The sequence below is a fragment of the Acanthopagrus latus genome, chromosome 6 (genome assembly GCF_904848185.1).
Source record: "Acanthopagrus latus isolate v.2019 chromosome 6, fAcaLat1.1, whole genome shotgun sequence".
Taxonomy (NCBI): Eukaryota; Metazoa; Chordata; class Actinopteri; order Spariformes; family Sparidae; genus Acanthopagrus; species Acanthopagrus latus.
The window spans coordinates 29,562,745-30,129,267 of record NC_051044.1 but is presented as its reverse complement, the minus strand read 5'-3'; the positions used below and the strand labels follow the sequence as shown (position 1 = coordinate 30,129,267).

At 41.3% G+C, this 566,523-nt stretch overlaps 14 protein-coding genes and 2 long non-coding RNA genes across 44 annotated transcripts in view; 9 read left to right on the top strand and 7 right to left on the bottom strand.

The window, feature by feature from the left end:
- Positions 1-34,018: 34,018 nt before the first annotated feature.
- Positions 34,019-64,639, bottom strand: hdac11 (histone deacetylase 11). Of its 3 annotated transcripts, XM_037101777.1 has the most exons (12): positions 64,311-64,637; positions 63,746-63,805; positions 63,486-63,637; positions 62,279-62,379; positions 61,282-61,398; positions 53,464-53,506; positions 49,363-49,439; positions 49,075-49,137; positions 40,539-40,635; positions 38,830-39,008; positions 37,165-37,320; positions 34,019-35,561 (listed from the first exon to the last, which is right to left on the bottom strand). In XM_037101777.1, exons 2-12 carry the CDS (start codon positions 63,778-63,780, stop codon positions 35,544-35,546), a joined length of 1,038 nt encoding a protein of 345 aa, XP_036957672.1. In that variant the 5' UTR covers positions 63,781-63,805; positions 64,311-64,637; the 3' UTR covers positions 34,019-35,543. The 3 variants fall into 3 exon arrangements, with proteins under 3 accessions (XP_036957672.1, XP_036957673.1, XP_036957671.1); XM_037101778.1 differs by having other exon boundaries at positions 34,019-37,320; positions 63,486-63,569; positions 64,311-64,639; XM_037101776.1 differs by having other exon boundaries at positions 34,019-37,320; positions 64,311-64,632.
- Positions 64,640-65,460: 821 nt separating this feature from the next.
- LOC119021527 lies at positions 65,461-74,280 on the top strand. The gene is made up of 3 exons (XR_005075629.1): positions 65,461-65,825; positions 73,334-73,392; positions 74,070-74,280. It is a non-coding gene; the product is annotated as an uncharacterized LOC119021527 (long non-coding RNA).
- Positions 74,281-111,261: 36,981 nt separating this feature from the next.
- iqsec1b (IQ motif and Sec7 domain ArfGEF 1b) lies at positions 111,262-320,590 on the top strand. 10 transcript variants are annotated; one of them, XM_037101004.1, is made up of 17 exons: positions 111,262-111,864; positions 164,346-164,375; positions 182,058-182,159; positions 220,307-220,360; positions 299,168-299,447; positions 302,340-303,601; positions 304,170-304,331; positions 306,447-306,569; positions 307,766-307,932; positions 308,447-308,586; positions 309,258-309,287; positions 309,479-309,604; positions 309,696-309,795; positions 310,233-310,394; positions 310,543-310,719; positions 312,459-312,508; positions 315,857-320,590. In XM_037101004.1, exons 1-17 carry the CDS (start codon positions 111,584-111,586, stop codon positions 316,388-316,390), a joined length of 3,780 nt encoding a protein of 1,259 aa, XP_036956899.1. In that variant the 5' UTR covers positions 111,262-111,583; the 3' UTR covers positions 316,391-320,590. The 10 variants fall into 10 exon arrangements, with proteins under 10 accessions (XP_036956899.1, XP_036956900.1, XP_036956901.1 ...); XM_037101005.1 differs by lacking the exon at positions 164,346-164,375; XM_037101006.1 differs by lacking the exon at positions 220,307-220,360.
- LOC119021061 lies at positions 282,491-288,278 on the bottom strand. Of its 5 annotated transcripts, XM_037101019.1 has the most exons (8): positions 288,079-288,278; positions 286,143-286,252; positions 285,477-285,513; positions 284,794-285,000; positions 283,829-284,570; positions 283,485-283,567; positions 283,053-283,221; positions 282,491-282,959 (listed from the first exon to the last, which is right to left on the bottom strand). In XM_037101019.1, the coding sequence occupies exons 4-8, from the start codon at positions 284,996-284,998 to the stop codon at positions 282,827-282,829; spliced, it is 1,332 nt and encodes a 443-aa protein (XP_036956914.1). In that variant the 5' UTR covers positions 284,999-285,000; positions 285,477-285,513; positions 286,143-286,252; positions 288,079-288,278; the 3' UTR covers positions 282,491-282,826. The 5 variants fall into 5 exon arrangements, with proteins under 5 accessions (XP_036956914.1, XP_036956912.1, XP_036956913.1 ...); XM_037101017.1 differs by having other exon boundaries at positions 283,485-284,570; positions 288,079-288,274; XM_037101018.1 differs by lacking the exon at positions 285,477-285,513 and having other exon boundaries at positions 283,485-284,570; positions 288,079-288,274.
- Positions 320,591-323,340: 2,750 nt separating the features above from the next.
- Positions 323,341-334,790, top strand: acad9 (acyl-CoA dehydrogenase family, member 9). The gene is made up of 18 exons (XM_037101412.1): positions 323,341-323,520; positions 324,242-324,335; positions 324,493-324,594; positions 325,972-326,078; positions 326,232-326,332; positions 326,628-326,706; positions 326,780-326,951; positions 327,028-327,101; positions 327,182-327,257; positions 327,380-327,450; positions 327,548-327,667; positions 327,758-327,886; positions 329,355-329,434; positions 330,590-330,716; positions 330,816-330,893; positions 332,385-332,513; positions 334,187-334,259; positions 334,541-334,790. Exons 1-18 carry the CDS (start codon positions 323,341-323,343, stop codon positions 334,639-334,641), a joined length of 1,893 nt encoding a protein of 630 aa, XP_036957307.1. The 3' UTR covers positions 334,642-334,790.
- On the bottom strand, positions 334,778-347,023 carry cfap92 (cilia and flagella associated protein 92 (putative)). Its single transcript, XM_037101408.1, has 16 exons — positions 346,751-347,023; positions 345,782-346,045; positions 345,414-345,610; positions 344,986-345,208; positions 344,767-344,883; positions 344,512-344,637; positions 342,781-342,965; positions 341,791-342,632; positions 341,467-341,661; positions 340,933-341,185; positions 340,692-340,856; positions 339,519-339,698; positions 339,121-339,271; positions 336,704-336,918; positions 335,198-335,352; positions 334,778-335,102 (listed from the first exon to the last, which is right to left on the bottom strand). Exons 2-16 carry the CDS (start codon positions 346,026-346,028, stop codon positions 334,916-334,918), a joined length of 3,438 nt encoding a protein of 1,145 aa, XP_036957303.1. The 5' UTR covers positions 346,029-346,045; positions 346,751-347,023; the 3' UTR covers positions 334,778-334,915.
- Positions 347,024-347,961: 938 nt separating this feature from the next.
- efcc1 (EF-hand and coiled-coil domain containing 1) lies at positions 347,962-364,902 on the top strand. 2 transcript variants are annotated; one of them, XM_037101411.1, is made up of 8 exons: positions 347,962-348,829; positions 349,874-350,313; positions 359,128-359,279; positions 359,604-359,739; positions 360,478-360,634; positions 361,870-361,959; positions 362,581-362,650; positions 362,804-364,902. In XM_037101411.1, exons 1-8 carry the CDS (start codon positions 348,152-348,154, stop codon positions 362,935-362,937), a joined length of 1,857 nt encoding a protein of 618 aa, XP_036957306.1. In that variant the 5' UTR covers positions 347,962-348,151; the 3' UTR covers positions 362,938-364,902. The 2 variants fall into 2 exon arrangements, with proteins under 2 accessions (XP_036957306.1, XP_036957304.1); XM_037101409.1 differs by having other exon boundaries at positions 347,964-348,829; positions 361,870-362,028.
- Positions 364,903-365,757: 855 nt separating this feature from the next.
- Positions 365,758-376,198, top strand: cfap57 (cilia and flagella associated protein 57). Of its 3 annotated transcripts, none has more exons than XM_037099682.1 (21): positions 365,758-366,003; positions 366,195-366,508; positions 366,606-366,865; positions 367,480-367,654; positions 367,740-367,892; positions 368,124-368,260; positions 368,586-368,751; positions 368,843-368,956; positions 369,089-369,301; positions 370,007-370,180; positions 370,297-370,458; positions 370,608-370,763; positions 371,670-371,763; positions 371,872-372,062; positions 372,153-372,326; positions 372,413-372,571; positions 373,382-373,525; positions 374,564-374,680; positions 375,168-375,302; positions 375,508-375,648; positions 375,785-376,198. In XM_037099682.1, exons 1-21 carry the CDS (start codon positions 365,847-365,849, stop codon positions 375,956-375,958), a joined length of 3,510 nt encoding a protein of 1,169 aa, XP_036955577.1. In that variant the 5' UTR covers positions 365,758-365,846; the 3' UTR covers positions 375,959-376,198. The 3 variants fall into 3 exon arrangements, with proteins under 3 accessions (XP_036955577.1, XP_036955576.1, XP_036955578.1); XM_037099681.1 differs by having other exon boundaries at positions 368,121-368,260; XM_037099683.1 differs by lacking the exons at positions 374,564-374,680; positions 375,168-375,302; positions 375,508-375,648; positions 375,785-376,198 and adding an exon at positions 374,167-374,266 and having other exon boundaries at positions 368,121-368,260.
- A 1,003-nt stretch (positions 376,199-377,201) lies between these two features.
- On the bottom strand, positions 377,202-382,498 carry nuf2 (UF2 component of NDC80 kinetochore complex). Its single transcript, XM_037100881.1, has 13 exons — positions 382,269-382,498; positions 381,590-381,664; positions 381,251-381,327; positions 381,075-381,136; positions 380,824-380,921; positions 380,533-380,606; positions 380,007-380,100; positions 379,861-379,923; positions 379,594-379,731; positions 379,361-379,501; positions 378,008-378,183; positions 377,718-377,853; positions 377,202-377,634 (listed from the first exon to the last, which is right to left on the bottom strand). The coding sequence occupies exons 1-13, from the start codon at positions 382,389-382,391 to the stop codon at positions 377,527-377,529; spliced, it is 1,365 nt and encodes a 454-aa protein (XP_036956776.1). The 5' UTR covers positions 382,392-382,498; the 3' UTR covers positions 377,202-377,526.
- Positions 382,499-383,535: 1,037 nt separating this feature from the next.
- ap5b1 (adaptor related protein complex 5 subunit beta 1) lies at positions 383,536-388,928 on the top strand. Its single transcript, XM_037100880.1, has 3 exons — positions 383,536-383,873; positions 384,317-385,111; positions 386,420-388,928. Exons 1-3 carry the CDS (start codon positions 383,736-383,738, stop codon positions 388,364-388,366), a joined length of 2,880 nt encoding a protein of 959 aa, XP_036956775.1. The 5' UTR covers positions 383,536-383,735; the 3' UTR covers positions 388,367-388,928.
- Positions 388,929-389,042: 114 nt separating this feature from the next.
- Positions 389,043-392,203, bottom strand: c6h1orf50 (chromosome 6 C1orf50 homolog). Its single transcript, XM_037100882.1, has 5 exons — positions 392,011-392,203; positions 391,377-391,492; positions 391,203-391,289; positions 390,832-390,963; positions 389,043-389,554 (listed from the first exon to the last, which is right to left on the bottom strand). The coding sequence occupies exons 1-5, from the start codon at positions 392,066-392,068 to the stop codon at positions 389,369-389,371; spliced, it is 579 nt and encodes a 192-aa protein (XP_036956777.1). The 5' UTR covers positions 392,069-392,203; the 3' UTR covers positions 389,043-389,368.
- A 678-nt stretch (positions 392,204-392,881) lies between these two features.
- On the top strand, positions 392,882-408,282 carry p3h1 (prolyl 3-hydroxylase 1). 2 transcript variants are annotated; one of them, XM_037102517.1, is made up of 15 exons: positions 392,882-395,033; positions 396,509-396,661; positions 398,636-398,825; positions 398,930-399,061; positions 400,567-400,706; positions 401,699-401,788; positions 401,888-401,940; positions 402,031-402,158; positions 402,323-402,450; positions 403,071-403,166; positions 403,368-403,518; positions 404,669-404,786; positions 404,887-404,962; positions 405,087-405,227; positions 407,290-408,282. In XM_037102517.1, the coding sequence occupies exons 1-15, from the start codon at positions 394,569-394,571 to the stop codon at positions 407,776-407,778; spliced, it is 2,550 nt and encodes an 849-aa protein (XP_036958412.1). In that variant the 5' UTR covers positions 392,882-394,568; the 3' UTR covers positions 407,779-408,282. The 2 variants fall into 2 exon arrangements, with proteins under 2 accessions (XP_036958412.1, XP_036958413.1); XM_037102518.1 differs by lacking the exon at positions 392,882-395,033 and adding an exon at positions 395,564-395,846.
- Positions 408,283-426,673: 18,391 nt separating this feature from the next.
- Positions 426,674-442,613, top strand: cldn19 (claudin 19). Of its 5 annotated transcripts, none has more exons than XM_037102462.1 (6): positions 426,674-426,884; positions 427,065-427,983; positions 434,613-434,777; positions 435,092-435,176; positions 436,342-436,488; positions 441,103-442,613. In XM_037102462.1, exons 2-6 carry the CDS (start codon positions 427,761-427,763, stop codon positions 441,137-441,139), a joined length of 657 nt encoding a protein of 218 aa, XP_036958357.1. In that variant the 5' UTR covers positions 426,674-426,884; positions 427,065-427,760; the 3' UTR covers positions 441,140-442,613. The 5 variants fall into 5 exon arrangements, with proteins under 5 accessions (XP_036958357.1, XP_036958356.1, XP_036958355.1 ...); XM_037102461.1 differs by having other exon boundaries at positions 426,680-426,884; positions 427,219-427,983; positions 441,634-442,613; XM_037102460.1 differs by having other exon boundaries at positions 426,680-426,884; positions 427,108-427,983; positions 441,634-442,613.
- A 2,730-nt stretch (positions 442,614-445,343) lies between these two features.
- Positions 445,344-452,947, bottom strand: LOC119020688 (claudin-16-like). Its single transcript, XM_037100186.1, has 6 exons — positions 452,842-452,947; positions 450,148-450,256; positions 449,680-449,815; positions 448,695-448,856; positions 448,391-448,455; positions 445,344-445,568 (listed from the first exon to the last, which is right to left on the bottom strand). Exons 2-6 carry the CDS (start codon positions 450,238-450,240, stop codon positions 445,344-445,346), a joined length of 681 nt encoding a protein of 226 aa, XP_036956081.1. The 5' UTR covers positions 450,241-450,256; positions 452,842-452,947.
- Positions 452,948-494,841: 41,894 nt separating this feature from the next.
- LOC119021316 lies at positions 494,842-495,809 on the top strand. Of its 2 annotated transcripts, XR_005075518.1 has the most exons (3): positions 494,842-494,981; positions 495,071-495,193; positions 495,650-495,809. It is a non-coding gene; the product is annotated as an uncharacterized LOC119021316 (long non-coding RNA). The 2 variants fall into 2 exon arrangements; XR_005075517.1 differs by lacking the exon at positions 494,842-494,981 and having other exon boundaries at positions 494,988-495,193.
- An 11,864-nt stretch (positions 495,810-507,673) lies between these two features.
- Positions 507,674-566,523, bottom strand: part of epha8 (eph receptor A8) — a 122,953-nt gene continuing 64,103 nt past the window's right edge. The window contains exons 7-20 of one of the 5 annotated variants that reach the window (XM_037102229.1): positions 538,958-539,113; positions 538,350-538,769; positions 530,993-531,117; positions 525,879-526,041; positions 523,566-523,698; positions 520,408-520,475; positions 519,972-520,097; positions 519,208-519,393; positions 517,903-517,964; positions 516,541-516,768; positions 513,312-513,461; positions 513,026-513,216; positions 512,007-512,165; positions 507,674-510,514 (exon numbers count right to left, since the gene is read on the bottom strand). In XM_037102229.1, coding sequence (XP_036958124.1) covers positions 510,400-510,514; positions 512,007-512,165; positions 513,026-513,216; positions 513,312-513,461; positions 516,541-516,768; positions 517,903-517,964; positions 519,208-519,393; positions 519,972-520,097; positions 520,408-520,475; positions 523,566-523,698; positions 525,879-526,041; positions 530,993-531,117; positions 538,350-538,769; positions 538,958-539,113 — 2,282 coding nt within the window. In that variant the 3' untranslated portion in view covers positions 507,674-510,399. The remainder of the gene's footprint in view (positions 510,515-512,006; positions 512,166-513,025; positions 513,217-513,311; positions 513,462-516,540; positions 516,769-517,902; positions 517,965-519,207; positions 519,394-519,971; positions 520,098-520,407; positions 520,476-523,565; positions 523,699-525,878; positions 526,042-530,992; positions 531,118-538,349; positions 538,770-538,957; positions 539,114-566,523) is intronic. The other 4 variants (XM_037102230.1, XM_037102231.1, XM_037102232.1 and 1 more) reach the window with 4 other exon arrangements.

Genomic DNA, 566,523 nt, shown 5'->3' with positions numbered 1-566,523 from the left:
TCTAGCAATTGACTGTGCAGAAAGTCGGCGACCTCTTTGCACTATGCGCTTCAGCATCCGCTGACCCCTCTCCGTCACTTTACGTGGCCTACCACTTCGTGGCTGAGTTGCTGTTGTTCCCAAACACTTCCATTTTGTTATAATAGAGCTGACAGTTGACTGTGGAATATTTAGGAGCGAGGAAATTTCACGACTGGATTTGTTGCACAAGTGGCATCCTATGACAGTTCCACGCTGGAATTCACTGAGCTCCTGAGAGCGGCCCATTCTTTCACAAATGTCTTGTTTCACAGTCTGCATGCCTGAGTGCTTGAATTTATACACCTGGGGCCAGGCCAAGTGATTAGAACACCTGATTCTGATCATTTGAATGGGTGAGCGAATACTTTTGGTAATATAGTGTACTTTGACCTTCTGGAGGAAGCATGACCCTGGAACAGCAAATGGCAGAAGACTAGATAACTTTATAACTTGAGACCAGTCTTCTTCCTCACCTCCACGACACCCCTTCCTTTATTTGAAGCAGCCCCTTGGGAGAGCATCGTAAATTTGGCCTCACAGCAGACGTCAGTGAGTTCAAAGAGCGTGGGGAGTGTGAGTTTTGTTAGGAATAAAATGTGATAGGCTTGGTGGTTGAATGGACTCACTTATCATGTTGGAGCATAATAAGGTCCCCCCCCATAATGAGGCCCTAATGAGGAGCTGTTGGTGCCTTGGATGGTCAGTGCTGTGATAAACCGATCAGCTCTGATCACAGATAAGACTACTGTCTACGGAGTGGGCTGGCTTTTTAGCTGTAAGTGAAAGATAAGGTACAACAATAGAGAGCACTCACAATCAGAGTGTTCAAGGCTGGGTCAGTGGAAGGACATGCCAAAACGTGCTTGTAAGCCAATGTGTTTTTATTTAATCTACTGTACTGCGGGCCAGCCGCCTTTTTTTTTCACATATAAAAATAGACTTGGCTTTGACAGCACGGCTCCCCGGAGTTGAATGCAGTTTTGTGTGCAGTCACACAGATGACACAGTGTAGGATAACAAGATCAGAGAGGGGTTACAGTGGTGTAGTGAACGAACTTCGATTTGGCATGCGAGTAACAGGATCAGGCTCAGCCCTGCTATAAAACTCTGAATGGGACTCAGCAACACATGGGTGAGATTTGTGAAATCCAAGTGTGATCTCTGAGGAAAGCCGTCAGATGCAGACAAGGCTTTGAAATAGCCGAGAAGGCCTCAGGGAGTCAAGGTTTCATGTATAGGGTCAGCGGGGAGCATGGGCCTTAACACTCTTTCTGGTATGGTTTATTGAAGATAGGCTGAGCAGGGGCCTTACAGATTGCTTTGACATCATGTCTGTGGCCCTTTTTGAGCACTATTTGGAATTTGGCTGCAAGTGAATTATCAATATTGTATACTGTGTAACAAATGAGCAACACATACTGCACCTATATAAAGATGGCTCAGATTGGGCCACTAGTACATAGGAAAATTGAAGTCTCCAGGATATGGAAAAGTCTTCAGGTAACTTCCATTGGCTTGAAATTTAGATCACTGTCTTCTCCTGGAACAGCTGGAGCAAGGAAAGTGAGATCATTTTACACATGTGTAAGTTTTACTCAACGATACATGCCAGAAAGAAGAATTTAAAAAATAAGGTCTACTAAAATTAGCAACAAAATGTGAAGAAGTAAAGTTTTGACATTATGATCAAACATCTACTGAAGTTATCTTTCTATGCAGCTAGCCTGGCCCATCCTGCTCCAAAGCTCCTGAGCTAGCAGTGTAAACCCCAACAGTTCCCCTGAGGTCCCAGTCTGTACCGCTAGCTGGCTAGATAACATTAATTACAGTTAGCAGTTACTCTAGTGATAGGATGCCCCTTATTTGTAGTAAGTACTAGACAGGAGGATGTTCTTACATATTGCACCTTAAAAGATTTGGTCCTCTGAGATGTTTAGATGAACTAAAGGCATCAGGACTCAACTCCTTCTCATCATAATGATTCTTAAAGGGTGACCTGTAACACTGCTGGACTCATTATGGACAGTTAAAAAACAAATTATTAAAACTGATAAAGAAGAACCAGAGATATCACTTTTTTCTCCCAAGCATTCTTCTTAACCACGGAGTGGCATCACTGGAGGCAATTTATCTGATTACATGCAGCTTCCTCTGAACCCACAAAATGTTTTATACAACTTTTTTTCACATATGCAGTAGTATTCCCCAAGACCTGTCAACATGCTTTAATGTTACCCTTTAAGGCATGGTCCTATACTGCATTCAGTCGTGTTAATATTTCTTGTTTATGTGGTTCTTTTTACGAAACTTAATTCTTTGATTTACGAAAGTTTACAGAAGTTACAAAAGTTCTGTACACAGGAAAAGGTGCAGGGCTACGGGATGTCACACAGCATCCAAGAAGCACTAAGTTTGAATCATACTGAAGCTATAATTGCAACACACAACATCTCTTTCCTATGTTGTCATGTATTTGTGTGTCGGCTATGATTGGGGCGTGAACTAGCTATTGTCTATTCATGATACGATATATCCTCGTTTTGTTTTTAGTTTTTTATAGTAAATGCAGAAGTTTTTTCCAGAACAACACACAATAGGCAGTATGTGGCACATTAGTCACCTAATGATGCAGGCGCCTCATTACACAGGGCAAGTCACATATAACATACCATCTCCATCTGCTGAGCAGTTCACACACAGGTCACTCTTATCCTGTCTGGCTGCAAGTGAAATGATCATCATGCAAATAATCTGCCAATCCTCTCTTTTACATATGTATGTACAACAACTGTGCTTTTTAAAAACAGGACACGTTCTATTGCAGTGCTCAGCTGATGTGTCACAATGCAAAGTGTAGCTCGGCTTATGAACTGTAGTTTGTCCTTGAATGGCACTATATAATTATGAGGGGAAATAAAATACACTGAAACACAATGGAAATACTTGATTTCTGGAATGTTTTTGATTCAGTCAGTGTGTTGCTGGCTGAAACGTTTTGGTGAATAAATGCATGAAATTACTTCCAGACTAACTATATTCAGACCATTGTGTGTGTTGAAAGTAGAAATAGAACATTAGGGGAACATTTCCCCATCACTGACTGACTTGGAGATGAAACGTTTTGGAAATATCTGCGTCCCTCTGAACAACTATGATATGTGCAGCATGTTTCAATTAACGTCTGGCAGCAGTTCAACTGCAAATTCTTATTTCCTCCATAACACAGTAAACTGTTTATCCACTGTAGTTTAAGATGTGCAGGAGATTACTATTACTGTTACTACACAGGTACTTTCCCTCCTTATCCATCACACAATTATTTACATTTCAAGAACATAAAGAAAGCTTAAACAACAGCAGCTATGGTTTTTAAAGGTGCTGTCGTGTTTCACAGAGGAGTTGTCACACAGTTGGGAAGAAACTCTAACCTGATCAGCTGTGTGTACATGGGGTGTTATAAAGTAAGACCCGAAACATCCCAGCATATTTGAGCATTGAGCATTAACCCTTAGTATGAGGAACTCACATGGACAGGATCACGTGTATAATGACTGAAAGGATAAATTCATGTTCTTCTGCAATGACGCTGTTGCACAGCAGTTGAATGCTCCCCCTGCTGGAGCACCCTGCTTACCACTACTGGTGCTGTTGTAATGGCATTTTGAACATAAAACATGAGAAAACACAAAAGAACTGCACTCTTAACTGCAGCAACTGAAAGTAACCATTATAAGCACAAACTATGATGAAAGGCTCATATACAGTAAAATGTATTCACCCCCATTAGTTGATTTCCTCTTTTATTGCTTTTAGCAGCAGCAGACCAGAGATGAGGTGGAAGAGTTCAATGTGTCTGAGCCCTCGTAACTCATCTCATAAAGAACAGAAGGAAAAAAAAGTATTGCAAGGAAATGCAAAAGTGGTGTGGGATACTCCCTGACTATAGAAGTAGTCCTAAGAAAAATTCCAATGAACTTAAAAAGATTATCCTTGTAAAAGCTGTTTTTCGACCAGTTCTGAAGTCATAAACACAGGAGAGTAAACAAGTTGGATCAGATATAGAAAGTGGATCACCAGAAAACACAAGTTTCTCACTTGACCCTTAAGGCATCCGTATATTACTGGTGTTAAGATGCAATTACTATCCCTAGATTGCACACAGCAATTTCTCAAGCAGCTGACATGTCTAAATGAATTTGATTTGTGGCTGTGGTATGTTATAAAACAAGGCTAAGGTGTCCTGTACGTCTGAAAAGGAGAGGTCATCGAGTGTGTGGCCATTTTCTTTCTAAAACTTTGTTCCACCCGGATTCATTATTATTATTTACTAAAAAAAAAAAAAAAAAAAAAAAAGGACGTTTCTTTATATAACTCATTGTTTTGTTGAATGCAACTGTTCGCACCCATTCAGTTAATCAGCTTCTGATTTCATGAAATATTCATGGGCTAACAGCAGGTGCTCGGCAGGGAGCTTTGGTTTCAAGGGGACGTTGGAGGCATCCAATTATGCATTGCTCCAAATTGGCTCCCTGTGTTCTCAGTGTTCTACAGTGCAGCAAAAACTGTAATGATCACAGCTCAAAAGTTTCAGACCGTGGAATCTAGAACTACACGTTTTGACAGGAAGATGCATTCCTGTCGGAAGCTGATGAATGGACTCTCAGGTAAGTGAATATCCACATCCTATGCCATCATCTCCCTTTGTGGTGATGGAAGCTAACTCTAAGCCAGAGGACAAAGTCAGCCAGACATGTACAAAACGGCCGGAGTCAGCTGTTCCTTCTTTCATCTCGGTTGCTGGCTGCAATAAAACAAATCCACAGTTAATTTCTTCATCATAGTCTGGACTTTACTATAGGAATTACAGTGAGAAACAACAAATATCCTCATAAAACTGCTGTTGTTCTCACTGAGAGCTGTGTTATTACACCAACATGTCATGACCATGTTGCCTCCCTTTTTTCACCCAAGTCCCCTAAAGCATTTCATCTGGTATTGTACATGTCCCTTTTGTCAAACTGTTTTGGGAATACACGGTGTAAAGTGTGGAGTCTTACAATGAAACCCAATAAGCTGGATCTGATCTCAGAGAATTCAAACCATCTTTATGTGATGTATTTCCTCTTGGACATCCAGTCATGATAAAAAAGGGGCTTTTACATGACACAATGCAACCTTGGGCAGCTAGATTGGAGGTCCTCAGCTGTGGGACACTCAAACACAGAGCATCTGCCTGTGTCTATAAATGGACATCTATGTTGTCTCAGCAGGATTACACAGATGTGAATTTTGTTCTGATGTTTGGTGGAAGCTCAGTGAAGCTGATGATACACACAAGGAGGAAAGCTTAATGATGTTCACATATTTAGCTGACCACCAGTATCACAATATTTCTGGGATAAGCAAATTGTTAATTACATTGTCAGTTCATCAAAATCACAAAAAAGGGGGAAAAGGTTATCTCCTTTAGTATCTCAGCAAATAATTTAAGTTTTATGTGTCCCAGTTTTAAGATGTGCGCCTCTGTGAACATAAGAAGGCACTGCAATACTTCAGAAATCTGTGCTACTCAAAGTGTTAAAGTCAAAGATGAAAAATTCCCTGACAGATGTAAAACAAAAGTCGGTTTGTGAGACAGTTTCACTTGCGGTTCCACATTTGGCATAATTTAAGTCAACTGTAACTCAACAAAGTATGTAACAGAGGCGTAGTTGTTTAATGTTTTGTGTAAGTTAAATGAGGAAGTTTAACATTGTATATTTTTAAATAAAATCCCCCCCCAAAAAAACCTAACCTTATCCCTAAGCCTAACTTCTAGTCAGTTTTGTTTGGGTGAGTTAAAATCATCCATATTCCATTTCACAAGTGGTGCACGTATACAGTTTTGTGTTTTTTTTTGGATACCCTTGTTAAAACACAAAGGTTGATTTCCTTTGCTGGACTGGCATACTGGGCATTCTCACATAGCACAGGCCCCTAACGAGCCTCCAAGAAGTGGTTGTGGTTGCGGGAGTGAGGGAATCACCTGCTGGCATGTTTTCAGGGTGCATCTTATGTGATCCAGAACCCCTCTGGGAGCTGCAGTCTGCAGGATTTAACTGAAAACGCAGCTCCATCTGTCTCAGCAGCCAATGAGTGCCCCACAACTTCCTGCATTCTCCGCAGAGTGCTTTCCTGTCTTTAGTTTGTAGTTGAAAGCAGAGACGTAAAGGAAGTCTGTAGAGCTATTACTACTCGTAAGGTGCTATTGTCCCTACAGAAATGCCTATTATCCAGATGACATATGCTTCGGTTTAACAATACACGGGCCATCTGCAGCTCTTTATTCAAAGCTCTTTCTCTGTTATAGACAAAGTTGAGATGCGTCAGGGAAGAAATGTGTCACAAAGAGAAGTTCAAACACCCAAGACCATATGCTACAGAATAAAAAAAAAAAATAAACGCTGCAAGCTTTAATTTTCAGAAAATTCCGATTTGATCTCTTCTTTAAAGGTATTCAGGCATCAGCACTGACTTTGATAACCCTTGTTGAAGTCCCTGACTGTCCCTCCTTTCCAGCTAATATAAGGGATTTTTCAAAGATGACAGGAACAGCAGGGGGCATCTGCAGCTTTTATGGTGCCACTCGAGGGACAATGTGGCAGCTGAGTCAGGTGCCAACCCAATCTGCAGACATTTTGAAAGTTTACAAATTCTTCGGGGTTCAAATTGTTGTCAGGGCCACAAAAATCTCTGTCAGTGTCACTAACACATTATCATTTCCCAACTGACTGTTCGGTTAATGTTGGGTGTTAATGGCATTGAGTTATACTAGCAGTTGCTTTATAAAAACAAACCGACAGCAGTAGAGCTGATGCAGCAGATTGTTAGCAGTAATTTGCTGCCGGTAAACACATCGCTGCAAGACTGGTAGCGATTGTTCAACGAGCCTGCTTGCTCCACCTAAAGAGCCAAGAGACATTCTTGATGTAAAAAGCGTCTCCAAGGAATCAGTGAAGAGATCGGAGTATTATTACAGGTCTAACACTGCCGAAAACAAACCACAGCGGCCAAGCATTGAGAATGAGACCAACAAAGCCATAAGAGGTGGAGTAGGGATGGGTACTTTAAGTCTGTCTTCTTGAGTAGTTTGACTGCGTCTCGTGCTTTTCAAACAGAACAATACAATGACAAGGGGACAAAGGATAATGCATTCATCATACTGATTTTCCTTGTTAGATCTATGAACTTTATGAGCAAATAACCATGTGGTAGGTTGTCAGATATCATCACACTCCAACGGTAGTGCAGTTTTTTTTTTTTATTGTAATGTTGCAAAATTCAGTGTATCATTACATCCCTAGTTGTGAACATTCCATTTTTAGGGGGTGCTGGGGCACAAAACCACTTGGCTTGGGTTTAGTCATGACCATGATGATGTTTTGGCTTCAAGTGCATGTGTTATATGGTGGCTAAGAAGCCTCCAACCAAATGCAAAAGCCAAGACAGGAATGCAAAATTTCTCACATAAATGCCTTTGTCACAACACAAACGCAAAAGCTGGTTGCATAGTAACAGAAGTGGGCTGTAGCAGCAGTGAGCAAGTGATGGTGGAGGTGAGCGATAGCAGATGTTGATGTCTCCAACAATACGCAATATCAATGTTACTGCATTGCAAGCATAATAGTATAATGGGTTACAGGTATCACATTAACAGGTAAACAGGAAGAGAGCCAGGAGCAGAGCTATGAGGCATACAGTGTTAGCAATGTCAGAATCAGTGTGAGTGACAAGTGAGTAACAAGACAATAGCTCATGTTGTGATTTAATCAGAATGTGCTATCTAATTAACTGTTTAAATAGGCACATCCCAATCTTAAAGTGTTTTGTTTTTTTCTTGTATGCCAGTATGTGAATCAATCACACTAAAGTACTGGAAGTATGTAGCAGATGCTCAGCTACAGTATGGATGCAGCCAAAGATGTAAGAGTGTCTTGTCCTCCAGGAGAGCCTTTGAGAACAGTCTGATTGAATTATCAAGTATTGCAGATTAAAAGAAAGGTGTCTCAGGTATGGTCATAAATCCCAATAAAACTCCACTCTTGACGATTACGTGTTTGAATATGAAATAAACTCCGCTTCCCTCCACACTATGAGGTGATCTTGATACAGATTTTGCTGTTTCATTGAGAAAGAGTGAGTGTGATCCTGTTTGGTTTAAGGACATTGTGACTTGTGACTCTACAGATTTATGTAGTTCAGTAGCAACAGCTGTGACGACCCTCTGCTTGCTGTCTATATTTTTATATTCATGTTAGTTTTGTTATTTAGCAGGTAACCTGCCTCCAGCCACCCAACGTCCTTTACTCATACTACACCTTACACTCATGCTCATACCATTTACCACTGACATTACGAATAAAACACACCTGAAATTATTCTCAGTTAGTTTTGTGTTGAAAATGATGCCTTTTTAAAAATAAGTCACTTATTATTTGGTTTCAGTCAGCATCTCCCTCATGGTAGTGACACAGCACACAGAAAAACAGACTTAATAACTCCTGTTATGAATGACCTATTTTCCCCAATTCTTTGCTCCTAATTGACCTTGGCAGCTTGGATGTGGACAGCACTTTCTCCAATTGCTCATTGTGATTTCAGAGACCTCAGTGACAGCTTTCCCTGAGGCGGATGAATGAAAATGCTCGGCTCTCATCTGAGGCCCACCAGCAGGCCGATCAAATGAGGGCTTGAACAAGACTTCTTTGCTGTTGACACAGCAAGAGCAGCCGGGCCCTCAGAGGGACACTTTTAATGGGTCAGGTATTCGACATCTGAATCTCCAAACACCTTACCCACTTGTTTCCTTTACATAACCAACAACAGTCTTGGCTACATCCTCTTTCTTTTTCACTTATTTGTAGAATAGAACAGAATAGAATAACTTCATTGTCAGTGTACAGGTATAAACTGTGAAATTCTGTTGCACTCCGTGAGTGTAACTCAAGTACAATGAAAAAGATACTTACATGCAGACACTCATACCCACAAGTACAAACATAAATACACAGTACCTACATAAATACAGAGAATGTGGACAAATGAGCACCTACATAAGGAGTTCTGAGTCACTGCATGTACAGTATGTGCGCCACCATCTTGCCCCTTGCGGCCCTTTTGTTGAAATTCTAGATATTCAGATATAACCCAGATAGCAAAATTGTATCAGACACCTTCATCCAGCCCATATACTGCATGGAATGATAGAACTTGGGTGCTGAACTAGAGTTCAACTCAACGGGAGGCAAACACCACCTGTGGAGCTGCGCTTGGTTCAGTTGGTTAGCACCAAATCACACTGGTTGACTCTTATACCAGAAAGGCAAAAAACGGAAACATACCCAACCGTAATACATACGTGACATTAATCACGAGTGAAATATCAATATCAGTCACCATTAAAGTTCACAGCAAAGGGAGCTTGAAGATGTGCGGCACACTTGAGATCCAGTTAGCCTAGCTCTTTGAAATCTTGGCTCTAAAATTCTCAGAGAGTTACTATTTGCAGTTGCATTGTGGTTTGAGGTGCTTTTGTCCTAACAGCTACTGGGCCAGCTTTCATAACCCAGCTGACTCTGTAACTACCTAGCTGATCCATAAGTAAAATGCTATAACTTTCTCACCCAAAATCCACATACGTAGAACTCCTCTTCTACTTCTCAGTATGATGGCAAGTCGATTGTTTTCAGGAAATGTTAGAGCAGAATTCCTAAGAGTAAAATATACAGTGTTTCCTGAACAGCAGTTAGTGCTCTTGCCAAAGAAAGCTCCACTCAGCGGTGTCTCGTGGCTTTTTAAGTTCTGGTACGAAATCATCACATGCATCCCTGTATGTGATTTCTATGACTGAAGGTCAGCTATTTCACAAATGCCCACTATTTCAAGACATTGTGACTCACCCTCAAACTACATTAGACTGTAAGATCTCTTCTTAAGTAACATCGCTGCCTACAATAAACGTGCCCATAAAGATGAATACAAATCTCTCAGACAAAGCAGATTCACAGATAACATTGTTACATCAAAGACATAAAATCATCACTTTCTTGAGACATTAAGAGACTGCAGTGTGTCTTGGCATGATAGTCAACATTTTGATTGATTATTGTTCGGTTTGTGTCCAGGCAGAGGGCCATGTCTCTGCGGCTGCTGCTGGATTGAAGGATGAAAGCTGAGTCTGGATCCAAATGCGGTCCTGCAGCTTCTGAGGCCTCCATGCTGGCAGCTTCTTCATACCTTCAATATACCTACATACACCGTCCTGAAATGTATCTTTTGAAAAACACCAGGGTGGGATTGCATAACTCCACCAACAGTACAACAGTAATAGTGTATAGGCTGGGTGTTAGACATTTGGGTTTAACTGCGAAAAGGAAAGCTATATTTTTGCTGTACTTTGTCTCACCTAAATTTATACTCTAAGAAAGCAGGCCAGTTACTGTTCACCAGCGCCAACAATCACAGTAAGGGATCAAGGAATGTCTGGATATAAATCCTGAGTCGTACAGAATGATCATCTGAGCCCCAAGGAAAACCCATTATTTCTTTAAATTATTTCATCCAGAGTCCAGTGGGAGATGAAATCCCTTGAGCAGATCCTTCTTCAACTCACTTTCAGTAGTTTTGCATCACACTATATGTTTGCTCTAATATGTGTATGGCAACTTAGAAAGACCAAAAAAAAGATTTTCTTCTCCAGAGCAAGCACTTGAAGAGTGTCAGTTGTACTGGCTGGAGACAGACTAGAGCCCAGGAGCTCGGCACAGAATTCAGGCTCCTTGAACCTCGCTTGAACCGGGAGTTGTTCCTGTCCGCCATCTTGCAGGCCTCCCAAAAGCTCCTATTTGTGCTCCAAGGAATGAGGACCAATCTCTGAGGGGCAATGACCAAGGTTACATCAGAGCACCCTTCCTGGAAGACAGTCAGCTGGCACATGAAGACGGATAATTACTCCTACATCCCCTACATCTAGCTCATTTGAAAGAGGTGGGCGGAGGAACAGTTACAAGTGTAAGTACCAGTTATGGTCCTTCTCGCAGTGAATAGCTGACTCTACGGAGAACTCCAAAGACTGATTACCTTCAATTAAATTGATGTTTAATCTGTGGTTACAGCCCATTGTGTCATGCCATACATCTCACTAACAGCACCCTCTCACAGTGTGTGTTGATCAGACATCATTTTGTAGAAACTGTCAACTGTTGTTGTGCATTTTATGTGAGTGAATGAATATGTTTGGTGGTCTGTAGGTTGCCCTTCACCGATATGTCTTCAGTCACACAACGGAGCCCTCTTCCACCATAGGAGTGAGGGCGACAGCTTCTTCAAAGGCAATATGCACCCAGCTAAGAAGGCCTGGGAAAGAGTACTGTGCTTCATCCGGACACATATTGCTATTTAGCTCACCAGCATAAGTCTGCCTGTGTAGTCAAACCTCTAAAGAAAAAATTATAAGATAAATGTTATAATTATGAGATAAGAAAAATTAACTTCTTTAATCACATTATTATTACTTTGAATCTCATTGACTTTTTAAAAGATCCGACTCTCAGGTGACTTCTATGTCATTTTAATTCATTTATTAAGACACATAAGACCATGAAACTTTTGATTTGTGATTTGACTGACTGATATGCTTTCTCCCGTGTCTATCTCATACCCTGTTTTCAGTCTGCACTTTGTAACATATCTGTATTTTCCTGATGAGAGTGGAGTCTGACTACACCACATGAAAGGACCGAAGCCAAATGTGATTTGTTCACATTACTAGCCCCAGTAAACAGACAAGACTCTGGTGACTTCTACATCACTTTTAATTAACATAGCATGATTGCCAAGTGAGATGATCAGTGCAGCATGGAAAGATGGCTTCACTCCTTCTCAAAAGAAGCAAAAACTCTTCTGTAATCAAGTGCCTCCACAGAAAACATTTCATAGTCACTCTGTAACTGGAAGGAGAAAATAAATGGTTCCCTCAGAAAATGTTCGTCTTTGTCATTCAAGTCATCAGACAACTGCAACTCTATAACTGTCCCATTTATTTTAGGGAAATCTGAGCCTTTGAACATTCAGTGTTTGCTCCACCTTGTTGCCTCTATGGCGTCCCATAGAAGAGCATCGGCTTCCTTGAGTAAAAAAGAAATAAAACAGTGATTAAGGAAACTAGTACATCTTTTGGTGATCAAGACAGAAACAATGTCCACTTTCACTAGACCAAAGGCATCCAAATAAGGGCCAGTTTTAGTAAAAGGGTTTTCAATGATGTCTTTAAGTACTGGCATCATTGCAACCATTATATATTGTTATGCATCAAACCTTCCACAATACACACAGTAGGATACAAACCCAGTGCACAGTTTCCAGTTTCATCGAGGAACAGACTGTGGTCAGTCAGATCAGTATTATTATAATGCAGAAGGTACAAAAATGGAGTAGGCTATAGACAGTATGTGGATTTAGTGTTAATGGAGAAATGGCAGCAAAACAGGATCAGTGAACTTCTCACTTCTAAAACCTTGAGGGATGTGTGTACAAGAATGAAGTCTGTACAGTACCTGATCCTGCACAGCTGGGTGCTAATGTAACATGCTGTGACTTTTCCAGGGGGACATCTTCCACATTTCAAAATATATGGAAGGGCAAGAATATAGTCTTCAAAAAAACAGTTTGACTATGTGACTGATCATCACATAACACCTTTTACCTGTAGCTCGGTTTGTTCCCAGTGCCTTTTTCGATCTCGCAGTCTGCCTTCCTCACACCTTAGTGGGTTAAGGACATACATTCAGTATGAAAACATTGATGTCACTCTGTCTACAGTGGAAAAGTGGGAGGTTAAGCAGCCTTTTCATGGATGGCCAAATGAGGTTGTGTTTGAAGGTGGGACATCAGGGCTATAATTGGCTGTTTTCGACTACTTTTGATTATACCATTATATTTCACCTTAAAAACTATTTACCTTGCCTTGTTTGATGTCATTATTTTCAGCACAACCTCACATGTGAGACTGTATTTTTTCATTTTGACATACTATATTAACACTATGGACCTAAAATCTCAAAATAACCAAGCAGGAAAAAGTTAGATTTATTCCTGTGAAAACCACAAATATGTTTAATGAACCAATTGCACTAGTTATGATGCAAATATAAATTGCTGTTTGCTAAATCGCGCATAAGTTTTTGAAATTTACAAAGTTATATGTAAGTATTTACATTTAAATGCAGGCAATGCCTCCGACTCCTGGCTCATCAGCTCATTCCTGCCTGTTCCACACCCAGCAGTCTCCTCCTTGTTTTGACTCACAACACAAAAAACGATTACACTACACACTACACTAAACACTATATAACATACTAACTATGCACTCCAAACAACTTCCCCTGTTCCTCAACAACCAAACTTGCTGCTTGTGGACACTTTCGTGACAAAAGCCTGTTTTTACCATTTCTTCCTGCACCAGACACAAAGCAAATGTGACGGCAATGTTCGCGAAAAAGCATGGCAGACATCATTTCCTCAGACCCAAACGGACTCGGTCTGGACTTTGCACAGAATTGGACTGAACCGCTGGCAAAATCCTGGTCCAGCTCGCACCGCTGCAGGTATAAATCTGCTTGTTTCTTAAGTTATGTCGTGGAAGTGAGCTCTGCAGTGATTGGCTCTGGTGCACACGTGACTATGTTAGCTATGGTTAACAATGCTAGCGGAATTGGTAAAGCATTTATGAAATAATTTATTAACGGTATCATTGTAGTCCAAACAAATGCGACGTTGCACACCTTTGAACCACGCAGCAGCCATGTTGAAACTCTTAAGATCAGTCTGATCCTGATCTGCAGAGATATTTGAGGCACACATACACAGACAGACACACACACACAGACACAGTCAGACAGAGATTCCTTGCTTTTATAGAGAGATGTCACTGAAAAATGCAATCATATTGACAGCACTTATTGCATGGGACATTTCTGCAAGGAGAAAAAGGATCTGACAGTTGTGTCACTCTAACAAATATCGTGGCACAATTAATCAGTAGAACTAAAAGCTGTAGTTACAAACTCTCCTAAGAAATGACTCAAGAGTTTTAACAATCAATTGAAATTTTCATTTGTTCCTTGTGCACAAATGCACACGTTAATGTAGAGATACACATAGGGTTTCTGCTGCTGGAAGGACGTACAATATGTCTCCCCTGTCACTCAACCATTAGTGATCAAGATGACACTTTTTATGACCCGTCCCGTCTGATCCACAGACTGAGAATCGCTCACACACAGAGGAAGGAAACAGCACCCCTCCTCCTCCTCCTGTTTAATTTCAATGGATTTTTTGTATGCAGTCAAACGGTTGTTGATGGGACAGATGATTGTTAAATGAGGGGGTCCAGCAGCTGAGGATCACAGCCATTTCCCTCAGTGAAGATGAGTGCTAATGTTTAATATGTGCCAGGCCATGGCACACCTGGGAAGGGGAGACGACACTTGGATTGCTTTGATTTATATTCTGCCCAAAACACACACGATTAACTCAGAGTCTAAATACCAACCTTTGTGTCATGTACTGCACTTTGCTCCCAGATTATCTGCCATTTAACTGGCAAAATGGACATGTCCTTAATTTGTAGGACTGAAGTGTCTTTCACCCAAACTGAAACACGACACTAGAACTAATCACTGTTAGGAACTATGAGCTACCCCATGACACGCTTTACTTCTGACATTCAAAGGCACTGGATTGAATCTGCTTATTCCAGGGATTAAGTAACTGAATAGCAAGGGAGGAATAGAGGCTGATCTTTCCTACATGAACAGGTAGCCCATCAGTGTGGCAAACTACAACAGTGCATCTGAACGGAGTTATAAGTCTGGGGGTGCTTCTGCTTGTATGTAATGGTAACATGCTGGCTGCTTCAGCAGATCCACCTCAGCCAGCACCATCAAAACCAGATGTTGCTTCACGTGACGCTTCAGAGGTCAGATTGTCTCATTCCCCTGAAAGCACATTTACTCACTTCCTCTCCCCTTCAACGGCTTCCTGGTGCCCCTCCATAAATCCTTGGTGGGAGGGACTTAGACACTAGGAGAAGACACAGGTGAGGAAAAGGTGAACGCAAATAATAGAAATGGGATGTGCCCATAGTCTACTGCTGACAGTGGCAGCTGCATGGAAAGTTGACGCTGTTAGTGGCTCCCAGATGGAAGTACCTTACATGGATGGTGATCTTAACGTTATTCAGATTTTACCTATTAGACGTTTGTTACAAAAATAGCCAGAATGGATCATGGAAAAATAGAAAAAGTTCAGCAACATTGGTATGACGTATTTTATGGCAGGTATTCAAGAATTAATATAGAAATCATCATTCTAATATTCTTGATCCACTTCTGGCAAACATCTTGGTTCTCTGCACACTCACTTAGTCTATGTAATGTGTAATAATACGACACATTACACAGACAGGGAAGTTCATGAAGTAAAGGCTTATAGTGCATCAAGTTTTTTCTAAAGTTAAAGACCATTAGAGCAGCTGAGAACTGCACTACCAGAGGGTGTGGAGTCATGCATAACAAATGGGATCGTAGACAAAATCTCTAGGTCATTTTTGGATGAAACCACTACTACACTTGGAACAATTTAAAACTGTTTGCACTCTAAAATGACCTATTCACAGCAAGCTAATGTGACTAAAATAAATAAAAGCAACCTAGCAGTAGTTTCCCTTAATTGGAGACTTGCAGGTGACTGAAATCCATATTTATAAAGAACTGTGTTTATATTGCATGAAAGCTTCAAAAAGGGTAATTAAAAGCATTTCCAATCTGCCTGAGCATACTTTAGCCTTTGGCTGACAGGCCTAAGTAATCTAACAAAACACAATCATTTAGCAACTAAAACACAGCTTTTCATGATTACAGCTCCACTATACACCAGTAGGTTCAGACACCTCCCTTTTCTAAGGGCGATTTCAATCCTCAGTGACCTTTATCGGTGAAAACACATCATTTTAAAGTGTATCGTAATATGCAGTGAAAACACTTGTGCTAATTAAAGATCCAGAATGATGTGTTTTAAAGTTTCTAAAGATTGCCCCCCCCCCTCCACACCATATGCCTCACAGTGGTTTGGTCCAGTGCCAATCAACCTGCAGCTCACACACCTGTCTGTGGAGTCTCACGCTATTCACTATTTTTTTCTTGTCACAAAATGTTTTAGCTCTGTGCACAGAAAACACCTGGTTTGGGTTAGGAAATCAATGCGTTGGCTCAAAATAGCTCCCCGCTTCAGTCGGCAAAAACACGCTGCAGATGTCCTGAGGTCTCTGTGAAAACTCTGGGATTTGTCGCCTCGAGCACGGCTAGAACGTTTCATGGGTTGTTTATTCAGGGGTCTCATGTCTACAAAACATTGAAACATCACAGTCCCTCTCAAAAAATGTTCAATTCCGAATTCAGTTAATGAACATGTATTGTGAATATGGTTTGACATTTTCTTTGGAAGTGTAAATACAATGAAGCCTATACTGATACAGGGACTATAATTGCACAAATGTTATTCTCGTAACAGTATGTTGTTCTGCCTCTTACCTCACAGTTGAGGCAAAAGACAAAATATTGGCACATGCTGGTACAACCCTGAAGCTATTTATCCCTCATTATCCAGAATAGTTTAATTGTAGGCTTAGTATTCAGTGATCCCCGTGATCACTTTTGCTGGCACCTTTGGTGTCTGCTCCAGGAATTACTCCTGAAAATGTTTTCTGTTTATTTTCACTGACTCATATGCGAGTGTCCTACTGTCTTTTTATGCACACCACTCTACAGAAATGTCTTCATGTCTGCTCTATTGGAAAACAGTTCCAGGTAAATGTCTTCTTCCCCAAAGCCCACCAACATTGCCAAGAACATTCTAAAACCATTTCTATCCATAAGACACATTCATCTACATGACAGTCTGATATCATCCAAATAGCCAAAGACAACAGTGTTTTCCCCCTGTGCTCATATAGAACTGCTGCTGCTCCACTTTTTCCATTCCTGTGCCTTTTTTTGTTGTTGTGACAGTTTAACTGCACACATAATGGTATCTTTTGTAGGATTTGTGTTGTGGGAATGTATTCTGTTATTGTTGCTTTCTGGAGGTCAAAAGTTCCAAAACATTTGACATATTGAGGTGAGACTGACAAGATTATCAACAGATCTATGAACTGTCGGATGTACTTTCCATAACCACTGACAGATCAGATAAGGGTGTGGTGGTTTCTGCAGATAACCATTGCAGTTGCCAGTGTCTCAAAGCTTGAGATTATAAGACCAAATTCACCAAACATAACCCCACACTCTAGAAAACTATGAAAAGGTAATATGTGAAATCTTCTGATTATTTTGACCCTGTCTGTCAAATGTTTTCCTCAACTTTAAAAGTCCAGTGTGTAGGATTCAGTGGCATATAGAGTTAAGTTTGAGGACTGCAACCAACAAAAAAGAACTCACCTCACTTTGTGGCTGCTAAGAAGGAGAAGAACACAAAAAGGCCCTGTCTAAAGCCAGTGTTTGGTTTGTCCATTCTGAGCTACTGTAGAAGATGGCTTCGCATTGCCAGACTCAGTGGAAGAGTGTCCCTGTAATTGTAAACTCAGAAGGCACCATGAGATTGGAGGAACAGTTTCTTTGTTGGTGCACAAGAAAACTATGTTTTTTTACACCACTGACAGATAGACTCCATGTGCTTTCATACAAAGAAATGATCCACCTGTCTTTGAAGGCCGATGCTAAAAACCTCTGATTATGTTCAAACCCACTGGTAGCAAAAACACAACACCAGCAGTGTGTAGATTCCCTGCAAATTGAATCTGACAAGGTGAGTGAAACAACTTACTGTTCCCTCGGCATTGCAGGGGGGATGTTGTATAATCTATCACACAATAATAGTCTGTAAACAAATTCCACGGTGAGGCATTCACTGAATTGGAGGATAGCAGTGAGAAAAAAAACGCTGCGTTTTTACAAAAACTTAAACTGATGTCAATGAGATTATATCACAAAATGTGGCACCTTAATCACATTTTGTAGCTAGAGGTTAGAGTCAGGGAGTTCTCCACTGCAGCCAAATGAGAAAATGTGACTTTTCATAATTTAGGAATTGCTTTTCAGGAACAGGAAAGGAATTTTGTTTGTTTTGGGATGGTTTGTTAAGTTTGCCCAATTATTAGTGTCACTGATTGATTGATGAGGAAAATTAACTATATCAAATGAATCAGTCTTGTATAAGAACCTCCATCTCTGCCATCAAGGAAAACAAAAATACAACAACTTAATTCAAGCTATTTATTAAACTACCAAAGGACATGGATGATGAATAAGGTGCACTAATCATACAAGCATATGTACATGTGCAACTACGTTGAATGAATGATAAGGTATGACTAAATGATTCAATTAGTCAAAAAAACCTGTTTCTGGCAGAATGAATAAATCAGCGTTATCAAAGACAATTTAGAACAACCTTCCATCTTAGAGGTAGCTCTGCATCAACTCTCAAACAGAATGCATGACAATACTCATTTCCTACTGTTCTGTGGTGAAGGATGAGGCAATCTTCCTGAAGAGTGAAAAACAAAACAAAAGCCAGCACGTGTAAATGCCTGTTGGCCGCATGGCCAAGTCTGAGGATCAGAATCAGAATCTGAATTCTTTTATTTGTCCTGCAAACGGGGACATTTCAGTAATAATACAACATACAATAATAATAGTAAAACAAATATATAATAACATGTTAAGAAATAGATATAGACTTGTATAACACATAATATTGTAAATTATGAACAGTGAAATGACAGTGTGGGCAGACAAAAATCTTGAGGGTGGAATTTCCATGCATATTTGATATACTGTACCTGAGAAAAGGGAACGAAAGAATTAAAAATTAAATCAAAATGAGAAAATTGAAATGAGAAGGGATGGCATGTGTTGCAAAGTTATAGTCTGTGGGCATGTTGTGGGAGAAAGAGGATCCCTGGTGCTCTATTTCTGATCACTAATTACTAATATGTGTGTGTTTGTGTAATGAGGGAGGGTGTGGCCTAAGGAGATAGACAACCTATATCACTGTTTGTATAATTATACCACAGCTTCTTTTCCTCAGGCAAAATGGGCCAAAAAAGAGATTTAACTGACTGCAAAGTCAAAAATTGTAAAAAGGGATGCAGTTTTATGACTGTTATTGAAAAGAACTTTAGCTATATTGGTCGCTTTCTTTTTTTTTTTTAATGTCAGAAATGTTTATTTGTACATTTTTATTTGTTTGTTTATTATTCACACTTTAACAGATGTTAATGAAAAAGTAAGATGGGAAACTTTTAATTTTTCATTCTGCACACTAATAGTTACCCAATAATTGTGTGCACACAGATATTCTGGGGAACCAGGGGCTGGAGACGGCAGTGCTGCTGAAAAGGAACCAAGTCTGATGTCAGCAGTGCCGCCAGAAAGGGGTCGACTGACACAGGAACTGGAGGGACAATGGCCATCCCAGGAAGAGGCTCAGGACCAGGAGGTGCATCGCCGACCCAGGAAAATATGAGATGAAAATACTGAATTTATATGTGGAATAGTGTCATCCTGTCTGTCCTACTGACTTTTTATCACATTTCTGTATGAAAAGCAGCGTCTGTCCCCAGCAGTTGAATGGCGGTGAATTTGTCTCTGGAAACTTGTATTGAATGAAATCGTTGCAACTGTTGCAACAGCCCTCCTGACCGAGTCTTCAGTGAACTTTCCCCCAGAAAACAGCCTCCATACCTCGAGAGAGAGACCGACAGCATCTGCTGCTTACTGATGGCAGTTACGTAATTATGTAATTTAGAATGAAAAACGTAACTTTGACACTTTCCAGGATGTTTGGTGGGTCAATCACAACACATTTGAACTGCATCCATATGATCATAAACAGTCGGCCGATACATGTTTCGACAGGTGGCAGAAACACACTGAAAAAACAAACAAACCAAACACTCAGATCTGAACATCATCATGTGTACAAAGCACTTATATGTTAGGGTTTAGCTTTATGGCTCTCAACTTTACTGTTTTAGTCTGTCTCACAACTCTCATTAACCTCACTTCCAAAAGCAGAGGGCAGCTGTCTCCATTGAAGAAGTTCTGATTAACTGGATGCTAGTCTGAAGTAACAGGTATAAGCCTTCAGAGGTGGAAAAAGTACTAAAATATTGTACTCAAGTAAAAGTACCAATACTTTGATGAAATGTTACTCAAGCACAAGTGAAATTACCTGTCTGAAAATCTATTCAACGAAAAGTAAAAAGCAGTTCATTTAAAATCTACTTTAAGTAAAAGTTACTAAGTTACATTTAAAAAACGATAAAACCAAGGCATGTTTTCAAAACAGAACAAAGGGTCATAAATCCAAAACTATTTTGTTTTTGATTAAAGAAAAATCAATACACATGTAAGAGCAATAACAACATAACACAGCGTCAACGTCAACACAGGACATTTAAGACCCTTGGAAAGGTATTATGTGCAACTTTTAGTTCAGACCATCCCATAAAACGTTTTCAAACAATACAACAATTGAAAGTGCCAAAATTGTTAGTTCTGAGTGCCATCCTTCTTTTCTTCAAACACAACATCATCATAAATGACCAAAAATTTAAATGTATTTGTCAGGGGCATATTCTGATGGCAGGCTGCATGCTTAATATCTAATGATAAAGAATAGAATAGAATAGAATAGAATAGAATAGAATAGAATAGAAACACTTTAATGATCCCAGACTGAGAAATTATGTTGTTATAGCAGTGGTGGTAAAACATGTTTAAATAAACTTCTAACTTGTTATGAACTCGTGAATTTGAGCTGAGAGACTTACAGTATAGGACTTTTAACATTGTATTGACTAAATAAGTAATTATATATGACAGTACAATATTATAAAATAATAAATAATGATATCACACTTGTTTCAACGAGATCAGGCCTCTGTGCCAGGTGGTTTTGAATTTCGCTAGAAGTATTGCCGCAGCGATCACTTCTGGGCCCTGCATCATCTCACCAAAACGCTTTTGGACTCCATCCTGAATAGCTCTGATGAGTGGCTGACACATCCTGGAGGATGTCTCCTGCCTTCTGAGTATCACTTGCAGTTGAACAATCACTGGAAGAAGCCACCCTAAGTGTGTGTTGTTCTCCAACTGAAGAATGTTCTAGGCCATTACCCCAGGTTTCATCACTGAGCACTACTCAGTCAGAGAATGACTCTGCTTGACTCAACCTGTATAACATAGACCAGATACATATAATTGTTAGCAAATCAAGCAGGAATAGTTTGAAATGTGTAGCCAAGTATGAAACTGTAATTAAGCAATTCCAGACAAGTATGGAAAATACAGAAACATACAAGGTAGCTTCATGCACTGTTATTCACTTGTGATTAATCTGTCATTTATTGATGAACATTCCATACTGTTAATATGCTAATTAAAACTCACATTTTCATGAATGTTGAATACCACCTCATTTGATTTGGCCACGTGAGCTGTAGCTGGCAATTATCTTCCACAGCTTCTGCTTCCATGTATGACCCGTCCTATTCCACATGGTTTTTTTTTTTTTGTTTGTTTGTTTTTCCTTCATGTATGCATCTGTTGTGGCAACTAAGTTTAACAAGTGGCATGCACCTTTGGTGTGTGGGAAGCTGGTACACCAAGCCATTACCTTTCTCCAGGATGCTGAAGGTGTCCAGGTAATGGGCATGAGCCTCCTCAGAAGACTCTTGGTCTGACTCTGACTCTGCATCTTCAGACTGGATCTGCTCAACAAACACACTGAATGCTTTAACAAAGTTCGAGCCACTATACATGGTGGTTCTTAACTCTTTCCTCCTTATTCTATATTGCAGCAACAACAAAGGTGTGAAACCCCTTTAGCATCTTGCATGCAAGTGCAGCGGCTCTCCCCTTTAAGGTTCCCTCATCTATCCAGCGAGCGGTCACCCTAATGAAACTTTGCTGGTGCGGGGTCCAACAATCTGTGGTGGTGTCATATAGCTGACTTTACTAAGTTGCAGTACAACATTATTCTTCAATTGATTAGCAGTTCCCTCTATTCTGCTCCGGACAGTGGCTTTAGAAATGACCCTGACTGACTGTCATGACTAGGCCTTTGAAAGCAGGTCGTTTGACAAAAGAAAATGGATGAAGACCCTCACAAATAAACCTGAGAGCAAGCTTGTCGATCTTTCCCTGTGAACCACGGCGGTTGCCTCCCACTGACATTGCATTTGTTATTTTTGCCTGCTTGCTTGGGTTTGGTGCTGGTGGATTTGAGGTCGGATGGACTCTTTGCTTGATTGAAAGCTGTCAGCTTAGATGGATGTTTCCTCTGAGAAGAAAGAAAAGGTTTTCAGAAAAGGTTTTTCTGCAGTCATAGTGACATCTGACAGTAGACACTTTCCTAAAGATGTCTCATTTGTTGCCCATTGTTGCTCCCATCCTCAACACAGTCAGATTCCTCTGTGTCTGTGTTCCTCTGCTCTTGGAAACTGGACAAGTGCCATAGAATGCTATCTGACAGTAATTACTGCCAGAGCAGTCAAAGAGCCTCACACTACAACCCTCTCCAATAATACTAAGCTCTTTACCATTCACACTGCTAATACATTTGATGCAACTGTAAATTCAGACACCAATTTCCATTCAAACCAGTGGCAATTTCAGTGGGGCATAGCCTATTTGTTCCACAGAGGCTAATGTTCACAGCCCAGATGGTCAGACTAGCAGCTAGTGAGCTTCTACACATCAGTGCCCTACAACCTACAGGTTGACAGTGCTAATCAAAATTACCAATGTCATGAATCAGGATTGCAAATTGACAATGTGTTGTTAGCCATTTAAAAAAAAAAAAAAAAAAAACTTTGTTTGAGCTAGCTACCAATGTAACATCTCAAGTACTTACCGAAACATGCCTCTGCAGATTTGCGTGATCTTCTTTTCTGTTAAGATTTTTTTTACTCGTACTTGTGCTTTTTAATGTAGCATTAATTTTCATTAACTTCCACCTCTGTAAGCCTGCCATTTTCTTCTGACGTCACACTCAGGGTGGATTTATGTTAAATACATGTGTCCAAGATGTCTGATCTTATGTGTGATATTTCAAAATGACATTTCTGTGTGTTCTGTTCTTGTGTGCAACAGATATATTGTTCCTAATTTGTACCACAAGGGGCACCGTTACTAAGTCAGGTTGTAGTTAACAGGCTGCAGGTAGAGTTCACAAGATGGCAGCTACTATGTACGATATGGTATGATACTGTGCAGCTACTGTGGAGCTACTGAGAAATATGTTAACTTAAGTAAGTCATTTAAGTAAACGCAGTTGTTCATGCTATCAGCATCTCATCATTGTTGAGTTAACACCACAATTATAGTTAAAGCTGTCAATATAACAGCAATACAACCTTCAATTAGATTCATTTAAAAAAAAGAAATCACTTTGAAAGAATAACGCAGATTAAAGGAGAACTTCGGTCGATTCAAACATGCAGCTTCATTGCTCAAGCTAGAACTAGTCAATCCGTCGAGCGTGTGCTCAACAGGCTTAACAGGCTATTGTAAGGCTCATGGCTCATGACAGGCTGCAACATGGACGAGTACGTTATGAACAGAAAAACGAAAATGCTGGAATACATTTCTGTCTCCGCCAATGAGGGCACGCACGCTAGATGAATTGACTAGTTTGGTCTAGCTACCGGAAGACATGGATGTGAACAAACTGGTATGTAGCTCCTTGCACAAACACACCGTTTTAACTACTTTTTTATTCATTTTGAGTCATACACGCTACAGTGCTGTGTTGTAAGGTATCTGCTGATGTTGCATAACTTTTGGGGTGAGATGTTGAGCATGTTAAGAAGCTTAAAACACAGTGTAAATTTCTGACCCTATGCTGTTAGCTGTCAATGCTAACTTTCCATTCACGGAGCCCTGTAATGGCTGGACCAAATGTGTTCACGTCTTCGGTACTGGCAAGTCAAGGGTAGCTTGAGCAATGAAGCTGCATGATTAAATCGACCAAAGTTCTCCTTTAATCACACTCTATTACCCCCTTGATCTCACATCACCTAACACATTCCCCTCACGTTCCACAGAAGCTTTGTAAACATGATGAAGGCAGATGACTAAACACTGCTGAGCATACTGAATGTAAAAGTCCCATTGCAGCCAGTGTTTCTTTCTGTCTTAACATCATTAACATGGATAGAAATAGCATGGATATTAGCATGAATACAGTGTTGGCTGCATTGCTATCGCAGGACCTGGAGGGACTAAGGCAAACCCAGGAAGACACTCAGGACCGGGAGGTGTATCGCTGACCCAGGGAAATACAAGATGCAGAGACTGGGACCCCAGATGCAGGTACAGTAGGAGTGTCAACTGGGACCCTATTGGCATCTGAACCTCTCCGGAGCCATGCTTCTGTTGGGAGGGTTTTTCTGAAGATGGCTCCCAGGCATATGGGCTGCATTGCTGCTGCATCACAACTCCTGCCTGCCCTGTTTACATGGAGTTTGCCTTTGATAATTATCAATATGATGGTGCGATTTTCATTTATCCCCTATGAATAAGTGAGAAAGCACAAGGGAGATAGATAGGAGTGAAAGAAAGCAACTGCCCCTCACCTGTTGTGTGTATTCTCTTCATGTCTCTGACATATTCTGCTCATACAGACATTAAACTAGAAAACACTGATATGATGCAGATATGACTGTGTACAGGTCTTATATCCAGTGAGTCCAGCCTGTTATAACACCAGAAGCCAATGGTGGATTATCAAAGTCCCAGATTCTAATGTAGAATCTACTGTAGCGACACTTTATCTTCATTTCTTCCTTTCTTTCTTCCTTTTTAAAAATGATAGAACCTTGTCAGGAAACACACTGGAATGGTGATTTCAAAAAACACATTAGAACTGTTGACAGAGCACCATTTTGTGCAATTTATGCAGCAAGGAATTTTCATTCCATGGAGTACTTAAAGCCTGACATATCACCTCCAGTTTAGAATGTCCATTTATTAAATTATTCACACGCCCACCAAAACCATTTGCATTGAACTATTTTGAAATGCTTTTAGTCAGTGTTGGCATGTGCAATTTATTTTGATTAACTAATCACAAAGCTTGTGATTAATTTGAATGATGGACTCGACGGCACTAATCATAAGTTACACCTTTCCAATTGTGTTATGATGGGAGTGGTTGAATGCTAACATCAGCTGTCAAAACAAAGGCTAACATTGCTTTCTGTCAACATTCATACAGCAACTTTTCTGTTCTAATTTTTCAGGATCTGACACAGTGGGCCCATATTGGCTTTCGTTGAGCTACAAATAGCCACACCATTAAGCTTTTTTCTCTGATAGTATAGATTACATACAAGTAAAAAGATTGTTGTGCATGTCTTCCTTCACCTTAAAATCAACATGATCTCCAAACCATTGGGTCAGGATGAATAGCTCACAGGTATTTATCCAAACAAGAAGCACAGACAAGGTGTTCTTGATTTCAGAAAAAAAATCAAGATTTGGCTAAAACTGTCAGGGCCATAAAACAAACAGCTTCACATGAGTTGTTCGTTTGGATGCTTGCTGTGGTCTTCTCCCACAAGAACACGGGTACCATCTGTCAAAATAATGTAAAAATGGTTCTACTCTCAGTTTAGTTGTTCACCACACTCGCCACTTATCAGAGGCAGGAGGGCCGTGTTGGGAGAGCTGTAGAGGCTGGGTTAATTCCTGCTGTAAGTGAGCAGGCCTGAATCTCTGCCAACATCACTGACACATTCAGCTCCAAAAAGCTCTATGGTCTACCAGTGTTTAATCAAAGTCTCGCCAATAACCCTGAAAAAGAGTCGCTTTCATGCAAAATTTGTTCTCAGTTATTTTTGTGGCCTTGCCAGCCAAGCCCTTTCATCTCCAGCTTTAACCAGTCATTAAAACTACTTAGTGAAATTATATTTGTGGAAGGACTTTGTTACATGTGGCCGGAGGCATAGCAAACACTTAACAAGTCAGGAGGTAATATCATCGGCTGAATGTTTTCATTAAAGTTCAGATTTCTATGTGACTGGCAAGGTCAGCACATGTGGATTGGAAAACAACGGTAAAGACTGACAGCAGTATCGTGACTTTCAAGATGATGGATAGACATAAACAACAGCTCTTTGAAACAGTTTGCCAGTGAACACATTTACCATACAGCCTTGGATCAGAAACAAATCCAGGCCTCACATTATGCTAAACATGCTTACCTAGTTTAAACACCCGAGTAAACTCTAATAAGCCTGTCCGATCACATTTCCACCTAGATTACATCACCTCCCTTGTTCGCCAGGTTTGGCCAATTTACTCTGACAGCGCAGCCAGGAGCCCACCGTGTCACACACTGCTCGGTAATGGTCTTAATGATGTTGCTAATTCTGTTTATTTGGAGAGGGATTCCTCAGATTGCACTGAGATTACAAGTAACCTGTGGGGATTAGTCTGGAGTTTAAATGACATGTATGAAAAAAAAACTGTTGTTGATAAGTTTTGCATTGCATGAAATGCACACACACACAAGCATTTTTGCACCCTGCCTAATCTTTAGAGGGCACTCAAGAAATTTGGTGTTTCACATTGTGAGAAATTACATAGTTTTCACATTCAGTATTAATGCTCTGTAAAGACCGTATCAGGATGTGAGAGGAGGAAAGGAGAATCCCCTTTTGGGGTGAGGGTGAGAAAGTCATATGTGGGGCAGTTCTCTCTGCCTGAGGTGTTACAGGAAGGTAATGTCCCAATAAAACATCAGGGGGGCACTGTCCTGGTAAAGGTATTATCAACCCAAACCTCCTCAGGGGGTCATTGTTTTGGGAGGGACTAATTATCAGCTGTTGTAAAAGTATATGACACCCACTCTTTATTTAAGTCAGTAACATTTGTAAGACTGCAGAGAGCACTCTGGATCTTGTCTCCGTGAAGCATGTATTGAAAAGAGATCTCAGTCATCACGCTGAGTCTAAAATTCTGAAAATTAGCAACTCGCTACCTGGCAAAGGAAATTTCTACCACAACATCCATGTTGGAGGACTCAAAAGAGGAAGACAGAGACCACATAAAGAGTCTACACGTGATCTGATATTGTCATGTTGGTGTTATTTTTGGAACATCATAATTAATGTTGCTCCACAAGGGAGGGATTGAAGAGGACAGGTGAGATAACGAGTGGCAAGCACAGAGGAGAAAGCATGGAGGAAACAATACTGACAGACAGGGGAGACAAACATGCAAGGAGGAAGGGGAGAAGACCGAGGAAAGATCATAGAGCAGACACTAGGACACAAGAGGGCATGGTAATCAAAACACCAGACACAACAAAACAACACAAGAAGACTATAATCCTGAATCATGACACTAAGATCATAAGAGGGTTTTATTTATTTTCCTGAACCTCACCATGTATTATTTTTTTTGGGTCCATAAACTTCTAACTTTTTCTTTCGCTCATCCTAATCATACAGCAACAGAAAACTGAAAAGACATATAAAATAATAGTGTAATACTTATAAATAAACAATATTATGAGATACATACATGAGATACAATTATCAACATCAGAAAAGGAAGCGTGGGGTTTTGAATAAGAGCAGCACACCATGAGATGTTTCCCACCAGTACCATCACCGGACCGATGCAATGCAATTGACACAGGAGGACAAGAAAGAGTCTTTACCTAAATTCCACCAGCATGTTCTGATGCCATCAACACTGCCATAGATCTTCCATTGGTATACAGTTCCTGTAGCTCACAGACTAACGTATCCTTTTCCTAATACATTTATAGGAGGTTGTTGTCCATACTGATAGACATGTCCTACCTGAAAGTATTATCAACCCTGTTCTGAACTACATTTACAGATATTATTAGTACATTGCTATGGATATTTAGTTTGAATCTATAGCCCAGACCCTGGCTCTGAATGACATCATCAGGGTTAATTTTTCTTTTGTAAGAACGACGTGGAAAGTTCTGTACACACAACCATTTTTACAGCCTTACTCCTTGTGACTCAAACTGAACTTACTGTGTAAAATGGGTAGAGTGCCCCTTTCAACCAGTCAAACGTCATAAAACTCTCATTATTGCAGTCTTCTGTGAAAGTAAAACCTATTGAGGAGCGCTGTCATTACCATGTGGTGTTGTTGTTTCCACACCTGCTTGAGTCGGGGCTGCTGATTGTGGACTGTTTACACCACACTTGCGTTGGTTCGTCTCGAGAGGTGAAAACATCCTAATCAAAGCAGTCAGACAGCGAGCGCTCAGCAGTCTCGGCCTCCATCTGGCTGAACCATGGAGCAGTTCAACTGAGGTAGATAGCTGACAGCATCCAGGAGCCAGGCAAACATCCCGGGAATCATGTTTAATGAAGCTTACTGCAAGGTCTCTTTGTCCCACCACCACAGTACATGGTCTGCATGAAATTAAGCTCTCATGATGTCTGTTAGTCTGCAGGTCAGTGGGTGGACACATTGCGGGAATGTCTAACTCAATAGCAATACAGGATTACAACTTCACACTGCTGCCACAGACGCACCCTGATCAAATTTTAGAGTTTCCACTTAATAACCTCTTGAGTTCATATTAATATCAGCCATGTTTTATATGAAGGCAAGTATAATGTTGCTTGATAGGCACTAATCATTACCGTGACTAGGGTAAATAATGAGTTCATAGTATAATTTGTTCCATGCCATATATCATGACTGTAAAATGACTCATATTTAATGCTTGCAACACGCCTCAGTACATGTTAAAGACCAGTCAGTTTTGTCTTCAATAATGTGAACATTAATTTTGTTGAACTGACACAAAAAGCAGAGCTATTTGTCACTGTGCAAGCAGAAATAAAATAACTTTTTTTGCAATCAAAAGCTGAACTGCTCTGTTTGCTGCACAACATACACATTCAGATAAGTAAAAGCCTTGACACTCACCCCTGCAGGTGTTTCCCATCAGCTTGATTATTGTGGACCTTTTCTCAGGATTGTGTGGGCTTGTACACACTGTGGTTAATTTAGGTCTCGCTGGCTCTGCTGTTAGATGTGTCCATAATTGTGCACTATTCAAAATGCCAAAGATGCAGAGCATTTTTTCTATGTTGTCTTGTTTAAAAGTCTAGTCAAAGTAATTACACATTATAGCAGACTTGAAGCAGTCCAAAACGGAACTTAAATGATAGTGTCTTATCAAAGGGCACAAAGATGTTACATCTTACACTCTGTTACATATAAAAGAATATTTTGAGAATCAGAATCAGAATAGCCTTTATTGTCATTGTACTGTGGAGGTACAATGAAATATAGGGTGCTGCCACAGAGCCACTGTGCACCACGAAAAGAAGACATACAGCCTATAACAAAGACAACAAAACAGACTAAACGAGTGGTGTTCTCTTAAAATAGAGACACAATGTGAGTTAAAATATATACAACAGAATGTAGAATATATAAATATATATATATGTGTGTGTGTGTGTGTGTGTGTGTGTGTGTGTGTGTGTACATAAATCTAGTTTAAAAAGTTAAAAGAGTGACTAGTTCTTGCAGGAGTGCAGACATGCTGAGAGGTAGGGGGAGGCAGGCTTTTTAAGGTCCATGGGTGTTGGCAGTCCAAATGGCCCAGGGGAAAATGCTCTTCATCAGCTTGCTGGTGTGGGATTTGGTCGACCTGTAGCGTCTCCCAGAGGGCAACAGATCAAACAGGGGGTAGGCAGGGTGTGAGGGGTCTCCTGTGATGGCCTTAGTTCTCCTGAGGCTGCAGGATGTGGAGATGTTTTCCAGGCTGGGCAGAGGGCAGCCAATGATCTTTTGGACAGTGCTAATGACCCTCTGCACCACCTTCCAGTCCTTAGCTGTGGAGCCTGCGTACCACACACTCAGGCAGTGCATTAGTACGCTCACCACAGAGGAGTGATAGAAGGCCAGCAGCAGTTTTGTGTCCAGATTGTTCTTCCTGAGGATATGTAGGAAGTATAGGCGCTGCTGAGCCTTCTGAACTAGGGCCCTGATGTTGACCTGCTCTCTATTTATAAGGAGGGGGGTGTAGTCCTGTCTGTGCTTCCTGAAGTCCATGATGAGTTTTTTTGTTTTATGGATATTCAGGGTCAAGTTGTTGTCTGAGCACCAGCGCGACAGTTCCTCCACCTTGGCCCTGTATACGCTGTCTCGTCCCCGTCACAGATGCATCCAACCACTGTGGTGTCGTCTGCATATTTTATAATGCGGTTGGTTGGGTGGGTTGGAGAGCAGTCGCAGGTGTACAGGGCATCCAGTAGAGGGCTCAGAATGCAGCCTTTAGGGGTACCAGTGCTGAGTGTGAGTGTGGAGGAGTGGTGGGGGCTGAGTCGGATTGTGGGCGGCTCGACAGAAAGTTTTTAATCCAGATGCAGGTGGGGAGGGGAATCTGTAGCTGTATCAGTTTGCAGAGAAGAATGTCCAGGATGACTGTATTGAACGCTAAGCTGTAGTCCAGGAATAGCACCCTCACAAAGCTCTTCTTGTTTTCCAGGTGGCTCAGAGCTGTGTGGAGTGTGAGGGTGATGGCATCCTCCGTGGACCGGTGTGCCCTGTCGGCAAATTGGTGGGGGTCGAAAGAGGGAGGGAGGCAGTCTCTGATGTGCTGGGAGACTGATGGCACCAAGCACTTTACGATTAGTTGGTTAGGGCCTGGATGCCCCTCCACATCTGTTGCGGATTGTTGTCTGTCAGGTGTCCTTGTACTTTCCTTTTGTAGGACTGCTTGGCCTGTCTGATGCCCCTCCTCAGGGCAGCTCTGTCCATGCTGTAGAGAGCTCTGTCTCCCGTCCTTCAGGCCAACTTGCAAGCTCTGATCAGGGTCTGGACTTCACTTGTCATCCAGGGCTTCCTATTTGGGAAGACCCGGATGCGTTTTTTCACTGTGATGTTTTCTATACAGCACTTGATGTAGAAGAGGACAAACTCGGTGTGTGTGTCCAGGTCCTGATCTTCAAAACTACTCCACTCTGTGCAGGTGAAGCAGTCCTGCAGCTTGGTGAGAGCCTTTCCAGGCCAGGCTGTCTCACACACCTACAACACATCTAATCAGCAGCTCCAGCTTGAATACCCTGGTCTGCTCTACTCTAGCTGCCAGATTGTTAACCTAACCGTGTTTCTCCTCAACCTCTCTGGTGTCGATTGCCTCTGAGCCTCATCCCCACAAACCACTCTGCTATTCAGCTTCCCACATCTCTGTCACCAACCTTAACAATGGCAACCGGATGCAAGAGGAGGCTGGCGTGAATATCGCCGCTTCTCCATCCATAACAAAACAATATTTTTCTGCTGAAATATGAAAGCCAAACTATCTTTACAAGGTCTAGAGCTGAGCTACAAACTTTGAAATCTGCACACCGGAACGTCTGGCTCCGGTGAACTCACCTTTCTCCGCCGATCAGCTGTTAGCCCCACTGGTCAGCTGTTAGCCCCGCTGTTAGCTAATTAACCTTTGGCAACGCTAACTTCCAAACCAGCGTTCTCTCTGGGCTACCCAGCATTACTCTGTTTTTTGTCAATTTATTGCTTTTCTTTGCCGTTATTACTCTCACTTATTGTCACCTTGAAGCATAAAGCGGTCTACAGGCAGAGGTTAACACAATGTTTTGGGGGGGGTTGAACATAATGTTTTCCTGTATGCGGATGACCCACTTTTTTATGTGTCAGACCCAGTGAAGTCGCTTCCACATATCTTAAAGACTCTAAACCTCTTTGGATCTTTCTCTGGTTATAAACTTAATATTGATAAAAGTGTGTATTTCCCTGTAAACCAGCTAGCAGATAACTTACTGTAGTCGTCCCCTGCAAGGTTTAAATATCTGAGGGTTAATACTGCTTGCACTATTAGCAAACTGCACGATAGTAACTGCACTGTATTGACAACAAAAGTAAAAGAAGACCTTCAGAGGTAAAACAGCTTACTTTAGCAGGAATGATACAATGCATCAAAATGAACATTGTCCTGAAGTACCTTTATTTGTTTCAGTGTCTATCCCTGTTCCTTTCTAAATCCTTCTTCCATAAGACTGACTCTGTGATTTCTGCTTTTCTATGGGAAGGTCAGCTTGAATCACATTTCACCCATTCCAACTCTTTCCAAGCTCTAGTGTGTCATGGCGGATTATCTAAACCAAACAAATATGGCTCAACTACAGCAAAAGTCCACACTAAAAATCTGGCAGCAAATTAAGAATCACTTGAACACACTCCCCCTGGCTACACCAATTTGTAATAATGACCTATGCAAACTGGTGACAATCGGCTCTAGATTTTCCCCCTTGAACAAACATGGCCTGTGCATGTTAGTGGACCTCTACCATGAAGGCATATTTGCCTGCTTTGCCCATCTGTGTTAAATCTCCAACAATCAGACCTATTCCAATACTTTCAAATCCGACACATTGCCCAATCTAATACACTGTCATTCCCAAATGCCCCAAGTCCCGTTGGAATTGGTCATCTTACGCCAGTGACAACAATGAACAGGCGTCATATGCCTTTCCCATACAACCTTTTAACCCCAGACACACCATCTATCCTCATTAAAACAAAGACTGAATGGGAGATAGAGCCACTCTTTCAGACTTGCTGTGGGAGCGTGACTAGCAGCAGTGACTAGCAAAGCTGCTTTCCATTTTTGGGTGTTTGTGTACGGTAATACTGCCCAACCAAATAGAGCTGGAGGGCAAACGTGCTTTTCTTCATAAAGAGTACAGACAGGAGAGGGGAACACGAGAGAGAAACAAAGATATTGATAGCTGTTGAATTCACAGAGTTTTCCTGAATCTAACAACATGGACATCTATGCCTTTATGCCTGTTACGGTGAGCTTAAAATTTAGGACCCAAATGCAGATCATACACAGGAGGCAGGATGGGGGATGCAAAAGGCAAGCTTCAATACTTCAAAAGCTGAACACGTACAAAAACAAAGGGAGCTAGGCACAAAAACTAGTCAAAAGGACAAAATGCAAAGCAGCAACAAAAGCAAAGTACAAAACAGAGGAAAAAAACAGAAGCCAAAATAACAAACCTACCACACCAGAAACACAAGGAGAAACTGGAAGGACACTAGAGTAGGACATGAGATCAACAGCGGCTGATGGATTAAAGAGGGCACAACATGGAGGACATAAAAAAAAACAAAAAACGTACTGACAAGGAGTGCAGGGAGAATAAAGACCTAATACACAGACACACTAACAAGGGGATCAGGAACAGATGAGGACAGTAAGGAGGGAAAACACAGAGGGGAAAACAGAGGAGACACTGAAAAGACAGAGGAGACACAAATTGGCCTGGAGTCAAAATAAAACAGAAAACATAACAAAAAGACACTGAGCCATAACAGTGCCTTTGATTATCAACATTAGCTTTACGGCTAGTGAACAGTACAGTAAACTGGCTGTTTGGGGCAATTAAACACTGTACTAGTAAACACTAATGCGTCTGCCATCAAATTCTCTCACTGTTGATGTATACATCATTAATAAACCACCACTGCTGATGAAAATCCTTGTGACTCAGGCACAAATGTTCACAGATGTGGTTTTAAAGTTGTATTCATTGTTCATGACTTGTCTCTCCTGGAAGTGTTGCAACCTAATAAAAAGCGTGATTTAATGTGTGGATTGATCATCTGACCACTTGTCTTTTCTCTCCTGTTGGACTTCTTTATATGGAACTGGAATCACCAACAGACTGTTTTCAGAAAAGCAGCAGCAGAAAATAAAACGCTTTGTGTTTAACATCTGTATTTTAACATTCTTGGAAACATTTGGGATAATGTGAATAAACACAACAACAAATTAAATCACAGAGTTCTACTAATTGTTAGAAATTTTAATGCAGAATTCTTACATATCACATTTTTAATATTTGGACCGATCCAATGTGCTACTGACAGACAAAGAAAATGAGCTGAAATCAACAACAGCAGGCATCAGGAAAAACTGAATGACATAAGGGGATTTATTTCGATGTTTTCTCACTGAGTCACCACCGTACAACTGTGGGATATTCATTATATCATGTGGGGCCCATATGGGACAAGCAATACTCAATGGGGAAACTCAGGGAAATGTTGAACTACAAGTGACAGCATTAGAATCTGTGTTTTCAAAGCTTACTATACTTTTATCATTAGCAGTAAAAGAAACTGAAACAAAAAAAGGAATGCAAAACAGAACTTTTGTTTTTGTTATCTACTTATTCATAATGAATGTATAGTACTAGTTTTCAATGTCAGCACAAACAACAAACACACCCAAAACCATACAGTACAGCTTTGAAATATTTTTGGCACACAACATTCAGTCAATTCGTACAGAAATACACTTCAGAAAGAAGCTGATGAGTTGGAATCTGTGAATGCATCTTGTATTAAGGACAGGCCTGTAAACAGTTAGTGTTGTATTCTGAGTCCTAATCAAAGTTAGACTGCATTAGCCTTTCACCACATCCAAAAGCAGCACACCAAATCAGAGGCTTTAGCTAATTAGCACTAACACCACTAATATAGTGCGCCTTTCCTGGAAAAGCACCCAAACACAGCTTTTCATGCTGTTCAAACAAAGGCCTTTTAATCTTTTAAATTATCATTAGTCTGTACTCCTGTCCTTACTTTTGCAATCAAGTTTTCTTAAACAGGATAGCAAGTCCAGAGCAGTGGAAGATAATGAATGAAAAAAACAAAACAAAACAAAACATTAGAAAACCATAACAGCAGCACCTGAGAGCCGTTACTTCAGGGCCATTCAACTGCAAAACCCATCTAATGCAGAGAAACTACCCTTTGTCCACATTTAGAGTAACATCAACATCTTTTCTTTTTTTTGGTCAGCAGCTTTGTCTTGTTTATTTTCCCTATGATTACTGTACATGTGTACAGTTAAGTATACAAACAGTAATGCAATGTATTTGGTGATACAACCTTAGTCACAGTTGGACTGCACACTTGGATGGATGCTTGCAATGCATACAGTGGGAAACCATTTGTTCTTGTTCACCCGGAAGTTTGGTTGACCTATTTTTTTAACATGATAATCAGTCTCAATTTGCTCTTTTTTAATTCAGCCAAACATGATGTTCTGCACTAACCAAGAGTGATGTTCCACAGATTTAACAGTTATTTCTTAGAGTTGACTTCACTCAGTACAGCGGTACCATCTCAGCTATGTTTGTTGCCATTGTCCTGACTCTTAAGCTTGAGTATGATGGTTAATGGTGGATACTGAATTGAATAATATAAAAATGTCACAATGTCATGACCACCCTGGCCAAAATGACTGCAGTTCATGATATTCTTCAGATCACTGTATTGTGATTTTTGCACACTCTCTAGTGCCTCGCCTCAGTGCCACTCTCTGCTCTGCAAACAAATAGAGACATGTTATTTAAGAAATGGACTCTGCTAACGGTAACTAACAACTGGCTTCAAACACAAAGACTTAAAAGACTGATCATCTGACCACTTGTCGTTTCTCTCCTTTTGGACTTCTTTAGTCATGTCACCTTGTTCCACGATCTCAACAAGTATACTATCATTATGAAACCAGACAAAATCTTTAATGGAAATTTTCAGACAGTAAATTTTTATTCTGATTTAAATCCACCGACATGGAATGTGACCTTTTAGCATGATGCAGCACTATGATTATTTCATGTATGAGTGAAGAAAGAAATCTTAAGTAAGTTGTGTTTTAGACTGCTTTTAGAAAAGCAGCAGCAGAAATGAAAACGCATAGTTAACGTTACACAAACACACACTCAGTATTCTGTGTTTGATGGAGAGTCTTTAGTGTATCTGTATATTTTAGTGTCTGTATATTCCTGCATTATTCATACTGATCCAATTTATTCAAATATTCATTCTGTCTCTTTTTACACAAATACTGCATGTGTAAACATCATTAGAGCAGTTTATCTGTCTGCAGGAAACCAATCAGAAGTAAAACCAAAGGCTCCACTGTACAGGCCTGCTCACTAATGACACTTTGCAGTTTTAGGACTTTGATCTGCAGACCACAGACACACACTGCAACTAGAACATCGACTTTCAGTAATATGGTAATGTTTCTGAACTGTCTTTCACCATATGTTGGTTACAGGGCTCACAGGCACATGTTTTAGTGTTTCAACTTTGTTAGAGACAAAACAATTTAGTATTCAAAATAAAAACATACTGGGCTCCCTGTAAACTTAAACTACACAGGTTGAGTTGTCAAAAGCATTAACACAAAAACATAATTAACTTGTTTATTATTGCAGTACTATCTAATAAAAAAACAGAAGACACTTAAGGTTAACCCTCAACATTTACATTTGTCATGTCTCACCTCCGTCACCCTGAACTCACATGGAGGACAATTAAAACACTTCCCAAGTATCTGTAAGAACATCACACCTCTTCATCATTTTTCATCATTAACTATTAATATATCATATCTTTTTACAAATGACATTATTACATTTCCTGAGATGGGACAATATGTTCTTCTGCCCGGGCATACATTACATTAAACCTAAAACCCATTATTCTCCAACTGATGAAAAATGAAACAACTCTTTTTGTGGCATATGAAAGCTTATGAAGTCAGCTGTAGTTAAGATAGCACTATTGTTTGAGTACCATTTTGCTCTCTGAGTAATTATTCCCTTTGGGTAACTGCCATCCTTAGCATACAAAAGGTAAACATGTTCCTAAGGTCCTTTTGTTGTCATATATGTGCAAATAAGCATTGGGCAACCTTCATAAGATTTCAATGAACACATTTTCCTTCTGACAGCAGAAACAATATCATCACTGCTGTCATATAATATAAAGTTACTTGAGTGCCTTTCAATATCACAGCTGTCTGAGACACACCTGTTAGGATAAATGTGTCTCAGACAGCAGTGAACTTTGATCCAACAGATCCAGGGCTGCACATCATGTTGGTCACCAGTGATGATGATCCCTCCCCTTCTAGTACCTCTGCTCCAATCAGACCCTGCTGGTGCAAATTGAGGATGGAGTCAGCAATGATGCGGGCCGTTTTCTTCTGGTATCCCCCGGATGTCACCATGAGTATGGGGATGCCCCGTCGGCGGGCAGCCCTGAACACAATCTCATCTCTTTTCACAATTCCCTGGAAGAAGAGAAAGATGAGCCAAAAGCTGGTCTGTCAGTCCACCCACAGCTGCAGATAGTATAAGTCATGACTCAAACTTTTGTCAGACTGCTGACATATAGCTCTATCTGTGCTTATTTCTTCCGCTGAGAAAAGTGGTGAGGCTGGAAGCGGTTTCCATATCTCACTTCGACACTGAGGAGCACCAAGCCTCTTGGGGTCACACAAACGGTAAGAAACACTTACCTCTGTTTGTCTATTGATTGAGTGTGGAAACAGCATGTTTGAAACATCTCTTGACTATGGAGCAATTTGCAGCACAAGAACGTATTTTAAACATTATTAGGCATGAAATAAACACATGATCAACCAGAACATCATTATTACTATTATTATTATCATTATTAAGTTGCACTTACCAAGAGTTTCTGTATGAAATGATTTGCTTTGCAACACACACCACTGTATCATCCCCATTAATACATTCAGCAGATTTACCTTACCTGCTCCAATTATTTTCTGGTGTTTGGAAAATCTCTGCACACAGAAAGCAATAAATCCACATTTGGCTCATGTGGATCAGCTCTGTTTACTTTCAAATTTCCTGACACATTAGAGGGGTGGCATGCTCACATGACCTGAGCCTGCCCCTTCACAACAGTTGTTACAGATTGGTGTCACTTCTGTTACTGTACCTACTGCCAAAATGCAAAATAAACAAATATCCAATGGCAATTTGCCATGTTGAACCTGAATCTCTGTACCTTGGCCCTCTGGTTTGTGTATTGTTCAAAACCTAATCATTTTCCCTTCTGGTCACATGCATTTGTCCTGAGGTCAGAGATTTATAACACTGTTAGGGGCAGATCCAGGCCGAGTTAGACTGTTGTTGTTTAACATGTTCTCCTTCTTACAATGTTGTTTTAATTTGTCTATATCAGTGTGAACAGACAGTAACAGCAATCACTCATTTTTTGAATTCATGAATTTTGCTGTAGGCCAGATGGGATACTTAAGTGGGCTGGATGTGGTCCATGAGCTGCCAGATAACTGCCATAGTTGGCACTGTTATAGCTGATAGTGGACATAGAAAAGATGCAAGGAGACTAAGAGAGGTCATCAAACAATAGTTGAAACTGTTAACTCAGGATGCTGAAAGATAAAATACCTGATTATGTTACCAAGTTGTGAAATATTCTTTCTTTCCATAGATAATGTTAGTTGTTGGTAAGTGAAGCACTATTTGAGAACATTTAAGACTTTGGTGGACATAAAGCTATACTTGTTGTCAGTACAAAAGATGACACACTGTGTTTGAAAAAAAAAAAAAGAAGCTGAAGATTATGTAACTTTGTAGAAACCAGATGAAATATAACTTGAGGATTCAGGGTGGAACACCTCATGTTTTATTTCCAATTGCAACACTGGTGATGTTGTCAGGACAGGTGTATTTGACAGTAACCATGTCACTACATGCTGATCATTAGTCACTTTTACAATGAGAGTGTGACCAAGCAGCTACAGCACCTGTGGTGATATGGAGAGTCCTCCCAGTGGGTCCCCGTCCAAGATGTCTGTCCCTGCATTGTAGACGATGATGTCAGGTCGGACCTCATTCAGAGCTCCTTCAGAGTGGAGCTCCACCTTCTGAAGGTACTCTGAGTCTTCAGTGCCCCAGTCCAGTTCCACCTTCCGCTTTATGGCTCCTTGCAGATACAGAGACGTAAAGACTGAAATGGTGCATTATGGATGACACACTGATCATCATCCCATAGCCACAGAACGTAGATGCCATCAACAAACTAACCAACCAGTATGAAATAATAGCAGATTTGGTGAGCTGAATCCATAGGGCTCATATATACAGTCATAAACTAATAATTGCTGCAGTATTTGACACAACAGAAAGTCCTGCAACAAAGGCTTACAAAATGACTTCCTGATAACTGGATTCAAATGGAATGTTCAGGTACAGTAGAAAATGGTGCTTCCCTATCTATATAATACCAAGATATGTAAATGTGCAGCGGCACCTTAATTAATTAGTATGTACATGTCCAAAAGCTAATACAAATGATGAAAAAGGTTAATTAGGAGACCTTTATGTTCAGAAATTCAAACAGAATTAAGCTGCAAAAGCAAGAATGAACAAGGCAGTAGCATGTAGAACAGGGTTCTTGGTGTTTTTCAAGTTTTTCCAGAACACTTGACAGAAAAAAAGTGTCCAAAAATTGTCAGCTTTGGTCTTTAAAGGCACAAGGAAATAAATGTGTCTTCGAGGGAAAATATGAAGCAGAAGGAGACTGTATGGTTTTTATCTTAAACGAGCCAGAATGTACTTTTACTTCACTTTCTTAAGGGGAGAGACGATTATAAAATGTCTTAAATTCAATTAATTGCAAAGTAGAAGGTAGCTGGAGGACAACCTCCAACTACATGTCAGGAGCAGTGTTGAGATGATTTTGTCACCAGAATGCTTCACATTTAAGTAAATGACAATAATAGAACAGCAAGAACAGGTCTATATATATTGAAATAACAACATATTTCAGAATTCAAAGATAAAAGAAAATCGGGCTTTCAAGCATTTAAAAACTTGTATCTACTTAATTACAAGCTTTGTGATTAATTAATCAAAATAAATTGCACATACCAATATTTGCTTCAAGCGTTCAAAAATCTTGGTGCAAAATGTATTTAATTTGATGGTATGAAAATGCCCTGTTACATAAATTGCACAAAATGGTGCTCCTGTCAACCCTTTTTTTTAAGCCCTGTTCCAGTGTCTTTTGGTATTTTTACAATTTTTGCCATATAACTTGGTCACATTACTAGTGGTGGTGAGCCTTTTTAGACTGCAATCAAATGTCGGAACTTCACTGCACTTTTCGGGCGCTTTCTAAAGGGTTTAGGGCTGTCAGATTTCACTGATTTAATTACCCCCGTATTACAAATACACAAAAATGTATTATGATGTTACTTGAATCCTGTAGGCATATTCAACCACATCATAATACAAACATTTTTTTAGAACTGTAGACCTCCAGTGTAGTTATTATTGTAGTTTTTAGGCTTGTCAGTGGCTTATTTGTCTTGCAGTCTCAAGCACTCACTGACCTTGATGTGATGACAGTGAACATGTCACAGTACGTATGATTGAGATGGGTTTTATACCCTTATATAGACAGCCCTACAATGAAACATTCAAGAAGAAAAGTGATGGTGCTTCCACTCACTTTTAGCATATCCGTCACCAGGATAGATGTAGCGATTATACATATCCATGATGAACACTCGCTTGTCATCCAAGAAGTCACGCTCATGTCCATTTCCCTGTAACAAAGTGGGTTTAGTCGAAAGAAATAACTGTATTTCCACATGTTGCAATAAATGGTTAAACATATGATGAAAGTGTTCCTGGCTGAGCTGAATGAAGTTGTTGTTTTCTCACCTTTGATGATGCCTCATGCATGAGTAATATGCATGTATATATGTGTAATACATAGAAGGCAATGACAGCATCACAGCATTATGACAGTCCACTACATCACTTGACTGTGCCAAGATCCACAAAGGCGTCACTCAGACCCATTCGTTTACCTGAGACACACTGCACTGACTGACAGCATAATATAAGGGGTAAATAGGCTTGTCATCTGTGGGTATTACATTTTAAAAATACCTAGAAAAAAAAGTCATGGCTACTCCATCGCTTGTCCTCCATTTGTCACCCTAAGTGTCTTGCTGCTGTCAAGAGGAGATTGGGCAGTGTGTCAAGTCTAGTATTACTGGAAGAAAAGGAGGATGTTTGGGACTGACACAACAGTTTAGTGTCAGCTGAACATCATGCACAACTGACTGTAAAATAAATCCCCACATTTGAAGTAAAGATCATGTAATATGATGCTAAGCTCAGATAGTAAGAATCATTCTACATTTCGAGAAATCCACTCATTTGGTTGTTGTTGTTTTTGGCTAAGAGGTAAATAAGAACATCTGTTCACTCTCATGTTTGCATGATTTTAATGTGTGCTGGCCTTAGCATGAAGACTAGAAGTAGGAGAAAATGTTAGCCTTCCCCTGTGTAATATTTAAAACTACACCTACCAACACCTCTGCAGCTCACTAATTAAAAAGCTGTATCTCAATTTGTTTGACCTGTACATAAACATACATTTAAAAGTGTTTTTTTTTACGGGAAGTAATGTTTTGTATCTATTTCTTGGGCAATGCCCAAAGTTACCCCATGTAACTCCCTCTAAACCCACAAATCATTGCTTTCACATTTTGGTTTATGTACATAAATGTACGTAAAACATTAAAGACGTGAAAGAGATAATGCGTACAATTTGAAGGCAAGGGGAACTGGTGACACATTGGTCAGGTGCTGAACAGAAGCAAGACTGTACAAAATAAATGTGAAAGGCATTATTCTACACATAGTGATGCAGCTCACAATTGATTTCACTTCATATCAAATGGTAATTGTGTATTCATATCATCACAAACATTTAGACCAGCAGTTGTTTCGACTTGTTGTGAAGGATTATTATTTCATTAAAACCTTTCAACATTAAAAGATAAAAGCCAACTCAAATCTTAAATCAATATTTGATCACCACTGTCTCACTATCACATTGACCACCTCTGGAGCACATAGTAGAAGAGTGAAGAATCAGATAGCATTAAAGAGTAAGATTTTAGTTTTGACATGGTTCTTGTATGTAACATTGCTGCAGCGAACACAACTGTGCTGTGGCAAAAAGCAAACTAATCAAAATGCAGGCCTGGTTCACTGTAACAAAAACTTTATACATAAATAGTATTCACTTATCAAAGTTCCATTTTCAACTGATATCTCAAGATGGGGGAGATCACTGATTGTCACAATTTTGTCAAGTGGAACAGTCAGTATGATTGCTGTAAACATTTAAATACTGTGGTGCCACTGGTGCATAATGCTGCATGATGGATGCAGTCTGCTGCTGTCCTCACACTGCTGGAGGACAACTTGAATGTAATAATGAATGACAAGTGTTTCATAATCTCCACCTCACCAATAAACACCCAGTTTTCTGTGTCAAAAAAACCCTAAACATCTTTGTCTTCCTCTCAGTTGTGACCATGATGTAATGTACTGATGAAGGGCACATCTTTAAGTTGATTTGTGTTTTATTAAAGGAATTTGCGCACTGTTAGGTGTACGTTAGGTTTTGTAAACCAGAATATTTGTTGCATACATGCCTTTCCTTGTTTGTACGTACACAAATAAGTTATACAAATGAGGCCCCAGAACCATCTACAAATACACTAAAAACACCATAACCAAAAGCAGTATGCTGGTGTATTGTTAGACAGTTAACTGCAGCTCAGTGTCTTTGCTCTTATATCCTATTCACCCATCATATTTTTGAGCATGTTCACATTAATTTTGCATTGGAAGAAATGTGGCGACACTTGATAGATTTAATTAATTATACACGTGTGGCCCATATTCTCACATCCTCAGTCATACACATGCCGATGTTAAACCCTTGCTATTAAAGGAAGCGTGCAGCGGAGCGCATCACGTTAGCTGCCTCAAGCAACAGGCAGCAAACAGGAAGCAGGTCGAATTTGTCTTCAAAATAAGAGCTTTACATTGCACTCCATTGGAGTTTAGAACTGGGTTCCTAGCGGGGGCTTTTAAATTGAAAGCAGCGACCGATAGTAGCTTGCCGCTACAACAACAAGCCGACTCCCGGATCTCAGCAGCTTTCCAGTTGCTCATCTTGACATCTGCCAATGAAGTCATTAACTGCACAGTCTATACTAGCCAACTTCACTGTAACGTAACACCAGAGAACTACTGTTTACCCTCACCACGCCTCGTAGTCGCACCATGCCTGTTTAGAAGTACAACACTGGGAAGGATCTGGTCTGAAACAGTGTCGCACGGCGCAGCATAGCGTTCTGAACGTGTAATCAAACACACCGGTATGGAGGTATATTATAAATTCATATCATAACAAAAATATACACCGGTATTCGGTGTGAACTGGTATACCGCACAGCACTAGTACAGGCATATCTGAAGTTTGCCAATGAACACCTGAATGATTCTGAGAATGATTGGGAGAAAGTGATGGGGTCAGATGAGACCAAAATCAAGCTCTTTGGTATCAATTCGATTCGCTGTGTTTGGAGGAGGAGGAATTCTGACCATGACCCCAAGAACGCCATCCCCACCGTCAAGCATGGAGGTGGAAGCATGATGCTTTGGGTGTGTTCCTCTGCTAAGGGGACAGGTCAACTTTACCGCATTGAGGGAAAGATGGATGGGGCCTTGTATCATGAAATCCTGGGTGACAACCCCCTGCACACAAAGGAGTGGCTCAAAAAGAAGCACATTAAGGTCATGGAATGGCCTAGCCAGTCACCAGACCTTAATCCGATCATGTTTATGTGAAAAACACCTTTGATTGAAAAAATCAAATTCAAAACAAAAAATCAAAAACATTTTCAAAATAAATATAAATGTAGGAAAATGTTAATATTATTTTAAATATAATTTGATTTGCTGCACAGTGGCCCAGTGGTTAGCACTGCCGCCTCACAGCTAGAAGATCCCCGGATCTTTCTGTGTGGAGTTTGTATGTTCTCCCTGTGCAGCGTGGGTTTTCACCGGGTACTCCGGCTTCCTCCCACAGTCCAAAAACATGCTGAGGTTAATTGATTATTCTAAATTGTCCGTAGGTGTGAATGAGAGTGTGCCTGGTTGTTTGTCTCTATGTGTAGCCCTGCGATAGACTGGCGACCTGTCCAGGGTGTCCCCTGCCTTCGCCCTAAGTCAGCTGGGATAGGCTCCAGCCCCCCCGGGACCACAGAGCCTCTGCACAGGGGCAGTCCACTCTACCCACTCTTTTTAATACATTTTATTTATATATAATTTTATACTTGAAGTTAACATTTTTTCAGTTGCAGATTTTATGTTTTTGGATTCAGGTCTTATTTTTTTGCATTCAAATGTCTTTTTTTGGTTTCAGATTATCTATGTTTTTTTCAGTTAAAACTTGAACTTTCAGTTCTTTTTTAAATCATATCAACAAACCTTTTGGCCTTGATCTGGCTCTATATATTTTGGGTGTGTCCAAATGCCTTTTACTAGTTAAACAGCAAATAACTGTGGCCCAAAATTAGGCACACAGCTCAAAGGGGTTGTCTTCACACATAAAACAAATTTAACATATCCAAGTGTCGCTTCCCATTCCCTCTAAGAACCAGGTACGGCAAGACCTGGAGCATATTAAACAGTGGCACTGGTCTTTGCTGATAGACAGGGAGGTGGTCCTCTGCTGCTGGGCCCTCTGGCCCACCACAATCATCTGCCCCATCAACAACTCTGTTTGACTTCGTATCAGCATACACTGATATTTAACTGAGAATGAGCAGGAGGATGATGAGAGCTGCTGCGCACCCGTCTGTGTGTAAAAGTGATGAGCAGATCAGGCAGGACAGGTCATACAAATTATCATTCGATTAATAGCTGAGGGGATGCAGGTGGGTAGAACACATCATTAATGAGGAAAACATTAATGACATTGCCTCCAGTCATCCCCCAGCAGCAGTGACGCTCTACGTTAAGAAAACCACTTGCGCAATTGCGCATTAGGAACGTAACCTATAACCCATAACCTTCACTGACTTTTCAAAAATACTGACTCACTGACAGGATCGGTTAGTATTTCATGTTAATTTAAATTACACATGCCTATACATCAGAAGTTCATACACACAGTTCAGTCTATGGCACATCAACTTTAAGAGAGCAGCCCTAAAAGTGATGTGTTTGTTTTCAGAATTGGGGTTTCATTAGGTTTTTTTATTTGCTTGAATATTATGCTATATTTCATTGTACATATAGCCATGATTATAAGCATTTAACATTAAAAACAATTCTAGTACATGTTTCAAATGTGTATATATAACACACTTTATTGGGCACTGACTGAATTTCAACATCATTGCCAGTACCTTTCAAGTCAATATAAAGTGTATAGATCACTGTTAGTTTTAGTATTAGTGTTTAACTGTACTCTATAGCTAAACCGAAAAACTCACATTGATCTCAGGGCTCATTCAGGCTTAGGTGAGACAATGACTAATTCAGCATGTTAGTGAATGCTCTGCCCTGCCTCTAGTAGACAGCCTGGGACGATAAATCAGCTCATATGCTGCTTGAGCTCCTGCTGCCTGGAGTCTTATTAGTCTTATCCTCTCCCCCGCACACTGTACAAGAAAATATTGCTGTTTCACTGCCATTTGTAAGTGTCAGCCAGAAGCCTTCACTGCTGGCTTCCTTCAGTTTTTAAAAAACAGACATCCACCCTTACCAAGTTCAAACATCTGTATTAAATATTAGAGCCATCTATCACTATTTAACAAAAAAAAAAATAAACAGACAGAATGATTCCAGCTTACAAAAACGAAGACTTTCTTTTTTTATATAAAAGGAATGTTGTTTGTCCACTGGTAAGAAGGAGGTGATCAACAAGGTCTCTTCAAAATGTTACAGATAGACATAATTTTGTTTATTATGTATTATTATCAATTTATTGACATGACTTATATATATAGAGAAATGGTATCTTAACTACCCCCCGAGGGACCAAAACGAGATGATTTACACAGAGACCGATGTAAGAAAATGTTTTAATTTCCGATATGTTCCTATTCATAAAAAGCTCCTTTAAAATCACTTTATTCAGGTTTTGCTCTGTTTCCACTTTCATTTTGTGTCCAACCGCCACCACCAACCTGACATGTGGTCAGACAATCAGAACAAAGATTTATAACAGTAAGCAACTCTACAGTCAATGGCAGTTGGTACTCTCTTTACAGCCACCTGAAGGAGACAGGTGTGTGTTCCTCTGTTTGGAGTGATGCCTGTCACTACCATTTCACATTATCACACAGCACATCTTCAGCTCTACATTTTTAATTGCAATATGAGCAGACATTTTGCTTTCATTAGCTACAGGTCCAGCCACAATATCTGAGTTATCGCTTGTGAAAAACCCTAGATTTTGAACACAAAACCCATAAAATATAAATTAGTGGTGTTTAAATTTTCTTTTCTCTGACATCGACTATGGGATAGTGCCCATTAAGCTGTTCATAATTGTGATTTAATGGACTCCATGTTATTTAATAATGGAAATCTCAGAGGACATCATCCCTTACATGTATAACAGTCAAATCTAATTGAACTATTTCGAAAATCATTACAGAAATAGATGAAAGTACAACAATCAAATCTTGGACGCATTCTCAGTTCTGCTTTTATCTTATTTTTTATCACCATGGTGGCATCAAACTGCAGATGGTTATTTTCGTGGATCATTGTGATATCAAATAATAATAATAATAATCATTCTTATGCACAGGTAACATGGTGACTATGGGATCTTTCACAAACAGCAGTACTCATCACAGTGTGTAAAAAGTCAGTGTCTCAGGGAGGTGGTTAGCCTCTAAAACAGCTTGAGTGCTCTTTGGCACAGACTGTTCATGTATTTAGACGTCTTATAAAAGATATTCCCTTGTTGTCCATTTTGATATTGGTGGTGAAGAGTGCTGTGTTCAGACAAAAGCTAGCTTAGCACTGCATGAAAAACAATCCTAATTTCTTTCCATGGGATCACATCGGGGGTTCCAACTCAGAAGTCTTCAACAAGAACAAAAAGGGGTAAAAGGTGGTAGACATCCTGGTAGATTAGTTTGTAGCATGAACAGGGAAACTGAGTTAGTTACCTGGCAACAACAGGGATAAAGGATCTCCGCTTGGCAGTGTTTTGGTGTCCTTCAAATGAGCCTTTAAAATATCAGTTACTCAACATTTTTTTTTAAATTTGTCATTCATCCATACTGTACTGTACTCAACTATCACTGTCTTCACCTTTTAAAGTGTTACTTTTGCTGATGGACGGCCTATAAATCTGTATTTGACTCATTGATACAATCATCCTCGGGGTGCCATATCACACACAAACACACACAGCTTGCACTGTCCACACAGCTCATAACAGACAGCTAGCATTATGCCTCCACAGCAGGGCTCTAGTAAAGCTTATTATAAAGTGAAGCTAAAATTGATCATTATTGTTTGCTGTTGATTTGGTGAATAAGCAACACAGCTGTCTATGCCATAATCTCTATTTATGTGAGGACAAGAGCCCTTTAAGTGTCATGTTCCAGGGCTGTAATTAGGATTTTACTGCCTATCCCCAATATTTCTCTCAGCCCAATTATCTGGTGAGAGGGGCACTTCATGCCTTCATGTAGATTTCCTCTTTTGTTCCTCTTCATGAATTATTTACTCAGTATCTGTATCGATCCCATGCTTGTGTCAGTGGGTAAGGGTGCATCATTGCCAATGAGCCATAGCTCAAAATGAATATTTTATATGCCTATTTTCTAAAATATAGCCTTGAACCTTGGGAACTTGAGAAATCATCAATGTTAACACAGTTTTCAGGGTTAATTGGTGGTGGATACAAGTCATTATGCTGAAAACACGAAGTAAGACCAAAATATGATAATCAGACTTCCAAAAATGTTGAGTCATGTTCTGTGGAGCTGGGGGGGATACAGTCCACTGACTGACTGGATAAAAAGTAGCAAAGAAGAAGTACAAAAAGTACCATATAAAATAGGGACACATCAATCAATCTGAGGAACTCTGCTAGTGGCCAATGCACCTTGTTGATTGCTATTGGTAAAATAAAAGGACATTTATCTGATGGTCACATCAACTTTGTGCTAGCACACTGATGAGCTACTGACTGATGACATCCCTGCAATCATATTTTTAGTACTACAAATGTTTCACTGAGTAGGTAGCTGTACATGAGGCATTTTCAAAATGATGTATCATCATGACAAAATGAGGTCCTGGAGACATATATTGTAGCAGTAACTACTACAGAAGCAATTTTGAATACTTTGTCAAGTGTCTATCTGCCTGTGGAAAGGTTTTGTCAGAGCAACAGTGTCATAAATGTACAAGATACAGTCAGAGATTAAAGATGAGAGTAGTCAGACCACCAATTACAGAGTACTTATGTAATAAGGTTGTATTGAAGAGATTGACAGGTGTTAGGACTGGTGTGACCCCGTTGTAAAATGGTCTCTAGTATTAAAGGTTGTTCCTTAAATCTGTATGATCAAATCTGTGCTATCTCAAAGGCAGTAGGTGTGTCACAATTTTATTTCTAAATCAAAAAATCATCTAAATTAAAATTCACAAATTTGATTATTTAAATCAAAAGCAGGATCAGAAATACTGCAGCATTTTTTTTCTCTCTCCAGCCTCGCTGTCTTGTTTGTGTCTGCTGTGTGTCTCTGTGTAACATGTGGCCAATCTTTTAAAAAAAAGAATCAATGAAAAAATAAAAAGACAGTTGTCAGGGCGTAAAACCAATGATCTGCTGATCTTTACAAGTGATGCTAGTGATAACGTATTCAAAGATATCTCAAACGCAGACACAGTGTCAACAAGCACACACACAAGCATCTGACATACAGAAGATAACCCAGTGATAGTCAATTATTATCCAGAGCTGGTATACACTTAGCTGTTAGCCAGTGGAGATGTTTGTAGATACATTCCACTAAATATGACAGCAGGGGTACTTCACTGATTAGAATGGTGGTGAAAAGGGGGGGTTGTCTTGTCATGAATGTCAGCTCCTGAGCAGTGATGCACATTGACATGTAATGGTACTGGCTCACCTGATGAGCATCCAGATCGATGATGGTGGCCCTGGAAATCCCTTCCACTCTTTCAAATAGAAACTGAGAGATGAATGGAGAAATATTAGCTTGTTATACTCACAGTTCAGATTGCACTCATAAACTGTGGGGGTTGCCAAATCCCACAAAATGCCAATTTCTACATCATGTTGCTTAAACATCACGTTAATCAAATATGAGCTCTGAGTAAATACAAAGAGGCTTCTCCCTACATTCGCCTACAGTCAGTGTTTGGATGTTTCCGAAGAGCTACGACATCAGTCTTACTTTGATGGCCAGAGTGATGTCGGCGTAGGCACAAAAGCCCCCGCCCCTGTCGCTGGAACAGTGGTGGAAGCCTCCTCCTGGGAAACAGAAAATCCACTGGCTCAGTGTCAGGGCCATCAGACAAATCCAGGAGGTCACTGCACATCTGAGAATTGTATTATTCTAAAGGAGCATAACTGACCACTTAAAATAGGCTGCTATTGACTTTATTGTGGCTTATAGAAATAGCTGCTGTTCCCCTGTGGTACAACAATAGGTGTACTGACACCAGAATGGGACTGTCCAATTTCTCTTTAAATGCCTGAAGAGCTGTGATGTGCAAGGATGGAGGGAACGACTGTGAGGAGAGCTTTATTTAAATTGAGATGATACCCACTCATTCAGGTTAAGAGATATAGTCCCCTCTGCCCCACTACGCTCATGTTCACTAAACTACAGTGTAGACCAGAATATTAATAAGGCCAGTAAGACGACAGGTTAAATATAATTATCATTTATTGCCTGGCTCCCAAAAACAGCCTTTTATAAAGCGCCTACGCCCGCATAGTGTCGAGATACACAATATGCAGATGTCAGGCCAATCTGAATAGCTTTTATATCTTTATTAAAATCCTGTTTATTGATGCAGAACAATCTTTCCCCCTGATTCATCGACAGGGTGTGTGAAGTAGCTTAGTAAGCAGTAGGTACAAAGTAAAACGTCTGATGCAGCTTTTTTGTTCCCTTCTTGGCATAAAGTGGGGGGGGTTGGAGCCTCAGACCTCCTACTCAAACAGTCCAGACGCTGACAGTAATGAGTCAGCAAAGAAATGCAAATGTTTGTGAGCAAAGACACCCAAGAAAAGATGGTATCACCATAAATATGAAGAACATTTTACTGTATTACTCAATAACAGTGTTGTCAATAATATCAAAATATCCATAAATATTGATACTGAATATTCAAAACTGTTTCAATATTCTTGTTCAAAAGTATAGATACTGACACCAGCTGTGCGTTCTTGCTCTTGTCTCTCTCTGACGGCAGGTTGATACACATACTGTGCCCATATTCTAACTTCCTCCCACTTTTATGACTAACTAATTAATGTTTCAGAATTACAGCCATAAATTAGAGCTGCAAGCAGCAATGAATGGGCTCGCGCAGTCATCGGGGCATGGTGCCGTTGGGGTGTGCTACGTAGATGTATTCAGGGCAAGACCCTCTACATGTTTGAACAATTTGGAGTTGATGGCAAAATGTATGTGGAAGTTATACTGAGTTGATGGTTTTATGGCGAAGCATCAAAATAGGCCGCGCCACCAGATGTGATGTAGGTGAAAGCTTTTGATAAGTCTAGTCCACAGTTGCTACTTGCAATGTCTGTTGTAAATCAAATGACCTAGGAGGAGCTCGAAAAAGTAAGTTTAAGATTTTAGTGGCTCATGGGGAAGCAGTCACCTGGGTTTCATGTCATTCAAACAGACCAATGTGGAGATATGCAACACTTCATGTTTTGAGCAAAATGTGCAGTAAGTTGTTCTTTATTGAACTTGAGTATTGTTTGGAATATCAAAATTGTTTTAACAACTTTATGTCAGGATGCTATGTGCAAAGTTTCGCAGGTGAAATCGCCTGGGAGGAGTTTCATGAATTTGCAGAAAAAACGGTAGGCGGAAATAAGCGTGGCCTACCTTTCTGAATGTGAGACAAAGTATATGTGAATTATAAGCCAAAATGCAATTTTCTTGATTGTAGCGCCACCTAGTGGTGGAAATTGAGGACGACAATAGATTATGACTTTTTTCAGCAGGTGTGATGTATATTCCAAATTTGGTGAATTTTGGGGTCGGTTCAGGCAGTGAAAAATGTGATCATTTGGGACGAAAAAGTTGTCATTCGAAAAACAATAGGGACTTCGCAGGTCGAGACTTGCTCTGGCTCTAAAAAACAAATACCAGACATATGTTTTTAATATCCATATAGTGGACATTTAAACAACATAAGCCTGATGATGGGCATGGTTTGCATGAGGTCAGTGCTATTCAGTGGGCATTTACTGACAGGTATAACGAGTCAGTCTAAGCACTGAGCCTGCCTCCCACCCAGCCTGACATGGCATTCCTGTGGCTGGCTCACAATCTGATCATTTCAGCATATTGTATAGTCTACCTTCTTCATCACGGACAAATCTGGCAAGAAAACAGACTGGCATCATATCAGAAATAGTGGCACTGCTTTTTGTATTTTTGTTTTTGCAGGCAGCAGAGAAGAAGGAGTAACATTGTGCTCATCCTGTCACGCATGAAGCTATAAGTTAAAAATTCAAGAGGTCAATTCAAACATCAGCATTTTGACTAATTAGAAAAGAGCAGAGGAGGAGCAAAATTGACAAGTTGCCATGGCAAATGCTGAGCAGTGCAGCTCCACAACTTGCGCTAAGGAGTTGAGAATATTTTAACTTCTATGCAGTCTGAATTAAATAACCTTAAATGCTGTTTTTCACTTAGAGTACACAAGCTTTGTTATATTTATCTTCTCATTAAAATCTCAAATTTTATGTCCTCGATGTTGTCAATTTTCAACTGTGGAATGAAACATGATTTCAAATCAAATACTGAAATTTTCCAAGGTTATATTGAAGTTAGAAATTCTAGCATCTTGACAACACTACATTCTAGGTACAGCACAAACTTCTATGTGCCCCTGTACAGTTGAGTATTAGGGAACACTGAAAGAGGATATGAACCTTAGTTTCCATTGTGAGGGAAAAAAAAAAAAGTAGTGACACATCTGTCCACATTCAGGTGTAATGTCCAGATTGTTCAGGTGTAAACTGAACTAGATAGCCATGATGAGCTCAACAGGAGCCCTGGAGGTTCAAATGTGATCCATGGACTGCTCACACTGAATGTGATTTAACCTGCATTCAAAATGAGTGGATGTCTGCCTTAAATTGATGAGACCACCAATGGACCCTGAGACACTTTCTGCAAAGCTGCATTCCTAATCATTCTGCTACTATTTCTTGTTTTATTTTACTTTAAAATCAGATAATGATAAGATAAATGGTTTTGGCTACACTAGACTGACTAACATGTTAAAATATTATCTAACTACAAAAGACTTCCTAACCCAAAAGCCAACAGGATTTAATCTATGACTGTGAAGAACTTTACTGCGACTGTGAATGGAGAATTACTGTGATATATATGAGGAGGACTACATGGAGATGAGCCAACAGAGTGCAGGACAACATCCACTTCCTGTGACACCCACCAGGTCATCCCTCTCCAAGACTGAGGGAGATATCTTGATTCATGCCTTTGTTTAGTCTAGACTGGATTACTGCAATGCCTTACTTTCAAGTCTGCCTCATGAGAGCACTAAAAGTCTTCAAATGGTTCAGAATGCTGCTGCTACAATCTTAACACATACAGACAGCCGCGGCAAGAACCTTCTCTCCCTGCGACGCCATAGTTAGCTGTACAGTAGCACAACGCAAGGGCAAAGCTCATGACTGTAGGTGGGGGTTGGAAGGTAGATGGACTGGTAAATCCAGAGCTTTGCCTACCAACTATCTGACTTTAATTAAACTAATCTAAGAGCAAAATGAAGACTGGCTCATGACTCCAGACAGGTCTTAAATATTCTTTTTCTCTGTGAATAAGCTTAAATGTAAGTCTCTTAAGTGTAAATGTGGACAGTAGGAATGCGCTGATCCTAATTCTTCAGTCTTGATACTGATACTCCATCAACAACTGAGCATCTGATTGAACAACTGATAATGCTTTATTTTACCTAAATTTACAACAGGTCAAAAACATACTACTTAATGTGAACTGGTCAGATCAGACAGATTCCTAATGTGAGCATCAGGGCTGTAACCAGTCCAATGGATATATCGGTTTATTGTTTGGACTTTTTTGTTGTCAGACAGGACAGAATGTTGGCACTCAATCCAGGCAGCAATTACATTTCCTTACACATAAATATGCAAAATATTGTTTTAAATAAAATGACTGAGAAGGAGACATTCTCACATATGGGAATTGCATGTTTACCAGCTGCAGAAGTGTTGGTTATCTGTTTATGGATATCTGTACAAGAAACTCTCTTACCGACATTTATAGCCCATCCTCGGTCAACAGCCAGTTTTCCTGCCTGTGGAAGACATAATAATCAGTCCAAAAATGTATGAATATGACCCATCCTGAGTAAAAGAAAATGTCAGAATATTTAGCATCAATCATCAAGTAGCTCACCATTAACTGATTCATGATTATTGAATAATGAAAAAAACAAAAAAGGAAAGTGAAACATATCTCACACACTGGGTAAAAAAACTTATAGTGCTTATCACATTTTTTGTTAGTTTCTCCCAATTAAAAAACCTAACCTCCAGTCAAGTGTGGCAGCCACACACATAGCCATTGCATTTACATATACAGACAACAGAAACATTCTACATTTCCTTCCGGGGTTTTTTTTCTGGGGGTGTTTCTGTTCAGCAGCTTTCAGTGAAAAAGGAAATGCAGTCATTTTTACTTTATATGTATTTATGTCCTTGTTGCCTCTTGGGGGTAACCTATTATTAGTCAATCCTGCTTACTGTAGGCTATGAAGACGAAGATGACTCACCCGCCGCTGCTCAACATTTATCAAAAGAGACTTGGAGGTGGAGCTTGCATTTTTATCACTAAGATATGCTTTGTTCAGTTAGAGTTGTTAATGAATTAACCATCTGATGAACAACAGGCTCAGAAGCTGTGTACTGTGAGTGAGGCACACCGTTATCATCACTATCCTTAACGCACTTCCTCATGTCTCAATGAAATGTATAAATCACCTAATGTCAACATAATCAATGTTAACAATGGACATGGCTAGTTTTATACTCAGCGCTCTAAAGCTAGTATGTTAGTATTGGTACATTTTTGCTGCATTTATTCTTCGATTCTTGCCCAACTGCTAAGCTAAAGCCCACTCATGCACAATAAGTGCATAAGCAGAGAGCATGCAGGTGCGTAAGTGGACAGCTAGGTTGCCTGTCCAATCATTATATAGAGGCTGAATGAGACAATTGAGTGGGCTTTCTGGATAGCTCAAACAGCCACAGTTGCAGGAATTTGTTCTGTCTGTTGTCAGAGCATTTGATTTTTTGATCGCTGTTGGGATATTTTTTACAACTATAACAAAAGCTTTTAGAATAACTTACCAAGCCTAGCTCTAAGCCACACTACAGTGTATTTCATAATTTTTATATATAATATTTTGAGCTTTTCAATCAATTATGTTTTGTATAGTCAGGTTTAAACTGAAAGAATGAGGCACTCTGACATTTGCTACATCATTGTGACAGTTTTAAGTTAAAAGTAGGTAGATTTTGGCACTGCAAGAGAGGTGATATTGCTAGTTCCAACATGCTTTTCATTTATTTGGCAAAGAAAGTTATCTTTAATGAATGCTAAGTACAAATAGTTATTCACTGTCACTAATGTAATGTAATGGGCAGTCACAGGCAGGAAACCTTCAGTAGCCCTGCAGTAGAGCTGGTAAATATGGTTCCTTTTAAGGATTCAAGTCATTATGAGTCACTCACTAAACTGAACCGGGTTGTGCAAGTAACTTGAGTCACTTGAGTCAGTATTGCCTAATCACCATGGAAACTCAGCCCTAGCCCATTGTCTCTTAACCACTAACGTAGTTAAAAACACAATGCAATAAACCATTATACACATGATTGGAAAAATAAAAGAGATACTAAAATAAAATAAAACAAAATACAACAAATAAATAATAGAGTACTGACGTAGGAATGGTGTAAATGGATAACGTTCCCAAATAGAGATAATAATAGCCTATTTACAATATACTACTTGATATTTATATATAACATTTACATATAAATTATTTAATTTTGCAAAAATCGATCAACCTAATTTCATTTTATTATGCTATCTATACACCAAACCTACAGTAGCCTCTGGCTACCTGCAGAACATTGTGTAACATTATGTTATTTCAGAAGTGGAAGAATGGCTTCCATTGTACACTGACAGCTATGTGCTTTTCACGCTGGCTGGAGGAAGTCTAACCCAGAGACTCCACTCGCTCGTCTGCCACTCATTCAGAACGTAGCCGGTTGGTTGTGCTCTCCTGCTCTGACTCGCGAGCTACAGTGCTATGACAAGTCAGCTGTGGCAAGTCCGGCATCGAAGCTCGAAAGCTAGCCTGCGAGCCGCGATGCCGGAAACACAGCCGACTCGTAGCTCGTCTTCTCGTTTACTGGAGGTTGACATCCAGCTCAGTACCACCACCTGCTGCTCTCGAGTGTACACACTTCGCCTCCTTAGTAAATGAGAAAAAGAAGTTGCGCGTGCCTATGAACCGAACGGTACACACGCGCCCCGAACCGTGACAACCGTACCGAACTGGACAGATTTTTTTTGATGAACCGTTCCACCCCTAATGTCAATATGGCTGCCATGAAAAGGGTCTATTGCTAAAATAAAAAACAATGATGTATGACTATAGTAGAATCCAGGAGTGATGTGTCATCTAGAGCTGCACAATATTTCGTTTGAGCATCATCGTGGCGATGTACATGTACGCAATAGTCACATCGCAGGGCCTGCGATGTAGGAGGCAAATGAACTCATCTAATTTATCTAGTGCACTGCCTATAGGGAGCATGTATTCCTATAGAAAAGTGGGAGGTTAAGTAGCTTTTTCATGGACGGCCAAATGAGGTTGCGTTTGAAGGTGTGACATCAGGGATCAGGGATGACTACTTTTACCATTATATTTCACCTTAAAAACTTTTTACCTTGCCTTGTTTGGTGTCATTCTTTTCAGCACAACCTCACATGTGTGACTGTACTTTTTTTTTTTCATTTTGACCTACCATAATAACACTATGGACTTAAAATCACAAAATAACATTAAAGTGGGAAAAAGGTGAAAAAAAGGTGAACCAACTGTATTAGTGATAATGCAAATATAAATTGTTGTTTGCATAAGTTTTTGAAATTTACAAAGTTATATGTAACTATTTACATTTAAATGCAAAATGCAGGCAATGCCTCAGGCTCAGGGCTCCTTAGCTCATTCCTGCTTGTTCCACATTTAGCAGTCCAAAAAACGACTCCACTACACACTAAACACACTACACTATATAACATACTAACTATAGACTCCAAACATGCTATATGTCACAAATCTCTCAACTCTCAAAACTCGCCATCTCTGTCGCTGTCCGTATCACTGCTGCCGTCCCTCACACAACTTCCCCTGTTCCTCAGCAACCAAACTTGCTGCTTGTGGACACTTTCGTGACAAAAGCCCGTTTTTACCATTTCTTCCTGCACCAGACACAAAGCAAATGTGACGGCAATGTTTGCAAAAAAGCATGGCGGACATTATTCACCTAAACCTAACCCTAAGTCCAGTTTTGGACGTGCCCGTGCAGTCGACTCGGGAGGTGGGCCTTGGGGGGGTGGGCCAGCAGCTAACTACACACGAACATCCACATATTCTGATTCCACTTTGTTGTCCGCGCGTATCCTGATCTCCTCAGACCGGAACAGACTCGGTCCAGGCTCGTTTAGTCTCAGTCATCCACAACAGTCAGTTTAGATGCACAGAACAGGACCGAACTGCCGGCAAAATCCCGGTCCAGCTCGCACCGCTGCAGGTTTAAATTCGCTTGTTTCTTAAGGTATGACGTGGGCTTGAGCTCTGCAGTGATTGGCTCTGGTGCGTAAGTGACTATGGTGAATTAATGATATCACTGTAGTCCAAACAAATGCGATGTTGCACACCCTTGAACCACGCAGCAGCCATGGTGAAAATCTCAGGTCAGTCTGATCCTGATCTACAGGGATATTTGAGGCACACATACACAGACAGACACACACACACACACACACACACACACACACACAGATTCCTTGCTTTTATAGAGAGATGCTCTTGTATTGGTCAAACAAACAGATCCATTATGTAAATTCAGTACAGCTTTAGAATCATGACATGCTTTACTTTTCATTAGAGAATTCTGTTACAGCCCCACTATCTCTTAAATCTACTCCCAAGAGCAAATTTCAAGAGAAAAGACAGACAGGCAGTGTTTAATGTTGATCAACCTAATCCTGATGTGCATGGCATCAGAAAGGGGTTACTAAAGGCTGGTCGCTACATTGGCTCTTCTTTTTAGGAAACCACTGGGGTCGTATCTAGTACTGTACACTTCACAAATAAAGGACATTCTTGGGAAATTTAGTTATAAAACCTACAACCCACTAGGTTTTTCTCAGGGATTGATGGCCACATAATCTGAGAAATCATCAATAGTTGAGACACCTGAGCTATATTCAAGGAAATTTGAAGGAGGATCCATACTGCATGCCTTTATTCCCAAAGTGGAATGCTGTTATATGCACAGAGGCATCAGGTCAAGATTCTTCTCCCTCAGATAATAAAAGAGGCATCTCTGCCACATATTCCTGGAGCTCAGCTCGTAGGACACCTGAGGGGAAGAGATATGAGCTGGGGAGATTGTGTGTAAATGGCAATATGGCTTTCTGATGGATGAGTAATAACAGAAATTAGCATGTGTGCACACACTCTGGCCATGGCTTTAACACTCCACTCTGTCCACAGAAAACAAGCCCAAGAATATCAGGCATATTTTGCCATAACCCACTAATTGCCACTGCACGACTTCCTCAAACATCACACCCGGAAAGCATCTCTTTGCATGCAATGTGCCTGATCAGTTTTCTGTATGTGCATTCAAATCTATAGCCATTTGCATCTAGTTATTTCTTATTCCTTATCACTCTTTTATGCACAACTGGACCTCCTAGTTTCTCCTCATGCGCCACTGAAAAAAGGTACTGTGAGCTGCATAGAGAAACAAGATCAATCAATGGTTTGAGTGGAAGGAATCTTGGAAACTACAGCTATTATGTTGTAAAAATTACATTTTTATTGCTAGAATTTAAAAGAGTTACATGGATAAAATCCACAGGAGCAACAATTTCACTTTACCCAAACAAAGATGTTTTAAAATCTGTGCCTCTCTGGGATAATCTGCAGTTTGTTATCTATCACAGAACAACTTGCTGGACCCTGAGGAGTCCCGTGTCAACCACGACTTCTGACTTAGCACAACAGACCTTTGCATCTCTGGTTACAAGCTTTCTTTCTATGAAGCTGACCACAACTGCTAGGTTACCAGTGTGGGCCTCTTTGTTACCTCTGCCAAAGAGGCTGATTGGTTGTTTGTTTACTGGTTGGCTCGTTGTTTGTTTACTGGTTGGTTGGTCTGCCAGCAGGATTACACAAAAACTACTGAGCACGGATATCCATGAAACTTAAATGCAGGATGGATTTCAGCACAGAACAGACTCCAGTTACTGTTGGTGTGGGTCTGATAAAGGGATGGATCTAGGAATGTTTTCTTACTGCCTTTACTTTCTTCCTCTCTTACTTTTCCTTTATTTCTCAGTGAATACTGCAGAATCACTTGTTGTGGCACATTGCATACTCATATGTGGTTGCCCACTTATTAAAATGTGTTATGTTTACTGACAACACCATTTTAATTTCTAAGCGTATCTGTTTCAGGTATTTAAAGTCCGCGTAAAGCAGAAATAAATTTGTGTTAGGAGTTTGTCACACCACAGAAATACGTGTCATTGACCACTGAGCCAAATTTGAAAGACTGAAAAAATCTATAAGTATATAAAATTAGGTCTCAAAATCATTGAAAAACAAGCACTTCTCTCTGCTGTGAAATGCTGGGGGCATGTAGGTTAGAGGTGCTAGAAACACGCCCATGTGCAGAAGGGGAGCCGTCTCCTTGTACTTTCCATACTTCTTTCATACAGTTACTTTTCTCATAGTTACTTTATTACCACAAGCTCCCCAATGACTCTGTCTCCCAATTTTTATCAGTCGTGAGGGATAATACCAGCTGTGGAGTAGCTTTAGTTATGAAATAACTGAATCATATATGCCGCATGTGCACAGAAAATAGTAAGTCACATATTGACTCCGTCTGAGCTAGTTGCTCCCGTCATTCTCCCAGTGGAGGGCACATAATCCTGGTGGCTGTGATGGTTGCACCCGCTGTCGGCGTGACGAAGAGGGCCAGTAGCAGGCACATATTGCCGGTGGCTGTGATGGAAGCACCTGCTGTCAGCGCGATGGAGAGGGCCGGTGGCGGGCACATATTGCCGGTGGCAGTGATGGAAGCACCCTCTGTTGGCGCGACGGAGAGGGTCGGTGGCGGGCACATAATGCCGGCTTTGGTGATAGTGGCACCCGCTGTCTGCGGGACGGGAGGATGCTAGAGGGCCGGTTCGGCCCCACTGACCAGCACCAATGGACTCTACGAAATCCAGACTTTACCAGGTGACAGTTGCTGTAACTATCGGGGGTCAAATGGACACTGCAGAGACAGGTGTTGGTGGTGATTTTGAACTCTCCACAGTAGCTCCTCTTGACAAAATTGATCCACCTTTTCCTTATGTTGTAGTCCGTACGAAACTTAAATAAGCTAAAGGCACCGTTACCTAGCACACGGTGGCATCCAGGAAAAATGCACGAGCAACGTGGAGGAGACATGACTGGTTAGCTGACTGGTTGACTGGTTAGCTAGATGCAAGCTAAGTAACGTTACGCCACCTCCTGAGCGAAAATTGCCGAAGGGGCAAACCACCCTGACGAGAGGCTTTGCATCTCCTCTCCCCCATAACAACGCAAGAGCGCAAGAAATTACCGTTGTTGAAAATGAGGGCTTTCGGCTGTTGATGAACACGCTGGAGCCAAGATAGAGCCATATATATATATATATATATATATATATATATAATATTATATTTAGAATGTTGACAATGTCTTACTTTATTTGAAGAAATGTTATGTTTTGATATTACTTTGATGTGGATTTGTTTTTAAAAATCCAGTTTTTCTTTGTTATTTAAGTTAATAACTACTTCAGTTGCACTTTTTTATAAGACAAAAATAGTGTGTAATAATTCTGTAAAGAAAGGACCTCTTTTTTTGGTCAAGATTTTATATTCTTTTGTTTTTGGAGGTACTGAATTACACCAGTTTACTTGTGAGATTGTTTACTTGTGAGAAGAAAGGATATATTTTTCAAATTTTGTTGTTTAAGGTGACCATTTAAGTTGCACTTTTTATAAGAGGACACAAACTGTTTTACAGAGTTCCTGTAAAGAAAGCACCTCTAAGATTTTTTTTCTCCTAAGAATAAAAGATCATTTTATTTGGTCATAATTTGTCTGTAGCTCATTTTGATTAAAAATAAAATAAAATCGTGAGAAAATCGTATTGTGAACAAAAAATCGTGAACCGTATCGAAACGTGAGTTGAGTATATCGTTACATCCCTATGCAGGACTGATGCAGATCTGCCCAGGACATTCACACCTAGCCAAGTCTGCACAGTAGAGATTCAGGGGGATGAAATTAGGCTATAACTGTGTTTTTCAATGCAACAGTAAGACACTAAAAACAATGTGTCGAGTATCTGATACTTCACTTCATCACATTTACAAAGTCATAATTAATACAATCCTTCACACCATGAATGTGACTTTTATAATTCTATACAAAAAAAGATATCTGTTACATTAAAAGTAAAGACATACATCATGAAATTTCAAAGCATAAGTTAAATAGTATGATGAGAAGAACAGTTATAGTTCTATAGTTATGTTACTATATCTAAGAAATATATATTTTTTAAATGCTTTCAAATTCTGTATTTGATCCTAAATTATAAATTGTTAATGCTGGCTGGGTGCTGAAGGTCTGACATGTGATGCTCCTGCAGAGTGGAATATAGCAATATCAGCTACAAACTTGAAGACAGATACAGAGGAAATGAGGCTCTTAAATACCTACCATTATTGTTCCTCCAGTCTGTGTCCGCAAAGGCCTCAACACCTTCCGCTGCACGAGGAAATTAGGCAAGAACATGAGAGGTGGGATTTCTGTGATCGTTGCCACCACCAGAGACCACTAAAGTGAAAAAAATACAATTAGACACAGTATCTCTTCACTGAAACCTTTTTTTCTGTGCTATGACTTTATCGCTAATGAAGCTGAAAAATCCACAGAGCCACCGCAATTGACTGACAATAAAGTTGAACAGGAAATAAAAAGTGCATTATGTTTTAATGTTTACCAACTGGGTCGTGGAAATAAAGGACAAGAAAAGCTGACCAGTGACATACACAATTCTCTGATGCTGCTAGTGGGTTAGGGTTTGAGTCTCGACTCTCACATGAAGACATGGCAGCACACAGTAATGCAACAGCAACATAATGATACAGAGCAGAGTGCTGCAGTACCTCTCTTGAGCCTCCAAGATTTAGCTCTGTATGCAGTAGAGTGGAGACAGAATAAATATACAGTCTTTGAACATGATAGAACTACTGTTGTCAGTTTAGTAAAACTGGTTCAGTAAAAGTGATAACACCTGTACCTGTTGCACAACCATACCCAGTATCTCCCACTGGCTGTGTGAAATGTCCACAAACAACTCAACTGTAGCTTCCCAACTCCACTCCAAGAAAGGATTTAATGTGGGAGCTGATCAACTTCTGGGGCCAAAAAATTAAAAGTGCAAAATCCTTCTGACTATCCTTGACATGACTGATTTGACTGAGGACCCTATGGGATAATTCACTGCATTTTGACAATAACAGAGAAAATCCCAGTTAACAAAAATTCTGGCTTGAATAAATCAGTTTACAACCTTGACTGATCCCTCAGCTCCTCAGTACGGCTGAACAACATATGCACAATACGGAGATGTAGGAATAAAACAACATGTGAAGAGCTGAAGAAATGTAGAAAACATGCCATGCTGTCATAGTGACAGTGAAAACAAAATTACCTTTAATCTGTTGAGGTAGCGTTTGGAGTGAACCACCAACAGATCCTCTTCGGTAGCTTCACAGGCTTCCACTATGTTCCCATCAGTGATGAATTGCTCCTCTGAGACAAACGCATTGTGTCATTAGTCATAATCAGTCAAATAGGCTTGGGACTGAAAATATAAATCACAAACACAAACACAAACACACACACATACACACACACACAAACATGTGTGATTAAAGTACTGAAAAAAGGCAATAGTATCAAATTCCAGGTACCGGTAATGGACCTGGTATCGGTTCAAATGTGAAAAGCTCCCAACCCTATTGTTTATAATCCAATTAGCACCTTAAGATGCCAGAGTGGAGCTGGAGTTGGGATATAATGCAAATCTCTATAAACAGATATGAATGTAAATAAAAATAATAAAAGCTAAATCACCATCAAACGATAGCTGATGATATCTGTTTGTAGAGACGAGTCGACCTGAGCACCTACCATAATTCACATGCAAGCACTGACCATACATCAAACCTGCAATCAGGGCAGCATGAGATAGATAGATAGCTAGATAGCTAGATAGATAGATAGATAGATAGATAGATAGATAGATAGATAGATAGATAACCTATATTCACATGTATGTGTGATGACAAAATGTTCTCATTTAAATATTATATCCATATGAATGATGACAAAAATGTAACTGTTAAAAAAATTGCCTCTGGTTTTGAATGTTGTATGCAGGGTTCATTCAAATCTATTAAACAAGTTCCTTTGAATAGCTTTTGTAAACACAGTGGTTAAATTTGCAATATCATCCACTTTTTAATCCAATTCCTGCAAGGATCCAGTTTTCCTCTGTCAGCAGAGGCTTGCCACTTTTTGGTGAATACATTAAGCTGTGTGCGGCACATTCTTCAGTGAAGACAACCAACAGTGCAACGTGACAACAACGTTGTGTGAAGTCAAGCCAGTTAGCTAGCGACTGTTTTTCCTTGGCCTCATCTACTCTACCTGTGCACAGTCCCACAGGGAGTTTTCTCTAATTACCTGTGCTCTTTTGCTCTGTCTTGTTGCGCTCCTGCGACTACACCTGACCTCTCCACTCATTCCTCTTTGTTCTCTACCTCTCTTCGCCTCCCTGAACAACAGCTGATTCCGTATACATCGGCTTGATGAGATGTCCTCCCTGTCTGCCACTCCATTTCTCAATCACTTACCTTTCAAAAAGTGAATGACTTTCCCCCACTTCCCTGCATCAAATGGATGGAGCTTTTCAAGGCCCATGAAGGTGATGTTGTAGTCTGGGTGATACACAATGGGCAAACATGTTCCAGGAATGCAGGATGCATACAATTCGGTGCGATGAGAGCTAAACAAAGTCAAAAAGTTTTTCAATGCAACACTGCTGCATTACATTTACATGAAGTGATTTCCCAAGTGGCCTAATAAGCACTGATGGGATGGTGGCGGCACTCACCTCTTTTTCCCTTCATTATCTCCTTTGTGAGACATGCTTTTCAGGCATTGCTTCTTTCATCTGACAAGAGTGAAGAGAACCAACAGACAATGATATTCATTCACTTGCAACTGAAATATTAAGTGAATCACAGAACATGAATAATTATGATAAAAGAATACGATTTCAAACGAATGCTTTAAATTAGCGACTTGATGTGTAAATAAATTGCATTTGAACCACATTAATATTGCACAAGCATGAATGGAGGATGGTTAACTGCAAGAATAAATAGTATTTGACTGAGACGTCAGAAAATAATTCCCCCGAACTCATTCTCAACACTACTGACTGAAATACATGGAGCAAGAGATTCGCGCATGCGCAGTGTTGAGTACATATTTTCCAAAGACGCAACGGCGTAGGGAAATGTGTCCGTCGACACACATTACCTCAAAATATTAATATGTGGGCTTTAAATGATTCCGCCCTGCTGGTTTTAGCGTGTATGACAAAAACGCCAGCACAGCTGCTGTACTGGAACTATTTTGGTGGACAGAAACTAGCGACAGCCGATGCGACTCACCTGCTACTGTATGTGTTAATGACGCTGGTCACAGAAAAGCTGCTGGAGACAGTCACTGACAGTTCGTGTCCGCCCTGACTGGAGCTACCTTGGGTTATTGATCAGTGCTAGCTAACAGAAGGAAAACGTATTGTCTTGACAGTTTCTTTGACAGTATACTTACTCCCCCTGCTCCACCTCTACGTAGAATACGCACTGTACGTACAATGTGCGCAAGCTCCGTACGTACTGCTACGCTCCTCTGCCCGTATCGACATTTAAAGTGAAAGAAACGTGCAGTATTTCCGCATGAAACGTAATGGAGTACAAGTATGTTACGTTTATTCATTCATCTTAACAGCAATAACACTGAGTTGAACCAAGAGATACGGTATTAGCGTCTTAACGAAAAGTAGTGCCACTTCTGTCTTTTCCAAATACGGGCATAATTTCAAATTATGAATTTAGCTTATTTGTTTTCCATATACATAACGAAGTACAAAGTAATACCTTGCTAAAATACTCAGATAAGGTGCAAATGCTTTAAAGTCGTACGACTGGTTAATAAAGTATGTCAGAAATGCATTACGTTTATTACCTAACCAGATACAGTACTGTGTAAAGTTTAATTTGATCGCCAGTATTCCATGAATGCCTTCTTAGATATTTCCATTTGTAGTACAATAAGTACAAATAGCTTGAGCTGCTAATTGTTACTAAATTTAGCAATTACAGAGCTAGTAATATATGTATATAATAATAATAATAACCCGATGAAGGACATAAACTACAAATATCAACAAAATGTCAAGAATAACACGATAAAGTATCAAACTTATTTCCATTGATGCTGTGAATTTGTGATTTCTTGTATGTGTAGTCTAAAGCTCACCGAATTGTTATTTTTCACTGGATTGAGTTGAAATTTGTCAAAAAGATGCATATCCAGGAGACCCATAGGAAACTTGGCAACATTCATTCATTTAGATAGTTGTTTCTGAATGTTTACAGTTTAGGAAGGATATATAGAGTGAATAGTATTGGTCTGAGCACAGAGCCTTTTGGAACTCCATAACTAACTTTGGTATGTAGGGAGGATTTATTGTTAAGTAGTACAAACTGAGATCTGTCTGATAAATAAGACTTGAACCAGCTCAATGCAGTTCCTTTTTATACCAATTAAATGTTCCAGTCTTTGTAGTAGGGTGTGATGGTCAGTGGTGTCAAACGCTGTGTGAAAAAACATCATAGTCATAATAATTATAATGCCAATATTATTTCAGTATAGAAATATTAGGCATGATTTAGGCATGTATATCACAAAACAGGCAGAACAAGAGATGTATTTAATTGCTCAGGGAAGCACAAACACACACAGCAACTTCCCCTATCTCAGTGGTATGTTGGATTGCACCTGACGAAGTTTGACAGCAGGCTGTCAACTTCTTTGGAAATGGCCTCGAAAAGACAGCAGGAGTCAGGAGCAGAGAAAAGAAAAGAAGAAGCTGCGAGATGATGCCCATGCAATACTTGCAGGTAAGTCCATGTTTAAACATTCTTAAATACGGAAAATGTGCTTCTAAGGTGATGGTTGGCTTATGCATACACCTCAAACTAGCTGATGTTATTGCTAATGTTATCAAACTCAAATATGTGGTAACATAGGTGCAAGCTAAATTGAGATCTTACTGTCAAACATTATCAATGCATTTTACAAGTAACTGACGGCAGCTAGCTGTTACTTCACTTCAGATGTTGAGTAGTAGTTTATGGTTTATTTTGACGTGACGGTGGTCAGTAGTTTCTCAGTAACAGTTAGCAGTCAGTGTACAAGGTAGGCTAACAATTCCTCTTGCTTCAGACCATTTATTACCATGTATCGTGCGATTAATAGTCTTTAGCCAGGCATTTAGTAAAGTTTACCTAGCATAGTTAACACATGACGTTTGCAATGCATAATAAGCCCACAACTATCTTTAGGATTGTCCTTCAGTGGTAGAATTCAGCAGAATGAAGGATACAGTCTCTCACACAAATTAGGTGAGGTGTCAGGTGTGCAGTGGGACAGAAAATAGCTCTTGATAATGTGAAGTCTGAAGAAGTCAGACTTTTAGTGTTACTGCTACAGCGAGCCTTGCTACATCTGAATGTGACAGTTGAGTTGTATTCAATTAAATGGTAAAATAATGTTTACGAAATAGACATGTACGGAAGCCCTAAACAGCCATGCATTCATATATTTTATTTCCTCCATTTTCCCTTGATAACGAGTTAATTTCATCTATTTTCACGAGATAACGGGATAATTTTCTCGAGATCTCAAGATGACAAAACTTTGTTTTCCAATGATAACGGGTTAATTTCATTTGTTTTCCCGAGATAACGGGATAATTTTTCTCAAGATCTCGAGATAACGAAACTTTGTTTTCCCATGATAATGAGTTAATTTCATTTGTTTTCCCAAGATAACAGGATAATTATCTTGAGAACTCAAGATAACGACACTTTGTTTTCCCATGATAACAAGTTAATTTCATTTGTTTTCCCAAGATAACAGGATAATTTTCTCGAGATCTCATGATAACGAAACTTTGTTTTCACGAGATAACAATATAATTAATTCGAAATCTTGAGAAAACAAAATGATATTATATCTATATATCTATACATATATTAAATCATTGCCGGAAATATCATACTGTAGCAATGTCAGAGGTGCAGGAGCATATCGATCACCATGTCACATATCTATTCTATCAAGGCCTGACACAGGCTGAAATAGCATTATGCCTTGCTATTAGGGATGGGTACCTTTCACATTTGAACCGATATGGTACCGATACTTGGTACCTACGAATCGGTACCGGTATATATCGGTACCTGTTTTCGGTACTTTTTTGGGTATATGGGTGGTAATTAAAGTTATTTTGTATATATAAAAAAAATGGTCAAAACTTTTGAATTTTGAATATTTTTAGAGAACTTGAGAAAAATGTGTGTGGGGGAAAGTAAATAACTTAGAAATAAATAGTGAAAATAAATTACTCTAGAACATTTTTCACATTAGAAACTAAAACAAACCACCCATTCAAGAACCATACCACAGATCTTTAACAGTTCTTTTTTAAGGAACACAAGCATATCTACTATATCTGGCAAGAGCCAAGCCCGTTGCATGCTGATTGTGTCCCCAGCTGTGGAGAATACCCTCTCAGACCGAGTGGAAGACGCTTGCACACAAAGATATTTTTTGGCCAAACTGGCCAGCATGGGGATTTGGTCACTCTTCTGCCACCACCACAGGAGGGGATCAACAGAGATGAGGATTGCTGGAAAGCTCCTGTAGGTCTGCAGCTCTTTCTTGGCCTTTTCAGTCAATGAGGGAGTACTGACATCTGCCTCCGGCTGCAGTAGCAGGGCCTGGTCTTCATCCTCAAAGAGCTGACCAAGTGCTGAAAGCTTTTTCTTTACTCTTGGTGGTGCTGCCTCTTCTCCTTCAGATGCATCATCTTTCTCCTGATGCACATTTCTTCCTCTCTCTTCCTCCTCCTGGGTCACAACTCCACGCTTTGAAATATAGAATACACAAGTAATTAGAACAATATGTTTGTATTAGAACAGAACACATAAGTCTACTTTATGACCCCAATGAACAAACCTTGTTCCCATTTAGTGCCACAGCTGCATTTTCTAGGCGGGTCCAAACAGCCTCATCATGAACCTTGACTAGGCTGTAGCCTTCCCAAGGAACCCTCGAAGCTCTTTATTTGCTTCGTCCTTTCAAGAACATAAAATGATATTGGTGATCTTCTATTTCATCCATTCCAACAATTGATGACAGCATTAAGTGAATGATTTACTAAATGAGCTGACTTGTAACCAGGGGCGCCGCCAGGGATTTTGGGCCCCATGAAAAGAAATCTAATTGGGACTTTGTATAAGATGGCAAAAAAAAATTGATGCCGTTTTATATAAAACTATGCAATTTAATGATGTTTTTGATCATTCCCATGTTTGTGAAAAGAACAACATGACAGTTACTTAGTTACTGCTCACTGTATCCCGTATAGTTCCGCATGCAGGTCTAATTTATCTCCACAACTGTAGACTCACAGGTGGTGGCTTTGGATTTGGGGTGTGAAAATTCATATGAGGCTATATGGTTGTTGCGATTTAATCCTCTGATTTCCAGAAAATATAAACATTTCTCTGATTGTCATGAGAGTTGTACAGTCTGCATGCACCAGAAATGTTCTCCTCTGTTCCTACTGCAAAGCAGGAAGGTGAGAGTCCCAAACTACTGACCAAACATTCTATTGTAGTGATAACTGAATTTGAACTATATTATATATACACATACATATTCTCTTTTTATTTCAGAACTGTTTTTAATACATGAAAAGTTGTACAGGTTTTGGGCTGCAATGTTCAGGGTGTGTGCAAAACACCCCATCTTCAAAACTTTCATTTTCTAGACGGCTACATCCATGTTGGCTGCGTTGTCAACAATAACAGCTACCACTTTGGACTTCACTTCCGCTACAGCAGGCCCTGTCTGGGAGACGAATACTGCTCATGTATGGAGTACTTTCTCCCTCAGCTCAGCCTCCACTACATAGTGAACAGTGACTGTGATGTAGTGGTCTTGAGCTACACTACTCCACAGGTCAGCAGTCACTGCAACATGGTCTACTGCTTTCAGCTCCTCCTTCACTTTACTTTTTTCAACACTGTACCAAGCTGGTATTAGTGTGTTGCGAAGTTCATTTCTGTTAGGGGGGTTGTATTTCGGATTGAGAGCCCTTGTCATCTCCCTGTTGTGAAAAAATAATAATAAAAGTAATGATGATGATAAAATATTAATAACTTAACAGCTTTGTCATTAACTAGCCCTATCCCACTGATATTTATTCTTGTTTTCTCTCTGGCTCATTCCAGTTCTTTGCTTTTACTCTGCTTTTCTTCATCTGTCTTCTTATTTCTTCTCTTGGATGTGGGCAATGCTGGGGTATTTTCAGGTCTGTTCTTAGCCATTGTTTACAGTTTGAGCTTGAACATATCTGACCAGGTAAGAGCAGACACCGCACCTGTGTGGGGGAGGGGCACTGCCCAGTAAGCACTTTGTTAGGTACCGGGCTGCCAACACTGCACATTGCTGCATGATCTTGAACTCGCCTAGTGTCTGAGAAAAGTCAACCACTCTCATGCATAAGCTGTTGGCTGCCTAAATCGTGATGGTTAAAATGTGTCCACGATGACCTGGATGGGAGTGGTTTCTGCTCCGCATCCGATGTCACATGACCTTAAGTTATCGCGGGAGCAAGGTGGCTGCAGAGCAGTCGTGCAGTTGCTCTCCAGGTACTGCGCGATCCTAGACCCACCCTCATGACGTCAGGACTTTGCCCTAATTGGCTCTCATCTACGCTGACGTATATGACATGTGTTTCGATGAAATGTAAGTCATGATAACATTTAAGCTATTGTTTGCTTTTGAGCTCATCCATTTGCATGGTATATCAAGAGTCAAAAGGTTGTCCTGATAAGCTAGAAAGTCTGAAAGGTGTAATTTGTAAGAAATGGCAAGAATTAAAAGGAAACTCCAAAACTATATGAGGTAGTATAACCCACACCCGCTCCTCACTGTATCTTTGCTGTAGCTATCTTTGGTTATATAACAACTGGCTTACATTAACTGTGTTAGCCATGGAGCTACGTGGTCCAGTTAGCTGATGGGAGTCTGAACACAGCGCAATCTCTGATGATGTGGGGAGCCACCAGGTGAAATGGGGCTGGCTTTAGCGGGTTCATGAACGCTACATGAAAACGAAATGAAGGAATGAAGGAACGAAGTGCATAGAAAAACACAGCACACACGGCGCTGATTTGCCAGCACACCGTCAATCAGAATGGTCACACAGCTAGCACACAACCAATCAGAGAATCCCATGACTCAGATGGCCGACAGCCAACCTCCTCAGACTTTGCATATTGAATCGGAGCGGACAGCATCCGTGCAGCTCCGAAAGTTTCCAATGCAGCTAAACACACCGAACATATTTGTTCCTGACCTTGTCCGAATCTTGCCAAACGCTTCAGACGTCCAACGGTTGGGCCAGTGTGTTCCTGCCTTAAGAGGGGCTCTCAGACTCAGTCACCTCTTTAGGGTATAAAGTGATATTAGGAGATAGGATGGGTGAGTTGCCAGTATTCCTACATGCCTAATTCAGTAGACATCTTTGTAACACAGTACACAGACATCTTTGATAACATTGTTTCTTCAAATTCTCTTGATAATATTAGATTTTTTTCAGAATGTCTCAAACTAAAATTCTGATCATACCTCACAAATTGCCACTTGATGATCCCCGTTTTTTTTTTTAACCAATGCTACCTTCAATGTCTTGTATTTGTTTTCTTATTCTGGCCTACAAATCCTTCAAATAGTTATATGTCAAATATTACGGGGTTGACTAAAGCAATGAGTCAGTTAAAAGTGTCAACTCAAATCTGAACCCTCAAGTCCAAGAAGACTTACTGTAACACAGTCACATCAACTTATTATTTAACGTATGGGAGTATGTACAGTATTAAACACGTCAGGAAAAGACACTGAAGGTTACTTAGTGTGTATTATAATTAGATCTATACTTCTTTTTAACATTTGGAACTGGATGCGATTATGGCTATTATACAGCAGATAAAAGTATAGCAGTGCTTGCATTGTTATGACTGGCGATGGAGCTGTAAGTCTGTGGGTGCTCCATTTCTTTGGACTGCTGGCTGGAGGACTCAGGAGAGACAGACAACAATTTATTTCCACTCACACAATGCCTCTCAGTTTTCCATCTGCTCAGCCTAATTTAAACATCATCTGATTCCATCAGCCAGGCAGTGATCTCATTAAAAGCTGCCTTGTGTTTGTTAGCATTACCATCCTGCCAGCCCTCTGTTGTAGTGCTTTTAGGTGCCAAACCCAACAACAGGCAGTATACAGATCATCAGTGGATCAGAGCCCCATTTAATAGTTTCCAATTTTCAGTCTGTAAATGGCAGGTGGGGTGTGAGGAAAAATTGTGTAAGGGTCCCGTCTGGTCCAGTTTCGACAAAGAATTTGAAATCATGTCCGGGTTCAGGTCAGGTTCATTCACTTAATCACAAACACTGTACCTGTCTATAATCAGAGTTAGCAGGCCATAACCATGGTAACAACTGCATGACCTTAAAACTTTTGATGTTGATGTGGACAGAGAATCACTATTAGGACCAGAATGCTAAGAGAATAACAACATAGCAGTTTTCCCTCTCGCCAAACCGATCAGCTGCGGTTTCCAACAGGTCACACACAACGACAATGGAGTGACACTCCCACGCCGTCGCACCATCCTGCGGCATTTCCCCACACCATCTGATTTGGTCTGAATGCAGCCCCAGACTTAAAAAAAGAAATGGAGTGCGGGTTCTGTTCAGTTTAGTTACTACTCTCTTAGACTAAGAAAATGACAGAAAAATGCGGACCAAGCCTTGTTCTCCTTCAGATCAAATCTAGTGTTTTCTTGGGCTTGGATTAAAATAATTGCACAGTTGCTTACTTGAAAACTAGAATGGCTGTGAAAGTATTTTTTCAGTTGGTTTATATTAAAACAGAACTAAAAGGAGAGTGGATATTGGACTTTAATTCTTCTAACATGACTCCTAATATGAATGCTATTTGATGCATGTCTGCTGGTCGTATAAACTGGCGATAATTTGGTAACAAGTTAGCAATATCACCAAATCAGCTAATCATATCAGGCCATAACGTCAAATGTGTGATTTAGGTTCTTGTTGAGGTCTGAACACAACTGCTGCAGCTGTAAAATGGTGTGTATATTTAGTATGATGGTAACATTTCAATACATGGTACACACATTCTTGGCTCATCAATGTGCTAATTGGCTACTGAGCCTTTGAGTTTTGGCTTAATTAAAAGAAAATGGCTTTCATAGACTCACAGAATGGCACATATTGTCAGAATCCAATGGTTTAAATTGTGTGTGCAACAAACTACCATGCCTCCTGTGGGAGCCTCAACCACTGCCACTTACATCACAATGGTCCTGACAGAGAATATTCTTTGGGGCCATTGCAGGGATTGGTAGGCCTACATTATGGATATCAATGGGTTGTCACAGCATGCACCCAACTCCTCTTATCCAGCCACACATCTGACAGCTGCTCCCATGTCACCATAACTGTCACACACTTGAGTGTATGAAAGTGGATTACAATTAAAAAAAAAAGGCACTACTTGCCTCTTATTTGAAGGGGAGGTTATGTTTAAGTGCTTAATGTATTAAGTTTGGTTTATGGTTGAATCAGTTATTTAGCATATTATTTACACTCACACATACATACACAATTAAAATTGACAGTGTACTGAATATAAGGACGGAGATCCTGGATGTCATGCTATGACGTGCTGCGTCATGTGTGTCATATGTTGCGTCATTTCCTGTTCCTGTCTCTGTGTTACTGGCTTGTAGCTTATACTACTGCCTCTGCTAATCCCTATGTTATTTCTTTGCTTTCTGCACCAGAGAGTAATTACCTGTCATACAGTCAAACAATTGTTTGATTCAAGAGACGTACAGACTCTGCATCTGCAGCAGGACATTTCAGACTGGTTAGTGTGTCTGAATATGTTACATAGTTTGTTCGTATGTGTTACAGTTACTTCCACGTACCTAACCCTAGCTCCTGCTAAAGGTAAAGGTAACTTAAAGTTCTTCGGCAACTGTAATGTAGCAGGATGGGGCTGCGGTATATTCTGCTCTAGTTTATGCAGTCCCGTATGTTGGCTCAGTGATTGACAGCCAATCATTATAGACAGGCAACCTATAAAGACAGGTAGGGGTCTTATGCTCTTCCCTCTCTGTCGCCAAAACCACACACCATTTCTGGTGCTCCGATGTCCGCTGCAGCAGGTATGGTAGCGGTGATTGTACAGGTTGTGCCTGCAGTAATCAGTGTTAGCATGTCTTAACCAGCCACATATGGTTTTCTAGATGCCTGTCTTGGACCCTCGTCTCCTCCTCAGACCTGCCTCTTGCCTCAGTCAATGCCGGTAGGTTGTTTTATGCCGTGCGCCACAGCCTTATGTGCGTTGTTTAAGCTAATTGGCTGTGTTTCATTTTAGGAATTGGCCCGTCTGACAGACTAAGCTTCCTAGACATTTGTTTGTTTCCCTCTCTTAGCTTGTAGGCATAACCAGATCGGGACCGCGTGTCAGTGTATCCGTGCCTTTAGCATTCGACAGCTAGCGACATAGCAGCTACATCTGTCTGGCCCATCGGTCCCTACACTGCTGCTTTGCCTGCCCTTGTTTCGCATATTGTTTTTGTTCATTGTGCCATTTATTTCAGTGTCTGCCATTTTAGTGCCATGTGCCATTAACTCTTTGTTCTTGATTGCTTAATTGACAGCTGGCTTGCTGCCACTAGAGTTGATTTTGTTTATTTCTTCATCCTAGTTTGTTTGTTTTTGTTAATTTCTTATTTGCTCCCACCGCTGTTATTGGAGTTGATTCTGCTTATTTTCTTTCTTCTATTTTGTTTTGTTGTTAATCTCTTATTTACTCCCACCTGGCTGCTTAATTCCAAGTGACATTCTGTTTTGTTTGTGTTGTCATATTGATTGTATTCTATTTTCTTGCAGCACTTTGGCTGGTGCGACCCAGTGTTTTGTTTTTATTGGTTCAAGCAATGTCCCACTAATTGTCGAGTTTATCCCCTCTCTGTGCAGAAGCTGAGAGCCTAAAGGTGGTTGGTGCCCATCGGTGGTGGTGTCCCCTTATTGTGTGCTGTGTGTCGACCCCCCGTGTAACCCTCCCCTTGTGTGTTTGTGTGGTGGTGTGTGCGTGGAGGTGTGTGCACGTGTGACTGAGGCGACTCTCCCTTGGATACCTCACTCCTGGTGACCCATCTTCCTGCTGGTAAGCCTTAGCTTCAGCCATTTCTCCCCCTTTTATAATTGCCTCTGTTGCGTTTTTGGCCTTTTATTGTGGTGTTTGTCTAAAATAAAAGAAGTGAATTATTGTGAAATGGAACCACATCTCTAGCCTCATGAATATCACAAACCTCCGTGTCTTTGAACGCCTGTTTCTTCTGAGGTGTATTATTCCTTGGTGACCTCCCAGGGTGGCGTTGTTGGCCCTTTAAATATACCAGTTCGCTGGTCAAACCTCCTAACTGCCCACCACAGTAAATATCATCAAAGCTTACCTGTGGCTCGGCTGCAGTTGCAGGGTCCGGTATGGTTGGGACTGATCCTTTTACGAGGGTCAGTGTCGAGGCAAAGCCAGCTTTATAATGACCCTTGTTACTGAAGCAGTCCGATGTGAAGTGGTTAGCACACACACACACAAACTTACACAAACCGCAGCCGGCACGTTGTCGTTAGAAATGAAACGCAACCACTGTCTCTTCTGTTCTTCTGTAGCTGGGACAGATTATAGGCACTTATGCTGATTTTTACAACCAACAATCGAGCAATTTGCGTGACTAACTCTGAGTGACGACATTGCGAAACACTGCCATCTTAACACTGAACACACCAAACTTCACCTCAGGGATGAAGGACCCCCTCTCAGATATCTCTGGGGAGAGGAGGGAGTGTTTTCGAGCAGAGGTGGCCGGCCTATGAAAATCTTAAAGATCAAATTTGTAAAGCTCTTATTACTCCTGTGGCTGCTGTGATCTGCCCCCTCCCTCACTGCTTCTCCTCTCTTTTTCTCCCTCTCTCTCTCTAAAAAATGTTTTTTTTTCTACCTTTTAACAAGCAGTGTGGTTTAGACCTGCTCAATTTGGAAAGAGGGGATGGGATGACCTTTGTTTTGAATTGTCACTATACAAATAAAGATTCATTGATTTAGCTATCTTGTCATCGATGATGTATATATTTCTAAGGTAGTAACTGATAATTCTTTATTAGTTGGACTTTGACGCGAAGCTTCATTTCACCATCAGCACTGAGTGCAACAGCAACGCAGAGTTTTGTTCAACCCAGAGTGCAGAGGCCGGAGGCAAAAGAACAGTTCAAAGGTATTCATTTACAACAACAAATGGGGACATAGAGAGAGACGAGAGCAGGTAGGCAGGTTTAGTGGTCTGGAAGCGATGAGGTGGAAATCACGGGTGATTAGGTGGAGCTGCCAGCTGAGTGGAGAGACAGTGAGGGTTCTGCGCATGAAGGAGGGAAAAAATGAGCATAAGGCAAAAACACTGGAGCAACAGCACATAAACGCATAGCAACTGAGAGCAAGAAAACTGAATAGCTGAGCACGGACATAGTCACCATACGGGGTGGAACAATCTGGCACTGGAGTAGTGAAGAGACTGGGCTGAGATGAGGACATGCAGATGTGTCTCTCGCTGCAGTAGTCACACCAACAGACACAGACACACGCTGGGAAGGAGTGGGTGAGAGAGAAAGGAGGGGGGGAAACAGACGGTAGAGGAGTGGGTCGAAGAAATCTAAATCCTTGGTGTGTGATGCAAAGGCACAGTTGACATTTTGTTTTCCCCATATGTCCCCTTTGAGAAAGCTGCAAAAGCATTATAACATTATGTACGAGCCCAGCATAGGACCTTTATGCCCTCGTGTCCACTTCAGACAACAAAAGAGATATTATCTCTCTATAAAAGCAAGGAATCTCTGTCTGTCTGTGTGTCTGTGTGTCTGTCTGTGTCTGTGTGCCTCAAATATCTCTGTAGATCAGGATCAGACTGATCTGAGATTTTCAACATGGCTGCTGCGTGGTTCAAGGGTGTGCAACGTCGCATTTGTTTGGTCTACAATGATACCGTTAATAAATTATTTCATAAATGCTTTACGAATTCCGCTAGCATTGTCAACCATAGCCACCATAGCCACGTACGCATCAGAGCCAATCACTGCAGATACGTGAAGACAACAAAGTGGAATTGGATGTTCGTGTGTAGCTAGCTGCTAGCCCACCCCCACATGGCCCACCTCCCAAGTCGACGGACTGGATGCACCGACAGGTCCAAAACCGGACTTAGGGTAAATAATGTCCACCACGCTTTTTCGCGAGCATTGTGGAAAAAGGTACCACACCAACCAATCACAAAATGATGGCAAACCATGTGATTAGGCAGCTGAGGAACAGGGGAAGCTGTGGGAGTGACGGGGCGGAAGAGTGGCAGCAGCAGTGATGGTAATAGAGACAGCGAGTTTTGAGAGTTGAGGGATTTGTGACATACAGCGTGTTTGGTGTGTATAGTTAGTGTGTTATGTAGTGTTGGGTTTAGTGTGTAGTGTAGTCATTTTTTTTGTGTGGTGAGTCAACACAAGGAGGAGACTGCTGAATGTGGAACAGGCAGGAATGAGCTTGGGAGCCCTGAGCCTGAGGTATTGCCTGCATTTAACTGTAAATAGTTACATATAACTTTGTTCAAAAACTTATGCACAAATTTAGCAAACAACAATTTATATTTTCATTATAACTAATGCAATCGGTTCATTAAGCATTTTTGTGGTTTTTACAGTAAAAAATCGTTTTCCTGCTCTGATTTTATGTTATTTTGTGATTTACTAATGTACAATCACAGTGGAAATTACATTACAAGACCTCATGGTCGATAGTATGTATATGCAAAACATTTTAATTATTTGCAACTCATTTTATTCTGCAGTTACAAATGAACATTTGTCATTTTGTTTCATGGTTTCAATTTGTAAATTCATGCAAATTAGTGACGTGGCATAAGGGATAGCTAACAAGTCATTAAGTTTAAATGTGTATTACTTTTGTGTAGTCAAGTTAGGTCAAAGTGGATTATTCAGATTAAATGTCAGAGAACTTTATTAATTCAACCAGCTGCAATTTGTTTGAACAGTTTGACCATGCAAGAAAAAACACACAGTGACATGTAGACACATTATCAATAAAATATGACAAGGAGATTCAGAGGAATATAGAAAAAGTCTAAATACAAAATGTCAAGAAACTGTTTCATCAATGAATAAAACAATAAAATAAGTCTACAGAGCACATAACGTAACATTTTGTAGAAATGTGTGTGTCATGCTATGATCCTACCCTCTCACGGAAAGTTCATAGTGCAGAAACAAGTGGCAGAGCATAGGAGTGGCTGTGACAGAGATACCATTCACCCTCTTACAGTGTATCAACAAATTGATTTTGAGGCTATTTTAAAGTAAAAAAAAAAAAAAGAAAGAAAGAAAAAGTAAAAAAGATAAATAAGAGAAACATAATGTTGCTTTTAAATGCTGTTGGTTCTACAGGCAGGTAAAAAGTAACAATGCCCTGATGGCAGCAGAAAAAAATTCATTTGCAAGAACAAGGGCATTAAATGGCTGTAAATATAATAATAACAGCAAAAAACACAAGAAACCTAATAAATAGCATTAAAAACAGAATATTTTTTTCTACAAGGTGTTCAAAAAACAAAATGTAGAGAAGTCTGACAGCACATATATGAGATCACAAATACTGTATGCAGAAAGAAAATATAGCATATATGTCATTTACATAACCATAACCCCACACTGACAGAATAAAAGTTGTTAGGCTAAGTTTGTAGAAGGCTGATGCAAAAAAACAACATGTGTTTTCAGCTAGATAAGAGAATACCGTACCTCCCACTGATATTTTTTTATTTTTAAGAATACTTATTTTTGGAGAATAGCACTGTGAGTGCAGAGTTCTAGCTGCTTTTGCATGCTTTTATCTGTCAAAAACTATATGAAAGCAAAACAACATTAAACTGCAGCAAAACTGAGTTTTCTTAGATCCTGAATTCTGACCTTTTGTTTGACACCAAAGCCAACAAGTGACTTGGAAGATGGTAGACCCACTTTATCTTTTTTCCTGTATCTCCTGAGCTACCTGTAGCTGTACCTTCATTAATATCAAGACCCATCACATTTGCATATATATATATATATATATATATATATATATATATATATATATATATATATATATATATATATATATATATATATATATATATATATATAAGGATTATATATATTTAAAAGGATTAATCATGAAGCCACTATCAAAAAATATGCAGTACAGATATAATAAAACTGAGTCCTTTCAAATCCCATTTGAGATGAAAACTGTTGATGCCAATTGGTCGACCTGACCTGTGAGTCATGCTGCTGGGCCTGATGTTAGCTCAGTGGGAAGCAGTAATGAAAAGGTATATTCTGTGTTTGATTTTGTGTGTAATCTGAGCAGGATCAAAGAGCATCTGTGTTGAGACCGACAGATTGAGAATTTACTGAGCCACAGAGCCTCAGCGTGACACACTGGAGGGATGTCTCACAATGAAAATTGATCACTCACTCAATAATCATGCAAGGTTAACATGGCTGAGGCTTTCATCCTCAACTAGGTGTTTGTGTTGTTCGAAATAATCCATAAAATGGCTTGGCTCCCTGCTAACAGCCTCCTCCTTCATTCATCACTCACTGACCATTTTGAGAGAGAGCGTGCCGTGATTGATAGTGTTTATGTTTTGAGCCTACTGTGTGATTGATGAAGTGAAATATGTGTGTACCATTCTGTGGACGAGTGTCATGTTCACTCTAAGCATGCTGTCATCCTTGGCTGCACACAGAATGAGCTGTGTAGGAGCTGCATTGAGCCAGATTTTCACACAACAGTCTGCCATTCAGCTAGATCACAAATAGAAGATCCAAGCACGCCTTCCCCTTTATGTAAAACACATTAGATCCAGTTGATTTACCAAGTTGATTATATAGTCAATGGTGATATCTCTACCTAAATGGAGTAACAGGTCGTAGTCCAATAACTCAAATGGGCTCAAGCCAAAGGAGTAGACCTTCCAACATTCCCAGTTTCCCATATTTTAAGGCTATCTCCCAGCCCACAGATGCTTTATGAATAACCTTTATTCATGAATCTGTACGTTTTGGATGTTTGTCTGATATCACTCAAGTTCTAAGATCATCTACAGTATATAATCTACAGTCTGCATGCAGGTCACATACAATTTCAACCCATCTGTCACTGTAACACACACACACACACACACACACACACACACACACGCAGGTACACACACACACACACACACACACACAAAGCTCAGCATAAGTCCAATCAGGAAGACTATCTTTTCACTCACTTTGACTTTCACTTCATGTACACCCTTTCAATTTAACCAGCCAGATTCTATACTTCTATGAAGTTGATGTCCAACTCTGATCATGGTCCTCTTCTGGAGTTCATCATGGTTCGTGCTAATCCTCCATTCAACAAGACCGACTTCCCTCTGTCTCAGTGCCAAGACCAAGGCAGGTCCGCAGCCCCAGGCCTCACTCTCGACCAGCTCTGTGAGTTGGCCAACCAAGCCGTATGCCGTAGTCCATCAAGGGACCTTCTCCCAGCCAGACTCAGGGCAGCCCTTGAGTGCGATAAAGCCATCACAGCAACTTTTAAGTCTGCAGATCCAAGGCTAAACAGAGACATATCTATTGGGCAGTTTCTTGTTGCTTTCGGCATTAAGCACCACACCATCTGCTCTATTTTCCCTGAAAGAAGGCAAGAACTAGATGTCTATTTGGCCCTCATCGGCAATCTTGACCTCAAAAACATGGGGGAACATGTTCTACCTGTACCATAAAGTTTTCTCCAGCAAATTGCTGCACTCCACATCGCCCAATCCAAGATCTGCCTAAACTGGTCCATACTTGACAGAGAAATGCTGATGATGATCACTGGAAGCAACCTTGTAATTTCTTCAACACCTGAAGAATCCATGCCACACCGCTTCCCTCTGCCCCAAAGTACTTTTCAAGCCTGCGATCACCAGGACTCTTTTCCTGTCCTGTCCTCAGCCTACCTTTGACAAGCAAGGCCACCGGGTGAATGTTTTCAACAATATGCCAATAATCAAAAATCACAATGAAAACATTTGCACCTGCCACAACTGCCATTTTCTCCACATCTGCAGCCACTGCAAAGATGCCCAACCCTGGCACACCATTCCAAGGAGGAACCCCCTCCAAGAGAGCGATCGTGGCCCAAAAACATTCTGAACTATCATCCCTCCAAACCAGTAAATGTTACTTGTCTAGCAGCAAGTGTCCTCTCACCCTGATTCAGAGTTCGTTGATCATCTCCTCATTGGCCTTTCTTCCTTTGGGGTCCTCTCTTCCCCAACAGTTACATACCTAGTAAAAAATCCACAGTCAGCATTGAAAGACCCAAATAAAGTTTTCCAGTTTTTAGAGAAAGCCCTCAACAAAGGGTCTGTTATGGTCCATTTCAGTCTTCTCCCTTCCTGGTATTTCCCACAAGCCCAATAGGTGCAGCCACATGGAAACACTCGGCAAAGAGAATATACTTCTTTTTTTTTTTTTTTTTTATCTGTCTGCCCCTAACTCCAGCGTTAAAAGCCTCAATCCACCTGAGCCCTTCTCTCTCCAATATGCCACCATCTATAATGCCATTAAATTCATGAAGTAAACAGGCCAGGGCTTGTGGCTTTTCAAAGCAGACATCACCAATACTTTTGTAAATTATGACATCCACACACCCCAGCGGAATGTCTTCAGCATTAAGTGGCAAAAATTTTTTTTTCTTTCCTCTCCCAGGTACTTTTCATACTGTGTTTGTTATTACTTAAATTACGATGCTTGAAGGTATATTCCTTTAGATCAGCGATTTTTCCCTTGCCTATCAGGCAGATAGGATTTCCACTGAACTCCATATTGTTAAGTTACGTTTTTTGCTCTAAATTGTATAATTACATAATTGCCATCAGTAAACAGGCCACTGACTCACTCTCTCACTCGCGGGGAGGGAAGTTGTTTTTGCAAAGTTCAATGAAGTTCCGGTGGGGAAGGCTGACTGTCGCATTGTTTTTTTCAAGACAGTAACTACAACAACACAATAGTGAAGGAGACAAACACTTGGTGAGTTCAAGTTTTTTTGCAGGGGACAGATGCTGTTATTCGGGCAGAAATGTGACCAAGAGTCAGTAGGACAGACAGGAGGACGCTTCTCCACGTAAAACTACAGTATTTTTTCCCTCATATATATATTGCCAAAGACAATACCAGTTACTAACTGTTGTAGAGTGGAGGATCTGTTTAGTTATCACATTGTGAACGCCATCGGATTGACACGCCCCTGCTTCGCACCGCCGTCTTGTCCATCTTATCCATCTTATCCACCCCTGATACTAACTTTGGAAGCACAGTGAAATTTCACCCCTTGCTGCAACTGATACTTTCACACAGAGAAGGATGCGAAGGATTGCCGCAAGCTCATCAAAGGTGCTACCCCCACATACCTGTGTCAACATCAGTGGTTTTGGCACATAGGGAAATCCAAACACTTTTCTCAGACCATCATGTGCTCCCTGTGCGCAGTGCTGGCCCTGACCAATTTGGTGCCCTAGGCAAGTTTTTAGCTGGAGCCCCCTTGCATAGCAGACAATTTCACAATTAATTGTCATACAGTAACACAGAAACTGCATGTATATATTCAAAATTGTGTTTATTTTAAGCCAAAATTATCACACCAAATAAAAACTGAATAAAGAAACAAGTGATGAATTAAATACACTATATAAATAAGGCATTGCACATATTAAAGAATATTCTGTTTGCATCCAAAATAAAACCCTGCTGGAGCACCCGATGCTGTGTCACTGGGGGTGGTGGTTAAATGTTTTAAAAATGCATCTGAAGCGAGAAGAGAAGTATATGTGACCAGTGGATGTTACATTTTAAAACTAGACAAGACTAATATAGACTAATAATGAAAATATGATGTGAATTAAATATTCATATATACATATATACACACACAGTAATACACTTTAACACTGATGTAAGCTTAACAAACATAAACTGTGCCACAATAAACCAAAGGCTTACAACTATCCTATTACTTATAAAGAGGATGGAAAACTAATAGCATTTCAACTGAGATACAAGCAGGAAAACATATCCAGCAGGTTAAAATAACATTAACTTTCCAAATGTCCCTGATGAATTTTACGTGGAGTAACGTTAACTTATGTCGACTCGAGCTATTTACTGATTATTAAGGAAACAAGTTAAGGAAACACTCTGCTCCAACAACGGTAATTATGATGCATTAAACTATTAATTTTATTCACTTCATCACATCGACGTTACTGTACCTCTCTTTTTTCATATTTTTCTTCCTCTTATTTCCTTCTTTTCCTTCCTGGGAGCCAGATGGTTTCAGTCTTCTGGACATTGTGATTCTGCTACAGTATCAATAAATCTCTCTCTTGGTCTTGGGGTCACAGTCCGGTCAGATTCAGGCAGCTCGCCTCTCAACCCTGCTCCCCTCACAGGGGACAGGTACAGTGCAACGAGCCAGCAACCCAGAGCCAGGAACCCAGAAAAAAAGGCTTCTCCATTATTTACTAGGATTTGGTATTAAGTTGTGTTGCTGTGTGCTTATATAATATTTCAAAATAGTATAATAGCACTGCTAAAAAATAGTAATTATTTTATCTTATTTTTTTTCCACCCCCCCGTTTGCGGCATCCCCTGTGGATGACGGCACACTTAGCATTCGCCTATATAACCTATGCCTAGGGCCAGCTCTGCCTGTGTATTCTGATAAGCAGGAGAAGGATGTCCACTGTGCTGTGTGAAATCAGTAGGTCAGAGAGTAAAATGGGAGCCTAAAACTAAAAACTGCACAGATTTGTTCTTTGGAGGTTACAAAACAACCCCTCCATAAACAAATTGCACAACACAGGAGGGCCAATTCCTTACATCTGAGTGTCCTTTAAGTACAACAATGTGAACATCTTGGCCAGAGAAAACAGATGGTTTGAAAGGGGAGTAAATAAATCCATCTATGTCAAAATGGAATGACCATCTTTGAACAGAGGAGGTGGCCTAAGACATTACTTATCACCCACCTACAATGCTGTACCGAGTTCTATCCCCAGACAGCTTTACAACCATTCACACCGGGGCTCACCTAGCCCTAGCATCCCACATAATAGCTGGCTGAAATTCAGAGCTCATTTCACTCCCCACACAGAGTTTAAAAGCCTGCAAACTCCCCTCCAGTTAGTTAGAATTGTAGAAGAGTTGAAACATCTTCAAAGAACTGAAACACGTCCAGTTGCCTATGATACAGCACTTAGACTTAACATGACCAGGATTACTGAGAACCTTATCAGAACTTGCTGTCAAGAGCAGCATTCACACTCTTAATTTATAGTATTGCTTTGTTTTGTGGTGGCTCACAGCTCGTCGAGGCCTAATGTGCTGCATGTATGAGTGCAGGGAGAGGCAGACGGCAGGAGGTCAAGAGCCTCTGCAGGTAAGCAGCAGGTCAGCAACAGTATAGTGGACCACAAGCTGAGAGATGACTGCATGTTCACACTGCACTGCAACTACTGTGACTGGAGGGGGTGTCTGTATGGAGCCAGATGAACTGCTTATCACAATTTATATACTACAACATGATTTTCTCTATGAATGACCATAGGAATATTGAATAACACCCTTTTGTTTGCCTCTGCTTGCAGCGTTAATCATATTACCGAAATGGGTGTGCCAGGAAATGAGCATCCTGCAGTCTGAATAAAACAGAGGTAGAAATTCAGTCTCTTATGTGATCAAACTTTAGACGACTACATGCTGCTTTAGCCATTAGCTGTTTGCACATTGTGCTATGGCTCAGTTCAACCCCATTAAACAACATCACACTATTTACAAATGCAGAGTGAGGCTGTTATATGTTGAGTCTCTGGTAATGAATTAAATGAGCCTGTGTGTGTGTGTGTGTGTGTGTGTGTGTGTGTGTGTGTGTGTGTGTGTGTGTGTGTGTGTGTGTGTGTTGCTATTAGCTGGGAACATGATCAGAACAACTCTAATTTCTGCTCTACCCTGGAAGCCCACTGTTGACTTGCGACGTTTATTAGATTACACCAACTCCAATAATGTCCAACTAATGTGTCTCTTAGAATACTAATAGCTCCTCACTAGCACCGAATATTTTAATTCTATGTGGACACCAAGAGAGTTGGATTGCAACCTGCATTTTACAGTTAAAGTACTCCAGAGTTGTATGGTGTACCAGTACAGTACATAACAAGATTCTGGGGAATAAGATGTGAAAATATACATGATGCCAAATGGACTGATGGTTAAAGCATTCGTTGGACAGTATTGTTGTTATGCTGCATCATCAGCACTACATGCTGTTGCAGGTCCAGTCCATAGACTGTTCACCTCACATCCCATAGGACTCAAAGGATTCGCTGGCAGTGCCCCAGTGCCAGACCAGAGCATGTGAGCAGAGTGTGAGGATTTTGGTTGGAGTTTTGTCAAAAAGCTGTACTGCGCCTCATCCCCTTCCTCCAATTCCACTCAGGTACTGCTCACACCATGAGTCCAAACCTCACACATTTTTCAGCATCCCAAGCGCTGCAGACGCTGAAAGGGCATTCTCAGCTGTCTGCCTGCTGTCAAGGCACCAGCGCTTGAGTCTGATGCCGTACGGATAACTTTTTGAAAGACCTCTTGGCATTGTGAGTGACAGGTTGTGTTTGGTCTGCAACAGCGTTGATCACAAATGTAGTCATTTGCGGAATTAATAAAGGAATTCTGATTTCTGATTCCAAAATCACTGTCCACAGCCTTATTCAACCGTCCAACCTGACCAGCAAACTGCCCAAGGGACAAAAGAGTTGCTATATGATCCATACTGATGCAGCTTGAATATAAAGCTGCTCCTGGCTAATGTCTGGTTGCAGGAAAATGACTCAGGTTTGCAATGGGAAACAGGACTCCGGTAGGACAAGAGGAGGAGTCTTTATGCTTATTCTGCACATATCCAGTCAAAATTGATGTCTAGCGTTTACCTGAAGATGCTGATCATGTTCTCATTACTGCTTTGTTGCTGCTGTTCACATTCTCCCAGAAGCAAATATGATAAAAATGCATGATAGAAGAGTGTAGCTGTGTTTATGTATATGGAGACAGACCTGAATAACTGTATGTGTGCTCTATGCATGATTCTAAGCATCACGGATCTATAAACTCTCCTTTTGCTCGATGGAGCCTGTTGCCATTCATGTCTGTTGTTGCTCTTGTCATTTCAGAGCTTAGCTAAGTTATAACAAAAGCTGTTAGGGAACGTACAGAGGGTGGAAACAAAGTGCAGGATGCAGATCTCAGAGAAGATGTTTAATCAAAAAGGATGGGTACACGGGTAGGCAGTCCAGACAGGCAAACAATTCCAAAAGGGGTCAGGCAGAGGCAGAGTCGGAGAACATGGGCAAAAGTCAGGAAACCAGAAAATACACAAGGAGCTCAAGGAAATAATCGCTGGAACGCCATACAATCTAAGACGAACTGGCACAGAAGGTGGGAGAGACAGAGTACCTAAGCACACAGGGAGGTGAGACAATGAGACACAGGTGAAACACATCAGGGTGGGGCAGGTAATCACACAGGAGGGAAGGACACAGGGACGGGAGGTGACGGACCTAGAACAGAGACAGCACGGTGAGTAACAAAATAAAATACAGGAAGCACAGAACAGAAACTGACAAAATAAGAGGGGAACACTTAGCTGGGGTGATGTGACAGAAGCTTTACAAGCATTATATACAAAACAGAAAAGTGATTTGGTCACAAAATGTATTCAACAAGCTGTTCCTGGTGGCTCCATATGGTGATGTTTCTCTTCTGTTTCTGCCCCGAGGGTGTAATTACAACATATTAGGGTAGTCTGTTATTTTCGATCTCAGATGAGGAGTCTTATTTTTTTATCACACAAAGCCTGGTAGAATCAGTTGACGTCGGGAAATGGAGCCTTTTAATGAACAAAACATTGAAGAAGATTATCATGCAGGGTGCCTCCAGTTAAGCAGTAATCTCGCACTTGATTGAGCTGACAGAAAAAAATTAGGCTGAATATAGAAAGCATACTCTATCCGCTTCCACCTGCTTCAACCTGCTTCAGCCTTATTCCTATCCGCTTTATCTCCTTCTTTGGCTGGCTGACTCAGTGTGTGAATGTGTCTGTCTCTGTGGAGTTCCACACAGTGTTGTGTGATTTCTTCTTATCGACTTCTTATCTAACCCTGTGCCCCTACAGTGTAGCCTGACAATGTGTTAAAGATTCTTGACAATGGGATTAATTAGCCATGATTCCAGCCTTAACTGCTTTCTCTGATGTCTTAAATAGCACTTTATGAGTCTACTCAACTCTTTGTTGTTGGTAACATCCATGCAAGTAAAAATAGATATTAGGAGCTGCATGCACGCTTCATGGGTCCCTGTAAGGAGTAAATACATGTGGCCTTGGTGTTAGAGTTAATCACTGAATCATTTTGTTGCTAAACCCCTTAGTTCAAACATAATTGTACAAATGTGTTGAGATGGTACATTTTGAAGTATATGATCAAATGTGAAATGGTCTGGCCAGCTCCCTTTACTCTGTAATTTTGTCACAGTCAACTAACCTTTGACTTGCACATGGAGTCAGCAGACAGCATAGACAGCCACTTGTTTCCTCTGATATACATGGAGTCAGTAAGGCCCTTCATCAGGAGGCTGTAACATATGCGGTGCTTCGAATCCTTCCCTTATTTTACAGCAGTTGCAAAGGTGCCTTATTCAGCCTGAGGGAATCGCAAAAAATATCCACACTGACTTCCCATCAACGCTGCCAGTTGTGTAAAATGGGGTGCTAAAGCCGAAAGCACTGCTGTTGAGAATTGATCAGGTCTGCTGTGCATAATCCCAAGTGTTTCTTACTCTTGAGACAGCTCTAGGTGCCACTGTGCAACACATGAATAACTAATGGGATGCAACCCATTTTTAGTCCTCTTTTATTCATAACAGAGCCCCCTAAATTTCAACAGTCAGTTCAGAAATGGAATAATGTTAAGCTGTTTAAAATCCCTTAGATAATATACCGCAGGCCTAAATTGTTTGTCCTTCGATTTCGTTTGGGAAAGGCTCCTGTTTGCAGTGTAATACCAGTCTCATCAGCTGTATATGGTCAGATTTTGGCCCATTAGATTACAATGTTATCAGCACTGTCAACAGTATAGGGGAAAATGAGAGTCTCTGAAGTGTGATCTTTCATTTTGTATAGGTATTTTGTCATCACAAGTCATAGGATGTAGATACAGTATGTTAGGGTTCAGTGGGTTTCTCCATGCTTCCCCCCCCCATTGATTTAATACAGTTGTCACCACAGTCTAGCACTGAAGCAGGATTTGTTGACCAAATGATGCATCCCTCTTTTTTAAGTTTCTTGGCTTTGGGCACAAAAAAATACAGTCTTATTATGCAAGTTACATAAGTCATGTAATGTTAGTGGCATGACACACGTCACTGACGTAATTCACTTCACTGACATAATGTAAATGACTTAAGTTATGGGGTAAATTATCGGCCTGGTGGTTGTCACAAATAGAATGCCACAAATAGCATGCCCCTCCCCAGCTGGCTACTACTTTCACCTAGCTGGACATTATGTGCACTAGTGGAAAACACTGCCTGCTACATCTTTTTCAGACAGTGGAGTCTTGGCTGGCAGGGATGTTATTTGATGTGCTGGAGAACCATTTTCTGAAGGCACTTTCAAAGCACATATTTCTCATAACTGAAGTTATTATCCTGAGTGCTTGATATGCTCAAAACAGTCCTGTGGGGCTGCTGTAGCTTCATTTGTCCACACTCTCAGACAGTTTTTACTGATGGTTTGACCCTTTTAATCAACTGTGAGTAAGTAGGCAGACGAAGCAGCAAAATATCATATGATAGTCCAAAGTGTGGATTCAGGAGGGTTTTGTAGCTGCCAGAAATATTTGTATACGCATGATCCAGGATACATCTTACCCTGGCAGGAATCTGACCACGCTAGGGGAAACCATTCTGAGCTTTGTTTGATTAAAATCACCAGCTACTATGAAAATTCCATCTGGTTGTTTGGTCATGTCATGTTGCTGCTGATGACACTTTACAATTCCTGCAGTGGATTTGAGTTTGCATCAGGGGGAATGAACACAGCAACAATAAAAAGCACTGGGGAATTCTCTGGGCAGATAATATGGATGATGTCTTAGCATCTTAAATTTGAGAACACAGGTTAACCATGAATCTGTGAAGATGTACACAAAGCAGTCTCTGATTTTCCCAGCCTCACACTAAGATTGCACTGGATGCGACAGCATGGCATTCCAACTCCAGTACGGTTTTGCTCTGTCATCCATCATCTGCGTTTTGCCAAACAGCTGGAGTTGCGAGACCAAGGAGTTCCCATGATAATTACGTAATCACACGCGATTAGCATAGGTATGTGTTATGAAGAGTGTTGCCACAGTTACCTTGAAAAAAGTCATCAGATTACTGATTACTCCTTTTAAAAGTAACTAAGTTAGACTACATCCTGTTCAGTAACGTGACATCATATAATAACACTATATATGCTTTGAAATTTCTGTATTGTTTTACATTTCCAGCACTCAAGCATATATGGAGGTGCAAGGGGAATATTCTGTGGGCCAAGGTAGGGCCTTATCTAATAATGTTGTTGATGATGATGACGATGACGATGATGATGATGATGATAATAATACATTTTATTTGCTGGCGCCTTTCAAGTTGCGCAAGGTCACCTTACATAAAATAAAAGCGTAAAATAACATAAAACATTATTAAAACCAAACATCAGAGCAGATTTTGTAAGCCTGGTACCAGGAAGGGAATTGGTGTGTGAGGTGTGCTGTTTCAGATTTTCCCTCCTTGATATGCAAGTTAATTATTGAAATACTATTAGTGCAGATAATTAATGGTTACCTGCAGCTGGTATCAAAGACATTTATCAAGGGGTGGAGTAGACTTGAGGTCGACCCAATTGCAAATTCATGAGAGGCAGGATAAGGAGGAACAAAAAATGAGCTTTAAGCACAAACATAGCTGAATGAGTAAAACAACGAAGCAAAACGAAACAAACAGAAAGAGTCCAAGGACCAAAAAACAAAGTAGCAACTAAAACAGCAAAACAAAGTGCAAACGAAGAAAGGCAAAGTTCAAATCAAACCTCGTAAAAAAAAAAAAAAACAGAAATCAAAATCCAAAATTGGAGACTGGAGACACAAGTGGAAACACAAAGAAATCAAGGGGGACAACACTCAAACACCAACAACGAACTGACAAATGCTGTGTCTCAATTCAGGGTCTGCATCCTTCACGGACCCAGCCTTCCTTCAGAGAGACCTGCAAGACCACGTTAACCGTTGTTAAATGGGACAGTCTAGCCTTCGGAGCAGTTCCCCCCACCCCCACCCATACATCACTACTTATGTAGCCCAGGTCCGCGAAAGTGACAAAAAGAGTAAAGTTTGACTGTCAAATATGTTTGAGCTACAGGAATTACTGATTTCCTTTTCAATCCTCCTCCTCGTGCAGGAAGAGGAGAAGCGGCTGCTTTATCTCCGGCTGAGAGGACAGTGAAGAGGTAAACCTGTTATTGAACCCGGTAATGTTATCATTATTATCATTATTAGCTAGCTAACAGTTTGGGGAAATTAACATACCCATACATTACGTTAAATGCTGACATATAAACTGTTGATCACGATGCGGTGGACAGAGGACACTGGACCCACAAACACCCTGAGTACCGGCCCAGATGATGTCCCACTGACACCAGGGTCTTTATTGTGGCATCCCATCCAACCCAGCAGCACTGCAGGGACTCCTGCTCAGCCTGTTAATGAACATCATTTGTAACTGTTTCAATATTGTTTTTAATAATAATTGTTTTTGTTAATAGTTAGTGTAAATTGTTTTTTATGCTGTAATTTTGTAAATAGCTGTAAAGGTGAAGACCTTAATAACAAAAGAAAACATTCAATCCCTTGTTGTCCCTGAAAAGTGCCACTTGATGCCGCTTGCTGTAATTGTACTGACCCTGTAAATACTAAATGGAATAGACAACGTGTGACAATAGAATAATATTTTATTCATGAATTAAATAAAATGAACACTCATGAACAAATAATTAAGAAAGAACTCGTAAAACAACTAAAAACAGAAATAATGTAAGGATTGTCCTCTGGAGCAGAGAAGAGCCTCTCCATCCATCCATTTCACAGCTGTTGCAAAATATATGCATTTTATTGTCACTTTAACTGGATATAAATAATGTCCACTTGGCCTTTTTAGCATTTTATCCCTCTTTTGGGAGGGAAGAAAGCACTTGAGGTGAGAATATTTCTTTTATGGGCATTTAAACTGGTCTTTAGCTTCCTCCTCGATTAAATGATTGGAGGTGCTATGGGACATGAAGAAAGAGAATCATCTGATGTTTGATCATTTGTCTTCATAAGTGACTTACCTAATGTAGTAAGAACTGCACTGCATTTCAAACATCATTCATCTTTTTCTCTGGACGATTAAGATCCAAATAGCTAACACCCAAAACATCAGGTACTAAGGAAAATAATGGCTTTTACCGTTGTTTTCCTCTATTGCTTGGTTGATTTTATTCATTAATGGTGAACATGTTTTTTTAGGCCATTATGATAATAGTAGCTGCTAATGTATCACCTCCCTTACCTTACTCTCAGATAAGTGGCTTCCATCACACTCACCTCTCTCATAATCAGCAGTGACCCGTCGGGCATTTCAGTTGGAGCTCTTCAGTGATGTTTGCTACTGTAACTGGAAATTATCACGTAATCTGTCTCTTGACCTCAGTGTGGGCTGAGTGTTGACAGATGCGGAGCTGACATTTTGACATCTCATTTTCTCTCTCTGTTAAAAATGTAATTTCTTAAAGAAATTAGTCTTCTTTGCACCAGCTGCAGGTGAAACGTTTGGCCAGTGATAGCACTAGATCTCTGCTCAAAAAAATATCCAGCTTTTAATAGAAAGTTGTCCTCCTCCTCCGTGATATTTGCTGTGTCTCAATTCAGGGTCTGCATCCTTCAGAGGAGCATTTGAAGGCCAATTACGTCCCAAGGCTGTCCCAATTCGAAGGCTCCTACAAATGCAGCTCGCAAATGCAGCCTTCTTTCACCTCTTTTTGGAGGATGCACAGCTACTGTCCTGTGCGGCCTCCCATATCCAAGGATTCTTTGTGCACCCGTAAAAGAAGAAAGCAAGAGAGAAAATGGTGACATCGCTTGGTGTAGATCGTCACTTTCGTGGGCCAGGTCGGCAGAAATCATGACGTAAGGGTAAAACATCTGGTGACGCACCTCAGAAATGCCCCAGTTGACATGGTTAACAAGGTTTCTCAGAAGGACTTGCATTTGAAGACCGCAAAGGCCGTGTCCTTCAAAGGATGCAGACCCTGAATTGAGACACATCAATTGTGTTTTTGTCCATATGCTATGTTATGGCTGGGGTTGGTAATATTGTATCCAATGTCGTATACCACTCCACAAAGGATGCAATATCCACCACTTCACACTCAGTCATCTCTCATCTGAACCAGAATTTGTCAGGACTCTTGTTTCTGTTTGTTCTTGTGTCTGGTTTTTGGTTTCTTGTTTATGATTTACTTCCTTGTATCATGTCTTGTGTTGTGTTTTTTCCATGTCTTGTGTGTCATGTGTTTGAATTTCCATGCCCTCATGTGTCCTTTAAGTTCTCCTGTGTTCTCCCCTCTGGCTCCCTCTGTCTGTTGTCTTGTTCTCTCCTGGTCTGTTCCTCTGTGCTCCTCCCCCTCGTTATCTCACCTGGTTTCCTTCCTCCTCTCTCCTCACCTGTGCCTCGTCATGTCATTAGTGTCTGTGTATTTAGTCTCTGTGTTTCCCCTCACTCTTTGTCCGGTCATTGTTTGCTGTTTTCTGTCTTTTGTCCACTCCTGTCCACGCTCCTGTCCATGCTCCTGACCCTGCTCCTGACCCTGCTCCTGACCCTGCTCCTGACCCTGCTCCATGTCCGTTTGGTATGTTTTGCTATATTAAAGCTCGCCTTTTGTTCTCCTTATCTTTGCCTCCCGTATTTACTGCGTTTGGGTCCACCCTCCCCTTTCCATAGTTTTCCCTTTTACCCCGACCTGACAGAATGACACCTACGCAAAAATCCTGTACATTGTTGTCAGCTCGGCATTTAAAGGGATAGTTCGTGTTTTTGAAGTGGGGTCATATAAAGTACGTATCTGTAGTCGTTTTGTTCCCTACCATAATCACCAATCAGCACAGCCTCATTTTGGAGACGTAGAGAGCCGCTCCAGCTCAGACACTCAGCTGTGTATCACTGCCAGACCGCCCTTTCTTTTGGCACTACATTTTCTCAACTGTAGAACTAGGGATGCGTAGGGATGCGTAGGGATACGGAGGTTCGACGGTCTGTGTCTGTGTCTAAAACTGTTAATTTTCATTTTTATCGAAAGTAAACCTCTTGTCCAGCAACTGGCCCTTGCACTGTATTCTGCCGCTCGCAAAAGCCCAGTTGTGCTAATGCGTAGGGATACGGAGGTTCTACGGTTGAGAAAATTTAGTGCCAAAAGACAGGGAAGTCTTTTCTCTATACAATGTACACTTGAACTGTTATTTTTTTAGTTGAGCCTTGTTTTAGGTGGTTAAATTTTGCTTCTTCTCTGTTCACTGCAGTACAAAGCTGAGCGTCTGGGCTGAGGCGGCTCTCTGCTTCTCCAAACTGAGGCTGCACTGATCGGTGATTACGGTAAGGAACAGATCGACTATAGATATGTACTTTATATGACCTCACTTCAAAAAACACAAACTACCCCTTCAATACCATCATCCCCCAGAGACTAATGGAGAAACTCCTCCTGCTCAGCCTGAACGCCGCCACAGGTCTCTGGATTTAGGACTTTCTGACAGAGAGACCTTAGTCTGTCCATGTCAGAAATAACACTTCCAACTCCATCACGCTGAGCACTGGATCTCTCAAGGGTGTACTCAGTCCATTGTTGTTTACACTGCCAACACACGACTGTGCATCCAGGCACGTGGCGAACCAGATCATCAAGTTCGTGGATGACACCACTGTGGTTGGACTCATTCATAGAAGTGAGGAATCAATGTACAGAGAAGAAGCTAAACACCCAGAGGGTTGGTGCAGAGAAAATAATCTGGTCTCAATGCAGACAAAACAAAGGAGATGATTGATTTCCGGAGGTCACAGCCCAAGCACGCTCCTCTCAGCATCAGTGGCCGTACAGTGGAGAGAGTGGAGAACATCAAGTTCCTCAGAGTGCAGATCTCGAAGGACCTAACCTGGAATAAGGACACCTCAGGGATCTTGAAACAGACCCAGCAGAGACTGTACTTCCTGAGGAAGCTGAAACAAGTCTCTCTCCCCATCAGCATCCTCAGGACTTTCTACAGTGATGTGGTGCAGAGCGTTCTGACGTATTGTATCTCTACATGGTACTCCAGCTGCTGTATGTCAGACAAAAATGCCCTGCAGAGAATAGTTGGAGGAGCTGAGAGGGTCATCAGAGTTTCCCTCCCCTCTGTCCAAGAGCTCTTCCTGCAGGAGCATGGTGCTGAACATCATCAGGTACATCTCCCACCCTCTCATCACATTCTGGATTCAGGAAAACAGTTCTGGAGTCAAAAAGGCCGAACTAACAGACGTATCAATAGCTTCCTTCCACAAACAAAATGACAATAAAGCATTGATTGATTGATTGTAGAAACCAGCAAAGACAAGCTAAATTCCAACTGAAAAAATAATCCCACCTCCTCTCTTCGGGCCTCCACAACAAGTGGATGTGAACTGTCTGACAACACTGACTGCTTGTTGCTAGCAGCTAGTTTGCTGCACTCAACAAGCTCTCTTTAACACAGTAACACAGTCGGTAACACAGTCAGGGCTGCTTAATCAGTTGATGGCAAGCTTTTTAGATAGAGCTAGTGATGCCACACTGCAAGTCTCACTAAATACATCCATCATGATGATCCATTCATCAAGATGTCCCAGAAAGGTGGTTCCCTGTGTGTTTCGTAAGGGCATGTGAAATGTTTTATGTGGCTGGAAGCTTTTACACATGATATGCCACATTTAGTTCAAGCAACCACTATAACACCAAACATGAGTGAACTTTTCTGTAACGTAGAGGTTACAGCTTACGGCCAAGCAATCAAAACCAGTAACTCTCAAACTTTTTTAGACCACAGCCATAAATGGTATTCATTTTGTCATGGCACCCTGAGTCAAACAATACACAATATTAAATGCATATATATGTACGCAGATACTTACCAGTTTTAGATTTAGTAGTATCTTATCATATTATATCGATATAAAGTTAATATATAATGTATGATTGGGATACCGTCGTGGGGCTGTGACAATATCAACAACCTATCATGTGGTTATTTTACTTTTTATTTTAAAGTTCATGGATCTAACAAGGGAAATCAGCATGAATGCATTTTATTTCATCTGCCCCTGTCATTGCATTGTTCTGTTGTAACAGCAGAGGGCATAATCATGCTGCTCATAAGACCCACCCTACTACACCTCTGAGAGACAGAAAGAGCTAGCAAAGTATCATTACTGCATTAGCAACAACTGTACCAGGAATGTAACTATCATAGGTGACAGTACGGATGGAGCGATAATATGCCATGTAAGGATGTCAGTAGCAAAAAATAAATAAATAAATATAAAAAAAATGGGAGTAACAGCTCTGGCAGTGTAACTTCTGGCTTGAAGGCTGGCAACATGACTAAAAAAACTGAGGTGGAAAACATGAGAAGGAAATGGAAAGTAATGATAACTTTAAAAAGAGAAGGGGGACATTTTCACCCACGGAAACCGAAGAAAGCAACTGGAAAAAGAAATGGAAGAGGAAGAAGATCAAGTTTGCTAAATACTTGAGTAACAGGAGGCTCTTGAGCTTTGCAAAAGATCGGCTGCAAAAGATAAACTCCTAAGAGCACATTCACTGAATGGATAAAAGATCAGCGCTCATATCCCAGGAAAAGTAGCAAAGCTTTGAGGTGTTGTTTGTGATGTACCTTTGGCAATGATGACAGATGAGATTGCTCATGAAGTAAAATGTGGAAAGATGGTGAAAGTTACAAGACTGCAAATGCTAAGAAAGGATTTGAAAACAGACAGCATGTCAGTCGCCCTTGAGTTATGTTGAAAATGTTATGCCCAAGAAAGTAAGAATGGGACATTTGAGTTTATCCCAGCACCACCATAATGTTTCAAGTGTCAGAGAATGGGACACACTGCAGGACAATATTATGGAAACTAAGTTGTGCAAGATGTGGAGGTGAACATGAATATGGAAAGTGTGGTCAAGATGCAAAAATCAGATGCTGCAACTGTAGTTGGGACCGTAGTGCTGCTTATGGAGGGTGCCCTGTTCAAAGACAAGCCAGAGGGGTGCAAAAAGATAAAGTAACAAACCAGGTGTCTTTTGCTGATGCAGTTAAAATAGTGAAGGAAAGTCAGATAGCCAGACCCAGTACTGTACATGTGATGAATACTGTAAGAGAGTCTGAGAACCAATGAAAAGAGCCTCTGTCTCTGTTATTTTCACGACTATTTACATTGTAGATTCTCACTGAAGGCATCAAAACTATGAGTGAACATGTGGAATTATGTAGTAAACAAAAAAGTGTGAAATAAGTCAAAACATGTTTTCTATTTCAGATTCTTCTAAATAGCCACCCTTTGCTTTGATTAGTTCTTTGCACACTCTTGGCATTCTCTCAAAGAGCTTCATGAGGTAGACACCTGAAATGGTTTTTCAACAGTCTTGAAGAAGTTCCCAGAGACGCTGAGCACTTGTTGGCCCTTTTGGCTTCACTCTGCGGTCCATCCCAAACCATCTTGATTGGGTTTAGGTGAGGTGACTGTTGAGGCCAGTCATCTGGTGCAGCACTCCATCACTCTCCTTCTTGGTCAAATAAATAAATAAATAAATAAAATATATATAATGGCTTCCCCTCTGAGTCTACACAAGTTGACTTTTCTTGTATTTCACTAAAGTCTTGCCTTCTAGTGCTTAGAGAACAGAAACACATTTGGCAACAACATGCAATCGTCACTGTTCATCTGTCTGTGCTCAACTGAAAAAAAAGTAGCAGGATAAGCTAGTGGAGGACACTGAGGACGAGAGAAGCAAGGAGTGGACACTGCGAGTGCTCACTCTGAAGCTGTTTTCAAGAACCAAGAACCAGAACTCACAGAGCAACTTATTCAACTGATAACTAATTTCACTTTACATGTAGTTATTTTACTTAATAGCTTCTACCGAACTGTCTGAGCTGTGTCTGCCTCATCTTCTATCATCAACATAGGGTTTATATGCATGCAGGCTCAATGAAGAGACATATTCATAACTGAATTGATAACATTTTGTTGTTATTGCCAATCATTCCAAACCTGACCTTGAATAAAAATCACATGCAGACCTTTAAGTAATAAGTTTGAGAACCTTGGTATAGAACACAAGAGAATATGCATTCCATAACATTAGTGTAGTTTATTACAAAGTGCTCATTTGTACAGCAGACTTAGTAACATTGAGAACATTTTATTACAAAAATGACCAGGTATTGCATTTCCACATTTGGAAGAGGCCAGAGGGTTAGTTTCCAATAAAATCATGGTATGGCATTACCTTATTTGGAAGAAACTGTCTCCAATACAATCATTAGTGACAGGCTTTACTGAACTCATGAGCATAACCTCATACACTGAATTAAAATAGCATCAAAAACCGAGTAACACTGATTTAAAATGCCATCTAGAACAGTGTAACAGTCTAGCTTGAAAACAAGTCTTTTGCATGTGAATAATAACAGTGGATGTGGAGAAAGAAAGCGACAGAACGGAGAGAGGGTGGCTAGTCATAGTTTAAGGAGGGTTACCTCAGGAAAACTACTCTGCAGTGAAATTAAATTAATAAATGATAAGATAATGACACATTTTACGATAAAAAAAAACCTTCTTGAATGTAAGCAACACCTATGGCTAACTGAGCTCAAGCTAGCTACAGAGCTTGCTTCACTTAGCCCCTATTAACAGACCTCATGAAACATCTGAAATGTCAACAGTTCAATAATCATGCAGCCAAACAACACTGGACACAATTTCGGGAGACCTGCTCTGTTGAACTCCACATGGACTTCTCTGGCTGGAATGATATGATGGAGCCGTAATTTACTGTAATTGTTAAAAAATTGATTTAACTGTTAATTTAAATATGAGGGATGAATATTTAACAGTATTTTACAATTATTGTAAAATACAGTAGGGTACTGTTGTACTACCACGGTAAATGTATAGCAATTCATTATAGTGCATATATGTCAAGTAAACGGGTAAGCCAAATCAGTCTATTAAGCCTGCCCCACTATGTTTTGACATCTGATGTAAATAATGTTGTGCAGCTGCAGCATTGATTGTCCAAAATATTTGCTTGGTATTGAAATCTCATTATTGGCTTCTCCGATTTCATAACTCTTTCCTTCCAGTGCTGCACTTGACTGGAAACCACATCAAAGAGTGTGTCTGATATTGCAGAAATGTCAGGAATTCAATAACCTTTGGCCAATATAACCACAGTAATAGGAGTAAATGTAATTTTCTGCTCCTAGTCTTGACAGTAACCTTTCCTTAACAGTAGAGAGTAGCCCAACACAAAGCCTGGAGTAAGCCTAAACCAGCTCACAAGGAAGAAAAATATGATTGAGAAAGATATTATCCCCTGGGGGAATCATAAATGGCCTGTTGTGTGATGTGGGGAGTAAATGTAAAAATGGACATGGAGTGTTCACCCAGGCTCTGTTATTGACTGCAGACTGGGCTCGCCCCTACCTGCACACACACTCTGAACCACCGCTGTTGGTCCGATCAGTCTTCTGCTGATTGTCAGCTCAGGGACAGAGCAGATTTATAGCACACATGAGCAATGTGCATGTTTCCTCTGCTGTGAGAGATAGCCAGCTAACTTCTACTGACAGAAAGGATGGAGAAAGGCAGCAGCAGTTTGAGGCTGACTGTGCTTTTTGAGCTTTTATACTCCTCCTAATAATGAGAATGCATGAGTACTGGATGAAAGGTGCTCAATCATTGTCATTGAGTCAGATAACTGAAGCTGGTGGCTCAGCATCACACGATGAATCCCCTCTGGGACTGAAACCATACCTAAATATTGATGATGAATCCACATGGAGCAGACAACCATTACCTTTTGCATTACAAGTGTTTGTCAGTATGCAATAAACATCTGACACCACCAATCACAACCTTCTATCAACAATTTCTGTGTGAGTTGATGAAAGAGCCATTTACTTTGATTCATTTTTAACATTCTGCCACAGAGAGATAATTTTATGTTGCAAAGTGCCATTTTTTAGGTCTGGTATGGTCTGGAAAGTTTGGTATTTAAAACTTATTACCTTATCTGTGAGCATTTGTGCCTGAGTGATGTCAGATGGATTTTCATCAGCAGTGGAGGTTGTTTAATGTTGTGTTCACCACTAGTGAAGCTTACTTTACTGTATATCAGTTTTAAACTAGAAAGCAATGGCATGCTCCAAGGTTGAGCTTGTTTTTGAGTTTGATTTAGAATCCTCAACTCTTTAACACTGCAAGGCCAACTCCAGTGTGTGGGCAAGCGATGGCCCATGCCATTTCTTCAGTCATTTTCTACACACATATTCTGATATATAGGTGCATCTCAAAAATTTTAATATAATGAAAATAAATAATTTTTACTACAATTTTATTAAATTTTTAAATTACATATTATATATTATTATTAAATTTCTTTTATTACATCTCATGAAAATCAAACACTGTATAGATGCAGATTTCCTTTTCAAGCAAGACTTGGCACCTGCCCACAGGGCCAAAACTAATAGTAACTGGTTTTCTGACCATGACATTACTTGTATGGCTAGCCAACTCACCTGACCTAAACCCCACAGAGACTCTATGGGGTATTTTCTAGAGAAAGATATGAGACACCAGACCCAACAATACAGATGAGCTGAATGCCACTATCAAAGTAAGCTGGGCTTCCATAACACCCCAGTAGTGCCACAGGCTGCATGCCTCCGTGCCTTGCTGCGCTGATGCAGTAATCCGAGCAAGAGGAGCCCTGACCAACTTTTGAGTGCATAAATTAACATACTTTTCGGAAGGTATATCGGTCCCGGAAGCAACCAGGAGGTCGGGACCCAGGGCAGAAGCCCCCTGGAGGCCAAGCAGGAGGCGAGCAGCAAAGGCAGCATTTTGCTTGAGGACATGCTGGAGCTTAAGTCAACACTGGAAACACTGAAGGATGGTGGATGGGTCCCTGACTGGGAACCACTGGCAGATGCCAACAGGGAACCAGAGTCTGTAGCATTGGTTGGGACCCTTGACTCTGAAACTGGAATGGTGTCAGCTTGGACCCCTGACACCATAGCTGGGAGGGCTTGGCTGAAGTGCTGAGGACAAGCAGCTGGGCAGCAGCAAAGAGGAGCAACTGGGCAAACAGACCCTGTAGCTGACGGTAGGCTAGCAGACAGTGGAGCTGACAGGTGGCTAGTGAACACTAGAAATGACACAGGCTTGCAAACTCCATGCTACGTCCTGTATCGCAGTCATTGGAATATAGTTTGTCCAACAGAGTCTTCTTATGTACCATTCTTATATTTTGATCATCAGAATTTAACAAAACAGGTTTGAAATGTTTTACTTTTTACTTATCTCTAATGAATACAGAATATATGAAAAATTCACTTTTGAAAGTGGTTGTCCATGTCAGCTCAAAAATCACAGTCTCTGGCTGTCTGTCTCAGACATATATGTATTGAGCACACCTACAGCTGCTTTATATTTTGTTGCTGTACCTGTGTCCAGCAGAGGTGAAAATGAATTGATGAAACTCTATCCTGTGAGACTGGTACAGCGAGATGTAAAAGCAGGGCTCATCTTTTCTGTTTTGCGATGTCTATTGCATCATTATTAGTCTTTTTTACCCACATTTAACTGGAATGGTGTGAGCAAATGCGCTCATCTTGCTCCAAGTGTAATTGGGTTTATATAAAATACATAAGGCTGAAGTTTTGACTTTTACATTCTAGCTGAACTTGGCTGCAATCGTATTTATCGTATCGATCTAAGTTTGTACAAAGTAACAATGCTTCTTTAATGGATACCAGAGTTAGGAGTTCCACAGGTTTTGTGCTCGGACCAATACTATTCACTTTATATGCTTCTTTTAGGGAATATCATTAGAAAACATTCACCAGTGTTTTTATTGTTACTGTGTACATTCCCGCGGATGCAAACTCAAAAAATGCATTGCAGAATTGTATGACGCCATCAGTAGCAACATGTCTTCTGCTATATATAATCTCAGTTGCTTAAAAAAGGGTCAAACCAACAGTTAAAACTGCCCTGGAGGACCAGCCAGGTCCTACCTCCTGCCCCTCTGAGTGTCTGTTTGTTCCTCAGGCCCTGAGATCCAACATCCTCCAGTAGACTCACAGCTCCAGGCTCACGTTCCACAATAATGTCCAGCATACCAGGGAGGCCCTGCTGTAGAAGTTCTGGTGGGCCACCCTGGAGGAAGATACCCAGGAGTTTATGTCAACAACTGTCCCATCTGCGACCAGCGTAGGCCATCCCATTACTTGCTTCCACTGGTCTCCTGCAATCCCTGCATATGCCCCATCATCTTTGGTCCCACATCTCTGTGGACCTTGTTACCGGTCTACTTACATCCAATGGACACACCACAATCTTGACAGAACCCTTTCCTGTTCCAGTTCACTTATTGGTTCCAGCCTCCACTATTCCCTGCACTGGAGAAGGAGGTTTCCTGCTCATCTGTCCAGCCTCAAAGGCTGCCAACCAAACCAAGTCTACCAAGTGGGCCGGAGGGTATGGTTGTCGACCCAGGACCTTGTAGGTACAGTCTAAGAAGTTGGCACTAAGGGCCAGAAGGTCATCAACCCTGCAGCGGTGAGGCTCATGTTGCCCCGGTCCCTGTGGATCCATCCAACATTCCACGTCTCCTAAGTGAAGCCAGTTAGAGTGAGTCCACTGGTTCCTGCTGCTCCATATCCACTGCCCTGCTTCATTCATGCTTCTGTGGCACAGGACTATAATACCTGGTCAGCTGGGTACAGTCCAGAAGAAAGATCCTGGATCCCAGCTCAACACATTCTGGATGCCCATTTTAACAGGGATTTCCACCATCCACAAAATTTCTGACCAGCCCTCCAAGACCTCCGTGCCCGCTGGGTATGCACTGCGAGGGACTCTGTGCCCTCCTTCATCTGGGGCTTCAGATTAGGAGGAGAATGAGCCCTCTTCTGGCAAGGACAACTCACCCCCTGATACTGCGGAAGAAGAGGCTGAGATGGATATTTCTGATGAGTATGTCCCCTACCTTGAGATGTTCCCCTTCATCCTTTGGCTCCTGTTTTGTGTGTGGCTGCTTATTGTAAAACTTTTCACCACAACATTGTTTCAGTCAGCTTACTTGTGTTTTCCTGTCGTTCAGAGACTCTCACTGCCATATATGCTACTGTGTGTGTGCCCTGTGAAAATCCACCTGCATGCAGCTGTTTATCTGAAATAGTTAAGTTTCGTTTTGATCGAAAGTAAGGAGAGTTCCGTGCATAAACCTCTCGTTTACAACTCACAACACAAGCACCACTTGCTTATTGCATCTTGTGCAGACACAGAATGTACACACTGCTGTGGAGTAGGCAGCACGTCGAAGCGGTGTGTTCAATGCAACTTTTCTGCCGAATGGGTCAGACAAGAGGCAACAGAGTGGCCAGAGAGTGGTCGGATAAGGCAGTTGGATGTCTGGGCGGTGTGTGGGCAGCTTTACAGGGGGACAGAGCTGGGATGCTGCTCAATCATTCACAATAGAAAATACAGTAGTGTTGGCCTCACTCAACCTTTAATCTATCAGAACTTTAACCTGAGATTTATTACAGAATAACACAGGAGGTAATGGGAGATGTGAGAGAGATGATGGACTGTACCAATGGACTGCATATTAACAACTGTCCATTATGTTTCTACTATATATGAACATTTGAACAACAGCAGCTGAGATACTGTTGTTGTGACTCTAGAGTCATGTCTTTGTTTTGTTCTGATTATGTATTTATGTCTTAGTATCATGTCTTGTGTCTTTGTTTTGATTTTCCATGACCCTCTGTGTCCCGTAAGTTTCTCCTATGTTCTCCTCTCTGGCTCTCTCTGTCTGTTGTATTGTTCCCTTCATGTTTTCTCATATGCTTCTCCCCTTCGTTATTACACCTGGCCTCCTCCCTCCTCTTTCCTCACCTGTTCCTTGTCTGTTCATCAGTGTCTGTGTATTTAGTCTGTATATTCCCTTCACTCCTTGTCCGGTCATTTTATTTGTCAGCCCGTCCGCTCCTGCTCATGTGCCTGCTCCTATCTCTGCTCCTGTCTCTGTTCCTGTCTGTTCCCAGTTCCCAGTTCCCTTTGGTATGTGTTTTTGGATTTTTGCATTTTGCATTTTGATTTGAACTTTGGCTTTGATTTGTGCTTTGCCTTTTTGGGTTGCACTTTGTCTTGCTGTTTTTTGTTGCTACTTTGCCTTTCGTCCCGTTTTGTCTGTTTTTGATTTTTTTGTATTCAGCTTTAATTTATTAAAGCTCACCTTTCGTTCCCCTTTATACTGCCTCTTGTCCTCTGATTATCTGCATTTGGGTCCACCTCCTTTCCATAGTCTTCCCCTTTAAACCCCAACCTGACAATTGTTGCTTTTGGCTGTAGGGAACATAAAGGATAAAAGTGGATATCTTTTTATGTCTTTTATTTTTAACAAATTGAAAAGTACAAATTAACATAAAATGTATCATACTTACAAGTACTTGTATGATACGTTTGCACTCCAGTAGACTTCACAGTAGACACTCCATTGTAATCCACAAACTATTAAAAACACATAATACACACAAGAGCCCAGCCTCAAGCTGTCATCAAAGAACTCAGTGCTGACAAAGGCTGACTGATCAAACACTTTACATCAGCTCACATCATTCTCTGTGAAAAGTTGCATGTAAATGCAGTTCAAAGAATACAGCCAACAGACATCTGACTACTGTCATGCAGATATGTTCAAGCCAGTTCATGAATTAACTGGTCCCTATAAACATTCTTAAGAACATCATAGAACTTCAAACCAAACAAACCATTTCACACCTTGTGGTCCTGTTCAAATAGTTGGATTGCAATGCAAACTAAGTATACAGTTGATCTGATTTATTTATCTATTTATTTTCTGAAAATAGCTCTGTTTTGGGCAGACAGAAGTGTTTCTGGACACTTTGATGCCCTAAACATTTCACTGTCCTTCAAGAGAGATTTGATCTTTTTATTATAACACAGTTATAATCTTAAAATATTTTATTTTATTGGTCCACAGTGTAGGATTCGTGGGGATTTAGGAAAGAAATTGAATGTAATATTCATAATGATGTTTTCATTAGTATGTGATCACCTGAAAGTATCAGTGTTGTTTGTGTTCGAGTGAGCCCCTTATAGCTACAGAGGGAACATGTCCTCTTGCCCAGAATGGATGAAACAGCACTGGGAGGGTCTTTTGCAATTTTCAGACTTGTTACAGTCAATGTGGGGGATTGTGAAATGAGGGTCTTTGAAAATTACTAAAAATTAATAGTGTGTCATGCCATCAAAATGATGTTGTCCATCAAATTCTGCTCTCCATCTCTTATGTCTTATCCGAATTTGCATCCTAATTTTATATATTATCATATATACATCATTCTGAGATTTGCTTCAAGAAGATCCACTGAATGAATAAAATAGATGGAGGAGATGATGGAGATGAAGTATAATGAAGCAGAGGGAACCTCAGGTAATTGGCCTGGGGGCAGAGCAGAGGTATGACAGGAGAACTCAGGTGGACAATCAAGAGGGCAAGACCAACGGCATAGAAGGGGACTTTATCAAAACCAAGAATGCAAAGAACAGACTTGAGAGGATGCGTTCTGACCAGTATTTCATAATATCACCACCAGTGGCAGCCAGCAGCACTCAAAATCTAGGTGAAATATTCATAAACAAACACAGTAAACACAAATAAGTAAGACTAATACGGATTGTATTTGATAATAGTAAACATAGTTGGAATGTAACTTAGCACATTACCTCTAGCACTGTATTTACTTAAACATTTAAGGTACTTAGGTACTAAGTATTTTAAATGACCATTACCATTTTATGCAACTAATGCTAAACACTCCACTAGATTTTTGAGGTAAATGGTCTACTTTTACAGCTTTAATTACTTGTAACTTTTATATTTTATTTAATATTTACACAGTTGATATCTAACAAAATAAATGAAATTTACATATGAAAACTGTTAAAAACATCTTGTTGTTGGCCTCATGCTCTGCAGCTTTCCACCTCTCGCTTAAATGCTGAAATTAATTCTGGGACATTTGCACTGTCAAGTTTATACAATTGATTTATATAGAAGAATTAGGTACCAGATGGGAAAATTGCTCATCTAGAGCATAAGCTAAAAAAGTTTTCTGGCTTCCGCTTTGCTTTCTGGTTACGTGGGTCATGAATATGCGCAGTAAAGATTCCCCCACTGGCCCGAACTGTGAGTTCCCGCCCCATAGACTTACATTGTGATTTTAAATCTCTTATACCAGCTTACTGAACATTTTACAAATATAAAACCTCCATGGCTAACAAATTAACAGTAGAAAGAGTTGATTGACCTTATTTGCAGTTCTTGGTGTCCTGTCTTTAGTTTTACAGAAGTCTCTTTTATAATAGCAGTCTATGGGGAAAACACCACAAGGGAATTTTTCACTGCAGTACAGCAAGTGCAACTTGTGGACTGGGACAGTCCTTGGGCCACAAAAGATGATGTTCCATGAGGACACAAGAACAGACAAGAATGTAAATTGAGAAAGGTCCAGTGACATCTGGTATCTAAGCTTATAAAGAAATTAAAAATCCCAAATGATGTGAAAAACAAGAGGAGCTTTACTTTTTGGTTTGTGCTCCACTGACTCCATGAGCTCTGGTGCACTGTGTCAGCTCCTTGGCAAGATTGTCAGACATGTCAGATGAAGGAGGTCTGACTGAAGAGCACATCTTGGGATTCTCGACACTTTGTTTTGTCATTGTGTCAGTGTTTGAGAAAAGAGCGTGGTGGACTGCATCCCCTAGTCAGCACATAACAGGTTGTAAAATTAGCTTTTTTTTGCGAGAGCTGACCAGCAGTTGATTGTCAGAGCTAATGTTGTAAATCGACTTCTCTTTTCTCAGTTGGTCCAAAAAAATGTTCAATATCAAAAAAGTCACCAGTAGTCTTCAAGGCTGAGTGCAGTACAACTTTACTTGCCAAAAAAAAGAGTGATATCAGACACAGACAAAATCCATGAAAAAAAAAAAAAACTGACCCAAGGTTTTAAAGCAACCTCTTTTAAACACAGAAAACTGGGAGTATCCATTCACACATCATGGCCTCAACCAGTCCCTATTCTTATTTATTTCTGCTGACGCTGCTATTTCTCTATGGAAAATCCCTGTATTTCTCTATGGAAAAATCCCTGTTCTACCTTCTGAACCTGCATGAAGATTGGCGTATGTGCAGAACTGCATGTGATGTGAAAAAAAAACAAAGCAAGGCGAAGAGCAGCCTTGCTTTGTTTTTTTTAAATGGGTACTTTCCCTCTGGCTCTTAGAAACTCTGGCCTTCAGGCCTTCAGTCTTCTTGATAACTCAGTCCCCTCCTTGATATATCCCATTATATCTGATCACTCTTGGCACTGCATTTTTAAACATGATGAAAGTGTTTGGTTATATGATTTAATTCTTAGATTTGTAGTTACATTTTCACACTTCACATCATCAGACTATATATAGCAGCTTTAATCAGCAGATGCACTTTTCAGTCAGCTGGTGCCCAGTAGTATGTTTCAGCAACTCTTTCACACTTTTTATCCTTAATTTCTTACTTTTAGCATTATAACAGTTATTATATCTACTAACTGTGATTGTTTTATACTGACCACTCTCTACTTACTATGGTTATTTTATACTACACTAACGTTTGCTTGAGAATTTCTTTTTTTGGTGATCATTGCTTCTCATGTGTGAAACCAAAAGTGAATGCTGATTTATTAATTTATACATTTCCAGACCATGATCACATACAAAACATGAGCATTTTTACTACCTACATCTAACCTAATAGTTTTATTGCCTCAACCAAACCAAAATGTGACTACTAAAGTGGAAATTTTCTTTTAATACCTGATATCAGTACCTTTGCAAAGTCCAATAGAAAAAAAACATAAAACATAACACTGGTCACCTGTACAAATCAGATATTCACTTACCAACCAGCCAGCTAAACATGCAAGTGTTAAGGTATCTGAGAAGTTTTTTACTACAGTATATCACCCGCAGACATACCTTTCAGAAAGCTTTTCCAGCAGAAAACATTCCTTTCCACCACCCAAATGGTCTTTCAAGGCATAATCACCTTCCATGCACATAGATGGGGTCAAATACAAATTACTGAAAAGCGATGTGCACTCAGACCGTGGGCTGAGACGGTTATGGAGCTTGATGAAGCATGTACTTCTGCATCCTGCAAAACCATGCCCATTTCTGTGAAATACTAAGATTCTGTTGGGTTCCTAGTAAAGACAGCGTTAGCCACATTGCTACTGCTAATTGTCAGAAGCAAAAAGCAACCATAAGAATCTGCATATATTCTGTTATATACGGATGGTGTCATTTTTCTACAGCCATTACACTGTGGAATCAGCATTTACTTCAGAATATGTTTAGTTATGATTTTGTCTTAAGTGTAGTTACAAGGTTATAGGACATCACAACAATATGAGGGGTCATTTACAATGATGGTCCTGTAACAACACTAACCATGGTACAGTACCATGTATACCATGATATTAGTATGCTGCCATCATGGTAGTGACTGAACTACCAAACTGGTTTATGCTATCATCGTGGTACATTTTTGTAAGGGTTTACAGTCACTGAAGACAGGCAAGTGGTGATAACGGTGATAATATAGGAAAATATTTTTATCCCCACATCTAAGACTCAACCCAAATGTGTCTGCAGCATCACTGACCGAAAAAATAAATAACCTCTAAAATTTCTATATCCCTCCAAACTTTCTTGAGGGGTTTCAGGTTCATAACACCATGTTGTTTTTTCAGACACCATAGATAAAACAACTGATGGGGTGGATATTAAATCCTTAATAGCCACTTTAAGTCAGAAACATTAATCTGAGGCCATCAAAAATTCTGAACGCAGTTATGATGGACATAAACCAGCCTCCTCTCTGGCAGCAACCTTTTTGTTATGGTGAGAGAAGGAAAAAGTCCACTGAGGTTTTAGTAGAAAGGCCACCATGAAGAAAGATAACATCTCACACTAGTCAAATTGAATCACAAGCTGTGAGCTTGCAGGAATAACAAACACTCCCATGCATGTTTTCCAATTCACTACTCAGAGCAGCTTTTTGCTTTATCGACGTCTGTGGAGTCTGAAAGCCTCAGCCTCAGCCTCTCCAGCCTGTCTTTCTTTCATTTCAGTGGACATATGGGATTTAGCATTACAGCTGCTGCTGTCACTGTTACTGTAGCTACGTTTGATACACTTCTGTGAGATGAAACTCCAATTCTCACATAAAGGAGAACAGCCAAGATCCAGAAAATACTCTCTGGGTCTCAAGACTTAATGTGTGTTGTGCTCTGACCACATCATCACTGCAAGATGGAGCTGTTGCATCAGAAGACAAAGAACGACCCTTTGTGTCTGAACATCATTTCTTAAAGGGTGGGGGGCACCCCTCTCTGAAATTTACTTCACCTCTGCTCTCTTCACTGTGCTAAAGAGTGTAGAATCTTTTCAGTGAATTATACACATTATCTCTACCCTTTCTCTCTTCGGAGATGTGGTGCAATGCAACCAAGTGGCTGGCAGGTGATGGCAATGAGGATTTATCCTGCTGTGTTGTGCCTGTCAGTGAGCAGTGTACATGAGCAAGCTTCCTCCTCCCTGAAGCTGTTAGTATTCTGAATTTACCAGATGGGACTTGATTAACTCTGTGTTTTCACATCGTATCGTCGCTTGAAACCCCTCTCAAGTCAGATAGTGAGCTAGAAAAAAAGATTCAAAGTTGTCAAACATCACCAGATCCATTACTGCAGACTGTATGTGCTCTGAACAAACCACTAGAGGGCAATCACTGTGTGAAAGAACCATGCAGCAGCTCCAGCATGTGATCAGGGGGATAATGACAGGCTTCATATGTGGTCTGCCTCTGCACTTGTTTATGTCACTATGTGAATGCATCCCAATCTCCAGAAAGGGAGCAAACAAACCTGCTTTGAGATTGAAAAGACACAGTTTCTCCCTCTGTCTCTGAATAAATATATATATATATTAAAAAAAAAACCTCAAGTGTCATCTCAATCATATGCAAGTTTCATTTTCACACAGTCAATCCAGGATGACCAACAAACCTATGTCTAAGCTTGGGTTGTTAAACAACTGCAACTGATAATGAAAATGTATCCACATGACTGTTAAAGTGTTTTTTTTATCACATTACTTTCACTCTCATTTGCCAACTTCCTCACTCTCTAACTCTCTCCCAAGAGTCATGGTGACAGGCGACCTGATGAGTAAACGTGGATTTTTCTGCCTTTGAACATTGTTGGAAACATTTGGGATAAAGTACACAACTCAACTCATAACAAATGTTAACCGACTTCAGCTGGTGGGCCCCACTTTAGGCAGCCCTTAATGCAGAAATTTTACATGTGTATTATAATATGAATTTGTTTAAGTGTAGCAGGTGAATTTTGTGTATTGTGTTAGTGGTTTGGAAATGTTACACTGAAATGAGCAAAATAACGAACAAATACGAACAAACAAACAAATATTGTCAAGGCACTGCTTCAGTCATTATATTTACAAATGGTGAGGACCTGTTTAAGTGAGCTGAAGTAGCTTTATGTGAAGCTTAGCACATTGATATGACTATACTGATGTGGAGAATGCAACAGCATCAAGCAGCATATCTAGCAATGTACCAACTAGAGGTCAGGTGTGAAGTGTATTAGCACAGAGGGTCCGTTTTTTAAAAAAAATTGCAAAGACTGCTGCTGCATATGCACACAGTCAATTGTAAGCTGAACCAGTGAGCCTTTTAGAGGAGACAAGGCTTCATACATAACAAAGGTTGTAGCGTTGTTTTCTGTGGCACAGCTGCTACAGCTTACTTTCCTCTCCCCAACACTTACCCTAAATGAATAGAAAAGGATGATAATGGGTCAGGCACTTGGAAACATCTAAATTTCATAAATTCCACTTTTTCTCCCAATCAGGTCTCTTGCTCTAATACCCAGGGTCTAAGTAGAAAAAGTAATATTCTAAATGTGCAGGTTGTAGCCTACCTCTAATAAAGGTCTAATGTGCCCAAGGTCCCCCAAATTCCCTGTTTTGCAATTGTTTGTGGTTATATTAACTGACTGTAATTTTATGTGGGAATATGGGTCTTACTGAAGAACAGTCTCAGCTGACATGATGAAGGCTGTACGGTGGACGTTCCCTCACTGGCTGACCTTGAGTATTTGTGTTGAAAAGAAGGTAAGTGTTCATTATATCAACTGCACTCATCAATATGTTTATAATAACGATGTGTCACATGACTATGCGTAAAGAGGATGGAGTCACTCATAGTGATGATCCCAGAGATAACTGTCACCACGGCAGCTCCACAGGGCTGAGGAGAACTCAGTTGAGCCCTGTCATGTGATTTTTTTAATGGGGAAGCAGATGTAAACAAAGTGGAGATGAGCATGGTGCAACAACTTGCTGTAGCAATGTGTCGCAGTGTGAACAAACAAAAGCAAGTCTGAACAAGTGGGTGGATAAAGTCAACATGGTTTTCTATTCTTTGAGAACTGGAGGTAAGATCTGAAGCGCCTGTCAACAGATGTATGCTAGTTAGCATTAGCCTCAAGGGATGCTTAATGTTGCTTGGCAACACCATCAGCTAATCCCCTATGTCTCTCTCATCTGTCTGTTGTGGTGCGGATCATAACATACCAATTTTTTTCATCCAAATCTTCTATTGTAGCAGCATTGAGGAGCATGAGTCTTAAAGGGATATTCCGGTGTAAATGTAATCCATGTTCTAACACACCTTGACACCGAGTATGACCCCCCCTCCAGAGATAAAGTTTGCGGACCGCTAGCTAATGTAGTTTTAGCATCCTCAGAAACAACCACACAACAACAATACACTGCAGTAAATGGTTCCAAGTATAAATCGCCATTAAAAAAAGCCACAAATAATGCTCAGAACAGCACCAAACCTCAGCAACATTTGAAACAGGGTCCCAGCACATATTTCTTTTTGTCTTTTTGTATTGCTTTGTCGGAAAAGATAAAGTGAACTGGGCCCATCTTGAGGGAGTTTAGTCCAGCCATGCCTGAAAGGCCCCTCAAAGCACCATCGCCAACAGAATCAGTTTAACATAAACAATGCTGATAAAATGATATTTAAAAAAAAAAAAAAGTTGTTGATGATTCTTACCTTTAGTAAGTTTCAAAAGCATATAACGTACAAGTATTGACACGACTAACATGGTCCACCCATCCTTAACATAACGGTGTTATGCTCCAGGTCAGATCGAGCAGCTGTTCTCATGCTGTGGAGGGAGGAAGTAGTTCTACCTCCTGCATGCACAAACACACCGCGGACACCGTGCGCGAAGGAACACCGGCGTCGAGGTGAGCGTGCGCGCGTGATTTGGCGCAAGAGAAACTGAACCTACCTGTTGAGTGGACGCGCATGCGTTGAACGAAGTCGGTGTTTGTTTTTGTTTTTTTTCTCGCTACACACAGTGAGAACCTTTGGAGAGAGGCGGGCGGAACATCGCGCAGCTCTCACTCTCCAGCCCCGAAAGAGTTAAACGCTTTTCCCATGAACGGAGCGGCTGGCTGGAGGTTAGTTCGGCTGTTGCGGTGCAGAGCCTGTGGACGCGTCGGCAGCGGACAGCAAAGCTCCAAACCCGGCCAACTTCGGAACCAAGCTGCCACTACTGCACGTCACAGCAGTCATGTCGGAGCGAAGGAAGGTCTCTGGGTTTGACATCGCTACTACTACTGAGCGTGTGCGTGCGTGAGAGGGAGAGGGCTGTTTTTTTTTCCCTGCTTGTGTGGATATCGCCTTCATGGACGGGCAACGGGGCTTTTACGAGATGGAGAACCCGACCGAGAACCCCAGCAAGGCTGCGGAGTATCTAAAGGAGCTGAATAAGATTATCGAAACCCAGCAGGGGCTGCTGGAGAAGCAGAGGGTCCGGATTGACGAGCTGGAGCTCCAGGTGACGGATCTTTGCAAGGAAAACGCCTGCCTGAAAGATCAGCACCAGCGTCACCTGGCCACCTGCAGACTCCAGCAGGGCAACCACTCCACCCTGGGAGCCATCAAGGAGAACGTCATGCAGGAAAAGTAAGTTGGCTGTTTATTTGTGCCACATGGTTTGGCGGAACAGCGCGCTGTCAAAGTTTATATTTCCCCTCTGTGTCACTGTTTGCTCCGCGGCCGCAGAGGTGTGGATGGCGGCGGGTGTTTGTGTTTGCCCGGCGGCTCAGGTGGAACCACACGGCCGAATCACGCGCACACTTCTCCGCCACTTTGACGCGGGGCAGGTTTTTAATGATGCTTGTCATTTCTCCACCGTCAGGGATTATTTCAGGCTCATACACAGGCTGCACACGCTTTACACGCGTATTGCGTAATATCGATCCCGTTAGGCGCATTCTGAGCGCAAGTGTGTTTAACACCATGAGTATCATAGTCTGGAGAGCAGATACTGTATCGTCGTGGTAAAAGTGCGGGACAGTGGGTGTGACTGGTTTTTGTTTTTTTTTTGGACAAGGGAGGAAATCAGTGTTGTGTGTGTGTGTGTGTTTGGTTCTGCTGGCTGGTTGAATCCCACCCTCAATATGATCAGTAATAATAATAATAATAATAATAATAATAATAATAATAATAATAGTACTTATTTTCCCCACGACCGTAGCAGGCTTTTAATTTGAAACGACGTCGTTGCTTTGGACAGCTGCCTTCTTGTGCTCTAAGAACTGAAAGAGAAATGTTCCATCAAGGCTGCCGAAACATTAAGTTTAATAAAAGGGTTAGGGTTCGCGTGCATGTAGGCCTTGTCATCTTCTCTTTTCACTGCATACTACTAACAGAACACTGAATCCGACTCCTCAGCCTGCTGTTGTGTAATGTTTTTATCCACAACAGGAGGCAGCCTGCTTAGTAGCAGCTTTAAGCATCCGCCACATGTCACTGTGCATGCAGTGCTTATTGATTTCTGATAAACACATTACCTGTTTTCAGCATTTGAAAGTGATGTGATTAGAATTTTTGCCCATACATGTCATGAGGAGCTGTGCAGTATATATGGATAAAATCAGTCTGTGTGTCAGTTTTGTATCACAGTTGATTGATAGAGGATCATATGTCATGTATTAAATATTCTCTGCTCCCTGAGACGATGAGCTGCTTTTCTTGGATTTATGTTGATGTCGATCAACTCTCCTCAGTTTAATGCACTTGGTCATGTCGTTAACAACTCAATGATGGTGAATTTTGGTAGGAATTTATTCAGTGTTTCCTGACATTTTATATACTGAACACACACAGCTCTAATTCCAATAAATACCAATATCTAGCCCCGACCCAGGACTGTTTACTGATTTTCTGGGTCCTGCATGATTTATGCCCAGAACTCAGACACATTCAGCCATGGATCTAAGTGTAAAAGTTGTTATTAGAAGACTTTTAGAAATACAAACCCGCTGAATGGTAGGGAAATCTGCAAGCTTTGAAAATGTCAGGTAAAATAACCATGATTTATTCTGACATTAAAGGGTCATTTTTCAAGTCATTTCCAAGTTGATACAAACAATAAAAAGTCAAAGATGACTGCCACCAGTGGCAGCCCTGAGCACTCTGCCGCTGAGCAGCATTCCAGTTGGTGAACAAGAAAGCGGTCCTGTGCCATCTATGATTTTGGTTTGTATTGTTCTTTTGTTTTTTGGGGGGAAAATACCTTTTTTATAACAATGAATCATTTTTTGTCGTTTTTCAGTCGCTCAATGTCGTTTTTTCCATAGTTTATAGCTCACTGAGAAGATTGGAATGAGTTATTTTCAGCCTTCTACCCATAACACAATGTGACCATTTTCACACTAACATGGAGTGGCCCTTCATCATATGGTGGCAGTTTGGTGAGGTTTAGGTGACAAAACTACTTGGTAAGGTTTTTAGGTTTAAAAGTCACCTCAAGTAAGTGACCTATGTAACTTAAGTTACATCACATACATAACTTAAATAACATTGTATGCTCCAAAACTACATTAGTATGGTAAAATAGCTCACCACTGACTTTTGTTTTCACGCCTGCCACAAACAGTGCTGTCCTTGGTGAAAGTCATGTTTGTTTTTACCCAAACATACACACCCACCACCTCCCTATGCTGATTTTTCAGCTCTATATACGATTTCACTTGACTTGGTAAGCACAGCAACAAGGTTGGATACCGGGCTGGGAGAGGGCATTTCTGTGCAGAGTCTGTGCATGTTCTCCCTGTGTCTGCGTGGGTTCTCTGACTTCCTCCCGCAGTCCAAAGACATGCTGGTTAAGTTAATCGGACAATCTACATATTTTTCTTAATCTTCTAATTAGAAATCATATGAAACTGTTTTTACAGGACAAGCTGACTTCAAATTGAATATTTTGTTCACAAAACATACAGAAAGATATTCATAATTCATAATATTTTATAAATAACTGTATTCACTAATCTCTTTTAGCACAACATTTGAGATGGTAGTTTTCTTGAAAAGTCAGTTGGGAAACTTACATAAATAAACTAGCTCATGCAGTGAATGAAACATGCTCTAGTGCTTCTTCACTGGTCCAGTATTGCACTGTCACATACTGAGCGATTTAAGAAAGAATTGTCAAAATGAAAGCAGCACGGCAGAGATATCATGATATCGCTTTAATCTCTCCTCTGAATTAGGGTTGCAACCATATGAGATTTTCACAATACAATTACCATTTCCAAAAATGAAATGGCATATGAAACCCTATGGATGAGGCTACATCTGTCATAAAACAACTGGGTATATCTTAATCAGACCCCCCCCTATCCTGGGGGGGGGGGCACTTCTTTCAAACCCCACACTTTGAGTTTGTAATACAGACTGTCTGTGGGGGAAAAAAAAGTCTCAAAAGCTGTAAATCCTGTAAAACCCTGTAAATCCACTGTTGCCATAAAACCATCGTGCTCATTGATTTGCAACATTGCCTGCAGTGGTCCGATATAACCAGAGATAGCAGAGGGGGGAAACGGTTTGTCAAGATCTCTGACGTTTGATACATTTCAAGAGTCTAACTGTGCATGAGTGGTGCTGATAGTTTCCGTCACTCCCTCCCTCCTCCTCCTGCCTCTGTGAGTATGAAGTTGCAGCATGTCCGGCGGTTAATGATTAACTCTACAGTTTAACAGATAGTTTGATGGCCCCGGCACAAGTTCAGACGGCAGCAGTTACGCTGCTCCTGCTGAAAATACTGCATGCTGCTCATAATATGCACAGCTGCATCTCCAGAAGTGACCCGGTTCTGTTGGTCGGTGCCGAGCGCAGTACTGTAAGGCCTTGTTAACCTATGACATCATTATTATATTTGCTCAGTCATCGTTTGTACATGGCTATAAATAGTAATCAGTGCAGAGCAGAGGATGGGAGGGCATCTCTGTATTTTCCGTCCTAACATGGCCTTTTAACACTTGAGTGGCAAAGTACACAGATCGGTGTTTGAATTCTGACATGGTCAATCCCTGAGGTTCAAAAATGGATCAAGTATTTCAAGTTAAAAGCACTTCCTCTGCACGTGCACGTACGCACGCACACACGCAGCTGAGAAGGAGTCCTGTCCCTTGTGCTCCGTCAACACTTGGGCCACGTCAGCTGTTCTTTTTGTGTTGACCGGGGTCAGCATACGGTCCTGGCCTTGGCTGGAGGGCCAGTGGGGGAGCTCTGTTCCTTTCAGGCCCTCTGACACACACACACACACACACACACACACACACACACACACACACACACTTACTTACACACAGTATAATGTTATTCTATCCCCACGCAGCAAGACAGGTCACTCTGTTACTCGAGTGAGTGAGGGCTGCTCGGAGACTCCTCTGTGGTAGGGCTGCTATTCTCTGGTTACTCTGTGCTTCATTTGGCCGCTAAAGTTCACAACACGGCTCTTATCAAGGTCGGACAGTAGCTATGTGTGTGTCGGTGGATATATGACCTGTAACAGTGGAGTATCAAGATTCCTTTGGGAGTTTGGTAAAAAAGAAAATTGCGTCATAAGTGTTCAGGATCAGTGAGTTGTATGCTTTAAAATGTAACAACCTAACTGCTTGAAGAAGACTCAGGTCAGTGAAATTGGAGTATCGCTCACCCTGCTTTGGCTGTCTATATTTTATCTTTAGTCTCTTATCTAAATCTTTTTGTATTTTAAGTCTTGTATTTATATTATGTCTGTATGTCTGTCTACCCGCTACTGTGACAAGTGAATTTCCCCGATGTGGGATGAATAAAAGTCTAAAGTCTAAATAAATTTCCTTACAACTCACATTTAATCAGATTCTCTAAAAACAGTGGTCGCACAGTAAACCTGAGGTTTTTGAGGCCTTTGTTTGTCTGGGTGATCCACCCTTGTATATAGGCAGCAGCCTTGTAGATAGTGAGGACAATTTAGTAGTTGGTTGACATCCCCTTACCCTAAATTTTGACAGGAGGGACTAAGATGAACAAGTCAGTCATTACCATCCAGATGCCAGCAAGCAAAGCACCTGATGTGATATCCTACACCTTTCTTATTGCACTATCTCAAATTGTTCTAAAAACTGTTTTAGTTAATCGAGCATAAACTGTTAGACTAATTATTTCAGCTCCAGTCCAGACAAAGCAGACCAGGGCTATCAGTCAATTAAAGGAAAAGTAGTGTACAAATGTTTTAATGTGCAAACAGACGACGTAGGCCCCGCAGAGATTTGAAGTGGTGTTAGTGTTGCGACGCTGTTGCAGAGACAACTGGGTCACTTGCTGTTATACTCAGAGAATCAGCTGCCAACAACACAGGACAAAACATGAGCTTATTCATTGATTTAGTTAATTAATTAATTTAGTCTGTAATGGAGACGTGAAGGCAGATAGAAATGTGGTAGGCTGCCGGTCGGACTCGATCACCAGTCAGCCTTCACTCTCACTTGTGCCTGGTGGCTGACAAAATAACACAGTGAAAGTGAGGTTTAAAGGCAACAACATCATGGCCATTATAACCGTTGCATTTTGCAATCAACATTTACTCCTTGGTACATTCAAGCTGGTCTACTGCCAGTTAATTAATGATAAAAACCCTGTTTCCAGCTTTTCAGATGTAAGGACTAGCTGCTTTTCTCTACAACACATCATTACGAGTGCTTCAAGTTTTTTGTTTTGAACTGTTGCTCTGACAAAGAAAATCGCTGGAAATGTTTCTATGATATTAGACAATTTTATTGGCCTATTGATTAATTGGAGAGAAAAAAAATCTGCGGTCTGCAGATAGCTATTCATTATTTACATTTCATTTTATCAACCTTTTATCTATCCACATGATAAAATGATCCATATTTCAGTACACAGATTTCTTGATACCATATGATATATAGAAAAGCACAGAGAGGCACTTTGGAGCATAAACAGCAGCTGTTGTGGAGCATTAGAGCCACAGTCAGCAGGAGAGACTCATCACATTGCATTAACATATAGACAGATAGGATGAACAAACCCTGCACTGATGTATATCGAGAGCTCTTCCTCTGAGAATTTCTTATTTTTTTCAGTGAGGACTTGTTGGTCAGCAGCTCACAGCGTGCAGCGAATCAGGAGTCAAAACAGTGAATTCTGCCAGAAGACATATGAGAATCTTTCTGGAATATACCAAAGTTTGACTCTATAAGCATATATGCCACAGCTGCTGAGGGCAAGCTGTGATCTATGTGCTGTTTGTGATGCATTTAAAGCCAAAGCAAAAATGCATTTCACACAAAGAACCCTGTAGATTCTAAAGCCAGGGGGGGTTCTTGACAGGCTGCCATTCCAATACAGAAGATGAGAAGAATAAATACATTTTCAAAAGGAGAATATGTTTTGGAGTCAGATTTTCATGGCGGGTGTTCAAGGTAAAAGCGATATGCTAGATTATATGATCTGTTATTTTTTTTATTCTTATTATGTAACACCCTGTATGCTGTATCATACAGGCTGGACAGGCTAATGCTAATAAGAGCTTGATGTATTGCCAAATGCTAAGTGAAGAAATAAATTCTTATGAGGTGAACACAATCAACAACACACACTGCATGACTGCATTTAATGAAAGCTGAATATAAAAGATCCTGTGCACGCAGCTCTGTTCGTTTTAGAAACATTTCCCCTTTTTATGATATTGCTTTTAATTTGCCCCCGGGTATGAAATCATGATATGAGATTGAAAAGTTAATTAATCCAAATTAACAGGAAAAGAGTTTGCCTCTCATAATGCCTTCACTGTTGGGTTTAATGTCAATCTGATATGATTTCCAATTAAAAATGTGTTTTCTTCTGTAGTGACAATCAGCACACTGTGTTGTGTTATGATTTCTGTGATAGTAAACGCTCCTGAGAAGGCACCAGCTTTACAGAAACCCTTTTGGTGGTAGCGGAAAAGTGATAGTTTGAATGGATTCATGTTTTGAGGAAGTAAGATATTTGTTACATTGGAAACATTGAGGTTATACTGCCACGGGCTTTCTGTGTCACACATCTTCCATAGAATAATCCATATTAATATTTAAAAAAGGTTTGACTTTTCCTTGAAATATTACCACATCAGATCCTTCTGAGAGTTGGTCACTGGCTCTGTGCTGAGTTGCGCTTATTGATAATCTTGTGGCAGTGCGAGCAAGGAATATTGTTTACTGGAGCAGAACAGTACAAATTAGATTTTTGTTTCTTGAACTCTTGCCAAGAAATCTTGATCTTGATCTATGAGGCAAGGCACCCTGAGTCTTCATCATGAACAGATCCAGTTTTATTTACAGTCATCATTTCACACCATACACATGGTGTGGATCTTTAAAGCCCAAGAAACATACTTAACTAAAGCTTGGGTTGGTATGTGTTTTGTTTTATTTGTAGAAAATTGCTTAATCAAGCAATCAGAAATCAATGAATCAAATGCCCTCACAATAAAAGAAAAAAAATCCAAAAGGCTATATGCGGCTATGGCAGGACTCTATTCAGCCCGTCAAATGGTCTCATTCAACCCATACAGAGATTGGACAGGCTATACCTGCTTGCATGCTGTCTGCCTTTACACTCTTGCAAGTCTTCCACAAGGCCAGGTGGATGTATCACTAAAGCTATTTGCGAGCTAAAGTCCAGCCAAATTTTGCAATACCAACATGCTAGCTTGACAGCAGTGAGCATTAACAATGGCTGTTTGTTGTTTACGGTCATTATGATTGTGCTGACACACACATCTCTCTGCTGGTCAGCGAGAGCTACGGAGCAGGCGGTGTTAGTACATGTTCATGTGTTTTGGACGATTGGCTCTGGTATGAGGCCCCAGCTTTAAGTCAAAAAAACAACATGTAAAGCTTTTAAAAGCAGTGTAGTTTGCTTTAGCATTGGCTGTTCTAGCTCATTCTAACACTGAGTAGTATCTTTAGATGATGTTGCTGACTGACAGCCTGCTGTGTTTCAAACACATCATACTGTCTACACCTTCTTAGCCATCTGCAGGTCCAGCTTCCTCTTGTTGTCAGTTTAAAGTAAATTTGCACAAAATAGGCTCCTGCAAACAAGTATTGTCATTAGCGATAATTCTATGAATTTGTGTTTCAACTAATTATTCACTAATATATCTGATTTGTTGATAACCCGTCAAAAAATTGTGAAAATTACCCATAATTCTCAACACCTTACGCAGTGTTGATCAGTGTACATCTGATACTGCATGATAGAAAAGATGCTGAAACCATAGAAATCTTGACATTTTCCGGTTTGAAAAATGAAACAGTTGTTGATTGTCATCATCATAAAAAATGGTGATTCCATTTCTGACTAACTAAATTCACACAGCGATTCAACCTCATCCTCATCTGCTTTTCTCTTTTTTGTCATCTTTTTTGTGCTCGTGGCATCCAGCTGTAGCACCTGTGTTGTGACCAGTCAGTGGAACTGAACAGTATGAACGCTGAGACTTGACAAGTAGAAGGGAGGATTAAAACATTCAATCTGAGGTGATGCAACCTACATGAATAACAATACACGGCTGTTGTCAGGTTAAAGTACTCTCTGCAGTCTGTGTCTGTACTGTATAGGTGGTCTGTATGGTAAAACAAGCATCACTCTGCTCCATCACTTTAAAACAACAGAATGAGACGTCTGCTTTCTGACTGTATCAAGTTAATTTCAGGAGACACGTTTTCTCATTAAACTTTCATTTATATCTTATCAATAATTAAATTTTATCAGCATAGTAGTTTTAAATCAGGAAGTGTTTATGAACCACTGTGTCCTGATTTCGCTATGACTGTTCTCTAACTGTCTCACCCAGCAACACCATCTCCCTGTCACCAACAAAAAACGTACCTATGTCAGGTCGATAAGTCTCTGTGTCTCAGCAACATGTTGACTGGATAGCTATATCAAGGATGCTATCTCAGAAATTGTGAATAACAATGGCGTGGTTGGAGAAACAGCAACAAAACAAACACTAACAGCAGCCTGCCACATATTTTGCAGAGTGTCTTGGGTCCTCCTAACTGAGCTGCTTCAAATAAGAAAATAATAAACGGGACATGAACACGCAACGTTAGTGCATTGAGCCGCAGCAAACGCTTTTTCTCTTACACAAGTCACAAACAGCAACAACAACTTCTTACTCATGGCAACTCTGAGGCCGCTCTCTACAGTATTGTGCTCTCCGGTGGGGTGCCTTCTGAGAAACGTTTAAGTTAAATGGTCAGGGTTTGGTAGTCTTCTGTAAGCCATTGGCAATGGATGATGTCATCAGTGATGGTTTTGTACAATGACTTTTACAGTGACATACGACATAAAGCTTCAGATAAAAATCAGAGAAGTCTTGCCTGCGGGAACTGGGATTTGGGTCAATTGGCAATTTTTAGCAGGTTGACACGCGCATAAAATACCTGCGTAGACCCTCTAATGTGGTGGAAGATCACATGATGATATATTGATCATGTACTAGCATGTTGCTTTTGAGTAATTTTAATGTCCAAGTTTTTTTTTTTGTTTGCACATGCAACTTATTAAACACCTCTGTCTACTATTTTATTGCTTGCTGAGTGCACTTTGTGTAAAATAGTACTCGTATTCACCTGGATGGATTACGACAATCTATGCTCCCCTTGGCTGTAGGATTTTATCAGGTGTGTAAATAGAGGCCATCTACCACTCAGCTGAAGCCATTTCTCTGCCAGCTGCAGGACCCTATCTTTGAGACTGCCGCTCACCTATGATGTCACAGAGGACCTAAAGGCTCATTGTGGAATGATCTGGAATTGCAGTTTCATCTAGCGCCTAAGGTTCACACTTATGCCAGTGGGAGCAAAGACTTGAATGTGTCGGTAGGGATTTACTTTCCTCGGGATGAACTGTTGTTGCTAACATAATAAGTGCTGCAGGGGACATTTTGTGGAGGACATGATTATTCACACGATAAACACAACAAATGTGTCTGTTGTGCAGGGTGATGGCTGCATGTTGAGTTTAACATACCAATTTTTCTTCCTGTCACTTCTCCTGTCAGAGAAACACGCTCTTTTGTTTTTCAGTGTTTTGATCTTTGGCTAAATGGAATCAGAGCAGCTGTGATGCATAGTAGCAACTTTTCTTATGAACAAGCTGTTTTGTAATCATCACTTATCTGTTGACTCGCTGTCTCGCAACACTGCCACAGCCTAGCTGTCACTCTGCCAGAGGCCTGCAGTGACTGTAGGGCTTCAAGATGAATCGCATTACACATTAATACAGTAATTCTCCCACTTTTGCACTTCTGCTGCAACAAATCAAGCACTTATAATTTTGCCCAAAGTTGCCTACATAAAGGATGAGCCTGCTTGGTTCATCTCTTTGTAGCTTCTGTCTGTGGCCTCATGCACATTACAGTAATTATCTCAGTAAGTAACTAAGTATCAGCATGCATCTTGAATGCCTTTATATAATGAATGTAAGTATTTGATCAGACTTGGTAGCAGAGATAGCAAAGATAGAAGGACAAAGATCAGAAACCTAAGATCTAGTATGCACAAACTAAAAACAAAAGTGTGGCTAGATTCAAGCATACTAGGACCATGATCTGTATTGTTAATGATAATGTGTGATTTTGCCCCATAATACAAACCGTGGAGTAATGGTGGAATAATCTAGTCTTCCTGTCCGACAAATGTGCATTTTAGAGATGGTGATCAGATGTATATTATGTGTCCCATAGCTCAGAATATCTAAAGGTCAGATGTGAGTGTGAATGAGCTCTGTGAAGACTGAAAAATACCTGCAGGCAAGTTTCTCTCTGGGATGTCATGAGGCTTTCATCTCAACATTTTCTATGTGTTTTTGAGGTTTGGTCTAATGGTGTTTTGATAATAAATGGTCTTGTCTTACTATATATTAAAGTCTTTGTGTCCTACCACATCTTTTATATGATAAAGCACCAGCTGTCCGTCACAGACATTTAAAATGGTTTTGGTGTGTTACTCAGTTTGTACAGATTATTAATAATTTGTATCTCAGTTGCACATAGACGAGAATTTTTTAGGTTTGTTGGCTCACTGTTATGATCAAGCATAACTTCAGTAATCCTCATGAAGCCCAACAACCCAGGGGAGCTGTTATCTTGTGAAGCCACATGGTGGGATTTGAAGGGAAATGAAAGAAACCTACAAATATGTTCATGCCTTTTTCTTTTCAAAGTGAAATGTTGACTCTGTGGCCTTGGCAGATGATGTGTAAGTAACCCATCAGCTGCTGAGGAAAAAAAAAAAACTAACTAAATGTTTTTCATAGCAGAAATGGTTTAAACATTTTTGACATCGACATAGTTTTTGTTACAGGCTAAAACCATCATGGAAGCCATGGAGCCGATATTGATGTATTGACAGCACAGAGGGATGTGTTCCATTTCATTTCACATCATCCAGTACACTGAAAACTAGTCCTGCTCTAGAGGCAAAGCTTTTCCATTGGGCTTATAGGGGGGTTTTCTCTGACATGACACCAGCTCCCTCATGTATCTTTGCATGAAAAATAAACGTTTGTAGATATAGGATTGATGGTCTATTTAAATTGTATTCAGATTTGTACAGCTGCTTCAGTGTTTCCCACAGAATCAGACTTTTATTGTGAATTTAGACTATAAAGAGCATTGACACTTGGTGTACATCCTCCCCACAAGGAAGGTCCGAGGTGAGCACAGCAGAGAGTGGGGGGTGACGGGACATACACTTGTATACTCCCTGATGCCGATTTTGGCATTTTTGGCAGTGCCTGAGGCATTTTTGTTACTGGTATCCGTGTCAGAACAACCCACCCGGTCATCCAGACGGAGACTGTCTACTCATCCTAACCTTATTTCCACTGCTGGCTTTCTGATTGTATTCAGCTCTCTTGATACCAGAAAATCCATAGGTGAGGGTTGGAGACGAGATTGACTGCTAAATCAAGAGCTGTGTCGGGTTGCTGAGACCTCTCTTCATAGCGACACTTCAATACTGCAGTCACATAATCGCATACCAGTGACCTTGGGTGCACTGTTGTTAAGACCTCCCCAATTTGTGTGTTTCTGCACCCAATTTTTTAAGTCCAGCCTGTGGAATACCAGACTGTAGTAACAAGGTGGTTTATAACCTCAAGTTCCATGAAACTGTTGGTGTTAGGGATATTCTGTGTGACATGTAGTCATGTCAGGTTTGTCTCGAGTTTTACAATGAGTTAAGAGCACTTTATGTGACATATACTGGACTTGCTGACTCTTCTGCTATTAATCACACCACTGTTATTTTACCTTGTAAGTTTGTCTTTAATTGCTATTGTAACTGTTCCTATTTTTACTTCTATTCCTATTCGAGTTATATTAAGGCCTACCTCTTATGTAATACTTATTTTCTCTCCTATCTGTTCTTATTTCTCTCCCTGTGCTGCGCTATCAGCCAAATTTCCCCTCTGGGAATCAATAAAGGCTTATCTTAAATGTCAGTTTTGAGTTTTGTGGCTTTGGACTTCTTTCTCATTTCTGACAGAACAGGCAACTCGCAAACACCCACTTGTCAGTGTTTTCTGACATTTTGAAGACTACATGATGAATCAAAAATAATCAACGGATTAATCTATAATAAAGATAATCCTGAGTTGCAGCCACAGACTATAAACAGCTATTGTATCTTTATCTTGGAAAGAAAAGTGGCCAATACACAATTCACAGCTGAATTACAGAGAACATTTAATAGCTTAACTATTTGAAATCTAGAACTGCTGAAGTGCCTTTGCTTAGTTGAACATTCTTCACAAACATTCTTTGTGATTATGCCGTTTATGTGTTTGTGAGACATCATGCCATTCAACTTGATTTCATCAGTAGAAAAAGATCAAAGTGGAGTATGGGACAATGCTGAAAATGTCACATTACATGTATGTGTTTTTAATTAGATTAGTACAATTGTAATAAACTGTAGGACAGGTGTTGATGTAGTTTATATTGCTCATATAAAAATTGCATCATGATTAAAGTGAATTTCCACCGCTAAATGTTTGGTACAAGAATGATAGAGGTTTTACACTTCTGCAAAGGCCTGAAGCACCACACTGTTAATATTATTGTAGAAATCCCCCATATAGAATAGAAACTGAGATACAAAATGGAAACTGTAGATTTTTGACACTAGTAAATCCACCTTGATGCAGCGTTTTACTACAGTAATGAGAAATATAATGCATAAAACCCCCTTCTAGTATATTTTGTCATTTTTTATGATAGTTCATATTTTTCTGAATCCTATCCTCACAATGCTGAACCACAGGTCTCTATACGGCACTCGGTGTAAAGTGTCACGGGTAGTTTCAGACTGACACAGTTATTTTCGCACTTTGCGTCCACGTCGTGTAAATAGCAAATTTACTTGTGCGCCCCGTGTTGGTCAGCGAGGTGTGGTCAGTCGCAATGATGGTGGATTGCTATCTTGAGCAGAAAGTGACAGCACCATAGACCAACACAAAGTTCGTATAAAGTCAGAGGTGCAGTCTGACACATTAGAACAGTACACATTAGATGCTCCTACATAGGTGGGTTTACACCATTCATACACACTATTATGATTTGAGAGGCAGCTTATAGTTTTATTATAAACATTTCCATGAGCGCAGTCATGTCACTGTAACACACATCTTTGGTACATTTATTCATCAAAATGTGGCGTTATAAATGCTCCAAAGGACACGGGTCAGGAGGTTTCATCAGGTTTCACATTTCATCCCGCCTGTTGTTGATCAGAATTATATTCTGTATAACCCGCCGCCCCTGACCCATAGACACAGTGGTATGCAGGAGTGCTCCTCCTCCTCCTTGTGTAGGCACACTGAACAGAGAGTTTGGGAAGCTGTAACTGGTAGTCTTCAAAAAAGAGACATGTATTTAGATGGACCCTAGTATCATGCTAATAATCAGAATAAATGCCAAATTAGGATAAAAATGCCTCATGTCAACACCATAGCAAAGCTGATGTGATCGACCTCATCTAAATGAATTTTCCATCAGATGGAGAGAGATGGTGTAAGCCATTGATATTCCGATCAATGGGAAAATATTAGACATGTAAACACTTACTCTGATCATTTCTTTCTGGTTGGTGTAAATATATTCTTTCTGCACATGCTTGCATCACATGGGGGGAACATCAGCGGTGACGCTGCAAAGGTCTGTATATGTGTGCGTAGTTGAGTGAGAAAGCGCAGGCATGGGCAGAAGGAAAGTTTAGCACTGAAGTTGTTCTATAACAGTGAATGTACAGTGCAAGTTATAGTCAGACAACAAATAACTCTGAAGCCCCTTAATACCCAAGAGGACCTTATGTTACAATGACGGCTATCAATTGCTAATCTCTATGCTATCACTAACCATGCTAATATCCATGCTATTGCTATCAATGCTAATGATGTTTATCAGTCTGGTTGCCGTGGTAATGGCTTTCATCCAGTTATTAACCATACTCCCATTCTCTATTTGAGTCGCACCGGCTGGAGTGGGGCATTAAATTGTGCTTGTTTCCAGTGCTGACAGGAACACTATCCAGTTCCTCACAAAGCTGTATTCTCACACTTCAGTCAGATTTATGGTAGGGCACTCGACACCGATGAGTGTTGCTTGACAGAAAATTAAAGAGCAGTATGACATTTTCAATTTATGCTTGGGCCAGAGGTTTAGTTGTCTCCATGGTAACCAGATGCCACCCTCTAGCCTGTTTGTTTAGTCACATCATCTGGATTGACACATATATCCCTCTGACATCTTGTTTGTTACCCAGTTGCATTGCACGATAGATTATGGCAACGTCCAAGACATAACAAATTTCTCCTGGTGTTCAACGCTTTTTCCGTTTAATTCCATTCATTTATGACACTCATCCAAAGTGTTGAGTGCCCTGCCATAAATAAGGCATTAATCTGCTTGCATTCACTCTGATCTGGCAAGAAATGGAACACTGAACTCTCGACTTCAGTGCATTATATTTTGAATCAGTTACTAATGATCTGTTTTTAAGATGGTTATTGCAATTACATTACAGGAAAGTTTAGGAATATATTCATCTCACTTTGCACTTACATACAGTTTACAAACGGATGCATTAGGGTGTGTGTGTGTGTGTGTGTGTGTGTGTGCGTGCGCGCGTACGTGTGTGTGGCTTGATACTATTTGTATCTTTGCCAGAAGGCAGTTTTGATTGTAACCTTGTTGCAAATGTGTTAGAGATGTCCTCGGGTGGAGTTGGTCTCGGCTCTGTGACGCTGCAGAATGGCCCTGCAAGCTGCCGACCTATGGGCCAGTAAACAAAACACAGACATATCTGCGGGGTGAGAAGGGCAGCGATTCCAACTCCACTCCCGTCCAGTCTGACAAGTCTCTCGGAGGGGTCTGAATGACCTGCTGCCTGCTAGTGTGCCCCATTTTTTGTTATAAGCACACTGTCTGATGTGGCTGACAGGGTTTGGTATATTTCAAAGGGTTTTAATGCGTACATGACCACTGTAACAGCAATAGAAATGTCAACAGCCTTTAAAGGAGTCAATTTTGAGTGTATCACTATCTAAAATACTTGTTTTTTAGCTTCTTAGCTTCTTTAGCTGAAATGTCTTGGAACCTTAGCAGCTCGACTATCATTAACAGAAACTGCAGAAATTGAGCTTCTTGGTTATGGGAAACAAATAAACTCCTTGAGCAGCTACCTCTGCAAAGGTAAGGAGCCCAAGCTTTAATCATTGTAGTCCTTCTAGACACACACACCCTCAGTACCTTTTTATAAGACTAAATTATTGAATCATTTTCCTTCTTCAAGGGTGGTGCTCTTAAGGTGATCTAATGTAAACTATATTTAATTATATGATATAATAATCATCTCAGATAATCATGAATTAAATTTGACAGCCAAATTTAACTGAAATCTCCAATAAATGTTGCAATATAGATTTCCTAAAACCTTAGTTTAAAAGGTAATTGAACAGTTACACTATCACCTTTGAAATAAATCAATAGTGACTGTTCAGGATGCCTCCCAGCTGTGTCCCTTTAGTGGTTTTCTGGGCACATCCAATTGGGAGGAGACCCTGGGGCAGACCCAGAACCAGTTGCAGAGATCATATATCTCATCTGGCTGGGGAATACCTCGGGATCCCCAGGAGGAGCTGGACAGCAATGCTGCAGGATGAGTGGACAATGATGGGATGGATGAACGTGCAGATCACCAAATAATGAGCACTACATCCAAATTGGCTGACTTCCTGTTGGGTTTTGTTCATGACCAGAGACTTTTTTGGAGTTCTAGGTGCAATAGACACTGAATTTCACAAGTGTAGATGAATGTAGTTCCAGGTCCCCACATTTTAGGGGGCCACGTCAAGTCCTTTGACCCATACTGGATTGCATGGTTTGCCACTTCTGCTATGTGTGAGCTTGATTTTTGTCATGCCTTTACAGGCCCACCATGCAATGTAGACAAAAAAAAAACAAAAAAAAAAATTTAATAACTTTTAAAGGTTCTTTTCTTACAAATGGCACCTTTTAAACATTAAGGCAGGGGTTTCAAACAACTCAATTTAGCTTGTATCAGGGCCGCTACAGTGTTCAAGTACTACAAGAAAGAACAATATTTCTCATTTTCTATTTACATTATTTACATGATAATACAAAAATGCAAACAGGAGTTTATACATTTTCACATAAGTTTTTAACAGTTAGTGCAGATCCTTTTCCCCTACTTTTAAATAACTTATTGAAGCCTTGCGCAACTCATTACTCTACATTACTTGCCAGACACCTGACAGCTCTTCTGCTCATATTTTCTTGATATTTAACAAAACATTTCAAACAGAAGTATACATCTGTATAAACATTAAGTTTTTAACAGTGAAAATATTTTTTTCCTCATAAATGACTTATTTAAACCTTGCACTAAGCTTGCTTTGTAGCTGCTGTTCCAGGTGTTATGCCAGTTACATTACTTGCCCACCGTCCCCACCATAACTTTACTTAAAAAAGAAAATCATTCGACCGATGACACATGCTGGGGCCAGTATGAAAGTTGCAACACAGAGTAACCGGTGTCACAGTGAACTTTTAGCATAGAGAGAGTTAGGAGAGCTGACTGACAAGGTGATGGCGGAGGATTTGGTGTCAAATCGAGAAGCCTATTTGGCAATATGTCGGATTTAAACTCCGTGATAACAGGTAACCCGATAACATCAACGTGGGGAAAAGGATTACCTGACTGCGATGTTGGAGGTGTTGCCTGCAGCTCTTGATCCAACAGCTTCTTCTTGGTTATTACTTCCACTGAATTTGTAAAACTACTCCCTGACATATCGGCTATCTACAAATGACTGCTGTTTTTATATAGATATGTTTCTAATTGCATATAGTGGTGTCATATAAATTGGTGTGAAACAGTTAAGAAATGCTAATTAAATAAAATAATTTTGCGTGCAGGATTACACTATGTTTTTGTGATCAGGTCATGGGCCATATGGGGGAGGGGGTTCCACGAGTGGCCCGGGACTGGCAGTCTGAAACCCCTGCGTTAGGGTATTTACACTGCTTGTGCCAAATGTGTAGTCGATGTGGCTGTACTATTTTGTAAGTGTTATGTTGTTTCCTGTTGAGTATAGGATATGGCATCAAGGGGCTTTTTTGTATATCTTGCTATGATAAACCTCCCTACATAATTCCCTACATGCAGGTGTAACAGTTTTCTACAGGGTGCTATGTAGCCATTTTTCACCACCCAGGCGCAAAACCCATAAGAAATCAACTTTTGCACCAATGTTGATACCTGTCGGTGCTCACACCCTATTTACATGGCATCACTTTGCTCTCAACACTTCTGCAACTAATGGTAAACTCCTTACAATTGGCAGTGATCCCAGCTGTAACTGTGAAGCAGCTTTAGGAAGACTGAGGTCAAAATAGATTAGTTAGGTTAGAAATGAGGTCCTGTGGTAGAAGTTGGTCTGAATCAATGCCTGGATGTTTTTTTTTTTTTCCTTTCCAATCAGCCAAATAGAGATATAAACTGGTTAGGCAACAATTTGCAGGTTCTTGAAATTATGACTCAAATTAAGGTGAAGTTCAAACCTCAAAACCACATAATAAATGTAACTGATGCATTCGTCTGTTCCATTACAGCCCTGTTATTGTCCAAACCCGATTAGTATGTCTTTGTGTGACCATGTCCTCAAAATGTGTGTGTATGCAGGGATTATATTAGTCTTCCTGGGTGTGTGGCCACATCCATTATGAGTCATTGGTAGGCCTCAAGATGCAGCATGTGCTAGTTGGGCTAATAGGAAAAGCTTCTCTGCAGACTAATTAGGTAGAAAACTGACCTCTTCTTGCCCCACATGAAGGTAATAACCATCCATAGCAGTGAAACATGCAGGCAGCCAGCCGACCATTTCAAACACACTCCCTGCAAGTCCAAGGACTCTCTTATTGATTAAAGATTCCTGGATTGTCTTTTTCTCTCTCAAGACTGTCCAAGCTGCCTCTTCACAACGAGTTTCACCTTAGAACTATCTGAAATAGATTAAGCAGTATCTATTTCTTTTTCACAAAGTCAAGCTTCATCAGGAGGCATTTATAGCTACCTACCAAAATTCTTCAGTCAGGCCCTAAATAGCAACTGTCTGTATAATACTTGTTTTCATCCTCTTAAGAGTTATAATTGGCTTCCTCTAAAGCAGTCAATGATGAAGACATTATTATAGGAAACATCTGCAGTTTGAACATCACCCATTTGTGTACTTCTACTGTCATGTCTTTGCCAGCTGCACCCTCTACCTCCCCGAGTATCAAGAGCCCATATTGCTATTCCACTTTCTTTGTAGGTGAAGAGTTCTTGGATGTGTTCTTAGGATAATGAATGCCATGTATTAAAGGAGCAAGCTCGCTCCTCTGAGTTTAATGTCACAGATGAACCCTATTGGTTTTTTCAGTGGATTCCAGATCACTGTGATTTATTTTGTCTTTGCTGTTAGGCCACCTCGCTCCTAGTTAAATCTCAGTGATATAAAACATTGGTTATTACCTAAACATATAATGGCAGCTCTTTGTTTCTAATGATCCAGACAGGCATGGATGCATTTCCCAAAGCGGGGCTTTGCATCCTTTCAGCAAGGATGTCAACAGCAGCCGACGGTTCTTTGTCCTGTAAGCGTAATTAATTAAGTGGTTGAAATATCCAAACACTCGTATAAAGTTCAATGATCCACTTACTCGTGTCTAGCTCAAGTATCATCATGTGACCTGGGCAGCCCATCTTCTTAAGAAAAACTGCCTCATAGGTTGTCTGTGAATGCTGTTTATTACGACCTGTACTGACATTTTTTTGTTAGGCAGCAACTCTCGTGGTTGTAATAAATACTATGGCAGCAAAGGAGGAAGTATATAGTACTTTGTAGAAACAATAATGTACTATATACAGTATATACAAAACCATGAAATACGATAAACAATAAACTGCTGAAGTAGTTATAAGATTAAATTGAAAAAATAATTAAAATAAAAATAAAATGCTTAAGTATTGAGAAGTAAAATGTATTAAAGATTATTTGTGTGTTGTGGAGTGAGTGTTATAAAGTCTAATGGCACCGGGCTGGAATGATTTCCTGTGCCGTGCCTTTTAGGCAGCAGGTTTGAATGAGTCTGTGGCTGAAGCTGCTCTTAAGCTTGTCTTCAGTTTTGTGGAGGGGGGATGAGAGGCATTGTCTAAGATTACCAGCAGGTTTGCCAGCATCCTGTCCTTCACCACCTCCTCCAGGGTGACAAGCTCAGACTCTGCCTTTTTTTGATGAGTTTATGAGATCACTCTTGTGCACGCTGTTTTGGAGGAAGCTGTTGAGAATGTTCCTGCGGAGCTCCATTGAGGCTGTATCTTGGTGCTCTAGTTGTGGGTTCCAGGTTCTGGTCGTGTATACGGGTGGGATACTGCAGCCCCTGTCAAGCCTACACGATTGTAACTGACATTGTATCAATATCCTCCTTGTTCTCTTTCTGCCTATCTGCAGACTCTTGGTGGTTGACCTTTAATCCCTTCCCAGTCGATGCTACGAGCCGTTTATGTTTAGATTTTTGTAGCTGAACAGCTTTTGAGCACACTGAGTACAAACGCTGTCTCTGCTCACTGATACTGTTCTGTGTGCGGGCATCAGATATATGTACCCAGTTTTTATGTGCGTGGATTTGAGACTTATCAGAGGAGCTCCATCTATTGCTCTTCATCGGTCTCATTCCTTTAAAAAAAAAACGAAGAAAAAAAAATCCCTGAAGCATTCAAACATGGATTCTGACGTGGCAACAGTAGCATCTGTAGAAGCTTCAAAGCATTCCTGGTCCGCCGTAACCAAGGCCTTACCCGAATATAAATCAGCCACAGAAAACTAAAGCGCAAAGGACAAAGAAAACTGAAAGACCCTGAAAACTCACCTCTGTCTGGAGTGCTGATGATATTTTTCGATTATTGTGTCTGTGTTTCCCCAGATATAGATACCAGTGCATATACAAAAGAGTGATACTCACCTACAGGTACAACAGTGAATTTCCTTGTCTCAGGTTCACACCGGGTTCTGTTTACATGGATGAGCTGCACTTGTGACAGCCTTTTTAAGCTAAAGGTCAAGAAGCCTTGAGATCACAGCTCGTCTCTGGAGGCCGTCCAGTGATGGGTCTGAGCCAGGACTCGTGGAAAATGGTTAAAAGCTGTCCTCTCGACATTCTGGTGATTCCCCATACTACTGCTGGTGTGCCATGGTGTAATTAGCCTCTGATTAATTAGTACAAGTTAGATATAACAGGTCTGATGTAGATCTCCTATGAGCTTTGCACACACCTACTGAAGGAGATGTGATTGTCAGCTATAGCAAGATTATTGATCCTATATTGCTTGTTTACAAATATTATAATATTTGCTTGTTGAAAAGAGAGACTAGATTGTGTTAGATCTTGTGGTAATGACATATTTATGTGTTTGATCAGTTATTGGAAGGCAAATCAGGTCAGTTGTCTGAACCAGTCAGCTGCCTTTATCTTCTCCATTGATAATACTGTGACCACATTACAATTATCCGCAGACGATAGAGCAGTTTGTTGTATAACCTGATGGTCATTTTGCTGATGCTACATTATACAAAAACATGGTGCTGTTGATGTTGTTCAGATAATATGACAGTAGTAAAAGCTCCTTGTCAGAAGGCTTGACTGGAAGGCAGTAATGTGTGGTGAGCTCACTGATCATGTGGTGTGTCTTTCACTTGACTCAGCGGCCCAAGTTCATCTCATGCATGGACAGACGGAATATAGTCTGCGTACTTTAGGATATAAATCAATCATAACATTAGCTGATGTTGGAACTTTTTCCAGCAGACAGACAGACCAGAATAAAGTGAGTTAAAAATAAACTTTAATCCAGCCTGGTTCTATGTGATAGAGCAACAGCAGAGAGAAACAAACTTAACATACCTGCTGTTTGGAAGTATATGTTGAACTTACGGGTGCTGTGTGCTCGGTGTGTGTGCTCATTTCAGTACTGTGTAGGGCTGGGTATAATTTCCAGTTCAAAAGAACACTTGCAAAAGAAGTGACAAGTCAGTATCTAATGCTCACTGCTGCATACTGAAGACCTTTTCACTTAGCAGTTTTTCTCCAGAAAAATCAACATGTCTGCTTTGTCAGGACACAGACAAGCCCACTCCTGGCTGATGGTGTCTACAGTGAGGAGAAGATAAACATAGCAGTGAACGTTAGCTGAGCTGTTTATCCTGCTGACCCAATTGATGAGCACCTCTTTACAAGCTAAGCTTTACCTGTTACTGTCGATCTCTAGTTAGCTTTTGATTTAGCTAGCTGCATAGCCATAAAATAAAGCTACACACTAATATCTTAAGTTAGCGTCACACACAGGAGTCCGGTGCTGGAGATTTTGAATCAGGCCGCTCAGGCTCTGTAACGTCCACAGACGGACTTAAATGCTGAGAGGAGGATGGCTGCGTTCTGCTCCTTCTGCAGTCAAACACGGAGCAACTTTCTGTTCTTAAATTGAGTCCGTGCATGGCAAGGTGCTTCATCAAATCAGTCATGTTGACGGCTTTAGCAACGATGACTTTTTTTGCATATATTGCATCGCGCATGATTGGCGTCAATCTTGCTAATATGGAGCCACACTTTTGACCTCGGTGGCTTTTCTTAACCGGTTCGATGACACACACACAACTACAGTTCACAACAGATACAGGTGAACCCCGTCTGTGGGCGGAACCACAAAATGTCTCTGGTAACCACGTATGTATTTTCCCTGCATGCCGCAGTCAAGTGTAACGTTACAGCCAATCACTGATAGCATTACCAGATCCTGACCACGTGATTAACCTCTCGGGACCGAAACTTGGCACCGAAAGATGAGGCATATTTTGAAACTTGGTACTACTGAAGTTCGGTACCCAGCCCTAGTACAGTGTAGGTTCCATAACTGAAAAACTCAGCGGGGACGGTTCCAACTCTCCTTGCCCCTTCAATTAGACCCCTCCTACACTAAAACAGTGACACTAGTAATCTTTCAAAAGCTTTTTTTTTTTGTTAACAAATTTTCTTTTCAATGCCATTGTTCACTGTCACTGTTCTAGCCACATACTGTAGGTCTTTGCCTTAATGTCGGTGGATGTCAGGGGCAAGCTGTGGCAAAAGACGGATACAATACTGACAACAACTATCCCCACTTGTTTTACTTGTAAATGTGTAATCCGTAGACAGATTATGGATAATGATAATACAGTGTGAACGTTAAGAATTTATTAAACATGCAACTATCATGTAATCCCAGATTTCCAGTGAGGCGCTGCCTCCCCTGAGTCTATAGTCCATATGAAACATGCAGATTTTTTACATGTGTGCTCTGTGTACATGTCACCCATCATTTAACTGTCATTACCTCTGTGATGCAGTCAAATCTTTAATCACAGCAGTGTTTGGAATGCAATAACCCTGTGGAGTTATGGGACTGAGGTTTGTGTTAAAAAATAAATCAAAGTGTAAAGGCATTAGTACTTTTTTTTAAATTATTATTTTGTATTCATGTTTTATAACTCTTCCAAAACACTGCTGATGTCCCTTTGCAGAGCCTGCATATCTTTCAGATTACAGCCAGACTGCGGAAGGATATCCATGTGCTCGACACTGCAGAGGAAATGAAAGAACACAAAGGCACTTCCTGTGATCTCTTGTCCTGTGCTGACGTAATGATAAAGAGGGGTATTATTCAATCCCGAGCCTTTTTAATGACCTTGGGTCACAGATGTGCAGCCCAGCCACTGTTGGTGGTGTGATCTGTGTGGGGTTTAATCCCACAGGTTCCCACGCCACACGACAGACGGGCTGCTTTGGCCATTCTGAACTGTGATGAACCTTTAATTCCAGGCCGCTGCTCTAGATTTAGGCACTTGCTGTCAGAGGGAAGGGATTATGGCAGCACCTACAGCTACAGTTACATAATACTGTATCATTGTTGTTATAGTGCCAACAACAGCTCAGGAATGACAGTTTTCTTTTTGTTACTCTTACATTTTGATACTTGCTTGCAGTATGCTTTCATTTTGAACTGAATGGACATTGTCAAATAGCACACCGGTATTTATTCACGTTCTTTTCAGTAATGACAAGGCTAGACAAAGATCTTCGTCAGCTGATGTAACTCAGTATGACAGGTTTCTTGCATCCTGGCTTTGACTGATGGGTATGTGGCAGGAAAATATAGATGGCTCTGGTAGAAGTAAATCTTCAGTCAACTTCAAATATTGAAACAATAAGGACCATCAGGCTGTCTTCTGTAGGCACAAAGATAACAGCAGGACCATGACTTCTGTCTTGAGACTGATTTGGACCTGTACACACTCTAGCAGCTGCTTGCTCCTATGTCTGCTTTACTCCCAGTAACCGGCTTTCAATCGCTGATGACTCAGGTTATGTGGTCCAGGGGTTTTTGTCACTGTTAACACTGAAAAAACAGAAAAATGCAAAGGTAATATAGACACATTTTGAAATATTATCTGGCTTGCTATCAGCATAGCTAGCAATACCCAGAAGCCATACTTGAGAAAGAGTAAAGACATGCTAAAACGTTACTTGAGTAAAAGTCTTCAAGTACCTGATATTGGATGTACTAAAAGGGAAATTCTGGTACTTTTAAAACCTGGTCTCTATATATAGATTTTTGGTGTAAACGATTCATATTGCCCCAAAATTTTAGAATCACTCTAGTGGATTGCCTCATCTGGCAGCCATGACATAGTAGCTGCAATGGCAGCAACATACTCTTTTGTGGTAACTGTCAAAGTTACATCCACTAAATGTGCCTGTTTGTGCCACTAACAGATTGAGGTTTTTATCTTAAGTTTTTGCCAAAAGTATGGAATTTATTCCTACAGGGAGAGTTTCTGATAAATAATCAGATCCTTTTTTTTGACTGAAATCTCACAAGGGGTGATTTGCTACAGCAAGACATAAGTGGAAAGAGTTGGAGAGAGAAATTTTAGAGTTTAGCATCAGACATCCCAGTCTTTCATCCCAGAACTGCCAAGCAAGGTTTTATCTCCGAAGACTATTCAATGTTGATAGTCTAGATGAAGCAACAACTGTAACAGCTCATCTTAGAGTAAGACTTCTCCTTGTGCAAGATTATTCTATAATGTTCTCAGACACTTAGAATAACAACCTGAGCCTGTTAGTGGCAAAAACAAGCATTTACATGGACATGAATTATATAGTCTGAGTATCCCCAGAGCATTAGGCATTGCAGTTGTCCCAGGTTTAAAAATGGCAGAATTTGATTATCAAATGTAAGTACAAGGAATAGTAAATGTTATAGAAGTTTTTATCAACCTCGTGACATTTTGACCCCCTTTTGTTTTTTAAATGTGATGGATGGACATCTGTATTTATTCCAGTGAAGTTGACCTTTTCCTACTTTTATGATATCCTCGTTGAGCACAGTACGGTTGCAATACTTCAAGCTGCCAGTTCAGCCATGAGCTGAATAAAAGTAATACTTGGTAATGATCTTTGGCCACAGCTCGAGGCTACTGTTCTTTCCCACAGGCTGTGTGTGTGTGTGTGTGTGTGTGTGTGTGTGTGTGTGTGTGTGTGTGTGTGTGTGTGTGTGTGTGCGTGTGTGTGCGTGTGTGTGTGTGTGTGTGCGTGCATGCATGTGTGTGTGTGTGTGTCTCAGTCACAGATATAAAGGCTGATAGTATGTGTATAGCACATATATACTTAACTAGCTGCCCCCTGCCTGTGATTGATAATGTGCCTCATTATTTGTGCCATTTCATCTGAGTCTTCGAAGGAAGGCTTCAAGCTGGGACTGTCTGCTCGGTATACCTGCTAATGACGGTGCACAGCCCCCCTCCCCTGTGGGTGGCCACACAGCTGTCAGAGAGCCAGTGAGCACAACCTTGGCACAAACAGGCATGTTCAAGTCAATCCCAACAGAAAGCAAGCACTGTGGTTTCTTCCTGGGCACTTCTATTTTCTCTGAATTATTCCAATCAGAGAGATGTAAGCATCAATCTCTCTGTTATGAGTTTTACTCCTGCTGCTACCCAGTAAGAATTCCAGGTGCTGCCAGTCAGTATGTTTTATATTAATAATTGCTCATTGTCTGAAATCACTCCCTATGTGCTACCTCGGGTCACCATTACTTTTTGCCAGTTTTTTTCTTTCTTCTCTTTTTGATGATTCCCATAACAGAACCATCCCACATTCAAGAGTGTAAATAGCTGAGACTGGAGGTCACCTCTGCAGATCACTGTTGCACAAGTGATGGTAAATATGCCTTTTAATTCCCAAACTTAAACGTAATCTCTGAGCTCTCCTCCTGTCGGTAAATGGCTCATCAGAGCAGAATCTGATGTGACTCCAGGTGTTAATTCCTCCAGGAGGTCTGGCTCTGCATGTGACTCTCTCCTCCAGAACTGTCCTGAGCAGCAGCTCTGCCACCCCATTCTTCCTAGCCAAGCACTCAGCACATATCTGTTTTGTTTTGAAAGAGACAAAACTAGCAGCAAAAATAACATACTGTGCGTTTAAGTGATGAAGGTTGACCAAACAATTGATTTTCTATCCACTCATTTAATTTTCCGGTTTTCTGTCTCACATACATCTGACAGAGAAGAATATCTTAAAGTGTCCACTCAACAAGTCTTCCATACTAAATGATAAATACATTGTTTGTAATACCCTCTAGATCAACACACAGTATTTGTCACAACACTGTTATGAGTCACTGCTGTCAAATAGCTATTTTGTGATGTGCATTTCTATAGTGAACGTTTGCTTAGGTTTATGCAGAAAAATGGCCTGATTAAGTCTGTCAAGCCACCTTCACTGACAGCAGGAAGTGAGAAAGCAGTATACCATGTCAAAGGCCCATGTTATAGTGTTGCGTTTCTCCTGCCTCTACATAGACGCTGTTGCTCCATGTTAGCATCAGAGCCCGACCAATTTATCGGCGGGACAGTATTATTGGCCGATATCAGGCATTTTCCAGACTATCGGTATCTGCATTTATCTGTTCATTCATCTGTAGCAAAACTGTTTTTTTTTCTGTTAAAAAAAAGGAAGCCAAGTTGTCCCTACAGGCTCTGGGGCTGTGCTACTAATAAGGCTGCACACCCGAACAACTGGCTCCGTGGACTCACCTTTCTCCTCTGATCAGCTGTTAGCCTCGTCAATCAGCTGTTAGCCTAGCAACGCTAACTTTCAAACCGACTTGCTCGGTGCTCTGTGGACTGTCCATCATTGCTCCGTTGGTCCTCCCTCCACCACAACCTCAGAGTTATTCACCGCCTGGCTCTCTCTGCTGCTGTGGATCTTTTCGTCTCCTGCATCACACCCGCTGTGTGCATGGAGCCTCCAGACGCAAGTTTGTGTATACGGTTGGTGCTGTTCCCTCCATACAGACTGACAGGCGCTCCATTTATTCTTTGTTTTGTTTGTTGCACTTTGTTAAGTGGTAAGATGATAAAAGAGGCCTTTGTTGAAGCAGCTGACTCCTTGTTTCAGGATTTTAGAAACAAACCAGTAATGTTATCATCAATCAAATTTCATCAGCTATCAAGAAGTACAGTTACACAGTGCTGTGAAGTAATGGCCAAGGATTTGACACAGCAGCTTCAGAGGAACATTGCAGAGTGCGAGCGTTTCTCACTGCAATTAGACGAGTCTACAGATGCCAGCGATACAGCCCAGATATGCATTTTTGTTTGGATGGTGTTTACAGATATGACTGCAAAAGAGGAGCTATTAACATTACTGCCCATGAAAGAACACACCGCAGTGAGAGGACATTTTTCAGGCATTCGAAAACTTCACTGAGAAAACCACCAGCTCCTAGTGTGTAAGTGTGTAAGAGTGCAGTATTGATGGCTGTTTATCATCTATGTGCATTACTGCTATCAATTTTTATGTGTGATACCAAGGGTTACATTACTCTCTCAATATCAGTTATGCATTAAATAAATAGATGTTTAGTATTTTTTATGTTGGTGGATCATTTTGACCTGGTCATTTTGAAAATGGCTCACAAGCTAAAAAAGTGTGTGCCCCCCTGCTCTACAACGTCCCTGTTGGCAACACTCATGTTTAGAACATCACAAACCCTGTAATATATTTTGATGTTCCTCTATATTATTTCAGTGAGGACTCATAACTAATGTTATGGAAATCTGTTTATGTTTTGTTATGTGTTACTGGATTTAAAAAAAAAAAAAAAAAATTATATCGGCCGATTTATGGGAATATCGGATTTTTAAATCACCAAATATTTGTTTCGGTATCGGCCTTAAAAATCCTATATCGGTCGGTCTCTAGTTAGCAACACACCTTTTTTCCTCTGTCCATGTCAAAATGACTTCCAACAACAAGGCAGGCCACTCTGCAGCAACCCAGTCGCAAGAATACATTTCAGCATTGTAGTTTTCTGCAAACCATGGATATGTAGGGACTTACCTTGATGTTTATTTATGTTCGGTTTAAAATGTTATGTTGTTACAGCACTGTGCTAATCTGTGTTTTGCTTCAAGCCTCAGCAAGACAGCTGTTTTCAGTGAGAAGGCTACTACCTGCTCAACACCAAACAGCAGATGGACACTGTTAGGAACTTGCTGGTGAACAAAGTGGAGCAGCTAAAGAAACAGATATTTATATATATCCAAATGGAGGCACTTTTTGCTCTGTGTCTTCTAGATGGAGATTGCTAATTGTTTAGCAATTTTGCAAGATAAAAATATGTCATCGGTGTGTTTTTCTTGAGTTTGCCTGTTTGCTGAGCCAAATGAATATAATTGTTTATGCTAATTTAGTAAAATTGATTGGATTGCAAACAATCTTGGAACAGATTAACTGAGTTTAGAAGCTTTTAACGTCACAAAAATAAGCACTTGCAGGCAGCAAATGGGTTCTTGTTTGTATTTGCACAGACTTTGAGACGTTGGTGCAGCCAGTCATCAGCATCTGTTCAGCATCACAATATTTGCTAGCTTACTCCTGCATAATAAAGTCTGTTGGAGGATGTCTGATGTTGAATTTCAATTGAAAACCACAACTTCACACATTAAGTCTAAATCCCATGGCTGTCACAAGAAAACCTTTGAGAGCTTCAGTATAACATCAGGCCATAAAATGGACACATGCCAGTGGACACATTTGCTTAAGACTTTCTTAGGCATTCTGGTCTTGCTGATATTTTAATGTCCTTATTTTTTTTTACACAATGGTGAAGTGTGTCACCTGAACCGGCAGAGAGTCAGCAGGGTTCAAGCAGAAGGCAGCAAATGGCTGAGGAAGTGCGGTCAGAGCTGCAACGTGACCATGGAAGGGGGTCTGAAAGACAGGAAGAGAGAGGATATGGAGATAAGGCAACAGGAAGAGACTGCTTTGAAAATCCTGCTTCAACTCTGACTTGTGTCTCCCACTCTGGGAGGCAGGAGAGAGAGGGTCTCTGAATGACATTCTCCAAAGGAATCATACCTTTCATACATTATTGAAGGGGCCTCTGGTTTCTAATAACAAGACTTTATTTACCTGTGGCCTCTCACAGCACCAGGCTGCAGGACACACCACCAAACACACTGACATGTAGCTGGGAAGCACAAATACGCTTTAGAAATGTTTTGGATTTTTGGAAATGGGCTTATATGTTATGCAACTTCTCAGTATTCAAAATGCCCTCATGTCCCATTTTTCTGCTTGACTTTTCTTACTCTTTGGAACTTACATTTTATTGGTTGTTGTAGCAGTGAGTGACAGTGAGATTATCTGAAATTCCCTCAGGTTAATTCTTCACATGAGCTGATCTAAACAGCATTGCTTTGGAAGTACATAAATACCAAAGTGTACTGAAACACGACTCTCTCGTTCATGTTATTACATTTCTTGCATCATAATCAGCACATTAATCCTGTGACATTGAACAACTACATTTTATTTTATTTTTATATCCTCATCCTGTTTGGATGAGCTTCGGTTTCACAGTCCCACTTTTCCTCATCTCTTGAGTCAATATTACATCCCTCTGAACGCCATTAAGCAGGACAAGGCTGATCATTTCTGTTTCATCCGTTGCCGTCGGATATCAAAGTTTCTGTGTTGATACATTATCTCCCAGATGTCCAAAGAAATGAGCTCAGAGCAGTTGGATCAGTTCAACATTGCTTTGGATGGGCGGTGGCAAAGGAAATGGAAGTGGGACCCCCATAATGGTGGTGACTGCCAAAACATCTCTCGAGAGCTTTCAGTGCTCTGCTAACCCAAGGTCTGTGGTTAACACAAGCTTAAAGATCCCAAATGCCAAATTGAGCAACACCAGTGGTCGCAGTTTAGCACCAGCATGTTAGATCAAAACAAACCAGCGTGTCGTCCACGCTTCACGCTCCGTTCGCCTCCCGCATGCCCCGCTCTCTTTACTGCTGCCATTCGCAGGAGCAGCAGCAGCAGCAGCAGCAGATTGCGGAGCAGATCCCCTCATCACACTAGATAACAGAATAAGGTTACCCTTTTGTGGACCATATCAAGTGAGGATGTAAGTACATCAGACAGTTGATAGGATGTACACCTCGGCTGTTTTGCTTCAGTTGGGAAGAGAAGTGGGCGCCGGCAGGTGGCGAGTAAAGGCACATTGTGTGTGTGTGTGTGTGTGTTTTGTTCTGACTTGTGCCACTTTTGGGGAAAAAACAAAGAGCCAAGACCGCATTTGCATGGCAAGTCAGAACACACACAACCCTGCCCCCTGTCTAAAAAGGGCGGTCCAACACTTCTGAGTGGAGAGGGGCTCACATGCACTAACATGCACACATGGCCAGACTGGCTGTCCAAAACACAAAACAAAGAAGCTTTATTACAGCACACACAAGAGAGGGAGTGTGACGTCACCCTCTGCACTGTTTGTCATTAAGCCACTGTATCTTTACACAGCAAATAGTTGTGTCCTGACATCTATTGAGGCTGAATGTTGTAGAATAGACCTTTAAGATATTTTAATATTTTGTTCCTAGACATTGAATACATCAGTAAATACCCCACTCATGGATTTAAAAGCTTTTAGATGTTTCCAACTTGAATGAACTTGAATGATCAATTCAGAGAAAGTTTGTTTGGTGTAGAATAACAACAAGCTTAGTGCTTGTGACGTTGAAGTCAAGTACCACAATGTAGTTCATGTAAAGCCTAAATGCTTTTCACGCATTTCTCACTTCCAAAATCACAGAAGTGGTGTTCATTTATGAAGATTATGTATTATGCAATTTTGTTTTTCCCAGTGCTTCTGCGGGTAATCAAAGTCCAATCCAAAAAGGGCTTTTTGTTGAGGGAAATGGGGCGATGCTAACTTTCAGGTTGGCCAAAACAGAAAAAAGAAACACATTATCCTAGCAGCAAGTTATAAATCGGGCAGCTGTTAAAAATCTGTAGAAACAAAACATGCTTCAAATTGGTGGCTGACCTGACCAACCAGTCCAAAGCGTCAGTATTTGATGAGTTGCGAATGACACTCGATAGTCAGCAGTCTTACCACTCGGACCTTTAAGTCGAGAATCGAGAATCAGTTTGCATTTGGAGTCGCTGATAGCTGAATCTTAATCAGACTGAGTCGTGAGGCCAGTGGATATACACGCCTCTTTGAAGTAGTGAGGACCACATGAGTGCAGGTGTTGTTCATGCGGTTTGCAAGCAATTGTCATTGGACTGAACAGGGGCCATCTTACAGGCTGGTATGTTGTATAATACATGTATGTGCCCGTTTTTATGCCTTATTCTGTGCAACCAAAATTAGCTTGTCATTCAAATAATTTTGACATTTTACAGTGACATCAGGGCCTTGAGTAATTGGTTCTGTGGCACATGCTTTTGAAATGGAAAAATGTATTCTGGTACACAGTCAGTTTAGAAAAAGGAGCCTTCATTAGCTACCACATGTAGCATATGAACATGACGTTAGCTTGTATCACCCTAGTGGCCTTGTTAGCGACAGCCTGTCTCTCAATAAACCCTGTCGCTCCCTATCGCACAGGGGATGTTACCTCTTAAGTCAAAGGTTTCTCCCTCTGGCTCTAGAAGAGGATAAACATGTTGGAAGTCATTCTCCATTTGCCTTTCACTCCTTCCACCATCTGCCACTGGCAGAATCTCTGACAGCTTTAGCTCCATCTGCACTGGCACCACCGCAGACCCTCATCCTGATTCTGTGCAGTCAAGCAATCCAACAGATTTCTAGCCAAGTTTGACGTGGTGGAGCATAAAAGTAAAATGCAGCGTACGGCCGAGTCTGCCAGGCCCTTTCTCTGTGGTGGTCTCATTTGTTCCTGCTAATCATACTAATGTCTTCAAATTATTTATTGATGTGAAACATGCTCCAGATAATCCCTGTTAAATAGTTCATCATAACTGTTGTTATTTTTGTTATTTTTTTTATTTTTTTAAGATTTGATTGATTACGTGCTGCCACTGAACATTTCACTGATGTATTGGATTTTTGTATGTGGCACAATCCTAGCAGTCGAGAGACCCAACATCCAGCTATTGGGTGGTCCAATTAGTTAATGGAATATTCCCAGATGTATGTGAATTGTGTATTTGTACTCTTCTATTTCTGTTGGACAGAATGCGGATCGCTCAAATATAAGCTTCTCATCTGATTTGACTGCGGTGATTTAGAGCATAGTCGTCAGTAAAGCGATCCAAGGAACGTCCTCTGCTGCGTGTAACAGCCATCAAATATTCGCTCAGATGCATATCCTCTCAGATGAACATTTCTGTTGTGCGTAACGGCTGCTGACACATGCAGTCGGAGAAAGGAAACATGCATCGTGACGCACGGTGAAAAAATGTCAACAACAGAATTCGGTAGCTGCAAACGTCGCTGCTCTCTGGCAACATCAGCGGCCCCTTTGTACAAATCGCCTTAAAATAGACCTAGAAGATAATTGATGTCTCGTGCACGTTCCTCTCTGTGAAGCTGCTGCCGTTCCACTGGCAGACTGATGTTGATATGTTTGATGCTGTCATCTGTGGGCTACAGCGATGATAGATTTAGATCAGCCATCCTCTTTTATAATCCATGTTCTTTAATGTTGCAGCCGTTAGCGGTGCACTTCTTTCCTTTTTTTTCATGTGGTTATGACTTCCCCATAGTCACAGATGTAATGAGGAATAATATCTGTGCAGTATGCTGGCACATATTAAATACTTCCCTAAGGGCTTGAAGGCATTAGTGTTCACACCTCAAATCATGCTCACAATATGCTGTAGAAATTCTGCCACTGGCTTTTATTATGACACAGGCACTTAAAATGCTGTAACCATTAATATCATGCTATTAAATGGCTTATCTCCTCTCAGTGTGCTCACAGTACAATGTTATAGCTTTTTTTTCTGAGTAATGTGATACAGAATACACAGTATACAGTATATTCAGTAAATACACTGCTCCCAAAACATTGGAGGAAACATTTTAATCAGATCTTGATGAACAAATGAATCAAGTTGAATGTCTTTGCTAATGTACATTGTATAATTTGTTGTGCACCAAATGTTGTAACTGCCCTGATTGAGGTGCTGGATTCAGAATCGCACCAAAAATCAAAGTAAAAAACTGAAATCACAGGCTGATCAAACTCATAATGTGGTTCAGTAGTGTGCATGGCCCCCTGTGTATGTACACACTCCCGGCAACGTATGGGCATGCTCCTGATGACCTGGGGCATGTCCTCCCACATCGGATCAGGGCATCAGTAAGCACCTGGGCAGTCTGTGGTGCTCCTAGGGAGCGTGGATGCACATTATGTCCCATAGGTGCTCATTTGGATTAGGGTCAGGAGAACGAGAGGGCCAGTCAGTGGCATCAATGCCTTTGTCATCCAGGAGCTGCCTACACACTCTGGCAATATGAGGCCGGGACTGTCCTGCACCAGGAGGAACCCAGGGCATTGTGATTGGCATTTCATCCTGGTACCTGACAGCTGTCAGGGTCACAGTTCCATTTTCCTTTAATTTTCTTTGAGCAGTGTAGAATCAGGTGCACCTGGACACTGACGAACGTTATTTTGGTCCATAAGAAAACTCATTGATGTCCACATACTGTATGTTTAGGATTATTGCATTTACTGTTGCACTGTCCTAAAATCAAGGGACATTATACAAAAAGGTCAACAAGTCCAGCCCAACAAGACAGTTTAGAGATTCAGGAAAACCCACAAACGCACAGAAAAAGCATCAGGCTTTGTAGCCAATTGGGCATAGTGTAATAATAATGCCTGGATGCAAAGAAGCATGTTAGTCAGGTATTTATGATGATGATTCTCTGAGAGTTCGACTACCAGTGACACAGTTTCCAGCATATGGTCAACTGACCTCAGACATGATCGCCATTTATTACCATTTACTATACAAAAAATACATCTGACATGAACAACAACCAAAAACAGAACGCCACTTGAAGCTGACAGTGTAAAATTTCAGTTTGCACAGAGGAATGTGTGGATCTTAAAGGTTGAAATCAGTGATTTCAACGGGCCGAGTATTCAGAGAGCAGCTCTGTCTTACATACTGCTTCAAATGCCTATTCACAGTCAACATGCTGATTTGGTTGAACAACTGCTGATAAGACTGTAAGCAAGCACAAGACTGCCAACAGCGTACCCCAGAAAAACTACAGACAATGGTCACAAATGCAAATGAAATGAATGAAAATGCAATGATCATGTAATTTATTGAAAAAAGCTGACAGACAGTCTGGGATGTTTTTCTCGTCTCAGTTATTAGGCGCTGCAGACATTTGTGACTACACGGTTCGCATTTCTTTCTTTTTCCATAACATAACATTTGTTTCTGAGCATTTTTTACAGCGTTAAGGCATAACCACACAAGAAACTGGATCACTGAACTCAATCATCTGTCTTTGCTTAGTGACTATATTTGCAGGCCTTTTTGGTCAACTGCTTTTGCTTTTACCTGCCAACTTGCTTGGAGGCTGGTTGTAACTTCTTAGTTACAACTGTTCTATTCGTCCCCACATTTTTGTATCCCCCCTGTCATTTTGTCCACAATTGTACACATTTTATAAAAACGTACTGAACAGCAATTCTATTGATCAATAATTTGTTAACTGCCAGAGAGAGTAGAGAGCATGTTGTGTGCTGTTATTGCTGAGTAAGTGCATGTTACATTGGAGAAATTATTAAAGATTAATAATTTAATTATCTCCACCACCCTGACAGCTTGTACTGAAAGTCATGTGACAAAAAGTTTTTACTGCACACTTCAAACAGTTTTTTTTGAATGTGCTGTGAAGTATATTTTCAATTTAAATGCCGCTTTTTTTGTATCTGTTTCCTCTCAGCGACAACCTTTTTTGACAGTCCATACTGGTTTTAACATCCTACAATGTTCAGTGCAAGATCCTGGACAAAATATAAGTATAAAAATGTAACTGGCTGTGTTACTGTATGGTTCTCTTTGTAGGCAGTGACATTCCAGGTCAATAACTGCCTGGTCACACACAAGCACATTCTTGTTATTTCATGACAACTGCTATCTGTTCAGTATTTCGCCGTTGGGTTGCAGGAGTATCTTAAGCACCAGGTCGGGCAGTCATCCTACCTGCACTCAGCCATGAAGAGGAATAACTGACGACAGTGGCTGTGCTGTTTTACCCCAATGAACTGATGTGTAGCTTTGGACTGCTAGTCCTGGTGTTCCCGATATATGTGACGATGATATGTTTTTCATTGGACTACAGGCTAAATAGGGCTCCTCACGCTCATTGAACAACATAACTCACTCTTGGTATACAATTAAAAGACAATAAAAGAATGCATTCGAAAAGTTTAAAAAGCTGCTTCTGGCAAAACTCTTTTCAGACAGGAATGTCCTTCCTGTCCTTCATTTTAAAAGATGGGCAACATATTGACTTATTGGATACAACTGTCACCTCATTGCAAGAAACCTTTCTGTGTGGACTAGACTGTTGCTCACTACAAGCAAGATCATGAGATGCAGTTGAAAGCTCCTCTTCTCACCATGGGTTGGATCTCCCTTGCGAGGCTGTGAGATGGTGAGGCTGTGACTGCAACGGTTTAGAGAAGGCTAGGATTTGAGCAAATGTTTTGGTCTGAGGTGCACAGATTTGTAATGATTTGCAGATATTTGGTTCCATTTGTCCAGGGTTTATGATATCCATCTCTGGAATTTCTGCTACCCCAGGGCTGTAGTTTAACAAAATGGTTCCTCTGCCATTTGTCAGAGGTTAAGATCACATTTATCATGAGATTTATCATAAGTCAGGGACACTTGTTTCTGTAAAAAAATCCGTTTTCTGTCATTTATCCGTGCTGTGAGTACCACAGAACAAGATCAAACTACCTCCACTGTGTTTGTTGGGTGACATAAATCTCACAGTTAAAAACAATATCTTAAACCTGAGCAAGTAAAACCAAAACCTCCTGCACTGCTTTATACTCGGGGATACCTGAAATGTTGCTGTGTCGGCTCCTAAATTATGGAATGATCTGCCTCTGCACGTTAAACAGGCCTCTTCTTTGTTGGTTTTTAAATCACTTCTTCAGACCCGCCTTTTCTCCGTGGCCTTTGACACCTAGCAAGAGGTCGACTTTATCTACTTGATTTTATGTCTTATTTTGATTGCTTTTATTGCATGGCTATCATTTTTACTCATGTTTTATGTCTTTTAATTTATTGTTGTATTTTATATGTAATTTTGCGCTTCGTGTGAGCTGTCATGTCTTTTATTTACGATGTTTTATTTATTCTTCTGTACAGCACTTTGGTCAACTTTGGTTATTTTAAAGTGCTTAAGAAATAGGTAGTAATAAATAAGTTGGATTGGACTGGAAATGGGTCTCATGGGCAAAAGCTGGGCCGACATAAGGCTTCATTTGTCCAGTTTCCATAACAACACAACGAGAGCAAAAAAGGAATTATGTCCTCTGAGACAGTAATTATAAAATGTATCATTTACTGAATAGAAAATGTTTGCTATAAAAGTAATGTTATGTATATAGGGTTGGGCATTGTCTGGTGAATTGGAACATTGTGATTGACAATGACAAAGTTGTTTATGTATTTGAGGCAGCATGCCTCCTCAGTGTTGTCGTAAGGCAGCAGTTGTGGACTAGCTCACCTGTGCCTGTGCCTCATCTCCACACCACTTGTCTGTAACTTAGCTTTATTCAGCCTCATATGCATAGAACAACATTGGCCGACTAGCCAAGCTACGAAAACTGTGTAAAAAAAAACCCAAAAAAAACCCCGGCATGATTAAGAGAAACAGCGGCCGAAACACTACTGCTACAAATTGTGGTGTCTTGGATTTGCCTAACTGAGCTGATTTAATAAGAAAATGATAAACATGACATGGGAGATGTAATGTCAGCAGCAACACACTCTGATCATTTCCCCTCCCCACATATCACAAACCACAACTACTGCCCTCCGACAACTCTGAGGGGACACGCCATTTAATTGTGCTCTCTGGTGGGGAGCCTTTTAAATCACAATGTTACGATGGTCAGGGGTTTGTAGTGCAAGGCTGGCGGCCATTGGCTCATCCTTAGTAAATACTTATTCATTGTCCAACATCAGGCCAGCTGACTGTCCAAACACTGCTGGATGATCGTGTCACTGTGATATTTTTTGGGACAGCTGCCGCAGACACCCAGTGTCACAGCAAATGGCTTTCATCAGTGGGCCATAGGCTCAATCATCCATTAAGTAACAGTTAACTAATGTGTCAGAGATCATTTCCCTTAGCTGCAACTAACCATTTAATGCTCCTTATAACCTTGTGAAGTTGAATCCATGTGTTCTCCAAGTAAGACATCAGAAATGCACAAGGATGTTAAATAAGCGTTACCTGGCCATAATTAACCATTTATTATTATCCTTTGTGAAAACATGTGCTTTACGTAATACTTTGATAAGTGCATTTATTTTTAACATGTAGCATGCGGTCTTCATCTTTTTGAATTTGGAACGAATCATGAAATTTTTAATAGAAGTGGGATTGCTTTCATAAATATTACTGTTAAATGGTTAATTTTGGTGGACGCTTTTTCTAGACTGACACGTTTTCAGATTCACGGTAACTGTCACATTCTGTTGCACATCTGGAAAGAAAAACAACATTACAAATATCGGCTGATAATGATCAATCTCCGGTCAATCGGAGCACCCTTATTATCAGCTCAAAGTCACTTAATCCTAATTGAAACAGCAGCCAAACATTTGGCGGAGGATTTTCACAGTTTTACACAGGACGCACGCAAGTGTACCATTTTACTTAATACACTAAAATAGGTCCACTATTAATTTTGGCCCTCCCAGGAAGAATGTTTTGGCACCCCTGTTCTAGAAGTAAGTGAGCTTTTTTTTTTTGTTAAAGACAAATGTAAAACCAAGTCAAATATAAATTGCAAACAGTAAATCAAAGTCAATTTAAAGCAAAATAGTTGAACATTTTCAAAAAATGTACCCTTTTGTGACTTTTACCGTGATGTCCTTGAATGCAGATCTGATTCTCTCCGCAGTTTGTCACATGCTGAGGTCATATGCCAGCAAATCAATAGAAATCCACTTGACATTAGAGGAGGCTGCTGCGCGCTGGTGTCTCCGTTTTGTGGCAGCTGCCTTCATATCAGGGAGACACTCTGGTTTATTGTTGTGTTGTCTCATTGGTTTTTAACCATGCCAGAAGGAAATAATGCTATTCTACCAATCTGATGCAAATATATCCTGATTTGTCTCAATTGCTAGACTGCCTTTCGCTTGCATCTCACTCAGCAATTTAGAAGTCAGAAGTATCTGAGCTCTGACTATACATACACAGAGAGCTGGTACTAATGGGGCCAATCAGGCTTGCAGGAGTGCACGTGAAGTGGTCTCTACTTGACACGGGAGAATCAGAGTGCATGAGTCATTCACTGTGTATACATATTTGTCTGGCCCAGACCCACAAAGTTCAGCTTGAGTACAGCCACTAAATGCAATTTTCTCTACAGCTCTGGTTTGCGCTCCCTCACCTCCTCTTAGGCCCACACATACACACACCTACACTACGTTCTGGCAGATTGCCTATATTGCTGTTTGGTTGTCTACTCACAGGAGAAATGATAGTATCTTCAAACAAGACTAAGAGCTCATTTATTCCATCATGCAGATAGCGCATTGAGGCCAGTGTGAGAATATTGTGCATAACCTGCCAACAAATATGCTATTTACTTCTGCTGTGCATCAGTCTTCCTCCCCCAGCATTCATTGTCTCTCACAAGTAATTTATTTTCAGTTAATTTCATGAGTCATTTTGGAAACGCACAAAAGAACTAATCATTTTTTATGGTCAAGAATCTGGCATGTCTCCTCACTTTAGAATAGATTTGTTGAATGTTGATGATTCCCAGTATTGTTTATAGAAAGCCTGTGGACTGTATTTATATCATCTGAAAGATAAGCACTGAAATTCAATTATGTTGTGTGTGTGTGTGTGTGTGTGTGTGTATCCAGGGTATGTGTCTGTTTGTGTATGCACAGTGCTGTATGTATAAGTGCCATCTCCTGTATTTTCTGAAGTGTCATACATAGACTATATGAGAAACGTAAATGCATTCTCTATAGAATATGAGCACAATACAGGGACTGATGGCACCACTGAAATCCTGTTTGCAGGCTCCTCCACCTCGAGAAAGTGCTCCATCCACAGCAATTAGCAGTTGTTTGTAAGTGGAAAACCAGTGAGGGAACATGTCCTTGTACCAACTAATGGTTGATCGGAGGGTTTTTATAGCAATCTACTTTCCCTGATAATGGCAGTTGAAAAGCTAGTGAAAATAGATGTATCAAAACAAGTCACAAGCAACTTTGTTTTTCAGGTTCATTAGTTAAAGGTGCAATATTAAGGGTGGGAATCACAGGGTACCTCACGATACGATACAGGATACATTGCTTACGATACTGATAATATCATGATGCAGTGATTTTGTGCAAATCAGTATATTGCAAGACAATCATATAACGATACATCATGATAACTGATCAGTACAAAATGCCCCTGAAAGCATAAAGTGCAGGATTTCTCCATTTATTCACTGCAATGTTGTGTCAGTCTCACAGAATTTGAAACAAACTGAGATGAAACATTGACCAAAAAGTGCATCAAGTCTTGGCATAGTGCGTCTTTTACAAACACACTGACTGTAACTTGTCATTATCCACATGTGCCATCACATAAACTGGCAAAAGTCTGGACTGTTAGAAAACAGCACAGTTTTGCGGTAGATCAAGTTTTTCAGTCTGTAAATTAAATTTACAGAATTATGAAAGAACCATGAAAACAAATAAGTGGAAGAATATACACATTTCTTTATAAAATGAAAAGATGTGCATGCAAACTTACACATTTTATGCTTGTACTTTATAGAAGCTAAACAAACTTGTCTTTATGTCAACCGTGGCATGTTCTAGTGCTAAAACCCTTTAAAGCATGACATGCTTGTTTTTGTGTCTATATCTGGACACATTCAACAGCTTATCAACTTTTTTTATATATAAACCTGAAACCTGGATTTCAGCTTGCTTTGCATGAACCTGAGAACATTGCAGTGCTTTGAAGTAACCTCTGTTATGTAAAACTATTTACAGCAGCTCATCAGCATGCTCAGAGGTGAGTGCATCTCTCTGAGTGGGGATTTGCACAAGTATTGGTCTTGTGCGTCCCCCTTTTTTGTAGCGCATAGGAGTGCATTTCCCACATGTTACAAAGAAAATGTGCAGCGATTGTCATGTAGCACTTTGTGGCCAGTGAAGTCCATCCATTGTAGGTGAGCAGAGTTCTTTCTAAATGGACGTTTGGCAGTGAAATTGGCCGGGAAATCTGTGAGAGTGCCTTATTTTCTATTAGGATATTGGTATCCTATTAAAAAAATGCCAGCTTATTGATGCTCGTATCGCATGAGGAAGGACAAAGAAATACTGCCGTATCTGTATTTTGTCCCACCCCTATGCAAAATGTCCACTTTTTTGTTTGAAACCTTCAATTTCAATTAAAATTACAAACAGAAAGTGAGGACACCACAATTTTGAGATTTTGTCTATGTATCTGTGTATTATGTTGCAGAGACATCTTCTGAGGTTAGCAAGCTAACCAGCTAGCCGTGCATCTGAAAACCAAGCTCCAGTGCTAGCGGTGTAAACACCAACATTTCTCTGTTGGTCCGTATGACTTACTGAGCTTACAAGTGAACAGTAACAGCAGTCATGGATGGATAATCAGCAGCAGTTAGCAGTTACTCTGATGATATGCTGACCCTATTTGTTTGGTATATGAATTCACCAGGTGTCAGTTCTTCCATATGGCACCTTCAAAATGCCAGATGAGTGCCTAAACTACTGTAGGCTAAATTTAAAAAAAAGATGTAGGGAATATCATTCATGTTTAATACTGTAAGTAATTTAGAACCACTAGTACTTAAGTATGTTATCATTACTAGTACAAAAGCAAATATAAGATGACTCTACAGTATGATGATATAATTACACTAATCACATTTGGCTGAGACGCTATTCATTCGTTTTGCCTTTTCTCTGGAAGAAGGGAACGGTTAGCCTAGCACCAGTGGCTGCATACAATGCTCTGGGGCCTTCATTTGTCAACAGTGTATACACACAGATGTGTGTCTAATGGGTTCACACCAGCATTCCCTCGCAAAGTGTGTATAGAATAGGTAACCTGCAAAAAGAAAGCATTGCAAGTGTCACGGCATGCTTTTAACACTCTCAACATGCACATATGTTCTGTATTTTCTTTGATTTCTAATTACTCAATGTGTAAATGTGTCTCATTATAAACAGATGAGCCTATTTGGTGTTGAAATCTATGTAAGATGTCTGTGCACGGTATTTGGAAAATGCAACAAACGTCAAAGTGCATTTATCTGTTTGGTTGAAGGCACATAGTGGCATTTTTAGACTTAAGACTTTTATTTATCCCACATCGGGGAAATTTACTTGTCACAATAGCAGGTAGACAGCCATACAATAAGTACAGGACTTAGAATACTAAAAATAAAAGAAAGAAAAAAAGATTTGAATAAGAGAGAAAAGATAAAATATAGATACATTATATGTACAGGAGGCAAGAATATGCATTATATACATTTAAATAAAGTGTCAGAGTATTGCCTTGTTAAGGTTGGATGCATAAATAAATAGTGTTTAAATACTAGTTTGAAAATAAACAGACTCAGTGTATGAGTAGTATCTGAGTAGGTATCCGTCCCAAAACATGTATTGACCAGAATATTGGACTTGGAAGAAACTAAAAGCCATTCCTGTGTACATACAGCTTCTGTCCACCCTGGGGTTTTTGGCCACCTGCTTGTTCCAGCATTGCAAATGCTAATGACCCAGAAGGTGCACAAGCTACACATGGTGGTGTAGCACATGTGGGATTTATCAACCATGAATTCATACCAGTATGTTTGATCAGTGTGTGCACATTTGATAAATACTTTTTTTGTACTGATGCACTTTCCATGTTGTATTTGTAAGACAGAATTTAGAATCTTTTCTGCACGTGTTGATAAATGAGGGCCCAGAAGACCACCTTGCAAGTATAGCCACAGGGTTGACACACCCTCCAGCTCTGAACAAAACCAGGTGTGTTCTGATTCTACTGTTGTCTGGCAAAAGGTAGAATGTATTATAGAATGAACACTGTATTGTCATTTTATGAAAAGAACACAAGGAAAGAACACCAGGAAACTGCAGCAATTCTAATGAACATACAAACTATATCCATAGAGAAATAGCTTCTCGCCAGTAGACAAACAAAATAATTTCCCAGTCTGCGATCAATAACGTAATTCTATTCTATTCTATTCCATTCAAAATGAACAGTTGTTTGGGAAGTGAATGGATAAATAAATAGATACATAATTGACCAAGCAAATAATAATAAATATCCAATAAACAGATTCCTAATAAACAGTTAGAGAGTGGTGAATGAATGAATGAAGTATACAGAAGTACCCACTGCTGTACCAACAGACATCAACACACCACCAGGAACTGTTACTTTTCTGACACTTCTGTATGGTAAGCCTATAGAATTCAACTGAAATTGTGTTATGCAATCTTGTACTGTATAATGACAACTGAATTATTCTTTAATCTTTAATCTCTAAGGTAGGCTTACCAGTTACTCACAGGAGAAAATAAATTCAGAAGATATTACATGCAGATATGACAACTTTGGAGTTAGTGAAAGGCCTACTCCTCCTGTTTGGTGGAAGCTAGCAGGACCAGTCTCTCCAGTGAGCACACAGAAATGGAATATATCAACCCTCGAGCCAAATCCTAGGACAGCAAACAAGCAGCCCTCCAAAATGTAAAATTAACAGAGCATTACTGGGATTAGGAGCAAAATGTAATTACTTAAATTCAAATTGTAATTATTCAATTACTGAATAAAGTAATCACATAACTGTAATACATTTCTAAGTGATGTGTTGCTGCCTGACACTTTCATTGACTCCTATTGCAGACCAGCAGGAATCACATCAGCACGAACCGGTCTGTTGGGTAGAGTCCAGGGCTGCTGCAGAAAGCTCACTCTCCCATCATGCTTTTCTCCCTTGGCTGTGATGCATTTCCTTGGAGATGAAAAGGTTAATTCCATTACCCTATTTGGTTAAACAACTGCAGCTATAATTGACACAAGAACAAGGAGGAGAATGAAAACTTGGCTCAAGACAACCTGCTATAAACTATACAGTGGCCAGTGGAAGCTTCATCTTTTCCACCCAGTGGGACTCGCACGGACAAGAGCAACAGCACTTTAACAGAAATTGAATATGAGAGAAATCACGTTCATTGGCTTTTCAGACTTTTTGAAGCTGAACTTCGTCCTCCAAGTCCCAGGTTTAAGCACACAAGAAACTGAGATGGCTATTGAAACTTAGAGAGGCACTTCATTGCTTATACCTTCGACCTTTTAAAAAGCTTTGAAATGGCAATTTGAAATTTGTAATGGGAATTGTAATCTGTTTTTAAAACGTGTCAAGGCATGAAGGTTTCCTATAACCTCTGTATTGTGATATGATTCAATTTGGTTGCAGTGGGTTTCTTGAGGTCATGTAATAAAATCCACTTATTGCCAAGCTCATATCATTTAATTGGTTTGGCTGCAGCCTCCTGCGGGTTACTGAAAGAATGCCTGGATTGCGTTTGGCCACACAGATTTCCAGGATTCCTGCCATTTTCTTTGCAGCTACTGGGAATTCTGCATATTTGCTCCAAGTTTGTGACACTGCCTGCTGGGCCCAGATCAAGTCAGGCAATACTGTATTTAGTTTTTTGGTTTGAGTTCTGGCTTATTGTACCCTGAAATCGACAGAAAATAGACCATAGGTAATTTTCACCCGTATGAAGTGCCTTTTCAGAAGGAAGGTTATGGTGCTGTGGAAACGTGCTTGTGTGATGCATAATTCCCTGCAGCCCCATTTATCTGTGATTATTAAAACTTTATACTTGATTGAAAAACTCTGTGGGTCTAGAAAATGTTAATTACACTAATCCTTGCTTTGATTGGACTGACAGCTGCTGGAACCCAGTTGATTGCCAGTGAGGCACATTTGCTGTAATATACTGGAACTGCAGCTTTTCTACAAGCAGACATTTTATTCCTCATAAGGTTTTTTTTTCTTTTGGTTCATTAGGACTGGATGTATTGATTTGTGAGTTGAAGTACAGGGCAGGGATTTTTTAAGTCATTGTGGAACAATCTCTTCAGTGATTTAGCCTTTATCTGCTCAGTATTTTTCATATGGAAGTGTAAGAAATATTTTCTTGTGATTAGTGTTCATTCAAGTTCCTAGTTTCCAGTCCTGGGTCAAGAAAAAAAAATATGAAAGCATCACAGGAGACAACTTCGAAGATCTGATGTGGATTTTAGTACAGCTTCAGTCTTATGTTGTGTGTTTGTTGTTTTGAATATCATTCTCAATGGTAATAAAGCTACGTTTTCTCACCAAGCTAATCACTAAGATCTAGCAATGAACTTACATTGTAACTAACAAGTAGTTAGACAGTTATTCTCATACACAAAAATATGATATGCTTGTGGACTTAAATTACTGTAGCAAATTAAGTTTAGAGATTTCTATCAGTGTAGTACCCAAGATTGGTTGTGATCTCAAGACTAGATTTTGAAGGTCTTGGTCTTGTCTCATTGAAACATTTTACTCAGTCTTGTTAGGAGGGTCACGGGTGTGGTGGAATCGAAGATGTTATACATGTGCTTTTATTTTGAAGGACATGTTTGAGACGGAAACAGGGAGTTGGGGAGGGGTTCCTTGTTGTGGTTCCTGCTGAATAAATAGAGGTAACCTGAAAGTCTCGTATGTTGGTATTATTATGGGAAAACGGGACAGAAGGCTCTGGAATTTATTTAGAGATCAGTCAAGAACACATCTTGAAGTGTATCAGAGTGGTTAATAAAGATGGATAAGTTAATATTTGCACTGTCAAGTTTGTCAGAATTAAAAAAAAAAGATAAAAAATACATCATCAACAGACGTTATGTCAAAGATGTCCATGCACTGTGTTGCAGAGATGTCTACTGAGGTTAACCTAGCCCCATCCTGTTCTGTATCATGAGATCACTTTGCACTGGGGTGAGGCGATTGTCTGATAGCCCCTGTAGTTTCAGCTGGGAGATACTATTTATGCCATCTTTAAGCTTAATAACTGACTAAAACCAACTCTTATTATTCATGAAATTCAATTCTCTGACTTATGGTTTTTACTTAATAAATAGAAATAAATACAGCCATTTCCCCTCTGAATTCAAGTTTCTCATACCAAAAATAAGACAATATTTCACACTACATTCGCACTCCACATTAATAAAACACACTACAGAGTAAGATGTAAAAGTATTCAAACTCTACATGTTTTCACTGTCTGCTGATGTCACTCTCTGTTGCCATCCCCATAGTCGTAGTCGTGATCAGAGCTGCTGTCTTCAAACTGACTTCTTTCGTTCTTGGGCTGTTTTCATGCCCAGTTCGGTATCCATTCGTGTTCACTCAGGCGAAAAAATCCAGTTGAGCTTTGCCCCGTTAAAGTGGTGACTCCCCCTGTGTTCCGAGGTGCCCTTTCAGGCAAACTCTAGGGCCAATGGCTCCATGGCAAACTGAGTCATGAGCTTACTAGCTAAAGGTAACCAGCCAAGGACAGCTAGCAAAGAGCGTTGAGAGTTGTCAGTTACTCCAATGATATGTTACTCACTATGTTTGAGGCACCTTTGAATTCTGGCCATATTTTACAATTTTCACCTTTAAAGCTGCGGTCTGCGATGTTGTTCAGAAACACATTTTGTTATACTGGGTGAAATGGCCCTGCTACCCTGAGAGTAGTCAATACATTATGTATTCAGAAAAAGGAATGAAAATAATCAGACCTCTGTGGCAGCTGCAGGACTGAGAAAAAGCTGACCAATCGATGCTTTTCGGTCCGAATAGCACGGATTGGTCAGATGCTCTGATTGGTCAGATGCCTTCTTGTCTCGTTCTGCCTGCGCCCCCCTCTGTCCCTCCCTCCTCCGCGCCTGCACGTTACGTTTCACTGATGCCGGAAATATTCAGCACACTCCTCTGCAGAAATATGGAGTTGCAGGAGAAGACGTTCATGTGGTTACAATGGCAGAGAAAATACAGCCAGTGTTACTTGTAACAGCTCAACCCGCTAAAAAGGCAAAGAAAAGAAAGCCTGAGGCAGAAACGGCTGCTACGAAAAAGGCTCTGGCTAAAGAAAGAAGTCAGACCCGAGTCAACATCGGTGCAGCGTTTTAGTGGTGGAGACAACTGGGGCATATGAAGGGCCTGAAAAGTGACGCAGAGGTCGCTCTCTTTCTGTTGGACAGGTAATTATTTGTTTTTTTTTTCGGGGGGATTTGTTATTTTCATGAAATGTGTAAGGTTTGCCAACTTTGCAACGTTTGTAGCTCGTATTAGCCCAATGCTAACGTTAGCATTGTTGTTTTTAGCCATGAGAATGGCTAATGAGTCGGCCCAGTTTCCACTGGATACGGGTCCGCTGCGTTGCGGCTCCGATCCAGTTTTGCTCCGCCTTCCGGCAGTCCCCACTGGTTGTGGTTTGAGTCCGCCACAGCGCAGTAAAGTAGACAGCTGGCCTCACGGCGTGTGCTGGTGTCAACACGGAGTGTCTTATTTTAAAAAGTAACCAGATGTTTTTTTGTTATTTCGCTTTAAGCTGGCTTTATACCTCCGGATCCGGACAAAATTCGTCTGTCAGTACCAAACGTTCTCTCTGATATTGGCCTACATACCTCCGTCCGGTTTCAGCGTTTTTATGGACGTAACGCAGCTTATCCTCTATAGGGCGGTGTCGTGTCATAAATGACAGAGCCGTTGACACGGTTGCTGTTTGTCACGATGACCCGGCACTGTGTAAAAATACCCTCTCACCAACTCACATTTCTTCTCCTCCAAATTTTGCTCGATTTTTTAATGTCCAGTGTTGTACTCTCGTCTTCTTCTTCTTTGAATTTCCGGCAACTACTCTCTTATTCATCGATTTTTGCAATGGAGTGACTTCTGACTCTATACTGCCGCCCCGATTTCCAGTGGTATTGCTCCATTTCGTCCGGAGCACTCCAGATCCGTATGCACAGAGGCAACGTATCCTCTGGTGGATGCAACGATCTCCGGATACTGATGAGAGGGTCCTTATACGTTTTTACTGTAGGATATAAATGGACCTTAACTTCCTGTCTGCTCCGTACTAAATTGCTTCGTGCTCCAGCATCTCCTTCTCCCGGCTGAGTCCCACTGTCAGATGCGTGTTCAAGTTTGTGGGCGCATGGCTTTGGACGGAGCACTGACGGGATGGGGAGGAGGGGGGTGGAACTAAGAGGAGGTGCCACTTTCAAATCTTGCTAGCTGGCTTGCTAGCTGTCCAGGATTGTATAGACCCTAGCTTTAAGAGTGTGTCCCCTCGGAGTTTGTGGTGACCAAACCAGAGCCAGTAGGTGGTTGATATACATGTAGGTGGTTGATATGCATTTGTCTGGTGACCAGAAAGTTAACTCACAATTCCGTTGTTCCATGCTTGCTGTTTCATATGTCAGCCTTGTGTTCATAGCTTCCCCCACAGCACCTGATCATATCGATACATCTAAAAAAAAACAAACACTCAACTAATGCAGCTTTAAGCCATGTCTGTATTTACATATACCTTGTGTGCTTGTCTTTAGCATTAGTATTCTGTTGCTGTTCAGCCCCTTTATACAGTTTAAAACACAGAGACTCAAGTTGACAGCTTATTTATTAACAGCTAACATATACTTACTGCATTACTATACCATATCAAACAACTCTAGAACTGTTTAATTAGCTCCCATTAAAAAACATCTGCTGGGGCAACATGGCTTGATCCCTCATTTTCCCTTCAGTTACTCAGGCGTTGTGGGCGTTGTCTGTCACATCCTGTGCTTTCATGCTCTCTCACAGTTGCCCTGTTTAATGCTCCCTCTCTCAGTTTGAACAAAAAGGGCCATACGATGAGGATCCATGCATTACGGAGGAGGATACTGCAGGAATGTTCCTGTTGACTACACTGGTGATTTGTGCTCAGGAGAAGTGGGCCCACTAAGTGTATTTCCTGTTTAGTCATGTAACCAGAAGGGCAGTTACAGGTACCCCAAAAGGGATTTAGTAAGAATTAGCTCATAAATAATACTCTTTGATGGTGGTGACCCTTGCACTTTGAAGGGTTGGCTCACCCGAATAACAAAAAAAACCAAAACAATATTCTCACTCAACTTTTGTAGTACAAGTACCGGTTTTTGGTTTTATTTTTCCTATATTTTGTCTGTAGATTTTGGCCTCCACCCTCTAACCGAGCCAATGAATACATGCCATTCCTGTGACTAAAACACTGAAAATGTACAAGAAAAAATGCAACAACCTCTGTTTTCGAAGGAGTTCTTGTTACTCTTCACTGAAGAAGAAATTGGATGAAAACTCTGACGTTCTTTAAATAGATACATTAAACAACATAAATGTCATTTTTCTATTATATTTTCCACATGGTCATCAATCATCAAGGGTTTGACTGGAGCTCTTTTAAATTCATCACCTTGTCATTGGATACATTTTCTTAGATGAGGTCAGTCTACACACATTTTTTGCATGGGTCAAGTCTTGTGAACTTTTTTTTTGACAAACTTGAGTGTTTCGCCAATGACTTTTGGGGGAACAGAGAACATGTAAAAATCGAGGAAAGATACCATATTTTCCCTGTTGTGTCCCGCATTTATACACACCAACCATCCTCTGCTAGAATATAAACTGCTTAACAAGAGACTTGACTCGGAGTCTCTTGTAGGCACAAATACAGCTTCTGAATGAATAGTGTTAACTTTTTGTCTGGTTAGCAACTGAGCTAGCTTGCTTACTTGGTGAACTATTGTGGCAGGGAAGTGCTAGCATGCTCTTGGTGTTTTGGCATGTTCCAGGCTAGCAAGCCAACTGTTGTATTAAGGGTTAGTTCACCAACTCCAATGTATGTCAGCAAGGCCTGGATGCAGACCCTGTGTCTTTAAGCTTACAGCAGAAAATCTTTTACAAGATTAATTTCCCTGTGCTACTTTCTGATCGGATCAAACACAGATGTACTGTTTCAGGAAAGATTTGTTGCTGTTTGAATTCTACTTTTTTCAGTGCTTTGAGGGGTTCATTTATAGTCAGTATGTTTGGATTGAGGAAAATTTCAAAAACTCTACAGACATCAAATCTGTGTGACTGTATCGCTGCAGGGGTAGGTGAAACAACTGGTGTTTTCAGCCTTAATAGATGTCAGGAAACTGTTAGTATGTAAAGATATGTAGGGGTGTATTGCTATTTGTTTAAGTACTTCAATTCAAGTGCCTGAATGGGAATATTTATTCCAAACTTGTCCTTTAAGGGGCAGTAATTGGCCTCCATATTTATCACCGTGAACCTCGTGCAAAGCCTGTCACGGGACGCGGTGGTAGGTGACAACAGAGAGCATGACTGCAGCAGGTAGGCTGATTGTTTATTCCAGCTGCTGCAGTACACTTTAACTTTTGTCCTGATTGTTCTGCTGTTAATGTTTTTACCACTGAAAATGTCAGGGCAGAAAGTCTGTAATTGACTCTGTGCGCAAAGCCTGGACGTGTCACGTTTTAAATGAGTAAGATAATAGTTTGTCTCAAGTCCTTGACGCAGGTGCTGGTGCTGTAACTCTTAGTTATTTGTTCTGAGTGTGTTGAGTGAAATGTGGCTGCTCGGCCATCGGACACAGAGTGAATGATGTGACATGATGATACTGTACTTGCCTATGAGTTACACAGATAGAGCTGTTTAGCTTTGCTGATGAAAAGATGCCAACTTTTATGCCATATAACTAAGTAGTTTCAGCAACTCATCACTTTAATATTTTCACATTAGGATTATGCAAACAGTGAACATTGTATTTCATCCCTTGGAGCAAGTAATGGACAAGGTGTACATCCACTCGTTGCCTAATGCATGTACATCAGGTGTTTGCTTTGGTCTAACATGCTGTTGCTGAAATGCGAGGGCTTAATTTGGCATTTGGGACCCTCAGAATAGCTAGCACTAGTGCAAGCATTGCTAAAAGTCCCCATATGAAGCCATACACTCAATTACATGTCAATGATGTTATCACACAGTCAATCTAAGTGGTTGGGTCGGCTGCAGTGAGGAATCACTGTAAGTTTTATAAAAGGTTCATGGAGAAACAGTCCACCTTCATCTTAAGGGACTCCATATATTTCAATTAAAAAAAAAAAAATCTACTTAGTAAAATGCAATCCAGTTATTATACGGATACATTCATAATCATACAGCAGTTCTCTCGAGACAACAGAATGTACAGTAACTAGGTTAAGCACTGTGGTCTTCACTCACTGATGGCCTAATGCATCTGGAGCTGCCGCCATCGCTGCCCAGCACTGATAACCCTGGCTCAGCATTTCAGTCTTAATGTGGCCGGTTACTGGATGCAATTTCTGGGGAAGGCTCAGCTATCTCACATATCTCACATCCTCGCATGATATCATCAACTGGGTTTTATCTGTGCAACAGGTCCTTGTTACTATTTCATCTTTGCCAGTTGTCAGTTAGTTTAAACGGGATAGTCATGTTCCTGTTGCCGCTGTTGCTGCCGATACAGTCCAACACTTCCAGTCAGAGCCCTTCCCTTGGCAGTCCTATTGATGCCATTGATTTTTTTTTGACAAAGGTCTCATACTGACAGCTTGTGATTTCCTGACAACGCCGTCTTGTTGTCAGTCAGTTCTTGGTTACCTTTCTGCTTCTGCCCCCCCTCCCTCAAAGCAGTTCCCTCACTGTGCTCGCTCTGTGTGTCACCCAAAAACATTAGCGAGTAGGTAGAACATTTGAAGTTAGCCGTGTCTCATCAAAGCAGCTTTGTACAGACGGGGTACCATAATGCCATTAGTAAAGGATTTGTTAGACTTGGGTAGCTTTGTCTGGAAAAACACAGCATGGATGAAGGTGTCAAAGCACTACCTCTGCAAGTCTTTTTCACCCACCTCTACGGACTGGAATCCAATACAGCTGATAGATCACGCTCATTTGTTGTGTATTGAGTACTGGGGGCCAAGAAGCTGACACTTTCCTGCTGAAGGGGAAGTGAGGAAAGACAAGAGCCCTGTTAGCTAGATGTGGTGGGTTATGAAAGACAATCTGGCTTTGATTGCCTTTGATTTTCTCAAATTAAATTGATGTAGGCCTGAGTGATATGGTTAAAAAAATGATATATACATGAATAAAAATAGTGTCATACTGAGAAGTTGTCCTGTCCTTTTTTATTCACAGTCCTCCCTGCCTGCAGTCATTTTCTCACGCTGGCGGTAATGACTCGTGCTTCTGTCTTTCTCGCAGTTGGTTTGTAAAACACTCAGCCAGCAATGGAGCTGGTGCAGTGGATTGAGAGCCATAGTTGCCCCGGTGGTCATGCTGACCACTTCGGCTGTCACACAGCTGCAGTTTCTCTGGGCTCATAGGCAGAGCAAATAGTCCGATTGCTCTACCGAATGAGCCCAGAGACACTCTTGCAGAAGAGGAGCTCCAAAGCGTGAGTGACACCAAGACAAGCAGCAGAAGACCGGGACAGAGGCCAAAGGGGTCATTGTGGGGGAGGGTTTGTAGGCCAATGCATCAGACCACAAGAAAAGCAGACAGTACCACAACCACTGTGTGACTTCACAGTTTTACAGACGGAGTAGAGCTGGTCTGCAGTGCAGTGGGATCCACGATAATGCCTCACTCCACACTCTTCTGTTGTTGTCAGTTACATGGCGGCAGCACACGTAGGATTTGTCTGTTAAATGATCGGCTGTTCATCTGTCACTCATAGCTCGCTCGGCTCGCTTTATGAGTGGGGACGTATTCTTATAGGCTTTCCATTAGTTTGCATGTAATGCACATTCTTGTAGCTATCGAACATTTTATCAAGCTTTTTTCTCTTTGGTATCGATGATGTGTCTCTTTCCCATACATATTGCTATCAATTTATCGACCAGGTGAAGTTGATGGACATCACAGACAGTTTGGCCGGGTTTCAGCTATACCCTTTCAAGAATGGAATTTTCCTTCATATTTCCTGTGGATGGAAAGGATCTGTTCCATTATGTGCTGTTTGCCTGTTACATGACATTCTTTAGAAACTGTGGTGACCCTCAGCCATGCGTGTGTCATTACAAACATGCCTGGCTACACATAAGCCCAAGGTTGAAGAACCAAATAGTTCATTTTGCTTCATTCAGTATTAAGTTGAGGCTTACATGCCAATTTCACATAGCACTTAGTGACAAAAATGCAGAAAAGGGCATCTGCCAACTTTTTAAACATTTTTGTATCAATCCTCTCAGATAGATTAGGATTAGAGGAAATAGTGCAGCTGAGGGAAACAGGTTTGGTTCTATATGGGTTAAAACAGCTGTGAGGTATCACAAGCATAATTTGACAGTGGCAAAGAACAGTTTAAAGTCAACCATAATTAAGGCTTGTTGTAAAGATGTGATTATAAAAGAAGTGTGTGTTGGAACTGGCGTGTTGAATTTCAGATGGCCTGCCTCTGATGGTCGGCTTTACTGTCTGTCGACCACTGGGATTTAACTGTCCTGGACCTGCTGATCTGGAAAAGCAAAGAAGGCAGGTTCAGTAGTTTAATCGGAAGCTTAGCTTTCGACTGAACTGCTGACAGTTATGTATCAGACAGTTATTTAGCCAAATGTAATTTTGTCCAGTTGATGTAGTTTCAAGTCTCATTTTGACCTGCTCAGAAGCCCAGCATGATTTTCACTTTGCCATGTCACTGGATTTAGGTTCCTACCATCCAGTTTTGGTTATCTACCCCTCCTGATTGATGTCTTTGTCATTTACAGATCTGAAAGTGAAAGTCCCAGAGGTGTCAGGTATGTGCTGCCCAAATTTCTGTATACGCGTCACCATTATTCCACCCATTGGCTTCTTTGAACCATCTGGACCTTTGCTGCATTGCATTCTTACCTGTCAGCTTCACCTTATACGCATAACAAAATTATTCGCCATCATGAGTTGCAAGATCGAACAGTGCTTCCTGCAGATGATACTCATCTTTGCTTGATAATTATTTTCTTCCAGGACTGTCAACCAGTCACAATATGCTGACTTTGAGCAGTCATGGATACATATCTCCTCTTCTTACCCCATATGCAACCCACAGGAGGAAGGGATAATTAGCCATTGCAGGAATGTATGAAGAGTTGTTAAATCCTAAAATTGGATCTTTTATACCATTAGCCGCCATTTCATTTTTGTAAGATCTTGTCTGTAAAGCAACATTATGTTATTATTCATACTTTTTTCTGAGAGCAACACAGCTCTCATAAATCCAAGTCACAGGTTTCTGTAAAATTATGTTATATAATTCAAATGTAGCGTGCTAACTACAAATAAAACTTGGCAAGCCATAATTCTATTGAAAATGTTTGACCAGGCATTGCATGCAACTCAAATCAACAAAGGTAACAAAAGTAAGAGCACGCCAAGCTAACATAACCTGAACCAGAGCTACAACATCTGGCTATAACATGCCAACTGCTAAACACCTGTAGAAATGGGCTAACTTGGCATACAATCAACAACTAGCAAGTGGACAGCTTTGCTAACACAGCCAAACATCAGCAACAAAAAGATGTAAAACAAGCCAGCTAATATTACTTACTATTCAACAGCAACAAGTCTACTGCAGGGGCAAAGTGGGAAAGACAGTGACACCATTTACCCAGTGACAAATCACTGTAACAGTATTATGATTTTAAGCTATTTTTATGAGGTAAAATAGTCACATAATATCAATTTAGATTAGTGTCATTAATAGATGTGCTGCACTGCTTATGGGTGAATAGACTGAAACACAGTATATCCAAAAGTATGCGCACACATCGACATGCCGACATCCATATGTGACATATGTGTATATACAGTATGTGATCATTTCAAGACCATGGGTAATAGCATGTTGGAATACGCAGGGAAGGCTAGAGGAACCTGCTCCTGTTTGTAGGCCCTTGGGTTTGGTCTGTAGCAAGTCATAGATTTATGTTTGTTGTGCTTTTATATCTAGATGAAAAATGTACTGCATTAATCATTGAGAATGTGGATAGCTGCATCTGTGACCATTTCCAGAGGAATTGTGTATAATGCATCTTGGGTAAATTTACACGTGGGTTTCATGTGTTTTTGTTTTGTGTAATTACAGTCCTATCATCCAGGTGTTAGTGCCAGGTGCAAAGGAAGTCTTTATAATGGATATGAATACTAAGATCAAAATCTCCAAAGCGACTTCAGTCTATCTTCATTTTCAGATATATACAGAAATCTGACAAAGCCTGAAATAGCTAACACAGTGGTATGGTGAGTGCTCCTGTCCACCTTGTGTAACAGGGGCACTGCACAGTGTCCTGAGACAAAGTGAGATGTCAGAGAAGAGATGAATTGAGGGCCATTCCTGGGACACACAGGATTTAGACACTGTGGACACCTTGTTCTTTAAAAGTCAATCACCAGGTTACACTACACGTTCATCACAGTGATAGATGCTTTAGTTGGACAGGGCTGTGGCTGTGTGCAGTTGCAGGTCAGACAGTACATAGAAATGGACTGACTGTGATAAAATAAAGGTGGAAAAACACCAGTTTGCCAACATACCAGCCAGATAGTACTATTAGGATACCTTTAATATGACCATTATTGAGTTTGATTGCATACCGTAGTATTGCTTTTGGATTTTCTTTTTATCCAGTTTATTATTTTTTGATTACTTTTCTAAAGGTTTTTATCCTGTACTTAGAGTAGGAGTTTCTTTATATTCCACTGTGTAATTATGTTATTATTTAAGGAACACTTCATGCAAAAAGGAAAATCATTATCATGAGTTATTATCTACTCACCCCCATGCCAAAATTCAGATTAAGTTTAGTTAGTCCACAAAACATTTCTCAAACTTCACAGCAACAGAGTAGTACAGAACAGGGTTGCAGAATTCTCCTAACAACTGAAGTAGATGGGGACTTTTTTTAAGTATAAAAAAAACTATCGAAAAAGAAAATTGCTCCATACATCTTATATAGCACATTGCAATCTCTCCGGAAGCCCCAAGAACCCAAATTGATTTAAGAAGATCTTATATACAATGTTTAAAAAGCAGAAATCTTCACTGCATTTGCTAAGCTCGATGTGATAGCACTCTTGAGTGGGTGCATGAGCTTGACCTCACGTTGAGGGTGCCGTGTTTCCCACAGAATCAGACTTTAATTGTGGTGGTGACTGTCCAGCTGGGGTGCCGTAGAGCATGTGCACTCAAGACTAACTTCCGGCTAACTTCCTGATTAGCGCCGAACTAACTTGGATAGTGATAAAATCTAATCGAGCGGCTCTTCTAGACTCTGCAAATTTTAATGGACAAATTATGACAGTAAAACAAGTCATTGTGCAGGGTTGTGAGGCTTTTATTAATGTTTTACAGACACGTCTTTCACAATGTTAGCTTTTGGGAAAAAGTCCCCAGTGCATCACATGATGATGTAATTACACAGTTTCGCCACGACTTTGTGGAGACTTGATCTTGACGATGAGGCCAGCCGTCTTCTTTGCAGAGGAAGTTATGGTCAAACCAACTGCAATAAATAGGCCTCCTCCTCTGTTTTCTGGGCGGACTACAAAACACACTGCCATCTACTGCATTGGAGCATATAACATCATAATATTCACTGACAGGTATGCTGTCTTGAGTGAGTGAGAATGGGATGCACAGCTCCAAAAATAGCAAATCAATATGTGGCTGCCAATGTTAATTTTGTAAGTTAATGTGTGGGAAACAGTGGGGTGTAAACCAAGCTCTAGACATGTTTTGTACACTCAGAAACTTCACCCGACTTTTCATCTATGTGGAGGTTAGCAGATCATGAATGAAATGTCATTTTGGGTGAACTGTTCCTTCATAATCTATCGATCATGGACACATTTGAAATGTGGGTAGGACAATCCTATGAGGGACTGGAGATTCGAGCATTAGTCATTAACTGGATTCTGCTTCCTTTTAATAATGTAGGTGGATTGACACTTATTTCTGGATAAACTAGCATGAGATAAATTATGTCTGAATTTGTAATTGAATCCAAATACAAATCACATATTTGAATGTCTAGAGTTATAGAGACTCATTTGATGACTCATTTAAAATAGTTTTGTGGCACCTGATATATACTGCCTTCTGGCTAAAATATATTTGCTAACATCTTAAATAGCAAAACACTTTAAATCAAGCTCATAAAACCAAAGAATTTAATGAAGCGTCTTAATACAAGTGGCAACCAATAATTTAGAAAAATTGCTGTGAAGCCTGTGCTATTAATTATGATCACCAAATTAGCCTTTAAGCAGGAAATAGTGAAAAATGTAGATCAACTTCTAAGAGCTGTTTTGAATTGACTTCTTTTGTCTGAACAAGAGTCCAAACCTAAAGATGTTATTTTTAAAGTGATATAAAACATCATAGAATATCAAATGCTAACACCATAGAATATGCAGCTCCATAAATAACTTGGAAGAATAACTGATTAGTTTAATTGTGTCACTGTATAAGTGATCAAAATGTTACATTCACCCAGCAGAGACTTGAGGCCTCGCGCATAAAGCATAATCCAGTGAAGATGCAGGCAGCATAAAACCACAGTGAAAGAAGATTTCATCTGCCTATGAAATGGGAAGGACTTATAGGATTGAATTGTTGACAGAATAAACTCTCTATTTTATCGGGTCAGGGATAAACTTCAAGGATATTGAAGCTGTGTTGCAGCCTTCAGTGCAATAACAGACAAAATTCAGACAAAACAGACAATTCACAGTGCACTCAGAAATGGAATTACATTAGCTCTTAACAGTAGCCCCACTTTGGCGCAGGACAGTAGTGTGTGGGATATTGAGGAGGGTGGGGGCACAGGGTGGGGTAGCTTATGGTAATCGCACCCAGCTCCAGGAAGATGACTGTTTGCTGCACTGTTCCACTTCATGTCTCCTCCGCTGACCCCTGTGTGAGACTGTGTCAGCAATGTCTTACTGAGAGCTCCTGGATGAGGCCATTTTTATTGTAGTGGTGTTTAGATTGAACTGTGGGACGGCATACTGATGACTCCAGCGTGGAAGTTGAAATTCTGTGTAAGTCACAAAAACACCTTCTGTCCACTGACTACAGACGTTAGCAAATTACAAAATTTACCAGACTGACACATTGGAGGCCCTGCAGGGTGCACCAATATACATATTGCATTCAAATATCGAGCAGCAGGTGGGTGGTGGTAATTTTCTTCCAGGTTTCTGGACTCTGCCAGCAAATTAGCAATAAACATAATCAGTCATTTTTTCCTGATCCAGCAGCAAGGGAGTGAGCTGACATTTTCAGTCAGAGCCATTTAAACCATTACAAGGAATGGACAATGTAAATCAAATACTTGTGCAAGAAAGGCTCTGCTCTTTTGTTGAGAATCTGAATAGCAACATGGATTCAATGAGTCCAGATCTATTTGAATGTATGAATAATATGGGAGGTGTGATGAGCCTTGAACCAGGCTAACTGATACCAATCAGGTAATGGAAGCGTGATATTTATAATTTAATGTAATTCATCATCATTTGTAGAGGGACTATGCAATATTAAACATAAATGCTGCCATTTGATGCATTGCACCAGAGTTAACTTAGAGCTAATTTACATCTGCAGTCCCTTGGCAGGTCATAATTAAAACGTCACATAGTTATAGAACATCACTGAAAGAAAAAAAAAAAAAAAAACTATGGCAAACATAGCGCAGTAACACTGATCAGTACACCGCAAGCATAAAATACACACACACACAAAATGTTATTCAAGTGAAACCCAGTGATCTGTGGTTACAGAACTGAGGGTCTTTCAGCAGATTTGTAAAGCTGCTGATTGAATTACAGTTCTTCATGTTGTCTGGCAGTGTTCCACTGAGTTGTGGCTTTCACAATAATAGCTGACTGCCCAAAATGACGGAATGGCACAGAACAATCTTTGTCGAAGATATTCTTGTGGACTCTGAGCGAATGCTAAAAAAAAAAGGACGCAACTGAGGTGGCCCCGAACCATAGAAAATTGTATACAATTTTGGAAATAGTTTAAACGATCATCACACAAGCGATCATCATGACATCCCAGTCCGCATTCAACTCACTACCACAGTCTGTGGCTGACCGTACAGATGGACTACCATTTTTTGTATTATTTATCTTTGTTCATTTGGAGCCAATGACATGGTTGGCTAGCTAGCCAGTCTTCTCGTTAAATATATTGTTGAATTATATTTGCTTTTTGTCAACCCTACATGATGCTATTGACTTTGAATTGTGCTAGCATATAATGTTGGCCTTCTGCCTGATAGCTGAGTGTTGCGAGCCGGCTCTAAAGCTGTGATAAAATGAGGGAGATGCAGCTGAAAGTGAACAAATGAACAATTTATGAATAAAATTACATCATTTTCAAGATGAAGGTGACAAAGGATAGAAAAGATAAACTGACATGTTTTATTAGTCAATTCAGTGATGTGAGCGCATGAGTGTGAAATTTAGTATGTGTGCGGAGGATGCTGGAAAACAAACATGCGCTGCTGGAGGAAGACGTGAATAGGAGAGCAGAGAGTGACACGGCCATGAGAGGTAGAGCTTTCATGGTGAGCCCACCAGGCGCAGGTGCTTCAACTATGGGTGGCTCTGCCTCCAAGACAGACTACCAGCTGCATGACAAAACAAATGGGGTGAATAACACGATGGTAAATAAGCAGGTGGAGGAGTCAAAGGATTCTATGAGCTGACTAGATTATGTCATGTTAAGTCTTTTCAAAAGTTCACCCCATTTTCTAGTAGTGAACATTTCTATTACGTATGAACCTTATAGGGTGGCAGTGTTTGCTTCAGCTCAGACCCTCAGGTGTTGCCAGGGAAACCATGTCTTTGTTTGTGGAAAAACTACATGCTGTGAATTAATGGTCTTTATTCCTTTGACAAGTGACCATGGTATAAGCAGGATTATGCCCTTTGAGGTGCCCACATTATCATAAATTAATGGACTGGATGAATGGATGAATTCCTGAAAATGGACACATCCTCAGGCATTATCCCTTACATATTTTATAGGGTGTCTTCTGGTAAGGTGCTGCTGATCAAATATATGCAAGCTTTTATACAAGGTAAATAGGATATTTGCCTTGCAATCGTCAATATATATGACTGAATGATTTTCCGTGGTTTGCATAGTATTATGAACCACTGTGCAGTGATTTTGTGTCTGTTAAGCCTCAAAACTATGCAACTTAAGACTTGTTGAAAACTAATGGATCATTTACTCAACTTAGATTCCTGGAAAATGGATTTTGGCACCTGTAGCATTATGATCCTTTCAATACTTCAACTGCGTTTAACCGAACCTCTCTCCAACACCTGTTTGTTGTAATTTCACTACACGGCGACAATTGTACCTTCCATCCATTTGCATACGTATGCCAAAACACATTCTGATTCATAAAACCTGGCTTACACCCAGCAATGCACAGTTTCCTTTTATGTATCCCAAATCAACTTGGAAATGTGTGCATATGGATCTGCCGCGTAGACTGCCATCTGCCAAGGAATCTGATGGTGAGACAGCTCTGAGGAAAAATGTATTTCAGGTTTGAGTTAGCTTACATTATTCACATTTTAAAAGGTGTTTATGTAACAGACGCAAGTACAACTGACGTTGTTGTTTTGAATGTTAATGCTTCCGTGAATCTGTGATTAATGTTTGATATGAAATGAAATACAGATGTATCATTATGCACAGCATAATGCCTCTCACATTTAATTTCTACAATATGCTTCAGTTTACCAGTCCAGTTTGTTTTTGTAGATCACAACTTTTGCGTGGGAAGTGGCGCAAGCCTCTTACAGGCTCCATTATGTGCATATGCAATGTTTATAAATGAGACCTTGGGTCTGTACAGCATGTTTTTTGTTGTGACATTCCTCAAAAAGACAAATAGCTGTACAACTTTTCTGTAATGCACTGTATTTAAAAGAGGCTCTTTATTCCTTCATTGTGCTGTTGACATTTTGCTGTTGCCCCCGTTCTTTCACATGAGGGTCTCCAAAACTCTGCTGCCTCTTCATGACATTTTAATGAGAGCCCCGAGACACAAACTCTAATTTTGTTTGTTGTCTTTGTTGGTAAGATAAAATGGCAACACTCCCTAATAATGCATGTGAATATGACCTGCAGTTAAATGGCATAGTATTCTAAAAACATCAACGTTTTTACATGCTCAGGTTTAGGAATGGCTTTATATTCAAAGTTGTCTTCAAGTTTTTCAGTGACTACAATTATGAATCATTCGTCTGCCTTTTAGTCTCAACTTGCTGCTCTTTAACTGCTTCACCACACTGTTGGAGAAGCATTTCCATCTTTTGTTAGCAGCAGACAGTAACATTCATCTTACCCAGTCAGCGTGATGGGGCTCATATCTTAGCTCTACAGAGCATTATAGCCTCTTTTAGCTCATTGTTTTGGAAACATGACTCTAGGTATATGTTGCTAATTGCTTTGTGTCAGCTTGATACATTGTGTCAGCTACATACAATGTGTCAGGTGATTTAAAGGAACAGTTCACCTGAAAATAAAAAAAAATAAAAATATGTCACCATGTACTCACCCTCATGCCAGTGGAATATATTGCAGTTGTATCCATAGAAGGTTCATCTTGTGAAGATGATCAAACCCCTACATAGAAACCCAGTATGATAAAATGTCAAACAACAAAGTGAATAAGTAGTATAGCTGTGCAAAGACAGTCAAGTTTTAAGAAATTATATATTTTAAACATTTACATTATGTATGCATTGGTTTAACCTTAGACAAGGGCACACATCCTGTGTGTATGTGTGTGTTTACTTGTGCAAATGTGTGCTTTTGCATATACAGTAGGCATGTTTAGAGGTTGTGTACACAAGGGCCTACAGAACATTCTCAGTCATTTATGTCAGATTTCTCCACCCCTGGCTCCACTGTTGAGCCCCTCAGGACCCTCTGTTGTTCCATGTGTGTCATTTAGCAGGAGAACAGGGCTGTCAGCAGGTTCACCCTTAACCCGTCCTTCTGCTGCTGGCCTCCTGCTGTCTCCTTATCCCATGGGTTAGATATGAACCAGGCTGATCATCCAATTTGAAACTGTTCCAGCTGTAATGTTTCAGCACTGGGAGAAGTGCAGTGTTTTGTATGCTGACATGGCATTCTAGGAGAGGGAGAATGCCAAGGTTAACTGGGCTGTGGTGGTGAGTGGCTGTGTGCCTTCACATGGTATGCACCAACACATCCAACTGAGAAAACGTCTCACGGCTAATGAAGAATAAAATGCCTTTAACTCTGCTCTGTTTCAGTGCAGTGTTAATCAGGGTGACAAAGTCAATACATAATTGAAACTTAAAGAGTCTCACTATAAAGACAAAGATCTTATTAGATTCCTGAGCTGCATACATTTGCATAGTAATAAGGAAACATTGATTTTTTTTTTGTGAAAGCTTTTAGATAGAGTTGATTTTAACATTCATGTGATGCATGAAACAAACACAGTATGTGAACTGTTTTTTAGTTCAGTAATTATTAACATTACTGTTAATTAACATTAACAAATAAAATTAACATAAGTAACAGGACAAGGAAACATTTATATTTAACATATCCGCAAACTGTTTACTGCTTATGCAGACTGTTCCAACTGCACAGACTGAAACATGTATAATATTCTGTAATATCCACTCCTATCCATTGAAAGTTAAGCATTTCTTTGCTCATGTTTATGATTATTAAAGCAACTGAAAGCTCATACTGTAGTTATGGTCAAGGAAATTATGTTTGGGGGATTGTTAAGCTTACTCTATCAGTTACGTTCACTAAGCCTAAAGGATGCCACACTTCCTAGGTTTAAAAAGAAAAAAAAAGATTATCGATTGCTGAATGTAATCAATACAATATTTATGCTTACTCCAGAAGCAAATTAGCAGTCAACAGACACATTTGGTGAGATAATGGCTTCACTTGGCATTTCACTTAAGCGAGACCTTGTGTAGTTCTTCGTTTGTTGCAAAAGTATTGCCCCGAGCTATTATGTACTTCAACCATCCATGAAACAAAAAAGGTGCAGCTCTGCAGACATGCTTGAAGAAAGAAAGTAGAATGAGCGTTTGAGGCTTTGCCACATACTGTTTTGTTCAGCATTCCCCTCCAGCATGTTAGCCTATCCTTCAGGAATTGTAGAGCCAGACAGGCCCACGTTCCTGATTATGCTTATGTGTTACAAGGCCTGTTTGTTTTTCTATTCCTTGATCTGTTCCTGGGGGATAAGGAGATATAGGGCATGAACGCACTCTGAAGCAGTTTGTTCAGCCTATCACCAGGCCTGCAGTGGTGATGGCGGCAGTGAACAGTGCAATGAAGTGGCCCAGTTGAACACAAAGCCCCCCCCGTAATACAGATCCCAGTCACTCTGCATTCAGAGGCATGATAAACTGTAATAATTAATCCTGAGGTAGCCTCCTGTTTTTAGACCTCATTACATGGAATGAGAGGGGCAGTGGGCTCCAGAGGCTTATCAGTATCTCTGTAGACTTTACTGATGTGATGCTGATGAGAGAAGTGAAAATGGAGGAATGATAGATGGAGGAGCACCATAGCAAAGCCGATTTCCAAAGGCTTCATACTGAAGCAGCAAAGGTTAATTGGATTCTGTCAACATAATATTGTCGGCCAATGTGTAATTCTCTCAGATCACCACTTGGAAAGCATTGTTAAATTTTTTTTCTTTGGAGAAAATAATTGTTTGATCTTGTCATATTCCATGTATGACAACTCTATGAACCTAGCAGCACTTGAAACTAGGGTTGTTACAAAACATTAGAAGCATTTTTTTGTCATATTGTTTGAAAATCTCTTAACATCTTGACAGCAGTTGATAAATGAAGTGCTCTGACAAATAAAAGAAAAACAAAACACAGTATCTGTATCTGTGACTGTGGTGGCCTCTACTAAGTCAGTCTATCTCTTCCATTTGGACTATGTGGAGTCTTCCACAAGGCTACAGATGTATTGCTATTGTATAAGCTATTGGTGAACTAGTGGCACGCCAGTGGTGGATAAGCTTGACATTGGTGAGTATTAACAATAACCATGTTCATGGTTTACGTCCATTATGACAACGTCATGTTTTCTTGCATGTAAGGGAGACATGGGGTTGTTGAATATAACTAACACACACAACATCCTATCCAAAGAACAGAGCTGCAACAGCAGCAACAGCCTCCTTCAGCAGCTGACGTTGGCACAAAGCACACAGCCCCTGAGCCAAGCGAACCCAGTCTGCACAAAGCACAAGCCCACAGCAGTAAGGATTAACTGTCGTGCTTGGGAGCCTTTTCAAACTGAAGTATGTTCAGGACAGCTTGTGTTGTATGATTGTGCTATTTTACAGAAATTCTTATTTATGATTTTCCTAGAATTAAAAGCTAAGAGAGTTTGTTGAACTTTGCAGACGAGCGGCTAACATGCCGAGCTGTCCAGCTAGAGCCACTGGTCTGTCAGTGTAGCCAGGCAGTGGGCGTTTATGTGTTTTGGAGGACTGGCTCTGGAAGGAGTCCTTAAGGGAGGTGGTGTTCAGATACTGCCTGCTGTTTTCTCCAATCTCACCAAAGCTAGTTCTAAAAGTTGCTTCAAAGACAGTTTGTTCAAGCGCGAGGACTGTTATTGCTCCTTGTTATTTCCTGCTATAGGAGAAACTAACAAATTCATAGACTTGTGGAAAAGGTTAGCTTAGGATTACCAACATTAGACAATTATGCACCTCGTTTTGTGGAATAATACCACAAGCAAGCGTGCTTATGGTCTCTGAGACACGATACAGCCTATCCAGCAAAAAAGGAAGATTTGGATTTCCACATTATATAAGGCAAAACCGCTTAAACCTGCTTTTTCAGAAGCACAGTACACAGCAGACTCTGTGTTACATAACTGGCGGAAGTACACACTACTCATTCATCAGGATGAAGTAAAGAGGTGGGGGTTTTTTGTCCCTGGGATTTGTGTCAACAGAAAAAAAAAAAACGTTTTCACACTCAGTAGCTTAGCGCTGTGTGTTGTAACGAGGCTCAGACACTCCCTGTGTTTGTGTTTATCTCTTCCTCGTCTGGAAGCTGCTTCTGGTTTGCATCGAGCCCTGATGGATGGTGCTGGACTGACTGCAATGCAGCAGCGCAGGACTGTGCTTCCAGATGAACTGACCATAATACACTATACTGATTAAGAGAGGGAGTGTACGGTATTGACTCCTCACCGACACTATCACCCGTGAAACCTGACCATGTACTGATACATGACAGGACAGTGTCAGACAGCACAGCTGTTTTTCCAAATGTTTCCAGTGTAGTTGTGATATATAAGGATATGTATACTACACTATTTGTATTTTCCAGGGTTATCACATTGTATAACAAAGCAAAGTATTGATCCAAGAACCAGGTGAAGTGATTAACATTGATCATCTTGTTCCAATGTAATGTTCTCCAGCGAAACCTTGGGTCCCCAGGGTCACACCACAACAGCTGCTCAGGAATGACCCAAGGAACATGTCAACGAGCCCAATTTGTTTATCCAGTTCCCAATTTCCCCAGATCCCATTCTGACTAACATCTGTGGGGACGTGCAAAACCCAGTCTGATTCATGGAGGCCCGACCCTCCAACCCACAAGATCCAGAGGATCTATTGTGGATGTCCTGGTGCCAAACACAACAAGACAACCCCAGGAGTCCTTTGACTCTGCCTCGATGTGTTAGAGCTGTTATAGTGACACAAGTGCACAATATAAAGCAGGTGGTTTGAATGTTGTGGCTGACAGGTGTATGTGCTATACCCTGTCTGTAACTGATGGGGGAAAACAAAAATTCACGGAAGCACGGAATGCCGTTTAATACTACAAGGATCCTGACAGGATTTTATCGAAGCCCAAAGTAAAATATTCAATATTTAAAAAAAAAAAAAAAAATAGAATATAGATGAACAAACAACTTGTTTATTAACAGCATAAACTTCGAGGTGAATACAAGACTACTTTATAGAGACAGTAGTTTTGCTTTACTAAAAATAGCTAAATATAGGTTCACTGTAACAGTGGGCATTCCCTAAAACCACGGCCGACATAGTGTGTCTGTGCTGACTATGACTCTGTACGTGTTTTCCAGCCAAAGCACCATTATTAAGCTCAATTAGTCCTTGAAACAAATTTGCCAGCCCTGGACGGTTTAAGTTTTGGGAGCCAGAGTGTTTAGAGACAGGAATTATGTAAGCAGAGAACCTGCACTCGAGTGATAACAGGAAGCTCATACGGCAGGCAGTGGGAAATCTCCATCCGGCACTTAACCTCCGTGGATGAGAGATTATTACTGGCTGCTCTGGGTCACTAAAAAGCACAACCCATTTGTCCTTGGGGCACGTTTATCCATATGGCTCGCTGCTGTTTGATTTACATTTCATGAGGGATCTTCTCACAAGCTGCATCACATTGCAATATGTTCAAGGGTTTACAATTTATGTTTTTTTGGGAGCAACTTGATTTGTTGTTAGATTTGTTTCATTTATAAGTTGAAATGACTCTTCCAATAAAGTATTATTCACTAGCAAACATTTTGATATGTAGATACTGTATGTAGCTGTATACTGACAAACTAAATTTGACATGAAGATATTAATGATCAAGATGGAATACTGCTTTCTGTATTCCTGAGTGTTATAAATGATCCTGCTAACTGCAAATTCAGTCTTCTTGCTGTTTGGATCTGTTCTGGCATTTTTCACTTGCTGTGTCTCTTGATGGTCTCTGATTACTGCAGTGATGTAAAAGTGGCTGTAATTTAAATGTGTTGCAATTAGGATGAGCAGTTAATTAAAGTGTAGCTGTTGTGGTAACGACACTGTGAGTTCATTTTAGGAGGTTCATGATGTTTCATTTTGTGCCACTCTAAAACAGCCTTAAAACTACTATAAAAACATGATTGTGAAAAATAATGTAGGTCAAATGTGCAAGTTATGATATTAATTCATTTTTACCTCTTTCTGATAATCAGTAATAAATCAGGGATACAGAAAGTAAATTGATTTTCGTGTTTTTGTTTGGTGGAAAACAGCTTTGCCCTTCTCTTCAACCCCCTGAGATTTAAGAAGGCTAAACACTTGTTTATTTTTCAACTATATTGTTCCTGGACACCCTGAAATGCACTTAGTATGATTTTTTATTATTATCCTTAACCCACTGCAGCCACAGCACTGTTCACTAGATACTTGTTTACTGTCTTTGTATGTATCCAAAGCCTAATACGTCATGTTCCTCTGTGCCATATATCTCCATTGTTGTGCCCAGTACCACAGTGCACTGCTGTCTTAGCAAATAACAGAGCCATTTATTAATGATTTAATATATATATATATATTTAGTGGGAACAAATGGGCTTCAGGACTGAAGACATGGCATGAAACTCAAAGTACTTAGAGACAGACACATTGTTATTTTTTTTTTTGTCGGTTGTGTTAGTGATGTGAATTAATGTACAAAATAGTGCCTGTTCATAACTTTACATAGAGAGCGAGAGAGCTGTGAATCCGAAATGAAATAAAATAGTTGTTTTGTCTCACAGTGTTTACATTCTAAAGCACAAGTAAAGATGACCACACCTCATTTACACTTACATTTACATTTAGGGCATTTAGGAGATGTTTTGTTTTGTTTTTTAAGGGGTTGGGGGTTGGGAGGTAGTCATGCTATGCGGGGTTGAGGTAAAGTCTGAACAGATGAGTCTTGAGTCTTTTTGCAGAAGATGGAGAGTGACTCTGCTCTCCTGACATTGGTCAGGAGCTCATTCCATTAATGAGGTGCAAAAACAGAGAAGAGTTCGCTGAGCAGGTTTTTTTTATCTCAGTGATGGCTGTACAATCCGGCCAGCTGATGTAGTGCAGCAAAGTGCTCGCGTTGGTGTGTGTGGTCTGACCAGTGTTTGGAGGTAGATGGGAGAATTTGGACAGTGACTGAGCAGTCATTTCCCCGGGATGAAGAGGAGTTCAGTTTTACTAAGGTTGAGTTTGAGGTGATGCGCAGCTGTCCAAGCAGAGATGTCTGCCAAACATTCCGAGATGCGCGTACCAGTGTGGGTGCTGGAGGAGGATTGGGGAAAAGAGAGGAACACTTGGGTGTCATCTGCATAACAATAGCAAGAGAATCTATGTGATGTGACTGCAGAGCCTAGTGATCGAGTGTATAGTGAAAACAGAAGCCGTCCTAATATTAATCCTTGAGGGACACCAGTTTCCAGAAAGCAGGGTTTGGGCAATGAGCCATTCCATATGACTGAAAGGTGCGATTTGTCAGGTATGATGTGAACCAGGTAAGAGCAGAGTCAGCAATGCCAAGTTAAGCCAGAGTGGCGAGGAGCATTTGGCGATCGTGCCAGTCAGGAGGAGAGGGGACAGAGAGCATCTAAAGGGGAGGAGAGAGAGGATAGCAGTGTGGAAGAGGCTTCCCCGGTAGATATTAGAAGTGCACACTTCCTCCTGTCTGCCATTTGCCTCCCTCCCTGCTGCGTGTGTGTAGCTCAACCCAGCCCTTGGTCAAAGAGACACATCGACCTGCAGCTCTTTATACATCCCTGACAGACCGAGCACAGAGATGGGAGACAGCCAAGGCAATGTAACCTGGTCACTTCAACCTCACTCCACACCATTGTTATAAACAGGCAGAGAGCATGGTCTTCGTAGTTACTGACAGTGTTACACGCGTGTAGTGGGTCACAAGTGATGATAACATGAGATAAGTTGTACAGTTAAAGCTGCAAGAGATTCTTTTAAGCTACTTCAGCTGCACTCATATTGCTGCACTCATGTTGCATATTGCAGTCTGGGTTGAACTTAAGAGGCAGCTGATCATGTCAACATAGTCAAGACAAAATACAATTCATTCATTCCTGAATAAATTGTAAACTGATATTTCAAAGTTCCATACAAATGGTAAACAGTCCAAACTGGGAAATCTTCCATCACAAATCTGTTTTTAAATCTAAAAAATATGGCATGGTAGTTCCCAAAATGTAATTCTGTTGTAGGTCTGTGCTATCCTCATAAAAACACAAAAAGTTAAAATAACTAGTGCCTTTTGGGCAGGGTATCTGTGCTTGTTGGCAAGACTGTGTGATCACACTAAACCCATGTTATTGCTCTCTAAAGTCATCATCCTTTCAAGCCTCAACCATTGCTGTTATTCCTCACATACAATCCTATCTTGCTCTATTCTCTGGCTGATCGCAGTGATCTCTTTAATGCTCATTTTTATATCACCTTTTACAAACCCACTCGAGGTTAATGTTCCCTCACCTGTCCACCTTGAAAGTTTATGAGCTCATCAAGGCCAACTTAAATGCTCCTTAATTCCCAGATGTCAAGCAGTAAAGCTCAGGATGGATATGAGTATCTGGATTTCAGCTCTGCAGAAGCACCGCTGCTTGGAGAATCTCTGATGGTAGCAGAAAATGTTCTGTTTCTCTGTGTGGTTGTTTTGATGTGTGTATGTCTATCACACACAGGCACTGTTGTTTTTCGCTATAAGAAAATAACACATTTTTTTAAAGAAAAAGAAGGGAAAAAAGAAGGGAAAAAGAACAATTTGAGGAGAATGACTTTGCAAGGACATATTTTTTCCTAGGAAAGAACACAGTGAAAAGAGAGAACTTGGTATAGTCTAAAACCTATGTCAGGTAACTCCCAGGCAGTGTATTTGCTGAAGGTTGTGATGTGTTGTGAGTGTGCAGTGGGACTGGCCTCAGCACTGTCAGCTGACTGTGCCAGTCAGCAGCAGACAACAGGCCAAAGTCATCAAGAGGCAGCACATTATCTAGTGTACCAGTCGCATTTCACTCCTCACCAGGGGATGCTTCAATGACAAGCGGCTGCTTCTTCCATTACTCACCCAGCAGCAGCATTAGGCACCATGAAGTGATGTATAGGTGGCTTATTTATACCCTGTTGCCCATGTCCTGCCCCTCCCTCCCTACCGCTCTTGGTGACTTGTGTTCTATTTGTCCAGATAAGGTTTGTCTGGACTGGATCACTGCTAATGGGATAGTTGAACTTGTCACAGCATCCATCCCAAATCACATTGACAATTATGTAATCACAAATTGTCAATTTTACACATTTATTTTTGCGTTGGACTTTAATAAACACATGAAGTGAGAGTTAACAACTTCGCATTTGAGGTGTAAAATTACCATAGGACACAGCAGCTGTTTCCCCCTGCTTCCACTGTGTATTCTAAGATAGCCTAAGCTCCTCTGAATTGCTAATTCCAGCTCTGTACTTTACATACTGACATGAGATTGATATCCATCTCTTCATCTGACTATTGGAAATAAGTATATACCCATCAGCCACAACATTAAAACCACCTGCTAACTATTGTGTTGGTTCCGCTTGAGCAACCAAAATAGCTCTGACCCATCAAGGCATGATCATAAGAACTCTGGGGGTGTCCTGTGGCAGTGGGACTTTTGATGTGGGTCCTTTAGGTCCTGTATGTTGGGGGGCGGGGGCCTCCATGGCAAGGACTTGGTCCGGCACGTACCACAGACGCTTGCTCTGGTGGGATCTGGGGAATTTTGGGCCAGGTCAACACCTTGAGCTCTTTGTCACGTCCCTCGGTAAGGGCTCAGTTAGGGATCTGTGTTTAGGTATGCACTGAATTGTGACACAGGATTTACAAAGAGCATATAGCAAAGTGTTAGAGATCATCACTCACAAACACATTGATCCAGGTGTGTTCTAAAATATATGCACTGTTTGTTTCTGTGTTGATGTGCAATACTTTAACTTATCTGTTAAAATATGACTACATGTATTGTTAGCAATTCCTGTAGTGGAACCGAAGAGATTTGAACCAGGAAGGTCATTATGCTAACACGTTAGATAACAGAAAGTAATTCTAATCTGCTTCCTCTTGTCTTGTGCTTCCTTCCTTCCTTCCTGTTCATATCTGTTCCTCACAGCCTTTGTTGTCATCTCACATTACACTCAGCCTGGCATATTCTGATCATGTCTAATCTCCAGCCCCCCTCCCTCCTCCTCCTCCTCCTCCTCCTCCTCCTCCTCCTCCTCCACCTTCTCTCTCTGCTACCTGGCAATGAATGTACTGTGTGCTGATTCAGCCCGTTGTGATAATGCATATATGAAAGTTCCTGGCCCTGATTTGAAGGCACTAAAATGCTGCGGGCGGTGGACAGAAGTAATCTCTCTTTCTGCCAAATACAACTTTCAGCTCAGTGGGTGTCAGACCCAGTACAGCACCATTCATGCTCCGAGAAACATGCCATGCGTTACCTGCTGTCTGATTCTGAATAAAAAATATACTGCTTCATCTTCTTGAACCTGTTGAAATGTGCATTATGAACTGCTTCAATGTGCCTCTCTCTTTTTATGTTGCAGGCGACACGCCTCATTGCCCGTCTCAGAGATTCCTCTAAACCTTATTGCCCCTCCGTGTAGAAGAGGTTACCCCTGTCGCAAATGGAAGTCTGCATCTTTTGGGTAAATCGAAGGGTTTTTAATGAAGTCACTGTTCTTCATCAGATCACAACTCTCTTAAGCCCATGTCCTGAAAGCCTGTCTCATTACCTCTCTGTCCTGGTGCTACTTTACAGATATATCACTCTGCTTGTCAGCCTGATACAACATCTAATTTCTGACCCTGCCATGTCTCATGCTGCTGTTAAGTGTTTCTGTGTTTGTCAGTCGTTTCCTTTTCCTCTCGAAGACTTCCACCACCTGCTGTGCACAAGCTGGTGGGTGGCCTCCTCAGTCTCCAAATCCACTCAGATAGAAAATGAACAACACCCATCTCAACCACAGACATGAAATAGAAGCGCAGTAGGGGAACGGACTACTTTATGAGGTAGAGCTGGCAGAACAGATCCCTGTGATGACACATCTCTACCTCCAGATTCCTTCTGTCTTTCTGAATGGTTCATGAGCGAAAAAGTTAACCGACATCCTCGAAACTGAGTGACAAGCCTCACCGCATTGCTGCAACTTTGTAGGTTACTGCGAGCGGCTTGTTTGCATAAGGCATCTTGCGGCTCACAATACAGTAATGCCCTGGCTGTCCATGCAGTCCTCTTCTCTGTGGATGCTTTTCCTTGGAGTTCATTACAGCTGCTCAGCGAGGCCCTGAGAGCTCCTCTGCAAATGAGGAGAGATGGGAGAGATGAAAACCCTGAGAGCGTCGAGCAGTGGGACATAGGCTTCAAAAGCTTCATGGCAATTTCAAAGGATTTTTATTCTTGATGCTGCGCTCACTATATCTGTCGAGTATCCAGCACAGAGCTTGAGTGCAATTCTAAAAGCAGGTTTGTCTCACACCCTATAGGCTTTTGCCCAGGGAGGAGGAAGTTAGTGAAAGCCCTAATGAGCCTTGTTTGTTCTCCATGTTTATTGATTGTAATTAGCTGTGGAGATGAAGAGAGTAGAAAGAATGAGTGCTAAACACTTGTGATTACAGTGAGGTCTTGAGCTGTCCCGCTCTATTAGGAAGTATTTGCTAAAGAACATGAAGAACAAGTGCACATCAATTACAATTGCCCAGAGAGTTGTGTTGAATGACGTTTGGGTCAAGCAGGAACTTACAATAGGAGGTGGGTATGTAGATTGGATAACAAATGCAATTATGTTAAACCCCTGAGAGGCATGGAGGAAGTGACACACTGCTGCAGGTAAAATCGCGCTGTGAAGCAATCTGCCGCTGCTCGCTGATGCAGCTTCAGAGACGGATCATCTGGCTCTTATATTTGTTTTAAATTAGATTAAAGGCGTCAGCAGCTAGAGAAGTTATAGAAGAACAGAATACTCCTTTCTTTAGGACTTTTATGCTCTTGAATATGTAGATTCATGCTGCTCCTGCTCTCCACTGAACATTATTGCATTGCTTAGCTCACTTAGTTATAAAATGTTGCAGTAGCATTGTGGGACTGTGGATTCTAAAATCTCTCCTAAACACCCATTTTTATGACTCCCACCTGGGTTCTTATAAGACCCACCCCAGTCTATGCCTTTGATTAGTTGGCTTCTCTGTTTGTGTTAAAGTTGACTTAAACTGTTAAGTCACACAGTATATTGTGTTATTCTGGTAATGTTATTCCGGCTAGCTGTCTGCATGACGGTGTGTGTTTAGTGGTGGGGAAAGTATAGCTTACAATCTGTTGTATGAGCTTGTTTTTATGAACCAACTGCTAGAAAAACACAGTGTTAACCCGTTATCACCGGGCAGCCACTGAAACTACAGATGGGAAATAAAAATGTGCCAGTTACACTGACAGAGATTTTCACAGGCCTGGTCATCTGCTGGACAACAAGAGGGAGGGAGTTTGGTGAACCTGGAAGTTAGCATTGCCCTGGCTCCCTCTGCAAAAAGCTGATAGCATTTTTGAAATTGGATTTATTTCATTATCACTGAAAATAAGCTCTCTAAGATAAATAAGTCTAAAATAAGTCGGCCAGTACAAACAGACTAGTTTCAAAAGTCAAAAAGAAAGTTTAAATCTTTGCCTTTAAGCCTACATGAAGAGGTCCAAAAATTGTAAGTATGATATACAATGTAGAGTAACGGCACACTAGTTCAACTATATTTTCCCAGAAGTGGCCAGGTACCCTAGATATTATCAAAATGTGATAATGTAGCTGCAGGCTGGTTTGCTGGTGGGCTTAACACGAGCCACCCTGTTTGAATGAGTCTTGTGCTTGTCCCCCTCATATTCTGCACTATTCCGTCTCCCCCTCACTGCACGATGGACCGCTAAAGAGCACTTTAACATTAGTGATATGGTCCCAATCTCCTGAACACCAATCTTGTGGTGAGACTGTTTTGTCAAGTGTTGCTTCCAAAGTAGTTTACAACAACTTTGTCAGAATGTCAGTCATTATTGGGAATAAGTTCGTTAACTGGGATATTTGAAGAAGTACATATTTGATGTTTTGTAAATGAATGTAACACATTAGAACAGTTGGCTCTGTTCTGTCTCCTGTGTTTGTGCATGTGATGTTTTGACTCATTAATGTACGGGTGTATTCCTCCTCAGTCATGTTTGCCAGCGTGATCCCTCAGATAAACTAGGCTCAGGCTCAACATATTGACAGCCTTGAAAAACACCTTCAGTTTGATTCGGGAAAAAGCCCTGAGTAACTGCAAAGGCACTCTAGCCTCGTATGGGAAGACAATATGATCGTTTTTCAGTGAGATCTGCTTTTCCTTTTGATCTGGTGTTTTGGCTGCTTTTGCTTTTTTAATGAAGGCTCAGTAAGGGTAACTGCAGGCTTTGAGAGCCTTCAAATGCCTGATGTATGTGTGTTTGTCTTTGTAGTTGTGCTCTCTATCCAGTGTTGTCCACATCACTTCCAATTTCGGCTACACTGGAAGTATTGGTGTGGATGTAGGGGTCGGAAAAAAATATCAATTCACATAAGAACTGCAATTTTTGTCTCCCAAAATTCTGAATCTATTATCGAATGTCAAAATCAATTTCTAAATGTTAATTGGTAGCGTGATGTTGAGAAGATGAAAAAGGCGTAACTAAACTGCTATGGTAGTGCAGCTCCTGCACGAGTTATTTTAAGTACATATTGCAAGCATTTCTTTTAAGTGCTGACTGGACGATCACCTTTGCAAGACGAACATTAAAGTTTAACTTGCGCCAAAATGCAACCTAGGTTTTTTTTTGTGAAAGTACCCGAGTCAGACCTTAGTGTAAAAGCATAATCATGATGAAAGAGGCTCTTTTAACATTTACCGTATTTTCGTTTTCCGGTCAAAATCATTTCCAATGGGAGTGCACGGGGCACTTTTACACTAGCATCAAATTCACTATTTTTAAAACACTAAGAAGACACAACATGAAACTTTGCTCGTAGTATCACCAGGGTCCCTACACATGAACATGAGCATTGAGAACATTGTTTGTGCACATGGAGTTTACCTAAAAGAATGTTTTTGAACAACTCACGTTAGCATTAGCTTGTTCTGCGTCCGAACGTGACGTAACCTGGAGGACAGTTAGGGTGGAATGCTACTGTCTTCTGGCAGCAACTATCAACGCGATATCTCACGTGACATTTCTGGTATTTGATTTTAGTATTGTTGTTTATGTGAGGCTCCTTTTTCAACTTCAAGGTCAAAATTGTTTTTGCAAATTGACAACTTTCATACACACTCACACACAGATGGTTATACCTTTGGGAGAAATTTGGGGTTCAGCATCTTGCCCACAGACACTTGGTCATGCAGTGGTCAGGGATGGGTATGGGGATTGTTAAGATTTTTAATGTCACTACTGGTCTTACTGATACTGCTTATTAATCTGGAACTTTAATGGTACTCTCATCACTTATTTTTGTTACCCTTTTAAGAGAACAAATTTTACAGTTTAAGAACTGAATGAACATTTGGGTCATTAAGGGCACCCAAGCCCATTCAGACTCAACCCAGATAGACATCAGGTTAGTAACTCTATCCAGCCCAACCCAATTCAGGTTCCCCGAATGCAGCCTAGTAAAATATTTCCTCAGAACAGATTAGAGCTGTGAAAACCTGTACTTTAATGCTTCTGTAAAATTAAGGCCCTGAGCTACATCTAGATCCCTCAGCTTGCAAAGCTCTTTGTTGGACTTGCTCTTCAGCCATGTGTTCTTGTTAACCTCATGTTTCTGACCGTGGCCCTCCCACCAACATCTGTGTCTCTGGGTCTCAGTAGTGTTGCTGGCTTGGGAGAGATAAGATGCTAATTTGTTCCTTTGTCTCTTTTTGCTAACTCGTGAAGTAAGCTCTGCATATTAATGAAGTTTGACCACCACTGTGGTGTTTCCCCAGGTGGTCAGATCACCAGCCTCTAATGCAGATGTCGGCCTTTTATAATTAGTACCACTGTGGTGAAATCTGTTCAGTCTGCTGTTGTTCTTCAGCTTGCTGCAAAAAGTGTCGAGAAGTGAAAGAGTGCTTATTTTTTCCAGTCTCCGTGGTCAGTGATACATTGCATTATCATTTTTAACCAGCTCCCATGTCTCAAACATGCACAATGTTGGACACAGTAACCTTGTGATTATTCTTCCTGAAATGTATTTTTATATGACTTTGTATCTGTTTCAGAATATGTCCCATGGGGAGTAAGTGATTTGAATTAAGCACAGGCTAAACCTTTGAAAAGACAAGGTGAAAAACAAAAAGAAGTGCCCTGTCAGTTTCTGGATAAACGATGAGATAATCAGCAGTTTTTCACCTTGCCTTTCAGGGCCTTTTCTACGTGTGTTTTCAAGACAAAAATCCGCCTGTCTGTCCAAAGTTGCTTTATTCAATCCACGGACTGCCTGATGCAACAAAATATTAGTTTGCCCCTGGCTCAAATTGGTATTATTTTGTGCTGAGATGCACAGTGAGTGGCTGGTTTACTCAACCCACAATACCCTTGACAAATGGCTGCGCTGTTTTTGTGTGTGCATTTGTGCATATGCAAGTGACATCAACATGCAGGCTGTGTAGGGGCAAAGTTAACCTCACGCCTCCCAGTTGACTGCCTGCATTTCATCTTGGCTCACTTTGATGCTAACTGGCTCACTGATGTATTCGGCCCCTCCCAAATCGTAGCCATACATCATTAAACTTGTCAGAGGCTTATGTGTCCATTCTGTACACTCTGTATCTCCATTGCACCAACAGTTGCATTTAAAAAAAAACAAAAAAACTTGTCATTACTGGCCTGCTCTGAGATGCTGTGACTTGGGATTTAGTTGTCTTCACACCCACAGCCATTGATTATCAAGCCACGGTCTCAACTCTGTCTTGGAGGCAGCTATTGTTTTGTTTTGTAATTAAAATCACGCTCAATTTTCTCCATGGTGCTGGAGCTGGGGAGAGGTTTTGGATCGTTCCTTGCATCTGTGAGATTGTTTGGGATTGTGACGCAGTATTCAGCTCATTCAGCAGGATGGGATTTATAGATAACCACAATGCCTGTCATTTGAGCTGGGGGAATATTTATAGATTTCTGTGAATACTCTGCCCCAGTTGCATTCATTTGAACACAAGCAGGCATAAGCAGAAATACATTTTCTTTCACCTGAATGGATGGCCTTTGTTGAACAAATCTTAAGCACTGTTAAATTGCATCACGTGCGCTTTGTTTCCCACCGTCATGTTTTCATTACTCCCTATTGTGTTTATGGGTTTCGAGTTAGAACACTCAATCTGAGCAATGTGACAATTACTAGCGAACAGCTCCATCGATGGTACATGTCAAAGTTTGTTCACTGGCCATGGAAAGATATTTTCTGCGGATCTGGAGTTACTTTCAAGAGATAAAATGACTCAGGTGATCTGAGATGTGGAGCGTGCAGGATGCAGCTATTTACTTTTTATTTTATAGTTTTTATTTTTGGTGTTTTTGTTGAGAATCTCTTTGCTAAGACATTAGGTAGTTGGATATGGTTATGGTTAGTGATGACCAGAGATGCTTAAAGTCCAAGTCAAGTCTCAGGTCCCTCATGCTTATTACATCAGGCAATTCAACATTTGGCAATTCTTTTGTTTGCACCTTGTGTGTAGTTCCTACTAGCAAAGCTTATGACAAGCGGGAGAGCAGTTGATGTTCTCCTTGACATAGTGTTTTAGTTGTTGTGGCTTTGTGCAGCGCACGGCGGATGCGTCACGTAACACATCAGTGACGTTCGTGTGTTGATGAAGCAAAACGTGAATCAAATCTTGAGTCCCGAGTTGAGTTTCAAGTCTTTTGGAGCGAGTCTCAACTCACTGAGGGAACGACTCAAGTGCGATTTTAATCCAAGTTGCAAACTTGAGTACCCATCTCTGGTGATGACAGCAATTCTCTGCGCTCACAGTACACAGCTGCTGAGCCACTGAGCCACTCAGCACCTAAGTACTAAGTACACAATCATAGCAGTGGACAGTAACTGTTGAGCCCAAACCTTTTTGGACTATGTACATTCACGAAGGCTGTTTGGCTCGTGTTAATATGGATATTGTGGAATTTAACAGAACTGTATATTTATGCATTTTTAGACTAAACAAGCTGAGAGAGTTTGTTGAACAGAGCAAACTAGCTGCAGCACATCTTCCAGCAGGCCAGTAAGAGCTATGGGGCAGTCTGTTGTTAAGCATGTAGTTATGTGTTTTTGAGGAGTAGCCCTGGAGGGGAGGTCTGAAAGGAGGGGATGGGATTTTTTTTCCAGTTGGATACTTCCAAAATTAATCTTGCTCTAGCTGTTTTGTTCAATGATTACATCTCTCAAGCAGCTTACCCGACACTTCTAACAAATGACACAATTGAGTTGGATTATTCGAATTTTAAGGACTAAAAGCCAGGATTTCACTCCAGTTCTGACCATTATTTTTAAATCTGTCTCTTGCAAGTCCCCCAACTTCACTGCAGTGCAAATTGTAAGAGTTTCCCTCAACGTTCAGTGTGTTGTTCGGTTATTGTGAATCACAGGGTCAGTCTCAAATATCGCAGTTTACTAAGACTCTAATAGTCCGGCGGCACAGCTTTGCCACCTACACCTCATCCTCTTATCCTGCTTCTTCCATAGGCATGAAAAGTTTCATGTTGTTCAATCAAAATAGTTTTTTTCCAGTAATGAAAGGGTTCTTCTCCCTCAGCCAAGGGAGATAATGAGTGTGTGATAGATCGTAGCATTCTGGTCTGTTCAGGCCAAAGACTTTGAGGTGACGGTAAGGCGAGCTAGCTGTCATGGCCTCGTTGCTTGCTTGGCTGAGTTCTGATTGAGAACGCCAACTGGACTGAAGTTGTGTCTTTACTGTAGGTTTCACCCGACACATATGGAGCGTTACTACACTGGCACAACAAGAGTTGTTTTTAAATTGCTAGAATTCTTGTTTCTTTTCTATTACAAGAAAGCATTAGCATGTAGTTGGATAATAAATAATTGCTCTGTTGCCTCCCCATAATAACCATATTCCATCATCCTCACTGGATTTTTTTTTAAAAGCTGTTTTGTTTGTGCTAATAAAGTAAGAGAAAGCAACAAGCATCCTTTCTTTTCACTAATGGGTTTGTTTGTATTATCTTAATTATTGGCACTTCACTTGATGTAATTTTCTCTCCATGTACTAAAACTGTGGTCTCCTGCCTGTATGATCAAGCTAGCTGATGTAGGACTTAGATGGATCAAGCAGACTGCAGCGCTCTGTCCCCTGGGCTAAGGCCGCCAATGATGGGAGGCAGGCAGCCGGGAATGAGCGCTAATTCATCACTGTTAAAGGCTGGGTAATAGGGCTGCGCCAGTGGCCAAGCTATCACAGGCCTGCTGCCTCCAAAAGGCAGTTAATTAACTTTCCATCGGCTGTGAGAGGACGCATGAGTATGTGTGAGCTCGGCCAACAGCCCCACGATGCAGCCTGCCGAGCCGGATATGTGAGGTCCAATTGTCAGGTCTGCTGGGAGGCTGAGCTCGCCGTCAGGTACCTCACTGGGAGTTTCTGGAGGAAATTTTTGCTGTGCTGTCGAGAACTGGATCCACACAGATAAATGCCCAGATTATTTACATAATAGCTCATCTAGCTTCCCTCTTGAAACTCTAAAGTAATTCATTTAGCAGAGAACAAAAGGGCTGCGTCCCCCTTTGTTTCACATCCAAACTCCACAGAACTGTACACTCAGTACCATCATGCATTCTGTTTTTTTTTTTCATTTTGATTCGTCTTCCGTGTGTTCAGCTGTGAACACAAAAAGACCGTCTCTGCAGTGTTTATGCTTGTATAGAAGAATGTGAGGCTTGAGGCCACGTGACTCCTGATTGTTCACAGTCGATTATTAGATTTTTCTGCCAAGACAATGTTCTAGTCAAGCCTTTTTTCCAAACATATTTTTGTCTTTTTTTGTTTTCTCAAGTTTATTTTGTAACATTGACAGGATATTCAAGCAGACTGACAGGCATAGAGCCTACTTCTCATCATATTTTTTTTTATTGTGACACATCTGCAGGCGATGTTGAGTTTAGGCTTCTTAACACTGTTGAAATTATTATTTTATTGAACTCAGAAGACTGCTGCAATTGATGATATCACTCTATTGTTGGACTGATGAAATGAAGACTGTGAAAGTGTTGATAAATTTACCATACAGTACAAATGTCAGCCATTTCCCATTTGTTCGTACAGGGCACCGTTGATTGCCATTACTTTAAATGGGGCTCTGTGAAACGTCTGTGTTGTGCTGAGAGTTAGATGTTAGTTTATGTTAGATGTTAAAGTTAGCCATTGGGGCTCTCTGTCAGCAAAGTGGTGAGAGGTCTTTTAATAAACAGCATACCCGTTAAATTCAAACACTTTATTTCTCTAGAGGTGATATGCTGTTCTTATTCAATCTGGCCAACAAGGCAGATATGAGGTCATTCATATTGTATTGCTGTGGTTGGGGGTCTTGCACCTTGCAACAACAGCATAGAGCCTCTATTTAACAAAGGAAGCATACAGAGATGTGAAGTCAGTCTTTTAAGGTGCAATATTTTGCAATATCAACATGTGACACTGTTTAATGAATGCCCATGAGATCAGGGTCTGGGTATAATTTGAAGTCCTGCTCATTTGTTTTTTTTTCAAGTCCAATTTCCTGCACAGTGTACTATCCCACATTTATTGATAACCAGCACTTTAACTTCAAAAGCTAATACAGAGGAGATGGAAGTGGGTTAGAGAGATTTGAGGTACAAGTGTGTTTTTATTTATTTATTTTTCCTGAAATGACCCTCCTGTCTGTACAGATATTACTGTATGAAATCAGACTTTTTCACTTCACAATTGTGATTATATTTTTTTTCAGTTAAGCCCACCAAGCAGCCCCTGAGTACTCTGTCCCCCCCCCCTCCCCTCTACATGATGTGCAGAAACCAATCGATTGTGCATTTGGCTCTGCTGGATAGTTTTTCTTCACTCCTTTTGGGAGTTCTCAGCGTTGAAATAGACTCTTTGGGTTTGGGCTTGGCACCACTGAGAAATGTGAGGGTGTCTGCAGAGCAAGCTGCACTGCTGGCCAACAGCAGCAGCAGCAGCAGCAGCAGCGACATTGATCCCCGTGCTTTCTCTTCATTAGCCCCAAACAGATGACATAGAAATGGCTCTACATCAAAAGAACGCTATGAAACCAAATGCCACAATTCGCTGCTTACTAGGCTTTTAACAAATACCCAGCTGGTGTGACTGGCTCAATATGTTCACCACCCACGCCGAATGAGTTGCTGCCCAGGAGTCACATCTGACAACATTAGAATGAGTGAACCACAAATGGTCAGTTTTATGAACCATGCATTAGGCAGTTGTAGATGAACTACACAGTATTTGTTTACCATTTACGAAATGTCATAAACAATAAGCAGTTGTTGTCCATAAGCGCTAGCTGTCAGTCATATAGATGCATATACATCCACCTGAGTACTATTTTAAAAAAATTCAATAAAGTGGAGAGGTTGTGACCTGCCGAGTACATAATAGTCCTTAAGAGTCCCCTTCAGTGTCTAACAGTGTTAGCGCTATAAGTGATGATAAAACGATGGCTGCAGTTTCCGTATATATGCCACAAACACAGTATCAGCCTACACTTAAACAGGCAATGTTGTCACAGTAATAGACCAGAGTCCTTGATAAAGAAAGTGTACACTATACCACAACCTCACACAGTAATGTTACAGTTGAAGTTCCCCTGTAGTCAAAAATGTACTTTTCTCTTCTTTCTTAACGTTGAGTGTTTGAACCTCACTGTGTAGTATGATGTATGCAGAGTTTGACGCTTTGCCGATTCATTGCTCAAAGTGAAAATGTTCTGTGTGCTCGGTGAATATCTGATTTTTTACGAGGGGGGCTACAGCTATATGTAGTTTGGAAACCATTTTGGGGCCAGAATTCAGCATTCAGAAGTGTGATATGGAACTCGAATGTTGCACTGCAGATACAATCAGTGTTGCCACAGTTACCTTGAAAAAGTAATCCGATCACTAATTACTCCTTTAAAAAGTACCTTAGTTACTTTACTGATTACTTGTTTTTAAAAGTAACTAAGTTAGAGTATAAGTTACTTTATTGGTTACATTCAGCAGGTGACTCGAGTGACAGCAGTGACTTGAGTAAGTAACTTTAATCTGATTACTGGTCTGAAAATATTAACGTGTTAGATTACTCTTCACTGAAAAAAGTGGTCAGATTAGAGTAACGCGTTACTGGCATCACTGGATACAATGGACTGGACACTGAAGTAGGACACATCTTGTGTCTAGCAGTTAAACTGTTAAATATTTGACTATTCGTATTTTCTGTCATTTTTAATGAGTGAGACAGAGTACGAGCTGTTCTGATGTCTTTGAACATTTTCTTATCTTATTTTATGTTTCAATTACTTTATTTTTTTTTTTTTTTGTGTGTGTATTTTCATTTTCTGAGGTAAGTTATGCTCACCACCTAAACTGGCTTGTGTGTACATTAATGAGTTTTTTCAGGTCACTGGTTACTCTTGGTGGTGTATATAGAGAACTACCCTCAGAATGACTCCAAAGCTGGGACTTTTCATTTCTCTGGCTGTCTGGAAGCAGTTTGTAATTTGAGATTAGGTGCCATCTGGGAGGGTAGGGGGTGAAATGTAATCCCAGTGTATTCACTTACTCAGTTTCAGCACAGCTTTTGGAACAGAACAACATATTGGATTTATCTGCAGGCATGGTGTGTTATTCTCTATGATGCTGGGAGACGGCCAGAGATTGCCAGAATGCATGGTGGAATTTGCTGATGTTGAATGGGGTTAGTATTAACAACACGGCCCCTGTCCTTCTCTAAACGTATAGTATGTATAATTTATAACGTCCAGCAGCACTCAATGAGCCGACGGTCAGCTCTTCTCTGGTGTCTCCGTTTTTCACTCTGTCTGATTAAACCTCCGAACAACATTGTTGCACTGATTAGAGGCTTTGTTTTCTTTTGTAGCGGCCATTAGCTACATCCCTGCCAGCTCCTCCCTTGAGAGCTGTTGGCTGGAGATTAAGTGATCCTAAACTCTGGGAATTTTTAGAATGAATGAATGTGATAAGTGTGTGTAATGCAGTCAGTGCATGTAATTGGAACAAACCATGTCATGCACAAAACTATACCTATTTTAAAAACACACACAACAAAGCAAGGAGTCATTAACTTGTTTCCACTGTGGCACATGCTTATCGCTCACAACATCAGCTGTGGTGGCTTCAATTTAAGACACTCATTAAGGTACGTCATGTCGCATTTGAGCATCAACAAATCATTACCATGTTAATTTGGACTCATTAGTTTAATTATTGTAAACAAACCAGACTATTGCTCACGAAAACAGCTTTGCCACTGAGGTACAGATCTATTTGTCTGAAGCCTTCTCACTTTGCAGGAAAACAACAACTTCTTGAAACAACTTTTTAACTGCTTCATTTCAGTCATTCATATTGATTGGATCAAATTAGATCATTATTTCAGCAGCCAGAAGGGAAATAAATTTGGTCGCGGTTACAAATGACAAAAGTGACTGATCAAAGCAGAGGACATATAAAACATACCCAGCCACAGTATTTCCAGCAATACAGACGTGAACACATCATCCCACAAGATTTCAGTGTAGCTCAGGTCCCACAGCATAATACATCATTAATAAATAAAAACAATTTCAATGAAAAAATGACAGGAGATAGCAGCTCTGTGAGGCTTTAGTTTGGTACAATGAGCTAAATGCTAACAGTAGCATGCTAACATACCACAGTCAAAATGCTAACATGCTAATTTTTTGTAGGTGAAATGTTCATCATAGTCAAAATTCATCACCAGAAAGGGGGGCTGTCATGTATTGAATGCACTTGATAAATAAGACCACAGCAGGTCGCCTGGTCATTCACTTTCCTCTGAGCATGATCAGGTAGCTCACTGTGGTCTTTTTCAAAATCGAAATGAGGGAAAAAAACATTTGCCGAACCTCTTTTTTTTTCTTCTTTTTTTTGTCACAGTAAACATCAGAGTCTATTGGATATCTGTTTTCAAAGTCACTTTGAAAATGCTTTTATGTAGTCAAATTAAAAAAAGGACGGAGCTTGTAAATATCTTCCGAGTAAAGGTCTCTTTCAACTGAAAACATTATTATGATTTTGGATGACTTATTTTCAAAATGTTTGTAGAGTCTGAAAGGATTTCTATTTGCATATATCAACTTCAGAAATTGTTATAAACGGCAAACACATACACCTCTGTCTGTGTGTGCATCTGGTTATGAATATATTTAGGACTTAAAGTTGTATAACTTATTGTCCGTGATGAATAAAGGAGGGGCTCTGATTTTTATCACCAGCTGAAAATTATTAAAGTGCTACTTGAAAAGTATACTCATCTACCTCGTTTCTGCAAGGCTTTGAAGACTGAACAGAAAAAAAGCCTAAAATGCATTGCAGCTACCTATTGATTGCTTTAATGCTGTTTTCAAGTGAGTTCTGTGTGTGTGTGTGTGTGTGTGTGTGTGTGTGTGTGTGTGTGTGTGTGTGTGTGTGTGTGGGGGGCACCAGACACGAGAATAATATTTGTTTCAAGATACCAAATCTGATCACAAAGTCCACAGAGTATTTGTACCAAACATACGCATTATTTGATTTCAGAAAGTTGCAGGGTGTTTGTCTTGTGTAGAATCATGGGCCCAGGCCTCATGACAGCACTGAGCTGTGAAGGAGCTACAGCTGGCCTTTACACCTCTCCATTTTCACCCATTGCTCACAGAAGAAAACACTTCTGATTTTATTTAGCCATATATATATTTTTTTATATTAAAATGGCCTTTACATTTATGCAATTATATATTACATATGACAGATTGGCCCTTATCAAGATATAAACCTGTAATAGAGGTGTGATAACTGATTGAATGTGAAAGTTTGTTATTGTCACAACAATTTGACAGCTGTCAACAATATACACAACACGTGTCAGACTGGAGTTGTAAGCCAACACACAACAATGTACCAACTGTACATCTGTTAGCTGTTAAGTAGTTGACTCAAACTGTTAACTCACAGAGTAGCAAGGACCACGAAATAGGTAAATCAGAAGGCAGTATTCTGTTATCCAAAATGTATTGGCTGATTGTGTTAGGACGTGTGACCCGTGACGAGACTTAAATCAAAATTTGGCACAGCTGACGTTGACATAAAGGGAACGATGGTGTGTGCCTGTCTGAAAAACTAAAACAGTTATTGTCACAACAGTTCCCTCAATCTCATGTTTTTTTTCTCTATATATTGCTATTTTTGTTTTTTCTAATACATTTTTAATGATTAGAAGGTACCAATACGCAGGACTTACAGTTACACAACAGATCCCAGATGTATAAGGTGAGGTTTCTTTTCGTTTGTGTTCAGCAGGCGTTAGTGTCAGTTACCGTTTAAGAGTCGGCCTGGTTGGCACAGCCCGAAGTTTATTAAGCAGTAAATCATGAACTTACACTCTCATGTAAGTAATTATTTTTATGCAGGGCTCATGGAAACATTTAGGACACGTTTCTGGACTCCATCTCGGTGATGTTGTCTAATATGTGTTATGCTGTGTTTGCTCTCCCAAACTTTCCCTCACAGCAGATTTGAAAGATGCAGGCGGGTCCTCTAGGTGCAGTGTTTGGCAGTGGAAAACTGTCTTTTAAAATATGCTCTCGCCATAGTGTAATGGTCAGACATCTTCCTGGTTTGATTTCACACACTGTGCCATGATGTCTGTACCATGGCGCTCAGGACAAAGAGTCTACATCTCCCCTTAGACCCACTGACTGGTCATGACTGGTCTGAAAAAAATCAGAATATCATACAAAAAATGCTCAGCATATTTTCCCAAACATAAGAAAATCTTCAAATGTCAAAACTGAAATCTGAATTATTTTTAAAAACACATAACAGTTCCTCCCTTGGTCTACTATTGAATTTGTCGGCAAGTGATTTGAATTATTTCTGCAGCAATCGTTTTATATAGTAACCCAAACTATTTGTATAGATATCACTGCTCTCTGAAAACTGGGTTGCGCCAACAATATAGTTGCCATGGTTACTTGATCAATCCAGTGGTGGATGGACTCAAATATTCAGTACATTCAGTATTGCCTAAGGAGAGGTTCATGTGAAAACTGGGTATGCAATCTTGTGTAACCTTTAGGTGTTAAAAGTTAAATATAATGTCTACTTCAATTGATTTTGATCCCTTAAATGTCAATGTAAATATAGATTTGATATTATATTGCCTGATAATGTAACTATGGATGGAGAGCGACATACTACTGGAAATCAGCTATGTAAATGTCAAGGCAAAAAAAAAAACCCTGCACATCCTGCTTCATTCTTACTGTTCAGACACAGCAGACTGTTTGCTCATCTAATAGCAGATGCCCGAGGCAGCAGCAGGTGTTGTTGAGGAGCGTATATGTGCAAATCAAAGCTTGATTGGTGCCCTCGGAGCAGCCAAAGGAAACAGCGGGCATGAAGGTAAATCAATGGTGATAAGTTCATCAGTTAATCCAGGGTTAATGGTATTACTGATGCTGCTCTGCTGTGTGGCCTTTGTGACAAAAGGTCAGCCTCCACCTATTAACACGCTTGCAGGTGGCAGGGAGCAGCAGTCTGCAGGCACTGTGCCGCAGCCATGAGCTGAATCCTCCCCCAGCCATTGCTGCATTTGAGCGTCGTAGAGCCTGATCACACCCATGTTGCTGCTATCGTCTGCTTTGTGTCAAAAGTAATTAGTGATGGATTGTTTATCAGAGGGAGAGAAGCATGCCATAGTTCCTAAAACAGCTTGACTTGCAACCCCGCCACCTCATACACACACACACACACACACACACACACACACACACACACACACACACACACACACACACACACACACACACACACACGTCCGTCCTGCTGATGGAAAGCGCCTGGGTTCAGTACGAGCCTCCCCTAATGACAAGGGCGTGTGTCGCAGTGTGAAGGGCTGTTTTTTCTTCTGACATCGGAGCAATTTAACACATCGCGGCACATCGTGAATTAAAGTAGAGCAACCAGTTCTTTTTCTACCTCCGAGAACAAGATTCTGAATATGAAATCTGACATTAGACCCAAACCGCTGCCGAAAGGACGTTTTCAACTAGGCAGTCCAACCTCATCCGCCTCTGACGTTGGACATCGTTTTTGTCTTCTGGGGCGAGAACAGTTCTAGTTTACAAAACTTTCTGTCCTTTCTTCCTGTCTGTTAGGCTGTCACTACTGTGAGGTTTCTGACATGTCAGCCAGCTGGATTCTACACAGTCTCGTATTTTGCACTGTGCATAAAGAAAACAGAATATTTGGAATTCGGTCAGCAGCTTTTATAACCATTTTGTGGCAACCTTTGTGGCTCTCTTGTATGAGGTACAACCTCACGCCACAAGATGAAAGAAGTCATTTTGTTGCAAATGTTGAGCCCAAGTCGTCTCTGCTTCATTAAAATGAAAGCGATTACCATGGGCAGGGATTTACCCCCATGTTGTACAATAGCAAATCTATTTCTCCGCATGTTACGTAACTTTCTGGACCTGGAAGAATGCCACTTGTCCTCTCTCTCTCTCTCTCTTGCTGACTCGCCGCGTGCGCGGGCAGCCACTCGACTCGATGGCTGGATATTACCCATGCTGCCTCACAAGGCGAACACTTTCACGCAGGACAGACCTCTGCCCCTTCACCCTCAGGAGAGCCACTGAGTGAGGGAACAGTGTGTCTTCTTTTCACCATGTGTGTTAGAGGATGATGGGGTATGACAGACAGCTGGCGAACGACTGGGAGGCAGCCAGCACATCCCTTAGTATCAGTCACATGAAGCCCCGTGCCTGTCTGGCCCTGAGGAGAGAGGACGCCACCGCCTGGCAGCCAGGAGAAATGTTCCTACAAACTGCAGAAACGTGAGGAAGCTTAGCTGACTGCACATTGTTTTGGTAAAAAAAAAAAAATGAAGTGAGATTTTATCTAATTTGCGAGATGCTTTATGGAGCCACTGAAGCCTCTATTTTATCAGTGTATTAAAACTCCAAATTGTTCTGCAACAAAAGACCTGCAGGTATTTCAGAGGGAGGAGAGAATGAACAAGTGTGCTTTACGTTTTTGCTACGGGGCTACTATTTTTGTAATTGGTGTTAAGCAAGCAGCTGCTTGGGCTTTACATATTGATGTGCCATAGCTGCAGCAGTAGGCACTCCATCCGCCTCTCATTCACAGGCTTTTTAAGGCAGCAGCCCTGCGTGGCGCCTCCACCTCAGATCTATGGGAGAGGGGTGTTGATCTCACTAAAGTGTGCCTCGCCATGCCCACGGGGAGGAGAGAAGGGGCTGCGCCAAGCTGTAATTGATAGATTGATGGTTCACCCCTCTTCTGCCTGAGGGAAAACAGCATACACCCCCTCCTGCGCACATAGTAAGCATACTGTACACCGCCATTCACACACACACACACACACACACACACACACACACACACACACACAGCAAGATGCTGAGATTGCTGGATCTGGATTATATCCAGTGATGGGTTAAAGCAGATTCATAGTGTTCGCATTCTGTTAAGCATTTTCTTGTAATCAGTGTGATTGTATATGCGAGAGCTAATTGATCTATGCCTGTGCCACCACTCTGGAGGTTAGTTCATGCCAAAGGGGGTAGTGGCCTAGCATGGCATCAGTCAGATTATCTGGTGCAGTTGTAATCAGTTAATCTCTCCACCATGCTGCATCACATGTTTGCTGCACTCAGTGTCACCAGGCCTCCACTAGTCATGCTTTAATTCCCTAAATGTACATGTCATTGTTCATACAGCAGAAATCTACAGTGAAAAACACATAACTGCATACCAGTTGCAATAATAACTGTAAAAGGCTGTGTTGAGTGTTGCTATTGTAACCATCTTGTGCCATGTTATATGTGTATGTTCACATTCATCACTTGTACTGCACCTAAAAAAAAGAATTACATTAAAAAAGGAGAAGAAGAAGACGAAGAGGAAGAGGTTTTTCAGAAAAAGTCCCCAGTGCATCAAATGACAATGTAATTACATGGCTCAGCCACGACAAGAACCTGCTTCTTTGCAGAGGACGTTATGGTCAAGCCAACTGCCTTGAGTAGTCCTCCTAAATCTGTCCTATTTGTGAAGCAATCTAGACTCCAGTAGAGGATGGTTAAAGCTGCTGTCTGTAACTATTTTTTTTTTCTTAAGTATTTGGCCTTTTGGCTTTATTGATAGGATAGCTGAAGACTTTTGACAGGAAACAGGATGAGAGGGGAGGAGTGACATGGAGCAAAGGGACCCAGGCCAGGAGTCGAACCCGGATCAACTGCAGTGAGGACAAAGCCTCTATACATGGGACGGCTGCTCTACCCACTGAGCTAAACAGCACCCCGTACCTATTTTTTTTTTGCGATTCTTGCTAAAATTGTCATTATGATCTGACAGTCGAATAAAATATGGGTAAGCTGTGTAAAACTCCATTAGCTGTGGCTCCACCCAGTGGCTGTAATTTGATTTGCAAGAATCCACCGCTCCCGTGTGAACACAACCAATCAGAGCCAAGGAGAGTGTCTGAGAAGTGTCAGTCACTCTCATACATATGCTGTTGACAGCTCTTACCGGGTCAGATACGTTCAAGCTCAAACTGTGAACAATGGCTGACAAGAGACAACAAAAACAGAGCCGAGAAATGGCCCAACATTTCCAACATCAAGGAGAAGAAATAAAAAGACTAACAAAGAAAAGCAGAGTATAAAGAAAGAATTGGACTGAGCCGGAGAGAAAACAAGGATAAACATTGGAGCGTCATTCAGAGGTGGAGGGAGCTGCAGGATTTGTAAGGACTCAAGAGCGACGCAGAGTTAGTGACTTTTCTGCTGGACAAGTGAGAACCCCTGCTTTATATATGTTTCATTCTATGTTTTAACCACGAGGCTATGGTGGCAGAGGTTACAGTAATACTCGCTGTAGCGCTGTGGCTGTATGATGTTGCAGTCGAGCTACGTAGCTTGTTGCAAAATCCAGCTTGTTAGCTTGTATGCTAATTCTGGAGGAATATTGTTTGTTACTCGGGATATTTACAGAGACTCGGCATTGTAATTTAGTTGTATTGATCAGAAATGGAAGAATCAGGGCTTATGTTGTTGTTATTTTGAATGTGCCGTCTTGGTTATCTGGCGTCCTCTGTTACCGTGGTTACAAGCCTGCCTGTGCACAGCAGGCTCCTCTGTGGGGAGGGGCTTTGAAGGCAGCACTGAAGCGCAGCTGTATCATTCAAATCTTCTGGTTAAGTCCACTTTTTTCTCAAAACCCCAGACTGCAGCTGAAAAAGAACAGATTGGTGCAACACTACTAATGAGCTACAACTGTATCCTCCACATCATTGTCAACGCAAATGGTAGCACTGTCAAGTGTGTTTGCTACCAGCGTTTACTACTGATTGCAGTATATTCACAGCAACATTTTCCTAATTTTACTTCTGGTCTGACGGGGCCTTTATTATATCACAACCTCCGTGCGTGTTTGCTGTGTTCCTTTCTCCTGGGGGGTAAGATGTCACAAAGAATGGCACTGAAATTAGTTACCGTTAGTTTTCGTTAGTTATCGAAACACAAGTACCAGCTGTGCTGTCTCACTCTCCTCTCTCTCCGATGGCAAGTTGGCACACACCTCTGTGGTGGACCCACCTCCTGTCACTCACTCACTCACTCAGTCACCTGATGCATCCCGACTTCACATCACTGAGCACAATCACTTTAGTTTTGTTTTGATGTTAGCTCAGTAAAGACGGCAAGTTCAGCGCCTCTGCGACTGGTTTTGGTTGAAAAACAAAACAGCGGGAGTGCTGTTTGGAAATACTTGAGGCAAACAGACTAGGGAGGGCAAGGATTCAAGCATGGACAATTGCAAGTGATGCTACAGACCAGTGCCAAAAAAAGGTGCTAACACAACAAGTTCAGTAAAGCACCTGAAGGATAAGACAGCCTGGAACACTGCCGTTGATAAGTGCACTGTTTCCCTGACCATTCAGTTTTGGGGGGGGGGGGCTGTTTTGTAACAAGAAGATTTGACTGGAGTAAACGCTGAGTGAAAGTTACCCTGTGTATAGTCCATAGCTATCATGACAGTGTGGCGTTCCTGTAATGACACTGTTCATGGGACTCTGAAGCAGGCTATACCAATTCTGTCTTTTCTGCATATTTCAAAATTTTAAAGAAAAGCCAATATTTCTACGTAGTGTGCTTTCTTCCTTTTGATATTTGTGAGTTTTCCTGATGTGTTTTTTCCATCAACACTGATGTATATGATTGTTTTACAAGGAGACAGAGACAGTGGCTGTTAGGGCAGAAATATGTTGCTGATTGAAACAAAGGAAAAAGTTAGCAGTGCAGTTGTTAGGTAGCAGTGCGTAGGTTATAGTTGAATCAAGAATGACAGCTGCAGCTCTTTGTCTTGTGTCCCAGATGTGGGGGAAAGGAAGAGTCTGAGGATGCAGAATGCATCTTGCATTTACCAAAAACTAGACTTGAAGCATAGTTAACCACCTATAGTCAAGCTTACGCTCCTGAGACACAGCTGAGATGTGAGCTTGCACAAAGCTGGTACAGTACAGACAGCTGCATAGGTTAAAATGAGAGCCTATATGTTGCGTGCGATGTGTGAAAAGCGTGTCTGACATGCATGTGGCCGTGACAAAGGGTTACTCTGAGTGAAGGTCTGTTTATTCTCGTTATTTATTAAAACTTGCCTTTAACTGTTCAAATCAAATAGTTCTTTATTTTCAAATGACCTTGGGTATTGTGAAAAGAAAAAGGTGAACTGGACTTTCTTTAGCCTTGTACCTGCATTTTATTCCAGCAATTTCTTTTGAAAATGCATGTGCGTCAGTGGGGAAATTTTTTTTTTGTGTTGGTGGGAAGCAGATAATTGGAAGATCCGGGGCTACTGCCAGATAGCCATAATACTCATCCATCCTGTGAACATGCTGCTAAACAGCCAGGTCCAGGGTCAAGGTAACGTATTCTTCTTAATCAAACTTTCTCTCTTTCTCTGGAAGTCTGACATTTTCTCTTTCCTCCCAGCCAGCAGCAGACTTCAGCAACTGTTTGGCTGGAGCAGAACAAATATAAATGCAGTACACAATATGCAATCAACAGCTTTTATTCTCCTGCTTCTCAATACAATGTTTTATTTGAGAAGGCCAGCATTATAATGAGGCCGCAGACAACAAAAAGGCTAGAGTGAGTATTGTGGGTAATGGATGTTTCTTTTGCTTTCTGGCCTTCAGTGGCTTCTGTTCTGTGTCTCAAACTTTCCCCCCTGTTTCCTCTGCCTTTCTAAACGTATTCGTTTATTACCAACTTCTATTTAACTGATATTCTTTCTGTTGGCTGATCCAGTAATCTTGTCGTTTTGATAAAAGAAAAATGGTGCCAATTCATATCTAACTGATGTGGCCCAGCAAAGCACATAACTAGATTTTAGTTCTAAAATTAATGTTTTAATTTGAGAATTACCTCCATTTTAAGGATGTCCCAAAAGTCAAGTTATGGCCCACAGGGTGGTGCAGGGTGTACTATTTTTTTCTGCTGTGAGCAAAATCCACAGAAGCCTGACCTCAATGTAGAAGCTCATCCTCCTCCTGCTCCTCTTTTCACTCTTCCTCAGCTGAGATGATACATGTTCTATGACAACTTGTAGAAAAATACGTTGTTCCTCACAAAGAGACCTAATATGTTCTCTCCTAGAAGTGATGAGGCTAAATTTAGAGAGCTGATTGTTAATTTGTGTCATATCTGAAAAAGATGGCTCTTGTTAATAGGCAACACATTCCCACTCCCAACTCATCAAATACTGCAGCTTGATCAGTGGCCTTAATCCTCAAACCATACTGCTATACCTACCTCTGTCATGCTAGTTTTACACATGAAGAGCTCTGTGGTCAAGTTAGCAATAATACAAACAGCATCCAGTAAGACTTTAATTAGAGCCTGCTGATATACAGTTGGCATAATAGGACATATTATGATTTTTGGATTATTACTTACCTTGTGAAAACTGTCCCAGCTTGGTTAGGATGAGGAATGTACTATTAAATCACCTAAAGTAAGTCAGGTAAGTGACTTAAGTCTGGCATGATACCTATGTGATGTAAGTATACCACTTAGGTCATTTAAGTTGTGTCATTTAAATATGTGAACTTATGTGTGTGTCATAACTTAAAAACAAATCAATCTTGGCTCTTGGTGTCACTCATATCGTGACGCCAATGTGTGTGACCCATCTAATCACCCCAACCACCCCATGACTTTGATTTTTCTTGCTCTTTATACTACTGCACTAGAGGGCCAATTCAATAAGTGATGCTAGAGGGGTGCTTACAGTGTCAAAGTTTGAAACCTAGGGCCACTGCCTTGGCTGCTGTATTTGAAGCACTGGGAGTTGGACGATCTACAGCGCTTGTTCTATAGCACGTGCTGCAAATCGATTGTGTCCCAGTCAATATTGCTAGATTAATAGCTGATAAATGTGGTGCTGAGTACTGCACATGGTGCAAATGGGTTGTATTTAGACTGTTCATCGGTCATGGGTGTGTTTTGTCCAGAACATAGTCTAAACCTCTAAAATCACATTGCCATCTCCAACTCCCCTTAAGAGCCAAGTGCACCAGGACCTGGAGCATTTACAAAGTGACACTCATCTTCACTGAGGGACAGGTACAGTATGTGGTCATCCGCTGCTTGACCCTCTGCCGTCCCACAATCATCAACAACTCCATTTGATTGCATACAAGAAAATACACTGATATTTAACTGAGGAGAAAGAGCGCTGTTTCACTTTTTCTATCCGGGTTGCTGGAGGTGGGTGAACTATGTCTTTATTGAGGAACATATAATGACATTGCCTGTGGAATTCCTCTAGCAGCAGAAGTAATATGTGTATCTCTACTGTGTGAGCAAATGCGTGCAAGGAATTGCTGATAAACTTCTTGATTGTTTAAAACTCCTGACTCACCGACAGGATAATTAGTCTTTCCTGTCAATTAATGTAGCTTTTACACAACAACATGTCACACATACAGATTCATACAAGAAAACAGTTTGGCACGAAGCAGCAGTCCACCTGATACATTCCCAGGTTCTGTCTAAAAATATTTATTTCAGAAGCTAAAAGTTTGATTCTGTTTTCTCTAGACAGTTGGTTGGGCATGAAAATGACAAACATGTCAGTCTCAAACTAGCGATGATATCTGTGCTGGGTTGTGCGCTGCTTCATGCCAGGCGTAAGATAGAGCCCCGGGTGTGAGAACAGGCTGTAATAAAATGGCAATGTTGTTTCCTCCACTGCCCCCAAGTGGCCAAAAATTCAATTAATGTTACCGTGAGCAGGACTCCACCAATTTTACACATCAAGCCTCTTTGTGTCTCCAGGTGGGGCTGCACAAACTTTGATAAATCGCCTCAAGTAATGGCATTGGAGTCAGTGTCAGTGGTGCTGAAGACAAATAAAAAGAAACCTGAAGGTGTGAGCTTATCAGTCTTCTGTAGCCCGCTGCTCATCTCTGCTTGAGGCTAGCACAAAGAGAATACATTAGCCACTACTAACAACACAACCCAAATTTCTAACTGAATTTTGGTGGTTAAGTTGCATTGAATAATGTAGGTATTAGGATTTGACAAGGGAGAAGAATACATGCAGAAATGACAATATCTCAGAATCTCTTGCATTGATTCTGATACTTTTGATACTTTCTTCAAGTGCAGAACTCAGAAAGCAGTGGTGTTATTTATAAAAATGTTCTTTTATTCCGACTTGAACTTAGTTTGACAATAATATGAGATGTTGTGCTCACATTAGATTCATAAAGGATTCTGAGCATTAAAAACATGAGTTAAAACTCATTGAGAGATGCATCATGCTACTGCTCTGGCTTGCTTTGGTTTACCAGAATACATCACATCTGTGTCTAAATCATTCATGGATCGACCCTGCGGACTCCATGGACTTAAGTACTGTATAGATGCAGTGAAGCCAAAAAAAGGAAATTCTCTTTTTCCCTCGTTAATATGTACTTTTTTTTTTTTTTTTTTTTAATGTCAGCATGTTTTTACTGGTGTGAAAATAAACCACATTCCAGTGTTTTGTGAATAGTTACCATATTCAAGCTGCACTTTTGAACACCAACACAATGTGATATGACTTTTACAGAACAATCTGTAAAAATAATTTTAATGTAAATGTGCCTGAGTTTGGGCTATAAGAGGAAATCGGAACAGCTTCTGTGCCTTCTTAATTCAAGCAAAGACTTTATGAATGCCTCGAGCGCTTGTGATTTGAAACCCCTATCACTGCCCTGTGGGATATTTGATCGGTTGTAGCCATGGTTACAGAAGAGAAGTGTTTAAGGCAGTTTGAGAGCTCAAGGATGAAGACTGAAAATAAAGTCAAGTATAAACAGTGAGATAATGATAAAAGTCCTTCAATAACACAGCAGAGAAATGAAAAGAAAAAAAAATATGGTTCAGTGAAAGTGAAAAGTACATGTGAGACTGTACTCTTCAAGTAAATGTGTTATTTATGAAGTTAAGAGTACAGTGCTGTGAATCGTCCTCGCATTCAGCCAGAGCCGGCAGGCTGGAAGAGGGGCTTCTGTTTCAGTTCTCTGTCTACCAACCACTCTGAAGAAAGGGCTTTCTCTAGTCCCAGATAATAGTCACATTAAGTCTTGTGTCATGCATGCAGCTGTAATTCTTTTAGGCTTGATTCCCATTCGTATATGCTTGTTTTACTTCTCTTTTGCTTTACCTCTGCTATCATCCAGAAAATGTATGTTCCCTCAACCATGAGCAAATGTAGGTGTGAATCTAAGGGACATGTGTTACTGAACTGTCCCTGCCAGTATTTTTTAACAGTCTACAATGATTCATTATTTGATAATTGTTATCCTGATTAGAGCCTGACAAATATAAATGGAAGGTTTTAAAGTTAATTTATATTTAGTTCATTCTTGAGTTGTTTTTTTTTTTTTTTTGTATCAGCGTTTACACAGGTAACTATTTATTTATGTATACAGTTATTATTAAACAAAAAGGCCAAAAAATATACTTGAAAAAAAGAAAACAGTTGCCCCAACTGCCAAAAGTGATATGATGGGGGGGGGGAGTTACTTTATGGTAAGCTGTAACTCACCAAAAAAGCATCCGAATAATTCCTGTCACTTCTTAATGCTGTCCTTTCAAAAAGGCCAAAAAATACATAAAATAAATTAAAACCAAACCCACTTGCTTGCATCCCGTCATGAATATATTTGACTTTTAACCATTTGACTGAATTGATCTGTCTGCTAAATTACATTTTACATCCTTGATTTGTAAGTGTGTGTGTGTGTGTGTGTGTGTGTGTGTGTGTGTGTGTGTGTGTGTGTGTGTGTGTGTGTGTGTATATATATATATATAATCTTAAACACATTAAGTCCCAAATTTTAACGAGACCTGGTGTATAAATTAGAGGTGTCTCTGCCTAGTGTTGAATTCAAACCAAAAAGTCTTGCTGGCAGTTTGACAGCTGTTTCCGTGTTCAGTGCAAATTAAAGCGGAGGAGGAAAACGATCAGTTCTGCTCTGCTGCTGTACTGCTGCTGCTGCAGCTGCCGAGAGTGCTGCATGCTCCCTTTATCTGCCGTCTTCTTTTCCCAACATAAGAGCTTTCATTTGCCCCACTTTTACATACTGAATACAGTGGATGTCGTGATATGTTTCCGTAGTGCAGTGAGTCATTTGCACAGCAACGGCGTAAAGCAGTTCCATTCATCGTGACGACCAAAAATTGGATTGCCATGTCACTATAATTCCATAAACGCATGTGTAATCCCGTCCTGGATTCTGAAATAAAAGGGAGAATATGTCAGCATTAAGAAGTTGGCAGGTACGGCGAGAGTAAAATGTAAGGCAGGCCTGAAACGCACCAGGCTTCGATCATCTTCCCAGAAAGAAAAATACACTTTAACCATCTCCTGACAGGATATGAGCTAGCACGCAGCACTTTATGTTCAGTGTTCAACCACATTAAGTGTGGACGGTTAGAAGACGCTCATACATCAAGAGGGATCTGGACAAACTGTGACATCAGACATTCAAGTGTGAGCATGTTCTAGTGCAAAAGTCAAATGGAAAGAAAAATAAGCGAAATCCACCCGTATTACTGAGGTCATTTCTTTGTCAGTGTTAAATAGCAGTGAATATGTAGCCTGGTTTCCAGACCTCTGAATCACTGAATACATCAGTGAGTTAGAGGAAAGAATCTGTGTTTTGGCTGGATAAAATTAGGAGGCCTGCTTTTCATACTGCTCCTAATACTGACCGACTCATTCTATTAGATTAAAGGAAGGGTGTGATGGAGTCTTTGGTGGTGGTCAAAGGCTTTGACCAATCACATTGATTGGAATGGGGTGCTGGCAGAAAAATAGTTAAATACATGCAAAAAGGCTGCCCAGACAACTGGCACACCACAAACACTTCATCCTACCAACACGTGTGTTTCTTTCAACTATGAACAGTCTTTTCCATAAGCTAAGCCACACCATGACACATATAGGTGGCTTTTTAGTATTGTTATTTATGTTTCTAAATTCTTTTAAACATTTGAATACTCTCTAATTTGTTTTTGTAGCTATCAACCACATTATTACAATATTGTCAGATGTGAATGTCTTAGGAATATCTTTTCTCCCCTCCGCCCATCTCTGACCTCAGGAGGTGGTGCTATGAGCAGTTCTGATGTGGTGTTCACGGACAGCTGATATGATATGAATAAATTGTCTATATGGGCAATGTTTTTTTTGTTTTTTTTTTCATACAAATAAATTGTTGTACCTTTCACTTTTTCATACTCTGGATAAGTATTGCATGAGATATTGGTTGTTAACTCGCGTGATAGGGATGTATTAACTGTTAATGGTTAGTCAGTCAAGAGGGGCAGTCTGGTTGTATTCCTCATCGTCTGTCCTGTGCATAAAAATAAAATCTTCTCAGTCAGTACTTATTGCATTATCTCTTGACCACGCATTAAACAGGAGCTACTTAGCATTATCACTTTAAGCTGCAGAGGTCTTTGGAAGAAGAATTAATTCATCCAAAGATGTGTAACATTGTGTATTGTCTTGTTTAGCAGTGTATCAAATTAATAATGAGTCTGAGCGGTGAGTCAATGGATGTGTTTCTTTTTGAACAGAGAGGTAGAAACCAAAACGATTTTGTGTTTGCTTCTCTCCGAGCACAGCTCTGACATCTGTAGTAATGCTCGGAGAGGAAACAGTTCCTAATGTTCTGCCTTCATTAGCCTACTTCGAAATCACTTGTTTTGATCTGGCAGCAGCTGAAATGTTATGCACACAGTATGACCTCTTTTTGTTTGAGTAAAAGCTCAGCCCACGTGGAAGGAAGCTCACGTTGTGTATAGTATCATTTGTTGGAGGACAGATGTACAGAAATATCTTCTATATACTTTCTTACTAAATTTATATCTTTATTAGGCCTGTAGGATTATTTGAAGGACACAGTAATGCAATGTGTACATGCATCTAGCTATCTGTGCATGACTCAGATAGTTGGAGCAGATTGCATATGACCCTTCACTCAGCCTGGCTCGCTTTCCTTTCAGTTGCCTACAAAGCTTTTTGTTTTAGAAAGGCACTGTGCGGGTCACAGTGATAACTGTTGCCAGAATAAGGCTAACACACTCTGTAGAAGACTGAGGTAATAAAAGAGCAACATTTTTCATGTATATTTGTGAGCCCTTCTATTTTAAAATGGTACAGTATTGAACACACAATTATAATTAAACAGTTTTTCACTTTTAACATGACCATGGTTGGTCTGAAAGCTTACCTCTAAAACAAAAACACGGTAGTTACACATAAGTCCAGTGCTGAAGTTGTCCACCTCTGCGCGTGATGGACGTTTGTGTAATTGCCTTATGGCTACTTGGATTAGGTTTATAGATACTCTGATGAATATTCTTTTGCCTAATTAAATCACAAAGGAAATGGCTTTTATTGGAAAAAAAATCATGAGACTAGTTTCTTAGCCCCCTGTTTTGGTCAAGCCCCACCTTAGCACCAACAGAGTAACAATCCCGGCACTGTACATGAACACGAGGCTTGCCATTGTGGACATTACCCCCTCCAATCTGAATGTCTGAAATTATTTATTTTTTTATTTTTTTTATTTTTTTATATATTCCAACCTCTTAAATAATCAAATCACATTGGGCCTGTCAGCACTTCAAAAAGGGACCCTGAGATGCTGATGTTGAGCCAGATCAGTGTATCACTATACACCCCCAGCTGTGACAATCAGAAGGAAATATTCAGATACACCTCCTGCAGCGTCATAGCCTCCATTCTTTTGACCGAGGTTATTGCTCCGCTCTTTGTTCGCTTGGCTACGACGGCTCGCTGTCACACTTTTGTGTGCCGTGGAATGAGAGATAATTAACTGTAATGATAATGGCCGCCATTTGGTATTTCGATTAGTATCATTTTAATCATCATTACATTGTTGTCTGGCTGTGACATGACAGTAATAGGACGTGGTGATAGTGTGTACATAGAGAGTGGCGACAGGCCAGAGAGGTGCAGCTTCCTACTCTGCCTGCTGGAGATGGGGAGAGGGGATGTTGTAGAACACCGGCAGAGCTGCTCCTTATTGCCGAAGAGCATTTCTTAACCAAATGTACAAGAGACCCTCAAATATTTTTGTCGTGCAGGAAGTTGAGAGCAAAATCATTCCATCAAAAGAGCACATGCCACGGAGTTGAGCTGACATATTCAGTGAATTAAAGAACCAATTTCCTCAAATAATCCTTGTTTTCATGTAATAAAGAACAGCAAGTGTATGTTCTGCCCCCCCCAGGGAGAACTGTTGGTGAGGCTAAGTGCATCTTCTCCGCAGGACCGTTTTGTATTTCCTCAAAACACCAAACCAGCCATGATTATCTCCAGTAATGTCACATTCATGTTGAAGTCTTGCATATATATTCTGCGCGCTCCTTCTTTACTTACATAGAATTGTATCCATACATTTAAACACACACTGCGTGTTGTTGTGTGAAATGGCTCATTTTGAAGCACTCGGTCCAGGACCCTCTGGACTCTCTAATAAGTAATAAGTAAAAGTTTTATGATAAAGTAATAAAACATCGAAAGTAAAATTCTCATCAGATGGGGGACGCGTGGACAGGATTTTATCAAATGGGGTCAAAGGTCATGTTGTGTCTGTTTTTATGGGTACATGACATTCGAGAGCAACTGAGTGAAGTGCTTGGAAGATTGGCCACTGGAGCACTGACGGACATAAGCACGTGTTATCGGTGTGGTGAATACAATGGAGAAACCAGAGCTAGAAGGGCCTCTATCCACTTTGTTTCGAAGTGTTTCAAGGTAATTTGCAGTAACACTGACTAAAGAGAAGTGCAACGGACAAATAGTGTGTGTGCTGACACTGGGAATCTCTCTGGAAACAATCCAACATGCTAAATCCTTTGTCACAGCATCACCCAAATGTGTGTATTACAGCCGGTTTATACCTCATGTTATTATGTTGAGCATAGCAGTGCATCAGCATGTCCTGCCTGCCCCTGAGAAATGCTCTGTGGCTGCATTTTTCCAGGAATTGTCCTTGTCCACCAATGGTCAGAAGTTTCAGGCTACAGAGCGCTACGTAATTGTATAAAAACAGGGAGTCTTCTCTGAGTATGCACATATATTTTTGAACTGAATGTGAAAAGCATGGTGTACTCATAAATGTGCTGCACCTGTCTCTGTGGATAATTGTATTCAGGTCATATCTAAGCATGTAAAGGTTAAAGTCTTTTGTAATAGGGAAAGTGTATTGCTGCCATGTAACAGTAAGAATAACGATCTAATCAATGACTGTCTCAGTGGCCCTGAAGTCACATTTCTTTTCACATTTATTCATGTAAATATTCAACTGAAATATAGCAATAATAATAATAATGATAATGATGATAATAATAATGATAATGATAATAATAATAATAATGAATGCCCTCGCCCTGAGACAAGGCTGGGATTGGCTCCAGCAGCAACACCCTGTGACCCCATGGAAAGGGATAAGCGGTTACTGACATGACATGACATGATAATAATAATAATAATAATAATGATAATAATAATAATAAGCTTTTGTCAGAGAACGAACCTCCAAAATCATCATGAATCCTCAGAATCACTTTAAAAGTTTGCCTACCTTGCTTGCCTTGCCTTTTGCTTTTTTGTTTCTCTCTCCCCCGCTATTTTTTTTACGTCACAAACATTGGAAGAGGCTTGGCAACGGTGAATCATTGTTAACGTTGTTAATCGCAACAAACATGGTATGACCTCACAACAACCAGGTGCACTCGCAAGCTTTCACAAAACCACAGCATAAGAAGGGCAAAATTAGATAACACAATCAGTGCTTTTACTGGAGGGATGTAATACCAGAGAACTGACTGTGTCTGTGTCTCTGCAGTGCATGTGTGGATGGTGTACGTAGATGGGAGGGGTGGAGTGATGACAGGTTGTCCACTCATCGAACAAGTGCAAAAAGCATCATTCTCTTGGTCAGTGGAAAAAAAAATAAAAGTGAAAAATACTAAAATGGGTCTGCAAATGTACTTGAGCAGCCAGTGATATTCCTGGGTGAGTGATAATAAGTGTACTTGCACATTTACTGTATTCTCATTGTCAAACGTGCATATGCTTATCTTATCTATCTTTCTTTGCTATACATGACTTGTATATTCGTGTAATAGTCTGATCCTGATGCCTCCACTCCAGTGGCTGCAGGCATTTTGTTTTCAGGTAGGGCAACTGTCCCATTATTGTGAACAGGATATCATACATTTCAGCCATAACTCAGGAAAAGAAGGGGAGATGGTTTGTTGAGATTATTTCATTATTATTTCATTGGTGACTGTTATTTTGGTGTCCAACTTGAAGCTCTCTCTCTCAGTCTTCTGTACTCCTCTGTAAAAATAGTCTCCAAGTGAAGACAGTATGTTACACTCAATTATTCTCCGTCAACATCAATGTCAATATAGTGATAACTTCTAGAAATATACGTAATACCTGTACTAAATCCCTTCAAAGTCTTCACTACACCTGTGAGTGTGGACACACATGTTTTGGCAACTTGACGCATTGGATGTGGCCTACAGCTTGAGGTGGTGATTCTAGTTATGTATATTCAATTCTAAACAATTCACTCATCTTGCATACTTTTAAGTCTGTAGTTGAAAATACCTGTTCATGAATGTCAAAACACCTTAACAGCTTGAAAGGACTGGAACAAATTTTAGCCTGGAAATATGGTTTGGCCTTTTTTGGCCAATGACATGTCATATTAGTCAGAATGTGTGAAATTATGTTAAACACAAGTACATTTTGCGGTTCTATGGACACAACAACAACACGTCCCTGTTCTTCTACTTTCACATATTATGCCGTCACATAAGTCCTTTAGGTTTTGTTTCCAGGTATCCTGGATGATTTCTTCATGTTATCATCTAGCGCATGCCTTGTGCTGTCTTACCCTGGAATACATTAGTGTCTTTCACGCTTCACTGAAAGTTTATGTCTTTACTGAAAGTGACAATTTAATAAACTGAGGCGTTTCTCAAGGTGCATCTGAAGCAGTGATTTACATGTGGTATGTAATAAGCAGCTTGGTAGTTAACAGCCAACAATTTCGACTTCCTCGACTTAATGTGACGAGGCAAACACAACGCCTTTTCAATTAGAGAACTCATTTCATGTGGAAACAAGCAACTTCCCTGCTGTTTTGTTCCTTAAATTGAACTGTTGCACCATTTTTCCAAGAATGGCTTATTGTCACTCAGATAGGATGTTATATGTCATACAATGTTATTGAACTATAGAATAGCATATATGCTGTCATTTGATGTGAACACCCTAATAAAACAAATTACATGAACATTTAACTGTGATTTCCACAAAAACACTTTTTTTCCCCGATATGTCAGAATTTCATGCATATTTAAAACGACATGACACAGATCAGTGGCCTATAATTTAAACTGCATGGTTAAATATCCAATTTATCCACCCAGTGTCACGGCCTGTCAGTCACTGGCCCTCTGAAGGGACAGATTAAATATGTTTGAGCTCTGGAATGGGTCTGCTGTTGACCAAAACCTCCAGTCCCATGCTCAGTCTCACACATCGCACATCACACAGTCAGTGGCTTCCAATCAAACAAGTGGCCTGTAGGTCAGGCAGTGGTGTGTGAGAACATAAGCTGGGGATGAAACACAGAAATTCAATAAAAAATCAACTGAGTTTTGGATCTTTAGGGTAAGATTGGTGGTGAGTCGAGCAGTTTTTGAAGCCGGGCTGTCTCCATGTGCAGAGATTGAAAATGCATTATTCAGGTGTGCCTTTGGCCTAATGTGAACCATGATGAAAGCAGATTTTAGATTAACAATGTGTCGACACTGTCTTTTTGCTCTGAACCACAAGTCCAGAGGGACATGAGGGACAAGCCTCAGTGGGTGAAAAAACACTGCCCTCTGTTGGTCCAGAAATATTCACTAGCCCCAGAATGTGACCACACTCGCCGAGACACACATCTCCCGAGCTTACAATCCAATCTCATTCATACCATTATTAAAATCATGTCGCCATTGACTCACATCATATTGGTGACAATGCGGGGTCACGCTGCTGAAATTAATCATCCTCAAACTCAAAGCAAGACAGTTGCTTTCCCTGTCACTTGATTTGTGGACAGCACGCACACACACACACACACACACACACACACACACACACACACACACACACACACACACACACACACACACACACACACTATGTCTGACTTGTTGAAATCTTGTTCTGTCTGTTGAAGTTAATAAAACATGTGCAGCTGGGTGATCTGGCACAACCCCAAATATCTGCAAGAGGAAGCACTAGCAAACTTTAATGGATTTTATGAGCCAGAAATCTTGCAGCCACAACTAAATGTCCATCAGATGGGCATGTTTGAGTGGAGGACTGTTGACAGATATGAAATTACTGCATTGATTGAACTGTCAAGTGAATACAGAAAAAATGAATCTACTTAATACCAAGTTTGTGCTTAATTAATCAAAATTGATTGCATTCACCAATATTTGCCATAAGCATTCAAAATATTTCAGTGGAAATGGATTTTGGTAGTTAAGTAAATCAGTGAATAAATGGATATTCTTTGCTTTCAGAGAGCTGGTGTTTCAAGCTTTACGTACTCTGATCATTTCTGCATGAATTGCAACCTACCAACAATTCCTGACATTTTTTTTAAAATTCTTGTCCTAAAATTCTTGTCCTAAATTCTAAATGCCCCGCTAGGTTCACTACCTTGCTGCTCGCTTTGTCTGTCTGATGTTTGGTCCTGGTGGAGTGACTTGGTGCTTGGTACGAACAGCTGCCTGCTGCTAGAGATTGATGAAAGTGGTGAGAGATAATCAAAGCAGCAACATAATAGGATCCTCAGCGTTGAGTTTTAGAGTTGGGAGATTCTCTGATGGTTTGTCATTACGACGGACCCTTTGATTGCCCTGGGCCCATTTCTGTAACCTTGCATGTGTTCTATCCTCCACACCACTTCTTATCCCACTGGAAGCGTTGCCTGCCTGATATTGTTGACTTGCAACTTGCGCTGATTATGTTTAGTTCATAATTTCTCCTTCTCTTTCTACTGTGGTTTGCTGTGGCCACGTAGTTAAATCGATTTGTTATTTGTGAATGCCTTTATTGTTAATATTTCAGACTATGTGGTGCTGCAGATCCTGATTCCACAAAAATAAATCTCAAATTGGTCCTCCTAAATCGTAAATATTGTCAGGATCCATTGGGTTTTTGGTGAGCTATGAGGTGGACCTCAAGCATCAAAACAAACTGAATGTGGAAAGAGGAGGGTTGCTGAGGTTCTGTTTCAGATGTGAGGCAGGACAGGCAGAGGAGGGAGACGGTGAGCAGAGAGATGGGAGTGGCTCTTCAATAACTTTCCTTCCAATCACTCACTTATACTCACTCATCCATGTCCTTACTGCTGCTGCTGCTGCTGCTGCATAGAAATGATTTCCAAACCAGTGAGACAATACAATATGTCTATTCCCACACTCGGTAAGCTGCCATATAATATACAGCAAAGGGCAATCCTGCGATGAATTGCCACTTCTGGCCTTTTTTCCAATCCTGCTTGTTGTGTTTTTTCCAATTTTTCCAGGCCCTAATGCTTGCCATTAAGTCGACACCACAGCACTATCAATCCACAGAACCTCCATCTACCTGCAAACCAATGCACCACCTCCAAACCCTACACCCTTCACCAACTTCCTCTCTGGCCGAGAAGATTGAAGACATGCCTTAATGTCCTGTAGCTCCAAAGCACCATGAGCTGTGAGGGAAGCGTGCTGATAGTTCCTCCTGCTAAGATGAGTGCAAGAAAATAAGTGATCGTACTCTTATTTCGATTGCTGTTTCACGCAATAGATGTATCCATTGTTTACTATGTGACCGGAAGCAGACGTGATTGACATTATTGACCCAGCAGACATGTCCAGCAGCACTCATCATAAATTCATCTCCTCCCTATAAGCCTGTTATGTAGTGGATCATTCATCTCTTTTGGCCCAAGGATTAGAGGCATGAGGAAATCACTAAGCAAGAGGCAGAGGGACAGTCATCCCTCAACTCCAAATGTGTGTTCTCTGGTGACGTTGTGAGTTCTGGGCATTTCATAGCCAAAATATGTGTCAATGGATCAAGCTTGTTTCCAACTTCACAGTGTTTCTCCCTATGCAGTCCTAGCAGTTGTTGCCGAGGCCTTGTGTCTACAATGACTGGCAGCTTCTCGTCAGACCTCCTCAGCACAGCACTCAGCACCCGAGGCTCATTTTTGATGTTGTCAGACAACCATTGGTGCTTAATGCAGACACCGGAACAAAGCATCTAAATCTAGTCCAATTCACCAGTGAGCATTTCTTAATGATGTGTCAGATGGTAGATGTGTGAGATCAGTGTCACTCCAGTCTCCAAAGATGCATGATGTTTGTCCTGTTGAAGCAAGAAAATGGCCCCCGAGGGTATTACTCACCCCCTGCTGTTGAGGGAGGGGTTTAGCAAATCCGATGTACGCCACACAGTGAGCACATGCAGCGACCGATCCAGCATTTTTCACCATACTGACAAGCTAACCCCCTGTATATTTTCTCCATGGCTGTGAGCCAACTGAAAATATCTCCCACCAGGATTGGTCACATTGTCTGAGACTAGACAGGGCACTGAGATAGAGGGACTTGTGGGCCTACAGCCATGGCGACGATCTCTCCAGTTTGTGTCTGAGCAGAATGGGATTAAATGTCAGTTAGTCTCTGGAGAGAGGAAGGAGAGGGTCTTTGATCCATTGTTATTGTCATGACAACTGCTGTAAACGCCTCGTCTGTGATTGATGTTTCAACGCTTCCATCCGCCTCATGTCTTGTCATCACAAACGGGTTCAGCCATTTTGGCACGTGCGCGCTCCTGTGAGAAATGTGCAGCCGACCATGATACATGCATGGCATGCACGGCAGTCATGTTAACTGCTGAGTGATGGTACAGCTTTTTATTTTGTTGGTAAGCGATTTGCCTTCCCCCTGCCTATTTTTCAGTCCCATTTTCTTTCACATAATAGCATGACTGGCTCCATCCTCCCTTCTCTCTCATTGAGTAGAGCATATATCTTCCAGCTATATAACTTTACTTTTGGGCAGTAAGGAGCTCCGGCTGAAATACTTGCTAAAACATCATTTGCTCATCTGCTGTCTTGACACGTTTTAACTTCGGAGAGAAAAGGTCAGCTCACTGCAAACTGAGAAAAGGCAAGGCCCTCTTTTCCTGGCATGTTGTGTGGTGCCATTCAGTTGAATTAGTTCTCCTTGATAGTCCTTACAGTGACAATGTGCCACCAGTTTCCTTCCCCTCAGACAGGTCCATTAACAGACGTGAGGCACATTCACTACTTAATATGGGGCTGTTGGCCTGTGTGTTGCATTTTAAGATGACCTCACAGCACTATGCAGGCAGTTGATGGATTTGGTACTTCCACAACTCTTAAATGTACAATTATCCGTCACTGTAAAGCTATGGAGCTGAATGTCAGCAGAAAATCTTCCATGTAATTCTTAATTTCATTCAGCATCTATTGTAGTGCCCCTGTGTGTAACGGGGCTGTTTGCTTCAGGAGAAATTAGTGATGAAATATACAGTTAGGGGTGTATGGATCACACAGAAGGTAGAAGTTGTCACCCAAACACTGCAGCCACGGTTGGGTAGTGAGACACTTGTTTGCATTTCCAACTGACTACTACTCCTTGGTGGGTCTCGGCTAGGGATCATACCCATGTCACTGCACTGGTGACAGTGATGGCTGGCTAGCATTAGAACTGATGAAATACAGTTGAAGCTGATAGGAAGTTTTACAGGTATTTGGACATAAACCAAAGCACTGGGCAACAAAGTGTGACCTGAAAAGTTAAAGAATCATCAAAGTTGTTGCAATTTCCTGAGGGGAACATGTCTATGAAACACATGGAAATCTATACAAATCTTGCAAAGACGTTTCACTACAAGCCACATAACGGCCAACTCTTTAGCTCATTTTTAACTGAATGGTCATCAGAATTCTTTTGACTTCATAACCACAACAATCACCAGTTTGGTTCCAGCCAGCAACAATTGTTGCATGTTATATCCATCTCTTGCCCCCATTTTCTGTCTGCCTTATCTCTGTCCAAAAGGCAAATATGCCCCCCAAATGATAACTAAAATAGAAACCTTGTAACGATTCTTATGGATCACTGAAGTCATCTGGATGTATTCTCAGAGAACCATGACTGCCTATACAAATATCATCGCTGTCCATCAAACAACACATCCTCATATGTCAATAACAGAGTAGTTTTTTTGGCAGTTTCCAAAAATACTACATTTGGACATTCTGTAAAACAAGACTGTTGGAGAGTAACAGTGGTAGGCGCTTCAGACAAATACATGGTTAACGCTGTGAAGCAGTCAGATTTTGGTTAGGTTTAAAAAATAAAACTTCTTAGGCTTAGGGGATGATCATGGTTTGCGTTAAATCATGTATGTTAGGATTGGGGCGAGGGGTTATGTATGTGAGTTAATGTATGCTATGTTTGTTATATATGTGACATACAGTAAATTGTGTGAGTTAACTTAAGTGCATGCATTAAAATAAGTACATTGACTTAACTTGTGTATGTGATATGTGACATGAACAGCGAACTCCTGGGTGAAAGTCCAGTGTTTGTCCCACCCGTCCACCCAACCTCCTCCAATACAGACGTTCTCACTCTTTATACTATGTCACCAGTCTTTGCTCCCATCATAATCACTACAGCCAATAGAGGTTGTTGCCTAACAAAAAAATGTTATATATGGATCCAAATAAATTGCATGCACAGATGACTTACACAAGTAAATAATGGTTGCAAACGGTTTGCATGTCCTACATGCAACGCCATTCTGGTGCAGCTTCTTCCTGGCTGGGAGGTTGCTCATGACTTACACCCTATCTAGCCCAACAGTATATTTGTAGACTTTACATAAGTTCCAGCTATTGCAGGATTTTTTTCATGTAGTTTCTGCTGACTGAAACTCTATTACTGTGTTTGCTGGAATAGCTCATTTGCAGCAGTATTAAATGTAATTAAAGCCTTTACCTGCCTAGTCATTTGCACAGTGGTCCATTAGAAGCAGAAGACTCATCAGCTCTGGATGAGAAGCGCAGAAAGGATTTGATTCCCTTATGAAGGCATCCCTCTGTGGACCTGTCCTCAACACAGCCAGTGGTTTCCATAGAGACCATCGGACCAATCCCCTCTCCCCTCTCCCCTCTCCCCTCTCCCCTCTCCCCTTCTCTGTACAGTGGTACAGAGCGCAGTTGCATAGTATGTTACGTGGGACCCTTACAGTGAGAAAATCAATGCTTGGTCAACACCCTCACTGTGCAAATATACACGCGTGTGAGAGACATGCAGTTAATGGTGCAGGCGTGACAGGTGTACATGAGATTCTTTTGAAATGCAATTTATATCTGTTTTAGGATTTCATTTGGTGAAAAAATGAATGCTGCATGCTGTTTTAAAAATGTTCAAATCTATATTCACATCACCTCATATCTTTCCATTCATTTACGTTGTGTTATACAGCCATGCCTCAGAACACTAACAGGTATTGACCGTATAGATAGGATTAAGTAGACTTAATGGATACACAGTGCAGCTCTGTGTACATGAATATAGATTAAGTAGGTTAAATGCAGCAGAGTATGTGCTTTGGCTGCTGCTAATGAGATGTGTGGCGACGGTTACATCATAAGACTACTGTACGTGAGCAATCATCCCCGCTGTGACCAAGCCTGAATGAGCAGCACGCCAAGTTAGGGTGTGTGTGTGTATATGTGAGTGTGAGTAGGTGGGTGACTGAGGAAGCTTTAGCTGCATGCAAGGCAGTGTGTGTCTCAGCTTTCTGCTCTCCTCCTCCCCCAGACCAGACACAGAAGTTCCCAGCTCAGCCATGACTCACAGATGCCACCATCATTTGTAAGTACTACTACTGTAAATGTTTTGAGTAAAGAGGTGCTAGTCTGGGAAATCTTGGTCATCACTATTTGCCAGCAAGGTACAGAACAGATAGGAGTGTTTTTCTTAAAATGAGGGAGTCAAATATTTGAATCATTTTCTTATTTCCTGATTATTTGTGGAGTAATTTTGAAATAGATATAATAGAAAAGGTATGTTTTTGTTGTTGTTGTCTTAAGTGTGTGCTGCTGTGTGCACATGCATGTATTCCAGTGTGTGTCCATGTTGTCGACTCAGGCAATCAGAGGAGCTGCCACAGACTTTTCTGCTGCACTGACAGAAGTAAAGGTGGACAGTATTTGCGTAGCACTGATGATGTCACGCCAGTGAAGCTATTTTTAGAAAGGGGTCTGAAGAAGGCAGGCTTTTTTTTTTCTCCCCTCCTAGAGTTATTATTATTCAGAGCCTTTCACCAGTGCGTCCTCTTTTCAGAGCCTGTTTAATCTTGCTGTTTTGGTCAATTTTAAGCCTCCAGTTGTAATCTCTCCTGGTCGGACTGCTAGTTGCATACAATATTGCCAGTGTCCGTCTTTTTGCACATAAACACAATTACATTTTACAGGATTTGGTGAGAAAGTAGTAAGAGATGATGAACTAAGCCAAATCTGTGCATTTATGGAGTGTTTTATTATCTGTTTTACAGAAAAGGCAGAATTTCCTGTACATTTTGCTACAAGAGAAATACGGGTTCACTACTTCTGCATCACAAGATATGCTAATATTTATGAAGGTGATCCATATTAATAAGGAATCTGCGAAAACACTGGAATTATTCATGCATACAGGGAATTTAGAATATAGTTTCATGTGTCAGGCTTATGTGATACAGTTTATTTTGCACACATTTTGAGCTGACTGTATCGTTAAAGGGTAACTTCACCAATTTTACATATTAAAGTGTGTTTACAGGTCTTGAGCAGTACTACTGCATATTTGTAAGTCAATAGTACAAAGTTTTTTTGTGGCTCCAGAGGAATCTCAGTGTAATCTGCTAAATTTCCTCCTGTGATGTCATTCAGTAGCTACGTTGCATTGTCGGTAATGTAGGCTCCAGGTTTTGAAAAGGAAGAAGAATTCTGGAGTAAAGAAGTGAAGTCTCAGGTCCTGCTGTTTCGATGTTAATCATTCGCTTTAAATGTCCACAATCAGTCCAACAATTAGTTAGAGCAGCACGCTAGGCCAGTGGACTGTTTTCAAAACCTGGCACCTATATCGCCCACAATGCAATTTAGCCACGGAGTGACATCAGTTGAGGCAATTAATCAGATTACACGCAGCATCCTCTGGAGCCACAAATTATTTTATACTACTTCTTCACGTATTCAGTAATACTATTCAAGACCTGTAAAAACACTTTTAATATGTAAAATTGGTGGAGTAAGCCTTTAAACTGACACTGTGCCACATCAGTCTCAGCTGTACCAGACAATAGGCCTTTTTTGGGTAGGGGGGCTACGTCAACCTCTTGTTAATCCCCCTGTCAGTCTATTAGTCCCAGGACATTCATTAGGATGTCATTTTAGCTGACATCCAGGGAATCACATAAAAGTCATATTATCTGCTTCAATAGCACTGGATTGCATAACAAAGAAGAAGCCTCCATCTGTTCTACCCAGGGCTCGCCTGCACTAGGCAGGGTTTTCATAATATTACCAAGCAGCCCCTCCCCTCCACACCCCTCCCCCGTTCAGGGCACAGCCATAAAGCCGAAGCATGTGCAGAGCCGGGGATCTACTGTGATGGCTGATCATGTGATCCACTCAAGGTCGCTGGTGGGTCTGTGCTCAGTTCCCTGAAGAGCCCTGAGCAATCACATGGGCAGCCGAGAAACGCTGTTGTACTGAGTGTTGGTTTTACGTATTCGTAGCATTTCCCTGTCTGGTTTGGAGCGGTCTTAGAGAACAGAGAGGGCTTCCATTCTTGACATTTCAATCACACAGCAGCTCCTCTTTTCTAACTGCTGGTGGGCAGGGTCAAGTGCATCTGTGCAATGCTAATGCTCCACATTAGCTTTTAGGTAGATCATTACCACTTTGTTGCTGTATCTCTCATGAAGGCACATGTACATGTTGTTCTAAAGAGCTAACATAAGTAGCTAATAACTGCTAATGCAATCCTCTTGACTGACTCCATAATTGTCCAAAGATGCCAGCAGAGGTTCCAGTCTTGTATTTCAGACATTTGTCTCCCCCCACCCCAGTCTTTCAAATAAAAGATTTGAGATCATTAGAGAAGCTTTGGAAAGCTGTAATCAGCTTCTCATCCATTTTGCACTTGCTGGGCAGAGCGATCTAGAACTAATCCAATCTGTAGTGACACAAGGAAGTGTGGAAATCAGATTGGGGGATTCCATTCTCTCCTGACAAGCATCCATACACTGACTGATTTTCTGTGGTCATCCGGCTCAGTACGAAATAGCTGGCTGTATTTAGATCCTTCACAACAGTGCCACTGCCACAGTGTGAGTGAAAATCCATTACAGGTGAAAGTCTTGTTGACTTTTTTTTTTTTCTCTTAAAGTCACATTGTGTTGAGTGGCCTATCACAGAAATAGCTATAGCTGCCAAAATTTGCACAATGTTTTGTTGAAAGGTTGGTCATGAGCCAAAGTACAGCTGACTAACTCAACTGAACTGACTGTTGCCCACGGCAAAAAGAGGATGTGGCATATAAAGGACAGTATTTCTCGACTGATTCACATAATAAGACCCAACTCTGTAGAGAGACACACAGATATAGACATACATACACACCATTTTGTATGGAGAGAGATATGTCTCAAAACTATTTATAAATGCATGAACCATGATCCATAAGCTTTAGAAATGAGTTCTGCTATCCATAAACACAAAATTGCTTGTGACTTGTAAGTTGCCATTGAAATAAATGTGCTATGATTTGTAAAACAATGTATTTTTGTAAATGTATCATATATCATATGTATTGTGCCTTTAAAGTGCTTAAATTAGGAAAAAAATACAGTTTACCTTGAGTTTCCCCTTTTTTCTTTTTACATCCATTTCACATTATAACATTCTCAACCGACTGTATGAAACATTCTCAACACCTCTTAACGGCTGAGCAGGCTTCCCCTCTTAGACCTCACTCCCGCACTTACTCTTGTTCAGTGGGGAATGTAATGTGTCAGGCCTGTCTTCATACACCTGTGTAGGTGCCCTTTGTGAGCCTGGAACCATATCTTGTTAAATAATGTTCACAGTGAAGAAAGCTGCCTTCATTTATGGTGCCTTTAATTCAGATTTGAGTGGTTATGTTTGCTTGAAAGACTTGTGCTTTGTCTCATGGTGACGCTTCATATTGCTGCTACAGTATCAGACAATATGAGACATTCTGGTTTTAAAGTGCCGGTGGGAAGAACCAACATGTTGGTGTCTGTTCTCGGTTAACAGCTCTGTTTTCGGCATCCGCTTTTCTGTTTTTAGAGCACAACATGTGAAATACCTCTTCTCTGACTCGCATTTCCTTCCTCACATGTCTGTGTGTATTTTTTAACTCACTTGAGTCACCACTCTTGTCTGAATGCGCCGATTTGATTGGCTATATTGCTTCACGTGGGATGATATACAGGCAGTCGGTCTGTGGGTTTCTGTGGGTCGCTAAACCAATACTGTAAAGGCTCAAAATGTATTTAAATGTAATAATTCTCAATAGTTTCTGGGTTATAGGTCTGGGTTCAGATAGAACAACGTCTTGGTCTGGACCCGGACCGCAACACAGAATTGCAAGTAGTTTTATATATTTATACAAAAAGTCATATTTTTTACCAATCAACACACATCTATTCAAATGCCACTTCATCATGAGCAAGGAATTTTTTTGTTTATAGTAAATAGTGGAGTATTTATGGATCATGGTTAGTGCAGTGGTTAGTTTTGAGACATGTGTCTCTCCATAATTTTGCCACGTCCCCTTTCACTGTTCATGAAGCAGTATCTTGTGCTGCTGGAACAACAGTTCAGTGGTCCGCAAAGATCTATCCATTCACTAGGGCTGTGTGATATATGTCCCCTGTTTACTTTAATGACAGCATGCACTTCTTTTCTCCTTATCTTTCTTCCTCTTCTTCTTCTTCTTCTTCTTCTTCTTCTTCTTCTAAGACTAAGACTTCTTAGTCTTATTCTCATTAGTCTTAGTCTTCGTCTTATTATTCAACAAGTTTGTGCAAAACCTGATGACTAATGCTATCTCAGTATGTTTTCGCAGTCACTGGCCAGCTTTGTGGAACGCTGTCAGATCATGCTGGGATGCTCAGATAATCAGGTTTAACACAAACTTGTGGGGTCCAGGAGGACAACAAAGATATTCTGAAAATCATTGTTCACATCATGGATTCAACTTTTTAACTCAAATTTCATTTGTAATGAAAAAATGGTTATGATATTCAAAACAAATGGAAGAAGTGTTTGACTAGTGATCTGAGAAGTTTGGATATATACTTATGATACCTTATCATATCACATGCATTCTATGTCTTCTCGTCCTCTATAGTATTGTAGATAGAATAGCCAGAAAGGCTGATGAGAGCAGAGTTTATCCACTGAAAAGTCAAAAGGGTGAGCTAAAGATATACAAAAAGACAAATAAGCTAAGATCTTATCTATTGGGCTGCTTGTAGCAGTGAGGTCATTGTCCGACAGCTTGTAACTATGAAACTCCTTTAAAATTACACACATTCATTCATCTATTGTTAATAGGCTTTTTTGAATCAATAGATTTCCTGATCTCGGTGGTGCAGGATATATTTGTGCACTCATGGTCTTGTATGATGTATTTCAGTTTGCATTTATCTTTGGACACCATCAGAGCTGGTGATAATATGGCAACTCATTTCCAAACAAAGTAATGAAATAATGAGTGTGTAAGGGCTCTTCTGAGAAGTGCTTAACAATTAAACTCAAATGGTTGTTAATTATTGAGAAACTATGCTGTCAGACAGTGAATGGTGGGGATGTGGTTGATATAGACCCTCTCATTCATCTTGCTGTCTGTCTCAACTGTGTGCGTATATACAGTAGCTTAATAAGACCACATATATCACTCTTCATGACAGCAATATCAAATAAAGCAGCAGGGGCTGCACACTGTGCTCCAGATTGATTGATAGGACTTTATTGGAAAATTCTTTGTCAGCATGTTTCCATAAAGGATATTACAGGACCTCTGGGCATCAACATTGTTCCCAATCTACTGTTATCACAAAGGTAAATCTATCCAGAGATGTCTGCTCACTTGTCTATAATTAATAGGCCACTGAAAAATTTAGGAGGCAGTCCTGGTTAATTTTTAATGCCTTACTCCCTTCGCACCTTTACATCTTGAAAGATGACTGTGGCAGTGTCAAACTGCCTTTGTGTTTTGCTTTAAACTGTGAAGATCAGTGTTAACGCCATACTAAATGCTGTTGTTCTGCATGCCCCATCTTTTCTAATGTTTTGATGTTACATAAACAAAGCCAAAGAGCCCTGGTTTAGCTTCAGTGTGTTGTGTATTTAGTATGCAGCAGTGTTGCTGCTGTTGTTGGTCACTGTGATATAAGAGCTCTACAGCACACAGGCCATGGTTGTTTTTAGTAGGCAGTAGTAATTACAGCTGGAAGTTGTTAGATGGTACATAAAAGTAGAGGCATTCCAGTTAATTAAGAGCCGTTGTCATCGAGCGTGAAGAAGCCATAAATAGATCAGGCTTTTTATTCGCTGTTCTGCCACCACTGTTTGTGTTGAATTGATCTAATTGTAAAGTCTCTTTCATGGCAGCTGCAGCTGAGAGTATCAGAGATCAAAGCGGCCTCGCTTTCCCATAAATCTGCATGGAAGCAGATTCAGGCAGTTGGCAGTGCTGAACTAAATACACTAGCTGTACCTGTACACAACACACATCTCATGATTAGAGCGATCCAGCCTCTGTTGGCTCTGCACTCAGGCTGGAGCTGTCAGTTATTGGCTGTACTTGCATGCAGGGGGTAATGTGATGGGCTTTGCTGTTTATCACAGTTCACTGCCACAGAGCAGGCTGTCTGCTGTAAAGGCAGTTAGCATCATTAAGTGTCATCACTCTGCCTTTTGGTAGAAAGACACTGAGCACTAATACTTGAGGCTTATTTAAAGTAGTCCTGGAACAAGAAGTTCACTAATCAACTAATCAATCACCTATAACTTTGTTAATCAATGAACATTGAGGTGATTAATATCCTTGTACCTAACTGTTCATACAGCTGCACAACAGTGAGCGCAGTTGGATACAATGCAGCCATGTATGGAAGGTACACCAGCACACCACAGGAAAAGACACTAAACAACTCATGGTCAAGGGACGTGGCCATTGAGACACAGTTCAAATTAATTATCTTTTGGACTGACCAAGTATTAGCATCCATTCACACCAATGGTTTTCCAATGGTTCTCAGCCTGGCTTGCGCTCCACTCATGCAAGGTGCATTGTGTTTAAAAGTGTTTGTCACTAATTAAATATCTATCCAGCTGAAGATGTAGAGTGGCAAGGTTTTTTTCTATTAATAACTTTGAACTCCCACTCGTGCACGCAGCCCCACTCCGCAGGTGCACCATGCTGTTTTGTTTGACAAGCGTTTCCAAGGCGTTTTACAAAATTACAAATGGCTCTTGGACCAACAGCCGGACAGAACATTTACCAACAAGGGTTTACTGGGTTATCTTATTTAATTCTCCCGTGATGTTGAAATGGGAGCTGTCAGTAAGCTATTGAAACTCTTTATAGAGGTCAACATGTTGCTCCTGCAGGTGCATTGCTAATTTTGTTGTTAGCACATTTCATAAGCACTACTCACTAGCATGGCTTGCACATGGGAATGTTTGTATTCTTTGCAATAACTTTTTTTTATTTGCCTCAAATGCAATGCATCTTTAATGAGCTATAACACCATAACAAAACAAACCACTCTCTGAGTGATTGATTAATCTGAGCTAATTGTGCGCTATCAGAGGTAAAGCGGGTGAGAAAGTACTGTTCTATTGATACTTCACTGTTCATTTGATTCTTTTGATCAGTATTTAATGATAAATCAATGTTTTTGGCATCCCTGGAGTGATCGGGACTTTATTAAGTTACTGATTCTGTCACAGTGTGAGTCTCCAGTATTCCAGTGTTCCACCTTGCACTGAGTTAACCTAGTTAACCCAGTCGCATGCTTTTTGGTGCATAGGTTGAGTTTAGCCCTTTCCAGATGGATTTTTCACTATTTTCAGACGTTTTACTTACTAAATCGATAATTGAGTTGGTTATGAAACTAATCCTTTGTGGCAAACATGAATAAAATGTCTGCTGTAGTTATTTGTAACAGCTCTCAGGGTGTCACTGGGTGTTCATCTTTTATCTCTAAAAGTTATAAACCAATTTAGGTGAAATTCTGGCAGATGGATAGACCTCTGCTTGAATAGATTTTGCAGCTGATCTGGATGCTGGTTTTCTGCTATCTGATGATTATCATCGGCTGTGATGCTGCTCTCAGGTGCTGGTGGGGAAAGCCTGACATTTGGGACTTCCAACTTGGTTGCTCATGGAGGCTTTGCAGGTATAGTCTCAGAAAAGCCAAATGATATATTCATGTTAAAAAGGTTGCTGTCCGTCAACATTGTTGTCTGATGCTAACCTCACATTTGGGGTAAATTAACTGATGTCAGCATGTTTCCTTAAAGGATATTAGGGATATTAACTGTGGATGTATACATTAACAATCCTGATTTCTAAACTAGAATGTCTATTGGAGAATGCAGAAACAACAAAAAAAAGACATGGTGTGAAGCCAGTTTTTACAGCACATGATTTATGGCTTGGCCCGCTGAGCAGTCAGGATTGTTCTAGGAGATTAAAACTGATTCAACTCCTTATCACACTCAAGAATCTTGCAGAAATAAATTGATTTTGTCAGCATGCAATCACATAGAAACACACTTGTGTACTCACATATTTTGGCACAAGAACTTTATTCCTATTAAATCCTCTCGTATGTGGAGGAATCTAGAAAAGTGCTGCGTAGTTGTAGGGCTGTTTTTTTCTGGGCCTCATCAAGAATCTTGCTCTGCATGCAAAACACTAAGAGAACCTACCAGAGTGTGTGAGAGTGAGACAGTTGACCTGTCCAGACTGATATCAACTGTATTATCTGTGGCTTTACACAGATATCTCTGAAAACAGACTGAATAACATTAGTGGTTAACATTAATGGTATTAATTGTATTAATTCAAATGCCCTGCGGGCGTTGTTCCTAGAATCAGTTTTCAGTTCCCAGTTCTGGGGTCATAGTCCAAAGTGCTCCTATCACTACGGGGTCCACTGTCGCATTCATTTTCCACATCTTCTCGAGGTCTTCTTTCAGCCCTTGGTATTTCTCAAGCTTCTTGTGATCCTTCTTCTGGATTTTATCGCTTGGGATTGCTAAATCTATCACCACTGCCTTCTGTTGATGTTTCGTCAGTCTGTATCTGGAAGTCCCACAGGATCTTGGCTTGGTCGTTCTCCACCACCTCTTGATTTAGCTGCTTCTAGCCCATACTTGGCACAAATCTTCCTGTACACTATGCCAGCCGCTTGGTTGTGGCGCTCCATGTACCTCTGCCTGCCTTCATATTACAGCCCACTGTTTTGTGCCGGATTGTCTCAGGGCGACCTTTGCTCAGCCAGCATCTTGAGTCTTCACTGGTGTGGTAGATTCCGACCTCAATAGATCTTATGCTGAGTGCCTGTTCCTGTGCTGCCATGATCAGTGCCTCTGTGCTGTCTCTCAGACCAGCTTTTCCCAGCCACTGGTAGGACTTCTCAACATCAGCTGCTCCTTCAATCTGTTGATGGTACATACTCTGCAGGTGTTTGTCCTTCCATGATGTTGCCTCCTGGTCATCCTTCTCCTCCTCACAGATTTTCTGATACCTGAGTTATTCACTTAGCAGTTCATCACTTGGAGCCATCTTACTCATGTACTCTTCTTCCTGGATAGTGGCTTTGACATGCACTAGACCTTGGCCTCCTTCTTTCTACTTAGTGTACAACCTCTGGACATTGAGTTCAACTCCACATGCATTGTGAGGAGCTTCTGTGTCTTGATAACAGCGGCCTCTATCTCTTCCTTTAGCCAGCCTGTCATGCCAGTGGGGCATCTGATGGCCAGTAGGTCATAGGTGTTGATGGCTCAGACTTTGTTATTACCATTCAGCTGACTTTTCAGGACGTGCCTTGCTCCCTTGAGGTACTTGTAGCTGTGTACATTCTGCTATGTTGCCTTCTGGTAGTTTAACCCAATTAGTTTGGTCGAATCAAGTTCCTATGTCGTTGCTGTAGATCCTGATGATGTGAATCAGTGAGTCGGTGTCTCTCTCACTCTTGCATTGACTTGATGAGGAGCTGATGACTGTGCCGCTCCTGAGCCACTCTTTGTGATGATCTGCCTCAGGCATATATACATCTGCATCACTGTCAGTGTTCGTATGAGATAAATCCATATGCACCAATAGGCATTTGTGATACCTCAGCCTGTGCAGATACACATGAGCCGGATTTGTCTGATTTTGGACTATATCTGTGCCTTAAGGAAACTAAAGGCAACCTAGATGAGCAGACAGACATTCTTATCAACTCAGAGCTCCACTTGTCAGTCAAACAGATAGATATGGAGTGAACATTGTTATTGTTAAAAATGTTATTTGTTTGTTTTTGTTAGAAATGCAGCTGCTGTGAATTGGCCTTCACTTTACTGACTGGCAACAGCGGGCATTGCTATCCATTTTATATAGAAATGTAATGACTGAACTGATTATTTTGGCCACTCGGGGACAGCTGAAGCACATTGTGAACAATAAAACACAGTATTGGCATATCATCACTTTTGTAGTTGATTTAATGAACTTATTAGCAAACAGCTATTTATTTACACATCCAGTTATTAAAGAGTGAAATGATTTTTGATTTGGAGTTGAGTTTCTGGCTATCTGATGGATGGATGTCCAGTATTCACTCTTTTAGCTCTGTTTTTGGTCAACTCCTTATGGAGGCATCAGGCTCTGCAGCTGCTAAACATTCCACTTGGTCACCAGCCAGTCTCTAACTGTGGCTGTCTGCTCTTGAAAGCTAAATAGGTGGTGCACTGTGTGTTTTTAGAGCATTTTCTCTTTTGTCTTTTTGTGGCCAAACATAACATTACATGTGCAGTGAGATTGAACTAAAACAGTAATATAAAACTGACAGCTAAACAATGAGCTGAAACTCACTATAAAGTTCCAAAAAGGCAAGCAGAGCTGCAGATTTAGGGGATCATTTTATGTAGGTTCATAACTCCAAGCAACGAGCAGCACATAAGCTTTGTTCATACTGTCTGCCCAGTCTATGTAGAATGTATCCTTTTTTTTTTCTTTTTTCTTTTTTTTTCAGAAAGTCAGGAGAGCAGAAAATCGCATTAAATGCAGTTTATGCAAATAGAGTCCAAGCCACATTTGGAGGTGGTTTTGAACGCATCCTAGTCAGATTTGTACACATGCGTCTCAGTCCAGATGCTCTGCCATCTCAAATTGAAGTCTTTTGCATCACTCAAAAATGTCTTTTGCATCATTCTCAATGCGACAACAGTCAACAACAACAATGCAATGACCCACAAATCTGATCTTATCACTTGCAAATATCAGTGTGGAGAGTGTCTAAATCATCTGACCGGAGAAACAAATCTGATTTTCCTGCAGTCTGAACAAAGTCATCCTGTCAAACTGTTTTTACATTTTCATTAAATACATATTGAATATCAATTTATAGCTGCGTTAAAAATGCTGAGGCAAAACCTTTGATAGTAGTAAAATGATCCCTGATACAGTTTGGATAATTAGAGTGTTTGGATCCTGCTGGGTACTGGCCGAAGAAATACTTCAAATATGTCATCATTACACTGTTTCTCATGGACTCACTTACTTTCACTACCTGTGGCCTGATACTTTAAGTTTTTATTTTTATTTTTTTGCATTTGTTTTGTTTGTGTGTGTGTGTGTGTGTGTGTGTGTGTGTGTGTGTGTGTGTGTGTGTGTGTGTGTGTGTGTGTGAGAGTGTGTGCGCGCATGCACGTGGATGTGTATGCGTGTATCCCAGAATGTGATCAGTGTGTAAAGTGAGATATATTAATCAGTCCTCTGTGTTTCCTCTGTGATTTAGTTTGTTCCGTATGGCCTGAATGAAACTTGACTGTTACAGAGCGTTGTGTGGCTGCAGGACATGGCTGGGCTGTGTCAGGGCATAATGAATACACTACTCAACCTCCCAGCTCTGCAGTTTTCTCTGGCCTCAATTGCACTCCGAGGCATGATTGATAAATCCGCAGTGTGATAAATTGCACCTTTGTTGCTTTGATTTACACCCTTTCAGAGGCAAAAATATGCCCCTTTTCAGCATTGGTCTAACTGCGATAAGTCAAGCCTATTTACTGTCCCGTTAACTGTGTTAATTTCTTCATCAGAAGCCACAACATGATATGCTATATCTGTTTCAAAGCGCACTCTTGATGCACAGTGAAAGGCAGTACTGGGTACAGTACAGCAGTGAGCAGATGAGAGGAACAGTGTGGCTCCACTGACATTTTGCGTCACCTTTCATCTTGTTTGTGGCGTCGCCTAACACACATGCCACTCAAAGTAGTTCAAAGACAGGATCAGACCAATGAAGCTTCTGCTGTACCTGCCCAAGGCAATGAAAACAGGGAAATATGCCAAAGCCTACTGTATCTCTGCTGAAGACGAACCTTTGGGCTTAGTTTTCAGCCACATGTTTTTTCTGAAAATGACACGCACAAATGTCAGGTGATTCAAATTTTGATTTAGCTTTAATCCTTTAGTCATAACTCGCCCAACCATTATGGCCTCAAATCACAATGTCCAATGTCATATACATTCATGATATTTTGAAATGTCTTGAAAGCACTTAATAAATGCTAGGACTTGAAAACAAAATCAAATATCACAATATTTTGACCTCAATATTTACGTTTCATATAGTAGGGATGACTACTGATACTGCACTGAACATTAACACAATGGGATTTTTGATAAACTGTAATTAATAATGTGGATATAAGGACTAACTAGGTAAAGGCAAGTATTAGAACAAGTACAAGAGTGTGGCAAGCTGAGAAAATCACAATCACACTTTTCTGTCATAAAGCCTTTAAAATCAGGAAAAAACTAAAGTAAAGGTAGAAAAGTAAAGGGTCTGAGTACTTCCTCACCACTGATATATGCTGATAATATGCCCCATATAACAACAGAGCCTGTCTATCACAACTTAATATGCGCTTATAGTACCGCCCTGCTGATGTATCAGTTGCACTAAATAACTGTATAAATTGCAAATAATACCACCATTAATCATTCTTAACACTGTCTTTGACTGATACTTAGCACCGACGTCTCAGAGAGGCTTCCATGAGGTGAAGCACACTGACAAATGTGACCGCACCTCTGCTGAAGTGTTTCCTCACTGGGGTAAATCTTGAGGGCAGGAGTCCACTAGAGGGAGCACAGCTGTAAGGCTTTACTAAAGTGCTCCTGAGAGCACAATCATCCTCAGTCCAGATGACTGCAGAGTTATTGTGGTCGATGGCGATAAGCAGCATATTGGAGAGAGCCGCTCACCCTCCCTAACACTGTCTGGCTCACTGAACACATTAACAGCGTTATCATGGGCCAAAAATAATGAATGGACTCTGGTCCAGTTGTCAATCAAAACTATTTCAGTAAATGATAAAATGTCTTTCCTTCATGAGAAATATGTTTATTTCTTGAAATCTGTCTTGCGTCATACCTACAGGCCATGGTGAAATCTGACACAAACACAAGTTTCAGTCAAAGAATACAATTATAAGGCTGATCAGTAAATTATTAGAACATAGAGACTTTCATAGATATTCTCTCTTACCACCTTCACAGAAAATCTTTTTCAGTTTTTTATTTTTATTTTTATTTTTTTAAAATTTTACTTCCTTCTCAGTCAATATGTTGACTTAATATACATCTAGAGAAAATCACATTGTTCATTAACTGACACATAATGTAGGTTTTGTGTTTTATGTGTGCCAAACTTTGTAGGTTCTAGTTCTTCAAATAAGAGGATTTGCTGCTTTACTCTGTTTTGGATCATTGTGAACTGAATAGTTTTGGGTTTGGACTGTTATTTTGATCAAACATGCCACTTATTTTTTTTACTCTGGGAAGTTGTGTTGAGCAGTTCACACTATTTCCTCACATTTGATTGACAAAAATGATTCATTGTTAGTATTGATAATGTCAAATATTGAAACAGCCCAAATCCTATGTAAATGCAGTGGTTTCAATTACAATTTTATTTTTGATTTTTAATTTTAATTAATTATTCAGTCCGATGCAAAGTCGGGCTATGTCTGCAAAACATTTCTGGATATAGCATTGCAGCATTCTTCCAAACAACTGAAAAACATTCTAAAACATTTAAAACCAACAGGGAAAAAAAAAAAAAAAAAGACATAAAATGACTCAATACAGCTCGTCCAGTGCAACCCAAGTCTCCAGAAGATTCCACATTCATTTGAAAAGACTATATTTACACCCTTTTTTAAGAACAAATCTTCAATGTACTGCTAAGCTGAACGGATTAGCGTGTGCCACATCTTAAATGGGTGCACAAGCTCAGCAATATATGAATATTAATTAAATTATGTCTTTTCAAATCAGTTCACAACCATCACCACCCTATTTCATTCATTTAGGAGCATGCTGTCACTCTGTTTTGCTGTGCACTGTAGCTCCAAATATTTTTTGTGAACTAGAAACCTTCCCCAGACTTTCTATCAGTATGGGGTGAGTAGAGAATGACTGTACTTTAATGTTTAAGTGAACTTAAGCATAAAACTCACTGGTTTAACTTTGGGAATTTGCATGTTCTCTGGTCTCCTATGACTCATTTTAGTTTTTTGGACTTTTTAAAAGAACAGATTTCAAACCATGCTATAAATGTGTGGATTAAGAATATAATTAGTGGATTAAACATTATTCAAAAAATAGTCATTGGTTGTATACCAAATTAAGATTTGGAAAAAAAAAAAAAAAAAAAAGAATAATGCAGAATTTTGTCCAGTGCACTTGATCAGCTGTATCATGGATGCTGCTTTGTGACAGTATTTTCATCTTCCAGCCTGTGACAGTTCCCGCTTGACTGAGCTACTGGGAGTATCACCCAAAGCTCTATAGTAAGCTTCAGTCTTCAGGAGAAGATCAGTCCTCTTGGCAGAGCTCGAGCCAAGGACAAAGCTCAGGAAAATAGCTATCAATCAATGTCTAATGTGAGCCGTATGAGGACAGACCTCAGCTGGCTTCTCATGGCCTCACAATAGCTCCAATTACGCAGGCTGCCATCCCCCCGGGTGGCAGCGGGCTCATGGGGGCTTTTAGGGCCGAGGAGGGACGCCGCAGGCCATCTTTATTGGTTTTCTGAGCTCCAAGTGTAGAGGTGACGATAAGACCAGCGCTGGCCGTTTATCACGGGCTGCCATCTCTGCGGGGAGAGGGCCTTATTCTTAGTGGGGAATTAATACAGCATCCAGGCACAGCAGGTGAAGAGGGAACACGCCCTCTGCCTGACAGGAAACACTATATGATACAGGAGAGCGAGGCCTTTAATGAACTCTGAGGAGAGCCGATCAGGGTGAGGTGCCGCCCTTACATAATCGCACCAGTGTATCTCCGCAGTCTCTCGGGCAAGTCCGTAAAGCGTTGCCTCGGATCCACAGGGAGCGAGTCACAAACTCAAATCTCGATCATATCATGCAAATTTCAGGCTTTCTCTCAACTCAGCGCCTGCCCGAGACCTGAATCTGTTGAGAAATGTAGGTCACATGGTAAACTGTTTAATTTCCATGAGGATAAACAAGATAATGGGATCTGTTCTGCCAACTGAATCAGCAGAACAGTGAGGCTGCTGGAGGAGGTTTGTTGCCTCAGCTGGTTTTCTCGAGGAAACACAAACCACTGTATTTTTCCAATAATCACTCCCTGCTGGAGTGGGAAGGAAACATGTTCTACAAACAGACCCAGCATGTAAGTAATGATGAATGGGAAGAATAACAAAACAGCTGCTACATTATTTTTTCTTCCCTGGCTGAGATTGGGAAATGTTAAAATTTAGAAATGTTTATGTAAAACTTTTGGACCTTGTCTTGAGCCCAACCCTCGCTCTGACACTGACATCTCTTCAAATGTGTTTACTGGAGGGAAATCACTCAAACTGCTTTGTCAGCGGCAACCAGCAGGAGTGTGACTAGTGTCAGACCGTTGTGTTCCGCTGCCAGTTTCAAACTACCGCTTGAACGTTGTCTTTCCAGTCTGCTCTGACTGCAAACACTTCAAATACAGGAGTTTGGTCAGTGGCCTAAATATGATGTTTTAGGTATTCCTCTGGCATCATTTCTGGAGGTGTCCCTTGATGTAAGTAGTATAAAGAGCAAAGAGGCAAGAGACTGTGAGGCCTGTGTAACCAGAGGTCAAAGTTCACTTGTTTTTAACTTGTGTTAAGTGAGTCTCGTAACTGAGCTTGCATACTTTAAACCCAAATAATGATTTTCTTTTACCTTAACCTAACCAACTACTTTCGATGCCTAAGCCTAACCAATTTGTGACCATTCAAAATGTTGACAATCTAAGGTCATAATACCTGAGGTGTTTGTCAGTAAGCTTTATTTTTTAAAGTCTAAACAGATGTTGCACATGTGTTATTGCTAACCTGACGCTAGAGGAGTACCTTCAGCATCATAGTTTGATTTAGGGCCACTTACCAAAGCAGCCATATTTGACGAGTTGGGAGCAAGAACACGAAGAGTACACCTACAACAGTGCCTGGTTCTTAAGTGTGCAACTTATATTAAAATTGAGCTGTTTGTTGTCTAGAGTCGACATGTATTTAGACATAAAATAGCTTCTAACACTGAATACGCTCACACGTGTGCAAATGGCAGCAGCAGGGTGAAGCTCCAGTCTGAGCAGTGTTGACATGTCAGTCAAACTAGGTCACTGTTATATTTCATTGTCCATCATGAGTATTGGATATTACATTTTACCCAGATACACAGGATACACAGACAAGACACAAATAAATCATTTAAAAAAAAACCCTGTGACACCCTGTATCCTTATACCCTCATTTCTGACAGAAAGCTCAACCACATAACCTGTTCTACTACAGGGCAAACAGACAGAGGCAAAGCTTATGAATCCTGCTAACTTTCCTGAACTTCTACAACATGGGATTTGAGTAAAATGTTAACATAAACCAGTGTTTTCAATCCTGGTCCTTAAGGCCCCCTGTGCTGCATGTCTGAGATATGCCCTGCCCTGGCACACCTCATTAAAATGAAGTGGTTGTAATCAGGCCTCAGCAGAGCTTTATGATGAGCCGATCATTTGAATCAGGTGTGTTGGGACAGGGAAACATCTAAGACATGCAGGGCAAGGGGCTCGACCCAGGAATGAAAAATCCTGACATAAGCAATAGTAATAGTGAACTAATTTTGAGAACAAGGCTCAACCTGACACATACCAGAATTTCCCTTTGACCGGACAGAGGTTTGACGGCCAGCATTACCCACTGAACTACACATTAACATGGTGTGATTATAGTGTATCTTGTGAGTCCGCATTACAAAATGAATAGTACAGTCACTGTGGTGGTTGTCAGTTTGTTGTTACTATTTCTACCACCGGGTGTGTTGATTCTCAGACCTCAGCTAGTTAAAGCTTGTGAATTAAAACACAGTTCAGCTGGAGTGAAGGGCTCAGCCCTCCCAGGTTCCAAATGGATGCTGCAGTTATTACCATAACATTTTCCTCCAGTTCATTTAGCTCCTGCCCACAGCTGGGTGCAGGAAGAGCTGCACCTGCTACAGCCAACAAAACAGCTCCTACTCTACATCTTTGACTACTGCAGCGTAATAGTTGTTAGAAGATGTGTGTCCTTAGTGTCTGTGTGACAGTTTTCAAGGCAGAATCTCATCATCTTCTCTGACTCTGACTGAATGCTTGATGAGAGTTCCTGTAATGAGGCTTTAACAACAGACATGAAGCAATAGTAATTAATGGTCATTTCTGGCATCAGATGTCTTTTGTCTCCATGGGGTGAAGAGGTGAACAGGCATGGACGACGTCGTGCTGTACCTGCATGTAGACTTTAGGCTCTACAGAACCACATGATAGATGGTCTACCATTAGGCTCCACTGTCTGATCAATAATTTGCTGCCACCCCCCGAGAGTGGGATCCCCCCCACCCCACCCCCGACTGTCACTGGGACAAAGGAAAGTGTTCGCACTGGTCCTTTATAAAGTGGAGAAAGATGTGTTGTCCAGTCCATAATAACCTTTCCTCTTGAGACACTAAATGAAGGAAATACAAAGGAAATAACTTTGACTGCACCATTCTTCGCTGTGGCATTAATTCAAAACAGATTTACATCATTACATTACAGCAATCTATGGTGTAGCTGGTAACAGCGCAGCCAAGAGATGATGTCAACCTGTCTAAACCAGCCTGAATATTGTTAAAAAGTTGAAGTTCTCTAGATAATGGTCTTGCACCTGCACATTTCTCCAGCACTGGAACAGTGTTGTGGAGATTTGAGGTCTGGATCATTCTGGTATGGGGGAAAACCCAATATGCAAGTGTGGTGCCCCACACAATAGCATTGGAGTGAACTAGTTCTGCACATAGGGAGGTTAACCCTGGAATTAATAGGATAAACCCCCACAAAAGCTAGTTTTTTTATGTTCATAACTTGACGACCAGGTTAGGGTACTTCTCCTTTTTTGGCATGCGGGTTGTTATATTACACTGTTATGTGCAGGTTTCCAATTGACTTGCCACTTCAGTAATTACAGCTTGTCTTCTGCCTTCTTTGATTTTATATTAGACTAAAAGTTAAGATATCTCTGCCTCTTCTGCTGTGATTTTGATCCTTCTTTTTAAACTTACTGGAATGCCTCTGTTACATTCCCATCGAACTATGCAGCCCATATTCATGCAGTTCCATTGATTTTAATTACTAGAGGGCTATATAGCTTTAGCATCATTAGTCTAAAACGTTAATCAGCGGCTCCAGACATGTAACACTAGATAAGATGATATTTTTGTGTGTTGGTGGGCAGCATCACTGTTCTATACTGTACACTTTCCTTTGCCGTTCTCATGACTCACAGCCTTTTACAAAATGCTGTCTGTTCTCACTTCAAAGTGGCATGCCAAGCTGAATAATTGCTGTATCGCTTCACGCAGCTCCCCCGACCGGCCCGCTCCGTGGCACGGTGAGCTGAAAGCTGGTATCTCATCCAGCCTGCGTTTCAACATCTCTGCCAGGATGTTACTGACAGGGCTGAGTCATTACGGTGGAGATTCATTCAGCAGTGATTCCTGCATCTAACAGGAGTGTGGCCGTGGCACGCTGTCGTCACGGGGCTTGTTTGGCACGTGAGCGTCAGTAAAGTTAAAATCAATCTAGAGTATTTCAGTTTTTTGTTGACTTTTTCTTTGATATCACACTCATTGCTGCAGCATTTCATCCCATTGCTGTACTGACAACTGTCTGGCCCTGAGGTATAGTTTATAGTTATTTTTTCATGTAAAATGTGTGTTGTGTGATTTTTCAATTTTTTTTTTGCACAGATTTGTACTTGGGGAACATATGCAGTCATAAACTATTGATGATCTGTGCTTCTATATTCATCATTAATTCATTCATGCATCTGTACTCATCTGTTCATCTTTCAAGCAGGATTATTTTTACAGGTTTCACAATGTGTTTCTACTGATGGAGCACAGTGTTTCTTTGAACAGAGGCACCTGATTCAAATGTGAGTGTATTAAGTGATGTAAATCTGAAGTGGACTTCTGAATAGAAATGTTTTGTAAGCGATAGAGCTGCACGAATATTCAGATCCCAGTTCTGGTTGATTGTCCTGACCCTGAGCTCCCTTGTTCAACCAATCAGCAAGAGTAACATCAAGGATCCATCAGTGTCTTTTATTGCTGTGTTTAAGGTTGTCCTGGCAACCAGCTTAGGCTTTACGTGCACACGTTTGTGTCTGTGTGTGTGTGTGTGTGTGTGTGTGTGTCGGACTGGCCCTCATGGGTGCTGGCTTCGCCCCTCTTTGCACCATGTGCTGCGGCTGATTAGCTCATCTGTTAGCAACCCGGACTGGCAGGGGCTGTGCAGCATCTGATAAAGCCTAATTGATACAGCCACCGAGGGAGGTCTTTGTGTGCTTTGTTGGCCCGGCGAGGCGCAGCAGAGTCAGACCTTGTCAGTGTGGCCGCTTACACAATAGGAGCAGCTGTAACTCAACTCTGAGGAGCAGCGACGATGGAGACAGGAACCTCCTCTGCTATTGACTGACTGGGAGCGTGGAGACAAGGAGTAGGACAAGGAGGAGGTTTTGCACAAAGGTTATGTTGGGACACATCTTTTGCCTAGCAGTGTCCAGTGGCTGACACCTCTAGAGACGAGACACCAGGAGCTTATGCCTGTACTTACAGGGAGGACAGAACAGGACAGGACTGCTCAGCATAAAACAACGGGAGCAGAGGGACGCAGGTTCAGCCCCCTTCCATGTGGCCCAGATACACACAGGCAGACAGATGCTTAGATGGGACAGCACCATGTGGGGTATCGGTGTTGTTTGCAGCACAGCCTAAACTGTGCAGGATTTGCTTTGTTCTTCTAAATGTAAGCCATTCTTTTTAAACAAGCTTTTTTTATTTTTAGGGACCCTGTGCACAATAACATTTTTGATCTGGGCCTTTGTACCCGGCTGACAAAATGTTGAAGTTCAAAGCTTTTTGTATGGATTACTGGCAGTTTCTCTGTCTCCAGCCACTGCATGGTTTCTATAAAAGGTAAGATGCTGTACAGATGCTGCATATTCAGTGTATGTTGATTCCAAAGCTTAAAATGTAATCTTTTCCGTGCTTTGAGGAAAGACACAAAGATGAGACCTTGTTTAATTTCGAACATCTCAACCTGTCACAGTCAGTGCTTTGTATTAACCACATAATCAGGCTTTTGGTCCTAAATGTGAACAGGCTTCTTCAGCTCTCTTGTGTCGTAAAGTGTCATGTTGGAATCAGTCATGAATGAACAGTCACCACGTTCCAGCCCCCGTGCTTGTTCTCCTCCTGTGTTGAGAGAGGCTGAAATGGGGCACAAGGCCCACGTGTCAGCCAGGTCAACTGGTCTGAATGGGAGCTCTATTGTTGTGGTTTGGCCCTGACGAGCTCCAGTGCAGCATTCAGTCTATTGTGTATGTGTGTGTGTGTGTGTGTGTGTGTGGTCCCACTCATAGTTATTGGCTTGACAGCATGAGGCGACACGTGCCCTGTAGTCCACTGTTGTTCCATCCAGCACTGAAGCGTCCACATATCTGATCATGTGACATGTATGTACTGTACATGTGTTATCAAATGTAAAAGTAGGATGTGGTTGTATCATTACAATAATAATTATCTGCAAGTTGAGGTTGCATGAATTGCATAGATTTCACATTTGTATATATATATATATATATATATATATATATTTTTTTTTTTTTTTTGTGTGTGTGTGTGTGTGTGTGTGTGTGTGTGTGTGTGTGTGACTGTGACTGTGGATGAGCTTTATCAAGACTGAATAAAGAACCATTACAATGTCATTAGGGTGATCTCAGTTTGGGTGGATGGAAGGATGCAAATTCTTAACAGAGAGTATTCTTAACAAGTAGGCGCGTCAATGATAAAAAAAAAATATATGGGCAGTTACCCAGCGGACATGGTTAAAAAAGATACTTTTGAGCTGCATTATTAGCACATTTTTTGGAGTTTGACCCCACTAGGTACCAAGAGTCAGGATATCTCTGGGTAATTGATCAAATTAATTATGATTACACAATTATGAGTACACAATGTGTAAAATGTCTGTATAATAGTAAAAGGTGACACAAAGTAACACCGATGAGCTGGCCATATGAGCTGTCTCAAAACACAACATTTTTTACACATGTTACAGTGTGACATACAGCCAGGCCTGGACTGTAACGGTGTGAACAGCAGTTACTGGTTCAAGATGGACAAACTGAAAAATATGTTTGAGCAATAATCTGTATCCTTTGGGGTATGTTTGTTTATGAGATGTTAAAGGGGCTCCGCAGAACTTCTGTGTTGTGCAGGAGGCTGGTCATTAGTTTACTTTGTCGACTACACCTCTTAAATAACGTTAGCCACTGTTGCTCTCTGTTAGCAGAGAGAGGCAGTGAGACACTCAAGAATCTTTGGGACTGTGGCAGGAAATCTGAGTCCTTCACAAAGAAATTTATCGTCCAGCAGCATTAATCGTCAGCAGGCTTATTTAGGCAACCGAGAGAGACGGGGAAGGGCTGGACTTTTCATATTACATTACAAACTGCTTACACATGGCCCATAAACAAATTACTGATACTTGATTGCTACGAATTGTTACATAGAGCACCTTTAATCCTGCTTACCATGGGAGTTGACTGAAGTGTATATGGAGTCTGTTCCTGCAATGTTACTGGGTAGTTTAATGCTAGGTCATCAGCTGTCTGAATGAGAGGCAAATTAATGAATCAGTGCACAAGCACACTCTATGGGAATGTCCATTTTTACCAACTGACAACCAAACACAGACCTCTTGCACATGATATTGCTCTGCATGTTTCTACGACCCACAAGCTAATAGTCAACTACGATATGTTACCATCCTATAATGAGTTTACAGGAAGTGAAAAGGGGGTTTAACAAATTGAAGATATTTTAACAACTTACACACAACCTTATTTTTATACATGGAAATTAGATTTGCTATTTCACTGCTATATTTAAGCAAACAGCATACAAAACTATGGATTGGGCTATCATCAGTGTCCTTTAACAATTAAAGCCTTCAGCTGAAGGCTGTTTAGTCAGTGGGCCTTCAACCATCTGTAAAATGGTCCATTACATCAACTTAAAGTAATTTATTACAAGAGCCTTCCATAAAAACATTTAAATGAGTTTTGCGGTGTAGGACCATACGGCCAAAAAAAGTGACACACTCAGCTTGATGGCTAATTTTAGCAAGTTTTCCTGGCCTCTGTTCCGTCTCATTTTCTCTGTGTAATGAGAAACACACCCTGTGGGGTCATTTGAAGTGAGCAAACTCTTGGTCTGGTTCAGAGAGTGGTAATCAAAAAGAGTGGCTGTGGAGAGGAGCATCTCTGAGTGTGAATTATCACACACCCCCAGGTCATATTTATTCATGAGTCCACCCATCCCCCCACCCTTTCATCCACACAGACGTGTCTCTCGGGGGGTGAAAACAAAAATATCCCCCCATGACACGGCTTAATGCTTGTGTGTTTCGCATTTAAATAGCAGTCAGTGATTGGATGGGTGATGGAGAGCTATTTCATCAAGCTTGAGGATGAGCCAAACCTTTGTGGTGCTTTGGACTGTGGTGGAACTGGAAAGTATACATATGCTGTGAGGGTTCAGAGTTGTTTAGGGAGTCTGACAGTGAACCGCTTCAGTTCTGCTCTTGGGTCAGTATTAGGTTGAAAACAGATGACAGACCTGCTCATTATAGTGTTTATGTGCAACATGCAGAGGTCTACAGATGGCAGTGTTCATCTGCTGATCAGTCCAACACTTCAGACTGAAATATCACAACAAATAAACGATGGGTGAATATAGTACATTCATGTTCCCCAGCAGATGAATCCAACTTACTTTGGTGATCCCCTGACTTTTTCTGTAGTGCCACCAGCTGTTTGATATCGACGGCTTTAACTGATATATTCAAACAAATATTGAGCCCAGGTGAGATATCCCACTGACTTTGATGATCCCGTGACTCCTCCCCTTAGGCTCAGCTGCGCCTTGTTTTTAGTGCCTTTTAACAAATGTTGGAATTAGATTAAACTTGTTATATCATGTGACAACTTTCAGAACTTGTGCTACAACATCTGTTCTAAGTCTAAATACTGATAGTTTTATGTGAAATTTTATGAAATCAGATCCAGATAGTAGCATTGCTTAACAGCCGTGGTATAGGACTTAATGGACAAAACAATTTACAGGGGAAAAAAAAAATTAAATTAAAAAATCTGTGCGTTATATTAAATATTTAAATTCTGACTTTCTATTTCTCCTCACCAAAACTGGGTAGTGCCCCTTCAAGAGACAATGTAAAATCTTTTTTTTTTTCTTTTATAGTAACATGTCTCCATTTTCCTCTTGACTCCAGTAGATCAATGACCCCATTGGTAATCTGTCAACCCCCACTGTTTGTCTGCTAATGGATTTACCAGTGTGATAATAGCTGGGGTTGGCAATAACGTCTATCGTGTTGACGAGGCGTGAGAAGAACCTGAGAGATTTCACAGCATCGAGCTCGAGTTAAGGCGGCAAGTTAACAACTCTTCGATAGAGCTCTTACCCTCTCTGCTGTTGTGGGTCACTGGCCCACATCAAACTGTCCAAACACGGTACTTCATCAGAGCTGAAGACATTCCCCCTCGCCGCCATCTCCCCACCCCTTCACCATTCACACCCACTGACTCCCTTCTGCCTCACATTTCCTTCTCATCCACTTTTCCCCAGGCAGACGTGACCTGAGCCCATCCATGTACCACCACCAACACTTGACAGAATAATTGCACATAAAAGTGGCCCCTTTATGCATTTCAATTCCATGCACAGATATCAGGGCTTTGCCCTTTTTCCTCAAGGATTCATCTTATTGCTGTGTTTTTATCTGAAGTTAACAGACAGAGCCGTGGCCTTTAATATTCCACACTCATTGTGGACTGAAGAGAGCACGCACCGCTGAGGACCGAATTCAGGACTTCAGAAGGCTTTCTAAAGGCATGAAGCAGGTCCCTGGTCATTCTTAAACTGATCCCAGTGGTCTTTGAATCCCTGATACATTTCCAGAGGCTTTTAGGATCCGGACCAGCTCAGCCATACAATTACAACCACCTTACTTTGTTTTTTTCTTTATTGTTTTTCTTGCTCAGAGACAGCCACTGTAAAACAAGTTAACAAGTTAACAAGTATTATAGTAGCTTGCCGATATAATCTCCAGAATGAATATTAGCAAAGTACGTTTCCCTCAAACCACTATGGTCCAAACTTCATGTTTCTATATGTTCCAACTTAACATTTCTCTAGGCTCAGTTTGATAAAAATTCTAAACACAAGGCTGTGCTTTGCAGTAGTTAGATTTAAGCACAGAGACCACTTGGCTAGGATTTGGAAAAGACTATGTTATGACTTACAATACCTGTTTTGGTCGGCTAACGGATATGACTGGAGATGTCCCAAGATCTCTTTAAAAACACTTGATTTTGTCGCCACAAACAGTTTCAGATGGCATGACTTCCTGTCAAAAACATAAATATTTTGTTCCCACAAACATGGCTGGAAATGCCAGCTCGAATTGCACCCACTGACTTGGCAGCCTTTTCACCTCTAACTCTGCCATCACCCCCTCCAATCCCCAACATGAAAGACAGTTAATAAACATGTAATGTGACCGTGATATGAGACATTTTGTAGACATGTCAATATTGTTCATAGCCTGTGAGACATACAATTTGAACATATTCGTCGTCTGGAGAAAAATTAACTGCTAACATTTTATCCTGAGGACTGGGCTGAGCGCGCTGTAATGAAATGGTTCATGTGAAATGCTGTGTTAAAAAGACTCTGGTGCCTTTAATGGAGTGCTAATTGCATTCATTTATGGGCCAAACCAAGCACAAGCCAGTAAAAGTGTTGGTCCTCAGAGCATGCACTGACACTGAGCGCTGTCACATTTTGCCAGCAGCCTGTTCACACCGAATGCTTTCGGGGTGCTCAGCCTGTCAGCTCATTCTCCACTACCCAGCAGCAGATATGCCTTGTAGGGTCAGTTTAGTATCAGCCACTCTCTCTGTGATTTTCTTCATGCCGTGAAATGGAAACATCAAAGTCCAAAACCCCTGTCAAATCAATCAGCTGTGTGAATGTGTACACCGCCACGGTGCGAGCTGCAGTCACTGTAAATCAGAGCATGTGTCAGCATGGGGTGATACCGATGCTCCCTTTGTTGATTAGTTCGTATTTAGCATTAATTATATCTGCCCTGTTCCATCTGCTTTTGATCTTGTTTCCTAACTGTATGTGGGATATTCAGAGATGGGGCTAACTTTAGGCAGCAGGGAATTCAGTTCTCTCATATTTAACCTCATTACTGTCTTCATCCTAATTGCTAGTAGTGGAGCCTGCCATGAGAGTGGGGGTCAACGAGAGACAGACCAGCAGAGAGAGAAATGTTCAGCAGCTGCCCACAGAAAGGCCACGGAGGCTGACAGGGAGTGAAAATACTTGACTATTCTTAAAGGACTAAAATAACAAAGGCAGGCTTCTCACGTGGTCACTGTTGGGATTTGAATTACCGCAGGTCAGCATATCCTTTACATGCAGCTAATGTTCGCTATGACCAACTATTACCAATGACTCAACTGAGGAAGCACAGTTTGTATGACTGGAGGAAACAACATATCACAAGGCCACAAAAAACCACAGATTTGCTGTGAATGTTACGCCCTTCACTAAACTCATTCACTGAACAATGAGAACCAAATCTCTGTTACCAACTAACAATACTTTGTTACCTTAGTTGGGCCAGTGGTGAAAGGTTTACTCAACTTCTATTCACATTTAATAGAAACATCATACTTTCCTCTACTATAGTTGTCTGACAACTTAAGTTGTTAGTAACCATGGAGATTCAGATTATGTAATGACATAAAAAGTAGTTCAGCCTCGCTTTGACACACTCAAATGTTCAAACCTTATATTAATGCACCCATAGTGATATTTCAACAATATGATACATATTTGATGTATCATATTTAATTTTTAGTAAAGAAGTTTATTTTGCTGCTGACATTTCTGTACTCCTGCCAGCCTCAGGAGGGTTTCTCTGTGTGGAGTTTGCATGTTCTCTTCATGCTTGCGTTGGTTTCCTCTGGGTGCTCCAGTTTCCACCACCATCGAAACGTGAGTACATTAGGACAGTTCTCTTGTCAGGACCCCTGCCCAAGGCCTTGGCATGGAGCTGCACTTTGTCCCTGGAGAAATGAAAACAAAGCCATTCTTATTCATAAAACAATAATTGTTATCTATTTCTTGGGCCAGGACATGAGTTTACCTACTATATCCACTGTTATAAATAGGGGTGGGTGACACTGACATTTGAACTTATACTGCTGCCTGGGATGGGATACCAGTGCCTAGTTGTACCGTTCAGGACATGACCCTCTCTGCAATCACAAAAAAAAAGTAATTTATTTTCTAACCAGTTAAATCCTTCACTTCTACAGACAATACATCATGAGGAATATTTCCAGTAACAATGCACAGTACAGGTCAGTCTTTCTGTTTTACTTTAGTTGCCAATACTGCATATAAATTTGTTTCTATTAAACCGCTAAATTTAGTTGTTCCTGCTGCATTAATGAAACAACAGCTGAAAAAAATAAGCTAAATTATGTTTATTTGATGATCCAGATGTTAGGCCTAAATGAATTCGATTCCCTGAAAACTGCAGGGGCTGTTCTGTTGCCACAAATGCATCTGGAGAAAGCCTGACCTCCCTTTGAATATACATATTTTTTAAATATATATATATATATATATATATATATATATATATATATATATATATATATATATATATATATATATAAAACCGGTCTCCTTGAAAATATCCAGGGTGTCGAGCTTCAAAATGCCACAACACAGACTGTGAACTGTGATACAAACATCAATATGATGCCATGCCACCTACAAACTTGGACAAAGCTGTGGTGTGCAGTGTTAACTTGCAGACATGATATCCTGCTGACTGGGCCGAAGTTTGGATGACGCGTAGCACTTGTCACTTCGGTAACACAGCTCACCTTAATACAGAGCTGTAGCTGTTCCTCAGTTACTTTACGTACGTGTACATGATGCCTATTGAGCTCCGTTTTGAGGCCGGTTGTGTGGTGTGTGCAGTGATGGTGAACCATGACAGGAATCTTGACTACTTCTGATCTGAATCCATCACACGGAGAACAGTGAGCTAAAGAAGACTAATCTACAAAGTCTCTCATGGACTGTCTGCCCCTCTCACTCTGCTTACAGAAGAGGATCTTCAGGCTGCACAGCTGCCCATATCCCACAGCCTGCTTCACTTGCTTTTCTTGTCCATACACATCACATATTTTTGTTGTTCCCCAGTTAACTGTACTTTTGTTTTACATTCCACCGCGCTGACTCACCAAAATGACTTTAATCCCCTGCCCATGATGTTTTATTCTCCTCCAGTCTGTTTTGAAATGGGTGGTAGGTGACACATCAAAGACAGTCTACCCCCCAGGTCAGAATATAATCTATCGAGAGTTTATGGGAAAAAAAAAAAAAAAAAGTGAGACCTGACACTACCGCTGTGGTACAATGAAACGAAACAAAAGTCAGCCTCCTATGCAGAGCTACAGAGATTATTTACGGGGGATTGCATGGCAGCAGTAAGTGATAGGCTGCTGAGGAAGGGGCAGCAACCGGCTGGTGGAATGTGAACATGCGCTAGTGTTACACACTGAGGCAAGGAGGGATTTTGCTCTCTGTCTGGTCCACTTAGCAGCTGGCCTTACTTGGTAATGCTGGATAAGTCTCTGTGCTACTCTCCTCAGACAAGTACAGATTGGTGTTTCTACTCGTACAAGGGCTGAGTAAGAGAGAGCAAAAGGGGAAGTGGAAAGGAGCACTGACAGAAGTAACCAAACCTCCAGAAGGGAGACTTAGTCATTTTTTCTGAGGAGTACGAAAGGACTAGTGGGCTTCATGTGTTGTGGTTGGTTAAAGAGAGAGGGAAGGAGTGGCATGAGTGGATGCTGGTAGGACTGCTGCTCTCCTCTCATGCAGACAGTTTTCAGCCCTGACTTGCCTCAAATGTTTTTTTTTTTTCCACCTCTCAGCCTTTCATCAGAGAACATAACCAATCCATATCTCAAGTTCCCAGCCTGACAATGTCAGGGGCATGTGGAGTGTAATGTGGAAGTACTGCATTTCAGTGCGGACGATAAGGTAGGGGGATCCTGTTACAGAGCTCCAAAGCATGTTGGAGCTCTGCTGGGGAAGCCATCAGGCTTGCGCTGGGGGGATACTCACTATTTTTTCTAATGTTGGACAAGAGGACTAGATCTGGAGCTGGAACATGAAATACTTGCAAAGACATTAGGTTTTTATGGTTTGCTGTAAGGGGTTTTATTTTTAGATGTTGAAAACTGTTCAGTTTTGACTTCATGAAAGCTGTGAAAAGTTTTTACTAATGTGTTTGACAGCTGTGAGATAGATAGCTGTGACATAGATTTTGATAGCTGTGATTTAAACATTTTTGGGTTCGATATCAAAACAGAACATTAGTTTTGACTAGTTTTGATTGAGACTGTCAGTTACTTTTCAACAATCACTTACTACCCAAGTTGATGTCTTCAGATTGTTGGTTTTTCCAATGAACAATCCCAGAACTTACTATACAGTAGTACAGTACAGTAAGAGATTAAAGTTTAATATCATATTTGGGAGGATCCAGCAAATGTTTGGCATCATTGCTTGATAACCAACCAGTTCTCAATCATTTTGGCTTGTGACGTAAGTTACGTCACTTTCAATACATGAGTATTGGAGGGAACGTAGTTATTTTAACCCAAAGCATAGTCCTTTCCTAGTTCTAACCATGTGGTTTTGGTGCCATAACGTATCCAAACTTCATATTCTGAAGTTTGGACATTAACAGTCCAAACCTTTAGAATATGTAAAGGGTTTTTCAGTAAACTTTATTTTGAAGGTCTAAGTGAATGTTTCATATTGTGTATTATGTATATATGTATGCTGAAATGACCACAGAGCCGTTCACATCCAAAACTGATGTTGGAGGGGTGGATAGGGTACCGTAGTTTAAATCTTGAGACCACTCCCAACTGGTATTTAAGGAGTGTTGGTCTGTGGCTGATTCAACTAAATATCTTTTTTTTTCCCTTGTTACATTTAAGTTAAGTCTCCAGACGAAGTTATTCAGTCTAAGTCTAAAATAAAATTCCTTTTTATGACTTAAACCATTAACTTGATTTTTTGTTCTAGTTAATTTCTTTAAAGAACTAGTTTAGATGCTAAGCGAATTCTTGTCCATGTAGTAAATTCACGCTGCAGTAAATGACAGGAAGATTTCTTGTACTTGTGCTCTTCTTATTTCTGTGTGGGGTTCAATATCAAACTGTTTTGTGTCACTGAAAACACAGTACACAGTACTATTCGAAACGGGCCATGAGAGATGCTGTAGGGAGGGTTAAAGCATTAATGGTTCCACAAAAGTAAAGCTGAAATTAGTGGCCATTGTGGCGAGAGCATCCTGAGTCAGCAGTAGCCAATCACCATTCATAAACTCCTATGGTCTCTAATTCCAGTCTCCGTGGGACGGCCAGCCACAGCTCGGAGTTCATGCTTTAATACAGAAATGTTCCCTCCTCTCAGTGAGTTCAGTCATTTCACCGAGTTACTGATCTCTGTCTTGGTTAAGCGCGCGCACATTCACTTGTGTAACTTGGCCATCAGACATTTTCCATCTCTGCCGATTTCTCATGAATCCCACAGTTACATGGTTTTTCCTCTTGGCTTGGAGTCCCTTCTGTCTGCTCTGCTAAAAATTACCACACAGTCACTCACACGTGTGCTCAGGATCTAGAGGCTGGAGTCAAATGTGTGGTATTTTTAAATAGCGAGCCGAAATTATCCTGATCTTAGTGTTGTTTTAATGTCACCATCCACACTTTTTGCCACTGCATGGTTACAATGATGGCAACAGAAGTAACAGCGAGATATTAGCAGCATATAGAGCTTCTTTGGTTAACATGTTAGCAAGAACAGCACCATTTTGTCCTGACAAATGTCAGTATTGACTCCTCTTTCAGTTGTGTTTTGGTCTACACCAAATCTGACTGTTTAGCTGTTAAATTCTCCACTGTGTTCATGAGCTAATCGGTAATTTGTCTGTGTTCCGTTTGGCGATGGGCTGAAAAACCACAACAGTGCGCTCAAAGTGGCTAAAACACGCTTGGCTGAACTGCAGATTCAGATACTTCTGTATTTGTTTGTCACTACAAGCAACAGCTTTCATATTTTATAGTCTTTCAATCCACCGAGTATTGCAGCTGTAAAATCTACTTCCTCATTTAAATCCCCCGAAAAACGGCTTCAATCACACGGAACTGGGAGTTATTTTGCTTTGATTTAGCCTGACAGTATGTTTCTGTGAGCTGATTTCCGTTTAGTATCAGGAATTACTTTTAGACTTCATCCATTCACGTATGTTGTCCAAACCAAACAATAGTTATTGATGCATCAGTCCCAATTGTGTGACGTTTAGTCGACGCAAAGTGGCCGTAGCTGGTAACTGTGAGGACCAATTAATGTTTTTCTCTGCAATTGATGAAAAAAGAAGAAAAAAGCAAGTGACTGCTTTTCATGGATCAACGTATACAGCTTGCTGGCTTTGTAGGAAGATGACAAGCCCATTCTTTTTTTTTCCCATGTACAAAGCTCAGCATGGTAAACGTTCTACAACAATGGGCATAATTCCAGACTCGTGTGAGCAGCTGAAGTAAGTGGCGGTGACGGCAGTGAATCAGAGGGTTGTGTTGGTATGGATTCATCAGATGTGACTGATAGTGATAACTGGCAACAACCCCACAACCTCTACTAGTTTCTGGTTCTTCAAACCAGACCAAGCACAGACCAAAACGCACATACAGAAAGATCTTGCATATTAATACAAATCGTACTTTTGGTAATGGTTAACTTTGGATGCAAATGTCTTGTTCTCGCTGAATTCCATCGCGCATAGGCAGCTCCGGGAAGCAGGGCTACCGTTCTCTGTCTGATTTACACACCTAAGGCCCTTCACAGTGTTATTGTTGAGACTGACAGATTGACCCCTTTGATAGAGTTCCACTGAGTGAGAGAAGACGGCGGTGTCGTCTGCCAGCACATTCCTGAAGACAGGAGTCATACCTCAATAACTCTACTTTTCTCACATGCCGGTCTAGCTCTCCTCTGACCCTGCTACTCTATTTTTTCTCCCAGCTAATGCTTGACAACATACCAACGCCATCTGTGTGTGTGTGTGAGCAGATTCTCCCTGCTTTTCACTATCTGTAGGGAATTTTTAACCTCATATAAATTCTCTTTTAAGAGCCTGGCGTTAGTGCAGAGGTTGCTCTGTTTGAACTGTTTGCAGACCATACTTTTTTCAAAGGCTCCGTGCATGCAGGCCCTTTTATAAAGGTTTTCCAGTGAAAGAGTAGAGGCCAGGAAACCTGATCTGGCTATTTCTGCTGCAAGCCAAAGGAGCACAAGGTATTATTTATTTAACTCAAGGACTCAGACTGGAGTGGGAGCCGCCAGTCTGAGGTGACCCAAGTGACTGTTTGCCTGCATCCTGTGCTCCCGGCCTCCCCACGGAGAGGAAGTGCAGTATCTCTGCTGAACTTGACGACAAACTGTCTGGTGTCTGGACAACAGTTTCAGGCTCATGGCAAGTGAGCAAATGCAGCAGATCAGAGCTGGTGGTTTGTCTACGAACAAGTAGAAGTAGGGCAGACCTGTTCCAAGGCCTTCCGACAGGACTACACTGTAAAGGTAAAGTCATTTCTGCTCAGCACTCCATCAGAAAGTGGAACCGGAGGGCTGTGTGCCTCGTGCAACAGAACAGAGTGGTCAGTCAGCTGTTGGCCAGCCGCTCTCTGACACCACCTCCTTCTGTACTGTAGCTGGTGAGGAGCCAGGCAGTAACTCAGGAGCTCCTCTGCTCTGCTGTTGCACAACTGAGGCACACAGACAGGAGGCGGGAGGGTTTGTTCAGCATGGAGGCAAACAGAATCGAGTCGAAGGCGTGCGGTGAGTCTGATTGACCGGTGGGCAGCTTGACAGGCGAGGAAAGACAGATATTAGACGTTAACCGGCTCATGCTCTAACATTACGCGACTGACTTTTTATACTAGCAGAGAAAACTGCATGCTGTGTTCTTTCATGCTTTATGTTGGGACATCTATCAGGGAGCCTGGCATCTGTGTTCAATCGATTACAGGGTCACTTTATTTCAGCGTGCCATTCCTCAGCAATTTCACCCTTGTGGTCTTAAGTATGTGAGAAATTCTTTTCATCCTGATCAGACTTGTCAAATCTGCTCTTCTTACAGAAAAGGTCATTTAACATGACTTTGTCTCACACAGCAGATCTGACAATAAGACAATACAAACCAGCTCTTCTCTCTGTCACCATCTCTTCCTGCTTGTAGGAATTTCTCTCACTTTTTGAGAATCTGAACACAAAGAGGCTAGCGTAGGCTCTGCAGATGGTAGTGCTTTCATGTTACTCGTTTGACTGGCTGCCAGTAATGTAATTAGCTGTTATAAATATTTCAGTGCTGCAGTGTCTTATTTCCACCTGTAATTTGATTTGTTTACTAGTTCCCGGGCTCCCAGTTCTTTGTAGTGTGTTTATTTGTGTTTAGTTTTCAGTAAATTGGGATAAATTGGAATCTCAGTCTCACATGCTGAAATTTCCCCTTTTTTTGTACACTTGTGCAACACATATCCCCAATATGGAATCTGGAGTCATCTTTTATTCTGGCAGTATGAGAAGCCTGAGCAATAATGTTTCAGTCAGACAGAAATATCGTCTCCAATTATTGCTCTCAATACATGCTTGGATGGAATTGTAATGGATTTGAATGGCCATAACGATGAATAAATGTCACCGTAATAACTTACATGACACTTTAGCTCAAGCGTCTCCTGCACTCTCAGTCCTTTATAATCACTGTCAGGTTCCATCATCGGCCCAGTCCGAGCATCAGTGGTGACCCGTGGCTGGTCAGTAATGACTAAACAGTAGCTGGGATAGTCAGGGACACGGCGGCCACCTGGGGTCCTCCGCCATCTTTTATGCATTTCAATGAGGCCGGGCTCATCAAACATTAATGGCCACAGCAGCCCTGAGCGCTGATCACTCCGTCTCATCCAGCTACGCTCTGACCCCAGGCTGTCAGTGGTCCAGGGGGTACCTCCAGCCGGGCCCTGGCTGCCGTGTGAGCCGCACTGAAGCCTGACAGATTAGAGACACAGCAGTGCTCACACAGGATCCTGCAACCACTTAAGCTATCTGCCATATTCACCACGACCTTTGTCTTCCGAAGTGCCTATTCCCAGTATGGCATCAGAAAGTCCATTGTTTTCTCCTCAGGAAGTGTTCGCCTCCACCTTTGTAAATTCAGTAAGGATTGCGAAGTTCCACCTTACAGCTGGAAGTAGCGTTTACCAGATTGTGGCTCTGTGCATTCGTAACTACCCCGGAACAAAACATGTGGGGATTCCCACGGAAACAGCTTTTGATGATTTGATCCAAAGTCAACACATAAAGGTTATTAGAAGTTTACTAAACATAACTGAATTAAATTCATTTATGGGAAATATTGTTTTTCATTGCTGTTCGTTACAAACATAAACCAGAAACACATACGAATGAGTAACATGAGGAAGGTTTGTCACCTACTTCAAGACCAGCTCAATGAATATCACAACAGTGTTGAGAGTGTGCAGCTCCACTGATTATTATGGGGGGGTAATGGTTTCTGGAACACCTCCTGCTACTTCCTTATACCCTTAGGCCAAGCATCCTGGGAAAATATCAGTTATTGGCCGTATTTACTCTGGCCTTGTGTTTTCACTGTTTAATTGTAGCAGCCTGGAGCCTCACTATACACATAAGCATTAATGGTCCTACCAGGGGATGAATGGCATGTTGTGGGTGGTGATGGTACATTGTCACACACATAGTGACAAGGAAGCTGGTGTACATTGAACATAGTGCAGGTTTGTGAAAAAGCACTCGAACAAGGTGTCAGCACAGTCATTATAGTTCTTTATTTTCCCACAAGTTATTACATCTTTGACCTCTTCTTTTCCACTCCTCCTCCTCCTACTGTCCCACCTTCCTCAGGTGGAGCAGTGTTTCACCCCTCTACCCAGCTTCAGTTCTCTTCCTCTATCCCTCGCCTCCTCCTCTTCTTCCTTTTTCATTATTCGCAGCTGAAGACTGCAATCAATTAGTAGGAGAGACGGCCCAATCAATTCTCGCTCATTTGCAATTCCTCCCCGTTAAACACTTTCCTTTATTACCAATGTCATAATTAATGCAGAGGAGATTGAGAACACGGGAGGAGGGAGGCGGAGGAATCAGAAAAGGGAGGCTGGAGATGGCAGGGGAGGCATTTCTGTGTGTGTAAGCGTGAGTGTGTTTCTGTGTCATTCGTGTATTTGCTCAGCAGACACAACACCACCACCAATCACATATTCAGTGCGCGATGCACATGTGCATTGTACATTAACCTCTACAGTGAAGGAATAACTGGTAATAGAGTCTTTGCAGCGACGTCAGATGTGGCTCACTCACTGTGAGTGTGAACCAGAAAAGTAAAGATGCTGGCAGTGAGACCAGAACAGTGAGCTAAAAGATGTTGTTGGAGCTGAGCAGAGCTCCACAGTCACCTTGTTTCCACATTGTTTAGTTTTGTGCACAGATGTACGCCCCTAGTGTTCAACACAAGGAAATGCATAGATGGATGGAAACATCATCACTAACAATGTGTAATCTTCTCTTTTGGTGGGCATACGGAACATGAGAGACAAAATCATGGTGCCATGGTGATCAATATGTGAGGAAGCTGGCCGGCCAGAGGTTTTGTGAAATATTTTTGTTATGCCATTCGTTCAGCAATTAGGCCACGGACATACGCCCAAACACCACCGCTAACGGTGTGGCGTCTGTTTATATGCATGGAGATGAAAACTGGGCCTATAATGCATGGTGACAAACGAATAAGGAGGGTGGCGAGCCAGATGTTTAGCCGGTTTTACGAAATATTTTGTTAAGAGATGCACAGTATAAACCTCTAATTCTGTGCATGCTCTCTATCCACCTTATCCATGATATCTTGCACAAATTATGGGCACAACTTCCGGCATGTCCTGTCACCTATATGGAACTGGCATTTTCTATGGTAACACGGTGACTTGCATACATTCAAAGATCTATGTGGAAAAGAGTAACTCCTTTCACTTGGTAAGCCAACTGTTACTTTGTATCCAACCTATTTTAAAACACAGGTAGCATCCACAATCTGTCTAAAAAAGAGGTAACTAACAATTACCCCAGTCCAAGTAACCTTCCCTCCTCTTGAGTGGATTCAAACAATGAGACAAAACAAGGGCTAAAGACGGCGAACTGACACAGTAGATGTGAGTACACAGCTGTGTGGAAGCATGTTTTATGAGCAGTAGGATGACATGGCAGTGTGATTGGGGGGCAGGTGGTAGGCCGCTGGTAATTACTGGGCAGAGCCGCTGCACAGTCAGTGGTCCCCACACACCAATCTGTCTTCCTCTGGCCCTAATGAAAAGCCTTTTTACTTCTGATTAGCTTTTAATGTCACTCTGTTGGCATGGGTGTGGTTTGGATATGGGAGACTAGAGAACAGGCCGGTATGCAGATATAGATTTGTTATTGATTGAACAGCGATGCGATCTACATAATTGAGCTTGAGGCCTGTAATGTTTTATAGGTGTGTATTTGCATGTTAATATAGGCCAGTTTATGGGCGGGTTTCACTCTCCATTTCACCCCACAGATGTGTCTGTTTGATGGATTGTGCAGATAAAGTATTTGATGACACAGGAAAGGCAAAGCCTATTAGAAATTCATAGCAGATTATCCACACAACTGAAAAGATAATGGACATCAGGAACATAATGCCTGTCGCTGGCATCCACCACCGGTTACTGTGATATCTTTCGCTTTATGTTAACAGGACTGTACCCGGCTCGTTCTTCCTATCTCTTCGGTCCTGAAAACAAAATTCCTCAAAGAGCCGTTAACAATCATATTGCCGGGTTTCTCCTTTATAACAGCAGCTTTCATCAAGTCACAGCGATAAGAGTTGCTTTGTAGAAATGAGCTCTCGTACTGTATCAATATGATTTTCTTTTACAGACAGACTTTCTCCATCAAAACAATTCTTTGCCTTTTTTCAGTGATTTATTTGCAGTTTCTCACAGTTTTACACTGTTTGACAAGAACGCTATTGTAAATGTCAGCGAGCCTTTCAGGGGAGATTTCACCCTCGACAACACATAGAAAAGATATTTCGCAACAACTAATGTTTTGAAGTATTCTTTTTGAAGCAGTCAAAAGCTTTTGCCAGTGTCCATAGGAAGCCATGTTGACTTAATTCTTCAGAGTATCTGTTAGTATGATTAGTGATGCTCAGCGTGATCAGTGCTTTCTGACATGTGCTGTGTGAAATGCGATGCACGTAAACACCAGCTTTCATTGTTGGTTACGTTTGGTTCTGCATGTTTGTCGAGCTGCAATGGCAGCATCTTCAGAGAGGGCAGGCAGGCTGAACAGAGACATGGCAGGTGGGTGCTGAAGCTAAAAGGAAATCAGTTTAGGTTTTATTTTTTGTAGTTAGGTTAAATGATAAGAAAAAGATAATTCCAAATGTTATTGTCCAAAGTTAGTTTTGTAATCCAAACACAGATGGTAGCTGAAAGTGAGAGTTGTCCTTCCTCAATTTGTTTTGACATGAACCAAAATTAAAATAGTCTATCATCAGGTTTTACTTTTTATTTTTTGATATATTTTCACACAACATAACCTCTTAATGTTTTACTTTTCTGTTGTACACCGTTAAAAGACTGAATAGGTTGGTTGCCACTGACTCCTAGTCCACCAGCATGCCATTAAACGGTCATCATCATGTGTCTTCATCATCATGCCATTAAACGGTTGCAGTTTGGTTAGGTTCGGGAGGCGATGCCATTTTCAGCTACCTGGATAGGAAATGGCCTCAAGTTGCAGGATTGAGATTGCTTTTTTTTCCCCAGCTTGCTCTCAGGAATTGGAGGACTTTGTAAATACCCGCAGATTTGCAGATTGATTTCCCAAATCACCAAGGTGACATATACAAATGACATGTTTTGTCTGACCAAACTCCAAATCTCAAAGACATTCAACTTACTGTCACAAGACAAAAATAACCAGCATTTAAAATGGTGCATCTCTGTCAATTTTCTATATCTTATCAATGCAGTTGATTGTTGGTTGCCTTATCAGTTAAACAAGTGATGTTTTAACTCTAGCATTAACGGCTGGGAAATAAAACTGATCTCTCAGAAAAAGAGATACTAGGCAAATGCAATGAACACAGTTGGCATAATCTGGTTGAAAATCACTTACATTTTAAATGCTTGACATTCCAGTCATTACTAGAGCGTTTGTCATGCACAAAGAGACACAATCAACAATCAAAAAATATACAACAGAAGAAACCGAGATGGAACGGAAAAAGGTGTCATTTTGACATTTAAGGTGTGCTGGTAAGAACTCCTAATTGTAAAAGAGAACTGTGAGGAGCACTTGGAGCAAGTGGATTTTTGACCCACTTGTCTGAAGCCAGTTTTCAATTTGCCTCTATACAAATTATTTGATTTATTAGCAGTTATCAAATAACATTGTTATTATTACTAACAGAAAAGAAGGCATACCTCTGCAACGAGACCTAGGTTGTAATAAACCAGATTAATCCTTCATGCCTGGCCCGCGAGGTGGCACACAGCAGCCTGACAGCAGGATGTGGCCAACATCAGTCTGCACAAGGCGGTAAACACTCATTAAATGCAGCTCTGCCTGTGCACACAAACATCTGCCGTCTGTTTCCACGGTGAGTCAGTGAGACCTGATCTAGCACCTACTGTAGTCATCCGCCACTGTCATTGCTCAGAGTAGGCCCCATGGCTTGCCAGCTCTATGTGCAGCACGCTTCACTGCCCCCCCATGCCAGCCATTCCTGGTGCGGCGGGTGCCAGGACTAGCGCACACCTCTTGTTGTAAAGTAAAAGAGGGCTGCCATGTGATAGGGGTTCTGAGCTCTGGATCCAGCACAGAGACTGCTGCTAGCACACATATGAGATAGCATATGCTTAAATGTTTTGACAAAAGCCCTGGCGTCTTCTGCCTACAGAGGCTGACATCACAGGCGTCAGGGAGGCAGGATTCATTGTGAGCAGCCCGCCTCAGATTCTGGCTGCACACAGCGGCTGCGTCAGTCTGAACAGGGCGTGCAGAGGTGTTCTTCTGAGGAAGCAGCATGTTTGTGACTGCACCAGCCTGCTTCGTGTGAATCTCTCCTGATGCCGAAACACACATCTTCTGAGATGTGGCCGGCCATTATTAGCCGGGGCCGCTTTATTGTTTGCGTGATGAACCTGGATTCAATTAGCGGATCCAGGAGGCCGCTCAAAGGAGGCGAGTTCATGAGAAGTTTTGCATGAGCGCCGTTTTATAGGACAGCGGTTCCACCTTACATCTGGACACCTTTGTGTTGTGACAGGCTGTCAGAAGATGCAGTTGAAAGCTGCTCTTGCTCTTTCTCTTAGTAGCATTGAAGGCGATGGTACTGACGTGGTGTCAGAAGTAGTGCCAACACAACACCAAGCCTCTGGGCTGCAGGCTGCTCTAATGAGCTCCCCTGAGTGGTTAGCGAGCTGATGGAAATGGCCCGTCCTCTCTCCTCCCCCTCGCTTCAGCGTGCGCAGCTCTAATTGGTGGGAGAAGAAAGAGAGACTTTAGAATTACAGGAGACAATGCTTTAGATAGAAAGGAAAAAAAAAAGTATCTGTTTCCACCTCATCTGGATGCAAGCCTCTTCACCCCAATTATAATTTCTAGCAAAGAGCTGAGGATTACATCAGCCAATATGTCCTGTGCCTGAGGAAGAGGACATACGTGGAGTGAGAGGTGTCAGGTGTTCTTTTTGGAGGATGTAAGTGTCAAATGTGCCAAATATCTGCCGGTGTTTCACCTAATTTTGATCACATTGTTGGCTCTGAACATCAGAGTGCTCCTCATGCTGCTCAGGGACACGGAGCCTGAAGACTGGAATAATGACCCCCTCTACTGGCCACATATCATCATAGCCAGAAAAAAAAAAAACACTAAAAAGTGAACAACCAGAGGCATGAAGTCATCAACCATCATGACTTTAGCAGCTTCTTTTTCCTAAACATTGTTGATCCTTTTTGTTACTTTCCATAGTTTCCCATTCTTTAAAAAAAAACATACATATATTATAGTCGTTTGGTTGTACCACTTTATTTTTAGTTTTTTTACATAAACATACCTATTTGCAAATATACAGATGTAAACATATACAGAAGTGTACACACACACGTAAACTGTTTTGCATTTGTGGTGATGTGATTAAACACAAATTAATTGAGGTATAAGTGCCAAGAAAGCTCTGCACTCTGAAATGAGACACAGACACAGGACCTCAACGTCAGGTGGGCACATAATCTACCTTAAGGACCTCATTACTTCAACCACTCGTCAGGGTTTGGCTTCAATTATGAAACTCTTACATCTGTCCAAGTCTAATTACAAGTCCTTATGTATGTAGTTGTGTTCCTCACATCCAAACCACTTATTACATCACCTCAAATTCATTATTTCTCTAAGTGTGTCATATTTCACTTTGTCTTTAACGCTGTTGCACACAATTTGAGCGTGTCAGTCTCGCAGTCAACGCAGTAGGTGTCTTTAAACAGCTAAAAAAAAAAATAATAATCTAAAACTATGTGAGTGCTATTTTATGTAGATACATTTAGCAAATAACATTGTAATGAGAAGGATTTTGTGCCCACACGTCTAACAAAAGCAGCAAATATACTTGTGATCCCCTAATCTCTGCATTATTAATCAGTAACCCTGAAAATCATTTTTAGATAAGAACCAAGAGATATCGCTGCATTTAAAGCTCTAACCACAAATCGGAAAATTAAAATCTAAATGAAGTAGAATCAAGATTGCAAGACTCACTACCTTTTGCCGCCTTTGCTTTGATTAGTGTTCAGTAGCATATTTGTACTTGAACACATGCAGATGAGAGTGAGTGGGTTTTGTAGCAGTGAGTAATGTTTGCAGGGCTTCCTCTGAGGCTGCAATACAGCACCAACAATCTCCACCAGGGCGGCCCTGTTTGTAACCTTCTTGTAGCCTGCGAGGCCTTACCCAGGGCAGAAAAGTCCCCAGATTAAACTGGAACTAGTTAGACAGGAGCAAATAACTTTGTCTTCCTCTCACTGTTTTCTCTTTCTAAAATAAGCTCCACGTCACTCATCGTTTGCCTGAGACCAACACCAATAATCTCTGTAAGCAAAGTCTTTCCACACGAGTGCACACAGCTCAAATCTCTTTCCCTCTAAAATCAAAGTTGCTTTCTACAACGCAAAAAAAACAGGCCACTGGGAGCTTCTTTTCCACACTGTTACTTAATAACCACAGTCTGATATATGGATTAGATGCTGTGGAATGTCATGTGAGTGTGTGCTTTATCTGAGGATGACATGAGGAAATTTTCAACTGCGGTGTTATTGATGGCTGTCAATGAGGAAAGCAGTCTCTCAATAAGTGAATGTCCTGTGATGAGGAAAGGTCAGTTTAACTGAAAAGTAGTCCTTTGTACAGGATCTTCATTAAAACGGACAAGTGCAAACCTTTTGGAAGTGACTCTGTGGTGTAAAGTGGTGACCATCAGCTCAAAACCAGAAGGAACATAATCGAATCATTTCATTCCTGCTTTTACTCCTGAACGCCCTTTCAAGGTTGTATTCCTTTTTATTCCACTCTCCCACTTTCTCTGGCACTTGACCCATGTATTGTTTGTGTCTGTCTGCATGGCATTAACACCTCACACACTGCTTCATGTGTGAAACAGTGCTGCTGATCCCTGCGATGTCATAAGCTGTCCTGCTTTCAGAGGCTTATGGAGAAAAGGTAGCAAGCTGCTTTATCCTCATTAGTATCATTACATTATGACGTGCCTCCACCTATTGTTGTCTTTCTCTGGCTCAGCCCTCCTCCCTCACTCGCCAAGTGGAAGCTTCCAGGGGAAGAAAAGCTGTTTTGTTAAATTTGCAAGAGGGGGATGCAGTTGAGGAGAGACAAGGTGATGCAGAAGTGGTCAAAAATACGGCAGAGCCATTCTTGAGGAGTTTTCCTCACTGTATAAAAGTCCAGCTGGAAGTGCTGCAAAACCACAATAAGCACAATTTGGATGCTCTTGAGCAAAGTAAACCTTGCTCAACCTGAAAACCTTCCCCAGATAGATACATGCTTAAAACAGATAAAACAGAGGTTATATATCAGTCGTTATATTAGTCACCACCAGCAGTGTGTCATTTTGCATCTGATTATTAGTCCCTCTTTAAATATAGACAGCTGTTGGAGATAGTAGATGAGTAGACTTTTTGGAAGGTTTAATCCACCATTTTTTTTTACCAGTAAAAGTCATATTAGTATTATAATACATAGTGTGACTAAGAAAGAGCTTTGTCAAGTTTAAGAAACATTGAAGTGACATTACTAAAGTCATTTAGGTTAAAGCCTTCAGAATAGAAAGTGTATGATGGTAAAACACTTATTCCAGTTGTTTTTCATAAATCTGTGTAATCTTGCCACTATTATCTCTCCCTCATCCTGGCTATACTGTTACCCAGCAGGAATATCTAAAAACATGCTATTGAATTGCCTTTTTGAAATTCAGAAACTTCTGCCTCTATAAATTTGGCTGTTCTTTAAACAAACTCTCCCTTGCAAGTGCCTGGAAAATGTTTGGAAGAGCAATATTAAATCAGTGCAATTACCTTTAGAATACAATATTGAAACCTGTCATCACTCTCAACTTGATTGACGGGTCTTTCAGAACAGCGACTGACACCAGACAACAATAAACTGAAGGTTTTTTATGTAAATGGTGTTAAAAATGTATTTGAGTTTGCTCAGAGCAAATGTCATCCACTGGTGACGTGCCATGACGAGCGAGCAAGAGAGAGAGAGGTTGCTGGTTCAAATCCTCTGGTCTGCATGTCAAAGTGTCCTTGGGCAAGATACTGAAACCCAAACTGCTCCTAATGTGCTGATTGACACTTTGCATGGCAGCCACCGCCATCAGTGTATGAATGTATGACTTACTCCAAGCACAGTAGTACAGTAGTATCACTTGTGTGCAGAGGGTAAAGTCACTTGAGCCAACTCAGAGTAGGTAGTTATTTTTGTTCTGTAGAGACAAAAAGACGTTCAACACTGATATAAACAGCTTCTTAAGATCATTTTCACAGAACAGGGAGCGGCAAGAAAAGCTTTAAACCTCAGTGAAGCTAAACTTGAGCTAAACGGGGACGCCACCTGTCAGAGGGAGCCATTAGTGGGAAATCCCATTACCAGTAATCCTATAGGCCCAGTGTTGAGAGCACAGCAACAGGTCTGCACTCTCTCCCGCCGTCTGTTTGTTCCTCCTGGCACCGCTGCCAGTCGTGCTACCACATCAGTCGCTGTGGCGACAGGCCCGTGAGTGCCAGGGTTAGAAAGGGGCACGACCCCTGGCAAACTTCCTCCCAGGTGGATAGAGAGGCTCGCTCAGGATATTAATGCCGCTCCATGCCAGATGCAGTTTACAGTCGGAACAGTAAGTCTTATCCTCTGAGGAACTTCACAGAGGAATGCTATTCTCTTCCCGCTGTGTTGGTTTCACTTCCCTGTATTGTCACATTCTGGAGTGTGTGGTTGATCGTCTGCTTGTTTTTCAGGCAGTTTTGACAGTTTCAACAATGTGTAAGATCACAACATGACCATTTTTAGCATGAAATGGAAGCTTAGATCTTCATATCAATGCTGTGCAGCTGTGTTGTTTTCATCGTGGGTCTCAAGCTGTCAAGTAGATCTACCAGAAGTTGCCAATGAGTAAGTGAATTATATTTTTGTTTGCTCATACCTTACAAGTTCTTGTTGGCCACTTGGGTTTACAACAACTTAATGTTTGCAAACTTGTAAGGTGTTGGAGTCTGCAGCCATGATTGGGGCTCTGTGAGGCATCTATTTAGCAAAGCTGTGATTTAAACTCAACATGAATCAGCATGGTAACATGTTTTCAGTGATGATGCTAATATGCTAATGTTTAACCAGTGCAGTTTAAGGCTCACTATCATCATTTACTGTGTTACACTTGGGGTTATTCCTATTATATGCTATCTAACACTTAAATGCTGTCGAGGCTGATGGGAATGCCATTTGTTGTTTTCAAGAATTTGGTCATTATATGAACACTTAGATATGATGATGGTGCTCCATGAAAGGCATTTAAGTTGTTTTAACTGATGGTAAAGTAAACATGAACACAGACTAGATGAAGGTTTGCATTTGGTAAACAGCTCAAATTTGAGTTTACTGGATTTGCCAGATGTAACCATGGAAAGGTGCCCCTGTTTGGAAAAGGGCAGGAACTTTCAACACACAGATGATTGAATGAACCATTATCTAGTAATGTGAGGGGTGCACAGATCCGTGGTTATACTTCCCAAACTACTCTAGACACATCGGGGTCACCATGATAAATATTTAACACGTTTGATATCTAAGATTTGAAATTTGGACCACTGCAATTATCATTACTTAGGTACTTGTGAGTAAGATATCAAGGAGCAGCTGATGGGTTTGCCAAGCAGTGGTAAACAACCCCAGCCCCTCAGGCTAACTTTAGCTAGCATACTACTGATGACTGATAATAAAACCAACAGTTCAAATCTCACCCTCTGTTCTCAGTTAAAAATAGACAGATTCTCATTACATGTGTGATTAAACCTGTTTTCACAGTTGGTCAGGAGTTTAAAAATTCTGTAATATGAAGCTCAACTTAACTTCAACCAATCAGATCAAACAGAAGGAGAAGAGCTCAAAGTTGTGCCATAGCCATTTGAAAGCGGGGTGAAACATTTTATCCATTAAGAAAGCCTTCAGTGCTGTTCTTAGCTCTTCTTTCAGTCATTTCTCTCGCTGGTCAACACACCCAAAAAAACTGGCTTCCAGTAGTTCCTTAAAGGACACTAACCCATTTCACAGAGAAGACCCTGCGTTATCGCTGCCAATTCTCCACATTTGTTTTTTTACATAGAACCAAGCAGCTCTGGTGTGTCAAGTCACATAGCACTCCAACGCTGCTGACCCAAAAGAGGCGTGACGGTACATGTCATGCTGATGACGTCTGTGTGGGGTTTTTTGTCCGACATGTTTCCCTGAAGTTGTGATTGGGATCCTACCCACCATGCATCCTGGAAACTGTCAAAGTTACGTTTTTCGCTCTAAATTATAAAATTACATGATCTCCATCAGTAAACAGGACGCTGTCTGACTCTGACAGTCGCGGGGAGGGAGACTGTTTTCAGTGGCGAAGTTCAATGAGAGTCTCGGTTGGGAGGGCTGACCGTGGCAGTGATTTTTTCAAGAGTGAAAGTCAGGAGGACAGACAGGATGACAGACACTTCTCCACGAACAACTGTGGTATTTTTTTCCTCATATAAGTTGTCAAAGACACTACCAGTTATCATGTTACTGTTGTTTGGTCATGTAACGTTATTTTGTGGGACATTTCTACTTATTTTGTTAAGTGAGGGATCTGTTTAGTTGTCAGACTGTAAACATGATCAGACATCATGATCCATTCACATAGGTGTTGGTTCTGCACTGCTGAGCCTCTGATACTAAGTCCAGAGGAGCATCAGAGCCACAGGGAAATTTCAGCCCTCGCCGCATCTGAAACTTTCACATGGAGGAGGATGTGGAGAATTGGCACAGGATCTTCACACTCAAAGGGCAGTGTGAATGGGGCTACTAATTGATCAAGCCACCGTGTGTATGGCTATAACTGCATAGCTTGAAGGCTGGCAAGATGGATTTGTGAGATCACACAAATACATGATCTTGTGAATTCAGCTACCTCACAATGTAACATTGAGAGATGTTAAGGAGTTAAGGAGAGAGACATCTGAGAGAAGTCCACTGATGAAAGCAACTAAAGAGATTTTGGTGCACAATGTGCTTGTGTGATTAAGCTCTTACTCTACCATAAAACATCTTATTGAGGCAGAGATTAGGGTGGATGGTTGTCCAGAGAATCTGACTTCAACATAGGAGACCAAAGTTCGTGTCCCTCTTAAGAGACAGCATTTCTGAAATGATGACCAAAGTTTGCCACCATAATCATACAGGGGTAGATATAAATATGGTTCATTTTGGACAAAAGCAACAGAAGATGTATTTTGTCATTATTGAAAGAAACTATAGGGTTGCCCAGGAGGAGACTCCTGAAATCAATCAGAGTATAATTTGATTTAGACAAAGTCAGACAGCCTAACTTGTATTAAGATGATTATATTTAGAAGACGTTCAAAGGAAAGGTTCACCCAAAAATGAAAATTCAGTCATCATCGACTCACCCTCATGTAGATGGAATTTTCGCAGTCCACAATACATTTCTGGAGCGTCACAGCAAAACAGCGTTGCAGCATTCTCCCCACAACTTAAGTTGGAGAATCCTAATGGATTTGAGAGGAATGGATTAACCCAGAAATGTGTTGAGGACTTCAAATCTTCAAACTCAGTTTTGGGTTAGAAGTTCTTTTACCTTGAAATATGTTGGGTTTTTATGTCATCTACTATTGCCAATCATATCAAAATAAATACTATCACCACTATTTGTGCCTGAACCTTCTGAAACTCAGTAGAGTCACACTTCTGTTATCTGATAAATTGGTCTTTTACGGGAGAAAATAGCAGACAGTAATCTTTTCTCAGAAGCCCGATTGATTTTTGTCTTCACCGCTGGTTGCTCGTCAGTCATAATTTACCCTCCTTTTTATTTTTCTGCTTTGTTGCCAAAGTCTGTGTATTTTCCCTGAAATCAAAATCAAAGCAGCTCATCTCATAATTAATTACCACACCTTCAGCCAGAGAGGAGACAGCCAGTCGTTGAAATGGGCGAATTAAAAACCCGCACACTCCTGGGTTTCAGTGACTGTGCTGTGCTGTGAAAGGACTCTTTAAAGCAGAAGCAGACCTTGACCTTGCAGCACTGGCAAGCAGAGGCAAGGACTCGCCGGGCTGCATCAGGCTGGACACTCAACTCCGCCGAGAGGGAGGGGAGGTAGAGAGAGAGAGAGAGAGAGAGATGGAGTGAAGAGGGGAGGGGCAGAGGGAGTTGTGTGGAGAGAGTGACAGAAGGGGGAAGAGAGGCACAGGAGGCAGATGGGAAGAGGGTGGAGAGGGCCCGAGTCGTCTCTCTCTGAAGCTGGAGGTGAATGCGTAAGGATGGTCCCTCGCTTTCATCCTGCCACTGTCGACTGTGTCCCGGGCTCTGCTGGTAGGGCTGCTGCTTCCACTTCTCATGTTTCTGAGCTTTTATTTTTTCATGTCATCTACCTACACATTCTGCTATTGACACTTGTCTGTGCGTGTGTGTGTACGAGCATGTCTGTGTGTGTGAGGTGAGAATAGTAGAGGAGAGTTGCTGCGGGCTGAACATGCTCTGTTTACACCCACCGCCCAGGCAGGTGTCTGGCAGAGATGACTGCAGCAGCTGCACTGGCATGTCATGTCCCGCCCCCCCCACCCCCCCCAGCCCTTCCATTCCCATCTCTCTCCTGTAGTCTGATGTCATGGCAGCTGATGTTTGTGCTCTGGAGGACACCCACAGCTCGTTGCAAACTAGGCTGGAAGGGACATTTCAACTTCTCAGACAGTGCCTGGACTGTTGTTATTGTCCTTTCTGCCCACCCCCGCCCTCCCTCTCCATCCCTCCCTCTCTCCCATTGTATCCTCCAAGCAGCTTTGCAGACTGTTGGGGGGGGGATTGATTATTGTTGTTTTTTGTGTCTTTTTTGCTGCATCCTTGCTCTTTTGCTGAGCGCAGGACGGCAGTGTGATGAATCCCTATTGATCCCTTAAACAGACCCAGGAATAGTTCATTACATCAGGCTCCTCTCTGCTGACCTGGACAACACTCCACTTACAAAGTGGATGGGCTCCCCTGCCATACTCCCCATTACTACAAATGAGATGGAGGGTCAGTAGCAGTCACTCCTCCGCCCTTCAACATTTCTCTTCATCATACATATCTTAATATAGTTTAATAGGTTTTAGCAAAGCATACATTGAGTCATCAATAATGGGTTTGGGGCTCCGGCCCACAGCGCAGGATTATGTGTTACTAGTGTGATCTTGGTGGATATAATTTCATCTCTGAGGCCAGATCTGTTTTTTCAGCTCTTGGTTTGAATCCTCAGGCGCAGGATTTCCAGGTTGGATAGATTATGCAGCATTAAGCTGCTTGGTATCAGATAATTCTACAATGATGAAATCCTCTGTGGTTACGAATTAAAAAGGGCTGAGTTCTGCTGTTGTTGTTTTACACTCCCAAAGATCCATGAATGGAGCTTTTTGACAATTTTAGATTATGGATGTCTTCACTGTCAGGAAAAAGGAATTTGTTTTCTTGCCCAACATTTACTGAATTATATCCTGCCAGCTTTGAAATCTACCATACGGTCGTCCTCAGCAAAACAGAACTGACGATGCAAAAAGTGTTCAGAGAGGATAACACATCCAAATCTCCGCTGGAGGAGCTTTTTTCCACCAGTGAAGTGCACTGAAGCATTTAGGCTGTTTTAATGCAAAATACATCAGCATGTGTTAAATAAATCATGGGCCCATCAGAGGACTTTTCAGGAGCAGCAATCGGAGCAGACGAGAGGGAGCCAGGAAGCTGTGACAAGCGTCTGATGAGTCATCTTGCGCTCCGTTTCAAAGGCAGCAGGTACCGCTCAGCTGGTCGGACAGAGGCTCGCTCTGCTGGCCTGTCATTCATTATCACACCAAGGAGACTCCGCTCCACAATCATCATTCTGATTGGAGTTTGCTGAGGTTGAACGCGATCCAAATCTAAGACACTGACTCATAGGTGCTGCGGCATGACTTTTGTTTTCGTCTTCAGATTTGATCATTGTTGTTGTGTCTGGAGAAGTGAAGTGAACAATCAGGCTGCTAGAATGATAACTTATTTCACATATGCTCAGCGTGGGTGGATAATCCAGCTCTGAGGTTCGTTTGAAAGAACTCACTGAGTGTGAGCATCGGCGCAGGCTTTATATTGTCATGATAAACTTTGTAAGCATGTGGGATGGCTGCTATATGGTGGGAACATCTACTGCTTTGTATTTGGTTTCTGTTCCTGGACTATTTACATTCTCATTATAAGCAACATCCTTTTTGCCATGGGAATAATGACTACCTACCTAGTCACACTACCTAAAGTTCCCATGAAACAGACATTGGAGTGTTATTTGCTTTGGCATAGGGACACGTTTCCTCTGAGAAAACACAGCAGGGAAGGGACATTGATTTGCTTTTACATTTGCAAATAGCACTGAATGTGCATAATACCCCCATCATCGCACCGGAGGCCTCCCAACTCCGGTGGGACTGAAAAACTACAAATGAACACGGTCGGACCAGGACCGAACAATAGAGCCTCTAAGAAGGAGGCTAAAGCTACCAGTATCTGTGCATCAGGACACTCCATAAATCACTTGGGTACGGTAACTTGCCTCTGTCGTTCTCAGACGGTGTTCATTGGGAGGCTGCTGTTTAGCCATAGTTAGCTTACCTTAGCAACAGCTAAAGCTATCTGCCGAGTTTTGAGGCAGAGCAGCCAAAGGACACCAGAAAATCCATAAAACACATCCTGTTTGAACCAAATCAGTGAAGTTTCGTAAAGTAATCCGTAAGGCCCAGCACACAGAAAAACTCTGCTGTGCCGGTGTCCTTTCATACATCCACAGCAGCCTCATGAATAGCGTTTAATGGACAAAAAATGTGCATACACCCCAGAGTGCAGGTTGAGTCATTTTCCAGGAAAGTGCAAACTCTGGAATATCATTAACATTACCCAAAACATGACATGTTTGCTATTGTTGGTCCTGATACTAATCAGTCAGATACAGAGCAAAGTGTGTATTAAAACATTAAAACATTGATTATGACTTTGTGGAAACTTAAGAGATATGAAGTTATTAGTGCCTAGTCAGATCAGACATTGGTATCCTGAAATGTATTCAGACATTGTCTGTACTGTAGCCTTTTCTTTTTCTTGTATTTGATCAAATAAAGTTCACTAAACAAAGCGGATGTGAACATGACTACTTAGCAAGTGTAGGACAGTCCAGTCCTCTACACACAGTCCTCCACCTCTCTCTGCCCAGTGATAGGATGCATTTTTCAGCCAGAGTGCGATGCGGATTACAGACTGTTTATGCATGCCCAGCATTGGCCCATTGGGTCTCTGGGATTGGTGTCAACAGGTTGCCATAAGGCCTGGTAACATGTGGCAGGGAAAAGCTGCAGGGGATTATTCTGCTGGTGCTCGCTCTGTCTCTTTCGATTATCAACACAATTACTGTCGGCAGACATAACAAGCATTCTGGAGATGCTGTACATTGTGAACGCTGGTGTGTCATATTGTTTTAGGTTCACTGTTACAACAAGGATTGCAGGACTAAAGGTCCTACAAGTCTGTCGGCAGCACTAGAATATTCCACATCTTTGCAAGCTTTGTACTAGTAGTTTCCTTTGTGATGAAATCAGTCTTTTTCTGTAATTATGAGGCAGTTAAGCCGAGAAATTACTTAAAACTCACCTAGCACACAACCGATTACATTATTACACATTTTAAATGTGATATTTGGGTCCTTATGAAAAGTTCCTGTGGGGAGGATTTTACTGAATGTAGGGGTACTGAACTGCAGTTACAAGATGGATTTCCATTTGAAGATGATACATGATATGATTGTAATCATAGACTTAAATGTAGACACTTAAGAACAATTTGCTGGATTGATGGCATATCACCACAGAAGTGCAAAATAAAGAGTGGACCAGAGGTTTTCAAGCTGCAAGCAGCGACTTCCCAGGAGGGGTTGGAAGCACAGGCGCAGTTTGCATAGGTTCAGGGGCCCACTAAACCCCCTAGTGCCTGTAGGGATTTAAATAGTATCTATGTTTCTTTATTATAACATAGAACTAATGACTTACTGGAATGCCTTGCTCATTAAAAATTCAGATTAAACTAATAATGTCTAAAAACAGAGGAAACTGTCCATAGGTAATACATTTTAACTTTTACCTTCTAAATTAGATGTTATTAGACATCTCTGATGAAGCTCAGTGTTTATCAGGAGGACGGCGGCTTTGCTCCAAACTATTCCAATGGATGAACCTGCTTGTGCGTGTGATCCTGACCAATCCTGTCAGCCAGCCGGGAGGTTTAGATAATCAATGAAATTAAACTGCGGTGCCTAAACATCTTTGTTAAACTTGTGGCATGGACTAAGTGTGTCCACACACAAACCAACATCCAAGGATTTCCCCAGGATGAACAGCGACATTGAATTCCACTTCAAATTATGCTACGATTTCAAGAAATACTTCTTTGAGTTCCACAGTTTTTTTTTTAATTCCATGAAAATAGGCATGGCAAATTTAAACACCCTCTGTCCAGAAACAGTTCATTCTGTAATCATCTCTTTCCATGGAAACAACGTGGTGTTATTAGGTGTTCAAGTAACCTCAGGGAAGGGAAGCGAGACACGGTAGGAAGGTGTGGTCCTACCTTCAGATTACATTTGTTTGGTTGGCAGGTATTCAGATGGCACATTCATCCCCTCAGGACACAGGAACTCCTATAACTATTCTGTGGAAAAAAACATTATTATCCTGGAAACATCCTGGCTGTTGGAGTCTGCCTCAGACGTTAACTGGAGTCTTAAAAAACAACCAGAGTTTCAGTAGTCACTATAGTGCTTTCCAGTCCGATCTTTCCACCTCCCACTGCTGACCTCAGGTTGTAGGGACATGTGGGCTTGTTTTTCTCAAACACGTTGATAAATGGTTTGAATGAAAGCCAGCAACTGTGGTTTCTGGGAAGTAATGCCTTGAATGGAGTACAGAAATCTTCCTTTCTGCTCTTTGATTTGTCAATTTGTTCTCTACCTTAAAAACAATTACCAATCTTTCCTCCTCACATTTTTTTTAGCCAGGGGAAATAACTTCTGCTGGGGGTCCAAATCATATTTCATTGGAATGGAAAGTTGCAGTGATTTTAGTGTTGTTCCTAGAAATAAATTAAGCTGATCCTTCCAACCATGCTTATTCTGTATATTAGAGGTCCCTCTGGGTTTTTTTTTACCACACTGATGAACAGGTGAATCAAGTTAACCCCTCTAAATTTAAAGATGAGGCACAAATTGTACATATATTTGTTTCATAATCATGGGAGTCATTGTCAGGCAACTGCGGCAGATGTATTTAGCTTCTATTTCTTGGAAAAGACACACCTTTCACACCCTGTTGTTTGTATCACGCCGACATGACTTGCATGTTTGAACACCGTCCTGCTTGTCTGCTCCGATTTGTCATGTTCTGGTGGTTTAACGGAGGGAGTTTTTTAGATGTTAGAACATCCTAGTAAGGAGTGCAACAAGCTTACACAAGTAGTCCACACTGGGCACTGTGGAGCAGTAGGGTCACTCTCTGGTGAAATGTAGAGGAGGTACTGGTTAAAAAGCTTAGAAGAGGACAAATCTGAAGTGGACGTTTTCAAGGGGAGGAAAATGGATCTCTGGGCTCAGGAAGAGTCAACCAGAGGCCTCTTCATCACAAGGTCTGAGTGCTAAGGATATATAAAGATACACAGTAGGTATTTTTTAGGGGCCCCTGCTTTGGCAATGTTTACAACAGATAAGACAGCGTACTCTTATATCTGCCTATTCAGCATGTGCTATCTTGAATGTCTTTTAAAAGAACAAACGTTGTGTCTTCATCTGTCAGTCTAGCAGGCAGCGTACATGTTGGTATGCATTAGTTAAACCTTGATCTGTTTGTGTTGCTCATAAAGGCAAATATTGACAGCTCAGCTTAGACAATAATTCTAATTACAAATGCTGCTTAGACCTACAGGACAGAATATACTTGACAACATGAACTACTGAAGTGCAGTGTTTACTGGCTCTGCAGTGGTTCAGTGTTGCCCAGCACAACTTAATGCAGCCTTTTCCAGGAGTGCATCTGCAAATTTATATGAAGTAAATTATGCAGATAAACTTTAACATATGGTGGAGTACTCTTATTGGAGCATTAGGGAGTATTGTCAATAGAGGCAGTGAATGGGAGTTGTATGATTGGGCTATAGCATTAGTTCTATTTATCTATAGATTTTGTAATGGTTTCTAAAGTGTTCGCTGATTATCCCTCAGGATGGAAGCTAGAGAGAGAATACTGTACGCTAAGAGTGAGAATTACTTCTGCACTAAAGTTAATCGTTGACCATTTTGAGCAGAATGAGCCGAAACCACACATTTGATATATCAATACCTTATAAGTGTGAACACGCCAAAGTGACTGATCTCCTCAGTGATACTGAGACGAGATCCTACCAGTAGCTACAAAAAGAAGGTTATAGAATATCTGAAAAAACTGGGACTGCCAACACACTCTGGCAACATGAGACCTGGTATTGTCCTGCATAGAGCAGACAAGCATAGACAATCACTCTGAGGATTCCATCCTGGTACCAGGAGAACAGCAGTCAGGGTACCGTTGGCTATGACATGGAGGTTTATGTGACCCTCCAGTGATATGCCTCCCCAGACCATCACTGACCCACAGCAAATCTTGTCATACTGGATTACAGGCAACATAACATTCACCACAGTGTCTCCAGACTATGGCTCTGTACAGGTGTTCTTGTGTAATGGCTGGTTTCCTCCATGCACTTCAGACTGTGCTGGGAGACACAGCACACCTTTTGCAGCCGCAGCTATGGATGTGCAGTCCTGGAAGACCTGGACTACCTGTGCAGCCTGATTGGGCTGCAGGTACCTCCTCATGCTACTAGTAGTGACAAGGATACTAGCAGAACACAAAACTAGAGAAGAATCAGCCAGGAAGGATCAGGAGAGAGCAGTGGACTGTGGCCACCACATGCAAATCCAGGGTGACTTGCGTGTCAGCGATGGGTTTTCCGAGCAAACCTGGAACCATCTGAACACCTGCCTCTTAACAAGATCCGCAGGAACGCCATGACTTGATGGGCATTCAAGATGGAGGAGCCGTGAAGTGCTTCTGTGGCTCGCTGTTGGTTATCGATGCTGTATTTAAGTATTCGTAATTAAATTTAAAAATGGAAAAGTCCATTCAGCCTCTGAGACAGTTCAACTCTCTCATTTGGCTATTGCTCATTGTCACATGAACTTGTATTTACTCCTTCACTGTCGCTCTCAATGGGAGTGTCTAACACTAAACTACTTCTCTATTTCTTGAAGCTCACCCAGGGTTTCAGTTGACAGGATGAGAGAGGGGCTCTGTGTGTTTTGTGCGGCACTTTTAGACTTGGCATGTGATATCATGTTTTGCAGAAAGTAAAATAGAGAGGTATCGGATGTCAGATGAATGATATGACGACTGTAAGATATAATTACAGGGGAGAAACACAGCATAGAATTTCACTTTTAGGAGGGTGCCACTGGAAGCCAAAAATAATCCCCAATCAGCCAGTGTAATCAAGTGTGTCACACCAGGCTGCCACTCCCTTCCCCCCTGACAGGCAGGCACACACAGCCGGCAAAACGCCGTCACACAACCTTTCTTCCATTTCAGCCTCACAGCTCTCCTTGGCAGAGGTGAAAACCACAGCAGGAGGGCAAGGGGACCTGCAGGAAAGAGAAAGGCAGCCTTTATTGCAGATGCCAACATCAACAGCGCCCAGACCCAGAGAGTAGACAGAGGTGCTGCCTGTCCTTCAATGGCCTCAGTGTGTGTTCGCCATCACAGAAAAAGGGACGGGTCAGGAGCTGGCAGAGGAGAGCCAGGAAGGCAGGGTGGTGCCTACCAGCCACACTAACAAGAACTAGATCCATGCTCCTCTGGAAACCTGTCAGAGTGAAAGAGAGGAGTGCTGCTGTTGCTGCCTGTTCAGACATCTTTGTGGAATCAAAACTTTACAGCTCCAACCACGTAATGCATGGTTCAGACAGGCCCAGAGTCAGCTTGAGCCTCTGTACACTGAAGGTATGTTCATGTCTCTCATCCTGACTAATCTTCCCGTTGGTTGATTTGTTTTTTCAACCTCCAGCTTTTCTGGAGTCCTTCATCTCAGTGCGTTATTCCAAGACTGTGCTCTACAGAGCAATTGTTTTCTTTGAGTTATAACACAGAATGACATTTAATTTTCTGTTTGCCTTATTTCCATTTTTCTTTTTTTCATAGTATTCTCTGACATTCTGGTGACTATCTTGTTAGGCCTCAACCAGATGGGTTCATCTCTTCCCCTCGTGGTAGATAATAGATGACCCCCTATTCGCGTTTCAGACCTGTGCCTCACAGCAGATGATGTACAGCTGCTCCTCCTGAGCTGCCCTGTCCTTTCCCTCGCTGGGAAAAAATGCCCTTGAAAGCAGCAGGGGTGTCAGACGGATCCATAGCCTGTCATGGCCGCTCAGCTAGGATCTCAGGCTGCATAATTTAGCCCTGATGGTCCTGCTCAGAGACAGGACAGTGGAGGGTACTGCCCATCAGTCACTTTGGCAGCAGCACTGCCCACTCGGTGCCAGTGATGAGAAATAGATAGCAGGGAAGCAACGTGAATGAGATGAGAAGGGGAGACAGAGGAGGTGGGGAGGACTTGTGGGGTTATGCAGCAAATTCAGCCTTTCTTCATTACTCCCTTCTCGCTCTGGTCAGTCCATCAGATTGGGCACATGCTGGTGGTGATGTCAGGGTTTTTGTCATCACAAAAAAGTGAAATTCAGCAACTACTTCAGTACCTGTGAAAAACATTGGATTCAGTTTTGGCTTGTTTCAACATGCTGTGGTTTCCCCCAAATTAGTTTTGCAAACAGAAATTAAATTTCCCCTCTAGAGGGTGTAAATGTACAGACAGTAACAGCTACAAGGAGGAGAAAAGGGTGGAACAGAGGAACACAGTTTCTACAGAACATTGTGGAATATTCAGGAAAAAGGAGAGTTGGCAGCTCAAAGATCCTCCATTCCACCTCGAATGAAATCCCATTTCATCCGAATAGTTTGACACACCCGGTGCCAGGAAAAAACTATTTAACATTTAGACCACAGACGGACACTCAACCCATGTATTGAGTCAGGTTAGGGGAATTTGTGTTGCTGTCAATTGCTGCTCCAGATGCCCCTATAAGAAACATTGGACCCTCACTGAAAAAATATCCCCTGAAAACCTAAATATAAAAAAAATGAAAAAGCGTTTTTTGAAAATGTGCACAGTTCTGTCCAAATAAATATCATTTCTGCAGGTAACCTCCATCTTAGCCTGTCAGTCACTACATTTTGTTGAAAGGGGGTAATCACACCAAGACTGCTTATGGCATCAAATCATTCACAAGTCCAACAATATCATGTAATTTACAAAATTGCTTCATTGTTCTTTGAGAACAAAATCTTTGCAACACTGAAAATGAACACAAAGGTCTCCAAGATTACATTAGTATACGGAGGCAGATGTTGAAAGTTGATATATAGCAGCCTCTTATGCCCAGAGAGTTCAGTGCAGTAAAAGGACAGGAAAAGATTAACAGTGTGGACTCTCACAGGCAGATATTTTAGCATTTAATGAAAGCTAGTTTTAACACACAGCACTGCATTTCAGAGTAAAAATACCAAACGAAACAGGAACAAAACTGGACTCAGTGGATTTTGCGCATTTGTTTTAGAATGAACAATGGACAAAATCTGTGGCCTGTTGGGCTGACAGTAGCCAAAACTCAGTCCACTGAATATGTCCACTTTGGTTTGATCAAATGGTAAATGATATGTGTGATTGCATAAAGCTGCTACAAGAAATGTTAATTTCCTGTTAATCCTGGTGCCCCATTGACAAAAGTGTAACAAAGAAAACTGTTTTGGGAACATCAGACTATAGAGCAGCGTCTTTCCTCAGGCAATGAGACTCCTCGGTTCATCCTTAGGATTCTGCCATTACGTTGCAATCTGACCCTGTGTCAGGCATTAAGAATAATTACGTTTCTGAGTATTCTATATAAACTATAAAGACATAGCAAATCTCCTTGAAGATGGTCTCATTTGTTTTTTTATCATCAATATTAAATTGAGTTCTATAACCAGTATAAAGTTCCATGTAGTATGTTCAATATTAGTATAATCATGAATTGCTCAAAAAGCTGGCGTCATGCAAAGAACCAGAGACAAACTCAACATTCTCTAACAACAGTGACAAAATGATATTTTTTAACTATGTGCTCCTCACCAGAGCAGTAACCTGTCCTCGCAGAGTTTCACCTGCCCCGTCTTTTCCACTCCCTTCTGTGTTTTGGTGCTTTGTCTTCCCCTCCATCACACATAGTCAGTGTCCAGCCAGACACAGTCTGAGCACGCTCAGCCGGGCTGCTCTTCCTGGAATAGCAAAATGTTTATGAATACTAATGAGGCAGCAGCTCGTCCACCGGCGCCTCAGGTCTACGTCACTGCGAGCCTCTCATCTGTTTTCAGTGCAAACTTAACATGTCAGGATCTGCTGTGCGTCTTGTGTGGAGCAAAGGCACGTCTCGACTGCACATGACATGGGTGATGAGTTGTTTGTGAGTGTAAGCCTCTACATTATTGAATGTTATCGTGTGTTACTTGGTAGGATAAAATCTGATTTTTTTAGGGAAGGTTTTATCAACAAATCTCTGTTAGTTGGACTTCTGAGCTGGCCAGTGATTCAGTTGCATGCTCTGTATCTTTGGAGGACATCTGAAAATCACTTCCTGTCTTGAATCATCAGATAGCATCAGGGTAGCTCAGATTGTGTGCACAGCGTTCAGCCCTAAAAAAAAAAATAACAAACACACTGACGATGGGAATTGATGATAAAAGCTCAGCCCTGAGCTGTGGCACAAATACAGAAAGTGAAACCATTCACCATTCAAGGATTTATGCCTGGGAATGACAGTGCTTGATTTTTGATTCTGAGGCAGAGCTATACCTTATTGTGTCTTGCTGAGATCAAATCTGACTGGATTACTTCAAGGATAAATCTGGTTTATTACAGCCATTTGTTGGCTATTTGGCAATCATTCCTATCAGTTTTCTAAAACATTACTGCAAATTGCTGAGCCCTGGGGATATGGCAGAATCACCAAAAAACAGTCAGATGGGTCGAGTGGGAAGAGTTTGCTAGTTTAACTATTAACAATACCAGTTAAGTGTTAATTTATCCATTGTTAACAGGATTTTAACAGCAGGGTTAAGACTGTGTGGTGACACTCCCCCAGACACAGTTGCAGGAGGCACCCTAGCAGGTACCCAGGTAGTGACCCACTCAAAGGGGCATAAACGTGCTTCTGGTCATGGTCGAGCTCCACCACACTCCCAGTCTTTCCAACAGAGACACAGAGTGTGAGAGTAACGTGCTCTCATGGTTGGGTAGCTCGGACTGCCGGGCCACAGCCATGTACGTTGCCATCCCTGCCGCACTGTTCAGTCATTTTCCCTCGTGTTCCCTCACTCCCTCCATCGCCACACACTCCGTAGATGTTCGCCCCACACTCTTCCATTCTCTGCGCCGAGAGGTTGACTTACTCGTGCTTACAGTACTCTTACCATGATTGCCCACTGCACATGGGCACAAATGTGGACATAAAATGCTTTTCAGAATGCTTTCCTTTATTAACAACCATCGCTGTGTACACCCTCACTTTCTGCTTGAACTCTGACCGACCCTACTTACCCTAGCTGTGGTAGGTTTCTTATCTAAAGCGGGATTATGACACTAAAGGTGTGTTCACTTTCACTTTTACCCCGTGGTTTAGAGTATTTGGCTAAGCTGTCGATTGGCTTACTGTCTGATTCTTAGGCTGCTCATGTTTTGTGCTTTGCACTACCTGATGGTATTGATGGACAAAACTATAAAGGAAAAAAAAACAAAGTCTGAAAATATTGATGGACAAAACTATAAAGAAGAAACAAAAGTCTGAAACTGTCATTTAAAACTTCCCCGGCGTCTATGTGAGCTTGCTCAGTGTTTAGGTCTAACTACAATGCTGTGGCTTAATGGTGTTGGTTTGGCACCGGGCAGATCAGGAACAGGATGGAGGAAGAGTTACAGCAGGAGGATTAACAGAGATAAGCTGAATAACTGCGCTCTGGTCCGAGGGGCTACCACAGCACAGCATAAACACTGAACAGATTCACTGCCATATGGTCATCAACATAACATCAACTGTGTTTTCAGCTGCCAGCTCCTGACTCTGCAGCTTGCTGGCTTTACAGTATAGTGCGTGTTTGCGTGTGATTGTGCTTAATGGGTGCACAAGTGTATAGATGCTTGCATGTGGTTGGTATTAAGTCTTTCAGTAAGCACTGTCTTCTTTGTCATATATGTATTCCTCACTTTCCAGGAGCAACATGCATGTGCATGATGGGAGCCAGTGGTTAGTTAAGTTAATCCTCCCTCTTCCTACTCTTTCTCTCTCTCTGGTGCAGAGGCTTGGGGCTGGGAGGGGCAGGGCCGCCACCACCCTCTGAAGGCCACACGTGGGTGGGTTCTGAGCTCAGGGATTACGGGGCTGAAGTGGAGCCAAACAGCTTTAGAGCGGACATCCAGAGACACAGTCAGCCTGCAGGGCCGGACTTGGGCCACGTTTAGTTTGGGGCGTGGGTCATGCAGCTAGAGGCGGGCCGGAGCAAGGGGGCAGTCGCCGCCTAGATCTTTGTTTTTGTGTCAAAATGAACATATTCCCCAGCGTCTGTAAACAGGACATGGTGCTTACACAGAAGATAATTATATATGTGCTGACATGTTGTTGGTGAAAACATGCTGCAGTCTTTGCTCCAAGTTGATGTAGGCAAACGGAAAACAGCATTTATGACTGCTGATGTTTTTTTTTAATAGCATGCCTGTTTATGTACATTTAGTTCTGGCTCATAATTAAGGTGAAGTGGATTGTAAAAAGAATCAGGTCAAATATAATCTCATTTTTCAGGCTACAACAAACACACTTTAAAACCAACCCTGAAAATGTAATTGCTGCCTGAATCCAGTTCAGCGGTGGTCCTACATCTCATGTATGGTTAAATGTAGGCTTCTAAAACACTGTTGTTAACATTAGTGAATGACTTAGATCTTGGTTACACAATAAAAAAGACACATGCTGTCTAGTGCAAATTAGATTTTTCAATATTCAACCACAACCACTGTCTTTACCTAACCTAAATGCAAACCTCTGAGCTATTTGTCATGCTTTGGTCACCACGAGAACATATGATGACTTTTCCTATAATGTGGAAGAGATTATATTATATATATCTGGGGTATATGATGTTTGGTGTCTAACCTCATCACGCCCCATCCCCCAACCAAGCACCAGGCTCAGCACAGCAGGGAATAGAGAGTGATGATGCTCACCCTCCTCCTGAGGGGACGTTGATTTTGGATGAAGGGCTTTTGAGAGCGGCGGCAGTCTTTGAATCACAGATGGTGATAAAATAATGAAAAGTACCGAAGGAATGAGTCCTAAAACCGAGAAAATGGTTAGCATTTTAGCGCTTCTGGTTCCCTTGTCTCGAGGTCTAGTAATGAGGTGTGCTTGACACAAGCTTAAGAGATTTTCATGTCTTGTTCTATGATATAAGATATATCAGTTAATACCCCTTGTTTGAATTATGAAGACTTGAGTCTTTAGGACTTTTTGTCTTAAAATAGGTGGTTGCTATCAAGTGGCTGAATGAGACTACAGAATTTGTCGGGGCATGAAATGAAATGATGATTATGCCAAACTCAGAGACTCGTCTACTCATTAGTCCACCTTTGTAGGTGGATTTTAGTTTCAAGTTATTCTAACCCTAACTTGACAACGTGTAGATCAATTTATAGTGAAGCACGTGTAGTATAGTGTAGTAAAGAGCTTAGAGATGGTGACACTGACCTCATTCAGCTGCCATGTAGTTTATATCTTAACATTAGCTTTATACTGCTAGCAGTTTGATTTATGTTTCAGAAATAGAACATTTCAAAATATTAACGTATCGCAAACCTCCCCAAAAAAACAGGCCTCCCCTAGGCTTTTTGTTAAGGAAGCCAGGGTAATTCGAACTTCTGTGTTAACCTGCAACAATATATTATCCATGCAGCACTCCAAACCACTCAGAAGTACACTGAGCCCCAGGTGACAGAACCAACAGTCTAAAACCCAGAGATACTTAATTTACAATTATATGAGACAGACACAAGCAGCATGTCCTTACTTTTGATAAGCTGAAGTAGTTTTGAGTGATGAATGATGTTTTAACGCTACGGCACAGGAAAAAAAAAAAAAAAAAAGATTGACTGCATCTCATCATGTCCCATCATCAGTGCAGATACAAGGTGTCATTTGTGCGATCTGGCGCATCATTCGTCAGGGCTCCCCTGTTGAAATTGTCTGTCCCCAATGCCTTTGTGTGCTGAATTTCAGATCCATCCGTTTCTAATCACCACTGCTGTTGTTTTCAGCCGCGGTGGTACCATCTGGGGAGGTGGACATGCAGACACATTTGTCTCCAGCTACCCCCCCCCCACACACACACACACACACACACACACACACACACTGACTGGTCAATTTACTTACCAAGCGGAGCAGAAAATGCAGTGTCTGTCAATGACTCTATTTTTGTCCCTGCTGGATGAGAACCAGCCTTGTGCAATATGTGAAATGTATCAGCGCTGTGGGAGTGGCATGTTGTCACCTCAAATGTAGAAGGAGGTGGAGAGATGTTGGACGCTGTAGATGAAGGTACAGGGCGGTGTAGGAGGAGAGGGGGATCGTATGGTTTGACCCGCGCTGTGACACTCTGCCAAGCCTCCTGAGGAGCTGCAACTGATGTAGGGATTAATACAAGGACGACAGTTCCTGCTGTTTCCACTTTGGAGTCTAGACGGAGCGTGACAGGTGTGTCTGTTACACAAGCCCTTAAAAGAGCCATCCGGTGTTGAGTTGTCTGTCTGCAAACTCAGTGTGAAAGCACTCGGTCAGAGTTATTCAGCTGTTCTAGAAGGACCAGCTGTTTTATGAATTCCTCAATGGCGTCTTAGGTGCGATAGATAGATATTAACACATGAGGAAATCGTGTGGGTGACATGGATACAAGTAGCGTGACTATATTGAAAGGAAGGCCATGCTCAACTAAAGCTGACATGTCAAGATCTTACCAATCTCACTTAAATTGAGGTCATATTGAGGGTGCAGTGTTTAGTTATTCTTGTCATGCACAGCCCAGTCTGCTTGCTTCAGTGTCATTCTGCACACGCACCTTAAAGGTCAGGAGGGAAACTGATGCAACCTGATAGTTAGCAGTGGTGGAATAATAAGATTTGTTTTTGTTTTTTTGTTTTTTTTTTTCCTAATGATTGTACACAGTTGTTACATATTACCTAGTAAGTAATTACACACTGTAACAAAAATTTTGTTGTTTTTACGGTACAGTACCGGCAGCAGCAGTTGCCAACACACTACCGTTAAAGTACGGTAAGATCGTTTCTTCATTTACGGGAAAAAAATGTATTGGTACTGTTGATTTTACAGTTAAAATATGTGCTTAATTCAATGTTATTCTGTAAAAAAAAAAGTTTTAAAGTTTTAAAAAAACATTGTTTACCTGAAAATTTAATGTAATGATACTGTTGTTCTTGCGGCTGAAAAATTTGCTTAATTTTATATTTTACCGTTAAAAAAAAAGTTTCAAAGTTTTAAAAAAAACACAACTACCTGAAAATTTTATGTTGATACTGTTGCTTTTGCAACTGAAAAATGTGCTTAATTTGGTATTTAAACGTAAAAACAAAAGTTTTGACATTGAAAAGAAAATTTGTTTTACCTGAAAATTTAAATAAACAATTGTTACCAGAACAATCTCAATAATATCAACCGTGAAATTTCAAATAAAGAAAGTCTTTATTTGGACAAATTAAACATTTTTGTACAAATCTATCAGTGTACACAGTGTTTCATTTTCACGTTCAAAATCATACCTGAAGGGTATGAAGGGTAAGCGAAAGTCTCAAAACTTGCATAATAAATCTTAATACTTCCTCTGTTACTGCATCCATATCTAGAACTAGCAAGTTTACTTCAACGTGTTTAAAGTACAAAAGTAGTGCAGTAAAGCTGAACATGAACAAACTTGTAAAACTTTCAGAATTTTACACAATACAATACAATATCTGCAGTGTATACATTCAGTGTACCTTTTATCACATCATCCCTCAACATCACTGGAAGGTCCACTCGTGGTCAGCGAGGTCTGAGATCAGAGTGAAGACTCTTGGATTGACTGAGAATACTTTTTTCTTCTTCTTCCACTCGACTTTGGTGCCTTTCTCAGGGTTGATTGAGAAGAAACACCTTTATGAGAAAGAGAGTAAGGGGGGGAATAACTTCAGGTGGGATATCAAATGCCTTTGATTTTCTATGATGACACAAAGTAAGACATTTTACCGTTGGAGGAACTCCAGTGTAGACCTTAGTTCCACTGGGTAGTGTATGTTGAAGCAATAGTAACTGCCAAACATCAGGCAGATGGCAGATGTGAAGGAAGTGATGCAGTCGTTGACAATCTCATTGTCGATGCTCAACATAAATGTCTCAGCGGCAAAGCAGGAAGACCCTAAGAATAAACAACATGAATAAAAAAAAGAACTTTAATGACAAAAGCTTCAATATCAACGATTAATAGACATTCAATGATGTTTTTTCAATATAGGATGAGAGTCATCCAATCTACTGTTGGCAGAACTTGTTATCAGTTAAAATATTTGTCACCATCTTAAAATAGGCTAAAAGCAAACGTGAATGTAAACACACCAAGAGTATAAGTGGGTGTTAGTATAGCAATATAGAAGGCTTGCAGGTTTGGTTCAATTTACTTACCGCAGACAATAAGGCACGGTGTTGGGGGAACCCCGTCCATCTGAACCTCTTCAGCAAGGCTCGTCTTCTCAACAAAATGGAACATGTGCTCCTCCTTCTCATCAAAATGAGCCAGTAAAAGAAGCACCATCTGTATGACTTCTCCTGAGCAACCAGTGGACTGACCTATTTCAGTTTGAACTTTGAGAAGAGCATCCAGGACTTGTTTGTGTTTATGTGCATCAACACATTTGAAGAAGTTTAAGAGACGTGCCCCCTTTTTCTCCACATTGGCAAGGAAGGACTCAATCAAACACACGCCAGTCAGTTCCTGGAAATGTGCTGCCATGCCGACTTCCTTGAACAAAAATGGCCATTCATGGCTTAAGTTCTTGATGCTTTCCCCATTATTGATATCTTTACGCTGTGTGAAATAGGTGGACTTGATTAATTCTTTCACTGCATCTGAATTGAAGTTAATCTCTTCAAATGTCTTCATTTTTTCTTTTTTTTCTGACTGACTCGTCACAGTCTCAGGGAGTGGCAGATGTTTCGGCATCCAGTTGACACAGCCATATGTGTCTTGAACATGTGCTCTTTGTTTGACAGAAATTTCATCGGTGTCATCATCTGAGGCTCTATTGCGTCTCTTTATCTTTGGTGTGTCAGGTCGTTTGACATTTTCCACTCTTGACTGGAGTTGCTTTGCCAGGGAATGATATCCAAGTCCAATAATATCACCATCAATCACATCTTGAAGAGATCTTGGATATCTGGCTACCATCCTTTTTGCTATCTCTGTGGTGTTCTGTTTGGTGGGATTCTTACAAATCTTCATCATTTCAGAGACCACAATCCTTATCATTTCTCTTCGTAGTCGCGGACTTGGCCTCTTCTGTCTTTCCAAATTCTGTACTAACTCTTCAGAGAGCTTCTGCCATGGTATCTGAAAAGTGTCTAACCAATTTGGTGCACGCGGAGAACAGCTTTCTGAGGATGATGTAGCTGTGGATGATGCTCGTGAGGGAGTGACCGGGGAACCAGAGGAAGACGAAAGGAGAGACCCTTGAGAGGAACATGCCGGGGCTGGAGTTGGAGTGGATGACTCTGTAAAAGTACCAAAAAGATTTGAACTCATAAACCTTAAACATTTTTCAACTCTGTAACACAATGTAGAACACTGATTAATTTTATTGGGCTGCAAAATATTTTCAAAAGTTGTTGCGTTTAATTTGACCGCTAACATTTAGAACTGTATTAAAAATTATATTACTTGTGCAACACTGTAAGAGAAGTGTGCTGTGGTGTGGTACCAATGTTTTACACTCACTGTTTTGGGCCCATGCAGCAACAAGTCTTCTGGCTTGTACGGGCTTCAACACTGGCAGTAAGTCTACCTCTGTAATGTACTGTAAATCATCTGCCGTCACTGCACCAAGTGCCTTTAAGGTATCTTCCACTGACTTGAGAACGTGGTCAGGAAGATCTGGCAGCACTGCTGCTATGGCATCGCTTACTGTCTGTGATTCAGCCATATCTGTTAAGACACATAAAAGAGATAGTTTAGCATCTGGTCAGCTGATTTAGTGTGACAAGAGACTGTGCTTCAATGGGACAATCTGGTATCCATTGTGTATGTAATATGATAGAGGCCACATGTCAATCAGTTCACTGACAACTCTGCATTCTAATCTTTCAGTTTCCTTTTTCACAGAGTACATGTGGTAGTGTGAAAGAAATTCCCCATCATACACTCTCATCAGAAAATGAAGTGCAAAATCATCTTTTACAAGAATGAGGATTATTTCCCCAAACTCCACTGAATCATCATGCTTGGTGACAACAATTTGGCCCTTCCTATAAATTATACCATTGTACTGCACATCAACAGGAATTTTTGTGTTTCTTTCAGTGAAGCCAAAATGTAGGATTGCTCCTTTAACTTGCTCACTGTAAAGCTCTGAGTAAAATGGTTGGCCATCTTTTATATGCAAGGGTGGAGGACTCACTGACCCAGCAGAGAGAAAGGCCTGGAACATCTGATGCCTCTCTGAAAGAGTGAAACACAGATTTTTGAAATTCTTAAGATGCCTTGTACACCTTTTGAAGTAACTGTGTTTACTCTCAAAACGCATAGTCCATAGTCTGATGAGTGGACCAAATTTCAGGATTAGTCCTGGATAATGCCGCAAAAAATGGTGTTTTGGTCTCAAGTTGATATCTGGAAAGAGTGCCTTCCTAGTTTCCAAATATTCTTGGATGAGAACATCCAGATAGGCGATCTGAGCCTTGGAAATTTGCTGAGCACAAATAAGGTCAACAATGTCCTTAAGCTGCAAAATTAATTGCCACACATTATCTTGGGGGTCCTGCACCTTGTCTCCAATTATCAGAGGCAACAATCTCAAGAAGTTCCAATTTTGGACAGCGTGTCCACTCAGTTTTGGTGTTTGAGGACTGACCTCACAAGGTTTGGAGCAAGCATCTGTTGCTTTGTATTTGAACTGCTTGATTCGCCTGTTCAAAATTGTGTATGTGAACCATTTATTTTTCTTGATTAGGTACTTCAGATAAAGAGCAACATCATATGAGAGGACACCCTCAAAGATGTCATGACCAAGACAGGGTGGCAAGCCAGGTGAACAAACATCAAAGTTTTGTAGTGTGTTAAATACTGACTTGAACTTCAACCCTTGTACTTGTGGAGCATCCTCTGTCTCCAGCTGTTCGATGGCAGATCTGTACGTTTCTGGAGTCCGCTCCAGTCCACAGATGTTAGGATCAGCGCCCTGAAATTCAGTTCGAGAAATCAGACAATATCTGCAGAAGTACTGAGATGAACTGAAATTTTCTGTGAAACCACCAATGGTGTGAGAGCCTAGGTTGTCCCCAGCAATACAGTAGAGAGCTCCTTTTACTACAACTTCATCTCCCATTGTTATCCCATTTTCCTCCAGTTCTTTCAGATCAGTAAGCAGTTCAGAAAAAACTTTGGCATGGCCAAAGTTCTTAAAATCATTCTCTGTGCACAATAAAACCAGCTGCATGTGGTCAGTATTTGATCGTACATGAGGGGGCACATTAAGTAGAGAGAAGTACACAGCCAAAACCTTGTGCTTCTTTTTTGCAGATCCCAAAGGGTTCACAACTTCGAAAGCATCCTGGTATAAAACCAGCTTGAGACAGCTTGGGTTTTCCTGAAAAAATGTGTTTGACATAAACACCTTACCATCACAACAGTCAGAGAGAACATTGGTTTTGGAAACATTATTAGGATCCACTGACATGAGCCCCTGCCAGAACCCGGACTCCAGCATTCCCTTCAACGTTTTAAGCACAGGAACATAATAGGTACACCTCTCTCTTCTGTTCTCATCTCTGCCCAGCATGATTTTTTTGGGCTCCACATATTTAAACATGTCTTTAAAGCACTGGGTTCTCGAGTACGCAGTTCTCATGGGTCCTGTGTGGCAAGCTGTAAACAGGTCAGATTGTTTAACAGTGTCACTGATTTTTACAATGTCTTCATCTGAAACTGACATATCTTTTAGAAGCAAGTTTAGTCGATTCAATGTATACATCTGTCCCAACTCGTGTATATTCTGCATTTCTTCAATAATAATTTGGATGGTAGACACTGGGAGAAGATGCTGTCCCTGTAGTTTCATGTAAAACATGCATATATTTCTCAAATACAGGTTGCTGAAATGTAGCCAATCACCTACAGTGTCCTCAGCATCTGACAGAGTGGCAGGCAAGGATTCCTCCTGTGTGCTGGTACTTGTAGTGGGACTCTCACAATGTGTATCTTGGATTGTTGCACCAATGACATTTTCTGACCAATGTCTGTGCTTTCTGGACATGTGAGAAGTAAAAGTAGTTTTTGCAGTAAACACACGTTTGCATCCTCTCACTGGGCAAGCCACATGGCGCCCTTCTGCAATGTGCTCCTTCAAGTGAGCAACCAGCAGTTTAGTTCCCTCACACTGGCGTTCACAAAGCGAGACGGTGCACTTTAGTGGCGTTAAGGTCACAGCCTGAGACACGTTAACGGTTGGCGTAACGTCACTGTTGTGGCGGCGATAGAAGTGCGACTTTAGAGCTGCATAACTTGAACAAACCTGATTACAACTTCTATCTACACATTTAAAAATACGTCGGGGTTCATTACGGTGCAGCTTGCAATGCAAAAAATACGCCTTCACAGACTGGACATTTTGTTCACATATATTACAAGAATACATTTTCAAATACACCGAGTTAACTCGCAATAAACGCGCGGCGCGGGTGGAGAGACTAGCTAGCTGCGGTTAGGGAACCAGGGATTTCGGCATATAGACTGGTGTTCTCCTGCCAGCGCATCTTTCCTATGGCAGTCAAATAATGAAACGACATTTTTATGTTAAAATACCCCCATCTCCTCCCTTTGCTTTAATTTATTCACAATAAAGATGAGCAGCGCGGTTGGAAAGACAGTCCTTGCTGCGCGGTTAGGCAAACAGGAGCTTCAGCACATAGACTGATCCCGCTTTAGCCCGCCAGCGCAGCAGTCAACTATTGAAACAATAACTTCACATTAACACTCTGTCTCCTCCTCATGATTTAATTTACTTACCAAGGTGGCGGCGAATGACAGCAGGGTAAAATCCTGGTGAAGAACGTGGACCTGAACGGTGTGAAGTCCGAATCCGAAATATCCACCGGGTCAGAGGACGGTGAAAGGCTGGTATCCGATACAATGCGCTGATTGGCCAATTTCAAATTTGGCGCATTAATGTCAACAAATGCACAATCCCGGAACTGTACGAGGCAAATACTTGCGTTTGGAGATGCTTCTTTTTTAATACTAATATTGATCTATCATACTAAGGTATGACTGCAGAATATAAAACTCAAAGTACAGCAGAATCATTAATTCAGACAGAATAATGCCTTTTATTTTAGGGTAATTACTGTTTTGTAGCTTTACAGTATTTTCTCATGAATTTGACCTTTTTTTTCATTCTTACAGAAAAATTCCATGTTTTCTACATATTTCAACCGTAACAATTAAAGTTATGCTCTTCTTCTCTTTTTACGGTAATTCAATATATTTACTGCGGTGATACACTATTTTATATCTTACGGCCCTTGACTGTTGGCATTTGACATTTTTTTACCGTAATTTCTACAAACTTTTCTTACAGTGCATGTATGTTACAGTCTGTATGTAAGACTTTTACCTTGAAAACTATAAATACCAGCAACGACCCACCATTGTTCATTTATAATTGATACAAGTGATTGCCAACCGGTACCCAGGGGGCACTTCTGCAGTTAACTGGGGGTCAAATTAATCAACAAATTAGAATTCTCACTACATGATTATCGTGGCCAAAAGAATTAATGCTATTGATCATCTTTTTACAGGTATGGGCAAAGTGTCTCACTCTCGTCTGTCGTCTCCCCTGACATGATTTTATTCAGCAGTTGAATCCACACACTGTTGGAGTAGCTAGCCTGCTAGCTGCCTGATCCTCTTCTTCTTCATTGTTTCTGTTTCATGGCTGGTGGCAACCAGTGTAAAGGTGCATTACACCCACATACACTGGCAAAGTGAAAAGCAAAAAGAAGCGGAAATTATTTAAGACGTGCAGGTTTATTTACATAATATTATGTGTATAATACATGATTTCAACATTTTCGTCCTTAAATATCACAGTTATCGACATTACCGATGTATCCTGACACCCATATACCCACATGGAGTCAGCTGTAAAACTTTAATACCACATATTAAAAGAGTGTGAGAACATCTTAGCAAGCAAGCAGAGAAGTGAAAACACTTAACTCAAAGGGATACATAAACAGTTGAAATAGGTAATGGGTAAAAGGTATATCTGACTAAAAGGCTGTAAACTGCTGCTCTATACTGTAGTTTGACATTTACCTCTCTTGGAGCAGCCAGGAACAGTGACTAAATAAAATCAGATCAAATAAAATGGTAGAACTTGCTTATTATTGAGCTTCAGGGGCATGTAGTTGTGTTTGTGTGTTGTTATTTGGGACACAACCAGTGAGCTATGTTTCCAGTCTTAATGCTATGCTACACTAATCTCCTCCAGGGTCCACCTACTTAATGCACAGACACAAGAGTGATTTCAATCTCATCATTTGACACTCTACAAGAAAGAAAACAAGCGCATTATATTGACCAAAATGTTGACCTAGTCCCTAAATATAAAGAGTGTCATACTCTTCCCAAGACATTACATGAGCTTACGCAAAAACCTCAGAAAAAGCTAGGGTTGTTGGATAAGATGTTTTTTTGAGTCATGTTGACGTGCGACTCGATTTGGCTCAACTGTAGCGTCTTCAGTGGTGGAATGCGATGACCAGCTCTCTCTTCTCAACATTTATGTACTTGGTGAGGTATGAGTAGACTGACACTGTATGTGTCAAGTGCCCAACCCGTTGGCAGTTGTGAAATTTAAGTGAGGTGGTACACCAAACATTTTCCCTTTTTTAGTATGAATGCTGCACATTGTTATCATCCTCTCACGAAATTTCAGTCATTGCAGTTCAAACAGCTTTCCTCTGGCTAACCTCCCCTTGCCCTTTTGAAGACACTAAAAGCTGCCCATATTAACTTTTAGTTGATCACTGTGAATGGACAGTCAAAGTTGAGTCCATGAATCATTTGAAATTTGTCCTGGTGCCAAGGTATGTTGACAGCATCCTCCCCCTTTATTATATGGTACAGATTCTGACTAGCCTGTGAGGTAAAAATACACCACTTCAGTCCTAACGACTTTACAGTCTCGCCCCTAACTGTCAAGATAGAGATGAGAGGGACAGAAATAACCCAAGGTCTGATCAAAGGCAGCTGTCTTAAAACTCCCAGTCTGCAATCAAACAGATGTAGGTGTGAACTGCTGCAGCTTTATCTTAAGCTTCATGGCTATGATTTATGCCAAAGGGAACCAACTGGATTATATAGCACAGGGCTGGGCTCGATGTTTAAATTAGCGTCTACTTGAACCTAAACTTGCATTGGACTGGGCCAGCTGCTTTTCCGTATTTGTCCTCTGGGAGATCATCTTAACTCTGTGTTATAATTAACTATAATGAACACGCAATTTGTGCCGTCTCCCTCTTCACTCTTAATTATTGTTATAGCGTGTAGGCTAATGGAGTCCTGTTGACTCAGAGGCAATAGAAAATGTGTTTGCAGTGATCAGATGATCTGCCCTTGGACACCTCCAGGATGACAGGAATCCCTCTCTCCACAGCGATGTGTCACAGCTTGTTACAATCACTGTCTTGCTGCTCAGCGTGACACCAAAGAAAAACATGATATGTTAATATCTGAAAGACACCTTGTACTTTTTTGCCTCCGTAATACTCCATTGTGAACAACAAATCCAAAGTCAGCAGGAGGAGCGCTAGTTAGACACAGCAGGTGAGCAGTAGAGTCCTGTAATGGAGCTAAACACACGGCGGAACCAGGCGTTTCTGTTCAGAGGAACACAACATGTTACGCAGTGAACCGCAGCCTAATGTGACAACACAACAATAGAGTGTCTGATTTAGTCAGTGGTATTTGTGAAGTGAGATGTCTGCACAGGGCCCAAAACGACAACACGTCAGAACCGCTTCTTTCCTCAGGCTGTGAGCCTCCTGAACTCATCCTCCTCACTCCACCATGAATAATTACCTCCGTCAAGAAGGTTATGTTTTCACCCTTGTCTGGATATTTGTTGGTTAGTTATTTAGTTGTTTGGATCGTCAGCACGATCACACAAAAGTATCTGAGTGTATTTCCATAAAAGTGAATGGAGGTTTGGTATCACAGCACAGAATGGACCCCATTTACAATTGGTGTGGATCCAGATAAAGGACTTAACATCTTGAGAAAAGGCGTTTTTTTGACAAATTTGTTAAACAACACTCAAATCTTGATCTTGAATCTTGTATCAGGTGAATTTCAGTGGGGAGTGTCTATGAATGATAACAATAGTCCACTGTTGGGCCACGGTGGTGGTATGCACTGTACTGATTGTCATTCTTGATTATTTTTGTGACTTGTTATTAATTATTTAGTCTGTAGTTTAGTCTGGGGGGGGGGGGGGACTTAAAAGAATTACTAAACAAATGTCATAAAATCTTATGTTATCTCAGTACTTTACACTGCATGGTGGCCTTGGTTCGATAACATCTTTGGTCCACTTGATACATGTCTGTTGTTTGGGTAATGATGTCATTATGCGGAAATGGATAGGCCCCTCACTGCTCACGTCTTGAGCCAAGGCGGGGGTATAGACTGAGGGAAATCACTCTAACCATCAGAGATGGGAGGGACTGTGAGTCAAACATTCCCTATTAACTTGTTTGTTTAAAGGATCGCTCGGTGAGGTTGCCTGGCCAGGCAGCTGCTGCTTGTTCTGCATTGTCTGTTAGATGGCTGTGGGAGTCATACAATCATTTTAAGCACCATGTTTAGGCCTCTGATCTGCAGCTGTAAAGCGGGGATTATCTAACACGGTATATGTCTTCCATAGGAGCTGGATGAAAAGCTCACATTACTACGGCCATACCTCCTCAGTGACACCAGCTAAAATGGGACAGTATATCCAGGGGTTTCCCCGCTCTTTGTCTTTCATCCAGGTTCTCTAGCTATTAATAAAGCCTGTCTGATGCTATCACCATCAGAGCTTGCCCAATCTCCCTTCCATTTTTACATTTTACTTGTTGCCCCTTCCTGTTTAAGACCCTCCTCATCTGTGGGGCACCAGTGCTCCCGCTGCCACACGACCCAGTTTCCTCTGGAGGAATTCCCTCCCTCTTCCTGCAAGCGCCCCTCCTCGTAAGGCTCTGGAGGAAGGCCAGAGTTAGAGAGGTGTCCGTGACTGAAGCTGTGCGGTTAGGGCTCAAAGCTACATTTAACCCAGAGATGGACTAATCGAGAGCAGGGTGGTTATGGGTCTGGTGTAGGGTCTCAGACTGCATAATGTGGTGTCTGCAGTGTGCCTCTGACAGGAGTCAGTCCTTACTGGAGCTGGAATCAGACAGCTGGTAAGCCTAACCTTGAGCATGCAGCGTGTAGAAGTCGATACTTTTAATAGTTGCTTGACATGTACTTACTCTCTGATTTGGCTCCAAATCTGTCTCGTGATGCAGGTTGTACATTTCACTAATGGCCGCTGCTTTATTCAGGGACTGCTGCCAGACTCCACTGAGATCAATTTAGAAAGCATTTATTAAAGTCTGACAAAATTGCTGTTACCCCTTGTTGGACGAATTGCCTTTAATGTAGTGGATTTTGTGCCAGACTAGAGCATCTGATGAAATTCACAAGGAACGCACTTTGTGCAACTAAGGTGCGCTTCGTTTGTGATGCAGCAAAAGGTCTCTGCTTCATTAATGAGCCAGTTGTCGATTTTCCTGCTGTGTGCCAGGCAAGTGAATGCAGCTGAGTCATATTTCACTGTTCTTCATCAAGTGTCCTCTAACTGATATTTAATCAACTTAAACTGATTGTAAGAGTTGCTAGCTTGCAGCGACGTCAGATGGGGCGGGTTGTGTGTGTGTGTGTGTGTGTGTGTGTGTGTGTGTGTGTGTGTGTGTGTGTGTGTGTGTGTGTGTGTGTGTGTGAGTGACAAGTCTGAGTAATTAATTCATCACCGTGGAGTGACACGGTGAGAAGAGGCTGCACTTGAAGAAGCCACTCAGCGGCACAATGAGGGCATCTCTAGGCGAGGTGTTCACACCAGAGCTGTCCTCACATCACCTGCCACCCTGCTGGATCCAGCCATCCATACTATACACACATCATTAAAATTCATCAGCTGGCAATGTAGTAACTGTCATGGGTTGCTGCTTTATTGTGAGGGGTTTCAAATGTATCACCTACCTGATTCAAGAGGGAAATTGTATGTGATATGTAAGTGTAATGCATATAAAAAAAAAAAAATAATGCTGACTTTTTAAAACCATATCTGGCATCTTTGTCTGATGATAACCTTAAAAATGGCAGACAGAGGTGACTGTTTGGAGGTTAATTATCCAGTCACATGGAATTCTCCACAGCTGGTGAACAGAGCCATATAATGTCCTCTGTGGCAAATGTGATGCCAGATCTTTTTATGCTAAATGTGTCCACCACAAATACCGACAGAGTAGGTTTCACTAATGTATTTTAAACATTGTTATCACTGCATCACCACATGAAAGCATCCAATGATTCTGTCCTACCATGTCCTACTTTAATTCTAATAGTATAATATATAATTTCCACTAGATGTCAGTTTGAGAGAGACGGCTATTATATCGGAACAACGGACAAACCTGCAATAAACAGCCAAAAAGTTTGTGTTTGAAGGAAGTTTATTCATAATCAGTTTATTCATAAGGCTATCACCCAAGAAAATAGCCTTTGAGTCGTGTGTGAGGTCAGTACTCAGTGATGGTTGTTTTCAGGAAGTCGTTATTTTAAGTGAAACCTTGATCTTTACCTTAACCTTACCAAGTAGCTTGTGTGCTTTTATTTTTGAAAGCATGAGCTGATGTTACATATGTTAATGCCAGCTTGACCACAGTATCATGTTGTTCTCATGGATGGGCAGGGCCAAATGTGACGGTGACACAGTGGACAGTCAGGTCAATTACAGGGTTTGGAGTGGGTTGAATTTTAGTAATTTAGGATTCATTTTAATGAGGATGGATACATGCCTGGCACAGACTGTACAAGTCTCTCAGTTTGTCAAGGGGTCTCACCATTCCTCTCCCCCTGTCTAAGGGAATTGGATCAGTAATGCTTTGACTGCTGGGGAGGCTGCCGATTGCTCCCGAGACAAGTAGCACCGATTGAAATTTTTTGTATATTTTGCGAGGAGTGGTTGTCCGCAACCAGCTGTCCTTGTTTTGGTGAAACTGATTGTCTCTGTTGTTGTTGTTTTTTTAAACACACTGCTTGGTTGTTCATTGTGTAACTAACAGAAGAACATCTTGCTTAGTTACTCTAATGCAACAAAACCAGCTAAGTGAGGACATAAAAGTGCTTTGGGTGCTGTGGTGCTTTCAGTCTACAGTAAGTTCCTACAGGCATCTGCCTACTCTTGCTTTGAGCTGAGTGCCGCATTTCAAGCATGCAAAGCCTCTCTTCCATCTAAACAAATGGATATTTCCAATTCGACATCCTCTGCTGGAGCAGACATATTACAGCCCACCCTTCAGTCTAATTAAAGGACTCTCTCTGTCTGATTAGATTTGTTCCTTTTAGAATTAAAAATGTGTTGAGGATGCATGGGGAGGAGAATGAAGATGCAGAGAGGGCGTTTATAATGAGCATGGAGTGTCCGGCTCCGAGGGAGAAAACATTTTTTCTAATGAGAGATCTTATCCCATGACTGAAGACCCTCAGCCTACCTCACTGTGATGTGGCTTAAAGTAACCGTTCACCCTAAAATGAAAATTCAGTCATCATCTTTTTTGTAGTCCACAAAACATTTTGGGGTTCTTCACAAGACAGCAGCATTGCAGCATTCTCCTAAACAGCTAAAGTTGTGTGTTTTGTATATAAATGTATGTATATGTTTGTATGTCTGTAGCTCCATGGCTGTGGTACTGGCGGGCACTAGAGTTATGCAGTTCCCCCTTAGGTGTCTAGTGATACCTAAAATACATCACTGGCAGTGCTGTACTGGATGTGTATAGCCTTAGTTATCACTTCAACCAGGTTTTCAGATTGTTTGCATTTGAATAACCTGAGGCCTGAGAAGGTAAAACAACCCAGTAATTCAGTCAAGTTGGTCTTATTTACATAGCCCAAAATAACATAACTGACTCAGAGAACTAATGTCTACAACATATCTACTGGCAGATAAGTCAGGAGAGAAGAATGTTAAATTGAAGAGCTGAAAAATATTTTTGGCGTTTTTATTTCCTATCCTCTTGACCCCCAGCACTGCACTGGTGTAGATTATGGTCCTTCCACGTTCACCCAAAGAAGTAAAATGACATGTGGCATCTGAATTTTCCATTGATCGCTGGAATCAACTGTGCATGAATGATAAAGATTGTATATGAGCGTGTTTAACCCTCGTCTTGTGTTAGCTTCCTGTTACCATCTCTTATCTTAATGGGTCGGTTTTGACCTGTGTATTAAATCAGCTATAAAATACACTAAAAACAATAAGATATCATCCAATTTTTTTCTCATCTCTTGTTTACCTTGTTAGGCTTCCTTATCCATGAAAATGTTGGTTTTAATACTTTTGGTGTGGGCCTCTGGGCCTTTTTTTTGTCAGTATACCCCTCGATTTTAATTAAAAAAAAAGGTAAAATAAACCTCAATAGAATCATATCAATAAATAAAAGATTGTTGTGTTACCTGACTATTACTGAGGGGTATAGAACACATCTCTTAAATGAATTTGTTTTATTTATTTTTTTATTTTAATATTAATAACAAAAGTAACATCTATGGTGTTAAGGGTCAATTTTGACCCATATATATTTACATCAAGAAAAGGCAAAAAAGTATTTTTTCCAGCAATAGAACGTTAGAAGTTAAGAATAGAAGTTCTTGTCCGAGGTTCTTGTCCGAGGTCATAGCTGGTGAAAAAATTGTAACAAGTGATATTGTGACCCTTCAGTCCAGTGGTCATATCGAGGACCACACGTTTTCCTTGGTTTTTCTCTGGGATGCCACTCGCAGCTTTGCCTGTGTAAATCTGTAGATTCCAGGCATAGCTGGTTTTTGCATCACAGGCTGCCCAGATTTTTATGCCGTATTTCCCTGGCTTACTCGGTATGTATTGCCGGAAGGGGCATTTTCCTCGGAAAGGGACAAGACGTTCATCCACTGTCACCTCTGGCCCTGGGTTGAACATCAGCGGAAGGAGCTGCACCCATCTCTCCCAGACATCCCTGATGGGAGCAAGCTTGTCAGATCTCACTCTGGTCTCTCTTTTGTCAAATCTGAGGACTCTCGATATCATTTGAAATGTCCGAAGTGACATTGTTGCCCGGAAAATTTTACTCCCTGTTGACGCGTCCCATAGACTGTCAGTTGCCTCATTGCAGGATCTGTACACTCCAGCAAGAAGAAGAACACCAATGAAAGCATCCAGGTATTCCTCATCGATATCTTTCCACATGTCGCCATGGACTTTCTTTCCTTCAAGGTTTGTCATAGTAATGATGATTCTTTTGATTGATGATGGCATAAATAACTCAAAACATGTCTTGATGTCACTGACCCTGGTCGCAGCAAACCTTGTGACTTCAGGGGTCATTTTGATCACATTTGCAGCAGCTGCCCTGCCATGTACATCATGAGGTACTGAGCTCCAAAAGATCTTACCATTTTTGGACTTCAATCTTTCAGCAGGAGCAGCTTCAGCACCAGCAACCTCCTCATCTGACTCATCAGATGTGTCTGTGTCTTCTGGGTGATACTCCACATTGTCTTCCTCCTCAGACACCTGCTCATCTGGATCACTGTGCTGTTCCGTGTCCTCTTCCTCATTTTCGGCAAAAATGTGATCCAACACTTGGCTCACTGAATATCTTCTCTTCATTTTTGCATGCTGCAAATTGTGCACTCTGCAAGTCAAAAGGCCACTCAAACAAGTGAATTCCCCTCACATGTCTGGACATGCCCTTCTTTGTTTGTTTTGTTGTTGTGCAGGTATACTGGGCAAAATCTGGAGTCCCATGATTAGCAGAGGAGCTGGCTGTCAGTCTGTCAGCTGACAGTGCACCTATGATTTCAGTTTTGGCTCTAATTATTGCTTTATAATAGTATTATTATAACCGGGTCAAAACTGACCCTAACACCACAAACGTTATAATTTTAACCAGAGTATTTTATAATTTAGTGAAAAGATTTTTTTTTTTTTTATTTGGTTGAAAAAGAGGTTCCTGACAAAGTCAAAAAGTCTTGATGAAATAAATAAAATTTATGTAATTCTTTTAGGCATTTAAAAATTAAAACGGGTCAGTTTTGACCCTAACACAAGACGAGGGTTAAATATTACCCTCAAGTGTTCTGTTTGCACAGGCTAATGAGAGACATGATTTTTCACTACTCATTTCACCTTGCATGTTCTACATCTTTGCTGCTCTGAGCCCCCTCCGGACATCAAATCTCTTTCCTGTTAAAGCTTTCATTCTAGCCTTTATTATCTAACCTTGACACATTCTCCCACCGAGAGCGAGGAATTTGACAAGGTTATGAAGTGATAGATGCCTCTAGATGGGCACCCTTGTTCTGAGCCTCTCCACCTCATCCATCAGCTTATGACAAACAGAATGAAACTATATTGATCGCCTTCTGAAAAAGGTTGCTTTAAGGTACAAAAAGCTCACATTTCCACCACAGATTGTAACTGGCAAGGTGAAGTTCGGGGAAATCAAGTGCCATTTTTTTCAAACTCTGGTCCAATAACTATATAATAGTGTCAGCTGGCTTTGGTTGATGAATTGGAGACATTTTTTTTCTCTCTCAAACTGCTCAGATGGTGCACATGCAGTAGGCCTATACCCCGTCACATGGATTTATTGTTTTCTGCTCTGTGATAGTGGAATTGTAAGATGATATTCTGTGCAAGTAATCAAAGACGGAAGTACATTATGTTTTATTCACACTCACCTTACAAGCCAACTGCCACTGAAACTTTGGTGTCCACCTCCGTAGCAAGATGTTGACTGAATACAAATCTATGGAGTTGCATGGTGAACACTCATTATCAGCTGTGAGTGTTTTTTGGTTGAAGTTACTTTATCAGTTTATTGTTATTAGTGTTCACAGCCATCACTAGGATCGCTTTTATTGTGTTCTCAAAATGTGTCTCTTTAGTGCACATGTATTCACTTAGGCCATATTCAGCTGCTCTTCCTAGTTCTCACATCAAAACCCCCATCTTGCTGAGCTGGTTTCTAATGCATTTAATTAAAATAGGTAACATTCTTTTTAGTCTTGTATTGGCATGAAGTTCTGTATGAGGAAAAAGGCAAAACTTCTCTGGAGTGGTGTGGCTTGTTGTTTCATTCAATCAAGAGGAATTCATGTAAGGTTACTGTTTTTTTTCTCCTGGCAAAACCAGCTTTGATTCCTCAAAGTAAGAGTTATTGAGCTGTGTTCATGCTTCAAAGCCCAGTGCATTTAGCCCTCTCAGGTAATCACAACAGTCTGAGAGGTGTGGAGGAAGTGAAAAGATATGTGGTTCACATTTAGCCGAAGCTTGGTTGAGGCACCGCCGGGGTTTATCCAATCTGCGCAGGCTGATGTCGGTGCTTATTGATCTTAATATTAAAGGCAGTGCTTCACATGCCTCTATCACTCTTAACACTGTGTTGCTTTGTTTCTAAGATTGAAAGATTAAGCTGCTGATAATGTCATATGGATTTTCAGTGATTGTTCTTTGGTATTCATGATTTATTCAAAGGCATTGAAGTTCTTCTCATCAAGATCCAGTGGATTAGACGTATAGCTTCTGAGAACGACTGAAGGTATTTTCTGCATTGTAAAGTGCAAAGAGAGAGGCAGCACTCAGACTGCGGCTATAAATTCTCTCACTCGTATTTGTACCCTGCCAGCAGTATCAAAGTTCACTTTTTCTATCTACCACGTGCCTCCAGCTGAAACACAAAGCAGTGCATGCCCTCATGAAAATGACTCAGCAAACCTAACCCAGCCTGCCCCGTGTGCTGTGTTGCAGTGTGGAAGGTGATGCTCCAGGCAGCGAGGTGGGCGCCTCTGTGGACCCCAGCAGCGGCTACAGTTGCATCCCAGTGACCCACAGCGGGGGGCTCGGCCCCGATCACCTGGACAGTCAGCTCTACGGACACATCTTCCTTCCCAGCCACTCGAGGCCCCGCCGGCCCAAGCTTCAGCATTCACAGTCTATCCTCCGCAAGCAGGCAGAGGAGGAGGCCATCAAGCGCTCCCGCTCTCTGTCTGAGAGCTATGAGCTCTCATCAGACCTACAGGACAAGCAGGTGAGGGTGGGAGGGCACACAAAGACATCAACAACTTTCATCTGGACACATCTAACACAGGGTTTGGCTATATTTTGGAACCAATATGACACTATTCATTGATTAAGAACAATAGATATTGTATTTTATCATGATATAGAAAATATATGAATAAATCACATGCAAGATAATACAAATGATCTTATGCATGATGTCAGACAGGAGCAAACGTAACATAATACCTTCAATTGCTGATATTTTTGGTTTGGAATTTATTTTTTATTTGCTCAAAAACATGTATGCTGCACTAATCAATATTTTATTATTAACAATGGGACAAAATATTGTTTTTTTTACGAGAAATGTATTGCCCTTGGGGACAAAGCCACCTAAGAATTATCACCCAAGATAATAGTGCTTTATCTTTGTTTAACTTGTTGCTTTGGGTTTTAAGCCCAAATTAACTGTTTTGTTTCATGGCCTCATGTCTGCTGAAAAGGATTATTGGACATTTTTCAGGTCACCTGAAAAAAACTTTCATTTACTTTCTCCCACTCACTTTGGTTTCATGCTTTATATGGTTTGGTAACTGGTTCTATCTTATGGCAAGGAGTCACATGTTCAGCACAGCAGACACTATCACACTGCAAACTTGAACTGCATTGACAAACCAACAGCGGTCTTAATAAAATCTAGTGATGTATAAATGCAAAGGAGCCACTTAAAACCAAGATATTAAATGAACTGTGCAGTAAATTTCAACAATATGTCACTGCTATTCCTGTAAATTCATTGAAGGGATTCAAACCAAGTTTCCGATTGTATAAAACTTACATACATGTGTTACAAAATACTTCATGAGTTGCAGCAGAAGGAGAGGAAGTAAGAGAAACCATATGTTGTCAAAGTTATATATTTGTTTCACATCAGTGCTGCAATGTTGGTCCCCAGTAGTTTGGACCAGGTCCAAAAAGGACCCATGGATATTTGGATATAATCCAAACATACCTGAGAGTAATTAAAGTCATTCCAATATGTGGTCAACCAGAACAGACTCAAAGTAGAGAGAGGCTAAACCTATCAATGAAAGCTGAAATCATTACACGCCAGTTAGAGCTAATAATGAGTCCTCTTTTGATTTATTCAGATATTACACATATTTAAACACAGACCTGAGGCAGCAATAAGAATTGGACCCTCTACAAACCAAGTGGATGCATGAAGACCTCTGCTGCAAGGTCACAACATAGTATTTGCTGGATAGGACAGAATGTAACAAATTACAAACCCCTTCAGAATTATTTATTAGAAACGTATGATGATGCGCCCCCAATGAACTAAATTTCAAGTAAAAACTTCTTAGATTATCTGAAGATTATTACATTAACTCTTACTATAAGCTGATATCTCTCTGAAGCTTCATATAGTGGTCAAATAAAAGTGATGTCATATTTGTGTGGTGAGACCTTGTGTCCAGGTGGGAAGGACACTGGTCCTCTTGTTAAACACTGTAGCCTGTTGGAGTTACACTCACTGTCATGGTCCTTGTTCCTTGTTGCAAGACCACTGGCCTCCTTTTCCCTCATATGACACGGGGACATATAATTAGTGTCAATCCACTTCCTCCATAAGAGGAAAACTGGTTCAATGCACAAAACATACGGGGTTGAGAGAGGGGGGTAAAACTAAAACTGCTCTGGACGCTGGCCTGGAGGTAAATGTCTTTAATGTAAAGATGTATTTCTCAGTCATTGACTATAAGAGTACATTATGTTATATACCTGACTGATTCCTTTCAAGCATAGTCATTTTCATCCCTCGTTTAATGAAAGAGATTTAAACACTGTTGAATCCACCAGTAATCAGTTACCGTTTTGGCACATCTTTTACTACATTTTAATTTGTGGTCTCTTTATGGTCATTTTTTATGTCTAACATCAATACAGTATAATCATGTTTCTCTAGCAAGTCTTGCTCGTGGAAGTTCCTCCAAGAGCAATTCCTCATTGTTATTTGGGCCATTACCAGTTTATCAGTCAAGCTGTGCTTCCATCATAATTCAACATTATCCATCTTCCCGGGGGTCTAGTGGAGTCTAATAAAGCCTGAATTCCAGCCATTTTTGAATACCACCGCCAGTCTTCTTCAGTTACTAAAGACATGACAAAAGTAGATAAGAAAGCAGCATCCTTATTAACAGTAGATTTTCAATTCTTTCAAGTGATCTTTCAAGTGTAAATCTGCTATGATTGCTTGGAATATAATGATAGTTGGTTGGAGTAGTTTAGTTTCATTTTGTGTTTTCTTCCATTATGTTGCTTTTCTCAGTAATTTGGAGCAAACTATAAACTTTTAAAAGACAGTTAAAAGTATAAAAATAATCTCAAATCAAGGTCCATTTACTCATTTTTTTTCTATTTGGCTCAGTCATTATCCATATGCAGGTTAAGTAACGCACTAACTGAACAATTTAGCAAGGAGTGGAAATCACAGGGTACCTCACGATATGATACAATTCACTATACATTGCCCATGATTATGATACTGCAGTATAACGTTACAGCGATTCAGTGGTGGCTACTGAAGGTGAGAAGCAAGCTTGTGGCTGGAGGGTTGCTGGTTCAAACCTCCAAAGCAGCAGAATAAATCTGGGTGGAAAAAGCTTGAAAATCAAGGACCTTACAATTATATTTTGTCAGACAGCCTTTTCCAGGGTCAGCAATGAAATTTCTCGCAGATTTGTTCTGATAAAATCCAAATACAGTCTCTTTCAGGGTACTGCATTCATTATACCTGTTCTCACTGTCACCGGTTTTCCCATCACGGAGAATATGTGCAAGGTTAGATTTGTTAAAAGACTGCAGCTAAGGAAAAGATGCATTTTTGACAGCAACGTTCCTTCTTTCCCTGCAGGTGGAGATGCTAGAGCGCAAATATGGTGGGCGTTTCATAACCCGGCATGCAGCCCGCACCATCCAGACAGCCTTCCGCCAGTACCAGATGAACAAGAACTTTGAGCGTCTTAGAAGTTCTATGTCTGAGAACCGTATGTCCAGACGGATCGTCCTATCCAATATGAGAATGCAGTTTTCCTTTGAAGGGCCTGAAAAAGTCCACAGCTCTTATTTTGAGGGAAAGCAGGTCTCGCTAACAGATGATGGCACCAAGATTGGCGCGCTGGTGCAGTCAGAGCATAGTGGGGAAATGGGCATGCAGGCCAAGACTCCAACAACACAGAGTGACTTCACAGACGCTATTACAGAACTTGAAGATGCCTTCTCTAGGCAGGTCAAATCTCTAGCTGAGTCCATTGATGATGCTCTAAACTGTCGCAGTCTACATGGTGACGACAACCAGTCGGAGCCAGGGAGAGGTCACCAGGATATGGACAGGGAGGTCAGCTGCCAGATTAAACCCTCCCACGGCGCTGCAGAACACCGCAAACTGGACGAGATGACGGCGTCTTACAGTGACGTCACCCTTTACATCGATGAAGAAGAACTGTCACCGCCACTGCCCCTGTCTCAATCTGTCGACCGGCCCTCCAGCACAGAATCAGATTTACGTCAGCGTTCCCTCAACTCTTCCCAGGACTACTGGTCACTGGCTCATAAGGATGAGAAAGGGGACACGGACACCAGTTGCCGCAGTACACCATCTCTGGAGTGCCAAGAGCAGCGCTTGCGGGTAGACCATCTACCCTTACTTACCATTGAGCCTCCAAGCGACAGCTCGGTGGAGTTGAGTGATCGTTCAGATCGCAGCTCGTTGAAGAGACAGAACGCCTATGATCGGAGCCTCGGCAACCAGCAGAGCAGCCCTAAACACATTGGCCACAGCCTTCCACCCCGGGGGCCTTCCAGAGAAGAAGATGCCACCCGCCATCGGCCAAGACAACTGGAGGCCCATCTGGCCATCAATGGCACCGCAAATCGACAGAGCAAGTCAGAGTCTGATTTCTCTGACGGTGACAATGACAGCATCAACAGCACATCCAACTCCAACGACACCATCAACTGTAGCTCGGAGTCCTCGTCCAGGGACAGCCTGAGGGAGCAGACGCTCAGCAAGCAGACGTACCACAAGGAGACGCGCAACAGCTGGGACTCACCTGCATTCAGCAATGACATCATCCGCAAGAGACACTACCGCATTGGCCTGAACCTCTTCAACAAGTATGTAAACAGTTCTACATGACATCCATTAACAAACTGCTCACACAGAGCTATACACAATCTGATAGACATTACACACCCAATGAGGGAGAGGTCATGTAAATTGGATCCAGACCATGACTTATTATTTAGAGAATATTTTTGACCCAATGTGAAACTGCAATAGATATGCAGGAATGTTGAATAAAACAAAACCACCGCCTGTTCACTTCAGGTGCGAACAAGTCTGGGAATCATCTTGCTGCACAGAGCGATTCATCTGACTCTGTGTGATTCCATTTAATCATAGTTGATTGTGGATTTGCTCTTTTTCAGGCCCGGCCATTAAGTTATTTTTAATCATTTGTGATTGGTACCACATAGAAACATAGCTCCCTCCTCCCGACTCTCGGCCCTCATCCCTTCCCACCTCCCTCTTTGCCTTTCTAAATCCTGTCCCTCAACTGACACACATTTGGCCAGGGACAGAAGTGCAGTGGGATAATCACAGATTTGGATTGTGTCCTCACCCCTTCCTTGTTTGTCTCTCTCTGTCTCACTCTCTCTCTACCTTCTACTGTATCTCCAGGAAACCAGAAAAAGGCATCCAGTATCTGATTGAGCGGAACTTTGTTCCAGACACTCCAGTGGGTGTGGCCCACTTCCTGCTGCAGAGGAAAGGCTTGAGTAGACAGATGATTGGCGAGTTCCTGGGTAACAGACAGAAGCAGTTCAACCGTGATGTTCTTGAGTGAGTTTGCAGCAAGTAATGTCTGCATAATCATTGCTTCATTATAATATGCAGATGGATCATTTTGTCTCCACCCTAAGATCATGCAGATTCTCCAAAACAGGCTTTTGATTTCACTTTCAAACTTGCCATTTTATTTTATCTTCCTTCCAGGAACATAAATCATCATTTAGTTGCCAATAGGGTTGCCAGTTTGCAATCTTCACTCATTCAGAGAGTCTTTGGAGTTTCTGAGTACCACATAATGACTCAAGTTACATCCAGGAAATAAACAGAAATAGAATCCACTCAGGAAATTGCTGTGATGCTCGGATAAACATACAGACCCCATTTATATTCCTTAGTCATTTTAATAAGGAAGAGAAGATTGTAAAGATCTAGTATTTCCCAGTAGTGATTCTTTGCATTATTCAAATAGTGCCTGTACTCTATACTTTAGACTGGATTGACATATCTGAAACTCACTTGAAGCACACCAGCTCTATCAGAGCTCATTGAGATCCCGAGGAGGATAAGGCTAGGAAAGGTCCGTCTGTGTCAGTTTGACAGGCCTATCTAAAGGGCTCAATGAGAAAACGTCTATAAATCTTGACATGCAAGGTATCAAGGCATCAGGGCTCCGGAGAGAGAAGTCACAGTCCTCACTTCAGCTGAGAAAAAAAGTTCTCCCTTTATTTAAGCCAGCGGTAGCGGTGGTCAAGGGTGACCACCATGATATGCATTTATCATATTTCCCCATTGGTTGCCACCCAAAGATTTTCAGTTGTCCCAGCTGGCCACCCCTATAAAAAAATGGGGGGGGGGGGGGCACCACTGGTCTGTGTTTCTTAAACAATATGGTGGATCAGTATCACAGTCCTCCATTATACACAAAAGTGCTGCATTAGACTTGCTTTAATTGATATTTCTCAGCAGGCAAATGACAGTGTGTTATTTAAAGAGATCACTTACAGTGATGAAACCATAAAGTCTATCACCCTCCCCTGGAACTACTCTTGGCTCTACTGACCTTTCTGGCAACTTCTAGATGATTGTTTCTGGTTTTAAAGCCTCAAGATTACTGTTGTTTTTTTGGTTCAGTCTCAGTGCTCTCATGAACCAGAAGCAAACCCACACTACATTATCTTTTTTAAAACATCAAACTACAAACAGACAACAGTTGCCTAACTTATTAGCCATAACAAGGTGACAGAAGAATAAAGAGAGGCACTAGTATGCTTTCAGAACCAACAGCTCTACAGAGGATGCCATATCCACTGCTCTTCACTCAGTCTTCACATACGATAATCACTACATCACAATGCTGTTTGTTGCCTTAAGCAAACTTCTGCTCAGTGACAGTAAATCGAAGGAGTCGATTGTTGATTCTAGAAAAAAGGGAGCAAAGACACACACAACTGCTTACATCAGTGGAGCTGAGGCGAAAAAGATGAAGATGGTTTTAGGTCATTTTAGGAGCAATAGAAAGCATCCTGACTGGAAACATCACAAACTGGTTCATGATTCATCATGGCTCAAGACAGGAGGGCTCTACAGTGGGTGATTAAAACCACCCATGACATACATGATACCATCTACAGAGCATCAGTGACAGCACTGCAGTGAGATGTCTGCACAGAGCCCACAGACTCAAACATAGTTTCGTTTTTTAAAACCTGTGTGTTTTAGAAAACGACAATAAATGTACCTTGTACGTTGTATAATGTGAGTGTGATGTGGAGTTCTTCCATTAGTGTTGAGAATATGGTAAGTGCTACTTTAAGTAAATGTGATAGCAGGAAATGTACTATGTATCAAAAGTGATAAAAGGGATGAATATCTTTCATTTCCACCTCTCCAATTTTTTTTATTACAGACTGAGAACTTTTTTTTAACAATTTAGATACTTTCTACAAAGAATTGTGTCATTGAGCTATTTCTGGTAGCCGTTTCTCTCTTATACTGAATGTGAAAATCAACACTTAAACTGTAGCTGTCTGTAACAGCAGCTATTGCTGATTAAAGTAGTGCATGAATCTCATGCAGCTTCCTTAGACAATCAAGTCATTCCATATTGTTTAGTATTTTATTGTAGTGCATGTCCAAACTAACCACTGTTAACTGTGTGTTCACCAGCTGTGTGGTGGATGAAATGGACTTCTCAGCGATGGAGCTGGATGAAGCGCTCAGGAAATTTCAGGCCCACATCAGAGTGCAGGGAGAAGCTCAGAAGGTGGAGCGGCTGATAGAGGCCTACAGGTGAGACGGTCCTGACAGAGAGACATGACAGGGTTTCATCTGGATCATTAGGTCTGGATCAAGTCATGTGTTTTTTCTCACAGCAAGTAGGAATTAACTGATGTTTTTGATAGTAGGGTCTTAAATCAGCTCAGACCTACTAAGGATTATGTGACGAGATGATCATTATCAGGTTCAATTCGTTGCCTTGTATTTACCACCAGCACAGCATGTATGAATAATGGATAGCACAAGCTAACTTTGTACCATTTCAAAAGCACCATCACCCTCTGAAACAGACCCAAAAAGACCCTCTCTGCCTTTTACACTCGCCGGCATGAGAGCATCAGTGCAGCAGTATAAAGCCATTTTAAATCTAGACGTTGTTCGACCAGGTCATTGTAGAAAATAATTTTGAGCAAATTGGTTCAAAAAGTTGAAGAAAACCTCCCTCAGGGCTGCTGATGGATGTTATTTGTCCCCCAATTGTTTACTCCAAACCTCTGGAAGAAAGGTGCTCCCGCACTCACGCGGAATTAGCTTCGGTCAGCACTTAGCAAGGACATTTCAGCCTCAGTGAGCACCAGTGCCAGTGTTACATTTGGGAGATGATGATAACTAATCATCTGGCAATTGTCTGGAGCCCAGTCCAGATCGGCCCAGAGTGAAGAAGTACTTCACACATCTGTGTCGTGTACCAGGTGCATGGGAGAGGGACAAATAGACCAAAAGTTGCAAGCAGCGTACCGCACACTGCCTCACTTGCAATCATGCATTTGTTTGCACTGTTTTGGTGAGTGAAACGTCGTGAATCATTCATCAAAACATTGTCTGCACCTGTAAAAATTAAAGACAGCCAACGCTAGCAAGAACCCGTCTTTTCCGCACGTGGGACGTACACATCAAGTAACATTAACAAGAAGAAGCCTCACAGAAGCCAGTGCTAATGTTATCTAGCCAGGCTGAGGAGATTAATTGAAAACAAACATTGATTTGTCTTCATGAATGTTATAAAGGCTTCAGTTGCTAATGGCTAATAAATAGCACTATGTAGCTGGTTGAAGAGGGAAGAAGTAATGCCGTTTAGTAAGACTTTATTGTCTTGATGGTCTAGTACAGAAACGTTGCAAATTAATGTCTTTTTTTTTTTTTTTAACAAAATATGTGAAAACAAACACCAAGGAAATGTATATCAATTTCCAAAATCCTCTTTGCAGCCAGCGCTACTGCATCTGCAACCCCGGTGTGGTGCGACAGTTCAGGAACCCCGACACCATCTTCATCCTGGCGTTTGCCATCATCCTCCTCAACACAGACATGTACAGCCCCAACGTTAAGCCTGAGAGGAAAATGAAGCTGGAGGACTTCGTTAAGAACCTTCGAGGTACTTTGTTCTCCCTGCCAGCACTGTGCTTACTGTCACAAAACCATATTATCTTAAGACGCTACTGTACAGCTCCAGGATAAATATTCATCCCAAATTGAGTTTTATGCATGCATTTTGCCTTGATTAAGAGCCGTGTCAATAAGTGTGTGTGTGTGTGTGTGTGTGTGTGTGTGTGGGGTCGGGGGGGTCATGACCAAGAAAAGCTCTGCTTTGAGGCAAAGCACTTTTTAGTTGCCCTCAACAGATTTTGAGGGTATTAGCGGGGGCTTTATGGCATGGCTAACCCATTCCTCTGCCCATTGGGGTGTAAGTAATTAAAGTACAGTATTGACTGGAGGAGAAATACTCCTCTGAGAGCTCTGAAGGACATTTCTGTTTGTAATGCGAGAAATATGGGCAGCACAGCAGCAAGTCGGTAAAATCACGGGTTCATAGGCTCTTGTAAATCTGTAAATTAATCATTAATCCTTCTCTTTTTCTCTCTCTCTCTTTTCCTCTCATCCTCTTACAGGAGTGGATGATGGGGAGGACATCCCCCGAGAGATGCTAGTAGGGATATATGAGCGGATTCGTAAGCGAGAGCTCAAGACTAATGAAGACCATGTGTCCCAGGTTCAGAAAGTGGAGAAACTCATTGTTGGTAAAAAGCCGGTAAGTCTCAGTTTGCCCTTCAGCTGCAGCGCGTACAGTGTGACCACTTTTATCTTCCCCTCCATTCACACGCTGAATCTAGCAGGAGCATGCAGCACCAAATTACCCAATGTACCTCTGAGCTGTCACAGAAAGTTGTAGGTTATTCATGGCCAGCGTCCTCCAAAAATGAACAGAAATGAAAGACTCCTCTTTCCACGAACCTACTTTCTTTGCCGTGTGACGCATCAATTCTTCAGGTCTGAGACCTTCACGCCGAATGACTGTAATATATCTTTTGCCCTGAGTGTCGGCCAAGACAAGTACTGTCTGACAAGGTTTATGATAACAAACGAGATAAACAGCCTCACACCCAGTGATCGTGTTTGCTTGAAACCTCACCCGTTTCCGCACTTCACTGACTACCTTTCCATCAAACCATCTCTCGCCCAGTGACACAAATGAGCAGCAGTCCCACGTGAACGCAACCAATGAAGAGGATAGTGAGGAGCACATAGATGTTTGCTCTGTGATCCATAAAACTAGTTTTCCAGACTTTAAATTTGGCCCATATTTCTTTTTGAGCATTACGTTGAAGGTCTTCCCTCTGATGTATAGAGAATTTCAAAGTTCCCACATGTGTTCACCGATCCCTGTAAAATAACTCTTGTGTGTGTGTCTCTTGCTCACAGATTGGCTCCTTACACCATGGCCTGGGCTGTGTAAGTATTACTGTCATTATATCTTCCACACCAGGGTTGGGCAGAAATATCTGAAAAATACCCAAAGGCTTTATGGAACAAGTGTGAACATTGTGGAATGAGTAAAGTTATATATTTTTTTTGTCAGTCTTCCTTAAAAGGCAGAGGCAACAAGAGACCGACTCATTAACAGTGCTGTATTGTGTGTGCAGGTGCTGTCCCTCCCCCACAGGAGACTGGTCTGTTACTGCAGACTTTTTGAAGTGCCCGACCCGAACAAACCACAGAAGTTGGGCCTGCACCAAAGGGAGATCTTCCTCTTTAATGACCTCCTGGTGGTATGAAATCCATCACTTTTCCAGGCACATTGAAAAACACACAGGTATTCCACTGAATTCACAGTATGTGGTTTGCTTTTTTTGTTCACAGGTCACTAAAATTTTCCAAAAGAAGAAGAACTCTGTGACGTACAGCTTCCGCCAGTCCTTCTCACTTTATGGCATGCAAGTGCTGCTCTTTGAGAATCAGTGTAAGTGACGTGGCGACTTTTGTGGAAGTTCTAAAGGCTTCCCCATGCTTCAAACTATTTTGTACAATAACACGTCTAAAGGGAAAATATGTGTATGGCTGTTCGGAATGGGGAGGGAGGGAGGATACATGATTAAGTGTTTTACGCTTGTGAACAGTAAAGTTTGGAATTTGTTCTATGAGGGATGAACAAAGAGATAATCCTGTTAATCAACTGCACACCTGGCCAACCCCTGCATGAAGGTAGCCTGTCTGTTGGAATATCGTTAAAAGAACTAGCAGACACCCAATTCTGATGGAATGAGGGGTTTCACACAGTGTTTGATGCTCCAACAAGCATTTAGTTTGAAGCACCTTCATGGTAGCACAACCAGTATTCTGTAGAGCGGTCTATTGTGTGTGAACACAAGTCACAGTGTTGATTTCGTCACTCTTTAGATTATCCCAACGGAGTCCGTCTGACCTCGGCCATCCCCGGAGCTGACATCAAAGTCCTCATCAACTTCAATGCACCCAATCCTCAGGACCGCAAAAAGTTCACTGACGATTTGCGGGAATCTATTGCTGAAGTCCAAGAGATGGAGAAGTACCGGATAGAATGTGAGTAAAGGTTTAAGCACTGTTTTTTCACCAGACAGTACTCCTAAATCATGTCCAAATTAAAAAAAAAAAAAAAAAAGAAAGAAAAAAGATACACTGAGGAGGAATCTGGATTACCGCTAATGCTGCATATGTGTCTTCTGCACAGCTGAGCTAGAGAAACAGAAGGGGGTGGTGAGGCCCAGCATGTCCCAGAGTTCAGGTTTAAAGAAGGACACGGGCAACGGCAACCTGAGCCGAGCGAGCCTCGACGACAGCTATGCCATTGGCGAAGGTCTGAAGAGGAGTGCCCTCAGCAGCTCCCTGCGAGACCTCTCAGATGCAGGTAAAAACCAGGGGTTGCCATGGTAACCCCAAAAATCTCATGCCGTATTTCTCCCGCTAGACAAAGAGCGCATCCCCAAGATGGAGACGGGCATGATACTATTCGCTCCTTTTTTTCCGGCGTTAATTGATTTGAAGAAGCCGAGTTCCTGCTCCCTTACAATTTGATTCGGCTTGCAGCTGCGACTGACCTGCTTACGACCTGCAGCGATTCCCTCACAGTGAACACACCGCCCAAGCCACGAAGCCAAGGAAGCAAGGAGACAGAGATGGGCGTGTTTGCTAATGGGCCCAGGTGTAATTTACTAGAGGCTATCAACTATTAATCCTGCGTGACTGGCGGGGGGGGGCGGGAGGAGGCAGCACTATGTAGGTCACTGTGATCAATTTGAGCGTCTTAGCAGTAAGAGGAATTAATGTGGTGCAGTTGGTTCGGGCAGGGCGTGCAGAGTTGCCTCCGCGGCGCACTCAGTGACCTCGAAGACAGGGTCCACACTTGTAAAGCGACATCAGAGACTGAGCGGAGCTGTCGGTGCCTTCTGCATGAGGCACAACAGTCTCCCAACCAGTAGTGGAGTCTGGAGGCCTGTGCATCACTCACAGTTAAAGGGACAGTTCACCTTAAAATCGATAATACATGCTTCTTCTCACAAAAAGCATTGTGTTGCGTGAGCAGCAGAGCTTTGGAGATACCGACCTCAGAGATGTTTGCCTTCCGGCGAATATAATGGAGCGAGATGGCGCCAAAATATTGCTTTTTTTTTTTTTTTTTTTAACTATTTCCAGAAAGCATGAACCGCTTACTCACAATACTCCACAGACTTCATTGTGAGCAGTTTCATGTTGGAGCTATATTCTCTTTGCATTACTGCTCTGAAGGAAGTGTGCACCTACTGATGGACGAGAGGTCCACAAGAAGGCTTGTGATTTTCTTGAATAACCAGGGTGTGATGTTCTCGGGATGAAACTCTGCTGTTGAATATTTCAAATAGATTTTGCTGGTGCTCTGAGCACCATAAACCAAGTGCCATCTATTTCCATTATACTTAAGCGAAAGCAGACTTCAGCCAATATCTCCAAAACTCGGCAACTCTCACCAAAGCAGTCGAGATGGATAAATATCAATGTTTTGTCAAGACTGGAAAAGTATTCTCAGTATTGGCGTGCCTCCGTTAGAAAAACTGCCAGCCTGGAGTTTGAAAGAGACGGACATTTACCAAATGGGGAAATATAACAAACACATATTCTTGCTTACATTATGGGAAATGTGCGATCTGATGTTTTCAGATTGTGACTAACACTCTGAACATAAATTCTGGATATCCTCTGCTGGTTCACTCTTTTTCCAATCTCCTTCTCTTGTGCGTCTTGCATCTGAACACATGCAAAATGCTAAATTGCTAGAGCAGTTACATGCCGCTAGATGTCTTTTAGGTTTCCTGCCAGCTGTGACTCAAGTTCCTGTAGTTCCTGTGTAGACACATATAGAATCTTCAAGATCACACTGTCCCAGAGGCTAATACTGTTGTGGAGCTCTAGCGGTGACTTGCTCCGTCCCTGTCCTTTCGTCCTGTTCGCCTCCCTCTGCCATACTGATAGTCTGCTGCTAGCTACACATGCACCACTGCTGTCACCTTAGGGTGCTAGAACCCCCCCTCGTCGTACTAGACAGAAGGGATATGTGCACCTTCACGTGTTTGCCGGGCATGTCTAATCTGTCATGTTACATGTTCTGGGCAGGCAAGCGTGGGAGACGCAGCAGTGCAGGATCACTAGACAGCAATATGGAAGTAAGTAGGACGCATCTGATGCTGAGCTGTCCTCTGACTTTATGTTGTTCACTCTGAACACACAAGTCTCTGTGTTTTGTTTCTGTGTAGTTTGAGGTTTTTTTGTTTCTGTTTTGTTGTTTTTTCTTTTTTTGTTCTGAGCACCTTGGTCACTGTGCATGCATGGGCTGAACCGGAATGATCCGCTGTGGCTGACACATGTTAACCCTTGATGTACACAGCATGACACGACTAATAACGCTCCTGACTCACTTCAGGGCTGCTCCGTGTTGGTGTTAGACTCTCACCTTTGAGTAATCCACCTAGGGTAGATTTTTAGCCGTCTCCTGAAGTTTGTCGCCCTCTGTTTACTCCAAGTGAATCTGACTGCGTGCTTTTGTCAGTTCCTGCTGCTGCATGCCACACAGTTCCAAGTGACCGACTCACACTGCTTCCTTTCACTGACCCCTGACCCTGACAAGCAGTTCCTCCCCCTTCCTTTTTTATCGTCACACGCAGTCAGCATTGCGATGGAGTGTGAGAATACAAGTATGGAGGCACACCATGTTAAACTATCAAAATATACTGTGTGAGCCAGGCTGTTTGTATATGGCTGGCTGACTTCGCCCCATTTAATTGTTTATAGGGGGGTTTTCTTGCTTCTAGTTTGAGTCTGGAGCTGTTGTGAGATAAGATCCTTTTAGGATAAGGCTCTCTTTATTCTTTATTTTTATTAACAACAAATCCCATAAGAAGACCAGCCAACAAACTGACCATGGCCCCTTGACCTTGGCATCCATTAGTTCAAGCCGTAATTAATAATTAACTTTTTTTTAAATAAATAATTTAATTTAAATAAATAATTTCCTGAAACATCTTGTGTTATTTAGAAATCCTCAAGATTGGTGTTATTATCAACGATATCTGTTCGCATGCTAACATGTTAGCCTCGATTAACCACAAATAAGTCCTTCTCCTTCCAATTAACCGTAGGTGACAATATTTTGGAAAATATATGTACGGTGGTTAATGGCGGGACGCAAATATTTTTGTTGTTTCCATTTAAATTGTGCTATGAATCACACACACAATATCAGTTTAAACATGTTTAATAGTGTAAAACCACTCATTGAACTAAATTGCCTCACACAATATACATCGCCATCAACCACATGGTCATCACCTCGGCACGGAGAAAATCTGGCCATACTGACAGCTTTACAAGACTTCAGTTTTGGTTTTCAGTGAGTTTTAAGACAACATCACTTATACAGCTGTTGGGACTCCAGTCAGTTTTATGACAGACTTCGACTTGATTGATTTGATTCTTGACATTGTTAGACAGCACGTGTGTAATTCATAGCACAATTCAAATGGGATCAAAATTGTTTGTGATGCTAGCACTACTGGAAATGGAGTTATTGTCATTTTTTTTGTTTCATCCGTCATTTAAAGGAGTGAGTTCATAGTTTAAGTTATTTCCATGATGGCAAATCAGTCTGATAGTCAAACAATTTCACAAATCCTTAAGGTGTTTCTGAACAATTCCTTGAAAGGGCCAGGCTGCTCTGACCATTTTAGTCTAGTTGACTTAACACATGAGCACATCATACATGATCTACTAAGTCACTGTCGAGTAGTTTAGTTTGCATGTTCTGCATGGCTCTGAAAGATCTGCTTCATTTCTTTTACGTGAACTTTTGCTTTTGATTGTTCCTGTATTTATCTTGTCATTCTGTAGAAAAGAATTGTAATGTACCTTTGTTGTTTTTGTTTCATCTGCTGAGGTCTGTTCATCTGAACATGGGTGTGTGTACTGTATACAAGCTGTGGCTTCATATTGTTCTTGAGAGGCTGCAGAGTGGGGGGCAAACAATAATTGAAGCTGGTACTGTAATCTATGAAACCACATATAATAGTGACACAAATTCAGAATGGCATGAGCAGTCAGAGAGAGTCTGAACACTCTGAAGCAGATTGTCTTCCCAAAACAGTGCAAGATACCTTAGGCTCTGACTAGCTCAGCATACTGAGCCTCCAAACCATCTAGAGAGAGTCGAGCGTGAGATGTTAGCATGGATAGACAAACAGAGGCCATGAACTGGAAAAGGAAATTGAGAATTTTTCCACAGGGCGAGACAAGCAATCATGTGAGATTTGAGATCAGCTGTAGTCGCTCATACAGTTGGCGCTGCTTTGTGAGGAATTCGACAAGCAGCCGGCAGAAGCCAAAACCACCGGGGTGACATGCTTTTCAATCCACAAATATGTCTCGTAGCCCTTAAGGGAAAATTCGGTCTTTTTCTACGCATCCACAGGCCAGTGGAAAGTTGGGTGGAGTTTCATAGTCCGCAAAACATTTCTGGAGCGTCACAGCAAAAACAGTGTTGCAACATTCTCTTAAACACTGAAGCCGATGGAGACTTGTTGGAGGCTTGTTGGACATTTGGAATCACCGAGATCCCAAATTGAAAAGATGTTATTTACACCCCTCATCATTTTAGATGGCTTTAAAAATGGTATAGAGAACAGGGAGTGTATAAAATGTATAAACTGTATAAAATAGTGGACAGTGCCACATGCTATCATGCTCAAAGTGGGTGGGACTGACCGTCACCATCTTGGCAGTGCCTGACTCCACCTAACTCCAGGCTAATCAAAACTGAAGAGAGCGAGCAACAACTGGTACTGAAGGTGTTTTTGTGTTCAATCTGAGCAAAGTGAACACTTAACAAATACTTTTCTCGTCCATGTTACCCTGCAGTGCCGTTTCTTTTCCCGTCACCTCTCTGGACGTTCCTGAAGTACAGTTACGTCACATTTCCCTTCCACTCAGCAGTCAAATAAAAGAGTTATAGCACATGACAGTGGATTTTGGCGACTCCATGGCTTATAATGCCAAGCGAGAGTGAAGAAAAATCTATTTTTTTTAAACCCAAAATTGAAAAAACCGAACAGTGACTCTCCAGAAGCTCCACGTTCTGGCTGTCTCCTCGAGAGCTTGCTTTTGGTTAGGGCTAACAGAGTCGCTCCTTGATCCAAAACACCAGCCTGTGTTCCTCCAATTCCAGCCTTTTAGTCCAATTAACTGCTCCGTCATCAACAACACAAATACAGCCAAGACATCAAGTCCGTCTACTCCATAAGTAGCTGAGGTCAAGCTGAGCAGACGGCTTGTGGCTACCTGTCACTCAAAGTGGCACCCTTGATTATGTCTATCTTTAACCCTTAATAGAATTTTACAAAATGATCCATTGAGCCCCTTTAAAATTTGAATCCGCAGCAGGTATACCTTCACTTTTTGCTGTTCTTTCCCAGTGGGCTTCCTCCCGTCTCCCTGCCGCCATCTGACTGTTTTCTCTTTTGCAGGGGTCCATCATTAGCAGTCCACACATGCGGCGGAGACCCCCCTCCAGCCGAGACTGCCCGTCCCGCCACAGTGGCCAGTCCCTGCCCAGCTCCGCATCACTGCTCGGATCTCTGTTTGGCACCAGACGGGTGAAGTCCCCCAGCCCCACCCCACAGCCCATTCACCCCACCCTCATTTCCCACTCCCCTCACCCCACCAACCTGCACCACACTGCGCGAGTGGAGACAGACACACCGGTCTCCATGCACCACGCCCAGTTCTGCCACGTGGCCCAGAACCCCCCGCCTTACCACCACCACCACCACTACCACCCGCCGGCCCACTTGCAGCACCCTCCGCACCAGTACCACCCGGCCTCGTCTCATGGCCAGCAGGCTCCCTACCCGCCTCACTCACAGCACAGCCACGGGAGTCACTCAGCACACTCCTCCCACCCGGCTCACGGCTCCCACCACCACGGCCCGCCGCCAGCGCCCACCCAGGCAACCGGAAGCACCAAGCCCAAGCACAGTGGCATCAGTACGGTGGTGTGAGCAGCACAGGGGCTCTCTGACTGAACTTTGAGGCTCTCGGCTTACGAGACGGTCATACTGTGCATCGTTGGTCTGGGGATGTGAAGCCAGACGAGATCCTGTGCCTCCTTTAGCGTTTTTTTTGTTACGCTCGTCACTCGGGCAGTGAATTCAGTATTAACACATTATTTACTGGTTGCCCCTTTCATTTCATTTCAGTTCACAAGTCATGTCTGCCTGCTTTAAGGGCAACAATACAAGAGCATGCACAAAGACCACGACTACTGTTTTTCTCCTCAGTTAACATGATCAAATATCTTGCGTACTAGTATTTTACGGACAAAGTAAATAGTAATCTCGACTTAATGTCTGCAAAGTGAGTTTATCTAGTGTGAGGGTGGTCTGGCTGGACAGACAGACAAACAGACGGTCATCCTCAGCAGTAGCTGTACAAGTATTTAATGTAGCCGTAGCTCACAGTGCACTGTGATATCTCTGTTAGCAGTGATAAATGTGCCAATTATTAAAGCATTTACTAATTTAGCCACAAAAATGGTTAATGTATATTGTGCATAGTATTTTGTAAAATAACAATATCAACTGTTATTATTATAATTAATATTAGAGAACAAATGGCATCAATTTAAACTCAGTATTATACTCGCACATAGGTGGCGTAGTTTCACTGTTAAGAAAACAATCAATGCTCTTAATAGCTAGGCAATTCAGTAAGCTGGAACACTACTGCATATGGTTGCCTTTGAGTTAGAACTGTGTGAGGGCCGTCGAGGGCCGGTGCAGACCTGCACATCGGCCGGACAACGGTCTCATCCTGCTCGGGGTCGTCTCTTCTGCTCTGGAAAAAAAAAAGGAAGTGACGGCGAGCCAGTGAGCAAACAGGCTCATCATCGTGTTCGCCCCTTCAGTACTGGCTGCTCGTCCACCATCATTTTATTTTTTTAAACTATTTTTTTAGATCCCAATAAACAAAACGAAACGCTCTATATGTTGTGCTGCGATGTGGCAGGATTCTTCAAGTCCATTCTGCAGGAGGAGGAGGAGGAGGAGGATTTTTATTTTATTTTTTTTTTTTTGGTGGGGGGTGGGGGGGGTGTTTTTTCATTGAAAACGAGCCAGTGCAAACTGTGTAGCAGGGAAACAGCAACATGACTGTTCAAGTGTCTCTCCTGACGTGGAAGCTCTCAGCTGGCTGAGTGTCGCCCTGTCCCTCTTCGGTTTCATTGGTCGCTCTTGAGCAGAGAGCATGTGGTGCAGCACTGTTTCCTCCCTCCATCTGACTTTTCCTCTGAGCCACACGTACACACAATACACAGTACACAGTACAGAAATCAATAATTATCATTCTTTGACGGTGATAGCACTCTTATATGCTCAAATGGAAGTTTTATATCAATCATCTTTATGACATATTGTGGGATGGCTGGTCGTAGCTCGGAGCCGTCCTGTGCAGAGTATAGGCGGTGTGTGCAGAGGGGAGGCAGGGCGCTGGTGTGCTGGAGCGTCTTTTCAGGTGAAAGTGATAGACACAGCACTTGTTCTACTTAGTTATATCAATGGCAGAGGTTAGTCTGTCTGCTTAAAGACCATGAGATGGATTTTGTTTTTGTTTTTTTACTTGTATGTGCAATATGTATTTACTTTTTTTTGTCTCAGAGCAATTGCAATCTGTTGGTTGTTCCATTTTGTTTGCTCTGTTAGTTTTGTCTTCTTCCTCCCACTGACGTCCTCTGTCATTTCTCCCTGAATGTTTCATTGAATGCGAGTAACCACACAGATTTGGAGGGACTGGACCTTCCACACTGATAAAGAATGTCAAAGAAAATAATTGCATGTAACAGTGTATTTCGAGGCTATTTTCTAACTATTGTGTATTCCCAGACTATATCAGTGTTACAGTTGACAGTTGTTAAAATGAATGGTAGAATAGTTTTAACTTCGCCAATTACAGCTAGGCGAAGTCAACTATGTGTTTGTGTCACTCCAGAGGATAAGCAAACCTGTATCTTTTCCTGATCCACATACGATAGCTCTCTGGATCGTAAGTGTACAACAGTAGTCAAAGCTGTGAGGGGAAAGGTAGAGCAAGTGAGATGAAAGATGTACTCTGTCATCAATAAATCGGAGTGGTAACGGACTGACAGCTAGGAGCATAATTAATGGAGCTCTTTTCTCTTCATATTTATCATCTGTCTCTGTCAATGGCTCACACATTACTGTTGTCAAGTGACCTCAAGTAGATCAGATTCTTGAATACTTCTTTCCTCAAGGTTCAAGTTTTTAAGGCACCACTTTCCAATACGACACCTTTTATGACGGGTTTACAAGTTGTAACTAATTACATTGATTTATATGGTTAATTTACTGTCAACTTCATTAAGGTTAATAAGTTATTTACCATTGCTTTATACATTGGTAATAAGCCACTGATACCAGCAACTTTTATGTTGCAACTCTCGGGAAGAATCCCTTCCAGCTGGGGGAACGCTTCGACACATCATATTGTGTTATTAAGATGCAAGAATGGCGCAAGGTTCCCAAGTTCTCTTAATTGACTAACTTCCATTGCAAAAGTAGCACTCTGCCCATTGAGCTCGGATTATGAATAATAATAACCAGGGATCCTACATAATTCATGTGTTTCAACACCATCAACATTATCATAATATCTTTGCATTTATTTTTCAATTTGCCTTAGCTAGAAATATCAAATTGAACCTTATAGCGGGCCACCTAAGGCATGCGGACCCCACTTTGGGCAGCCCTGCTATGAAAGAATATCAGCAAGTCATGAGCAGACCAGCTGGTTGGTGGTGGTATCACTCAAAGAAGTGAGCAGGAGAAAGAAACGATTCACAAAATGAGCACTGTCAGGCCAAAGAGATTTTTCATATCCTGACAACTTTGACGTTCTTTTTTTTTGTCAATGGCTTATTACTGCTCTATAAATCATTGAAGTATTTAATAACCCTTAATGACCCTTTAGTTACCCATGTAATTAACCTGCTATAAAAGGTGCCTTCTTAGACGGTGGTAGCATGTTTAAAATCACTCATGATTCAAAATGTATTATGCAGGCTTTACTTACTGTAGGCTACTCTAAAATCGATATTGGTCTCTGATCTGTCAAGTATTTCCAGCATTCAATCGAGTGTAGTTGAGGTTCTAGGGAGTCAGAAAAGTGCCAATATAACATCAAAAAAATTGGGGACCACCACAACAGTTGACCGTAACAATAACTTGTCTTCAGGCCTGCGTCTGATAATTGTTGTGATGAAACAATGGTGCATACACCTGCCAAGAGGAAGGCTTATTGATTATTAGTTATTAAACATGAGTGTTTTCAGTCACAACCCTCCAGTTCCATCAGATGACCGATCTGTAGTAAAACCCATTCAGATTCCCCGCGAGGTGCTTTGTTGCATGCCATTGATGCCTACCGTTTCTTTTTCTAGTCTTTTCTTTTTCTTTCCTTTTTATTTGTTTTGTTTTTTTTAAGTGTTCTGTTGAGCAGTGGGCTTGACTAGATCCCAAACTTTCACCGTAGCTTTGATTTGTCTGACTGATGCTTGTTTACATTTAGATGATCTCTGGCCTACTAGTGTGTCTTTTCTTTTAAAGTTGTGTCATTCTCCTCCGGCATGCATTTCACCTCTACGTTAACTGTACAGTTTGAAGACATGGCAGTGTACTGCTGAGTGTAAATAGCAAATCCATCTGGGTAAATCTAATGTAATTTGATGAAGAGGGTTTAAAAGGGAAGAAACATTTTAAGAGTGGAGAGTAAAACTGAGAAAACATATGTAAATAGTCTGTAAATTATAATTATTATTATTATTACTATTATTATTATTATTATTATTACTACTACTCAATGTGTGCAGTTCCACAGAAGCTGCATTCCTGCTCCCCTCTGATATTTACATAATCATCAAATGCTTCTCTCTGCCTCCGACAGGCTGAATTATCATAGGATCTAGAGGTGAACGGCCAACTGTTACACAGTTAACACCGCTTCTGACTTATTTCCTAAGACGCTCCTGTTCTCTCACACTCACAGCCCACTTTTGAAGTCAAAGGGACGGGAGGAGTGCTCTTATTTTATTATGCATTCTGTTTCTAAGTAGACAAAACCCCATTGGTGTAAAACTAGTACTGTGACGATGTTGAGAACACAAAATAAAGCGATATACTGTTAAACCAGAACTGCCTCTGCTCTGCTTTGTCAAACGGTGCAATCTGTCGGTCTCAGCTGGACGACTTGAGACGTCACCAGCCTCGATTCCTGTAAGCTTTTCGGTCTAAATGTGGCTTTGCAGTCCTGGGACCACACCAAGGTTGACGTAAGGGCTCCTAAAACCCTCCAACTGCGCTTGCTGGAGGCCTTTCTACTTAAAACAACTGTGTGTTACAATCTTAGGACCACAGTTACGCATCTGGGCTTTTCTACTTCTCTACTTTTTTTCTTCTAGAGGGCCTTGGAGTTCTAGACTGGTCCTACACTGGCTTTCTTGTCTAAAACAGATCAATATAATAGAATCTTAGGATCACACTTGTGTATCTCGCACTTTTCTATGCCACATTTCTACGCCTTTGACTTGTATGACTGCATCTGACATATGGAGGCCCCACCCCACAACATACAGGACCCAAAGGATCCACTACAAACATCCCAGTGCCAGACACCACAGGACACCCCCAGAGGTCTTATGGCCATGCCAGGTCAGAACTCTTTTGGCTACACAAGGAGAACCTGTGCGATATGTAGAAGTAGGTGGTTTTAATGTAAAGGCTGATCACTGAATGCCTTTGAGGGCAATATGCTTGTCCACCTTCTACACATAAATGGCCCAAGACTCTTTGGACCATACATACATGGGTTTTATTTTTACCAAAACAGTGCAGGGAGGATCATTACTGAGGTATTCCTGCAGTCCCAGGACCATAATTAAGACTTTGGAGGACGCACTTAATTAGACTTGTCAATTTATAAACATTAAGCATTTGAAGACTCCCACCTCCCAGATCAAGAGTCTGTAAAAACTTGATATATTATTTTCACATTTTTTTTTCCATTCGTTCAACTGATCACTTACAGATCAGTTGAATGATGTGATTTAAAATGATGTGTCACAGCATTAAGAACACTGCAAGGAATAATTCTGGTGGAGAAAAACTGAATTTACTTTTAAATTTAATTATTGAGTAATCTATTTTTTTTTTTTTTGCCTAAAACAGTAAAAGATAATTTGTCGAAAATAAAACACAGCAGTCAGCTCTCAGAACTTTTTAATTTGTGTGAAATTGTAGAGGGGTTGTTCAAGGAGTCCTGAGGCTCTGTATCCGATGTGCAGTCCTTAACATCTGATGAAGGACCCTTCCTGTTCGGAAGATTTCTTGAAACTCCACACTCACACATTTGGGACGTAGACCCTCTGTAGGGCCTCCTGATGACATTGTGAGGCATTTTCATCTTAGACTTGACAAATCACCACCAGAGCCGCAAAACACAATCATACATCTATTTTCGCAGGGTGAGTCGTTCTCCCCGTGGCCATGACGAGAAAATTGACCTTTATGTGTGAAAATGGTGGAGTTCCTCTTTAAAATCCCCCCCCCCCCCCCCTTCCTGTTCCCAGAAACACTGCTGAGGACATGACATCTGTGTCCTCGGCTTCACTGCCCTGCCCAAAAGTGTTACAAACATGTTTCACTCCTTCGGCTTTCTAGTCATGCGGAGGCCTCCTCCAGGGGCAGGGCATCTGTGACCAAAACAAAGTTCTCTGGAAATGGTCAGCGCTGATAAAAGTCCAAACAGCAGTACAATTATTCTTTTTGCAGTCTTACCCAACCAGCATGCATGGCTGCCTGCCTGACTGTGGCAGGTGGTCTGGGTGACAGTTTGCCCTGTTTGTGTGTCTGGCCCTCCAGGTTTGAGCTAAAAATAGATAGATTGCAGCTTTGAGGGCCACATCATCAGAGTCAGCAGGACGACGTAATCATGCATCTGGGAGGGGCCAAGTACGGGGCACCATTTCCTCTGACTCTTAGACAGACGAGCTGTTAAAGCTTTTTCTTCTTCATGTCTCTCTGTAGAAAGCATGAAGTTTTTGTTTTCACAGCTTTTTGGTGTGTTTTTATTAGAGTCAGTTAGTCTGCATATAATAAATCAGTTCTTCCTCACTTTGATGCAGTTGTGTTTTTTTTGTTGCCAGGGCTCATTAGTTCCTTAGTGCATTGCGCCACCAAGTGGTCGCCTCGTCCCATAATAATGCTGCTATGCTATATTCAGGTGCTGTCGGAAATATCACCAGTTTAAGAAGAAGCAAACCTGACATGAACTGACTATCCAATTTGACATTCAGTCAGGACGACTACTGAGGAGCCTGAAGTCAGGCCGATAATTTGGTAGGCAAAGCTAAATACTTCAGAGCTTCATGATCTATTCAAATAAATAAATAAATAAATAAATACATACATACATACATACATACATACATACATACATACATACATACATTCAAGTCAAACATCCATTTCCAGAGTGCTGGAGTCAAGCCAAGAGACTTTGGTTTTTCAGTCGACTTTATGGGTGGGGTTGTGAAGTCTGTTGAGTTGAAGTAGAAAAACAGCATTCTGATGTAACTCAACTTACACAACTTTTATTGCTAAGAGCAAATGTCTACAGTGGACGCTGTGCAGGGGGCGGTTAGTCAAAAAAAAAAAGATAATTATCTTTGAAGTTCAATGCATAGCTAATCATTAAACAATAAAAAAATAAAACAAGTATTTATATCGTTCTAAAATCTACTATTTCCGATGGTCTTTGAAGGTATTATCTAACCAACTGTTTACGTCATCATTATGAGACAGAAAGGGGTGAAAGGTATTCTGGCTGCAGTTGTATACAGCGGTGGGGCTGGAAATACACAGAGGTCTGTGCCACAGAAAAGATGAGTGTCAATAGATTAGTCCACTTGTCCAAATCTGTTCAAATCGGAAAGCGGCTGCTCGCCTGTAATGTGAGGCATGCTGGGAAACAGGCGCTTCATCTTCAGCAGAGGAGGACTTTTAAAACTCAGTCAAGAAACCTCGCTTATGCCAAGGATTTGTTCCTCGGTCAGGTGAACAAGGTAACGTAACCGAAACATGTCTGGAGTTACAACTTACCAGTGGGTAACTAGAGCTAAATGTAGCTTTAGAGCTTCCTTTTCATTTAGTTGTGTCGAAGACCGTTCCCCTGTCGATATGTTTCGCATGTTGAACGTGAACCTGAACATAATCCTGACACCGACTGTTCGACTCCAACATCAGCAACCGCAGCATCAGCCTTTGCATGACCTGACTCCAACATTAGTCTTAACATGACCTGACCCCAGCATTAGCCATAGCATAACCCAACTCCAACATTAGCCGGAACATAACCTGAGCCCAACATCAGGCTTAACAGAACCTGAATCAACAAGTAAAAGTATGTATGTATAATCAGAAAAATGTGCTGCACGTATTAAAAGTAGTGAATGGAGAAGAATGTCCCTTGTGACTGTGGCTGTCTAATATAGATATAAATATAACAGAGCTACCATTTGAGTATTATTACTCATGTATTATTGTCTAAGCAGCATTTTACTGTTGTGGTGGGTTAATTAACTTCTATATGAGTAGCATCATTACTTTCTTAAGTAGGCTAATCAATTGTGTGTAGTTGTAACATTTGAAGTTAGAAGGTGGGCACTTAGTAACATCTTCACTATGAATATCAGCAAGAAGTTGGTTATTTAACAATTTAAGAAATAAAATAAAATAAAATAAAGAATAAATGAATTTTAAAAAAGTTTAATGTTTGTCCTGCAGGCTGAGGTGTTCCCTTATCCGGAAATTGGAAATGAAGAAGTGGAGGAGATCAAGCAGCTTGTTGCACCAGTGGAAAGATTCTTCAGTGAGGAAGGTGAGGGAGGACTTTTGATGAACATGAGTTTTAGGAATGAATACATTCTAGTAGCAATTTGTAGGATACATTAATATGTGTGAACTATGATCTTGTAATTTGTTTCCTCTGAACAGTTGGATTTGACGATGCCTGTTTTGTTGATTTTTTATTTCAGTTGACTCTGCAAAGATTGACCGGGAAGCTAAAATCCCTCCAGAGACTTTGAATGGGCTGAAGGAGCTGGGGCTGTTTGGAATCATGGTCCCTGAGGAGTATGGTAAGATGACTGTGACCAGGGACCTCATTGATAAAACACTGCAGAGAATCCTCACCAAATCTTTGCATAAATACAATTAATTAAAACATATTCTGATTCATAAAACCTGGTGTACTCAGTACAGTGCACAATTTCTTTTTAAACATACTGCCCTCTCCAAACCCACATTCAACCAGAAGGGGTCAACGCAAAATGCCTTCTGATTGTTACTGTTTTAAGTTACCATTAACTTACTAGTTACTACATTAACTCATAAACAGAACATGCACAAGGTCAAACATCTTTGCTGATTTAGTAACGTGATATTATCACATGTGTATTATTCACACAATATAAATAAATCTTTTCTTTTAATATCATCGTTATCATGAATGTAGTTACAGATATTAATGATAAGTCACAACATTAAAACCGCCTAGTTAATATAGTTAATATAGTGCAGGTTCCTCTCACGCTGCTTAAACAGCTCTGACTTGTCAATACGCAGTCATACGACCACTGAGGGTGTCATCTTGTGTCTGTCACCGGGACATTTGCAGCGGATTGTTTGGATGAGAGTCGCGTGTCAAGCGGCATCCACGTGATTGCCAGGAACCAAGGTTTCCCAGCAGAATGCTGCATTGTAACGACAGACGATCAAAGTGATCACAATTCTTCCTGAGGGGAGCATGAGTATTTGTACTAGATTTAGGTCTTTCATCCAAGAGCTGTTGAGAAGTAACAGTCATTCAGCTAGCATGGCGAAAAAATACTATTAAAACTATATTTTGTTAAGTGATGTGAGTGATTGTTTGATGTCCATAACCAGCGGAAAACAAGCCAATGACAAAATATTACAGATTTGACTTTTTTGAGACGTTCAGTAAATAACTTCAGCTGATAGATTGGCCTATATGATGTGGGATCACTACATGCGCTGTGTCTCTCCTATGTTTCGACATAATTACCAACTCTTTTATGATCAGCTGTTGGTTAGTGGTACCCGGTGGAGATGTGTGTCAGGTGTTTGCCAGGAGTGTTAACTGTGACAGCCAATCCAAACACTCGTTTAGTATACAACATTTTCATCTCTCTCTGGGCTATGTGGTGTGTATATATTAAGCTCCAAGTCCTTGTGTGTTGACTGCAGTTCATGTGTCTCAAAGCAAACAGTTTCTAGGGAAGTCCATATATTTTAACTTGCACAACATGAGCCACGCGTTGATCATAAGACAGGTTATCCATACATCACTAGAGTTAAACACAGCTCTGAGTTTGAAATGGCATCACAACTATTTCTCCCTCATGCCCATGCAAGTTAGAAATGCAAGAACAGTCCCACCATGTCTAACACGCTGAAGCCTAATAGTGTCTTTTTTTTTTTTTCTCTCTTCCCAGGGGGTCTTGGATTGTCCAACACCATGTATGCACGACTGGCAGAGATCATCTCATTAGATGGCTCTATAGCTGTAACATTGGCTGCACATCAAGCCATTGGACTGAAGGTAAAAATACACCAAGCTCATTATTTGGCTCATCATCTGCATACATGTAATGTGGACAAACTGGAGGAAAAGGGATGATTAGTATCCTAACAATGAATGAGGTTGTAAATGGATTCCGCTGTGTAATTTGCTAACAGCTGTTTGATGTTTCAGGGGATTCTGATAGCAGGGAATGAAGCCCAGAAGCAGAAGTATCTGCCCAAACTGGCCTCAGGAGAACACATCGCCGCTTTCTGTCTGACAGAGCCTGGAAGGTACACCAATTCCTTTCATCAGTGCTGCACACAGCCTTTTTTCTATTCCGCAGATCTTACATTTAACAGTGACATTAAGTGTTCTATCATAGGCAGAGCAGACGGTGACATTGACCTTGAAAGCAGCCTTCTGCAGAAAGAGTCTCTTGGTTTTTGGCTGTTGGTTGACAGTACAAGAGATATGAAGACATCACTTAGGGCTCTGGGAAATTGTGCTGAGGATCTTTCACAATGTTACCTTGTGTCTTAGTGTAAGGTTAAATTAGCTTCACCAACACTCGTTTGATCATTTCAGTGGAAGTGACGCAGCCTCCATTCAGACCCGTGCAACCCTGTCAGAAGATGGAAAGCAATACCTGCTCAACGGCTCGAAGGTGAGATGATCAAGTTTGCAAATTTTCACTTTGGGCGTCGAGTTTACATCGTAAATTCTATTTGTATTTTCAGATCTGGATTTCAAATGGAGGCATGGCAGATGTTATGACAGTGTTCGCCCGCACCGAGGTGGATGTAGATGGTGTGAAGAAAGATAAGATCACTGCTTTTATCGTGGAGAGGGCTTTTGGGGGCATCACCAGCGGCAAGGCTGAGGACAAACTGGGCATCCGGGGCTCCAACAGTAAGTCTCTCATAAGTCTCAGTACAATTAGTCCCTGCTCAAGGCATTTGTAATTAAATTGTTTTGATTTGTCCAGCCTGTGAAGTGTCCTTTGACAATGTCCCGGTGCCAGTGGAGAATGTAATAGGAGAAGTGGGTGGTGGATTCAAGGTAAGCTTTACCCTTTCGTGCAAGAACAATTATGGTATTATGGTAAATTGTGAACCAAACATTTGCTCTGTGTTGGACAGGTTGCCATGAACATCCTGAACTCGGGGAGGTTCAGTATGGGCAGTTCCTCGGCTGGAATGATTAAAAAACTTATCGGTAAAAAAAATAAAAAATAAAAAATAATTAATTAAGAGCCTACATGTGTGAGATCATAAAATGCCTTGCAGTCTGACATTATCATCTCCATCTATTTTTTTTCTTTATTTTTTTTTTTTTAGAACTGACCGCAGAGTACGCTGCATCCAGAAAGCAGTTTAACAAAAGTCTGTCTGAGTTCGGTATGATTCAGGTACAGCTGACTTTTCCCTAGCAGGAGTATGAACAATCAGCCCTTCTCAGTGTGGTCAGGAGTGACTAAGGTTTGTGTTTTTGCCCTGCTACTGTAGGAGAAGTTTGCAATGATGGCTCTTAACGCCTTTGTGATGGAAAGCATGGCGTACCTGACAGCAGGGATGATGGACAGACCGGGGCTTCCAGACTGTTCTCTAGAGGCTGCCATGGTCAAGGTTAGATAGCTTTTGTCTTTTAATGTTGTTCATATAAAACCAGTAGAAAGCTAAATGTCTCCTAACATGTCTTCCTCACCTTGTGTTCAGGTGTTCAGCTCAGAGGGAGGCTGGATCTGTGTCAGCGAGGCTCTTCAGGTGCTTGGCGGTCTGGGTTATACAAAGGACTACCCCTATGAGCGCTATGTCAGAGACTGTCGCATCCTGCCCATCTTTGAGGTACTTTTATAATCATTCAACAGTGTTGTCAAAAAGTACCCAAAAGTCCTTCTTGAGTAAACGTTAAGCTATCGTGTTAAAATATTATTGTGGTAAAAGTGAAAGTCAGCCATAGAATTTGAGTAAAAGTCCTAAAGTATCTGATGTTGAATGTACTTTTTACTATTTTACCTTAAAATAACAGCTTTAAGATAATTTTGATGGTTCTGTCTTGTACCAGAGTAAATGGTGTCTCTGTCTCATCCATTCTGCCACCATGAAAGCAGCATGAAATCTGCAATGTAACTAGTTACTGAATTTATCAAAATGTATTGGAGTAAAAAAGTACAATATTTGCCTTCGAAGTGGGGTGGAGCGAGAGTATAAAGTAGCAGAAAAAGGAAATAACTACCTCAGAATTGTGCAATAAAGTACAATACTTGAATATATGTACTTGGTGACATTACATCACTGTTATTCTGTCCTAAAAATCAGTGCTGTAGTTGTCATGGAAGGTCACTTCCTCTGCCATCTTGAGACAAAACATGAAGAGGAATTCACTTTCTTTGATTACCCTCATTAAACACCCATTGGTGCTTAAAAGATTGATTCTAATACTTTTTGGACTAATTGTCTTGAATTTAGACAAGAAAAATCAAACAAAGGCAGTTCAGAGAAGGCTCTGAAACAACATTTTGTCCATTTTGATGGAGATGTAATATGTCAAATTATTTGGAACAGTTAGATAATTAAAATGTGAAATATTCAAAATGTATCTACAAAGTTTGTTTTGTAGGAAGGCAGACATTTCTTAGATGAGTAAGGAGGGGTGGGATTTGGAGTCCAGTATTTGTAAAATTCTGGACTAAAGGGGACCACCCTTTCATACATTAAAGTGTGTGAGTACAGTAGTAGTGTAAAGCCTTTTGTGGCCCCAGAGGAAGCTGCGTGTAATCTGATGAATTTGATATCGATTTTGATCATTTGTTTATTGCTTCCTGTGGAGCCACAAAAGACTCAAGGCCGTCAGCACCCCTTGACATTTAAAATAAGTGGATGAACCCTTTAAAACACTATATACTGTAGTTTGTTTGTTCAGATCATCTACTGTGTAAGCGGCCACCAGGGGGCACAGGTGACACATTCATTTAGTACCATAGTTTATCATGATGGATTCTCTCTTTAGTGGGATAAATGAACTGAGCAGACCTGCAGCTCATCAGCATAAGTTCCTCTGTTTGTGTCACAATATGAGACCTAGTCAGAATCAAAATCCTAGATTTAAAGAATATTTAAATATTGAATATTCACATATTGAATGATTTTCTAAATGTGGTTTCCATGTTTAAAGGCCCTGTAATGCTTCTGTTTACAGGAACATTTGGCATTGGCAAATAAATGAAAAAACATAATTAAATTAAATATAAAAATGTAATTCACCCCCATCCACACATTATGTTGTGTTGTTCATCCTGTTCTCTATTCACAGGGCACCAATGAAATCCTGAGGATGTACATCGCTCTCACTGGAATGCAGTATGCTGGAAAAGCTCTCACAGGGAAAATAAAGTAAGAATATGAAGGTTGTAGTCTCACATTTTTTGGAACCTCTCAGTTCATTTTCAACTTTCAACTGGTGTTATCCATGTTGTCAGCTCATCACTACAACTACAATCAAGCTAGCTTCCTTTCAGACAGGACAGTTAACAGTTACTCATTAAACTGCATGGAGATCAGAACAAACTTTGAAGTTAGACTTATCAATCCAATATGAGTGAAGATTCAGCAACTGAATTTCTTATCACCTCTGATTTATTCAGAAACAGATTATGTTGGACTGCTGAAGTGAAATGACTTCATTTAACGGAACCCATATATTCATGCTCAAAACCCATTGGCTCACAAAATGTCATGTAAAACCATAGACTGCGTAAATATATCGACCCATCGCAAACATGGATGGTTAGAAATATGTCTGAATTGGAGGGGTACCAGTTGTATCAAACAAAGCATAGGAAATATGAGTTTGCAGTCTGGTTCTTAGGTTGTGAAGGTTTGATAAAGCTGGGAAATAAATTCCTATCATATTGATATGATGTGATTTGGGTTCGTGTATTATTTTGTGTAAAGCTGAATTAATCGGTCCAAATCAACCTGTAAATGTTGTAAAAAGTGGTATTGCCAATGTGATAGCAAAGAAGGGCTTGTTCAACAGATATAGAGCAACATTAGCATTGATTAGAGGTGAGTGTCTAGCCACCTGTTGAAATATATACTCTCCCGTTAATTCTGTTTTGCTCTCCACCAATAATAGAACAAATATCTGGCTCTGTGGCTACTGAATGCTCCACTGTCCTCCCCAGCTAGTCAATACCTTTATCTGCTGTGTGGGGCTGAGCAGGTAGTGAGTGCCATCGGTTTACAGAAGGCTTTTTTAGAAAAGAAATACTACTATAGGGCAGCAAATCATAAACTTGAGCTGAATGACCTAAAACCATGTAAGTTACAGAGATAATCATTTTAGGTTATTTAAGAGAAATGACCAGTGAATTGTGTGGCCACGATATTGAAGGATTCATCTGACAGAAAATTACCTTAAGTTAAAAGCTTGTAGCATTTCTGAGTAAATAGTCCTCCCTGAAATACCAACGCAGGGTATTCTGATATATGAAAACTTCCAGAGTGGTCTTTAGTCTTTCAGTCTCACCTGTTCTCTGCCTTCAGGGAGATGAAGAAAGGAAATATAGGCTTGGTTTTCGGCATGGTGGGCAAGAAACTGAAGAGCTCATTGGGAGGTTCGGTGGACTTCGGCCTGACGGGAAAAGATGGAGTGGTGCATCCCAGCTTGGCAGTAAGAATCTTAAAGGATACATTTTCTGCAGGCTTTAGATACATTTGTTGTATTTTCAAGAGCTCAAGAGTTCTTTTATTTTATTTCTTCTGTTTGCAGGAAAGTGCCAAAAAGTTTGAACAGAATGTCAGCCTTGTGGGATCGACTGTGGAGAGCCTGCTGTACAGATATGGAAAGGTAACATTTGAGTGATTTTACATTGGGAAAACGACTGTCAGATTTTCCTGTTTTAATCTATTTGAGCTAAGTTGAAATTTCTCTTCAACATCTGACAGTATGAGTTGTTTCTTAATGACAACAGCGATCTCTTCATATCTTCCAATCAGTGTTTCAGAGGTGCTGTTCGTGTGTAACACAGCTGCTGTGTTCCCTTTTTCTTCCGTGACTGTGCTTTTGTAATCAAAGCTTTCCCAAAGAAGCCATAAAGCTCTTGGAAACTGGTCAGCTTTCCAACTCCCCACTTCCTGTATCATTTGCCTCCATTTTGATCCAGTGCATGAGAAGTGTCCGCGGAGGACTTTCATCACAGTGCAGTCTTCAGCTGCTGAAGAGTAAAGACCTTGAACATTTAGGTTCAAACAGCTTGAAAAAAGCCCTCTTAAGTTTAATGTTCTATTGAGTATTGTTCCTTTTTTATCATGAAGGTAACACCAGGATGTTTTGAGGAAATTGGGGCACAGTTATTAAGAGAGATGTACTTACTGGATGGATGCAGCAGTGGTGGAGCAGGTTTGCTGTTTATTATAGATTTGGTTGTTCCCAACTGCTCCTGTCCTGTTGCTAAATATCACCATATGTATGCATTGTTGGAGAGAACACCCTTTTTTATTTTAAAGACAACCTGCTAATCGACAGCAGCACCCAGTCCTAATATATTCTTTAAAAAGCAATTACTTATCATTGAAATAGAACGGATTAAAGATATAATCTTTGGTCTCACACACATACCTATACCTGAGCTGAAAAGTTTTTCTATGCTACTTAAAAACTTTCTTTTGGCAGGTCTGAATATATTACCATGCACATGTGCACATCAGAATACTTAAACATTCTCAGAACGCCACTCTGATCTCAAGTGAAACCATTACTAATCTTAATGCTGTCAATTAATTCAAATGGCCTCTAGTGAGGAAAAAAAAGTTTCCACTGGGTGGAATTTCACTATTATATTTGGGATATATCGAGTAACTTGTTAGTACTGTGCGTCGCTGCTCCAAAACCACTCCCACTGAGAAATCAGTTTTGATTTAAAAGCCTCAGAAAAAAATGGACCTGTCAAAAGAACAGCATCTATTTTCCCACAAACGTAGACGCCATAGGTATCACATATTAAGTCAGACGTATGCTCGCTCTCTCAGATATTCAACAAACACTAGAGGTAATTCATCACAACAACAGCGCAAAATCCAAACTGTTCCCTGAGCAGCAGTTGAGTGAGGGCTCTATATTGAAAAAGCTGGACTCTTTTTGGTACCACCTAACAAAATGCATCAAATGCAGATCCACTATTACATGTATTTTTTTTTGAGTGTTGCTGAGTTGTAGTATTTTTTATTTATTTATTTCCCCACTGCCTAACAGAGACACTGCTTAAGCAGAAAGAACTTTCTGTAGTTGGAAATGATCAATGACTGGAGTGTCTTTGTTTTTATCCACTGATGTTTTCAGACTATAGTGGATGAACAGCTTATCCTGAAGAGAGTAGCAGATGTGATGATCAACCTCTACGCTATGACAGCTGTCCTGTCCAGAGCCAGCCGCTCCATCAGCATCGGCCTCAGAAACCACGACCACGAGGTGAGACGATGGCACTGTCTGCTTAGAGTCTGGTGTTTACCATTATAGGCCAGGATATAAAACATATTCGTTTCTTGGAAGGGCCCAAAATCCCCCCAACTATGTTTACCAAAGTCTTTGACAAGCAAACAAATATTTATTGTGAATCCCTCTCTTTCATATTTTCTCTCTTTCTTATTTTCTTTCATAAACTGTTTTCCACTGACCTCAGCAAATTGGTTCACACAAGTCCTTTTTATTTACACCATTTCAAACTGACTGGTCAGTATAGGTCATATAGGTTAGCACTTTTCCTACACACTATGTTACTTTACACATTTAATCATTTGTTTAAATATTATTTTAATGGCCTTTAATTTTCAGATTGCAATTCACTTTTCAGTTAGAGGCTCCAATTCCAACAAGTAAAGCTATCTGTCCAGCAGGAAACCTCTCCATGAAACATAGTTTTAGTTTCTAGTTTCACCCTCTTGTGTGATTCCAGAAGTTCCACAGTCTTGCTCTAAAGTTAGAGCAGATGGGGAAGAATCATACAATCTGTGATGGATTAGTTTGGTCTGTCATTAAGCTCTCTGCAGTCGTTTGCTCTCCACAGATACACACATTCGCCCATTTGCCACTATTTATCAAGCCTGACCACACACCAATGCTGGAAATCTCCATTTGGCATAATAATCATAATAAGTACCTCCCACCCACTTTTGGATTTGTGTTCCTTGGTTGGATCGTACCTCCTTTACATTTAGTTGAACATGTGCTTCAGTCACACTTTGCTGTGGTGAGGCAAAACAGCTTAGTCTTTGCATTTGATCACAGTATAATTATTCGGAAAGATGGTCACATCTTAATTAAGACTGGTCAAAGTGTCTGGCTTAATAAAACACACTTAATCTTAACAGCAGCAGCGTAGCACAAAGTTTTTTGTCATGTTTTTAGTTGGCAGATGGAGGTGGAGTAGGACACAGGATGACAGAGTGTAAACACTAACTATTGGACTGTGCAGTGATGAATCAGTGATTTATAGCAAAGCAGAGCAAACAGAGACATTACAAAACTACGGTGCATGCTTTGTATTATCCACTTCAGCGTTTCAGTTGGGCAGCCCTCTGCTTCTCCTACAGTATTCCTCTCTACTGCAGCTGCGGGCAGAGATTTCAGCAAACATGCAGTGATCCGCCTTTTGTATTTTATGTAAAACACACACAGACTGTAGAGATCCTTTCAAAATAAATTCCACACCAGAGATGGTCATTTGTGTCTTTTTTAAGTCTGACATTTTTCGCCTGAGGATCACAAAGTAACAAGAGATTCAAACACAGTTCTGAATTGTTTTAAAGGCAAGTCTGACTTTAAGCATGAAGCTTTCTCCATGTTAGTTACACTTCCACTGAAATTGCATGTGTGTTTCCTGTGATGTGTAAAAAAGAATTAAGCTAAATTTTTTGTATGTAATGGTGTTTTTTGATCAAACTGGTGCATATTGTTTCATCTATGTTGTTTTTTGCAAATGAAAAGTAAACCAACAAATGCTTGTAATTCTTTCAGTTCACATTTGATTACATTCTGACATGTTGTACTCTTAACTGCCTCCACCATCAAATAGTTTTTTTTCTGTGCTTTCCAGTTGGATTCATTCTGCAAGTTTGATGAATAAGTGTTGTTGATTCTTCTAGGTGCTGCTCGCAAACACATTCTGCAGTGACGCTTTCTTCAAGAACAACTACTTGATGACTCAGTTGCAAAAGCGTAAGTACAACACAAAATGCTAATTGAGAACAGCCCTTTTTTTTCACTGCATCTCCAGTACAAAAGACTTGCATGTGTTGTGGAATTTCCCCACCAAGGCCCACATACCAACACTCAAACCCCCTGCTGCTTTTCATTTTCACACCGTGCGCGTTTTTTTAATGGCCTATATGTAATCCAGAGTTATCCGGTGACATGATCCAGGCGGATGAGAATGTTGTGTTTTGTATTTAACAAATGAGAGTGGCTTGTTTTGTGATTCCTGTCTCAATCCATTCCAGACTCTCCTGAGAACAACGATGCCAACATCAAGAAGATTGCCAGGGAGGTCTTGGAGAACAGAGCCTACATCTGCTCTCACCCTCTAGAAAGAACATTTTGAGTTCTCCCATGTGACTATAATACGGTCTCCTCCATTCTGATTGGACGATATGAAGTCCCAATAAGTTGTCATTACCCTTTTCATTGATACTTCTTTTGCTTAACATTATTTGAACACTTGATTAATAAATTAACAGTTTTATGATTTCAGTTACTGTATTTTAATAACCATGGCTCCAGAGATTACACCAGACACTTTTTGATGATGACTGTTGTCTTCTCACGGCTCATTAACTTTAGTGCTGTAATTAATTATTGCACAAGATACTATGAACCTACTTGATATACAAGGTAGAGTTTTTGTGGGTTCTGGCTTCTACAATATTTCCGAAAGGCTCCACAGCTGATGTCTGTGTCTTGGTGGAGGGCTCATACTTCTGAAATGTGAAGATATCCCTCTCCTGTTCTGTCAGAGGCAGGGCCTTCCGCTTGTACAGGGGTGAACGCTGCTTACTGAATCCACTGTAAGAAGCAACAGCAACACAAAAACGTTAAGTTATTTTCTTAAGTTTGTTGAGTGTTTCTTTTTGAATAAAAGATGCATAACTTCAACTGACATGTAGCGGTACTTGTTGTACAGAGAGATGTGTCTAATGATGGAGTTGTGTTTGCTGCTTAAGCTGCAGTCCATGCAGGGGCCTGGAGCCAGAGCCACACTCTTCTCCTCTGTGTTGGTGTCACCCAGGAACATCACAGACACTTGGGGCAAAGGCTGCGGAAGACCAAAAAATAAATAAACCTAGAAATAAACCTATTGGCTCACAAACTGAAGTTTAATACAGTCAGCTCAAACCGGAACATTAAAGGTTTTAAAGTTCAAGCAGCATTAAGAGTAGAGCCCCTTTTGATGATAGACTGTACTGATATTATGGATGCTAGACGTAACAGTAAACATATACAGTAGACACATATGATACATTTTAAGACAGAAAATGACTTAATATCATGTACACATTCAGATCAGGTTTTCCCCACTGTTAATTTCCTTATGGGTAAAAATATATATACAAAAACACTCATTAAAACAGTTAGAAAAAACAATCAAGCTTTATGCTAATCTTTCAATAAGGAAGCATTTTAGCATTTGAGGTAACATTTTAAGCAAGCAAACAGTGTCACAATGTGGGTCTAAAGTAGTGATGAACCTGCAGAGTTTTACAGTGAGGTTAAGCTCATTGTTTACCTGACCAATGCACAACTTTACTATTTTGGTTTTCACAGTATCCTTTTCAGCTTCAGCAGGCAGCTGTTTTCTACAGAGCCCGTAAAGGGGTGTGGGAAAAGAAAGAATAATGTAAACATTTCTTGTGCGCACAAGAAACTTTCTGGTGGACACAAGAATCCTGTATGAGCATGAGAAACTTTCTCATGTCTGAAATCAGACTGCCCGCTTCACAAGTCCAAATTGTGTGCAACATACAGTGGTAGCCTTCAGCCTGGGATATCATTTGAAAATCTTAGTATGATATGTGAATGCTGTTCATTCATTGAATAAGCAATTTTTTAAATATTTCTTGTTCTGAGATTTGAACTCACAGAGGTGAGCTCTGGAGAGTTTTCCTACTCATACCAAGAATTAAAGTACATTTTAGTATTCACAGCAAGTTTTATCTGCCTCATCCAAACAGGTGAAATGTCTCCTTGCTGGAATCCCTCCGCAAACAGATGGAAGATCTCAAGGAGGCTAGAAATAGACTAATGAGGCATGCCATGACACTATCAGAGCGCAGAAGACAGAACAGAATTCCACATGGCCTTTTTATCAACAAAGTGTCATCCTTTGGCTCTGAATTCAAGAAAAGATGAAAGCAGATACAGTGACTGTACTGTGACAGATGACTGCGTTGTGTAACGTGTCAGTTCATCACCTGCAAAAGAAATGATCAAAATCCATCAAGACATCAAATTATTCCTTTTTTTAAAAATTATGCTTGTTTATTTGTGTTTGTTGGAGTCGCACCTTCCTCCCGAATGTGTCTTGGGCAATGTTTGATAACCCTAATATTTCAAATTAATAACATGAGTCACAGCATCAATCAGTGAGCTCTGTCCAAATACTGTACCTTGAGCATCATGCCTGGTTTCCTCAGTGAATACTTCTTGGGCTGATCTTTCAGTATGTCCTGAGTTCTCTCTGAGTTTCTTCTCATGTGACACTTGAAGTCTGGCATGCGGCCGTTGCTTGGTGGGTTGGTGCCGTCGCCAGGAAGCAGCTTCTTCTGCCAGTGACTGTACTGAGCTCTGGCTGCCTCAAGCTGCTCCTGCCGCAGACGCTCTCCTGAGAATCAACAGCACACCATGTAACGTTGTGGATTAAAAACTTGTACTTGATTTTATGCTTTACTTTTCACATAACTGATCAGCTAAACAGGTGAGACATTGATTTAACTTCAGTGGATGGTTGGACAAACACAACAGGACAGACATATACAGATCATGCTTCATTTGCTGTTGATATCGCTGAGGTTCCTCCCTGACCAAATCTGCTCTCCAGTGTGGTGTAGGAGTGTTTTACTCAACAGCAAATGCTGATACTGGCTCAAACGGACACCATCTGGGGCTTCAATCAAGACATGTCAATGCTGGCCCTTAATACTAAGAAAAAAGCTCACATCCCAGATAGCTATAGGAAAATATCCAGTCTTGGATACTCCCAGACTGTTACATTGAGAGCATTATTGGAAGCTACAGCATAATCGCTCATAGCTCTTTCTTCCCATGTTTGCAGAATTTTATCATTAAAAAAGCAAAGTTTTAACAAGGTGCCAATAAATCCCACCAGTAGGATCAACAAAGATGCCAGTTCCTGCCAGATGGGCTGAAATTAATGAACTGGCACATGCTTGTACTGTGTGTACCGACGGTATCAACAGAATGGAGAGTGCCAAATGCTTAACATTGCTCATCTGTTAGCAAACGGGCTACCATGATCGAGTGGACATTTTCACCTGCTAGGTAACAAGTAACCACAGAGAATGTTGAAGGAAATCATCAACATGGTGGTAAATCTGGAAGCTGGCTGGTAGAAGTTTTCCTAGAAGACGATCAATGCATCAATTAATTTAGAGCGGATTATTATTACGGGGATAACACTTTTAGTAAGGTGTACAAAAATGTGGGCAGGCACTAACAATTGAGTAAGGAATGTATCAAGAAGGACTTGATGATGACTAAAGTGATAGTGAGTAATTCCTCAATAACTGTGATTCAAAGACTACAGAGTAGATAATGGTAAAATACTTGAATAATTAATAATTACTTAATAATTAATTATTCTTTTTGTGCAGTTAACTACTTAGAAACTACTCAGTACACCATTTCACCATTCTTGAAGGATCACAAAAGAGTAACTTATTATTCAGATGGAACCACTGAATATTTTATCAGAGACATCAGCAGACATCTCCAGCCATGTTTGTGGCAACAGAAGCAGGTAAGCTGAGGCACGACCTTTTTTCAACCCTAACCAAGGGGTTTTTGGGCCTAAGCCTAACCAGACACAACATGGGTCGCACCCTGTATCAACCTCAATGTTTGTGCCCATGGCAGTCCAGCTGTGTAAACAGCCTGATTTAAACTGAGCAGAGCACATATCACTAAAGTATAACATGTACCAAGTAACCTATAACCAGACATCTAGTCAAAGTCATGGCTGTATAGTATGTGTCCTCTGTTTCATACACCAGTGAATGCAGCAGCAATTTACTTCTTGCTTTTTTTTTCTTTTTTCTTTTTTACCTCAAATCAGCTACCATTCCATAGAAATCAATACTAATGATAGTGGTGCCTAAAATAAATTCTCCATGACACAGTGACATCTGAATAGTGTCATGTGTGGAGTAGTGAAAATACAATAAAGATGTTGCACGTTGCTGTGAATGTTGAAAACCTTTGAATGCTGTGTTGTGGTTTTTGTTAATTGGCTCCATTTGCTGCTGCTCGTTCCTGTCTGATTACCTAATAGCATTCTTGGATGGCTCATCCACCAGATCTATCACTATCAGTACTCATTGTTACATGCTCTCCTCATTTCGGGGTCATAACACCCATGAACATAAATATGATGTGGGTCCCTTATCACGTTAACATATTTGTAACGTAATGTTGTAACTTTATCTAAGTGGTTACATTGATACTTTTGGCTTTTTCAGCAAAGTGATCTGCAACCATGGATAAACCACATAAGCCATGTCCCACAGCTATGGCTGTATTACATTATGTATATTGAGACAGCTGTAGGTGGGGAAATATCTATTTTCGCTATGAGGAATCTCTCTGCCAGCTAAACTCCAGTGTAAAACAGCGAGTCTTTGATTCTGACATATAAGTGGTGTCTTAGAAGACTTCAAGGGTAATATCTCAATGTGAAACCTGGTTGTTAAAATTTGGCCAGGCCCTCACAGGAAATGAAATCTAGACTATCATACAACAAAAAATGAACTATACATGAACATGGTACATTGATGGTAGCAAAGCCTACCAGCCAGGTGAATGGTGACAGGAAGTGGGCTGAAGAAAGGGGCAGGTTTGCTATACAGCTGGAAGTCCTCATCGCGCTGGCTCCAGGCCCTGAAGTCCCTTGAAAGAGTGGGCTTCAATATGTTGGCATGTAGGATGTTTTCTCTCCATGGCTAGAAGCAAAGTGAACAGCAAAAGTATCACTCTCACCCTCAGATACACAGCCTGTTACTGGATACCTCATGAAAGAACAGCGAGGTTAAGGTTATTAGTCATGTCATTATACACTACTGGCTCATAGAGAAAGAAGATCTAATGAGTAAACAGCTATAAAAATGCTATCCCTGTGCCAATAAACTGAGCATTCCTATTCCTGTGATGTGAAAGCCCCCACCACTGGAAGATGAAGAGTGACATCACCTTCCTGAGTTCCTCCACACGAGCCTCGTCTGGGTGTTTAGAGTGCACTTTGGGCTTGTCGCTGCTCATACTTGTGAACCAAACCGTAGAGGTGCTGGAAACATGTTTAGAAGTCACATCTCCCGGCTCCACTGTAGCACTGTGATACTGCTGACTGTAGGTGAACCTCCACCCAGGCACCTGAAGTCATGAAGCACAATACATTTAAATCGATTTTCAGGGGACACTTCCTTTCCGTGTCCCAGAATGAAATAATACCAGCCCTATCTTTTAACCACTTCATTATGAGGATAGGTTTAGATCTAAGGATGTATTTGTCCTTTCATTAAGCAGGCTTCCAATCCGTTTCTGTCTGGTACAAGCATCTACTGTGTTAGCAGGCTCTTTAAACTTGATAAAAAGGAACAGTACATGCAAAAATGTAAAGGTAAGTCATTACCTGCTCATCTCTAAGTTGATGAAACGCTGCATGAAACTTTGTTGTACACAGAACATTTCTGGAGATTCACAGCAGGTCAGTGTTTCGGTAGATTCGGATTTGTTTTGAAAAAACGACAGAAAAAAAGCTAACTGAGTGTAATCCAGGTCCAAAGCGTTATCTGCAACGTCGCTGTGCACCCAATTCAGACGAGGTGTGGGCTAATGCTTTCAGCTTTTATTAACGTCTTTTCAAATTAATTTGGAATCTTGGGGCTTCTGGTGACTTAGATTAGGCTACAGCAAATCACTCTCTTTTAACCTTTCTTCAGCTAAAAGAGGGAGATGTCTGGCTCTTCAACAGTGACATGCAACACCAACTTGTACTGTGTGTCCAAACATCACTGCGTTCGATACATCATTATCAAAATGTAAAATATTGATTAGTCCGACCAAGTTAGAATTAAAGGGTGTAAATGATGCATCACTTTGTTGATTTGACTCATTTCATCTACTTGGCATTCATAATCAGTGTCTATGTAGTTCATTCACTTTTTCCAGGCTAGGCAATCACATCCTAGCATCAGTATCGACTGTACATCAGGAGGTGAATATATCAACATTCGTTCTGCCCTGATGTTCAGCGGGGATTCCTTCTTCAGCTGAGTCCAGTTTGTTGCCAGTTGAACCTGTTGCCATCAGTTAAGGACATATTGAGGTGCACCCCACACATTCCATCCTACACACTCTTCAAACCTGGGCCATCTCTTTGCGCAGCAGCTCCTTGGCTTCCTCCTTTGAGTTGAAGGTCTGGATGCTGTAGTTATGGGCTGGTCTGGCTGCAGACTGTTCCATCCTTACCACAGCGGCCTCTGGCTTCTGTAACTGCTCACTTTCCTTCTGCACCTTCTTAATATTCTCCTGGAAAATATTTTCGTCATATGAGTGGCTTTGTTAATGAAACGGATACTCCTCAGAATAATTTAAGCCCACAGACCTGAATAAAGTCTGTGCACTGTTTGAGCTGCGACTGCTTCGTGTACTCTCTGTTGTGTGTGTTGAGCAGTGCACGTCTTCTCCTCTGGAGAGGCACAGAGGGCACATCCACAGTGTCTGCTCTGACTTTTTTCTCCTGCTGGTCAGCATATGTGCCACATACCCTGCGCATGCTGAAAATCATGTCAGCTGACGGGAAGAGGTTGTACTGCACCACATCTTGGAGTTGCCTCACTTCACAAAGCTGTCTTAACCTGGACAAAATACAAGTTCTTCTCAGGAATTATTGAGTCGTCACCACGGTGAACTCGTATCACACATTTCATCCAAAAACATACAAAACCTTCCATGTCATCAACATCCAATAGATTCATTTTGACTTGTAGTTGCAGTTGCATAATTTGAAAACCCCAACTACTACAGAATTACTTTGACACAAAATAATCTTGATCCAAGGTCTAATAACAAGCAGCTGTAAACTCCCCACTTTGGGCAGCCCTGCTTTCAGCTCACTTTAATCTCACTGTGTGGGTACCTTGACAAAGCTTGGAAGCAGGGTTGAGGGACCATGCCTCTAATATAGACCACAGGCTGCCTCATGATGGCCTCTAGTGACTCAGACATATGGATAGGTCTCAGGGCCACATCTAATGAGTCATAGATGCGCTTGAAGAAACCCAGATTTGAGTTGTAGAGGACTATCACCTGCTCCTCCTTACTCCCACTTAGCCTGCAAAACATCACACAGACTGCAGGATTTTCAATGGAATTTAAACACTCTACGCAAGTAGATAGCACAGTTACATAGTAAGAACTGTTAGCACAGGTTGTTATGGCAAGATTCTGTTCATGGTCTTACTTCATAGGAACAGCCTCCCAAAGTCTCTTCACTGCTTTATGTTTCAGCCCTTCCAGAACAAAGATGTGTGTCTTCTTATCTCGCACATGGAATCCTGAAACAAAGTCCAGATCTTTGCTCTCACCGTGTTCAAAATTCATTCTGTAATTCAGTAGGGCTTTCTCTACATTTTCCAGTGAGCGTAAGCCCAGATGGAAAGCTGACGCATTGATTCTGAGTATCTCTGACCTAAGCTTGGTCATCACAGAGAAGTTGTTGGAATCAAAGAAGTAGATGATGCGCCCAAACAGACCATCACAGACTACATTCTTAAGGGAACGAGCTATCTCAACCTCGACTTTGAGCTGAGAATTGGCCTCAGAGTAATGGCCTTGTGGCATGGGCTCTCTGCCAGCTGCTGTGTGTGTCATCTTATTTTTCAATCCACTTTGCTCCCTGTCCGGCAGTGGAGGTGGAGGGCAGCATTTGATTGGTAGATTCATCTTTCGGCCATTCTTCCCAAGCAGCAGCTCAGAGAGGTTCAGGCTCGCAATGCCATAGGAGTTAATGATGGTTCTCTTCTTTCGTCCTGGTGCTGCACTACTGCCGATGTCATATTCTGACCCTGTGCCAAACATTGCTGGAGATTTCACAGTTTCTTCCAACTTCCTGTCACGATCATGAACTTCTATCTCCAGAGGTGGACCAGAGAGGAACTCTCTGAGCTCTTCAGGATTCATCAAGCCAGTCAGGATCACATTCACATCTCTGAAGTGGATGTTGGTACCATGCTTGTGATACTTTGTTCTGTGCATGCTCAAGTTCTGGAACCTGTACTGGCAATATACAGGCATACATTTTTCCTGGGAAAACAAAAAATTAAATATCAAAGCTCACTGCTCAAGGCTTGTACATAAAATATTACCAACGTACGAAAACAAGACAGTAAATGGAGAATGTATTCAACACACACATATATAGTGCCATATCAAGCCATATTATAAGTCCCACCTGTAGGATGTGATATGGGACTGGGGATGAAGGCATTGAGGTGGCTGACAAAATTGTGATGACCAGTGGATTGAGTTCAGCCTTCAGTTGGTCAGATATTAAGGGTCTGTCCAGAGAGATGTTGCACATGACCTCACATAGACCAGATGAAAAGACTGGGAAGCATTCACTCAGTGAGGTCTCATCTGGGAGTCAGAAAAACAACAGAAGACATAGTGTTTTCTTTCATGGATAACATAGTGAAATACGTCCTACAATCGGACTACTAATGGTAGTAAGATCCACCACCGAGACTGAATTATCTAACAAATACTGGATAGATATCAGTTAATTTTTGGCAGAAGTATTCCAAGTCTCTAAAGGATGGATCCTAATGACTTAATGACTTTTGTGGTCTCATTACTTTTCCTCTAGTGCTCCTGACATTTTTATTTGTGAGTGAAATGTCTCAATTAGGATTGCCATGACATTTAGTACAGACGTTGATTCTCTCCACATGATGAATTGTGGTCTATATTTGGTTTATGACCACTTACCTGAAAAACTATCAGCCAACCAAAATGCAAAAGACATGCCATTGTATGAACATTGTTGTTTTTGACGACGTGACAGGGTTGAAGAGTCTCAATAAATGGCAAACGTCTTATGAAATGCTTTATGAAGTTATCAAACTTCAATCTGATGCACTTCAATCATCTGACATTTTGTGGAGTGAAGATCAAGAAAACACAAATACATATGGGATCTATTATATCAAATCCCTTGTCTTTGTCGTAACAGGCAGAAAAAGACTTACAATTCATATGTAAGTTTCACAACTTGCCCCCTATTTAGAACAATACTTTCCAACCAACAAGACCTCTGTTCTTTCCAAGACCTTAAGGAATCTTTCTCTCTACCAAGCACCTTTTGGTTCTTCTCCCTCAAACTAAGAGCAGTGGGACTCTTAAAACACATGGAGTACCCTGGACCCATTCATACTTTTTCATCCTCTTAGAAAAATGTTTTAGTGTGCTGCAAAGTCACGTTTTGTATTGTCTATATACTATGGCATTATTCACAAGTTGACATAATGTGACAAGAGGATCATTGTGAGGTTGGGAAAAATCTTTGGGTGCATATCACTGTTCACAAAAAAAGAAAAAAAAGAAAAGGCAATTGGAAATAAACATTAGTCAGTCAACTCAGTGGACTAGATGGGTTTAAGTATCTGGATCCATGCTACTGTACTTAGTTTTTTTCTGTTCTATTTAGCAAATATTAGCATGCTATAATGGGAAACTAAGATGATGAACAGGGTATACATTTGTTAACATATACTGATATTAGCATTTAGCATGAAGCACTACTGTAGTGGTACAGCCTCACAGAACTGCTATCATCTGTGTATACACTTTGTTCCCCAATTTGTAGTTAAATTAGTTCAATAAAAACAATTATATCTAAATAATTATAATAAATAAATAAATAAACATAAAGTTTGCTTGTACAATAATTATGTTGTCTCATCTTAGGACTATCTTTCCATTAAATTCAGACTTTTTTCTTTGTCTTTTTTCAAATTAGTTACTGAATAGTTCAAACTCTTAAGGCCTTTAAAAATAGAATAAAGACAAAAATGACCTTGTGATTGAACTGTACATAACAGGAGATGTGTACACCTGATGACAAAGGGTCAAAGGTAGACATTGCTTTGCTTTAAAGGGTTACAAATGATAAAGGTTGACTTACCTGCCATCAAGCAAATGGTACCGATTTCAACTGAGGCATAGCCTTTTTTTGTGATAGCCTCAAGATCGAAAGCATCCATTGAGGGGTTGTGAAATTCTGTTTTGGTAAGAGGAGCCAAGCTATTTTCTGTATAAAGAAAGATATATTTATCATAGCTAACATGAAAGGATATTACTGAAGCATGATATAAGCCAAACATATGTAAGTAGACATCACTATGATTCCATATTAAACCAGACAAAATTGTAGATTTACCTGTTTCAGAGCCAAACTCTGACTCATTGTGCAGTATATCATTTTTGTGCTTTCTGGATGTATTTGACTTCATTTCACATAAGGTTCTCAGTTTGTTTACCACAATCTTGATACCACCTTAGAGAGAATATATTATTTTGATTACATCATTTATATAAAAATAATCCAATATGTATAATGTTTTGGGTCATTTTGAGGCAAGTTTAAATTGATACTCACCACACATGTCTGTCGCACCTTCAAACTGATCCTGTGGCAGTCTGAAGGTTTTAAGTCTGTCATAGCGGGCTTGGCTTGACAATTTCTCTTTACTGTTCCATACCTGGAGCTTGATCTTATAATTAGGAAGTAAACTGATCAACATGTCCCTGTTGACTCTGATGTTAAAATTCTGGGTCCAACCAACCCACGTCCGATCTCCTTCATGCCAAGTTCTTAGAATCTGTTATAAAAAGTCATACATTTATGACTGCATTAGAGCCACTTATTACTCTCATTATTCCTATGATGACAATATAACAACCATGGATAAATTACTGCAACTCTGGGCAATACTGCTTTATTGTTGTTCAATAAGGATGTTCATTAATTGTTCATTAAGGGGACACACACATAGACAACAGACACATGCATCAGGTCATGGTTACCTTGACCTCATCTTCTTTGTACATTTTTGCCGCCGGCCCAAACACTATTAGGTCCATGTTGACTGGCTTTGTGTCACCTGGCAATCTGTATTCAATATGATAACTGCTTTGACATTTATAGGCTGTGCCCAAAACAGTAGATGAATCTTTCTTTGTCTTTGTCTTTGCAGGAGCTTCAGGGAAATCTGCATCTTTCCCTAAAAACAGAAACATGTTTATAAATGTGACCAAGAATGGAGTGGATCTGTCTTGTTTCTTACATTATATGGTGATTTGTAGTATATTTCAGCACAACATTCCCTCAGAAACTCAGCCTTCTGACTTCCATTTCAAGAATTTTCTATGTCCCTGTGGGTAGGCAAACTTACCGCTGGGGACAGCTAGGGCAATGAAAACTGTCCATGTGACGTAATAGGATCTGTCATCTGAGTCCACTGTAACATCCTCAGTTGACTCTGACCTGTTTTCCACACCATGCTCTATGGACAGGAAATCATTCTCAAGGACATCTTCCTGTCTTGTATCTGTAACTTCTCCATCATCACAGTCTGACTGTGATTTACCCATCTCTGGCATGTTCGCCGTGGAATCTGATTCCACTGGAATATTTTCCATGAAACACACTGTAAGGACTGAAAGGGAATTAAAAAAGGAAAATATTTCATATCTGTACCCTCAACTAAAGAGCTCATTGCCTGGAGACAGTTCATTACACACAAAAATATCTAATATTGTCCTATAACCACAATGAAACAACAATTACAATAATTGTTATTATTATTATTTATTATTATTATTATCAAACACCTTTACTGACGATTGTTTTACTGTTATCATACACACATTAGCTAGAGGTAATCAACGATAGGCTTAGGGAGGAATAGGGAAATTAATAAGCTAAATAAATGAATGGAGTAAATTGGCGCATGTTAAGGTTCTTTGCATGGACTGACGGGATTTTGTTGACTTAAAAAAGACACTTAATGACACAAAATAATGGTACGAGTACACTGGAATTTTACAACCAAATAACATTGCTCAAAATCTAGCCCAACTTAAATACCTTCTTTACACCAATAACAATATGTGAAATTGAATTGTCATAGAAACGTGCGAGGATTCAGTTTTATAGTGAGCTTCAACTGCAACTCATAACGGCAGTTTTTAATTTGGCTGATGGTGTTTCTCAGTAGTGACATACGTACATACACGTTAGCACATTGTGGAAACGTAATGAAAAAAATCAAATAAACTTTGCTTTTTACTATGACAAATAGCCTAATAATTCAATATTAAAATAACACATCATGTTTACTTTATTTCTCTTGCGCACTCACCTCAGTTCCTCTTGGCCCGGACATGAAGAGTGACAACTTTGCGTGTTAGTGCTCTCCAAGAGTTCACTGTGAAGTAGCGTGAAGGCTATGTAACAGTTTATCGGACATACCTCTGCACTACTTGTTTACACTACCTGGACTTGATTCCGAAACTGCAAACTCATTTAACTTGATAAAAACGACGTTAGGTGCCGAGGTGAAGCGCTGTTGGGGGTCGGCCTGTCACTCAAACTGACCTTCAACCGTGCTATGATTGGTGCCACGCGTCGCCATGACAACCCCTGTAGTGACGGAAGTGAGGTGTGTTGCTGCCCGCGTGCGGTTGGGACTATCGGAATCTGTGCATACGATTCAGCTATTACCGCATAGAGCCAGTGGGCCATGGCTTGCAAAATGGCGAGTTAAGAACTAAAGTGTTTGGAGTGTTACATGAGGTTTAGGCACGGATGTCATGATAAACCGCCACGTATGCTTACACATAGGCCTAAATAATTATGGATGTAAAGTAAAACTATAAAAGGGCAGATCTCTATATCATGCATACTAACATTTAATTAAGTTAACTCACGCTTGTCTTAGTAATGTTAACGCTAGCTTAGCATTTTGATTATAACAACAGCAGTGATGTGACATAAATGCAATAGGAGGTGATGGAATGCTACATTTAGTGGATGGATGCCAGCCACTAAATGTAGCCTATATGTTAATATGGCATATACCTACTAAATTTTATGGTCAGTTGCTTTAAGACATGAATTAACACTGACCTCTATAATTCAATATATATATATAAAATTCAAATAGAACATGTTATGAAATGTTTATTCACTTATTCAAACATTTCATCATATAATAACTGATGTAGGCTATATATAGCCTATATATATCATTTAGCTCAATGCTTGAATAATGAATAAACAAATAATAATCATTAATGCAGCCCATTTATATATTGTGTCTTGGCCCTAAAACCCTCCTTTATATACATTTGTGTTGTGTGCACCCCTATGTATAAAACAAGCTGCGAAAACTCATCAGTTGAATAAAGACAGTGTACCTCTGCTCCACAGGTCCATTGGTCCCATGGGAAGGTTAAATCTTAACAAGGTCTAACCCAAGTGAATGACAAAAGTTTACACACCTGGTGGCAATTATGGTCAGGCAAACGGCAGTTATGAGATCGTTAGAGTATGTGTATGTGACTGAGTCGAGGCTGGGTCCCCTGGTTTTGGATTTGGGGGGCAGTGCTAAATTCAAATGTGCTCTGTGTTAACACACGCCTCATTCCTGCACCGCCTGTCTGTTCCACAGTTTCTGCCGAGACGATGAACACGCAGCGCACAACAGAGGAAACAAAGTCCCCGTGTTCAGTTTGAGGAGATAGGATGTTGCTCAGTAGAAATGATGGATACAAGAGACTCCACTGATCCGTACAGCAGACCAGCGCGCAGGACACAATGGATAGTCAGCACTCTGGCTTACCATTACGGGCTGGACCGGGGAGTGGAAAACGAAATTATAGTTTTGGCCACAGGACTGGATCAATACCTCCAGGAGATTTTCCATCATATGGATTACCAAGGCGGAGGTAGAATCTCCGTGGAGGACTTCAACATCTTGTGTGAAGTTCTGGGGCTGAACAAAGACTCGGAGGACACAGAATGCGCCGGTGTCTTAGACCATTTACCCACCGAGCTCACCTTCAGACACTTCCACGCTAAACTCTGCGGATACTTCAGCACCAAGGCGGGCTGTCAGTATGAGAACGGCCGGCTGCTGGTCGGGAAGGACAACGAGCATATAGAGACTCAGATCCGCCTGAGGAGCCCTCTGAGGCGGCGAGAGAAGCTGCTGTCTGGGGGCGCAAGCTGCGGCTCCTGTCCCTCCTCGGAGGGACGACACGCCTCCGTCTGCAGGCTCGGATCCTGCACCAAGGAGTGCTACGAGGAGATCGTGGCGCTGGAGGAAGCGGAGGACCGAATATCGAAACTGGAAGACGAGAACGCAAGTTTGAGGGAGCTAATCGAGGACATGCGAGCCGCGCTTCAGAGCAGCGATGCCCGCTGCTTGGCTCTGCAGGTGAGGGTGCGAGCAGCTTTGTGCTGAACAGCATGCTGAAGTTTGAAATATGATGCTGTCCACACACTCTTGAGAGTGACTCAAATTATCTGTTACCATTGCCGAAACCATTACTCAGGTTTTTACACAGATGCTGTGAAAGTCAGTCATATGTGATTGTAAAGGTTAGGTAAAGGTTAGGTAAAGGTTCTCACGATAAGCCACTGATGGAGTGTTAGTGGTCAAACTGTATGCTGGATGGGTGTTGAACTAAAGAGCTAACTAAAAAGTGTCATCCTGGAGGAGAAAACAACACCTGACACAGGGATTGTCTACAACCTGGCAACCCATGGCTTTTAGCTGATCTATTCAGCATTAGACGGCCTGAATGGCCTCGCTATTCATCATTAGTGATCAGTTACAACTTAAAAACTCTAGACAAAAGGTAATTTATTTTGATGCTTTTTAAAAAATGTAAAAAACCAACTATTCCTCATCAACGACTCCAACTGCAGACTTGATGAATTATTAATAAATGAGACAAATTTGATGTGATATTTTTTTCATGAATGAAATTAATTGAAAACTTTATTATAAGTGACTAACCGGTAAAGAGATTTTTCACTACCAGGATAACTCAAATGTCAATGGCTTATAACCGATCTGTTAGGCATCATTTAGTGATTTATTAACCATTAACTATGCAGTAGTTACAAGGCACTGAAACCAGTTCATGAAAGTCTGACAGCACTAAACACTGTCCATCTACTTGGACTATGTTGAGCACCAAGCATCAATGATATAAACACAAAGTACACCTCTCCTTGTCCAGTTTAATAAGTTGTGACTAATGCTTAGTTAATGATTAATGAATCATTAATTAATGACTTATAGATCTGTTATAAGACATCAATAAGTGTAACATTTGGGTTTTCTGAGTCCTGAGAAAATCCAGTATCCTTGAATATTTACTTATTAATGAAATGTAACTTAGCAGGTGTAATACTGGTTTAAGGGTATATCTTGATCTGGTTACTTCCAGTCACCTGTTGTTCTTCTGTTCAGGTAGGACTGTGGAAAAGCCACTCCAAACATAAACCAGAGGAAGGTTGTTTTGTAGCCCACCAGAAACAAGCCTCCCAGAAAAGCATGAGCTACAACAACCTGAAAAGCAGCACCGACAGCAACCAGAAGAGCCTGCAGAAGATTATCAACGAGATAGAGCTGCTGCGGAGTGCCAGAGACCGACAGGTAGAGGAGGCCATGCTGTGTAATCAGAGATTGGAGCAGGAACTTTGGAGCTCTAAAGAAACTGTGGCTGCTCTGGAGAGCTGTAACCAAGCACTGAAAAGGGAGCAGGTGGGCATAAGGAGGAAGGTGGAGGAGGCCAGGCAGGTGCTGCTCAGCGGGCTGGGAAAGGTGAAGGACCTGGAAACCAAGGCCAGTCATGTGCCAGCGCTGCAGAGACACATCCTCCAGCTGGAGTCAGACCTCCTGTACTACAGGTAAAAGCACTGGGAACACCCTTCTGCATGAAGCATCAGGCACATTTTATGCTCTGCTAGCCTGACTGTGCAAGTGAATTGCATTTTCTTCACTTCATTAAGCCTCATGTTGCGTTCAGTGTCGTTTGTATTTGTATTTATAATGACTGCATGTCACAAATACAACTGCTAGCAAGCTAGCTTCTTTCCATGGTAACCACGGATGGACAGGGGCAACAGTCACCAGTTAACGTGCTGTCTTGTCAAACCGAAACACTAACGGTGTAGTAGTGCTCTTGCCTTACAAAAGGCTGGACAAACTTTTAAAGAAGGCTTTGTATTGTATATCTAATGTGGGATAAACATCCAGCTGAATCTTACTACTTATGCTCAAACTCCTCTGGCTCATAGAAAGTTATATCAAACCACAGACTGTATATAAAGACAATGCACAGTAAGGCATTAACCGGGAGGTAGGGTCTCTGACATCAATGAGTTTGTGAGTTTGAAGTTGTAGGTGTGGGTGGTGTAGGAGAGGGTGGAACCCTTCCAGTTTCTACTACTACAGCACACTTTTTGTGATTGATTCCTTGTAAATGTATTTATATATGAATTGGTGTGTTTCTTCAAATGTCCCCGCGATTTTACATTGGCATCATGACGATGCATCAAAAGAAGCGTTGCCCCAAGGTCTCAGAGAGGGTGTATTGTCTAGGCAAAAGCTTTTTTTTTTTTTTTTTTTTTACCAAAACAGCAAAGCAAATGCCTGGCTGTTCATCATGTCATGAGAAACAAGGGCCTGTTTTGTCAGCTTATTTGTGTCAAGCGTGAACCATAATAAATTATTATTCCTCCAACAATAAAATGACTTTGTTTACTTCTGGCCTCCTGCCTGGAAAGCTCTGCCATGCTACTTAGGCAGGCTTGATGTGGTTTACTATTCCAATTTTCAGCCTTGTTTGTGTTTTAGTTTATTTAACAGGCATCGTGTGTGGCAGGTCCATCCTGCCTGAGCTCTGCTACTGTTGGGAACTATTCATTTTGGCGGTAGTAAGGGTGTAATTGGACTTCTAAGTACAAAGCCATTGGTTTAATGTTTATCTATGTCTGTTGTCTCTGCTCCAACCATATAATCAGTGTCTGCAGGTCTGGATTTCTGAGGTAGCAGATGTCTCTAAATGGTTGTAACATTGGCCCTAATGCAGATATTATAAATTCAGAGACACGGTCATACACAACCAGACCCATATGACTGAAGTCCTCACTACTAACTGTTTTTAGGTGATTCTAAATGACAAAATGTGCAACCACAATACCCTTCTTTTAACCCTAAACTCCACTAATCCATGCAGACTGTGTTCCAAAGTCTTTTCACCCACCCTTCCATTGATACCCTAATGGCAAATAATTCAACACCACAAAGGCTCTGACTTGTCAAGAGAAAGCTCCATTGAGTGAGAACCTCAACAGACTGACCGTTCTCATCAATCTCTGCTCACTTCTTTCACTCCGCTCCCAAATGAACAATACCACATAGGCACCCCCGTCCTATGGATCTTAGCAACCAAGCTCCATGAATATTCCCACTGAAAGCCTCAATGCTTGCCCAGCCACATCTCATTCAAAGACTGGATAGAACAGTGCCCGTTGAGGTGCTTGGTTTTCATATTTGAGCGAGATGCACTGCTTTTTTGTCCTCCTGTACATCTTGCTTGTGACTCTGTGTTACTTAAAAATTCAGTCATCAGTTTTTTCTACACGATGTCTTACTATTGCTGTCAGATGTCTGGGATCATATGTGGTGGGTTTAAAGATGTGTCATGGGGTCTGTTGAAGTGATTGAGCGTAACTTTATCTCTGCGGCTTACTCCTAAACTGCTGTGACAAGTAATGAGATTAACTTGATGCTGCTGGATCACAGAGATACAGTATCGCTGGGCTGGGGAGTGGGTGCGTCAGCTGGCACTGCTTCTGTACTGTGGAATTCACTTCAGTGAATATAGACAGTGCTTATGCATCCTTGCACTATTAAACATCTCGGACGAGCCCATTACCCATTCTACTTGGCATCAAGTAAAATGGGATTATGCATTTAGTTCTGTGTGTGTTTGGCAGTATGTCTGCGTGTATATCTGGAGAAGCATCTGTAGCTAATCGTTCACGCTGGATTATTCAGCCTGATCTTTTGGTTCACATTTGCGACAGTATGCTGGAGGACCTCTCATGGTCATCATGATTCACACACTTTGTAATACAACCTTTTTAATGACTGCTCTGTTTTATTCCACCACCGACCCCTGACTCCTCACTCTAAAACTAGGGTTGGCGAGTTATTCTAGATTTTCTTTTTCTATATTTCTAGAAAATCTCTTAACATCCTGATAGCAGTTGAAAACAATTAAACATGCCATCTGTCTTTCTACCTCCATAATTCATTGTTTATGGTTGGGACACTCAATACCAACAGCAGAACGTCAGCCAAGCACCTATTTATATTAGTTAACTCAAAGCCAAGTGCCTTTCAGTACCTTGACAGTGGGTTGTGTTGTAATTTCTTGTAAATATTGATATGATTCATTATGAGCCTACTGTAAAGCATAGACTTTCACCTGTTCAGCAATTCACCATATTATAATATACAACACAGCAAAAGGAATTTCCAGCAACCAGCTTGGCTAAGAACAAGTTTTACCCTAGTCTGTTGAAGGCCACTCTTTGGCCTTTGTTGTAGCATAAAACTTGTCTCATTGTGCACCAGAGCCTCAGCAGATACCAGATTTCTTATAATTCACTCAGGTTAGATACAATACAAGATGAATAAATCTGCTTTTTTGGTGTCATCGTGGCCATCTTCACTGTTGGCCAGTGGAGATCTGCACTGTACATCGTGCACTCTTCTAGTTTGCTTGTTACAGTAAATGAGATTGATAACACTGTCATGTCTGTATGGTAACTATACATTTAAAGCCAGCGGCTGCCTATCTTAGTTTAGCATATGACTGTAAAAAAAACAAGAGGCTAGCCAGACAAAATCAGTCCACCAGAACCTCTGATACTCATTAATTAACACTTCATGTCTTGTTGGTATACACAGTTCAAAAAAGCGTTTGTTTCTTGTTGCGTTTGTTCATGTGCAATTTTTTTTCATCTTAAGAGTCCACTTTCCACCGACATCCCAGCAGAAGTCAGTTTAAGAAATGCAGTCATTGGTATGAAATTTAATATCTGTGGGTGTTGTTGCATAACATGTCTGTGATGTCTTTGGACTGCTCACTAGAACAGAGCAGAGGCTCGGACTCAGATGGGAGTCACGCCCTCAACAGGAGTTGATTAGCACAGAAAGAGTCTTTCTATACTGTGATTGTTTAAAAGTGTCACCTTAAGGTTTGTGTTTTACTTCAGCGGGTAAGGGAGTCTAAATCAGTCACTGTAGCCAATAGAGCTCTTTGGGCCAGGGGGATTAGACAATAGGAAGCACAGTGAGGGGAACAAAAAGAAGTGAGGGGGAGGAAAGTCTACCATCTGGAGGAAGAAGCAAACACTCAACTGTTTGTTCATGAAGTGACGGACATGTTTTGAAAGAACCCCAAGGGAGGAATGGCTTCGTTTAGCTTTCCATCTTCTTATTGTGCTCCTCAGAAACAAAGTATTGGAGATACAAAATCCCTCATTAAATTGAACTTTGGTTCAGCCCAGAGCTTCTTCACTTAGTGTCCTCTTGATTCCAGGTGTCTCTGTTTGTACAGTCCAGGGATTTCTAGACCATACCCAAGCACATGTGTCCTAAGTGTGCAAGTTTAAAACTCACTTTTCATTTTATCGGCACGCCTGCAGACTTTTTCTCTGCATGCCTCTAACCCCTGGCTCTCTGAAGGCAGGCCCCAGGGGAGGCATAATCTCCCAGCCTTTTCATGCTCTCTGCATGGCGCCGGAGAGCAGAGGGGAGAGGAGGGTCTAGCAGACCATTTATCTGCCTCCGCACAAGAGCTGCAGTATTGTATGGAGCAGGTGCTGCCACGGAATTCCTCCCCCTTTAAATAATGTGGAAAGGACACTCAAGGGATGTTTGGGACCCGTGGCATTCTGCTGCTGCTGCCTTACTGTTGTTCTTGAACAGCCTTCAAAAACTTGCACTGCCAAGTGGGCTCATTTTCACATTGAACGGCTGCCCTCCTCTCCCTCTCTCTGGTTTTTGAGGTATGCTGACATAAGCAGAAACACACACAAAATATCTTATAAACTTATGCCACCCACCCATTTTGGACTTGTCTTCCTGTATATTCCCCTCTACTTTTAATACCCTCGTCTGTTTGGGGGTTTCTTTGCACTTTGCTCGAGGAGGAAAGCTTAAGTACCCTCTGTAAATATAACAGTCTTTGGGTTTTGGATCAAGTCCACAGCTCGTGCTAAACAATAATCACATCTCTGGAGCTGCTTTATTTGTATCCCAGACAGCAAGTCGTCGCACGGGTGTGACCCAAGACGACTTGATTAATAACTGTCAGCTATGTAAACATGACCCCTTACCCCATCTCCGTCATGCCACAGGGCAACTACTAGCGCCAAACTTCAAGTTCAAGCTCAGGTTTACAGCGTGCCCTCATTTCTAACCTCCGCAGAGAAAGGCGACTGTCATTGAATGATGACACCTGAAAGAGGAAACTGCTCCTCAGGGAGTGGAGGAGGGGGAGCAGTGTGTTGACGGAAAGTTCACTTCAGAGCTGCACTGTGATAAACACAGGGATGACTCTGGGTGTCCTGGCTCTAACAGCAAACAGCTGGTCTACCCCCCACAGGCCAAAGGAACAGCTTTAGGCTTTTGTTAATAGGGCATAATACAGGATCCTATTAATTAGAAATGCCCTAACAGAGCACAATAGAGCTCTTCGAGTATACTTTTACTCCTGTATGTGATAATTGGCTACAAAATACCTCAATAGAAATGAAGCTATACAGTGAGTGCATTTCTTTTCCTTTAGGAGCTTAAATACCAAGATACTGATCAAAGAACAATAAGAAAGGTGTTGTTTATGAAGATCAATTTCAAACACAGTGACAAGCATTACAGAGAAAGTAATACTTGAATTTTTAAGTATTCATATCAGGGTTTTATGTTATTGTAGACTAAGATCCTTCCAAGTCTCAATTTAATTTTGGCCACAGATAAGGCAAGATGTGCTTTTTATACAGGAACCTGATAAAAGAGAAGACAAACTCCATTCAGGCAATTCAGGAAAGGCTAAATTGATTATCTATCTGCTCCAATTGCAGAGCACTTCCTTGAAAACTATGAGGCATGTACCGTGAAATGTACTGATTCTGCAGCCAGTGTATGAACTTAGAAAATCTGGTTTTGTTTATGTCTTTGTTCGCAATGGGAAGCAGCACAAAATGCTAAATGCTTTCCATGTTGGGAGCATGTGATAGCAGCTAGAATCCTTTGTGGGTAGAAGGACCACAAAATAAGCCAACAGTGCTGCAATATTCACCGTAGAAAGTTTTTTTTTATCATACATGTATTATAGCAACCGGTTATCACTCTAACAGACGCCGGTGCACTGCGCACTTGTCTATCGACAAAATGTGCAACCACCTCGAAATTACACAGTGTCATTCCATCATCAACTTAGAAATTAGAAACATATTATGTCCAGTTACATTTTCAAAATGAAAGCACTGAAACAACTTGGTTAGGTTTAAGAAAAAAAAGACAACGGTTTAGCATAAAAACACTACTTTGTAAATACAGTCACCATTGAGTTCTGGCTCAGGTGGGACTCAAACTCCGGTGCCTGGGTTAAAGTCCTATGAATAAATCACCCAGCCATCTTCCTGATTGGACTTTCTGACTCGTTATATGCCGCTGATACATTGTTCCCATCAATATCACCCCCTACAGGGACTGCACCCATATACAAGCATGATCACCTAGGTAAGCTATCTACTGATAGCTCAAAGTGCTTTACAGCATTTGTCACATTCACCCATTCACCGAGCTTTTCCAGAGGCTGCCATGCAAAAGGTAGTGACCTGGAGCAATTTGGCCTTTAGTATCTCACTCAAGAATACCTCAACATGCAGGCAGGGGAGCCGGGGAATTGACCCAGCGACCTTCAGATTGCTGGACAACCCGCTCTACCTCCTGAGCCACAGCCAACCCACATAGAGATGATGTCACATTTTTTAAAATCACTTTTCTTAGCTAAAGGCATGTTTTACAAATATAAAAAACTTCCATGGACAATAACATCTCCATAAACGTCATAATTGAACTTGTTTGTAGTTCATGGTGTCCTGTCGCAGTTTTATAGACATCTCTTAGGTACGTTCTGAGGAAAACCTTTCTAAGGCCGCAGAGGAATTTTTCAAGGAAATATCACTGAGCAAAACTGGAAGCCATGCAGGATAGGCACTGCCCTGTCCAAGTCTGAATAGTATATTCATGTTTTTTGTGGCTTGTGTAGCATGTTCTATTTAGTAGTCCAGCAGACATGAAGCAACATCAGGATTCATTTGACTTTCTACTATGCAATTAATAACCCTCCTCTGGCTTTGTTTTGGTCTCCACCTCTTGCTGAGAAATAAATCAGCTTAGATTGCTAGTCGCTCTCTTGTAACTAACTGTTTACTGTGCGGTGTGGTTCAGGTAGCGTACAGCCGGTATACTAGCTGTTCTGCTACTGCTGGACATAGGTTTTGATACTGCTGTGACTATTCCATACTGAAAATGTGCCACGGAATGAAGCAAAAGAAAAAAGGCTAAAAAAAGGCTACAAAAGGTACATTAGCATTGCTTTTAAATTATGTGTCCACCATTTGTCTTTGTTATGGTCTCTCCCAACTCCTTGGAAATATCCAGCAGCTAAGTGCTACAGTTACAAATGGCTAACTTTGTCTGCCATTTGTTACTGGGCAGGCAGTGTAGAGTGGGATTAACTGAGCCTTTCCACTGAAAACAGCCGCCTGCTGCTGGAAAAACTGTCAACAAGAGCAGCAAGACCAAATCAAACAGTAAAAGCAGATGAGGAGAAGATGAGATGAACTGCAAAATCAGGTGATCATCACTATGAGCGACTCCTTTCACATTTCAGACATTGTAATTAGTGTATAGTATGAACACGTGCCATCAAGATCTATTCTTGCTGAAAAACTGAAAAGCTGAATTTCCTCTTTGAAGTCTGCAGTGTCTTTCAAGTTCTCTATTTTTCTCACTCAGGAAAAGAAGCAAATGAAAAGTTTGGTTTTGGCAGGTCAATCACACCCATGCTGCTTTTGGATTTGGTCCATTGGCGAGACCCAATGAAAAGCTGATCACATTTTGTACATGTCTGCTGCATCCTGCAGTCTGACCACTATCCAGGATGTCTGTCTGGACCACTTTCAGGTGTCTGCATTCATCCAGTTGGAATTCCCATTCTTGGTCATCGCCAAACGCTTCAGGGTACCTCATCACTGTCAAGCCATGTGATGTGAAACCATCCTTTAACAGTGTAAATCTTAAGCCTCAAAAGTGACAGAATTTGTTGGAGTCCCTTATTTTTGTCTCTGAAGGAAACAAAAAGCCATTTTCTGAACCACTGTGCATATCAAAGGCCCAAACCAGAAGCTGTGGCCTTGCTACAGTGTTCAGTGGACACAGGCTGCGGCCTTCTTCCAACCACTGTCAATTAAAGTGCAATTAGTCACACTGAAGCCTTCATTTGAAAAAGCCTCCACCAGTGCATTTCAGAGTCTCAGCGTCTCCACAGCAACCAGCAACGTTTTGTGTGTTTTCATGTCCGTGCACCAGTTCCATGTCGGTCTGACTGCAGCTGCTGGCCCTCGTGAACTAACTCCTTCTTTCCTCTACCGTGGCCCCTGCTAACTTAAACACGGCTCTCTGATTGATTGCCTGAAATTATGCTGCAATTACTGACCCACGGTGAAGTCAGCCGTTTCTCCCCAGTTCTGTACAAAGAAACCTAAAGTAGTACACAGATGCAGAGTATAATGTTGTCTTACTGCATAGTCTGCCTCGTGCCAACAGGATATAAGCATGAGTGTTTCATGACTTTTTTTTTTTTTCTCAGAGTCAGGCTGTAGAAAACCTTTTTTTTTTTTGAGATTTTCTCCTTTTTTTCAGCAAGACATCATCATCTGGAAACACTTACTCCATGATTTACGAAGGCCCCCTATCGGATTTCCCCCAACACAAAAGAGCAGACAGCAGGAGAAACGTAGAAAATTCAAACCATTAGAGGACGATTGATCCGAGCAAACTGCAGTCTCAGTCATTTTTTTTTCTTTTTTTCAGAAACAAATGTTTGAATGTGTCTATGACATAAGGGACGGACAGAATAAAAGCGTGACCCATCTTTTCAGGTTCAGACGCAAAGCAGTGTAACCAAACTTTGAAAACTGTTAATGTGCTTAAAATGTTGTTCCATCCAGTGTCTGCCAGTTTGCTTCTACCTCCGTCTTGCATCTAACTCCTAACAGCGCCTCTCTACCATTGACCCACTTTACTGTAAAAATGCCTTAAAGATACAATGTCTGGCTTCAATTACCCCACCCAGATTTGGCATACAACATCACAGGCCTCTATAAAATTATCATGGCAGTTGTAGATGTGGCCTAATACACACTGCTGTGTGTTACTTGATATGTTCTCTTTGATGCTGGCTATTGGTTTGGACTGAACTTTTTTTCATCTGTGCAAATATGAAGAGCAGTTTCAGCCCATCGGTCAGTGTCAGTCCATGTGCAGAGACATTCAGAGCAAAAAAGTTGGTATAAGTATTTGCAGAGAACATGGACTCAAACAGCTGATATTGAACTCACAGTGCTCTCTTTCAGATCTGAGGTGTCAAAACTACAACTCCCAGGCGGCAGCAGGGCCGAGCAGCAGCTGGGTGTCGCTGGCAGCAGGCCGGGCCAGAGATGTTGCTCAGCATCCCAACATGACCGCTGTTCTCCGACAGGGCGTGCTGTGACGACCCCTGATAAAAGTGAGCCATTTGTCTCAAGAAACAGAATGCTGTATTAATATATCTTTACTATACAGTCATGAGGAGAATTACAAGAAAAAATAATGATTTTATATTTATATTTATATGAGGAAAGTTAAAAGAATCCTGTACACTTAATATCTGCTGAATAAATAATACCGTAGTACTGCTGGACAATGAAAGCAGATGTAGTACTGTTGCATTTGGGGATATAGTAGGCCGTAACTATTCTGCTAATGAAGAGCGTAGCTACAGCAATGGCTATCCCCCTTCATACTAATAATGATGATAATATCAATGATGATGGTGTGTTGTGGGGTCTAGTGGAGGAGCAGCTGTTTCGCTCGGTGGAGGGCCAGGCAGCCTCCGATGAAGAAGAGGACAAGTGGACCGGAGATCAGCAGAGGCAGGTGGACGAGGTGAAGAGGATCTTGGCCAGGCTGTCCTGCTGTGGGGAGAGGTAATACACATGCATCACTGAATACGCATTGTTATCCGTGCCATGCAGCTTAAAGTGCTGTCTTGTTTTGGCTAATGGCAATTAGCTACTGGCTGAGTCAGCTCATAGGACTGCTAGCTGCACAGCCAACCGAGCCAGTGGGCAAATAGTGACTACAGTTAAGAGGAGCAAAACAGGAACTGGCAACATTTCTTTTCATCATTTCCAAGAAATGACAAACTGTAAAATACCATTAAGAATACTTACAAACAGGTGCGATCAGATTGAGACATACTATAAAAACCTAAATATCTATTTTGATTTCACGAGAACTTTAAAGCACCAGCTGACAGCAGGCTTGAACAGCCTACTTGACACTCTTTCTTGGTATGTCTTAGTCTAGGTCTAGCCTACTGTCTATGCTAAGATAGCGGGCACAATGGAGCTCAGCATGACTTCAAATATTACTTTTAATATAAACAGAATTAAACAAGTTTAATGGCTAACATGCTGGCAACCAGTGCCTGTGCCAGGGATAGGGCAGTATTAACATTTATGTAGATGTTCCCGGTCCCCTGATGAATGTATGTCTATTATTCGCTCTCCTTTTAGCTCTGTTTGGTGCTCCTTTTAGCTCTGTTTGGTGCTAGTTTGTGCTCCTGTAAAAACGATGAATCCCCCGACTCTGATCCTCTCTGACAAGTATTCCCTCTCTGAGCCTGACAGCCTCTCTGTCCACTGGTGTGTTTTGCTGATCAGGTGCGATGACAAGGCGTTCAAGAAGCTGATGTCAAATTTTGGAAGTTCGAGGAGTGAGGAGAGCTGCAGCGCTGTGGTGGAGCTCCTGGAGAGGGTGACCAGGCTGCACAAGCAGCTGGAGCTGAGGGAGAGCCTGGCAGAGATAGACATGGACCAGGTACAAACCACCATTGACCTCCATCACACCGGGGTGGTCTGCTGGATCCCTATATAGGAAACAGTTCTGTCTGCACAATGTTCTGCCTTGCTTTACGTCGTAGTCATTTTGTGGCTGTGTATATGGTGTTAAACTAGATTAGAGAGGGCTGGTGAAGGTTGTTATGAAAGTGGAGAGCTTCAAAGACAAAACCACAGCTAGTGGCTCGATCCTGCAGCTTCCACCTAACCAAGCCACCAGCTGCGGCAGCAGAGCCTGCGTCCGTGTGTGGGTGTGTTTGCAGCTGTTTCTTACTGGAGCTGACCACAGAAACACTCCCCTCTTGTCCCGCATGACACTTAAGAATATCATAAATTAAAACTCTCCTGTTACGGTCGAGTAGTATTTTCACAACACAGGAAGACAGGCAGAAAGGGAACCATGACGTAATGTGTTCCCAGAACATCTCAGCACTCAGAGAGGAAAAGTTGAAACTAAACAAAGTCCTGACTGTGAGGCTTTGTTTATGCGCAGGATGTGTGGGGTGAGACCTTTGTCCTTCAATATGCTCTGACGTAAAGGTGCACTGAAGGGATTTCCAATAGTTTTGGCAGGCAAACCTGCATGATGTGGGCTGAAAAACTTAACTCGAACCTGAACATTTGACAGACATGAGTGGGTATATTTATTTTATATTAAGATGTGTAACAGGCCTACAAGGAAAAAAAAAACAGAAAGGCTTAGAGTGACAAATCCAGCTGCTCTTGTAAAAACTTATTCCATAGTGGGACTTTAAGGATAAGGTTGGTGGTATTTCACTGGGTGACATGTTCCTTTTATTACCACACACACACACACACACACACACACAAAATCGAGTTTATTTTGTTAATTATCTGTGCACGAAAGCAACCCATGTATGTTAATAACCTACTGAAAATACTTTCCAACCAATTAACAACTGTTATAGTAACTCTTCATGTGAAGCTACAGCAACCAGCTGTTAGGATAGTACTGGATGTGAGCATTATGTAATATTTAACATTTATTTGTGACTCCTTTGTGTTTTACATATTCTGTTCATGGATTGTGTTGATAATAAGGAAAAAAGATAAATGTATTTCACAGCCTGAGGAAAGAAGCCTGTTGCTACAGTACTTAAAGTTTACTTTATCTCATTCAACCAGCATCATACGGAATCAACTAAAAATGAAAGTTCCTGAAAGGAGGTGACCAGCGGTTGTTGTGTCTTCCAGATGAAGGACTCTCTGGTGCAGGAGCTGCAGCAGAAGGCAGAGGAGACTGAGCTGCTTCAGATGGAGCTGCGGATGCTGGAGACAGAGAGGGTGCGTCTGTCACTGGTTGAGGAGAAACTTGTGGACATCCTGCAGCTGCTCCAGCAGCTCAGAGACCTGGTTAGTCACAGTTATAGTACAGGGTGACTACACTGCTGAGTGCTAATAACCAAGGCTTTGTGCTAACATTCAACATGTTTTAATAATTTAAAAGCTCAAACATTTGATTTGATTGTTTTGATTTTTAGTACAGTGCAAAAGCATTGAAACCATCCTGTGATCTAAAACCACTGACACTCAAAGTACTGAAAATCGTTTTACGGGGTTGGCAGTTAAGAGAGACCCACCCATGCTGCACTGGAGTCATTTTCTCTTGTCAGACACTAGAAATGAAAGCATATTAAAAGTATTCACTTGCATTGTTCAAGGATGAACCTCCATATGGACATCCTGAAAATCAAAAGGCCACTTTGACCAGTTGAATCAGCAAACAGATGTCTTATCTGTCATAACACTAACATGAGTTTTTGTCCACAGTGTAAGATTGGTTCTAGATGAATTTCACTTGTTGAACATGTGTCAGGGCCTCTGTGGTTACAAGACTCAGATTGCCTTTTAAAGTGCCTGTTAATTGCCTGATAGCCATCTGAGAGTCATTCTCTCTTGTTTCAGAATGTCTCGCGGCGGTCACTCGGGAAAATCCTGCTCAGCACTTTGGAGTCTTGCAGCGACCCACAACACGGTTAGTGGAGTTCGCACGCCCAATAAAATCAATAAAAGAGCTGTGAAATGTGATTATGAAAATTTGCAGTTACTCAGGGCAGGGAATTGAATTAAACACAATCGTCTGTCACATGATCCCCTCAGCGGTCACATCTGTTCTGTTTTTGCACAGGCAAGGCCCACATTCTGGAGGTGCTCAATGCTCTCTATCATGAACTAGCTGCCTGTGAGATTCTGTCTAATGGTGGACCTCTGGAGCGAACACAGAGTCAGCAATCTCTCAACGCACTCATCATCTCCTGCTAACCAGGACTGCCTCCTGCTGGGCCAGTGATGCTCCAACAGCCTTTCTACAAGACAGAGCTTAGTAGCAGTCAAGAAACATACTGGTTAATGTGTATAGTGTATTATATTGTAGCTTATATACTCCTCAGACCTTATTATCTATAAAGGGATATTAGTCTAGAATGTTTGTTACTGTAGCAAAGGTCCTTATTACATATAAAGGAAATTCATGCTTAAACATGTTGTTGTTTTTTTTAAGATCTTTTATTGCACATAAAACGCTCATAATCCAATACGGATTTTCTTTTTTCCACAACAGTATTCTGAATGTGAAAATGTTGAAATAAGCTAAATCTTAAAGGGGCATAAAGTATTCTGTGAAATGTATCCAACTCCACTGGTGAACAACATCGCCGATAGAGCTTATGGAATTTAAAGGTCCTGTATTATGCTTTTTCATGGCCTGAGTCAGCCCAGGATGATTCCGCCCCAGCTTTGCTGGGAGTGGCTGAGGGCAGTGACTATATAGTTGTGACATTGCAACATTATAGTTGTAATAATCTTTGCAATAAAAAAAGACATGGAAATCTCACGTTCTACAATATGGGACCTTTAAAGGAAATTGTGTCATGTCACATGCTTTGTTTATCAAAGTTAAAATGTCAAGCTCAAATGTATCAGATAGAAGAAGTGCCTACATTTGACCAACTGTAAGGAAACACTATTAGTGTGTACTTAGTGACCCTCAGGATGCCTGTGTTGTGTAATGGTACATTTTGGTGGTTTGTTTGTTAACATCAATAATGTTGAAAACATCAGCCACTTCGTATCTTCTGGGTATTTGTATTCAGGTGCTCATCTGCAAATGTCAATCCTGTCAGCTTAAACCTGTTTCTTTTTTTGACAAAATAATTTCAACTAAAGTTTCACATACTCACTTGTTCCACAGCTTTTCACGTTTTTGTAGATGTTGTGACTATACTCGTATATACTGTGCATCTGACAAAAATGCAACATTTGAGCATCTACATTTCCATTGTCAATGAAGCAAAATCTATCTGCTGATAAATAGCAAGCAAGTAGAGTTTGAGTTGAGTGTTTTGTCAGCTGCTGTTTTAAAGCTGATGAACAATGAACCATCTAACTCTCCTCGGCAGCCTGAACATGCTGTTAGCTACTGGCTGTTGATAAATGTAAGCTCTATGGATACAGAATATTGGTCATTAACCTGCTACACTGTATGTCCGTGACATGTTGAGGTAAACTTCATACCCCTGATACTATTCTTATGGGACTTGACTCAAGGCACTACTGGTATTTACCAGACTTCTGGTGCAGAAGTTACAACACCTTTAGCATTAGAGAAGATATCCCAAATGTATTTTTGTCCCTGGGAGCTTTGACCATGCAAGCTCTGACAATAATTCAGAACTCCAAATTGGCACAAAATGGTGTTTATTTGCTAAAACGGGTTAAATGATAAGAATAATGGTATTTGTTATTATTAGAGAGGGCAATTTTTGCATGTGTCCGTCTCATGGAAGTAACATAGTGACCATGGCTGATCACAAATATACAAGTTTTATAAGATAGCCTTTATTGTCCCAAATAGGATAATTTCTCACCACGATGTTTGCGTTATCCATGCCTCTGGATGCATCTGCACAGTACACCTGGATACATATTCACGTACAACAAGTTCTATTCATACAATGATCATACTTGCCCAGTAGTTCAGCCTTGTTCCCAAACAAGTGCTACAAATGTAATACATTAATAGCAGCAGCTTCAGGTGAACCTGCAGTTGCTGCCTCACACCTGTTTCTCAATACAATACATCAGAGTTGCCTTCAATTGAATGTTCATTCTGAAACACAAAACATGTCTACGTCAGTTGTATGTGTTGTCATTGCTGTCATGAAATGAGGGTCTTGGATACATAACCACTGTTGCTGACTTATGCAATTAAAGCCTTTGACATATGCAGCCTGGATGGATTTGTTTACTTATGTCTGTGAAAAAGAATGACTAACTCCAACTGCTGCCAACTCAGTCAACCTGATCTTCATCCATGTAGCAGGCCTCAAAAAAACAGCTCGGCATCGAAAAAGTCTGGCAGCATGTTGCATCAAGATGGCACTTAAATGTGGAATCACTTCCCATTAAGTCATTTGTTTAAAAGGTTTAAATCCTATCCCCAAACTTTGTGTTAACTTTCCCCTTCCCTCTGTCCATTGTCTAGGGTGGTGGTTTAACTGTTTGATGATTGTAGGCCTTATACTGTCATTCACTGATGGACAAAGGATGAATTCATTATGTGAAATGCCACTGTGCATGACTGTCAACTTCAATGGACTGCACGCTCATTTACAGACTACCTGGATTTAATTTCCATACATGCTTTATTACTAATATTTTTAATCTCTTATTCCTAGGTAACACTCAGATTTGCTGACTGAAATTCTTATTATTGTAACATTACCCATCTCCAAAGTGTAAGTGCCTGGAAACTGTAACAACACTGCCTGAGTAGCCAAATTCCGGCACGAGACCGATGCCCGAGCTGCGTCTCTAGACATCCCCCGAAATCCCGCGAGAAGACGTGAATCATTAACGGTGAAACTGATATTATGTTACAATATGCGGGGAAAACATAAAGAAAGTGAATCTTAACATACAGCGCACATTGGTGGACCAAGACAAATAGGCAACAAGAACAGCAGTGGCGCAGGAACTTTAAACGAGTTGCCAGCTTCTCGCGGGATTTCCTGGGTTGCCTAGCGACGGGACTCTACTCATACTAGCTCACCTGTGTTTAGCCCATCCATCTTTTCTCTTTTCTCTTTTCTCGCTAAATTAACGTACGCCGGTGGATTGTGTCGTTGTGTTTTAATGTTTGAACCTTAGAAAACGGCAAATTCCACTAAATAATGGCTACTGTTGTTGCACAGTCCCATTTCATATTCGGTCTGCGGACAGGCGTGAGCAACAATTTGTGCTTCTTCGATGAACAAACTGTTGTTTTCCCCTGCGGAAACAACTGTGTGTGCTACAACACCGTCCAACGAACTCAGAGGTTCATTCAAGGTGAGAATAATGTTTGTGAAGTGTTGGGCAACTTCTTTGAAAACTTTCCAACTCATATTCAAGGGGTTAAAGAAACGTTATCTTGCTAGCGTTGACCCCATTAGTGATGTCTTGTTTATTATGTGGGATGATAAAAAAAAAAATCCTCTTATTTCTTGTGTCCGTGATTTCCATTCGTGCGGTCTCCACAGGCTCAGAGAAAAGCAAGGGCATGCGCGCTCTGGCCATCAGTGCCAATCGGCGTTACCTGGCAGTGTCAGAGTGTGGCGAGAGGGCCACCATCACAGTGTTCGACCTGCAGCACGAGCAGGGCAGAAAGAGAAAGGTCCTGACTGCAGGTGACACGCCTGTTCAAGAGTTTGTGTGCATGGCTTTCTCTCCTGACTCCAAGTACCTAATAGGCCAGACAGGTGGCCCAGAGTGGATGCTAATCTTCTGGCTGTGGGAAAAACAGAAGGTCCTGGCAACGGTGAAGACCACTAACTCAAATAATCCTGTCATCCAGGTGAGTCATCAATGCCGTATCAATGCAGCCACAGCTGTTGTAAGTGCAATCTTACATGCCCTGAGCATTTCGTTTTATTCTGTTGGTGTCCCTTCAGGTCAGCTTCAACCCTTACAACAACACACAGCTGTGTGTGTGTGGGACTGGTGTGTTCAAGCTGTTCCGCTACACAGAGGGAGCGCTGAAACAGAGCAGCTTCGCCAAGGTGGAGTCCATCAACTTCCTGTGTCATACCTGGATGAAGGGGGAGCGTGTCATCGCCGGGACAGACACAGGCAGGCTTCTGGTGTTTGAGTCTGGTGACCTGCGAAGAGAGATTAGCACGGCTTCTAAAGCTGTGCAGGAACAGTCTGACAGGTCAGAAGGTGGACCACATGAATACTGTGACAACATTATATATTCACAGACTCATAGGTCACATACAATAAATGTGTAGCATAGGCACAATATGAGTTTAGGCTAGCTATGGTGAAAGTCAATTACTGGAAAAATTAGCACTTTGTTTAAATTTACTCAAACGTTTTGTGTGGAGAATTGAAAAGTAAACATTATAGCACTTCAAACATGTCTGTTTATACAATAAGGTAGAGTTTCTGTGCAGTTGGCTGCACTAACTAAAAAATCTGGGCAGTGTAATTGAAGGTTGATCAAATGAATCCTTTCGGTATATCTAGTATTTTCCATGGTGGGCAAAGTGGACATAGATGACCTTGACTTAGTGTCTTAATTTAACATATTTTAACAATGGTGTTCTATTAGTTGCAGCTACTTGACATTTAAGTCAAAGTTCCTGGATGTACGCATCTAATGAACAATAACTTGTTTAGACTTTAGAATGAAATGCTGAGTACGAAGACTTGACACAGGACTTCAGAGTCAAAGACTTGAGACCAAAAGGCAATAATTATTCTGTTGGTTGTCAACTGTTAAAATAATCTCTAACTACTTTCATTCATTAATTCACTTCACAGACAGTTTGAGATGAAGAAGATCAAAGACGCTGACATGGACAAAGATCCCAATGCCCCTCGCATCACGGCAATTCTGTCCTACTCCAAGGGCTTTGCATGCTCCCTGGGCTCCGGCACAGTCTGTCTTTTTGAAAAGCAAGAGGAGGACAATTACAGAAGAATCAGGGAGATACGGGTAAAATATGTCAATGCAGGAAACATTGGCACTGCAGGTTCTGTGTGTGTTTCAAAGTGATCACATGTGCATTCTTTTCTGTCAGATCCCTTCAGACCCATACAGCAGCGAGCTGAGCCTGGCTGAGAGCCAGAAGATTGACACCATGTGCATCAGTCCAGCAGAGGAGACTCTGGCCATCAGCACGGACAGAGGACAGCTGTACAGCTGCAGCCTGTCCTCTTTGGAGATGAACAAGGTAGAACAATCACTTTTACCAGCCCCACTACCGGTAGTGTTTAATTAGTGCTGTGTTGAAAAAACATGCATCCTGCTCATTTATCAGAGTTGAGTGCCTGTGCAGAGGGTATGAGCAAAAAATGCAGGGTCGTCCCCAGTCTTCCTCCACTGTCCTTGCTCATGTTTTAGACACTCAGACATCCAGATCCTAATGTTCATCACAAATGTTTGTCCCTCTCTCTATCAGGAGGAACACGCACATTTTGAGTTCCTGTCGCAGTCCTTCCACTCTAAGTCCATCACTGGTTTGTCCGTCTGCATTCAAAAGCCCCTCATAGCCACCTGCTCTCTTGACCACTCTGTCCGCATCTGGAACTATGAAACAAAGTAAGAGACAAAATCACACCAAAGCCCTTTACTCTGCTATCTGTGTCATATTATGTACTGTATTAACTTACAACAGTTCTACACATATAAAGTAGGCTAATGTATTTTAGACTGCATGTTAAAGTTTGCTTGTTCTGCTTCAGAGGCCTAGTGATCGAACATTGCTGCTGCTAAAAAAGGATTTGGGAAAGTGTCTGATCAAGTTGCTTTCAGCATTATTTATGTACTCAAAAACCAAATGATAGTTAAAAAAGCGCCTACATAAGTCTATCATTTTAAGGACCATTGTGTCTCTTCATTGCCTCTGTCTGTGAATTGTCCCCAGAGTGTTGGAGCTGTACAAAGAGTTCCAGGAGGAGGCGTACAGCATTGCTCTGCACCCCACCGGCCTCTTCATCCTGGTGGGCTTTTCAGACAAACTCAGGCTGATGAACCTGCTTATCGATGACATCCGCACCTTCAAGGAGTTCACTGTGCGCGGCTGCAGAGATGTGGGTTCACCCAGAATGTCTAAATTGCTGATGTCACAGTCACATGATTCACTTTTCAGCCATTTTTTAAAACTTCTCTTTCCAACCTTAGTGTGCTTTTAGCCACGGTGGCCACATGTTTGCAGCTGTCAATGGGAATGTCATCCACATCTACTCTGTCACTTCTTTTGAGAACATCCTCAGTCTGAAGGGCCACAATGGAAAGGTGAGTCAGGCAGGAGTGTATCATACAACATGTGGAATAAGTCAGAGGCTTGTCATATTTGTCCAACCATTGGGCAGTGGTAACAATGCTTCAATAAGCTATGGTCCAAATCCATTATGAACTTTTTTGCAGGTGCGTGGCATTGAATGGAGCCTGGACGACAGCCGGCTAGTGTCATGTGGGATGGAGGGCGCGGTGTACGAGTGGAACACACAGTCTGGCAAGCGTGTCTCTGAGAGCGTCCTCAACTCGTGCAGCTACACAGATGTTGCCTTCTCTTCAGACTGCAAGAGCATCGTGGCTGTGGGGACAGACCTTAAACTGAAGGAAATCCAGGACTGTCAGGTCAGTACTGAATGAGTGGGCATGCAATGATCTTAGAATATTGTGAAGAGAGGAGGGACATTTTAGGATATGAGACTTTTTTTTTAACCTGCATTTTACCTAAACCGGCTGCCATCTGCACTCATTTGGAGTTGTGCTTGTGTCCGCTTGACTGCAAGTCCATCTTAGCTCTGTTTTGCTCTCTCAGTAAATCTGTTTAATCAGTATTTAATGTTTAGCAAGAGATAATGAGTTGTTTTTGCTTGTTTTAATTATCAAAAGCCAAAATGTTTGGGACCCTGCAGTTAATCCTGGTGACTTACAGTGTTTGATTTGAAAATAAAAAAATATCATACTCATCTACCCATGGTCATATATACTGATTTATGTTTCTGTCAGGAATGCCGCAATATTACATATTAAAATGCAAATACCACAAACCAAATAATTCAACTGTGAAATTGTATCCCTTGCTAAGACGATGGAAACAACAAGGAATTCATTGGGTAACTAAATCAGTCAAAGCCATAACCCTCTATTTGGAAGCGCATAATATGATTTTTTTTTTATTAGTGCAATATATCAAATATGTACTCTCATTTGTCAACAAAATGAAACTTTCAAAAAGTGAATAATAACTTATTAATAATCATCATTGTTGTAATTGTGGTAATGGAAGTGCAGGATTATATTCTGTATTGTATATCTTGGTCACTGATTCCACAGGTCCTGAGGGAGGTTCCTCCTGATGAGGAAGCTCACACCGCTGTGGCAGTGTCTCACTCTGGGAGAGTTGTGTTCACCGGGACGTCCAGTGGAACTATAAGAGCCGTTAAATACCCATTACCACTCCAGAAGGACTGGATCATGTACCAGGCCCACTGTGGCCCGGTCACCAAGGTTGGCTGATGCACAAACTAACCTGACAGAATAGTGGAATTATGATCAAGAAATGATTCCTCATGTCAGTCTTTATACAGCTAAAATATGAGTCCACTGACTAACTTTGTCCTCAGATGGTGATCACGTTTGACCATCAGCTCCTGCTGACAGTGTCTGAAGATGGCTGCCTGCTGATGTGGAAGATCATTGATAAGGAAGGCAGAGGACTGATGAGCAACAGGCAGATCATCCACACTGAAGAGATCCTCGTCACCAAGTCAGACCTGGAGGAGAAGGTCTGTGTGTATGTTTGCAATAGCCATTAGATAGAGCTGGATTGGTGACATGGAAAAAGACAGTAATCACATAGCAATATGTGAGTAAAACATAGGGACGTGCATCAAGCTTATTCTGCCCTGTGTTCCTGTCTGTCGGTGTGTTGCAGACACAGAACATGCTGGAGCTGAAGATGCGTTTGGAAGAGTTGCAGATGGAGAATGAGTACCAGCTCCGTCTGAAGGACATGAACTACAATGAGAAGATGAAAGAGCTTTCTGACAAGTTTACCCAGCAAATAGAGTCTCTGAAATCACACCAACAGGTTTGCTGATCACCTACTAGAGAGCTCCACTCCAAATATGCTCAAGCACACCTCACAGTTTATAGTCAAAATGTCTTTCAGAAACCAAACATGTCCATTTCATTCTATGTCTCAATTTCTTGCATTAAAGTGAAACTTCACCAAAATGCAACCGAGGCTTTATTTGTGATTGAATATGAGTCAAACCTTCGTGTAAAAGCATAATTATGACGAAAGGGGCACTTCTAACATTTACCGTAGTTTCGTTTTAGGGCAAGCTAATTTTCAATGGAGTGCAGGGGCACTTTAGTACTAGCTATTTTTAAAACACTAAGAAGTCTCGACACAACATGAAACTTTGCTTGTAGTATCACCAGGGTCTCTACACATGAACATGAGCATTGAGAACATTGCTTGTGTACACAGAGTTTACTAAAAAGAAAGTGTTTGGACAACTCACGTTAGCAGTAGCACCACCGGCGCGCCACTGTCATGGCAGACAAAAAGTGTCGATCCCTGAGTGCGACCTAACAGGTAGGAGGTCCACCATTACTCTCCTGCCTGTTAGGTCGCACTCGGGGATCGACACTTTTTGTCTGCCATGATGGCGGTGTGCCGGATACCCAGCTCCTACGGTGAGTAGTTCAAAAACCTTCTTTTTAGTAAACTCTGTGCACACAAACAATGTTCTCAAATAAAGCCTTGGTTGATTTTGGTGAGAGTTTCACTTTGATATTACCTGATAACTTTCTAGTCTAGTGTTGATGAGGACATTCAGAGGGTGTTCTGTCGCCAGCATGATCTCCTCGAGAGGACCGTCACATGTTTTTAAAGAATTCAGCAAAGAAAAAGACATCTTTTGCCTTTGAATAAATTGTGTAACTCAAGGCCTTAATTGTCTATTGACAACATTTATTTTACCTTTAGGCCATGAAGATTGAAATGGAGAAGCAGGAATGCGAGCACCAGAAGAGTTCTGCAGAGGTCACGCTGAAACACTCGAAAGAGCTGAAGGATTTAGGTAAGTTGAGGACAGGATCACAATCAGCAAAAACCTGGGGACACTGTGTCTTTGTTTCTACGAGGATCAATCAGTCCGTTTGTCTGTCTATCAATCAATCATACACAGAGCTGTCCTGCAGTCAGAAGCTGATGGTAGAGCATGAGAGGTATCAAGATCTTCAACGAAAATATGAAAGAATGCAAGAAGATTATGAGATGCAGTTGAAGGCTGCAGAGGAGAGCAAAGTCCAAGGCCTGAAGGAGCAGATGCAGCTCTATGAGGCCAAACTGCAGGAGAAGATTCAGCTGCTGGCTCAGGTTAGTCAGCAGGAGCTGATAATGTTGTACAAAGGACGGGGGACAACACATGAAACCAGTGAGTTCTCACATAAACTTTCATTTGTGCAGTGTCAGGAGGATGCACAGCAGCAGATCTGTGATTTTAAAGAGATCATAAAGCAAGTAGAGCAGGATGAGGAGAGGAAGATCCATGACATCCAAATCAAGTATGAGAAGAAACTCCACACTGAGAAAGAGACCAACACGAACCTAAAAGGAGAAACTAGTATCATGACACAAAAGGTGAGCAAATTATTTTTAGATGTATTTCTCCCCGTCTGTCTCTCATGTAATCACCTGCTCTTTGTGTGTTTTCTTCCTGTTCACAGTACTACAGTCTGCAGAGACAGATTGATGACAGGTGCACGGACATAAACAAGCTAAAGCAGGAGCGCCAGCGGCTGCTGGGGTTGATCCGTTCCCTGGAGAGCGACATTGAGGAGCTGAAGCGGCAGATCTCTGGACACGAAAAGACCAACCAGGACAAGGTGGCTGAGATCAGGGCTTCAAGCATGATTGACTAAAATGCAGAAAAGTTTTCAATTGTTTTTGTGTCATGATTAATCTTTAAGCAGATAAATGTAGTTCAACACAGTGACATTTACTTTTTTAATCTCTGTTCTATTTTAGTTTGAATGTATTCATCGTTTTAGGGTTAGGGTTTAAGCACAAACATTAATCTACACTGCCCATCCAAAAACAAAGTCTCACACTCTAATACTTCATTAGACTGTCTTTCCTGGATCTTTTCAGGTTTTAATAATCAGCTCTTAACCCAGTTTTAGTAGTTTCAGTAATCTCCTTAGATGTTTTCTTTGCTCGATGCAGGCCAATAATCTGACCCTTCTGAAACAGAGTAACATCTTTTCCATGACCACAGGATGTCTTCAGACATAGTGTTTAAGAAATGAAAAGCTTATCACTCCACCGGTGAGGGTTAAATGACTTGTGACTTTTTCTTTGGCCAGGCACTGTTCAATGACAGTAATTGTTAGTTGCAACCCAAACATAAACACATAGAAATGAGATCATAAGAATCTAATGGTAGATGTTTGGATCCTGGAGAGGCTCTTCAGATTAGACATTATATCAGTTGATTTACACTAACATGACTTCTTTTGGGTTGCTGGAAAGATACCTCCTTAAGTTTTTTTTTTTTTTATTTCCACAATTTCTCAGACTGGAGCTCATGTCCTGCTGCGGTATTGCATATCGTTAATTGTAAATGAGTAAGTCAACACAGAAACAAACAAAATAAAACTTTGTAAAAAACCTTTGAATTCTCTTCATGCACACAGGATAAGACCATCTCTAGCTTGAAGAAGAAGAACCAGGAACTTGAGAAGTTGAGGTTTGTCCTTGACTTCCAGTTAAATGAGTTGAAGAAACAGACTGAGCCTCAACAAGATGACATCAATGAGAAGAAGGAGCACATCCAGAAGGTCTCTGTTTTTTGTTTTTTTTTTAAATTTTATTTTTTTAAACAGTTTTGGTGAACAGTTAGTACAAGACTATATACAGAAACAATTGGTGGGGGGGGGTCCCCGCCGCCGCCGACATAAAAATATACATTTCTTATCAGGCAGATCAAATGATTAGGGTACAACATATTATTGCCAGTGAGATCAAATAAAGTCTGCTCTCATGGGGGTAATGAAGGAGATCCATTTGTTCCAAATTTGGTAAAATTCGTTCTTTTGGATTCTTATTTGGTAGGTCAATTTTTCCATTCTAAATATCTCCAAGGTAATTCCAATCCAGTTGTCTAAGGTGGGCTGAGTCGGACTTAACCATCTCCTTGTAATTGTCTTTTTACTTGTCACCAGGAGTATCTGCAGCAGCTTTATCTCTCTCTTACTTTTTAAAAAAGGAACATAACCCAAGTACAGTGCATCAAAACTCAGGGGTATTTGAGTGTTAAAGACAGTGCTTAATGTAGACTGGACATCCCTCCAGAAGACTACTAACTTGGGGCAGTCCCAGAAGATATGGTAGTGGTTGACAGCAATCGAGCCACAATTCCTCCAGCATGGCATAGTCGCACCTTTATACCTCTCCTGATGCGGTGTCTTGAAATAAGAAGGTCTCTGTTTATTTGTGAGGGTATATTCCCTTTTCATTCAAGAACTCACTAAAACAATGAACACTTAAACAATATACATTAAAGTCATGTGTCCATGCCACAAAGCTGTTTTTATCTTTTTTAGTTTTACATAGTCGAGTCAAAGACACTAATGGAAAGATAATAAGCTGTTTTAAAATGAAATTCGTCCTGTTTTGATCATATTATTAACATAACGATGACACATGTTGAAACAAAGGGAATCTCTAGTATCAACTTTTAAAACCACACTTAGCTGCTATCGCCAATGTCTGCATTTGAAACGGCTTATCTCAGTTCCATATGCCAATATGGTAAACCTTTTGCTTGTAAGGATAAAGTGTCCCTGGTGTTGACAGTGATGTGCTGTGTTTAACAGCTAGAGGAGGAGCTGGTGCAAATCGACAAGAGCAACACGCAGCTGAGGCTCACTGTCTCTGACCTGAGACTCAAAGTGAAGGCCAGAAACAAGGAGGTGCATAAGGAGATGCAGAAAGTGAGCACACAGCGAACACCTGTCTTCTATCCTGCAGCAACAGAATATGAACACAGTACACAAACTGTATGTCGTACTTTTCCAGCTTTAAAACATTTTGATTAGATGACTGGAGTGTGTCATCGAATTAAAAGGCTGGTGTGTGACGTTCAATTAAACGCTGATAGGTGTTTGATTTACATGTTCACATTTTTGTTAAAATACCAGTGTTATTCTGTGGTTCTCAATTTGCCGTTCTTTCACATGTTATAAAATATGGCCAAATGTAGCCCCATTCACACTGCCTTTTCAAGGCGAAAATATCAAACTGATAAAGCAGGAAAAGCAGGGGTGTACATAATAATGTTACTGTGGACACAGTACCAGAAAAATAGGGTAAGATAAAGATAAATTTGTATTTATGAAATAGCTTTAAGAAGCCTTTTTAAGCAAGCGGAAAGTAGACTTTAAACCAAATGTGAGCCTCTCACATCTTCTCTGTTGCCAGGTGAAAGATTTGGAGACACATCTGCAGCGGCTCCGGTCAGACCTCCATAATTGTGTGGGCTTCATACAGGATCCAATGAAACTGAGGGACAGTGTGCAGATGATCTATTCCCGCTATGTGTCGCAGGCTAATGGGGTGAGTGGTTCCTGTGGTGTAGTTGATGCTGAGAGTTCATTGCACCAGCAACCACTGGCTGTGACTGTGCTGTATGAGGTTTAATTTCCAGCTGGAGTCATTCTCACTTCAACTCTACTCACAGACAGACTAATTGAAAGATGTAGTTTACATACACTGTGAAAAATGCAGGGAGTATACAAGCGCGTGTGTGTCTGTTTCATAGGTGGAGTCTAGTGTTGATGAGGACATTCAGAGGGCGTTCTGTCGCCAGCGTGATCTCCTCGAGAGGACCGTTAACAGTCTGAAGATGAGGCTGGCCAAATCTGCTGAGGAGCACGACAGAGTCTACGTCAAGATCATGAAGGCAAGTCAGAAAGCAGAGTTTGTTTTAGATTCTCACTTTTGTATGTTAAGTATTGAAAGAATCTGAATCTAATACGCTTGGCCTTCAGCTTTTCTTATTCTGTTGATTTAAGTCATGATGTTGGTCTACTCTGCAGGAGAATGTGACTCTGATCTCTGAAATCAATGAGCTGCGTAAGGAGCTGCTTTCAGAGAGGACACGGGTCAAAGAGTACAAAGCTCAGCTGGCCGCAATCAAGAAGTCCAACAAGTCCCGTCCTAACTCACAAGATGGAGCCAGAAAGGAGCAAAACCACGAACAGGTCAATTAATCATAGATGGAACACAAGGCTGAACCTAAAACAGAGGTGTTGAGGATCTTCAGCCTCAAGCAATCATCACAGCAACAGTTGATGCTAACTTTGCTTAAATGTAAAAACCCTTTTGTCTTAAAATTAAGAAGCAGGTTTTTTGAATGATTTTGAAGCATTTCACTATTTCACAACATACTAATCATGAAGACTGTTAAAGTAAAATTAAAAAACGTTTATATTAAAAGCACTCTTCTTGTCCTTGGAAGCTTATTTATTTTCCATGAACTCCTGATATGATCTCCACCAGCAGCTCTGAAGACTCTGATTTTCTAGACGCCATGTACTGTACAGTACAGTATCATACATTGTTAGACTAAAATAGTTGGGCATTTGAGCTTCTTCTTTCAGTGGAACAAAACTACTCAAACAAAGACAGGTCAGTCATATTGGCCTGGCATCAACATGAACATTTAACAGTCCAGTGTGTCAGATTTAGCTGCATCTGGTGGTGTGGTTGCAGATTGAGGTCAACATAGCACATATATCCACTGATAAAATGAAACCACTGAATGTAATATTACAGCTGGTGAAAAGGTATTAAAAATTAGCAATTTTCAAAAAAAAATTCAATGAAAGAATGATAACATATATGAATATTTTAAATATATTCAATAAATATTTACACTTTGACATAAGGACAGTTTAAGGAAATTAAAATAAATCTCCCCAAAAGTGTTGTTTTTCAGCTCAAAAGCTATATTTAGTCAGACCTGTTGCACTCATTTATTTACATTTTTTTTAGGAATGACCAAATAACTTCTAGATACTGAGTAAAGTTTGGTTGCAAAAAGTGAAAACTTTTGACTCTTTTGAAAATGACTGTTGGTAAATCAAAAAAACTGTAAACATACTGCAATAACTGAATACACATACAGTCTCTTAGATGTTCAGGGCAAAGTTCAGCTAAATCCAGAGAAAAATAAGAAAAGTTATCAGAATGAATTTCAGCCCTGGTGGCCAAACTCTTCCTTTCTATTTACTTTTGTCTCTTCAGTAGGAACAAATGTGCTTTGAGGCTGAGTGCCACAGATGGGTTAGGGAAGTGAGAAAGTGAGATGATGGATTAAATCATTGTCTTTTTTATGGAATCTGTGATAAATAACAAAAACACAAACACACTTTTGTTTTAAGCATATAAAATCACAACAGTCTACATTTTTATAGAATTGTTTTATTTTATGGAGTTATGGAGGTTTTTCAAAGTAGGTTCAGTTGTGTATGATCACAGAGCAAAACGTATGATCTCTGGGCCACACCAGTGCAACATATGGTTACTGTCCTGTCATACCTGAACGGCGTATTTGATCATTCTGAAACATTTGAGCTAAACAGTTGGAACTAATCAAATGTATTAACTAAGAACAAAGATGACAGTGTTTCCTCTTTTTTTATATATACACAACTATTATTTATTTCTTATTTTAAATAGTAAACGTTAAAAAGGCAACACAATGTTAGAACAGTAAAAACATAACAGAGAAATAACAACACAGGAATAGAATGATGAACATGTCAAAATGATCCATTTAAAAGTTTGCAGCCATTTTGGTGACATCACGTTGCAGGTCCCCGACGTGCAGCTCAATTCTCCTGTGCAGCTCGTCAATTGAAGTTGACAGGTTGTCGTACAGAGCCTGGACACAGTGAGGTGGAACATGTTAGTCTCTTACAGTGAGGCAGACATGTAATAGGTGAAGGCTCGCTGTCCTGCTCCTACCTGAGCTCTCTCTGTCTCTTTGCTGCACACATCTCTCAGACTCTGGATCTTGGCCTTCAGCTGCTGCGTCTCACTGGAGATCTCTTGGATTTTCTCGGCCATCTCCTCACGCTTCTGATGGATCTGGTTACACTGCCTGGGGAACGATGCAAATTTGTTGTTTTTTTAAACTTTCAGTTTGTAGAGTGGATTGTGAAATTATTCCTATGAATCAGATTTTTTACTACTCTGTGTAAATCCCATGATTGTAGAAATGACCAGTAGTGAATCATGTTGTATGTATTAAATACCCCAACACATCTTGAACATGCTGCTCCTTCATTTCTCTCTTCTTCTGCCTGCGGATGTTCTGTTTCGACTCTTTGTCCAGCTTCATGGCCAGAGCTCGCTTCAACTGTCCTTCCTCAATGCACAGATTCTTGAGCTCCTTCTGCTTCTTCTCATACTGAGCCATTAGCTCCTGGTGCTACACAGACACACATACAGAACAATGATATAGTAATGCGTAATTGCACAATAACAAGTGGTAAAGAGAGGAATATAATGTTTCTATGCCACATATGTGGGGGATTGTTAATTCTGGAGCCTGGCACAACCTAAGATGAGAACAATCATTCCCTTAATTCATTAACATTCATCACCACTGCTAATACCACTCATGACTAAGGCGGAAATCTGTACAAAAATGTCAAAGATAGTTTCAAAAGTGGTCATTTGTAAGAAAAGGCTAGAATTCAAAGGTAGCCCCAAAACTATAGGGGGCATAAGCACTAACTGCTGCGGCAATTTTTTAGCTGTAGTGAAAAGCTGCCGTTAGAATAGAGGGCTCACAGCAGGCAGCAGAGCTCAGCAGCCTCTGTTCTGCTCAGTAAATACAGCTGTGGTGAAAAGATTACATATACTTGTAAAGAACATACAGATCATGGCAGTCTTAAGTTCCAATGATTTCTGCTGTAACTCAGGGGTAGAGCCAGCATATTGTTATCGTAAGGTCGCTGGTTGGATTCCCGTGGTCTGCATGCCAAAGTGTCCCTGGGCAAGATCCCAAACTACTCCTGATGTGCTGGTCGGCACCTTGCATGGCAGCCACTGCCATCAGTGTATGAATGGATGTATGATTTACTGTGAGCCCCTTTGGACAAAAGCCTCTGATAAATGTACATTTTTCTGTGATGAAATGAGTGGAACACACACTACTCTGTCACAAAAAATAAATACATAAATAAATATTCATGGGGTTTGGTTCAGTAATTAATTTATTTATGAAGTCTTCTGAAAATGTGACTAAACCTGCTGGGTTACATGTACATATAGTATTTAATATTTGGTTAAATATCTCTAGTCCATTTTCAACTCAATTAGGTGCTTTTAATAACCATCCACAAGCTTCTGGTTGTCATCTACCTGAATCTTTTACCACTCCCCATTGCAGACTTCCTTTTTGATGGTTTTTGGTCGACACTTGACCATCCTGCCCAGCTTTCTTTCAGCAGCAGGTGACAGTTTGTTTTTTTTCTGATCGTGGCAGTGACTCAACTGTGCCATGCAAGTAGTGTGTGTTCCACCCATTCCATAACAGAAAATGAGAGTGAGAATGAGAATGTAAACTTATGGTGCTTATTGTCGGGAAGGCCTGTTCTTACCTCCTCCTGTCGCTGCTTGGTGTTGTTCATGCTGCTCTCCAGGTCCTGCAGCAGGTTGGACATCTGCTGGATCTCAGCCTCAGTATGCGTCATATTCTGCACCATGTTCTGCAGTTCCACCACACGCTCATCCGTGTCTTCCTGAAATCAGAGCCATCAAAAGCTTTAAGCTAAATAAAAAGAAACAATTGCATATATTTGTCTTCAAACAGCAGCTTTGGGAGATCACTCACGATGGAGGTCTTGATGTTCTTGACGTTCTCCCGCATCTTCTCCATCTGAGTCTTGAGCTCCTCTGGAGACTCCACAATCTGAGACTTGAGTTTGCTGATGTCTTCCTTCAGGTTGCTGACATCCACCTTCAGCTGGGTCTGAAACACACATCCACACAGCAAAGATCTTTTCAGTGAAAGGCCTCTGGTGTTAGTGTTTGTCATGTGGATTAATCTTTCTGTGGGCGTTTGGAACAGTACACCTAAGCACCACACAATATCACATACCAGTTTCTGATTCTTCTCTGCATTGTTGGTTTTCAGCTCTGCTATGATGTCATTTTTTGCGTTCTGAAAAAGGAGATACATTTATTTCACTTGACAGCACACATAACATCAGGTTTTAGTGCTCTGACTGCTTCATCAGCACCTACCACTTCCTGGCATTCGTGCATGGTGTTGGTCTGCAGCTCAGCGAGTGCAGCTGCCAGCTCATCAGCTTCAGCCTGCTGCTCTGGTGGGATGGTCCTGAACATGAACAGCAAACATCACACTACTTTTGTCTTTAAGTTACAGTACAGGAAACACAACTCAGTATGTTCTGATTTCTTGTCATCATGAAAACAGAATTGTTAAGTAAAGGGTAAATTCACCCATTTTACATATTAAAGCGTGTTTACAGGTTTAGGAAAGTACTATTGCAGTATAAAGCATTTTGCTGCTCCTCCAGCGATGCCACTCATTTTGCATTTAGATAATATTGGCAGTATGCATTCAATAATGAGATTCATCGTTCGGTGTATAAAATGTCAGAAAAAAGTAAAAGATTCAAATTTGCTCTTTTGGCCCAACTAACAGCTGAAATATTATGTTTAAAATGAAATAATATCCCCAAAAAGCAGCTGAACATGACATTAAAGAAGCTTGAAAAATCAAATACACATTTCATCGAATACTTACGTCAGAATCTCAATCTTCTTCTCTGCTTCTAAAGTGCCTTTTTTGTAAGCCTGCAGTCTGTCCATATCTGACCTCTGACAGGAGAGAGAATAGAAAACCTTGTTGAGAAAGAAGTTGGCCAGTATGTCTGTCTTTTTTTTTTCTTTTAAGATTTAAGATACACTTCCAGCAGCAGTGTTCAACTGGCCACTGAGTCACTGAGCGACACAAATGGATCATATTGGCATCATGTCATTTTTAAAGGGCACGTCAGTTTTCCCCACCACACTAGACTGGACCAACAGAACATACAAATTTGGCCTGTTTCTCCAGGGCTATCTCCATCCTCTGCTTCCTGAAGTGAAGAAAGTTCATGATGGCACTGAGGATAGTCAGAGTCCGCTGTTTTTCTGGAGGGGAAGAACAAGAACAGTATCCAGGGTCATCTGACATCTAGGTCACCAGATGTGCAAATAAGTAATATAGTTTGATGAAACAAACAAACAAACAAACAAACAAAAAAAACAAAACGGCAGATTAAAAAATTGAAAGAAAAAACGTACTTGGCGATAGAAGGTCATTGAGTGAGAAATCATACACCAAGCACATCGGCAGGAACTGTTGCCTGAAAGAGATCACAAACACTACTGATAAATACAGATGTACTGTAGATACACATCTGACAGTTTTTTGTAATCATTATAACTTTCATTGTTTTGTGATTGCTGGGAGAACTCACATGCGTATGTAGACACTCATAATAGCAGTGGCCCCCTCGTGATATTCTGGATACTGAATGTTCTCCATAAGGGGAACCTGTGGGAAAACAAATTATTTTTAAATAATGGTAGTATAAAAACAAAGACAGGCTATGGACACTACAGTACGTGTGACATAAACCACCACATCGTTACCTCCATAAATATTAGGTGTTGACGGTGACATTATATACAAAAAGGAACACATGAGACTGCTCACTGTGAACCAAGTCTATAATGAAATAAATATTGACCTCATGAACTGGTACACAGGTTTGGATGCAAACAGCTTCATGTTTCCTGTCAAACACAGTACTTACCATGGAGTGACACTCAGGTCTGAAACGATACAGGAGATGCAGCACCCTCATGTACAATGTTTGAACTGCCTCCGGCTGAAAGAGAGAATTAAAGAGCACTTTGTTAATGATCTGATTATTGAGGACTGATGGTTGAAACTCACACAGTATATCTGACTTTTAATCTAGTCTGTTGGAGTTCTCTGACTCCTCTCCAACATAAAAACAACAGTGGAACAAACATATTTTTGGTGACTCGTGTTTTAAATACTTCCAAATAACGTTCGATTGTCTGATGGACCAAATGATTGTGTTATCATTGGGCTACATGTTATGAATCCTGCATATTGACATACTGTAAACAGCTGTAACAATGTTAGGCTATATGGTTATCTGGTCCTATTCAGTCGTTTTAAGCATCATATCCTAACGTACAGCTTTACATGATACTTGCTCTTCTGATACCGTTAAACAATACGACTTTATCCCCATAACATGTCAATGGACTGAGGTCTCCCCACAGTAGGAAAATAGAAATCAACGCCATAGTCTGGCACCATTTCTTATAAATTCATCATCAAGTCCATCGTGGACTTTTGTTACTTTTTTCTCGTAAACCGTTTTCACGTCCTCATCGTGTCGTCAAGTTGAAATATTCGGTCTGTGTCCGCATACGTTAGTAACACTGAACGGACGTTACCTTCGGAGCAGGAGTCAGATCGCTCTTGGTTAAGTGTTTTGCCTCTTGGCCAGTGAGAACTTCTGTCCGGTAAAAGTTCACTATCGCATCCGCACTATGAAGAGGGAAAGTGTTTTCAGACATTGTTGTAATTTTGAAGGCGATTAAAAACAGACAAAACACAGAGGGGAAATGGCTCCGCTTCCAAGACGATACAAAATTGGCGCCTTAAAAACACTTCCGTGTTGATTTCTCGACGAAGCGTTTGATAGGTCAGTTCATCTTTCCTCTTCTTTTGGTTGGATGGCGGTTTGCAACTATAATCTTTAGTGTTGCATACCGCCGCCTACTGTACTGGAGTACTTAGCATGGGGATATATAGCAGTGCTTGACAGCAGAGTAGATAAATATGATTAAAATTAATTAGTTAAACAATGCCTCAGAGCTGCAACATATCCCCATCGTTTTCAAACATTCCACCCCGGCTTTCTGTGTGTCTTTCAGGGTACATTTTCCTTCACTGTTTCCTGAATTGCTGCTTTCCTGCTGTTCCAGGATACCCTCTTATTTTCATTTTCTTCCTGCTTTACCTCTCCTTTGAGCTAGACTTATCTTTTCTCCCGCATATTTCCTACAGTGGATTTGCATATGTTCTGCACTCCTTTTACATCCCAAACATTAATTTGATATACTTTTCAAACAGTGGTTTATTTAGCCCTGCCTGTGGGGGTAAAACACTTTCTCATTCTCATTTCAATTTCTTCTTTATTTATTCATTTTTTTCAGTATTGCTATGCTTCTCCTTTGCCATAAGGTATATCCATGACATCCCCCACCTTAGTTGTTCTTTTGTCTATTCTGTCAGCTCCGTCGTTGTTGGATTTCAAGCATTAAGTCTTCTCAGTCTTTTCGTGGTTTGGATGCTGAGCAGGATTGCCACTAAATCAGCACAATCTGTTTGGTGTTGCTTCCTCCACCCACTGCAGGCCTATGATGTACGCCACCATTCCTACTGAGTGAACTGTTATTAAATATGGTCATCCATAACTTCCTCCTTCTTCTGTTGAGTGAGAGGAGAAGTTGTTGTTTTTTTCTGTTTTTTCTTTCTTTTTTCTTTTTCTTTTTTTTTACCTCATGCTGCCTGTTTGTTTGGATTCAGTTTATATTTTTGTGTGTGGCCTTGCTTTACGATATTTTTGTGCGAATATATAACAAGAGTACAAGTACAGCAAAGTGTACGTACACCTACATAAAGCAGGCGCCAGGTAGGACCCCGCGGCAGCAGGGGGCGCTGATGTAACACTGCGCGTGGTAAAAGTGCACGTGACATAACGCGGAACTCGTGCCCTGCCCCTGGTGGATCCTACAGGTCCGTGGGTGCGTCCTGGGGGTCTTTTAGGAGCACTTGTCTCGATGACATTAGAAAAAAATGACTGTGGACGGAGTTACTGAGCTTGACGGTTAGCTGTGAGGTTTAAGGGGATAATAATGGCGGTGAATTGGGCCGAGAGGATCTCTGCCTTCTCCCGCAGTCCGTCCCGCTTCCTCTCCGGGACGACAGCGGAGGCGTTCCTGGCAGAGCTGCTGCGAGAGCTGCGAGACGACAGAGCCAGCTACGGTGTGAAGGTAAAGGATAGAAGCATATATGGTGAAATGTACAATAAATGAATCCCCGGTCCCTGTATCGTGCGGTATAAATGCGTTTTAATGCCTTCCCCACTGCTAACTCACCCGGTACGAAATACTGCTCCTGGTCTTACGGTTAGTGAAACCTTGGCTCTTGCTAACTAATGTGACTTCTTTTGGTAGTTTATTTTATTTTTTATTTTTTTCAAAATGTCAACTTGGACTTTGGGAAATTGTCCCTCTGACTGTTTTCCAAAATAAATAAAGTCAGTCATTGACAGAAAGCACAAAGAGGCTGTTGTTATTAACGTTTGTCAAGTGTGTAATCATTTGTAATAAGTAGCCTACGTGATATGTTATCTTTGGCATTTTTCATTTACCACCTGTGTGTGGTCTCTCATGCTGTGAAAACTGATGTTTCTTCCACCTTCTCTCCACCTCAGGTCCTCCTGCTGTCCCCACTGTGTGAGCATCCGACCGTGCTGTGTCCCTCAGAGTCAGTGGGCGAGGAGACAGCCCTGGAGCTCATGTCAGTGTTCGCCCAGTGCCCTCCAAAGACTGTCCAGTTTTGTTGCCACCTCCTCTTGGCCCTCACCTCCGTGCTGGTCTGCACTTCCTGTGTGAGCAGTCGATCCCGAGCATCTCAAGACTTCCTGGACCTGCTCCTTCAGATCGCCCAGGACACCAGTGACCTCCACGGCGATGCTGCCCATCGCTCTTTGCGGGCCATAGCTTGTGACTGCCTGCAGGAGCTGGAGGCCTGTTCTCCGGGCCTTCTCTCCCAGCGCCTGGAGCTCTTAGGTGGACTTCGGCAGCGAGAGCCCTCCCGGCTCCACCAGGCCTATGCAGGACTTCAGACTCTGGTGTTAAGAAATGCTGTGTATCAGCTCACCCAGGAAACTGGAGCTGGCCCTGAACATCTTAAGGCCATTCTAGGAGGAAATTCTTTTGTTGCATGGGAAGCAGAGCAGGACTCAGGACTGATGAATAACAAAGACTCAGCCATTCTGTCTTCTGTCATCCTTGGACCCATGGGGACGGTGCCCACCCTCCAGACTGGGCCTGACTGTAAGGAGCTGCGTTCAGTCCTGTCCTCCCTGCTGGAGGAGTCCTACCTCCTCACTCCTCTGTGTCAGGCTGCACTGCTACACAGACTGACAGAGGTGGTTGCGATGGTGCCTGGCGTCCCTCCTGCCATATTCAGAGCTCAGCTGCTGCGTCTGCTGGGAACGAGCGAGGTAAAACGTTGTGCAAAATGCTCATAAGAATTTCCCAGGGCCCAAGGTGACGTCAACAAATTAACCTTTTTGTCCAGCCAACAGTCTGAATACCCATGCAATATTTGATAAGTGATATCCTGATTCAGAGTGCAGAAAATTCCTCTTGTCTTGTTTTTGTACACATATTAAATGATAAACAGCAGGTGGCAATAACCTTGTCAAGCTGCTTTACAATTAAAGCCAACATGTGGATGCTTGTGATGTGAAGCAGAGGCTGTGGGAATTATTGGGTTTGCATGAGCAGTAAAACTGCTTTGACACCGCTAAACGCCTGTAGCAGGGAGGACTGTTCTATCAGTAAGATGAAATTATGAACAGTACTGTACACTGATCAGCCCAAACATCAAAACCACTGATGGGTGACCTGAATATCACTGACCGTCTCTGTACAATGCAGTGTTCTCCTGGGAAACTATGGGTCCTGGCATTAATGTGGATGTTCTCTGACATGTAACACTCATCTCTAGACACTGATGTGAGTACACCCCCCTCACAGCTGTGGCATTATGTAATGGCAGTGGCCCCCAAGGACAGTGCATCCAGCCACTCTACAGAAATAATTCAGGAATAGCTTATACCCCCAAACTCCCTCAACCCCAATACGATTGAGCAATCATTGGGGTGTGCCGCACCAAGTCCAATCCATGGAGGCCCCACCTTGCAACCTAAAGGATCTAAATCAGCCACAACATTAAAACTACTGGCATCGATCAGCCACAACAGTGTTTCAGTGTTGAGGCCTACAGGTAATGCCATAGCCGTACGGGGGGGTGCGCTGCTTGGTCTGCAGCAGTGTTTAGAATGTCCACATGAATACTAGGACCCAAGGTTTCCTGGCATATAATTGCATTATAAAGAGATGATCAATGATTGAGTTCACCTGTCAGTGGTTTTAATGTTTTACATCGGTGTATACATTTGTGCTTTGTTTCATGTGAATGTAGAATAATTGGAAAACTGTAGGGGATATTTCCATCTTTGGTATTGTAATGTTATGTAATGTAAACACATTTCAAAGATTATAACTTTTGTATTTATAGATAAACAGTCTTGGAAAAGTACTTTGAAAGTATAGCTTTTCAAGCTATAAATCGCTTTTAGAAAAAAGAGAGGCCCCTGAAGTAAAACGTCTTAAAAATGAAATCAGTTTGCCATTGTACATGTGAGGAGAAAATGACTGATTTACAATATTTATGTTAACCTTTCCTTTAACTTCTGAGATAATTAGACTTAATGAATCAGTAAATCTTTGTTGACTGCTTCCAGGTCGGCCTCCTCCACACCACCCTGCTGATGAAGTGTGCGTTCACAGATAGCCTGTTCAGCGCCGAAGACGAAGCGTTCATCCTTAAGCGGCTGGTGGTGCTCTCCCAGCACCCACTGCTGAGTACACCAGAGAAGCTTTTCTACATGGACTGTATCCTACACTTTCCTGAGAACCGGCCAATCAGCTGCAGCGATGGTGACGAGACCCTCCCCGTGCTTCTGACTCCACAGCTAGCCTTGGCCCTAGTGCCCACCGTGTTCAACGACAGTGCCACCATGCTGGCCCGTCTCAACCTGCTGTCTCTGGTCTACCTAGAGGAGGGGGAGGAAGGGGAGGAGGGCAGGGGCCTGGCCTACCTCTACGAACACCTCACCTCGCTGCTGCATATTGTAGAAAATGGAGGCAACAGGGAAGTTGTTGTTACATTCTTTAGAGCTGCCCTCCTCTTCCTTTCCTACTTCTGTCACGTGGAACGCTACTCCAACAGCCTGACAGAGAAGCTGTGTCAGCTGTACCTCCACCACACCTCCCTGGCTCCACACCTCATCAATCTGGCCGACCAGACCCAGGACAAACTCACTGAGTCCAGCTGGGCTGCGGGGCTCCTGAAGGCCCTCCAGGGAGTCATCACCGAGGCCCCGCTCGCCCAGCTCACCTTACAAGACCTCCGCAGGCACCTCAAGATGCTGGCTCGGGTGGCGGAGGAAGGAGAAATCCCCCAGCACACTACCCTCAGCTTCCTGTCCAGCGTCATCACTCCGTCTTCCTCATCTCTGTGCGTGAGTGGCGACTGGCGTCTCGGGAACAGCCTGCTGGGGGTTTGCCGCCGCCTCCTCGTCCATCCCAGCCTGGACTCGCTGCTCATTCCCCTGGCTGACATTCTGCAGCACCTCACTTGCCACTACGGAGACACAGACATCATGGACCATGCCCGCCTCTACTACTCTCTCCTGACCACGCTGTCCCGGGAGAAGCTGGCCAACGTGTTGGCACAGGATTTGACTGAGGGAGGGCGGCAGGTCAAGAGGCGAACGCTGTCTTCCATCATGGCCGAGGGCGAGGGGCTCACAAGCGCACTAACAATTCACCAGACGGAGAAGGCAGTATTCAGGCTGATGAAGGCCCAGTCTGAACCACGAGAAAGAACACAAAGTGATAAAGAAAGTGACCTTAACAGGAATGAGACTGAGAGCAGCCCAGGAGAGGCAAACGTAGCACTGGAAGCCTACAGAACTCAGTTCCTCGATCCTAGCTTCGCCTCCGAAATCACATTAATCTACCAACTGACTCACATCGAAGCTGTGGACTCCCGATTTCATCAGCTTTTCAGCATCTGCCTCCACTTCAGCCTCACAGACGACCACTATGACGACCTGAGTGACATCAGCGTCCCGTGTCTGTTCAGAGACAGGCCATGTCCCAAGGTGAAGCTGACGCTGAAGCCCAGGAGACCCTACCCCACCACACTGCATGCCAGCGCCATCTTCACCACACAGGATGGGCTCTCCTGGCACACTGTCCTGCCCGACATACACATTGCTTTCCAGCAGGCCTTCATGCCTCCGCCTACTCCTCCTACCTGGGGACGGGGCAACAAACTGAGCTTGTTTGAGGGTTTATGGGATGAGATGAGCTCTGAGAGCAGTGGGAAGGACTTGACAGACTGTGCCACCAGCCTGTTCTGCTGCCAGCTGAAGGAGGCAGCTCTGATATCCTTGGTGGAGAAACACTTCCTCCCCTATCTTGTATCAGACCTGTCTGAAGAAGACGAGTTCAAAGTGCTCGTCTTTCTCCCACCACAGTCTCACATGCTGCTGATGATCAGGTCAGAGGAAGACGCTGTGCACTTTAACATTGCCACAGATAACTGGCAGCTTCTGCCTCACATTAATTCTTATCTGCTGACAATCACATCCTCCGAGGAAGACACTCACAGCCATCTGTGACCCCTTTAACTGCCTTGTTTTTAATTCAAAAGAAAAAGCTGATTTTTTTTTTTAACAAGATCTCTGAATTTGTAAGCACTTTAATAACTCCAGTTGTACTTAAAATTAAATTGCTTAAGATGTTGATTTAAAATAAAGTTGTTCCATTTTAATTTTTACCTAAAATTGCACAAATGCAACTCAAATCTTGTCATTTCTTCACTATACATCTGTTCACATCTTGTTGGTTACAGTCTATAAATGGAAAACAAAATACATTGATCAGTTGTATTTCCCTGCTGTATACAAATAAGGCATTATAATACCAGAGTGAGATCTCATGTAGGCTGTAGGACACATTAACAGAACCCTGTCAGTAGCACAGTGGAACACTGGATTTATTTGTGATCAGTGTTTTTGGCTTTGTTTTGTGATCGGAGACACAATTCGCATCTTTCATGCTATTCTGAAGTTGTTAGTGGTTCAGCACCAACAAAGGCAGTGAAGAGACGAAAACAACTGCCAGCAGCAAACATGGATATTAACAATGAAAAATTAAAATAAATAAAGGTTTTGCAACATGGATTTTGGTGGGACACACTGATTATAAACAGTTTTTTTTTTTTTACAAAACTCCTCAGGGCACCTTTTGAATTTCATGCTTGTGATGAATGTTGGCAAGATAACCGACTAATCATCTTTTTCTAATTTTATTCAGAAGAAATTCCTTGCGCGGGCTAACCAGATTAACCCACTCTGATATTTTTCTAGTTTAGCGAAGACTGTTAAGGTTGAGTGTATACATCCAATATCAGAACAATATGTATACAAACCAATAGTTTTTGTAACACATTATGAGTCTTCACTCAGTAAAAGTCACACAGACACTGTGTGATGGCAGTTTTGATATCAGCAATTCCAGTCCATGTATGGATCTGTCAGTTCAAGTAGATGTTCATTAAGACTATAGCCAGCATCCTTTAAAAAATTCCAGTCCTTTATTCAGTCCAGTTCAGCAGTCCTCTAATCAGAGAGGCCCCTGAAGTTGGGTCCTGCATAAGGAGGTATGGCAGTCTTCTGGCTCAGTAGTTTATCCATGATGGCGATCTCCGAGTCCCTCTTCTCCACCTCATCGATGGGGGTCCAGGACATGTCGTGTTGAAGTTTGAATGCACCGACGAAAGAGTGAGGGCAACTTGAACCCCATTCCTTCAGAGGGGAGGACAAAGAAAATGTGCTATGGTGAGATGAGTCAAAATACAACAAATGATTTAAAAAAGAATTGAAGTTTACAGACACACAGCTCCCTGCCTAAAATATTTGAGTTTTTGTTAAAAGGCTGAAATATTTTGTTGATTTACATCAACTGAAACATTTTTACAACAAGTAATTTTGTGTTTAATTAAAATAGAAGGATTTGAGGATTTGTTTAATTTGACCGTGTGTCAGTATAAAGGATGTTAATGATCATGATCAATTATCAGTTAGGTAAATGGGAATTTAAATTATCAGCTGACAAAGACACAAAGTATGTTCTTACAACTTACAAATACTTCATACCGGTATGAAAAAATGTTCAATCAAAATACAAGGGATTTTTTTATCATTTCAAAAAGTACACAAAGATGATTTATACAAATTGATATTTTTACATTTTAGCCATCTAGTTGCCTCAAGATGGGCTGGGCTAGTTATTGAAGAGCTACTCACTGGAACTCAACAATTAAAATGAAGTGGCTATTCTGTGTTATGTAGTTAACCTTTCAGTGACTTGGTGTTTACCCAATCTTTTCTTTTGACTCCTAATTTAGCCTTCTCTGATTTTACATTGGACACTGATCAGAGATTAAATCTGTTTATTTTAAATAGAAAAATGTCCAACATATCTCTAATATTATTAATGACGAACTAGTAATAAATTATTAAAAGGCAGCTGACTTTCAATTAAAGAAATTGGTACACGTGTGCAGCCTTAGTAAGAAAACATTTACGTGTGTGTAAAAAAAGAGCCTGAATTCTTGGCTGTAAAAAACAACTGAAAGTCACTTAACGGCATGAAATCTGTGAAACAATAAATTATATTATGGTACATCACAATACAAGTGACAATCTCATTCCCTGACAGTTTATTAGAAATCATAGTCAAAATTCCCTCACATTACATAAATTACACGACCACCACAGTCCATGTCAGTACCTGGCTAGCTGACAGCAACCAGTTGAATCCAACCTAAACTGCCTTTGTTATGGCCAGCGACTCACTATCAGCTCTCCTGCGTCAAATGAACTCTGACCACCAAACACCCCCAACTGTCAACATAGTTGGAGCAAAATGCCTGCAGGTGTCTAGTTAGGCATTCACATATTAACATTCTCGCAGAAGTCTCCCTGAGGGGATGTTAAGTAACAGTTCTTGTCCTCACAGGGTTACACAACATTAAAGGCAGCTCAGCAGCCAAACCAGTATGTATCAGTGATACGCTCACCTGAGGAGAGATGATGGAGAAGTATTTCTGTCCGGACTGCCGCTCATAGAGGTAATACATGTTGCCGGGCTTTTTCACAATGTTACAGGCAGCATGGTGGAGGTCAGCATCTCTTTTGGCCTCTTCTAAAACCTAGAAAGACAGCAGAACAATCTGTTCACTGGACTGGTAGGCATGTCTGGTCATCCTGTCCAACATGTGGCATACGCAAATAAAGAGCATGATGTTTTCTTACTGTCCCGTTTTCAGACAGGTTGTTATTATTAAGTAATAGGTTGGGGGAAAAAAACTGCAGCATTTGTGTATTAGTAGCGTATCCACGAGAACAGCCCGTTCTATGTGTGCGCTGGTGTGTTTGCCGATATGCTTACCTTTCTGGCCTGCTCCTGTAGGTATCGGATCTGGTCAGCAATGACTGTCAGTTTGTTGCCAGCATTGGCCTTAATGAAATCATCCCCCTAAAGACAAAGTCCAAATATTTTCAGTGCTTTGTATACACTTTGACAGTTTGAACATGACATTTAAAAACATATCTCGGTCCACACCTTCTGGACTTGTGTTGCCAGGGCCACCAGGTCCATGGGGTCTCCCACTCTGTGGGTCTGATAGGAACTGACCAGTTCCAGCCCGCTGGGGGCGCTGCTGCTCTCCACCAGGTTGACTGCAGAGACAGGTAGAGTTACATCACTATTACTTAATCTATATCAGACGAATGAAGAGAGAGGATGTCACAGCTAACTGAATGCTTAAGTACCACAACTGTTGTATCAAATCCATTGCTGAAACTGTTGCAACTGCTTTGACTGCTACATATCACATAAGTACTGTATTTATTACTTTCTTATTAATACGATACTAATAGATTCATTTAAACCGAACACTTAACCGGCACCCTCGCATCCTTGAGCTCAGTAGAACACAACAAAACTATTAGTTAAATCCTCATACAGTGTAGTGAGGCACGTCATGTGCTGAACTTCAGTGGACTTTACAGCTGCTCGAACATTCAAGGCGCCACTTGGTAACACACCGGTGTATAGCGCGCCGGGTTACATGGAGCTCTTTAAGACCACTATATCCAAATAAAGATTGGCCGTGTGCTCTGTGTGATAATTTCAACAGTTCGGCGAGTGCACACGACGGCTGAAAGCTTTGACATGAGCACTGAGTTTCTTTTACCTGTGGTGGTTTTGTCGGGCTGAGTGGGAAGGCTGACCGTCCTGACCGTCTTGTCCATGTTGTCTTTCTTGTTTCTCCTATTACGACAAACCGCTTTTCTCCAGTGTTGTCAAATACACGGTCTCTTTCCACCTGGTGGTTTTATAACCAGCTGATACCTGACCAAAACTACTGGAGGCTTCGCGGGGTCCTAAATCTCCGCCCCGTTCTCTATCATGGCTGTCCTGATTTCAGCCTGTATAAATAACAACAATATTTTAAAATTACCTCGTTGGAGGTGATTCGTTTATTAGGATACGTTTCTGATGTGCTTCGCATTGCGATTAATATCAACGTGTTGATTGTGTATTTTATATTATGCTATTTACAAATATATTTGTCTCCAGGCACTTCAAAATCAGCTCATCCTCGCCATGGAGCATTTAAAAGGAGAGAAGAAGTGTCACTGTGGAGAAACCCAAACGTAGAAGTTCCCCCATGATCCATTGCGTGCGCTCTTACACAAGTTTTGTGTTACACGTGCTGCAGAAGTTATTTTCACTGGATATGTTGTGTCTATGATTACAACAGTGAAGGTGTTTTATATACTCATGTGTCCTTTAAGTATTCTAAATCATTTTTCTTAACAAGATAGGCCTACTCCCACTTGGCACAATTGTGTTTTGTCATCATATCCCCATTATTATTTATAACAATGTATAAAAACAAAAATATCTTTTCTTGTTAGATAAGATTAGTGTAAGCTAAATAAATTATGAAAATAGGATTTCATATTGTTTTGAATAGGAAAAAGGTCCAATCAATCTCAAGTCCTCAGACCTATTGACAGTGACTCACATGAGGTCCAGTGAAGTAGAAGTGGTGCTCTTGACTTCAGAAGAACACCCCTAACTTTTGACTTACAGACCAACAGGTTTAACTTGCTTGTGCGCCATACGGAAAACATTATCATGACGAAAGAAGTATATCGTCGTAATACGTTTCATGTTACAGTCAATCAAGCCATGTCAGCATCAGAATGAGAAGCAGTTTTATTACCAAGAATGATTTTACACCAATGAGGAAGTTGTCTTGATGAAGAAGGTGCATACATTGAAGACACTAAACAAACAGTGACTATAATATACACAATATAAACAGACAGAGACATGGAGTATGAGATTTTTTGGTATTGTTCAATTGTGGCATCCTTCTACCCCGATAATTGATCTTTATTGATATGTTATAACAGAGTCCTGAGATAAAATATAACAGGAGTATATCTATCATAGGTGCTCTTACATTTTTTGTGTCTGTTTTTGCAGATTCTGTACAGGAACAAGAAACTGAATGTGCCAAAATTATCAAGTTTTCAGAGTCATGTTTATTTTATCATGTCCGAATGTATCTTAAAGCCATGGAAGTAGACGTAAGTGACTTGTAGCATACTTGTTCTAACAAACCAACATGACCTTTCCAGGTGAACTCTGCTGTGCTTTTGTTCTGCTCTTATTTTGCTTTTTGTTTCACCGACACAATTTCTTTTGTGGACTTTAATTATCAGTTCAGTTGTTTTTTCTCCTTGCTCTGTAACTGTAAAAACAACTCATGACACATAGCACATTTTTGTGTGTTCTGACAAAATAACTGCTCATCCACATCGTTTTATCAAGTTTGTTCTTCTTTTGTTGAACATTTTCAGGTTTATGGGTCATCTTGTTCTACTTATGGGCTTTGCAATGACACATTTTCTGTCAGATATGACCAATTAGAAAAAAAAAAACCTAAATTACCGAATATAACTGAGGGCTGTATTTGTAGATTTGATTTGTAGATTTAGATTTGAGATGGAAGATATTGCACATTTTTTGGTATTGTCCAATTGTGGCAGTCTTCTACCCCAATACTATTTTATTATAAATAACTGGAAATTATTATGAAAGGTAAGTCAAAAGGCTAAATCAAAAATGCAACTGAGACTCTGACAAACCAATAGCACACAAAGTTATTGAGCTGATTCATAGTCTAATGTTTGTATGTATATATGATTATGTGTGATTTATTTTTTTTTTCTGCTTGTGAGCAACTCCTTGTCCGTGAATTCTGTCATCCATGACCTTCCATACATTCCAACCAACTTTCTTTTATTGGGAAATCCATTTGGAAGTGTTGGTCCTGGATGGACTGATGATAATTATGATCCTGTCTGGATTTAAGGTGATTTCATGAGCTTCATCAGAAAGTTGTGCGACAGATACAAATATTGCACAACAGTGTTATTGGCTACACTTCAACTCTGTATCCTATTGCATTTTTTCCATTGCACATTATACACTCACATGAGTAGCATTCTTTTTATGACATTACTAGTTTGTAATGGTGTCTCCATGTGTATGCCGGGATATGGGGGAGCACTGGTGGGTGTAACCGGGGGGCTCTGCTCTTCAAACCCCACCTCCAGACGAGCGACTGTCGGTGAAAGAGGTCTGAGCTTGCCTCGGCAGCCTGTTCGGTCCGGTCCCTGCTTCAGACGGCTGCCAGCCTTCCTGCCCCGCTGCACAGCCTGACACTTTGGCATCATGGAGCTCCGTTATGCGCTTCCACTGTTCATCTTTATCGCTCCGCTGTGCTCCTCGGACACCAGCCTGGGCAGTCATCACTTCGTTCTGGAGCCCTTTGACTTCCTCTTCGACACGGCGGTGGAAGCCTACTATAAGGGGGACTGGCTGACGGTCATCCTGAACATGGAAAAGGCGCTCAGGAACAAAGCTACCGTCCGAAAGGTGAAGGCTCAGTGCCGGCTGAGCTGCGCCAACCAGACCGCTTTCGGAGACCAACTGGCAGGCTTAGGAGTCGCCATACCCGGGGCCGGGTCCGTGGAGGACCTGGGCTTCTTCCAGAAAATCCTGACACGGGCAGACTGTGTGAACTCCTGCGAAAGTGAAAAACTGGGCTCACCAACTTTGCACCAAGTCACCGCAGAAGTGCAGCTCGAGTTCACCAAGAGGACCCCGTACAATTACCTACAAGTGGCATATTTTAAGGTAGGGCTCTCAGTGTGGAGGCGGCAAACAGAGATGTGTTTATTTCCCAGTGTGACTCCATACCTAACACTTAGGCCCAGAACAGAGCGAGGAACCTAACACACTTTATTGCAATCCCATTCATGCCTGCACTGAAGGCTGATGTGGAGCCGGATACTGTAAATGCCCCAACCCCCCCAAGACCAGGACAGCCATGCCACGTCTTAAGGTGGAGTCAGAGGAGCCTGACGCTAGCACGTCTGCTGCTGGGATCCAGCAGCAGTTTAAAGGCCTAAAGTGCTGCTTTATTGCTCGCATAAACTCTCACAGCGGCGAGACAGAGAGGCAAATAATGCTTCATAGGCTCATTGTGATACTGTAATATTTATTTTTTTATGTCAAAGGAGCATTTTTTCATGTTCAAAAGTTTTGCTGGATTATCAAGGCTGTGTGTGTATTCTAAAATACTACTCTCACACAGAACTTGAACGCAGCAACATGATGAAAAAAAAAAAAAATCTGATGCAGAATTTTTAATCTGTCACCAAAATCTGTGAGGTGGAAGAGCTGATCTCAAATCCAACCACTGTGTGTTCTGTAATAGTTCCTGTTATGCATTGTTCCAACATACACACATGCAGGATTCAGCAGAAGAGAACAACATGACAACAACACAACATATAACACGCATTGTGGCAGAGTTGTTGGTCAGTTAGCCGACCGTGTGACTCAGCCATGCTGGTTGCTCGGATTTGCACAACTTTTACAATAGCATGGTCCAAGTGGATCAGTTCCATTGGACCACAGCTCCAAGCCAGTTTGCCAGTCACTGATGTGAGTTCCTACCTTATTTTTTTTATATGAATTACTGGCCACAGGAATGACAGAGACAGACAGGTCCCTTTGGAATACATAGATATGTTCACAGTTCCTGTAGGTGACAGTTACAGGTCAATACAACCTACAATTTAAGCCTATATTATGCCTTTTTAATATCAGCTCTTTGGAGCCAAGCACATTATTTTGTTAGTAAGTAAGGTACTGGTTCGCTAAATGTACAGCACAATATATATTTAACGCTTGGTTGGTTTAATCAAGCAGGCCACAACTGATATGAATGGGGGGAAAGATCAAGACCACCAGACCGTTTGCTTTCCGGCTCAACAATGGTGGGACATGTTCTTATTGACACCAGGACAGCATTGTCACAGACTGAAATATCATCAGTTCAGACTGCACCTTGGCCCATGAAAAGAATTAAAATAAAATAAAATGAAAATGAAGCTGATGTACTCACAATTTTGGGTTGAATCCACATGGTTCCATGCTCTTACTACACGTTTCTTACTTTAGAGAAAAACATCACGACTTTACTGTAATCTAAAAACAGAAGAAGGCAATAGTGCTGTCAGCTAATGTCTGTAGTTTTTCCAGGTAATACATTAATTAACACACCTTCAATCAAAGACTGTGACTTTAACCCCCGTTTCTTTCAGATCAATAAGCTTGACAAGGCAGTGGCAGCTGCCCACACGTTCTTCCTGGCCAACCCTGATCACATGGAGATGAAACAGAACCTGGAGTACTACAAGATGATGGCAGGAGTACAGCAAGAGGACTTTAAAGATTTGGAGGCCAGGACACATATGGTGAGAGCACACACCTTCTCTGATGAAGACCAGTCTTTGAGGTGTCTTTCTCTAATGTGTTGTTGTAATGCCTGCCTGTGGTTGATGTAGCTGGCCAAATTTCAAGTTTCTGAATAGCTTTACAATTTTTTTCTTCTGCTGATTGGTGGTTGTAAACTGCCGGTAAAGTCAGTATTATGTCAAATAGAAGGAATTGAACTCAAAATGTGTTACAGTATGCAGTTTTGCCTTCCTGACAAAACTCCATAAAGGGGCAATATGTAAGATGTAGCCTGAATTTACCTTTAACATTAACATTTTGAACAGAATAAAGACTGTGTTGATATTAAGTCATAGATGTCTATGTACTGTGTTGCAGAGATTTTTAATGAAGTTAGCATGCTAACCAGCAAGCCTAGGCCTGTCCTGTCTCCTAATACCACTGTACTCCAGGAGGGGAGAGTCTGATAGTCTAGCCGTCGTGGTTTCAGCGGGGAGATGTATAAGAGGCTAATTATAAGCGGATACATCTTGGTATCAGATAATTTTTTGACTCCCACTATCCTGTAACATTAACCTTGTTTTAATATGCAGGTAACATAAATGGAACTATTGAAATATATTCCAAGTGAAACTCTGACATACTCCTGCCAGCACTTTTGTGTCATCAGGACTCATTAGACTATCTGGTGCAAGCTCTTGCTGTGTGTAATCTCTGCGACCGTCCCATCTGAACGCTGACGCTACTGCACATTCTGTGCAGAGGCATACAGGTTTGATGACCTGACACAGAGACAGCTCTGTCTGACATTGTGACCACAGATGCAAACAGTAGTGCCACATAGTAGACGTTTGGTGCAGACAGACTGAGAGATACAAAACAGGTTAAGGTTAAAACTGGTCAAAATGACAGGTACTTCTTACCATTAAATCAGGGTAAGAAAAGAGCTGTTTGGAGGTTAAGTGCAGTGGCCACTGTACTAATAGACTAAGCATATATCTTCAGACTTCTGCCTGCCAAGAAGGCTTTCTGTCATGTGCAGTGTATGTTTTGAGGTAAAACCAACATTTACCTATAGCCGACATTAGGTTTGGTGTCAGACTTGTGGTGTCTCGGTCTGTGCTGGAGCTTTCTCAGGGACTCGAAAGTTCAACCTATGACCTACAGGATGTTTTTTTTAGATAGCATCCCCAAAAACAGCACACATTGTGCATTTCAGTTTTTAAAAACAGGCAGTTAAACAAATATCCCTCAAGGTTGAGAACCTCTCCCCTAAGGGGTTGTGTACCACCAGAGAACCTTAAGGAAATGTTCCCTAAGGGTTTTATAAAGATGTTTTGTGTAAAGGTAAGAGAACTTTTTGGGAATGTTTCGTAAGGGTTCTCTGAAGGCTTTTTTGTGTAACTGTAGGGAACATTCTGGTTCTGTAAATTTTTTTCAGCATTAACCTTCAGAGAACCCTCAGGAAATGTTCCCAGAAAGCTCTCACATAAAAAACCTTTATCGCAGGGAACATTGGTTAAAGGTTCTCTTAAGTTTGTACGACATTGTCTTCAGAGAACTTCAAGGGAGTGTTCCTTAAAGGTTATCTGATCGTTGCACAAAATAATCTTTGGAAAACCCTCAGGGAATGTTCGCTAAAGGTTCTCTGAAAGTTATACAAATTATCATCAGAGGACTTAGGGAACATTCAGTGATGTTTCTCTTACAGTTTTTGTAGAAAAAGGAAAAAAACAAATAGGGAACCTTTTTGAAACATTCCTTGAGGGTAATCTGCTCCACGGCTAACTGAGCTGCTTGCTAATGGCAGCTAGTTGCTACAGCGAACAGTATAATGAGCAGCAGCTAGCGGTTATGCTGCCCCTCATATTTTTTGTGCTACCTTATCCATTTCTTAATGACACCTTCACTGAAACAATTGGTTACAGCACTAGTAATGCAATGCAGTTGTGACCATAAACCACCTCACTGGACACCCTGCCGCTTTCCCTCAGGCCGAGTTCCTGCTGGGGAAGAGTTACTACAGCGACGACTCATTCGGACTGGCGGCTGACCACTTCGAGGTGGCCGTGGAGGAGTACTTCATTGCCGATAAGGAATGCAAAGCACTTTGTGAGGGAGCCTACAACTACGACGGATACAACTACATGGAGTACAGTGCTGACCTGTTCCAGACCATCACAGGTGAGACAATGCATCCTTGTTTTTTCCTGTGCAGAGAGGATTCACGTTAAAGTTGAGTGCTTGCTGAGCATTTTCCTTTGTGTGATTGTGTCTGTGTGTGTCAGACCACTACATGCAGGTACTGAACTGTAAGCAGCACTGCGCAGTAGAGCTGGCCATAAGTTCAGGCAGAGACAAGCCCTTTGAGGATTTCCTCCCCTCACATTTCAACTACCTGCAGTTCTCCTACTACAACAGTGAGTCTTGTCCTTTTTCAGCCTGTACTGAGGAGTGTGCATGTACTTTACCCAATGTCCTTCACTGTAATGGAAGCAGAATTCAACCCTAAGCCTACAGAGATCTACAGCATCACTGATTGTGTAGATGGCCGGATATGTTAGCCGAATTTCATGAGGCAGATCCTGGCCTTTTATTAAAAGCGACATGTGATGAAGGTTCCTCTCTGTAGACTTTCCACCACGTTGAGATAAAACGGTGCCATTTCATTATTATATTGACTGATAATGACAGAGGAGGGTTGCACTCAGTGTCTCTTTATTTACAGAAGACAAAATGTTTTGGGCCATTCAGCCTTCATCAGTGTCACAACCACGGAGTACAGAATGCCTCTTAAATAGCAAACACAATGATGATCTCTGTTAAAGCTGCAACATAGTCAAATTAGACTTTAAAACATTCGGAAATAACAGTTTTGTATTTCAACGCAAAACATTTTTTATTTCATATTTAAAAAGGTCGGCTGCAGTAAACAGACTGACAGAACAGAAGTGCTCTTCTTCTTCAAATAGCAACATTTCCTAACTTTCATGAAGTAGTTTTTACACTTTTCTGAGTAAGCTCTGATGTAGCGAACACTCATCTCACGTGACTGATCTGCTTTTTCTGCTCCAAGAGAAAGGGAAGACACTGTTGGATTTTCTATGAGATTCCTATTCCCAGAGAAATGTCCAAGTAGATGGCTAAGGCAACTAGTTTTGTTCTTGCTTTTTCTTCTACTTCTCCTTCTTCTTCTTTTCAAGCACGGTTTGCAATCAACTGGCATTTAAAAATATTTAAAAATATTGCCATCCATTTGCTTGACGACTTGTTGGAAACACAGCTGACGACACAGTAATATAATAGCTAATTGACTTTTATACCTTATTTTTCACAATCTATAGGAACCAGTCTTCCGGAATTAGAACTATTGAAAAGATAATTTTGAAATGATTTGAATTGGTGAGTTGACAGGCAGCACCAGCTAAAACGTTCCAATAAAGGGATTTGTTAGTGCAGAAGCTTAACAAGTCTGAATATCTTGCAGAGCCTTAACCATTAATGTAAATATAGCCAAGAACAGGGTGGCTGCCTGTGGCTCAGGGGTAGAGCCATCATCTTATTGTCAGAAGGTCACTGGTTCGATTCCCCTGGTCCCCTGGATACTGACCCCCAAACTGCTTCTTGCATGGCAGCCACTGCCATCAGTGTATGAATTACTGTTAGCTGTGTCTGATAAATCCTATTAATGTAAGAACAGGCTTAGATAACCCTGATCACATCAAAGTTCATCCCACAGACGACATAAATCAGCTGATATCACAGACAGGCTACTCCCCGCGATGCTGACTTAAGTAAAACCAGTAGAGTGCAACCTTAAACAACAAAATAAACTGCACCTTTAAGTACATATATCAAGCAACATTCTTCTCTGGACACCTCACACCAGTTGTTCACTCTTCCTCTTCTTCTACTCCGTCTCCAGGTGAGAAGTATGAGCAGGCCATCGAGTGTGCTAAGACTTTCCTGCTCTTCCATCCTGATGATGAAGTGATGAACCAGAACCTGGCCTATTATTCTGCCGTGCTGGGCGAAGACAAGGCACAAACCATTTCAGCCAGACAGGTATAGTCAGGCTAGCTCGTGCTCTGTTTAGGCGGGCCACCTTTTCAGCGCAGTTATTTTTAGCTGTGTGTTTTCTTAATCCACAACTATCAGCAGTAAATCAGGCCGCACAACATGTGGTGAGAGAAAAATAGCCTCCATTAGCACTTAAATGTACTCAAGGGCACAAAAGGGACATAAAAAAAGCACTGATGGTAATCTAAAGCACATAAATGTTTGCTGCTTTTTAAAGAAGCAGTAAGTAAGATTTTTACTGCCTCAGGCTCCAAATGTCCACATTATACAGTATTTATAGTGAGTTAATAGGGTTGTTGATCAATGCTAATAACTAATTGATCATTTCCCTTGCTGATGAGAGTTTTGGCTCTCACAACTGAACTGACTTCCAGACTATGATGAGTTTTGAATTAAAATCATCCCCATATACCCTCAAACTATGTGAATGCAGTCTCCCGCATTTATATACATTTACAGTCACAGATTCAGGGTCCTGCTGCATGCTAGCTCACTGTGTCTTTGGTAATTAATAATAACAAATGCTTAGTGCTTTATGACAAGCCAACATGTCTGCTGTTTAAAAGCACTGATCTGGGCCACCCTGGTTAAAGGTATACTATGCAGGATTTTATCTTAAAAAAACATACAGAATATCAAATTGGAGAGACAAAAGTAATCCCTCTTAATCATCACTTATGACCCGTGTGTGTGTGGCAGTATCAGTAGAGATCCAGCCTTCTGACTGTATTTTTTTTTCTATTTCTTAGTATTTTCTTCTTTTCGAGACATTCCTACCCAGATACCTAATAGAGGTATAGAAAACTGTGCCAGACACCCTCATCCAGCCTGCATACCAAATGGAGGCCGCTCCCTTTTTACTGCACTTAGACATTTCACTGAGGCTGATATTGTGTAGATGTTTCTCATGGAGCTGTTCAACATATTGTGTTTTCATATCGGCTGCAATAAATCTTGATGTGTTTTGTGACCTGCAGGTGGTGAAGCAATACATTCAGCAGTCCATACTAGAAAAAGAGCTGCTCTACTTTGGATACGAAGCCTTCGGAATCACCTTTGTAGATCCAGTGAGTGAATAAGTGATTTGCCATGCATCACATTTTGCTTGTTCGATGCAGGGGTTTCATGCATTTGACTTGTGCCTTTTCCTGTTATTTTGTATTCAGGACCAGTGGACTCCTGAAGATGTCATGCCCAAGAAACTCAGAGACAAGCAGAAGTAAGAAACCGGCTCATATACATTTGTGCATGTCAATATAACAATTAATTGTTAAAATTATGCTAATGTGTCTTTCACTCTGCCTGTCAGAGCTGACAAAGAGACTGCAGCCAGGATCACAGAGGAAATAGGAAACCTAATGAAGGAGATTGAGACTTTGGTTGAGGAGAAGAAGAAGGATTCTTCTGAAATGTCAAAGATCATAACACCACAGGAGGGTAAATATTTGACCAGGATTGCTGGTGACCTAGATGTTAATGAGATGATGGTACATTGGTTCCACCTAGCCTCACTATCAAGTCTCCAATATTTCATATGAAAGCAAAACAGTTTTTGATAGTAAAACGTTTTCTCTCCCATATCTGTTATATTTGCCCTCTAGGTGTCAGTGTGTTGCCTAATGACATCAAGGTGACCATGATGTCCAAGCAGCTGAACGGCTCTCAGCGGGTGTTGTTGGATGGGGTGATCACTGATGATGAGTGCAGGGAGCTGCAGCGCCTCTCCAATGTGAGTTATCTAAAGAGGGGGGTCATTCAGAAATTACTGAGTTAATTTAACTTACATGAAAAACAATACTAATCTTACTATTAATATGAAAATTAAAATAAGAACTGAAAAGGAAATACACTGTAGAGACATTTTAATATATTCATATATCTGCCATATTAACACAATTAGCAAAACTGTTTTCTCGCTGCTGTCAGGTGGGTCATATTATTTATTTTTTATTTTTTATTTTTTTTTACATTTCTTTTCAGCATCAACTAGAAATTGTGTATTCTTTACATGATATTACTCTGAATTGATTTTTGATGACTGATTTTTCTAACCTTTCAAGCAATGGGAATAGGACAAATGTGTAATTAATTTACCCCCCAAAAGTCTCCGTAAGTGTATTATGTTGGAGGTGCCTGTGATTATTTAAACAACTCAAAATAGACTGTAACTGTTTGAAAATAGCAGAAATATAAAGTTCTATGAACGTATGGCACAAGACTATGGTCCTAGTTGAAGTTGAACTTTTCGTATTGCCTGATGCCTGTTTGTGTCTCATATCTGTTTGTTTTTGTTGTGCGAGTCAGGCCATCACTTCAGAGAGTTTATCTGCTGTTGTGCATATTTTCCAGGCAGCTGCTCAGAAAGGTGATGGATACAGGGGGCAACCTTCCCCCCACTCTGCTAGTGAGATGTTCCAGGGAGTCACTATCCTGAAGGCTGTGAAGGTCTGTAGTCCGGCTCCCTGAAGCATTAAACACGACTTAAAGTAGAAACCAAACAGTGGCGTTGTCTTTGCAAAACAGCCACCCAGCTAAATTTTCTAGAAAGTAACATTAGTGAAGTAGACCTTTCTATGAAAACAGTCTCTGACCTATATTGGTGACATCTGTGTAGCTACTGTGAAATGATGTTTGCCCTTTCTACAGCTCGGACAGGAGGGTAAGGTTCCTCTGAAGAGTGCTCATCTGTTCTTTGACCTCAGTGAGAAAGTGAGGAAGATGTTGGAGTCTTACTTCAATCTGGACACTACACTCTACTTCTCCTACTCCCACCTGGTGTGTCGCTCTGCCATTGATGGTAAGTCAGACAGGCACAATGCCCTGGTTTTTTGCAAAGAGTGATCCAAATACTATACCCCATGTGAGCTGCAGTGCTATGGAGGCCACAGAAAGTCACAGGCTGCTGTAAATCACCTCTGTAATGTATATTGATCGGTCGCAGTCTGGTGTCCAGCCAAGCTCACTGGGAAGGTGCTGAGTCCAGGCAGACTCCAGACAGCTCTCTAAGACTAGCTCCACAGCTAACTGAGCTAAATTGCTAACCATAGCCAAAGAAGGCTAACAAACAGTGTTGTGAGCAGCAGCTCTCAGTTGCTGTGGTGATATGCTGTTCCTATAGTTTTGAGAGCTACCGTAGAGATCTAGCCATATCTTCCACATTGCACCTTCACATTCTGACCCTTTTCATAATTGAGCTTCATTATTGACATTTTGGCCACTGGTTGCACAAAACACACCAGTGACAACATCATTACCATGTATAGTTGCTGTCATAAAGTTATTGACAAACCGTTTGCCTTTTTACGCAGTGAGCAGATACCGAGCACTAGCCAAATACAATTAGCTTAGCTTATTATCAGTATAATACTGTGCTAGCGCATGACATTATCATTTATAACCACATGCTGAATGGTTAGGACTAAATCTGGGGAACAAAGATACAAATGCCATGCTCTCAGGTAGCAGGTTTGCGTCAAAAGGTGGCTGTCATTACTGATTATATATTATTTAGCAGGAACAAATGATTTCTATAGATGTTTTGGTTTGTCTTTGTATTTCAGCCCAGTCTTAACTCTCTTTTTGGCTCTTTGTTAGTTCTCCATCAACTCATCTGAAAAATGTCTGGCCTTTCAGTTGCTAAATGTTTTTAGGTACACCAGCTAATTGCTAATTGTCTGTTGCGTGGTGCTGGGCGGATGGTGCACAGTGGATTTATTAGAGCTTCTTTATAGGCTGCTTCAATAACTGTCCAGCAGAGGGGGACTGAAGTGCTGGGTGAGAATTCTCTGTGGGTTTGCCTCAAAACCCAGTAATTACTTACAGTAATCTGAACCATTGCTAATACCTTCGAGGTGAGCGTTAAGGAGCGGATCTAAGAAATACTCCCTGCAGGCGATCATAGTTGTGTGTCCATGGTCTAACTTGTCTCCTCACTGTTGGTTATTCAGAGAAGCAGGACGACCGTAAGGACCTGAGTCATCCTGTTCATGTGGACAACTGTCTGCTAGTCTCTGAGATGAACGAGTGCATAAAGGAACCTCCTGCATACACACACAGAGACTACAGGTAAGCGCACACACAGCAGTACACCACAGAATCTGTCCTTCCACCAGACAGCCCCGATGATGAGCCGCCACCTTACATCCTAATGTCTCCCCCCCTGCAGTGCCATCCTTTATCTAAATGAAGACTTTGAAGGAGGAGATTTCATCTTCACTGAGCTGGATGCTAAAACAGTAACGGTATATTTCCAATTTTTCTGTCCATAATCTTTTATCAAAAAGTGCATTCAAATAAAAAACTGTTTAAGTGTAAAGCTTCAGTGCTATTAAATGTTGTATGTTGTATATTCTCACCCTTACCCAGGCTGAGGTGCGTCCACAGTGCGGCCGCGTGGTCGCGTTCGGAGCGGGAAAGGAAAACCCCCACGGTGTCAGAGCCGTCACCAAGGGTCAGAGGTGCGCTGTGGCGCTGTGGTTCACCCTGGATCCTGCTTACGAGGAAAAGGTATAGACTGCCATTATAGACTAAACTCTGTATAATGAGGAGATTTCAGATTAATTTACTCTAGACCACACATCATGGTATAGAGAACAAACATAGAACAAACTATAGTACAAATGTAAATAGCCAGAAGAGCTTTTTAGCACAAGCTAAGTTATTTATAGAGGCTGCACCTAGTTTATATGTCATCTTAGGTTTGTAAGTCTGTAAGAACAGTTTATTAAAGTGAAACTCTCGCCAAAATGCAACCGAGGGTCTTTATGTGAATGTACCCGAGTCAAACGTTCGTTTAACAGCATAATTATGAGGAAAGTTTTTTAACAACTCACGTTAGCAGTTGCTTGTTCCGCTAGCCGCTGTCCTGCCAGTTGAGAATCTCCGACTCATGTAAGAAACAACACTAAAATCAAAAGCCGGAAAAGTCACGTGAGGTATTCCGTGGTTAGTTGTTGCCGGAAGACAGTAGCAGTCCACCTTAACTGTCCTCCAGGTTACGTCGCATTAGGAGATCGATACTTCTGAGCTGCCATGACAGCGCGGAGCGGAACAAGCTACTGCTAACATGAGTTGTTCAAAAACGTTCTATTTGGTAAACTCTGTGCACACAAACAATGTTCACAATGCTCGTGTGATACGAGCAAAGTTTCATGTTGTGTCGAGCCTTCTTAGTGTTTGAAAAATAGCGATTTTGATGCTAACACAGTATTTGCCCCTAGCACTCCATTGAAAATGATTTTGACAAAAAACGAAAATACGGTCAATCTTAAAAGTGGCGCTTTTGTTGTAATTATGCTTTTAAATTAAAGTTTGACTTGGATACATTCACAAAAATACATAGAGGTTGCATTTTGGAGGGGTTTGACTTTAAGAGACAAATTATTTTGGCAGTTATTTCTTTCTGCTGTCAGTAATGCTTGTGTTTCAAACACAAACACCATATAGCGTGATGTTCATCCCCCAAGCATTTTTTGTTTCTTCCTGTTATTTTAGAAATTCCATCATGAGAAACTTGGAAATTACAAATAGCCCAGGCATATTTACTATTTTCACACTGACAGCCTCTATTCATCAATAGAGTAAGAATAATAAATTCTTTTTTTTTTTGCAGTAAACTTTAGCTATAAGCTCAGAGAGCGAAAATTAAAAACCATAAAACTAATATGTGATAGTAATTCAACAGTATTGACTTTGTTCCATTCTTTATATCATTAAGGAATAAACAACAATAATTTAATACGGTTTACCCCAAAGGTGCCCAAACTGTTTTCCCTTAAGGGCCAAAACTGAATCTTAATGGTTGGCCTACCCATCGATTTCTATAACACTGTCAATAAGGTAATGTTAGATAGAAAGTAAACTAACATTTGCTGTTACCTAAAAGCAGCTATCAAATATGTTGTTTTACCTTCAAATTTGGCCCGATATCCCTCCAGATTTTTACTATCCACTGTCTTTTCAGCTTTCAGCTAGCCAATCAGTAAAAGGGGGTAAGAATAATAACATTTCTCACATATATGTTTATAGGACTTGCAACCTTGAAGCTGTATCACTTTTATTTGAGATCTCCCCGAGCATGATGATGACCCTCCGAATATGGTCTACTTACTGACCAGCTGTGCAAAGTGTCACTCTGCCTGCCATGCTCAGATTATAGAAAAATATGAACAATTCCAGATTATTCTTATTTAATGAGCATTTCAGCCTCCCAAAAATAAAGCAGCATAAACATTACCATTCCTTGGTACCGCTGATCTGCTTAGAAAGTCAGACTACCTTCCCTTCAGCAAAAAAAAAAAAGTTACCATAACTGCAGCTGTCAAAATTTTAGGTATTCAGGTAATCATCAGTTCAAAGACATGTTAAAGTTGGCAAATTCAAAATAAACGGTCAGTAGATGATGTAGTGACTGGCAACAGAAATCTAAAGGACACCTGCGATTGTTAACTGTGCATTATATAATTTTCTGGAAACAACCAATGAAACAAATCCAGCATGAATACAGTTTTTATATGCCTCTGATCCTGACGTTTCCATTCATTTTGCAATCGGTTTCCCCTTCCTATAGGAGAGAATACAAGCTCAGGATATGCTGAAAATGTTTTCAACCCCTGTGAATGAGGAGTTCATCAAAAAGGAGGAGAGGGACACCTCGAGGCCTGAACCGACAACCGCAGAGCCTCCTGCGCAGGCTGACCCGGAAAAAGCAGGTGAAAAACCAGCAGACGTGCAGCCTGACAAACCAGCAGACTCACCTAAGGACAAAGCAGAGGCGAAACCAGTCAGCAAAACAACAGGCACTAAAGCCAAAGCTGTTCCTAAAGCAAAGGCCAAAGCTGGAGATCAAGCAAAGACCAAGACGGTAGAAAAAGTCAAACCTGCCGCTAAAAAAGTAGCCAAACAGACGGTCAAAACGCAAGCCAAGCAGGTAGACAAAAAGGACGCAAAGCCGGCTGCAAAAAAGACAGTAAAAGTTGCTGCCAAGAAGGACTCCAAAAAAGCTAAAGCTGACGCCACGTCAGCCTCAGACTCTCTGAAAGACAAGGAGGAGCTGTGATCCAGCAGCGCCTGGGACTGTGTCTATGTGCTGTCTATTTTTCTACTATTTTATTCAAGGTCTTCTCTGTGGGTGGTTAAATAATAAAGGAATGAAAGGTTGTACAACGCTATTTGCCTTTTAGTTAATTGGTTATGGTGGATGATGGTGTAATGTTATAAAGGTCAGCAATAACTGAAGAATACCAAGAGACTGCTGTTTCACAATAGACATCACTGGGAAACATTACTTGAGCGCTTGTGTGTGAACTGACAATCTCCTTGTGCCTTACTCGCTGTAACCATCTTCGTTTGGCATCCAAAGGCTTCGTATCTGTTCAGCTGGTACATGTCTTCATCTCAGCTTTCAGCCAGAATTTACTGTAGCTATTTCACGTGACGTGTCATGTTGTGGAGCTGAGCACAGTTACTGAGGGGAAGGGGGGATTTATTAATATGAACAGACCTTTTTCTGTTGAAAGCAATCAACTGTGTGAATCGATGAAATAAAAGTGACGTCTCTAAATTGGGGTGAGTTTTCCTTAACAAGAGTAAATCCCCATGTGGCGCAGTACTCCAAGCCGACACTGGATGTCAGGATGGAAACGCTGTTCGGCGTTCTTTCATTGCTCATCTAGCGATCCATAACACACATTCACTTTTAGGAGAAATCCTCAGGTAGTGAACTTCAAGAGACTTCCAGATTCCGGCTTCCCTCCTGCTGTGATTTGATTTTAGCCTGAATAATTCAAAGCCCCAGCGCCCATTGTTCTACTGACTTCCTTGAAGCTCAGCACATTTCAGCACCATCACATTATAGATCTCTGAGTCTGCTCGGAAAAACTAACAGGTCTAAATTTGTATGCAAGAGCTTTGGCTCTCCGTAAAAAGAGATGTCTTACCCACTCTCTCAATCATTGGCTTTTCTTCACAGAGCCACAGCTGACAGACAGAACCCTTTTAATGATGCCCCTGCAGTGGTGGAAGGTGACAAAGTTCATGTATTAGTTACTTGTGTTTGCGTGTTTCCATTTCATGCTCTACTTTATACCTTTCTGCAATTCGGACGGATGCACTACATGTCTTTTACAGCTAGAGTAACAGAGTCCTCTGCAGAATAAGATAACACAAAAAAAATAATCCAATACATTTGATAGAATATGATGTTTTGTTCTCAATTACACCATCAAATATTTATACATGACAGAGTTTAACACGAGCTTTAGCTTGACCAGCTACATTAAAACAATGCTTAAAATGCTCATGCATCAATTATCAAGTAACATGATATATACAACATAGAAGGCTGCAGGGATGACACATTTTTGTTGGCTAACCTGGAAGTGCATCGTCAAGCTACAGAAGCCTTGAGGGGCAACTTCAGAGTTGTTTTTTTCTTATGATCTAAATTGTTTTCTCTCCTGTGTGTATGAGTTGAGAACTGGTGGAAAAAAAAGTTTTGCCAGGATAATCTTAACAAGATAAGTTCCTTATTTTCCCTTTTTGAATCAGTGAAAACTTTCCTCAGGTCATGTATATAATGACTGAAGTGATAAAGCCAGGTTTACCGCAACGTGGCTCAACAGTTGTATGCTCCTGCTGCCGGAGCTCTCATTGAATAAGAAATATCTAAAAGTTGATAACTAGTAATTCTCTTCCCAATCTGATCCCTGACTGTCTAAATGCACACTTGACAGGCACAGGAGGAGGATGATAAGGAAGCTCATCTCTCTTGCTTCTTACGAACCATATAGTAAACATAGTGATCTTGGGAACTAAACTGTCATCAGACACACATAAGTATTAAACCACATGCTACTGTCCAAAATAGAATTAGGCTAGAGTAGAAGTGTGCGTAAAGGCCCACAGGGCTCTGCTGCTGGAGCATCACTGCAGATAACAGAGGCTAATAAATATTTTCCCCATTAAAGTTGTGGCTGCACTAGATAATATATTTTTTTTGTCTGGTATTGTGATATAATAATAATAATAATAACGACAGAACAATAATAATAAGGACACTAGTCCAAATGAGATAAACCCTAGGAGCTCTGTGTTTGGCTGCTGGTTTTGATTTAAGCTCGAACATATCTCAAGTGAAATGACTGAACTCCTAAAACAATCATGGCAAGGACCTTAGTTTTGTCAGAATTGAGATGAAAGAAGTTACGAGACACCCCACTTTTGCAAAAGCTCGACTGCCGTGAAGGGTGACTGTTAAGGTTATACAGTTTTAAATGAGAAGTACGGACGTGACTCATCTGCGTGGCCATGGTAGGATGCGTCACAAGCAGAGTTCAGCAGATCACCTAGAGGTAGAATGAATAGAGCGGCCCGAATTGGACCAAAGTGTGAGATGAACCAGATTTCTGTGCCAGAGATGCCAACCCAGTTCACTGATCTGTCAATTAAAAAGAGCAAAGTCAGTGTTATCAAAGGCAGCGGATAAGTGGAATACAATCAAAACTGAGGATTCACCTTCACCTATCTGTACGCATGAAGATGTCATTTGTCACTTTGGGCAGAGCTGATATTGAATAATGCACACCAGTCAGCTGGAGAAGCTGGTAAGCATCAGTTTTTTTCAAAGAAATGAAAGGAAGCTGGAAATGGGCCTGTAGTTAAGTTAAAAATAATCAGGTATGCAGCCTGAGGAGAGAGAGGAGGTTGATGGTAGTGAGATGACAGGGGGGAAATTACCGGCACTTCAAGGAATTTAAGAGGGGACTTTTTCAACCGGGGCAGAAGAGGGCACACGTGAGACGGGATGTTAAGAAGATCTTGCGTGGAAATGGGGTTGAAATCAGATGGCTGACCTGGGTACGTGACTTGTTTTGAGTCGTGATCTACGGGAAAGAAATTTGCTCTGAGACCATTGATCCTGCCACTGAAAAGTGCAAAAACCTTTCATAGTCATCAGAGGAGGTAGCAGGGAGTCAAGACGGAGGAGGTTTTTGATGCTGATTATAGTGTTTAGGTTTGTGTTTGTCATTGTTAGTTAAACCAGAGAAATATGCCAATTTAGCATCTCTGATGAGCTGATTAGGCCTGGTTAGTAGCTCCTTATTAAGGTAGTGAACATGAGGGAAATGATCTGCTCAGCTCTCCTACAGTCCCTCCTATGTTGTCTAATGGAATGGTTTTATTCAGGGGGATGGATTGATAGCTGGGTCTGGTCTGGTTTTGTATGGAAGTATTGAATTCACAGCTGAGGAGTGTTGATCATTAAACCAGTTGTGTTAATGTCTGAAAACTAAGGGATGGTATTAGACACATTCGAGGAAATAGCTGAAAACCTAGATGCAGAGTGCTCGCTGAAGATGCAAGGCTGTCTGGTTTGTTTCTCTGAAGCCAGAATAGTGTCATGTGTAATTGTGTCAAAATAATACAGTTATGATCAGAGACTAAGTCAGTCATGTGTAATGAATTCAGAGACAGGCCAAGTGTGAAAATCAGATCAAGCAGAAATGTGTGGCACCGGGTTAAATAATTTAGCAACCATGAAGAAGTCAGCGGCAAGCGAATCAGATGGATCATCAGTATGAGAGTTGAATTCCCCCATCATAATGATCTTATCAAAGTTGTTATTAATGATGGCAGCGAGGGCGCTGTCCAGTGCTGAAGTTGTTCACCTTCGCACCTACAAGACTTTTTTGGCATCGCCTTGTGGTGACACGTATTTGATTTATAGAAAGTCTGTTGTACGAAATTCAAATACAAACTAAATTGATATGATCAATTCAATGTAAAATGGAATGAAAAAACAAATACTTATACACTCTCAAGTCATGAAAATCAACTCTTTTCTCAGCCCCCCACATATTAGTCAGGCAGCATCTTAGCACTGGCAGCCGCTGCTGATTTCTAAAATGGATCACCAGAAAAAAAGAAAAAAAAAAGGAAAAAAAATTCACTTGCCCCTCAGGGCTTCTATATCCCTTGTCAAATAGGTTATGATGCTGGGTTAATGTTAGAAACTATAAACAAATCAAATTCAGTCTCATGACTTCATTGTCACCAGTACATTATACTATAAATGTGTTATTATAAGTGGATCAATCTACAAGTTATACAATTAGAGTTAGAACAGTTTGTGACTGAGGTTCAACGGTGAAGAAGGAATATTGAGTAGATGAGTCTCTGTGTTCAGTGTGACGACAGTAAATGCCCCCGACAACCTGTGTAGTCTCATTTCTCACATCTCTTAAGGTTGAGTTGACCACATACCTTATCCCTTTATCTGGATCCAGAACTTTATCCGGATTTCAGACTGTTGTCCGGATCCGGACACGGACTCTTTTATTAGTGCCTTGGCTGAGGTAACAACAGAGTCAACTAAATACAGCTAAACAAAGCAGGTAGGTTCAGAGCTGCTTTTGAAAGTGTGTCCAAAGTATCCACAGATCTTCAGGCCAATAGGAGTGAGTGAATTGCTTTCCTTTAGTGTTAAGACTGATACTTCACAGACCTGCAGACCCTCACAGGGAAGCAGGGTGCCTGACCATGCAGCAGAAAAGTGGTCAGAAGAGATCTGGCAGTGTAAAACGGAGAAGTTTTTTGGGGAAACATGGTTTTCAACACTTGTCTGTGCAAGTACAAAGGTACATCAAGGAGCCAGTCTAAGCGGGTAGCCAAAAATAGGAGAGCACATAACCCCTCACAGACATAACACACTAATTACTCAGCTTTAGAGATGCTGGTAGGCACATTTTGTCACTTTTGGACAGAGGCAGGCTAACTGTTTCCCCTTATCTAACTCTCAGCAGGAAAGCGAATGAGCATATTTTTTTTTTCAGAAATGTCGACCTGTTCCTTCAAGGCGGGTCAAGAGGGAAATTACATGTCAGCGGAACAGTTGGTCCAAACATTAAATTATAACACTAACTGTGTCAGTCTGCTGTTTGGTGCTGGGCAAGTGGGATTTCGGAGCGGACAGCAGCTTTTTTTGATTTGAGAGTGAACCAAAACACTAAAGTTGTAGCCAACAATGAGCAGAAAGTCAGTCCAAAGCTCTGTAGTGACCCTTTCACCTTGATACAAATTGGGTTGTATCTGCATAAACGGGCTCTATGTGTCTATGTATGTAGTTATAGCAATTTAAATGTATCAATCACTTTTTTTATTGGCCATATGTGAGCTGATTGTAATGTGATGTAACCTAACTTGAACCTTGTCTCTATTGGTTGCCAGCACAAGCCTGACGCTGATTCATCGCTGCTGGACTGTGGACTTCTTTGTATAGAACTCAGGTCGGATTTTGCGTGACAGTCCATAGGATGTAACTAGCTTAGTTTAGAAATGGAGTCACATAAAGTAATGACCGGCTCCCAGCACAACACACAAGTTCCACAGAGCCCCTTTGAATATGCAGGATTGTGGCGCCACAGGCCTAAATGGAATGAAATGAAAGCGCGAAGCTCCATCTCAGCTCGATGAAAGATTATGACTTAATGTCTGCGTCGACATTAGTAAGTACACGGTCCCTTTATAAATGTCTGTTGTATCTGTCGTAATGGCACTTCTGGAGCTGGTGAATAGGCAGCTATGGCTCTGTCTGGGATACTATGATGTGATGCCTGTGTAGACTAAGCATGTGGATGAAGTCAGGCCAGCACGGAGAGGCCATCTGGACACACACACACACACACACACACACACACACACACACACACACACACACACACACACACACACACACGCATCCTAAGACGGTGAGCAATTCTGGTCGCCCAAATAATGAGCATAAAAATCAGTGAAAGCCGAGTCATTCGGAGCCGAGTACAGAGTTGTTCGACAGTGCTGCCCTGACATCGGTGCCCTACATATGAAGCCCATGAACAGACTGTGTCAGCGTGTGCGTGTCGAGTCTGTAAGTCAAATGTTTAGTGAAAAATTCCTCCAGCCCTGTTCAAACACTGCAGTCAGTGCTGACACAAAAGCCTCCCTCTGAAACACATGCGTGCAATGCATATCTACACACCCACCCATCCACCAACACAACCGTGCACACAGACACATACTGTCATCATAAATACAGACACACACATCGACACAGGGACCCCGTCAAAGGGTACGCTGGAGCTCCATGTTGATTCACCCTCAGAAAACGCCAAATATGAGTTTGATTAAGCTTGCTGTGTGATTAATATGAAGGGCAGATGGACTCAGCTGTCATGCATAAACCAACTCCCAACCTCCTACAGCATAGAATACATGAACAGGATCCCTCGGCGCTGATGCAGTCAGTGTGTGTGTGTGTGTGTGTGTGTGTATGTGGTGTACTGTCAGTGCTTTCTTTGTGTCTTCTTACTCTTGTTTGATAGAAAGAGGGAGAGACACACACAGGCCACTTTGTTTTTGTATATTTGTGGCCTAAGGATTTGATCATTGTTTCTCCGAAAGAGAGTGGGAGAGAGGAGGGAGGGGGGGAGGGCAGAGTGTGAGAGTACAGTAGACAACGGTTTCTAGTCCGTGATTGGTACAGCAGTCTCTGACTGTTCTGCCTACAGCCACTTTTCAATTCATTTTCATACGTGGCAGAAGCACTTCTCTCTTTAAACACCACAGGCCTGTGTGTGTGTGTGTGTATATGTGTGTGTGTGTGTGCCACATGGTTGGTCACTGTTGCTATGACAACGTGGCGGGCATGAAGTACGGAGGTGGCAGGTTGGGGTCAGGCACAGTGGGGCGCGGGGCTGAGATTAACTGTGACTGTGACTCTGGAGAGAGGAGAATAAAACAGCGGGCTATCAAGGACTGACATGACCTCCGTCTCTCCACTCCTCCGGCTACTGGCAGCACATCCAAAGGAAACTTTTCATTGTCCAACGCTTTGGCTGCAACTTTCAAGATCAGCCTTTTACTTATCTCTGTAAACCCTTGCTCAGCGCTCTGGGAGATACGTGTGTGTGTGTGTGTGTGTGTGTGTGTGGTATTGTTCCGCCACTGAGAAGTCAGACAGCACAATCTCGAGGGGTGTTATTTTCTAGATATTGTGTTTGTTCGGCCCAAATGATAAAGTTTCAGTGGGAATATTTAACTTGAGGAGATCCCCTATTCAAACAGGCTCCCTCTCACTGTGGAGGACTGTGAGGTGTTACAGTACAAGACAAGGTCAAACTGTAGCTGTCAGTTCCACCGCTGCTGCCGGTCCATCTCAGCGCAGTCCGGCCTTTTGTCTAAAACCAACCTTGTGTTTGCGGGACAGAGGGGGTCATTGTTTCAGTGGCTGTTCTGACGGATGCCTGGCTGATGACTTCAGCTCTGCCATGAACTGTCTCCTTATTCTCCTATAGGACCGGGATCACAGCCGTGCCGGCCCGGGCATGGGACCACAGCTGAGAGGGAAGCAGAGGTCCAGTAAGATTGTGGACACGTATAGATGTGCAGGAAGGCAGATCTATAGATACGGAGCTACAGGAAAATTGTGAATTTCCTGCCTGCCAGACAACTACTGATTTACACAGTTTAATCATCATACTGGTAATTTTATGTTTTCAGGCTCCACCCACAAATTGCTGATACAACCTGGACGCTCTGTAGACATGAATAAAACAGAATGTGATCATTTTGCCGTACAAAGATACAATATATGTAATATTCTACCTCATCAACTTCATTGATTTTTGTAAATATGCTTATTTTGAAACCAGTTGGAACAAGGGCAACCATAGACTTAGGAACATGTGGAACGCTCCAAAAACACCTGTCTGGAACATTTCACAGATAAACAGGTTAACTGGTAACAGATGAGAGTATCATGATAGGTATGACAGCAGCATTTTGGAAAAAGGCTCAGTCGTTCAAGGTCGAGGTTCACCACTTTTTTTTGTATTTAAATGGTTGTATTCTTACAACAGCCTTCCTTTTTTGGTATCTGGGGTGTACTTAGCATTACAATGTTTACAGGAATGCAGCAATGTAAGAATATTGTGCTAAGGATGGAAAGTGTGTGAAATACTTTTTGTTGTGTTTGTTTCAAAAGATCACAATTCAAAACATGCGCGTTCTACTGGATATGAATATTTCTCACATACATTTAGTTGTGGACAGGCAGGTCATGCAAAGCCAAAATTCTGGTCGAGCGCAGCTTGAGCTATCTAAACTGCTCCCACCTTTCCTGAAAAAGATACATTTTATCTACCTCGCCCCAAAATCTTAAGGGGGATTTAACTCACATAAAAAGGCTGTATCTACAATGCAAATTAATGTAGAAAACATAGATGATATATAACAGAGATAATAAAGACAAAGAAGAAAGGACCCTTGTGGGTCCTCTCTGCCTTTGGCTGCAATCACCATCTGCTACAAGTAATGACCAGCTAGTGGGCCAGAGGGCCAAGCAACTGGGACAGCTAATTTTAGTGGGCACTGGCCAACTGTGGCAAACTAACATTAAACTAACAAGCTGTTATTTTGAGGTAAAAAAGTTATAAAATGTTTCATAAATGTAGTCAAGATTGCATGTTCCAGTCCTGTGTAGTGGCAGAATAGTAGGAGTAGGAGTGCAATAGTGGGATTATACAGTTTAGTTTACATTTAGATCACGGATTGTGCCTTTTTGAGAAAGAGTTGCTCGGCAGTGCAGGTGTGGATCTGGTCAAAGTCATGTTTCGTGAGGAGGATCAGCCTGAGTGTTTGTTTAGCGCCGTGTGGAGGAGCTAATGGGCGTGAATAAACAACATCGCGAGCGGCCGAGTGACATTTTTATTGGCCCCCATAAAATAGGATGTAGAAATAATGATTCTTTATGGATTCCATGCGCTCCACTTTATCCCTCAGATGCACCATTTCACTGTGAGTGAAAGCAGGGCTCCAGTAGGCTGTGTGTTGCTGTTGGGGTTTTTTATTATCTTAAGTACAGCCATGTATGAAATGTTAACCTGTTTGCAGTGCTAAGGGCTGTTTCAGTGAAGTGATATATAGCTGTACTCCTTCCAGGCAGCTTCACCTCCCATTCCTTCCCACCTGTACCTTCCTCCCCAAATCTCCAGCTCCCAGCCCGTAGGCAGCTGGCTAGCACCCATAAGCCCCTGGGGGAAAAGCAGTGATTCTTGGGGGCCCTTTTGTGCCATCAAATGAAGACGTCTTGGCTGGTTGTTACGGTGAAGGCAGACTGGCCGATGCTTGGATCACTGCCACCCACTTACCGAGAGACAGACGAGAGAATAACATTGGTGGGAGGGAGAGGACGGGATTTGGAGAGATGAAAGTCAGCTAAGGAAGGATGTAAGCACGATGGCAGGCAACAGAACACAGCATAGAGAGGAAAAAGTATTTTTTTATATGGGACAAAAGGAGCATAAGTTGGTGGGAAGACAGCGAAAGGGGAAGCGAACGAGACAGAGGGGGGGATTCTCCTTCACAAGACGGCAGGTACATGACACATTTTTGGAATAGCAGCCAATAAGGAGGTGGCAAAGAGTGTGAGAAAGGTTTTGTGGACACACGTATCTAAACAGCGGGCTAAATGCTCCCAGCCAGCGTTAACATCTTGTCACATTTATCCATGAGTTAAGTTTCATCTTTGTTAAATGCACTGCATTTGGACCGAGCTGCACTGTGATTCTGCAGTCCAAGTAACATGAAACCAATCAAACTCATTCTCACCAACAAATCATCGTCGCACTCAGCTTACTTCTCTGGGTTTAATTACACATATCCTCTTCTCGCAGTAGTCTCTGCGGTATTTGAAAGCTGACAAACCTAGAACTGCCTTTTTTTCATTTTTTTGCTCATAGATCTTTGATACTTCCCATCTGTACTGGATCCAGGCCACGGCAGTCCCATTGAAGTGTTAACCCTTGAATGTGTACATAGAACACATTACACAGGATTGGCGGATGTGGGGAAACGTGCTGGTTTCAGGCAGGTGGCACATATTTGAATACGAGCAGGGAGGAATTCACCCTACTTCTCACCTGTAATGTGAAAAGAAGGTGAGCAGACATCAGGAGATACGAGCAATTTGGAGAAGATTGTGACGGAGACCCGATCATAGGTGAAAAGTAACATTTTAACACATACAGTATATTTGAGGTTATATGGGCTTTACTTAAGCAACTCTCTATTATATACTACTTCATAAGACTTTTTAGTCCATTCCATGTACCTGCCAGCCATTCTTTACACACAAAATGTTAAATGATGCTACAGATTAAACCATCCAACACTATAAAAAGTAATTAGAATATGTTTCACTTCGAACAGCTTTAAAATGACACTTACTGTGAACGCTAACATTACTGACAATAATCCAGAAACAAATACAGCTCTGTTGCTAAATGAGTGATGCTCATTTTGTTGCTTACAATTAGTAAAACTTAATAAAACCATAATAACCATTATCACGAATAGGAAAAACATTCGCAGTTGATTCATCTTTAGTTAGAAGTCGAGTTGTTACGAACAACTCTGTTCTTAATAAACCATTTATTAAGCGATTTTAATGGTTTATAAACATCAGTTGCAACCTTATAATGGCCATCCAAATAATGTTTATATGAACTACACAGTATTTATTAAGCATTTACTGAGTACTGTAGATATCAGTTGCAACAACTGCTTAATAAATTGGTTACAAAGCATTTCATTTTTAAAACAGCGAAATATTAATTGAAGTTTATTTAATGATAATTAAATGATCAGTGATGGTTATTATAAAGTTTTGCCAAACTGGTGAAATGTGGTTGAAAAGTAAAAAAAATATAGACTTTTTGAATCATTTAACCATTTCTAACTCCTCCTTCCCTTTGCTTTAGACACGTTATGTGCATTTACACACCTGGAAGCTGTCAAGTACAACTGTAATCTTATCAGCTACTAAACGCACATTAGAAGGAGTTTAGACTTCAGAAGCTAATTTAGGGGCGTACTGGTGAGTGTTTTCTGATAGAAGGGGCAGTTTTTTTATTCACTTATGGACATACATCTGCCCAGATTGTACCAAATGCCTTCAACACCAAGTCTCCTTCTTTAACATCTATTCTCAGTAATAATCATAGTCCTACTACTCCAACTACTACCAATAATGATAAAAATAAAACAAATAATAATAATAGTTTGATTGTTATCTGCACTGAACATGAAAACAAAAAAAGTACTCATTATAAGTAAAGGTAATACTTACTCTGTGGTTGTGACACAGCTGTGAAGTGGAGGCTGAGGAGGAGGTGGGAGGCAGCAGAGGGTTGTGGGTAAAGATGGAGAGTGTATGGAGGTGGCAGAGGTTCGAGGGCTGGAGGGCCCGGAGCGGATCAGGGTCGAGGGGCTGTTCACTGTTTGGTTAAGGCCAGATGGCAGGAGAATGGCGTCTGTAGCCCCTGGTCTGTGTGCTGTGTAGTGAGGCTGGGAGGAATGCTTGTCTTTTCTTTGCTTTCTCTCAGTGAGTGGAGACTCAGAGGACTGCTGTATAACAGTGGATTAAGTCCCACATTCCCTTTTTAATCTCTCTATAGTCACCCTCAGCTGTTCACCCTCAGGCCTCTGCTCCGCTACCTCCCACCGCCTGTCTGTTGGTGTTGGGCTCGCATACAGTACACACACACACACACACACACACACACACGCACACACACACACACACACACACGCACGCACGCACACACACACACACACACACACACACACTTCGACCACAGACATACACCAAGACCCCAGCACTGACGTTAACTTCTCACAGATATTGACTGAAGGTCATCTGTACTCCCATTCTCACTGTGTTGATGGTGTGCTGGCATCAGTACTTAAGACTGGACAGACTTTTCACTTCTGATGTTGAGTTTACATTTGAAATGTGAGCTCTGAGAAAGACACCACATCATTCACTGATTCCCCACATCCCTGTTAAAGATAAAGAATTAAGACAAATGTGTAGCAATGTAATGCAAATGCATACATTGTTTTTTTAATCATTAGAAAACTATGAAGCAGTGCGATATCTCAAAAACTGAAAGGTTGTTTTTATAATGTACACCAATGTCACACCAACTGTTATGCTGTCTTGTAATAAAAACATACAAAGTCTATAAGTCATTCTAGCAACTCTGGCTGCCCAATTGTGCTTTGAGGTAAATGCTAAATTAAGAATGGATGATACTTACTGTGTTCATCATCTTAATTTAAGGAAGTCAAGCATGGCATTAATGTAGGAACTAAACACAAAATGAAAAGGAGGCTGATGGGTTTTTGCAGGGTTTTGGTCAAAAACTAGGTATCGGACTGTCTGTATAAAAGTTAATGGCAGTGAAGAAATGATAGAAGAAACTTCAAAAACAAGTCCCGAATTGCAATAAATCACAAATATAGCAAAATATTCTATTGATCACAAATAAACGGTAAGCCATTGAGGCTGCTATACTGTAGATGGGATTGACACTTTGAGGAAGGTGGGCAGTTATACAGACAACACTCTCAACTGTTCAACAAAGCAATCAGGCGAATTAGCTCTGCCAAATATACTGTATGTTGCAGTTTATCTAGCTAATCCATTTACATTACATTACATTTACAGCGATTTTTTCCTTTTTTTTTTTTTTTTTTAGTTTAATGCAAGTAAAATTGGCATACAGATCCTTGAAACCAGCACCCAGATCAATCAAACTTTATATCCCCAGGTGGGCCTACTCCATGGTGAGAGGAAGCGGTACTCGTACAGAGGAACTCGGAGGCCCCACTCCAGACCAGAAAGGCCTTTTTTTCTGTGGACCCCGTTAAAAGCATTCAAGTCATTTTCCAGAGCCCTGGGTTAACCTTAGGCTACAATAAAGCTCCTTCCGGCTTCAGCTAAATGCACACCCATAAGAGGAGCCCTCCCCACTACCACTAGCGCTGCAGCACCAGTTCCTGCTCTCCTTCTGTTCCCCTTCTTTCTTCCTTCTCCTTTCCCCTCCATGTCCCTGATTTTCTTAGAGGATCAGATCAGCACAGTGCTTTCAGGACTTCAGGGAACCGGATGGAGCCTGGACCTGCAGGTGCAAGAGATTTGGTTCCAGCAACTGTATGGTACAAAGGGAGGCAAGTAATAAGGTGCCAAAAGGTGGAGGGCAGGAAGGGAATGATGGAAGAAGACAAAGACGAGGCTGGATAATTTGTGCCCTTATTGTGGATAAAGAGGCGGTGACAGAGGGGAGACGGAGGATAAATACAGAGATATAACAAAGTTTTGTTTTTAATTGAATGGTTTAATCATCTAATCGTCTTCTGAATTTTACCCAATCTCTCTGAATGTTTAGTCCAAAATTAGGGGAGAAGCCGACATGCAAGCAATCTGCATAATGCAATCATCTTTATGATCCGCGGGATATACTGTTTATCATTAAATGTGTGATTAGCATTTTGTATTTGTGAAGAGGAAAAATCTGAGCGCAGGGTCCATGCACTAGCTTTCGTCCACATGTCCATATGACTTTCATCAGAAAATTCACTACATGGCTCCCTGTGGGCAAACTCTATCTGTGACTGTGAGATGCTGTTGAACTCTCCCAAAAAAGTTCATAAGTAAAACTTTTAGAGGGGCCAGATTTGAAAATAGTAAAGTGCGAAGGGGTTGTGAGAGTATTGAACAAGAGGTACCTGTTTGATGAGGAGCTGCAGGTGATGCCCACCAACTTCTCAGTGACCTCACTCCCCTTCTGTCATTACTCTTATCAGATTCCCCGATATGACTGACTTTAAATCCGATCTATTGCCAAATAGACACTTTTGAATTTGGCAACAAATCCTCCACCATGGCCTTGTCTGTCAGCTCTCCTAACTCTCTCCACGTTAAAAAGTAAATGCGACTCTTGTTAGTCTTGTTGTCCAGCAGACTGACCATGAACACTTCTGTCAGTGCGGCTGATGTGTTATTATAACCTTACTAGCTGTGGCAGCAGCAGCAGCATCTGAGTGCAGACAGGCTGGGTGATGAAGCAGTGGCAGGGCAGCCCGGCCTGGCATCAGTGGACAGCCAAACTGTATATTCTACCTAATGCAAAATATTGCCAGGGAGCACAAACTAATAAATAAAAAAAAACTCACATAAATTCACATAAATTCAAAAAGTCTACCTAACAAATTCTCACACAAAAGATTTCTGAGTTCAGTCAAAGGTTTCAATAAGTTATTTAAGTAAGTTTATTTAGTAAGGAAAACAATATTTGCACTGTTAAAAACTAAACATATTAAAACGTATACAAATTGCTGTTTGCATTATTGTTTTAATATGTCTATATGAGAAATGAAAAGCCATAGCTATTCCTCTACGCCATTACTACATTTACCTATCATTTAACTGGAATGGGATGCTTCCTTGAATTAAGCCTACATCTAAAATGGATTGGTGGAATACTTATATGTTTGCACAGCCTGCTGGTTTCCTAACAACAGTAGCCTAACTTACAAACAATATGACAGCACATCAGACATTTTGTAACCTTTAGCACAAACATTAATTTGAATTACAAACACAAAGTGACATGCCTAGTTCAACATGTACAAATGTAACAAAAAAAGGAAAAAAAGTCATTATTGCTTAAGAATGTGATTTCAATTCTGCTGGGGTCAACTGGTGGCCTACAACTGAACACGGGAAAAGCAGTATGGAGGAAGAGAGGAAAAAGGTCATTAAGGACAAAAGAAGAAATGGGGAACAAAGGGAGGAGGAAGAGGAGGGAAAGTCTGCTCGGGCTAATTAGAGAGATAATAGGGGGCCAGAGCATGCAGAGGTAACTTGAAGGGGTGGACGTGACGAGAAGAGTGGTAGATGGAGGAGGAGGAGGAGGAGGAGGAGGGGATGATGGGGCGAGAGGGAGGAGAGTGGTGGGAACTACACCTAGGCCTTCCCCACATATAAGGGGGATGTTGGGTAATGGAGGGTGGCTCTCTCTGCAGACTTAAAATCACTAGAGCAAGCAAGCAACATGTGCCATGGACCTCAGATCAGCCTCTGCAAGAATAAATACATTTTCTCAGGAAAACAGACAGTCATCTATGTGCCACACGGCTACTCGTGCAGTCACGCAGGCAGAGCGTATAATCAGCTCGGGTCCCTCAACGTCGATTCTAGTTACAGTATGTCTATGGTGGTGGAAACCCCTGGGAGGTCCTGTGTCGTTGGGAACTCTCGCCTCTTGTTAGCCACTACATGGCTACGGTCTTTGATCAGCTCAGCTGACTCTTAAGCTCAGCTTAGTGCGGCAGGGGTCTGGAAAATCTGGGGAGAGGGAGAGAGGTAAGAGGTGGGGAGAGACGATGGAGAGAGGGAGTAACTGATGGCACCCATTGAATCCTGTGTGTCCCCATGGTAAGTTGGAGGGAAGGAGGAAGAGGAAGAAAAGATGGACAGACAGGAAGGTGATGGGGGGGGTAAGCAGTTTGGAGGGTAAATGGGTGGAGAGGATGGAAAAGACGGTTCTCCTTCCACGCTCCCCAGGCAGTCACACGCTTCATGGCTACATGACCGGAAGGCAATGACCCAACAACTGAACTGAAGCCAGGCATAAAAAAATGGTCAACCAAAGTGAGTTTAGGAAACAGTGGGATGAAAAGAATTCGTGGAAAGCAGCGCCGCTGTATGTCATTAGACTGTGGGACACTCGTGGAAAAGTGCTCCCATTAAGCTCTCACAGTAGCCTCAAGATTTGAGTATCCAAGATGACATAATCAAAGCAATTAAGACATCAGTCAGCGACAATAACCTCGCCAAACATTCATCTCTCAAACTGTTTTTCTCAACGTTGTTTTTTTTTTTTTTGTGTGTGTGTGTCTCAGCACTTAATGCTACTCACTACTTCGGGGAAAAGACGCCCCTGTTCAGCTCCATAATGAGCAGATCCAACAGTCTCTTCAGGGCCACTTCAGCCAGGCCAGAGGAGCTGTTCTCAGGGGCACAGACATACATTATTCATTTCTGTGCTGACTTAGCATTCATTCATACGCCACCTTCTCATGTGGGCTCTCTGGGTGAACATTAACAGGGAAAGGCTTGACGTACAGTAATTACAGTTTACTGGAGCACACTACAAATTCTCTGGGAACACCGCTAACTTGTGTACAAGCTCACATCCCAAGTAATATCAATTATATCGTATCTTCCAGATGTATCACTGCATACAAATTCCCTTCATGTGACATCAAAGTGAAGCTGCTTCACTGGATAATACGTTTCTTCAAATAGACTAATCCACAACCTGCCTGTTTTGTTATGTAATTCTCCTCCGATGCTGTTTACATGTCCACATGTGTCTCAGGATAACCCTGACAACACGGGCTAATCTGAAAGGCCCCTAACGCCTTAATTGTCCATGGGTATGAGACTTTGCTAACCACATTTGCTGGTTTCCTGTTTGGAGAGAGTCATATCAAAGAGATAAGATCTGAGGGGAGAGACGTGCTGTATTCACAGTGGTAACGACACGGCGGCTCTCAGACCGACAGCACAAGGGTCTTGGGGTAAAGACAGATGAGAACAGGAAGTCTTCTTATCAACGTTATCCGTAATTGCGTCTCCTTTTACAAACTCATTTACAGCAGGTTTTAAACCAGGGAACTGAAAGCGAAAGCTGGCTCACATTTCTCAGTGCTAGCTTTTGATTTCAGCTCAAAAAAGGTATTTAGAGCCTTGGTTCAACCGAGTCACAAAAATGAAAGAGACGTTGAAATGATATTTATACCACTCGAGGTATATTATCCTATAACCCTAACCTTCACAAAAATGTTTTGGTTGCCGTACAAGAAACATAGCATAACTAAACCCTTCTCTCTAAACTTAAGGAAAATGTTCTGACATCCAAGAAGTTCATGTAATGTGTTACTCAAAAAGTCAATACAACCTGCTCCAAACCATTCACAGCAACAATTTTCTTCATTGTTCATGCATTAAGGCTACTATGTTAATGTATATTTTTCCAAAATGTTGTTGCACAATTACCTGCCTGTGTTGCTCACCACCAAGTGAGCTAATGTAGTTGCAAAAATCTGTGAATATCTTATATTTGCTGAATCCGCACTGAGTACGGGTGTGTTCGTATATTATCACATATGTGCTGGAGCACACTCTAACTTGGCCACTTGTAAATATTAAGCGCTGTTGGAATTGCGCCACACACTTGGAGCCACAGAGTGCATTCTGCACACTCTGTCTGAGGAGACTGAGTAGCAGAGCATCAAGAGGAGCCGGTGTTTCAAGAAACAGCTGAAACGGCAGTCCTAGATAGGTGAATTCAGTATACAAGCAGAGCAGTTATCTGCTGTCTGCATAACACTGGCTAATTGCTATTGATAATTGATAATATGCATTGGCATCCTCCTCATTCTTGACAAGTTGTTGCAGAGGAGGTGCTTCATTCAGTACAAAGGAAAGGTTTCCTTTTAATCCATGTTCTTACAGTTGCACCGCAGCATGGCTTCTTTAAACACGCCATGCTCTCATGTTAAATGGTCTTGCATTTAGTATAAAGCACCAGATTTTCTCTATGAATGCACCCCTTATCTGCTCTTAAACTTCTTCGAGGAGAGTGGTCTGACCAAAAAATTGTATGGTCTTCTTTTGAAACCTAAAACCTCTCGCGTTGGCAGCAAAAGTCTGGACTGTCTCTGAGAAGCAGCGCCGGGAGTGTCATGACATAAAGCACTATGATGCACAGGAGGCAGCGGCTCACTTCCCATCTCATCAGTCGTCAACGTTGATTTCTGTAATCCTACAGCATGATCACCCTCTTGCATAGTTTAGCCAGGCAGTCCAGTTGCCTTTATTTCACCACCAGTTATCCATAAAGGTGGCAGATCAGAAAACAAGACTCATTTGTCAATATGAGTTTTAGAAGGCAATGAAAGAAATATTTTTGCCATTTAGATATGAGGACTGTCGAGCTCTTCTCTTCGACTTGTTCGCCTTACAGTTGCTCGACCAATGGCAATGTGCTGTTATGATTCAAAAGCTGTCTCGCAAAGCCTCGCTGAAGCCCCCCCACCCGTTCACCCATACAGGACCCGGGCACTTGTTTTGCCTCTCTTTCATCTCTTCTCGCCTCTTGGGCTCAGCTGACCTCTGTGCTCTGACCACAACTTACCCCGTAACGTCAAGCCCCTCATTAGACGCCACAAACCTGAATACATCAATGGTTACGATCACACATACATACACTGTGAATATTCCAACCTATAAGAGTAGTGTAGATGAGAAAGGCTTGGAGGATAAAAAAAACCCCAAAAAACACACATGGCTGGTTGGAACTATGAGTCGACGTCCATGTATGGCTCTTTCTTTCCATATGTGTGTGAATTTGTGTGTGTACGTGAGTGTAGTGAACTGGTGGTGCGGGATAAGTAAGGTCACATGCATGTTCACATGTTCTAGTGTTTTTTTTTTTTTTTTTTTATTATTAATGGTAGATGAAGTTCAAAGCCGAATAGGAAAGGTACGAAAAGATACAAAAGGTCAAACAGGACATACAAAGAGAAAAATGCGAAGGGGGAAGAAAATGACGCTCGTTCACGCAGAACGCCTGCACCACCAACGGCCCACTTTTCCGTACGTCTTTGTTCGCACTTCTACTATTTAATAGCAGGTGAGTCACATTTTTTACATCCAAACTCTGTTGAAAACAACCTTGAGCGTATTGGTCAAGAACATGGTTGTTGTGTAGACAGGCTGTGAGTGTGAGCAGGGTGGGGGGGTGAGACATGTCTCTTAGAGATGTGAGAAAACGGCCGTGTCTCTGGGAACGGGTGTGTGGACAGTCTAATTGGCGGAATAGAATTACTGAGTTAGTTAGCAAATTGCAAGTAATTGAATGAGTGAGGCGGACGGGGCGCGCAACTGTGGGAAAACAGGTCTCGGCGCTCTCCAAAGGCACAAAAGGCTGGAGTGTGTCTGCATTTACAGCTCGTAAGGATGTACAGTCGGGTGAACTCTCACTCCGCCGCTCTCTTTCTCTCTCTTCATTTGTCGGGGTTGCCATGGTGATGGGGAAGGCTTTCCTCAGCGGCCCATAATTTCCAGAGAGCCTGTCTGGATTTGACATGTCCTTTTCAGCCGGGCATTGTTTAGATGCTGATTTACGCGTGTTTGTTGCACTTTACCACCACCTCCTCCACACCTCCAGCAGGGGCGGCCAACTTTTAAAGGATTAATGCATCCGACCCCAGGTAAAACAGCATGTTGAGATTGTGTTGCATAGTCCGACTGAATGATTAAGGTACAGAATCAAAGTCCACAATTTGATTGGAGCAATTTTGCAAGAAATGCTTGACTTTTTGTCATCAGTGACTTTACCTTTTGCTTCTGAGCTACATGTTTAGCTTTTTCTTCCCCTCTGTTTGGAACAGTGATTATTTTCCCAACCAGCGCGTCTCTCTTCCCTCCCAGTAGGCGTTCCTACTACATAGAGGAGTCCAATCACAGGCCAGCCCTTCACCCCATCCCTCTGTGGTCAGCCTGTTAAGGACTTTTGTGTTCAGCTTTTTTTTTTTCTTTTCACAGTTTTTTTTTTTCTGCTACCCCTCATTGAGCCACTTGAGCCTGGAGCAGATGGAAAGATTGTAGTAGGGGGGAAAGTAAGCAAGCAGGCAGAGAGAGTGGAGACTGGAAGAAGCCATGCAGAGACTGAGGCAGCCCAGCGACAATGCTTGATGAACTGAACCACTGACCTCTACAAAGTCTTTCTTCAGCTTTAACTGAGCCCCAGAGAGACCAAGGAATCAGACAGGAAAGACATCAACTCATCGTCCCAGCTGACGGGCAGAATCAGGCCCAGGACGTGGAGAGCAAGGAGCAGAAAGAGTTAGAGACGAGGAAGGGAGTTCTACAGATGAGAGCTAACGCAGAGGGACAGAGGGAGATGCTCAGAGGGATCAGATAGTGAGAACAAAAGTGAAGCGAGTAACAGGATTGTTACAGGTGCGTACGCGAAGACTCCTCAAAGAAAGGGCGACACACCGGAGTCACCCGAGCAAGTGTTACAAGTGAAACAGGGAGTGAAAGAGCGAGAGCAGCCAGACGTACAGGGACAGAGCTAGATAAGGATGGCCAACTCAGGTCTCCAGTTGTTGGGTTATTTCCTGGCGTTGGGCGGTTGGATCGGCATCATCTCGACCACCGCCTTGCCGCAGTGGAAGCAGTCGTCATACGCCGGCGACGCTATCATCACGGCCGTTGGTCTGTACGAGGGGCTGTGGATGAGCTGCGCCTCGCAGAGTACGGGACAGGTGCAGTGCAAGATCTTTGACTCCATGCTCTCGCTGGACAGTGAGTACAACGTTTGAATTTGGTTCAGCAAAACCTGACTAACTTGTAGTGGCTTTCACCAGCTGATCTTTCCGTGACTGTGAACTAATGACATTCTGCCAACTATTTGGTAAAGCTTCTTTCTGTGAGACAAACTGTGAGTTTTCAATTATTACATGATGTTGTCAAGAAAATAAGAAAGCAATCTTTTTGGGTTGAAATGTTCGTTGGGCATTGTGTAGCTGATGGAATCATATTAGGGCGAGGCAGTATGGCCATAAACTAACATTGTGATCTTTTTGGGGCAATTTCGCGATGTGCAACATACATCTAGATATTTTGAAATCTCCTCATAGCCCTTCATAAATGCTGGGACTGGACAAGAAAATCAAATGTCACAATTGTTGTATTTAACCAAGTAGCTCGATGTCGATATTGTAACATTATTGTTGGGATGGACACTGGTTTCACAAAATACTCACACAATGACTTTTCTGATCAACAATAATCAGTATCAGATATAATGACTAGTATCAGAACAACTAGAGTGCTCTGGTAAGATGAGAAAACTACATCACTTGACTGTGATGCAGGCTTTAAAACCATTAAAAGACAACACTGATGCCATATTACAACACAGTCATATCCAAAATGCGATGTGACATGTGGTCTCATTCCAGTTTTAGTGACACTCAACAGTCTCAGATGATGGAGAAGCACAGCTGACATACAAATGAGGCAATAATCTCCTTGTACAACATCACAAAGAACGACTGCTCCCACTCTTTTATCCTTCTATCCTTCTCACATTGCACTCTTATGCAGCTGCTCTATAAGAAAAGTTCTTCTTCTTTTTTTTTGCTGTTTTGTGTGATTTTTCTTTGGAGAGGATGACAAAAGCACCATCCACTGAAAACAATTTGCCTTCAGTTTGTCTTCCTGAGCCACCCCAAGACACATCTCTGCTGCTGTATCACAGCGCTTTTCATAGCCGGCCCCTTCATTTGGCCACACGTATTAATCAGCAGCATAAAAACACGGGGAGAACCAGTCCCCGAGCGCCTTTGCTATCTGGGACGCATTAAATCCAGCAGCTGTAAATCTCCCTTAAAATGCTCGAAGCTTTAATGTAGTTCAATCAAAACGCGGCAAACACCATGAAACACAATGTGTGAGGAGTGGGAGGGGGTCAGGAATGTGGGGTTCAGACATAAATTAGCTCAGAATATGAGCCCCCTGTCATCTTCAATCTGTAAGCAGGACCTAGTGACTCATAATTAATGGCACACAGATTATAAGAATCCATCCATTTACTGTCTGCTTAAATCAGCCCATTAGAGATTCTAATGAAAGACTACAGGGGGTGGGCTCGGGCAGAAATCATTTTAACAAAACAATTGAACACTTTTTTCTCTCCCGCATTAAGTCCGTTCTGTTTTTCTCTGTGGTTTGGGACCGGTTGTGCGTACGGGTCCTGTTGTGGCACACTCGCCTTAAAGTAACAAATGAGGCACTTTGTAAAAACATTTTGGTGTCGAGTCATTATATCAAAACATTTTTCTGTGTGGCTGCTGCCTGAGCTGATCTCCCATCGCTTTTGGTTCATTGCGGCAGTAAGAACAGCGTATTGTCCTTGCGGATGAATAGGGGCTGTTAGGAGAAGAAAAGGGCAGTGTTGAGCCAAACACCAGAGATATTCCCAGAATGCGCTCTGTCTTCCCCACACGCTCACATTGTTCCATTTGTCCATTAACACACCCAGTTGTGCACAGAGTCGGATTGGAGACGAATGCTGGAGAAAACCCTTCCGAAGAGTCAACTCCGCGTAGCCCTGAGTGAACGCGGAACTGAGACGTCGTGGCCGAGCATTCTTGATCAATCACAGGTTCATTCAGGTGTCTCCCCAGACAGATTATGAAATGGAGCAGATCAGCATCCAATCATGTGTCCGGGGTCACGGAGCCACTGAGTCTTGATTAAACACCCCTCAGGCGTTGGTTTGGTGCAGTCGTAACGCTGATTTGGGTTCTAAAGAAACTCACCTCCCTGGCTACATGCGCAGCAGGAGCAGCATGTGACGGTGGGTGTAATTGTTCACCAGACTGTGCTGCGCTCTACTGATGCAGTCAAGCAGCTGTAGTGGAGACTGTTCAGATCTGTTGCAGGTTTACTTTGCTCAAAAAGGAAACGGCGGCCAGGATAATACGTGGCTGAGAGGACGCGCCGCCGTTGTCAGAAGAGTGTGAACGGTGGTGCTGAAAGGACAGCTCTTCAGAATAGTAACATCAAATCGACCTGCCTCTGTCAATCTGTTCTGTCACATTACATCATTACCTCGGATTCATCTGACAAAACATTTGGACACCACGACAGTAATATTGTGTTTAAACCACGATGGCAAAGTTCCAAAATGGCAAAGTGTGGCCAGAGCTGAGGCCTGCTCAGCTTTGGTTTGTAGCACCGAGCCGCAAGTGTCAGTATCAGTCCATCGAACATGACATGTGGCCTGTTGCTTTGTCAGAGGTAGTCTGGACAGTTCAAACTCCTCATCGTCAATTAAAAACTAATTCATATAAATGATATTTTAGATCAGCTGCCCTCTTGTCTGAATCTCTTTCCCAGTGGACAAGCAACTATCCAAAACACATATCAGCTGCCACGACTTTATCAAGGAATAAAGCTGGTGTTATAATATATATTTTCTTATGTTCGATAAAGTCCATTTACAAGACCAAATCCATCAGTGTGTTTATGCCTCAAGATACTCTCTGACTTCCCTACCCGTCCGTGGCTCAGCCCTAATCCCTCGTCCTTCTAAAGTTAATCTGTAAAAATCACAAATATTGAATACTTAGATACTAGATTATTAAAGTGAACCCAGTAATAACTTAAACCCTCTGGGCACCGTTGCTTTTATCAAATTTTGCCCAAACAGGAGTAAATAGCACATTTATTAGGGACTACATTCATCCATGAATTAATACACATTTGGTGTGCTTGAGGGTATTTTGTGCAGCATGATGGCGTGCGCGTCAAACTAAACATTGCTTGTGTTCATGGTTATGAGGGAACATGTAGCTCACTGATGTTTTTAAAAAAAAAAAAAGTTTTATAGTTTTTGAAAAACAACAGAGCTCTGTGGCACAGGTGTAGAATACTGTATATCAGCCACACGCCATACTTGTTGCACATGTTCATGGGATTTGTTGACAGTAGAAAAAATTATAGAATATCACTAATCTTATCCTTTAAGACTGGAAAAGTGCCAGTGACTATGAAAAATAATCCCATCTAAAAGAGTGAATCAGGAGGCGTGATGTGTCTGTACCTACATACGAAGCTAATCAAGTGTTACTGTAACATTTCATGTCCGTCTTAATTGTTAGCTTTAAGAGTTACGGGACCCATTGGGGAGAATTTGGGGCACCACCCTGTTTGCTGGAAAGTGAATTAAGGGAAAATTGTGTTGTAATACAATCAAGAACATGAGTGTGCTTTGAGTTTAATGTAAAAGACATTTGGAAAAAGAGCTGGAGTCGTCCAAAACGAGTCCAGTTTTGTAGTTGGGTGAGTGGGCGAGCAGATATAATGTACGACAGAGTCACAAGTGACCTCACAATAGGACCTTACAGTGCCTGCAAACACACTAGCAAGCACACACACTCATTGAAAGCTTGAGGCTGGCACTGCCAACCTTGGCACTAGAAAGAGAGGGCCTGGTGGGTGAGCCGCCTCCCTCTGTCCATCCTTCTAGCCTCTCTTTGACCCCGAAGGCCCCCGACCACCCTTCTGGTTTGTCACTGACTGAAACTGGTCAGAGCGGTGTCATTTAGCATGGGCCTGAACCCCCGCACACCCTCAGAAGAAAAGAGGAATGCCCGGAGTGGATGAAAGAAAAGGAATATCAAACCTCTCTCTGTTGACGACTATTCAGATACTCCATCAAAAGGAGCTCTGGAGACATAAATCAGACTTCAAAGATCGTTCCATCCTCTTCCCCTCCACGTCAGTCCCTTCAGATCAGCTTCTGAGATGCTTCGCTGCTGCACCATGAATGGTGTGTGTATTTCTGTCACAATGACAAATGATGACTTTGGGTGCCTGCTCAAGCTGTTGCTCAACAGCTCTTTTTGAAGTAATGTTCTTTTTACTAACATCTGGTCCCGTTCCACTCTGCTCCAGTTTAGCCTGCAACTGTATTCCTCTCCACACTGAAAATAAAATAAAATAAAAAATCTTAAAAAAACAAGTCAAATAATAATAATAATAATAAGGAAAAAAAAAACAAAACTCAAGGTCCAATTACGTATTCCCTTGAGCTTAAAAGGAGCAATTTGTTTAAAATGTTGAAAACCCCCCCACACATTGTCAACACAGTGAGAAGAAACTAAATTGTCGAGGTTAATGACATCAGTGTAATGTGTTGCAGAGATGTCTACTGAAGTCAGCATGCTAACCAGCTAGCCCCTGGCAGTTGTAGAAAGCAGTGAGTTTGCCACTTAGTCTGAAACTAAAACATTTTTTTGCAACTATTTTGATTACTAAACTGAAAATACAATGCACACCTTCCTGAATTCCAGTTTCTCTCTTTCACCGAACTGAGACTAGCTAAACTGCCTCGTCAACATATCGTAAAACACTGGACGCCTACAAAGTAAAGCTCACCAAGGCAGTCTTGTTCCACAGTCCTGGTCAGAACGAGTGTTAAATCGACTCTGTGCTGTCACCTGCCGTTAAACGGTCGGTCTCAGAGTCCCAGTTTGGTGCTCAGCTGTGACTGCTGGAGCACTGCTGCCCGCGGTGACTCCCCCCGCCATCCCAGGCTGGCCTACTGCTATGGGTAGCTGACATGGAAGCTAGATGTTACAGCCAAAGGTGACTGCAGCAAAGAGTAGCAACTCCAGAATAGTGAGCAGCAGTAAGTTGCCCCCTGTAGTTTTGGTGCTACCTTCAAATTCTGGCCACCTCCTACAAATGACACCTTGAAGGGTTAAAGCTCTGGGGGCTCTTTCAAAAGTGTACCTGTTGTCAGGCTACTTAATTTTATCCTATTTTAGTTCTATTTTGGATTTTAGAAACAGTAGTTTGACAAAAAAAATGACTTAAAGTGGCACCATCAATTACAATTGTATCAATTTACATGCGAGTGGATGGGAACGTGGCATGAAACATTAGAGCTTCCCCATTTCTGTAGGTTGCCTGTACTGTACAAATCTATGGATGATTTTAGTTGTTTCATGCTGCTGGAATGTGGATTTCGTTTTGAAGGACTCAGGTAGGAATCAGGTGGCTTAAAGCACGTTCTCGAGTACCTCGTCGGCTAACAGACATGGAACCTGCAAACACAAACCCAGTTCCACTTATATCTAGAGCTCTGAAGACTGCTGTTGAAAGCGACTTAGGATTATCCTTAAAATGATTCTAGTGGGGAGTGAAAGCTCACTCTTGATCTTGGAGGCAGTGGTTTAAATCAAGCTTTCTTTCTGGAGGTTTGAAGACCAAGAAATGCAGTTGGTAGCTCTGGATAAAAGCTTGATAAATGGACCTCGAGTACATTTTACTTTTCTATTCAAACTTGTTATATCCTTTTGTTTTTCTTCTGTGCAAGTCTCTTCAGCGATGTCATGTTTGTGGCTTTGATGTGATTTGCATCTTGTCTACTGAGATAAACACGGGCCTTCACTTTAAGTTTGTTGTTATTTGACGCTAACACCTGGGACTCTGCCTGTTAAACCTGTATGAAAAGCTCTGTTATGCTTACTTTAATTACCATCTTTATCATCTTCGTCAGATATCCGAACCAGGATATTGGACTTTGCATGTTTTCTGCTGCTGCTGGGATTTCGACAATCCCTCGCCAGTTGTAAATAAGACACCCTCCATCAGTTTTTTGACAGTGTCATTAAGCGCACGGCCTTGCTTTGGGTTAACGCGCTCATCAGCGGCAGTGTTTGAGGCAGCAATGTCTGAACGCTGTGGCGACAGCCCCGTGAAAACAATCTTGCTTTGTGACAAAGCCACACTAATCCCACTGTGCGAAACATGTAAAGCAGGCCCTCCTACAGCTGCTCTGTGTGAGAGAGAGAGTTGTGTGTTTCATCTGTGTCGATCCCACCTACAGTCGTTGTGTGTGTGCGGATATTGTGCATTCGTACATATGTGTGAGTGTAAATATGTGTAAATATGCTGTCCTCCCACTAAGTTATGTGTGTGCTGAGGCCTGTGTGGGCAGCGCATTAGATTTTTGAGAAGGCAAAACCACAGTGGAATGATCTAAAGACGATTTGGAGGATCATTTAAGGTCCCTGAGCTTGACCAAGATAGTCACCTCTTAAAATTAAAAAACTGGAATGACCCGGCTGGAAAGTAGGACAGTGGTCGACTCTGCCGAATGAACTTTTTAGCGTAAATGCATGTGGTCTCCCATCAATCCTGCATGGCGTGTGTAGCCTTCATTCCATTATAATTATCACTTTAATGTTCAGAAATGTTTGCTTTACTCCATGTGACGGTCCAAAAGACGATTAGTTTTCTCATCTCCTCACAAATTTCCTCCCTTTCCTTTTTACCCTCCCTTTCTTTCAAATCTTCTATTGTATCACTATCATTCTGTGCTCCCCTCCCTGCCTCCTTTTGTCTTCTTTATCTAGTCCACATCCAGACATGCCGGGCCCTCATGGTAGTGTCAGTACTGCTGGGCTTCATCGGCATCATCGTCAGTGTGGTGGGCATGAAGTGCACTAAGGTGGGAGATAACAACCCATCCACCAAAACCCGCATCGCTGTGACCGGAGGAGCTCTCTTCCTGCTCGCAGGTGTGATTTCCTTTATTTTTGCGACCCAAAATCGCTTGCAGTATCCATCTCAACCAGCGCATTTAGCAAGTATGAGTATCTGGCATTTTTTTCTAGCCTGAATGTCTCACTGGGGGTCTTCTGGGTAATTGGAGTCCCTGCTGTAAACAGGAAGTGGTCACTTTAGAAGCATTAGCCACTGACCTCAGATATAAACCACAAGCCCAGCCCAATTAACTAAACAAGGATCCCCCTATTCATTTGTATGTTGTTTTAGCTCTGGCAGGATTTAATGATACAGAGAACACTCTTACTAATCTCTTCCCCCTCCACAGGTCTATGTACATTGGTGTCTGTGTCCTGGTATGCCACTCAGGTGTCCTATCAGTTCTTCAACCCAAATACACCGCCCAACGCCAGGTATGTTAAAGAACTGAGAACTGAACTCATATATTTAACCGTACTTACTTTATTCAGCATGCATGTGGTATTTAAATTACAGCATGACACAGTCAATACTGTCATGCCGGCCTAACATTTCTTATGTGTCAGAAAAGAGCAAGCAAACACTATATCACATTTACTGGTTAAGCCGTATGACAAAACAATTCCTGGAATGCCCTTCATAAATGTTGTGAATGTATTTTATCTGAATAACCCAAAGTATGACCCATTAGACAAATAACAGATGAAAAAGTTCCGCCTCATGTGAATCAGTAATGAGACAAGTGTTGTGCAATATTGAAATAATATATTGTATGCATTATTGTAATACTGCCATCACTTTCTAATTTTGACTTATGAGGGTGGCTAGCCGCAGATTCACACTTCCTTAAACTTAAACATGGTTAGCTTAGCTACTGAAAGTTGCTAACTAAGGTTGATGTACACGTCCAGCTTTAGTTGCTTACAGTTCCTACTTATCAGTTTACAAGTACAGTATGCTGGATATAATTCTTTATCATTACTCACCGATGCTAACTTTAGCTGCTAACATGTCTATATGATGACTTATGAACTTGGTTTATGTTAGCTTTAACTGTTTGTGGTTACATTGGTGCTAGTAGCCTATTATTCTTGGTGGCACTTGAAACAGCAAAATGATAGGCCCCGCATAATATATATATATATATATTTTTCCAATTGAGCAGCTCTGAACAGCAAATGCGAGTAAAATATAAAGTTGTATTATTCATCTCATTGTTGCTACTCACTTTATGGTGAGATTAAAAGGTTATCTGATTTTGAAGATGCTCTAAAGGAAATGATTTAGGAGTATAGTCTAGAATTGCTCAGTTTGGAAAGTGTCATGAGATGACTTTCGTTGTAAATTGGCACTATACAAATAAAGACTGATTGATTGATTGATTGATTAATTTCGATCATCATTCCTTCTATTTTAGCCTACTGTCTTTGATATTTGTGGATATTTATTTGGGTACAAGTGCTTAGAATTTCAACATGTCCTGTTTTGTAGCTATTTATAATAACTTCTCTAAGGATGTGAAAACAGCAAGACAACAAAATAGACACACTGCAGAGGCCTGCCTCTTTACGACTTTTTCAAACCCTCTTTCTGTCACAGGTATGAGTTCGGCTCGGCTCTGTTTGTGGGCTGGGCGGCAGCCAGTCTGACGGTCCTGGGCGGCTCCTTGCTGTGCTGCTCCTGCTCTAAAGACGACATGCGAGGGCAGCAATATTATCGCCAATCACAGCCTTCCACAGCCAGGGAGTACGTGTAAAACCCACCCCCTTCCAGCAGCCACCCAAACAGAGAGCATCGGACACGCTTGGCATCACCTTCCGTTTTTTTTTTCCTTCCACAAATTATACCTGCTAGAACAAAACAGGACAAAAAGACTATCACGTGTACACATATGCAATCATTAGTACTCACACACTGGCATACATGTTCAGACAGGGGTACTCGTAAAGTACACATACAGTGTTAAACGCATTACCCACCAGTAGGATGCATTTTTGTGGCTTCAAAAGCTACAAACCTTAACTAATTATTGGTGTGCAGGCAACCTACATATTTCTTGTCAGTCATCCAGCTAACTTATTTAAGGATGAGCTTGTTATATGACCTCACATGTGCCTAATTATCATTGGTTAATACACATGAAAATAGTACAGCTGCTCCATTTCCATTTTTGGAAATCAAAATATTTGCATCTTGGTACAGAAAAACTACATTCAAGTACATTCAAGGCAAAATAGAAGGTGTATGACAGCAGGTAGAAGAGAGCCAGAGACAATGGACATGGAGTTACAGTAGAGACTGGTACCACAACACTTGTTAAACTTTAATGAGTATGTCCTATGCTTCCTGGTTGGAGCTGCATCTGTGGTTTGTCTCCATATTACTTTGTGTATTCACACTCCACTGGTGCAGTTATGTTGTGGTAAGGGACAGCCCCAAACCCCTTTTCATAAACTTACTGTGTGGCTCCTCTGCTGTTGCAGAACACAAGCTGGCTTGTACAATCTGGGCCTGGGCAAATAGGTCAGTGAGGCCAAGATCACAGAGGACACTGATTTCCCCTGCTCAGATTTAAAGCACAGCTACAGGTAAACAGAGAGCAACTCTTCCAGTTAATTTCAGAGTTTTGCAACCATCCAATTAGCAGTACCTTAACTGAAGCGAAAATAAGAATGCTGTTATTAAAGGTAAAAAGTAGCAAGATAAAATTTACAGCCTCACTGTGCTTACTGACGAGGTGGATGAGCCCATTTAAAAGTAAATAATTGAGAGAATGTTTTGATAAACTTTCCTCTCGTAGAGTCAGTGTTGCTCAGTGACTCAGCCACATACACTCAGCCTACATGCAGCACTGAATTCATGTTCAGAGATGATCCAGACTTGGTCCAGATCTAGTAGCCACAACATGGGCGCCCATGACATGGGCCTGGGTTCAGCCAACATTGTGACTATAGCTGGCCCAATTATGGCACAGAACCATGGCCTATTTCATGGGCACCCATGTTACCAGATCTGGACCTCTGAACCTTACTTCAATGCTTTATGTGGGATGAGTGTACTCTATGTGGCTGTGTTGCCCTTTAATGAACCAGACCAACTTTGCTACGCGGGTAAATCCCTTATTCATGTACTTTTCATCAGCCTAAAAGTAGTCATCATTATATATGAGTCCAAAAAAACATTTGAATCAGCCAATAAAATATCCACCAGCTGGTAGTTTTGGACTGTAAATTCACACCAGGTTGCTAAACCACCACCCAAAATATGACATGATCTCAGTAGCTACTGAGGGCAGCTTAACCATGTCCATGCCTGACAATAAAGGAGCAGATATGTTCATCGTCCTGTGTCACTGAGGCCTCTGGAGACCATTCTGTGACAGCTGAGGAACCTCATCTGTTTAAAAGAATCTAGTTCCTTACGTAGTCAGGTCTTGAGAGCTGCACATGAAGGCACAATCTGAACTGCACGAGTGGAGGTGAACTGTTAGTAAAGGGTGTCCGCTAAGTTTGTATGGAGTGTGAGTGCTGTTATTGATCATTTAATCATTTCTACCCACCACTAAAAGAAAGTGGGGGTTCTCATCAACACATATCACCATGATCCATTTACTAACACCATCATCCCAGATCCATACACTCCAGCATCTCTTGTATAACCAGACCAATGTCTAAGATCTAAGTTATCTTGTATACTTCTTACACAAGTATAATCATGATAAGCTATAAGACACTAGTGCAGTATTACACATTACCATAAGCTAGCATGAGGCTTAAAACAGAGTTGTAAATAATATAAACCACGTTCTGTATAACCTCACTGTGGTTAAAGTGACTACAGGTGTTTTGGGATCTCACTGACTAGTTCATGAGGTTGAATTACATAGATATTAGCCCCACATGAGAGACCTTAAAACTCAACAGTGTGTCTAAATGGGCTCCTGCCGTTCCCCCTCCCACATCACTTTGAATTTGTTTGAGTCTCTAAAAGAGCTGGGCCATCACTGCCCCACATGATGAAGCCATTAACTTTTCTTAGAATCGCTCCCAGTGCCCCCATTTCCTCATCATAAAGCCCCTCTTGTTGGTAGACACTTGTTTGTGGAGTGCTCTGTTATTCAGAGACTGGAGGGGTTGTAGGTCTGTAGGAAATTCCTTGTGCCCTTTAAATAAAGGGGGATGTCAGACGTCACTGGTCTGTCAGTAGCAGCTGTGCTTTGAATAGGGGTTTGCACAACAAGTCTGAAAAGACTACCCATGCTGTGTCCAAAAAAACAGAAAACACACATTTAAAGTTATCATTAAACATTTATGAAATACGCTTATTTGGTGTTGTTCCGAGAGCATCATAATGAATGTTGGGACCATCATTCCAACTTAACAAGTGCTTCTGGTGCATGCTGGCATGGCTGAATGGGTCAGGTGCAGGACTTTCCTTTGGCAGACCAGCTTTTATATCTTGTTTGGAACAAGTTGTAATGCTGTTCACTTATTATTTTTACACTAAGTTCAGTTCTTGTTTTCTGTTGCTGTTTGGTTAGGGTCAGGGAACAAAAACACTTGGTTAAGTTTAGGACAAGAAAATACTGAAGGAAAAAAAGGGTTTGGGTTAATACAGACTCTTTCACAACATTAACTGTGTGTTTCAAAGGATAACTTCTCCCATGTATGCATTTTTTTGGTCTTTTCCCTGGGTTACAAAGCTCTTACATCACTAAACCATCAGTTACAATGATAGCCATGGAGCAACATTGATAATGATGTTCCAAAAAAAACAAAACAAAAAAAAAACACCACACCAACACAGTGATATCAAATTGCTTGTTTAGTATATAGCATACAACCTGGAAGCATCAGGAAGCAGCTAGCCTGGCTCTGTCCAAGGAAAAAAAAATGTATGGCTTACTTGGTTCCGTTACCACAAAACATTCCAACGTCTTGTCAAAAATGTGAGTCAACTGATGAAAAGTGGTCACGTGATTGTCAGTCTTACCAGCTATCGTGCCACCACCATCCACTCTTCCTGATGTGCAAGTCGGCTCATCAGCATATAATCTTATCATGATATGAAACGTATTGTAGAAGTATGCTGATCTGATGTATATGAAATGAAAATCTCCTTAAATATTGACAGTTTGCAGAAAAGTGAAACGCAACACTCCCTAATACCTAAATGACTGAATAGGTCGATTGTCAGCGTCTCTCAAAACAACCTAACCATTGCAGCGTACCAGACTTAGACATTTGGACACTGTTTTGTTAGATTTAGGCAATAAAACTACTTGGTTAGGTTTAGGAAAACATTGTTATGGTTAAAATTTTACAGTGTTCTACTTCTGTAAGAAACATACCTACTTAAGCAACTTGTGTTTATTATGTACGTAAAGTCACTACACTATGTTCAAGAGCATAAAGAACTCAGCATTGACTTCTGGTTCACACCGAAGACAAACAGCAATCTGAATGAAAATCCTGCGCTTGTTAAACCCGACTGTCCCGTCTCGACCACCTCCCTATGCAGATGTTTCCCTCCTCATACTACTTCATCTCACTTTCTCCTTTGCTGCTTGGTAATTACTACAACCACTAGAGGTCGTCGCTTTACCACAAATCTAAATATCTGTTGCAATAAAAAGCTCTCAATTTTGGTCTGTGTGGTTGTTTTCCTGATGAGGACAATGCCAGCATTTTATTATTTTATCCCGCTGACTGGGTAAAGTGATCGATCATTTCTTTTTTTTTGTATCAGTCTAGCTGTTTAACTGATGCTTCCAGCCTGTAGGCTATACCATACTAAGCTAACCATCTGCTGACTGCACATTCATGTTTAATAGATAGATACACAAGTGGTACCTATTGTCTTATTGGCTTCTTCAGTATTGAGCTTTAGAGGTGCTGGCTGGTACATTTCGCTCAGTCTTTATATTTAGCATACAGACACAAGACAGTGCTATCAACCCTCTCATCAAACTCTCAACAACAACACCTAATGAGCATGTTTCCCGAGATGTTTCTTTACGAACAGTTGATAAACTAGCAGCTAACAGTATGGCAAAAGGAATCTGACTTCATGTGATGTTTTTCACCTCTACCAATCAGTCCATTATTACTAATATTTATTTGTAACATGTAATCTATTTTAACTGTATATAACTTGATGACTGATCTACCATTCTCCTTCTCATTGACTTTGCACTCTTTTTTGCCAGTGTCTTATAATCACCAAGCACCCTGTATTCTTTCTAACACTTCATATTTGTCGTGAGACTCGGGGGAGGTGGTGATGTGTCTCTTATTTCCCCTCCTGTCTGTCCTCTAATCCTGTTCTTCTCTGAATGTTTTCTTGTCTCCTCTAATTCAGGGCAGAGTTGTTGAGTGAAACTAGTTTCCCTGACTGATCAGCCCCTGCCTCTTTATCGAGGACTGTCCGACTGTCCAAGCACTGTCTTCCCCCTTTTTTTCCTGTTACCTCTTAGACCCTCAATTTGGACCTCTTGTAGTAGTATCCCCCTCCCCTCAATACTACATGTGCACCTTATCAGTTTGAATGGGAACCAAGACGCATTGACTTCTCCCATTCCTCACCCCCACCTTCTGAGCCTTTTCTGTAAATATGGACTCTTAAAGGATATGTGATGAAGGATACCTTCTCTTAAAGAAAGGAGGTGGCCTCCATTTCAGTCTCTCAGCTCACTACTACACCCCCTCTGTCCCATTATTGGCCAAGAGTTAACAATGAGTTGAAAGTCCTTGTGTTTCCGTTGCGCTGATTTATGATTTCAGTTATATCCTATGACCTCTGGGTTGTTGTAAGTGTATCTTTTGGGTTTATTTTGTTTGCTGTGACTGTACTTTGACTGAAACGTGTCTTTTTTTCCCTTTTGAATTGCAGACCAAATGTTAAAAGTACCCCACCAGAGAAAAGGGAGCAGTACTTGTAGTTTGGGAGAGTCTTCTGGCCAAACCATGGTTTAGATTCTGTCAACAGACAAAAACCCCTCTCATTGAGGAATTCAAAACAGACAAACAGATGCCATTAAAGAAAAAAAAAAAAGTAGAACAGCAACCTTTCACGCATATTGCCGCAACATGAATTAGATTCTTTGTGAAGTCAAAATGTAATGTTTTGGGGAGGTTTTATGAGGGGGATTGACAAAGATAATATCCTTGTCTTGTCTGTTTTGTTGACTTTGGGAGAGACAGTCATTCAGGGTATGTTTCTATAACATGTTAAAATGCCCGGGTGTATATACCACCTACCCTTTTTTTTTTTTTTTTTTTTTTTTTTACTACATATATAATGTTTTACTACAGTGCCTTATAACAAGTTTGTGCACATGTATGTTTTTGACTTCATGAATTCTATAGTCTCCCATCCCAGCTGAAGGATGTGTGTCAATAGCTCATCTGTCAGCAGTTCTGTATGTTTTTATGTTTATTATTGTTCTGTAAATGAATGTGAAGCTACTCTGCAGTACCACTTACGAAACAACAAAGACATACATATGATAGATCTTCAGCATAGTGCCTTATGCCAATGTCTGTAAGGAGCTGTGTGCCTGTTCCCAAGTAGCCTGGATTGAGGATATACCCAGTACATTTATTTTGTCTTGTTAAGTGCCAATATGATTCTGTTTGAATGACAGAGTCGTTGTATTATTGACTCTAAAGGATGTACTGTACTGTGTGCTGTCTTCTGTACTAAGGAATGCCAGTTTGCTGAGCGTTCAAATGCCCTTCTGATGCCTGCATTTATTTACCATGCCATTCCTCTCTCTAATATTTACCCCCTCCATGTTGTGTATCATCTCATTTACAGTATAGCCCTTTCTGTTTCTTTTAGAATAAAGTAAACAGAGACATAAAAATGGATTTGGCTTTGTGTCGGTGCTTTATTAGTCGATTCCTAACTTTTCATTCTCACCTGACTTTTCGCCCACTCCCCCCCACTCCTCAAATACTTCTCCTGCACCCTGTTGTTCAATAATTGCAGACATGGAATTCCACTTCTGCTCCACTGGACTGTGGCACATTCTCAGAGCTGGACTGGAAAGTTGACTCGCTCACCACTGCTACAAATGACAACAAGCCTTACATTTTCTTTGTTGAGTTTCAACTACAAAACAATTGTTAAATTGTGAGCTTACTGAAGGTTAGATGCTGTTTAGTGAGCAATTTTTTTTCACCCCATGAACCCGTAGCCAGAGGTATGTACTCTTTTAGCCCACACATTTGAATTCCTTGTCAAAAGCTGGTACCACCATATACCATAATGCAACTCAACTGCTGACAGCTCTGTTAATGATCAAAGTTTGTTTCTGGTCACAGGTAATGAAGCCTCATGTCGCTAGCCTCAAGCAGAATTGTGGGAATGGGCTACAGAGAAAGGATCAGCAAATATTGTATTTATCTGAATGTATCTCTCTGTATCTCACTGAATATAATAATGGAAAATCTGGATAGGGCGTCAGAGATGTGGCCCCGTTTGTTCCTTTAAGCATCTCAGTGGTACATGAAAAATTACCCCTATCTTCAGCATTGTGGGGCCCATGGAACATGCCCAGCAGAGACTTAAGCTAGCTGAGCTTGAATGGATATAAATGACTCTTCTAGCCCAAAATATGTTCTGCCATTTAACGGCCGCTTCTTACATGATGTCAGCTCATGGGACATAGCAAATTTGTGCCAATGTGCAAGGTGCTCCTCCTGGAAGCTTGTCTATATTCCGATCTGTACTTTCAGTGGACAGGGCTTGACCATAAAGTGCATGGCGCTTAAATAGAGAGTCAACAAGTGGACAAAAAGAGTCTTCATTCAGCTGTTTCAGTGCTGAAGCCTTGTTCCAACTCCAGCTGTTCTCTGTATCATTCTGTTCCAGATAACACGTTTTGAAATACCATCACCAGAATGCAACCATTTATGTTTACCTTGATTCCCCAATTTCTAAAAAAAAAGAACAGTTTATTTATTATGTATGATAACATTATCCATCTACAGAGATTTCAATAAGAAAAACAAAAAAAGCTTCTTCATTTCACTAGTATGGAAACAAATACGTTTCCAATCAGAGCAGAGTATTTGTAGTAAACATCGAACACAAAACACGCAAGCATCAGTCTGTGGCTTTGGGCCAGTATGTGTGAACAGCACGTGTAGTTATATTGCTGAAATGTTACTAAGTTACAAATAAACATCCTGGTATTAAAATAATACTCACATAAAAGTGAAAAGTATTCTTCTCAAACACTACTCAGGGTATTAGTTAACTTTTTAACTGTTAATGTTTCTTGCGTTATCAATAGCAGGCATTTAATCACATCTTCAGTCTGAATTAAACTCCTGCTGTGTTCTGCTCAGCGGTCATGTTCACCTCTCCTAACCTTGGCCTGCTGCACAGTTTTGTGTTTTTTGTCCTTCAGGATTTGTATTAGCTCATTTGTGATCAGTTAGACTTATTGGCACAGAATTTTTTTTTATGTGACTAAATAGATTACATCTGAGTAAATACAATTAGTTACTTTCACTCCCGGTGAACAGGTGTTTACCCTGGAGTCACTTTAGGATTGGTTCTCTTCACGGCCAGCATGGAGATGAGGAATGATTTCAGCGATCAATACATTTCAGTGTTCATGTGAACATGTTAGTCTTGTATTTAAATGGAAGTGAAAAAATGTGAACCATCTCTTAGAGAAAATCACACAATCATAAAAACATTCAAAGATGTTGAATATGATAATTTGAATTAATTATTATTGATGCTTCGCCAGCAGCCAAAGCAGGCCATTAACCATTTTATTTTTATGTACAAATATGCTGCAGTAATAAATAATCTTTTTTTCATTTTGACCAAAGATGCAGATCATCCATTAGATTGTACACGGGGGTAAAGTCTGAGAAAAATGCACAGTGAAGACAGCAGCGATGGGAACAGAGTGCGGACGTGAAATCTCACATGCACCTGACATGTTCGGGTGCACCTACATTACCTATGACTATACGGTCTGTTTCACAATACTGATGGGCACCATTCACACCACTAAGACTGTCATGCAAAAACAACACATTTTCCACTATTCTTCCAACTGTATGAACACTATACAGAAGCATTTCAACTGTGATTCATAGCACATTGTTGACACTCACATCCAAATCAAAATAGCGTTTTCCTTCAGAGAAGGTATTCAGCAACAGACACACTTATACACTCACTTTTGCTTTGAGTGAATACAATACACATCACAGAGGTTAGCTGCATGATGAACCTGATGAACCGAAGCTTGCAGTAGAAACCAAGTCATTATATTAAACACAGGAATGTGTTTTCGCCCTTTCAGCAATCTAAATGATGCGCATTGTGGTCATTTAGGAATGTGTGACTGGAAACTCTCTCCTTTATTGCTAAGTTGTAAACATGATTACAACAGTGTAACATGTTTTCATATTGAAACTAGGTCAAATTGAGGAGGGAAAAAGGGGACACAACACTTTATGGAACAGTAGCACTCCAAAAACAAACGTTTACTACAGAAAAATTATTAAATCTAATATCTATATGTTATGGGAACACTAAGAGCACTGTTGGTGGAACGGGTTTAGTCATTATTAAATGTAAGTCTTGTAGTCTGAGGTGGGCTGCAGTGACATGGCGGGGTTGGTGTGCTCTGGCCGACTACGAGTGAGTGTCCGTCGCACCCCGATGGCATCACCGATGTCAGACGCACTCCTGACCGCCAGTGCAGCTGAGGTGAGCGAGCACAACACACTCCCCACCATCAGCCAGTAGGAGAGCCCAAACTCAAACGTTATTCCCGGCATCCCCAGAGTCACCTGTTATGAGTGGAAAAAGTTGCAGAAACAGTGAAGTAGGCACATTATTTCTCACTCTGAATAAGCTGTAAAGGCATGAAAACTTTCTAGCTGTGATTTTTCCTCCCTCTGCGTGTTATGATGTCACTCAGAGAGTGTAAAAAAAATGTATTCTGCACCTTTAAAAGAACACTTTTCCTTGATATCTGTTTTTTTTTTTTAATCCTTGTGAACACCATTAAACCTTTACTACAGGCATGCATCCTCTCTGAGAGTTCCACTGCCTGCTAGCTATATTAGTTAGCAGGGTGTCTAACGGGATTGCACTACTTTCAATTTATTTTAGCCTGACTTGGCAGGTTTGTCTCTGAGCTCGGCATCAAGCTCCAGTTTCTGCCTGACAGCAAAACACACTGCGTCTGACAAACAGCAGACACTGGAGCAGAGGACTGAGATATGTGGGAAAAGAAAACTCAAAACGCTTTTAGATTTATCTTAATTCAAGGCGGTGCATTTGTCACTTTCAAATAAAGTCAACCTTGAATCTCCAGTTAAGACTGTTTTCTTGAACTAAACATTCCTTAAACACGCATTACTTCATTTTTTGTCTCTTGAGGGCCAGCAGAAAATACCATAAACTCAACAGTAACATATTGTCGGCTTGTAAGGCTTATATAGCAAATATGTTTGCGGTTTGACACTATCAACACATAAAGCAGACAGAGCACAACATTAGCATGCTGCAGAATGCTCCACTAAGTTCCCAGCTAGCGTCCAACTCTGTCTGTTAGATGTTAGGTACTGAACAGGTAGTGTACAATGGGTTAATCAGAGCTTTTTCCCAGCTGCCTGCTGTGGCTTGAATCAGTACTAATGAGAGTGTTGAGAGTGAAACAAAAAAATGAAAGGCAGCAGGGGATTCTGGAGAAACATAGTTGATTGCAGAGTCTGGTTCCCAGTCCATAAAACTCTCGTGCTTTGGGTTGCAAATAAATAAGATACCAACTATCCACTGTCATTCTCCGGTATCAACTGCTGCACCTTTAAAGCTGCAGGGTGTAAAATCAAAACAGTGTGCTGAGAGACACTACAGTGCTTCTTTGAGATAAGAGGAGCTGGAGAGGCAGGTGATAATTCTCTGTGGGTTCTAAGAGACTCCTCATTTTACAGTACATAAAGCCATTGTATCCATGTGTACATAAATAAGGACATATTTATTAGATCAGCTTTAAAATCAACATGTTTGTTCAATGTTGTCGGCCTACCAGCTTACCTCTGAGGATACACTGTAGTTTGAAGAAAGTTATGAAACATAATGTGGTTTGGATTATTGGCAACATTAGCATCGGCAACTACACAGAAAAAAGTGTTACTATTTTTGGTTCTTTATTTTTTATTTTTACATTTCAAAACAAGTTGCCATCTACTTCAGTTGTTTAGAGTCCAGTATGTTTGATTTAGCGCTGCAACACTGTTTTGCTGTGAAGCTCCATAAATCTGGTGGGGGTAGAAGAGTGCAAAATTACAACATTAACTGTGCAAACATCTGCCTTAAGAAAACAACCAATGTAAGTTTTCTTTGTAACTTTACTAATGTAAAAAAACAAAACAAACAAACCCAAAAAACAACCTTAAATGTGTAAATGTCATCACATGTACCTTTGGCAGAGCAGCAAACATCTCAAATGTTTATATAACCCAGACAAAAAAGTGGATTGTGACAATCCTAGCATACTCAAGTACAACTGTGAAATAAAATAAAGTAATAATAATAATAACAATATCTACATTGGCCACCATTTATTGATTTTCAGTTCAGCTGCACTTCCCGTTCTCACTGAAGACAGCGCACCCAGTGAGGAGGAGGAGGAGCATTTAATGCAGTTTGCTCGACCAGAACTTCCTCTGAAAACAAGACGTCTGGCCTCATCGTCGAGCTCAAGCCCCCAGGACGAGGGCCAGGCCTCGTAGACAGGTTTTGTGGTGGCCAAGTTGTGTCATTACGTCATCGCCTGACACACCCAAACAACCTTTTGGCATAAGCTCACATTGTGAAAGAAGCATCGGTAGACAGAATTGTTTTTGAGCCTCACAACCCCCATGAAATGACTCGTTTGACTGTCAGAATTTAGGCCATTTGGTCGGATAACATTTGGAAAGTCTAGAAGAGCTGCATGAATAAATAACTGTAACTGTAATAACCGGAAATCACACGGCTCAGTCCTTGGCTGTCGTTGCATGTATTTAGCCATGTGATAGGCTATTAGACCTATCCATTGCCATTGAGTAGAAGTGTATTAGGCTTTTCATGGAAATGGAGATTAATTTGATCGCTGGCCAGGTTCAGGATTGTTACATCGCCCAGCACTACACGCCCAATTCATGAAAATACTAATACTTTTGAGCATTAAAGTTCACTTTTAGCATTACAACACACAAAAGAGTTTAAAATTCTAATCTAAGCTCAAAGGTCTACTTGCTTTCCACTTGACAGCTCTGATATGCTGTGGACTATTTTGTAAGACATGCATACATTTGAACAAAAGAACATTTAAATTTACTGTTAATTAATATGCCCATATGTTCTTGAGAGCATCTTGAGGGAAAATAAATGGGTTTTACAGTCATTGATCAGCAAATAACGCAGTACGAAATAAACAGGAGCTTCTGTTCTGTGTTTGTTGACACAATATTAGCCGAAGAATTCTGAAAGGGAGACAGTTTAGATTTGCTAAATGGTCTCATAAATGGAACGACAGAAATGAGTTTGGTATTGGCGTCAGGTTTTTGAGGGATTCAAATTACTCATATGAAATATAATCTTGTTGTCTGATGACACATACTTCCTGTTTGTATCTGGCGTAAGTGTCCACCCCATACCACAGCAGGCCAGTTGCACCACACACACCTGGGAGAGAGAGACACATTCACACACATTTTTATCCAATAAACAGACATGAGTCAGAAGTTTGACATTATAACTCTCATAAATAACAACAAAATGAAGTGTGTTGAAATGTGCTTGAACCAGAGAATGATATGAATCTTAAGTAGTCATCCTCTTTGCAGAGACCACAAACCAAACAAACTGCCTCTAACTGGATTTGATTAAGGTTGCTTTTCAGGGTGAGGCGCTGCAGTACAGACCTCCACACAGACAGAGGGCGCCAGAGATCTGTAGCAGCCTGCCCTGAGCCAGCAAACTGGGGATCAGCGTTGTGCACCTCAGGCCGGGTATCATGACCAGGATAGACAGCACAGACACAACGCACATCCCCACCACTGCTACTCTCATAGCCAACAAATCAGCTGTGGAAAGAGGAGACAAGAAAAAACATACAACACTGAGAGTATTTCTCTCTTTACCCACAGAACCCGAAACAGCAATGATATTTTAAAACACATTAAGCATGAGCATGAAGAATCAGTAGTAGATCTGATGGATCTGAGAGAGAAGTCACTCTAATGCGCAGTTCAGTAAAGCCAATCAGTGCACAGAAGGAGAAACGGAGAATGAAAGAGAAAGCCACTTGTGCTAGTCGCTGTAGTTCCTGTGATTTCATCTGTTTAATGGGGTTTGTTCCGTCCTTTTCTTTGTCGGTCAGTCATTTGAGACTGTCTGTCAGACACATTCTCGATTGATAGTAAGTGTGGTGACACAAAAAAATGCTTCTTAATCATAGCAACAGTTTGTAAATTAGCAGAGAAGTATTTCCACATTCTGTTTTCATTAATTAATTAAATAAAATGTGCTGTAGTTCCACCTTAACCAGTTTCGACATCAAAATGCTGCTTACACATTCATGTTCATCAGTAATGTATTCTAATATTGTATAATAATGCTGGGCCATTGTGCATAATAATAATAATAATAATAATAATAATAATAATAATAATAATAATAATAATAATAATAATAAATATTATTTTCATCTAATGAATTTGTTAGTCTTTGTGTTAAAAGAGCGACAATAATAGCAGGTTCCAGCCCCATTCTGGAGCGTGGGGCAGTGCTTTGAATCACAGATCACAGCACAGAATAAAGTAAGAGCAGCAGCAGTTATTGGACAGCTCTGCAGGCGTATTCGTGGGTGAGGAAGATAACACGATGGCAGTGGATGTGCTGTTGTACCTGGCAGATTCTCCATGTACGACACTGACACATCACACGTCCTCAGGCCCACCATGCTGTCGTGAACACACTCCCCCCACAGGCCTCGACAGCGGGAGCTCAGGGCTACTGAGGTCAGCTGATCTTTAGCTCCTTGCTGGACCATGAGACACGTTGAAATCGTGATTAAAGTCAGGAAAGACCATGTTTGTAAGTCAGTATTTTAACTGGTAAAATAAGGTATTCAATCTGAAAAAAAAAAATCTTGAACAACTGTGTCTCAAAAACACACATTTTACATGAGTGGTGGTCTGCCCTATGGTAATGACATGCTAAAGCTCAGAGTAAACCCACAGTGTCTCCATGCAGTCAGATAGACTACACAGTAGTGCAGCCTAGTGGTTAGTCCACACTCTTTTTACATGCAAGGATCAGCAGTGATGGCAGATGAGACGCTGAGTGTGTGTACGAGTGCAGACGTGATCCTACCCTCCAACAGTCCTTTCCAGCAGCAGCCATGAGCAGCAGCAGACTTGTCAGTGCTATCAGCAGCCCCGGGACCTCAGTCTGTCCTCTGCTCATTCTGGCCTCCAGTCAGCTGGTGGAAAAATGAACAACTTCCATCATAAAAAAAACAGTAACTTTGTAAATGTTGTAATTACAGCATGAAAGCATGAAAAACATATCCAAAACAATTAGAAATATCTGAGAGATTTTTCTGTTGAGGCCTGAGTTGGAAATAATTCTAAAATCCTATGGCCGTGTATATATTACATCAGGCTGTTAATATTGACGCATCTGTATATGAAGAGTATTTCAATGTTTACCTGGTTGTGGAGAAATATTCCTATTATTATTTTAAGTTTGACTTTTCTGTGGAGAGGTATATGAGAAGATTCCACTCTCATATGTATCTGTTAAAAATGACAGCCAATTATCTTAATTTAGCATATAGACTAAACTAGGAAACAGCTAGCTTGGCTCTGTCCAAAGGAATGTTTTACATGGATTTCCCAGTCAGTGTCGATGGTAAATGTAGTTAATTTAGGCAATAAATTCCCCAGTTTGTGGTGTCTTGACAGGGAAAGTCGGCATATTAAAGTTTTTCTGCTGGCACAGCCTCTCTCCATACCTGGATACATCGAATTCAATCTCCTCCACCCTCTAATATTTACCAAACCCGCCCAGCATGTGGAGGTAGGTGATTCAAATGTGTAGAAAAAAGCATCAGAAATAATTTGGCCATTATTCATTGCCAGCAAAGGACAAGAAGAGAAGAGATGAGATGAGATGAGAACATTTTAGTTTCCATTGTTACATACTACCTATATAATGATTTGAAAGTAGCAGGCTTTACAAGTGGACACAGCCCTGATAGTTGGTTCCATGCAATCGTTGAAGAAACACACTTTTTTGATATGGGCATAAGACCAGACAATGCGTCTTTTTTACTGTCAAATCAATAAAGATGCTTTGTAAATTTGAATCTTGCTTTCTGTTTTTTTCAGTTGTGTATTTTTTTTTAATGATGTCAAATTAAATGCTCAGGTCAGGCTCATTCATTTTTTTAGTCCAGCCAGTAGCCTACTGCTGTGTTGGATGACACTGCTCCTCTGCCCATTTACCACACCCCCTCCCAGAAAATAGTTCCAACATAGTTCACTGATGCCCCCAAGGCTACAGAAGCTGCTTCAGGTCTGATTTATGCTTCTGCTGATTCAGCTTTACTTGATTTATGAGGTGGGGGTATTGCATTTTCTGGCTTCTCCTCCACTGGTGAGCGGCGGTGCGAAGCAGTGGAGGGACAGGGGTTACAGGGATTGTGACCTGTAGTTTACCCCCCAAACACAATCCCCCAATCGGCTGTTTTAGTTCCTCCCGACCAGCCAGCTGCTGCTCTACTTGTATGCTCTTCTTGGATTGTACATCTCCTCTGGAGCATTTCTTTGCTGCCAGAGTGTCTCTGGGCGAGAGAGAGAGTGCATACACTGAATGTCTGAAGGACAGGCTGCCCCACAACATGCAGCCCGCTAGCAAACAGCAGTTTGCTGATTGTAAGGAATGACTTCAGCCCTCCCTGCAGTCACTCTGCCTGTCCGCTCCATCTGACCCAGAGACACAGAGCTGAAGGAGTCAGTGTGTTTAAAGGAGAAAGTACAACTGGCAATCCATTCACCACTGACAGCTACCAAGACACACCAGCACACATGTATAAATGCTCAGTACGGTGTAGGCCACTTGTGTCCATTACAGCGTCAGCTCTGTATTGAGCGGATGAATAAAAATAAAGAACAACTTTTTTACAATAGACTGATAAGTCACTACTATAAGGAATCTTAATTTTTTGTTAACTGGCATCCTCTGTGGACAAACGATGATGATGATGAAACTCAGTTTTATTGATAGGACTTCGAACCATTTGCAGTCCAGATAATAAGGCAATTTCCTTCATCACGCTGTGAGACACAGCACATCCTCAGCACTCTGCTATGAGAAATTTAATATTTTTTTGACTTATCCGAAAAGTCTGACTTGGTGACAGGCATTAAGAATCAATATTTTGATTATAAAAGGTGAGTCCTTTTGCTAATGATCTCATTTGCTTATGAAGGTCATATTAAAGGATCAGTATTAAATTGAGACAGTTTCATAAACAGTTAAAAGTGACTATTAGCCCGTTTAAGTGCATTTTTTGTTATGAGCTAAGGCACATGACATTTTTTATGGAAAATTTAAAAGAAAACTGTGGCTTTCAGATAAACATAGTGCAATGATATACACATTTGTTAACAGTTGCCCCTCACAAAAATCTACCAACTGAATCTGTACAGGCTCTTGACACTAAAAATATATGTTATGATGCACCAGAGAAGAGACTGTGGTCAAACAGAAATGAATAATGGAAATTTGGTCCGATAATATACAACTCTTCATTTATCCACATCTTCCATAATTTGAAGATGGTCACTGTACTTCTTATAAAACATGTCAAGGCAATGTTTTCAAAGAAGTTGCATTATCTTTTAATGAGCACACATTCTTCCACTGTTAAAATGATCTCCTTGTGAGGTGGAGCAGCCTTCCTCAAACTATATTGAAATAAAAGAATCACAGCAGTAATCTCGCAGCTGTCATGAAGGTAATGAACAGTGCTGTGGAACTACTGAAAAAAAAAACACTTACCTAGTTTTATTTTAGGTCTGGCACCAAGTGGCTCTGTTCATTTCCCAGAATGAGGAACGTGGGAGAAATCTGGTGCAAAAGCACAGCTTCAAAGTGTGTGTACGAGTGCGTGCCTTTGCCCTTGATCATTCCCAAATTAAGTGGTGTGGGCCTGTGTTAGCAGGGTTTGGCAAAGGGCTGAAATTAAGAGTCTAAACACATTAACCACGCATGACCTTCAAAACTGCACTATGACTTTCCATTTTGCTCTCCTCTCTGTTGTTCTTATGAGAACCTTCCCCCCCCACCCCCGTCTCAACTTTGACTTAAAAGAAAAAAAAGGTAGAAGAAAGGGACGAAAATCTGCCACAACTGAAGACATTTTCTGCCATTTAAATCTGCTCAGATGTGGCGAGGAGATACTTATGCTGAGGTGACAAGATAAAAGGCAAAACGTTTAAATGAGTCACAAGGAAGGAGGGAAGGTGTGAGACAAAGAGGCAGACGCAGGGACAGACACACAGAGAGAGACGAGCCATATTGAGACATTCAGGTGGATTATTGTGGAATGAGAGTGCCAGCAGGCTCGGAGCCAGCTGCCTGCGAGCTGCTGCTGACAGGCTGAAGAGGGCAGTGTTTGTCTTCCTACTGCACCACACCTCACTGGGAGCGTATGAGTTGCTTAGCAAGATTAAGGAAATGCTCTTATCCATAATTACTTTCAGTGATATACGGAATCCAGAAAGCTCTGTGCATATTAATATGGAGCATTAATAGGTTTCACAATAATTAAAAGTGAAAAAAAAAAGAAAGAAAATCTTTCAGAATTTACAAAGATTAGTTCAGGTCTTTATAAATAAATGTGCTTTAATAAAAATAGAGGGTTTCGGTTGTAAGCGTCTGCTGGGCTGGTCATTAGTAATGGAGATGAACAGTGACAAGTTAGTCTCTCTGACTGTGTGTGTGTGTGTGTGTGTGTGTATGTGTGTGTGTTCTTGAATATCAGTTGTATTGTGTGTTTTTATTTAACACTACATTATATTTTGTGTGTGTATGTGTTTGCATGGGCACATGTCCATGCTTGCGTGCATTATTTTGTTAACCTGTTTCCATGCATGACTGTTTCTGTGTGTGTCCCGCCTATATTTTCAGGTCTCGCTCCATCCCAATTACTCCACTGCATCTCCTAACTATTATGTCTTAAAGCCTCATAATCACCTATTGATTCCTCATGATCATTACCACAGTTAGGGGTTGTATATGAAGCCTCATCTGAATGGGAGGCTGCACGGGACCATCGCGCTCCTGCCTTTGATTCGAACAAGGTCAGCGGGATCGATCCCCTTTGATCGGAGACTTGCTAAGAGAAGCAACCACTTCCACCGGCACAGCCGGCAGAGCACACGGTCTCCAGCTTCTCCTCAGTCCAAACGCATGTGTGCAGCGAGTGTCACCTGGACCACACACTGAGAGAAATGTCCTCTCATTAAGCCTTATGGTTTTACTGTACATTATAATGTTTAAATATGCACAGTTTGTCATACATGTGGCCACCTGCAGAGTTTTTGCCTCAAATCCCCGTACGGTATACCCTTTTCCTGTTACTTTAAAGTTAGACTAAGAAGGTTTTTCCTCACATCACTTTGCAACAGACCCTTGCTCATTACCAATCAGGGTTGTACTTGTACTGTAGGTATGTATATTGTATAAATGTGTGTATTGTGTCTTTGCTAATGATATATTGAATACATGTAAACGTGCGCTTTCAGATGAGTTTACATTCTTGAAAAATACGAACATTCGGTTTTGACTCACCAGTGGCCGCAGACAGATCAGAATGCTACATCAGCCACCCTACACAGCATACTTCTTGCCGGCGATGGTGGCAGTAGCGGCTTTGTGCTCGGCAGGCAGCTCTGATTTTTCTTTGTGGCTAAAATAGTAGTCTATTTGTAAATTGTTACACAATCCAACACAGCTACGTAACAACTCAGCTGCCTTGACATGTTCAGTTTCTCCCCTGTTACTCTCCAGGTGCACTCGGCGGTGTTGCATTAGTGGCCAGTTACAAGTCAGAGACTGACCGCTAGAATCTCTTACCCCATACACCCAATCTACAAAACTACAATATGATGCTAATACTAATACAAACGTGTAATGTATTTCGGCATTAAAAACGTCTTAATCAAAAATGTACTCAAGTTATGCCAAGTGTTTACCGCAATGCTCAAACCAGAGAAATGTGTAATTGTATTCAAGGTAACAGTGCTTTTCATTTGCTTGTCTGTTGCCATGACGGCAGAGAGAGAGGGGAAGGGAGTTGGCGCGTGAGACTAAACGTAATGTTGATAAAACTTTACCGAGTCATGTCGAATAGATTTCAATGGCAGTGGTGGTTGTGCAACAGTGAAAACGGCAACTCCCATGATCCTACAGTGTTGACTGAGAGAGGAGTCACAAATGACGTACTGTAATATATGACACCCATCAAAACGCCCATACCCACTATTCTCTGTGCCAGTCCCCACAGTGGTGTCTTGACACACAACCAGTGTGCAGACTTGTTGGGATCCCCTCAGCCCCTGTACCCTGGAAACTAGCGTGCGCCCCAAGTTTTTAGTATGCATGTGTGTAATTGTGTTTCTAAGAGACTGTGGCATCGTTCACATTATTATTCTGATGGCATTAGATCTGATCAACAGGAACATAAAACAACCCAAGTGAAAATTGGTTCAGTGTACTGTGTATGTTGCTTTCTGTGCCGTGTTTCCCGGTGTATAGCACCAACTACAACAAAAGTTATCTCATGACACTCTCCACTTTCAGCAGACCTGGACCTGCTCTTTAATTAATTTATTTACAGCCATCCAACAATGCCCCCATTTCAGCAGTACTTCTCGTTAAATGAGAAATCATGTTAAGTTTGCCCAAACACTCAGTTAAAAGCTCCAGAAAAAGCTACTGAATGGACCTTTATTGAATTGTTTTTTTTTTGGCAAACAATTCATAAACCACTACTGGACTCAACAGACAGTAAAACCAGATGCCAAGAATCAGTCTTTCATGACTCCGCTCCCATCAGCCACACTGAGAAACACACAATTACAGGATTCAGAGGAGTGAAAAGTAATGAAGTCCTTCAAACTCCCCCAAATTCAGACGGTAACGTGAGTCTGCTGCTCGCGGCTGTGTTGCCTTGGGCAGCATCACAAATAAAGCCATCCTCACATCTGTTGTTATTCTGCTGATCTTTGAAGTCTTTCCATTGAGAGACGACAGCACCGGAAAAACTCGTGCTTGTTTGTTCTTGTCACACTCACGACTTTCCTGAGATCGTATTCTTTTTTTCCCTACATGGCTGAAGGCAGAGCTGTGCCTGCCATGCTTGCCTGCACCTATACAATCCAAAACAGCCGGAGGATTTGGGAATAATTATCTAAATTTGACTCCACTTGTCGCGCTGGACCACAGACCCCCGGTCAATGTTCCACCTAAAAAAACACAAATTGAAAGTGAAGCAGTGTTTTCTGATGCAGTTGTTACCTGCTGCCAAACTCTGAGCGATGCCTCTGCTCAGGGCCGACTCGAGGCATAAGCGACATATTAAACAGATTAAACACGTGACATAAATGAATGAATGAATGCATTAATAATTCACAACGAGATGATTCTGATCTCAAGTTTTGAAGTCACTACCTCAATAAGTCAAAAAGCAAAAGGCTATGAATCTGAACAAATTTAGTATTGCCCTTCTCCAGCGGGCCATCCCAAATCAAATTCTGCTTTGGGCCCCCAAAAGGGTTGTGCCGGCACTGACTCCGCTGTGAAGTGAACCCAGGACTGCTTTTCATTTCCTCCTTCAGGTCTGCTGCGGCGTCGGTGCTGACTCGGAAGACTCCATCGTTATATCAACTGCACACAAGCGATTACTCCCAGCCGCAATCACCAGAATCAGACATTGGCAGGCATTCACGCGCAGATGCCCGCGCACACAAACGCAGAAGTACGAACGCAGTTGAACCCGCAGTAAGTTAGAGATCCAGTTGAAAGTGTGTTTGGAAGATCTCCACAGCTGCACGCCCAGCAGCTGACAGCTGGAAGTGTTGTGTGGTAGAGAGAGTGTTTGTCAGTGTGTGCGACGTGTGATGTGTGCCCGTGTGCGCATGATAAGCTGTGAGTGATTATCATTGTTGTTGTATCGCAGTTTATCACACCACAGGAGAACGGTTACACTCACCTGGCCATGTTTTCCCTCGAAGCGTCATCCTTCTGATATGCACACGCGCGCACACACACACACACACACACACACACACACAAACACACACACAGGTGCTAAACTTAATCTAATCTGTGTGTTTTCTCTCCGCTGCAATAATACAGCGGCCTAATTGGCTCTGACAACTTGGCCAACTCAATTCCAGCCAGTCTCGTCCAGAATTCCTCTCTATGTCTCTAATTAGGTCCAATCAGCCGGAGTGATATTTATCGATTCACCTCATCCCTCTCTCTCTCTCTCTCTCACACACACACTAACACACACACACACACACTCTCACACACACGATCTCCCTCTCCTTCACACCGTCCCTTCAGCCTTCCCGCATTGCTTTCTGAAGGAGACCGTGTTCCTCCTCTCTCTCTCTCTCTCTCTCGCTAATTTTAGTATGAGTAAAATAATTATGATTGATGCAGGTGCCTTTCTCTTCCTTCAAAGCTTTTTAAATAGATAAACCCAGCCCCCCCTCCCACACACACACAAGCACACACACACACACAAAAAAAAGCAAGGAGCTAATTAGCGTGCGAGGATGAGCGAGGAGAGAGGCCTTATCGAGCCGTTATCAGTTCGCCTGCCCCACAGCTTTAAACATCATTTTAGATATCTTAATCGTTCATTCTGACAGGGGCGTCAGGGACAAACTTTCTCATTTTCCTGGCCAATTGATGTGCTCTATTTCCCCCCCCCTCTGGTTCCTGAATTATTTTTTTATTCTCCTTTTCTTTTTTCTAAGAGACACACAGCCGTCAGCTACGTGTGGGGAATGCCCGATGCTTTAATTCATCTAAACAACCTTTTAGCCTCGCTCCGAATGTAATGCTACGTTCGAGTGTCTGAGCAAAGTCGGTGCTGGTGTCATTCGGGGAGTATTGACGCGCCAGCCCTGATGCTGCCGAAGACACGTCGGCAATGACATTGGAGCTGATGGCTGTTTCTCCGAGTCTGTGATGGGATGGTAACCAGATACGGATGAAAGAAAAGTAAAGGAGAAAGACGCATCGTGTTGGAACCCAGGGCTGGGTATAGGTCTGATGAAGGTGAAGTCATTTGTACTGAAGGTCATATAGCCATGAGCCGAGACCATGTCATCACAGCACTGGATGTCCAGGTTGGTGTGCTATGACCGGCAGTCACTCTGGCCTTTCATTAATACATTATGGTTGATATTTATCATGAAAAATACTTTTTTGTTTTCTTCCTGTGTTTTAGTTGACTGATTATAATAACTGACTTGATTGATGTTTATGTATTTTGCTCAAGTGAAAGAAGAAGAAGAGCACAGGCTTTTACTTTTGTTTGTTTTGTTGGAAAGCCAAATTATCTTTTTCTCGAAATAAAGTAAATCATACACCATATTAGAAAACAAACATTCTCTCAATCAGTGATATGTTTTTTTGTTTGCAACAGAACAAATGGTTTAAAGCTGCGCTGAGGGTTGATTCATTTTCAACAGACCTCAAATTACAATAGATTTGGTGAAAACAAAAAGAGCCCGCCTTTTCGAAAACATTTTGCTCATCTTCATTAACATATCTCTGTCCTGACTGGAAAAGACCCCTGAAGAAATGTTGCAATAGATCCATATTATGCTTTGGTGGCCAGACACTATACTGCAACTTAAAAAAACTGTTTAAATGTAACTGTTTTATCTATTTAATCTAATAAATGACTCGCTCACAGGGATGAACCCACAGAAATGTATAACCTGACTTAGCTTTATTTCAGCGTCTCTCAGCTCATTGTTTTGGTTTCACAGACCTCAACTTCACAGCTCTCATCAGCAGGCAGCTTCTCCACTCAACTCGCCCAGCACCAGACAGCAAACAGACAAAGTGAGCTGTTATATGGGGAGCCATTGTAACCCTCCTTTGACAGAATAAAACACTACATGTATCAACCCCGCTGGAGTCATAGTCAGGTGGTTGGGGATGTTGGGTGCACAGTCCTGGACTGTCACACCAGAATCCAGAGCTCCCATTCAGTCTGTGGTTGAATTATGCAACAACATTTCCATGGTCGAGGTTAGAAGAAAAACTTTTTTTTCAGTTCATGAAACTATCACTCCATTTAATTAGTTTACACTCGTACAGTCCTGAGTGACTAACATTCTCGGGATGAATCAGATAGACATATGCAGTGTGACACTTCTGGATCTGGGTTAGCTAGACTTCAAATACAAAAAAAAAAAAAAATAAATCATGTTTCCTTTATAAGATTGGACCTGTTAGCCATGGTTTGAATCGCAAACATCTCAGCAGTGATCCACAGAAACCTGACAGGCTGGACAGATCACCTATACCCTCAGTCTAATTTTGAAAGCCAATGTGAGGTATGGTAGTCTTTTCCATCCCACCCCCACCCCCCAACCCTTCAGATGACTCCCACCCCTTCGGATGACTCCCACCCCTTCGGATGACTCCCACCCCTTCGGATGACTCCCACCTTTAACTCAGTCTACTTCCCCCTCACTTGCTCTCTCATACTGAGCTGAGAGAGAACTAGTGCTCGCTGAGGCTTCCTGACCTCCACATAACCCCGATTTAAGACAGAATGATGCTTTCTGATCTCTGCAGCTCTACCCCAAAAACCTCCGTCTCCCTCTCTGTGCCGGTGTCTCTCTCCCCCTCTCTCCCCCTCTCTGTTCTGTGCAGTGTGTGTACAGGCTGGCTGTTTGTGTACCTGCGAACTGACAGACTCCGCTTTGATCAGGTCCGAGCCCCGGGGGCAACGCACCGCTGGCCCTCCTCTCTAGTTGTCTGTTCGCATGCGCGCACACAGACACACGCGCGCACACACACATACACACACACTCTCCACACTCACATACACTCATTCATGCGCACATCACAGAGGCAGAGCGAGACGATGTGAGATAGATGGAGAGAGAAAGAGGGAGCGAGCGGAGGCTTTGATGTGCTCAACATTTTCTGTGTTCGTGTTTCAAACAGCAGCCATCATAACGAACCGGAATGTAAAAGGAGAGGCTCAGAAGAGATCGGATGACGGCTGATTGACCCTTCAAAAATGGCCAATCTTAACAAGGGCTGATGGGAAAAAAAAAAAAACAACACAGGGGTGGGCTTGGCGTCTCATTTCCTCTCGACTTCGAGACCAGGCCCCTGCTCGCCCCTCTGACTGACAGGTATCCTCTGCCTGGCTCCTACAGTGAGCACCCTGCTACGGTGATTAGCAGTTTTCAGTTACCCTGCCAGTGTGTGTGTGTGTATGTGCACGTGTGTGTGTGATGTGACTGAGAGGGGCACCGGCACTTGGAGAGATTTCTAAGTGCCGAAATTGGCTGCTCAGATGCCCCGGCTCTGACCCCTCTCTTGCGAGCCAACAAGCAGATGGCATTCAAGTAGTTAGACCATGGGTGGATGAGGCGGAGGTTGGAGGCGTGGTCGGTACAATGAAGTGGCGGGTTACCTCACTTCTCCTTTCCAATCCTTTTAGGACAGGCGTGGAGGGCCGCGTTAAGTGATTTTTATTTGGACGATTAAACTGTCTATTCAGTGAGCCAGCTGAATTCCACCCCCCGCTGCGCCACAGACACGATTATGAAGGTTACGGATGTCACTTTTCTCTCGGCGGATCATCTCCCACCATCATCTTGAATATCCGCTCATCATCCCTTCATCACACTCTATCCGTTGAATCAGCCCCGAGTTGTAGACGTGTCATTTATTCCCCATCCCGATGCCTCGGTAATGAAAAATGATTTTGTGTCCAGGTAAACGCTTCATGTTCGAGACACGGCTCGCGTCGTGGAAATTAAGTCTCCCTGGTTATTTTTCCTGGCTGGTGAAACACTTGAAAGGTCCAATCAGAAATAATGATCCCCGGTGCTGTATTGAGCACACATGGCGGTGATTTGGTGGTATCTGTCTGCCGTGAAGCAATGCCTCCTCCCAGGTTGCAGGTTATTAACTGACAACACAGGGTGATGAGAAATGAATTTTAGCCGTGGCTTCCACACTGGATCTAGGTCAGGCTAGATCTAGACGAGGTAGAACGTTCTGGTACTAGATGGGCTGTGGTGCTGGGGGGGGGGGAGGTACAGAGAACGTTGTATGTTACTTATTTAAATTTCTCCTGCTCAGTAAACCACTCACAGCCTGAAGCCAGATGGGACAGAGCCAGTGTATTCTGCAGAGGAAATGCTGGTGTCTACTGTATTACTGCTGTAACACCCCCCCCCCGCCCCAAACGAAAATTAGAAATGAATGGAGGAGGGATGTCTTAAAAAGGCCAAGCTTTCCCAGATGTAAAACCACAATGGATAGCATGACATTGTCTCTGCAGACCTCCTGGACACTGGTCACAACAGCTATTGTTCTATTGAAGGCTGTAATCATTCCCCACAGTGTCAGACTGTTAACAGGTATCAGGTTTTCATTCTCCCCAGTGTAGACACATGCTAAAAAGTCGTCTAGTATGTATGTTGCTTTATTGCTCAACTGCTGGTTAGCATTAGAACCTTTGCCAGTTGGCATAAAAGTAAAGTACAGCTGAGTCTGACAGGAATGTCACTAGTTTTGTTGGTATTTGGTCACAAAACAAATAAAGAATTGACCTAATAGTTGCACTCAGTCCAAGTCTCAAGTCTCTTATGCCTATAACAAGTGTTCTATCATTACTGTGTTCTTATTATCACTCCTTTATTTATTAGCATAAAGTATCAGCACTGGTCATTTTAGTATATGATTATTAAACAGGCTTATCACATTTTAATATGAAAAAACACCAAATGAAAGCTTTCTTTAGAGCCATAACTATATTTTCTTTGTTTAATTTTACAGCTGTCTGACTTATGGTAGATGCTAGAATGGATGCTAGAATTGATAGGTAGTAATTTTGAAGCGAGCAGAGGAGTCAGATAATGAACCATAAAGAGGGACACAGTCTGCCTAGGGAGGAAGGTCGAGTTCTGTGTATGTCAACGGTGTGTTAATTTTTTATTTGTATTTTTTTTTTAACACTAACCAAGTAGTTTTGTTACTGGCAAACTAACACCCTAACCCAAAGCAAACACTGACCTAGCCAAGAACTTTCGGTGCTTTAACCTAACCAATCTGCAAATGTTTAACAGGACAGGACACTCGCTGGCACTATCCAACGCTCACATACCGACCCACACAGTTGATCAGGTGTTTTGTCACCCCTGCCTCTTTTCGCAATCGGGAGTGTTGCATGTGTGTAGGAACACCATGCATAAGAGCTCAGCATATTTCTTCCTGGAGCGAGACATGGAGGGAAAATCTGGAGAGTCATGAACTCCAAAGTCTTCAAAAACGTTTGGAAGTTCAGATCAACAATTGATGACCAACATTTGCTTTGTAGATTCTTAGATTGTTTTAAAAGTTATATTGATGCCTGTACGTATTGCTCTTATGTACAATGCGTGTATTTTGGGCACTTATTCTGTATTCAGGTATTAGGGCAGACGACAGCGAGGCATGGCCCAGTTACTGTTGGTTGCTCTGATACCTGGGTTGCATCCATCTGCCAGATTCAGGCCTGGTTCATCACAAGGCTCTAGAGAGAGGGAGCAAAAGAGGAAATCATCTCATAGTGAAACATAACGTGTGAATTTAGAAAAAGGATGAAGTTAAGGATAAAGTTATTTCTCAATATCTGACACAATGTATTCTAATGTTTGTATTCTAAACTTCTGTGACAGGCGTTTGCATATCAGTTGCTTTTTATGCTGCGGATCAGGTCAGAGTGCTTTTCTTGCTACCAATGGATGCTTTTTCCAAGAGCTTTAAATTGAAAATACTAGTTTAACAAGGAAAAAAGAGAAAAAGAAAACTTACAGGCCGATATTTAAATTTCACTTTTAATGCATGAGAAACAGTGGAACACGAGATGAGGAGACAGAGAGGGTCGACACACCCAAAACATATTCTAAAAATATTCATAATATAGAAATACATTATTCATATAAAATTAAATAGGAATACAAACTATTAAGCAAATAAATAAACACTGTACTGTATATTTGTTAATGTGTTTACACTTTAACATGCCCTTTACCTTTGTCTGAGCAGTACACTTTATTATTCAGGTTAGATTAACTAGTGTTTATCTCTGAATGCTGCTGTAACAGTGTTATCTTGGTTATGCCTTCTGATTTCTTCTGTAATTTATTTTTTTGACTATGACTGTGAGGCACTTTGGGAACTTTTTGCTGTCTTATTTAAATCAAGTCTTTGTGCTCAGATATCCTTTCATGCTTTCGCAAAGATAACACAATAACTTGTGCAAACTGAGGTACTTGTTTCAGTGTGTGAGCTTATGGCAGCAGAGATGCAGCTTTGCTGAATAATTAGGACGGAATGGATTGATGTGCTATCCTGCTCAATCTCTGTAATCGACTCTGATCTTGAGTTACATATGCTCCATCATAGTTTACAATGATTTATAGAGCTGGCCAAATCCTTCAACGGACTCTGGGTTGGTTGGTAACATCCCCTCAGGTGGTCCAGACTTCATTACAGACGGGGAGTCCATCTGCAAACAGCGAAAGTCCTCTCATATTGCACTTCCACAATGCATGCGTATGCCGAGATGAGACTGGAGACTGAAACAGAGGCACGTCAGAAAAGATATGTGGCAGCTCGAAGATTATCTCTGTCCACAAAGATGCATGTAAATTCTCCAATTTTCTCTTTCTGTGATTCAGGATTCGGGGCTGAAATGGAGGCGACTGGCCTTTTGAGCTTTTGGAAAAATATGAAACAGCTGCGAGTCTGCGACTACCCGTTGCTCTCTTGTTGTGGACCCAAACAGAGACTGTAATTAACCTAAGTTGAAAAAAAACCCCTCTTTACTTTAAATCATGTAAATGAGTGAGACCGTGAAATAGAGGCTCTGAGATTTCCCTCTCCACATCTGGCTGTGAGTAGCCAGCCAAGGGATGTCACGTCCCTTTCGGGGGTCACAGGTCAAGTCATTGAAGTGGAAATCAATGGCGCATTCCCAGGTGGCCTTAAGAGGACTAGAAAGGAAAGGTACGTTTCAAACAAATAAATAGCAGCATTTTCAAGGTGCCCTCCCCACTTCACAGCTGTGGATTGATCTCGCCGGTTTAACCCAGAGGAGGAGGCAGAGAATGGGAGAAGCAAGGAGAGCCTCGCTCTGACTCGCTCTCTTTTAGGTAATTGCTACTTTTTCACCTTGTTGCCGACATGCGTTGGTGCCAGTTCGGCGTCGAGATTTACACGCGGCTAGTGTGTACTTTCATGCAGTCACGTCTAACGAGTCTTTGAAAAATGATTTCTTAAGTTCAATTGGTGGGGAAGACTTTATGATGAAAACTGAAAGGCAGCGAGGGCTTAATTTTTATACACACAAGAGGCCTCAGAGGAAAGATATTTCACAGTCTTGATGGTCGACTATCATTAAACAGCAATTGTGATTAGTCTGTGCATTAAATTGGATTTGGAGCAGTGATTCAGAGGCCTGAAAGTGGATAAACTATGAGCTTGAGGTAATGATGATCAGGATTTAAAATTCAATAGTTGTATAAAACCCATCACATGATTTATGCTTAAAAAAAGTATTTTGTCATTCAACTTTTTAAATTGTCATAATAAAGATTTATGTCAGCTCAGAAAGAGGGCTTAGCTCAGACAAAATTCAGTTTAGATGGGTTTACTCCTGGATATGTCTCTGATTAAGAAGTGATGTGTTTGGCAGTGATCCCATCCAACACCCCTCCAACAACCCCTCAGTATGCATCTGGGTGCCACTTTCTCTCAGATTGCTCCTGTGAGCCGATCTGCTGATGTGGGGTGTTATCTCCCTGGGATACATGCATAGATCAGTTTAATACCAGGCCGCCGACCTGGGAGACCTCTCTTTGGAGCAACATCTTCTCTCTTGCTCAGCTTCGGACAGATAAATATCAGCGAGAACAAAGAACCTGCCTCTCATATCCGCTCAGACTCCAATGGACGCAGCACGCTCTGGTCCCTCCAAATTGGTTTTTTTGTAGTAATCCGTGCCCTTGGCTTACCGCAGGCCCCTGCAGAGGGAGGTTTTGTGTGGATTGGTATGATTATGGCTATTGGTAGCCCTAAACACTGGCTCCAGCCAAGGTGAATGACAAGTCCTCCGCTCGTCCCCTATACACATGAATGACGACCTGCCCCCTCAGTGCCAACCATATTGCCACAGCCATGACAAAAATGAGTAAGATGTAGAGGCCTAGCATTATGAGACAGCGTTGATGGTTAAGGAACAGTCTAATCTCTGCCAGAAAAGTTTTACTGTGTGGACTGCTGTTACTTTTTTTTTTCAACTACTGCGATTCATTTAAAACAGTAGTTTAGGTTTTGGGAAATTTCAGGAAGGTGAGAGAAAAAGATATCAATCCCATGTCTGTCCACATACAGAATGAGAGCGAGGACAAGGTCAAACTAGCTTAACACAAAGACTATACACTGAGGAAACAGCTTGCCTGGGTCTGTGCAGGCTCTTTGTTTGCAAAGAAAAAGTTCCAACATATTATGTTTTTACATTTCTGTTCATTGGGGAATGTATATTAATACACACTGAGACAGTCAGATAGTACTTTTTTTTTTTTTTTTTTTAAAAAACAACTTTTTGTATACCTTGGACAGAGGCAGAGTCAGACAGAGTCTGTATGCCACAAGCCCCCAGGAAGTATGCAAGGCTTTGAAGGAACTTAATACACCAGGGTCCAAAAACTATTTTACCATGAGCTTACATTATGAAAGAAGTAGCTGTAAAATGGTAGATACATTTATTTTAATGTCACAGCCCCTTCAGTGTAACTTGTTTCATTATCACACTTCGGTGCCATTTGTTTCAATAATATTTGGAAAGTCCAGAAGTAACCAGGGGATGAATTGGAGCTGCACAGTTATTTCATCCCTATTCAAGTTAGCTGAGGCTGAACCAGAAGTTAGCCAGCTTGGTCGGCGGAAGTCTCTAGTGCTCACGCTCTGTATGTACGCTCTATATATTGGCTTATTCAAACACGCAGACATGAGATTGATATTGATCTTCTGAATCTTGCAAAAGAAAAAAAAGAAACATATCCATTCAAATCAAATTATGAGATGTGCCAAAGATTCACAGCCTACTTTATTGGTAGTCCCACACCCATTTCAACCCAAACCCAATGTTTTCCTAAACCTAATCAGGTAAAACAAACTGTGACCATATAATCAAGGTCTGTGTCACCAGTCGCCGGTACACTTCAGTGGTCATGTTGTTTAAGGAATGGTGACATTGTCTCCGGCAATCTACCTATTCAGACATTTATGTATGAAAGTATGTTGAAGAGACATTGTGTGGTATCACAGCTTCTGCTTGCCTGCTTTAATCACAGCAGACCTGAATTTATTTTACATTACATTAATTGAGGGTTACAGGTGAAACTTAGAACTTTTATTGGATTTGAATCCCTGCATTCATTTGACCCTGCACCTGATCCTGTGACGGTCTGTGTTTCATCACAGCAGAGGAGACAGATTCAGGCCATCATATTGGAATAGAATCAGAATGTTACTGAAACTTGGTTACCATCAATACGCATCACAGGTGTCATGTGACATCATCTAAAGGAGATTTTTTTTGTAAAACAATGTCAGAGTCAGACATCCTGTAGCTGCCTCCTGCTAAAGGACCCTTTGATTTTCAGAGTGGTATATTAATTTGTTTCCGAGACATTGAGCAATTAATGGACAAATCTGTACAATTTAAACTTCTGAATGTTGTAAACAAAGTCTAACAGAAAAAGAGTGTGATAAGTGCTGGATGCTGGAAATGGCCTTCAAAAACATGTAGGGTAGGTAATGTAAGTTTTTTTCAGTGGGAGCCCATTGTCTCAAGAGATTAAACATTCAAAAAGAGTAAAGAAGAGCAGGAGGAATGTTAAGCAGCCCTCCAGAGGATGAAAAAATAAATTATATTTGACACTCACAATTAAATGAGCTCTCAACATGCAACAACAGCAATACTGCTGCAGACAAGGCGTGTGACAGACAAGCACAGTCGAGGTTTATGAGTCTCAGCAGAGCTGTTCAGACAAGTGTAATGTCCCATTAGAAGAGGCTTCAGTTACATTATGCTCTAACAGATGAAGCGACAAACACACCTCAAGCCTTATTTACTGTATGTAAGTGTTGTCTTTGTACAAAGATTGAGGAAGACGCTTGTGGATCTCTATCCTTCAAACACACTGAGCTTTAAATCCTTCCGCTTTACTTTGCACAGTCTGTCTAGCATCAAAGCAGTTGCATGAATTTTAAAGGGATCCTCTCTACCTGTCCATTCAAACACTGTATTCACTCCAAATCACAGAGTAAGCCACCTCAATAACTACTGCTTGATGTTAGTGATTTAAGAGACCTCATGACGTCCTCTTACATAACTACATGGCCAAATGTGACACAATACATAATGAGAACTAGGCCATTCATGCTTCCTTATGTGTAAGCCTAACCGTGCATTCAAACATGCAATTGTACCTTACATGTTCAACTATCACTGAAATTTGACTTTTGTTTTTAATCTCAGACTTATTTTCAAATTTGTAAGATACAGCCACTTGAATTTGGTTTATTTGGTTTGGTTTATATAATATTAATATTAACAATTATTATCATTAATATTAACATTTTCCTTTTAAATATGTATAGTACACTGAACAGCAGTGGGCAGTTATGCAGCCCCTTATTTTGGAGCCACCTTCGAATTTGAATTGAACTTGCCATTTCTTACTAATTGCAACTGCAACATTTAGGTTTGGGTAAAACTGTGGTCTGTGACAGGAAGCAAACCCAAGTCTCCCACATGAAAGCCACACACCCTGCATGTTTATCTACAGCATTGGCACTGAATGTCGCCACTGGACAGAAATCACGAGGTGCAGAATTGTCCAAATTATTACATAATTCCAGGGGATATGAGGCAGCAGATTACTCTAACACTATACTGCTTCATGGCAAACAGATTGTATTCCAGAGCCGAGTGATCTGTTTCCATCTATGCCTCTGAAGTTAAATTATAGAAAACTGACAGCAACCGTCAGCTTTTACTCGATTTCCCTCAATGGTCGTTGCCAGACTGTAGCTTCCTCATTAAATTGCATTAGGTTGAACCTTTCTCAGCTTCCCTGTGTTGTGGGTACAACACGCCGCTAAATCACCACAGTCTTTGAGTGGTGGTGGGCCTCACCAGTGTTTTTATATAGGTTCATCAAAAATAAATGCTGTCCTGTCAGTTCTCGAATTCTTGAGTTGTATATGTAAAGAGGTAATTTATTTCAACTTTGCTAGATGATCTCATAATTCAAAGGACCTATATTTTACAATTTGAAGCAAATTCCATGTGTAAAATCTTTTTTTATTTGCCATGAATGAGTGGACGGGTCGGGCAAAAATGAGACCCCCCCATTTCTCTTGGTTGCCTATACAAGCCTGGTTTGTTTAAGTTGTTTGAGGGTCACGCATCCCAGTTTTCTGTGACCGTCCAACCAGCGGAGCAGAAGTAGCTAATGTTAGCTCAAAAATGGCGTCGGCTAACATAAACTAACAACCGGCCTCCAGCACAGCTCTCAAAATCAAGAGAGACCCTTAAAGAATGTGTTGTTGAGAACCATACTGTGGCTGTAAAATGGCTGTTGGAGATTTATCGACAGTTTACAAAACCTGTGCGTGGTGCTCAAAAGAAGTGCATTGCTTTTGAGTTTCAGCACAGCTCAGAGTGGCTGAGTTGCAGCTCTGCAGAGGTCAGTCGTCCATTCTGTCACCCTCCAGCCTTTTCCTCTGGTCACGGTTCAGAAGCCCCCTGTAGTACACACCCAATCCCAATTCAGCCCCTGGTTATTCCGTAGTCCTGCTGGCAATACGGTATGGATCCCCTGGTGCAGTAATGTTATGCTACAATATGGCAGTAAGCTGGATGAACTCCCCGTCAACCCCGAGTGTGTGCGTCTACCTTGCTGCGGCGCTTTCAGGGGTGTATGCCTGCCTTCACCTCATCTCCGTCCCTCGCTCTGAGGAGACTTTGAATTAGTCTAATTATCATCGCCTGTGTCACGGAAACATGAGGAGGAAGGTGTCATCCCCAGGAGGCCCTCCAAGATTTGTGTGCGTGTGTGCGTGTTTATGGTAATGTGCGCGCACGGGAGTATCTTTTATGAATTGCCACAGCTGTGTTAGACAGCTGCTGGAGGGGCCGCATTCAGCGAGGGCCCCTCCCCTTTCATTGCTGCTGAAAACATGCCCCGTCTTCCCGTACACAAACAATTATGGGCACAGTCTATCGCGCACACTCAGGGCCTCACATAATTACAGAGTTCAGCGCTTACATTTAAGAATATATGCTAATTCATTCTGATCACCCTCGAGAACGGTTTGAGAAGATGACGGCAATCGGCATTGAGCACATTCAATGTGTTTTCTTATTGATGTCAGCTGATGTTATGAAGACCATTTCATCTTCAGCCTTGGGTGATGCTGTAGTACTAACAGGAACTGGAGAGTGCAGGGGTGAAAAGTCCTCCCCTTCCTCGGAGCAGTTGTGTGACATTAGCTGTGGGCAATGGTGGCTGCGAGTCAACACCGAAGGAGTTTTTTTCCCCCTCCCTGCTGTGATCTGTGTGCTGCACACTCAGCAGATTGCTCTGTCATCTCGTGGCCCGTGGAAAGTTCATAATGTTTACCGCTCACAATACTCCAGCCGCTCACACCAGACCCCATATGAAGGATAGAAGAAATAAATTCTATCCCCGTGGAGGAGTTTTGGAGGCTCTCGGGCTATGTGTTGGTGTTGAAGTGGCTCGGTTGGCAGCTACATTAAAGCTCCATTTGTGGCCCCCGGGGTTTGGAAGATAGCACAGTGGGTAAGGGGCTGATAAAAAGGCCTTTTCATGTTTCTGTGTGATTCAGCACTTTTAAACCAAGAAAGAATGAGCGCAAGTCATTTCTGAAATGTAAAAATTCAGCATCCTATGTGCTATTTTCAGTCGTAGGCAATTTGTCTTAATTTGAATAACAATGTTTTTTTTTTTTTAACTCGTGTTTTCAGGTCTGCATCTTCCTGAAAATTGGCTTTTCAGCGATATGTGGAATAAGTAGGGATGTAACATATACCAAGTTTCGTGATACTGTGATAAAAAAATAATGCAATGAGGTTGTGGGACTGCTACGATTTCTGCCAACCTGCATCAAAGAAGGGGAATCAGTATAAATGCATTCTAGCGTCTCTCCTTGTCATTGTATTGTTCTGTCTCAACAGCAGAGGGCACATTCATACTGCTCAAGGTGACTGACTCAGTGCCCCAATAACCTGCCCTACTCCGCCTCTGATTGGTTGGCTTCGTTGGTTGCACTATCTATCCCTCACTCAAACTGTTAATTCTCAAAAGCACTGGTAATTTCTGTTTACGGAGGACTTTGAGCCAAACCTTTTCACTCATTCTCCAGAGCTGCGGAGCTGTCTCTGGGCTCGTTAGGTGAAGCGAGCAGGCAGGCTGTCTGCTGCCACCGGGCTGCCCTGCTGCTGCACCACCACCCAGCCTGTCTGCTTCACCCATCAAACCCAAAGACACTGCAGCTGCGACAGCCTGCTAGTGTGTTTACCAGCAGGGAAACTTTGGCTGTTTGTTTTTACTAACCAACGGTGAGAAAAACACAAGGTTAACCCATTCACACATACAACTGCTGAACATACAGTAATGAATGATAACGTGTCAGTAACTCTGGAAGAGGTTTTTTCGTAACTCTGGCAGTCCGCTGGACAGAAAGAGAGGGGGAGATCAGGCGGACATTGTTCAGTTTTATTTATTCATTTCTCAGATTGTCAGGGTTCCAGATTGCATCCAAACTTGAGACAGTGCAATTTTACATTTAGTCGAGATGTGCGACCAGTGAATTTGCCTATGTTTTTTCTTGTTTTTTTAACACCAGTAGTGGAAGGGGCGAATCAAAGAATCTGGAATGACAGGTGGCAGGCCATTGTGTGTGAGAGGGGCAGGGAATGGCACTGTAAGTGGCTAATGTGTGGAGGGGGAGGGTCAGAAAGTTATTCCCAGCGTGGAAGGAGAGGGTTTCACTTTCTCCGAACAATGATGAAACAAACTCCACCATTCCACCAGATCTACGTGTCCGCTGCGCTGCGTATCTGCTCCGTCCCAGATCCGGCAGTCAGGAGCCCTCCGGAGCAGATACGCAGGACTATTTCGGCCGATAGTGGAACACGACGCAGTTTTTCAGCTGCATTTGGTAGCGAGCAGGCAGGAAGTCACGTACCAAAACAACAATTAGTTATTTTCTCTCCGATAAGCGCAGTAGTATGCCAGAGTCAAATCTTAACTCAGAGGATGAGTCCGAGTCTGAAGACACAAGTGTGGCAAAAAAGGGCAGAAAATACTATTTTGGCGAAGAATGTGTGTGGATATGACTGTTTAAGGTCTTTCAGAGGGACGAATTCCATGAACTGCAAATTGTGCAGTTGATACCCACAACATGTGGGGAACACGAAATTTGCAGGTAATGCACTACACAGTTAAAACCCAACACACTGGTCAAACACAGTGCTAGTCTAAGGCATAGAATATGCCATGACCTGTACTCCAATGAAAATGCAACTCCACTGGCAAGAGGCTGTTAATCAGTGTGCTGAGGAGGTGAAGTAATATTGAAGTTTAACACGACCTATTTAATCACCAAGGAAGAACTACCCTTTCCAAATATAAAGGATGACTTGACCTGCAAAGAAAGAAAGGCATGAAACTGAACTCAATATGTGATAATTCTTCATATATATATATATATATATATATATATATATATATATATATATATATATATATATATATATATATATATATACACACACACACACGGTGTGGGGCCACTGTTCGTCTGGACTCCTGATTGTGATAAGTATTGTACTGTAAACTATATATCGTGATGATATTGCACTGTAAGTTTTTGGTATCGCTACATCCCTAGGAATAAGTGTTTATTAGTTGAATATTGGTGTGGCCTGTATCAACTTGGTCAGGACATGAAACCCATGAGCCAATGTTGCCAGTGAGCTGTTTTATCATCAACAGCATAAACAGAAAAAATTCATCAAATAAAAAGGTCAAGAATAATGAGACAAAGTTAAAACGTATTTTGCTTTTAGATAACAATACTCAATCTGAGTTACATACATGATGCAGATAAGTGAAATGTGTTTCTTTCTACCATAAACTTAATTTAAGTTTATATGCCAAAGTTTGCCAAAAAAAAAAAAAGTCTAATTAAAGGCGCATTAACTGAATGTTTGCCAACTTGAGGGCAGAAAAACAGCACAACAAGCTGTAAAATACAGCATCTGAAATATTATCATCTTATGAGGTTTCTTTTTTACACATCCTGCAGAAATGGAGCAAGATTAGCATTAATTTGAGGTTGTGTTTCTAGGTATCCAAGCCCAATGTTCACCCTCGTTTTATCCCTGTTCACCAATTGTAGAGAAAAATATCTTACTCTCACTTACTCTATAGAGTTAAAGTAATAGTTTATCTGCTGAATTGCCTGGTACCACTGGAATTGAAGGGAAGGAGATTTTGCAAGTTGTAGGATCAAGACAACAAGCTTTAAGAGGCTAATAGGCTCAGTAGAGCTGAGAGGAGCAGCAGAGTTGGCAACGAATCGCTGGGTTTAATGACAAGACTACAACGTAGTCTGTTCAACGTGGGGGTCTTTTTAATGTTAGTCGAAGGAGATTATGTTGTTGTCTGTGGCTGTGAACCATATCAGGGTTCACATCTTTCAGATGCCATTAGAGGGTTAGGGTCTTTTCAGATGGGGGGGCAATTGTCCAACTATTAATTCATGTGAGTGGGCACTTACCAGGCAAAATAACAGACAGAGAGACAGGTGTGCGTTATCCATGAAACCGCCTTCGTTGAGCTCATCTCACACAGAAGCCTGCCAGCTGCAAGAGTTGAATTGTGTTGAACTTTCGTCTAGTATTAAGAAGAACTAAAACGGTGTTATTAAATCGCTTCTTTGTTCACTCACTTTCCAAAAAATGCATGCGCTGGACAGATCAAGATCTTTATGACAGGAGACAGTGGTGCTTGTAGTGCTTTGGTACCTGGAAGCAGCCAGAATCCTCTTATAAAATAAAGTACCATGGATCTGCTTTAAGCTACACCATAAAGTTTACAGCATCTGGCAAGATTTTCCCTCACTCGAATCGAGGGACATCAGATAGAGCATGTCGTTCCCTGTACAGTTTGTAAAGCCCACTGAGGAAATGTTATTGTGATTTTTGGGCTTTATAAATGCAAACAGATTTGATTTAAGTAAGAACTATGCTAATTTAGTTGTTGTACAGCAGGAATACGGTAGGACTAATGCACAAAAGCCATTTCCATGGTTACCTTCGCTCGCCTGCCAGTCTATTCACATGAGAAGCACGGTGAGACACCATGGATCCAAGTGGGTGTGCAGATGGATTGTCACTCTCTGTATGAAAGGGCCTTTAGACAGAACCTGAACCTCCTTTCAGGTGTCGCTGCATCTTTTCTATACCCCATCAGCCTGTGCTCATATTCAGTCTTAATCTGCTGTTTTTCTCAGAGGACAACTGTTTCACCAGTTTGCTGGCCGCCCTCTTCACTATTGTTCCAATTAACTGCTCTACTGCTCTTAGAGTGCTCTAACTTGTTTCTGCAGTTTCCTCTGTGACAATGCATATAGTCTTCATTTGCATGACTTCAGTTCAGTCCCATTTTAAGTTCAGCTTTCAACTTGGCAAGAGTCTTTTTCTTATAGCAAGCTGATATTGTAGTGATGGTTGTCTTGTTATTTAAACATGCCCTGATGGGTGGGAGGTGAATTTCTCCCTGCTGCCTTTCTCCACCCACAACCCATTTTGACGCCCTAATGATTTCTTCCATTGCAATAGTGAATGCTAGAGGGAAGATGTGCACCCTGCCATGATGCCAATTTCCAGGTGCTGCCATGCTGCGGTGAATTACATAGCTGTGAAGCATATCAGTATGTTTTGGAAATAGACTTTAACTAGATTCTCACTCACAGGAAATCGATCGCAGGTCACTGGATTTTATGAACCAAATGTGTTTTGCTGGTCCAGATATTAAATTCAAAATCCTTTATTTTTCTTCTGTTGAATACGTATTTCATGTCTGTCGGTTTTAAGCACCAAGAGAGGACTTTCTGCATTTTAAATATTCTGTCAATTACTTTACTTCCTTACTTTAGAGATCTGTCATCACCCAACACTTTCCTCGCTTATTGTAGAGCCTATTATTCTGTGTGCTGCCTGCATCAAAGTGTTGGGTTGTTTGTGTCTCACATGCTTCTTTCATGAGCTTCACTAACATCTCAAACATCTGGTGTATTCATGTTCCTGAGAGAAGCCTCTTCTGTGCCCCAAGGCTGACAGTACTATTGCACAGTTTCCACTTTTGCTTTTGCTTCCTCTGGCACGTCCTGCAGAAGTCATATGTCTCTGTGCCTTTCATTCTCTGTGTATCTATTGTCTGTGATTTTCTGCTTTGTTGCTTGCAGAGTAGCACTTGTCCTTGGTGAAGAATAATTTGACAAATGTAAAGAGATGCTTGTAAAAATCCTTGCTTAGGCTATCATTTTTCATTGCTACCTGGGGCTTTCTGTCCTCCTTCGCTGCACACTTAAATTATTCAGATGTTTACCTTTGGTAAAGTGACACCTACTTCTCCCCTTCTGTTACTTTCATCCCAATTTTATTTATTTATTTTTGCTGCCTGTATAAGTTGCATCCTAACCCTCTGTGAAAAGCAACTATAAATCTTTACCACAGCTAATGTTGAAAATCTGAACATCCATCGAAATCATCTTTACTGCTAACAGGTTGTCTATCAGTTTCTTTCAAAATAAGCCATCTGACCACTTACCAGGTCTGAAATTGATGAGTGATTTTTGAGTTCCATTCCCAAATGATCAAATACTGAGGCTTTGGTATATGGTGATCCTACATCTACCATTGATACTTTGAGAAGACAGTCATTCAACCCATTAGCCAGAATAGATGTTGGCAGTATACAGTATGTCTGTGTTGACCACTGTGCAAGAGGCCATATGGGGTTATTCCTCTTTTTCTTTCATTTCCTTTCTAAATTCTTTAAACTGATTTTCATTGAGAAAAAAATGTAAGCTATTTTGTAGAGTCTCAAACTTTCTTTGAAGTAAGCGCAGCAGTGCGAAGTCCAGTTGAGTCAACATATAGAGTATGTTTTTTTTCAAGGAACAACCAAACAATTGAACTGTAAGACGGCAACGAGGTACACTGCTCACAGGTGTGAAGAGAGCTAGTCGGTCGAACTTCTTACATGCTAACAGCCACCCGGCAAACTACTTTGCAGGTGAGCTAACCATGCAATTGTTTCTCCACTATTGAAAAACCAGTTCCAACGTTTTTTTGGCTCTCTACTCATTTTTTGCCTTCACTACCCCTCCAGGTTATGACTGATAAAGTGAACGATGGTCCCTAAACCTAAATAGTCCGTAAAAAGGGATATGTTCAAACTTTGCATTTTCTGATGCTGTAACTTAATGTTTCTTTCGGTTCAGTTTTCAAATTTATGTTGTGCCAACATGGCAATTCTTTTGTTGACAAAAAATAAACACAGGGTGGAAATGCTCTGTGGTCTCCTTAAAAAATCCGGTGGGTTCACCTTTTACAAATGTTTAAACTCAGTCGTGAACTGCGGTCACTGGCTAGGCAGCTGTTTTGCTCAGCTGTCAACACCCCTTCAGTTCTCAACATGACAGTCAAGTAATATACATGTAATGTCATGTCATTGTCCTTAACGGCTTATCCCTTTCCATGGGGTCACGGGGTGTTGCTGCTGGAGCCAATCCCAGCCTTGTCTCAGGATACATGTAATGTGAATGTGATATTACTTATCATTGTGGTATGCATGTAATGTACAAATGTGAATATATAATTGGTTTGCAGAAATTTGAACTGACCATTTATTTTGGTGAGTGGGCTGCATTACACAAGAGATCAACCGGGAAAAACAAGGTAAAGTATAAACTATGCAAATAAGTAAACTATGTAAGAGCAAAGGAGTTTTCAAATTACAATTCACAGGCTCATTGCCAATTTATCTAACATTTAGTGACTAAACTCCCAAAGCAGAGAGAGGACACACCAACCACTAAAGAACCTAATGTCCATCAGTCAAAAAGAAGACCACCCCTCAGTTATTAACGACTTAAATCTGATCATTTCAACCCAAAGTCAGTAAATTTAAACTGTGGTACAGTGGTACAAACATTAATCTTTTTTTTTTTTTGCAAACACAGTGTGTAAAAAAGCAGATGCTTCCCTTCTAGAGGTGGAGATTGAGTGATTATTTTTCTTTGAATGACAGTTAAAGATCAAGTTTCACTCACAATGGAATTATGTTGACACTGATTGGAACTTACAGTATGGAGGAAATAAATATGGGCTGTAAGAAAGAAATGTAAATGTTTTACATGGACACCATCATATATGCTCTTTTCGGACAACAGCAGTCAGATTTGACCAACTCAGCATTATGCAAAGTGCTGTTTCTCGAAGACAGTTCACCTGGAGGGGAGCTGCAGGCTTTTAAACTCTGAGTGGGAGTGTCCTTACAGAGTTGTTCAGGACATGTGAGCTCTGAGCTTCAGTGTTGTAAGGGCCACTTGTGGGTCGTTGACCCTACTGGCCTTCATGTGGGTTGCTAGGGCTAGGTGAGCCCAGGTGTGAATGGTTGTTAAGCTTCACACCTAGGATATAGCACATATAATTACCATGACCTGGATGACTGAGAACCTTCATCAGCATGTTAGAGCTTTATTGTTGCTTAGTTTGTCTCAGCTGGGACTCTGCTAAGCTTCCAGTTATGGACTATGATTTGATAAGAGACAACAAGCTGGCAGCACAGAACAGCTGCAGCACTGTTTTAGTCCCAGTTCTCTAATAGAAATGCTGATCAGCAACTTAAACAAACTGTGATACTGCTAATTAATTAGCAGAAACCTGTGCAAACTGTTACAAATGACACACACATAGGGAATTCACATTGCATGCATTGTGACAGTAGAATAATGTTGAATATGATTCCATGCACATTGGACAATTCAGGCCTTGATGGCGTCCATTAATTCCTGATGATGGACGGCGCCCAGGTGAAAATGATTTTTTCCCACTTTTCAGGTGGGACGCCATAATGTGTGTTGATGTTCAGCAAAATGGCTTGTTTAAACTTTCACTGTTGCCTGTTTTTTCGAGCACTTTGGTGATGACGAACGTGATACACAAGAAACAAAAACAGGAAAGGAAACTGAAAGCCAAAACTCATCAATAAAGCAGCTTGTCTGTGGCCCTAAGCTTCAAATTGTGACACTCTACACTCAACCCCCCTGGCATCAGTTTAGTACACCTAAGACTCTGAGGTCTGAAGTTAGGAATAATATGTAATATACAACAATCTGGTTAGACTTTCAAAATAAAGCTTGCTCACAGTCCACATATAATGACATCTTCCAAATTTTGGAGTGTAATTACCATTTGTGAAACATTCACGGTAAAGTTACGTTTTTGTACGTTAACTGACTTACATAACTTAAAACAAATCACTCTTGATTCTTGGTCACAAACAGGATGTAAATCCCAGCCTCCTCAATTTGGACTTTTGTTGCTCTTTATATAACTGCACAAGAGCAGGCACTTCAAGAAATGATGCGGGAGGTGTACCTACGCCGTTAGAGTTGGAGGCATAGGTCCACTGACCAGGCTGCTGTATTTGAGACATTGGGACTGATAATGGGCTGATGGGAAAGAATTCAATTGCCTAACCCTATTTTCACTGGGCTTGCTTTAGCAGGTCATCATCAGATGTAGTGATCGAGTGTTACTTTTTTCACACAAACACTCCGCCAGTGGGGTAATTAGATAACTCTTGTGCCTCCTTCATGTTAAGCTTTCACAGTGGGAAAATTGATTTTGTTCACAGAGCTCCTATTTGCATTTATAGACACACTGCTAATTTCACAATTTTTCAGGGCATGCGGCTTAATAATTTCAGAACAAAAGTTTCAAATTGTATGCATGAAACATACAGTATGGCAAGTCTTATAAGGTGCCATAGTACCGGACGTGAATATATGTCAGACTTTTTTTGTGTTCCATCACGCTGTCTGCTGGTGAAAGGTGGGAGGGGAATTGGGAAAACTAAGACAGGAGGTGAGATGAGATCCAGACGCTCAACGTCCACGTCGGCTGTGTGCTTTTTTTTCTCTCTGGCCTCACACTGTCTATTGTTTGAGTGGCAATATGCTCAATTTGGTCCACTTTACTTATGTTTCACACAGACATACACACAGACGGCACTCCCACCCACGCGTCGACGACGGCACACACACATACAGATGAGGACGAGTCTCCTTTTCCTGCCTCCTCTCAAAGCCCTTGGCGCTGCTTGTTTACCCTTCACTGTGACAGCTTTGTGTGCGTGTGTGTGTGTTGTGTGTGTGTGTGTCGATCTGAGGAAGGAGATATTGCGTGTCAAGTGCTCTCCAGGGCTAAACTATCATTTCTGAGTGTTATCACACCATCCTACTTCCCAGGGGCTGGCTGTCTTTCTTTCTGTCTCTCTCTCTATAATACACACACACCCACACGCTCTCTCTCTCTCTCTCACACACTCACTCACTCACACACACACGCGCAGGAGGAGCTCCAGACAGTGTTAGCCCAGTGAGGCGTGCAGTCAGAGAGGAGAGGAGACCAGAGTAACTAGACCAGTTGGTGAGCACACACACACACACTAACACACACACACACACACACACACACACACACACACACACACACACACACACACACACACACACACACACACACACACACACACTTTTCCAGACTGGAAAGTCAGTCATGCAATGGTCCCATTCAGACACACACTGCTGCAAGACCTCTCTAACCTGCAACTACTACACAAAGTACAAGTTTAACTGTCAGACCACTCCAGTCTATGGACCACTAATGTATAGTATTCAGTGCATACATATAGGTTGAGGCAGAGTGCTATACAGTTCACATTACAGTGCATCTCAAAGAACTCAGGTTGTGAAGACAGATGCTGATACCTGCATTGTTACTAGGGCTGTCTGATTAATTACAAACTACATGATTAATTCATCTAAATTAACTGCACATGACAGTATAAGCATTGCAAATGGATTTTGGTCGATGAGTGAATCAAAGAGTAAATTGACATCCTAAACTAAATTAAAAGGAGGTGATATTTCAATCTCGGAGCACTATTATGAACTTTCATGACAACGTTTTATAATTTCTGACAAATAACTTAATTTTGTGCCTGAACTGAAGGAAATTAAGCTGTCGCTTAAATGGAATGGATTACAGTGGAACTGGGACTTTTAAGTCATCTACCAAGCTTAGCTCTGGAGGAGGAGTAAAAACCGAGAAGAGCAGCCGCCAGTCAAGAGGGATTGCAAGAGCCGGTGACTATAGTGTGTTTATATGGGGAACTTACAGGTCACAATCCCGCGCTGTTATTTCTACCACCAAGCACTGGAGGAGAAGCCGGAAAATGTAATGCCTCCAAGCAGGGATGTTAATGATCAATGATTAATCGATTAATGTCCCTTAATAATTTAACTCAAATATATATGAATCAGCAATCAGTCATGGGAACTAATATATCAACAATGATGTTGTTATGAATTACAAACATACTTTCTTTTCAAATATATCAACATATAATACAAAATACTAAATGCATTTTAATTAAAATACACTCATTTGTAATTGGAAAAATAGAGAACGAAATTAAAAATTACTTCAATTCAGTCATTATTTTATTCAATGTTTTTGTTTCATTTAAGTCATTTGGTATTTATCTGTTCTTTTAACTCCTGATGCAGCCTTTTCTGATTTTGCATCAAACATAGACCGTGTCGGTGGTTCAAACACTTTTCTAATGGAAAATTGTCCATATAATTCATATATCATTATGATTAACAGATAAAGCAGCAGACTGTCAACTTAAAAAAAAACGCCTTAAATTTGCATCCCTACATCCAAGCAAATGAATCACATGCCTTGCGGCCCACGATGCTGCAGTTACATTTCTAGGGAGGTGCACATCAGGTTACGGAATAGGGCAAGCAACCACGCAGGGCCTGTGCTCAGCAGCTTTTAGTCATTTTCCTCAATCATGTTTATAAAGCTGCTGGTCAAGGGGAATGCAATTACTCTGCGTTTTTTTTATGCATCATTTTTTTCTACAACTAATCAATCAAAATTAACGTCTTATATGAACACCTCTAATTGTAACTAATTTCTCTCCCATATTTCATTGACCAAGTAATATAGTCCTTACCATCGCTAATGGGAAGGACAACAGACAACAGTTGACTGTCCTCTAAAGAAAAAATCAACAGTGTCAGCAAATGTTCCAAACCTACATATTTTCATTCAGGTGATAAGGAGTTATGTCTTCCATCATGAGTGAAGGAGGGGTCGGTACTGTGTTGTTTTACAGCCCAAACTCTGCCCAGGGAGGAAGTTAAGGTGGATGGAGAGATCCAGAAAACATCAATAGCTGAATAGGTTTCTGTAATGAAATTGACTGTGATCTATTGTTATAATAGTTTGTTTTCAACTTAGACATATCTATGATGTAAATGTTGACTGGACAATGTAATGGCCATAGAACACTCCTGTGTTAAGATTGGTTCCTTATAAACCTAGCTTTATAGGGAACCGACAGCAGAAGTGGGTAGTAAGGAGTTACATTTACTCCGTAACGTGTCATATCAGTCCTACCACAGCCACGACTCCACACGACTCCATTCAAAGCAGCAGGATTATCGATTTCAAATCACACTAGCCACTAGTATTTAGGAATAAATGAACAGTGCACAGCGCAGCAGTTGTATCAGTTCGGTAGAACATCAGAAAACCCATCGCAGACAGAAGCCTGTAAGTGTGTTTAAGTTTGATAATATGTACATATATGATGCTTCAAAACTACAGCTATGGCTCCTCCATTCTGCCCTCATGTAAATATTTAGGCTATGTGTGACACAGAGTGTAGTGCATTGAACTACTTATGCTTATTGGTGAAAAGAGACAGAGATGTAGAGACCAGGTTTTGCTCATGAAAAATAATATCATGATCCTAATATAAAATGGGAGACAATAACCAAAGAATGGATAAGGAAATTTGATTTATAATAGTGTATAATAATGTAATATCTTGTGATCCTACTTGAGAGACGCAGACTGGGAGTACTGCCCTTGCGTCTATGTGGCAGACTATGTAAACAGATGATGATGATTTGCTATTGTGTCACAAATAAATGCAGGTGTCTGTTCACTTCCTTACCTGATGAACACCATCTGTGGTCCAAGTTATTCCAGTCTGATCCACAATAAACAAGACATGGGGAAAAGACTGATGTCTGCCAGTGTTTCTCTTCTTTCTTCTTTATTTTTTAAGTTGTCATTGTCATTTCAAGAGATGCTGACAGTTGACATGTTCAGGTATGAAGAGTTACTATTTTTTGAAAGCCTAAAGTCTAATGGTTTTGTAAGAGACATGTATTAAACATGGACAAGCAATATACCAATTTGGAACACTTACTGATGGGTTGACTTGTGTCTTATTATGCGAAATACGACTGTCCTATTTATGCAAATTCTACGTACTGTACCCAAAGGCCCTGCACACCCATTCTCCACAAATACAGGTGAGTTCACTTGTAAATGCTAATCAGACTTAATTGCACTGTGTGCACGTGTACAGATTGTGATTGATTCACATCATCCTCACTCCCTTGTTAGCTTTGTTGCAACTGATCGGCGAGGACAAACATACTCATTCATCATTCTTAATGGTATTAACTTGGCAGAGGCCTGACCAGCCAGAATAATGGAAAACACCTGTCTGTTTTGAATCTGACAGGTGTCAGATGACTCAGCGCTCTGCGAGGCCTCCGTTGTGTGTTCCTCTTGAAGGTGTCGACAGATTCCTCCCCCGTGGAGTCACCAGATGCTTCTTTTTCACCTGCCAGTTGAGAGTTTCACAAGTAAAGTTTCAGTCTGACATCATCCGTCACTTGCTTCCCACCAGAAACACTGTAGGCTTGCTAGATTGGAAATCAAACCCAAGTTATATTCTTGGTTGAATGTAAAAGTCTCTCTTACAACATTTAGACCAAGAGATGCAAAGTGTCCTGAGAGATGGAAAAAACAAATAAAAACAAAACAAAATTGTGTTATAACCATTGAGACTGATACATACAGTGTCCAGCTCAGCCCTTCACTTCCTGTGCTTTTCAATAAAGAAAGAAATGAATCGTTGGCACCCTGGAGCCTCCTGGCCTTCCCATTCGTTAGTATATCACATCATGGGATGATGGCATGGATGTTGCTTGCGTTTCTCAAACAGTTAACAGCAAGCATGAAGCCCATGCCAACACACGAAGGGGAGAAAAAGCATTACTGATTAACATTACGTTATCAGCGCAACAGTCCCTCCATTGTTCTGTGGTAAGAAGGCCTAATCCTGTTCTTAGCCTGGAGTAGAGATGGAGGCTTTTGTGTTTTTCTATCCTGACGGGTTTCTGGGCTTGATGAGTTTGCCCTTCGCATGTCTGGAACTTTCCTTTTCACTGACAGTGACTCATCTGTGGCATGCAGGATGGGGGTGATGCAAACACACATGTGAGGACCCAGACGCCCATATGAAGTCACCGTCTTCGCAGACAAAGTCATGGTGAATGTGGAATCCCTGCAGAAAGATAGTGTGGCCCGTTGCAGAAAACAACCTGCAACATCCTGCTCTGCCTCGGACTGCTGCTGAGAAGCAGATGCCACTGTTTGTCCAAGGACCGTCCATGTGCGGGTGTGTTTGTTTGCAGTTGCTCAGGAATGCAGCAGATGCCTCTGTTTGATATGTCCTTGAAATGTGTCCCTGACCACCAATTAGCGCCACCTTATTTGCCCACTGCAATGCCGCCCCAATTAGCATCAAACCAATACCTGCCATGAACCACTATGAACCACCGCCACACCTCTACTCCGCCACTTACAGCATCAAGACCCAGGGTCATCGCTGTTAAATGACTGTCGCCAGGCATTTAATTATAGTGCTGCTACAGCTAATGGGATGGCTGCTACTCCTATTTGTTGAAAATTAAGTGCCGTGGCTTTAGTTTTTTGTTTATTTCACCATGGCAGTGGGGAGACTTCCAGTCATGTGTTAGTTTATCCCTGCACCCCACAGTGTCTGATCAGATTGTGAGGGAATTTTGAGAAATTATGCATCTAAGAGATTTAAAAATGGACACTGACTGTAGTGTGCTGGGAGAGCTGAAGCACCAACTGTTCATTATATTCAATTCTAGACATAAACATGACAGTCTGTTTTTAGAAATGGGGCAACATTTTGGACCCATGAACTGACTGATTGTCAAACAGGTTGTGAACAAGCAAGTAGAGGAAATTTACAATAATACATTGGGTGATAATCTTACATATTGCCATTGTTCTTCCTGGCAGACGGTCTGTTAAAACGTTTTTTTTGGCTCATGACCTTTGTGAACATTCGACAACTGGACAGCAGCTTCTTTTTCTGTTTAAGCAATGTTACCACGTACTCTGATCTAAGCAATTTAATTAAAACATCATCAAAACCCATTTGAAAAATAATGATGAAAATGACATAAATAAGCATGAACGTGTAATTGTCAACATCAGACTGTAAACTATTTAGTGCAGGAATTTTGTCTCCTTTCTCTGGCAGAGAGCGTAATTACACTTACTGTAACCATGTTTCAATAAGTGTCAGCCAAATTTCACGTAAACTTCTGAATGTTTTCATAAAAACAAAAACATTTAAATGTGAATCTGCTGCGTTTCCATGAACTGTTTTGAGTGTGATTTCTTCAGAGCATGACACCGTGTAGGCTACGTCACGTGTTGTTGTGGTAGCAAACCAGGCCTAGCAGTTAACAAACCAAGAGAGGTCTTGAGAAATTACTTTTGATAGGGCACGTTGTAATTGTTTTTGCATGTCAGCTAGCGTTGGCTATGTTGCATGCTGTGAGGGGATGACAAAGAAATGGGTGATGGCAAGAGTGATGAGATGAAGATGACACAGAAACAGCTAATCAGTCACGTGAGTTTATTCATTAAATTTGTTTCCATAAAACCATGGAAGAGTTTGGTGTGCTTACCAGGGAAACTAAAGCTCACAATCTGCTGTATCAGCTCCACTGCTGGCCTTACCGCAAGACCACCTTACATACAGTTAGGAAATAGCATGTGGTGATGGGTCCCACCACTCTCCCTTCCTCTTAATATCCAGTGGACTACAAGGGCAACAAAAATCAGGAACAAAGTGTCTATCAGTTAATCCCTGCCATTTTTCTGTCAAAGAAACACAAGTCTTCAGAGGTGGAGTAGGGCGGGAATTGCCATAAAGGCATATGGAACATTCTCGCTTGTGGGGCAACAGTGCTAACCACTGGCCCAAGTCCTTGCGATCAAAACAATCTTGCTCTGTTTTGAATTAAATAGTCATAAAGCGTTGTCATCTCTCATATTACTCTGCAGCTGTGCAGCTTCTGTGCACGTGAGCGTGTCACTGTCTGAGTGTTAAAGTGTTAAGTTCCTACACTAACCCCCATCTGTACAGGGGAATATATTTCATTCATGAACATTACTCTGCTTTCTATGCTGGTCAGAAGCATGCCCCAGTCACGGAATGAGTCATACACACACACACACACACACACACACACACACACACACACACACACTAGCATTTTGAATGCATGCATTTTTAATTGATGAATAGTTGAAAGACTGCGGAAGTAGCAGAGGAACTTGTAGTAGAGGAAGAGGTATGGAGTGAGATGTGATCATCCATGTGTCAAGATGGGTCTATGTGTGTGTGAGTGTGTGTGTGTGTGTGAGTGTGTGTGTGTCTGCTTTAATCGTTCATTAACCCTGTGTCACCCCTGAGGCAGGCTCCCATGTCATCATGTTGTGTTTTAGTTGCAGACAGACACAGACACACACACACGCCTTGGCTTGCGTGCAGCAGTCTAGCCCAGCATCAACCAACCATCAAGATTAGACTGACTTCCATGTCGTGTGTGATAGTTGAAACCCCACACACAACACATACAATCACACAGCCACTCACACACAATCACAAAGTCAAAAACATGGTGACTTTTGAGCTGTGGAAGATCAGACATACTGATGAGAAATAAAAAGATGAACTTAAATAAATGATTGGAGAAACACAACAAATGCAGATGTTTCCATACAGGACCAGATGGCTCATTGAACACTGAATAGTTTAATGAGAATGAAGATGATGTGAATTACTTTCTGTGACCTTCACAGTCTCCAGGTATTGAAACAATAGTGTTCATCCTTACAGAAGACTTTAGAGACTCAGAGAATCTATGACAGCCATGATGGTATATATACTTACTTTAATCTTTCACATTTGGCTCAGTGGTCAGTGACACATGTTTCTGTGGTGTGACAAACTCATAACAGATTTATTTCTGCTTTACACGGACTTTAATGTGAATTAACAACACAACAAACTGACATCAAAAATAATAGCTGCATCGAAGGCTGACTGTTGTGTATCCTCACGTTTTTCGGCCAAAAGACTCGAACACACTACATATAGCTGGCAGCTATTCTGCACCTGCGTGAAAGCCACTTTTTGACCACTCTAGCTGCTTCTAATCGAGAATGTGTCTCATAAAAAGGCACTGGTGCAGATACGGAGGAGAAAAATAAGGAAAAACTGTCCTGAATGGGTGAAATCATGGATACTAGCAACACTCAGGGGGCTTTCCCTTTTCTTTTTTCATTTCTCATTTTGTGCACTGACCCTACCTGGACCTGTGAAAGGTCACAAGTAACTCAAATGGCCCATGGAATGACACCCCCCCCCCACTACTGCACAGCGTTTGGCTAATTGCTGGTATGCCCCGTTTGGTCTGAATGAGGCCTAACTGTGTCTGTGTGCCTCTTGGTGCTGGGTAGGTGGTGCACAGTGGCTCCATCAGAGGAGCTACCTCCTGCTGGTGTTAACAAGGTTGATGAAAGCAGTGAGACTTAACCAAAACAGCGAAGTTGCAGGCAAGAAAACCGAAAACCCCAGCGACCCTTTTCACATTCGGTCTCATTTTTACCATTGTTCATCTAGCAACATTAATTAGCGCCACTTTGACCTTTTCTGTAAATGTTTGCTTGGCTCCCGGTGACTGTTTGAGGTTTCATACAAGGCAGCACAGATGTTAAAGTCATAGAATACAGGCACAAGCGACTGGCAATCAACAGCTTCATTGCTGAGTATCGGTATCGTTCTATTAGGGCCCATGTTGGTTGAACTGGAGTGTTCAGCTGTGTTGTTCGAGGAAGAAAGGAATCCTGCTGATGTTGGTCATTTTTATTTTGGGAGCGATTAGTCTCCCCATTTGCATATTGGTAGCGCCTGATCTCCCTGGCACTCGCTCATTCATCCATATGCAATACATCTGGAGAGGAATAATTTTCCTTCTCTAGCTTCAGGCTGTTAGAAAAAAAAAAAAAAACACAACACCTCAAGAATGGTGTGGTGCCTGTGTTTAATGTATGAATTATATGCATGAAGCTTTTTTATTTCTTTTCTTTTTTTTTTCCTTACAGTTAATTTGAATTCCAAATTAACTGAAGGATATGAAACGAATGGGTCAACAAGGTCTGTGCTTTAAAAAAAAAAGGAAGGCTTTAATGTGTTTCTTATTGATCTCCTGGGGTTCAGCGGGGGAGAGAAGGTTAAAAAACACACATGATCAAACAAATCATGTGATCAACAGATGACTTTATAGTCTGCTACAGTTCATTACCCGATAGACGAGACAAAGCGGAATCCAAGTTTTGAAAAGGATTTTAAAAACTAAGAGGTCCTCATACTGGCTTCACAAATACTGTTACTTTATACAAAAACTGTCCTCTTGACAGATTGCAGGATTGCTCTTCTAACAATGACATTAATCCAACCTTTATGGAAGTTCACAGCTGATCCAGTGTCTATTATGTTTCGGACATTTGACTGTAGCCTGGACCTTTTTCAACTGAATAAGGACGACATATCACAGGGAACTGTTTTCTCATAGATGAATGCCGAATATAATTTGTAATAAGTTTCACTAGGACAACAATACTTAAAAGCAACCTGCAGAAAAAAAAACAAAAAAACAAACAAAAAAAAACCACTTGATCCTCAGTGGACATAGTCAGCATCATGCTGTGAACAACAAAGCAACCTTTTGGCTAAATGTGACAAAAGCGTAACACTCAAGCGCTTTCTTAAAGGTGCAATCAATAATATTTCAGTGGCTCTTTGAACAGAGCAATCACTCACTGATCACTGTTCACTGATCTAAGTCAGTCACTGTTCACTGATCTAAGTCAGTCACTTCACTGTTGGCTGCTGAGATTTGAAGCTCTGAAGTTGTCTGCTGAGGTTTGAAGCTTTCTGAACATTATTATCGTGAATATTGTGATGTCCCAAGTCCCCTGTACTTCCCATGGTAAGATTTGTACTTTGTTACTTTCTCCAAAAACATAGAGAACAACAGGCATTTCAAGGTTGAAGGAGTTGCAGAATCTAAAAAAAAAAATAAATAAATAAAAAAGCAGATTAGCAACATGTGTAGGTAACATGCAGCATGAAAAAAAAATATTGTTAATATTTATTAGTGTGTGATGGGGTGAAATACATTCACCAGACTGTTAGCGCAGTTGTTTGACACTGTCATTTTGCAGAAAGAAGGTGCTGAACTGTGACGTGCCAGTGGCCTTGTCGACAGAATAATTCCTTATTGTGTCCCCCTGGCAGACCAACTGTGGGTGAATTGGAAAAATGGAAATGCACATGTTCAAGTCTCTCAAGTCAGTCAAGTTATCGCGTTCCTGCACGGCCTTCTCTTTTGATTCCAAATAGTTGAAAACTATGCATTTAAAATGACAATGTTAAACATTTTTTCTCTCACTTCCATAATTGAGATTGGTCATACTGCCTGTCAGTTTAAAGACTAATAATGTAAAGATAACTTAAAGAGAACGAAAATACACTGAATATTTTTGCTCTTTCAACTGTGCGAGTCAATCACTGTGAGTGTGAAACAAAGCCAAAGCCAATGCTGGATGCGAGTGTTTCAGCCTGCTCTAATACAGCAGTGCACCCTGTAATAACTATTTACTCAGAGGCGGCCATATTCCGTGATTCCCCTTAAATCGGCCTAGTCTATACGGGTATATTGATGAACTGTATCATCTCCATGCTTGCGCCCTGTTGTCTGGGATGCTGCTCCACTTGGCGTGTTCTCTCTTCTCAGATAGCAGCAGGGGTGCCCTCACGCTGTGAACACAGCGCATTGGCAAGATCTCCGGTTAAACTGGGCCATTCCACACCAGACGAACACGCAAAACATACACACGTACAAGCACACGCATGCACGCACACCAACACACACACACACACACACACGCTGATACACTTGAAAACAGCCATACACCTGCAATGTTGCATGCAAGCTTGCATTCACGACATGTTAAATGCTGACGCAGGCGCGTTCCTTCACTCTGCACCAAATCTTATTTGTCTGTGGAGTTTGTATAAGTATATGAGACAGTCTCCTTTATTTCTTTCTTCATGTGTGAGTATAAGTCTCTGTGTGCGTATATGCATTTTTATGTGTGTGGATGCTGCTCTGTGTTTTCTGGTTTCAGTGCTCGCCCACATGAAAAACCTCATATCTTTATTGGCAACGTATCCTGCTTTTATTTCATCACTTTATTGGATTCCAGCTCTCTTCTGCCTCCATCTTCTCCTTGTACTGTTGCACAGTGAGTTAGAAATCGTCAGACCAAACTCAGTCATTCACCAAGATAAACTGACACAAGTGAATCATTTTGATTTTAAAATTGTACTGTAAGATCAGTGGAAGACAAATGCTAATGGTGCACAAGTGGATTTGATATTTTAACAGGCATGGATCAGTAGTCTGGGGTTCTTGTCATGGTAATGGCAAACTATGTATTCAGTTTATATCTAAATTCTGTTAGGGACTTGGAGCTGAGAAGCCTGAGAACACTTTGTAAGTTTTGATCTGTACATTTTTTATCCCTCCAAGTAATGTAAAGGTTTTTGTGATATTGTGGAAAACACTTGTTATGAAACGGTCTCAATTTAATACTGATGCTTCTATATGACTGTCATCAGCAAAAGCAAAAAGATTGGTTATTTCTGTAAAATTAAAGTTATTCTGAGTGCCTGTCGCTGGGTTCAGATTCAAACCCTTCTGAACGAGTCATAAAATAAAATAAAAATGTACAAGTGCTGAACATGCATAGAGGGGAGGAAAGAGCAAAGAGGCTCCTCTGGTGGTATGACACTAAAACAAATGTTACTTTGTTCCACCATCGTCATCTTTTGTCCAAAGTTCCTAGTAGTAGCGTACAATAGAGTACTTCTAATTTTTACACAAGCGACTCCTTCACACTACAACTGAACGTCACAAATCATCTTATTTTCCTCTAGTCCACTGCTAAGTATGAAAATTGCCATTTGTTTTCTGACCTAGAAAGCCTGGTAAACTCATATTCATTAGCCTTTTGCATTCTCGCCGAGATCTTGTATTTTGCATTTTGCATTCATTTCTCCTTCTCTGAACTCTCCCTCTATCCTCTCCTCAGCCTTCCTGTTTTCCCCCCACTGGAAAGAGTTAGTTTAGTCAGGGCGACATGCCTTTGGCACTACTTGAAAATCAGGTTTCCCATTAAGCCTTGGAAAGTTGAATCTGGGGGCAGGATGTGTGTGTGTGTGTGTGTGTGTGTGTGTGTGTGTGTGTGTGTGTGTGTGTGTGTGTGTGTGTGTGTGTGTGTGTGATGGGGGGCTTTGTATTTTGGAGGCTCTTGGCAGAGAGAACCCGTTTAATGCCAGTCCGCCTTTGAGCTGCTGTTTAACATATTGCTCATGGTCAAACATGAAGTATTCATGTCTAGTAGAATTAATGGTGTCTGATATAAGAATAAACATGACATTTTTGCTTTTTCTAGTGACAACATTTGTTGAAAAGTGCCGTAACAAGGTGAAATAGGAAAATAAAACAGATCTCTTCATAGGAAGATACACAGACCACACACATTATATCCATCATGCATTACCTTTAGCCGTAATAATGCTGAATCAACATCATTTAAATGGTAAATTCAGGCAAAGTAGCTCTTTATCTTCACACAGAAGGTGCGGGTAGTCAGATTTAACATTTCACCCTCTAGCAGTTTGAACCGATAAACGCTGTTATCAGTTCCTCCACGTCCGGCCTTTTAAATCTCTGCCGAGTTAAAATGACTGCAAGCGCTGGCAGCCGCAGACGACACATTGTGAAATGACAGAAAAGAGCGAGCTGCCTCCTCTATCCATCTCCCAGCTTTTCATTGCAATATTATGTCCTGGTTTATTGCATCGATTTTTGTTGCAGCCTAATCTTTCTGCTGGGTTGTGCCAACTTCTCATGTTTTTGAAGGTGTTCACTGCTGTGTGTGAGCTCTCTGCAATCCCCAAAGCAATCCCCAGTAACCTTTCCCCAAAATGCAAAAGAAAGGTTACATCAGTGCAACTCTCCAGGAGTTAATGTACTCGCCATCTCACCTCATTACCAGTGTTTGCTGGACATTTTAAGCTGTTTTATTTAGCAAAGTCACCTCTTGTCTTTTTTATTTTCCTGTCTTATTTTCCCGCTGTTGGCTTCGGGCATCTGAACTTCTCATCACACCGAGTGTGCTGTCAAGTTGGATTAGTCCATGAAGTTTAACTTGTGGGTATTTTTTTTATTACAGGAAAGGCACTCTAGGCTTACGTCTGACAAATAAACCTTGCTGAGTTGCAAGTTCAAAGTTTATCCATTTATTTTCTGCAGGCCGTTACGCCCCTCGATTATATCTCCTGAGTCTAAAGTTTTCTGCTGCAGCTTAACGATACACGTGTGGCATCATCAATACCAAGGCAACAGGGAAGAAAAGGGCGAGGGAAGAGCGGGGTGACCAGGAGGTCGGATCCTGCCTCTGCCTTGACGGGGGGGGGGCAGAAACAGAGGCAGAAAACAACAAGGGACGAGTTGCTTAACGTAAGACGATTTTATGAACTGGCACAGCTCAAGGCACTGCTTGAATTAATGCAAAGAACTTATATGAATAAATGTGCAGTTCATTACTATCCATGTAAACAACACAGCACCGCATTAATTTTATCAGTATATTGGTGTATATATATATACAGTATATTTGTGCAATGTTAGTTTGACACTACTATTACTATTACTACTAATTATAATAATAATAAGAACAGCAACAACAACAACAACAACAATAACAATAACAATAACAATAACAATAATAATAATAATAATAACAATAATACATGACAGGGACAATAATCTTCTTGAAGTTCCTTTTCAAATAATTATTCAAATAAAACTTGAACTGAGGTTTGAAATAATCGAAAGTTACAGCAACCCTAAACACAAAGGAATTTTCTTCACACAACACCTCACTTCCTATGCCCATCATCTATGACTGCATCATTGGACCAGAAAAAAAAAAGAAAGATTAGTAAAAAAATAATAGAAATGGCAAAAATAATGGAATCAGTCTCTTCTGATTATGTTCATATGGAAAATTATGGCCACTCATTCACTTCAACAAGCATGAAATGAAATGAAAAAGAACATGTTTGACCAGTAGTATTGTTTCATGAGACTGTACAGCAGTTTTACTGTAGAATGTAAGATGTATTTCAAAGATATATATGTATAATATAATACAATTAAACAAAACACATTCAATAATAACTATTCTTTTTGCTGTTTTTGCTGTTCTGTATTGTTGATTATAATAAAGATTTAGACATCATCAATGACAACTAACCTAATTTATCATGAAGTTCACAGAGGCTAACTCTCTGCACAAACAACAAAAAACATCATGTGACCACATTGCTTTATAAAATATCGCAAATCCTATTTAATTTTTCAAATGTGCTGTAGTTGTCATATGTATTGTTTTTCTATGTGTTGAAGTCAGGGTGTCATTGCAAAAGAGAGCCTGCTCTCAATGACCGTTCCTATTTAGAACAAAGATTATGATGATGATGATGATGATGATGATGATGATGATGATGATGATGGCTTTAGGATGAAGGACTTGGTCTGGATGCCATGGAAATGCTTTCAAACTTGTGCAGAGGCACAACTTTTCCTGTTGAGCGACACTCAAGCTCAGTCTGGCTGTTGCCCACAAAGTGCCAAATGCTAAATAACTCTACTTGATTTGATTTCAAGGCACATTTGTCAGATCTTGATGCGCCATCCTGCTTTGTTGTAGGTCTTGCACTGAGGTGTCCGCAAGAGATAATAACTAGAGTAACAGCATCAGTATAGGCCTACATACACATATACTGTACATGCAAACAAAAATCACTTTATGTCTTTTGTTGCAGGTATTTGGTCGGTAGATGAAAAATTATGATGACCAAAGTTATTACAATGCTGACAGCTGTTAAGACTACGGTTGGCCCCAACATATAAATACAAAGGACAGAGAGTCTGGCCCAACTCTAAAAGTACTGTAGTTGGGGATGACAAATAACAGGATAAAATCTTTTAATACAATTCAGTTGTTCTGCACCTTTTTAGGCCAGAAGAGGGCCATGGACACCAACACTCTGTGCTAGTGTTAAGCAGAAGTAAAGATGAGAGCTTCTCCTGCTCATGCTCCTCACAATCTGCCTGGCTCCTGCTTAAGTTTTCCCTCTGCTTCCTCTTATCACTCCTCAACTTTACTATTCTTTCTCATTCTCTTCCACTCATCTCCTATCTCCTCACCTCCAACCACATTTGTCTCCTACCCACCCGTCTCTGATTCAGCACTGCCCCGTTGGCTGTGTCGCAGGAAGACGAGTGTATCATTGTCGTTATCGCCATGTTAATTCCAGAGCCTTATCTTCCTAAATAAAGTGTGTGGTTTTGTCTCTTTGTGCTGACATCCTTAGGCTGCGCTTGAATGTAGCTCATTTCTACCCTGCTCCACTTAGTATTGAAATGAACCAGTTTTGGGGCTACTAGCACTAGCGTAGCTTGCGTCAGCTCTGTGCAAGCTAATAGGGGTATCAGCACTTGCCTGCATTGGAGAAGATCAAAGCGAGCAATTCCCTCTGAACACAGAATCTGGGTGCACACAGCGGGCATGCATGCAAAAACACATACTCGGGCATGCACGCACACACACACACACACAGGCTCATGCACAGACGGGTGCATTCGGCGGGCATGAGGGAAGGGGTAGCGTCTTGTTTTCACACTGCATTTCCATATATGTTAATAGCATTCTTGTTATTGTGCAGAAACAGCCGGTGGTGTGATGAAGTGATGAGCTGTCCTGGCTGCAGGGAGGAGGACAGACAGGGTTAGAAAACACTACAGACTGTGCTCTTTTTCTTTTTTTTCTTTTTCAGCCGTTGATTTTGCTCCAAAACTCTCTCTCTCTCTCACACACACACGCAAACAGAAAACACATACACACAATTGATTTCCCGCCATTGTCCGTGTTAGTGCTGATATGAATGATGTGTTTGATGTGGAGCACGTTGAGGCGAATCATTGATGTTTCTGCTAACACCACATGATTACCCTGTGAATGGCTTCATTTGATAGCGCTTCTGAAAAAAACCTGCATGGGAACTGGGTCATGAAATTTCAGACGTTCAAACAATCATACTCCAAAGCTAGATGAATGGGGGTTTATTTGGAACAAGCAGAGCTTTTGACCGGCTAACTGATGTACTATCTTGTGTGACTGGAGCAATCGCGGCTCCTTTATCTGCACACCGGCGTGACAAACAAAACACATTAGGGCTATCAAAGTACTGTAATCATGTTTGGTTAAGGAGCTTTTATTTTGCCCATTTGTTGTATAATTTGATTTGCTCGGTGAGTGGCCATGGAGTGCTGCTCATTATCCTCTGAATAATTCATAATGAATTATGTTTGTAATTTCTGCTGGCTTATCAAACCTCTTTGATGTCATGAAACAAATGGATTGAACAGATAGAGGTTAATATCTTTTGCACATATATTTTTCTGCTAGTAGTGACCCAGTCCCCTTTTTTTATTTCAACATGAATAAAGAATGAAATAATGAAAGTCAGGGATGTCCTAGCCTGCTATGGCAAATAGAGACAATTGTTCCCAAATACAATAGACTGGTGGTAATGCAGAAAATGACTGAGCTCCTTTAGCTCTAAGCTAGCTCTGGCACAATGCATCAAATGGCAACATTTATGTTGAATATCGAACATGGTCCTGCTACAAATACAATTAATAGAATTAATAAAATTACATTCTGAATGCATATTTTGGTCCAGGAGGCTTTTACTGAAGGAGTTGAAGGAAAATTTCATCCTAAACTGAAAATTTCAGTCTGTTTGCTCTTTCTGATGGATAGTCAGGTAAAGTGAAATAAATAGAATATAACCATCACAGTGTTACTGTGACAGCCTGGTTGTTTCTCTGTTTTCTGCCTTTCCCCCCTCCTTTCTCCCTCACCTGCTCCCTCTCTGTTTGTCTGTGGGCGTGGCAGCAGCAGCAGCAGCAGAGTGGCACACCTGAATCAGATCAGCTTATCACCCTCTGGTTTTATCCACCTGCTCTCTTCACCACTTTGCTGCTAGATTATTGCGTCCCATAGGGTGACTACACAGTGCTGACATTAAGTATTTTTCGTATATCTGTGTTTTTGCCTGTGCTCTAATTCCCTTGCCTTTGTTGGCTCGAGCAGAAATCTCCAGCGCCGTTCTGCTCTGCTTCCTGCTCGCCCGCACTCCTGAGTTCCTCAACGCCAGCTCCAGTTGACCCTGCCTGCCTGGAAACCTGGTCCTCTCATCCACCTTACCCTCCGGAGGTCACTAGTTTGTACCAATAAATCCTAACTTCACTACTCCCTGTCTCTGTCCTATGCATTTGGGTCCGAAGGAAAAAGAAAACAACATAATAATAAAATTTCTTCTTCATTTTGGTTGCAAATAAATTGCTTGTTTGCCTACAGGATCTTGGATGTATTTTCAAATCTGATATAGAGTTTTGAGTTTTGTACACATGAATGTCACGTGAGCTGTGCTGACATGTGCTTTTAATCCTTTTGGGGGTCTACATATTTTGGCATATGATCAGTGTATGCTCAGCATAAGCAAGTGAGCGTTTGTGTTGTGAAATGAGGAACTTGAATAGGATACGTGGCGTATACATAAAAATGAACAGAACAAATGAGGAGGATCAATAGACAAACATTTTCTTGGCCTGCCTGCTGTCAATGGTTGTAAAAACATTTGACCCTCATTCCGTTTCTCCCACTATTTAGAGACAATGGGTGACGAACAGCAGCAAATGGACTTTCAATTAGAGAGAGAGAGGGAGTGCTGCGAACAGAAACGGCTATTTACGTGCCTCTTCCTGCCAACTGAGTGATTATGAATGCTGTAATTAATATATGTAAATAAATACTGCTGCTCGTGATGACAGTTTTGTTTAGTTTCGACTGCTAGCACCCAGGCATTGTCCAGTGTTCTCCAGGCACTGTGGAGTTTTGAAGCTTTCTGTGACTTTTTCTCACCCCTGACCCACTGGAGCAGCACCCAGATTGAGGTGTCCCTGACCCCATTTACAAAATAAACACAAGATACACCAACAAGCCCCCATGTGGTTCAAAGGTGAACTACAGATATACATCTTGAATGGTGATGGGGACATAAAAAAAACCATCCTACAAGTTCCTTACAGCATGTGTAATCCAAGCCCCGAGATGAACATTCTCATTTGAAATAAAATTGTCACTGGTGCCACTAAAATAAGGTGTTAGCACACTACGTCTGAAGTTGGTGCACAAGCTCATCCATATGTTGAAGGTGAAAATATTGTCCTTTCAATCAATTTCTGATCTTGGTTCTTCTATAGACTTGGATTACGCCAAAAGAGTTCCCATTTACTTTAGTTGTTTCTGGGAATGCTGTTTTGCTGTGAAGCAACAGAAAGGTTTTAGGGACTCACCTCATTTTGGTGCAAATCCCATGGCCATTATTTCATCTAAATGTAGCCATTCCCCTTGTTTTCTTGTATGACATTTGAATTTAGTCAAGTAAAAAAATGTATCAACATCAACAAATCTCTCGTGATAGCCTATAATACCTGGTAATGTCCCTGTTTTTCAGTTTCTGGAAATTGCCATCTGGTCTGTCCAGATTTCAAAGACCTTTTCACTTAATATCCCAAAATCCCTGCTCATTTGACCTTTTTAAAGCTTGCTCAGCTGGCGCTGACACTTTACCATACTTGCATTTGAGAGTTTACTGGATAGAATCTTGATTAAGTCTGAAGCTGGGTTAATTGGAATCAGCTTCTAGTGTCTCGAAGTGAATGACTTGTGGTAATGCTCACAAGTGGAATTACATTGGAGCACAAAACAGTGGTTTTGTGGTGCACTGACTCAAGTCAGATGTATGTTTCATGCTATCCCGCTGTTATAAGGAGCTGAGTTTAAAGGAAAAGTTTAGGAACCTGGGGGCTCATTTATAAAACTCGGCAGAGAATCCACACTAAACCAAAGAAATGTTCTGATTTATACAACCTGGCATATGCCCAACAGTGGGCAACTTCCTTTTAAGAATCCCAAATCAACTTGGAAATGTGCACACATGGATCAGCCCCCCTACTCTACCCTCTGCACACCCACATCCAACCATAAATGGTTAATGCAAAGTGCCTCATGAACGTTAATGCAAGAAAATGAGACACTGATCAATACAGTAAATCATGGTCACAACTGAGAGGAAGACAAAGACAATGTTCTGTTTGTGTTTGTGGGTGAGGTGGAGGCTATAAAACACTTGTTAATTCTGTCATTCCAGTTGTCCTCCAGCAGTGCGAGGACACTAAGAGACTGCATCCATCATGCAGCATTATGCACCAGTGGCACCACAGTATTTATATGTTTACAGTAATCAGACTGACTGTTCCATTTACCAAAGTAATTGCGACAATCAGTGATCTCCCCCATCCCGAGATATCATTTGAAAATGGAACTTTGATATGTGATATGATGTAATCTTGTATTCCTACAGTGATGATGATAAATTCATCAGTAAGCCACTGAACAATCCAGTCGTCTCTGCTGTGCTCCGGGGCTGGCAGATGTGATGGTGAGACACTGATGATCAAATATGGATTTATAGATTTGAGTTGGTTGTTTTTTTTTTTTTTTAATCTTTTACAGTTGAAAAGTTTTTTATGAAGTAATTACCTTTCACTAAAAGCCCAACTACTAGTGGTTTGAATGTTTTATGATGATATGGTATGATATTGTGGATCTATAATTAACATTTGCTATGAAGTGAAATCAAGTGTGAGCTGCATCATATGTAAAATAATGGTGCATTTCATTTGTTCAAACTTGCTCCTATTCACCAGTACACCATCACCGTCGACCAGTTCCCCTTGCCCTCAAATTGTACGCATGCATGTTTTTTTTTTTCTTTTATAAATCCCAATATTAAGTTGCATAGATATATTTCAAGCTCTTTTTTGTGCACAAGGTTTATAAGTTAATCAAAATATAACTCAGCTGTCTCCCTGACAGATATTCCATGCTGATCGGGAGGAGACCCCAAACAATCTGGAGGGGTCGGACTGTCCACTCCAGCTGACCAAGGAATGCTCTCAGGATCCCTTGGGAAGAGCTGAAGGCTGTGACTGAGGAGACATCTGGATTACACTAATTAGTCTGCTGTCACTGCAACTTTAGTTAATGCACATAAGGATTGATGGGTAAAAAGATGGTGGATGGCTACACGTATGAAAAAGACAAACAAGCCAATATCTCTTCATTACAGGTCTGCATAACGATGTTCTAGATTGCTTCTCTGATATAACAAAGCAGGAATTAGGCCTCCCCTGAAGGAAATGGTCATCTGATCTATCGCTTGTCAAAGCAGTATGAGGGTCGAGCTGGTATTAAACAGGTCCTGAGGCTAAATTATGAAATACTGTACTACTGATAAGCTCCGATGTTAACAGCTCTTTTAGCTGGGCTTTTTAATGTCCTGGTGTAGTTTATCATCACATTGTTGCAGCCTCTCCTCTGCTCAACTTCTCCACACACACACACACACACACACACACACACACACACACACACACACAAGTCACCAGAGCAGAGAGGTGGCGATGGAGACAGTTAAGTGAAACAGCTGAAGATAACTCAGCGTTTACTCTCAAGTTGACAACAACGACACTTGAGACTGTAAGTGCAATAAAACCTTCACCAGTGAGAGACCAACATTTATCAATACATCTGTTCAGCAAGCACTATGTTTGACATAAATGCTGCGCTCAGCTTACAGTGAATAGTTTCAGAAAAAGCTACCCGCACGCTGAAATAAAAGCTGCCTGCATGTAGTCTTACTGTTTTGCTTGGTTTGGCACATACTGCATCTGGACTGCACCTCCCAGTCAGCACTGATGAAGTTACAGGTAGCTGTGAAGTTAACTTTCATCTGTGAGAGCTGTCCAGCAGTCAGAGCTAATGTCAGCGTCTCTGCCTTGGCTAGCTTGACCTGAAGCTCATCATTCTTCTTCTCAAACTGCTTTTCCATGTGTTCAGTCAGTAGCTCTGGATGGTGCAACTTATCCGTTGAATATCTCACAGTCTCCCATGGCGATCGGCAACGTGATGGCTCAACGAGCGGCAGCCATTGTTAATTTTTTATTATTAACCTGGTTTTGTGGACCGAAATAGCACATTCGCTGAAGCAGGTTGTGATAGTAGGGGCCACTGTGAGACCGAGACAGTTTTCCTCATAACAGCGGAAGACTCCCTGTGCTATACTTCGCCTGTGTTTCAGGTTGGCATAGTGTCAAAACTGGATAGAAACTGCTGTGACATATCAACTTTTGTTAAGAGACAATTTTGGTCAAACTTCAAATTGAGCATTGAAAAAGTTTCTCTGCAGTGTATTGTTTATTTAACACTTACCTATGGTTGACCTGTTATGTGAAAGGAAGAAAATAACTTTAAAGTCAACTAAATGTAATCACTTCCATTTCTATATTTTGTATCAGCTAAAGTAAAAAAAAAAAAAGTAATTCAGTCTCCCGTCGTCAATCCAATTTTTTATCCCAAAGGTTGTCCCAAAGTCTGTGCTCTCCAGTACTCTTGGTGTTTAAGTGTCCAGAAGCGTTGTGCCTGATCCATGGCAGTCTTATCTAGAGTCTGTCTCTCAGCTCCGGTCTGTCTAGGTGACTGCATTACAATTATTTGTTCGATATTTGCGTTAAAAATCCTCTCAAAGGCATCAACAGCACATACGGCCCAGAGGTGAAGTTCAGTGACTTGAATCAGCTGAGTTGATGCAGACAGCAGGCAGCTCTCGACTGCCTGCCGCTCTGTAAACAGCCGACAGGCGAAAGACACGTTGCGTTGAGTCCCACGGCTGTTTCCTGTGTGAGAAAACCTGAATTTTAATTCTTGTCCATCTTTATTTTAAGTTGCTTCTTTCTCTGTATACTGAATAAACTAACTGAGACTGTAATGCCACATTCAGACAAACCGGGAAGAAAATATTTGTATTGCTTTACATTTTAAATTGCATCTTCTCGTAACACAAATAAAAATAACTGTGAACCACATCGGTATGAACTCAAAATTAAGAGTTTTTTTCCGTCACCTGACTGCAATAATTCTGCAAATTTGCATCCAATCACATCTTTTCTGTCATGATTTGAACGATTGTGGGTGGTTTTAGTGTTTTTGTGCTTCGTGCTGCTTGACAGACAGAGCAGCTACCTGACATACACACCTGCAGTGGATTTAATCAGCTATATGTACCAGCATATGTACCCACATCTCCCCTCTGTTGGCTGCCGGATGATTACGTCTACTGTGTGGTGCATTGTTGAACTTTCTCTCGTGTTTTTGAGTCTCTGGTGTTATTGCGATCCCGTTCATCTAACCTTGCCTGTTCTTCACTCTCTAGTGAAACTGAGCACCTCTGCCACCAGCACGCCAGCCTTCACACACTGTATCCCCCTCATCTTCAACTTATTATTATGCATTGCAGTCCGCAGGCAACTCGGACATTACGCCAGAATTGTTAGTTCTTCACACTCTGTCGACAGAGTTAGTTTTTTAGAATGTTATTAACTTAAATTATGTCGGGATCTCACAACATGCACCTTTAAGCCTTAATATGAGTAGGTTATATAAAAATTCAACCCACCACTGTTTAGTTCTTATTTAAAATTGGGCATGTTACCCTGCTCCAGCTCGCCTTTAGAGCCAGCCGCAAGAGGCCATTCAGCAGTTTTTGGTACTTCTCAATTGGCTACATTTCCTAGCTGTGGACGTTGCCATTTGGCAGCAGTGTGATCTTCAGCTGTCAGCTGGCCTCAGACATGGCAGCAAGGTGCTTATTATTCATGTTGTGAAGCACAGTGTTAGTGTTACTACTACAGTGAGTAGCACCGCACATTTGAACTAACATTTGACCTTGTTGCCTTTCTGGACAGAAGGTTCTCACACTGGGATTCTTTCAGTGTGCTTCAGCTTTTTACTTCAAAGTGCTTTAGATGAGCCTTCAGCAGACAGTTTGTCTGTGTGCATATGAACCTATAGGCCAACATGAGTAACTGCTCAAAAATATTCTCAACGGTTAACTGATTAACAGTTAACGCATTGCTAGCTGCTGGGTATGAAGTGAAGGTTGATAATTCTCTGGGATCATCACTACACCTGTCACATGACACAGTCATTTGATCCATTGTTAATATATAATTTTTAATTGGTGCATCTTTACCTTCTGCATCGGTGGATTTTGAGGATCACATAGCACAGAAACTGCCCATTTCAAGTTTGCTCAGTATCTTTTCATGAGCACAAATCTTCACGTCTTTTCCTTTTTGTTGCCACGTGACATGAGTACTACCCAAACAACCCAGCAGGATCCTCTTTTTTTTTTCAACTGATCTCGAAATTGGGCTAGCTTCTCTGGGACTGTCAAAAGTTTATTCTGTGTGTTAGAGATTCTGTTTCTTCTGTTTTATTGATTAGCCACATTGACTGCTGTGCATCAAAGCTCATTTTAAGTTTAATAACGTTAAAGCAAAATAAATGTTATACATAAACCACACTATATATAGACAGATGGATAGATGGATAGATAGATGGATGGATAGATGGATAGATAGATGAAACTACATCTGCTATGATCTGTAGGGTACACTTGTTATGGATTGATGATACTGCCATGGACTCAAAGGTACTTTGAGAGAAAATTGCATTTTGTGAAAGCATTTTCAAATCTCAAGTGATATTTAGCCACTTTAGCAAGAGAAAAGACGCCAGACATATATGGTGACAATCTTGTCATCTTCTTAATGATTCACTCTTAATAGGCGCCTGCTAATTGAACTTGTGTTTCAGCCCTGAGACTTCCAGACAAATGTGATGTTTATTCAGTGAGAGAAATACTGTCCAGCAGCCGAGTCTGATTAAAATCTCTGTGTCAATGTAATGACTTAATGCAATTCATTCTGAACAAGCACATGAATAATTGGACGTGTGCAGCTTTAAATCTGTTACCATGTGGCAAACATTTACACAGTGATTATTATTTATTCGTCGGCATACATACGTTATTTGGTAAACACTTGTGCTGACACTTAGAGCCTTCAGCCGAACACAATGATGTATAAAGCTGCTCCTCAGTGTGAGGACAAGCCGATTCAACAGATCTGTTTCACTCTCCTCTGGCGGAATAACCCAATGACCCGACACACATCTACAACCCTGTGACACAGATGCAGAATCCAAAGGACTCCATATCAACCCTTAAGTTTACATATCTTTTGGAATTCTATTTAGTTTGTAATTCTGTGTGTACTTCATGAATTACATATGACCTATTTACAGAGCAGCACCATTAACTCGTGAATATATGCATTACATAATAGCGCTGGCACAAAAAATGTACAAAAACGTCACTGTTAGATTCACTGTCTGCTGGGACAATCACTGAGCATGTGGCATTTTGTTATTTGGCAGAACTTATGCCAAATCGATATTTCTTTTTCTTTTTGTCGCGTTTGTTAAATTTACATTGTAACAGTAACACAGATTAACCTTTCTGTACATACATTCAATGCTTTGCTATATAAAAAACTCATATTTTATTTGTACATTCCAGTCCTTTCAGTTCTCTACGTACATATAATTTTCCATGTTTATTTTACACTTCTCATTTAATATTCTTCTCTCGAATTATTACTTATTATTGATTAGTAGGCCACAAATAAACTGGAAGATTAAATGCTATTCATGCGCTCTTTTCTATATGTAAGGCAAACAATTCAATGAATAATTAGGGGTGTAGTTGTTATGCGGGACACTGAACATACTTAACTTACTTTACATGTTAAGCTCAAGCATTTCTTTTGGTATCAACAAAACTCTCCTTTCTCTCACATGTCATAGATTAATTAGGTCACATGTATTATCCTAAAGGTCCAAAGTACACATTGAAATATGATCATTAAAATGCTGTTGAAACGACTGTTACATGTAACACAGATGTCGCAGTACTAAATCCATGGTAACAGGAAACAGTGACAGTCCAACAACTGTTGGTAATAGCAATTGTTTTCACTTTGCATTGTATCTGTATTTCTGAAACTAGTTAAAATATCCCAAAACAGTTCCAAATGCTGCTGTGTTATAGTCTCATTTCACTGGTTACATCATTACACCTCAACAACTGAAAATGTTGATTGCCACTGAGTCCCAAAAACCTTATTTTAGAATTTCTTTACTTATATTTATTGACAAAAGTTTGCTTCCTGTTCATTTTTGGTGCATTTATATGTATGTATGTATGTATCCGGGTTTTACAGAGACAGTGCAGTGAGGGGACAGGCTCTCTAATGAGAGCACAGAGTGTTTCCTCACCTCACAACTGTCTGACTGCTATAAATAATCGGGCCAATGCTGAACTATGGAAAGTTCCTTAGACTCAAGTGGAGACTACTTGACGAAAAGTACGCTTCAGAACTGTCAGTTTGTATACATCCACATATTTATATCACTGTGTTTAATTATAATCTGTGCTTGTTGTAATGATACTTGTTAGATATCTTGGTCATGCACAGGCTTACTTTTAAAAAACAGTAACCAACCTGGTTACACCTCGCTAAGAAACCTGCTTTCTCCTGTCGGGAATCTGGTCAAGATACTCAGGTTTATCTTATCATCCACCCCGAGTGCGGCAACCAGATTTCTTGTTTACTCCTACACAAAGCAGACAGTAACTAAAATGCATGTAAACACACTTGCTAGTAGTTTGACCCAAGTCTAACCCCAGATGGGGAAAGCCTCCTTTTCCGTGGCACATTTCCAGAAGTCATTCATTTCCTTGAGGAGGATACACAAAACGCACTGCACAGAATTACATGCCGGCATGTTATTGCCCTCTTTTTTTCAGAAAAGGCAGGGTGGCCTCACACTGAACTGAGAGCTTTAGGCTTATTCAACAGTTTGCTTTTGAATACAGAGTGTTCCCTCCCTCTCATAGCGTATAAATCACATTTTGTGTAGAACAGTGGCAGGTCAATCCAATAGAATCCATTCGGTGACGAATTTGCACACCCTTTTTTTCCCCATTCTGTCAAATAAAGTGTTTTAAAATAGTGGAGCTGGAAGATAAGTTGTGTTTTGTTTAGGGAAAAGTCCTCTCACAGCAGGCTCACATCATGAGGGAGCTGCAGACAATGCAGATGGATTTAAATGCTCGAGCATTTGTTAAGTTTGCTTCTATCGTAAAAAAAAAAAAAAAAAAAGCAACAGTACAAATTGTCACAGTGTTCACAGTGTGGAAATAATTAAGAGCAGAACCAAAACTACCTATAGCGGCAGGCAGAGTGAACTGACAAGGTAGTCCCCCGTGACTGCCTCTTGCTCAGCTCTCATGATTGTTTACTTGATGAAACATACTGGTGGAATTACAACATGGCAAGCTGCACACATGCATTGTTCCAAGGTTGTTTACAAGGACTTCATTATGGATGTGCAGAGATTTACGCAGATTTGAAAGCTGGTTAATGAATTTGTATTGTTGCTTTTTTTTTTTTTTTTTTTTAAACGATAGAAGCAAACTTGACGACAAATGCTCGAGCATTTAAATCCATCTGCATTGTCTGCAGCTCCCTCGTGATGTGGACCTGCTGTGCGGCGATAAGGAATGGCACAACCACTCTTGTCGTGATCAGCTTTGTCCTCGGTTCACAGTAAACTGAGGGACTATCCGGTGGACACGGCAAAACGGACGCAGCCGAGGCTCGGAGGGTGTCTGATTGCGGATACAGTGTGCTCTCAGTGAAGTCAATCAGGGGACAGTGTAGATGGTCGTTAGAGATGGACGGAACTCTACGTCGTCATGGGGACAGGGCTGCGGCTGATAATTGGGCGTGGGACTCTGTGGCAACAAGGCAACACGGCCTTAGTGATGAGATTAATGATGTTGTGTTAGGTCTTGTTTCACCAAGGAGAGGATTATCTCCTAACAGCCCTCCTAAGGTGAAGGAAAGGACAATTACTCAGACACAGATTCATCAAGCCCATTCCCTATTCAGGCGGAGCTCAAAATGATGTTTCTGAGCTGGGTCAGGGCTCATTCCCACAGAAAAAAAAAGCAATTTACTCAAAAACTCAGCAATGAACATTAAGGAAGTCAAAGTCAATTGTTTTCAACCTGAGCGTTATGGTGCGGCAGTTCAGATCAAACACCTCGGGGTGAATATAAATATGCTATGTGTGTGTGACCAACCAGAGTGAGGAATGATGGTTTTCTTTGTCGGATATGAGTCGGAGATGAAATTTCTTGAGATCTGCCCTCTCTGAACACAGGAAAGTTATTCATTACAAATGATCTTTGGACCATGTGAGGCGATTGCCTCAGCCTCAGGGTGTCAGTCATGTTTGTCAAGATGGATCCATTGACATCCCGCACAGGAAAAAAAAAAAATACTGGCATTTTTGACAGTTTTGATATTATTAGCTATAAATGGTTTAGTAAAAATGTACAAACATTGGAAAGTCTGTAAAGAGCTGCACGATTCAATTATTGTATCCTCATTTATGTTAGCAGAGGGCTAATGTTTGTAGACTTGGGCCCCACAGTGCTGAAGATCCGGATGGTTTCACCTTTTTGCTTCATGTGCCCCTGGGCACCTTTCAGGTTCCACCTGAAATGCTGGATCCAGTCCTCAATCTGGCCAACGTGTTCACAAGCAATTTCACCACTGACTCATCCATCAGAAACAACAAGTAATATTAGCATTAGCATATCATTAGAATTCATGTTTGTGTCCACGTCTCGCCCCGTTTCGTGACTCTTCACCCTTCTTTTTGAAAAATATGGAGCTCATCTTCTGCTGTATCTTCAACTTTTTCAACACCTTTTTTAGCTAGCTGCTAACAAACGCCATTTGGTGCTTGGAAGTTAGTGTACAGTGCTTCGATCATTATTCTCTCTGAGTTTGTCACTATGAGCAAAACCTTTCACATTAGCCAATGCAATCATTTGATACATTGATATAAAAACTATATATCTATGCAGCTTTAAACAAACACAAAACAATGATTATTTTGTTTGCATCAAGCCACCACATCACGAGCTGTATTCAGACCTGCTCTGAATACAGCTCTCTATTGTATCAGAAATAGTCGGAAAATCACAGTTGCAGTCACACACAGACAAACGTTCCTTTATTGTGTATTTATGGACAGTTTGCACATTTATCATTAGCAACAAGGATGATTCATCAACTGCAATAAAACCCCTCAGAGTTGTATTATTCGGAAAACAAATGAGAATGAATAAATAATGAATTGTGAATAAATCCGGTTGTTGTTTTTTTTTTTTTTTACTTCCTTCCAGTGACTGAACTTGCTGTATACATTATAAATCAATTCATCTAGCAAAAAACATATCCTAACTTTATAAAATATGGGTTTTCAGTTCAAGTCCAGTGTCTTCAAAAGCATCCTAAAGGAAAGAGAAATCCTTTGAAACCAGTAGTGAAACGCCACTATGATACATATTCAAGAAATAACATGAGGTTATTCTCTAATAAAAACTGACATCAATCATCTAGAGGAAAACCTACCGAGGTGCACAAGAAAAAAGACATTCTCTTGATGGCACAGAGAGTGGGCATAAATCAGGGGCTGATTATGTACTGTAGAGAGCATTTAGATACAAACATTCGACGAACATGTTCTTCACCTTTTCATCAACACTGAGGCAAACAGTGTACTCACATTTAATCAGAAGTAACACTTTATTTTACAGTCTGTGTAGCTTATGTGTACGATATTCCCAGCATTCACACAAAAGATGTGTTCAGATAAGTACTCTGGGGAACACAATATTTGCACTAAAATAGTATTAGTGCGGACGCTGATCCCAGAACATCCACCGAACAAAACAAGCTTCTGTACCAATTAGTTTAGAGAATGAGAGTGCTTTCCGATGTTACACGGCCTCCCAGCAATATTGTTATTAATATTGAAGATTGTGAAACTTGAATATAGTGGACTATCCAACGTAATATATATCTAATTTTGGTTCAAAGCTAAAAAGATGTACGATATATTTATATTGGGTTAATATTTAAGGAAATTTAAGGATTATAATTTCAGGGAAATTTTAAGTTAATATAAAAACGACATTTTGCAGGTTTGGCAGTAGGATCAATTTTGATAAAAATTCACAGACCATTATTAAGTTAAGCCCACACTAGGCGCTTCGTGGCACACTGGCAGCCATGTTGCAGGCCTTAGACAGTCACTGTAAACAGATGATTTTAAGAGCAGAAAAAGAATTCAGCAATGAGATATTTTGTGCTGCCTTCTTTTACATTTATTTTCTTTCACCACCACATCTGACTGATTCTACTATTAGACTTGTTAGCAGCAGTTTGCTAATAAATCAATATCTGCTTAGCTTATTAGCATTCTCCCATTGTACACCTGGCTTACACACTGCTTAATGTAATGGAGGCTGGAATTAGCATCTAGTTGTCAGTCAACATCAATAGCAGCTGCTTTGCTAAAATAAGCTAGCTGCCACCTACTTAGGAGACAAACAAATCTACAACCAAATGTTAGCTGATGTCAATTTTGGCCATCATACATTTCAAATACATTTTTGACATATGGGATCTTCCAAATGCATTCAGAATTGAGGCTACATGAGAATGTATTTTTGTTTCTGAAGGTAGACAGAAAAGCATGTAGGCAATCATGATGTGCCTTGAGATGAAGGCTATTTGTTGTGATATATTAAACAACATATTTAAACATTTTTTTTTAGCAGTTTCAAATATATGTGAACTAGAGAAACAATAGAACTGAAAGAGTCTGACTAAATATTCTTCATTCAGGTTCACTTACCAGCTTTTTCTGGAAACTTGAACCACATCTCACACTCTTTGCCACCTCTTCAGCTTCCCTCAGTTGTCATGACGTTACTATGACTGTGGAGCTTTGGTCACCTGATGACAAGTAGTCATACACACAAGGTTGGTTAACCTTTAGTTAAAGTTGTAATTTATAAAATATGGCCAGAATTTGAAGGTAGCCCAAAACATAGGGGGCATAATATCACCAGACCGACTGACTGCTGCTCTTTGCTAGCTATCCTTGGTTGTATAGTTATTTTGCTCATAGCTCTAGAGTTTGTCTGGAGCGGGACATTGGATCACAGGAGGGACTCACAACCTCTCTACCAGGAAGAGTGCCAGGTTTTGAAGCCAGTTTCAAAACCTGACACTCTTCGGTAATGGTGGATTACCATCGTCACATGATACACTGTTGTCCAACTTTTCCAATAGTCCATGCTTTGTAGGCTGCACAAGGCAGAAGAGCAAGGTGTTTTCATTCCCCTGGAAGTCAAGGTATTTTGGTTTCATGCACCACTGAGCCACTTTCATAAGAATGAACAGGGCACCATCACCAGTGCTGCCACCTGTCTCCAGTGTTCACCTCGGGTAGCAGGGCTCAGCTCAACTGCATTTGGCAGCGAGAGAATGAACACAGCTGGACACCTGCAGGCACTGAACCGGCCTCCAACACTGACCAAGTCAGTTTAAAGACACAAAACAGTGTGGAGGTGATTTACAGCTGCTGTTTCCAGGACTATGGTTTCGGGGACGAGAAGACACGGCACAGCGAGAGGCTTGCAGCGGCGGAAGAGTGGGAGAGAGTCGTGGGTGAAAATGGGGTGTAGACCCAGAATATTTTCACATGGAAGTCAGTGAATTGCGCAACAGAGGTGATTGTTAAAAGACAAACCAAGACTGTGTTGGTGACTTTTCTTTTATTATGTCAGCACTAAATGAACTGTGTTTTGCAATGAGTTAACAAGGGACGCATGTAGGCCATCACGATGCGCCTTGAGAATTAGCAAAGTACAACTGCTGAATTCAAGTTTCTGAATTCAGGAGTTGTATGGTTGCATTTCTTCTGTCAAGTAAAGACTGAAGGTTACTTCGATGAAAAGCTGGCATATATCTTTCTTGCTAAAACATAAGGGGTATTAGGAGTAAGGTCAGGCCGGGGCTAACTAGTTAGCATGCTAACCTCAGTGGAACTCTCTGCAGCACGGTCTTTGACATAAAATCAACTCTTGTCTCTTCACACTCTGTTGAAAATGTACGTTAATATTTCGCATGTTTTTTTAAAGCTAAATTCAGGCCATATCTTACAAATTGCTCCTTTAAGATGAATTTATCAAAGTAATATTCCCCAGATCAAGAATTAACATCCATAATCAAAACCGATATAGGTACCTGCAAAACCTGAAGTGCATTTAAAATCTACAGTATTTGCAATACATTTAAACCTGATTTGGAATTGAAAAAACGTTTTAAACAGCAGTGCATTTGGAGTTAATTTAAAAAAGGAGGTATAGCAAGAAATCCCCAAATATACTGAAAATGCATCAGATGTAGTATTTATTACAGTATGTGAAATTGCCGATATTAGTTTGTATGCATACTTGAACACATACTGTAAGTAATTTACACATTTTCGCTTCTGTTTACTGCACAGTGATGGGAATTTGAAAAGAAATCTCATGAGCGAGCTACTTATAACAATACATTTTAGAGGGTTGGGTTTTATAATATATAGTTAGCTATTATTTATGTAATATTTCAACAGACCAACATTGTGGCTCCAGTTGTGGCTGAGAGGAGATTTGTGACACAACTGCAAAGCCTACCCAACACATAGAGATTGTAGAATAAAGTGCACTGTAACTGAATCGACTGAATCAAACACATCTTCCAAGTATAGTAGTTGTGCGTCACGCAGCTTCAAACTGGGCAGAGGGCTCTAGGGCTCTCCTTGGGTCATTCATCAAGGTTTGGACGGCAGAGAAATGTGCCTGTTGTTGGTATTAATAGCCTGGGGTGAAATAGGTCTTCTCCGCTGTGGAGACGATCTGGCAACTCGGGTGAGCCCTATCTCACTGTTCTCCACTTTCTCTGACTCGAGCCTCATTCTGGGCCTCCTTCTCCTCGAGCTGTTGCTGCAGGAAAGGCAGCGAGTGTCATCAGAACATTTGAAAACACCACCCCCCCCCTCCCCAGCCTCTACATCACTCCATGTACTCTTGCTATTGCCCGGTTCAGTAAATCATATTTCTCTGATAAATTCATGATTGATAAATTATCTTCTCTATGTAGACAATAACATTAAAATAATTTGTGGTAATTAAGGCAGTCTTTCATTTATAAACAAGACATTTAAACTCAGAAAATGCAATCGGATAGTAAAAGAAATGAAAGGTCGGAAAGGTCCCAAAGAAGTCATGTTTACTTGCTCCGTAGTTAAAACCTTTCCACGTTTTGTTCTTCAATTTCTTGAGGAAAAAAGGCTTGTACTGTTCCTTTATATTTTCTTCTCCCATTGATCAGATCATCTTAAATTCCAAGGAGTCCCTTTCAGACCTTGTAGAAGCCTTAGTTTCTAGATTTCAGCAGGAGGAATCCTCAGTGTTGGAGTTATACGTGCACAGACGGCACACTCTTGTTGAGGACCTGAGCCCTCATCAGCTGAACGCTGGTCATGATCTTCTTCTGGTGGCCCATCAGCGTCACCCCGAGCCGCTGGATGTCCCTGCAGGACATACACAAGTAGATTTCATGATCCTCGATGGCCATAATCAGAGGCTTTTAAACCCACATTTAAAGGGATATTCTGGTGTAAATTGAATCCATGCTCTAACACACCTTGACACCGAGTAGGACCCCCCCTCGAGAGATAAAGTTTGCGGACGGCAAGCTTACGTAGCTTTAGCATCCTCAGAAACCGCACAACAACAATACACTGCAGTAAATGGGTCCAAGTATAAAACCACCATCAAAAAGCCACAAATAATGCTCAGAACAGCACCAAAATTCAGCTCGTTGTTTTAAGTGTCCAGCCTCAACTTTATTGTTTTGCTTCACTCTCCCCACTCGACTGCAGCTTGCAGCTAGTCAGATTCAGATTCCCTTGCAGATTCCCTCAGGAGTTGGTAGAGACCAAAAACAGAGCCAAAAGAAGCTGAATACAGGACTTAGGTCAGGTGGTCTTAAACAGGACTCCAAATGAAAGATCATTAAATGTTGGATGTGTAAAAAAGCAACTGTTCTCCAACACATATAGCCATATCAACTTAAAAATGCATCTAGGATATTTCACAATAAAAGCTCGCCAATGACTGAAAGGACATAACATTTCTCTGATCAGCCATTTAATGTGAAGTACATACCCACAGGAACTGTTGCGCTTTATTAACAGTGTCTTAATGCTGATTAAAAAATCGGCATAGTAGAATCAACTGGAGTTATTTGGGTGAATCTGACAGTAACAACACATCTGTTAAAAACAGTAATTCAGAGAAACAGTTTGGAGAGCATGTGATTATTCTGTTGTCACTCCCCATGTAAGCAGAGTTAGAGTTTAACCAGCCTTTATTTGTTACCAATTATCCCACATGACCGATCACCTTTATCTGGTACTAATTTAAAATGAATTTATTTCATTGGCAATTGGACGCAGATACCAGCTACTGGAAAAATGGTGAAAGTCGGCCAGGATGATAATTGGTCCATTTACAGAGGTCACACATGATTATATTATTCGGTAGTATTTGAGACTCCTGCTGTGTTCGTAAATCAGCTTTTATTTGAGGCACAACTCACAGCTTGCTGCACAAGCTTCAAAGTTCTTTACTCTCACACAATAAGAGAGATATGGTTATGCCATAAGCGATGATAGTTGTGAAGAACAGACTTGAAGGCTGACTGAAATAAAAAAAAATAAAAATAAAGATCCTGACCCTTGCTCATTTATAAAGATACTGGAGAAGGGTTTGATGTGTTGGTTGACTGAGCTCAATGGAAGAAACTTGTTAGATGGAACTGTGGAGGTGGTAGTTAACAAAAAGATTGATGCAGAAACAGACAGTCAAAGTGATTCAGCTCAGTTTTGTTTTTTACTTGGAGAAGTTTTACAATGATCCAGGTGTGCACAACCTACAACTTATCGGCCTACACATTCTTGGAGTCGGCAGAGTCCAGCAGCTAATGGCTCACCATCACCCTCCATCATGGTCAGTACTCACCCTTGGTTCATGCTTATGACGTGTCCCAGTGTGTGGTACCCCCCCGCTGCAAAGTGGTCCTTATAGCGGCTCATCTTTATTGTGTCCAGCCACTCGTCTACTGAGTTACAGCTACTGAAGTCTGGGATTGCTCTCTCCATCAGCGGAGGACTGTTTAAACTGCGGCCGAGAGAGAGACAGATGACCATAGATAGGCAGAGAAGAGAGGGCAGGATGAATGGACAGGCAAAAAGATTAGTTGGGACGAAGTCTGAAAACAAGAAAAGAGTCAAAAAGTGAGCAAGAGGCAGAGCGACCGGGGGAAAGGGGTGCTTTGAAATGTGCTAGTAGCTGAGGCAGGAAATCAATAGCAGTTAAAATGATAGAGAAGAGGTGACTGCTGTGGTTGCAGGATGGCTGCTTTGGGTAGATTAATACAGGGAGAAATCCTTAATACTCCTACTTCTCTCCCTCCACCTGCTGATGCTCAGTGCCACGCACCACTGACTCTGTAGGACCTGGGATCTAAACAGAGCAATTTACACTGGTCCAGCTTGAGCCTGGGTGTCCTCTCAAGCTGCTCGCAGATTCACCGCGGATCAATGTCAATATCACAGCAGACTTTTACTTAACACGCGACGCGTCTATCAGAGATGAGCTTATCGGAAAACGAACACGACCGCTCGCTTCATCTGCCAGAGAACTTTGAGGGGAAACTTTATGCTGCCACCTTATCCCACTGTGCTCATGTTTGATAGCAGCTGGATGAGATTGGATTTACTCTGCCTCTCACACCAGGACAGTTACTTAGTAGCCTAACAGTCTGTCACCATATATTGTCCAGGAGATCATCTTCTCAGCCCCTTGCAGACGGTGCCTTGCTTTGATTTGCAGCTTAATCCGCTAATCACATGAACCAATATTTGATTAAATGTTGGCGAACTGTCGCGCCAAATTAAATCAAAAGAGTCCTCAGCATGTGACACAATGCGTCCCCGTTGCTTCACTGTAACTATGGATCCATTCAGTGGCGCACCCACCTGCAGAGTGTGTCCATAGACTTCAGGTTCTCTGGGGTGCGGATTAGCTTGTCAAGAACGGTGACTATCTGGCAAAAGCGTGGCCTCTCGTTGCGATCCTTCTGCCAGCAGTCCAGCATGAGTGTGTGTAGAGCAGCAGGGCAGCCCATAGGAGCAGGCAGCCTGTAGCCCTCTTCAACAGATTTGATGACCTGCACATGTACAGTAAATACATGGATGAGACTACGGCATCTGCAATGAAATGACACTAAAGGGTCAGTTGTGCGATATTTTTTTTTTTGCTCACATCTCTGTTGGTGAGGTTCCAGTATGGTCTCTCCCCGTAAGACATCACCTCCCACATGACCACTCCGTAGCTCCACACGTCACTGGAGGAGGAGAACTTCCTGTAGGCGATGGCCTCCGGGGCTGTCCAGCGGATTGGAATTTTCCCACCCTGTCAGGAACATAAAGATGATTAACCGGGGCGTATCAGACTTCCCGAGACAGATTTAGAAGACAACTTGAGGTAAGAGACTCAAGCTAATGATCATACGGTTTCTTAGTATTGTCAAAAAGTCCCATGAAAACACCAAAATCAACGAGTATATATCATTGCATCTATAGTCTGATATACAGTAAGTTTTTCATTTGTGCCATAGAGGGTGAAAAAGACATTTACCTGAGAGGTGGACTTGCATAAGGCACAGTTGTCCAGACTAAGCTCTGGACAGTTAAAAACACTCACTTTTAAAATGGGGTTGTAACCTGAATGTTTCTCTGACACTTTAATAGCACATGACAGCCATCATTGATTGATAGTAAATCTATAGTCGAGATGAAACAATGAGATGAGAATCAATGAAATGCTTTAGCGACCCTTCATTAAGCAATTATAAACATCAGTTGCAACTTTACACTAAACAACTGCTTTAACAAATGGTTTACAAAGCATATCATGTTACCCTGATGCTTTTTATATTAAAGATAATTCATATGGCCTGCTTAAGTAAATTCCACAGTCTGAGGATGTATTGATGGCTAAATGGTGTTAAAATGACAAAAGCAAAAGTACTCATGCAGAACGGCCCCTGTTCAAAGTGTTACAATGTACAGTGTGATATTGTTTTGTCATAACAGATGTAACAGCATTAAGTGATACAGCTAGTCTAACTAGGTAATATTAGAAGGGCTCTATGCATCAGTTCGTATCAATTTACATATATTAATAACTTGTTTATTGTCCACATGTGAGGGGATTGTAACGTAAAAAAAAAAATAGACCCTCCTCGTCTCTCTCGGTCGTCTACACAAGCCTATGAACTAAATCATGTAACTCATTTGACACCGTTGCAACGTGACATTCTTTGTGAAGGACTTGGATCCAACAGTTCAGAAGGATGTGACTCCTCAAGCGCCTCTTCTCGGTAGCTAACATGAACTTCCAGCACTACACAGAATTTCCACAGAGCCCCTTTAACTACAAAAAATGCCAAGTTCAACATAACGTCACTTTAAACGGCTGACTAAACAGTCACTGTGAGCGTGTGTTGCGGGCCAAGACAAGAATAGACATGCAAATGTTAGCAAGTATGTGAACTACTTAAATTATTCTTAATATAAAACTGACACTTAATTAGGCTGACACATTGATGCATCGCTGCTTGAACAAACAGAGCACTCCCTGTGGGTTACTTTAAACATTTGAAGGTCACTGTTAAAAAGCCGTCCATTATGGATACCTGAATTCCTGCGAAACATTAAAACCAGCAAAATGACCCGCTGGGATTCTCTCTCCTTTACTCGTGATCACAATACTTTCAGGTTCTTCAAAGTGACTTTGCTGTCATTTTTCATACATTGGGAAGCTTTATCCACTTTATTGGGACGTGAACTGTATTAATCTTCAGCCATTATCTGACATTAACTCGAGATGTGCTGTAACGATGCTATAGCGTCTATAATATCATCATCTACGATCCTTTTCCCCTTCAGAGTGTCTCTGAGTGGCGCTGCACATAATGACCTTGCTGTCTGTAATCTGATTGCTGTGCTTTAACAGGCTGTAACAGACAAATGTGTCAGATGCTGATTTCCATCTGTGTGCTGTAAGCTGATAGCATCAGACTCTGGAAGCAGCTGCCTTGGCCTTTTTTTTTTTACTTAGGACTTAGTCCATTGTTCCCATCAGGCTGCAGGTTTAATATGGGCCCGCTCTCTAACTGAAGCACTTAAAAAGATGATTTTACTTTGCTGTCGCTTTCATGTGGTTTTGATTCTATTTGTCTTGCTTTAGTAGAGTTGTATTTGTCTTGATTATACTTTCTTAGCCAGATTTCTGTGGAGCTAACTAATTTTAAAGGTTATATAAGAATTTAAAAAATATTTGTCAGTTAAATAACAAAAAAAGGAAAGAAGTGTGCCCGTAGGTAGTCTGATGACTGTGATGACAGAGAGCTAAAGCTGGTCCTTTTGAAGATCTGTGAGATCTCTGATCTTAAACGATTTGTGGGTTCTGAAGTTCAACATTTGAAACTTGCTGCTTAAGGCAGCCTCTTTGCCTGGTCAACACTTCCTCACTCCCATCTTATCAAATATGGCAGCTTGGTCTGTGGCCTTAAACTTCAAACTATGACGACGCTTCACCCACCCTTGTAGCATCTGTTTTGGATGTGCCTTTTTCCCAACTTTTTTGTGTTTTATCTTCTTTTGGTCCAGTATCTGCCTTACAATTTCATTTTTTTAAATACATTTTAATTAAATTAATTTAATAACCTTATCCAGGGAGTACCCTGCCCTCGCCCTGAGACAAGGCTGGGATTGGCTCCAGCAGCAACACCCCGTGACCCCATGGAAAGGGATAAGCGGTTACGGATAATGACATGACATGACATGAATTTAATAATTTTAATTTAATAATTTTACCAATTTCCTCCATCACAAGTACATATATTGGCACACATAAAAAATACATTACCTGTACCCTGCTGAGGAGTTCCCCTTTAAACTGGGGTGAGAGACCAAAGTATCAAAAGGGTGTTTGCAGATACCCTAAGGTTAGGTATCCAAATTAGTATCTGAGAGACATAGTCGCAATGGTGCCTCCCTTGTGCTCTATTGTTTGCTATTGGTATTGGCATTTATGGAAATGTAGCATCCAGGATTATGATGCTTTGTCTCATACTAAGGGCTAAAAGTCAGGATATGTCAGCCTCTGCTGCATTCAATTCTACTGGTCTTACTGCAATGCCTAACCATTAAAAACCAACATAAAACACATTGTGATCATTCTGATGTAAGTTAACTTGAAGGTTGATTACTACAAATGGAGACACTTATTCCTTTTAGGCCTGTGCTTATTTTAAATGGTAGGAAGCCTTTTCAGCCCCATTTCACATGATTGCTGCTCACTGACATCAACCATGTCTTTTAAAGAACTCTATGTGTGTCTGTGTGTGTGTTTCTGTCTGTGTGTCTTAATGTGTGTGTATGTGTGTGTGTGTGTGTGTGTGTGTGTGCACTGCACTAATGCTTGCCTCAATGTGAAAACTCACACTGGTGGTATATGCAGCGTCAGGGTCATCCTCCAGCACTCGGGACAGACCGAAGTCAGACACCTTACACACCAGGTTGCTGTTGACCAGGATGTTGCGGGCAGCCAGGTCTCTGTGGATGTAGCCCAGGTCAGACAGATAGGTCATCCCGGCCGCAATGCCGCGCAGCAACCCGACCAGCTGGATGATGGTGAACTGGCCGTCGTGTCTCTACAATGGAGGCAAAAAAAAAGTAAAGGTAAAGAACGATGAAGAAGAAGGAGGAGGCAGAGAGAGAGTTTTGAGGGAAGATCAAAAAAAAAACGTGATGGTATAGCAGAGGAGAGGATGGGAAGGATGATAACAGAGGAGATTTTAATCAAGATAGAGAAGAGAGTAAAGATAAGAGAATAATACATGACAGGGATTTGCTTTCAAGTAATAATCCACAGTATTTTCATATAAGCAAACACTGGAGCTGTTTGACATTGTCGCTGTAATACAATGTTAAATCAACTTATGTCTCGTTATAGAAAACTTTCATATTGGCAGCTCTAAACCACTGCTGCCTTTCTCCTGGCAACAATACTCTGAGACAGAGGCAAGACAAGAAGTGAAGTCGCTCTCCCATGGAAACCATGTATCGCCAAGAGATTATACATTTTTACACCAGTTTAAGAATTCTCCTTGATGTGTTGAGAAAATTATCATCAAACAAAGCATTAATCCAAAATCAAAGCTTTTTGAGAGTTTGAAGAACTCGACAACTTTGAGGAACCATGTTTTCTCTGGACATGGATAATGAGCAGTGATAGGCATTATAGTTTAACTTCTCTTTTAGCTTTAATTCATCATTGGAAAGTGATGGAGATGGCAAAGACGGCGAAGAGAAAGAGTTAAAAAAACGAGGTAAAACAAGTGTGAACAGATGGGCATTCACTCGATAGAGAACCCTCCGGTGTCGGGTCAAAATCTGTTCCCCTGTTGATATGTGTTTGACCTTACCACTAGGACAGAGGACGGTTCAAAACCGACATTTTTTTGGTTGATCAGTAAGCCACCAAACCTGCCTACTGATTAGTACAATTAACCCCTAACCCAATAAATAATACATGTGGGTGTTTTGCTTTACCTTTTTTATAGCACTGACATCAGGTCAAATTTGGATTCTTACAGTTGCTTTTTGCTTTGGACAATAGCTAGACCATTTGCCGTAGCCATGTCGCTAACGCCGTCTTTGCAACAGCGAAATGTAAGGAGGAGGGAAAGTTGAAAGGTTGTTGTCTATTTCTGCTTTAACAGAGAGGAGCAAACAGGTACCCTCACTGCCTAGAAAAACCTTTAACCAAAAGCTTCAATACCAACCCTGAGGAAGGAGTCCAGAGAGCCGTTCTCCATGTACTCTGTGATGATCATCACTGGTTTGCCTGTGGAAACAAACAGAAACCTGCACAACTCTTCCCACGTTGAACTGCATATCCACAACATTTGTGACATGCATGCAAACATTTCACTTGTGAGTGTGCTGCTGCTGCTCACAGTAACAATAAGTTGTGAACTGTAGTTATGCGTCTCCACATAGAATTTGGAAACAACATTGTTTCTGCCACTCAACCATAATTTTACTCAGTTGGTTTTGTTCAGTAATTTGCACATCCTATTGTATAGGGGCACAATATAACACTCCATCGATGACATCACCGGTGTACAATTCAGATGAATTGCAAACACTCAGCAGTGTTGTATGCAAACTACATGGAGTGCTTTGGTAGAAAACCATTCTCAATGAACCTCTAAAAGATGCTGCTGTCTCACTACAACTCTGATCCCCTGACTGAAGTTGTGATGCTATGCAAAAAAAAAACAAAAAAAAAACGGCAGGACGTGATGATTTGGTATCTTGTCTGACATGTACTCAATCAAAAACTGTTCAGAGACAATATATTCATCTCATCAGCTTCATTGATTAAAAAAAAACAAAACAAAAAAAAAACATGCTTGTTGTGAATTTGTTAACTGCAACACATTTCCAACCTGTTAGGTTGGAAGCTAAAAAAGACTGGGAAAACTGTGGAATCCTGCAACAATACCTGTTTGGAACATTCTATAGATGAACAGACAGATGATAGTATCGTGATTGTATCATCCATGAAAGACTCAGTAGTTCACAAGCAAGGATGGGGCAAGGCTCATCACTTTGTGAAACACTTGATTATATAAAGGGCATTTCTACATGGGCTCAGAGACACTTTCTTGAGACTGTGTGTAAAGTGTTTAAATCAACTGCATGAACTGACTCTTTAAAGTGTTGTTATGGTAAGGATAAGCATGAAGACACATTTACACACTGGTGTGTCAGTGAAGACTCTACCTCCTTTTGCTTAAACCCTGCAAGTAAAAATGATGACAACTCAAAAAAGTCCCTTGAGATTTGAGCTCCCTTTAAATGCCATTTTCCTAATTCTTTTCCTGTTTCTTCATGGGCAGAGAGGTACTCGAAGAATCCTTTTACTCTGACTAAACACTTTTATGCAAGCTGTCTATAGCTTACATGCCACTACACATACAGCAGATGAAGCACAGGAAGCACTGTTGTCACGCTCAGATTAAAACATTCAAAAAATCCTGACCACATCTTCACACAAACATATAGTTTAAGTGTCAGCGTACTGTGGGTTACCACTCCCTCCAGGCGGATGACGTTGGGGTGGTCAAACTGGGCCATGATGGACGCCTCAGACAGGAAGTCCTTCTTCTGCTTCTCTGTGTATCCTGCCTTCAGGGTCTTCAGGGCTACTGGGATGTCTCTCTTCCCCGGAAGTCTCATGCGTCCATAACAAACTTCACCAAACTCCCCTGGACACAGACGCAGACGCCGAATACATTCAACTTTGAATTTTAATCAACATGTACTGACTCTGCTTAGCTGCAGCACCACCCCCTTTTAAGCCATGGTTATAAATGAGAAAGTGTCGTAAGTTAATTTGCTCACTTAGATAAGAGAAACAAATCCACTTACGGGCTGTCTGTCTACACGCATGTGAAAAACTAGAAGTGAGCTAATCATCCATCGGCCTCTTTCTCATTAATTCTTATCTTGTGTGATTGCTTGTTATTTATCTTCCTCCGTCCTATACTTTATATTTCTGTGTGTCTGTGTGTGTTTGTCTGTGTGCAGGAGTCATATCTAGCCCGATGTATTGTGGAGCTGACACAGTGTTAGTATTCCCTGCCTGTCGGAGGAGCTTTGATTGACAGTTCCACGCAACGCTCTGATTCCGCTCCGCCATCCTCCTCTCTGCTGCACACCACAGCCTTTACACTGGCCAATGATTTTAAGTTAGCTCAGCCAATGATTCTGACTGTGTGTGTGTGTGTGTGTGTGTGTGTGTGTGCGTGTATGTATGCGAGCACACACAAGTTCATGGTTTTACCTGAACCAATGATTTTCTCTATTTTGATCCTGGAAGCTTCAATTTCTCGGGCAAACTCGTGCACCGCCTGGCAGGGGTCCTCGTACGTGTGTGGGTCGATATAGAACCTCGCGTCGGGGAATGACACTAAGATAAACAACATTAGCATTTGGTCACATATCGCAGAATGAGAGCAACATCACATCTGAGACGCTGTCGCCGGTGTGTGCAGGGAAAACTTGATGAAAGGCGAGAAATGAGTCGCAGAGTGAAGCAGACAGACAGAGGGAGAGAATAAACAGCATTCTGGGCTGTGTGCTGCTGTAATCACTCAGAGCGGGAGGAAAATTGTTTGCTCTCAGGATGAACTTTATTACACTGGGATGAAAATGTGACCTCTTCGAGGAATGCGATCAAATCTATTATTGGTAATAATTGAGGAATGGCCCAAACATACCGTGACCGTTCTGGTAATGCATCTTCTCCTCATCGGAGTCCTGGAAGGCCTTGCTGTAGCCACAGTGTCTATACAAACCACACACACAAAGGACAGACACACACACACGCACGCACACACACACACAAACACAGACACACAGTCATCCAGACACACGCACACGTGCACACACATAAACATATGGTGGGATGAATACAGGACATTTGTTCTCTCAAACTGTAACCACAGCTCATAATTAATAAATCTATAATTGTTCATAATGAATTATTCACTTTAACAGAGCTATTCATCACTTAGTGATACTCAGTTATTTATAAAGAACAACCAGTCAACCTGTTCTCCCTGTTAATGAGGTTTTCTACTGGCAACAAGGCAGAGGAGGAAACGGGTCAGGACAGAAATGCTTAAAGGGTGAGTTCACCCGCATTACTGCTGTCACCCCAGTTCATCGAGCAGACTGTTGAATTAGATTTTAACATTAGAAGAAGTGGGAAATGTTTTCCCTCTCTATATAGTGGGGGAGCGTGATTTGTGTGAACCGATGCTTCAAATCGTCACAAAGTTCCATTCACAATTAACATTTCTCATATGCGTCCATTTTTCAAGATACAATAATTAACATCGATAATCATGTTAAGAGGGCGCAATACACACATCTCAGGTGGACATTAAAGACATGGCAAAAGGATTTAATGCCATGTTGACACATACACATTAAAAAGTGGCAGCCTGCCACTAACATATCTGTGGCTTTCAGGCGTCTTTAGCATCGGGCAGTAATTCATATACTCAGCTCCAGCTGGGCAGTGTTTTAGCTAGTTTGTTTTGATGTTCATAAAGAAAAGCTACAGAAACACTACACTCAAAAATTGCTAATTTTACCCCCAAAAAATTACTTAAAGTTTTAAAGTTAAGGAGAGCAGTTCTGGAGAAAGATAGTTCATTGTTGAGTCTTATTCCCAGGTTGTCAAATACAGACTCTTTGGGTGTAATTCTGACCCAAAGCACCTGTATTTGACGACCTGAGAATGAGGCTTAACAATCAGTTACTTTTCTCCAGGATCGCCTTCCCTACCTTAAAGTAGTGAGCGGTTTAATGTGAAGTGCCAAAATTAATGCAAAGTTTTTCCATTATGTTGGGCCAATTTGAATAATTTATATAAAGTCTGATGAAATTAATTTAATGCAGACTGGTAACATAACGCTCATGTGTTTATTCAGTAATCACATATAAAGTTAAGTGGAACTTCTACATTAACATAATGTGTTTTCAACTGTATAATATTCAAATATCATACATACAAGCAATGCATTTATAGTTGGTTATTCTGTCTCATGTAATAAATCACATATCTACTTATCTACACATTGACTGAACATGACGGGAAAACTTTACTTTAAATGTGAACCTTCATATGTGTAAAAGAATTATAACTTGAATGCAAGCAAACCTTTGAACTTGTAATCAAAAAATGTTGGCAATCTTTGTTGAAAGCAGCAAGCTACACACCTGCAAAAAAGTTGCTTAACACCCTCATGCTATCTTTCATTATATTGCTAAATGTAACAATAGTCCCCAACAGTCTTTTTTCATTCTTTTCTCAAACATTCCATTTAAATGTATTTTATGTTGAAGAGTATAGTGAAAAAAGTCCTCTGCTTCAGTTAAACCAGTGGGACTGGCTGCAGATTTCCACATTGCTATGCTGCTGGGTGCTTTTTGAGTCTTGAGGGTCACTGACAGCTCACATACTGAGGTAAAGTTCAAAAGGCCAGCATCCTGACTGTTCACCTGTGTTTAAGTCTGTATGTGTGAACATCATTATGCTGTTTGGCTGTGGCCTTGTTGCCTTTCATTTCCATATGAATGTAACTGTTGGTCAATTTCAACATCATATCTACTGCAGTTATTCATAAAGATTCAGGCGCACGGTATGCGTTAAACCAGACATGATTTTAGTGGACGAGAGCAGGACGGTAAAATCAGATGAGGCATTTTTTGTAAACAATATGACATCAACATATCGTTTTTCCTGTGCCGCCCAGAAGGTGTTGTCTATCTGCCGTCTGTCTGAATCCACGCGAATGCAGCATAAAAAACAGATTTCTTCTCTGCCTGTACACGTTTTAAAACCTGGAAAGAGTGGTGAGACATCCACACTGTGCTGTCTACTAAAATCATTAACTCCTCTGGCCATCAGGGACTGAAGTGGACACTAACAACGAAGTGAAAACCCACGTGCTGCAGTTGACAGAAGTGCTGCACAACACAAATTTGGCAAGTTTTGGAAAACTGTCTCAGAAAGTTTTCCGTCTCAGGTTTTCGTCATGTGCTAACAGTAAAACTACCCCTGTGGTGTTCCACGGTTGGCCAGTGGCCCATCTCATTTTTTGTGCAGCCCTTAAAAAGGAGCATTTTAAACGCATTTTCCATCCTCCATCTCCGTAGCATTACTGGACTCTGCAGTCACGACAACATGATTTTGCCTGGATAACATCTTTTAAATCCCCCACTGATTTTTATTTTTTCCTCAAACAGAATGGAAATTAAAAAACTTAATATGCACTGAAGTATGAATTAATCAAGTGCAATAAAATTAATTATTCTGTGCAGTGCTACAGAGATGTAAGTTGAACACATCAAAAGGGAGGAAGGGGCGGGGGGGCTGATGGGATAAGTGGGAACGTTTGGCTTGCACACTACTGGACATGAATCAACATAATTAAATGTTGAGGTGGAAATTACAAGTTAGGAAATCAGCTAAATAAGACAGTAAGAAGACAGGGAGGGTTGAGGAGATGAGAGAAGCTAAGGCATTAGCTTTCAAAACTCCTCTCATCGCCCGTTTTACTGAGAGAAAAGCATGCAGATTATTTGAACGTTCCGACATTGTGAACGTTTCATCATGACAAGGTGACTACAGGTATTTTAGCCTACCAAACACAGGCTTAAATTAGATCCTTCCCAAATATTCCCAAAAATATATTAAGGTTTTTACTCAGATTAGATCAGACCCCCCCCCTTTTTTTTCATTTTACTTGCAGCCAATACTACATGTGGAAAAAGCAGGGAGAGAACAGTGCACATTGGGTTTTGATCACAAGCAACATTACACAGAGAGAGGCACGGTAGTAGTGTAAGAAAGTGTTCCACACACAGCAGCGATGGGTAGTGTGGTAAAGTGTAGCCTTGCCGTTTCCTGCAGATGATGATGGCCACAAAGGTGACGAGGCCGGACAGTAGGGCCATGCAGATCCATATGATGGTCATGGTGCTGTAGCGCAGAGGAGCTGGAAACACACGCAAACACACTGTGTTAGCTGAGAGAAAGGCACCGCTGACAGGCGAGAGTTGACAGATTACACTGACACGCACGCTGACACACTCTGGTAAACACAGACGGCAGGTAGCGTGTTCTTGGTCAAACAAGATAATCAAGAATATGGAGCTTCATTAAAGAGCTCAGCAGTTTTCTAATTACCTCCTGTTTGTGTTTAAAGTTTGTCCAAGACATTATGTGTAGGAAATGTTCAGCTAATGTTGTCACCTGTTTTGAAAGATTGAATGTTGTCCCAGACTTGTGATTGAGCCCCTACCTTCAAATACAAATGTTAGAAGGTCAGCATCTGATTTTTAATTCAAGGTCAATGGTCCAGTTCTGCATTGACCACATAACATTTAAAACCACATTCATCTGGACAGGATTGTTGATTATTATATTCAACTGTGTATTCCGCTTAATAATTTATTGATCAGTAGAATATATTGATCATACTTCAAAATGTTTTATAGCCTCACTTATATTACAATGCATTTGCTATTGTGATTGTTGGTTTCAGGCTCAATATTGTACGCACATCAAAACTGACAACATGATACAGTTATTACATTTGTGCTCATAAGTGGAAATACGATCTCTGTGTCGCTTCTTAAAAAATTTTAAATTATAACATAGAGTAATAAAAAAGATTTTTTTTGCAATTTAATCCAAAACTGTTTTTTTTTTTTTTTTTGCAATTGAATCCAAAAGTGCCTTAACCCTAACACACTCTTCAACATGGGTTTGTACACCTAAAGGAGTGGTCGTTCCCTTGTGGGCCAGCACTGCTCAAGTCCGGGTTTAATTCCTAGAAGCAGGGTATCCAGCTTGGCTCGACATTATAAGCAGCAGAAGTGAAACTGCAGTCTAGATGAGTTGTTAAAGTGTGGTTCCTGATGCAAAAATAGGTTTAGTGAGGATATAAATATCTGCTTATTACAGACAAAAAAAGTTATAAGCAGATATGTCATTATCATTTTTCAAAAGTTTGTTATAATGCACTTTTACATATGCAGTTTTTACAGTTACTGCAGTTAGCGCACCATATGTTTCTACAAGGCTTAATAACCATATAACCTTTATGTCATCATTTCCTGCACCAATGTGAAATGTGCTAAGTCCTCCAAAGGGCTGTAATAGTTACCTTTTTTAAAATTTTGATTTTGGCACATGAAAAGGTAATGTAACCGTATATATTGCGTCAGCTTGTAGGCTTACCATGCATGAAGAAATTATTCACAATTTTCTGCACCATGTTAAAATGACTTTGTCCATTCACACAGAATATCCCTATTCCTACTGGGTCCAATAAAAAAACTAATAACATCATTTGATTGTCAGGTTACACCTAATCTAACCCAACACTGATAAACTAAAACATTGTTTGCAGCTGGCTAACAGACACGATGGAAAAAAAAAAAAAAAAAAAAAAAAAAGTTTCGGACTTATTGATTACTCAGCAGGTAGGCTGGTCGGATCCGTGCAGTCCTCTTGTTTTCGGAGTCTGAAAATGAATCAGTATCACCGGGAGGGGGGTCAGGGTCCAGTGAGCAGCAGAATGAAGGGAGACTATTAGTCAATGAAACAGCACTGGGACTCTAACCAGGCAGGAGGTTTAGCTTTGCAGAACTAGAGTCTGCTCTGCACCTTCTCTGCCAAATCCCCTATTAGGAGAGAAAAATGTTCTAATAAAAGGTAGCTTCCAGTGTTGTAGTTGCCTCAGGTGGACAGACCCATGAAGACTTGTATCCCACCCTGTGCAGCTGTTTGAAGCTGGGATAGACTACAGTACTGCTGACGGTGTGGACCCTCTAACAAAGCACAAATCAATGGAACACAGGGATGGACTGAGGCGGTTACCAGCCTCAATGACACCCAAGTCTTTTTTTTTTTTTGCCCTGGACCACGCAGTCTGGGCTTTCTGGGTCAGAACTTTTAACACAACAAGCTGTTTTATTACCAGACTGGATTTTTCCACTGTATTAAACAACATACAAGTGTTAAGGGCTTCCTGTGGCTAAGGGGAGGCAGGGGGCTTTGAGCAACATTTTAATGATATAGTGTGACTTCTTTATGTTTCTTTGTTTTTAGCCACACACACACACACACACGCACACACACACACCCACACTCACACACTCGCACACACACCTGCTTTCCCGGTCTGGATCTCCACGTTCTGGCTGAATCGTCCACAGCCTGCTGACGTCCGGGCTCGGACCTGAAAGATGTACTTGGTGCCTGGCTTCAGCCCAGACACTCGGGCGCTGGTATTTTTAGACTTCAGAGTGGAGTAACTATGCTCTTCATTGTCCTGTGAAAGAAGGCCACATTCAAAGACAGGGTTTCAGGAAATGTTCATTCTGGTCAGCAAAAACTATGTATGCCATACAAACTCTGTAGTCTGATGGTACGCCAGCGGACACTTCTGTATCTTTTACAGCAGAAAATATGCTTCTGTGCTCATCCAGCACTGACAGACACTATCATTCATTTGGAGCTGTATCTCTGGATTGCTGCTGAATGTAAATCCAATCTGGACTCCACCAATTCCTGAAGGAAATAACTTTCTCTTTAACTACTAAATGCTCCACGGTGTTGACCAGCCAATCTCTATCTGCTGTTTGGTGCTGAGCAGGTAGTGTACAATGAGTCTTTTTTTCCACAAAAATGATGCTTATTATCATCATTGGTTATCAAGAGACACTTGAGTCACAGTGTCACTTTGTTTTCACACATGCTGAATTTTAAAAAATATTGATCATAGTGGCTTTAAAGGAAATTCCGCTATGTTTAAGCCTTGGTCCTATATAAATATGTTTTGGTGCGTAAATGATTTATAATTACCAAAAGTCTGGGAATCAGTCCAGTAGATCACCTCAGCAGGCAGCTGCAAAACACGGCTACAATGGCTGCAATGTAATCTTCAAAGTTACATCCACTAAAGGTGCTTGGTTTTGTGACCAACAGCCCGACATTGAAGTTTTCCGACAACATTATGGTAACAACCACTACAAAGATATAACTTTTTGTAACCACATACACAAGTCTCGCTCTGAAATCTCACGAGGGGTGAGTTGTTGCGTAAAGACAACTGTGGTGATTTGAATCACAGTTGGAGACAGGAGTTTGAAGTTTACCTTGAAGAAATACCAGCCAGAAATTATTTCCAATGTCATGGCTGACTATTTAAATGATTTTGACGATCCAGATTAGGCAAAACATAAGCTTCAGCGGATGTAACTTTGATGGTCGGAGCTGCTACTAAGGAGTACATTGCAGCCATGTTGTGGCCACCAGGTGAGGTGATCTGTTGGACTGGTTGCAAAACATTTGGTAAATACGACTCATTTACACAGCCGAACACGAAGATAGTGCCCGGTTAAAAATATCAGAATTCTCCTTTAAGAAACCATGTGATGATGCACTGCTCCATAATGTGCAGGGGAAGGTGGGTGTTGAAATGTATCAACTGAGAGAAAATGTGCTGTTTACACTCAGCTACACATTTAATATCTCAGTGTTGCAGATCAATGGGCAATGCTTTATATCTATACTGTACACGTCAATAACTGCTCTCAGGCCATGTGTCACCCAAATAAATATCATGCAAATAAGAGCAAGCTAAAAAACCCCTCCTTGACACATAAATATAGCGTCAGTGAGACCGATTTTAACGTGGGTCAGGGGTCCTTCTAATGCTGTCCTTCACGTCACTCATCGTTTTGCAGAAATCTCAACACTGGTGTCCTGACTGGTGCCAACAATGACTCGATACCTGCACTCATCACTAAACAGCAGGACTGATGTTTGTGCCTCTACGACGAGGCATATTTTAAACACGTGTCACAGCATTTCTAACTTCATGAATTGTTTAACTCTCCCGATACTGCGACGGGATCAGTCTGGATTCTAACAGTAATTAATGTTCTGTGTTTTCCTATAGATCATCGGCAAGCTGACTCTAAGTACAAAAGTGAAATGCTTTGGATTAAAGCAGCAGTTCCCTCGATGGGTCCTGAGCTCCATCAGAGCTGTCAGGACATTTTTTTTTATTTCAGAGGGACTCCAAACATGCTTCCCTCTGGAGAATCTGCATTTTGTTCACTGTCATGTAATTTGATGAATACAGAGTGTGTTCAGTTTTGCTGCAGTTAATTACTTCTCAGCGTTATGCAGTGCTGATTGCAGTAGTGGCACTGCACACATCAGGATATCCTTAAACTGAACATACTTTAAGTTAGTTGTTGCCATATTTTACAGACACATCTATGTCATACTTGGAATTAACGACTGAATGAATGAATACATTAATTTTACTGCTTCTTTAACCATTAATTGTGTAAATGTTATCATTAATCAATTATGTATTCAACAAAACATCATCCCAAAGAATCTTCTGTATCTGGCCATGTAGATAAATGTATCTTTAAGCTTTCAGATATCTGTCACATCACCATCCCCTCCCTCCACCCCACCCTGCTCACCTGAGGCCTTCACTATGAGCAAGCTGAACATTTTTCCATTAACGGAGTTATTATAACTAAGGTTTAGGAACTTGATCACGCCACCCCGCCTTGCTGATCCGCCACCCAGGCTCAGCCAGTCTAACCACCTGCGTCTCATCAACATAACCACCCGCATCACACCAAAACACCCATGCCTCATTAACTCAACCACCTGCTCGCCCTGACCCAATCACACATGAAAGCTATATAGGCAAGAAGCCAACTTCTTATACCCCCCTCCCCCAGACCCTCTCCTTCTCCACTATCCTCTCACAGAACCGCCAGCAGTCCAGCCTTCAACATCAACAATCAACGGGAAGAAGATCCTCCAGATCAGGAACACAGGCCATCCCAGCACAGGAACCGCGGGGGGATGATGAATCCACGCCGACCAAGACATGCGCCCATCGAGACAAACCCCAACTCTGAGTCTCAACCTCCCGGTTCCTAGACGGTCCAGCCGATCTGCACCTCACTCAAACTCCGACCTCGACCCCCCCCCCTTCCCATCCTTTCCTTTTAACTATCTTAACATCAAAATGTGGCATGGTCTTGTTCATGAATTTTGCTTCAACCCTAACAAAGCAGACCAATCACAAACATTGACAAGTTAACTGGCAGCAGAGAGGAATATTTCATAAAGGATAGAAAAATCAGTTAAACACATAAACCAGGCTAAACACATACAGCTACAGTGCCAAATGCTCAAGGACACCTTAAAAAATGACAGTGTGAATGTGTTAACAGGCTTATAACCTCACTGCATACCATTAGTGCATTATCTGACTATAAATATAGGATTAAACATATACTATAATTATTATATAATTTGTGTTTTTGATTAGTCCTGAAAACCAAGAGTTAACCCTGAAGGTACCGCACTAACCACAAAGGCCTCTGGTATCTGACTTTCTGTACTAGCCAAAAACAGACATTCCCATTGCGCTATTTAATTAGAAGCCATTTCTCAACACAGTCTCCACAGTCCACTCAGTCATTTTTATCTCCTTTGGCCCATTAGCTCAATATACAAACAAACGCCGAAAGTAGTCCTGAGTAGCATTCTGCTTTTGTATTAGCTCTTGGTTTGAATCAGCCACAGCGTTTGGCTGTTAGTGATTTAAGATAATGTAACATTTAGCTTTGGAGCTGCTGCACATTATTATTTTCTTATTTTGGAGATAACAGCGGTGGCTCCCTCAACAGGAACATGAATAATTTGCTATATAAGGAACAGACAGAATCTTCTGCCTTATGTTCAACATGCTCTTTGTGTGTGTTAATAGTCCAAATTCACTTTCACTGATAACAATGTTATCAGCTGAAATACTTCTAGTATGAAGGTACTTTTTCAAAACACGTTTTTCAGTGCGTGCCATTTGTCTCCAGAGTTTTACATCAATATCGTGAGACGAGGAGGTAAACAGCAGATCATGCTACATGAATTACCATAATGAATACAGTCTTGTCTGCCAGTCAAATGTAATTGGCAGGTAATTACCTCAAAAATCTTTTGATCTGCTTCTATCAGCCGGAATAATGACAGCTACTTTGAGGAGTGTTTGTCTTATTTTCATGTTTCCTTTTCGATAATAGCTTCATTTATGATGGATCATTTGTTCATATGTAAATTCTCAGGCTTATTACGGCTCTGCTATGGAAAGATTTCTTTTTTATGGACACGGTTATTAAAAGGGGGATGCGTTCGTCGTTTTAAAGGAACTCTTCCCTGAAGTCTCGGCTAACGGTAAAGTTCATCATCATCAGCCTGCTGCAGCATTTTTGCAAACTGAATTGAGAGTTACTTTACACGGGTGGAGGGAAAATAAGTTCAACAATAATAAGCGGTAGAGGAAGCATCCAAAGAGCAGAATAAGTGAATCATTCATGTGTCCTTAGAAAGGATTAGAGCCTAATTATGAAGAAGTGCTAGGTGCAGAAATAAGCGCCTTTTTTTGTCTTCATTATCGTCCTCGGCGAGTGTGCTGCCGCTGCAGCGGCCACCACCCTCACTGTGACTCATTGTTGTTCCGTACAGTAGTATAGAGGCCTTAAGAAAGCACATTGCTGACTTGTCCACTTCAAATCCCCCACAGGCGTCTCACCCCCTGAGCGAGCCCAGATTAAGACACCAGCACAAGAGACGAGCTAATCCTCCAGCATCCCCGCGCCATCCTGCTCGTTTGTCTATGAGACCGCCTGTTCCCTGGCTGCTCCCCCTGCAATTAGCTGATTTCTATCAACGCACACACACATACATTGAATTACCCAAACACACACGCGTGTGCGCATTCACACACTCGCAGCAATTAGCTCGTCGCGAGGCTTATGCGCCCGCCAGCCGCTTGCTGTCACTGTCACTTTCACTAAGTTGGAATCTACACCGTCTCATCCTCCTTCGTGCTCTCCCTCTCTCGACCCCCATTTCCTTTCAATTAGCTGAGCTGCCAGCAGGATCTTTTTCTTGGATTAAGTTATCCAGAGTCTATCCGAGCACCACTCCTCTGCATTCACAATATCTTGGCTCAGCTTAGTCGCAGCCCTTTGAAGACAATGAGCTTATGTTCTCCAGGTAGAGCCGAGACTCTGTCATTTCTCTTCCTCTCGTAAGAGCCCAAATAGTTTCGTGTTAGTTGTTTTCAGGAAAAAAACAAAATAAAAAAAAAACAGAATATGTTGACACAAAACAAATGACTGCAGTTATGGGTTGTTAAGTGCAGTTGTTGAGTGTTACGGATGCCACAGTTAGTTGAGTACCTTTTCATAGTATTTGATGTCGTACTCCAGGATTACTCCGTTGGGCTGGTTGGGTTCATGCCACAGCAGAGTCACGCTGCTCTGACTGGTGTTCTCCTGGCGAATCGCTAACACTTCGGAGGGTGCTGCACAAGAAACAGGAGAGATTACTGCTTTGTCAGTTCAACATGTTGAGCTGACCACCAATCACCACCATATACTTACAAGTAATGAGATTATGGATGGACTGATTGTTTTTGTAGTCAGATTGCCTAACCAATTGATGTATCTATAATGTAAATACACTTCTAATGAAGTATTAGTAATCTGTATCTTCAAAATAAGTAGAATCTGAAGTTATCATATAAATGTAGATGAGCTTAAAGTACAATGTTTGCCTTTAAATTGTAGTGGCCTGGAAGTATACAGTAACAGAAAATGGAAATACTTGAGTCACATTCAAGTACCTCAAAACTTAAGAACATGAGTAAATGTAATTCATTACATTAGTTGAATTTACTCAGTAGTTACTCATATTGACACACTACATTAAAGTTTTACATGAACTGCCACCACTATGCTTAATATTTGGTTAGGATGAGGTAAACACTCTGGCTCCATACACAGTTTTCGTCAATAAGATGACGTCTCTGCCTTCAGGCCTTCTTGGAGACTTTTGTAGTCTGCTGTCAGTGATCAGCACCTCATTAAAGTGTGTGTGCGCTACCTTTCTCTGATATGTTGAGGAATAAACACTTGGTTAAGGTCAGAGAAAGACTGTGGTCTGTTCAAAAGAAACCCAACGGCAACGTCGTCAGAAACGAGGAACCCTCTCTCCAAGGACATGTGCAGCGCCACACTGAAATAAATGCTCGATTTGAAAAGATACAGACTAAAAACAAGTCGATTCATCTGCCAGTGCAGTAAGATTGATTTGACTTGACTTAAAAAGTGGGTTCCAGTCTAGAAATAATTAGGGCTCTGATGAATGTTCAAAGGATTGAAAAAATGAGAAAATGCTGGTTTTAGAGTGCGATAACTTGAAACTAGACTTGCTACAGCACAATGATAAGTGACGTACACTAGGCATAAGCAAATAATTCTTAATTTAAGTTGCTTTTCTTTTCTCAACTTTAGCACAATCATCTCAAAATAGGAGCTTAAAACAGTCAAGTATACCCGGCAGAATTTAAATCCTCCTTTGGTAATATCCACTTCTACTGAAGGGTCTAACTGTTTGTTACAGGCCAAAATACTTAATAATAATGAATTACAGACATTTAAGGGCCTCAGAGGAGGATACTCATTAGCCCCTTTTAGATAGAAAAGGTGGCACATTTGCAGCAAGGTAAAGGTTGAAATGTGCCGCCTTGTCTATGTAAAAGGGAGGTGTAATATTCCTTCTTTTCCAAAAAGCTGACACCTGGCCGCCACTGGGGTAGGCGTAAAGGCGTATGTGACGTGACAAAGCACTAAATTGGGCATGAACAGTGAAGCAGGTCAAATTTGTCTTCAAAATAAGAGCTTTACATTGCACCCCATTCGAGTTTAATTTGGAAGTAGCACAGCTTGCCTCTACAACAACAAGCAGACAACAAAGACAGCTACAGAGACCACGGAGGCTAGCATCTCCTGGATCTCAGCGGCGTTCCAGTTGCCCATCTTGACGTCCGTGGATGAAAAAAACTCCCCAGCTGTGGGACGCACAACAGTGCTCATTGTTGACACCTCTGCCCATCTCATGCGATTGCCGGCACATCAATGGCATGGATTTACATAGAAACATAAAAAAGTGTACCCTCCAAGGCGTCAAATTAGCTGTTTTTATACTGGGCAGCAAGTCAATAATTTGGCTTTTTTGCAGCTAGATCCGCAAATGTAAACAGAAGGCAGTGAATTGGGGGTCTGTTTTGGTCCGCCGATTTATTCAGTCATATCCCAACATTAATTGTATCGAAGTGTGGTTCAAACATTCATGTTCCTCTCAAGATAAACTGTCATAACTTCAGAGATTTTCATCTAGCACCATCATAAGGTAAAAAGGTCAATTTGTCCAATCCTTGACATCGAAATCAGAGTTCATTGCACTCAGTTTTCAGTACGAATGAGCTAAATGTTAGCATGCTTATGTGACGGGGTCAGTCTTTTTGGGTTGCATGTTTTGTCACCCTGTACATTTTTACTGTGATTTAATGTTTTTTCTTTTTTAATTCTTTTTATTGCATGTTGTGTTATTTAGTTTTTACAGTTTGATTTGCATGTAGTTCCTTTTTACACACTGACCCTGAATGTTACACAGACTCGCCAGCAGACTAAGTAGCGCAAGGAGCCACAGGAGGTGGCGAGCACAGGTGACCCTTTTTATCTGCAGAGAGACGGGTTGTAGTGGGACGACAGAAAGAGACAGATTGTGACCGACAGAGAGGAGAGGAGGCCAGGACGGTGGACGCCGGTAACGCTGAGATGCTGGGTGCCATGACACGAGGACGTTAACGCCAGGACGGCAGACGCCGGTGGGCACCGGAAACAGCCGAGACAGTGGGCGCTATGACACCGAGAACGTCCACGTCAGGACAGCGGACGCCGGGGACGGTTGGCGCCGGGAATGCCAGGGCAGGTACCATGACTCCGAGGACGTCAACGACAAGATGACGGACGCTGGGAACGGTTAGTGCCGGGAACACTGGGGCCCGCGGGTGCAACGACATCAAGGACGCCGGGACGTCAGGGGAGACTTTGGGCTGGGTTTAATCTTGTTACCTCTTCTTTTAGTTGTCTTTTTGTATACTCCATTGACTGGACTCATGGTTTTAACTATTTATGACTGAACGGGATGTTAAACCATCTAACACACCATTGATTCAGTGGAATGTGACACAATAACTTTTTTGAATGAGACCAAAACTTGAAACTATGTTAATATTATGTGCCCCACAAAACAAGTCAGAAAAGTGTATGAAAAATCAGAATGTAAAATTATGTCAATTAGTTAGAAATACTAATGAAAATGTTTCTGTCTGGACAAATTATTGCTTAAAATAAGTCTGGTGACATTTTACAGACAGTCACTTATATCCACTGAAGTTGTTGCAAATAAAGACAAAATGCTTGTCTAGACAAGGCAAGTGACAGTCACTTTAATCAAGTCAAAGGATCTTCCCTTCGTTAATTCATTTATAATCAAAACAAGAGCAACCAAATTTTTTTTAAATACGAGATTATTTCTTGGTCAGAAGGTCAGTTTTTGCAGTGTATTGCAGTTTGCTTCAGCAGCACTTCACACTACTTTTTTTTGACTTCGCTTTTGAGACGCTGAGTTCACAAGTGCTCCTTGACAGGTAAAAATAGGCATTTCAACATGTTGAAATGCTCGGTACTGTCATTTTAACTCAGCACAGGACAGAACCCGGGAGCTTTGGTCTTAACATTTAATTCACCACATCAGTGTGAAACACCTGAAAATATAGTAAAAAGACAAATGAAAAGAGCATTAAAATTGGCACAAAAGTGAAGTCTAACAGAAGGCCATCACAGTCAGTAGCGACGGTTTTGAGCTCAGCACTTTGTATGTTACTGTCACACAGAGGTCAAATAGAGGGGAACTTTTGAACATCAAAGGAAGTTCTATGATCCCGGAAATGTCTGGATAGAAAATGTTGCTGGAGGCAAAACCAGCGTTTCAGTCCTGTATTTCCAGAGATTCCGCCATCCACTGACACGGCACATGTTGAGGATTTAGCATACATTCCAACATAGAAGGAGAGGAGGGAAAATATCGGCATGGGCAAACAATTTTATAATCTGGATAGACAGAAGACAGTTGAAAGAGGGAGATCATGAAAACAAATTTGAATATGTAACCCACTGCTGGATGACAGGTTAAAGTTAATGTCTTGAAAATAAGAGTTAAAATTGACTTTTTGACTTTTTCCCTGCAGGTACTTCATGGTCACACTACATGACTTTCTAAGGCATCAGATTGCTCTGCTGCTCACACTACACGTTTGTGTCTCGAGAATCTTAAAATTGTTGTAGTTTGCATTAGACCAGGCCAATAAAACAATTGCAATGTTGGTGACATACACACCATCGATGGCATTAAGAAAATTGTTTGATAAACTGTGCGATAGTTTCATGCGTATGCGTTGAATCCAAACCAGTGGAGAGCACATAAAAAATACACCCCAGCTCATAAACATCCAGTCATATTCCTTGATAATGGAGAGTGCTTCAAGTGAAAAGCAAACAGCCAAACAGTTAACAGGTGTGTGGTTTGGTTGGTCGCCCGGTGCTGTTCGACAGGCAGGTGGCCGCCGGGCTTCCCCACCACCGCTCCACTACCTGTTTGCTCTTGCATTTGCGACATTGAGTGTGGTTGGTGTGATTACTGGGGCAACTAAGGCTCACAGTTTACTGCATCACCCCTTTCACTGCCTGACTGTTCTATCAACCTCGAGAAAAAACACCAGCACAACCCGTCAACAACAGAGTGAGAAATGAGTGCTGACAGAAAGAAAATTATGAAATAAAAAGGACAGGTCAGCTATTTGTATTTATTTATGTAATCGTATTTGTGTACTTTTCACCACTTTGTTTAGATAAAGATTTTTACCTGTGTGCTCGCTAAAATGGTTGAATCTGCCCTTTTTTCACCTGGTCTTTAAAAGACGTAATTGAAAAATATGAAACTCCACTGTCATGCCTGACTTTTCAGCCTTACTACCCAGGCCTGATTTGCACACTATATGACTGTTTAGTTACGGGGGTCACACGTAACAGGATCTCTCAGGAGGAAGAATCCCCTAAGGGTCTCAAAACTGCATTTTGTCACAAAAACACACACAAAAAGTGAAACAAGATACGAGTGGCTCAGGGTTGTTTGTGCCCTGATTGGCAGCTGAAAAACACAGAGGATAAAGCTTACAGCTGCCTGCTAATATTGTGGTACAGCAAGGATGACCAGAGGGAGCTTGTGCCGTGTGCCTGTGATGTATAAAGTTTGACTGCCATCGCCAAAAACTGTCAAAAAGTGGAAAATCAGGTCTACAACTCTGAATTGGGTACACAGTTTTAGTAAAAGAACACTAATTTCCAATCTCAATGACTTCCCGTCTTTTCTGGTCTACTCTAAACTCTATCGGAGACTCCAGGTGAGTTAATCACCATGGGTGGAACTGCCTTTGACGGCAGGATACGCTGGGAGTCACTGACAAAAACATCAACAAAAATGTTGCGGTTTCAGCATCAAAAGCTCCTAATCCACTGAACTGCCAATCAACCTTAGATTTATTGGCTGTGTTCACACTCGAGTGTGTTCAAACGGCTGGGATCTCTTCTACATTCAAGTGAATGAGGAGTGGCATCCGGAGGGACAGAAATAAGATAATGGGAAAAATACTAATTCACAACAAGTTGAACAAACTTTAGTGCATGTAGGACTAAGTGTCAAACAGTATTATGACTGATTCCTGCGTTAACCGGGATGCAGATGAAGTCTGTATGATTTCTTGTGTTTATAGTGTCGGTATGGAGCGTAGAGGTGTTGTACTGTTTGCTGACAACGGCAGCTACTCCAACTAGTCCTTATGGAAACAAAGCATGAGTGCTGTAAACCTGCTTTTCATTATCAGCACAAAATGTGGTTGAGACAGCACTTTCAAATTTCTTTCAAAGATTGTTGTTTTGGCACTTTTGCTCAATCTGACAGTCAGAGTGAGACAGCAGGAGGCGAAGGGGAAGATGTGTGATGAACGGCCGACTCTGGATTTAAACTCAAAACGGCGTGGTTGCAACACGTCTGAAGGTAGGCTATCTTTTATTTGTGTCGGTTTTTGTGCCATTTCTCTTCTTATTGATGAATTACAGTAATTCGAGGGTCTGCGCACAGGTATGAACAGCATACCACATTCTTTACTCTTCAACCTTGGTCCTTTCTTCACATTTTCATTTTCATGTGCTGTTTAATGAGCAGATGCAGTTATATTGTACCCCCTTCAAACTAGTTGTAGAAACAAAGTAGAACCCATGACAGGGTGTACACGTTACGTTATGGTTAATAAATGGTTGAACTGTCATTACCTACACTCCCACATGCTGATGTAATGTTAGGTAATAGACCAGGACCCAAACCCTTATACACTCAGACTGCACGGAGGCATTCAGGTTGAGATCCAGGCAAAAAGCGATTAGCCGCAACCATTCTGGGTCTTGCTGTGGTAGTCTGTGGTAGTCCCTGATATACAGAATACCACAATGAAGAACAGACACACCTCATTCCTTCTTTCCTTCATCCAGGAAGAGGCACTTGTTGCGGTAACCTCCGCAGAGCTCTCACCCCTTTTCCACTGGTTAGAAATCCCACTTAAACCCGCTAAGATCTGGCCTTTGTGTGCTATGGGAATCTGTACACTCTGCATTTACAGAGCTGAGATGATACAAACCCTGCAGACTCAACTGACCCGGGTTTTTATCACCTCGGCCCGGCTTGGATCTAAATGTAAGACCCAGGTGAACGCGCTCAAATCTGCCACGCGAAGTGATGGCACGTTAACATCCAGAGATGGTAACTAAAGAAGAAATTTTGGATGCAATCTATTAAGGACGTTTCATTACTGGACACAGCGTTGGAGGTGGAGCCTTGTTTATTCATATGAAAGCTGCTCAGTGGTGTTTTGAAGCCGAACAAGCACAACTTCCCGGCTGTGAAAATGTTTGGATCGCTGACCAAGCTGGCTAACTTCCAGTTACTTAAATGGGGATAAAATTATTTGATTGTGCGGCTCTTCTCTTCATTTCGCTCAAAATAATTTAGCCACTGTTTTACAGATGCTTCTTTGACAATGGGTCAGTTGTTGTTTTCTCTTTCTGTTACAACTGTTTCTGACACATTCATGACATTAAAAGTGACATCAGTGACGTACTACCGAACGCTTCAGATAAAATCACAGATGTGCTGTCTTGCCTGCGTGGGAATGGCGTCAATATGTGATTTTTGGTGGGTTGAGCCACTTAAAAAACCTGTTTTAAGAACCTAATTGGTTGGTGGAAGAGTGGTATCTGTTAAGCTTTTTAGGTAGCTAGTCAACCCTACTTCCTACTTCAGCTCAGAAAAGGGGGTGTAAATAATATCTTTTCAAATAAATTTCTGATCTTGGGCCCTCCAAATGTTGCAAAACTGCTCTGTGAAGCTTCAGAAATGTTTTGTGGACAAACAAACTTCCTCTGACTTTCCATCAGCATGGGGCTCAGCAGATAATGACTGTATTTTAATATTTGGGTGAACAGTTCCTTTAAGTTTCACAGTTGGAAAGGCTTGCGTGTGTGCTATACACCGAAGCCTCCATAATGGGAAATTGTATGTGAATGTTCCGAACCCTACCTGCCTGGTTCGTTGTGATGTTGACCATGGCATAAAGTGATGGCTCGTTGCTGAGGTGCGTCACTGCATTCATGGCCATGATGCGGAAGGAGTAGTTGGTGTGAGCCACCAGGTTGAGCACCGTCACCCAGGGCTCTGTCAATCCGGTCTGGCGGGGAACGAATCGAACTGCTGCGTTGCCCAAACGCTCCACCAATCCTCCTCCCCCGCCACCAATACTCGCCCCCGTCTTCCCTCCGCTAGCGCCTCCCGGGGAGGATGCGCAGTTCTCGCAGGGCCCTCCTTCTCCTGAGCACTTCAGACACAAAACGCTGTACTGCAGGTCGCTGCGACCTCCGGTATCCAGAGGGCGATCCCACTCTAAATTCACAGATGTCCCGTTGACTGAGGAGATGACGCTTACTGGAGCAGACGGAGGGCCTGGAGAAAAGAAAGACGGAGGTTTTGAGTTCATTCACAGGCTTGATCACTGTCTAGAAAGGAAATTGGATTTTTGAGGCACAGATAAGTTCAGGCCAACATTCCGTAGACGCTGTGTGCTGTATGTGTGCGAGCGCGCTCTTGCTTATAGGATTAGCTGATCTTGTGTACCGTGTGTTTGTGCTTACGGGAGCATGGAGCCGCCGCTGGGTCGTCTGCCGCTCGGTAGTAGTTGGAGTCACAGGGGCAGGAGAGGGCAGCTCTGGTCTCTGAGTGGCTGTGCTGCGGACATTTACCACACAGGCCATCGCCCGCCACCGGCTTATAGAAACCCACCTCACAGGCTGCAAAGAGAGATAGAATAAATAGAGTAAATAGAGAGCTTGCATGGAGGGGCTCTGCACTCCCATAATCACTCAGACCATGATAAAATTGAGAGAGAGCGCGAGCCAGAAAGGCATGAATCACACTCCTATAGCGAGCCGTGCATATCAACGCAGCTTCAACTTTTTTTTTTAAAACTGTGTCATCTCCTCCAAAGCCTTCATTTTAGGACATAACCGACCCATCCCCATCACCCCGCCTCCCCAAATCTATGTATAATTACAGGCCTTGTAACCGTAGAGACTGCGGAGCAGAGGAGATGAAAGTCATACTTCTCTCTGCTCAGATTTGGTCTGAAAAGGCTCTGCACTGTTGATACTCCCAGAGAGACCCTCAGAATCCAGACCGTGTTTCAACCTTATTCAGCTCCTCTGATACATATTCACTTTTAACTCTGCACTGATTAATAATGGAGGGCGCTCTGATAAATATATTCTCTTTCCGAGCGGTTAATAGGCTTCTGCTATGGTAAATGGGGCAGGGGTAAACTCTGCAGCGGCGTGCTCCTATTTGCTCGTCCTGACACGTTAATTTATGCCTCCCTCAGAATGCTGAGTGTTAGTTTACAGATGCACTGTTTCTCTAACCTTTCCTTGTTGAGTCTATAGAAGACCATTTTAGGTGCTTAGACTTCAAAGGTGCTGAAAGAACCATGAAATTGGATAAGCAACATGAGTGAAATTATAACAAAGTGAATAGTTAAAATGTGTGCTGGATTACTTTCGGAGACATTTTTAGACGCTTTCGGGAAAGAAGAAATGAAACCTCCCCATGCTCGTACCTGAAAAGTACACATGCAATTATTCACCATGGCTGTGCAGGAACACACACAAACACACAGAACCTAGAAGTGCCACTCAACCATGTTATTAGATTTTGTGATATCCTGCATGATAGTGTCTTATTTGATAGGCTGGATGTTTCGCAGCCACTTTATTTTCACTTTATTATAATTGTTCTGTAGTTATTAGTCTCATGGAAGATTTTTTTTCCATGAAAAATGTGAATTTAAATAATTGTTTGGAAGTTCACTTTGTCCTTGGAAATCTACTTCCCATGAATTGATTAGTTATATTATCCACCTGATCCCTCATTAGCTCTCTACCTGCAGACACCACCAGCTGTCTTTATGTATGTATACAGCAGTTTTTCAACCAGGATACCACTGCCAGCAGTCATATCCTGATCAGAAGTCATCACATTATTTGTAAGTAACATTTGACAGAAATATGAATTAGAACATAAATGAAAACAGAAAAAAGAAAGGAGGATGGAGGAGAAGTGGGTGGAAAAAACATTCTGCGTAATACTCTAGTGTTATATTTTGAAACTGATTACTCACAGAGTACAGAGAATAGCTGCTAATATCTTTATTACATTTCCAGGCATCTTGAAACTGGTTTCTGCTCAACTTCTGCTCATGTCAGCTTGCCTTCTAAGTAGTATCTGTCCAACTACTGCTCAGCAGGCCACTTTAGATCAAAGTGAGTTGTTGTGGCTTAATTTCATAAGATAAGATGAGGCAAAATAAGATATGATAGAGTTTAATTAATCCTGAAGGAAATTCTTGTGCCAGAGAATGCTCCAAATAAAATTACAGTAACAACCAGTGGGTTCCCCGGGTCAGGGTCACACACAGAGCCCAGGTTTCTATGAGAATAAAAACAACAGAGAATTAGATATAAGTAAAATACACCAAAATAGTAATGAGTGTCTAATGTAACTATTATATTATATTATATTATATTATATTATATTATATTATATTATATTATATTATATTATATTATATTATATATATCACATTATACAATATTATATTGTATTATATTATTGTACATAGTGTAAAAAATGCATTTAATATTGGTGTTATTGTTGTCAGTGTCCTTTGTTTCAGCTGTCCTTCCTACAGAAGGGGGAGGAGTTATATGGTTAGAAAAGGCCTCCTGTGGTGCTCTGTGGTGCTCCTTGGTGGTCTTAGTCTACAGTTTGTTTTGTTTCCTCAAAATCTATAAATATGACAATTAGGTAACTTGTTGCATGTTGTGAAGTCATTATTATTATCATAATCACTATTATCAGGCCTCCATAAGCAAGCGTTGAAATAACATTCTTAAAATTGAAATTAGTCACTGGATTAGTTTGAATTTGGTGGGTCACAATAGAAAATAAGGGATTTATTACAAAGTTGGACAGATCTGGTCAAATTATCCAGAAAGTGGTGGATTAAAACATTAAAACATGTACTTTTTTAAAACTAACAGACGTAAGGCAGAAATATGGTAAGTATTTTTTCTTTTACTATTCCCTATTTCCCTTCTGGCTGCTCTTTGACCGCGCCCCCTCATTGCTCTCCAACACACACACACACACACACACACACACACACACACACACACACACACACACACACACACACACACACACACACACACACACACAAACACACCTGAGTACCACTGAGCTTGATCATTAATTATTCAAGACTTTCAGAGGTTTTGGCACCTTTTTGTGTTAGACCTCTCCTGACTTCCTGTGGTCAAACAACTGTGTCACAGCTTTTCTCTGGGATGTGGCACAACTAGAGGCCGTCATAAGCTTATAAATTTAAAATCACAACTGAGACTGAGATGGGCTGAGATACATTCATTTTCCGTCCGTTTTGCATGGCACAGAATATCTGAAAGGCAAACTCAAGGTCCAAGATTCAGTGTTGACTTAATGCTCATTCTATGACACAGGGTTATACAAACAAAATGTAGGTAGTAGTCCCTTTATGCTACACAAGTAAAAATACTGTTTATGGTGCATCTGGATGCTCTGCAGCAGATACTTCTGTGTGTGTTGTCAGAGGGCGGCGAGGTGAAACGACTGTGTCTGTGGTGGGTGTCATCTTTTAGCATCTTTGGGCTCTGTGCAGACATCTCACTTCACCAATGTCACCGATGCTCTGTAGATAGGTGGGTATCAGTCATGATCTCAGTGGTTTTTCACTCACTCACTTGCGCCATGCACTAATCATGCCAGTTTGAGAGTTTCCAGTCAGGATCCTTTCTATTGCTCTTCTTTAAAAGATTATTAGAACTTGGCACTGGCACATAAACTATGTGATCAACTACCATTTTCAAATACTCTGCAAATGTCGTTGTATTCTTAACCAACAGATGAATGGTGTCACGGACCCGCTGTTCCACCACGTCACCCTCCACATGAAAACAGCAAGGTCTTATTCTGTGGTCAAGTTCATTAGAATAAACATCTAGTTCCGCTGATAATAAAGACACCAAAACTATTTGTTTAGGTCTCAGGAAATATCATGGTTTGTCAAGTCAAAATCAGATCCAATTAATTTACAAACCAACCAACTAACCAACCAACCAACCCCAACCACCTCCTCTCATGGACATGGAGGTTCCTGTCACCCCCTGCTGGCACTGCACCTTCATACACATGAGTACTTTTCGCACCTAGGCGTGGCAAACCGACACACTCACATGCTGTCCAATAGTGGATCACCAAGTCCAATACACTTTTTGGCTTGAGACTGGGCTGACATAACACTATTCATTACAATTCACACTGCTACTACAAGAGTGGACAACGTAAAGAAGCCAGTCATGGTTTCTAACTGCACACACAGTCCAATGGTACAATACAAAAGTATCATTTTCCGAATAACTTTTATCTTTCAAAGTTCTTCATCTGCAAAAAATAAGATAAGCAAGACTTTTATGCAAATGCCCTATTACACAACAGGGCCTTCTCTGTAAGCAAGATTTCATAATTCAGTTTCCATCACTTGATGATATCCCATTTAATGTGCCATGACTTATTATGGTTATAAGCACCACTGCTGAAAATGTCTGTTTCTATCTGCCCGTCCTTTCTGCTGATGATACGTGGTTTGAATATGAATGGATATGTTTTCATTGAGAGCAACTTATAAACGTGGTTGCGGACAGAGAGTGTTACACTATGCTCCTGTTTTGTGTGGTTGCCACATGAATACTGTGTTTCCTGATGCAACCAAAAAAAAAGCGCATCAGTTAGTGGGCCTGCATTATTAATGTTACAAGTACGTAATGTAAGATTTCTGCGAGAATCCGAGGACAATCAAAGGCTGAAAATGCTGCATACTTCAGCGGAATAGTTCAGTGTTTCATCCAAATCTGTTTCTTCTCTATCCTTCTCTAGATGTGAAAAGAAATGTATGAAAACTTTTTTTTTTTTTTTTTTTGCCTGTAATGTGGTTTTGGACAGACTTTTGATAGTAATCTAAGTATGATACAAAGAATCTCTGTCCATCTGTCTGTCTCTCATTGGCATGCACTGAGGACCTGAGAAAGCAAAGTGAATGTGTCTAACTTGGTGCAAATTGAGCACTGACCACTTCATGGCTCTGCAGATTCAAGTCGGGTGCACACGGGATCCCTCTCACGTAATCCCATACTGTCGGTATGTTAAGGGGTCCGGATTTATGAAATAAAAGCCAGGGATACCTTTTTATGTTTAAACTATATAACTGTTGTCATCTACTTGATACAGTTGCTGCAAGAAGTAGGCTGTGTGTGCGTGTGTGTGAAAATCATGGACTTGAATCACGTAATGAATTGAAGTCACTAAAAACAGCGATATCCCAGACTCACTTACATATCGTGCGATTCTAAGAGTTTAGAATCAGAATCAGAATCAGAAAAAGCTTTATTGCCAAGTACGATTTTACACATACGAGGAATTTGTTGTGGTGATATTGGTGCATGCATCAAATGACTATTAAGTGAAAATATAACAAATTAACAATATAAACTATTTTAAAAAATAGAAAATATAACAAATTAACAATATAAACTATTTTAAAAAATAGAAAATATAACAAATTAACAATATAAACTATTTTAAAAAGTAGAAAATATAACTATATAATATAAATATATATACACAATCTGTTTATAGAAAATTAGCAAACTTGTGAATCAGCTATAACAAATTTCACATCATCGGTGCCTTCTTGTCAAATTGGCCTTGAATACACACGTAGAAGATGTTTCTGTCCACGTAAAAACTGTCAGTTTGTCGTGGCATCACTGTAAAAGCTGCTCTTTTTCCATGTTTAAAGTGCATCCTGTCTGCTTCTGTGTCTGAACTGCATGCTACCTTCCAGCAGCTGTTTGAATGCTGATTTCACCATTCGCACCAAATTGATATAAGATTATGACATATTGACAGAAAATGTCAGATTTTACAAATGCAGTAGAAAGTAACTATTGGCTTCTTTGTCGTCTGTGAAGAATCATATCTACTTAACTTCTCCTTTACACTTCAGCCTGTCCAGTCTTCTTTCTCTCCTCTCGCTGCTCTCGATCTGACTTGAAAAGATGCTTGTGGTGGTGCTGTAGATGCCTCTCTGGCAAGTTTTCATATGAAATAGTTTATTCATAAAATAGTGCTGTTGCCAGCAGCCCCCTCTTTTGGCCAAAACATGCACAACGTAATTGAGATATTAACTGGCAGGCTCTGCTGCTCGGTCTGTTTTGTTACCACACAATGTAATATTTCACTTTGCAATCTGTTTTTAAGGCGCAATTAAAAACAGGGACATTTCCTGGTACATCTCCAGCTGGGGACAGGACAAAAACTGTCCCTGTCCCCAGAAAATAGGGCAGTCTGGTCCCCCGAGGGTAAGCAGATGTAAACAAAATGGAGAGAAGCGTAGGACAACAACTATGCTAACATGTTGCATTGAGAAGAACAACAAAAACAGAAGGTTACATGAGTTTGGATGAGTGTGGAGATGTGATCAACAGGTTTTCTATTCTTCAGAAAAGGAGGTCAAATTTCAAGTCTCTGTCAACAGTAGTGTGCTAGCTAATGTTAGCCTCGAGGGCTAGAATGTTTACCGCCTCTTGGCGGCACCGCCAGCTGCTCCGGGACGCCTCTCTCATCGCATGTTGTGGTGTGGCTCGGGAAAGTACAGAGGTAAAAATCCTCAACATCAAACTAGTTGTGATATCATCAAGTCGGCCTCAAAGAGCGTGTGAGCCGTTCAGGAGGCTTCAGACTTGATCTGTAAACCCCTCACATTCCCACATCGTCTGTGGCGAACAGCATGTTCTGGACAGCCACTGCACCAGGGAAGGACAGTCCAGGGAAGTGACAGTAACTTGTGAGGGTGCTCAAAGTTTTCAGACCGGTGATACATGATGGATTACAAATAGGGACCTTCAGACATTTTAGCTTCTAACTTTAAATCCACTTTTTTAAGCTTTAAGAATACACACAAAAGTCCTTACACTGCAAGGCAGCTGGATTTAAAATGCAGTACTCATGAATGGCCCAGCCTACAAGGGTGATTTCTGAATGTGCAGACATGAAACACACATGGTAAGAGTCAGTCTGACATCCACTTCTTCAGTGTAACTCAAACTTTGATGGAGAGTGTGGAGGCCTGAGTGATCCCCCTGTTTGCACTTCTGTATCCTGTGTAGATTGTGTAACTCTCAAGGAATTAAGCAAGAAGTTTTCTCACTAGTTCACTGAACATTTTTAATTAAAAGCCAACTGCGGGAATAAAAATATATTTGATGCAGCTTATTTTCATGTCTTAAAATTTGTCTGGCAGGCATCTGGAATTACTTTTTTTTTATAAGGTCGGACTATTCAGCAGCTATCTACAGCGCCACATTGTAAAGCTTAGCATCTACTGTTACCAACAAAGTGTCAGACTGGTGTAAATGTTTTAATCACGAAGCAACATTAAGTGTTGGTAGATTGAGCCTCCATTGATTTGCATTATATTTACAGTGGTTGAGGGTGAGGCATTTAAAGCTGTGACAGCGATACTTGAGAATTTACTTAATTGCTCAGCATATGTAACACATTACATAAACACCACACACACACCTGCACAAGTGCTGATAATGTAAAACACAGAGCAGATGCTCAGATATGTACACACACACACACAGACTGGAGGCGATAGCGCTCTTTTCTTTCACTGTCAGAGCCCCCACAGGAGCCAGAAACTATTTCTATTTGCGATATTTATCCCAGACTGTTTTCTCTTCCTCCTTTTTATCCCATTAATCCCTCCATCCCTTGATGTTTTTTTTTTTTTTTTTGTGAAGCCCCTGAGTTGAAAAGCAGGTCACGATAAACATCGGAACAGCTCGTTCATCAAGGAGAGAGGCGGCGAGCACTTTGAAGTCTGACAGATTCACCAGGAGTTCTGCACACACTCGCTCTCACACACACACACACACACACATGCAAAGGTTATGATAATGCAAAAAACACACGCAAACATACACACGGGATGTCGGATGCGGTCACGGTAACCACATGCAACATGAATTTATCAACACACAGGTGAATATGCAACAGCAGAGAGAAGGCACGACCGGCCGTGATAACCTTTCCCTTCACCTCTGATGTCCTGCTCATTTGGCACTCCGGATACGGAAAACAATTAAGATATAAAGGGGAAACCTAAAAATTATTTTAATTATCATCAAAAGACGGAGTGATCAGTGGATTCTGGGCCATTGCCTGATAGGCGCTTCAGACAAAGGTCATTTTCCTCCAGTATATTTGTAGCATTTAATGTCAATAAATTACATAATTTCTTTTTGAGACCTTGGTTAAGTGAATTATCACAGCGCTTTATTCACTCACATCTACAGCACTGTAACTGTCTCTGAATGCATATTGCTGAGTCATGTTACTACACAGGCATGTCAATGGCGTCTTCATGCTGTCCATACTGACAGCGGCTGCAAACAGTGAGTCTGCATGTATATCTCTTATGAGAGCTGCTGCTGCTGCAACACTCTGTCATAGGATGGTGATTGGCTGTTTAAATGCTGCCTAAACCTGCTCCATCATTTATTCTTCACTCTCCACAGATGTTTCACTACAGTATAGTATACATGTATAAGGGGCACTCTTTAGATCTTTCACACAGAAATAAGTACTCATCATGGGTGTTACTTGTCAGTCTGTGAAAGGAGTTATACAATCTCTTCCATAGAGACAGATAGATAGATAGATAGATAGATAGATAGATAGATAGATAGATAGATAGATAGATAGATAGATAGATAGATAGATAGATAGATAGATAGATAGATAGATACTTTATTGATCCCGGAGGAAATTCAAGATGATCCTGGAGGAAATTCAAGTGTACATATTACTCTGATTCTGAGAATTGAGTGATACTACACATACTATAGAGACTAAAAGTCAAGGTACTCAACCTTTGCTACTTCTATTTTCACCATTTTTTTTTTTACAGATGTTATTAGTGAAAAATGGCACAGTGGCTCCACAAGGTGAGTTTGAAGACAGTGGATACAGTACAGAGGTGATTCACAGCAGCTGGACTATGATTCTAGGACTATGAGGACACAGCAGGCAGGGACACGAGAGACTTGAATCATGAAAATAATGTGTACAGCTGGAATATTTTTCACATCCTTGCTAGTAAGTGTAGGACATACTCTGACCAAACCTGACCAAATTCTGATTTTCAAAAGAAAACCCTGACTGTTTTGGTAAGTTTGTAGATGTTTTTGACATGATGTTAGTTTGTTCTTTTGAACGTTTTAAACATAAAAATCTGGCCATATGTTACAAATTGCTCCTTCGATTTAGTGCAATACTTGACTGCTGAAGACGTCTTTTAAATTAAAGCTTTGATGTGGGTTGTGCTTTTCTTAATATTGAAATATTGTGCTGTTTAATGCTCTATATAACTCAGCATATATAGCAGATATTTAAGAATTTGATATACTATACTATACTATTTGATAAAACTATATGTTTAATAATAATTTGATTAACTGCAAATTTCTTTGTAAGAACTTAAGGTTATGCGACTTGTAGGGGGGGCCTCTTTCAAAATGTAGTCTTTGGGTTTAGTTTAGGAAGATGCACTATATAAGCCACATGTTCTTCTCACTGCAATCAAAATGGCCACAAAGTAACTGACACACAGCATGAGAGTTATGGCTGATATTGGTTATGGACACATAACCAGCATTCTCTAGTTGCAGGAATGTGTTAAAAAATGCAATCGATATGAAAAAACTTGACATATGTTAAATTAAACAAAGACGCTTTGAGCAAGACACACATTTGCAGAATGGAATGTTGGTAAAAAGGTGTGCTAATACAACTAGACTGAGATAGAGGGCAGTCCACTATGGTCTCATTTATTTACAATAATTACAACTACATTACACAATCAGTTGACAATTTATTTTTAATAATACTACATGTACGTGCATCTTCAGCTTCAGTGAGGTCTGCCTCATTTAAGAGAGTTATCTGATTGGTTTAGATGCTTCTCACCTTTGTCTCATGATTACTTATTTGACAGCATGCTTGTTTCGCCATGTCAAGGAAAATCAGAGTGAGCCGAGAAAATTACAGAGGAGTTACATTACATTACAATTTAGTAAATTCCATGTTTTAACAAAAAGTGTCAATGTACTAAGGAACGTGGCTTTGAGTTTCAACTTAATACTGATGAATTACATAAGCGACCAACAGTGAGAAGATATCACTATCACTATATGATCATTATAGTTATTGCCTGTAACTGGGTCACTTTCTGACATCTGAGTGTTGGATAAGTCATCCAATGGAAAAGAAATGTATGGCGGAGTGTTGAGGATGACCGCAGGAGTCCCACAGCCTGATGAGAGAAGCTGCTGTGGTACACTGGTGCACTTCAACAAAGTTTACTTCACTGTTATCATCTTTTGTCTACAGGGGGAGCCACAATCAACCAAAAATGAAAGTTCCTTCTGTAGCTTTAAATCAACACAGTGAAAAAAAAAATATAAAAATAACATAAATCAGATAATCAACTTTTTAAACAATGCCTGACCATCTGCAGCAAACACTGAAAGAGCATTTCATAACAATATAATTAATATTTCAAATCAAAATACACCGAATAATGTTAATAATACTGATGATCAGAGAAGTTTTCAGGGGTAAGGACACAGCAGGATATGTTTGCAAATGGACTGTGAGAGAAAAATGGGATGAAAATGGATGGAGAAGGGAGTAGTGGTGTGAAGAGACACGTACTCCTCTGTTCAGTTGCACTCCTTCAGGTAAACTGTTTACACAATCCGTAAGTTGGTAAATGTGTGTGTGTGTGTTCACGTGTGGCTGTTTGCGTACTGCCCGCCGTGTCAGTACCTGTCAGTGTTGTGCACTCGCTACAGGAGAATTTGCATTACAATGAATCTTAATAGCCGTGTGTGGCATTGTGTGCTGACCTTGATTTATTCCCTGTATAAGTGGGTAAATAAATACATTGGAAAAAAGGGGGAGCTGGAGAAAAGCACATCATGGCCCCACGCGTGAGGAGACTGAGGGAGGGAGAGCGGGAGAAGCAGCAACACGGCCCGGCTGGTGTGAGCTCACGTTCACTTTGCTTTGCACGTTCTGCTTCAGAGATGCGTTTAAGTACAGCTAGAAATCAACAAACGAAATGAAAAATAACAAAAAGAATGTATTACCCCATAAGAAACAAAAAAGAAAAAAGGGAAAAAAAAAATCAGTGTAGTCCTGTGGAAAACAGGTAAATTAACATTTTGGATATTGTGATTGTTGAAAGTACCCTTAAAGGGAAAAGACAGTAAAGAAGGAGTCCATATAGTGGAATCATTATATCAATGATGTAGAACCATCACAAGTGTAAAAATGAAATGCATTAGCATGCTGTGATGGCCGTATGCCTATTTATTAACTGTACTGTGCTGTTTCTACTCTGTTTATTGGTTATGTCTTACTGGCTTTCCAGTGGGGGTTGTAGTTTATGACTGGACTGTATGACACTGGATGCTGACTGCTAGAAAATGTTTGGAGAAGCAAAAAATCTATCCCTAAAATTGTCCAAAAGGGTCTTTCAGGATTAATGAATAAACTCATGTTTTGTCCTGTGTTGTTGGCACTTGGTACGTTGTGGTTTACGGTCCATTCTTTTGTTTCAGGCTGACTTGTAAAAGCAAAGGCCTTTTTGTTTTTTTTTTGTTTTGTTCCGTCTGTTGTGTTTTCATGCCATATCACCTACTCTTCTGTTATTTCAGATCGGGCTACTCCCCTCTACCCTGCTGTTTTTGTTAGGCGTTCAGGCGATGGTGGGGCCCAATAAATCACACACCATCAGAACTGCAGTGAACGTCATGCAAGTCTAGACGGAGACAAATCCGATCAGTTTTGCGATCGTGTTAATACAGAGTCTAAAATTAGATAAAGCAAAAAAGAGTCCAAACAGTCTGAGGACAAAATCAAGTCCAAGGCATAAAAAGTGAGAGAATTATTGTGCAATATTTTAAATATTGCACAATGTAAAGACAAAACTACAAAATTATGCCTGTGCTCACAAATGATGATCCTATTGTCAGATTAGAGCATTATATATTATCATATATTATATATATTATATACATAATGTTGTACACAGCCCCTCTAGTTTTTTACTACATGCTTTTTACATCCTATGACAAAGATTCTTTGATTCTCATTTTCCACAATATCTACACAAGTCAACTACAACATGCTTTGGGAAGGATTATGATGATGGCAAATAATCGGATTGGTGTAGTTTAATCATTAATAATGTGATACCACTGAAAAGCTGGAAATTTTAAGTTTCAAATCTCCAGCCTTTCAGTGGTATCACAGATGTATTGTCTGGGCATTCAGGGGCTCTGTAGTGACCGGGATTACATCATCACGTTCTGCAGCACTGATTCATAAAGGAAAACCGCAGAATTCCTTCCTCTGGGCCAATGGGCAATGGTTGTAGCCAAGCCACTTCTCTTTTACAATGTTTTCTGTTATGATTTAATAACCTTTCATTTTAAACTCTGAGCACTCTTTGGACACATCTACATGGTCAATAAATGAAATAAAAGGATCACCCCATTCACTGAAAAACACATAACACACATACTTGTTCAGGTAAGGTCAGATGTAGACAAAAATGGATATGGAAGTCTAAAACATCCACGTGCATAGTCCATCCCAGTCCATAATTTTACCTTTCAAAAGATGAATGGTAAAATTTTGACTCACATTTTATTTATTTTTTTTTTTTTTTGGTAAATGAATCCATTCTCAGACAAAGGAAATATAAAATTGAGACTTCAAATGAGCCAGACTGAACCTTGATGTTTGACACTGGATGCTGACTGCTAGAAAATGATTGGAAAAACAAAATATGTACAGGAGAGTCAGGCATCCCTAAAATTGTTCTGGGTCTTCCAGGATTAATGAACAAACTCGTATTTTGTCCTGTGTTGTAGGCAGTTGGCACTCTGAGGAAAAAGGATCTAGTTGTCTGTGACAGTGACACCAGCAACAGTACCACTTGGAAACACTAAAGGGGCAGAATTTGTCTGTTTTCACTTCAAGCAATTAAAATACGGAAGGTTTAAAATGCCCGAGCGCTCACTCATCTTCCCAAAACCCACACTGCCAGGCTACAGGTCCGTAAAGGGCAAACTACTGCTCTCTGTTGGCATTGAAACCTAAATCCTAAGCGCAGAATCAACCAAGATGAACATAAATCCTAACCTGACTTATGGATTTTAGCATGAATCATGCAGAACAGTCCATGTAATATTAAACATTTTCTTTGCCCCTCTGTGTGGAGCTGACAGTAAAGCAGCCTCTCCAGTCGACTACAAGAGGGAGCCAGCAACACCGGGCGGGAAAGGGAAGAAAAAATGATAAGTAAGACCAGCGACCAAGATCAATACAAGTCAGAACTTCAGTAGTACAGCCCTGGTCATCACACACAATATGGACAACATATAGAGTCAATATTCTTTATGCGTTCATGCAGCACAAGCTATTTACCCAGTTTATTTCACCTCCTACGTGCCATTTTTTCAGTGGAACGCATACTTAACAGGGTTTTATAGAGTCTTAATTAACTAGTTATAGCACGCTGCAATTGGTAACAGTGAGTACAAATGCAGACATTTATTGGTACCACAAATACTTATTTTTTGAAATCTATCCTTAAACATGTCTTTCAGCAAGAACAATAAGAAATCCAGTTGTCCCGTCTAGACTGTACTCAGCATCGACCTTGTATGCGAGTGATGCACTCTTAAATCCAGCGACGGAGTTAGCCAAAGGCTCCTTAGCTGTTTCCCTGGGGAAAACATGAAGCCACTAACGAGCCGCTGAGGCTGTCTGAGTGATGGATGAACATGTCGGCGAGATCAGCTGTGGAAATGGGACAATCACCATCCACACTGTCCCTCTTCTTACATCCAGATACTAACAGCTGGATTGTGGCTTTGCCTCAACCAAGTGTACACTTTAAACGGAGGTGTACCCTTCAAATCTGAAGTTACCCAGTGTTATGGCCAGGTGCATGGAGATAGGTGACCTTGAGGATGAAGAATGAGGCCTGTTTAGGGTTGTTAGAGGAGGATGGACGTATGGGTTGTGTTTGTTTGTCTGGGGACGACCAGAAATACACTGATATTATTATTAGGCAATAATAAGCATTTCAAAATGTCTTTGTATATAAAGGTGTATGGGGGCATTAAGGGAGTACAAGCCCATGGTCAAAGGGCTATTAATATCTAATGTTATCCAATGATTATCCAAGTTAAACTGAAATATCATTATGTATTAAAAATTAAGTTAAAACAGTTATGGACCTTCTTAACAATCTATGGAATTTTTTGACCAAAAATGGAAGTTTTATTCCATTTTAGTGTCCTCCTATTCAACATAATCAGGTAGCAAAGATGCCACTTATTTCCAATTACTGTACTGTGTATATGTCCTATAGTTTTATACAGGTATATCTGCACGGACCCCTGGGACCATCTGCCTCTCCTGGCTGCAGCTGGCTCACATATGGATGCTTATGGATCATCATACCCTGGGCTCCGCTGGATCATCGCTCTCCTCTGTTTTATTATCTCCTTATATCTGTATTTCAGTAAGATTTGATGCCTGCAATCTGATCTTTCCTATTTTACTGCTAACTATTTTGCGTGGCCTGCCCTCTTCAAGGTCACCACAGTGGAGAGGAGGTCGTGTGGCTCGGGCACCACTTGGCGAAACCAAGGCCTGCCCAGTTGTCTCCTAGATCCACATACTTTACCTATATTACAATTTGTATCAGATATTCTGTCAATGTAACTTGTAAACCGTGATTTGTTGCTCTTTTCCGTTCATGTGACATCTATCGCATGTCTGTCCATCCTGGAAGAGGGATCCCTCCTCTGTGACTCTTCCATCGTCTTCTTTCCTAAAAGGTTTTTTTTTTCCATCCACATGGCAGGTTTCTCATCTCTCTAATGGAGGGTTTAAGGACAGAGGATGTTGCTCACTGTATAGATCGTAAAGCACATTGAAACAATGTGATTGTGATTTTGGGCTACATAGATAAAACTGATGTGATTTGCTACAGAGAACTAATTTTGGAGGAAATGTGATGATGATGGCTGTAAAAAGACTAGATAGAAACTGTACAGAGGCTAAAAAATATCATAGACATGGACCCCGAACACAAAACAAACAAACAAACAAAAAAATAAAATAAAAATCAGGGAGGAAATTTCTCATTTTAAACAGTCCAAGTGAAAAAGCTGTTGTTTATCTCACTGGGTACCCGAGTTCCCTCTGGTAACATGATCACAGCAAATTTTTAAAGTCATACATTACATAATCAGCTGACAACATTGAGAAGATTTGTGAGAACAGAGCGAATAATCGACTTAGAAACACACTGCAAACATTGCAACCTTTCTCCTTGAGGTCCATCTGAAATCACAAATGTTACCAGATCTGTTGTCAAAAAAAAAAACGTATCGATCAATACTGATAATTAGTGCACAATTACAACTCTAACAGCTGAGTAAGCAGGGTCGTAAGGCAATAAAGGTTTAGTAACTTCTCTGTACAGTCCATGGACGGAAAGCATTTTGTTAGCAGTGCTGTTGAAGAAAACTAAACGACACTGAGTTTTGTATAGAGTTTTTACATTTACAACAACATTTACAACTTTCAAGCTATTTAGCCAACTGACTTGCAAAATTATGTTACCAGGTCAGTTTCACACTATGGATGTTTCATTCACTGTTAATCAATGAAAGGTTTAGGCAACGAAATGTATTAAAAGGTGGTGCTTTCAGTTAAAAATAGACTCTTTCACAACATTAACCTTGTGTTCGAAAGGCTAACCTCTTCTTCTCTATGTGTGTATTTTTCCAGTCTTTTCCCAGTGCGTCAAAGATACGACGTTACACGTAGTTGCAAATGGTCCTGGAGCAAAATTGTTTATGATGTTGTTGGAATAACACCAGCTCGACAGTAGCAGGCAGCTGTTTTCAGAAAAAAAAAGGTCTAGAAACCCAACCCTAGGCTTCCTGCCTAGCACCAAATTACACACAGACACAGCGACTATCTGGTGAACATAATGGCGCATTTAGCAGCTAAAGAGACAGATATTTCCCGGGGGTTAGTGGAGATCAAAAAGAAATCAAAGTAGAGTGGAATGACATTACTGCAAATAAAAACTAATTTTCCTTTGTGTCTGCCATGTATAAGCTCTTGTCAGCCTGTCATTTCAGCCAGATCAACCATATATGGTAGTAGTCATGTTTTGCACTGCTCTCAAAGGAGCTGAAAATGCAAAACATTCTCCCATTTGGCTATATTTCTTTTATTAAACATGGAGCACATATGCATGGTGCAGCAGAAAAAAAGCATGTTTATTTAATAATCTACAGATATTTTCCATATATATGCAGTATATTAATAGAATAGAGAATCGTTTGTTTCTATCTTATGTATGAATGTTATATTTCACGGTCCAGATACTCTGAATGTCAGACTTTCTGTCTACTGGAAGAATGAAATGACAAAAAGCAAGTACGGCGTTGATGTCTTCAGTACGTTTCTGCCTCTCCTTGCCTCCCTGTTGGCCTCCCTGCTGGGTTCAAATCAATTCCATCAATGAAGCCATCACAAAGGGAACATTACCGTGGTGTTTTCCTGTAAAAAAAAAAGGCCTGGTAATTACAAATCAAACGAGACAAATACATCCCAGTTAATGAGCGTTAAACGGATGTTAATTATCCGATTGAATGGCTGTCACCATTAAACTGTGTCTGAGGGAGGGAGTGGGAGGAGGTGGGGAAGGGGGGGAGGGTTGAGGGGAAGGGTAGCGCCAAAAAGACAAGTGTTCTGAAAGGCGTATTAGCGGCAGATTGAGAAGATCAGACAGTGTGAAGCGCGTGTGTCGGAAATGGAAGCGAGAGGGGAAAGGCGTGGGGAGAGGCAGTAGTGTGAGAGGGAAGGGACGAGGCGGGGGAGGGAGGGAGGCTAAACTTGTCTATTTTTCCGACATTAGCGATCGCTGCGATGCATCAGAGGGGAAATTAATCAACTGTTTTTTTGTTTTTTTTTTGATTATTTATATATTTGAAAAGGACAAAGTGAGCGGGGAGGGAGCTGCACAGAGGCAGGAGTCACACTGTGCTAATATGGCCACAGCCGCTCTGCCAGGCAGCTCCAGTCATAACATATCTGTCTCAGAACGATGGGAAAAAGGAGTTCACACACTTAACATTCAGAACAAGGTACAAGTCCTCTCTGATTCATCAGGCAGCTCACATAACAATGAGGGTGTCTACATGTGGATTAGGAAGTACACAGAGAGCAACTTGCAGCAACTTTGGAATTAAACTTTTGAATTGACCAAACAAAATTTGCTTACAGGATTTAGAAAAAAACAAAAAACAAAAAACAAAAAACTCTCAGGAGAGACGGATACTGATCACCAAGACGAAACGCAGAGATGAGACACACTGAGCAGGGTTTATACACATCTCAGCTGAAACTGTTCTACACACAGGTCTGATTAACCTCTGGTATCTGTGAGTGTAACCTGCAATTGTGCTCAGTTCTTCACATTCCTCACTGCTCCGGGTCTTTTGTTTGTTGAGGTCAAACAGAACATTTTAATTGAAATGCTCTTGCACAGGGCTGCTCCATCACCGTTAGGAAGATAAGTCTCCCCGCATGCAGTGGCTAACACTGTTTCCCATTCCACCAAAACAAACAGGAGATGCCTAATCTGCAGGCTGAAGTTATGAATTTATTTGATAATGCTGGCTGAAAACACAATACCAAAGGGAAATTGAACTCTGCAATAGAAATGATTCACCAGTGCCTACATTGGTATTTATAGTGATAGTGTTTTTTTACAGTAGCTTAAATCTCTTAAAATCTGTGCAACCTGAACTAAAAGGTTTTGTAAGTCAGTCAAACATCATGAATGTAAATGTAATGAATTATACAAACACAAATATACATATGCAACATGTGCAAACATATACATATACCAAACCATGTTGTATGTGTTTTCACCAAACTTTACATAAAGCTCCTATTATACGTAGTTAATATCAGATTTTTGAGGGAGGCTCACACATGGCTGCTGACCCAACCTACAATCCCAAAGTGTCAATATTTAACAAGTTGGGAAACCCAAAGTGTCAGCTTCAATGTCTTACAATCAAGAAACACAAAACATATTTGTCCAAAAGACTTCTAAATGTAGAATCAGTACAAATATCCATTAACCCTACACATTAACCCCACTCATTTCTATGAGCCGAGTACAGAGGTGTTTTGAAAGTTTAATCTACCATAGAAATGTTTCCCCAGTGCCTGTGGTGAACATCTCTCTTAATCTGATTTCATATCTTCAAGCACTCAATATGCTCACAACTACATAATATACTAGGCTCAAAACTGCTCTAAATATTAGTCTCAGTTTCTCTCAGACAACTATCAGCCTTCTTCTCTACTTCTCTCCTGCCGTCACACATCACATATTGAATCGAATATTACGCAACACTATGTTATTAGGTGAATTCAACCTGATGGGGCAGAGGCCAGAAGCCTTAGGTGAATCCAGCTTCATTTTGTCCCCTGGGCCCCCCAGCAGGTGTCATGGCCATGGCCTCGATCCAGTGTTTTCCCATGTGCCTCCTTGTCTTTTCCCCCCTCCCTGTCTCTGCTGTGCTCCTGCTCGTGTCTGTGTTTTATGGGTGTGGTCTACTCCGATGGCGTCTGGCTCTGTTCGCCTGCCTGCCATCACCTCATCATGTCCAGTGTATTAATCACGGCTACAGTTCCACTTTTTTCTAGATCATTGTTGCTACCGTGGCCGTTATCTCTCTGGCCTCTAGTCTTACAGTTAATGAATTCCTTGTGCTGTGTTTTATTTTTGTTCAACACGTTTTCCATGCACCTCAGTATCACCTCCTCTGCCTGCCTTGTTTGACAGCTAGCATGTCCCCAGCTGAGCATCACTCCGCCATTCCCTCTTCACCTCTGTCTCCATCTCCATCTGTACTCCAATAAGGCCCTCTAACTGCACGCTTCCCTGAGTCTTTGTCTGCATTTGGGTTCTCTTTGCTGCCCTGTGACAGCAGATTACTCTGACCCGGGATTCAGTTCAAGCTGTTGACAAATATCAATGCATTGTATTGTCAATTTAAACTCTTGCAAATTGAAATGAGCATAAACAAACAAAATGTAGCACTGCCAAGATAAAGTGTCCGACTTATTAGTTGGCTCAGAAACGACAACCAATTAAATGTTCAACTGACATTTTACCAGACTGCATTAGAGCATACTCTGTTTTTTTTTTTAATAAGAAATGATGGACAACTTACCATAACTTCGAAAGTCTGACTTTTATTACTCCAAACAATCAATTGACATTGATGGAAGAGTGACATTTTGTCTCCCTCCCAACGATGTCACAAGCGGCGCTCCTATTTCAAATGCCAACGGCATTACAATTCGTAACACACACATCCTTAAACACACATATACATTCAACAATCCACATCCATACAAAGTCCGCTCCCTTCACTGGAGGCCTGGCAGAGGGAGAAGTAAATGACAGCGCCCTGTGTGCACATCAGTTTAACTCAACAAGAAGTCAGGGCAGAAAATCATTTGAAGAAGTCCCGCAGTCCCTTCTGACGGAGGCTGCCAGCTTCTCAGTGATCTGCTATCATGTTGCCTGTCTCTTTACTGTCAGCACTAATAGCTCTTAGACACTGGACTGGGACACGGGTGGCTATTGCAGGCCAAGGGTGGCACGCACTCAATCAATAATTTACCCAGCAGCTCTCAGCCTTTTTTGTGTGTGTGTTTTCATTCCTGAATTAAGCATTCATATGGGCTGCACATAAGAGGATTTGTTTGTTAGAGTGTGCCTTTGTGCAGATGCTAACATTTGTGTGTGTGCATGCATGTGTGTGTGTGTGTGTGTCAGCAAAGTTGCTTTGTGTACTGACGTGTAGCCCTTTGCACCTGGTGTGGAGATAGGGCTTCGGCCAATCACAACAAAGATTGGAGGGAAGTTTGAGTGACACAACAGTGCTGTGTCTGGCTGAGATATGATTCATTCTGTTATCAAGCTCTCTCTCTCTCTCTCTCTCTCTCTCTCTCTTGCTCTCTCTCTCTCTCTCTCTCACACACACACACACACACACACAAACACACACTTGTGATGGCTTAACAGCATTAAAATGTTTGTGTCCACCGTCTTTGATGCTCTCTTTCTTTTCTCCTCACCTACTGTCTTAGCTCTCTTCTTCGCTTTTCTTCTTCCCACCTCTCCTTTATTCTCCTCTTCTCTGTCATGACCCCCTACTTTCCTCCCTTCCTCCAAATCTTTCATCCTTTTTCTCTCTCCTCTCCTCTCCTCTCCTCTCCTCTCTCCTCCTCTCCTCTCCTCCCAAAACTGACCAACCAAATTCCTCGGACATCCACCAACAAGGACCAACCAGACACACAAAAAGACTAATTAGTCCTGGCGAGGCAACAACAACAACAACAAATCCCTGACGCACTGACTCACACACTCTAACAAACACATGTACGCTGCTCACGCTTTTAATGAGACCCACACATTTGGACACACACACACACACATTTGCGCATTCACACACATTCCCAACGCGCAGCATGAGGCTGCAGCAGCTGTGGTAGCTGCTGTTTTGTGCTTTTGTAAAGTGTCTGTGAGCTACATCTGTATGGTTAATATCGTTCAGTGGCAAAAAAAAAAAAAAAACGCTTTATTTGTGTTCGTGTGTACATCGTGAGCATGATGGGTATTTATCAGCCTGTTGGGGAACCTTCCAGTGTTATCATGAATTTCAATGTCCTAATTTAGCTTATTGAGACGTTTCAATTAGCCGCTTGCCATGCCCTGCCACTCACTGCGCTGTATTTATCTGATGTATTAAAGGATAATTCCAGTTTATTACGACTTGGGTTTTATTTTCCTGGCTCTGGCAATCATTCCTACCGCTTATCATAACACTGTATTCAACAAAATAATTGCAGGGATCTGGCAACATGGCTCCAACGGAGTCTGACAGGGAGTACTTCTGTCGGTGGCACAGCGTTAAGGTTAGGCTCTAAATTAATCTTGCGTGGCCAGAACTCCACCGTGCCATGTCAGCACTGGAGAAAGGTCTGACTGCACCAATAATCATTCTGGTAACACTAATCTACTAATAATGACACTAAATCCAGGTTGAAGCGAATGCCCCGAAAAATGGTGTCTGGCAGAGCTTGTTGTGCATGTGAGGTGAGCCCTGGCACTAGTATTGTTGTACTCGAGATCAGTCTTTGTCTTGGACAAAGGGGATTCTGGATGTGATTGCAAGAGGACCACGACTGCAGGGGTAGCACTGTATTACCGTTTGAATTATCATTTCAAATGTGGGTGGGACAATCTAAGAAATTTCTGGGTGTTCTCCATGATCTTTTTTTAAAGGAGTAGGGGTCATGTCATGAATTCTGTTTCAGAATCAGAATCCTTTTATTAGTTCCACAAACAAGGACATTTGTGCATCACAGCAGCCAAAGGACAGTAAAATATAGCAATAAACAATAATGACAGTACAAAAATAAAGAATATTTTAAAAGGTGAAAAACAGAAATAGACTTGTATTTACCTAATATGAACAAATATAAACAGAGTGGGCAGTGTATTGTTATTAATAAATAATAAAACATATTGATTTACACTTCTATCTGGACGTCTCGATTTCATAATAACAAATCACTTAAAATTCAACACAGAGAACAAAAAAATCTCATGAGGCCTCTTGATAAATGTGACACCAACAACAACTTCCTGGGTTGGTGCTCTTGCTGTTTTAACTTGAATACATTCTCATAACCTGACACAATTCCTTCTTTATCTCTTCATTTTATTCCTTTATTCCTCTCCCTTTTACATGTTTACCATCTTTTCCTTCTTCCTTTCATGTCCTTTCTTCCTGCCTAGAAGCCTATTATCTTTAGCAGTTTTCACACAGACTACACATTATCACCGCAGCAAAGACCCCAAAAGAGACGTGGCAGTACACATCATGACGCTGACATCTGTGTGTTTTCTTTCAGCGTGTTTCCACCACTTAATCTAAACACGTTTCCGCTGACTGTTTATAATCATATGGATGCATTTATAATGTGTTGTGATTGCGATACTAACCCACCATGCATCCTGGAAAATAACAAAGTTACGTTTTTTGCTCTAAATTACATAATTACATAATCACCATCGGTAAACAGGACGCTTGTCTGACTCTGTCACTCGTAGGGAGGCATGCTGTTTTCTGAGGGAAAGTTCACTGAAGTCTCTGTAGGAAGAGCTCACAGTCACAGTGATTCTTTTCAAAAAGTTGCCAGAGACTGTAACCGCAACAACACAATAGTAGATGAAGACGCATGGTGAGTTACAGTTTTCTTGTTCTGAATCGCATCACATAACGACAGACACTGTTTTTCAGACAGATGTGACTGAGAGTCGTTAGGACAGGCAGGATGGCAGACAGGATGACACAGGCTTTTCTACGTATAACTGCGCTATTTTTTTCCTAATATAAGAAGCCACACACTAACAGTAACCACATTACTGTTGCTTGGTCCTCTAACTTACTTTGTGGGTTGAAGTGTGGATCATTCTCTTTTATTTGATTAGTGAAGGATCTGTGTAGCTGTCAGACTGTGAACACCATCACACACTCCTGATCCGCACCTCTGGCTTTTCCGGTCACACGGACGCCGTCTCGCCTCTGCTGCAGCGAAACCATTCCCCCTTTCCGCATCTGTAACTTTCACACATTGGCGGAGGTGGAGTATTGCTGTATGATATGCCGCATTGAAAAATCAGTGCGAATGGTTGCTTTTGATTTGGGTTTGATGATGTGCGTGTGTGTACGAGCTGTTTCGATCTGTTTGGATGCGAGGTGGCAGTGAAAACATGGTGTGGAGTTTCACTGATTTGGGATTTCCCAATAAGAAAGCAGAAAGGATTTGTTGATGAAGCACAGAAGCTGCACACTGAAAAGAGCACCAAAGTAAAAGCCTGATGCGGGCAAAACTAATCAATTGAAAAAGTGAAAGTGGTACAGGCACAGCTTAGCTCCAACGCCCATGCAGTATTATATAATTGGCTGATACCTTCCTAAAGATGGTTTATTTGAGAGTCACCTTGTCCTTAGGATTTGTTTGTATTTGCTGCTCAAAGAAAACAAAGTCAAATATCCACACATAAAATTCACCTTTACATTGATTTTTGATGATTTCATCAAGAAATATCTAAAGTTTTTTACAATGATCCCTGAAATCACTATATCGGTTGTGCTCTAGCATATGTAAATGGCAATAAAAGATGTGACTGAAATTGAATTTTCATCTTTCTTCTGAGGAGGCAGTGACGTCTCACTGTAGCCAACCCATAACGAACACCCATCTGCCCCTCACATCGATACCCAACTCATGTCTGTGAAGGAAACCTGAGAGAAATACGCTTTTAAGTCTGTGTGTTCAGCTCTCAGTACTTTCGTAGCTTCTACCTGAATCTCTTTAGTTTCATTCTGTTTGTACTTCTATTGTTTTTGGACTGTTTTGTTGTGTACCTCTGAAACCTTTCGACCATTACTAGCTATTATGGTAATTTGGCTGTAGTTATTACGTTAATTATTAATCACAGTTAGAAATTGACAGCTTAGTACTTTTTATGAGACTGAATTATTGAATTGGCTATCATTTCCCCTTCTTCAAGGGTGGTGCTCCCGAGGCGATCTAATGTAAATTGGATCTCATTATTTGTCATAATTAATGATTATCCCTGATATAATCATCAATTGTTATTGGAATTTATTTCAATCTAATTCAAATTTAACCCAAATTCCCTATTAATGTTGAGTTAGAGTGCAACGGCGGTGATTCTTCAATCACACTGTGGGGATTGAGACAAGCGTGTCATTGGTTGAGGATACACCAGTCTAGCAGAGAGATGATGTGCTCATTTGAAATCCTAGGAGAGGAGGTCATATAGCACAGGTGCCACTTGGTGACACCTCGGCACCTCGGGTCCACGCTCTTCTCCTATACTGTCAATGTGATTTGTGCTGTGTGCTGTTTTTATGGGTCTGTTCCGTTCATTGACATCTACTGCGCGTCTGTCCGCCCTGGGAGAGGGATCCCTCCTCCTCTGTCCTGAGATTGTTCCACTCTTCCCTTCCCCGTTTAAAAGGTTTGCTGGGGGAGTTTTTACCTTACTTAAACTAACAGTCTAAGGACAGAGGGTGTTGCACACTGCACAGCTTTTAAAGTCCTCTAAGGCATTATGATGTTGTGATTTTGGGCTCTATAAATAACATTTACCTGACTTTAAAAGTCTCTCCAGGAAGCAGAAGTAGCCTCCAAAGGGCACAACACCAGACTGGTGGTTGCTGGTTGCAATAGTAATGAGAACAACCACAGATCAAGTAGATCATGGACTAATGAATCCATGTACATCATATTAAACATTACTTCATCAATGTCAAGGTAAGCATTTAAAGAAAATGCCATAAAGCTCTACAATTCAGAACAAACAGTTTGGCTCAGTTTTTCACATTTACCTTTAGTTTGTTTTTTTCAGATCAGTTTTGTCTGATCCTCAGGAAAAGAAAAACAAACTCATTCAGCCTGCTTGATATTCAGAGTGTTTGTGTTTATTTCCCTGCCAGATTTCTCTCTTGCGATGCCGAGGCCTTCCCAGATCTCAGCAGTTCCTTGCTGGGTCTAGTTGTTATCAGAACTAACAGAAACACTGGCCAGATCTACAAAAACAGGCCCAAATTAAAACGTAGTTTCCCCCCTGAGAGCAAAACTTATTACCTTTCTCAGAGTTCAAATGGCGTTGAAAGAAGTCCCTGGCGAAATGGTGCTAAAGGATTCCGATTTGAATGTTTGTTGTTTTTGTGTCACTCGGTTTAAGTATGTGTGTGAATGTGTGTGTGTGCGCTCGCACCACACAGCTTCCCCGCCCCGAGGCTGTGAGTGTGGGTGTGTTTCTGGAACCTCGGTGTCATTTGCCTCCAAACAGTAACAATGTTGTTGATCAGCAGTTGTTTACAAACCGCCGGGAGGATGGAACTAATTTGATCACTCCGTATTCCCCCGGTCTCTCCCTCTCCGGAGACCATTTCAATTTGAGCTCCTTATACGTTCTCGATAGCAGGCCGCCACAAGTTGATTCTGACAGCAATTATGAATATCGTGTTCCACTCAAGTGGTCGTGAGCCGGGGAATAATGAAGTTCTCACCAAATCATCTGTTCCCCAAATCACTTAACTACGAACTTCTTCATTAGGAATTTTGCAGCCTGGAGGAAATCACACAGGGAAATGTGTAGCAGCTACATGATGCTCAGTACATGTAGTATTAGATTTAAGTGCTTGGCTATGCTTTAAACTCCGCAACTGAGTTCACATGAATCATAAATGAAGCTATCTGTTCAGGGCGTTTTCATGTTGGTTTGAGATGTATTCAAAAAACGTACAGTGAAACTAATGTTGATTGATAATCGATCATTCCTACATATACTGATTTGCCCATTGTAGTTGGTTAACACATTCCACATTTGACTAGTCAGGATGGACTAAAACAACACTTTCTCCTGCTTTTATCTCATACACATCATACACTCATGTATGGAGAGGTTTTGGTATGCCACGACAGAAGACCCGGCAACATTGTCGGAAATAATAGCTTGCAAATGTAGTCACGATCATAACGAAAGTTAGACGGTTGTCATTATCATTACCACCAATTCTAGTATCCTGGTATAGTGCAGTTCAGTGTGTGGTTTGTCCAAGTGGTGCAGCCATTCTCCAGCAGAAGCCACTTCTCGACTGCTGTGGGTAGGTAACTTACAATATGTGTTACAAATGAAATATTCAAAGCTGCCAGATGTTTTTATTGTAAAAAAAAAATGATAAGATTATTTTTTCTGAGGGAAATATGCTCTCTAAATACTAAGACTCCCTAATTGTTACTTTTGTTTATATAATGCTGGGCTGGCAGAGGGTCAGTTGGCATAATAAATGAGTCAGTTCAGGGAACTACCTAATGCCATTTTGAATCGTAACAACACAATAAAAGTGTTTGCTTTGGCCCCTGGGCCACCATTGCCTTTTTTGTTTGGCCCTCCAAGGAAAAACAGTTTTATGTATCGTATTTTTCCCTACAAACGTTGACTCCATGTCAACTCCATGGCTAGACTTGCTTCAGCACATTTTAGTGCTCATTAATCAAACTGCATTTCTTCCATGGACACTGCAGACTGACGCCTCAGATCCATTCCGTGTTTCAACCTCAAGTGACAACTCGGTCAAGTGCTACGACCTAGACTGAAAAGCACTACATCTTACATGCAAACAATAAATATTTGAAGACATTCTAACCTGTTTACCATGTTCACACACGGCATTTTTAGCATGAGTGAGCACACATTTCTTGACATTTTTCTAATGTGTCTAGTTTTTGATTAATCAAATACTGATGGAAAAATACAAATGATGTCTACACATCGCGTCCTCTGTCTGACTGTCCAATTTCACAACTTTTCAATTGCCAATCATGTAAAACACAGAGAAGGAACAAATGCTATGTAACAAATTGTTTATTGCAATAGATGTCGGTTAATTTTCTGTCGAGTGACTAATTCAGCAATTAACATTTCAGCAGCAGTAGAGATGTTTTCCATATTTTAGTTTTTTTTAAATTCACAAGAACCTAATAGAATAACAAAAATACTGACTAAAATGTACAATAAAAATGAAAAATCATTATTAGCTTCCAGAATTTGGGAAAAGTAGAAGTTTCCAAGGGTGGACAACAACCAGTTGCACCTAATACTCAATATAAATATCGGTCTCAGGATCATAAGTCTTACAGTATGGTATATGAGAAGGCCACCACAGTGGTCTGACCCCTCTCTACCAATTGAGTGTCAGCTGTTTTCACCTGTAGAGACCTTTTGGACCCAGGGCCAATGAGAGTGCTTCACCTTGTCACACACAACCCTGCACAGCTCTGTCTCTGTAGCGTGTGTGCGTGTGTGTGCACGTGTAGGTGTGTGTGTGTGTGTGTGTGTGTGTGTGTCTCCACCTCTGCTTATGAACATCATGTGTTTGAAGTGGAAAATAGCAAAAGCGGGGAGGAGTGACAGAAAAGAGGACGTAGGTGTTGACAGGCTGGAGAAAGGACACAAAGCCCTTCGCTGTGTGTGTGTGTGTGTGTGTGTGTGTGTGTGTGTGTGTGTGTGTGTGTGTGTGTGTGTGTGTGTGTGTGTGTGTGTGTGATGAAATAAATATATAACAGAGGAATATTAAATCCTCCCTGTTGCCTGCTGCTGTCTTCCACTGATATTTCTCTACAGCGCCACACTGGCAGATAATGATCACATTATGTGGCAGAGTGTCACACCTTTTCTCTTCCAACGCCTCACCTCTCTCATTTTACTTTGTTTCATAATCTCTGTCTCTCTGTCTTTGTATTTTAGATTCTTTTATTTCACTTCTGTTTTACCTCCGCACCTCTCCCTTTATTCATGCGGCTTGTCTCTCTCTCTCCCGCCCTTTTCATTTACTTTTTAAGCCTCCTCCCTCCTCCTCCTCCTCCTCCTCCTCCTCCTCTCTCTGACTGACAGAGAGCAGAGTTTGCTTAAAGTAGAGTCAAAGAGGCTCTGAACAATCCCACAATCCCTCAGTGACTGCAGGAGCCAATAATTGTTGTCTGCTTAAGAGGGAGAAGTGATGAATTACATGACCTGCCACAGTTTGATAACGCGCGTCAATTTGAGGCTAAAACTGAGCGACAGGAACTTCCCTCCAGCCTGATCTCAGTGTGACATAACCTGATATGTTTGAATCCAAACTTTCACGCGTCTTAAATGAATGTTTCAAAGAACACAACTAATTAAAGAAAATCAATATCTGTT

Bases quoted from the DNA above. Each gene is read 5' to 3' on its own strand.
- cfap57 (XM_037099681.1), top strand. From the start codon at position 365,847: ATGGCTACTGTTGTTGCACAGTCCCATTTCATATTCGGTCTGCGGACA. The intron at 372,327-372,412 runs GTGAGCAAATTA...TCCTGTTCACAG, and splicing joins CTAGTATCATGACACAAAAG to TACTACAGTCTGCAGAGACA. The intron at 375,649-375,784 runs GCAAGTCAGAAA...TCTACTCTGCAG, and splicing joins TCTACGTCAAGATCATGAAG to GAGAATGTGACTCTGATCTC.
- nuf2 (XM_037100881.1), bottom strand. From the start codon at position 382,391: ATGTCTGAAAACACTTTCCCTCTTCATAGTGCGGATGCGATAGTGAAC. The intron at 380,101-380,532 runs GTAAGTATTCGA...GTTCATGTTCAG, and splicing joins AAGAAGATTGAGATTCTGAC to GACCATCCCACCAGAGCAGC. The intron at 379,502-379,593 runs GTGAGTGATCTC...CTCTGATTTCAG, and splicing joins AGAACATCAAGACCTCCATC to GAAGACACGGATGAGCGTGT.
- p3h1 (XM_037102517.1), top strand. From the start codon at position 394,569: ATGGAGCTCCGTTATGCGCTTCCACTGTTCATCTTTATCGCTCCGCTG. The intron at 402,159-402,322 runs GTAAATATTTGA...TTTGCCCTCTAG, and splicing joins GATCATAACACCACAGGAGG to GTGTCAGTGTGTTGCCTAAT. The intron at 403,167-403,367 runs GTCTGTAGTCCG...CCCTTTCTACAG, and splicing joins CTATCCTGAAGGCTGTGAAG to CTCGGACAGGAGGGTAAGGT.
- cfap92 (XM_037101408.1), bottom strand. From the start codon at position 346,028: ATGGAAAATATTCCAGTGGAATCAGATTCCACGGCGAACATGCCAGAG. The intron at 342,966-344,511 runs GTAAGTCAACCT...TCTGACTCCCAG, and splicing joins TACCATTTGCTTGATGGCAG to ATGAGACCTCACTGAGTGAA. The intron at 342,633-342,780 runs GTGGGACTTATA...TTGTTTTCCCAG, and splicing joins TCCCATATCACATCCTACAG to GAAAAATGTATGCCTGTATA.
- acad9 (XM_037101412.1), top strand. From the start codon at position 323,341: ATGAGTGTCAATAGATTAGTCCACTTGTCCAAATCTGTTCAAATCGGA. The intron at 326,707-326,779 runs GTGAGATGATCA...TTGTATTTTCAG, and splicing joins ACCTGCTCAACGGCTCGAAG to ATCTGGATTTCAAATGGAGG. The intron at 332,514-334,186 runs GTGAGACGATGG...TGATTCTTCTAG, and splicing joins TCAGAAACCACGACCACGAG to GTGCTGCTCGCAAACACATT.
- cldn19 (XM_037102461.1), top strand. From the start codon at position 427,761: ATGGCCAACTCAGGTCTCCAGTTGTTGGGTTATTTCCTGGCGTTGGGC. The intron at 427,984-434,612 runs GTGAGTACAACG...TTCTTTATCTAG, and splicing joins CTCCATGCTCTCGCTGGACA to TCCACATCCAGACATGCCGG. The intron at 436,489-441,633 runs GTACGTGTAAAA...TTTGAATTGCAG, and splicing joins CAGCCTTCCACAGCCAGGGA to ACCAAATGTTAAAAGTACCC.
- efcc1 (XM_037101409.1), top strand. From the start codon at position 348,152: ATGATGGATACAAGAGACTCCACTGATCCGTACAGCAGACCAGCGCGC. The intron at 348,830-349,873 runs GTGAGGGTGCGA...TCTTCTGTTCAG, and splicing joins CCCGCTGCTTGGCTCTGCAG to GTAGGACTGTGGAAAAGCCA. The intron at 362,651-362,803 runs GTTAGTGGAGTT...GTTTTTGCACAG, and splicing joins TTGCAGCGACCCACAACACG to GCAAGGCCCACATTCTGGAG.
- ap5b1 (XM_037100880.1), top strand. From the start codon at position 383,736: ATGGCGGTGAATTGGGCCGAGAGGATCTCTGCCTTCTCCCGCAGTCCG. The intron at 383,874-384,316 runs GTAAAGGATAGA...TCTCCACCTCAG, and splicing joins GAGCCAGCTACGGTGTGAAG to GTCCTCCTGCTGTCCCCACT. The intron at 385,112-386,419 runs GTAAAACGTTGT...GACTGCTTCCAG, and splicing joins GTCTGCTGGGAACGAGCGAG to GTCGGCCTCCTCCACACCAC.
- LOC119020688 (XM_037100186.1), bottom strand. From the start codon at position 450,240: ATGAGCAGAGGACAGACTGAGGTCCCGGGGCTGCTGATAGCACTGACA. The intron at 448,857-449,679 runs GTACAACAGCAC...CTCTTTCCACAG, and splicing joins GTACATGGAGAATCTGCCAG to CTGATTTGTTGGCTATGAGA. The intron at 445,569-448,390 runs GTATGTGTCATC...CACTCATAACAG, and splicing joins ACGCCAGATACAAACAGGAA to GTGACTCTGGGGATGCCGGG.
- LOC119021061 (XM_037101015.1), bottom strand. From the start codon at position 287,707: ATGTATTCTTGTAATATATGTGAACAAAATGTCCAGTCTGTGAAGGCG. The intron at 285,514-286,142 runs GTCAGTATTTAA...TCACTCTTTCAG, and splicing joins GTACAAGGGTTGAAGTTCAA to AGAGGCATCAGATGTTCCAG.
- iqsec1b (XM_037101004.1), top strand. From the start codon at position 111,584: ATGGACGGGCAACGGGGCTTTTACGAGATGGAGAACCCGACCGAGAAC. The intron at 111,865-164,345 runs GTAAGTTGGCTG...TGTCATTTACAG, and splicing joins GAGAACGTCATGCAGGAAAA to ATCTGAAAGTGAAAGTCCCA. The intron at 310,395-310,542 runs GTGAGTAAAGGT...TCTTCTGCACAG, and splicing joins GGAGAAGTACCGGATAGAAT to CTGAGCTAGAGAAACAGAAG.
- c6h1orf50 (XM_037100882.1), bottom strand. From the start codon at position 392,068: ATGGACAAGACGGTCAGGACGGTCAGCCTTCCCACTCAGCCCGACAAA. The intron at 391,290-391,376 runs GTGTGGACCGAG...CTTTGTCTTTAG, and splicing joins TGGCAACACAAGTCCAGAAG to GGGGATGATTTCATTAAGGC. The intron at 389,555-390,831 runs GTGAGCGTATCA...TCCCCTCTGAAG, and splicing joins TCTCCATCATCTCTCCTCAG to GAATGGGGTTCAAGTTGCCC.
- hdac11 (XM_037101776.1), bottom strand. From the start codon at position 63,780: ATGTCTCACAAAGGAGATAATGAAGGGAAAAAGAG. The intron at 49,138-49,362 runs GTAAGACTGATG...TTCATCTCTCAG, and splicing joins ACATCACTCTGGCCATCAAA to TTTCTATTTGAAAGAGTGGA. The intron at 37,321-38,829 runs GTGCTGTAGCTG...CTCTTCTTCCAG, and splicing joins GACTCTCCATATCACCACAG to GGAATTGTGAAAAGAGATGA.